General features: G+C 33.2%; 23 protein-coding genes, 1 non-coding gene and 3 pseudogenes across 36 annotated transcripts; 15 read left to right on the plus strand and 12 right to left on the minus strand.

Annotated features, from left to right (window-relative positions):
- Nucleotides 1-38,381: 38,381 nt before the first annotated feature.
- On the plus strand, nt 38,382-39,209 carry LOC146539409 (uncharacterized). Its single transcript, XM_085185172.1, has one exon. It carries the CDS (start codon nt 38,382-38,384, stop codon nt 39,207-39,209), a length of 828 nt encoding a protein of 275 aa, XP_085041298.1.
- A 2,351-nt stretch (nt 39,210-41,560) lies between these two features.
- On the plus strand, nt 41,561-47,869 carry Nmdmc (NAD-dependent methylenetetrahydrofolate dehydrogenase). Of its 2 annotated transcripts, XM_085208260.1 has the most exons (6): nt 41,561-41,765; nt 42,559-42,656; nt 42,826-43,281; nt 45,618-45,826; nt 46,332-46,451; nt 46,684-47,869. In XM_085208260.1, the coding sequence occupies exons 2-6, from the start codon at nt 42,565-42,567 to the stop codon at nt 46,800-46,802; spliced, it is 996 nt and encodes a 331-aa protein (XP_085064386.1). In that variant the 5' UTR covers nt 41,561-41,765; nt 42,559-42,564; the 3' UTR covers nt 46,803-47,869. The 2 variants fall into 2 exon arrangements, with proteins under 2 accessions (XP_085064386.1, XP_085064387.1); XM_085208261.1 differs by lacking the exon at nt 42,559-42,656.
- A 40,414-nt stretch (nt 47,870-88,283) lies between these two features.
- Nucleotides 88,284-89,195, plus strand: LOC146539411 (uncharacterized). Its single transcript, XM_085185173.1, has one exon. It carries the CDS (start codon nt 88,284-88,286, stop codon nt 89,193-89,195), a length of 912 nt encoding a protein of 303 aa, XP_085041299.1.
- Nucleotides 89,196-108,850: 19,655 nt separating this feature from the next.
- LOC146539412 (furin-like protease 2) lies at nt 108,851-307,405 on the minus strand. 2 transcript variants are annotated; one of them, XM_085185218.1, is made up of 14 exons: nt 307,137-307,405; nt 178,184-178,470; nt 133,643-133,747; nt 123,133-123,309; nt 122,898-123,032; nt 122,418-122,725; nt 120,546-122,333; nt 120,129-120,362; nt 118,989-119,147; nt 116,796-116,935; nt 116,296-116,551; nt 114,683-114,771; nt 114,151-114,308; nt 108,851-113,933 (listed from the first exon to the last, which is right to left on the minus strand). In XM_085185218.1, the coding sequence occupies exons 2-14, from the start codon at nt 178,343-178,345 to the stop codon at nt 113,751-113,753; spliced, it is 3,894 nt and encodes a 1,297-aa protein (XP_085041344.1). In that variant the 5' UTR covers nt 178,346-178,470; nt 307,137-307,405; the 3' UTR covers nt 108,851-113,750. The 2 variants fall into 2 exon arrangements, with proteins under 2 accessions (XP_085041344.1, XP_085041345.1); XM_085185219.1 differs by lacking the exon at nt 307,137-307,405 and adding an exon at nt 274,764-274,968.
- TRNAS-GCU (transfer RNA serine (anticodon GCU)) lies at nt 161,448-161,529 on the plus strand. Its single transcript has one exon. It is a non-coding gene; the product is annotated as a tRNA-Ser (tRNA).
- On the minus strand, nt 223,717-225,668 carry LOC146539414 (uncharacterized). The gene is made up of 2 exons (XM_085208438.1): nt 224,333-225,668; nt 223,717-223,959 (listed from the first exon to the last, which is right to left on the minus strand). The coding sequence occupies exon 1, from the start codon at nt 224,728-224,730 to the stop codon at nt 224,335-224,337; it is 396 nt and encodes a 131-aa protein (XP_085064564.1). The 5' UTR covers nt 224,731-225,668; the 3' UTR covers nt 223,717-223,959; nt 224,333-224,334.
- A 1,281-nt stretch (nt 307,406-308,686) lies between the features above and the next one.
- Nucleotides 308,687-315,891, plus strand: Scamp (secretory carrier membrane protein). The gene is made up of 8 exons (XM_085208142.1): nt 308,687-308,908; nt 308,993-309,094; nt 309,437-309,571; nt 310,747-310,951; nt 311,648-311,906; nt 312,368-312,485; nt 312,838-312,993; nt 313,128-315,891. The coding sequence occupies exons 1-7, from the start codon at nt 308,852-308,854 to the stop codon at nt 312,991-312,993; spliced, it is 1,032 nt and encodes a 343-aa protein (XP_085064268.1). The 5' UTR covers nt 308,687-308,851; the 3' UTR covers nt 313,128-315,891.
- Nucleotides 315,892-316,290: 399 nt separating this feature from the next.
- LOC146539416 (pre-mRNA-splicing factor RBM22) lies at nt 316,291-319,590 on the minus strand. The gene is made up of 7 exons (XM_085184890.1): nt 319,334-319,590; nt 319,188-319,241; nt 318,609-319,102; nt 318,126-318,299; nt 317,307-317,449; nt 316,780-316,892; nt 316,291-316,503 (listed from the first exon to the last, which is right to left on the minus strand). The coding sequence occupies exons 1-7, from the start codon at nt 319,385-319,387 to the stop codon at nt 316,342-316,344; spliced, it is 1,194 nt and encodes a 397-aa protein (XP_085041016.1). The 5' UTR covers nt 319,388-319,590; the 3' UTR covers nt 316,291-316,341.
- A 299-nt stretch (nt 319,591-319,889) lies between these two features.
- LOC146539417 (uncharacterized) lies at nt 319,890-323,157 on the plus strand. Its single transcript, XM_085184912.1, has 7 exons — nt 319,890-320,048; nt 320,126-320,250; nt 320,428-320,594; nt 320,999-321,234; nt 321,707-321,894; nt 322,343-322,514; nt 323,010-323,157. The coding sequence occupies exons 1-7, from the start codon at nt 320,031-320,033 to the stop codon at nt 323,097-323,099; spliced, it is 996 nt and encodes a 331-aa protein (XP_085041038.1). The 5' UTR covers nt 319,890-320,030; the 3' UTR covers nt 323,100-323,157.
- A 430-nt stretch (nt 323,158-323,587) lies between these two features.
- LOC146539418 (uncharacterized) lies at nt 323,588-328,336 on the plus strand. Of its 2 annotated transcripts, none has more exons than XM_085184895.1 (7): nt 323,588-323,740; nt 323,819-323,907; nt 323,996-324,144; nt 324,423-324,658; nt 326,518-326,705; nt 327,196-327,364; nt 328,200-328,336. In XM_085184895.1, exons 1-7 carry the CDS (start codon nt 323,723-323,725, stop codon nt 328,308-328,310), a joined length of 960 nt encoding a protein of 319 aa, XP_085041021.1. In that variant the 5' UTR covers nt 323,588-323,722; the 3' UTR covers nt 328,311-328,336. The 2 variants fall into 2 exon arrangements, with proteins under 2 accessions (XP_085041021.1, XP_085041022.1); XM_085184896.1 differs by having other exon boundaries at nt 323,596-323,737.
- Nucleotides 328,337-332,591: 4,255 nt separating this feature from the next.
- On the minus strand, nt 332,592-333,387 carry LOC146539419 (larval cuticle protein A2B-like). The gene is made up of 2 exons (XM_085208183.1): nt 333,277-333,387; nt 332,592-333,161 (listed from the first exon to the last, which is right to left on the minus strand). Exons 1-2 carry the CDS (start codon nt 333,286-333,288, stop codon nt 332,640-332,642), a joined length of 534 nt encoding a protein of 177 aa, XP_085064309.1. The 5' UTR covers nt 333,289-333,387; the 3' UTR covers nt 332,592-332,639.
- Nucleotides 333,388-335,287: 1,900 nt separating this feature from the next.
- On the minus strand, nt 335,288-335,886 carry LOC146539420 (larval cuticle protein A2B pseudogene; annotated as a pseudogene).
- Nucleotides 335,887-336,987: 1,101 nt separating this feature from the next.
- Nucleotides 336,988-342,064, plus strand: LOC146539421 (cuticle protein 21-like). 2 transcript variants are annotated; one of them, XM_085208185.1, is made up of 3 exons: nt 336,988-336,999; nt 337,093-337,488; nt 341,472-342,064. In XM_085208185.1, the coding sequence occupies exons 1-3, from the start codon at nt 336,988-336,990 to the stop codon at nt 341,970-341,972; spliced, it is 909 nt and encodes a 302-aa protein (XP_085064311.1). In that variant the 3' UTR covers nt 341,973-342,064. The 2 variants fall into 2 exon arrangements, with proteins under 2 accessions (XP_085064311.1, XP_085064310.1); XM_085208184.1 differs by lacking the exons at nt 336,988-336,999; nt 337,093-337,488 and adding an exon at nt 341,172-341,356.
- On the minus strand, nt 339,187-346,845 carry LOC146539422 (cuticle protein 7-like). 2 transcript variants are annotated; one of them, XM_085208190.1, is made up of 3 exons: nt 346,716-346,845; nt 346,184-346,600; nt 339,187-339,729 (listed from the first exon to the last, which is right to left on the minus strand). In XM_085208190.1, exons 1-3 carry the CDS (start codon nt 346,725-346,727, stop codon nt 339,271-339,273), a joined length of 888 nt encoding a protein of 295 aa, XP_085064316.1. In that variant the 5' UTR covers nt 346,728-346,845; the 3' UTR covers nt 339,187-339,270. The 2 variants fall into 2 exon arrangements, with proteins under 2 accessions (XP_085064316.1, XP_085064314.1); XM_085208188.1 differs by lacking the exons at nt 346,184-346,600; nt 346,716-346,845 and adding an exon at nt 340,003-340,036.
- Nucleotides 344,116-349,079, plus strand: LOC146539423 (larval cuticle protein A3A-like). 2 transcript variants are annotated; one of them, XM_085208187.1, is made up of 3 exons: nt 344,116-344,147; nt 344,331-344,717; nt 348,582-349,079. In XM_085208187.1, exons 1-3 carry the CDS (start codon nt 344,136-344,138, stop codon nt 349,062-349,064), a joined length of 882 nt encoding a protein of 293 aa, XP_085064313.1. In that variant the 5' UTR covers nt 344,116-344,135; the 3' UTR covers nt 349,065-349,079. The 2 variants fall into 2 exon arrangements, with proteins under 2 accessions (XP_085064313.1, XP_085064312.1); XM_085208186.1 differs by lacking the exons at nt 344,116-344,147; nt 344,331-344,717 and adding an exon at nt 348,386-348,419.
- Nucleotides 349,080-351,570: 2,491 nt separating this feature from the next.
- On the minus strand, nt 351,571-352,350 carry LOC146539424 (larval cuticle protein A2B-like). The gene is made up of 2 exons (XM_085208182.1): nt 352,328-352,350; nt 351,571-352,218 (listed from the first exon to the last, which is right to left on the minus strand). Exons 1-2 carry the CDS (start codon nt 352,337-352,339, stop codon nt 351,649-351,651), a joined length of 582 nt encoding a protein of 193 aa, XP_085064308.1. The 5' UTR covers nt 352,340-352,350; the 3' UTR covers nt 351,571-351,648.
- A 6,879-nt stretch (nt 352,351-359,229) lies between these two features.
- Nucleotides 359,230-360,282, plus strand: LOC146539425 (larval cuticle protein A3A-like). The gene is made up of 2 exons (XM_085208180.1): nt 359,230-359,321; nt 359,638-360,282. Exons 1-2 carry the CDS (start codon nt 359,310-359,312, stop codon nt 360,220-360,222), a joined length of 597 nt encoding a protein of 198 aa, XP_085064306.1. The 5' UTR covers nt 359,230-359,309; the 3' UTR covers nt 360,223-360,282.
- Nucleotides 360,283-378,867: 18,585 nt separating this feature from the next.
- On the plus strand, nt 378,868-380,412 carry fd102C (forkhead domain 102C). The gene has a single exon (XM_085208336.1). The coding sequence runs from the start codon at nt 378,894-378,896 to the stop codon at nt 379,857-379,859; it is 966 nt and encodes a 321-aa protein (XP_085064462.1). The 5' UTR covers nt 378,868-378,893; the 3' UTR covers nt 379,860-380,412.
- Nucleotides 380,413-403,491: 23,079 nt separating this feature from the next.
- On the plus strand, nt 403,492-406,059 carry LOC146539427 (uncharacterized; annotated as a pseudogene). The gene is made up of 2 exons (XR_014877973.1): nt 403,492-403,531; nt 403,675-406,059. The product of XR_014877973.1 is annotated as an uncharacterized LOC146539427 (transcript).
- A 1,375-nt stretch (nt 406,060-407,434) lies between these two features.
- Nucleotides 407,435-416,360, minus strand: LOC146539428 (ubiquitin carboxyl-terminal hydrolase 3-like). Its single transcript, XM_085208309.1, has 10 exons — nt 416,073-416,360; nt 414,633-414,777; nt 414,120-414,435; nt 413,237-413,578; nt 412,773-412,921; nt 412,109-412,223; nt 411,640-411,771; nt 411,134-411,276; nt 409,200-409,346; nt 407,435-408,512 (listed from the first exon to the last, which is right to left on the minus strand). Exons 1-10 carry the CDS (start codon nt 416,161-416,163, stop codon nt 408,356-408,358), a joined length of 1,737 nt encoding a protein of 578 aa, XP_085064435.1. The 5' UTR covers nt 416,164-416,360; the 3' UTR covers nt 407,435-408,355.
- Nucleotides 416,361-416,747: 387 nt separating this feature from the next.
- Nucleotides 416,748-418,113, minus strand: RpS17 (ribosomal protein S17). The gene is made up of 3 exons (XM_085208311.1): nt 417,973-418,113; nt 417,679-417,830; nt 416,748-417,016 (listed from the first exon to the last, which is right to left on the minus strand). Exons 1-3 carry the CDS (start codon nt 417,973-417,975, stop codon nt 416,770-416,772), a joined length of 402 nt encoding a protein of 133 aa, XP_085064437.1. The 5' UTR covers nt 417,976-418,113; the 3' UTR covers nt 416,748-416,769.
- A 569-nt stretch (nt 418,114-418,682) lies between these two features.
- Fkbp39 (FK506-binding protein 39kD) lies at nt 418,683-425,211 on the plus strand. The gene is made up of 8 exons (XM_085185212.1): nt 418,683-418,890; nt 419,219-419,446; nt 419,930-420,105; nt 420,217-420,374; nt 422,412-422,634; nt 422,765-422,926; nt 423,522-423,694; nt 424,538-425,211. The coding sequence occupies exons 1-8, from the start codon at nt 418,881-418,883 to the stop codon at nt 424,617-424,619; spliced, it is 1,212 nt and encodes a 403-aa protein (XP_085041338.1). The 5' UTR covers nt 418,683-418,880; the 3' UTR covers nt 424,620-425,211.
- Nucleotides 424,088-425,825, minus strand: LOC146539431 (UPF0729 protein AAEL015238). Its single transcript, XM_085185217.1, has one exon. It carries the CDS (start codon nt 425,823-425,825, stop codon nt 425,562-425,564), a length of 264 nt encoding a protein of 87 aa, XP_085041343.1. The 3' UTR covers nt 424,088-425,561.
- LOC146539432 (protein ENL-like) lies at nt 425,203-450,400 on the minus strand. Of its 4 annotated transcripts, XM_085185214.1 has the most exons (5): nt 450,254-450,397; nt 439,267-439,384; nt 439,103-439,188; nt 430,672-430,855; nt 425,203-429,044 (listed from the first exon to the last, which is right to left on the minus strand). In XM_085185214.1, exons 3-5 carry the CDS (start codon nt 439,136-439,138, stop codon nt 428,422-428,424), a joined length of 843 nt encoding a protein of 280 aa, XP_085041340.1. In that variant the 5' UTR covers nt 439,139-439,188; nt 439,267-439,384; nt 450,254-450,397; the 3' UTR covers nt 425,203-428,421. The 4 variants fall into 4 exon arrangements, with proteins under 4 accessions (XP_085041340.1, XP_085041341.1, XP_085041339.1 ...); XM_085185215.1 differs by lacking the exon at nt 439,267-439,384 and having other exon boundaries at nt 450,254-450,400; XM_085185213.1 differs by lacking the exon at nt 450,254-450,397 and having other exon boundaries at nt 439,267-439,615.
- Nucleotides 450,401-451,579: 1,179 nt separating this feature from the next.
- LOC146539433 (uncharacterized) lies at nt 451,580-458,872 on the plus strand (annotated as a pseudogene). Its single transcript, XR_014877974.1, has 4 exons — nt 451,580-451,926; nt 452,401-455,979; nt 456,611-456,689; nt 457,773-458,872. The product of XR_014877974.1 is annotated as an uncharacterized LOC146539433 (transcript).
- Nucleotides 458,873-460,578: 1,706 nt separating this feature from the next.
- Nucleotides 460,579-462,266, minus strand: LOC146539434 (uncharacterized). The gene is made up of 3 exons (XM_085208138.1): nt 462,127-462,266; nt 461,268-461,998; nt 460,579-460,957 (listed from the first exon to the last, which is right to left on the minus strand). Exons 1-3 carry the CDS (start codon nt 462,140-462,142, stop codon nt 460,868-460,870), a joined length of 837 nt encoding a protein of 278 aa, XP_085064264.1. The 5' UTR covers nt 462,143-462,266; the 3' UTR covers nt 460,579-460,867.
- A 1,253-nt stretch (nt 462,267-463,519) lies between these two features.
- LOC146539435 (voltage-dependent calcium channel subunit alpha-2/delta-3-like) lies at nt 463,520-482,278 on the plus strand. 2 transcript variants are annotated; one of them, XM_085208136.1, is made up of 25 exons: nt 463,527-463,898; nt 464,346-464,610; nt 464,925-465,090; nt 465,485-465,616; nt 466,613-466,890; nt 467,187-467,416; nt 467,857-468,079; nt 468,258-468,398; nt 468,725-468,817; nt 469,119-469,142; nt 469,705-469,731; nt 470,562-470,642; nt 472,408-472,482; nt 474,170-474,277; nt 476,062-476,321; nt 476,637-476,812; nt 476,994-477,110; nt 477,770-477,963; nt 478,997-479,134; nt 479,328-479,579; nt 479,716-479,812; nt 479,920-480,086; nt 480,282-480,443; nt 481,247-481,387; nt 481,766-482,270. In XM_085208136.1, the coding sequence occupies exons 1-25, from the start codon at nt 463,642-463,644 to the stop codon at nt 481,877-481,879; spliced, it is 3,918 nt and encodes a 1,305-aa protein (XP_085064262.1). In that variant the 5' UTR covers nt 463,527-463,641; the 3' UTR covers nt 481,880-482,270. The 2 variants fall into 2 exon arrangements, with proteins under 2 accessions (XP_085064263.1, XP_085064262.1); XM_085208137.1 differs by lacking the exon at nt 480,282-480,443 and having other exon boundaries at nt 463,520-463,898; nt 481,766-482,278.
- The last annotated feature ends 1,872 nt before the right edge of the window (nt 482,279-484,150 follow it).

A 484,150-nucleotide genomic window follows, 5' to 3' on the forward strand; every position in this document is an offset into this window, starting at 1 on the left:
CGTACTTCACGCTGGCGAAGCCGCGGGCGGGCCGCTAGTCTAATATATATAAGTAAATATTATTGCCACATTTTAATATGAACAAGACAAAACAATTTCCATTGTTGTCGTAAGTGCAAATGACATAGATTCACAGTCTCAGACTTTCCTATTGTATCCGATACAGCCAATCAATTATAGTACACACGAACGCTTTTAACTAACGCAATGGACAGACAGATTTCTCAATAATAACTTTTGGCTGGCATTTTATAGAAAATTTTGTAGCGGAATGACGGTGGCGACTCTTAAAGTGGATTAAATCTGGAATTTAAAGCAAAAATATTCGACATTCCTCGATTTGGATAGGAAGAGCGAGTACTAGAGTTTGTTCTTTTTTGTCTATTGAAATAATATTATTATTGAAGAAGCTATGTAATTTAATATTGAGAATAGAATTGTTTGTGTATAATTTTCAGATTTTAATTTCACTGTATAATAAGATAAAAAGACTTAAAAATCCAATCAAAAAATATCTTTATTATCAAAGAATTGTCTTTTTCCCCACAATCTAGAAGTATTTTTCCTAAAGTATCAAATTAAGCAAAAATTTATATAATACATCATAAAAAAATAACAAAATTAATATTTAACAAAATATCTTAAAGTCCAATCCAACATAAGTACTAAAACATCTCGTTAAGTTACATTCGATCAAAGCTCGCAAGGATGAGCTTTTAAGAGCTATCCAGTAATACGGCTATTATAAAATGTCTTATAGAATATAAGGATTTCAACAATTGGTGCAAGAAGGCATGCAAGCCAATTGGAGCAAAATACTAAGGAATTTCGAAAGCTTTTCAAATGAATTCCAACAATGAATATGTCGAGACAGTATTTAACCTCTTTTTCCATTTCAAATGTAAAATGGAAAAGTTCATGTCAGTCTGTATCAAGAAAAGAATTTGGTTTAAATAGTCGCTTTTTTGATATCCTTTAGCACTTTATTCGTTGTTTCATACTGAAGTGAAAAATTTAAGTTTCATAAGGAATAAGAAGATAAAGCCGTGCTTGTTAAAAATAATTTTAAAGATTAAAAATTTATTCATATTTCCTTTTTTACTGTGAATATATTATTAATTTTCATTCATGAACTTTAATTTTGCACAGGCACAAGCGTTGGCCTGTAAACGCGACGGTTGTGGGCTCGATGCTCATTCGTGGGAACGAAATATCACTTATTTTCATTTTCTTGCTCTAGCCACGAGGCAAAGCGTGGCGTTGAGATCCGCCACTCAACAGAATGACTCGATAATTCAACAAATATCTCGAAAAAGATATGAAAATTCGAAAATGGACAAAACACTAGATTCCCTCTGTCTAACCTGCTTTGTGCGGGAAAATTTTTCTTTATAACACCTTCTCGTGTACAATCAGGCTTACCAACACCAACATAGTTAACGTAATCCCCAAATAATTATTTACGTAGCGCCGTCACATTCTTAGAAGCTACCCGCGATAAGACTAAGCAAATTGTGAAATTCACAACAAAACTCCACCCCATATTAGATTCGCATTCTTATACAGGCTGAGCGCTGTGTGAATACAAAAGGGGGCCACTCCAGAAACTGCTTGAGAATTTCTAGATGTCTATGAAATATATAAATTGGGACCCTCGAGTAGAATGGACTGCAACAAACTTGGTACAAAGTAGTTTCACAGTGTCTATTGTTGCAGACGCTTTGTAATTATGTATTGGCATATAATTTAGTTTATGCTCTAACGAATTTGTATCTGGAGTATAATTAATATGGTAATTTGTTATTTAAATAGTCAACTTAGTGGTTATTATGTTATTTTATTTCTCTGGTTACTATATGGAATCCTTGTGGAATCTTTATTGGTCTTCATTTCTTCTTTGTTGCATGAAGGTAGAGTGTGTTCTATAGTTTTTGTTATCGCGTATTTAAAATAAGGTACATTTATTTTGAGTATTTTTTACTTATGGTTTGGTTATTTTGATGAAAACTACCCGCAAAATATTTATAATTCCATAAAAATCCATAAAAAAATATACTTTGTTCTTGGAAAAACAAAGGGCAGAGGGATTTTATTTTTGCTTTAGCCAGAGGGAACCTGGGAACCTAGTGTTAAGACACTAAATTCCCATTAAGACACTTCCGTTCTTCACTTTCCGCCAAATTTCGGAGGCATTTCGTATTGAGTGGCGGTGTTGTTACCAAAAATTTAATTTAATAATTATCTAAATTGCACTTATATAGGTAACAAGCTTTCAAATAAACTTTGAATCTGGATTTTCTAGATCCTATAAGTAAAATCCAAATTAGAATTTCCCACTAAACTATTAGCTAAAATCCACTAAATATATTCGGAGTAACCGATTAAACAAAGCGAGTAAACATTGCACTGAAAGCTATCGAATTCGTCATTAGATAGGTAATTAATTTTGTCCATTGATTGAAGCTCGCTGTGATGACGCGTCGAATTCATCATGTATTCATAAATTATTCAACTAAGATATATAAAACTAAACCGTACTATATATTAGTTAATGGAAGTATATATTATGGAAATGGTCATAAAGTCCACGTGAACTGGTGTCATACAGCATACGGTATATTTGGGTATGTTGGCTTGCACAGCATCTCAATATGAAAGTCTTACAAAATCATAAAAAAAGTTTCAAAAAGTAAAACACCTGTTAAACTGAAGGATTTCCATGGATAGTGTGAAATTTATTCGTATTTCACAGAAATGGTTTAGATATCCAAGAATATTGGTGTAGTTGATAGTAAGCTGAAGTCTTTGGAGATTTTCCCTTAAAAATATTGTTAGAAATCGAAAGCGGTTAACGTTTTTAAAATAAATACGCTAAAAACACATATCGTCTAATGTTTCTAAGGTATTCGGATAGAGGTTCTACGTAATTGTAATAAGTGATATGTATCACCCAATAACAATATTACACACGAGCTTCCATCCAATACAGGCCGTTACCTACAAGCAACTGCCCGCGTTTGACATAATTCCACTACTTTTATTATCTTTTTCACCTAAATCTACCCACTTTTACAAGAATACGCTAACAATATATTATATAGTTTTTTTATTTTTTATTTTATACCATGCCATCTTTAAGGCTAAATCTATGTAAAGTAGTACAAACTTTATTTGCTAAAAATATATTATAAGTATCATTTGATTGAAAAGGGACACAAGTGTGTGACTGTAAACGTGACTGGTTGTGGGTTCGATTCCCACTTGAGGAAATGTAATATTTATTCAAATTTATATTTTCATTTCTTATATGCAAAACCGCAGCGTTGAGTTTCGCAAAGACGCAATGCCAGAATCTTACTGAGTCTGAGAGAGTCTAAGATTTTATTATCTTTGATTTTGATTTTTTTGATTACTTTGATTATCTTACAAAAAAATACAATACTTATATATTCGCGCTGACACCAAGGTTCTTGCCGTGTCAAACTTTATAGACACTCGTCTAAAACTTTATGTTGTACTAAAAACATTTTTATTTTTCTTTACTTTATAAAATATATGAGCATATACATCTCATACCACAATATACAAGGCTATCGATACTTTCTTTATAGAAAACGTATAAGATTTAAAACATAGCGGAATTCGAATCTAAGCCTCTTGGAAATGATTTAAGACAACTTAAATTTCGCTAAATGATTTTTTTATTTCCCAAGTGAGGAATAATCTAAAATTGAAACTAAAAAATATTTTTAAAAAATGGCTCTATCATCCTGGTTATATTACCATACTTACTATTTTTTTTAATAAAATGCAACTCTTTAAAAAAATAAAAAATAGCTGTTCCTATGATTTGTAAGATGCTTAAAAAACAAAATAAAAATAGAATACAAACTCATTATATATATTTTTTTTTCATCACCTATCGCCGTCCACTGCTGAACGTAGGCCTCCCTCAACAAGCGCCAACCAGCCCGATCTTGGGCTTCTCGCATCCATCCGGTGCCAGCCACCTTCATTAAATCGTCTGTCCATCGTGCTGCAGGGCATTATATTATTAGTTAATAAAAAAAAACTCAAAAAAAAACTTCTAAAACTCAAACAGAACTCTAAAACAGATAACTTATTCCAACAGTACGCTATTCGAGCGAGTTTGGAGTTTCATCAGATTTTGTTTGAAGTTCGAAGTTGCAGGTAATTTCCACTTTCGCCGCAATTCATGATGTTCCCACTTAGTAAGCAATTGCGCTTCTTTAGAAAATAACTTTACGTTCTGCATATTAAGCATGAAAGTTTATATCGGGGATCGTTTGTGTATTTTATAGGGAAAACAGCAAATTTATTAGGCCTCCTGTAGCTCAGGGTAGTGGGTAGAAATAAAATTAACTATACTTCTACATTAATATTAGAAAACTGTAGAATTTGTTTTGAAGATCTGCCATGCCAGCTTATGCTCATGGGACAAACACAACCCTTAGTTCTTGACCATGAGGGTGAAGAGGATGAGGTGATAAGACAAATTAGGATATCAGTTCTACCACACAAAAACTACCAACATATCGTAGACCAAACCCACCCTTTCTCCGTTATTAATAGAATTAAAAAGAATGGGTTGAAAAACGAAAATTTCGACCTACAAAAGTTAAATTAAAATAAAATTGTAAACAGAATTTGTAAAACAGGAAATGAAAATATTATTTTTTTACATTTGGTTTTTAATTATTGGATTTCATTGAAGTTACACAACAAATTATAATTAGTCTTTGTTTGATTATTACAAAAGTCACAGTATTAGAAATATAAAAAATTGTGTGTACATTTATTAACATGGCTGTGCGTTCGATTTTCATCCACGAGTGTGTTTGACTTTTTGCATTTTCCTGATCTTATTAGGCTAGGTTTAGGCTAGCTAATAAAGAACACGTGTGACGTTAGGTTCCGCCACAAACTAAATGTAAGTAAATAAAAAAAATAGTTTAACGATAATGTTTAAATATTAATATTAGTGAGGCCAGTTATGGCACAAGCGTGCGACTTTTTGGGCAATATTCCCACTCGACGACATGGACTTTCCTCATTCTGATAACGAGACAACGCGCTGTGTTGAGTTCCATCACTCAACACGCAGTGCCTCCAAATTAATTGTATTCTTTTAAATATAAGAAACTTAAGGCAAAACTTATATTATATAATAGCAAAATATGACAGAAATTATTATGACAAAGAACCAACAAACAGAAAAACTCTAATCATGATTTTCCTTCTATCATCAATTATTGTCATAACATCATCAAAACTTGGAGCTGTCAGTTTATTGTCGATTTATGTCAAAGATATCGAAGTGTTGCAGTAAAAGCCTTCCAATGTCCAACTGCTAAGTTGTCCAGAACTAGCCGTCTGCAGGTAAACTTTCTACTCAGACTTCCTAGGTTCGCGAGTAACTTGAATAAATGGCTTGAAATGGATTTGAGAACAGTGACGGAAGTATTTTCTCCAGATTAACTTGGCCAATTAAGGATTTCTATTTGTTTTTAGAGGGTAGATTGTTCGTATGACTGAACTTAAACTTTAAAGTAAAGATTGTTTTAGATGAAATGAGCTCGTGGAAGTTTTAAAAATATTATTTTATTTTTATATATTGGCATAGTGTGCAGAGTGACTTTAAAAGTTCACAACACGTTGTATATAGGTTCGATTCCCACTCGGGGAATCAAATAATTTTCTGGTAGACAAAGTTCTACTACTGATCATGTTTCTGATAAGCTTTTTGAGTTTTCAAAGATATTTAAGAATGTAATCGTTTTTTTAAATCATTCTTTGCATTATTTTAATCATATAGGCCTGGCCCTGTAGTACATATCTTTTGTTTCTACATAAAAAAAGTTAAAAAAATATCATAAAAATTATTAGAAAAATACAAATTTTACTATCATGAAAAAATATTACTATCTAAAGAAAATCATATCTACAATATTACTATAACACTTCATTTGCAAACGGACTAGAACATATAGCCCGATAAACCCGTTTCATAGTAAAATTCCGTCGTCCGGCGTCCCGGCCAGGGTATCCGTTGCGCGATTTATAAGGGAAATTTTTATACGAGAATTGTGCATAAAACTGTAGTCTTCTGTATCGGCCATCGGTACAGGAAATTTATCGTTTCCTTTGTCTCACAGCGAATCGTTCTACGAATTCGAACTAACTGTCCTATAGTGGTTTTAGAATGGAAGCTTTTGAGTGCATAGTGTCCGTTTTATTTATATTTGTGCTGGCGTTTGCTAAGGAATAAGCAATGTTGGTGTGTTTTTCCAAGAGGTAGAGGTTCGAATTCTGCAATGTATTTCTTTTTGCGGGAAATCGTAAAATCTAAAACCTTCTGATTTCATAGAAATACTTCTTTCTTAGTGCTCGGTTACACTTTTCAAGAAACATGCCCATGGCCATGAGAGAAGTATTTTTCTGAGGGTTTGAACTTTTGATTTGAACAAAAATATTCGTGAAAAGTTATTTTATTTTATTTTCAGGGCAATTTTTTTGTAAAAATAAAACTTGTGGGGTGGACACAACACCACTGTGGAATCGTAGCTTTCCACGTCCAGTGATTTTGAATATCCGTTTTCTGTCATTCACTTTGTTAGTAATGGAAGCACTATATTTTCGAACGTGAGGTTAATGCTGTTAGCCCTATTGACTTTTAAAACGGGGACAAAAGAAGATATTTTATCCGCGAGAAATCGACAGCACACTACATTTAGAATATTCTGTATATACATTTAGAGTAATTTTTTACTAATTCTCAAAAAATCGATACGATTTTTGTTAAATAGGCTGAACTTTTATTTTTTGGTGTATAGATATTGCTTTTAAAGCGATAATGTTATGAGAACACGAAAGTTATTCAGATTAGTAAATAAATAATTACGTAGTTTTAGCGGGCGAAGCCGCAAGCGGATAATTAGTAATTAATAAAAGATAATGCTGCTAACTCAATATCTAAAACCAATGAATTAATTCAGTGATTTTAACTAACAGATTAAATCATTTAACAATTTGAATCCAAGTTAAATTATAAATTTTGCATATTTCGAATTTACCATACATATTATATGGACAAAATATTTGATATAACCAGATTCTTGCATCAATTTTATACATAATAAAATGCAGTTATTTCATCGGAATTTAGTATTGGCTGCATAAATCATATGGCTGCGGCGCTAGAGGGATGTGAAGAGATAAATGGTATGTATTTAAATTATGTATATATCTGTATATTTTTTTTTAGTTTTGGTACGTAGTATCCTGTTTAAACAGGTTAGGTGAAGGGAATCTAGTGACAACACTCTCCGTTACCCACTCTCTGTCCAATTTCTAATGTCTAATTTATAATGTCTTTCTATCAGAGTGATTCCCCAGTCCCCAGATTACGGGCACTCTAGTAAGACAGTTTTATTTTGCCTCCTCTGCAATATGAGATATACAGAAAAGCGGTAAAAAGTTCCAATTACCTCCGCCCGTTTCTTTTTATTTTATATACCATACAAAAGTAATTAAAAGTTATACCATATAATTAATTTGTACAAAAAGAACAGCCCTCGTCATATAGAAAATGAAATTGAAAATTAGTTTCATTAATTAACTTCATTTGAACAGATTGAAAATTGAAACGTCAAGTACAAGGTTTCATCTCGATTTACAATTACTCAGAGATTTAAAAGTAGGCCCCTTTTTCATCCCCGTCCCTTTGATAACTCACTTTTAAATATAATTTAACGAAATATTTTTCACGCAACGCTGAATTGGGTACTTTTTTATTATTATTTTAGTTTAAATGTAAAAATATTTAAAAATAAAAAAGTCTTCGAAGACCTTTCGTATTTTAAAAAGATCTGAAGAGACCTTACCATATCAGCAACAGAATTTAACTCTATATTTACTTAGGCATCCAGCCAGACCTACATTATAAATATAATATGAAAGTTATCATTCCTCAAAATTTAAATTACCAATTATATAAACCGTTTACTCAACACTTCCATGTTGGATTCGGGCGAAGAATAGAGAACGGAGTGACTTAACACAAGGTTCTTCTCATCTACACTGTAATATTCGAATTAATTGAAATTCATATTTCAATTAATAAGTTCATACCTAAAAGAAAATCTTATTTTACAAGCAAATCAAAGAAAGTGATTATTCCTTTCATGTGCTCTTCATATAACACGACACTGGAAACGTGATTCAACTAAAAAACGAAACTGACTTTTTATTACATATTTTTAAATAATGCCATAAAAAATATATAAACTTTTAACATAAAACTAAATAATAACTAGCAAATTACCTTATTTAAAATATTTTCACTCATTACTCTCCGTATTCCCTCTTGTATAGAGGCATATATATTACATATATAAGTAGGTCATATTATAATTCAAATAAAACCACAAACTACGAAATATAAAACAAACAGCTACAGTTTAAATTACAAAGTTTCATCAAAACTTGTTTATTGTTGCGCACGGTGTGACTTTACTACAATTTTATTATATGGAACGCTACGGCTTGCTACGAGCAAAAACAACTAAGCTGTTGCAAACTACGAGTATACATATATTATACATATACTGTATATGTACTTTAACCATATTTTACCTAAAATAATCAGTGAAAAATGTTTTTAAGCAACTAAAAAAAACTTGCTTTAGAGTTATTTTTCCGTTGTTTTAGTCGTCTTGGTCAAAGGACAAAAGTCATCAGGTTTATAATATGAAAATATTATATTGTCTTTGTACCTAACTAATTGTGCTAATTTACAAGCAATTTTGACGAGAAATGGTAAGTTAATGGTGTCTTTTATATACTGTTATGATCGACTGTTAGATAATTCCCGGAGTGGGAATCGAACCCGCAATAATCGCGATTATTGATACTACTGACTGTGTGACTCTAGTACTTTTTTGCCTTTAATGTTAAAACTTATATTGGTAAAACCTAATACTATTTGTTTAATAGGCCTCGATAAGCTTGAAAATTGTTCAAAAATAAATACGAGTATGTGCCTAAGTTGAATATGAACCTACATCCATTATGTGGTTAAGCAACAAACTATACTATAACGGCTTAAAAGCTGTATTTAATATTAAAAACGAAAATTTAATTTAAATTTTACTATAAGCTTATAATTTCAAGTTACTAGATGGTTTTTTTTTATACTTTTTATACAAAATTTTTCATTATAGACAAATAATAGTTAGTGAGGTATCCACTCCAAAATTTACTACACGTATTGTTCATTGTTTACTTCAGTAGAATAAACAGAAATTGAATAGCAACATTCTAAAATGGGTCAAGTATATTAAGGTCCAATAAATGAAGTTAGCATGACTTGGAGGAGAAGAGGATTTCGCTGGCGCAAATTTGGTTAGAATAGGTGAAATCGAATCGCAACAGTGTCTTGTTTAAAAAAACTCTATTTATTTTTTATGTCTTCAGTAGACAGAGAGTTTCGTATTGGTATGAAGCAAATGAATAAGGATCGTACTCACAATTATTGTGTGTATAGCCAGATACTTTTAACTGTGCTTTTATAGCAGTTTTTACTTTGAATTTTATAGAGAAGAGTAAGTAAGCAGGAACGATGGGGTGCACGATAGGAGCCTCCACGTGGCGCACCCTGGAAGCAGCTAGGTCCGCTAACGCAGGGCCTAGGCTGACTGATCCTGTCCCCACAATGAATTGAAATGCTCAAAAAGCCAGTAACTGCCCTTCTCAGGGCCAAATAAGTGACCACGCCGATTGTGACGATTCTAACCTTAACCCTTACCGAGCAGCTCTCACGGTAATATCTATTAACATCGAAGGTTTTTCTTCCATAAAATCCGAATTACTCGCGACGATCTGATGGAGGCAACAGACGCCGCAGTGGACGTGGCTAAATACTGGCAAAATATGATATGAATTCTCCAATCATTGACACGAAGAAGAAGAAGTAAGCAGGAAGAGGAGAGAAGAAACTGAGAACCGAAGAGAGACACAATACTCTGTTCCCGTTAAGATACTTCCATTCCCCACTTTCCCCCGATTTTTTTATTATTTTACGTTGTAATCTAATGATATTTTGACTTGGTCCAAATACATACCTATATACGTATCTACTGAAGGTCTTATATGTTAATAGAAATACCAATGTTTTAAAAATATGAAATTTTCGATTGTATAATCGATAATCCATATCAAATCATTTGAATAATTTCGTTATAGTGCATATTGAACAGTTAAATTTGATGAAATAATTTACGACGCTCACACAGCGCAGTTAAAAACTATCTAAATGATTGTGCAAGCGACATCTCTGTAGTACTCTGTGAGTATTTTAAAACTTCGCTTCGCTCGTTATAGTGATAAAAAAAATGTTAAGATCCTATTCAATTTAATATAATAATAACCCCACGGGGCAGCTTGTAGCTGTTGGGGGGTGGTCATCCCTACTTGCCTATATTGGCTAGCAGTGTAGCAAGAGCTAAATGCTCGAAAGAATGAAAGTTGTCAATCTGCGTAATAAAGGAAAAACCCGCTCACGAGCTCCTCGTGATGGTGAAAAAGGTGAGGATCCATCCAGTGAGAGGCGAGTCACCGTCTGCCAGCAATTCAATTTGAGACGTGGAAAAGCGAACGTCCGTTAGCCTCATCCGATATACCAGTAACCAGTCCACCCAAAGCCCGTAGACCCAATTTAGTTTTCGTATTTTCCATAGTTTCAAACGCGGCTTGACCTTCGCCTGCATAAATTAATTCAGGACAGAGGGAACCTAATGTTGGGACTGTTCCACTGAGTCATGACGGTCTAAATAATAGAGAATTTTTAATTTTCAATCTATTTTTTCTTTATAACAATATTAACTTTTATATAAGAACCTAAAACGGTATGGGTTTAATGAAAAATCTTAAACACCCAATATGACTTAAACCGGCTTCTCAGCGTTAAGTCACGTTGCTACGAAGCGAATGTAGGTTAAAAGTTAATTAAAACTGTTTTAAAGTTTTTTAATCTGCTACAAGTTATTTTCCAGCAGCTGATGTAATCTTCTTTTAAAGTATGTTATTAATGCCTCGATGAATAAATCTTTGTACCAACTTCTCTTGTATAAGTATGTGTTTATATATTTTAAAATTATTTGTTTAACCCTATTTTATAAAAAATGTAATTGATCTTATACTTTGTCTATTTTCTCATTTTTCTCAAAACTCTCAAAACAGAGAGTATTGACGTTTTAATTTTTTTTATATGGCTTGCAAAGCGAGTGAATACAAAGGTCTGCCAGAATGAGGAAATAACCAGGTCACATTCCGCAAATATCACAGTCCCAATATTATATCAATGATTTTTATATTAAACGAGGACGTAGTGTCTTAACACTGCCTACCCTGCTGTGAAACACATACAAGAAAAACGAACAGTTTCATTAAAAAATCAGTTCAACTTAAAGTAAAGGCATATCGTGCATTACTGAACTTCGAAACCAATAGAAGCTGTTTATATATAAAATGTAATTAGTACATAGTAATTACGCAGCCACTGGTGATTCGGAGGAAATCTTGGCGAGGCTTCCGCAATTAAAGCCGGCCTTAGCCGTGGCCAGCTAGATCCAATTATGAGAATTTGTTCGGAGTTGTGAGAGACAAGCTTTTGTTGTTACTTCTACTTTTTTAACTTTACGAGAAATCATGGGAATCTAATGATGATACTTCCGTTCCCAATTTCTTATGAAACTAAAGATTACTAATATCAAGAACTAGTGGCTCAAATTAAATAAAAACATGGATAGTTCATTTAGTGTCTTATTGTCAACGGAGTACTTTAACACTAGGTTCCCAAGTTCCCTATGCCTACCTGGCTATGTGCGTGAACCTCAAAAAACGTATTATACACTGAGTTTTTCGGTACGATTTTTATTCATATTGTTAAAGAGTGCAACGGGTCTGCAGGTGGAAAGTTTCATTTCTTAAATATGGAGAGTAAATTACAATTTGTTTATTGCCTCTATATAAATAGACAAGCAATGTAATAATGTTTTAAAAGGGGAAGGGGGGTGTATATATTTTATAAATTATACAAATTTCACATCTAACTACCAAATGCAGGAAAATACTTAAATAAAATTAATTATTATTTATCAAAACAGTTGAAAACGCTATCGCTTATAACTTACATACAACCTGCAACATCCACCGTTTGCATGTAAAAGCATCGTTAAAAACTGTCTTCCACATTAAATTACATTATAATTATTAGATGCGTATAAGGTCTGGAGTAACGCTCGCTAACTTAATGTTACGTTATTTCGTTATAGATGTTTGTCACACGACTTTCTACGAACACGCGATGGAAAATTAAATTTAAAGGATATTCTTACACTTTCGTTAATTGGATATTTTCGGTAAAATTTCCTTCTGATACTTGTTAGATGATAACAAAATTATTATTATAAAAAAGACGGAAATTATATGGTGATGGTGAAACACAACCCTGCTTTTGGCGTCCTAATCTATAGCTATACTTATAATAAATCTGTAGGAAAATCGTTTCTGTACATTGAAAATATTTTTAAAAGAATTAGCCAGGGTGTTAAAGGATAACTAACAAAATCCATTTTCAGCATTTTTGGAATTTTTGTCAGTTTGTCTGTTTATCTGTTTATGTGAACACGTATCACGTAAAAAGTACACAACAAATTTAAGCAACTTTTATACATAAAAATTATAAGTAACTCAGAGAAGGTTTTAGTTTTTATTTCATTGCAATCACTTCAATCTATCAAAAGATATAAGTATTTAAGTTTTTAAGAAGTTCATATTTGAAATAGTAGAAATAGACACATGTGCGCTATCTATTGTCAACAAATGATAGGTTACTTTCTTTGTGCTTCAAAATAATGTTAAATTCTTAAGCCGAATATTAAGCATTGATTTCGTCAAGAGGACTTTTAAACATTCTAATACTTTAGTACAACATAAATCCTCGGGCGAAGCCGCGGGCAGGCCGCTTGTTACACATAAACAATCAAGTATTTACATCAAACCTGCATTCAGAATTCTCAAGACGAATCCTTTACTAATTTTATCTGTTTCTATCGATTCCCTAAGATCCAATCTCTAAAAGTGGAACTTAAGTTCTTATTATACTACTCTTTGTATCTGCTGGAGAAAAATCCGAACGCTTAATGAACTCTTGTATAAAGTTAAGTGGTTCTAGATGGCTCTTATTTCACTTGCATAGGACTAGATTGGTTTTTAATATTGAAACTAAATTAAAATGTAAAGACTTTAAAAATATTGGATAAACTAAAATAAATAATAATTAGACACCTACATAATTACATCAGCAATTTAACAGTGAAAAATAATAAAACAATAAAAAAAAAAAATTAAGAAATGTATGAAGAAAAACAACACACGTGAGAATTTATCTGTGTAGAGCGCAGCGTTAAGTTCCGCTACTTAACATACTGTCTTAATCCATGAAATGAATAATGAAGGAGCACTAAAAACAACAAAAATATGTAACTCAAATAATTGTCGAGAAAAGATTGAAAATAAACTCAAAGTATATGTTACGTTGGCACCTCTCGGGCTTCTTCTGTCAACCCGATACGGCGACGGTGTAAATCTCTTATTACTTATACGCTGACATTACCATTTCGTTATTTAAGGGTTTGACAATTATTTGAATATAGTGGGATTTTTTAGCTTTACACTGTATATCGCGCGGTAGGCAAAGGGAACCTGGGAGCCTAATGTTATGACATTTCGTTCCCGTTAAAAAACAACTCCTTTCCTCATTTTTCTGCATTGCGTGCGTTAAGTGGCGGAACCCAACGCCGCGCTTTGTCTCGTTACCAGAGCGAGGAAATTAAAATAATAGATATTTGTTTATAGTGATAAATATTTTAAAGCAATCTATTTATATTAAATTTATTAATTAGTGTACTATTTAAAAAAAATACCTAAGTTACTTTCTTTGTGCTTTAAAAATGTAGTACTAGATAGGTAAGAATACTTTATTGAATTTTAATGTTAAATTCTTTAGCCGAATAATTTTATTAAAAAAATAAATGCAATATAATGTAAAATATATACTGCACGAAATGTCAACAGCCATTCTACTTCTTGGCACAGAGCCGTATGTCAGCTCCTAAATTCTAAGTTTTGCCCCCATTATTAAAGCTTGAAAAACAAAAAAAACAAATCTAAATGGAACCCATACATTTTTAGGGTTCTGTTCCTCAAAAGAAAAAGATAGAATTTTTATATGATCCCTTTGTTGTCCATCGGTCTATCCGTTGCTCTGCCTATGTATCAAACTGTCTAATCTGATTTTATAACTAACTAGCGGACCCGGACGCGGCTATGCCTGCTTGAAATATAAAAAATATAATTTCTTTCTAAATGAAATGCTAAAAGTGACTATTATATTTATTTTCATAAAGATGAATATCAAAATGACGCGGTAACGAACGCGGTCGCGTAGCGACGTCGCGTTATTAACATGGCAGAATAAATTGCATGTCAAATTAGAAAGTACTTTAAAATATATTAGTATATATGTGTAATGTAATGTTATATAGCCTATAGCACTTCTGAAGAATGCAGCTTTCATACAAAACAAAAACATAGTAAATCGGACCAGTAGATCCAGAGATCTTAGCGTTCAAACAAACAAACAAACAAACTCTTCCGCATTATTATATTAGTACTAGCGGACCCGGACGCGGCTACGCCTGCTTGAAATATAAGAATATAATTTCTATAGAAATATAATTTCAATCTAGATGAAATGCTAAAAGTGACTATTATATTTATTTTCATAAGGATGGATATCAAAATGACGCGGTAACGAACGCGGTCGCGTAGCGACGACGGTTGTTATTAACATGGCAGAATAAATTGCATGTCAAATTAGAAAGTCTTTTAATTTATTACTATATATGTGTAATGTAATGTTATATAGCCTATAGCACTTCTGAAGAATGCAGCTTTCATACAAAACAAAAACAAAGTAAATCGATCCAGTAGATCCAGAGATCTTAGCGTTCAAACAAACAAACAAACAAACAAACTCTTCCGCTTTATTATATTAGTATAGATAGATACGTTGAAGTAACAAGCTGAAATTAACATCAAATATCCTTCCAGGTTTACAAAACAAGAAAATTCAACTTCCAAGTCAACGCAAACAAAAATATGAGCGTTTCGCCTTCTTTTTATGTGAATTTTGATCTAGAGCTACTAAAATTGGGCAAAAGTGAGATTTTACAGTAGAAATAAACAGAAAAAGATTTAAAAATTGGTCATTTATAAGTATATTGCAAAAAGAATCCATTAAAAATGTATATTTCTACTTCTTGATTTTATACAAATTGTTAATTGAAGCTGAAAAAATAATAATAATAATAATAAATGGTCGTTGCAATTCCATGTAATGCAACTAATAATATAATACTACAGCTTAAAATAATTTCTTTTTATAACAATAAATAAAAAAATGCAATACAATTTTTAATAAATAATAAATTTTTAAAGAATATTCTAATAAACCCACCACTTTTTTACTTTTACTATTTTATTTCTTCTTAAAAAAAACCTTAACATAATATAAACATATAAAAATATCAAAATATACGTTCCTCTTGCAGCACATCTGTTAAAGCACTTCGAAAATATTATCTCAACAGAGAAACTTGTCGCTAATGGAGGCATTTTGATGTACTGCGGTTGCGGTGGAAAGAAAATCAGCGAACAACGAGAAGATGAATGTCCTGTCAGTCTGTCCCGACGCTCGGATCATATGTTTTGTGGGGGGTAAGCATTTTAAAATGTGTGTGATTCTGTTTAAAGTATTCTATAATAACACTGATTGTATGTATTTTTGTATAGAAATATTTGTGAGAGGCCGTCATGGTGCAGTTGTGTTAGCGTGTCACTGAAACGCGACGGTTTGCAGTTTGAATTCTCGGGGAAATTAATTTTTTTTTTATATTTTCATTTATTAGCTCTGGAAAAGCGCCGCGCAATGTCTTCAGAATTTGGCGGAAAGTAGGGAACAGAGTGTTTTAACATTAGGTTTCCTCTGCCTACTCTATTGCGTGCGGGATACAGCGTGAAGCTGATTCAATTTAATTTCTTAGAGTGAAATATTTTTTTAAAACGTTAAAAACACAGATTGTATACGATTTCTGAAATATAAATATATTTTCATATTTCTTATATGTAAATTATATCAAGAAATCTTAATTTTAATTCACTCCATACTTTACCCACAGTGCTATAGATACACAGTTTCAAAAATAAAGTCAACTTCATATTTCCTTTAAATTGAACTTAAAAATTCAATTCCAAAGAATCGAATCCACTACCTACAATACTAACATTCCTATCAATAGACTTACAAAATAACAAAGACATGAAATTTCTAATAACAATATCAAAATATCACTCTAAATTCATTAAAACTACTCCTATCTTCTGTAATACTCAATTAATTATTCGACGCCACTCGCTGCACTTCCCCCGAGATTCAGTGTTTATGAAGATCGTTATACCGGTACGTGGTACACTGGTTCGAATTTTAATTAATGAAGCTTCTATTTGAAAATATCATTTAATATTTATATATCTTATTTCATTATGTATATTTATGTGTTATATGAAAACACACGTTTAAGACCATAACGACATTTTTTCTAACTAAAAGAGTTATTGTTTTTTTAGTATAGCACGAACCCAGATTCGCTCTTTTCAGTCCACTTTTCACCATATTGGTGCGCATGGCTAAGCTTCGTCTAAAAGAGGACAGAAATGAAAATAAATTAAATATACTAAATAGATATGTTTATACTAATTGCAATAAAGATAATTATGCTGCAAAGTTCCAGGGCTCTGGTAGAGGAATTGTGTGTCGAGTGGCAGAATTCAACGCCGCGCTTTTTCCTTAAATATCTTTATCTAGCTTATTATCTTTATTTAGCTTTTAATAAGCTTTATCTTTCCAAAACTGACACTGTCATCAGTAACTATTAAAATCTGTTCCATGAAAATGAAATTACTGAATCGATATTAATGAAATTGTTATTAAATTTCATAATATTACAGAACTCTGTTAAGAGAAAATGTTTGGAATTATCGAAAATTATGTAGTTCTCATGGTAAATGGAATACAAATTACAGTTACGTCATGTTATTTATTATACAAAAACTTAGAACTTCGATAAATACATAAAATCGTTGATTAATCGATATATAATCAAATCAGCTTCACGCCGTATCCCGCACACAGCAGAGGAGGCAAAGGGAACCTAGTGTTAAGACACTCAGTTTCCCATTTTCTGCAGAATTCAGGAGGCACTAGCTTCGACACCAGAACGAAGAAATGGAAATATAAATTTAAATAATTTATTGTGTTTTCGCACGACGACTGGCTGCTATCTATATACAATTACAATTAAATAATATAATTTGTGGAACCTAGTGACTAAGACTTTGTCTTGTGACCAGAGCGAGGAAATTAAAATAATTTAAAAATTCCCCAAATGGTGATCGAACTCACAACCGACGTGCTTAGATTTAGACGTTGGGCCGCTGTGCCACAACGACCTCAAATATGAAATACTCATGAATAAAATATATATATATTATAACAAGTGAAATAGATGTAATATCATAAATTACATATCTATAAAGAAAACTACATTTTCTACAAGAATTATTATAAAATTATGAAATTAATTTACTTAGGATCGACATCACTAATTACGGCGCTTAGTCTTTACGAGCACATTACGCTGGGACGTGGCAGTTGATACGTGTTAAATGAAATTCGAATTATATTATACTAGCAGCCCACACACAGCTTCGCCCGCTTAAACATATATAAATTGTAGCCTTTATGTTAAACTGATGTATAAACTATATTACTGCAAAGTTTTACCTAAATCGGTTCAGTAGTTTAGTTTTCTAGTCCTATATAATATAGTCTATCGACGTCCTCGGCAAAAAGACTATACAACACAAATATATTTTCAATTCTAAATAGGTTCGACGTGCTTATCTCAGAAACTTCAGTTTTATGATATTAATATAGAAAAAAATCCCTCATTCAAATATGAAAGCACGATCATCGTTTACGGTAAGGGATAAGTAGTTCATGTTCATCAGAAGAAATAAAAAAAACAAGTACACTGTTCCATTAAAGAAAAGTCCATATAATTATAAGAGACCAGTATAAACTATTCATGTAAACACACATATATTTTCAGTACTATTGCATTCCACAGCCAGAATTTTCAGCTGTGTGGCGTCCAATATGTTTTATTTGACCAGGGCTAAGCAATTCTCTTAAAAGTTGGCAAACAAAACGGCTTAGAAGGAGCGTAAAAAGGACGTCGGGGCCACTTTTCATTAGACGACTAAGATGCTGCGAGACTTACGATTCATTGTCTTGTTTTTGTTCTAAACTTCAAATAAGAAATGAGACAAGTATATAAATAATGAAAACAACTAAATCGTATATTTTAGCTTCACGCTCTACCCCGCATTTAGCGGGTTAGGCATAGGTAAACTAGTGATAAAGCTCTCCGTACCCCACGTGCTGCCTAATTTTCAAGACATAGAGTTTTCAGTAGGATTATTGTATTGTTATTATATTAGGTTTAATACGTATCTATTTTATTTCCGTAATGTATGAGGAAAACGTTGAACACGAAGTAATTACTCTGTTTTCCAACAGGAATCCATGTTCTTTAATATTTAAGGATGTCTTTCTGCATTATAATATAAAAATATTAGGGTTCGTCCGTAATTTAACTTACGTTAAGTAATTTCAAGAAGCACCAAGAACATCCTTTCTTGGTACTTGCTCCCCAAACACTCCCAGAGGATAAACTTTAGCGTTCTGCGACATGTAGTTTTGTTACTGCAGCTATGTCTTATCTACCAGTCATCCAGTGAAGGAAGAGTTCTATCATCCTTCAATGAAACTACAAAAGAGCTAAAAAAAATTTGAAAAAAAAAAAACAAAAAACCCCCAATCGTGAAATGTAAAGAACCCCAAGCAATCTTACTAGTACCATCGAGAAACATCTCGTCATAACACATTGTTAAAGGTGCGCGACTGTACACCGCAATGGCAGTCCACCGATATAAATGCAAAACTTTGCTAGCTATACAATTTTCTAAGGAATTGACGATATTTTTGTTAAGTTGACTTTTGGTTCTTTTTTCTTTGCTTTTTCTTTTATATCGTCAATTTGAAACTAAGTTATATATAGTTCTATTATAATTTTGATACCGTAATTGTATGCCAGTAGATAATAGTTTTTTTTATAATAAATTTTTTTTTAGTTCTTTTTGTAGATTGTAGTGATAAATCACTACATTTCCGTTTTCCATCGAGGTAAGATTATTTAATCTGACACAGATGTTTTCAGTAGAAAAAAGGAAAATATTTGACGACGAGGTCAGTTTTTAACATTATCGTATATTAGTTCCTACTAATATTTCAACTATTATGTGAATATACGAAAATATATTTAGTTTAAAAAAAACATATTCTTCCTAATGAAAATATGTTAAAAATAAGCAATATACTTAAATAAGGCACAGCTATTATTCCCTTCAAAAATTCAGAGTTACAATAAAGGAATGTTATATAAAAAGGCTGTACTAATCCATTTCGCAAAGTTTCCACCCTTTCCCTTGTGCTCAAGTTCTTTTGTTATACTTTAAGACTCCCCCAGGCTGGGTAATGATTTCCGAATAAATTCCACTTAAACCAAAAATATTTCATATTACTTTGTAAATCAATATTTTCATAACTCAATATGTTTGAGAAACTCTGTTGGTTCTTCGTTATCTGGGGTAAGATCATATTTTCTATAATAATGCTTTTATACTTATAGATTATTAAGTTGATTCGATTTCCTTCATAATTAACTCTGAGGAAATGTTTTCCTCACTGGTGAGGAGAAAAAGCACGACGTTTAACTCCGCCACCCAACACGAAAATTAGGCGGAAAGAGCGTATTTGCGTGTCTCAACTCAAATATCTTGCAGAACAAGAACACAGAATATATTACAGTACATTCTATGCTTCTTTTTTGGCAAATCAATCTGTTAATCGTTGAGGGCACGTAACCTAACGCCGCACATTGTTTGATTAAATTAGTAAAGCGATAAATAACATAATACGATTGTATTTATATGCATCAATCTATCCTCATTATAAATATGTTAACCGGGGTTATATTCGAACCCACAACCATAACGCCATACTATGGCGTTCTCGTCATTTATTTAAAATCCATTCGTCGTCATCATCTTCATCAGCATTGTTTTAATTATTAATAAAAAAATAATAATAAACCTAACAAGCACAATACCCATTATTTATCCCCTCATTGAAGAGTACTGTATTGTACAGAAATGAACTTAAAATATAAAATTAAAAAAGTCTGAACAAAAAATTATTAAAAAGCTAAAAGTACCATTGAAAAAGAAAGTTCTTTTCAATTATGTCTGATCAACTGTACTTGATATGAAACCGATTTAATGAACGAATAAGCGATGAATACCCATTCAAATGTGAATATGTGAATGAATGAATGGATGTACGTACTCGTACCGATACCATTCCTGTTCACTTTGAGGGTTGGATGCCTTTTTTGTTTTACTTCCAATGTTACCTTACATTTACCTGGAAATAATTAGATTTTACTTGTATTTACCAGTATATATAGGTCCCAATTTGGTATCGCTTATTTATTTTATGGTTTATACTTATTTTACATACATTTTTAGAACACTTTAGCTTAAAAAAATCTTTCAGTTCCGTCTTTTAAAATATACTATGATATTTTATAGCTATACGCTGTATGCTACATGGAGCTCTTCATGGTGAGATGAGGAAACCTAGATTTAAAACTCTCCGTTCCCCACTTTCAGCTTAATTTTCGATATGTTGCGCTAAAGGTAAGAAACTAAAATTATTCATTCCCCATAATGGGAATTGAATCCGCTGTGCTAGTACACCACGATGGCATCAATCTATTCTAAGAAATTCTGATATCGATATAAAAAAAATTAATAAAAATACATTTTAACATTAAATTCAAAGATTTCATTTAACAAAGGCCTTAAAATACAATATGACAATGAGATTGTGAAAAGGTCACGTGACTTTCATTAATGTCAATGCTATAATACATTACGAACTTTTTAATAAGCTTTATAGAAAATTGGAAGCACAATTTAATATAGGCTCTGCACGGAAGCCATCGTGGATCTCGACGGTCGCTCTTTTCAATATTTTTACAACTTTTATCATAATATATGAATTTATAATAAATAGTCCCCTAATTAATAATAGCCCCTCATAGTCTAACTCCACGTCCGGCTGTAAGATCTATGCCACGTGAGGGGTGGAACATCGAAGTCTGTATATCAGACGGTGACTTAATCGATGGCCAACGGAGCACTAGCAACCTTCTTAATCATGAAGAGACAATTTAAGAATTTATGTATAGGGTCGCTACCCGGGGGTGATCGCCGGGGCATGTCTGGAGCTGGCGCTGGGCATGACAGCATGCGGACCGCCAGTGGCTCTCCGTTGAACAGGCGGGCGGGAGTCGGGGAAACCGAAAATGTCACAGCCGATTCTGAGGGGAATGGGGTAGGAACGAATGAGACTTTGCCGAGAAGGGAATCTCCTGTCGAAAACTCGGCCGGTCCATCCGTGGGGACCACGATAAGTTCAACAACTGCAGGAAAACAAAAGTGGTCACAAGCTGAATTAGAAGAATTGATGTACTGTTATTATAAGGCTAGGAGTGAGGGTGGAGGATACATTAGAAAACTTGAAAATATATATAAAGAACGTAATCCAACAAACTCGAGGTTAATAAATTATGGTGGAAGGAGGAATTAAAACAACCAACTGTAAGAGAAAATAGTGTTGCGAAGTTAATGTGGGAATTACCGGTACAAACAGATGTTACAATAGTACACAATAGACCTGACCTGATATACATAGATAAAACAAACAACCATACTTACCTTATTGACATCTCAGTGCCGTCTGACTATAATATTGGAGCTAAGGAACTAGAAAAAATTAGCAAATATCATCCGCTTAAAGTTGAACTCTCCAGATTATGGAACACCACAGTCACAACTATTCCGATAATTGTAGGAGCTACGGGAGTGGTTTCAAAAAGCCTTCAGCGATACTGTGATAAATTAGATACATACATAAATATTCACATCCTTCAGAAACAGGCAGCATTACACTCCTCCACCATAATTAATAAAGTTCTTGGAGATACCGTTTTCGTAACGCAACCAGAGCAATCATCAATAGCGGACACGTAGTCATCATCCACACACACACAAATTCACATACTTCTGAAATTAAACTCACAACTGACACTAATTTAACAGTATTTTATTTAAATATATATACATATATATAATTTGATTTATTTATTTACTAACTTAACAAGGGGAAGGGGGGGGGGGGTGTTTATATTAACAAGTATATAGTGAATGCCTTTTTTCCTGAGGGTCTCGGGACGGGGCATTTATTAAAACCGACTAAATCGTGAAAAAGTTGAGAAACTAATAGGATATATGAATTTGAAAATATTTCCTTTTAAATTACTTTTAAATATATTTTTTTCAGTTTCACGCTTTATAACAGGTAAACAAAGTGAGCCTAACTACACTTTAAAAACCCACGTACACTATCATATAAAAATAAAAAATAAACATTTTTCTAGACAGTTACTGCAGCTAGTGACGTACAAGTATTAACAGTTTTTATTTCATCGAAATCGGGCCAGCAATTCCAAAGTTACAGCGCTATAAAGTTTCACAGTTTTTTTTTATTTTCCATTACATACGCACATATTTGTCTAAATTATCTATTTTAAATCGATTTATACAGTTTTCTATAATATAATCAAGAAATAGGTCCATTTATTATTCTAACAACTTAATTCATAACAAAAATTACCCCTTAAATAATGAATCTTTTTATAGACGACAAAGTCTAACAAAGCCATCCATATAACCATTTATAATTTCTAGATAAATTTCAACATGCAAGTTCCAACTTCCCGCTTTGAAAGTGACACGTTTCAAAATTTCAAAATGGTTATTTTAAAGTTGGAGATATTAAAATAAAGAGGAAATTAAATAGCTATCGCCGAAGAATTCCAATATCTGTTCCGTTAGTTCGAAATATGCGAAAGTTTCCTTCACAGAAATACCATCTAGGTAGATTTTTGAAAGCTTATATAAGTAGGTACTCCGGTCGATTGTGATTTTAAAAATGAAATCTGTTTAAAATAAAAAAAAAACAGCATGTACTAATAATATAGACAATTTGAAAAATACATGTTTGTTAGTTATAGCTTAAGATTATCGTGGCCATTGTACCACATACATTTTCTCTCTCCTTAGCTATAGTTGTGAGCCCACTCTCTCACTCCCGTAAAAGAAAAACCTGCCAACGACATCCGTCTGAATTGAGCCCAAAAGTAGATAAAGGAGTTTTTTGAACTAGGATTTCTCTGCCTACCTGCTTACTCTCCCTTTTTTAAATTCACACTGTATCTCACTTTATAGCAGACTAGCGTCCCTCTTGCGGCTTCGCCTGCTTTAACTACTGGATTATTCATATAATATATGTTTGCAAAGTACTTAAGATAATGTGAAAATTAATTAAACCCTAATGCAACCCGCATTTTCGTAGTTTCAATAAGGATTTGCCAATTGTTTTACACAGCAAGGATTTTTTAGTAGGTACCGTAATTTTAAATCTGTGCTACTAATCTTTTCAAGTACTTATTAAAATATATTTAAATGACTGTTTTTAAACGTAAGAAATTATAAACGAAAACCTACCTACTAATAACTACTATAAAAAATATGTAACCAAATATATCGCGCTGAAATAATAAATTCAACTCCAATACGTGCAAACGCATCTAGATCTTCGTTGCTATAGAGGAAGGCTTTCTTTTTTTTTTCGAGCTTGTGGTTAATGCTGAAGAGGGTATTCTGTCCCTGATAAAAGCAAGCACTACGTGGCTGCCTGTGAGGAAAATTAAATAGAATGTATCGGCCAGGAATCGAACCCGGGCCGCCCGCGTGGCAGGCGAGCATTCTACTACTGAACCACCGAAGCGTGTAAGGCAGGCGGGCGCGGCGGACGCGCTTGTATAAGCAAAATGTCGCGGGACGCATGGCGAGTGGCGAGCCGATTTTTTGATATTGTAACAACTTCTAAAGTACTTATTGAAATGAAAAAACAGTAAAAGACAGTTTTGATCTACATTAAATGGCCAACGTAACTAATATTAGTTACGTTTTCATCATATTATATTTATTCTTTCATCATATGAATAGGTATATACCTAGTCATATGATGAAAGTAAGTAATAAGTAAAACAGGACTCGATACAGCTGAGGTGTCAACGGCGTGGTGTGTTAACAAATTAAATGCGTTTTTCTCTAAAACTATTCGCATTTTCGAAATAGTGTAAAAAGCAAATTTTATCTTCGTTTAACGTAGAAAATTAATAAAGTATTTTAAAGGATAAGGATTAATACCATTATGGAAAAATTTCCCTCACAATATAAAATATATTGAAATTATTATTTTTAGACAGAAATATGATCACTACACGTTATTCTTAAAAGATACGGATATGCCGTCGGGGACTTTTTTGTAGATCTCATTAAGAGGAACAATACTCCAGTACATTTTTTTCATGTAATACTTACCATTAAAGCAGCGCATGCGCGAAAGTGTCTCAACGGGTAGGACTTTATACACATTTATCGTATTTATGTTAATTTACATAAGAATATACAAATAATAAACTATATATAAACCTTCCCTGAGAAATACTCGACCTAATGGTGAAAACCGCATAAAAATCCGTTGAGTGGTTTAGAAGAAGAAGAGTTAGAAAGTTCAGACAGACACGAAAAGCGACTTTGTTTTATAAGATATAGGAAGTCGATTTTCGTGTCTGTCTGTTGTAATAAAATCTACAAAAAAGTCCGCGACGGCATATTCGTATCTTTTAAGAATAACGTGTAGTGATAATTTTGCTGTCTAAAAATAATAATTTCAATATATTTTTTATTGTGAGGGATATTTTTCCATAATGGTATTAATCCTTATCCTTTAAAATACTTTATTAAATTTCTACGTTAAACGAAGATGAAATTTGCTTTTTACAATATTTCGAAATTGCGAATAGTTTTACAGAAAAACGCATTTAATTGTTGACACATCCCGCCGTTGACACATCAGCTGTATGTTACTCAAGTTTCACTTATCCCTTACTCTCAGCATATAAATAAGTATATTAGTTACGTTGACCATTTAATATAGATCAAAACTGTCTTTTACTGTTTTTCCTTTTAATAAGTACTTTGGAAGTTGTTACAATATCAAAAAATCCTTGCTGCGAAACGGCTCGCCACTCGCCATGCGTCCGCCGCGCCCGCCTGCCTTACATGCATCGGTGGTTCAGTGGTAGAATGCTCGCCTGCCAAGCGGGCGGCCCAGGTTCGATTCCCGGCCGATGCATTCTATTTAATTTTCCTCACAGGCAGCCACGTAGTGCTTGCTTTTCATAAGGGACAGAATACCCTCTTCAGCATTAACCACAAGCTCGAAAAAAAAACCCCGCCTGCCTTTATAGCAACGAAGATTTAGATGCGTTTGCACGTATTGGATAATTGGAGTTGCGTTGCGCGAATTGGAGTTGGAGAATGTATTATTTCAGCGCGATATATTTGGTTTCATATTTTTTGTAGTAATTATTAGTAGGTAGGTTTATGTTTATAATTTCTTGCGTTTAAAAATAGTCATTTAATTATCTAAAAATAGTCATTTAAATATATTTTAATAAGTACTTGAAAAGATTAGTAGCACAGATTTAAAATTACGGTGCCTACCTACTAAAAAATCCTTGCTGTGTAAAACAATTGGAAAATCCTTATTGAAACTACGAAAATGCGGGTTGCATTAGGGTTTAATTAATTTTCACATTATCTTAAGTGCTTTGCAAACATACATTATATGAATAATCCAGTAGTAAAAGCGGGCGAAGCCGCAAGAGGGTCGCTAGTATAAGATATAGGATAGATAGTTATGAGCAAACTCTCTCACTCCCGTGAAAGAAAAACCTACCAACGACATCCGTCTGAATTCAGCCAGAAAGCGGATAAAGGAGTTGTTTTTGAACTAGGATTTCTCTGCCTACCTGTCTACTCTCCCTTTTTTTAAATTCACGCTGTATCTCGCTTTATAGCAAATTAAGCGTAGGGTTAGGAACCTAGTGTTAAGGCACTCCGTTACCCGCTTTCTATCAACACCACGTTTTGTCTTGTGAAGAAATGAAAATAAATCAATTTTCCTGAGTAGAAATCGAACCTGCAATCGTCATGTTTACATTCAGACACTGACGCCACTGAACCATGACTGCCTCCAATTATAAGTAGGATATTTATAAAAAAGAACAAATAAAAATTAATTTCTTTACTAAAATTAAATTTCACGTCCCTTTTAATTTTTATTATAACTAAGTGACGAAAGTCCATTAAATGGTTTTAGTTTGAAGATGAATAAAAGCAAGTACTTATTTGAGACTTAAAATATTTCCAAAGAGTATAAATTCACAGAGGTATCACAAAGATCGCTTAACTTGGGGCGAAGTTTCATTGTTAGGCAAATTTATACAGTCTGCAAAAATAGTACCGCATTAAAAATGTTCGATTGTATAATAAATTGTTTGTTAAGATACATCAGAAGCGTGGTACCCAGCTAGAATATAGTGATAAGACACTATCCACGCACCGTCCAATTTTTGAGACATCGACGGATCGACGGCGCTTGTCTTATTCTCAAAGCGTGAAAATGAAAATACTTCATTCTCCTGAATGAGAATCCAACCCATAATCGTTGCGCTTACAGTCAGATGCTGTGCTGCTAAGCCACGTAGACCACAATTTTAAATTCCACCAGTAGAATATGTTTCCAGAATATAATAAAAGTGTTTTACGATTTCCCTTCCGAAATGGTTCATCGTTGAATTCCAACACCCAAGATGCAAATATGAAGAGTGGTGTAAATTTTATCACTGGATCCTATCTTCTATATATTATTATATGCATATAATACTTTTCAGTTACTGACCGACTAACAGACGCAAAAGCAGTATAGAACTTTGGAATTTGCCAACGGGGTAGTGTAGAGGAGCACCAAACAAGGATTTCTTCAAATTCCTAAGGGAAAATAACGGATTTTACGTTTTCACGCAAGCGAAATCACGGACTATAATTAGCCTACAGCGCAAATATAGCGTAAAATAAGATATATTTATTTGAAAAAATCATTATCCATTTACAAAAATAAAGAAAAATATTTACTTGCGTGATATGTCTAAGGATTACCTGAAATAGCTTTCGGAGCTTCATATAAATTTCATAGGTTTCAGTACACTGGACTGTCCGAGAAGCCGCGCTTGAATTACTGAAGAGAATGATATTTAAAAAGTCCATTTTTACTTATCTCACATAGCAATGTAGGTAAAATTAAAACTACTGTTGAAACACTTAGTTGTCACCTTTGCGCCCGAATTAAAGTCGTTTTCTGTTTTGTCGCGGAACTAAACGCTGTGAAAACAGTGAAGAGAGATTAATATACTTCACTCCTCCGAATAAGAATTGAACACCTAATAATGGCTTTTACTGTCACAAGGTATCCCATTTCACCACTATGACCTCAAAAAGCCAGGATACTAAAAATATTTAAATGCAATGGAAAGAATAAGAAAAAGATAAAGATAAATCAGCCTTAAATGCTTAATGAGACAGGCAATTTGCTTTTGGCAATACCTACAAATGTGGGATTTATCAGATGGAAGGGAGATCATGAGATTCCCAATTTTATTTGGAAACTTTTTCTTGATTAAGCGTTTAATAATACCCACTTGCATTTCCTTACAACGTAATAGGTTTAATATATTTCATTTGGTTTCTTTTTTCAGCTCCACGATTATAGCAGGTTTGGTAAAGGAAAACTAGTGTTTAGACTCTCCATTCTCTATTTTAGCTAGAATTTGAGATATTGAGTTTAGAGGCGTAATTTAACGCGCGATCCACTTTGGGAAGTCATATATATAATCGCCAATTTGATCGGGCTAGCAACTATCAAATTTACAGACAGTTTCGAGCCTTATCTCGCATGTAGCAGGGTAGGCAGGGAGAGCCAGTTAAGACACTTTCCTCGGCACCAGAGCTTCGAAATGAAATTATTAAGTACCATAACTGGCCTCAACTAATAATTAGAAGATATAATATACGCACAAATAAACCAAACCGCAATAAAACAAATTTGGCCAACTCTCCTTGCTACCGTCAATCCTCAGAAGTATAACTTAAGATCAAACACTAGTGAACTCTCGATGCCTAAACTTGACAGCCGTCCTTAAGATAATGTTTTGGCAGACATCTCTCGAGGATCATTGAGTATTTGAATAGAAAATTATTGTGGTTGTTAGTTTAGTTTATAATATTAACTGTTGTTATATCTGTCTGTTTACTTCTCTGTTGTATTAAATAACTGTTCAATATTGAAATTTATATGTAATAATAATAAATATACCAATTTTTCTTTTTATCTTGTGCTATTGTTTTATGTAATAAAGAATGAGTATTATTTAAATATTCTCCACTTCCTTTTAGAACCATCCTTCCTCACCTCAGAACTTGCCTTGCAGGCCCTAAAACCCAATCAACGCCCGAGATCTAGGAGGTTCTACCTGCCTAATATCAAACAATATTTATAAACTCAAAAAATGTCTTTATTAAAGATTTTTCAATTGTATTTTTTCTTCTTTTATAAAATTTATTAAAGAAAGAAAATCAGCTATTATAATAACAAAATATTCCTCATGCTATTACTGGTAACTATATAAGGCTCGATGCCCTTTGCGTGTCTGAACATCGAATTACGTACGGTCTCAACAAAATTGGTAATCCAGGTAATTTTAGGTGACTTCCATAGGTCATGTGGGATTGATGGGCTGTAGTAGAGACACGGAATGGTCCTGGATTCAAATTTTAATTTGAAATTATTTTAATGTCTTACGTAGAGATATAAAAGTATACCTAAATATGACATATCCTGTCAAGATAGATCCAACGATGACCGACCGATTTATCGGTTCACTAGTTTATTAGTAACAAGGGAATAAAGAGACGAACATACATAATCTCGAGATATTTCCTTTGACAAATTAAAAAAAAAAAACAACTATCTATCTAAAAATACAAGCGCATTAAAGTGAATGTAGAGGGAACCAAGTCGCACAGAATAGTTCATACAACGCTCGAATGAACATAAAGCTTATCGTAACCTTTGTAGATTTTGTTTAAGATATGTATAGCTGATTTTTACCGTTTTGGAATGAATGGGGTTTTATCTAGAACGGTTTAATCGATCGATATCTATCTATCTTAGTTTTACTACTATAAGACTGTTACCAATAGAAGGAAGAATTGAGATTTTCTTATTTTTTAGTTTTACGCTGTGTAGCCTTGATGACAATTTTTGAGTTGTAGAATGAAAATTAATATATATTATTCTTTTTTATTCTTATTATATTAAACAAATGTGTATAAAGAGGTGTTTTTTTATATAACGGCGTATGTAAGTATTATTTTTTATATATATAGCTTGCTACTTATTTTTTTATTATTACAAATAAGCGAAAAGAAAGCAGATTAGTAAGGCAAGGAACCCGTTGTTATAAAGAGAAAATATTTCATTATTTTCTATAATAAATTTAAAAATCGCTAAACTAGTTTTAGAATAATAATATTTCAATAATAGAATAGACCTTTATTTCTTAACTTTTTATTATCCACTAATATATTTAGGAGAAAAAACATATGTAATTTGCACACACAAACTTTTCAAAGCTTTTAATAATGTACGCGACCGAGAGGACATGTAAGTTCTAACTGAATTTAAAACTTTATTTGTCCACGCCACCTACATTTATAGTCTGTAGTCACAAACAGCGCAATAACTTAGCATTGTCTAGAGAATTTATAGCAAACTTGGAAAAACACTATTACTATTCATGGCATTTTTAAGTTTTTCTATTTTTTCTGTTTCACGCTGTATCCCGCATGTAGCGGGGTAGACAGAGGGAAGCCTTCTGTTAAGACTGCTCCGCTTCGCTCCCCACTTTCCGCCAGACTCTTGAGGAATTGCGTTTTGTGTGGTGGAACTAAACGCCGCCTCGACACCAGAACGAAAAATTGACAATATTAAATATTTCATTTTCTAGCAATAAGTAAAATAAAATAAAAGAATATTTTGGTTTAGTGCCAAAATTTATCTTTTTATTGACAATATTTTTCATTTTTGTATAACAGGGTGAGAAATAGAGGGAACCTGAAACGTAGTAAGACACTTCGTTCTCATTAAGACACTTGCGTTCCCTACTTTCCGCCGCACGTTACCACAGCGATTTTTTCCCTCAAAACACTTAATTATCTAATATTGTCAACATTAATAACATGCACTTTTAGTTTTACATACAAGCTACATACGTCATTAAATATTCATATATGCACAAACTAGGCACGAACTTACCTAAAGTAACTGGCACTTTGTACTGGAAATTTGAATTAATACCCGTATCAGCTGTAGTATAATTGTTAGTGTTGTTACAAATATGCTGGGGAAATGTTTTTAGTTGGTAAACTTTGAATTGTGGGTATATCACATTGAGATATTATGATGATTGTTTTAAATAAATTATTGTTTGTAGCATATCTCGGTATCTCTCTCTCTCTCTCTCTCTCTCTCCGTCTTTGAAAAAACGATTTACAGATATTCTTATAATCCGTTACCTAAATCCTGAAACGTACTAAGACCGGTTTTAATACTTACATTAACACGATTACGCCAAAAGCGGAAAACTGAGTGTCCTGACACTAAGATGTTTCTGCTTTCCCTGCTTTATCTGTATATTTACTTAATAACTAAGATTTAACAAACAATCTTTACAAATCAAAGTATTTACTAAATCTAGTTATTTAAAATTACCACCTCTCCCACCCGTATAAACGCAACGGAAATAATAAAAGTAAAAATGGTACGGAAAATAAATCCGTTATAAAGTAGTTTCATTCATAAACTTTACATTATCCGAACTCGCCTTTCCGCTCTTTGAGTTCGGCAGAATATGAACGCTGTCTGCGAGATCGCGGCAGCGGCATTTAATTCAGAAAAGTTTGTTCAATTACAGGCCAGTGTAACTGAAAATGAGCTGGTAAATAACCTTATTTTAAAGTAAACTTTTACTTTATTTTATGGTTTCATTAACCTCAATTACTTTCCGTTTATATATTTTAATTTCTATCGCAATTTTTTGTTTTGACGTTGACTTGACGATGAGCTATCCTATATTATGTATATATATAGCAGTTAAACTCTACAACCCTCTGAAAGACAGAGTTGTCATGTAACTAGAGCTAAAAAATTAATATATCAAATATTTCAAAAAATAAAAAAAATCTTTTAAAAAATATTCGATCTAAAAATTTAATAAAAAAATCATTAAATTAGCTTTTGTTATTAAAAAGGGCAAAATTGAAGATCAACAAGTTTCGAAGTGGCCTTAATAAATACGGTAACAATTAAAAAGCGCACCTCTCCTGAAGGAGCCGGGAACTAATTAAAAAAAAAACTTGTAACGAAGTCGAATTGGAACGAAGTCAATGAATTAATTTTTTTAATACTCTCGTTTTTTGTCATGGCTTTTTTTTCCTTTTAAATAACTTTTTAATTTTTTTTGGTTTTAAATTTTAACGGGATACTTTTAAAAGTTAATTGAAAGGCTATCAATTCATTATGTTTTTATAAACGAGACATATGACAAAGGGCGACGTTGGGCTCTGTTACAATATAAATGTCTAAAAGGGCTACGAATGGAGAATGGAGAACTTTAATACAATTTATCCTATACTCGTAACAGGCAAAAGAACTTGGAGAATAAAACTAGAGAGTGAAAATATTTTTCATGCAGTTAAAGTGAGAATAGGAAGAGCTTTAGTTATTTAAAGAATTCATCTGACACTTGTCTGTTCATTTATTTGTCAAATTATAGAGGAATGAGTAGAATATTATTAGAATTGGGGCCGTCGTGCCGTAGATACAAGCTTGCGACTGTAAACGCAACGGTTGTGGGTTCGAATCCCACTCGGGGGAATGAAATATAACATAAACATAAATATAACCAGGCAAAAAACGGCGTTGAGCTCCGCCACCCAACACGCAATGCCTCCAGAATTTGGCGGAAAGTAGGAAACGGAGTGTCTTAACACTGGATTCCCTCTGTCTATCCTGATGTTAGTGGGACACAGCGTACAGCTAATTTAATTTCTATGTTGGATAGTGTATTTATTGAAGAAGGCGCTGTACGATATCATGTAAATCGCTTTAAAATAACTTTTTTAAAATTTGAAACAAGGACAAAGCCACAGGAAAAAGCTAGTAGTTACATATAAGTTCTCCATGGATGGATGATATTAAAAATGGCTTAGCACTTCCCGACAAAATATCACCGACAATTTGGGTCACGAGGAAAATTCAAAAGTGTTTTAGTAAACAAATACGTCTTTCAGTGTTGGCTGTATTTTGGACTATCTATAAGAATAGATAGATAAATTGCAGTACTTACGCGGGACTAGTGTATGGCTTGGTGTTTAAATATAGTCGAAACCCAAATAAAAGAAATAAAAAGATTGTTCTATTTGTTTATTGTATTTCTATTTAGAGGTTATGTTTGTTAAGTTCTTTGTGCGTCTTGCGTACACTTAATCGTTTGAACTTCGTTGTTCGTGGGTTCGATTTTCTCTGGCCTCCATTGAAGCCTAAACATAAGAATAAAGCATTATACTCTTCACAGACACCATTAACATGAAATAATGAAAGACGGAGTTCCTTAACACTAGGTTGTGTTTAACTATCCTGTTACATTCTATATACGAGAAGCTAAAAGAATATTTTTTTAAAAATAAATGGACTTAGCTGGCTCTTCTGATTTCTTTTCTTAATAAATTATTATAAAACTTATTTAGCCATATTGTGGACTTTGATAGAGCGATTCTAATTAAGTTTATTATTGTTTATACTGAATGCAATATAAGACTGATATAATAGATTTCGCAATTACTTAAATAAACAAATTAATTTAAAAAATATATAAAATGATAGTGTTATAAAATACTGAACGTTATGAAATACTGTAATAATAGAACGAAGGATATCTTTGAAATGAGCTATTTTAGACTTAATGGCTTGAATGGCTATTACAAGAGCATCGTCCGACCGGTTCTTTTATACGGCAGCGAATGTTGGCCAGCACTATCTCGGCACACTCAGGAGCTTCACGTCACGGAAATGAAGATGCTGAGGTGGATGTGCGGCGTAACGCGGTCTGACCGCATACGCAACACATTCATTCGAGGTAGTCTTGGGGTCCGTGACGTAGCGGATAAGCTCCAAGAGCGTCGCTTGAGATGGTTTGGCGACGTTACGCGCCGGCCTAAGAACTATGTCGGACGCAAGTGCCTTGCTATACAAGTTCCTGGGGCGCGACCTCCCGGACGCCCAAGGAAGCGCTGGTTGGATGTCGTGATGCAGGACATGAGAGCCAATGGTCTAACCACCGAGGACGCAAAAGATCGTGCAAAGTGGAGTAGGTTAAGTAGGAAGGCAGACCCCGGTAATAGCCGGGATTAATGCCAGGAAGAAGAAGGCTTGAATGGCTATTATATTAGCTAATTTCATACATAATTAAAATAAATGGTAAAATTGTGTTTTTGCTTTACGCTGTGTCCTGCACTAGGATAGGCAGAGGGAACCTGGGAACCTAATGCTAAGACACTCCATTGCCACTAAGACACTTCCATCCTCCACTTTCCACCGCAGGTCTGCCGAATATTGACAGAATATGTCTCTATAATTGCCTCGTTACCAAAGCGAGGAAAATGTAATAATATTTGACTTCCTCGAGTCTAAATCGAACTCACAACCGTCCCGTTAAAAGGCCTCAAAACCTCAAATTGTATATAATATAAAAATAGATATCATACAAAAGAAAGCTGAAGAAAAAAATTGTGCAGTACTTTAGATTTTCATATTCTTTCTTAGATGATTGTACTTTAACAATAACAGCGATCGATTGACCGCCCAGGTGATTAATTTGCCTTTGTACTCTTTGTACGCTTACAGAGTGAGAGTCTTCGGTGTTGTATTGACTTGTGACTTTGGGTCTTTCTTTTGTACGACTAACGAGGTAGGGCAGAGAATATCATATCAAATTTTCAAACTGAAATTCTCTCATGTTAGACTTTTCATGTAGAGAATTTTCGTGGATGAAATTCAGTTTGATGTAGGTACGTATGTATAATAAATTAATGTAGAAAGTATAACACTTTTTTTTATGGAAAAAGGACAAGGCAAACGAGCGTTCAGGTCAACTGATGGTGATCACCGCCGCCCACGACCCCGTGCAACCCCAGAGAGTGGGGACACCAGTGGAGATAGACTATTAGGAAAACGGGATTGGAACCTGCATCTTTTGGGAACCATACGAGACATACGTTTTATGTGCTTGCGAACTAAAAAAATTAAATTAAATAATATATTTTTAAATATAAATACTTTACATAGGTTCATATACCTATTTCATAAGTAGGTAGATAGGTAGGTATTGGAGGCTTGGAGGCAAGCTAAAAGTGCGTAACTATGAACGGGACTGGTTCAATGTCCACTCGTGGAAACATATATTTAAATTTATATTTTGGTGTCGAGTCAAGCGCGGCGTTAAGCTCAGTCATTCAACACTCAATAGCTCCAAAGTTCAGTGGATAATTTGAAATGGGCTGTTTTAACACTAGGTTCCCTCTTCCTACCTTGCTGTGAGCTGGATACAGTTGCTGTTAACAATAATAATAACAGTAATCTTATATCTTGCAATTAGATAAACAAAACTTCAAAGTAATAAAAGCATAAATATTGTATCGTAAATTATATTAACTTATCAAAAACGTCACTTGGCTCGTGTTTTGAAATATTATGAAAGTTATGAAGGAAAGTTCAAAAATTAAGATTATAAATTCAGCCGCGGCGTGGTAATGGGCGCAGCCCTCAATCAATGGCATCTGTTGAACATTACGCCTAAATTGTTATTTGCGATTGCGAAATGTAAACAGAAAATATTTCTAACGGTTCCAGAAATTATAAAGTTTTAATTGAATATTAGCCAGCTGAGCGGTGGTGCTAAGTTGCCTCCTTGGGGTACTCCTTTAACTTAATCTTAATAAAAATTAATTTAGCTGCACGCTGTATTCCGCACACAGTAGGGAAGGCAGAGTATCTTAACTCTAGGTTCCCATGTTCCCTCTCTGCTATGAGCGTCACAGTGTGAAGCTAAAAATAGAATTATAATATTGACAGATGTCATTACACGTAGATGTCATTACATTATTACGTAGACAGATAAATAATAACAATATTTATTAAGATTTTCTTTTTATGTTAAAAACATCAATTTTAGAACTTATAAAACATAAATTATGTTTTGATTGAATTAAAAACTATGAACCCATTACGGCCTAGCTTTTACACCATCCGTCACCGCAAACCTGCGGTCGCTGGTAGAAGCGTTTTGTACGCCATGATATCAGGTTAGACCGCCAAGACCGCTGCAATTAGAAGTAAAAATAGCACTGAATTAAAGTGAAAATTTCCAATCCATTGATGGCTCTATACAAACTTATATGTATTCAATGTACTTAAGATACAAAATAAAGGTGGTAGAATATAATTCCTGTATAACTTTAGCTTAGTGGTAAGACACTTAGTTCCCCACTCTCCGTCGAGTTCTTAATGCAATGAGAATTCTTAATGCAATCAGATAGAGAAATCAAAATATCATATATTTCATTCAGTTAAGTGGAAATCGAACCCAAAACCATAAACAGTCTAGCGCTTGTGCTCCTGCGCTACAACAGCTTCAAATATAAAACATGGTAATTTAGATTTATAACCACCTATTTCTTTTTATATTATAAGACCTGGAAGTTTCTATAAAGTTATAGTTTTTATAATTATTCTCACATTTTATGGTGTTGCCACTTAAATATTCTTTTAAATGTGACTTGAACTTACAACCATAGTGTTTTATAATATTAAGTACGAAAAAGAATAACATAATATTAATAAATATTCGATATATATATATATATTTAAAGACTTATTTACCTAGCTAATAACTAAATCGGTATAGGTACCTAGCTAATAATAAAACGTTACAAATTGCCAACACTTATTGAATTCCTATAACGTAAGACCAAGGGCGTCGAAACAAGATGTTTTTATTGCGTTTCACTCGAGAACTATTAATCACAGAGACATTGACCTATCTCTTATCTGCGACCCTCGCGTCACGACCGCGCCCACTTACGTAGAATCCAAGATTCCTGGATAAAAATAACATTGTTTTCCACTGGATTCGAGAAGCTATATATAAAATGTAAATGTATCTAAGGCTTCTTATTTTAGAATGCTGTAAACTTATGGACAATATTGATAAAAAATTTTGTGTAAAAAGTAGGATATGTCTAAATGGTAGCAGAGTGTCTTAACACTAGATTCCCAGTTTAATCTGACTACACTGCTAGGTGCGGGAAGCTAAAGAAATATAAACATATAGTATAGCTAACTACTATATAACAATTATTCATAATTTTATCTTTAATGAGGGTGTGATAAAGGTCTTTAGATAAGCATAATTAACAAAAGCTTTAAATAGAATTACATATAAGTATGTAATATAATTGTAATATGATATTTTCAATGTCAAAAATTGAATGACAGACAACGCACAGACGAAACTTTAGAAAACTGTTTTTTCGCATGTACCCTACATTCCAAATTTCTATTTAGGGAATGTAAAAGACCACTAACATAGGATTTTTAAATATTCCTACGAGAGCGGGAGTTAATTGTGTTTTATAGTTTACGCAAATGAAATTTAGAGCGGCAAGTAGCACAAAATATAATTAAATATTAGATATTCATATTATTGAAATGCAAAGTACTCTAATGTTTTCATTATACTTTATAACCTAAATTATTCTTATCATAGAATGTTGTAATTTATATACATTATTGCCACAAATAAAGCAGACAAAAAAATTAAATAACAATATAGTTTTTAACAATGAATATTATTATACCTACTTTTTTAAATAAATAATTTGTCTAAAGTTACTTCATGTATAGCGACTAAATTTATTGTTCTCTAAAAACAATTTATATTTTTAGCATAATTAGATAAGCCGTTTTATTTTAATGACGGAAAAATAAATTAATGTTACAAAGTTTACGTTTCATAAAATAAATATTTTGTTTGTCGTTCACTTCTTTTAATAGGTACAGATAGTAATATCCGTATGGAATTTTTCGATGATACTATTTCATCATCCTGACGACTAATATTTAATAGCATGTATAGACTATAGATATTAAGGCCGTCTTGGCGCAGTGACATAAGCGTGTGACTGTAAACGCGACGGTTTCAGGTTTGATTCCCGATGAAATATTTAATTCTGGTAACGAAGCAAAGATCCGATTTCCGATTGAGGAGGGGCGCTGCTGTGCCACGGTTAACATCAGCTCTGTGAATAATTTTGGTTATTTATTTAATTACTGTAAAAATTGCAATAAATAGTGTTGGAATATATCCATGGACTATAAAAGAACTTGAAAAGTGTAAAGTGTCGGCGATTAAGAACAAATAAGTGCAAAAACAGTGAAAAAAGTACCGGTGACAGTGTTAACGGTCGAAAGACGGTTGTGTTTGTCATAGCTTAGACAATAAAAATTTATGGTGAAGTGAACGCAGTTCTTGGACAGATTTATTGTTCCATTTTGCCTATATCCTCTACAAATTGTAAGGACGATTAATCTAGGAGTTTATTAAAAAAGAAAAAAAAAAGCAAGTCATTTCGATAGGGAACTGCGACACGACCGTAAGACTCCATCTAGCGGATAACAGGCGTAAATACATAGATGTGTTAAAGAAAATCAAACAGTGCCTCTTCCACTGACCACGAGAGGGCAGGACTTATATATATCAATAAATATTAAAGTTATCTGCTAAAAGACGACAACAGAGGCCACTACCTGTATTAACACAAAACAATAACACTTTAGAATCATGGAAGAAATCTTAAACGCTCTTAAAAAAATTACAATAGAATTGAACGATCAAAAACAAGAAATCAGAGAAACGGGAAGAATTATTACTGAACAAGTAACTCTCAGTATGACTAGAATATTTGAAGAGAAATTTTCATTAATAGAAAAACACTACGAAAATCTGGAAGTTAGAATGGAAAATCAAGAAAATAAGATTCAAGCCTTAGAAAGACAGACAAGAAAAAATAATGTGGTTATTTTCGGTATAGAAAACAACGAAGAAACATACGAGAGCCTAGAAAGAAACGTAATCAACTGGTTGGAGCAATATCTCTCTGTAAAACTAAATTATGCCGACATTCAAGAAGTCAAAAAAATAGGAAAGAAAGATGAAAGAACACGACCAATAGTAGTTACTCTCTTAACTCTAGGAACAAAAATAAAAATAATGAAACAAAAGAGGGAGTTAAAAGGTACGCATTATTACATCAAAGAAGATTATCCAAAACAGATACTGGAGAAAAGAAGAGAACTACAACAACAACTACAATTAGAAAGAGATAAAGGAAACATAGCTGTAATCAAATATGATCGACTTATTGTATGGAAAAATAATTCTAAGCGCAAACTACCTACATCACCTGAAAATGCTACTATAACCAATATAGAGGAAAACATACAAATAAATAAAAAGAACAAAATACAACAAAAGGAGGTACCAGCTAAACCATCAAACAGTCTTTCAGAAGGAGTTATAAAACAAGGAAAATTAAATTTTGTAATGAATCCTACAAATAAGAATAATAATAAAACAAACAAGCATAGCAATCAAGCACCTCCTCCATAGTCAAACTAATAAGAAAAGAAGAAATAAAAAAAAAAAAAAAAAAAAAACAAAATTAAAACAAAAGATCTTCCAATTCGGCTGGTCACCGCGGAAGAGTACGACCAAAACCCTCCAAAGGATCAAAAGCTATGAAAAGAAAACAGAATAATAAAAATAAAAAGACTTTGATCATTATATATTAGATTATTATATAAGACTTACATTAGATACAGCAACATAATAATGTTACCAATTGAAAGCAAACGGCACTGCATGGAAAAAAAGTGTATACCTTTGGAGGAGGCCTATACCCAGTCTGGGGACCTTGCCTGATATTATACTACTAAATTAGTTATATTTAATAAATAATTTAGAAAAATTTAAATAACAAAATAAAATATTTTGTAAATAAAATTAGAATAAAAGTTAACTAAAAAGAACTAAAAATTTAGTAAATAACAGTAACAAGTAATTAGTGTAGTAGAGTGTATATTATAAAGTAATTAGTAAAAGAAACAAGTAATCAACGCTAATGTAAAATTAGAATATGTAAAAATATAATATATATATCTCCTTATAACATATACTTAAATATTATTAGTAATATTGTAGATAAAATAAATAATAGTATAGTGTAGAAAAAATAAATAAATTAGAAAGTAAACTATATTAAATTAGCATTAAGTTTGTAACTGTGGCAACGGTAAATAAAAGGCTTTATTATTATTATTATTATTAACGAAGCAAAGATCCGCCATACAACACCCAATGTCTCAAGAATTTGGGGGAAAAGGGGAAGCAGAAATGGAAGTTGGCGGAAAGCAGAACAGAGGGTCTTAATATTATGTTTTTAACCGACTTCTGTAAGAAAAGGAGGTTATCAATTCGACTGTATTTTTTATTTTTTTTTTATTTTTTTTTTATTTTTTTTTTTTTATGTTTGTTACCTCATAACTTTTGACTGGGTGAACCGATTTTGAAAATTTTTTTTTTGTTTGAAAGGTGAAGCTTCCCGAATGGTCCCATTTTTTTTTGGTCCATGTCGGACAATGGTATCTATGAGAAAATCACATAAGTCTTAAATTGGCATTAGGTATGTGCGCGACAAATAGACGAATAACTCAATGTCGCGCCAACCGATTTTGATGAATCTTTTTTTATTTGAAAGGATACACTTCAAGGATAATTTGGTGAAAGTTTGGTTAGGTTCCGATTATGGAATCCGGTGAAAATTGAGAAAGTTTGTTTTTTCTTGGTAAAAAAATGATTATACTGTTATAGTTACAAGCAATATATATAGTCTTGGGGTCCGTGACGTAGCGGATAAGCTCCAAGAGCGCCGCCTGAGATGGTTTGGCCACGTTACGCGCCGGCCTAAGAACTATGTCGGATGCAAGTGCCTTGCTATATCAGTTCCTGGAGTGAGACCTCCTGGACGCCCAAGGAAGCGCTGGCTGGATGTCGTGATGCAGGACATGAGAGCCAATGGTCTAACCACCGAGGACGCAAAAGACCGTGCAAAGTGGAGTAGGTTGAGTAGGAGGGCAGACCCTGGCAATAGCCGGGATTAATGCCAGGAGGAAGAAGAAGAGTTACAAGCAAAAACTTTTTAAATTGATGTCAGAAGTGAGATTTTCTTTTGAACCAATCTCAAAAAAAAAGATGTTCTCATTTTCAACCAACTTCGAAAAAGGGAGATTCCCAATTCGCCCGAATACTTTTAATGTATGTTCTTGTCAATATACCAAAATGTAACTTTGCACAAAAATAATAGCTAATTAAATGAAGTTTTACATAGAACAATCACAACCACTCGTTGACAACCACTACCACCACCATCATCACTCGTTCAAGAAGCATCATTTTAAGATCTACCCATCACTAAAAACCGTAAAATAAATTAATTTTTAACAAAAAAAGAAAAACCGACTTCTAACAACGAACTAAAAAGTGAAAAATAATTGCAAAGTAAAACAAACAGGCTTAGTAATTAATTAGATTTGACACCGACTTCAAAATTACAAAATCTTTATATAATTATTAGCCCTCTGTCTACCGTACTAAGTATGTGCAGGATACAGCGTGACGCTAAATAAATCCATTTCAGTATAAATTTTAATCGATTATATACAAAATATACGAACAAAATAAAATTTAGTTACTCAGTAGCTTAGTAGTTTATCACAATTATTGATGAATTTTATAGTTGCTTACATCAACGAATACCAAATGCTTTTAACTTAACAATTTATTGCACTTATTAATAAAAGATAACCTTATGATCCTCGCCTTAGGCTGTCTTTTACACCTTTTCAGTAATGCTTTTGTAACATTTTCAGTCTGTGGTAATTGCAAATGTCACTTCGCTGACGTTTCTTTTAATTGTTTTGCTTCTTTTACGTATTAGAATGTAACAGAGTTTCATTTATAATTAACATTTTACATAGAGGAAATAAATTCTAAATAGTGCATACATCCATTTGTGTATTATTTGATATAGTAATCTCATTATCAAGGAAAATAAAGAGTGTTTCTTTTATAGCAAATAATACAAAAACTAACATCAATAATATCAATGTAAGTATATTTGTATTATAACAGAAATATATATGGAAGTTTAGTACAAATACATATGTAATAAAAAACAAGACAAAAGAATATTATGATAACCTACAAATCTTAAATTCACATGTAAGGGCTACGTTATACACTTAACCTATAAAATTAATTATTAGATTGCAAAATATTTTATTTCTATTAATAATTCAGTGTATCGTCAATAATAGACAATGATATTTTATTATGAATATATGAGGATATGCACAATCAATGTTTGGAGTGTGTTTTGTTAAACAGCCTTGTATTCTCATGCAGAGCTATTGTTAATAAAATACATTACTTCTACATGTCCCTTTGTTATTTTAAAAATGTATCAAGTATGCACTGTCATGTTCTCTGCTTATACTATAATATTAGAAAGACCACATTGGCTGTATATTGTTAATTCTTTTGCCTATTTAGTGTTATAAATTTTTTGTTACAATTAAAATAGATTGATGTTATTACTTTTCATGTTGTTATTTATGTGACATGATCAAATTGTAATTTTAATTGGTCTCATTTGGTGATAATTTCCATCAAGTTTATAGTGGTTTACACCAGAATTATTTCTTGATATTATGTGAATTTGATAACCTTTCCTAGAACTGGAACAATTTATTCCAAAAACTGCTTAAAAGCAGAATCATCTCCATTTTAATGGATTAACGGAACAAAGTCTGTTTTTTTTTCATTTCTTTACATGTTGTATACATGCTAGTAAATCCTTATCTCTTACAAATTTGAACTAATGACCTATGTACGTCAACAGTAAGTGATGAGGCAGAGAATATGTTCGTGTATACTCAGTTCACTACTGAATACCACAATGAGAAGTCACACATATTTTGATTCTATGGGCGTGCCCAGGTAAAAAAAATATTACCTAGGTTTTTGTTTGTGTTTTAGAACTAATAACTGTTTGCAAGCTTAGAACTATATTATTATCCCATATTTAGTCTATTTTGGCTTTAATTGTTTTTATTTTATATATTTTTTAAAATTTTTAATTGTATCTAAATTTATTTTTCCAAAACAGAATAATGGCACGGATTCTCGACGGCAAAGCTTTGGCGAAGGAAATTCGAGATGAATTGAAAATTAAAATTAGCAATTGGGTTAGCAATGGATACCGGCCACCTTCAATTTGCTGTATAATTGTTGGTGATGATTCGGCCAGCCACACTTATGTGAGAAACAAAATCCTAGCAGCCACCGAAGTTGGGATTAAAGCAGAAACTATCAAATATGACCAGAGTTTCACAGAAAATGAACTTTTAGAAGCTATTCAATTGTTAAATGAGAATAGAGATGTTGATGGTATACTAGTGCAGTTACCGTTACCAAACAGTATTAATGAAAGGAAAGTGTGTAATGCTATTGCCCCTGAGAAGGATATTGACGGTTTCCATATAACAAATATTGGACAATTGAGCTTGGATATGCCAACAATTGTTCCTGCAACTGCGCTTGCTGTTATAGAAATGCTTAAAAGGTAAGCTATATTTAATTGTTTTATATTATAATGTTATTTATTCACTTAAAATTTTCTATTAGGATTATAATTTTTTTATTATTGCAATTGAGGTCATGATGTCTGTATTGTTATAACATTGTATAATAATCCAATGGTTGTGCTTTCATTTTCCACTCAATGAGTCATTTTCATATATGGTATGAACTTTTTTTAATGATTTCATATTTATTTAATAATTAATATGTGGTCTAATTTTGGATAGGTAATATAATTTTAATATAATTATTGTATTGCAAACCTACATTACTTACAGAATTTTATTTACATTTAACCGCGCTTGTACTAAAAGTTTTTATATTATTTTAGTTTTTATATTTTATAGTATTTTGTATGTTTAATTATTAATCGATATTTAATTATTAAAAAAATTATTAATTAATATTTTATACCAATTATAATATTATCTTCATGGGGGCTATAAATAAAAATGGACTTCTTAAAGTAGTTTAACAAAATGAATATTTTAACATTTGATTTGCATTTTTTGTTGCTAAAAGAAATAACAATGCTCTTTTATTTATTAATTATACAAATATGAAATCATGTAAAAAAATTAGGAAGTATTAAGATGAAAAACAAATTTGTTTTATCGATTCTACAAATACCTAATTAAATCGCGTCGTATTTATAAACATTTGTTTTGACAAATATAATTTTTAACTGAAATGTCGTCAGTGCGATTTCTTAATATAGATAACAAAAAAAAAACAATATCTTACTATAAACAGCCAGTATTAATTAATAATATAAATGACATAATAATATAAGAATGACGTAACAAAACGTTTACTACGCTGTAAATATTAATGCACGTTAAGTGAAGCGCATTTGTCAGTTTATATCAATTAAACTGTAATAACGGATTCCCTATTGATTTTAATGACGTTGAAATAACTATAGTCATAAATATGTTGAACTGTGTTACTGATTTGGACTTTAAACTATAGACACTATTTCTATTTATTAATAAAGATGAAGTAAATTCAAATTTTCTTTAGAAATGTCGATATTTGTGGATTCGATTTGAAATAGTTGTAGATTCTGCCTCTCCGGGAATGATTTCATCATTTTTTTAGTGAATTAATATATTTACTTCGCTCTTTTTTCCGCATATAGCAAAAAGGAAACTTAGTAGTAAGAGTAATAAGTTGAGTTTAGTGGCAGAACTCAACGCCGCACTTTTATTGTTACCAGAGATCGAGCACCAAGTTTACAGTCAGGCACTGCCCAATCAATCCAAAATGCTTATTACACACGTATGATCTTTTTAACCGACTTCTGTAAGAAAAGGAGGTTATCAATTCGACTGTATTTTTTTTTTTTTATTTTTTTTTTATGTTTGTTACCTCATAACTTTTAACTGGGTGAACCGATTTTGATATTTTTTTTTATTTGAAAGGTATAGAATCCCGAATGGTCCCATTTTTTTTTGGTCCATGTCTGACAATGGTTTCCATGAGAAAATCACATAAGTCTTAAATTTGCATTAGGCATGTGCGCGACTAATAGCCGAATAACTCAATGTCGCGCCAACCGATTTTGATGATACTTTTTTTATTTGAAAGGATACACTTCAAGGATAATTTGGTGAAAGTTTGGTTAGGTTTCGATTATGGAATCCGGAGAAAATTGAGAAAGTTTGTTTTTTTTGGTAAAAAATTGATTATACTGTAATAGTTACAAGCAAAAACTTTTTAAATTGATGTCAGAAGTGAGATTCCTGATCGTTGCATTTCTTTTCAACCAACCTCAAAAAAGAGGGTGTCCTCATTTTCAACCAACTTCAAAAAAGGGAGATTCCCAATTCGCCCGAATACTTTTTACGTGTGTTCTTGTCAATATACCAAAATGTTACTTTGCACAAAAATAATACCTAATTAAATGAAGTTTTACACGGGACAACCACAACCACTCGTTGACAACTACTACCACCACTATCACCACCCGTTTAAGAAGCATCATTTTAAGATCTACCCATCACTTAAAATCGTAAAATAAATAAATTTTTAACAAAAACAAAAACCGACTTCTAACAATGAACTAAAAAGTGAAAAATAATTTTACAAAGTTTTTATAATTTTGAAGTCGGTGTCAATCTAATGCTACAACACCTTTACTACAATATCTAATTACTAAGCCTGTTTGTTCTACTTGGCACCGACTTCAAAATTATAACATCTTTGTAAAATTATTTTTCACTTTTTAGTTCATTGTTAGAAGTCGGTTTTTGTTTTTGTTAAAAATTTATTTATGCTTATAACATAGTTTTATAATCATTGTATCTTCTCGCTTAGATTCAAAATCCAAACGTTCGGTCGCAACGCGGTAGTGGTAGGCAGATCCAAGAACGTGGGCATGCCGATAGCAATGATGCTGCACAGCGATGGACACCACGACAGTGGGCTGGGCATGGACGCGACTGTCACCGTGTGCCACAGGTACACGCCGGCGGAGCAGCTGGAGATGTACTGTAGGAATGCTGATATCATTGTGACTGCCACTGGTGAGTTGTCAATCTGTCTGACACACACTCGCAAACACGCAAAACATATACAAACACACACACAAGTGGATATACGCACAAACTCATAAAAACTCTATAGTCATATGGTTAATAAGTCATGGTTGCCCTGAACTTGAAGTTAAGATTTCTGAACATTTGCGCATTGTTCAGTCGGAAGAGAGTTTTTTAACTACGACTAACTTCAGGTCGGTGACGACTTGTTGCCCGTATAACCGTCGAATTGACTTTACACCTGGTGTGTCTGGGACACAAACACAATATACATTAATTTATTTTTAAATTGTTTTAAATATTATTATTTTTTTGTAAAAATAAAAATATGGTAAAGATTTTTCTTTATTTTTTATCTTTCTTGCAATTTTTTTATCACTTTGAATTGAAGCATTTGGTTATTTTTTCTTTTTTTCGTTTTCTTACCTTCACCTGTTATAAGGCATTCGTGATAAATTACTAATTTTCCATTCTTTTTTTCTTTCTTACTCAGGTATACCAAAACTTATAAAAGCTAACATGGTTAAACCCGGTGCTACTGTAATCGATGTTGGTATAACTCGTATCAATGAAGATGGAAAATCGAAGTTAGTTGGTGATGTTGATTTTGATGGTAAGTGTTTTTTTTTGTTAAATATTAATAATGTAGATGTAAACGTCATGATGTTTGATTCAATCCCAAATCAAGAATTTGCGAACACTTTTAATAGTGTTTATTTCCTCAGTCTTGTTAGTCAAAGCTCGGCGTTGACTTCCGCTATCAAATATATCCAATTTGTGCAAAAAATGTATAATCTTTTTTACAAAAAGACGTCAAAATAAATCAATTTGTTTTTTTCTCTCAGAGGTCGTAAACGTAGCCGGTGCGATCACACCAGTGCCGGGTGGAGTTGGTCCAATGACAGTAGCCATGCTTATGTATAATACATTCCAAGTCGCTCAAAATCGACAAAAGCATTATTAGAAAGCTAAAGGTGTTACGTTTTACATAAACATTCAGCATCAAATGACAGATAACGTTTTTGTAATTATTTTTTATAGTGAAATGGACATTGTTCTAACTGATATATCGAGTATAATTTAGTCAATAATTTGGAAATAAATAAATTATTGAAGAAATTAAATTTAAATTAAGAGAAATCCTTAATTAAATTTACGCAGTCATGTATATTTAACTTTCGAGCAGCCAAGACTTGTTGGGTTTATTTATTCATGACTTTTTAATAGTAAAGTAATAATACAAAAAAAGATTTAATGAATTACATAACTAAATTATACTCGATGTAATCGTTATTATGTTCGAATGAATCTTCATTGTAAATGTTGGTTTTAATATAATTAAAACTTTGTTTCTATTTAACCTAATGGTTGTATTACACAACATTTTTTTTGTTGTTTACGATTGTCTGTTATTTTGTTATTATTATCACTCGAATGAATGTCATTCGAATAATCGAAATATCTAAAATGTTTAATACTTTGGTCTCTATCTTTCATGTAGATAACTTTGTAATCTATGAAAAAAGGTGCTAATATTTTATTCTCTTTAAAAATCTAATAACTGTATTCATAACGAGTACTAATAATATCGAATTATTTTATTTAAAACAATTATTTTCATTCTCAACGTATATTTTCAATATTTTTTGTTTTATGGCTGTTAACATAGATTTATGTTGGAACCTCGAATATTTTTGTGGAATAATTTTGAAATAGTTTCATATTATATTTTTAATTAGAAATCAACAGTGCCTCTATTTATTAAGTAGGCGTAAGTAAATACAAGTATTATAAATGTTTAAGAGTAATTCTATTATTTTAATATTGATTAATGTTTATTTCTTTTATTCGATTTATCGATTTTTAATGTCGATTATATGTCATCGATTTGCATTTTTTTATGGTTAATAATTTCTGTTTTAATACGATGCATTTTATTGTTAATTATACATTTATAATTAATTATAAGGTAACTAGCTCAATAAATTTTATATTTTTAAGGAACTTAAATAAAGAAAATATTATTTAAAATTTCGTTTATTTTCCTAATACCTTTTTTTTTTAATTTTCCCCTCTTTTACTTTAATATTTTTTTCGTAAAAATAATCCGTAAAAAAACTGTTATTTGTACTAAATACTAACGCATCAAACAACACTTTAGCTTTAAATAGAAAATCAATCCATTTTATAGTTAAATTCTTAATTATTGTAAAGAATTCCTAACATTTAGTATATTCATTCCCTCGCTCTGGTGTCGGAGAAAAGGATGGCGGTGAATTCCGCCACTCATCTCGCCACCAGCATTCGGCTAAAAGTGGGAAGTGGAGTGTATTAACACCGGGTTCCCTTTGCCTACTCCTTCTATGAGCGGGAAACAGCATACCGTTGAAAAAATATATATAATACGCAAATCAATACAAACAATAGCACTTGATTGATATATTTAATCAAATAACTCGAGTACCAATGCACTGTCAACGTGACACATTTAAATTAATTAACCGTAATGAATTTATAATGTACTGTACTGATATATCAGTGCGAGTTTTATTTTAAGCGAGGCAACAGGTGCCATTTTGTTTTCGAAATAAAATAAAATGGCGTCGCGTTTGAAAATCAACTTGTTGATTAACGTGGTTGATTATACATAAAGATTTTAATTCCGTTTATAAATTTGGATTTAACTATATTTGAATTAAGGTATAAGGCTATATGCTATTAATGTTGTTGTTGCTTTAAGGTTTTATTTTACATAGGGTTAGTTTGACAAATATAATATTGAGACCGTCATGGCTCAGTGGCTCCGTCGGTTAACGTGACGTTAGTAAGTTCGATTATTACTCAGGGGGATGAATTATTTTAATTTCTTCATGCTGGTAACGATGGGCGGTGTTGAGGTTCGCCACTAAGCAGAAACCGAAGTGTTAGAATAGTATTGATTTCCCTATACAAACCTAGTGAAACAGTAAGTTAACCACATAACAAATCAATCAATAGATTTTTTGTTGAACAAAGAAAAATAGGCGATAATTAAAGACCAGAGAGTTTTCACACTACGTTCTCTGCTTACCTTATGCAAAATAAAAAAAATATCCGCTTTCAATTACGTTCCTATAATAGATTACAGTAAAGCCAAGTAAAGTAAAGCTCAAAAGCTATACAATATTTTTATCCCCACTCTGTAATAGACTTCCTTCGCGAAGCTGGCATTAACGTCATAATATTTACATACGCTCTTCCACGCCATATGCTCCATGCTCCACCGATATATTAGTATTGTTATGGAAATTGAAAAGAAATTGGAATAGGAAATAAATAGATGGGTTTTATTCATTACATCTTCAAACAGTGGTTTCTCGTATTAAGTAACTTAATTTGGTTTTTTATTGGTTCTTTTATATAAATAATTTTATTAAAAAATTATTTACTTTTATTTAGTACGTAGGGGGCAGGGGCTCAAGATTACAATGACTGTAAAGCGAGTATTGTGGGTTCGATCCCTATTCGGAACATATTACCATTTCTTCGTTCTAGCGTCAAGGCGATAACCCGGCGTTGATTTTCGCCAATTGTACCGAACCGCCAACAGAGGATACTTAGTGTTAAGGCTTTCCGCCGAATTCATCGCGCGTTGACTGGGGGAACTCAACGCCGTGTTTTTCTTCGGTATTGAAACGAAGAAATGATAATTATAATAAAAAATAACTTAAAATACCATAAAAAAACAAAACAAACAAGATAAAACGGTGTCGCACATAAATCCCGAAGTAATACAAGATCTTATTAGAGTCGGCCTCACGTATAAATGAAGGGCCGCTACGTGGTCGCGTTCCGTAACAAAATAATTACGTTATTCTGTCTCAAATTGTCCTTACGGCCCTGCACGCTTCGAGGTTTTTACGACTACCCCCAAAACTTTACATATTCAAACGAAAACCAACCATATTTTAATTTAATAAGACATATAATTATATATTAAGTGGAATTTAGCTAAATAGTGTTATCATAAGGAATTTAAGTTGGTTAATTATTATAGTTAAAACTATTATTATATACATTTGTATATAAGTTGGGTTAAAACTAATTTTAATTTAGTTAATGTATTATAATTAAAATTAACTTATTCATGTTATTGTTATAGCCCTCTATAGAATTTAGTTTGTTACAAACGACTGTTTATTATGAATTCATGCTTTACCTAAAATCTATACTAATATAATAAAGCGGAAGAGTTTGTTTGTTTGTTTGTTTGAACGCTAAGATCTCTGGATCTACTGGTCCGATTTACTATGTTTTTGTTTTGTATGAAAGCTGCATTCTTCAGAAGTGCTATAGGCTATATAACATTACATTACACATATATACTAATATATTAAAATACTTATTAATTTGACATGCAATTCATTCTGCCATGTTAATAACAACCGTCGTTGCTAAGCAACGGTTTGCAAAGTTTCTTTGTTGTTTTAAGAAAACGTCACCCAAAATGAACTTATATGGTATTGATATTCATCCTTATAAAAATAAATATATTATATAATATTTAATAAATATTCTTATAGTTCAAGCAGGCGTAGCCGCGTCCGGGTCCACTAGTAGTTTATAAAGTAAGATCGATTAAGAATGTCGTGGCATCATTTAATTTTTTTTTACATAATAGATTTGGGTTCGAATCTTGCTCATGGAAGTAATTTAATAATTCTACCGAGTTTAACTTGATCTTGTTGACCTTGTATATGGATAGAGGACCTTAGTGCCTACCTAGTTTTGGTAAAGAGAACCTTGTGTTAAAACATTCCGATCCCCACTTTCCATATAATATTCTAAAACATCTTTGAATCTTTGTATATAGAGTAGCGTAACTCAAATCTGCCCTTTATCTATAGATATCAAAACGAGAATCGTCGAATGAACATAAAGCCTCTCTTGGAAGACAGTTCTGCTGAAAACCACCAGCAAGATATTTGAATATATAATTTTAGACAAGGTTATTTACGTTCACTAAGGTTCCCTAAGTAAGGTAAGGTATTACAGCTGGTAGCATGCATCTCAACATAAACTTTAGTGTGCTGAAATAGCATCCATCAAGCTATTATATTCTAGACTCGAGTAATCCTGGTGTCATCGCTAGTTGTTCGTAAATATAGTGCCTAGGTAACGGGGACACGTGTGCTAGGCTGCTAGATTAAAGGCGTTTGTTGTTTATAATATTAGGTACAATTTTTATTTGATTTTTTTGTTTTTGGTTAGAATCTATAATCTTTTTAGAAAGACTAATTACTCAATATGAATAATATAACTTTCTTTCTTTTTCTGGTATTTTTTCATGATCTATTATGTAAAGATACATATGCTCAAGCAGTTGCAAAATTTACCTAACACTAATTGTTAATTAAGAAGTTTTCTCACAAATAAATTTTCTTACATTTTTAGTAGATTATGTAAAACAATTATCGCGGTTGATAGTCCGGATAATCGCGAATCCATATAACTGAGGGTCGGATAATCGAGTTGTGTACTGTACATATTAAAAAAACGCGGCGTAAATATTTTCGTGTGAAGAGGCATAACTGTCGCAGCGTGCATAGACAGGAAGATTGATTGCTTCTTTCTAGCAAACTGTTTTAGCGCTTTTAGCTAAACAAATATTTGAAGTATAATGCATAAATTCTATGAAAATCTTAGTTTTTATTTTATTTTTCAAATAAAAGTTTACTTGATTTATTAGAGTGTCTCACTTTAAACAGATTAAATAACTGCTTGTATTAATAAATAATAAAATATAGTCTTCGTGGAGACAGGGGCACAAGGGGCACGTGCGACTGTAAAAGTGGTGGTTGGGGTTAGATTTCGACTCGGTGAATGAAATATGTATTATTTTCATTTTTTCAGTCTGGTAACTAAGCAAATCGTGGCGTTAAGTTCCGCCACTCAATTCACCTCAACGTGCCTGGAGCATTCGACAAAATTTAGAACCGAAAATGTAGATATTAATGAAAATTGAATATCAAAACAGAAGGTTCCCAGTGTCCCTCTGCCTACCCTGCAATATGTATGCAACGTGAAATAAATTTATCTTTTATTTATCTGTCTTAAATTAAAAAAAAATATGTTTAAAGAAATTGATATAATTTATATTTGAGATGTTTATTATAAAATAAATGTGTAATAAAAGAATTTTGGAAGCGTAGTGCAATCGGTCAGCGCCTCCGTAGTCGATGGCTATGGGAACGTTTTCCTTTACCCAATCTGATAGATGAAGCCTGTTAAAGAGCCGCCACTTAATCCTTAATATCTAGAAGATTTGTCGGAAAGTAGAAAACGGAGTCTCTTATCACTAGGTTCTCTCTGCCTATACTGTTATGCGTATTTTCTCTTCTCCTATTTAACAAAGAATGTTTACATATACCTACATAAGTACCAAGAATCAGTAAATTAAATCATTTACTCAGTTAACTTCACGTCAGTGTGTTGGCTAATGTGTGGAAATGGGGGTGCATACGTAATAAGAATAGCTCTTGCTCTCCAGATTTTCCCATTCCCACAAACCGCTTTATCGGTTTAAAGGTTAAAAGTATTTGTATTTTGGTCTGTTTTAAAAATGCAGTAGTTCACCATATATGTTATGTAGGTATCGTATACCTCAAATTAATTATTAAACTTTTGGTACAGTTTATAGGGGACATTGTGGGAAATAAATGAGTTAAATTGTGATTTATCTGCTGAAAAGGTATATTTTTTTGTTTTTTTTTTTAGCTTTAAGCCGATTATTTGATGTAGGTATTTATCTATATATATAAAATCGAAAGGTCACTCACTCATCACGAAATCCCAGAAACTACATGTGCTAGGAATCTCAAATTTTGCATAGGAGTTACTTATAGGACGTAGGTGCTCGCTAAGACGGGAATTTGCAATATTCGACTTCTAAGGGGTTGTTTTTGGGGTCGAAAGTTTGTATGAAACTTCGTTACTATAAATGCTAGGAGTCTCAAATGCATGCAATTTGCATAGACGTCACTAGGAGACAGAAATTAATAATAACATAGTTCACGCGGGTGTAACCGCGAGCGTTGGTTATAGATTCAAAACCGATTGAGGGAAATAAATATAAATACATACTTAAATTCATCGTTCAAATTCCTTACATTGGCAAATTTCAATGAGACGGAGTGTCTTATCACTTCCTAGTATAAAAATCTAGTTCTAATACCAACTAATCACAAACAAGAATTCAAATACAGATATTTTGAACTACATCTTGAATGAAATATAGCGTACCGCCGTGACTCCGAACGAAATTATTGCTTGCAATGTTACTTGACACAAGGAACTGGCAGCGACGTAATGCAATATGCTCTCAGATCGGACACTGGGTTCAGAGGAGACAGCTCCAATTTATTGCAAGACAGCCCCTAGTATTGTATATTGAATTTTATATTTACTAAAGATTTGCAAATCTAAGATGGATATCATGATTACAATTATAGTTACGTTCAATAATCGGGAAAATTGTTATATTAGCTTCACGCTATATCACGCAGAGCGTCTTAACGTTAAGACACTCCTTTCCCCAGTTTTCGCAGAATCCTGGAGATACTAGTGGCAGGACTCAACGCCGCGTTTTGCCTTGACACCAGTGCGAAAAAACAAATTTAAATAAATATTTAATTTTCCGTTTACAGTTCCCTTTCGACTTCGACTCGTCGGAATTATTTTCTGTGAGTGTTTTAATACTATTTTCCGTGTTTCCTCTGCAATATACAGGATACAGCCAAAAATAAAATAATTTAATTATTCTTTAGTACGTACATACCTACCGTTAATACGAACGTCTAGAATTCATTCGTAGAAACTAGAAATAGAGATAATTGTAGAGCCGATGTTAGATATTAATTAACGTGTTGCAATTATATACTCCTATCCCATTTGATCTAAGAATACGTCGTAGATCGAGACAATATTATTATAGCAAATATACATAGAACATATTTGCTATACCTATACATATTTCTATTAAGAATAATATATAATAGTTTTCTTTTTAAGATAAATGGAGAACTGAGAGAGAGAAGATACCCAAAGACATTGAAGATTAATTTGTCGATGTGTCTGGGTATTTTTTTTATTATAATGCGACCTAAACGCGGCTTCGCCCGCATAAATGATACAATTATTTATTTACTAATATGAACTACTTCCGTGTAATAAAATTATCATTTTAAAAACAAAATCTATACATTGAAAACTAAAGCCAAAGCCAATTTAATAAAACATTTATTTTCTAGCTATTTTGTAATTAATACCTTATTCTTGTGTTGAAGAATTATTTTAAAAAATTCAAAATATTACGATATTTTAGACCACCCCAAAAAAATTGGCATCACGAAGTAAATAAACGTACTAAACTTATATATTAGGGAGCAGATGGATGGAGTATCGCGACAATAGCACGAACCAACCGGCATTCTGTAGGATTGCTGCCTCGGGGATATATGACATAGGTTCAAGTTATAAAATGTAGCGTTTTATTAACATGTTAACAATTTGGTTAAAGAAAGCCAAGCTTCTCTTTAATTTTACGGCCAATCTGGAAAATATACAAAGATAAGAAAACTTATTTTTAAATAATATATTTTTTTTATAATTCTATAACCATTTTTTTAAAAAATAATTGACTGTGCAATGTGAATCTTTCTAATACTTGAGCTTGAAACGTCCACGTGGCAGTTCCGTTTTTTCTTTTGAATTCTTTTTCGAAACCTTATTTATCTATAATATTTATAGAGACATTTGATTCTGAATACCTCCTACATTTCTATAAGCCCAGAGAAAAGAGTGATTTTTTATACAAAATTGTCATATTAATTTGTACCATACACCGATATGTAGCTAAGCTGATACCTAACAAGCATTACGAATGCAATAAGCTACGAAACAGAGTGTACGGCAGTTTTTAAAGCAGAAACAATGTACACCCTCACCTCATTTGAAAAAAACTGTTTCAATATATTAAAGAGTAAGTATTAAACTTTACGTTATGAGGACGTAATGGAGCAGAACAGAAGCTTGTGAGAGGCGTGGGTTCAAATCTCGCTACGTTCAAATTTTTACACGTTGCCTAAATGAGTATTTTCCTATTCTAAGTGTGGAATAATACTTAAAAAAATAGCCGACGCGTCTACAATTACACGCTTGTAAGCTACGCCACGATAGACTCTTTTATAAAAAGATTTATAATAATTCTTTGGAAATAAGAAAACAAAAATCATTTGAACATCGTCAGTTCTAGCGCCATTGCAAACTTCTGAAGTTTATCAATATTTTAAAACTCCTTTTAGTTTTGAAGACACCAATATAATAAACTATAAAGTTCGCGGAGTCAAGCGATACTAACTTTCATTGCATAGAACATAAACTTGTCACTTTCTAAAATAATATATATTTCGAATTTTAGATAAGAAATCTCTGTGATTTTCTATATCGTAGGTATTTGTTAATATTTAAGTACTTACAGTCGCACTCAGAGTTGTCAATTAGTGTTTACTATTTATTTATTTTTTTAACTTCACGCTGTATACCGCACATAGCAGGATAGGGAAACGAAAACTGGAAACCTAGTGTTAAGAAACTCTATTAGTTTTAAAATGTTAAAAGTTTTTAAAATATAGCATTATCTTTTGCTAAATGATAATTCTAAGTAGTTGACATAGCTTGGTAAGATCGTATGGCTTAGTGATCAGAGTGCTTGGACGATTTGCAAGAGCCACTACTTCAAATCCTGATAAGTTAATTTTTCTGTACGTTTTCTAAAAACGTTTTTAACATTAGGTAATTCGGTTATCTAAATATTTGTTAAATAGTTTTTAACTTTGGCACGCAGTTACCCAAATCATCTATTTACATTCCTAACCTGTCGATCCATATTTCAATTTTACAATCGGTCACCAGTAAAAAAGGCGTTTCTAATACGAGGCGTTGTACCGAATACGCCATGAAATTTAAATCAGGCCACCGATTTCCAATAGCAACGGCGTACAATGGACCAACTTTGTTGTAGAAACAATTTTGAGTTTACGACTACGCGACTATTAGTTCCAAAATATTACTCGAGCCAATAGAAGAGTCCAAATTTTGAACGAACCTGTTATCGACGTTTTTTTCATAAAAAACTTTCGAGCCCATAGTACTGGGAGCTAGAATACTTGAAATGGTATATAAACAAGGGATTTTTTTGGTCCAACGATCCGCATCCAAGTCCTCTCGGTTCGATTCAATTGTATAAATGAACTATTATTTTGTTTCGTTCTTTAACATTGCAGTTCTGGGGTGTTTGGAAAATTTTAATATGGATTGTAATACTAATACTATTAAATAATATATTATCATAAATGGTAATATATATATATAATATATATATATAAATGTGAGGATGGATGTTTTTTCCATTTCCACGCGAAAACTATTGAACTAAAATTTCCAGTAATCTAGATTATACGCCAGAATAGTACATAATATTACACTACTATTTATGTAGAGATTTTGTCTAACTGGGTTAGAATATTAAAATAAAGTAAAGCGGGCGAAGCCGAATTTGTGTCTCCTACCAATTCTCATTTTACCGACCAATCCTACTTCTAACATTAGTAGGATAACAATTCTTAAATAGTATCTAATTGCAATAAATCAGTTACGTCATACAAAATCTAGATAAAAGTTTAGCTCTACAACATTTAAACGACGCGTTCGTTGAAAGCTTCTTTACGATTTCATTGTGTAAAGCTGTTATTTCACAAAATTATCCTTTCGACGGGCGCGGAATGTCCCGAGATTTTATAGGGGGAATGAAAATTTTACAGCAAGTGGGGGATATGGAGTCATGGCACCATTTTGTTTGCACAAACGTGTTAAAGAATAAATAGGCAATTCATTGTCAACGATGAAGCGCAATTGTATAGCGTTTGAATGTAAACATCCTGTAACCCGCACGCAGCAGGAGGCAGAGAGAACGTGGGTACCTAGTGTTAAGATACTACCTTTTCCATTAAGACACTTCCGTCCCCCAGTTTCCGTTGAATTCTGGAGGCATTCTGTGTTAAGTGACGGTATTCAATGTCGCGCTTTGTTGATGGTTATTAATGAAGTTATTATCATTTTCCTGCAATTTGGGATAACTAGGCGATGAGTTTCGCCACTCAAAATGTAAAATCTTAATTTTGAGAGGAAAGTGGAGAGTGTGTAATGTAATGAAATTACTTATTACGCGATTTCAATTAAAACTTTTTTTATGCACCACTTCATCTCAAAAACGTCTCTAAAGACCTCCTTATAAATACTTAAAAAAATAAACATTTTTTATAAAAACATGTTCAAATCTCATAATTATAACATATTTAGAATTAACCATAAAAAAAAACAAAATTTTTCTTAATAGTAAATTGAATTTAAATCATATGAATCAGTAAAAAGTCTGCCTTGCCTTTTGAGCGCACAAACCAATCCAGATAGGTGTTGATAATGTAAGGTCGTGGCTCACACAAAAATCCTGCAATCTCTCCGAACGTATTTCAAGTGATCTTTCAACCTGGATTTACGACAAATTGGTGTGAAAGGGTCTAGGGTACTGTTAAATATACTAAAATGTTCTTAATATTCTATTTAGAATAGTTACAACTAATTGGTTTGAGATAACAGTGGACTTTTTTTAGTAGTTTCGTACTGTATTCTTCTTATAGAAAGGTTGGCAGAGGGAACCTAATTTCCGTCCCCCATTTACCGATTAATTTACGAAACATTGTGTGTTGTGTGGCGAAATTCAACAGTCATACAACTTTACACAATTTTTTATTAGAAACTCTAAAAGAACCTACGCATGTGAGCCGTAACAGCAATTGATTTAACGATAAGAAAATATTAATATAGAAATAAATTTATCAATCACATTTATGTATGTATAAACTTAATTTTTCCGCTAAAACTGATCTACCTTCATAATTTTAATTTTAATACTTTAATATATACCAAATAAATATAGATAAAAAAAATCAAAACTAAACAACCCAGTATGGGCCACTTCCAATTTACAAGCAATAATTTTGGTCACTATTCAAATTCAATGTAATTACACCATCAATTATACACAGATTATAGGTTATGGAGATGGAGATCATATCAGATGACAGCCTTGAGTCAATAATGTTTGGCAATTATATGCTTAGTTTGTTATCGTGTTGATTTATAATGTTCCAACTTTGTAATATACCCTATATTGGGGGGGTGGTAGAGGGTTTGTTTATTGCTGGTACAGACATGTGTTAAATATATTATATAGTGAAAATTATAGTGTATTAAATATATTAAGGCCAGTTGTGGCTCAGAAGCGCAAGCGTGTGCTATAAACGCGACAGGTTGAGGGTTCGATTGCCATTCGAGGATAAGAAACAGCGCTCTGGTAACGTGGCAAAGCGTTGCTTCCAGAGAAGAATTAATAAAAAATCATTATACAAAAAAAAAAAAATAACTCAAATTACTACAAAAATCACTACAAATTCTGCAAATATACATTGATTTTAGCAAAAACACTACTAGAATATTCTTGTCAAAAATCAAATATCCTTTGGCAACTAGGAAATTCGGACTGGAGCGAACGGTTACGACCGGTGTTGTTAGATTTAACCGGAACAGAGGCAAAAAGGGCGCATTAATGGATTTCTCATGTCCAATTGCAAGGTAGATTTGTAGCATGCAGCTACGAATTGGCCTCCGCCAATTACCTAATTGATTACCTTAAATAAACGTGGTTAAAATAGCAAATTGAAGATTTTCTGGTTTAACTTTGAAATATTTTTCTTTATTCTGGTCGTTTATTTGTTATTTTAATTCTAAAATGTTTTGATTAATAAATAACCTGATACTATTAGTTATGACAATTAACATTTATTTTTAAGAAAAAATAATCATAAAAAAGCTACAACTAAAAGTAAAACTTTTTCTTATAAAAATTAAGAATTCTTAACAATTCTATTTTAAGAACAATTTAATGTTTCTTTAATATTTAAAACACACAATTATACAAAATCCTAATAAAAAAAAAACATAAAAACTCCACAAACAATAAAACAGACCTTCTGGACAACAATTCCTTCATCACAAACGTAAAAAGGAATAACTAATTCAAAACAAAATCCTGAACAATGTCTATCTACATTCGCAGTTCAAACAAGTTAGACACTTGGAGGCCTGCTCTGAAAGTTACAGACGTGGCCTTATCATTTTGAGTAAGACTTGAGGCCCCTGTTTCTTAGGAAACGGTAATTGCCAGAGAAGTGATTTATTTGAAGAAGCACTGATAGTACAAGTTGACGTCTTTGAAGAGTGTAAATTAGATTTTAATGTGGAATTCTGTCTTTTACTTTTGTCACTTAATGTCATTTTGATCTTTGTCTTTGGTTTGGAGTTTGGAGTTTTTGATTGTTGCAATTGTTTGTGAAATGGTGAAAGTGGCTTTTGGTTAGATGGTCTTTGTGTTCATGTATATATTAAGAGGTTATATTAGTTTAGTGGCAATTTCTATTTAAAGTTACTTTATTCATATTCATTAGTATATTATTTTAGCTTTGTAAAGGAAACTTGGGAAGCTAATGTTAGGTTATTTTGTTCCCATTAAAACACTTCCGTCCCACGCTTTCGACCGAATTCTCAGATCATTACGTGTTGAGTGACGGAACTCAACACCGCGCTTTCCAAACAAATCACAACACAATCCAAACGTCGCGTTTAGAGTGGCATGTTTGTGCTCCTGCCCCACGACGACTTCATTAGTAAATTAGTACATGAAATTATTTAAGCCCGCGTGTACTTGCTAAAATATAAAAGATTTCTAATAAAAGGGTAAATATTTTTTTTATAGATTTTATAAATAAGTATGGAATAACATGTAAAAAATTGTACAAATATTCCCGATATTATTATTAAAAAAAAAAACAAAACAAGCATACACCAAATACCGTTCTACACACAAAAATAAAAACACTCAATCGCAAAACCAGAACTAAATTGCTATCTAACTAGAATTCCATCAAAACAAAAAATCTGACTTTCAAAGCATATTTTTACAATACAAAAATTTTACAGCATTTTTGAAATAACACTTTACTATTATATAGCATACTAGCGGACGCGCGCAGCTTCGCTAGCTTATTTAGGGGTGAATTCTAATAAACCATGAAACATGTGTTCAATGAAATATTTTTAAGAGTCGAAATTTCAAATTTTATAAAAATCGGTGGCGATATGAAGATTTTTCTATACAAACTTTCAACCCCTTATTTGCACCTTTAGGGGTTGAATTCTAGAAAACCATGAAACATGTGTTCAATTAAATACTTTTAAGAGTCTGAATTTCAAATTTTATAAAAATTGGTGCCGATTAAAAAAAATCGATACAAACTTTCAACCCTTTATTTGCACCCTTAGCGGGAGAATTCTAGAAAACTATGAAACACGTATTCAATTAAATACTTTTAAAAATCTAAATTTCAAATTTTATAAAAATCGGTGCCGATTTAAAAAAATTACAACCCCTATTTCACCCCTTTAGGGTTATAATTTTTTAAAATCCCTTCTTAGTGGATGTCCAGATTACGAAAGTAAACATCTGTCTAAATTTCACGTTTCTACGCACAGCGGTTACGGCTGTGCGTGCGTCTTACCTCAGTCAGTGAGGACAAGTCCTTTTATATATATATATAGATTATTTGGAAATACAGACGAAAACCTAAAAATAACAGGTGAAAATTGAGGCCACTCGTGGGGCAGGGGCACAAGGTCTGATTATTCAATATTTCATATACTCATTTCTTCGCGGCGTTCATTTCCGCCACTCAAATAAATTCCTTCGGAAATCAGCAGAAAATAGAAAATGGAAAACTTAACACTAGGTTCCCTCTGCCTACCCTAATTGCCTGATTTTTTTAATAGCACAGTACCTATTTGAGAATACAGGCGAAAATTAAAATAGCATCCCGAATTATCGCTTCGCCCCACAATTTGTAGGATCGGACCGGAATTACGACCCAGAACACCGTATATTAAGCAGCGGGTGTTCATCTGTAACGTTAAGCTCACATCCGGATATAAATGCCCTCCGCTGCTATCAGATTCTTTAAGATTGTTGCCACATTTAGCTAGAGTTTGGCCAATATTTCGTTGGTATTTCTTATATATATATTTTTTTTAATATTCTATTGGATTTTTTGTACAAATATTTTGCAATGATTTTTTTTATTTTATTATTTATAAATAAAATGGTAAGAGATTCGGTTCCCATTCAGGGGAATAAATTATTTTAATTTTCTTGCTGTGGTTAAACATAATTAATGTAATTGTAAATGATTATTATTTTTTTTTTGTCCTACTTTTGGCGACAGAATCCCTCTTTTTTACTTAAAATGATTTAAAACCTCCCTTGTCACCGACATAAGCAGAGATAAACAGAATTTAGTGTAACTCTTCGTTACTTAAAATTCAATTGATTATTTTGATGTTACTTACTATTTAAAAGGTATCGACCCTTAAAAGGTTGACAGGGGTACCAGTAACAGAATATTGTTGACAGTTTGTGGGTATTGGGTACGGAACCCTACTATTATATCCCTACTCAATAAATGAAAGGAATTTCAAACTAAATTATTAATTAAAACGAAGCTTACCTTACCCCTTGACTTTGGGTTACGAATGACGAAAAATAATATATAGGTACATCCGTAATGAAAGTAATAAATTTCAATTTGTAATAAAGTTCTTTTTTTCAGTTTACGCTATATTCTGCACGTAGCAGGGTAGGTAGAGGCAACCTAGGAACGCAATACCGTTCCCATTAAAATACTCTCTTTACATCGCATTGAGGCTTTGCGTGTAGGGGAAACTCAATGCTGCACTTTTCTTTGAGGAAATGAAAATAATAAATATTTTATTTCCTCGACTGGGAATAGAACCCACAACCTACCGCATTTACAATTAGACTTAAAGTTTCTTTCAAAAATAACTATATTTCTATATACACATAATATTTCTTACCACATAAAAACACTCAATAGCTCGTTCCCTAACAGCATGGGATCTCTCGTTAAGCAGTTCTTTATTGTTGGAACATTTTTCACAACTCCCACGGAACCCCACTGGGGGCATCTTAAGTGGTTTTTCAGGTTGCGCTCGAAGTGACTTATTTCCTGTTTTTATATTGTAAATAATGTAAAATCATAATAATTATATTTTAATTTAATATTTAGCGTCAACATGGGGATTAAAATATTATTGTAAGTTTTATATATTCAACGTATTTGAACAGGTTTCACGGTAGGCAAAGGGAACCTAAAATTAAGACAAAATTGGGGGGGTGAATGGAGAACGGATTCCCCACTCCCAATTTTTGAAACATTACGTGTAGATAGCGGAGCATAACGCCGCGCTTCGTCATGTTACCATAGCGAGAAATAAAAAATAAGCCGAGCTGAGACACTTATATATATAAATCTCTCCGACGTAGTATTTTTTAAATAATAAATTTTCTATACGTACCAACTCGTTCTTGTTTATTAGGATTTACATAGATATTTTTTTTCTAGTGAAGCATTAAGAAGCAAAACCTATAATGAAGTTTATTTTTAAAAAATCTATTATTCGATCCTTGTAATTTTCATATAACTAAACCGCACCAATCCCTTTCCTTCTAAACAAAAAGTTATGGCAATAATTATAAGGGTATATAAACAATGGTACCATATTTCTAAAAGAAATATTTCCCATAAGTTCTAAATAGTGTTTCTCAGTATGCTATAAATTAGATGACTACACGCTGTGATGTGGATTGCGAGGTTTTATTTTCTTTTTTTGGATGCGAAATGTTATTATTAATTAAAGATTCTATAGAATTTAATTTATTACTATAATATGAAATAAATATAAAATAAAATAAATCAGCTTCACGCTGTAACCCGCATACATCAGGATAGGCACAGGCAACATAGTGTTAAGTTACTCCGTTCTCCACACTCCGCAGAACTTTTCGAGAGCTTTTTGATGTCAGAGCGAAGACATTAAAATTTTAATAAATAATAATTGAAGTGAACGGAATTAACACTAGGGTCCCTCTACCTACCTGTATTATCATTTTAAAATACAAAACTAAAGCTAAAAACACAAAACAATTAAAATTAAACCCGAATGGGAAACAATTCTGTTATCATTGCTTTATATTACGTGTTCCATTCAACCACTCAAAGACCACCACTGCTACAATGTTTATATACAGGATTATCGCTGATAAGCACCATCACGAAATACTGTTAGATACCACCGCTGTATGATAGAGCCTGAAATAATGAAAAATTGGAAATTATTTATGGGAGTGGCTTGAAATATATTTTATAATTAGATGTAAAAAAATAATAACAGGCCAAGTGCGAGTTGAAAGCGTCTACGAACAGTTCTGTACCATTATTTAAAAATACGACTAAATATCATGTCTATTGCATGGGGGCCCCTCGTATATATTTGTTTTATTTTAATTTAATTATTTAATTTCAAAGTCGAAATACATAACTAAATATTCTGTGAATATTCCAAGTTATATTTGTTTTCCGGCATTCAATATGTATTGACGAACTCACTGCCTTAAAATAATCTAGAATTTTAAATTAATACATATTTAGGATAGCGGAGAGTTCTCTTAACTCATATATAATATATGTATGGATGTATGAGTATAATCTAAAGCATGAACATTAAGTACTCATACGTGTTTCACGCGTAGAGCTGTCGGTGTACTCGCCGAGCCAAATTGCATAATTATATACTTAATATGAGGTAAGGCCAGTCGTGGCACAGCGACTGTAAATTCGACAGGTTATGGATTCGATTCCCACGCAAGGAATAAAAATATTTAATATTTTGAATTCACTCTGTTATCGAGGCAAAGCGCGGCGTTGAGTCCCGTTACTTTTACACGCAGTGCCTATATATGGGAAGCGGAGTGTCGTAACACTACGCTCCCACCCAACCTGCTAAATACGAGAAACAGCGTGAAGCTATAAAAAAAGATCATTAAGTTGTTATACATGTTTCACGCGTAGAGCTGTCAACCCTAGCCAAATTGCATAATTACGTAGTTAATGTGAGGTATAACCGTTAATGAAACTGAAAACGAGTTAAACTTTTAAATACCGCCATGAGTGCAAGCTGTTTCTCAATTTGCGTAATTTGGCACAATTTTTGCTCGAATTGCACGATAGCCCCTTATTAATGAGGATATAAAATTAGTTGTAAATAATGACTGGAGCTAATTGTTCTTTTGTTTTGGAAATTTATATATATTTTTGAATGGAACTCTGTAACTGGATGAATCATGGGTATTTAGACTTATACAGTTTTGGGAACCTGATGTTACGAACACTTTGCAGTAGTAGACGGACTAAATGCGTAACAAACGAACTCGAAAATGTGTAAAAGTACGAAAATCAAAGATCTTCCTAAATATATTTTGTAAAGTACGATAAGAATCGTAACTTTCTTTATCTTAAAAAAATATTCTAGAAAATTAATTTAATTCAATTTTAACCGACTTCTGTAAGAAAAGGAGGTTATCAATTCGACTGTATTTTTTTATATAATTAAATAAACACGCACATGTCCCATCAAAATTATTTATGAATACAAATTTTCCAAAAGGAGAAATCAAATTCCAAGCCAATATCTTTCCAACTATATTATTACAAAAAAACCTCATGAATTACCAATTTAATGATACTTATTAATGGTAATTCAAATTAATGATAGCAATCAATAGCTTAATGGGGAACGGGACAGTGTCTTAATAGGGTCCCAAGTTCCCTGTGCCTACCCGGGTAGAGTAATACCAAATATTGCAAAATTAATTTAGAAACACTATCAAAATCAGCAACTCCGCTACCAGATAACGTGAGAAACATACACTTGCCGTACATTCAATATTTAGATGATAAAATTGAATGCTTCCCTGTTACGTGACTCGAGCCACTAGCATTAGATAACATACGATACGCCGCGCCGTAGCGAATGCATAAAATATTTATATAACAAATTCTTACTTGCTTATTTGAGAAGTTTGTATTTAAATTGTATTAGTAGTGAGTAAAGTATTAAATACAAAAGCCAGAAGCCAGACGAATCGCGACGGCTATGGGTTCAATTTCAAATTTAAAATTATAATGAAAAATTGAATATTTTCATTTCTTAGCTCTCGTGTTGAGGCAAAACGCGGTGTTTAGATCCGCCATTCAACACGCAATGCCTTCAGAATTCTGCGGAAACTGGGAAGCGGAATGTATTAACACTAGGTTCTTTTTATCTTCCCCTTATATACCGTGAAGCTGACAAAAGAAAATATTTTAAGCATTTAATGACCCCAAAACGAAATTGTATCCACAACCTTTTATTTCATCATTCCAAGCTCCCAGAAAATGTCCATCCCATAATATAATTTATTAAATAGAACATGTTATATACCTGTTCTAAGTAAATACTCTGGAAGACGTTCAGAGTGAAGGATATTTGCTCTCTACTATGAGGTAGTGCAATTACTGACACAAGTGGATTTGTAAGGTGTTTGTTAAGTATCAAGTGTAGAACTTTATGTATTAAAGCTTATATGCTATATGTGAATTTATAAGGCGACGGTTGAGGGTTTGATTCCTACTTGGGGTATAATTAATTTAATATTTACATTACCACCACTTAACACGTAATGCTTCCAGAATTCCGCGTAAAATGGGCAATGGAGTATCTTAAAACTAGGTTCCCTTAACTTTGCCTATCGTACTCTGTGCGGGATACAGCGTAAAGCCAAACAAAACATTTCGTAATTAATTATTAGCTATAGAAAATGCAATAGAAAGAAGAGAAGTAAACGAAGGGTTTCAAAACTAGGTTCTTTTTGCATTGACAAGCAGGTTAATGCGTGAAACAGAATAAGTTGTCAATATGGCGCAGTGGTACGGGTTATGGCGCATACTTAGAATGTGTCGTAGCGTATATATAACTCTTAATTATTATTTTTTATTTGAAAAGCAGCCGTTAAAAGCTAGCACAATATATAACAAAGTAAAAATTCCACGTTATAGACAAACACAAATCGACAGTTTCCAAGTTAAACTGCGTTTCATAATCCGAAACAACTTTTATTCGATGATCAATCTCTTTGAAATTGTTTTATTTAAAGGTATACAAGTATTCGAGAAATAGCAAGCGTTCTGCAGGCTTTTCCCGGACGGGAAAGTTTCAATGGGATTGTATTGGCTACCAACCAAGTTTGGAACTAAATCTGATGAGTTCTACTTTAGTTTCGACTGGCGAGGTATGATGGGCGATGTAATAATATTTTTTTGTTGATATCTTCAATCAAAAGTTGGGTTTTGTTGAGAAAAGGATTAAAAAATGCTTTTGTTTTTTTATGAGTTACTCACTTGTACTTAAAGAGCGCACCATTGTCCATACTGAAGAAGTGGTAGCGTAGCGGCACAAGCTTGCGTCTGTAAAGGCGACAGTTGTAAGTTCGATTCCCACTCCAGGAAATGATATATTTAATGCTTTTATTTTGGTAATGAGGCAATGCACGGCGTTGAGTTTCAGTGCCTTCGGAATTCGGCAGAAAATTAGAAACGGAGTGTTTTAACACTAGGTTCCCTTTGCCTAACCTGCAGTGTGCGGGATACAGCGTGACACTAAATAAAAATAAAACACCTTGTTATAGTAAATTTCCTTCGCATACTATTTGATTTTATTTTATAAACTTAAACCATAGTTTTTCATATCCTATATCGAACTTCCCTATGGAATGCTAGAACAGTTTCAAAATTCACCTACTTTAATGTTAGATATTGTACTCTGAATATATTAAAAAGAAGAATAATTATTGAAGCAACTATTGAGAAAGAAGATTGTAAGTTTCAAACAACTTTGAAACGATACTATAGTGAAGTACTTACAAGCATTACAGGTACAAGTTAATTTGTAGTTTTCTTTTTATACTTATTGAAAGATATATACATGTAGAAAATAATATAATTATATTGTTTTTTTCTCTTTTTGATAGATTCACGCTCTTTCCCGCATAAAGCAGGAGAAGAGGGAACCTTGTCTGAAGTCCCCAGTCGAAATCGAATTTATAGTCATTGTATTTTTAGTTACTGAAATAGTAATACTGATTCTGATGGACGATCGTTGATAATTAAGAAAATATATTAAATACAGTAAAAGTCGTGAAATAAATTAAGAAACTTTTTTCAATGTACCTACTGTAATTTTTTTAGGGTTACCTACCCAAAAGGTGACTCCTTTACTAAGATTCCGTTGTTTGTTGACCTGTCTGCCTGTCCGTTTGTATCTCATAAACAATGATAATTAGACAGTTGAAATTTTTCAAGGTGATGTATTTCTGTTGCCATTTTAACAACAAATATTATATGTAAAACATACAAGAAACGTATTTTTTTGCCTTTTTTATAAATAATAGTGGGAATCGAACCCACCCAAAATTCTATTCATAAACAAACAAACTAAGAAACTGATATTTTATTAGAGACAAAGTTCCACCGAGTTCATTTGACCGAAATTAGTTTATAGCCATTAAACCTATTACTGGCGGGTTGCGCCACGCTTTTATTATCCTTTATTATTTGATTAACGTCCCTTCGTGTTGTCGTTAGGCGGTATGTATACAGTTTGGTTATCCCGTAATATATACCGGGTTCGAAGATTGTGAATATTGTATAGTTTATTCAAAATCAAATCAAAGCTTCACGCTGTATCCCGCACACAGCAGGTTAGGCAAAGGGAACCTAGTGTTAAAACACTCCATTCACCACTTTTCGCTGAATTTTTCGAGGCATTGCGTATTTAGTTGTGGAACTCAAAGAAAGGCTTTTGCCTTGGTGCCAGAGCGAAGAAAGGAAAATATTAAATAATAATTTATTCCATCGAGTGGCGATCGAACCCACATGAACGGTTACAGTCACATTTTTGTACTCCTCCGCCACGACGGACTCTTTATAATACTATATGCTTACATAAAATAGGTATAGAGTATAGAACAAGTTCAGTTTTAGACGACAAAGTAGTTCCTAGGTGAGCAAGGCGGTGGCCTTTCTAACGTAATCGAACTAATTAAACAATAATTTCCATGGAGTCCTGAAAGTTCCACTTCAGCAGCACTTTGTACCTTTGAGAAGGGTTGTTCAGGTGTTTTAACTTTTGCACGTGTAAATTGTGTGAGAGTTCATGTTTTTTATTGTTAAATTTAGATAAAGGTGGAAAAATAATACGTTAGAAAATAATGACTAAAATTACTTGTATGACGTTTTTCATATAATTTGGTGGGTAGTTCACTGACGTTTCTTGATAATATATTATTTTGAGACTTCAGAACTTAACGCAAAGCTTAGCCTCGACACCAGTGCGAAGATATGAAATTATTAAATATTTCTTTTCCTCGAGTGGGAATCGAACCTACAACCAGTCGGGTTTACAGAAATTGGAGCAAATACAACATAAAACTTAAATATTATGAACAATGTCCATGTCTTTGTAATCGGAGGGTAGTTTCTAATTTCCTGCTCATATATGGGAGCATATTTGAAGAACTGCTTTGAGTTACCGATACTGTCTTTTACAAGCTAAGCTTAGTTTTATTATTAAGGTAAAATCTACTAGATATATTTTAAGTATAGCATTATAATTTCAACGTTATTTCTTAATACTTTTATAACAAACTTACTACTAAATTTGTTAATATTTCGTATATTAGGGGAAATAATTATTAATTTGTAATTTGTCATTCATTTTCTTTCTATAACGACTTTTAACCCACTATCATCTTACAATAGTATAGGTATATGTTATCTTCTCTATATTTGAACATTATACACCTCTGGCGATGTGATCCGTTTAATTTAACCAGATTAGAGCAACTACACTTGACGTAGCCATCTAGATTATAATTCGACTTTGAGTTTTGACGTTTCTAATAAAATCATAAGATTTAACGTAAATAATCTCATTGTTTGTTTGTTCTCTCTGTTTATTTCTATTAAATCTACCAGTCTTATTACCAGGATGAGAAAATAAAAATAATAATTTCCCCCTAGTGGAAATCGATCCCAAAACATGCATAATAGGCCGCTGCGCTACGACGGCGTCTAAAACATAAATACGAGTACACTATATAAATAGCATAAATATACAAGATTTTAAAATTTTCTCGTATTGAAATTCCTATCATGAATGGATTTTAAATATCAACTATATTTTTAAGTGCCTCTCCGGTTATCAAAAGATTGCACTCAGCGCATCCGAAATCGTTTTTTTGCATTACGGTTGCTACTCATCCATATTCCTTCTATAGGCTATGTGACAAGTATGAATATTATGTTTTATTTTTTTTCAGCTTCACGCTGTATCCCGCACACAGCGGGATACGGAATCTAGTGTTAGGACACTCCATTCCCCACTTATCCCCCACTCCGTATTTGCCTCAGCACTAGAGCGAAGAAATTAAAAAAAGAAATGAAAGAAGAAATTAAAATTATATAAATTTATATAAATATTTCGTTACCTCGAGTGGTGATCAAACTCAAAACCAGTCGATTTTGCAGCACACTTTAACCTCTACGCCACGACTGGCCTCAACTTTTTACCAAACATAACGTAAACGATAGCAGCAACTACTAAGCCACATTCCCCCAAAACACCAAATTTCAATATACTCACAAAAAGAATGAAATAAATAACGTTTTCTTTTAATCTAGCTAAATTTCAAGCAATAAACTATTCAGTAAATATAAAACAAAAGTCCACTTCATTCCATTGCATCTAGTGACTGTAATTATTCAGAAAGACGAATACTGTTTAAGATAATTCATAGCACGTACCCTGCTATCTCAGTGACAAATTGTAGCCGACGTGACGCTATATCTCAGGTATTTTAATGAAGATTCCAACTTAAGTTTAAACTTAACTATAGATAAGGGAAATATCTGGAAACTTCCAATTCTTTCTGGAATTCTTATGTTTGATTGATTTCAGTTCAATTTTATGAAGTATTTTGGAAATTCTTCAATCTTCTTCAATTGAGGTTGGTTTTGACGAGAATTGTAGTAATTTTGACGTTTTTTTGATTATTTAATGTATCTATACTATAATAAAATCGTAAAAGGGGCGGTGTCGGTACTTGGAAGACATTTAAAAAATGTTATTGGGAACCATTATTAATCTAATAGAACCCAAAACAATGATTTTTAAAATTTATGTCTGTTTGTCTGTGCGTAACAGTTATCTATATATATATAATCGAAAGGTCACTCACTCATCACGAAATCTCAGAACCTACATGCGCTAGGAATCTCAAATTTTGCATAGGAGTTACTTATAGGACGTAGGTGCTCGCTAAGACAGGAATTTGAGATATTCGACTTCTAAGGGGTTGTTTTTGGGGTCGAAAGTTTGTATGAAACCGCGAGCGGGCCGCTAGTATTTTATATAACTGTTTTACTAAATTGACTGAATCTTTAGTTTTCAATTTCTTTATTAATATTTCTATTTCAAGCGGGCGTAGCCCCGCATGGGCCCTCTAGTCGCCAATATAGCACTACAAGATTTGCTTTACATTTCAATAACAATAAATATGGCCAAGTATGAGCGGAGCGACAATTATATGTCAAATTAAGATCGATAATGTGTATTACAGTTCAAACATATTGTATTGTGCACATTGGAGAGTAAATGTAGAGGAAGTGTTAAGACACTCCAGTCTCCACTTTTCGCGCAATTTCGGAGGCGTTATGTGTTGCGGAACTAGACGCCGCGCAGTGATAAAACGAAATTATTAAATATTTCATATCTTCAAAAGGAATCGAACCCACAACCTTTTATGTTTAATTTTTTTTTTGAGGGCAGCTCTAAAAATATCTAGTAGATATGTTATACACGTACTTATGTATATTTAAATTTAATCATCAAAATTTTACACTAAATCTTAATTATATTAAAACAGAAATTACTTTTGATTATATAAGCGCGTAAAATTATAAAGACAAATAGCACAATTAACTAAATTGTTGAAAATTAATAAACAACAATGATCAACAGCCGGGGCCGTTATTAAGTTACGCGTCAAAATTTATGTAAGTGTACGAACGAACTTTAGCCCGTTCTCTGATATTGCCTTATCATTATTATTTTTTAAGACATTAATATTAAGAAATGTCTTAAAGCTAGTGTCTTAAATTCCGCTTCCCACTTCACTCCGAATTCTAGTGGAGAAACTCGCGCTTTGCCTCAACACCCGACCGAAGAAATTAAAATAGTAAATATTTAATTTTCTCAAGCTGCAATTGAACCTATAACCTTTTACGTTTACAGTCACACACTTATGGCGCAGAGGCCACGACTGGCCTATTTTTCTGATTATTGCATTAAACATTTATTAACTTCCGTAGTCTAATATCAAAAGGTTTTGATGGACTTTAGATTTTATTTATTGCTTTGTGCTTAAAGCGAAAACGTGGGGTGTTAAAAAATAAGAATTGAAATGAAGGAAGTAAATGAGTATTCAGAGTGCCACTCGCGTTTCGCTCTTTTATACGCTACTTTTTTGTAATAATTGCATTTTTTATATGCTTTTAGAAGGTCAAATCTTATATATAAATTCTCTATCCGTAGTATGGTAGCAAGAAGGAAAAAACAAACACTACGATCTCTGTATACCTCGTTCGTCTGTCATCAACCTTTTTTATATTCTAAGTCATCATGACATTTTACAAGACTTTCTTCTAGTATCATCGATACTATAATTTGGAAGGTCAACTGAGGTTTCCTACTTCTCTTCACTCACTTTTGTTTCCTTAACTCACCTCTTCTCCATTCTCACTGTGACATCAACACAACTAATATTAGTTCATGCCATTCTATTTAAATTATCTGAACGACGTATAAATAAAATATATTATTAAAATAAATATATTTCATACAATCGAATACCAACTAATAATGATTTACCATTATGCCCGCAACATCATTTAAACGGATGTCATTAAACAAACGCGTTATGTAATGTGAAATAGCTCGATTTACACAAACACAAAATTATTGTCCATTCCTATAAATAAGTGTTAATTACGTTATTGTTTTTATTGAAATGTGTTGTTCAGTATTTATATAATAAATGTGGGTAGTTATCAAAGGACATAGCTTTGTTAGGCTTATATTTATGTGTAAATAAATATTTCTAGCTGATGCAAATATTTTGCGTACTAGTCGTCACCCTCACATTGTCGTTTTTTCCGTGATTTTTTCGGAAAATCGTCTCTTATATTAATGCTCTCCTAACCTAAATATATGCCAGATTTCTACTTTCTTAGTCTGTATGTCTGTCTGTCAATTACTCAGTAACTGAAAATTTTCACCCAAATCGATCGAACCTACAACCAGTCGTGTTAACAGTCGCACACTTATCACTGCGCCACAACTGACTTCATTACTACTAGGTACTGTGTCATAAGTGATAACAAATCTAAAAATATTTTTAAAAATCCAATTTTAGTAACATCAAACTTATAATAACATTCATGCATCACTAGTTCTAGCGTAATTGACATCATGATATGAACTGATTCTGCTATTAATGTTTCTGTAAATATTCCTTCTATTTAAAATTTGCTATTATAAAATGAATTATTTAAAGTTAGTAATTAACGTTATAATGGTCTAATTGAGATGTCTCAATCGATATGGAAGGGTAGTTGAATTAAATAATATTCATGGGAATCTTTCTATACTCTAGGCTTTTTTTCTGACTTTGTACTTGTTATTTTTATTACTTCCTCGTTCTGGTATAAAGACAAAGCGCGACGTTGAATTCCGCTACTCGATACGCAATGTCTAAATTGCAAGTAAAGTATAGAATGGAGTATCTCAATACTAGGTATCCACTGCCAATCCTGTTATATGAGGGATACAGCGTGAAGCTTAAATAAACATACAGGATAATGCGTGAAGTTAAAGAAATAAAAATAGTATTGGGTTCTACAAAATGAGCATACCTTTAGATTGCTTGGCTAGTTACTTCATAGCCTACAAGTATTCTATCTAGTAAGTTAAGCTGCTTTTCAATTTTGCAATACCAACATCTACAAATATATTATTTTAGTATAAATTTATCGTTTCCAACATAACAATAGTAAAATGTTTGTATGAACAATTTTAAAAATACATAAACCTAAACAAAGTCTTACGGAACCTGCCATTACGGATGGCCGACCAGAGAAAATACAAGGCGACTGAAATGACCCGTACACCGCAATCCTATAATGCAGTGCATTTGAGCGCTACAGTTTTCATTTTTCTTTAACTTAATAAATTCTACTATCAATATTGTTGCAAACTCCTTCTCAACTCAAAATATATATTGTATTGTTTTTAATAAATTCGATTTCAATTTCTGGTATATATAGTACATATTATAGGGAAACTAGTGTTGAGACACTCCGTTCTCCACTTTTAGCACAATTTCCAGAGATTTCACATTGCATGGTCGACAATTTTAATTCGAAACAGTGTTGACCTATTAATTATTTATTATTGAATATTTAATAAATATTTATTCATAAAACATAACAAAATTACTTTATGGCGACCTCAAATTAAATATAATACACATATTTTATCAAAGCATAATTGGTCCTTTCATGTCGATAATTATAGAAAACCTTTGATTGTTATTGCCATTAAATATAAATTACCGCGAGTGAGTTGAACAGCGTGTTTCACTGTAAACACGATGGTTTATGCTATTTTTTTTCAGTGTCACGCTGTTTCTCGCGAACAGCCGGGGAAATTAGTGTGGAAACACTCCATAGGCGAAACTCAATACCACATTTTATTTTGTTACCAGAACGATCCAATAAAAATAATAATTTTCCTCAAGTTGGAATCGAACTCACATTTCCCTTAATTTTCTCTTACTTATTTTTTTTCTCGACAGTATTAATTTACGTTACTTAACTTTTAAATGATTTTTAATCCCCGCTATTGCGCGGCGTTGAGTCTCAATTTCATGAGTTGGAAAAGATAGTGTCTTGTCACTATTTTAATTTAGGTCACTTTTGAATTTGGAAACATTATAATGGTTATACACGCTTCCACGTGCAAAAAGAAAGGTTATTCATTTACTTGAGTTAAAAAAATCTCTTCATTTTGTAACAATGTGAAGTATATTAATCTTGTTTAATTTGATAAAAAGATTTGGATAAAATATTATAATAGGTACACGTGCCAAATTATGAACATCAGGTTCAGGTTTTGTTGTAATATTTTTAATTAAGATTAATATAAGACTAATAACTTTAAATAAGAATAGATTTTTAAATTTAATCGGCCACTAACAGAATATACCTTCTTGCATTAAAAATTATATAAAAAAACACAAACCTACCTGTATTTATTTTTAATTAAGATTAATATAAGACTAATAACTTTAAATAAGAATAGATTTTTAAATTTAATCGGCCACTAACAGAATATACCTTCTTGCATTAAAAATTATATAAAAAAACACAAACCTACCTGTATTAAATGATGCCCTAATTAAAAGTAACATATACCATTAACTTGTAAGAATGTTGATAGGTATAACCGACCAGGTCGGTTCCAGAAGGCGCCGATTCGAGTCCCGCTACGTTCAAATTTTTATATATTTTCTAGATAAGTACTTACACGCTAGTTAAAATTTTTGGATTCCTTACATTTTTCCAAGCAATATTGAATCCAAAAACATTTTTATTTAATTTAACACTTCCACTGTGCTCCTATCACATCACGTACGAAATTCCATTACAGCTATCAGATTTTACATTACAAAATAGTGAACAAAGGTAGGTTGATTTTAATTTTGGTGATAATACCAATCCGGAAGGGGAAGCCAGTCAGATATTTCATACGGTTGGGTTTAATACTGCCGCAATCAAAAACAATGAACGCCGTATTGTTTCTGTACATTTATGGCGGTTATGAGGAATTTTTATGGCATATGAAAGATTGATCTCGGACAATTAAAATCTGTGTGGTTTTCGTTTTTGTATACATTGTAGGACTGGTATGGGTTGAATGTAAGCTTTAGATAAATGAGGCTTGCTGAAGTGTTGGATTTGGAGTTTTGTTTCGTTGTAAAAATCCATGATTATTTCGTACCAAATAAAAGAAAAAATATATTAATAATTGCTGCTCTTTCTCTTTGCTAAATTGACAGTCATATGTTTTAAGAGAGTTTGTCAAGCATACCTTTCAAATAAGCAACATCTCGCCTTCTAAAGCGTTTCTCATCAATTTAGATTAGAAATGTAAGTTATTTATTGTTAATTCAATTAATTTGCTAAACTTTTATGCCATTTAGGTAAAATTCAGATTGGATGTGGATGTGAATACCGTTATATATAAAGTGAAAAGTGAAAGTGGGAAACGGAAGTGTATTAACACTAGGTTCACAGGTTTTCTCCGTCTACACTGCTATGTTCGAGATACAACTTAAAGCTAAGAAAAAGAAAAATGTACCCGACTGTGGATTAAAGTAACAACAACCACGTGTATACACAGACACTATCGGAAGTCACTGGTGTGATCTGTGATCGCAGGATACCGTCCTAACTCTTATCCGGCCAAGGAGATCGTGATCGATGCCTCCAGACTCGTGCATGACGGATCCAAGGTACCTGAACTTTTCCAACTTAGGGGATGGCCCAGGACTTATAAGGATAGTGCTCGAGTCCGGGCTCTCGCAGGCCATATACTCGGACCCACACCTGCCTTAATATATAAAAAAAGTCATACCACCAACCAACCAAAAATACCAAAAAATAAAAAAATATCCGCGCAAATCCAAAAGGTTTTCAATTAAGTATTTCAAGGGGCCATCTATTTCAGAATACTGTTGTGCGAAGATTAACTGACACGTCGACACGATCGCAATAATTCCACCAAATAAATCATTCCCCGACACCGTATATTGATGAAAATAGCTATAAATTGGAGCCTTATGTGAGCTACATACATCAGCTGCAAGAGTTACGAACTTGCACGTAAATTAAGTATAATGAAATTAAATTGGGTATGTTCGAACGTGATGGTTGTTACGAGGTTCCGTAGAGTTTTTTTTTCTTCAGTTTCACGCTTACGTTTACGCCTGGACAACAGGAATCCTAATCATGGTTTCCAGGAGCCAGGAGTTCCCCTACAGGAACTTTAAAAAAAGAAAAAAAGCAAAAAAGATTTTCGAAAACCAAGAAGACCTCATTAAAAATTACATAATTGCGAATGCGTGATTGCATTATATTATATGTTTTTTTTTTCATAGGCAACCTCAGTTAAGGCACCTCGTTCCCCAATTAATACTTCACGTCCAATTTTCTTGTTTTTTTTCAGAGCAAGAACTGTCCCGCTTGTAAGGGATGTGGGTTCGATTCCTGCTCACACGCTGTGCCCTTATGACGATCTCAGTACAAAAATAATAATAACATGAAAAACCTAAGTAAAATAACAAATTACCAAATTGTATTGAAGATTAAACAAGTTGTACACAATCGATCTTTGTTAACTTAAAATTATTAGCTACTCTGCGTCAACCGATGTTGATTGATTTATGAAAGATGCTGCTCGTACAGCAGAGTTTTCGTACAAACTTTTCCACTTCAAAAATTTAAATTAACCAATGAAAATTTGTATCACAAGAGTGCCTAGTGCACAGGTGCCCTCTAGACAGAGGGAACCCTGCGGTAAGTGCGGAGTATAGCGGAAAAAAAAAATTGATCGTAGCGTTTGGCGCCCCGTCTTCTCTGGCCACCCCGCTAGGGACAATACGTGACGCTAAAAATTATTGTATTTTTTTAAGAAACACTTCATTCACCGTTATCCGCCAAAAATAACTCCGTCCTCTACTTTTTATCCAATTTTAAAAACATTTCGTGTTGAATGGCGGAACTTAACGCTGCGCGTTGTCTTATTACCAGAGCAAAAAGATAAAATAATTTACTACTTGTTACACTGTGCTAACATTCACATGCTGTGCTACTTTTCTGCGATAGCCTCTTTTCTTTGGATCTTGTGTAAGGATTTTTTTTTTTATGTATAGAAATCGTTTCTAAAATAACTACTTATCTCGATATATCTCACTGTCTGTCCTGTTCACACTAGGTACTTAACACTAAAATAAACTTAATATCGATTCAATAAGATAAAAATTAAAACACTAGCCAGGCTCTAGTAGAAAATAAGCATATTTTATAAGCAAAGTTTCCTTCATTAATGAATTCCATGTTGGCAGGTAAGTAATTTCGTAACTTGGCTCCGTTATAACGATCGCCGGCATCTTTGGAACACGCGCCGCTTAATAAATCATTCCCCTGTCTTCAACATGTCTATACTATACTAGTCTCGGATTCCAGGTTTGCTTTTTTAAAAAATGTAAACTTTTAATATTTTTTTATTCTACAGTAACTGTCCTGCCAGAAGTGTATGTGCCAACGCCACGGCAGTGGGTTCTATTCCCACTAGAGGAAATTAATTATTTAATATTTTCATACCATTACTTTGGTAACAAGAAAAAGCTCGGCTTTGACGATATACAATGTTTCGAAAATTCGGCGTAAAGTGAAAATAACATCATTGAACCTTTTTTAATATATTTTTAGTGTTATTCCACACCTGGGAAGTTAAAATACTTTTTAGAAATCATATAAAAATATATCCTGCTACTTTCAAATTTTTATGTTTTCTAAAAACTATTTATCTTTCTATTCCCAAAACTATAATATAAGCAAAATAACCAAAGCCAGTATCGATATAGTCCAAAAAGACCACCTCATTTATATTAACCTGATTTTTCCTCATACCTGCAAGATGTTGGAACAAGTATCACAGGTTTCCTCCTAATTATATACCCTGGTATAATAGCCGGTTATTATTTTTTACGACAGGACCCTAATGAGCGTCGGCATAATGTTTACGATATTTACATTATATTTCCTTGTAGCGGAGTAAGTAAATAAGTTGGTGGCGGTCGTCCTTACAAGATAGGGTAGAAGAAGTGATTAATAAATAAGAAGATGTGAGTAGAGACCAGTGGTGGAGCAGGGGAGTGTAAACGCGACAGGTTGTAGGTTTGACTCTCAATCGAGGAAAATGAAATATTTAATATTTTCACTTCCTTGCTCTGATAACGAGGCAGAACGCTGCATTAAAATTCGCTGCCTATCGCAATACCTGAAGCTACCAACCAGAATCCCGCAACCTAGTGTTAAAGCACTCTGTTTTCCAAGCATCACTAAATTTTCGCACATCGCATTTTGAGTGGAAGAATACACAGTCGCACTTTGTCTTCTATACCAAAGAGAAAAATAAAAAAAAATATATATTCCCTCATTGGAAATCGAAATCGCAACTGTTACATCTACAGTCAAACATTGTGCTACTACACCACGATGACCTCAATGGCGTACATTAATTAGCCTTAAATTCGTAAATCGTTACTTTTACAAATAAAAAGTTAAGCTCGTACAAAACAAACTAGCATATCAAAATATCTAAATAAGCTTAAAATAAATTTGACATTTGAATAAAAAAAAATAGGAACAAAAACTGAAATGTTTGGATTGTCTGCATTTTCATTTTACTAAAGTGTAATTGAAAAGTTTCACGCTGCATCGTTCGAACTGGATGAAATACGGCTTTATCGATGTTATGGTTTAATATCCGAAATGTTATTCATTACATCGATATTTAAATCTATATTCGATATAATCAAAATGTTTTGTAATAAAATAATATTATAATCTTTTATGAGTTTAAACAGAAAGGGGATCGATTAACATTAATGCTTTTATACAGACATTTCCTTATTTAATTATTTCCAAATAAAATTATTGCAAGTTTTAGGTTATGTGTTCGATTCCCACTTGAAGAAATTAATTATTTTTATCTTCTAATAACACGCCAAATAAAGCGTTTAGTTCCGCCATTCAACATGCAATGTCTCGAAAATTAAACGGAAAGAGGGAAAAGGAATGTCTTAACTTTAGTTTGCTTGTCTACACCTGCTATATGCAGACATGACATTCCTCTTTATTACCTTTACCTTACCTTTTATTTTTTTTACCTTTTTAGGTACAAAAGATATTACTTTTTGTACTTTCGGATGGGAATTTCAAATTACCGATGTAAGGCCATCCCTACGGGAAAGATTTGAATCCACATTCAAACATAATCAATTTAGTAACAATGGCAAATGGATAATACTAATTTATTACATCACTATCGAAGTCTCAACTCATAAAAAATTCTACATAAACTAACCTAATTTCATAAGTGAAGTGTTGCAGGTCAGAACTCTTTTAACCCCCACGTGCCAAGAATACAACCCCCCAACCATATTAAGTAAATAATTTCATGAACAGTAAGGGATTCTTCTGATTGCTAAAAAGCATACGTGGTGTTAGGGGTTCCAGCCCCCAGTAAGAATTTGGGACGTCGTCGCGGAAACTGGAAAATCGGTACAACGTGCCCCGAATAAATGACAGAAAAGTTGTTCAGGGAAAAAAACACAGTGAAAATTTTCGCTGTCTGACCCGAATGCCTACCTGAATTTTGATGGCCATTGATGAAGGATGGCTGTGCGCGGTCTTATTTCGAATTCTGTGGGGCGAAACGTGTTCATCTCGTGTATTTTGCGTGTGGAATCTTGTTTGGGAGGTTTATTAGGTAGCGTTTGCTCTTACCTGTTTCAAATCTCGCTGAGTAGTGAGTAGAGTAAAATTCAATTGCATTAAAAATTATGTTTTATATATAAATAATAAGAAATCATGTTAAAATTGTTAAGAAAATATTTACAATAATTCGACTTTCAAACAGCTTTTAATAAATAAAGCAATAGCCTAATTCTATAGAGATGCAAGATGGCATTTATTGTCACTTGAAATACAAATTTTAGAGTGTAGTAAACTTCACAGATTATATAATTATTTATTCACGCGTATATTTTTTATAGGTAGGCAGAGGAAATATAACGTTAAGATACTCCGTTCCCCACTTTCCGCTGAATTCTCGAGGCATTGCGTGTTGAGAGACGGATCTCAACTCGCGTTTGCCTTCTGGCCATCATAGGGCAGTGACGTTCACAGTGGGTTCGATTCTCACACAGGGAAATAAATTATTATAAATTAATATTTTCATTTCTTCGTTATAACGAAGGTTAAATAATTCATTATTATAATTAAAGAATTATCCATTTCGTTTTTTAATCTTGTGAACAGAATTTATATTTTCTTAAACCTTGTGAGCCACTTAAGTAACACCAGTACGTATAACATATACTTATATAGAACATTCTACTTATATAGAAAACCACACTATTTTACAAAGGTCATAACCAACCAACTACAAAATGTGTCTAATATCGAGGTTAAAATAATTAAATCTTGATATAATATAATATAAGGCCGCGTTCGCACGTGAGTTATGAAAATTTTCCAATTAACATCCGTCGCTCATTAACTTCAAAGGCTTTTGCCGCCTAATTTCACCGCCTTTACGGCCGCTTTTCTCTCATATTAATGCATTTTCACTGTTACTAAAAACACCTTATACCACGTTTCATACATTAGTCAAATTATAATTTCCACACCTTTTAAAGTGTCCTACTGAAGAAGCGATTACGTACGTATATTTTTGGTGTCTGTAGGCTCTTTAAAAGTATTTGTTTTTAACTTTTTGTTATGAAGAGAAAAAGAAATTGAATTTAATGACAGATTATTTTGGTTTCAAGAACTAGATCTATATTAGTCTATTTTACATAAATAATCCACCCCTAAAAATTGAATTCAAAATCATTTTAACTTCGCCATTAAAGCCACACTGATATTTATTTTACTACTCTTTAGTGTTTTTTTTAATTTTAATCTGTATCCCGTATATAGCAGGTAGGTGGAAAACCTAGGCCTAGGCATTATGATTTCTATTGAAATCCTTATACTGATGAGATGAATAAATGATGATACAGTGAAGAATGGAAAATGGTTTTCATTTCGTCGCTCTGAAACCAGTGCAAAAAGCGCGGCGTTGAGATCCGCCACTCTACACGCAAAGCCTCGGAAATAAACCTCGCTATATATAAATTACCAAAAATATATTTTCCTTAGACACAATCATACATAAATCGGTAACAACCGAACGTTTTTCAGGACTGAATTGACCGAAAATTTTACTTTCATTCGCTACTTGCTCCTTTACGGATGCGTGCTCTGAATCCTATGTGAATTGAGCCTTTATATGTGTACGCCATTATGGCGGAAAGGAAGGCAGTAGTTTTTTTTATTATTTGTAGCGAATTTTATTTTATTGAGTTATATTTACTAAGATCGCCAGTCGTGGCGAAGGGGCCAGGGAAGGGGTTGTGGATTCGATTCCCACGAAAATTGGGTGCATTGAGTGTTTTATCACTGGATTCTCTGCCTATTATGCTAAACAAGAAATATCATGGAGCTGCTTTCTAACAAAAATAGCTATATAAATATTTATAGAATATACTTTTATTAAATAAGCGAATCAATTTTACATTTTTAAATATAAATTATTATAAAAAAGATACATTTAAAAATATAAAAAACCACACTTCCGAGGGCGGGACAAGGGTCCAAGCCATCGGTGGCTAGGGCTCCAGAGAGAGGAACCTCCGCACAATACGTGCCGTCTCAAGTAACACTGCCTTCTGTATCCGGTTCTTGATCCAACAGCTAAGCGATAGCCTCTTAAGGTGTTGGTCGAGGCTTTTCGCTATTAAACCGTTAACCGAAACCACTATCGGCACAATGATAGTCGCATTGACATCTCACATGGCGGTAATCTCATGGGCTAGGTCTAAATATTTAGATTGTTTTTCTTTTTCGGCCTTCACGAGATTTTCATCATGTGGGATAGTAACGTCAACAATCACTGCGCGGCGCGCCGCTCGGTCTACTAGTACTATATCAGGTCTATTGGCAACAATATACCTGTCAGTAATAATAGACCGATCCCAGTAGAGCAAAGCACAGCTATTTTCAAGAACAGACATGGGATTGTACCTGTAGTAAGGCACCTCCAATTCTACAAGGCCATATTGAAGAGCAAGTTGCTGGTGTATTATCTTGGCTACTTGATTGTGTCTATGCAAATACTCGCCATTAGCAAGATGAGAACAACCAGAGACAATATGTCTGAGGGACTCCCCAGGTCGATGACACGCCCGGCAGATGTCGATAGTGCCATCTTTCATAATATGTCTCTGGTAGTTCCGTGTCTTGATAACTTCGTCCATAATTGCACAGACAAAACCTTCAGTTTCTCCGAAAAGATCCCCGAACTGTAACCAATATAATGATGAAACAGTATCCACGTCCTGGCCCACTAGGGCTCTATGGAATCTACCATGCAGCTCCTTGCTCTTCCATACAGCCATGCGATCAGAAGTAGTAAGTACTACAGGCCGACGCCAGTTCTCTTTGCCCAAGGAAAGAGGAGTAAGGCCTTTGTCAACTGTTACCACATCCTTGTGCATATCCACGTCAATCTTGAGAAAATATTCTCTAAGACTGCATACCTCGTGGTTATGGAGGTTCTTGACATTCAAAAAGCCACAACCTCCACACTTACGCGGGATATACAGTCTCATTACAGACGAACGCGGATGGTGCATTCGGTATGTCGTCAACAATTTACGTATTTGGCGATCTACGGAGTCTAACTCAGTCTGTGTCCATCTTACAATGCCAAAAGTATAGGCTAAAAGCGGCATAACCCAACCGTTGAAAGCACGCACCTTGTTGCCACCAGATAAAAGGCTGCCAAGCACTTTTTTCAGGCGGCTAAAGAAACGCTCCTTCACCAATTGCTTTATGCTCCGCTCATCAATACCCAATGCTTCAGACATTCCAAGATATTTATAAGTCTCACCTTCACCAAGAGTTCTGAAGGAAACAGAATCTGAAATGCAAATATTATCAGATCTGATCACACTCCCCCGCACTACATGCATGCTAGCACATTTATCGACGCCAAATTCCATTCCTATATCACTACTAAAGGTTTGAGTTACCTTTAGTAGCCGCATAAGATCAGAACGTTTTGACGCAAATAATTTCAGATCATCCATGTACAGCAAGTGAGATATGACCTTACCCCCCCGGCGAAGACGAAAGCCTAAACCTGAATCCTCTAACAAAGTGCTAAGAGGATTCAGAGCTAGGCAAAACCATAAAGGACTCAGACTGTCACCCTGAAATATACCCCTCTTTATCCTTATCGGTTCAGACGTTGCAGGAATATCACACTCCCCTAGATGACGAAGGACAGTGACCCATTGTCCCATACAAGCCTCCAAAAATGATCTCAAAGTAATATCAATCTTATATAACTCCAAGACCTTCAAGAGCCAAGTATGTGGCACTGAATCATATGCCTTCTTATAGTCTATCCAAGCAGTAGTGAGATTTTTCCTGTTGCGCCTTACCTGTTGGCTTATAGTTGTGTCAATGAGAAGAAGTTCCTTTGTACCACGGCCACCAGCCTTACATCCATTCTGAGTCGGTGCCAAAATTTTGTTACGAACAATATGTCCTGTGATTTTTTTATTCAGAATAGATGTAAGGAGCTTATAGATGGTAGGTAAGCATGTTATTGGGCGATAGTTTTTAGGCTCCGTGGTACATCCGGATTTGTATGACAGGAATGTCACACCTGTTGTCAGAAATGTTGGTAACGATCCAGAGTCAAGGGCATCCTGGAATTGTGTTGCGAAAACGGAATGTGAACTGCGAAACCACTTCAGCCAGAAATTATGCAACCCATCTAGCCCGGGACATTTCCAATTACTAGTATAACGAATAGCACACCTCACGTCAATTTCGCTTATTTTTATTGATGGCATTGGTATAATATTTTCGCAATTTTTCACAATATCACAAAACCATTCACCCTCAGTGTGTTCAACAGGAGCCGACCATATACTACGCCAAAAACCAGCACTAGCATCTGGATTCGGGATCTCGCAATTAACCACACTATCCCCAGAACGTTCCCATTTCCTGTATACACTCCGTTGGTTCTTTTGAAAGGCACTATTCTGATTGTATCGATCCCATCGTTCTCTATATCTTCTAATGCGTTTTGCCAATGCATAGAGTTTCTGTTTCAGAAAGTCAATACGGTTTGTGACGTTAGCCATATACTCACTGGGCTTTAAATTTGTTCCAGCAAATGCTTCCGCCACAAACCGCATGACCCTCGGTCGACGATTACCTGACTTGAAACTTATTAGCTTGCCAATGAGGATTCTAGTCAGATTGATACGCTTTTCAGTGTCGTACTGCCATGCCGGCACCGTATGCTTTGAAGCCTTGGTACCCCCTTTATTTGGGAACTGTACACCAGCAACACGACATACAGCTACAGCACCACAATACAACAATGAATGCGTATCAGTAAGATCGTTACAGTTGTTAAAATGACCTGGCAAATGTTGATCTAGAATCCTCACTAGTGCTATGTTACGTCTATGCATAGGCAAACGAGGTAATTTTGGTCTGAGATTTACCGGAATGGAACCATATTCCATTCCGGTAAATCTCATCTCCATTTATTATTATTAGCTATTCACAAATGTAGATAGTATGTCTTCAAAAATCTTAATAATAATAACACTACAAGAAAATTTTATTTATCTTCATTACACAAGTTAAGAGGCTCGTTCCCATTGAGACACTTTCGTTCCCACCTTTCCGCATTTTATTGTTGCATTGCTTGTTGAATGGCGGAACCCAACGCCGCGTTTTGCCTAATTACAAAAAGATATTGTCAAATTAGTCTTTTTTCCTTTTGATCCTCCTCTCAAGCTTTACGAGACTGAAATAATTGTAAACATATCTTTTTAACTGTTTTCTTACTTTTTTTCTTACATGTGCAATAAAGAATATATATATAATTTTACTCACTTTAATGACAAAAGCCAATATTGGGTCATAAATTGATTGCCCTTTGAATCTGTAACGGTCTAAAACGATAAAGGCATCAATGGCAAAAGGCCATAGGTATAGTAGGACAACTACAAACGCGATGGACGTGAGTTTGACTCTCTACTTAGAGTAATGTTTATCTCTGATAAAATAAAACGTGGCTAACGTTTCTCTATTGAATATGCAATATTTATTATGCAAAATATAAATTTAAATAATTATTTTACTACCCCGAATGGGAATCGAACGCACAACCAGTCGCGTTACACTCACACACTTATGCTGTGCCATAACTGGTCTAATACTTGCTTAACTTAACTCACTTACGATGCAAAGCGATGTTACTGGAAACAGTTTCAAATTAATATGGTAATTGACTTAATTACTGCGAAGGAGAGTTGCTACTCAGATATTATTGTAACTATTACCATCTTTAATTATAAGCATTAGGAAGTTTTAGAGTTAAAATGTTATTTATATTCAACCTCGTCAGCATTTAGCATTGAATTTAGCACAGCGCGTGTCTTGGATTAAGAATATTCTGGAATTCCATGTTTATAGGTACACTGTATTTTCATATATGTATGTATATGGAATTTCATATAAAAATTAGAATGAGTTCTCAAATTTTTCTACAAATAATTATAAATATTTTGAAGCCAGCCGTGACGCAGGGCACAAGCGTGCATCTGAAAGCGCGACAGGTTGTAGGTTCGATTCCTATTCGAGGAAATGAAACATTAAATATTTTTATTTCTTCGCTCTAGTAAAGAAGCAAAGCGCGGCGTTGAGTTCCACCACTCAACACGCAATATCCCCAGAATTCGGTGGAAAGTGGGCGCAGTGGGTCTTAACACTAGGTTTCCAGGACCCCTCTGTCTACCTCACTAAGTGCCCGCACATACAGTGTCAATCTAATAAATAAAATAGATATAAAATAACATTAAAACTGTTACCCAAAAAAAGTGAAAAAAAATCTTCAAATAGTATTTGGTTGCCACATTCAGTAATTACAACTCTGTCGACATTCGACTCGCGTCTAACGGCAGTGCTTAGAAAGACTTTTTACAAATAATTTAGGTAATTGCTAAGAGAAAAGTTTATCCAATATTAGCTTTAGCATTAACTTATACTGATTCTAGTTCCCAACTAATTCTTAGTAACGTATACCTATTATGTTTATTGTATATACAATGTACATACATATATAGTAAATTTCAATTTTAGGGTTCCGTAACGCAAAAGGAAATCGGAACACGAATAATACGGCGATGTGGCATATGTTTAATAGAGGACGAAAGCTAGTCATGAGACATCACTAGTTTTCCTCTGCCTGCCGTGCTTAATGCGGGATACAGCGTGAAACTATTTCTTTTAATAAAATATTTTTTCACCATATTCAAACACTAGTCGTGGCAAAGTGGCGCAAATTTGACTGTAAACGCGGTTGTGGGTTCAATTCCCACTGGAGAAAATGAAATCTATATATATATAAAATCGAAAGGTCACTCACTCATCACGAAATCTCAGAAACTACATGTGCTAGGAATCTCAAATTTTGCATAGGAGTTACTTATAGGACGTAGGTGCTCGCTAAGACGGGAATTTGCAATATTCGACTTCTAAGGGGTTGTTTTTGGGGTCGAAAGTTTGTATGAAACCTCGTTACTACAAATACTAAGAGTCTCAAATTTTGCATAGACGTCACTAGGACGTAGTCATGGAGACAGAAATTAATAATAACATAGTTCACGCGGGTGTAACCGCGAGCGGGCCGCTAGTATTTAATATTTTCATTTCTCCGTTCAAATTTCAGCGTCATCGAGCCAACTCAACACGCAACGCCTCTAGAATTCTACGGAAAATGGGGTACGGAGTGTCTTAAAGGAAACACCAGGTTCTTTTTGCCTCCCCATCTATATGTGGGATATAAAAAGCTAAAAAAATATATATATCCAAGGTTAGTAAGACATTCTGTCCGTACTCAATTTCGCGAGCAGGTGTAAGAGATCCATTCATCATATTCATTTTGACACGCACATGTGTTAGCGAATTGAACAGTTTCTCTTCAGCTCGCTGGATGAATGGAACTGGGATTTCTGGATATATCAAGATTTTGGTAATAATTTATATGACATTTCTATTTTTTTTTTTTAGTTGGAAATGTGCGTTATTTTGTGATGATTTATTATTTTTTTAGTATGCCAGCTGAGGGTTTAATGAAAATGTTATTTAAAGTTAGATTTAAATTTAACATTTTCTTATAACATTTTCTTAATAATAACCGAATTTTAGATGATTGCTTCAAATGACAGTCTTAGTTTTAAACATGAATCTTTTTACGTCAATCACATGTCATCACATGTTACATTTACTTTATTTTCATATTTTTTTTACTTTAAGGAAATTTATATAAATATCAAAAAAATCAAAACAGCTTCACGCTGTATACCACACACAGCATGGTAGGCACAGGGAACCTAGTGTTAAAACGAAGAAAAAAAATTGGCGGAAAGTGGAGAACAAAGTGGTCCCTAATTTTTCGAGGCAGTGGCTCAAATCAATGTCGCAAAAATTAGAGGTTAGTGGTGCACGGAGTGTCTTAACACTAAGTTCCCTTCCTAGAATACAGCGTGAAAATGAAAAAAAATAAAAAAATATTTATAACTTATAAGAAATCCGTAGAGCTAAGCAAAACAGTTATTTTAGTTTTTATTGCTTCTGTGCTGGTAAGATACCAACATCGCCTTCTGCATGTTTAAAACATTATATTAACATCTAACTTGCATAACAACATGTATGTTAATTTCCTTTCTTACTCGGTTTACGCGAAAATACATAAATTCAATTCATTCCCCCCGCGCGCGCGTCCGAGAATGTAGACGTGTGTTAAGTTAGCTCCGCAAAATTTTTTGCTTTAAAAATGTAAAAGTGTAAATTTGGTTGTGACTTTTTAAATACACTAACTATATAATATATTAATAAGTAATCCGTGCCTAAAACTCGTATAAATATTGTATGTGAAGTGTGTGTTACCCAAAATCAAAGTTACTTTGTTCCATAGTGAGCCGTTGCAAAAAGCAGAAGCCTGACCTTTGTACTTGACGCAATTCTTGCAAATTATTGCGAATCCGACTGTCCAATGTATAGATAAATAATTTCGCAACCTCAATAAACTTAAACAGCAGCCTATCGTGTCAACAGTCGCTTTTATCGACGAGGCGTGCGATCAAATCTACGATGAAAAAGTTTTTAGTTCTACAACAAACTTTTTAGTTCTACTTTTTTTTTTTTTTTTTGTTCTTTTTTTGGTACATCCTCCTATTAAAATGCCACTGAAAAGAACACCCCCTAAGTCATTGTTACCGTCACCACAACAGACTTGTGTCTCGGAACCAAGTCTTGTTAAACAAGGCAACGTCGATACTGGAGCATCGACCCCAAATGTGACATTCCGACAAAAACGGAGGCGTACGCCCTCCGATGAAGTTGGTGAAAAGCTGGCCGCGTTTATGGTGGAATTTAAAGATCTACTCGATGCGCTTAAAAAAGAACAAAATTTGAAATTTGAAAGATTGTCTGCAGCTGTGGAAGAAATTAAAAGACAAAATGTTGAAATACAAACATCTGTTGAGTTTCTGTCGCAGAAATATGATTCCATTATTACTCAGATTGACAAATTAGAGAAGGACAAACAACAAAATCTTCTTCAAATACAGTCTTTAGAAATCAAAATGGAAAACTATGAACGCTTGTCAAGGTCAACATGCATCGAAATAAAAAATGTACCATCAGCACCTTCTGAGACAAAGGACAAACTATTAAATACAGTTATCTCTATAGGGAACAGCTTAAACGTTTCTATCAAATCACACGAAGTCAAAGATGTATTTCGCATTAATTCACGTGACTCATCGAACCGCACAGTCCTAGTGGACTTTACAGGGGTGATGATCAAAGAAAAAATTATTCAAATGTACAGAAAGGGTAATAGAGAAAATATTAGACTAACTACGGATAAATTAAAGCTACCAGGACCGCCAAAACCATTATTTATATCTGAGAGTCTGACACCCAAAATGAAAAGACTTTTTTTCCTTGCCCGTGACTTCGCTAAGCTAAACAAATACTCACACTGCTGGATTTCTAACGGCAAGGTGCTATTACGGAAGAAGGAAGGAGATAAACTTATAGTTGTTAGAAGTGAAAGTGATTTATCTGATATACCAGTAAAAAAATGACTAGTCAATTCAAATGTGTACACTTATTTTTATATTAATATGTCAAATTTAGTTTTATATTCTTGTAATTTAATTCAATTTAAATATTGTGTATATTTTTTATGGGATTCCATGTACTTACATAATTACACTATTACACATACACTCACCAGTTTAATATTACTTACCGTTTTGTATAATAACAGTTACATCGCCTCTTTCAGTGTACGGGTTGGTAAAGCTTTCATTTGTACCATTATTAGAAAAGTATTTGGATTTAAAAACTTATTTCTTTCTGCTATATTAAAAATAAATAATATGTCACCAAACTTTGGAGAGCTGGTTACTAGCACATACGTTTTTCAAACAGAATTAAATAATGGGTCACAAAAATTTACTTGATAATATTGATGACTTATTGGTAGCTGATTCTCAACTCTGTTCTCCCGAGCAATGTAAGGAATCCTTGACTCATATTAGTGGTATAAAAATTCTTCATGTAAATATACGAAGTATAAATTGCAATTTTGACTCGCTTTTGGTTCTTCTTGACAGGTTGAGTTACAAAGTTGACATTCTGGTTTTATCGGAATGCTGGTTGAGTAAGACTTCTATAATTCCCGTACTGCCGAACTTCCGATCGTTTAAGTCGGGCTATACAAATCAAAATGACGGTCTCATCGTGTATACCAAAGATACTTTATTATGTGAGGTTATTGAGCCCAGTTTTTGTGAGGCAAATTGCCTCCAAATTACGCTTTCTACTACCCATGTCATTCTTGCTTTGTATCGATCTCCCTCTTACCGTTGTATTAATGTGTTCTTAAACAGCTTGGATGATGTACTGACTTCGCTAACAAAGTCCAAAACAATAGTCCTTATTGGTGATTTAAATATCAATATTAGCGGCTCGTCAAATGATTCGCAAGCGGAAGAATATTTAAATCTATGCGCAACACATGGTCTTATACCAGCGCACCTATTTCCCACCCGTAATGAGAACTGTATAGACCACATACTCCTTCGAAGTAGCAGAAAATCTTCTACATATGTGCTGGACGCACCTCTCACTGATCACTGTCCTATATTGGTTTGCTGTGAACTTCAAAACAGAAATATATTAACATCTGAAACTGCCACTTACGTGGATGAATCGTCAGTTACTCGTGTACTAGAAACATCTGATTTTACTGATATTTTAAGTAACAGAGATCCAGAAGGTGCAGCAGAAAAATTGGTATTAACAATAACCTCTGCTATACAAAAATACACCCGCATCATCTCTTGCAGAAAAAGAATTATAAAACCATGGATCACTCCTGGATTGCTCCGATGTATAAGAAATCGCGATAAACTATATAAAAATACGAAAAAGAATCCCGATGATCCAATATCTAAAATCAGTTATGTTCGTTATAAAAATTTCTGTAACAATCTGTTAAAAAAAATTAAAGCTAATTATGAAAATATCGAGTTCCAGAAAGCTAGCAAAAATACAAAAAGGACATGGACCGTTGTTAAAACAATTATAAATAACACTAAAGAGAATACTAAGGTCTCAAGCAATCTCTTGCAATTAGGTAACGATCCAATCTCAGCAGTCAATAATGTAAACGATTACTTTGCTAATATAGGGAAAAAACTTGCTTCTGCCGATCATTTCAATAGTGCTCCTCAGATGTATCTACCGTACACTGCCGCCCAGGTAATACCTAATTCAATGGTTATTAATGAAACTGATAATTCAGAAATTAGATCCATAATTCTTAATCTTAAAAGCCATTGCGCGGTAGGGTGGGACGGTATATCGTCCTCTGTCCTTAAAGCTTCGGTAAATGTACTTACCCCACCTATTTCTTGGATTTGTAACCTCTGCTTATCCCAGGGGGTATTTCCCAAAATCTTTAAAAAGGCTGTCGTTCACCCAATTTATAAAAACGGATGTAAGGCCAGCTTCAGTAACTACAGACCCATATCTGTTCTAAGTGCCCTATCTAAGATCTTGGAAAAGCTTATTAATAATAGACTTGTCTCCTACTTAGGTAGATACAACTTGCTTTCTCCTAACCAATATGGTTTTAGAAGTGGTAGCTCAACCGAGGATGCGCTCTCGAATTTAGTTGATGAGGTTGCCCAAAATATCAATAATAGAAAAAAGACTCTTGCCATATTTCTGGACATTTCTAAGGCCTTTGACACGGTCTCACTACCGATCCTTTACAGCAAATTGGAAAATATTGGTATTAGGGGAATTGTCTTGGATCTCTTTAAAAGTTATTTATCTGACAGAACACAAGCAGTAAACATTAATAATAATATTAGCAATGAAGCAAACGTCTCTTTTGGAGTACCTCAGGGTAGCGTATTGGGACCAACTCTATTTTTAATCTACGCTAATCAACTTTGCAACCTTTCTGTTCCAAATACCAAAATTATTTCTTATGCAGATGATACCGCTTTGCTTGTGTACGGTAACAGTTGGGCCGAGACACGCGAGCATGGTGAGAAAGCTTTAGCCATCGTAATAAGCTGGTTGTCCTGTCACAGGCTAACATTAAATGTGGATAAAACCCAATTTATAACTCTAGGCCCGAAACGCTCGTTGCCACCCATTTCTTTTTCTATAATTGCTCATAGATGCCACCCCGAATTAAGTCCAATTTGCCATTGTAGTAATATTAATAGATCTTCCACTATAAAATACCTTGGTGTTATTATAGATGAGAATCTCACCTGGAGGAATCATATACTAGCTTTAAGTGCCCGTATACGAAAAATAATATACATTTTCAAACAATTAAGATCTGGAGCTAGTATAGAAATTGCTAAGATGGTTTATTTCGCACTTGTCCAATCGATTCTTACTTACTGCATACCGGCATGGGGTGGTGCTCGTAAATCAATCTTACTCCCACTAGAAAAAGCACAGAGATGTATACTTAAGGTTATGACATCTAAACCTACCCGTTTTCCAACTGCCGAACTATATGACATTTGTAAAGTTTTAAGTGTCCGTCAATTATTCGTTCTGCGCTCTATTTTACGGAAGCATAGGCTCACCCCTTTCGAACCGCAGATCAATTGCGGGAAACGAAGAGTTGATAAGGTTTGCTCAATAGAGTCACGACGCACTGTCTCGGCAAATCGCCTATTTTATTACTTAAGCCCCATACTATATAATAAAATAAATAAAGAATTAAAAATATATCCCCTAACGTTGTATCAATGTAAAACTAAATTGACTGACTGGCTATTAAACTTAGATTATGATCAGACAGAGAACCTATTGATCGTATAGCTTGATACCGATGAAGCCATCATACGTACGCACACACACATCCACACACGCACACACGTCCACACACGCATACACACATCAACACACGCAAACTCACACACCACATATAAACATCATGCACATGCACTCTAATAATGTTTTGTTTATTGTATACCTTTTTATTTTATTTTTTCTTTTAATTAATTAATTTTTAATACTATTATTGCATGCTTTTTTAATTATTAGTTTTTATCATTTGTTATATTTTAAAGTTTTTTCTTTTTTTTTTTTGTAATTGATCATACTAATTTATGAATGGATGCTTGTGAGGCGGGCGTTAATAACTGCCACACAGTTTACAACTAATGCGGTTATTATCGTTATAAATTGTTTTTTTTTGTAATTTTGTTTATGAATAAATTATATTATTATTATTATTATTATAAATTGAAGTTAAAAGTACAGTAGTTTTTGCAGATTTTACAAGAAAACGAATGTTTGCTTCGTTGCCAACTTGGAGAATTCTTTGGAATTAGTCATAAATTAGTAAAAAACTATTTTTAATAGTAATGTGCCTTAGAGGCCAGTCGTGGTGCAAGGTTTGATTCCCACAGGAGAAAATTAAATATTCATATTCATTTTTTCGCTATAATCAGGCAAAAGGCGGCGTTGAACTCCGATACTGGATACGCCTCCAGAATTCAGTAGAAACATAGAGGACGGAAGTGTATCAATGAGAGTATAGCGTATTAATGTTCCCAGGTTCCCTCAGTTCACCTTTTTTACCAGAATGAGGAAATGAAAACATAAACTTATCAAAAATACAATAATTAATAGTTTAAAGCTTAACAAAAACATTTTCAATTTAAAGTGAAAACATAAATAAGTAAATCGTTAACAGTTTTACTCGAACAATACTTTAAAGAACTTCGTTACACTATTAGTCCACGTCGGGGCGGACGCTACGATTCTTTAATTTTACTTTCTCGAACTCTATTTTAAATGATCATATTATTTGTTTTGGTAATAAGTTTTAACTATTTTATTTATATAAGAGTTTTTTAGCTTTCAAAGATTCTGTGAATATTAAAATAATTTTAAATTAAATAAAAATCTTCAAAAAAGGATCTAAATACCAACATTAACATTTCTTTTTCATATTTTTTAAAATTTCTTTTAAGTATTCCCCCACTCAAGGGAATCGCCGTAACTTAACGCCGTGATTCTGATATGATTTCCTTAAGCACACATCGAACTCACAACCAACGAGTTTACACTCAGATTTTATCATCATTTTATATAACACAGACCTTACTTTGCAAAGGAAACCTAACCAGACCATTATATATACCTACTTCTAACGTATACATAAGTAACTAGCCACCAGCTTACGAAGTCATAGAAACTTATCACATGTGTCCAGAACCAGCCCCCACTAAAGGGGGTGTGAAATAAATCTCTTTCTGCGAACTCGACCCGACGGTTGACAGAATCGGGGACGCGCACTCTCAATTTTATATAATATTTTACTTTAAATGTTCTTATTTGTGCTGTATTATTTATATTCAGTGAATTTACTTATTTTTAGGGTTTCGTACCACAAAAGAAGACAACAGAACCCCTTGCTTTTGCTATAAAAATAATTATGTATAAATATAATATACAGATATTTAAAAATCAGCTTCACCCTATAATCCAGCACACAGCAGGGTAGGCAGAGGGAATCTAGTGTTAAAACACTCCGTTCTCCACTTTCCGCCGAATTCTGGTGGCATTGCCTGTTAAGTGAGTTCCGCTACTTTTAGTACTTTAATTTAAGAAACAATATATACATTTTATTCTAATACTAAAACAACTTTCCCGCTATTTTTCTAACATCTTTCTAATATTTTATAAATATAATTTGTATACTTATTTGATCTTCAACAGAAAAGGAGCAGCATTTCTTGAATTGGCGGAGATTCTCTTTATTTGTAGGAAATGGTGCTACGACAGGATTGCCTGATATTTTGCTATCAACTAGTTTCGTACAAATATTACTGTATTTCCTGAAAATTCGTGTAAACTGTTATTTTACGTGGACTTCTACATTTTCAGTTAGAAACGGGATAGAAAAGAAAATAAATATTTAACACTCTAAAAGTTGAAATTATACATATTATTAACAGATATTTTTTTTAATTATTATTATTTTCCTGCTCTAAACGTTGAGCTCCACTATTCAACAGCAAGATCTGAAATTCAGTTTTTACAGTAGGTCTTTGCATATCCTGATTTAAAAAACGTGGAAAAATTTTTTTTTTTAAAACATTATTTAATTATTAAAATTGTTTACTTGTTAATTATTTAATATTGATAGTTTATTTATTTTTACTGAAATAATGATGTATAAACAGTAGTGATAAACATAAAGGAAATCTTATGAATTACGTAGCACCGCTACGATACTACGTAGATGCCAAAAAAATATAATAATTTAATAGATGGTTAACAGTATACATATAGCTTAATTGACTTAAGCTTGACTGGTGTAAATGTAGTGCAGGTTCGAAATATTACTATACTACAGTATAAACCCAAATTTAACCAAGAAACAAGATTGAAGTAAATTGGAAAATAATGCCTTCTTTTCGCTTATAGCTAAAAATTATCCAAATATAAACTTTCGAATCTTTATAGCAGTTAATGTATTTACAACAGAAAATAGCTCGTTACGTGCAAATACTTTTTAGAATGTAAACGAGGCCGGGTACGATACTGGTTTAGTGTTTTGTTATTATTACTTCATTTAAAACTTTAAGGCAGGGACACGAGCGTGTGACTATCAGCGCGACGGTTGTGAGTTCAATTTCCATTCAGATTCATTCCAGAGATTCAAAGGAGGATTGAGGACGCGGGATTGAGTTCTGTTGCGTTTTCTCTAGTGTCAGGGCAATAGGCGGCGTTGAGGTCCGTTCTTCAACACGCAATACCTTCAGAATTCGGCGGAGAGTGGGGAACTAGGTTCCCTCTGCCTACCTTGTTGTGTGCGGGATACAGCGTTTCTTTTATTGTGGTTTGTTTCATTTATAGTCCATTCCCTTCCATAATGTTGATAACAAAATCACAATTTTTTACGGTTGAAGGCTTAAGAAAGGAGAGAGAAAGAATATAAGCAAAAAACAACAAAATATTCCATTTTGAAAACCACGTTAATAGCAACCTTCATGGAAACCACAAACCATGGTTGGTACAACGCACATAGGCTTGCTACATCTACCGTACTACGTCCGTCAACCTGTCTGTCATAGACACGTATCGGCTGAGATTAGCCAGACTTTGAAAGGAATACAATCGAATACAATGGCTTATACAGTTTTTTAAAATAGCATCGTCGATTTGACGACGGTTATGAAGCTAGGATTAAAAAAAGTTTTTATTCTCGACATTTATTGAAAAATACTATAATTTATGTACAAAAAAAATTAAACGCCAAAAGTAGTACACCAAAAATTTATGTCAACAAATTTAGTTTAAGAATTACTATTATATATAATAGTATTTAATTCTTTAACTAAATTCCAAAATATTTCTCCTAAACTCCATCAATTATTTAACCAAAAGCGTAACACTAATACCATAAAATGGTGACCTATTTCAGGGTTCCTTTCAGAACCCCTCTTTCGAACCATTGCCTCCCTCAGCATCATTGCTTTACAAATCAAGGTACTATTAGCGATACTGCTCAATAAAATCCACTCTTCCATACAAATTGAAGGTATTCCCAATTTAATTACAAAATACGAAGATGTTAAAATTACGGGCATCGTTGAGTCTTCGTGAATTAATATTTGATAATTATATATTTCTGTTATTTTAATGAAGCATTTAATTAAATTTGAGATTTTAATTTATATAATATATACAAGGATTTTGTATATTTCTGACTGTTGACTTACTTACTTACTATATAACATTTTTTTAATATATACATTGATATATAGGTTTGTATGTTTTCAATCAATCTATATATATAAAAGGACTTGTCTACATGTAAAGCTCTACGGAGTGACTGGCAGACAAATACAGCCAGAAGTGCGCGACTTCACGCGAATACATGCGAAACCTTCACTTCATCAAACGAATTTGAATGATTTTATCACGTCAACGTGTCCTACTCTTAGTCACTCAATAGCCATTACGTCAAATTGAGGTGGAAAGCGAAGAACGGAGAATTTAGACAGTAAGAAATAGATAGTTGCCTAACCTGCCTTTAAATTATATTAAATTTAACTCAAATTCCATCTTTTATACTAAACCAAGGAATCCATCTCGAAATGGTTATACAAAAACTTGGACGTCTTGCATTTAATTAATCAGAAATGTTTTATTACAAACTCCATCCCAACTTCTGCCACTCGGGAGCAATCACAATACCTTAAATCTGTCTCCAAGTTTTAATTTTGCCTTCACTCTCAGTTATAATGTCGACACCCAATAAAAAGTAACTGTTCTCAATTAAAGTTTTGAAATGCGCCGTTTAAGTACGACCAGTCTTATCTCGTGGATTTATTCAAGGAAGATTAATTTTAGGTTTTTTTTAAAGTATCATTTTTTTAGATTCACACGGTTTCCCGTGTATAGCAGGATGGACAGAGGGAATCTGGGAAACTAACGTTAAGACACTCCGTTCTCATTAAGAACAGGTTTCAGCGAATTCTGGAAGCATTGCTGATTGAATGGCGGAACTGAACACCGCGCTTTGCCTCGAACCCACAATCTATCGCGTTTCTAGTGCTTATTAATTCTTATAAATATAGAAAACAAAAAACAAGACACGTAGATACCTTATTTTTACCTACTTTTAACACTAAAGAAAAAAAAACTATCTCCATAATAAATTTAAATTTATATATATACAGACAGATGTTTTATACTTAAAAAATTTCATTGAAATACACAAATCTATTTCTTTGATGCTCTGCGACGCTGTATGAATATATTAGACGGATCTCTTTTAATACTGCTTAAGAGGCGGGTTGCTTCTGCACTCACTCACCAATTTACGAAGACACTGTAATTTAAAAAATAAACCTTATCCCTATAGAAATAAGAGTATTTGAAATGAAAATATAACGTAGAAATGAAGTTCTTACAAGAATTTTCTCGGAGGAACATTTTGTTTGTAGTTTTATCTTAAGAATGAGCGTATATTTAATGCAAGATGCAGGTATTTGCGTCTTACCATGGGCATTAAATGTCAAAGAATACCAAAATGGCAGCTTTCAGTGACCTTTTTCTACTTTTTATTTAATTTAAAATGGAAAGAGGTTTAGATTTGTAGTATTAAAGTGTATTACAATTTTATTCCGTAGTAGATAGCGTTTTGAAGATCTTGAAACTTTTAGTAGATTTTGTAGTCAGTGTGTTGCTAGTTTATTAAAGAGAGATTATTTTCGATCTTTTTTAGGTTAACGCTATATACCGCACATAGCAAGGTGGGCAGATTGAACCTAGGAACGTACTGTTAAAACACTCTGTTCCCATTGTGGGCACTACCGTTCTCCACTTTCTGCCCGATCCTCCACGAGGGCCATATTTGTATGTTTATTATATTTTCATTCTAGAATGTATATTACATTCTCTTCTTAAAAATATTTAAATTGAGTGAAAATAGGAGAATGTAGAATCTCACCACTAATCCCTCCCTCTCTACCCTATAAAAAAATATTTTAATAATTAATTTAGAAGTTATATATAATTTTCTATAATAACATATTATATGTATAGCCCGCATATAGTGACATGCTCAGAAACCACTAAAGACTATTGTACCCACTAACAATAGGACCATATCGCACTAAGATAAACACTTCCCTTATGAGGCTGACGTGAGCTCACGTCAAAGTGATAAGGATAAGCCGTATGCGATAAAACTTTATACTATTATAGTTAAATTATTAATTATGTTTTGTTGGTTAGTTGTTAAGATATTTCGTGTAGAGGTTAATTTCTGGAGATCGTCGTGGTGTGGTGTAAAAGATATTGTAATGGGTTCAATTTCCATTCGGAGGCATTAATTATTTTCGTTTTTCTCTAATAATTAATAATACAAGAGCGACGTTGAAAGTAGAGAGCAGAGTGTCTTACCGCAATGTTCCCTCGAAGTTAAAAAAAAAACTGTCACTTTGTAGGATTTGACAAAAAGGTTTACTGTATATACATTTTAGTACTGTACGGCTTTCGTATAATCAAATAGAAGAAACTTTTTTTTTTCAAAATTATATTTTAATTTGAAAAATCAAACTAACCCCAACTACGAGTAGGTTATCATTTAACGGCCAATTTATAATTGTAATTTCTTAGGCTCTTTTAGACTCACGCTGTATTCGGTACTAGCAGGGACGAAAAGGAAGAATCGAACCCAGAACCGTCGCATTTACAATCAACCGCTTTGCCGCTGCGCTATAATGTGCTCGTTTTAATACATTTATTTCGTATACATATGTATGTATGTATGTATGTATGTTTACAACTTAACTCCTAACTCTCACGTGTCACTATGAATTGTTCAAGTTTTCACGCTAAAGTTAAGAATTAAAGTGCTGTAATTATATGGGGAGTTCGCATTTCATGGCCGTAGCTTACTCCTTGTGCTTACTTGCTTAATTTGTTGCTACGACTGTATGCAGGAATAAATGAAAGTTAACGTTAACTTTGTGAGTTTAAATTGTGATTGACCCTTTTTGCTGTGTAATTTTAATTATAGCAGAGTAGGCTGGGGGAACCTAGTTTTACGACACTCCGTTCTTTAATTCTCATCCAATTTTTGAGGTGTTATATGTTGAGATTTCAAGGTCTTGCTTGACTGGTTGCTAGAGTGAGGAAGTGAAAATAATTCAATATTCATAGTCAAAACGATTCGATGTCCATTTCGATCGATACCAATTTTCCTTTCCATTTTATATCATGATTTTGTGTCAATGTAGAGGTCCCCGTGGCTTAAGAGTTATATTTAATTTGTTTATGTTTCGTTTTGATAAACATACCGGTATTGAGTGCCTTTAAAAATGGGCAGAAAGTGGGAAATGGAAGGTCTTCACAAGGTTCCCTCTGTCCACCCCACTAAGTATGCCGTTGCTTTTATTGCATTATATCAATAATAACTCCATTTCACACTAAAAACTAATTATTTTCATATCATCACAATCCTATAAATAATTTATAATAACATTTTAATAGTAATTAATATACAATCTAGAACTTCTCCGAAACAAAATTCCAAATTGCAATACAAAAGGAGTTATTTTAACGTAATTTAGACAAGTGTCAGCCAGTTCGCGTCGTTTGGGTGAAATTTCTTAAAGGTTGCCCCAAAGTAGCGAAGGAGATAAGGGACCTGTCTCTATGAACGCTAATTTGAATTAAATTCATAAGATTATGGACTTTTGGTGAAGATTGCGTTAAAAATGGTTTTTTCTATATAAATTATATAGATAATTATCATAGCTTGATAATGAATGAGTTTACAATATTTTTTTGTGTTGAAAAATAGTTAATATCTGTAATGTTTGTGCAGAGGGAACGCAGTGTTTATACTCTCCGTTCCCCACTTTCTGCTGAATTCTGGAGGTATTGCGTATTGAGGCAGAATTCAACCCTCTACACCAGAGCGAAGAAATGAACATATACATTTAAATAAATATTTCTTTTCCTCCGAAATACCGAGGGGATCGAACTCACAACCACTAGATTTTGCAGCACACTTTATGTCCCTGCTCCACGACTAGTCTCTTTGGTAAGTAATTTTTCTATTTTTTATTATTGATTTTTTATATAATACATATATAGATACTACGATAGTTTTTATATATTTTAAACTAGGCCCAAACAACCACAAAAACGAAAGTAAAAAAACTACCCAGCATCGTCTAGCGGTCACCAAGCAATCTATCCTCACTTCTTATACAATCTAAGTTTACAAAACAGTTGTACTACAGTCCCAAAGCGGTCTCGAGACCTTGTTAACAGGTTTACATACTTTACTTCTGAAACGTTTATATAGAAAGACTAGCGGCCTGCCCGCGGCTTCGCCTGCGTGAACTACTTTATTATTAATTTCTGTCTCCATGAGTACCTTACGTCCTATAAGTGACGTCCATGCAAAATTTGAGACTCCTAGCATTTATAGTAACGAAGTTTCATACAAACTTTCAACCCCAAAAATAACCCCTTAGAAGTCGAATATTGCAAATTCCCGTCTTAGCGAGAACCTACGTCCTATAAATAACTCCTATGCAAAATTTGAGATTCCTAGCACATGTAGTTTCTGAGATTTGGTGATGAGTGAGTGACCTTTCGATTTTATATACAGGGTGTCCCAGGAGTCAACGATAAAACGTAAACAGGTGATAGACCAAGTCGTGACAGTTATGAGAAAAATATAAAAAAAAATCTGTGTCATGTATTTTTCATATTATATTGATTTTAAAAAATATCGGAAAAACCGACACCCTGTGATGGTTTTTCAAGTCCCACGACTACAAATATTACTCTTTCTTCATTTTTTTTTCTGTAATGTAATCATGAGTAACCCTTCTGTGAATTACAGTTTAAGATATAAACATACCTGCACCAGTTTTCAATAAAATGTGGTGTTTTTGCCAAACATTAAATTCAAAATATTTACTACACCCAACTTTAACCGACTGTACTATAAAAAAAATGTACTACACTGTTTTTGCAAGTAACTTTAAAAGTTGGCGCATTTAATTTGGATTCCGAAATGGTACAATACTTGCTGGATTACTTCTTCATTGAAGAAAGAAAAATCGAAATACACGATAATCGGGATAACATTCAGACTTTTGGTATCTTTTCCGACACATTCTAGCTGCAGCATTAACGTTACATAACCATTCTCCATGAATGAAATGCATATTGACAATATGTCAAAGGCCGGGTATATGGCCTGCGAGAGCCCGGACTTGAGCACTATCCTTATAGGTCCTGGGTCAGCCCCTAAGTCGGAAAAGTTCAGGAGGCATCGATCTCCATGGTCGGATAAGCGTTGCCTGGATTAAGTGGTGGAAGGTCACTGGTGTGATCTGTGATGGCAGGGTACCGTCCAAACCTGAACTTTTCCGACTTAGGGGCTGACCCAGGACCTATAAGGATAGTGCTCAAGTCCGGGCTCTCGTAGGCCATATAGGTCTTTGACACATTGCCAATATGCATTTCATTCATGGAGAATGGTTATGTAACGTTAATGCTGCAGCTAGAATGTATCGGAAAAGATACCAAAAGTCTGAATGTTATCCCGATTATCGTGTATTTCGATTTTTCTCTCTTCAACGAAGAAGTAATCCAGCAAGTATTGTACCATTTCGGAATCCAGATTAAATGCGCCAATTTTTAAAGTTACTTGCAAAAACAGTGTAGTACATTTTTTTTATAGTATAGTCGGTTAAAGTTGGGTGTAGTAAATATTTTGAATTTAATGTTTGGCAAAAACACCACATTTTATTGAAAACTGGTGCAGGTATGTTTAAATCTTAAACTCTAATTCACAGAAGGGTTACTCATGATTACATTACAGAAAATAAAAAAAAAAAGAGCAATATTTGTAGTCTTAGGACTTGAAAAATCATCACAGGGTGTCGGTTTTTCCGATATTTTTTAAAATCAATATAATATGAAAAATACATGACACAGATTTTTTTTTATATTTTTCTCATAACTGTCACGACTTGGTCTATCACCTGTTTTCGTTTTATCGTTGACTCCTGGGACACCCTGTATATAAAGATATACGATATTGAATGATAACGTCGTCGTAACTTGAGGATTTGGTTGAGGACTTTTCAGGTGGATATTGATTTTATATCCTTTTTTTTTCAGGTTCATTCTGTATCTCACATATTGCAGAGTAGGCATAGGGAACCAAATGTTCACTCCGTTCACCACTTTAACCTGATTTTTCGTTGCAGTGAATCTTATGCTAATACACTCCATTCCCAACTTTTCGGCCAATTTTCGGGATACAAGTTGTTTGTCGGAGCTCAACGCCGTAATTTTAGGTAGTAATTACTCTAATAAAACTATGTGCGACGAATTCTCCAAAACAAAAATATGGAGCAAGTAACATTAAATAAAATAAACCTATATTCTCTCAACTATATTCATATATTTTACGTAAATAATTAATAATAATTGAGTATGTAAAGAAACAAAAGTGTAAAGAAAAAACTTATAAATTTAATATTTTGAATAAGACTTTTACAATAGATTGAGATACCAAAGGTCACCAAATAAATCCCTTTGGTATCTTTTTGTAACTTGCAAGAAATGATATTTCTTTGAAATAGCTTTGACGCAGTCGTGATGCGGTTAGGATGTGCCGCTTTGAACATGATGATTGGCTTCATTTCCTGCTAAATAAGGAAGATGCATGAAGATGAAGAACTTTCTTCGGTAGTTTTAATTTGTTTTATTTTGCTTAATTTCGCTTAAATCTAGATCTAGTTTAAATCTAGCGTAGAGACCAGGTGCACGAACGTGGACCTGTACGCAATAGGATATGGGTTCCATTGTTATTAAAGGAAATGAAATAATTTAACATTTGCATCTCTTCTACCTACCCTTCTATGTGCGGGATACAAAGTGAAGCAAAAAAAAGTACATTTAGTTCGAGCCCGTTACGTCGTTATGCAGCAGTGCAGTGTCTGTAAACTTGATGGATGTGGGTTCGATTCCTACTAGGGATCATTCCTCATTTTCCGCCCAATATTTGAGACATTACGTGGTTATAAATGGTTCTCAACGCCGCTTTTTTTTTGTTTCTATATGAAAGAAATAAAAAAAAACGAAATCACATAAAATGATGGTCATTATTGGTAGCCTACTATCCAAGACCTATTCCGGATCGAGGTCACGTGTATAATAAAGCCTACAATAACCGTAATTACTATGAAGATAAGAATTATTTATGTTTTATCTATAGGTAATGGCCGCTTAATATTTGTGTCGATTGAGTTATGGGATGTTTACAGGTTAACGGGAATATATTTCGTAATTTTGTTTATATGGACATACATTATAATAATAGTGTGTGTGTGTGTCTTAAACGTGAGGTTGTGGAATCGATTACCACTCAGAAGAATAATATTTAAATAATTTTCACCCTAGGAAGCATTAAGTTCGCCATCCCAAACATAATGTGAGCGATTTCGGTTTTTTCGCCAATTTTGCAGAAAACAGCTTAAATATATTAAAAAAATATGATTTGTAAATAATAAAAAATAATAAATATTTCATTTCCTCGAATGCGAATCGAACCCACAACCTATCGCATTTAATCACACACTTGTACCCCTACGCCACTACGGCCTCAATATATATTTTTGGAATACTTTACTTAATGTCAACCATTTAAATAATGGTATAAGCGATTTGTTTTGTTTGTACTGTGATTATAATTATGAATTGGCGTATGTCGTGCCGCTTATCGGGGGAATCTAGGAATAATTGAAAATTGACGATAAAAGCACAATTTTGTATTACGTATATTTAGTGTTATATTTTATTTAAATGTCATTCAGAAAATAGAAATGTTTCTATTTTTTTAGTTGATTTTTAAATATCTATATTCTATTCTATTTCACTATAATGTAAAAAAATCATAAGAATCGATTAAAAAGAAAAGTTTACGTGTGAAATGAGCGATATTGTAACTTTTCTAATATTGAAAATAATAAATTGAACTAATTTATGTAATAAAGCTATAACAAATATTACAAGATTTAATTTTTCTTATATTTTCTTTAACTTTGTTAATAAATAACCCTTAATTATAATGAAACTCTCTAAATTCGATATTAATTATGGGCCTAACTATAATATCGCAAGAACCGCATACAACTGTAATTATATTGTAAATTGAATTATTGTCCTTAGAGACCGTTGACAGCGGTTGCTGGTTGCTGCAGAACCCTTTAGGCTGACTACCCACTAGTATAATATAGTTAAGATAGTTTTAATTAGAGATTTAATATGTCTTTTAAAGACAAAAAATCCACATAATATTCTAGAAGGAGAGGCTCAATAAACATACGTTCCATTTTTTAATTATTAAGACTAGACTTAAATGTTTAAAATAGAGAACCTAGCCTTAAGTCTCCTCATTCTCTTCTTAAGAATAATAAATATAAATACTAATATATATAAATTAGATTTTTGTGAAAAAACATTATATAATAAATACATTTGAACTTTGTTGTCTTTGGTCCAATGCAATAAAAAAAAATATTCAGATGATTTTTTTTCACGAAATTTCTTGCAATTTGTACTACTTTCTACAAGATTCTACAGATTTACTACGCACTATGCGTTGATAACAAAGAACAAAAAAAAATTGAATCTAATAATTCCTATGCTCATACAATACTTTTAGGTATATTTATTTGAGATATTCCTATAAACAAATAAGGCTTTTAAATATATTTTATTAAAGTATATTTGATATTTTTTCTATAAAAGTGACGAAACTATCAGTTTACAGTTTTTACATAAAATTGGATACCGAAGCTAATATACGATGGATAGACGGACGGTCTTATTGAATTTATTTACATGTGAAAAGGTCCAGAACAAAAGGTAAGCAATATATCGTGCGATAAGGTGTCTATGTGGTTTTCCTGCAGGTTATTTGAAATATTACACGAATTTCGCGTTATATTTTCGTAATTTCTCATATTTATGTATAATTTATTTTTTTGAGAACTCAACGCCTTTAGAATTCGGCGGATAGTGGGGAACGAAGTGTTTTAATACGAGGTTCTCTCTGCCTACCCTGCTGTGTGCGGGATGATGCTGATTTAATTTTTTATATTTGGTTTCTTAGTTCACGGTTTAAACGGCCTAAGTTACAAGACACTACGCCAAATTCCATACATTGCGCCTTTACATACATACGATATCAAACAGTGAGGTACTCACAAATGTACTCACAAATCATTTAATTAATATTAATGTTTCAAAAAATAATTAAAATCTAATATATTTTAACAAAAATCGGAATTTCAACAAGCTAGAATCGAACTCACAACCCCCAAGTTACTTTCTTTACAATTATTTATATATTTCTGTTGAAATTTTAATTAAATAAGACAAATCAGTACAAAATTAACTAAATAGAACTCGCTTTGAAAGGTAATTTACGTCTTAATTTACTGCGCTGTGGCAAATGTATTTAGCGCTACATCGGTATTACAATTGAGAAATTAACTAACTTGTGTGTGAACTAAATGTTGTTTTTCTTATTATTTATACATATATACGCTATATATTATAAAAATAAAAAAGCAGTTTAGGAAAATATATATAAAAATATATATTTAAGAAAATGGAAGCGGTTAACGTTTTTAAAATAAACACGATAAAAACACTTACCGTCTATGTGTTTCCAACGTACTCGGAGAGAGGTTCCACGTAATTGCAATAAATGACCTGTACTTATCACTCAATAACAACACTACACACCAGACACCTTCCAATCAGGGCTTCCGCCTACAAGCAACTGTTCCCGTTTGACACAATTCCACTGCTTCTATTGTCTTTTTCACTTAAATCTACCCACTTTTACACGAGTACGCTAACATAAGTATATCTTGATAATATTTTATATTTTAAAAAGTGCTTAGCTCCATACGAACTTCTCGAGTTGTACTGTTCATTCTTTGGTATCACAATCAATCCATTTGTCATTTGGTTCAATAATAAGATATACTACCTTTTATTAATTATTGTTTTAATTATAAAATTTTATATTATATTTTTACTCAAAGCTAACTTCATACAATTTTTTTGTTTATATATTGTTACTTATTATTAGTGTTTTTTTATTTTAATCCAATAATAAAAATCACAAACAATAAAAAGGGAAGCACCTTAAAAAAACACCGTAACAAGCGCCTAATTGTTTTTATCCTTTTAAGTGGCCATTAAGCTACAAAAAGTATGAAAGGAACGTTTTAATTCGCAATTACCCTCGAAATGAATTCAAAACATTTTCAAAATTCTCTAAATATACAACCCAGTAGATGATTATTCGAGTCAGTGGTTGAGAACAAAAAAGGACCTAATTTAGAAAGTCGAAGGTTCCCAAGGAAAAACAGTCCTCTGTAATAGGGGACTTTTGTACCCTGTCTATATGATAATGGCGGTGGATCAAATTGCAATAATAAAAGGGCAAAAGAAAGCGTACAGGTAAGTATTGTGTAAGGAAATTTTACCTATAAAAGGTTTTGCTGTTTTGAATATTAGGTATGTGCGTAGTGAGATTGGGAATTTTATTTGTGAATTGTTCTACGATTTATTAATGTGTATATATATTTTTTCTTAATATTTTAAACTCTCCGTTTACTTACGCTTTTATTGTTACAAGAGCGAGAAGAATAATTCATTGTCGATTGAGAAGAAATTACTTTTTTTCAGCTTCATGCTTATTATTTAATATCTTCGCTGTGATGTCTTAGGAGTTTCTTAACACTAGGTTCCCTCTATCTACTCTATTATATGCGGGATACAGCGTGAAAAAATATAAAAGCGAATGTATATATGCGAATGCGTGCGAATGTATATATATTTTCCAAGCAATCTCTATAGAATTTCACTTTGACTCAATTAAGCCTATACCTAGTCATTGGGTAAAACTGTCACACGGTCCTGTCCACCAACTCTAAACCGAACTGTCATTTCATTAGTTATTTATACAACCTTCGTCGAGGCTTTAGTGGCGAACTAGCAACGTTTCAGCTGAAAGTTATATTTATGGGATCAAAAAATAAAAAAAATGGAAACTACCATAAAATACGTATGAAATAGTTGTTTTAGACTCGGTGCCCATTTGCGGAAATGAATTATTTTCATTTCCCATCTAACATAATAAGTAAGGCTTAGTTGACTTCCGCTATTAAACATATGGATCTCGAAGTAGGATGAGAAGCGGAGATTGAAGTGATTTTACTAGATTTTCTCTATATAAAGCAGGGGCACAAAAGTGTAAACGCAACAGGTTGTAGATTTGATTTTCTGTCGAGGCAATGAAATATTTATTATTTTCATGTCCTCATTTTGATAACGAGGTAATAGGCGGCGTTGAGTTTCGCCACTTAAAGCGCAATATCTCTAAAATTAAGCGCAAAATGGGAAACAGAGTGTCTTAATACTAGGTTCCTAGGTTCCCTCTACTTATCCGGCTATTTGGATAATACAGCATGAAGTTGAAAAAATTGCTAATAGAGGTGTTGAGTAGGAGTTGCTGTAAGAGTTTGTTTCGTTGAACGTAGCTGAGATTATTAGGAACTACTTTGATCTGAATAATACTTTTTATATTAGGTAGTTAATTTATCGACGAAAGTTATAGCCTATATTAGACTATGCTATGATCAGTAGGCGCGAAGTAACAATTTAAAATATTGCAAATATGGGAGACCACCAAGATGTTCAAAGCTGCAAGCAAAAGCTAGTGTAAAATAAAACTATAAACATAATTTTAAATTAATTGCAAAATTAACGCATCAACCATAACTAATGGAATAATTTTATTTATTTTATACATATATTAATAAAATTTAAAGGCGCAGTCAAGTATACAGTAATTAACGTTAAGAAGATTAGAATTAATAAAATATTAAGATGAAACTGTTTTCATTACAAATTAATTTATATTTGAAACTTGGCACCTAATCACAGTAATAATGTATGAATAAGTTAAATTATTATTTTATAGTTTAATTTCTTCTCTGAGATGGCAGGATAACCCGCGGCGTTTAATTTCGCCACTCAACACGCAATGTTTTGGAAAATTCGGCTGAAATGGAGAACGGAATATCTTAAAACTGAAATCCCCCTACTCTGCTATATGCGAGTTACAACGTGAGGCAAAAACAAAATCTACCCATTTTGCTTGACAAAGAATTAGTTAACATGACAAAGTTAACTTCCTATTAACACCCATTACCTTTTACTTTAAGTTAAAAAAATTCAAAACTACTTACCAAAAAGAAAAACATTACTTAATCCTTCAATACAAACTCAGGAGACCCCAAAACGACATATTGTATTTCTATTAAAACATAGTATTAGTGCGGACGGTCGACCACCGATTGTCTAAATGTTAATGCAGTACAATACTATGCAAATAACGGACCCAATATTGCCACTATAATAGGGTTGGCCCTGTAGGGAGGATACTGTTTTGATTTTCGGTATAATTCACAATATATAGAGGGCTGAAGCCTGGCGGATGAACCGATTTTGATATTGCTTTCTTTTATTTAGCTTTTAGAGTTTATATTACGGAATAAATACGGTACGCTATAAATAAATGAAAAGTAAAATACAAAAAATAAAACAAAACTGACACAAAAAAATATTTTATTATAAATATTAATTGCACATAATAATAGTTCATACAAAAATACAATTTCAATTAAAAACATTTTCACTAAAACAAACTATAAAAGGCTAAACAGACAGATCAAAACAATATAATTTTTATTAAAAAAAAAACATCGTAATTATGCATAAAATTGACAGTGTGAACGAACCTAATAAAATCAGATGTCAAGATATAAAAAACTAAGTACGTAAAAACTGAAAACTTTTATTATATATCAATATTAAATAATTTATAATTATACAAAATTATACTTATACTATAAATATAAATAAATAAATATAAATTTAATTGACAATAATACAAGCCAAGTTATTATTTTATTCATCCACAAATTCAAAAATGTGTATGTATATAAGCATCCTTTTCTAATATAGAAGGAAAGAAAAGGACGCAGCTATGTTATATATATTTATTTTACAATTTTATTCAACAATTCAACATACCTAACTATACATTGCTATTATATTACACTTGTGATGTCAATGGTAACAAGACGTCAGATTAGTTATTAAATTAAATTAAACTAAATAAATATAATATAATATATATTTTATATTACATATATATTATGAAAAACCTTAATAACCAATATAAAGTATATTTTTCCTAATTATATTCTAAATATAAACAAGGCATTCGAGTGGAACGTAATAAAGATAAGAGGATTAGAAACGAATAAATTATTATTATTATTAAACAACATCGGTACAAGTCGTGTTTTTGTAATAAAAAAATGATCGCTATGTGATTTTTTTCTTCATTCATGATTATTTTATCATTAAAAATCATTACGTTTATGAGAAAAGTAGTTCGAATATCGTTCCTTTTAAAAAAAAATTACCAATTTATATTCTCTCAACTTCAATGAAACGCCTTAGCTATATTCATTAACGTCAGTTAAACGCTAATTGACATCTTTTATTGGCAGTTTCTAATAACGATTCTAGTTCAAAAGTTTCAAAGCCATCTTTACTATAATTTTTATAAGAAATATCATCGTACTGTATTACTCAAACACATAGCGATAAAGAATATATTTAATTATTTGAAAAAAGCATGTCAGTTTTAAAAGAGTCCTAACAAAATAAAGCATCTACTAAACAGTGATGACATATTTCGTCTTAAATAATAACAAAAAGACAAGAAACGACAATAATTCGCTAAATAATATAATATTTGTGAATTCTACAAAATTAAATTGTTTTAATTGCCAGCATTAAAAATTATATTGTACAATAATAATTAGTTATGGTAACTTTTGGACCTATAATCTACTTATAAAAATAAGTTTATGAAAAATATTGTGACGTAATAAAGAGAGAGCTGTGTCACTCTGTGACACTATGGCTTTGCAATCTGTAGGTTAAATAGTTTTTATACAAATTCGTTATTTTCATACTGTACATTGTTTATTATTTTTTATAAAACCAAAATGATAGATGTAAAATTTTTAATTTATTCGGTAAAAGTTCTAAATTTTTTATTAATTTAAAAAAATAGTAATGAATAGAAAGATTCTTACGTTGTATTGTAAAGAAAGTCTGACTGCAACAGTTATCTAACGAAATTTCGTGAAATGAAGTCAATAAGCATACAAATGCTTCTAATATACTTGAATTCTATGTTTCTATTTAATAAAATTTTCTTTAAAGAAATGTTCCAAAGAAAAAAAATGTTTTTATATTAATACATAAAAACTGTCTGCGGTATATTTGATCTTATTTTTCAAATAGCCTGAGAGGACCTAATAGTTGTTTTATTTTATTTTTCTTATAGAAAAAATGCATTTTGAGTTTCAGGTCAAAATGCACCTATATAGAAAAAGGTATTTGAACTCCGACGAGGACTCTAACAATCTATTTGTAATAAAAAATCATTACCAAAATATTCCACGTAATACTTACAAAAAATAACATTAAACACAAAAATCATTCACACAATTATAATTGTTTAAGTGAAATTGCCTTATAAAATCAATTTAAACTTGTACCAAAGACTGTATGCAAATACCAATTAAAACTTGGCTGTCTCGTGGACGAAATGGTACGAAGTTCGTCCGAGAGCCACGTGGCTATTGATACCATGACTAACTTAACTTAACTTATTGACCAAACAAGATTGTTTAAAGAAGAAGAGTTAAGCCCCTTAATTAATGTTCATGTCGTAGGTATTTTTTTAAATTAAAATCACGCTATATCCCGCACAGAGTAGGGTAGAGAGAGGGAATTTTGCTCCCGGAGTTGAGACACTCCGTTCCCATTGAGTCACTTAACACAAGGCTCCTCCTGTCTACCCTGCTACATGCGGAGTACAGAGTGAAGCAGAGAGAGAGAGAATGATCAAAGAACGAACGAAAAGCTCTAAAGGTGACAAGATGACGCGTATTATATGAAAAAACAGACAAATTTATATCTCTAATATAGAAAGGCAAGCAAATTTTCGTTTTACGATCAGTAAACAAAATCGGTTAATAAGGGAATATTTGCTCTTGACCGGGATTAGGGGAGCCTCGGCTGATCTCAGAGCTTATTGTAGCGAAGATCAAAGTTTTTTGGCCGATAACCTATTTTCTACTTTGCGAGGAGAAATCTTTTATCGTGTTATCAAAAAGCGAATGACGTATTGAAAGCTCGCTAAAGTTTCACCTAAATAAGTGTACTTTTAAAATTTTATACCTTTTATAGGAAAACAATATGTTTTGGAACATATTGTTGGAGATTTTGAATGATTTCGTTCATTTATTTCGTCTCGTCGTCTATTGTATAGTGAAAAGAGTGAAAAACCAAGCAAAAAATTACTGTATATTATAGTCATATTAAAGGAAAAATAAGTGGCATTTTCCGTAAGAAAAACATGTAACAAGTAAAATTGAATCCAATACAACCGCCTCATTCATCTCTACCTAAGCATTATGCATAGCTGCGAAAAATATATTTTTAAAAGTTTTACCAAATTCGAATTAATATAATAAAAAAATAATCAATAAACAATATAAAGTATGAAACACTTATCACAATTAATAGAACATTTTTGTTCTAGATAAATATAGATAATTATTTATTTTAAATGGAACATTATGAGAAGACATATTGAACAATTAGTTATTATATACTCCTAAATACATATTTGTGACGAATAAAAAGCTCAGGAGAACGAAATGGAAAGCTTTAAATGAAAAATATGTTTATATGACTTATACAGCGGGTTACAAAAAAGATATAGGCATATATTTTAATTTAAATATTTATAAAATGAAAAGGAGGTCCTATATCGATTCTTTTTGTACATATATTATGGCAATCAATTATATATTTTTTTTAAATCACAGTATACTAGCATTTGTATAACCCGAGTTAAGTCAACGAAACAAATCAACTAAGAAGGGAAAAAAGATATTTACAAGATTTCCATATATTCGTATTCTGTATAGATACATAGGGTATATTAATATATAAATGTTTATATTTTTGTTATATCCCCTGAGCTTTATTATACAAGTATTACCTTACTAACGAGTGGTCCTCGAAACAACACATCCCATTATAATAAATTGATTATGAATGATTAATATTATCCCATTATTATGAAATTTTGACTAAATTATTATTATAATATATGATTATAATCATCGAATTAATCTAATTATGAAGTGGCTCGCTATGAACCGGGATCTGGGATAAACTATATTTATAATTTATATTTTATTGGTATTTTATTAAGCGATGGTCCTTATGTAAAGTATGGAAAGTGAAAAATCACAAATATTTTATTGCTCTTTAGAACTACTAAGAATAGTAGTTTAAATGAGTTTTTTTTTTCTAAATATTATTATTATTATTAGTTTATGCGTTTTTAAACATGTATGTAATCGAAAACTAACCTTATTAGTACCAAAACAGCAATAAAAGAAAATTTGATTTTTTTTCACTTACAATTCTTTACCTGGGACTGTCGCAAGATGTTATTAATCATGATAAGACCTTTGATTTTTGATTTTTACACATTTGAAATGAAAGCTTTTAAAGCTTTGTAGTCTGTTTTCTACCACCACCACGACCACTGACTACTGCTGTGTTCGTCACGTGGTATTTTCAAAAAAATATAATACTTAATCCGGCTAAATATTTTAATTTAAAATATTATGCGTCAATTCAGTTCGAATATATAGAATATGGAGATATTTTTGGAAAATTGCTCTATTATATTAATCATTCATTATCAGATTCCGTCTGTGATTGTTATTTTATTATTTAATATTATTTGATAATAATATTTAATATACATATTTTAATTATTTCTTTGCAATACAGACACAGTACTAAGGACTGATATAAGCATGCAATCGATAATAATAATGTATAGAATCCATATTTAATCGATATTTATTAACAGTATTACGCACAAATACAAAAATATTGGAAATATAATGTATGAAACTTTGTAACCTTCCTCAATTTGAATATTACTAACAATCTTGGCAGAGCGGATTTTTAGACACGCACAAAACATAAATAACATTATGCAATAAATTAAAATTTATTAATAGATCGTCGATTAGTGTCATACATTAGTTTTGTCAAAAAATATTAGAATTTGCTATTTTATAACAATTAATAATTAATTATTGTAATTATCATATTTCCTAAGTTAACCAATTACTTGTTTGACCTATTTATTATTGGAGTTAAAACAATTTAACTAACACACAGATTAAAAAAAATACCAAACTGTCAAAATTATCACCTGTCAATAACTGACATTTCAAATGTTAAAAACCCGACCTGCCACAGACAAAAAAAGACAGGACTATCTAAAACACAATTGTATTTACTTACGTCTACATCACAGTGTCAGAATGCTACGTCTCAGTGGAATGGCTTAAAAATGGTTCACTTTCTGCATCTGTATGTTTGTCTGTTTGTTCGTAAACTGGGAACGCGGTGTTGGAACTTAGGATAGTGACGTCATCATCGGTACATGCTAGTGGAGAGTAGAGTGGGCCATTGCTAGATTTGATTTTTGATTTACGCGTTTTGCGGCCCTGTAAATAAATTAAATATTATAGGTTTTTATTTGAAAATACACTATTTTGAAAACTAATTAATCTTCTTTCATCAAATTAATAAAAATCTACATTTATAAGTACCAATTTATAAGAATAAAATATGACTTCAGAAATGCACAACATAACTTTTAATAGAAATGGAATCTTGTATTATGGAATTTAGTTAACAAAAACATATTTAATCAACACTAACCTGTGACACAAACAAGCCGGCAACCAGCACAGTGACTGCCAAGGCAGCTACGAGAGCAATGAGTGCTACGGAGGACGAGGCTTGTTGGGTCGGCGCTCCTACCGCATTCCACTCTGTTATACGACGCTTACCCGCTACTGATGCGTTTATACATTCACCTGTACAGGAAAATAGTGGAATTTAAATTATGTTATATATCAATTTATTATTAAAAAATCATAATAACAAGAAAAGAAAGTTTTTTTTTATTTGAATACAAAATAAATTCATTATCTATATATGTAAAAGAAAATAGAGCTGCTCCGTTGTTTTATTTATTATGGCATTCCGAACTCTCCAGTTCAGCACTTATCACTTCAGCGATATCACTTTATATGGAGAACACTGGGAGGAGCCTAGTTACGTTAAAAAAAGAGATAAAGAGACACAACAGAAGAATGAATGGAAAACGAGACTCATTTAAAATACTGCCTTCATAAGGCAAAATTATATTTCTATTGTAGAAATATGTGACAAAAAACCATTTACTTACCAGTATCAGAATGACAGTGACAGCAATCTGGTGAACTTGAATTCGACGAGCCGCGTTCAGAACAACATTGCACGCATTGATTGTTCAACCTAAAGAATAAAAATATAATATAATTTTAATTAATTAATATTAAATACATATAATTACTTATTTTAATAGATTTTTTAAGAGATCTTGTTAATTCGATTGATTTTTTTTTCTGTATGTGTATCCCGCACACAAGAGGTCAGGCAAAGGAAATCTAGTTAAGACACTTCGTTCCTCATTTTTCGTGACATTCTGCAGACATATCCTCGAGCGGGAATCGAACCCACAATCTGTCTTGTTTACAGGCACAATTTGTGAAGTGATTCCAAAAGACCATTAAATTAGTATTTTGCTGATCATTTAATTTCTCTAATACTCTCTAGAGGATACTCTTTTAAGAGTTACTGTCATCAATTTATTATTAAGAACTAATAGCAGAAATTATCAGTCCAAAAAAACTAGCCGAGCACTTACGTTGGCAGGAAATCTTTAAAAATTACTATAAAAGATTTTTTTTAAGGACTAAGAAACTGGTAACTTCAGGGTCTCTTGACCCGTCACTATTGAGAGCTAAGTTCGCAAAGTGCTATTAACCTATTTAACAGATTTTAGCAACTTAGTTACTTAAAGACTTAAGTAATAAGAAGTTGATCGACAATTTATAGATTTTAAGTGAAAATTAAAGATATTTTATTAGTGAAAACGGCTAAAATGTTCAAATAATTTCTTTTAATCTTTTTTATATAAAAAAAATTAGATGATCACATTTTATTTAAGCTAAAACATTTTTTTTCAAAAAAACTAACGCATTCAATGGAATTTGCAATTTAGCCATAGACTCAAAATGTTACTATTAATTTAAAAAAAAATTGTAAAAAAATAAACATCCCCTGCACTAATAATCCAATAAAAGGTAAAAAAACACAAAATTTAATTCACCAAACGACATAATTATCCAAAACCACAACTTCTGTTAATTAGGAATACCTACTTTAACTAAAAATCATAATGCTTTATACAAAACATAATTTCATTATTAGAGGACAGAAAAACTCCGACCGCATTTCGTATTCGAGCAGTTTAATTAAAATTAAATAAAAATTAGGATTACCACAAAATAACTATACAAGTACAAGTTTTTTTATAGTTTAAAAAAGTTTCTAAAGTAACTAGGTCGTGCTGTGCCATTTTTTTATGTGTAAAAAGGTCGGTAGCTAAATAAAGCCTACAGTTAGAGAGGCTAGGTTGTTTAGAGTTTCGGGGATGCCCCTAATTATGAAGTGAAATGTTTTGCTGAATATATAGAATTAGTATTAACATGTTTATATTCCTGTGATGTGTATATCTTTTAAGGGAAATAAAGGAATAAATAGAGAATCTAGTAATAAGATTCGTAAAGTTAATTTATAAATAAATATAAAACGTTCAGAATTAACAGCAAACACTGACCAAACCCACAATATTTTTTTCAATTATTATACATAATATATTCAATTTCGGCGATTTTGTACGTAAATTTAAAATAATTATAAACTTAACTAAGTAAACACTACTACAAAAACAAAAATGCAGTCACTACAACTCACCTATCCAATCTCAAAGGCCTGGAGCATCCAGAACAGCTATACTTCCCCGGTCCGGAACAGCTCCTGCACGTGTCATCGCACGACCTGCACAGTCCACTGCTGGTCTCCAAGTACTGGGACCCCAAGCACTCCATACAGAGGCCGCCGTCAAGCATGAAGCGAGAGGGACACGACGTGCAGTGTAGGGGGCCCGAGTCGTTGCATTCTCGGCAGTAGTGGTGACAGTGACGACATCCGTCGCTCGTTTGGTAGAACCCTGTTTTAATTGGGATTAAGCGTAATTGGGATTAGGTTAGTTAATTTGTTTTTTCTAGCTTAAATTGTAGTTAATATAATATGATAATAGAAATAAACATTCATTGGCGTGGGAATCGAACCCACACCCACCGATTTAACACTCAAACGCTCACACTTTTTTCCAAGACTGCCTCAATGAAATTATAAAGCATCCATTAATCCTTACAAAAATACACAATTACAATTTTAGTAAGGTAAAATACCTTGCGGACACTCGGGATGACATTCCCCAGCAGCCAGCTTCCACCCCTGCGGGCAGGACGCGCACTGGTCGCGACGAGGTCCTATACACGTGTGGCAGGACAGGTAGCACTTGGAGCAGGTGCCGCGGTCCGCGTAGTACCTGTTTAGGAAAAATAATTATAGAAATTAATAAAAATAGAAGAATTTAGTAAAAAATAGAATGTACAAATTTATTTACATTTGCTTCGTTTCTAGTCTTGCGCGCCGTTGAGTTCCGCCATTCAACACAATGTCTCGAAAATTGGACGGAAAGTGGGAACGTGGGAATGTCTTAACATTATGTTCTCTCTAACAACCTTGCTATTTAGAATACATTTTAGCCAAAAAAAACCTTTTAAATTACACGTTATAATATCAAAATTATTGTAATTACTACAAACATAACTAGTAACGATAATAATTTTAAGACTAAAACAAAAATAACCAGGCTATGAAAAAAATGGTATAAAAAATTCCCATAACATAAGAATTTACCTCCTAACCTAAAGCTTACCAAACACACAGCGCGCGCCTATAACAATTAACAACATTACCTTTCCCACAACGATATTGGTATAAGAAGCAATCAACCGAGTGATTTTAGATACGCAAACGGATCTACATACCTACACTACATATACATATATATAGATATAGATACGAACACTTTAAAATATCGTAGATACAAGTAAAAGAGAGAGAGAAAATAGAGAACGGAAAAGGAAAACAGAGTTTCCAATCTGTCTGTCAGTCCCGAGGGCTTTGGGAAAAAATTTAGACTTTGCTATTGGAAAGGTAACCGGGGCAAAGTAAAGTATCCGGGCATCGGTAACGGTATAGCAAAACAAACAAAAACAAAAGTCTAATAAATCCTTCATCTAAAAATTTCATATAACGTTATACGTGAGCGTTTTCGTCTTGTACTTTTGGGCAGACGCGAAAATTAATATTCAACGTATATATGTACATATTTATATTTTATATATTTTTTTGTATTTGACAGATTTTTTTTAATTTAACGGTTTTTAATTCAATCTTCAAAGTAGGTAGGCAGAATACTTGGTAATCTAGTGTTGAGACACTCTGTTCCAATACGACACTTCCGTTACCCACTTTCCGCCGAATTCTGAAGGCATTGAGTATTCAAGTGGCAGAATTCAGCTCAGCACCTTGTTACCAGAACGAAGAAATAAAAATATTAAATATTTAATTTGAAACCCTAAATGGAACCCTGAACCTGTAATCCACCCACACGCCTATCATATGCAACATTTAAACAAAATATTAAACGTTACACCACATTTAACGAGAATAATTTGGAAAACACATTATACAAAAAGAACTCTATTTGCAAAGCTGTAATGGCAGTGAGCTCAGTAAATATTAGTTGCGGTTACATAAAAATGTTTTATTAAAGCATACCAAATATTCTATTCAACTTGCTAAATTGTATGTAATAGAATTAAAATCACACGGGATTTTATGAAATGTATGTAACTGTATATATGGTATTCTTCTGTATTTAAATGGTGTGGACTTCCAGTTCAACTTTTGGTTTCAGCCAATCGTGGTGCAGGAGCACAAATTATATAGTAGATAATTCAATTCCTCATATTTAATATTTTATTTTCATTCTAATCTATATATATAAAATCGAAAAGTCACTCACACATCACGAAATCTCAGAAACTACAAGTGCTAGGAATCTCAAATTTTGCATAGGAGTTACTTATAGGACGTAGGTGCTCGCTAAGACGGGAATTTGCAATATTCGACTTCTAAGAGGTTGTTTATGGGGTCGAAAGTTTGTATGAAACATCGTTACTACAAATGCTAGGAGTCTCAAATTTTACATAGACGTCACTAGGACGTACCCATGGAGACAGAAATTAATAATAACATAGTTCACGCGGGTGAAACCGCGAGCGGGCCGCTAGTAAAAAATACTACTACTAATAAAAACAGTTCTTTAATAAGAAGTGTAATATACTCCTCTGATAGTTAGTCATGATTTCTCTATTTTTTTTACTACTCACTAACGTTGACACTATAATTTGTTTAGGTTAACTCAACACTACGTGACATAAATGGCGAGTGATTCAATAAAAAAATCAATAAATTCCCTAAAAAATAAAAAAAACACAACATATAAACAAAAACACAAACAAACATACCCATCAGCACACACAGTCCTGCACGCGCCAGACTGCAGCCTCAACGACCCTGTGCAGGAGGTGCAGTTCAGACGAGACGCGCAGTCAGCACAGCCGTGCATACAGCGCGTGCACCGGCCCGCCTCGGCGTAGTAGCCGCGGGTGCATTCTGTTACACACCTAGAAAAAACGATTATCATATAATAATTATTATATAAGAAACTATTATTTACTATCCCTGTGCCAGCTATTCACGCTGTATCCCGCAAAAAGCAAGGCAGACAAAAAAATCGTGTTAAAATATTTTTCGCCCAATTTTTGGAACACGGGCGAAGAAATTCGGCAGAAAATGAGATTAAAGTGTCAAAACTCTAAATTCACAGGTTCCCTGCAATACTCAAACAGTTTTTATATTATTTCCATTAGCTTCACACTACATCCCGGCTACAACCGGATATAGAGAGAAAACATAGTGTAAAAACACTCCGTTCCTCACTTTATATATACCAACTTACGTATAATGAGAAAATAATGTACTCTAAACAGTATCCAACTAGTTATTAAGGTCGACGTAACATAGTATCAGCGTATAAGATTACAGAAGCGATCGTAAGTAGCTCCGTTGCATTTTCCTTAGACTGGGTGATTTTCACTTAATGAGTTTAATATATTTTTATATTTTTCACTTTACTAACAAAGTGTTGATTAAAAAGTAGATAGCTTAAGATGTTTACTTAACGCAAATGTTTCAATTTATAAAAGATAAAACTGAATTTTATAGGTTTATTCTTTAAGCTTTAATGTAAATGAAGTACAAATATTAATCACAATTTAATAAATATTTAATAAACATATAATTTGAATTTAACAGATATTTATTTTGAGCCCGTAGTGACTGTAAACGCTATGGTTGCTGATTCATTCTCTTCTGATCGATTCTCCTTGAGAGAATGAAATATTTAATATTTTCATTTCCTCGATGTGGTAACGAGACAAAGCACTGCGTCAAGTTCTGCGACTCAACAATATCTCCAGATTTCTTTCTAAAGAAAGTTTAAAAAATATTTCATAAACAAATGATTAAAACTAGCATTTAAAAGCCTAAGCACAGTATTATTACTATTTTCATTTAAAAAAATTAAATTTATTACCAACACTTACTTATGATTTTGCAGTAAATTCGGCGAAGGGCAAGTTAGGCAGCTTTCGGCATTTTCACCGAAACAAGACTCGCAGTCGCCATGACAAGGACTGCACTGTCCACCATCGGAAAACTCCCCGTTGGCACAGCGATCGCTACCGACGACTATGCATTTACCCTTCTTATTTAGTTCCCAGTTCGAATTACAAGTCAGGCAAAATGAAGTTAGACATGTCGCACAACCAACTGGGCACCTAAAATAAATATATAAATAAATGTTAATTTTTAAATTGTACTTTAATCGCTTAAATTATCACATTATTTAAAATTGATACAAAGATTTAATGTAAATAACGTCGAGGCATAAAATGTTAATAAAATTAATATATTTATCAAAATATGTATACATTCATAATATAAAAATATTTGCCACTCACTTCATGCATTCCTTCCTCTTCTTGTCGGGATAATAGCCATTTGGACAACCATTAACGCAACGGCCGTCGAGGATATAGTTCGATGGATGACACGTTAGACACTGCGTTGATTCTGAACCGAAGCAAGAGTCACAGGATGTATCACATTTGGCGCATGTATAATCATCCGTTTCATATGTGGACGGCGGGCATGAGGCCGAACACGTACCATTGTAAAGAACTAAGTGATGTTCACAAGAAGTACACAAATCACGTTCAGAGCAAGTAGAGCAATGTGATGCACATGGCCTACAAGTTGACGCTTCAGTATCTTCCCAATATCCATCAGGACACTGTTGTAAGCACAGACCTAAATCTGCCACTAATAAGTGCGCAGGTGCACAGGTCAAGCATGAGTCCTGCCCAGGCCCAACACACGTCTCGCACGACTCGTGGCACGGGAAACAAACACCACCCTGATTCGCGTAACTTCGTGGCGGGCATCGTGATACACAGGCATCGTCTAATCTGTAATTCTTGCAGGCGATACATTGAGTTGGTCCTTTTCCATAGCATCCTTGACCGTCGCATTCGGGATCACATTCATGCATGACGCGCTTATCGTTACTATCGGCGAGGACATTTTCCCCATGCGGCGAGGGAATGTTATGTCCATCGAGACTTGCTACTGCCTTTTCCGGATTTGAGCCGGCGGCAAATAAAGGAAAGTTTTGGTAACTGTTAAACGCGTCAGTATTATAAAAAGAATCTCCGACATCATATCCGTCAGCTGCAGTGGGAAATGCATATGGCGGTGCCACTGCTGAAGGCTTTTTAGAGCGCAATCTTACAGGATCAGTTGCTGTACCGTAGAAAATTAATTGCCATTTTTTGAGGATTCCTGGCTGGTTTACATGTCTATTACCAGCATTTACGATTTTTAAGCTCCATCTACCTTCTGCTCTTTCACCCCAGAAATGAACACTTAAGAATGGCCAGTCATCGAAGTTAGAACTCATGATGTCACGAGGTCTTTCAAATAATAATGACGATGTCGTTCCCATTGGCGAAGTGAGCAAAATACGTAAATTTCCTCGAGGGAAAAATCTTAGTGATATTTTACATTGAACATGCTCAAGATAGCGCACTTCATTCACTGTTCCACTACATCCATTCACGTCCATATGAACACTTAAAGTATACCCGTACGAAGATTCTATAGGTTTATCTTCATTAATTTCTTGTGATTTACATATATGTTGAGGAGGAACAGACACCCATTGTTCAGCTAAATTAACCATTTCACTAGCATCCATCAAACCATAACCAAACTTATGACTGACTTTTCTCTTAACGCCATTAACAATCCACCCAGTTTCCTTCTCTAGTGGTTGTGATCTTGAAGTTAAAACCACTAAATATTGCATATCTCTCCAGGTCAAATCTGGATTAGCTTCTAAAGCAAGTGCACAAATTCCAGCGGCTAGTGGAGCAGATGCTGAAGTTCCAGTATGCTCTACTGTACATATGTGGTCAGCTCTTAATCTACCATCCATATCAACTGTGGCAACACTTTTATCATGTCCTGGTGTTCCAGAACTGTAGGTGGAAGCTAAAGTGGAAGAACACTCTTCTAAATACCAGGGTTTATACCCACCTTGCGTGGCGCTAGATATTGATAATGTAAATATACTATTTGTATATCCATCACAATTACAGGAGTCAGTGTGTCTTCCACCGTTCCCTGACGCCCAAACAAATATACTACCCTTGCCTCGTCTACCACTTGTTACACCGTAGATAAACGCCCTAAAAGCAGTAACTTGTTTTAATATTAGAAGAAAAACAATACAATTCCAGGATAACAGTAGATAGGTATGGAAAAATACTTACCTCCTAGCTAATGGTCCTGGACCATCTACAGTTTTTCCATCATCCTCTGGACCCCACGAAGCGCTATAAATATCTATATGATCAGGATTTAATCCTAATGCTCTAGCTTCAACAGCATCGTTGACGATGCCATCTAGCATTCTAACTCCTCCTATACTAGCATTATATGCGATACCGACTCCGCAGTATTGATTATAAGCAACTGCTGCTACCTCACCGGCGCACCGTGTACCATGTTTATTATCGCCATTATCTTGAGGCATTGGATCATCGTCGTTTCCATTTATATCGTAAGAGGCAAGAGCATCCTATGAGAGCAAGAAACAATTTCGATAAATATAAATATTTTATTTTATTAAGTGTCATTCCATTTTATTTTTCTAAAAAGTTAATTTATTTATTTAAACTAATTTGTGTCAAGCACGAGCATTAAAATTATTTTATGTCAAGCATAAATATTTCAATATTTTCTCTACTTACATAATTTTGAGCAAGGTCAGGATGATTTGTTTGTATACCATCATCAAGAATAGACACTACTACTCCTTTACCCGTATAACCTTTTTGCCACGCTGGAGACACATTCATATCAAGCCCATCCTTTGCACCACCATTCTGTTAGAATAAAGAAGTTGTTTGCATAGTGTCAGAGTGTCTAAATTGAATTTAATTTCGTTTTTCATTTCACTTTAAAAATAAGTCTAACTTCGCTTACCAAGTACCACTGCTCCTTGTACAAAGGGTCCGGAAAGAAGGGTGAAGGATTGATAGCCCTGTGCCTTGTACGATGAGAAGGCAGTCGTCGTTGAATCTGCGACCATAGAGATCCCTCATAGGGATTATAATCCCGTTTGATTCTTCTTTTCTCTCGTTGCTGCTCGAACCATTTTACCTAAACAAAAAATACAGTTAATAAATTTTAAAAAATTAGCACCTAAATACGTAAATTAACTTATTGAATAAAATATTCTATAAGAGCTTAAATATCAATGTATGTACATAAGTAAAAAGATGGGATCTCACAATTTTAGCTTTAAAAGTTAATTCCTACCAATTATAAATATTTCTGAAAGAAAATAAAAATCTACATTCACAATGAGATTTTAACAGCACTCGAGTTGGTACGTGCGGTACCAGTGAACAATGGGCCAATTCTTAGCGCCCAAAGCGTAGCAAACAAGACATCCTCTGTTTAGACAAGACAATTTTAGATGCCAGTTTCCTCTGATTTACTGACAATTACACAAAATAGCGTAAATTATGTTAAAGATAATTTAGTAGATTACGTAAATCATTTTGTTCTAAGTGAAGCTGAATTATTTGTATCATTTTATTCCTAACATAAAATTCTATCTTTTAGAATTGATGTAAATGCGTGTCCAAAATATATCGTCAATAAAGTCACCAACAAGAAATTTGAATTAAACATATTTTCCAAAGAATAGCTGTACAATACGCCCGAACCACACGCCTTTTCCATTATAATCTATTGAAGAGGAAGCTATATAGAAAATAACCTCGTATTAACATGAGAATGACCGCGTTCGTCCGCACTACATTGCTCTCGCGAGTACCAACACAATAGGGTAATTTCTAACTGAAGGAATACAAAACGTTGAAAAGGCAAGTAATTATTATATGATGAGCTATTTATATTCAAATTATAATATGTCTTTGTTAAACGCAAATTGTGAGTGAAAACCGTGAAGGAAATTATAGAACTTTTAAATTTTTTTGTTGGATATATTTTTTGAAAAAATTGTGTTAATATAAGTAATGATAAAACATAAGATGATAAAAATAATAAATATAATTAAGCATATTACAAAAAAAAAACTCCAATTTAAACAATTTGAATATTTTTGTTTCAACTAATATTACCTACCAAATTTTATAATTTCATTTATAAAACTCTTTTTAAGCATAAACAAGAAAGTAGGATCCACAGAGGAGCACCACAAACGCATGTCTGAGCGACTGACCGAGACATTGTTTGTCTTGTGCCAGGATAACTCAATAAAAACTTCACCGCAACACCCGGCGTAGTTCGTTACCGAATAATAAGTTAAATATAAAGTAGAACATTTTCAGTTCATTCGAAAAAGAAGATTTTTATAAAATTAGATTTTTTAAATGTAATTATTAGAATAATTTTGGGGAATTTCATGATACACATTTTAACATTCAATTTAAATTGAGTTAAAGTGTAAAAGTCCTGCCTTTTTAATAACAAAATTATATATACGAAGACGAATCTGGGATAAAATTCTATTTATTTCTATTAATTCTATATATTCCAGACTAAACAAAAATAATTTTATTACAAAACTGCTTTGCATATTCCACGCATCTAGATAGTACCTATATGAAAAAATATCGACAGCAAAAAGGATAATTTGTCTAAGGATATATAGATTGCTCATAAAACTATAGGCATGCCAAGATTTGACACACCTACCTCCATAAGCCTCTCGTATAAGGGCCCTACCCAATTAAGCTGTACGTTCACATTTCGCTAGAGCCAAACTTCTATATTGTTATAACTTTGTTGCTAGCACCTTTGTCTAGCGGTAGACCAAATTAGGGTAACATTCGCAAAATTTCAAATATTCTCCATACTCTTATGCAAAATTTGATCTCATAGCCTAAAATCCATAGCTTCACGATTAGACATAGAACCCTATTTTAGTGACAGGAAACTCCGTTATAATATTTTTCGCTGAAATTCTGAATACTGTACGTTGAGAAAGTCGCGTCGCGCTATCTTAATAAAGATCATCTTTACATTTAGAATCTGTTCCACTACGACACAACGGAGTGTATTAACACTAGATTCCTTCTGCTTATCCTGCTGAGTGCGGGATACAGCGTGAAGTTGATTTTATAAGCAGGAGCCCACTTGTGTGATTGCAAACGTGACCGCTTGTGGGTTCTATTCCCAATCGGGAAAATGAAATATTTAATATTTTAAATTCCTAGCAATTAAAATGAAATATGAAATTTAAAAAAATATGAAATATGATTTGATATGAAATATTTAATAGATAAATAAATATAAAACAAACAAAAAAAACCCATTTTAATTGGCAGCCAGAGAGAGCCATAGACCATAATCGCGCAGAACGTCCGTACAAAGACACTGTTTGTCTTGCGCCACTGTAATTGAATAAAAACGTCGCTGCATCGTTATATTTCCCGTCCCCGCTGCAGTTCGTTATCTATTGTATGTATTAAATTAAATATAACGTTGGAAACTTGTATATTCTATACTATATAAAAACAAACATTGACATTTAATTTAAAAATTTATCATTTTATCTGATTTCAGTCACGTACGTTAGAACTTATAATTGGGTAAACTTATTGTATATTACTTTTATTATCTAAAATAACCCGATTCTAAAGTGCCATTTTGAATTTTACGATTAATTCATTTAAATATCAATATAAAATAAGCATGCAATATAACCCAACTCTTTTCAGAACTTCGCAAATTGACATTTGGCATGTAACCATTTTCGGGGCTTTGCTTATTGAGCCGTAGAACCTTAGTAAAACTCAACGTCAGGATTTTCGCCTTGGTGCCAGAGCGAAAAAAATTAATAAATAATAATACATTCCCCCGATTGGGTATTGAACCCACGACCGTCGTCGCGTTACAGTCACTCTTGTGTTCTCTTTAAAAAAATAATAATATATATGATAAACTTTCATTAGCAACTACAACTTGTTAGTTTATACTGTAATTGAGTAAAAACTAGACGACGACCACACTGCTCGGTTACATATGCTCGTGCTCCTCAAACATCTCTTTGATACATTAAACCACTTCATTTTGCGAAATACATTCGAAAATATTCATGTAGGTAATGTGCTTTATTTACCATTTTTAAGTAAATTACCATTTAAATTACCATTAAGTAAATTAATTAATATTTTCAAAGTAAATTACCTAGACAGCCACTAAAAATACATCGTGAATTCTAATGTTATCTTTATATTATAAGCTAAGGTCGATTTAATAAATCTTAGGAACTTAACATTCATAGATACATATAAAAAATTGAATGTTATTCTCATTTATACGTAAGTTTATTAAGCTTCTGTATTGGCTAATATAAATAAGAAAGAAAAAAATCTATGTAATTACTATAATTCAGCGACAAAAAATTAGGATTGTGTTTCTATGGAAAGTGATCCGACAAAAACAAAGAAATAAATAAAAACATTGTAAATACAATACTAAGAAAGTCTTAAAGGCTCTACATGCTGTATCTTCCGCAAACATGTTTACAGATCTGGCCATATATGTATAAACCGACCGTACATAATATAATATATTAAGCTTCATACTGTATTTCGCAGAGCTTAACGCCGCGCTTTGACTTGATATCAGAAGAGGAAAATAAAATACCTTTGCGCTAATCTGAGATGCAGTGCTGATGCGCCTCTACAGCCTTAAGCCATATATAAATGGTTAGCTAAAGGCATTTAATCAAAAACCACCTTCTACATAATCAACCATCATCCAAGACCCATCCAAAAACATACATCCCCACATACATACAAATAAGAAGCCAAGAATCCACATTTCTACTTACCAGAAATCGAATAACACACACACGGTAGAAAAATATGTAAGTAACAAAGAAAAATATCACTGGCATAACGTCCTAACGATATCCACCAGCAGAAAATATTTTCCAAATCCCACCCGGATAGAATCACTTTTTGCGAACAAACACCCGGCCCCGTATTGTTTTAACGGCGCTTGTTAGCACGCATACGCTCAGCTGTGTAAATACACTGACATAGTTGTCTCGACAAGATCTAACTAGGTTTATCATTTTAAAATTTTTCGCCCGGGCGCGAGGCGCGATTGACTTTTTGGTAGAATATATTCATTTTTTTTTTGTTTCAGCTTCACTATGTATTCCAGTATGTAGGAGGATAGGCAGAGGAAGCCTATTATTTCCTTCGAATTCTGGAGGCATAGCATGTTAAGTGGCGGAACTCAACGCCGCGCTTTACCTCGACCCAAGAGCGAAGAAATTAAAATATTATTAATATTCAAATTCCATGAATGGGAATCGAACTCTCGTAGAACATAATTCTCATTTTATGTTTTCGTGTCTCAGGCAAAATTTTCTTATATTCCTGTATTAATTTTACTTCCTTTTCTATATAATGAAAGGGTGAATTGATTGATGTATCCAAACTTGCTTTAAAGTTCCTATTTATAAAACAACGATGTAAATTATAAAATACTATACATAGCTCAAAATAAACTTATATTGTCATGGCAACAAATAGTCTAACACTTTGCCCCCTAGGCCGTTAGTAAAAACGAGCAGACACGTATGAGGTTTAATAAAGCCTCTTTGTGCTTATACACCGTAACGTAATAGGGTCCTAAACTAATAAAGCGAAGGTCCTGTGGCGAGTCCGAAAGGGTTTAAACAGATTTACGCAAAAAAGTCATACGGTACGCTCAGACCTTTCTTGTTGGAGTCAACAAATAGTAGAATTATCAAGGACTCCTTTGTCCCAAGGCATTGGCCAATAACACAATTACTTGATTAAGTTAATAGAATAGAGCTATATATCTTAAATTTTAGAGATATAAAATAATAAATGTTCCATGTTTTGCATGGAAGCTACAGACAATATTATTTACATTAAAAAACGATGAAAATTAAAATACTAGGTCAGGAAGTAGTTCATTATGAAGCTCCTTGGGGCATAATAGAGCTGGTAGAGGGCTGTTTATTATGTAGGGTGCTGATCAACAAGGAAGAGAGGCGTAAGGCCACGCCCTGGAGTTTTATTAACTCTGGAGTCCACTTGGGACGGCCGTATAACACACGTGGATACCTTTATTTCGATTTTTGCTTGATTTTTTATTTGGACAAGATGGAGGGCAGTTAGTTTTAAAACGATGAATAATTCTAATTTAATTAATTTTGGAAGATATGCAGAAACAGTAACATTGGTTTCTTAACCAAGTATATGGCGAGGATTTCTCTTTGTCCTAATCATTCACACATAGGCTTCAAATAGTTAAAAATTTGGTAAAATCAAAAATATCAGACGCCAAGACTGTAATTGTCTTTTCTAAATATGTACGTATTTCAATTAATTATTTTCATCTCTTCGCTCTGGTCAAAACACAACTTTAAGTTCCGCCACTTAACGCACAATATTTTACAAAATTGGACGGAATTCGACTCTGCCTATCCTGGAAAAAAGTATAATGATGAAGCTGCTTCGTTTTGCTAACATCAAGTTTTAATCGTATAGGTACATCATGAATTACAAGAGCATTACAAATGTGAATGACACCTTCCGGAAACTAAAAGATCGAAGAACCTAATACAATAAAAAAAATAAACGCAAATAAAGTCCAAAGTCAAGGAAATTATAAGAAAGAATATCAATCTCATAACAACAATATTTCCAATACAAACATTATAAATATTTTTAACAGCAAGCAGTGCAATCCTTGAATCATCTTAGAAGTTTTAATAAATTTAACATTTTATTTACAATAAAAAAAGTTGTACGCGTTTAACTGTTCAAGTAGACGTATTGTATCGAAGTTTCACAGTACAACAATGGAGTTAGGTCAGAAGTTCAGTTCACTAGATATACTTTTCTTACTCTTCATTTATTTTGAATTCATCGAGCAGCGATGATTTAAATGTTGTTCGAATGAATATATTATTTCTATTTTATATTATAAAACTGTTTTAGCTTATGAAATTACTAGCGGACGCGCGCAGCTTCGCTAGCTTATTTAGGGGTGAATTCTAGAAAACCATGAAACACATATTCAATTAAATATTTTTAAGAGTCTGAATTTCAAATTTTATAAAAATTGGTGCTGATTTAAAAAAAAAATCTATACAAACTTTCAACCCCTTATATGCACCCTTAGGGGGAGAATTCTAGAAAACGATGAAACACGTGTTCAATTAAATACTTTTAAAAATCTAAATTTAAAATTTTATGAAAATCGGTGCCGATTTAATTTTTTTTCCATACAAACTATCAACCCCTATTTCACCCCTTTAGGGTTAAAATTTTTCAAAATCCCTTCTTAGTGGATGTCCAGATTACGAAAGTAAACATCTGTCCAAATTCCACGTTTCTACTAACAGCGGTTACGGCTGTGCGTGCGTCTTACCTCAGTCAGTGAGGACAAGTCCTTTTATATATATAGATTATAACTTTGCATCACCTACATTTTAGGTGAAAAGTACGGAATTCGAAGCCTATTTTTTAACTCAAAGAAGACATTATGCATAAAACGACAGAGATTAACGCTGCAGAAAAAAAAGATATACAAACGATACACAGACTACAATTAACTTACCTAGCAGATAAGGCATAGATAATAAACTATTTGCATAATAACTTAGCCAGTAAGATCTTCTCCATTGTATCGAACCATCAATTCGTCAATCAGTTAAGGATATTGAGTTACAAACACGATTAGCCACTGTATAGCGGCTAATTAAGATTTAATGGGACGTCCACTTAAGCGACAAGTGCCGGCATGCATCAAGTGTAATATAATCTGGAGATGTTTGTTATATAAAATTGTGTTTAAAAGATGGTATCTTGAGTAAATATAATAAACCAACCAAAGCCATAATCCAAAAAGCTTATTTTATTAGATTTTCTTGAAAAAAATACTCTTACTACTCCTATTCTCATCTACTCTTACTCTTACTATGTCAACTGTAACATGTCAAATTTCAACTCAGTTTATATACATACATTTTATATGTGCATCGATTATTCAAAGTACGCCAAATTCGTTCATCTATATCTCTATGGCCGAACATAAGAATATATCAAATTAATATGCGCGCAGAAAGTATTTACAGACAGAAGTTTGTTTCCAAGTACCTACCAATTTACTTCGCCGCTTCAAGGCAAACGTACCTATAAACTAGTGATCGATATCACAATATTCTATTTACATGATCAAAGGAGTCGAAATAGAAACATGCCTTTGGTACTCCATCATATAGAGATCTGCAAATTACTATTCCGAATACCTCATACATACTATCGTTAGGCTTCCAAATGGGAAAACTGCAGAGAATATTGAAATATGATGTAAGAAAACAAGTTGCTTTGTGGTAGGTACTGTTTATTAAAAGGGGGGGTTATCAGATTTTTTTTTATATTATATACTAACTTTCGACCAATCGTGGGGCAGAGCAACAAGCGTGTGACTGGAAAAGCGACAGGTTGTGGATTCGATTTCCACTCGAGGGAATTAAACATTTATTTGCGTTGAGTTCTGCAAACTCTCAACTCACAATGATTATCAATAAAAACGCAATGATCATCGGAGTGTCTCAACACCAAAATTTCCTCTATCTACCCTCGTATGTACTGGATACAGCATAAAGCTAAGAAAACCACTCGAGGTGCGATAACCTACGACCACAATGTGCAACCATAACTTCAATGAACCGAACAAAAGCTATCAAATTGTTGTTAATTTTACGCCTAATTTGAACCCTTTATATATATTCCCTGATTGAGTGGCAGCTCGTAGAATATCTATAGATTATTAGACACATCAATAGTTTATGGGCAATCATGAGCTCGCGGCGTTCCCGTGCGCGCCGCTTGCACAAAGTTAATTATTAACATAGCGTTTGATACGTATGTAAATTTGTATGATTACGTCATACTGCAATTAGTATCATAGTATAAGTGATGGGTGTAGGTTCGATTCCCACTTGAAAGGTAAAATTTATTTCATTTCTAAATTTCGAATTATAACTTTCGCGATATTTTGTACGTGCGCCGGGTCTATCAATTGGAGAGACACGTTTACAGTGAAACGCTATCCAAATGCTCTACAATAATGTCAATAATTTAAAAAGTGGGAAATAAAATAAAAAAACATACTAAAATACTTTTTTTTTCTAGATTCACGCTACGTATGGAGAGTCTACCTGGGAACCTAGTGTTAAGACACTCCGTTCTTTAAGTTCATTAACATTTTGCGTTGAATTGGGGAGACTTTGCGGGTTTGCCGAAAATGACGGATTTCTACGTCGCGGTTTACCTCGTTACCAAAGGGAGAAAAGGAAAATGTTATGTATTTCATTTCAATTTTAATAACACGAAATGTTATTAGAAATCTAATAGAGATATAGCATTACTGTCACGTTACTCACATATTATAAACATCTAGATGTCTGTCATGCGAAAGAATCCTAATTATATGAAACAAAATACTCCTTTGTTTTGGTAATTTATTTTTGCGTCTACGACGGGATAACGGTTTTCTTTATAATGAAATCGTAATATATTCATTAGATACTCGCAATAAAACTCTTCCGTGGAATTCTTCGAGCATTGCGTCTTGATTGACGGAACTAAACACCGTGTTTGCCGCTTTATTAGAGCGAGTAAATTAAAATATTAAATCTTTATTTCCTCGAATGGTGATTGAACCCACAGCCTGTCACGTTCGCAGTCGTAATTCAATTAATTTATAACTACCCTCAACTAACATAGCACTACTTAGACAAACCAAAGAGAAATTATTATCATTTATATATTTATAACATTTATCATTATTATATTAAAAAAAATAACCAATATTTTCATGCAAAAACCCACACACACACCACCCCCCACTCACAAAACCAGCACACCACGACCGATCGCAATCAACGTGACAGAGTGACGTGACGTGCCAAACAAACACGCATCAATTAGGCACCAGCTATTACCGCTATCAAATATCTCGCTAACACTAAGCTATGAACCATTGCAATTTGATATACTGCCAGATTACACTGTTATTTTAGCTGGTGTGTTGTGTCAAAGCGAACGCCGCACGATAATCCAAATCTGGACTGAGTAATAACTTTTCGATATGCGCTGCAGAGATAAACGCTGTCTGTGTTAATGATAGCGAAAATGGAATTAGTTTTGGATGGGATAAATGATATTGGAACGGGGCTAATTAATTAGTCGATATGCTTTTGTTTCGTTCTTTTTTTAGATTCGTTACTCAAAGAGATTAGATAAATGGGAAAATATGGACCTTACAGTCTATTTTCAATGTTAGCATGATAATGTTTCAATGCTATATTTAGCTCTAGCCACACAAAGACAGAAATAGTGTTTTTAAAAAGATGAAATTTAACATACAAGGTTAGGCAGAACCTGGGAAAGTAGTGTTAAGACACTCTCATTCAGATACTTCTGTTACCCACTTTCCGCCGAATTCTTCAGGCTTGCGTTGCGTTTTGAGTGGAGGAACTCAACGCTACGTGTCGTTGCCAGAGCGAGGACATAAAAATATTAAATTTTACTAGTGGAAATCGAACCCACAACCTGTCGCGTTTATATACCAGTATAATTAGACAAATTATACTGACAAATACTTGCAAACTTCTAAAAGAAATCCTCATTTACTATATAAAACTCATTCAAAAAGAAAAGAAGCCAAATGAACCTATTACGCTTAACCCTTTTAAATTCTAATAAAATTTCCTGCCACGCTTAATCTTTTTGTCATTTCAAATAGCTCGTACCCTCATTCCGTCATGTTTTTGTCTCATAACGTACATATCTCACGAAATATGTCCTCATTTTGATGTACAAAATATATTTATATATATATATGTTCCTTCGCGCCGGCTTAAGGTAGATTTATATTAAATATTTAAAAAGTTATGTGAAAAATTTAAGTTGAAATTTTAATTTTAAACCTTAAAAACAAAAAAATCACGACGATTCGTTAAATATTAATAAATGTGAAAAAGCAATGAAATAAAGTATTAAATGAAAGTATGTTATAACTTTCATTTTAGTTTCGTTCCAAGAGTTAGTTTTTAGTTTCTTAACTTGCTCCATGTCCCTTTATACCATTCATTTCTGCCAGTCTCATAGAAATCGTTTTTATCGAATATTATAGATAAGAACTCAAAAGTATCCCAGATTCACAATGTTCCCATGGAACTGTGATGTATTTTTTTTCAAGGGTGTGACTGTAACGCGACGGTTGTAGGTTCGATACTCACTCGAGGAAGTGAAATATTTATTTACGTTTATAATTCTATTTTTTCGCTCTGGTGTCGGAGGCAAAGCTCGGCGTTGAGTTCTGCCCCTCAACACGCAATGCCTCTCAACGGGATACAGCGTGAAGCTGATATTTTTTTTATGATTATATGCTTAATTACCTCAGGCTCGTGTATCAGCTTGTGGTGATGCTCGTAACTGGGTTCTGTCGATCTTTTGTGGACTTTGTGGTGTGAAAAAAGGTAATATCCTTTAAGGGCCCCGATCTGTAACAATAAATAAAAAAAAACATTATTAAGCATATTTTTAGTGTTTTATTTGTTTTATATATCTATGAAATTCAATTTTTAGTTTAATTTATTTTCTATAACTATTTTCTATAACATTTGTAAAATAAATAATTATATTTCTTGAGGCCAGTAGTGGCGCAGAGGCACAAGAGGTGACTGCATGACGATTGGGAGATTCGATTCCCACTCCAGAAAATGGAATACTTAATATTTTCATGAGTTCCGCTACGCAAGACGTAACGCCCCAAGAATACAATAGAAAGTGGAAAAAGGAAGGTTGTACTAAGTTCCTTGGTTCCCTCTTCTTATCCTGCTAAGTACAAAGCGAAGCTAAAAAAAATATTTCTTCTAAATAGTACATAAAAAAACGATTGCTCATTTCATTTAAATTACTCTTGATCAGTGACAAGCGAACATTTAAAAGGGATGGCAATATTAATTGGAGTAAAGTCAAGGTAAAAGTACAATCAATGTCACATTTGACAGATATAAAGTTAAGTGGCGTTAGAATATCGAGTTTATTTCACATAGTATGGTTCCGTATAACCATTAATTATAATATAGATGTTTGGATAATTACCAAAATATAATATAAGCGACATAAACTTACATCAATAAGTTCTTTTTGTGTGGGGTAACAAATGTTAGAAGCAGTTTCCAATTTCTTGTAACACAAATTTACGAGAACGGTATTATTAAATAGCTCATAAAGAATCCAAGCACGGAACCCTAAAAAATGAGAGAAACGATGATCTCCTTGATCTCGAGATAATGAAATTGACGGATCTCGAAACGGCTTAAAGCTGTCAATTATTCAATTCAGACTAAACGAATCTACGCCAATTGGCCGGATTTCATCTTCGTTAATAATTAACATCAAGATTCCTAGCGTAAAGCTTTACTTCCACCGACAAAATTAAAATTAACTTTTATAGTTTGAGTTGCTTGTTTAACATATTTAAGCATTTTTAAGTTTATCACAATTATTAGAATAAAGCTGAAAACACGGGTTGAGGTAAAAGAAATCATATAGAAGAATCATAACATAATATTTTGAAAATCTGACTTGTGGCGCAAGGGTGTGACTGTAATGCGACGGTTATGGGTTCCATCCTCACCCACTTTCGCTCCGCCACCAAGGCAAAAACCCAGCGTTCAGTTCCACCACTCAACACGCAATGCCTTGAAACTCGGCGGAAAGTGGGGAACGGAGGTGTTTTAATTGTAGGTTCCCTCTGCCTACCCTATAAGCGGGATACAGCACGAAGCTGCTAAAGATAAATATAACTTTGAAAATCACTATCATAATTAATTATCAACTATAGGCAAATGGGTACACGGGTTTAAGGAGTTGCATTTAGAGTTAAGCCCGACGGTAATCTTTGGGGAATTTATACATAAGTTAATTAAGCTGAGTCGTTTGTTGGGAAACAGGGAAACGATTCGAAGTTTGTGTTTGTACAGATTTCGCCTTTTCTTGCGGTTTTAGATAAGGCATCAACTCGAATAAACATTTTGTTTTAAAATAAGTTTCATGCCTTTTACCCTTATAATTTAAGTTCATGAAATTTTTTCATTTCCAGTATTTATAATTACATTGATAAATGTACTCTATAGTTATCATTTTTGGCAAGCAATTTGCCAGAAATTTACATTATTTATTTTTAATTTGTATTTTGTTTGAGTTTTTAATATAAAATTAAGTCTTAGAAATTTTAAACAGTAAGAAAAAAGAAGTTTGTTACACTGTCGAAGTTAATTTATATAATTATTTTTAGATGGTTCTTAATGCCGTACTATATTTATCAAGAAATCTTTTTAGTAAAACCAATACAGCCCCACGTGTCAAATTTACATTAGGCATTATACGTTCCAAGACTGTTTAACCATGAAAAACCTCTAGACTCTAGAGGTTTACTAAAAAGATCGTTTTCACGCGTAGGTACTTTTTATTTAGACTTCACGCAGGAATTTAACGAATGAAGAAAACTCCAGTTTTTTAGGCACCTTTATTGGTTCAACAGGTACTTGAATATTTTTTTAAAAGAAAATACGTTTCGAATGTTAGAACCAGCAGGTTAGTGCTTATATATAAATGTATAACCAATTGTAATCTTAGTTAACTATAATCTATATACTAATATGTGAAGCAAAAACTTTGTATTCTTTTTACGAAAATTGTGCGGACAGACTAGTATGAAAATTTGGCACAGTTATTTTTAGTGTTATAGAGAAGGACGGCAGAAATGACGGCATGACGGCAGAATTTTTTTCAAAAAAATAATAGTATTACACAGTGACCCATCACTATGGCAACGCATATCGTACGCATCAAAAGGTCCTCCAGCTACCATAAATATTCCATACAAAAAAGAATACCTCATCGATATCCACCGGGAGCAACGGGGCAAGGTCAACGGGAATTGGCTCGAAACATCTGCTCACTGAGCTGTAATTTTTTTTAACTTAACGAAATACTATCTATGAAAATATTCGAATGTACGCTACAATAATTTATACCCTATTTATGCTTTCAAAAGAACTTTTCGCCACTTTTTCATGTTTCTTTTCGTTTCCCCCACTGCGGTAACTAACGAACGTATTAAGGTCGTGTTTTAAGCAACGTTTTAAACATTATGGACACAAAAAAAGAAAAAAGAAGAAGAAAAGAAGCTACCATTACTTTTTATGTGATAGTAATGTCAGTATACTTTTTTTTCTGCTTCATCCTGCGTCCTGTACCTATATATCAGGCCAGGCTGGTAGTCCTACCAGGGTACCCTGATATATACCTAGTATATCAGTTCAGGCCTACCCTAGTAGAAATCCTATATGTACACACACCGGCAAAATTAGAGGAACAGACAAATAAAGCATATATTTTTTTAATTACTAGATTTTCGTGAATGTTTTTCAGTTCATTTAAGTTTTGTTATTCAAAATGAATATGAGACAACAGAAAGTAGGGTTGAACATTATTTATTTCTAAAAATACAGACAAAAAAACAAATTTGAGAAATTTTGAATTTTACGATAATTTTTTAAAATCAAATTTTCTTTGCAAAGGTTATTAACAATCATTATTAACATCTTGTTTTGCTTCCGCGGGCACTTAATAGAGCTCGAATACGTTTGCCCATGCTCATAATGACATTTTTAATCATTTCCTGGGGCAAATTGCCCCACTCTTCAATCAGCGCCAATTTTAACTCTTCAATATTCCTGGGGGATGGAATTTTCTTTTGTAGTCTTCGTCCAATCATGTTCCAGACATGCTCTATCGGTTTCATATCTGGAGATCGTGCTGGCCAGTCCATTTAGGTAATTCCGACTTTATTAATGTAATCACAAACTACGCGAGCAGTGTCGGGCCAGGTGTTATCGTGCATAAATATAAAATTTGGGCCTATAAATGGGGCAAAAGGCATAACATGAGGTTCCAAGATATCGGTTGTGTATCTGTGTGCAGTAAGAGAACCGCCATCAATTATGACCAAAGCGGTGCGGGCTGTTAAAGTTATGCCACCCCACACCATGACAGACCCTCCACCGTATGACACTGTTTCGGTAAAATTTGCTTGATTATATCGTTCTCCTCGATACCTCCACATCCTTTCCCGTCCATCGATGAAATTTACACAAAACCGGCTTTCATCAGAGAATAAAACACGACTCTATTCATCTGACCAATGTTGGTGCTGACGAGCGAACAATAATCTTGCAACTCGATGACTTACCTCAAGTTAAGGCGCTTTGGCTGGTATGTATGACTTTAAACCAACTTCAGTAAGCCTTCTTCTTATCGTTCGTTCACTTACACGCACGTTACGCACTTCTTCCAAGAGATTTCGGGTCTGAACAGCTGTTTGACGACGATTTCTCAAAGTTTGCACCCTTATAAAACGTTCGTCTATGGCACTGGTTGCACCATTTCTGCCTTGTCCCCGCCTCCGCACATAAGATCCTGTCTGTCTGTATCGTTTCACATTACGATGGATCACAGATACTGATACACCCAACATTTGACTCACTGAACGGTATGTGTGAACTTCCTCTATCAATGTCACAGCTCTGGCGACTTCGGTTGCTACCTGCAACCGAAGTCACTCATTTTGTATGCAATACAATGTTAAATCTCCAAACAACAACAACAAAATGAGCTAGGGCCACCATTGACTGCATAAACAAACTTCTTATCGAAAACACTTACAAGCGCTGACTGTCAACAAACACTTAAAAGGGTATAATTTCTGTTGCATTATTGAAAAATGTCAATATGTCTCAAAATGTTATATTATACGAAAGTAATAATTTAAATAAATGAACCACTTGTACTATTACCCACAAATTGTAAAAAAAAAATCCTTTTTTGTTTGTGTTCCTCTAATTATGCCGGTGTGTGTAGTTAGTGTTGAGACACTCCAAAAAAATGAAAACATTAATAAATAATTATTAATTCCCCGAGTGGAAATAGAACCCACAACCATCATGAGTGAAAAGTCACACGCTTACGCTCCTGCGCCGCGACGGCATCTAAGTACAATATGTCAGAATACTCAAAGAATATATAGACTTTTTAATTTTAATTAATAAATATAATTTTTATTTGATTTTAATTATAAAAGTGAAGATAAAATCTAACTTTTTTTGCATTTTAATTTTGCTGATGAAAAAAAAATACATTTTTCTATTTAAAAATCATCAACACGAATATGTAGGTCACACTAGGTCAGGAGGTAAAGTTAGTGTACACACAGTCCATGTAGACCGATATGACCTGATAAGGCACGGAACAGACGCCAAGTGCATATCTAAAACACAGGTTATGTTAGTTAAAATACAAATGTATAAAATATCCTTCAAAGTAAACACAAGGCCTGCTATAGTGTATCTTAGAATGACATTTTTCAGATTTAACCATTTCGCAGGGTCAGAGAGTTAAGTAAAATCTCTCCGTCTCCTATATCCGTTAACCTTACATTATTCTGTATAATCCTTGTAGCATTACCGTTACCCGTACATTATTAAAATGAAAATATTAAACTAACATAAACAATCATTCCATAGAGTGGGGATCGAACTTGCATCTATCATTTAAATTCAAGACAGTCTCAAGTAACTACAATTTCTTCGTTACACATGCGAAACGCAGGTATTTTAATATACCGGCATGAGTCAAAACTAAACAACGTTTACAGTGAAAGCTACATGTACATTTTTTGTAGCTTTTCACTCTGTATAAGCAGGGTAGACACTTCGCTCCCAATAAGACAATTCTGTTTCCCATTTTCCACCGAATTCTTCTAGCATTGCGTGTTGAGTGGCCGAACTTAACGCCGCGTTTTAAATACATACGTGAGACCTACATATACATACATTAGTTGTATGTAAACAGCCTAACGCAATATGCATTCGTGTGTACACATTATGCAATATAGCGCTCTATCGACGTGCAGTGCAGTCTTACGTGATTGAGGCTCGCCATCAAAATGCCTATTTGCACCTTAATTGTGAAACTGGTGTAATTGTAATTTGTGAATTTCGATAGTATGTAATAATAAATGTAAAATCCGCCAAATTCTGGACGCATTACTTTTAAGTAGCTCAACTACTAGGAACTCAACGCAGCACTTTACCTTGACACCAGAGCGAAGAAATGAAAATATTCAATATTAAATTTTCTCGAATGGCAATCGAATCATTAACTGTCAAACTCTGCCTCTGACTACTACACTGGCCTCTCGTAAATTCTTTTTAATATTTATATAAAGAAAATCGGAGAAAAGAAATGATTAATTTTCCCAAGTGGAAGTCGAAATCACAATTCCTAATACGAAATTTAAAAAAAAGGAAAATAACCATTTATACCATAGACGTCTTAATAAAGAAAACTTACATATATTTATTAAAGAAATATAAAGTCAACAGGAGACGACCTCAAAAGGAGACAGACACTCCCACGATGTTCAATATTGAAATAAGAAATAATACAAAAGTTTGAACCATACCAAAGACAGGCGAGATGAACTTTTCGAATATTAGGCGTACGCTAAATTAAACCCAGTAAAAGATACATAGCCGAGTTGGGGAACACTTTATAAGTCAGTTGAGCGGAACTAATGAAACTTTCTACTTGAATACCAAATTTCTTCAAGTCTACGTACGTACAGATGTTAAATGAGTTTATAGAGAAAAACGAATTACATGTAGATGATTAAATAATAATGTACTAATGCATATATATTCATTTTGTATTAAGGAAGATAATAAGTATGGAGTTTTCGTTTCGTCTATTTTTGTTTTCAGCTTCATGTCAAGTAGAAAGAACCTGGAATTCTAGTGTTAAGATAATCCATTCGAAATAAGACCTGGAGGCATTACGTATAGAGTTGCAGAACCCAACGCCTCGCTTAGCCTCATTACCAGAACAAAAAAATGAAAATATTAAATATTGCAAAACTAAATAACAATCAAAATCATCCATATCCGTAACAGCAATTACTTTAACAATTTTCATTAAATGAAAATATAATGACAATTTTGTTTAATAAATTATTGTCAAACCATATAATATAATATGATAACATTAATAAATAGAATGTTACTATAAATTGCGAACTAATCGGCTTTAAATTATTGGACAAACATTTATAAATAATAATTATTACTATATGAATAACATAACATCTGTAATATGATGGTTATATTTATTGCAATAAAATATTCTGTTAGTAGATTACCGATTTTAATAATTAACTAATTATTCCCCGTGGGATAGCTAATGGAGCTTGTAGGGTAACATAAAAACTCATATCGTGGTCGATAATGGAATAGCCTGATCTAGGAAATAGGATGATGTTTCTCTGGTGTCGAGGCAAAACGCGGCGTTGAGTTCAACCAATCAACACGCAATGCCTCCAAAAATTTAGCGGTAAGCGGGGAACGGAGTGTTTTAACACTAGGTTCCCTCTGCCCACCTTGCTGTGTGCGGAATACAGCGAGAAGCTGAAAAAAAAAAATCAAATCTCATCAAAATTTTGAATTTTATATAAATTAGTTTCTGTAGCTGTTCAATATGAATTTGAACTTCATCTTAGAAGACATATTTACACATCAGTGGTTCCCAAGGATCAGAATATCCGTTCCCGTCGACAAATCACAGCGAGCTTTAATTAATTTCGACATAATGTACAGCGCCTGGCGATATTAGTCCCAGCAAATTAGTATAGTCCCGTCAGGGTTGCCACTGCGCGAATGTTAGTTAATATGCTTACAAATTAATATCTACGATTTGGACCCTTGTCATACGTTTCCTTTGTCTCGCGGGAGCTGGTGTTAGTTTGGATTTAATAATTATTGAATATTGTTGGATTTTAGTTTGAATCATTGATTCATTAAAGTTTCATCCTTTAATTTGTGGCATCCCAACGGAAATGATCGCCGGATAGTGATAGATCCGTTGCCCCTTTTGCTGCTTGCCAATTGAGTTTAAATAACAAAAGTCCCATAGACATTAACTGACCCCAATGGGATGAGCAAAGTTAACCTAGTTTTAAATATCATTACTTTGTTCAATTTATTTACATTTAAGGATAAATTAAACATTTTGACCAAATTATTATTATAATTATACTCATCTATCTCTCTCTCTCTCTCTCTCTCTCTCTTTCCATGAGTATTGAGCCACCTGATTGTATCTCGTACATGGCAGGGCAGGCAGAGGGAGGCAAGACTAGTTAGACACTCCGTTCCAATTACTTACGTTTCCCACTTTCCGAATTCTGGAGGCATTACGTGTAACGAGAACGAGGCCATGAAAATACTAAATATTTCATACCCTTGAGAGAGAATCGAACCTACGACCGACCCGGTCAACGACACCCCCAACTAGACTACATCATACTATTATGGTGACTGACTATTAACTATTGCGATATTGGGTTCGACTCCCATGCGAAATGATTTTTTTACATTTCTCACATTTGCCATAAAGGATTAAATCGTAAACCTGAAAAAAAAATACCATGATTGTTACAGATAAACCAAATGAAATATCCAAAGACTTCTTCAGTCAATATCGGACTAGATTCGATTGACGTTCGTGTGTAACCCAAAAGTACATTAGAACGAGCTCCGCTGCAGCGCGTGTTTGTATTAAACATACAAATTCGACGCGGTCCAGTACATCCAAATAGGGGATTCTGGGCAAAGCGAGGTGACATTTCCCTCTGTCACTCTCAAGGGAAATGGCGTTATGTCAAATAATTCTAAATACTATAATGAGGTATAGTTTTATCTGATTTATTTCTGTAAGGGTATTTTTAAGGGTTAGTTCTTGTAACCCGAAAAAAAAATTGAAAAAGTAATTGTGACTGGAATTGAAACTACGACCATCGCATCCTGTAATATTTATTGTGCAACTGCAATATCATAAAAAGAAAGTACTGCATAAGTTATTGACAAAAAATATAAAAAGATGAAACAAAAAGATTTGTTTTATAAAGCTAGAGTAACACGTGCAGTTTTACAACTGCGTTACCTATTTGTCACTTAGAAATTTAATATTAACCTAAGATAGTTCGAACGGCAAAGTATACTCATATCTCTTAATCTTGATTTTATGATGTTGTATCTGTATGTAGCAGGGTAGGCAAAATTAACCTAGAGTCAAGTCACTCCATTCTCCGCTTTGGGATCCACAACCATCATATTTACAGTTAAACATATTCAAAATGTCTTATATACCTTCTAGAGTTGTAACAAAACTTACAAAGTAGCCATAGAGTAATAACACCACCTAATAATATATTCATAGGGATTACAGAGAGATCGTTTTTCGATTCGTATTCACCGTACGCTGTACCTGATCCCGGTGGGGTAGAGGAGGCCTTGCCGACCTCGTACCTACACCTACCTCCACCAAATATAATGAGGTAGGATAAATCTTCCTGGTTGCGTGATAAAACCCATTAAATACCTAATATTTTGTTTTGTTTCAATAGCATGGATTTATAAAGGTATAATATTGGGCCATTATAATGCTAACCCAATGAGGGGGGAAAGCGGAGCTCAAAATTTTATTTTATTTTAGAGATAAATGTATTTGTGGAATAAAGAATATTGGTTTATGTTATAAAAATAGATAAATATATTTTTTATATTCCTTATTTCTTAAACGCCCACCACCTTTAACCAGGTATATTTCTTTAATATTACAGCACTTGTCTAAATAAGCATATATGCAACAAACGTATGCCATTTCACTGCGATGCACAGTGAATATTCTCAGCACGCTAATGTGATAGTAAAGACGACATGTTCATCTCACGGGAGCCTCGAGTTGGGATCTAAGATACTTGGAAAGACTCGTCCCTGAGACAGTTTCAACGAAATACATGTATGTAAATACAAATGTATGTATAATATATTATTTATGTTGTCAAAATTTCGTAGTTTTTACTTGAAATTTCGTATTTTATAAAATAGACAAAGAAAATTTAGCGACGATATTTACAATTTCTCTATCATCCACAAATTTAGATGGCATTTAATTATTACGAAACACAACTTAATACAAAAAATAAAAAGAATCGGTTTCCTTCACTCTGTTTGATATTTATTTCGTACGAGTCTAAAAGAAAAAAAATATATATACCTATATATTTTTCTATATAAAAATTTCGAAAGTCAAAATCATAATCTTATTCATATTTAATAACTATCAAAATTATGCTTCATTGCAAGAAAAAAAAAGACTATTAAAATTAAGTCTTACTTTATAAATATTACTTAATATTTCTGCGACCCATCTATCTTTGAACCTAACACTAACAAAAAAAAAGTTTTAACCTACTTCAACTTCATGCTGTATCCCGGAATCAAGCATAGTAGACAAAGGGAACATAGTGTTGAGACACTCCGCTCCTCACCTTCCGCCGAGAAATCTATTTTAAATTTAATAAATTTCATAAATATTTACAATGATTGGTTCTATTTACGTATCAGCTATTACCTTAGTAGCTACTCTCCGTTAGTCTTTAACAAATCTCATTAGAATAGATTACTTTTCTTGAAAATAGAAAAAAAATATAATAATAACTAATACCCAAAAGTTCCAAGTAACCAAAATGTAATTATAATATGTTATTTGGAACAGCTCTCGCGGCTCAAACCTTTCTTCTCTGAAAATATAACGAACGTCTGGCTTTTTGTAAGTATACCTATCGAAAGTAAAGAAATAATTAATTTACTGAATAAAGGATTATTTCGACATTACATTACCTACAATGAATTGTTCAATATTTTAAGAATGAAATCATTATTTTAGGCACAAAAAATACATTTTCTTTTAACAATGGGCTCTATTCTATAGATTTAAAAAAAAAATACCATTTCTTTGTAAAAAAAATACAACAATTCTAAGTGAATTAGAAAATGTATACGCTACAGACGGTCTTAACTACACAGAATGTTTAACTAAACAAGTAGATAAATAGGATTGGGTTATATATTATCTTGATTTATCTAGATTCTCTCAGTACTGGATAAACACACAGTTGCAAGAGAAAAGGAAAAGAAATTAAAAATACACTACATACAATCTTATTACACACAAGTCTGAAATACCACATTTATAGAGCCAGCTACTTTAATAGGAAAACAACGATAGCTATCCAATTAACAACAAAGCAAGTAATTTACTTACCGCACCTTTAGTATCTTTTTTTCATCTCCACGCTATATCCTACATATATAGGGTAGGCAGAGGGAACCTTTAGTTACCCTTGAGAATTTTCGAGACATTGCGGGTTGTGTGGCAACGAGTGGGAACCTACAAACATCACATGTACCGACACACGTTTACCACTGCTCCATGACGACCTATTTATAAGCTAATTAAAAATAAAACAACATAAACACAATTATATTTCAATAAGCAATAAATAACGAAAACATATTGTTTTGCAAGTAAACTTTAATTTTGCCTATGAAAGTTAGCGAGGCGAGTTTTAAAAATATAAATCTCTTTTGAATTTATCCTCCAATATTCCTCAGAGGCGTCGCGTCGTGATATCGATCTCGGTCTGGTATTCAATCGCTGGCTAATGCATGACGCCGTTACGTACCGGGTAATATATGGTGGACATGATCGATGCATAGCGTTTTAGATATGTAGATTTTAAAGCCATACGATTTAATTATTCAAAATATCTAAAGAAGTTAGGAGTAACTGGTGTAAAAATTAATAGATTTTATTTTCTTGGATTTTTTTTTACACTTATTTTTTTATTAAAAATGTATTTTTTTTAAGTATAAAGGTATACAAAATTGAATATTCAAACTAAACAGTATACTTATTGTTCTTGTTATTGCTGAGGCGAAGCGCGGCGTTGAGTTTCACAACTTAACACGCTTTACCTCCGGAATTTGACGAAAAGTGGAGAACGGAAAGGTCTTAATGGCAACAGAGTTTAATAACACTAGTTTCCCACGATCCCTCTGCCTACTCTGCTATATGAGGGATACAGCGTGAAATAAAAATAAGACAGTATACTCAATTGTTACATACAAACATACATAAGATATCACCGAGTGAATCATATTCAACCGTTCAAAGGCCGGATAGATATCGAGCGAAACGTCGCTCAAACGGTTCCCGATAGCCAAAGTCGTACAATCGCACGTTTATCGTACATTTCAATGTATCCGTGTACGCTTGGGAATCCTGTCGATGTTTCAATTTTTATACTGTAGAATAGTTTTAAGTAATAGTTCGATCCCCACTCGAGGGAATGAAACATTATTTATTAATATTTTCATGTCTTCGCTCTGGTACCAAGGCAAAAGCCTGGCGTTGAGTTCTGTCACTCAAGACGCAATGCCTCAAATTTCGGGGAACGGAGTGTCTTAACACTAGTCTACCTCTGCCTACCCTGCTAAATGCGGGATAAAACATGAAGTTGTTTTTTTGGTATTTTAAAATCCAATGAAAATAATAAATTATATCTACGCGCATAACTTACGAATAATTATACCAAATATGATAATTATTTTTTTGTTTCGCTTGTTATAATCGGGACAAAGTTATTTTATCTATATACGTATATAAAATTGAAATTCGTTCTCGGTTGATTAAAAAATATATAATCAAAATCGAAACTGCAGATCGCAGAACAAAATCAACCAATATGACGCAGGCGAAGCCGGGGTCCAAAGCTAATAAATATTGTAGCGACGGTCGCATATCTGACCATGTTTCGAACCAAATACTGTAGTTAGTAGTTTTTACATACAATTTTCATAGCAAAAATGAGCAATTATCTGTTAAATAAATAAAATTTTCCACTACAACGTTTGGCACGTTTCATTTCAAATATATTTTGTCAGAGATACAGTGAAAGATGAATAGGTATAATAAAGAAAAATTGTTCTAATATCAAAGCGTATCCCGCATTATCCCGGTTGCGTAGTGACAAATCCTAACGTCGAGATTGACTGCGTCTTTCATAATAAAATAAAATAAAAAAATAAACTTCCCCCTCGTAGAGCCCACGCGAACGCTCTGTAAGGTGAATTCTTTTCATGTCCAAATACCTACTTCTTTTTATGTCCCTTTGAGCGAGTAACGAATAAATGTTTTCCAGTTTATTACCAACTTAGTACGGGTATTGGATTTGCTATACAATTTTTTATAAGTGCGCTATTTCTTACTTTAGAGATATTGAACTCTTTACTAGATTATAAGAAATCAATGAAAATTGTTTCATTAAAATACTATAATACTACTACAAAGATTTCGATCGTAAGCGCTATATATTATAAATACAGAGATTTTGGGTTCGATTCCTATTCAGGACAATAAAATATTTTATATCTTCGCTCTGGTAATGAGCAAAAGCGCGACTTTACATTACGCCACTGTATAAATAGATACTTTTATGGAAATTAATATGTATTGGATGGCGGAAATTAACGACTCTGAATGTCTATCAAAGAGAGAAAAAAAAAAATTGTCGTATATAATAAATATAATCATTTCTCCGATTGAGAGTCGTACCCACAATCGTATTCACACAAATTCACACAATTACAATTAGAGAGACGATGTTTTCTATTGCGCCACGGGCGACGGCCAAAACTGAAATGATTAAAATCAAAATAGCAATTTCAATACAATTGAACACTATAGTGTATTCTGTTTACGTTGTTACAATATAATATGAACGTAAATTCAAAATTATTTTAGTTAAACAGGATTCCAAACTAAATAATAGTAAATTGTTAAATTTGAACTATTCAAGAACAAAAGCTATGTATTTTTTTAGTTTCATTGTGTATTTCTCATATAGCACGCTAGGCAGAAGGCGAATTTCCTAAGTATTCTTTTTTTTTTATTATTATAATAAACCCACCACGACATTGGTGGTCCGTCCCTTTTTCTGCTCTTTTTTCCTTTTATTTTTTTGTGATTTTTTTTTAATATATATCTCAGCATTTTCCTTTACACAACGGAATAATTGAAGATTTAATTGATTATGGTTAAAAAATTAGAAAAATTTGATGTTGAGAGGCTGGACTTACGCCACACCTTGTCTTATTACCAAAACAAGGAACTGAAAATAATTCACTCTCCCGAGTAACGATCGAACCCACAACCATCACGTTGACAGTTGTATGGATTAGGGATACTCAATTCCCTACTTCCTTTAAAAAAAAGGATACACAAAAAAATTGAGAAAAATATAAAATTAAGAAACATTTAAAAGGAACTCGAATTACAGCTGAAGACTTACTAAATATGAGTCGACAGAGTGTACTAGCACGTAGCACTTCATGCATGGTGACTTTCATTTAAACACGTCGTAAGCGAGTCAAGTCATGAATTAAAAACACTTACGGTAAAACTGAGTGAGGGCGGTGCTTATAAAAAATGAGAAATAAAGAGATTTTCTTATATTTTAGAGTAAAATGCGAATGAAATTAGAAAACGGATTAAATAATGGTCTAAATTTCACAATTTTATAATATGTATACCTATAGATATGCCTAATAGGTGCCAATCTACATCTTCCGTTACTGAGTAACTGGCAATCAACACACAGCCGGAACTATGTACACGGCGTAGAACACTGAATTGTTTTAAGTTTTGGTTCCTTGGAAAGTATTAGAGTAATTACTACGATAAAACACGAAATTTTAAGTTTTATACTTCACGAAAAGGAATTATTACCAAATCTCTTACTGCAAGAAAAAAAAGTAGAAGCAAATAAAAAAGTATTTAAAAATATATAGGCACTTTACATTCAACGTCCTTTTGAAAGTACAATCGAAAAAGAACTAGGTAGATCGACGTTGTTGAAAAAAAAAACATAATGAATAGATTTGTTAAGCACCAGCTCAGGGCGTTAATGAAGTCACTGGGAGGTTACAGGGAGGTTAACAAACTTCCTAATTTACTTATGCACGTCGTCGCTCACTTCCCGAAATGAAAAATAAAAATTATATTTTAACGAGTTAACCTATTTCATACCTTTCTAAAGGCGCCAGCCCACTTTCGCGCGGCTTGCACTAGTCACATAATGCCGGTCTCATAGAGACCACTATTTTTTATGTTATTTCAACAGAAAAGACCGCATTCACAGCTCATTCTGTTAAAGATTAGTAAGAAAAAAATTATAATTTTATAGAAAAATATAGGTTTTTTTTCGCTTTTAGTTGCTTAATGAAAAAAAAAAGCTAAAGTCATATTAATAAAAATAATTAAGCTTCATTTATTCGACTTAATTAAACTATAACGTAATAGCTTTCATGTCACAAAAGCCGCTTATTTTAATACGAAAAGATATAAAAAAAACCTTTTTATAGCACTAATTACATAACCATTTTGCGGATGATATAATTAAAATATTCATTTTGTATGAGACAAAAGGTTTAAATTTTTAATTAATTATAAAAAATATATTTATATTAAAAATAATGGTAAGTGCAAGTCGGACTCGCCCACTGAGACTTCCATACCAATTTCATAACTGTAGGTCAACGGGAAGAAGAACTTATAAAAATTGTGAAGGTTAATGTTGAAAATATAAGTAGGTAAATACTGTATTTTTACTATGAAATATATAAATTTTGACTTTTCATATTTTTTTTCCTTGTATTGTATTCCTTGTATTGCACTTCGTGCCAAATTGTACATCTATATAGGTTTTGATTATGCGACGAATTTCATACAAAATGCAACCAAATCGATTCTATGAATGAATGAATGCTAGTAAGTTTTGATTGCAACGACTTAGAAATTGGATTCTTTTCTATGCCTCCAGGAAGACCTGAATAATTGATATCAATTCAGCTTGATATCTCCACGCGTTCTCGAGATAAATAGTCTTGACAGACCAACAAACGGGCAACAAAGTGATCCTACAAGGGTTCCGTTTAAACCTTTTCAGGTACGGAACCCTAAAAACGAAGTTCACGCTATACAAAGTTATATTGCAGCAAATAACTAACGAAGCATATTTTTCATCTCGTTGATGACACTTGAGAAGGCTGTATTTTCATGCCCTCATCTCGCACAGTGGGCGCAGCGTGAATAAGTTACATACAGAAAGTACTTTCCCCCTTGTTTTGAAAGACTTTGCACTGACAAAACAAAACGGTAGAACCAGTGACTTGCAATGTACTAGCACATTTTTACCTATAAGACTATAGGATTTTTGATTTGAGAATTTAAGTTCCTAAATATTTTTGAAGATGGTCGTGGCGCAGGGGCGTTAGTACGACTAAACGCGACAGATTGTGGAGAAAGGAAGTGTCGTAATGGGAACGGAGTATCTTAACACTAGGTTACCAGGCTCCCTCTGCCTACCCTGCTATGCGCGGGTTACAGCGTAAAAAAATCTTAGACTTAAAGACACTCCGTTCTTCACTTCTCCCTCAATTTTAAAAATCAACGCCCCGTACTAAGCAAACGAGACTTGTTAGTAGAGAGAGGAAAAAATTCACTCCCTCAAATGGAAATCTAACACACTAACTACTAGAAATATTTTTTGTTGTTGGAATTTACAATCAATGTCTTCAAGCAATGTCTGTTGTTTTTTAACAGTTCTAATACCCTAATTGACTATTTTAATTTAGATGTTATACTTACATTTACATATCTAAAAGACAAATACAAAATGGACATAATTTATCAACAAGTTTCCCGTAACAAACGTAATCCATATTATCCGTTTGTACGTCCATGGAGTATTTCAAAACTTAAATAAATAATGAAAACAGCGATCAATGGAAAGATTAACACAGTATAAAAAATCAAATATTTATTTTGTAAATATACCTACAACTGTACCATTTCAATATATTATGTACTTACATATATTTACGACGGTTTACAAAGGGGCGTTTTTTAAAAATATTTATTAACATTGCCAAAAAAAATAGTTATTTCTTCTTATTACGTTAAAAACCTATATAAAAAGATAATTTATTCCCATCAACCTCCACATAACTCAATAACAAACATTTTTTATGTGACAGAACTTTAGAAAGCTCTGGGAAACTATCGTACCTAAAGCGGTTTCGCCCGCATCGGTCCCCGAGCTTTGTGGAAAGACAAAGCATTGGGAGAGGCAAGATAAGTTTTAAAAAATATTTTTTTAAATCACTGAGCTAGTTTATCGCCACGGACGGACCAACATGGCATTTAGCTTAGTGTGGATTGTTTATTCAAAAATAAGAATAGGCGCAATAAAGGAGAGCTTTCGCTTTGTGAGAATCGTTTATTATTTATTTTTGTATGAATGTAACTTAAATTTAAACAGGGGTGACCCCGGTTGACTTTCGAGAAAACGTTATTGATGATACTGGAGGAAGGTCTCATGAAAGGAACAAAAGATGAGTATGAAGGAGTTGATGACAATGGACATAGGAAAAGAGACATGCGATGACTGTAATGGTGTAGCGTTTGGCATCTGAGGATGTGTGAAGCTAAATAAGATTTTGAAATTTTCAAAAAAGTTTCCTAAAGAAAATATAAATTTTCCGAAAACTACTTTGAGTGACTTTTCTTGTGTACGATAGATCTGATATAGGCCACCTCCAGCTTTACAAGTAAATACAGAACTATCAAAGTTAAGAAAAAAAACAAAAAGTACAATTTAACTTCTTTTTTTTTACAATTACAATGGATTATTTCGAAATTCGCTACTAGAGTACCACAGCTCAGTTTGTATCACACATTAGAGTAGAATACGTCGTGCGCGCTCGTAAAAAATGTTTTATGATGAAAGTTAAACAAGTCGCGTACCTATCTATATACATATATCATGCTTAAAAACAACGTCAACAGTCGACTTCGGGACGACCTGTCGAAATATTAAAATATGCATTCACTGTGTGCAGGAACTTTTAACACGCTATAGCACTGAAGGTTTACATAGCTATCTTTTTCAATATTTATATTAAAATAAAAAATAGTACCTAAAAGGCAGCTTTGCGCTTTTTCTCACATGGCAGGGTAGGTAGAGAAAAGCTAGTGTTAAAGCACTCCGTTCCTCATTTTCTGCCTAATTTTTTGGCGCCTGCCGAGATATTACGTGTTTAGCAATGGAATTCACGTCGCGCTTTATTTAACAGGGCAGGGAAACGAAAATAAATAATTTCCTCGAGTGGGAATCGAACTCATAACTCATAAATCGTCGTTATAACGGTGTCTCACTACATACTAACGACCCAAAATAATAATAAATATATTATATAAAACTAAATATAACGATATTTATTAACAATTTCAAATATTTCCTACACAAACGGGGCTATTGGAAAGAAATTCATACAAAACGATACTTGGCCGCGTGAATGCACCTTTAGCGTTGACGTCTGACTGCGCGCGTCATTTACTTTCTGCTAGCAAAGAGGCCATGAGAGGGACATTTTCAAAGGCGGTCCTCAGAAGAAGGGCTCTCGGCATTAGCCGACGGATGAATTACTGCCATGGAAAAAATGCTCGGAATTTTACGCTACTAATACCATTTCATGTAAAACATATATAAATCCGAATGTATAAAGGTATAATTACAACAAAAATGTTCGCTAGTTCAAATTTTGCTTTGGTTGTCAACACAAAGTATTGGGTTAGCATGTAAGTGCTAAGTATTTTAAAACAAATAAAAAAAATAATATCGAATAATTTGACTAAAAATTACTGAAAGAAATAGACAACTCTGATTGACTTTTTTAGGGTTCCGTTCCTCAAAAGGAAAAAACGGAACTCTTATAGGATCACTTTGTTGTCAATCATACGGAACCCTCGGTGGTAGGGGTGCTGATTCAAACTTTATGGTTTTTTTCTTTTAGCCTTTTTTTATTAATACGTTAATTTAAATATTTATATGTAGATTTGCATTCTTGAAACAAATTGATACTAAAAGTGTGCTTTTGTAAATTGTCAATTTGTAAGTTTAAATATTGCTGTCTATTCACGATGGAATCATTTTAATTTACAAAATGTTAAAGTTTACCTTGAATAATGAAGTTCTATTGACGCATAATACTACTGGGTAGTACTAGTAATTTACTTATAAGTAAAATATATAAAACTTCTCCGTTACTGATTGACTAACAGGCGACCCACTAAAAAAGTAAGAAAGCTGAAATTTATCAAGAAAAACCTTACCTACCCTCGATTAGGGAGTGGGAAGAGCACTGAGAGACTATTTCTCGAAAATTAAGAAAACAACAAAAAAACGAGACACTCACACACACACCCAAAGTTCCCACGACCACTGGGACCAAAATAAAACCGCATCAGAAATCACCTAGAAGAAGAACACATCTACACATAACTACACGTAGTTCCTAAAGTCTAATCCTCCTTTTTTCTGTAATCGGATAAAAGACCAGGTGCTACAAAAAAGTGATAGTATTGTACGGCCGGAATCCGATCGCCATTCGGTGGAAACGGAAATAAAAGAGCATTTAACGCGTTTCATTCGTTCAAAATAAAAGTGCCGAGTGGTTTTTATTTTGTACCGCTATATTTATTTTTAATGGCCCACTAACGACTCGGTTTGGTAGTGAATTAAAAGTATTTTTATAGAAATATCTACATAATTTAAAGTCTAAATAATATTTTTAACATATTTGAGGCCACTAGTGCCGCAGGGGCACAAGTATGTAAACATGACTGGTTGTGGGTTCGATCTCTACTCGAGGAAATTTAATATTTAATATTTAAATATTCTTTTTTTTATTTAAATATTTAAATATGTATCTTTTTTTTTCTAATAATATGTTTAAATTATGTGTAGCTCTGTACTGTACTTAGATAATATTTATAAGTAGAAAACTATAATTGGCTTTATTTTTTTGTATAAGTTTTTTTTTATAAGTAGTTAATAATATGCTGTTGTTTTCTGTAAAATAAAATAAAATAAAAAAATAAAAAAATATATATTTTCATTTCTTCACTATGTTATCGAGACATGCCAGGGCGTTGAATTACGCAACTCAACAATGTACTAAATATATTTAATTTTACATAATATAAGATATTTATATGTTCACAAATAGGTATTATATATTACAAGCACGTACATATATAGAAAATTGAATGAAAAATTCACGCTAGGTCTACAGAATGCCTTATAAGAGCGCCGTCTCGGCGGCACCTGAACCAACATTTGAGGCATAGTAATTTTGACTATATGTTATCATTGTTATTATTATTTAATATTATATTCATAATATTATCCAAAATTCTTATAGCGATATTGTTATTATTATTTAAGCTTACATAACCCAGTGGAAACCTAATGTAGGGTAACTCTCCGTTCGTACCTTACTCTCTAATTTTCGAGACATACAGTTTTCATTTAAAGCAGTGGCTTATACTTTAAAAACAATAAAAAAGTTTTACATAATATATAGCCATAAGATTATAGGTAATATGATAAAATAATACATTTTACTAATAGTTATTTATTATAGTTATAAATCACAATAGGTCCGCCAAATTTCATAGTAATAGCATAAGCATCGGTGGTTCAGTGGTAGAATGCTCGCCTGCCACGCGGGCGGCCCGGGTTCGATTCCCGGCCGATGCAACATAACTCTTCATATTTTCCTTTTTTACACATTTTTTAAAATTTATTTTTTCAATTATAAACATATTTTATAATTTTTAAAACTAATTATGCATTATTCATTTTTTACGAATCAATCTATTTCTAAATAATGGATAACTGTATATTCATTAACATTACTATCATCTACGTTTTACGAAATTTAATTCTAATCTATTTATTTAATTCACCTACAATCCTCCATACTTATACAATAATTGAGTGCACAAATTAATAATTTCTCTAGATTGCATCGTCTTATACAGGGTGGGGTCATTTCGGGGATGTTTCAAAGCGTCTTTAATGCACCGTCTATTAAGCCGTACGTAATCTGCGGGCTCCTCCGGCGGGTTGTCGGGACCAGGTGGAGGATTATAGACTCGCCTGCTACTTTAGTAATTTGGCAGGAGACTCTTGCTTCTGTATTAGTATTAGGCGTCTGGGTTTATATTTTTTGTTTTGATGTGATGATTAATTATATATGTTTTTTTAAATATTTACTTTAGGCAAAGCGCGGCGTTAAGTTACGCTACAATGCTTCATCCGATGGAACGTGGACCACAGTTTCTTAACACTAGGTTCCCTCAGCCTACCCTGCTATATGCAGAATTACATCAGTTCACTTAAAACTAAAATAATTAATAACCACACTAATGATACTAATGAAAATAACATGATACAGTAAGCACTAAACATATTAAGTACAGCCGAACCCGCCGTTTGGGTCGCACAAACACAAACAGTAAATTCATTTATTTACATTGCACTCGCCCGCTGCACTAACTGCTCGGGCACACTTACCGAAATGAAAACGATAACGAGGCCACAACGCCAAATTTCCAATTTGCAAAGCGAGATACGGCGTGCATATATTAGAACTTGTTTAGACTCTTTGAATCTTGAATGCTTTATATGTATTTTTTTTATTTTATAAGAGTATTTTTTTTAGAATGCATAAGGGTGTGTTTGTAAACGGGACAGGGTGTGGGTTTGATTCTTACTCGAGGAAATGAAATATTTAATATTTTTCCTGAAATATTACCCTATTATATACGTGAAAAAGCGTGAAGATGATTTTATTATAAGCACAAAAAACCCATTAAACGTTATATGGGAAAAAATGATGAATTAAAAATATGGTTAATAATTAACCCTGGCACTGACATTCCATCAAAATCCAATAAATATGTTTTCGCGTTAAATTTTGCATATACTAATTTATTATACCAATAAGTCGAGTGAAGCACTTTGTGAAACACTTCCGTCCAACGGAACTTAAGTTAATGAGTACAGTTTTACAACAATATTTAAGTGGAACTTGGCTCTTTTATTTAAATATTAGAAGAGGTGGTGAGAGAGATAACAAATATTCGTGAAAGGTAGAGAGTGACATGGTGCAGAGCGTGATTGTAATTCTAATTGGGATTGGGTTGGGGTAATGATTACATTGTAAATTATTGTCAATTAACAAAGAGAAAAAGAAACTCTGATTAACAAGCCACGACGTTGAGTTACGCTACTCAACGAGCTTCCTTTTTTTCCATTACTATTATTCACATATCTAACATAACACATTCCTCAAAAACCCAGCAGACACAAAACACCTCAAAAAAAAAAAACTCAAAGAAAAACCAAATCAACATTAAAAAGAACCCAAAAAAAAAACACAAAAACTTGAATAGAAAACTACCGTTCACACCGTCCCCCTAAAAAAGGGGCTGTAACAACATAACAATTGAAGCGTACAAATACCATTCGAAGGCAAACGAGTCGTACATCACGAGGACACATTTCCTTAACATACCTACAGTAAATATTTCCCTTGCCTAGTCCCGACACGTCCTCATAATAAAAACATCAAGAGAAACGGGCGTCGTTCAAAAAAAATAACGGAACATTACGCGATAAGTTCACAACCGCTCTAGCATTGTACAGTCGGAGCTATAAAATATATAGGGTATTACCGTTTTTAAAAGGAGCAAAATTGCTTATATTCTTCTTCGAGTGGAGTCAGACTGTTGTGTGATAAGCCTCTATAAAGGTATATCATATAAGTTCCAGATTCCTTTTTTTTTTACACGCTATATCCCGCGTGTAAATCGCGGAATCCAACGCCGCGCTACGCCTCGACTTCAGAGCGAAGAAATGAATATGTCAAATATTTTGTTTCCTCGAGTAGCCGCTTGCGTCTCTGCACTATAATTGACCTCAATTTTCTGAATGCTAAATAATTTTCATTTAACATAAGTTAATATAAAAAAATATTGACCATGTCACTATATACATATCGAAGAAAAAAATAGCATATTACACAGGTGTCCTTATAAATAATTATTACCAACACAAATATAATACAACAATAAATATATTCACAAAAAAAACAAATAAATATATAAATTTGAAATAATAGTCTAAATTGCTATATAAATATAGAAAAAAGGGCCATTATCGTTTCTATCTGTACATAGAATTGAGCATAATAAATATGGAAGACGTAGAATAGGCACAGGTGTTCGCGAACGTCGCTACCAAGACGAGAGGAGGTACGTGAAAAACTCGTTGGCGGAACAACAAAAAGAAACATACATCTCGTGGACGCCAGGTGCCGTATTCAGATAGTGCTGACGACGCCTGTCCATGATTTAGAGTGTGACCCGTTTCCGCTTTATTTATCGAAGTAAATCACGAATTTTATTCCTGACATTAGCTGGTGATTTATTAGCTGCTAGAAGTTTTGCTGGGCAGATGAAATTTCTCTAAATTCGTGGTGATGGTACGACTAGTTTAGTGATTATTGAGTATTTATAACTCTGAGATCACGGACTCAGTCTCCATTCAAAATAAATATTTGGATAATCAGAAAAACATGCTCTTAAGAGCTTTAAAAATTAAATCAAGGATTTTTTATAGAAAATTAGTTATTAGTTTTTTTGCATAGTAGACATTTTTTTTTTGTTTTAGAAACTGTATTAAACCTGGTATAAAACAAAACATTTTAGGCTGAATATTTGGATAATAATGAACAAACAATACGGTAATAAGCACTCAATTATACTAAATCATAATAAATTTAATGAGCTCGTTTCGACGCTTGTTGTGTTTAGTATTGAAATAAGTTTTAATAGCTAAAACTATTCATAAACTTATTCCATATGACACGTGCAGTTTAGTACTGGACGCCACTTGGCAAGTGATTTCATGTAGTTATAAGCGACGACTTTATACAATATTGTTTAATCTATTCAGTTTATTAAAGAATTTAATTAATGATTAACTTATCATCGTGATCAACGGAGCCGAAAAGTCGACACTAACATTAACGCTGATCTGGTCCAAAAGTTTTAAAAAGCCCAACATGCTATGGAACGAGCAATGCGGAGAGAAGTCTCTTTAAATGAAAAATCAGAATTGAGACTATCCAGAAGAGAACCCCATTTGTTTCGACTGGATGCAGAAGGCGGAGGACAAGGAGCCTGCTGCCACGCTGGGCAAGGCCTGTTTCTAGCAATGGGCCCGAATAAGCTGATTTGATTGATTGATTAATTATCATCATCATTGAAACTTTGCGATAGCCATTGCCTGATATACCTCTTCCAAGGATCCTGACGACATGATTTGTTAGTGTCAAGTTATTTAAATCGATAAATTACGAATATATTTTACAAAATAATTTAAAAAACGCCCAAAGTAAAAAAAAACACTAGATAACATGCAAAACCAATCTATTAAACGGAACATTTATCTAAAATAGCAAAGTAGAAAATTTCCTTGGATTCCAAAACTTATTATCGCGTAAGTTAAGCATACCCTTACAGGACTTAAGCCCCATCCCCTAGCTGGCCAACAGAGTTTTATCGGCGGAATGTGGGCCGTAAACGTTCACATGGTAATGCGACCGCGCTATAAAAAGTTTTTCATAGAAAAACTTAGGGGACCTCGAATAATGCTATCGAGACGAAGGTTTGATGGCCACTCGTATTCGACGTGTGGAGTTTAATGGAACAAACATATCGCTTTATTACTGCTCTCGTCTGACCTACTTTTAGATGTGCAAAGTAAATACCATTAAGTCGACAAAATTACATGTTTACAATATGAACACGAATTCATTTGCCACGTGTTAAATGCAGTGAAATTATTTACCTATTTTTATGTCAACATACACACACTTATATTTATAATATTTATATATTTTAAGTAAATTTGCATGATAAATGTTCTCTTTTCTCTGTTTTTTCTCTCTCATTTTTGATCTATCGTTTTCACGACTTTTTTGTCTAAAGTAATCATATCTACCATTCACGACATGCCAAGATTAATTCATAATTAAAATCACAATTGCTTCTATTATGTTAATTTTTATCTTAAATGCAAAAAATCGTTTAACATTTAAGCTTCATTTTATAAATTTTACATAAAATTGCAAAATTAACAACAATAAACCCACTCAGTTTCCATTTTCACAGCAAAATTGACAAGTAGGTACCTACATAAAATTACCGTAATAGCGGGCGAAATTCAAAATTAGCATTCCAAGTGGTACAAATTCGATTGTTTATTACGAACACGCCAATATTGGTAGGTACTATTATACATACATACATATGTATGTGCCTTCCATTAGATGCCTTGCAATTGCCCCGAAGCAACTTCATAGTTTCCATATTATATATTGTAGCCTTGATTATTTTACAGTTAGTGAATACACATTACATTTCATACTATTGTATTTTTTTTTTCAGCTTCACGATGTTTCCCGCACACAGAAGGAGTTGGTAGAGGGAAACTAAGTAGTTTGGTGGAAAGGGTTTCCGCTGGGTTTAGTGGGTAGGATCGGTTTGACGGTGTGATTCCCACAGTACCGCTCATCCGTAAGGCACTGGCCTTCTGTATGAGCGGTCTGAGTAAATGCATTTCCCAGGGATAAAAAAATAAATAAAATAAAATAAAAAAAAGGGGAAACTAAGTACCTAATGTTAAAGACACTCCGTTCTCCATTAAGATACCTCCGTCCTCCTCTGTTCATCTACTTAGCAGTCGAAATTAGAGTCAAATTGAGGACACACAGACATCGAACCATTGACGCAGCTGGTCGCTCACTTAAAAAATAAGCCAAAGACGAGCTAGATTATGATTAATATTGAAAGCAATCAAATATGACACAACAGTCATAGCTCATAATAGGTCCAGACTAGGCCTAGGGTCTAGACCTGAAACCTCAACAATGCCTAGACCTAGCAATATATAGTAATAATTTACATAGCTAAAGAGACCTAAATTCGAGTTAAAGGATGTCTCAGCATGTAGCCCATTGAAGCGAAGCAATCAATGATAGGACCCGTATAGGCAGTGGAGATTATCTTAATAGCGATGTCGAATTATGTATTCGTGACGCACAAACGTGCTAAATGAGAGGCCAATCAGCGGAGGGATGTCAGAGGTATTGTTTGTTTATATTGGTTTTCTTTTTTACAATAATTATGCAAAACAAATAACAATTTAATATTAAATGCACGATACATCGATTATGGTGTTACGTGTTTTATTATATAATGGGCTATTGATGATAATTTCGTAGTTGCGAGTTCAAATCCCAAATAGATTAACCAAGTACCTATTGTTGTCTGTCTGATTGTAAATGTGATGGTTATCCCCTCTCCTCCTCCTCCATTCCTCTTGGAAGTAATTATATTGAAATTATTTTTTATTCCTCCACTCGTTGAATGCCACCTCTCAACTTGTAATGTCTCGAAATTTGGACAGAACATAGAGAACAGAGATTCTTTCGTTTCGTTCACCTACCCTCCTAAATTTATCTAAATAATAATATATTTAGTAGATATTTCGTAATACAAATAATTGCAAGAGATTGAAATGCGAGTCACAAATATTTAAGTACCACTTATAGAGAATATCAACTTGTACTATTTTCGTATTTTAACAACCCTGCCTGCCCCTTTGTACTGAGTGAAGGGTAAAACGGTTGTGACGTGACAACAGGCCAAAATCGATTCACATAAATATGTTAGTGACGCTGTCAACCATTTTGGACGAACATGATCCTTTTTTAACAGTACCTATATAAATATTGGTTTTATGTTGCATTTAAGGTAATTTTGTATTAGGGTAAATTCGAATGAAAATTGTTAAAAGAATATGTATAATTTCTTAATTGAGATGAATTTGACAGACTTAACGACTATGTATGTACTAAAGAAATATTTTGGCAATTGTAATAACAAACGTGCACTACGTTTTATTTCATGTTTTTAAATAATATAATACACCAGATGCTATTTCGTAACGATTTTAGCTTTACGCAGTATCCTACTCACAACAGTGCAGACAGAGGGAACCTGGGAACCTAGTGTTACCATTAAGTCCCAACAATCCGCCAAATTCTGAAGGCATTGCGAGTTGATACTAGTAATAGTTAAAAAATAAATTTAATGTAACAAAATTCCTATGAGAGGAGCACCTTACAAGTTTAACAACTTTTATCTACCCTCGATGTACTCAGGTAAGTTCGAACAACAAGGTTAATACTTTTTATCCAGTCTCGTTGTTTTGTGAGCACGTTCCTAACGCTCCCTTAGATATTGGTCGCGATACGGGACTACCCGAACTTTTATATTTAGGTTCCATTTTAGTGAAAATAAAGCTAATATACTCGTATCAATATCAATACTACCCCTTACATAGCAAGGTAGGCAGAGTGAACCAAATGTAAAGACACTCTGTTCCCCATTTTCCGCCGAATTCCGGAGGTGTTGAGTGGCGCAACTCAACTCCGCACTTTGAAAAACTTTTTATAATACTACTCTTAATAAAATCCAACTATTTTTATCTACTAAAGCTTGGAATAAATATAATAATATTTCCCAGTTAGTTATCTATAGACTTCCACATCATTAGCAATGAAGAACCCCTAAGGCAGCACTTGCCGGGAACCTATAGGGTTGTTTTATACCTACAACAATACACTTATTATTCGAATGGGTCATCAAGGGAATGAATATTCCGCTGCTAATGGAGCCGTGCTTTCATTAAAACTTACATAATATGGCCCTGTGCGCGTGAATAATTACACTTCTTTGGAATATGAATGAGATTATGGTCTTACGTCATGTTTGTACTGGGCATCCCTTACTAATTATAGTGTTGTTTCACGCTGTATCCCGCATATAGCAGGATAGGCAGAGAGAACCTAGTGTTAATGCACTCTGTTCCCCACTTTCTGCCGTTTTTTGCATATTGAGAACGGAGATCGGGACTCAACGGCGCACTTTGCCGCGACTCCAAAGAAATTGACCATTAAACATCTTCGAGTTTAAATCGAACCCACAACCTGTCGCGTTTACGAACACAAATTTGTGATCTGCACAACGATCGGCCTCTGGCATATGCTAATAGCCAGAGGCCGATATTTCAAATTTTTACTATTAAATTCAAGGTAAAAGCGGAAATCAGAAAATCTTAACGACAAGACAGTCCAGTAGAAAAATATCAAAAATGAAAATGGTATCTATAATTTATTTAACAGTGTAATACAGGACGAGGTGGCCGAGAGGTTAAGGCGTTGGACTGCTAATCCAATGTGCTCTGCACGCGTGGGTTCGAATCCCATCCTCGTCGTTTTTATATCAATTTATATTTTATTTTCAACCTTTTTTACCTTTCTAAACCTTTTTTTAAAAGAAAAAAATTAATATAAGTCAAATTATCCTTTACAACATCGTAAAAAACAAAGAGATAATAAGAGATATTTAATTACTAATAGCTATAGCTATAGATATGATTACAAACGATTATTTATACTTTTATATCAGAAACTGTAAACTTTCATCCCCGAGAGAAATAAACTGTGGTAAAATATTTAGTTTCGTCTATTTTTAAAGTTAGCGTGGCCCGAGCAAATATTTCTATACTACTTAAACTACGACAGTTGTTTTTAATAAATTCGACAACAATGAATAAAGTTACACTATTTAAAATATTTCATTTAGCATGTAAAATTTCATTTATATCTATACTAATATGAGAAAGCTGAAGAGTGTGTTTGTTTGAACCCGCTAATCTCAGGAAGTACCGGTTAGAATTGAGGAATTATTTTTATGGTATGGTATATCGACAATGTATCATACATAACTCTTAGATATTTCCATTGGATCACGCAGGCGAAGATCAGAATTAGAATTAGAATCAGAATTCGACGGAAAGTGGGGAACGGCAGTGTCTTAATGAAAACAGTGTGATTTAACACTAGGTTCACAGCGTTAAACTAGAAAAGCCATTTCATCCACATATTACAATTTAATTAACGCAACACAATAACATTTCATTATAAAATGAAATGAATTGAACATTAGTAGCCATACAAACGTCGTGCGCGCATGTCACCGGCCGGGCCACTAGGAAACGCCTTTGTTTTCGAAGAGAACGCAACCCATTCGACGGGAAATAAAGTAAATCTACACTAAGTATATACATACATAGCTTAGGTTGAGAAAAAACATAATTTCCCTAGCCTGGGTTACCTATTTAAAAATTTATAATTAACAGTTATAAGTTTTTGTGTCGAGTCGTTTACTTATTTTAGATTCTGTGAACTGAGTCTAGGTACAAATAGAAATAAGAAATAAATTTTTCATTAAAAAAAAAAATTTTAAAAATTTTTCATTAAAAAAAAACTTAAAAAAAATATTAATTTGGGATAACTTATAAAAAAAAGGAAATATAAAAATTTAGATTCAATTAGGGTAGGTAGAATACTTTTATCACTGTCTAGAGGTAGTTAAGCACTACCTGACACGCAATCTCTTAATATCTAGTATTTTGAACGATCTAGATAGAAGAAAGGATCGTCTGCTGTTGAGAAATAAGTTGAAGCATTCCTATTTATCAAACACTTGGATGTGCAACCCTACAGCTTTTCCTGAACTTGAGGATAAGGGCTTCCTTACAACGTAACGAATACACTAGAAAATATTAAATAGTTAACAGATATCTTTATTAGATTTCAAATATGATTAAAATAAATTAATCCATTATCTGGGGCCAGACGTGGCGCATGGGAGAAGTTGTGGGTTCAATTCCCACTGGAGGAAATGAAATAATTAATATTTTACGTAGAGTTCCGACACTCAACAGGCAATGCTTTCAGAAAAGAGCGCAAAGTGGGTAACGAAAGAATCTTAAAGTCGGGTTCCCAGTTTCCCTCTGCCTACTGTGCTATGTGCGAGAAGCCAAAAATAAATAAAGTATTTTATATTAATAACATTTCTTGCAATATTTTTGATATCTTCCATTAGTTTTAGACACCAAATAATTGTTTTGTATCTACAAAATATATTTGAGGTAATAGGAGAATCGTATACACCGTTACTAAATAAAACCGCGGCTAGTACCAACTGAAAAAACTATTTTAACGAATTGTACAGTTGTTCAAACTAAATTGTACATACAATTTTGATAAAATTGTTACAGCAATGTTTATTTTGTATCAAAAATAAAATAAATCAGCTTCACGCTGTATCCCGAACACAGCAGGGTAGGCAGAGGGAAGCGTAGTGTTAAGACACTCCATTCCCCACTTTCTGCTGAATTCTGGATGCATTGCCTGTTGAGTGGCAGAACTAAACGCCGCGCTTTGCCTCGACACCAGAGCGAAGGAATGGAAATATAAACGTAAATAAATATTTTACTTCCTCGAGTGGGGTTTCGAACCCACAACCGTCGCGTTACAGCCGCACCTTTGTGCCACTGCGCCACAACGGCCTTTTTTGTATCAGCTCACCTAAAACTTGTGCCAGTATGTTGAATTACGTTTCGTACTTACTTATTCACTTCAAGAAGAAGTAACTTTGAATAAATTAAGTTAGATAAGAAACCTTTTAAGTTATAAAGCCTAATTACCTTTGTTGTTGTCTGTTGGAGCGGCACGTAATTTGATAATAAAGCTAAGTGTCTTCTCACTCTACTTTTTCTTGTGCTCATACTAATAACCTATACAAATATTCATAGAAAAAATTATGAAGTTGAATAAAATATCTCTATGTTAATAAATAACTTGTAATAAATTATAATGTAAAAATCATCGTGGCAATTTGATATTTGAATAGCGTTAATAAAATAGGGTCCGAAGTAAATTCCGAAGGTATTGCGTTTTAAGTGGCATAACTCAACGCCAACGAAAAGGAAATATAAATTTAAATAAATATCTATATTTAATTCCCTCGAGTGGGGATCGAATCCACAACCACTTTCAAACACACTTTGTGCCCTGCCTACATACCTACAACTAAAAGAGTGAACATAAAATAATGGTTTCGCACGAAATTGGTAATTTCGATGAATACTTTATGATAACGCAGTTACGGGGGATTGCCGTGACGGAATAACAGTAAATTTGCCGTTTACGACCCAACTTTGATCCGTACATTGTATTAAATAGTAGTTAAAAACTACTTTTTAGTTACTTTTGATAACCACTTAAAATTGGTAGTTTGTAAAGTGTTTGATAATGATCTATATTGATAACATTGTGGTAGAGTTGAAAAGTATTCGATTTGTAATACGCGATGGCTGTGGATTCGAATCACACACAAGAACAAATATATTTATTTTTTAAATATATGTATGTCCCCTCTCTTTCTCTAGAATCCTTGGGTCAGTAGTGGAAACCGCATTAAAATCCGTAGCGCAGTTTGAAAAAACTAACAAATCTATTTAATTTATCCTACGAAAAATATTATGATTGGGTTAGCAAGAATGTGGGGTTGCGTTTCCAAATTGCAAGCAACTGTTGAGTTTCTTGTCTGCTCTTCTCAGCTGACCTTGCTGTACACTAATATCAATTCATTTCAATCAATTCTAGGTAATTTGACAATTCAAAAGTGCTAGTAATGGCCTAATTGAAATAAAGATATAATTTTTTAAGGTCATATCTTTAAAACAGCTTTCACGTCGACAGCTTTAACGCGAGATATAAATAAAATACATAATATGTGTACTATATCCTATACATGTCGGATAAACATAATAATTATCAACGATAGCATCCAGCCCAGTTTCATCCAAACGTAAAAATACTATTTTACATACAGCACAAATTGAAATCTTCGGGTTAGTTGTTTAAATTGAAATATGAATCGACACACGCCCGGAACTCGTCAAACACACATGTAATTGAAATGAAAATTCGAAAGAGTTATTCGAATTGAATATGTTTATGTATGGGGGAACAAGGATCGGGTCAAAATTATCATTTTTGTGTTATACCTACCCGAAGTTTATGGTACACTGCCCATATACAAAAAAAGGGTTTACTGTAGATAAAAAAATATTGCTGAAAATGAAATGTGTAAAAATATAACAAATAAACTGTTTAGATTCACTTACAAAAACGAATATTTAATTGGTGTTTATATAATTGTACATAAAAGTTAATTCAATTCACTTATATAATCTATCTAATCTAAAAAGATAATAATTTTAATTTACACAAAAAATCTAGTCATCTCAATTAGATCTACAGAAAAAAATACGAATCACAAACAAAAATACCACAAATTATTTTCCGTTCAAAAACTAAAACCATTATTAAAAGCTAAAACCTAAAATAAACTATTGGTATATATACGAACGAGCATACAAAACCACACACTGTTTTATTTTGATCTGCGATCCCAGTTTTTCGCCCTGCTGAATATTCAACTTGTCCAATATTTATTGATACGTTGGAATACCGACACATTTCAATTGATATATAGTCAAAAATGCACATCAATAATTGTATTTTGTATATAACCTTTCAAAATGTAAATAATTATTATAAATCTGTCGAAATGGTAATAACTCTGGGTAGCTTATCTTGTTTTAAATTAAAGTTGTATAAAAAATTGTATATAACAAAAAAAAATAAAAAAAAGTGATACATTAATACGTTTTTTTATATCTATGACAGATTTCAAACTTTATAAGTCTAATAGAATTGTCTTTTTAAAATGTATATTTCGCTTTGGTGTCGAGGCAAAGGGCGGCGTTAAGTTCTGTCACTTAACACGCAATGCCTCCAGAATTCGGGACAATGAAAGTGGGGAACAGAGTATCTTAACTGTACGTCCTCTCTGCCTATCCTGTTGTGTGCGGGATGCAGCGTGATTTTATTAACAAAACTTATTTAAAAAATATTTAAATAAAGCAACAAAAAACTAAAATAAATAAAAGCAACACAAATGGACCATTAAACATTCACCCTGTACGTACTGTACGATTCTCAAAGAATCAGATAAAATTGTAAATAAATAACAAAATCGGTAATAATACTGTAACGGAATATATCAAAATCGTATACATAAATCACGCTGTCGTGTCAACTGACGCGTTTCCTTGTCGGGTTATTTGCCTTCTAATGGACGGAGTTGTGACATATTAGGGCTCTAATGAATTCTTAGTAACGTATAAATTGTAAATAAACATTGTTATATTTACTTTCATAACTGATAAATATAAAACCATTATATATTTGTTTTCATATAAAAAAATATATATGTTTTACCAGTCGAGGCGCGTACTCTTGCGCCTAGCGTGTGAATGTAAGTGCGACAGGTTGTGGGTTGGATTCTCATCGGAGGTAATGAAATATATAATATTTTCTTTTATTCGCGTAATATTTTCTTTTATTCCGGCGTGGAGGCAAGCAAGTAATGATTGTGGAATTTGAAAAAAATAAAACAATGAACTCTAATAAACGCTTTAAATAAAAAAAAACTAAAAAAAAATAAATAAAAGTAGCCAGAGAAAAAAAACGCAGAAAATCCGCCAAGATTACATTTCAGCTCACGTAGTGGATGATCCTTGCGGAGTCGAACCGTTCCTATTTGGGCCCGAATGTATTGTATACGACCATTGTGCTCGTTGGTAACATATTGCGTTACCTGTGTTACCTTGAACGGTTGGGCTTTGGTGGAAATTTAGGTGTTGAGGATATTTGTTAGCTTACAGCTCTACTATACTATACTAGCGCTTGCCTTGAGTTTCGCTTCCGTGGTCAAATTGGAATGCTATACCTCCAGAATTCGCCGGAAAGTGTGGAGCGGAGTGTCCTAACACTACGCTCTAACCCTCCCTACCCTGCAATTTGCGGGATACAGAGTGAAGTGAAAGAGAAGTGAAGAGTGAAGTGAGTGAAAAAGTAAGATTTTTCAACATAATTTATACTACAATTTTTACAACATTGAAAAACAAATTGGATTAACATAAAAAGTTACAACTTCAGCAGTATATCAGTGGAAATGTGAACTTTTTCTGACGAGTTAAATGTGGTTTAACTTTTCACTGAAAACCACTTGTTAAGGCGATAAAAAAGTATGAGTTTACGGTGAGGTGTAACGGAAGCAGTTCACGCTAATAGCTCGAAATTAACTCGAATACGAGTATATTATGTAGGTACTAAGAAAATATAAAGAAATCAGAATTCGTAAATTATTTGTATTACCTATTGTTTTTTTAGAGATTCAAGGGGTAACGGGGTCCTATTATTAAGATTCCGCTCTCCGTTTTCCTATTTGTCTGTCCATCTGTCAACTGTATCTCTTGAACTGTGATAGTAAGACAGTTAAAATTTTCTCATATACATTTCTGTTGTCGCTACAAAAATAAATACTAAAGAATAGAATAAAATATATTTTTAAAGGCATACAGCAAATTTGACTTTTTTGCACTTTAATAACGCCATTAAAAGGGGCATATAAATCTTCCTTTAAGTACATTAACATAGAAAACTTTAATAAGATTATGTACCAATACAAACAAACAGTTTCGCACAACATAACACACGAACAAGAAACAACCCATTCAGTTCACATACGTCGCGCCGACGGCTTTAAACCTAATATAATATTCCAATGAAAAGCAAAGGGTGACAGGTGTTCAGAAATCGGGTATGAAAAATGCCGCCGCCTCGAGAATCACCTAATGGGAGGATGTGTCACCGGATAGAAGTAGGTGCGAATAGAGTTTTCGTTTTCTTCGGAGATTCTTTGTGAGAGTAATAAGCACGGAATGTGCCAGATGGTCGCCGGGTGTTCCGTGCTCGCTTCATTTATCACAGCCGTAGTACGTATGTAGGTTTGTAGAGAATATTTATGCTTTATGACGCCGTAATGGATGTTATGGCGCATTGGCACAAGTTTGTTGGGTTCGATACCCATATCCATATTCACGGCGGAATAAATTATTATTTATTAATAATTGTTATTGGCAACATGGCAAAACGCAGCGTAGAGTTCTAAATTTTATAAAAAATTCAGCAAAATGGAGGAACGGAGTGTCTTAACACTAGGTTTCCTCTACCTACCCTGATATATGCGGGATACAGCGTGAAGCTAAAAAAAGTCGTAATACAATACGGGAAAGAACCCTTCACGCAGTCTGGACTTAAGGCTCGGAAAAATTAATGTAGGACGCACGAGAGGGGTTCGTTAGAACGAGAGTTGGAAGTATGTGTTGAAATATAAAGTAGGAGATTTATGAGCCGGTCGGTTTGTTTAAGCAAAGGATGTGAAGGATTTTTTTATATTGTGTAATCTGTATAATTATATACAAAGATTTTTTAATAATGAATAATCACTATCACTAGCAAGGTGGGTAACGGGAACTTAGTGTTAATACACTTCGTTTCCCCATTTACCGCCGAATTCTGGAGGCTTGCTGCCTCGTTGTGTCTAGGTAAAGCGCCGTTATTTCTTAAGGAATTTTATTTTAGCTACGAAAATTATAATAGAAGAAGATAAGAAGATAAACCTATAGCTAACTGTTTATACTTTGAAACGGGCAAACAACGCGAAAGCCGGTGAGAGTAAGGCAGCTTGGATACTTTTAACACGATGTCGTTAAAGTTAGAACAAAGAGTAATTTTTAATTACAAAGTTCCGAGATAAAACATGTTGCGACTTACGCGGCCAACTTATCTTTTGTTTGGGCAATTTAACATTTTAGAGATTTATTTAGATGTTGGTACCATTGTGGCGGAGATGGCGCATCCCTAACTGAATGTAATAGTTTTGGCTTCTTCCGCATATAGCAGAGTAGACCTTAGAGGGAACCTATATAATATATAGTAAAACTATATATTATAATTTGTATATATAATATAAGTATCGTCTATGTATAATATATCAAAAATTATTATGTTATTTATTTGTATTCATATCGCTCTTTATTACTTATGCACTACCGTTATATCCTGCTCTATCGTAAGTTTATGTTAGTTAAGGCTACCTGTAAGGGATCACTAATAGTGATAAGGTCGCCCTTGCATGCTACTCTATGTCTTCTGTCTTACTATTTAGTTATGTGTTTGTTTATGTATGCAATAAAGAGTGTTATCTATCTATCTTATCTAGTGATACGACACCCCGTTCTCCACTTTCCGCCGCTCGAAGCACAGTGAACTCAACGCCGCGCTTGGCCTGGCTTGTTACCAGAGCGAAAGAAAACAATATTAAACATTTCATTTCCACCGACTAGTGATCGAACCCACAACCATCGCTTCTATAGTCCCATGCGTTTTCTCTACATAAAATTAACACGGTTTATTTCTGTTCTTAAACAATACGGATCTTTCTCAATGTAGCGCTTTGGGTTACTAAAGCTGTAGTTTAAATTAATTAAAACCCTCGAATGACTTCGATCCATCAGAACTTACAACCATCACGTTTACAGACGTTGACTCCCTGCGTCACGGCGGCTTCATCTCTCTCTACATGCATGCACCTACATATTTACGCATATGGCATAATATCCAATTAAGGCCATGTGTCTCCATAGATAAGAACCCGTACTAATTACGTGAAAGAGGGCCAAGTGCACAATCTGATTAGGTGGTACGAGACAAAGGTTTTACAAAGCAGTTATTATGTCCGGGCGTCGTATTAATCGCATTAACGGTGTCCACAAAATGGCCGCAGCATATTCGTTCGCGTTAATCTTACGGCTAACTATGGCTATAAGAACTGACATTGATAAAAAAATTCGTTCCCCACTTGCCGCCTAATTCTAGAGGATTTGCGTGTCAAATGGCGAAACATAACGCCGTTTTTTGCCTAGTTATCAGAGACTAAATATTTCATACGAAAATTAAGAATTCATCTACCCCCATCCCTCTTCTGCTTTCTATATCTACGTTATATCCATACAATACCGTTACATTATTGGCGACTAAAATACGGCTAAATGAATTTATCGTTGAGGCCATTATATACGCCATTAGAACGTGCTAAGTAAGCCTGTGACTGTAGACACGTGTGAGTTGTAGGCGTTGGATGACGATACATTCTTCCTAATTAAGAACTGTAAACACGATGGATGTAGATTCGATATCTGCTTCAGGAATTATGAGACACAAGACGGCAACCAATAAAGGTTTTTTCTGCTTTTAATTAGTTAAGTATATGAATCTATACAATTTTTAATTCATTTTCTCGCTCTTGTAAAGAGGCAAAAGTGCGGCGTTAAGTTCCGCGACTCAACATGCAATGTCTCCAGAATGCGACTGAAAATGGGGAACGGAGTGAATTATCACTAGGTTCCTTCTGTCAGGGCAGCCATGTGCGGAATACAGCGTGAAGCTAAAAAAATTACTAAATATTTTTAAAGAGAGAATGAAACAACTCAAATATTATTACATTTTTTCAATTTAAAAAATAATACATAAAAAAATCTTTTCATAGGCGCGACCCAGTTATAACAACCTTCATTTAAAGATCATTTTTCAATTATTATAAAAGTCATTAAACACAATAAGAATGAAACTGTATAGGTCGGAATTTTAACAAAAAAGTCAAATGAATACTATCTTTCATGCAAAAAATATATTTAAGTATTTATTTATTTACTACTGGACCCGAACACGGCTACGCCCGCTTGAACTATACAAATATTTATTAAATATATTTGTGAAATTATTTTCAGTTTTCAATAGAGAGATGCGTTAAGCAAGCACATTTTGGGTGACGTTTTCTAACAACAAACTTTCCAAATCGTTGCTTAGCAACGGCGGTTGTTATAAACATGGCGGAATAAATTGCATGTCAAATTAATAAGTATTTTAATATATTGATATATATCGAAAATATTACAAATATGAGAAAAAAAGTATCCTATGTTCATCCCGAGACCCTCAAGCATCTCTATATGAGTATTTTATCACAATTAAATTAGCGGTTTGGCCCTGATTGCGTAAAAGACAGACAGACAGAGTTACTTTCGAATTTATAATGTAGGTATGGATTGATCAATTCAAAAAAAACAACATTTTACGAATAGTATCCTATAAGATAGACGGCATTTCAAGTGTTTACAGTAAATAATACATAATAATACACCAGTTAATTTGTAATTAACAGAAGATTAACGGACTAAATTAATTAATACATTAATAATGCCACCAATGCTATAATATTATATTATCGAAGTTTACTTAAGCTCAAATAGTAATACATACTTCAAATAATCATGGACTGCATTCCCTTATACGGTCTTGAATAATATAATATACTACTTATTATAATCTTTGTACAAAAATATATATTTGTGGATTTTTATTTTATTGGTTTTTTTTATTAAATATTTTATATTATATAAAAAAATATTTCTTTAGATACTCTCCCATCCTGCTTTATCCGTATTAATTAAAAAGTTCTTTCACCATTATTCTTTAGATGAGTCCTTAAACAAGTTGTACAAACTCACTATTAATTAATTATTAGAGATATAAAAAAGTTGTTTCTTCATTGTTTTTTTGCTATTTTCAATGATAGTAGCAAAATATCTTAATAAAAAATAGTGACTTATCGAAGAAATATTTCCAGTGAAATATTTAATATTTTGACGAAACCGCCACGTTGAGTTGCGCCAATCAACATGAATTCGACATAAAGTAGAGAATGGAAGTATCTTAACACTAGGTGCCCCAGGTTCCGTCTGCGTAACCCGAATATAGCGTAAAACTATAAAAAAATAAAAGAAACATACATGTACTTCATTCGTCATAGCAAAAATAATTTTAAAGTTAACACATTCTACTCTTCACTTTTTACCTTCTCAGAATGGGAAAAAGTAAATATTTTACCCGATACATAATAGAACCCGTTTAAAATCACACACTGTACCACTAAACCACGACGACGCGCATTTAATATCTATTAATAAACAATTCGAACCTACACTATGACGATAGTAATTTCCACATTTAATTTGTAACACACAAGAGATCTCCGCCGTCACAATTCAGTTATAACATACGCTCGAGTAAATACTAAAGCAAGCCTAAGCCGAACCATGAAATGCGGTAGAAACTATCTTCAGATATAGTTCAGTTGAAGTTGAAGTTGAAGTTTGTTGAAATGAAATCGAAATCTGTTCGCTTGATACAGATGCTTCGTGACAAATTAATTTATGTTGGGGTTTGCCTTTTATTAAGGAAAATGTATAAAGACATCTATTTTTAATTAGAATAGGTGAGGGGTTATAAATATAATTAAAACTAGCGGACGCGCGCAGCTTCGCTTGCGTATTTAGGGGTGAATTCTAATAAACCATGAAACATGTGTTCAATGAAATATTTTTAAGAGTCTAAATATCAAATTTTATAAAAATCGGTGGCGATTTAAGAATTTTCCCATACAAACTTTCAACCCCTTTTTTGCACCCGTAGGGGGTGAATTCTAGAAAACCATGAAACATGTGTTTAATTATATACGTTTAAGAGTCTTAATTTCAAATTTTATAAAAATTGGTGAGGATTTAAAAAAAACCTATACAAACTTTCAACCCCTAAAATTTTAACCCTAAAGGGGTGAAACCCTTTAGGGTTAAAATTTTTCAAAATCCCTTCTTAGTGGATGTCCAGATTACGAAAGTAAACATCTGGCCAAATTTCACGTTTCTACCATCAGTGGTTACGGCTGTGCGTGCGTCTTACCTCAGTCAGTGAGGACAAGTCCTTTTATATATATAGATTAGAGTAAATATATTTTTTCTATAACGACGCTAGCGCGTCGTTGAGTACCGCTACTCAACACGCAATGCCTCCAGAAAATGACGGAAAGTGGGAAACAGAAAGATCTTAATGGGAACGTGTGAAGTGTCTTAACACTAGATTCCCTCTGCCAATCGTGCTAGGCTGGGAAACAACGTGAAAATTATTTTTGATATGACTTAATAAGCATCTAAAATTTCAAAAAATAGCAATCCGCCTCATTTTCATAATAATACTTAGTGGTGATCAGGACTCAATAACACATAGAAAAAAAATAAATCTAAATATAAACTCTCCAACTAAAAAAAAATCATTTAAAAAATATATTTTCACTAAACAAAATCACTTTTCCGTACTCAATGAACGCTAAGACATTCCACAACGAGACCGTTATTTATTACGCTCCAAATATTATGAAATATGATTCGTATTCATTGGAAATAAACGGTTTAGAAAACGGAAAAGAATAAAAGAATTTTTCGGCAACAAATTTATTATTCACGATTGCCGCGAACGCAACGATTTAATTCCCTTCTATTATTCGTATAGGTTACCAACGGCGGGGTTGTATCATTTATTCAAAGCTGTATGGGGGTAATCGTGAGAGCTAACATGTGGCACAGTCGCTCAAACATTCGATTACAACGGTCCACGTGGTGTTAACAAATACCTTAATGTAGAATATATAGGTAGATAGATATATAAAGGTAAAATAAATCGCCCAAAGCCGTTTCTATATGAAGCCTATTCATGGTAGTTGTCGATTCGAATTTCGCTAGAATAATGGTTGAAATATATAAGTTGAATAAATTTTAATTTACCTTCATGTTCTATCTAGCAACATATCAGTAGGCAGAGCAAACCTCGTATTAAAACACTCCATTCCTATTAAGACTCTTTCGTTCCCCACTTTTGGCAGGATTTTGGAGGCATTGCCTTTGAAGTGGAGGAACTTGACTTGTCATTACTAGAGGGAGTAAATTAAAATATAAGATATTTTATTTTCTCGAGTGGGAATCGAATCCACAAACTGTCGAGTTTACAGACACAAGTCTGGGTCGCATACGGCAAGCCGGTATGCGGAAGCAGGTATAATATATATTAAATTAAATTATTTCAATTTAAGAATAAAATTTTCTAAAATATATTTCAGAAATTTAATAGTTAAAAAATCATAAATAACACATGTAACATTAACTATTAAGTTAATTAGTCCCAAGCTATATTGTAACGGATTCTAGTTATTGTGTAAACGCAGTGTAAATTCAAATCAAACGGGTGTACCGTACTAATCAATTATTAACGGTATTAGCACACGTCTTAGTAGTGCAGTCGCTACGTACATATTAAACTGTTAATACATACATAATTATATATACATATATTTGAGATAAATTAATATTTTTTTTCACTTATATATATTATTATTTTTTTTTTTAATTAAATCACATATTTTTCTAATTGTACGACGTGTTGTTGCAACGGTTGTGGGTTCAACTCCTTCTAGGGTTAATGAAATTTTAATGTTTTCATTTTCTTGATATCATAACGAAGCAAAACGCGGAATTGAGTTCCGCCACTCAAAACCCAATGTCTCAAAAATTCGGCAAAAAGTGAGAAACGGAAGTATCTTCCTATGAACGGAATGTCTTAACAATAGGTTCTCAGGTTCCCTCTACCTACCCTACCAAGTGCGGCATACTATAAAAAAACTTAATAAACTTCCCATAAATGTAGACACAACTCGATATCACATCGAAATATCTTAAAATAAATAAACAATTATACCACAACGTCCATACTTACGCGTTAAATATTCATAAGTTAATTGCAACAATAAACAGTTCATACACTTACTTTTTCCATGTGTAAACGCGCGTGCATGACTAGCGTGGCCAGACGTTTGGACGGGACTGTCCCGTTTTTGGCTTGTCTGTCCCGAAACATGGCATCGGGACGTATAAATATCCCGTTTTTCGAAATGCTACAATTACGCGATTATAGCGGTATCCCATTGTCAATAGATATTTAAGTGAAATGAAATAGTTACTACTACATAAAAAATCAATAAGAAGACCACCCTTAAAAAAAACAAAAACACTCCTCTGAAAAACGAAAAACCACCCAAAAAAAGTGTAAAGCATGGCACACGAAAAACGAAAATAAAAAGTCAAATGTTACTTTTTTAAATACAATACTTAAAAAAATATATAAATAAAAAAAGCACATGTCCCGTTTCCAACCTCACATAGAATGGTCACGCCACGCGTGGCGTGCAAGCCGGTAATTCCCCGTGACAAACTCAATCACCCCAGCACCGTTTTAATCGCGCTCGTATCGAAAATTATCAGCAACTTTTAATTATTGTACAGATAACGAACGAACTTTATCGGCGCAACACTATCTCGTTCGTTTATTCACACGATTAAAACGGAACATAATTGGCTACGTTAATCATGTTATAATTTACTTAATGAAACACAACGGCGAGTCGACGGCGAATGTGTCGATTTTTATTCTTTTTTTGTAAGGGCATTTAAGAAAAACATATTTTTAGATAGAAGTAGGATGTAACATACATATATAGAAATAATAACATATGTACGTCGTGATGCTTCATATCGAAATATTATATTAATAACAGTAAATAATTCCTCGAACCAGGTGGCTCGATGACCTCAAGAATCGGGAATCTGCTGGATTCAAAGGGCGCAGGAACGTACGGAGTGGCGAGCATTAGGGGAGACCTATGTCCAGCAGTGGACTTTGAAAGGCTGATGGATGGATGGATGGAAGTAATTTATCATAATTCCTCGCTAATTACGTCGTTCTAGTAGACAAAGCGCGGCATTAAGTTGCAGCAATATCTCGAAAATTGGCCACAAAATGGGGAACATACTAGGTTTTCTGATTTCTCTCCCTATACCCGGTATATACGGGATACAGGGTGAAGCTAGAAAAATACATCTACGAAAAGGAAAATCAGTAAATAAAACAAACAAAAAACGACTTAGGTAACAAACACACAAAAAAACAGTCGTTATTTGTGTGAAGTATTCCGTCGTTAAGTTAGGCGTTTAAAAACTGTCGGGAAGTTTTTATAAAAAATAAATCCAGCAACGTTCGTACCAATCAAACATAGCGCCTTGGGCCAGGTATTGGAATGCGCCACGTAAAAATACTAACATAAAAAACGCTTGTAAAATAAATATAAAATGTGAACTGGATTCACCTAATCATAGAACTGGTGTATTATGGTAGCTTCACGTTGCACTGTAGACAGAGAAAATCTAGTGTTAAGACACTCCGCTGCCCAAGCACCGCCCGACTTTCGAAACATTGTGTTGCGTAGCGGAACTCAACGCTTTGACTTGCTACCAGAGCGAGGAAACGAAAATATTAATTATCAAGAATCGGAATCGAATCCACGACCGTCGTTCACAATTTACAATCAGAATTAATTATTTATTTAATATATTATACAAAATTACAACCAAAACGCACTGTAACATACCTCTATAACGTATAAAGGACTAAAGGAGACAAATATTCAAACTATAGGCGCAATACTACTACGGAATGTTCAAAAGTCGATTCCTCAAAGGACGTCAAGTGCACTATTGACGATGAGAATGCCGAGTGCCTGGTACACTGGATACTAGTGTAAGCGACAGGCTTAGAATAAGCGTAGACGGTCTAGTTCGAGCGTGATTGGACTATATTCGCTTGTTAGATGCTTAATAAGTGAGGAAAGTCTGTACATGTCTGTTGTGTTTAGTTGAAAAATAGAAATAACGATTTTTTCCCGTTGTATCCCGGAAGCAACCAAGAAGAAACCAAGTGTTAAGGCAATCTGTTTTGATTTTTGACCAGAGCACGGAAATGAAAATAATTGATTTCCTTGTGTGAAAATCAAACCCACAATCGTCAATCGTGTTGAGTGGGGAAACTCAACGCCGGGCGTTTGCCTTGGTGCCCGAGCAAAGACATGGCCTCATGATGATTAAGTATAAACTTAAAATGACGTCATCACATAACATTAAAATAATTTTATACTAAGAAAAAAATATATATAAAAATCTCGTAAAGCCCCAACGCTATACCAGGGTATGAGCACATATGTCACACAAGCACATAATACAATAGGAAACTTCTACAACCCGGAAGTCTTTTCTTTCTTTGACAACATAGAATCCTTTAATCTTGGGTTTGTAATTGTTTTTATGAACATTACTTTTAAAAATAAAATTATGGTGTAAACATATGAATGGGCCCTGGGTGGCGCATCGGTAGTAACAGCGGTTATGGGTTCCATTCCCAATCTGAGGAATTAATTATTTTCATTTACTCTCTATGAAACAGACGTTTAAATATACCATAAATATTTAATTTTTCCCTTATTTTAATCATTCAAATATTTGAAATTAGAAATCACTTCAGCGATTCTGTTCATTCATCTAAAAATTTGATTCCAAAGAACCGAACATTTCAATAAAAACAATATCATAAAACTTCTTAATAAAAATATTAAACTGAAAAGCAAAAAATAATAAAAAGTAGGTACATAGTATCCAATGAACGATATCAGATCGCCAATTATTATTGCTTGTTAATTTGTAATTAAAATTGTAAATATTGTTGTTTTACCTGTGCTATTGTTAAGAAATTACATCAGTTAACCCGTTTCTGAGATTCGAGGGAACAAGCAAGCGCACAGACAATATGACAAATATTTTTATAATACATGTTTTTGGTAACTTTTATATATTATCTTTCAAGTATTTTATCCTTTTACCTTATATTTTAAAATAAATTACTTTAATCAAAACAATTATATTAAGCATGATTTTATTTACATTTTATTTTGTAAATATTCGAATGTAACCAACAATCTTCCGGCTGAGGTAATTCCAGCAGTAGTACAGAGTTAGGTATTGCAGCCATTAATCACCGAGAGAACTTAATTGGACGGCCGTCGACAGACAGACGGTCGAGCCAAGAAATCAACTTGAACTTTGCACTAATTTTCCTGTAGACATTTTTTACTTGTTTAACATTTTTTATACGCCTCATCGTTTAGGAATACCTTGATTGAGTTGCGAGATGTACTAATATAAAAAACATATTTTTATATTTCACACTGAATACTTTTATCAGAAAAAAGCGAACATTTTCCCATATTAAATATATTCGAGCCACCACAGTACGAAATATGAGAAATTCCAAACACGTAGCAAATTGACATACCTGTCCATGATTGACGAAGCCGTGTCGGTCCGCGATGTCATCCACACGCTTGCCGCCCGCCGGCACGTGAACGGCGAAATGGTTGTGATACAGCGTTTCCGGAACACCGGCGCACGCTTGCAGCGCGGCTAGCAGGGCTACCGCGCGCCATGACAAAACCATGACAGAAAACTTGGTGACACTCGATCACATTAGCACGCGCACGAACCGAACTCCTGCCACACTCGGTTGTGATCAGCAAGTCATGTAAGTCCTGACGGCACCAACTTTTCTCATCCCTTGATCACCTGAAACAATGTACGGCATAGTTTTAATTCTAGAGCGCACTGTACGTAGCGGATATTGAATTTTAATAAAGAGCTGCTTCCGTAGGACTTTTACGTTGGCTATTTTTCAACGTTCGGTCCATAAATTTAAAAGGAATTTAGGCCACGATAAACATATTTGCAGGATGGCGATGCGGCAAATCACGGGCCAGATAAAACGCAATAAGCGGACGCACAAATGCGAACAAGTTAAAAAAATCCGGTGGAAATCCCGAGATAATCCAGATAAGCCACGCGGGCAAAGTATGAAAAGCCTGACCGTGAATATATCAAAAATATTTATGAAATTTTATTTGGAAATTTATCCCGACGTCCGCGACCAGTTACGGAGGAGTCTTCTGAGGGATCCCTTTGTAGCGTTTTCTTCACGAGAAATATTTCGGTTATTTCGATGAATATACGAAGCAATATTGATATAATCAGAGACTTCTTAAGAGTCAATCGAATATTATTGAGTCCAATAAACCTTTCAAACTATACGAGATTGTTATGTCATCAAGAGCGATCCTACGTTTTGTTCCGAAAAACTTTATTCATATGTCTTCCTCAAATATTCAATTAGGTATATACCTACAAGCAACGAGCAGGTTATACATTTAAATAAAAAGATATTTTAAAAAGTATACTTAATAAAATTAAGAATTGTAAACTTAGACAAAGACAACATTAAAAATAATCAACAGCAAGTATTATTTGTCTCCAGCACCCGGTATGTACCCAAGAATTTAATATCCAGTTGGCATGCTAAGAAATTTAGTAAAAGACGAGAATGAGAATGGGACGCAGTCTACGTCTATAAATGTGGGGGACTTTCTCATTGTCAACATTAACATCTGTTAGTCTTTAGAGTGTGGGAATGAAAACTAGTCTATGTTATATAGCATTTAAAATATATGAATATGTTATACGGTTTTTTTACACAAAATAAGATGGACTTATTAAATAATAGTAAAAAAATGGATTACGACTGATTTAACCTTACTTAACGCAGCACTCTTTCTAATCCTATTTAGTCGCATTACACGTGTTTTTTTCGCGAGTCAACTTTGAACCCACAAGAATTACATAATTACAACTCCTTACTACTTTATAATTTTCAAATCGAATTCAACTAACGCATCACACACGCCTCACAACTGACAACACCGACCCATAAGCGTTAATTCAGAGTTTAAAAATAAATTAGTATCTCGAACCACCCACAACCCCACAGCCAAAGGGATGGGTGCCCGTGCACACGAGGGACCCGCTAAACTACTAAAGTATGCGGTGTTCCGTACATAAAACGATGGAAATATCGCTGTGAGCGGCGCGCTGCAGATTCCGCGCTTTGCGTTAAACGTTTATGTCACAACCTCCGAGCCGCGACGTCTCCACCAGAGGTTCACGGAATTCTAATATCCTGTTCATCAGGATTATCCGTCGGGAGTATCCGGCGTTTTATAATCTTGTGTTCTAATATTTTCTATGATATTAACAGGTTTATGGGACAAGCGTGTGAGTGTAAACGCGAAATGTTGTGGCTTCGATATCCACTCGAGGAAATGAAATATTTAATATTTTCATTTCTTCGCTGTGTGTCGAGGCAATGTCGCCAGAATTTGGCGGAAAGTAGGAGCGGAATGATTTAAGGGTCTTAGGCTCCCTCTGTTAAAAAATTATAAACCTTTTGTCATGTGTTTTCATTCAGTTAAAAGGTAGAAAAAAAATGAGTAATCCCAAAAAAAAACAAATTTGATCGAAGAGAAGTAAAAACATCAATTATAAAAAAATAAAAATACCATTTCAATATCTAAAAGTAGATCTCAATCACTCCCGTTGTTTGAGTACAAATTTAAACGTATGGCAACCCAAATTAATTATAAATAATCGAAGGGATAATTATATTACAGCCGCGGCACTGAAGAGCCGAATATTTACGACTTAATAACCGCGCGGCACATATTCATAATGGACATTTTTAAATTCCTCTCGCGCTCCCAAATTTCAATTAGAAAAAGCAACCCCTTTTCGGTTGTGTATTTTACTTTGATCGTTCTTTTTTTTGGGGTAAAAAATTAAGTCAGGTTAGAAAATGGAGTTGGCCCACAAAAAATCAACGAATTAAAATTACACACACTCTATATTAGCATTTGATTTCGGCAAATGGAACCAGGGCTTGGCGAGTGTGGTCGACACCCCCCATTTACATATAATAGTATCGACTTGGAAATACCAGATTCACAAATATAAAAGGTTAGCCCGTTAGAGCGTTCCGATCTCGAGTTAAATCTAACCATAGCAAACGACAAACACATAGTACTGGCCAGAACTCGGGATTAACATGGAAAACCCCAGACAATTTGTTGTTTAATCTAAAAACCGGATTTAGAATTTAACCATGATGTATGTTCCGCTCCGAACGGTATCCTTGCACGTACCGTTAAGCTGACATAAGGCGGGCTCTGGTAAATGTGGAAATTAGAATTAGTGAAAAGTGCATTGTGCGAATTAAGAATTATATGGAATGTTCAAATGTTAACTTTTTTGTTCAGCTTCATGCTGTTTCTGAGTGTGAAAATATAAAATATTTCATTTCTTCGAGTATGCATCGAACCTAGAACCTGCAGTAACCTGCGTTTACAGTTACACGCTTGTGCCACTGCGCCACGACTGGCCTCTATATTAATTTTGTAAGTGGAAAAAATAACTATTAAAGGAAAGGTTTTTTTTTAATTTAAATTCTTATTACTAATAGTATTTTTTAGCTGAATGAAAAAAATGTAAAAGAAAAAAAGTATTAAAAATATCTGCTAAAAAAATTGGCTTACTAAAAAATCAACAAAGCCATCTATTTGTTTATCGAATTTGAAATAGAATGGAGTAAAAAGAATTTTATTGTATAAATACTAGCGAGCCTAGCGAGGTCCGATTGTGCTGCGCTATTTTACTAGTCAACTATATGTTACTAAAACAATACATTCTAGTGAAAACATTTTTTTAACCATTCTTTATAAATATATTTTAATATACCATCTTAATCTAAAATTGCTGTTGAAGAAATTTCTCCTTATTTCCCTGTTTGGTCCGTTAGCCAAATTGCAACGTTGAGTTCCGTAGACAACGTAGAGCCGACACGACGCAGCGTAGAAAGACAAAAACATTTTCACATTTTCCTTGGGGAATGTAGAGGAGCACTAAGATGGGGATTTCTTGCAAATCCTATGAGGGCGGGAAAAATGTCAAAAGGAAGTTCCGGTCTACAGTTAGTATGTAGGCACAATATATTGAATTGAATTGAATTCCTGATATATGGCGTTTCGAGCGTGCCAGTTGAGCACAATTCATTTCGCCAATGTCACGTTGTATGGAAAATACACGAAGGAAATTGACCGGTAATAAAAAAGATAAATATACACAATTATAGAATACATGTAAAAAAAGACCCAGTTTCACAATATATTTCTCATACATAGATTTTAATATAGATATTTTCACACAAATTCATTAACACAAAAATTTCAAAAGTTCTAAAGCTTCTTTCACATTCCTTCTTTCAAGCTTTGTGAAAGACTCTTCTATCACAAAATAAAGTACTAAGGTGTTACAAAAGTCAAGTCTAAGGAACGTAAAACACAAATATCATTAGGTATCATAATTAATTTGGCGAAACCAGAAGGCAGGTCGTTTAATAGAAAGACAGGAACCAGAAGGCTGGCTTATATAATTACTTGGGCTATATTAACTTGACGCGTACAGTGCCGCTTACATGAGAGACTGTCTGAAGTCTTAATCGGGAATGACGGAAGAGATTCTCGGAACGAATTATTAATTGTTTGATCGAAGGTTGATCGTCCTTTGAAATGTTACTAAGGTAGACGTACTCCTGTTCATGCGAAATAGATTTATTTATTTATTTATTTATTTATAATTATTTATTTATTTAGATAATCAAATGACAATAGAAAGTAATTATATAGCAATCAATATGTTTAATTTATGTATGTAAATGTAGTGTAAGTAATTAATATATAAAGGTTTCATTAAGTGGTAGTAAAAAAAAATATTACAAAATCCTGAAGTTTATTGTATGAGAAAATTTTCATGTCAATTTATATAATGGTCATTCACAAATTTTCGTCGATTTAGCTTAGACTAGTGGACCCGGACGCGGCTACGCCTGCTTAAACTATAAGAATATTTTCGCGTCGGTCACACTCATACTATGCCGCCCGAAGGCTAGGTCATTTCGAATCAGTGACATCTCCTTAATTATTTATTAGGATGTTATACAGTAAACTATAATGTCAATCTAGATAAAATGCTAAAAGTGACTATTATATTTTTTTTCATAAGGATGAATGTCAAAATGTCGCGGTGACGGTTGCGTAGCGACGCGACGGTTGTTATTAAGATGGCAGAATAAATTGCATGTCAAATTAGAAAGTACTTTAAAATATATTAGTTCATATGTGTAATGTAATGTTATATAGCCTATAGCACTTCTGAAGAATGCAGCTTTCATACAAAACAAAAACAAAGTAAATCGGACCAGTAGATCCAGAGATCTTAGCGTTCAAACAAACAAACAAACAAACAAACAAACAAACAAACAAACAAACAAACAAACAAACTCTTCCGCTTTATTATATTAGTATAGATTTATATTATTTATTTCATTTCCTTGAGTGGGGATCGAACCCACAGCCAGTTGCGCTTTGCCTCTGCACCACGACTGACTCACGACATTAACACTTAATATATAGTCACTCAAGTGAGATATTCTATTAATTGACATTTAACTAAGTAATTCCACGTACGTAATCTATATCATTGTTATTGTCTCATTGTCTTGTCATAAGCATTTCCAATTCGGCATACTGGGACTATTTAAATGTAAACATAATGGTTGTGTATTCAATTTGTCTTCGGGAGAATGAAGTATTTTCATTTTTTTAACTCTGGCAAGGCTTGAATTTCCGCCAGTCACCAAAAAATGTCTCTAATGTGGATGATGCTAAGCTTAGGAAAGAGTGTCTAGACATAAAATTTTCCTTAATTTACTTTTACTATACAGGGAATAACGCATTCATTTAATGCCCGTAAATTCAAATATTAACATATCAAAATGACATTACGGCATCCTTAACCCTCAGACCGCCACATAAACCGTTTCTAGACCAATAGGTTCCTAATTGATGGGTGACTGACAGTAAAGCACCAAATCCGGTCTGAGACGCACGTAATCCTGTTGTGAGACGGCAGGAGTCAGACCTCGGGTGTCTGTTCGTAAGCATTAAGATTTAAAGCCACAACATGGCTGTCGGTCTAATCGGTGATGCGTTTAGAAATTACTATGTTATTTGTATAGGCAAATTTCCAAATGGTTTTAACTCCATAGTAGAGGTAACCTAGTGTAGTTTATAGGCAAAGGCTACCTCCGATCCCCACTTTCGATCCAATTCAATAAGTAGTGGAACTGAAGGAATGCTAAATTTGATTATCATCATCATGAAGCTGAAAAAAAATGTTTGTGACCAAAAAAATATAAACAAATATAAGGTATATATAGTGGTTGTTAAATAAACGCCGCGAGGGCTCAAAGAGAACTGAGTAAATAAATATAAGATTTTATAAATCCTATAATTTACTTTGAAGTGAGACGAAAGAAGTAGGTAATATTTGTACGATTTCTGCGTTAAACGAATACGATTTGTATTCGTTATATTAAATCAAACATTTATTAAAACATGAATAAATTACGCCTTACTCTCAAAAGATACAAGATGTCGCCGAATTAATATTAAATTAATTATGATCTATGTTAATATCGACAAATTACAAATAGAACAGTTGAAAATTACATAGCGATTGATTTTATCCATATTAAATTACGTTCGTAGTTTTTGTTTTCAGAAGAGACAAAATAAAAATATTAAATATTTAATTTCCACGAGTAGGAATCGAACGTACAACGTTTACAGTCACACGCTGCTCCTACAGCTCCTTTGCCACGATTCAAACTAATTTCTACGCTACGAAGAAAATTCCTCTACGAGATGAGTGTAACTTGTGACTATACCTACCTTTACAGTCTTAACAAGATACTAAGCAGCTCAAAATAATTTTGCACTAAATTCACCTTCAAGTGCGCCGTAGACGAAAAATAAACAAGACCTAGACAAACAGACCGACTTGCCAAACATTGTCTAAACTTAATAGGATTAATGATTAGGTACGTTCTTATTATATTATTAACGAGGAGGCTTTATTGAAATTATGTATTATCACTAAGTATTAGGATATGGGATTAATTAAGTTTAACGATATCGTGGCGCATTTAGATTTAGAAGCATCAGAATATATTACAGAAGGATCTTGAGAAGCTGAAGTGTTAAGAAACTCGGATCTCATTAAGAGACACATCCGTTCCCTAGTTTCCGCCGAATTCTTGAGGCATTTCGTGTTGAGTTGCGGAAATCAACACCGCGGCTTGCCTTGTTAGCACAGCAGAGAAATTTATATATTAAATATTTCATTTCTCGGAACTAGAATCGTTCCCACAACCGTTCCAATTACAGTCACACACTTGTGTACCCCAACACCATTTAATTCACAAAATCTATATTAGATAAAAATCAAACTAAATATAGACTATTCATTAAAAAAAAAACAACTCAATTCACACAATGATTCACATAAACACTTGGACAGCGTATAAGAAGATAATATGAGAACAAAAGACGTCATCCGTTAACGGAAACAAAAAACAAGAACGGTTAAGCAGAAACACACTGAAGAATGTGACGGAAAAGTTGAAGAATAAAAGAAAAATGTGAAGAAAGCCATTACAATGTGTTCATTTGAGCAGAACTCGGAGGCGACAACATTGCCGCGATCTCGCACTAACAGAAAAATAATGTATTTTCAATGAGTCTGGCACTCTCAAAAGAAACTTGTAATACGGGGGCTGACAAAGGAAAATAAGCAAGTACGTTATGTTATTACTGTGTAGAACTTTCTTTTGTATTTATTTTGGGAGTAATGTATTATTATCAGACTCAATCGACGCGTAATTAGGACACAGCCGACTCAAGATCGCTGAGCGTTCTTAGTTGTCTTTAGAATAATAAAAGAAATATTATTTCTAAGGAATTTGATATATCAGATAGGTGTTATTCTTGAAGTTCAACGAAACATAAAAGCGAATATCTATCTAAGCATAAAATGATTGGATATATATTTTAATTTAAAAGAGAAAGAGTTAACTATTATACATAGGTAATGTAAATTACTGGACTCTCTATAATGTCTCTATCAGAGGACAGGGAGGCATGAAAGCACCTCGTTTGCTCTTCCACCAAGACCTACCAGAACGGGCATGGCCTTCTGTAATGAAGAACACGACAAAGAAGAAGAAAAAGAAGAAGGTAATGTATGTATGATAAATGCAATAGCGAATTGCATTTATCATACTAAAATATATCTTCAATATTTACTAACGAAGACATTAAAAAGAACATCTAAAAGATACCGTATCCTTTTACAAACTAAGCAAACTCCATTTGGTGAACAGTTTAAAGACTAAATAAAGCTAATAGACTTATAGTATCTCGTGCTAATAAAAATCGAGTGTAGGTACATCTAAAACAAAATTCTCCAGAGGATCTTTTCAAGTAACAAATAAATAGAAAGAAAAAAAAACATCACGTAATTTGGAACCAGTGAAAAGTTGAAAAAGCGGACGCTACATTTAGCGTTAAATTATGTTTAGCTGACATCGCTGATTTCAGTGTTGAAAGAAGGAAATTCTGAAATGTATTCGATTGAACGACACTCCAGTTTTAATCAAGTATTTTTGTGTTGAATCAAATTTTACTCAGAACCAATTTTTTTTTGTGTTGTTGAATAAATTGTTGGCATCTTGTAAAAATTATGTTGTTAAATTATATTGATTTATTTATAGCCGCACGCTGTATCCCACACGTAGCACGTAGCGTAGATACGCAGAGGGAACCTGGGAACCTAGTTTTAAGATACTTCGATAACAAATCCGGTCCCCAGTTTCCGCCGAATTCTGGAGGCAATGCGTGTTGAGTGACGGAACTAAACGCCGCGGTTACGTTTTTAGATAGTATTTAAATAATACCCGTGCTAGCGAGCGTGTACAACCAAATACTTTTGCAACTACGTTATAATTATGTTAAAATAACTCAAATTTTAAAATCAAAAATAGAGCAAAGGCCATGCCATTTTTCTGGCAACATTTAGAGCGGCGAAGCGCGAACAAAGGTATTGTAGTATCTAGCAACGGGGAGGTAACCCACTGTGCTGAGTATCCATTTAATGAGAAACATAATTTTAAATAGTTTACTTGTTACTTAACAAATTAACTTCGGAGTATATTTTGTATTTTAGTCTAGAAAATTGAGTTAACCTTTGTAACTAATATTAACTAATGTTTGTTCCATTATAGCACAAAAACTACTAAACGGGTTAAGAGAAAATACAAAATAGGTAAGCTTCGAAAGGTAAATAGAATTTATGCAAAGATTGAATTACTTATCTATACTAATATAATAAAGCGGAAGAGTTTGTTTGTTTGTTTGTTTGTTTGTTTGTTTGAACGCTAAGATCTCTGGATCTACTGGTCCGATTTACTATGTTTTTGTTTTGTATGAAAGCTACATTCTTCAGAAGTGCTATAGGCTATATAACATTACATTACACATATATACTAATATATTTTAAAGTACTTTCTAATTTGACGTTCAATTTATTCTGCCATGTTAATAACAACCGTCGCGTCGCTACGCAACCGTTACCGCGTCATTTTGATATTGATCCTTATGAAAATAAATATAATAGTCACTTTTAGCATTTAACCTTGATTGAAATTATAGTTTACTGTATAATATTCTAATAAATAATTAAGGAGATGTCACTGATTCCAAATGACCTAGCCTACGGGCGCTATAGTATGACCGACGCGAACGGGCTGATAACGTTGACGGTTTTATAAATTTTCATACATTTTCGAACTATTAATTTTTATGTAATTATTTGCTATTTATAATTAATTTAAACTACACTTTGGTTCTCTTCTTATTGTATTTGATATTGCCCGCTAAAATTATCCTATTTAATAGAGAGAAATGTTTTATTTCATAGAGTCGATATGTACGCACACACGGAAAACTTTAGGTACTTTTTCTAATATTAAGAATAACCTATCCTTTCGTTACATTTAATCCTTTTGTTGATTCATTCCAATAACTCAGATATTTTTTTCTAATAATATGTCTCTACTTATTTTTCTTTTCGATTATTTAAGCTTATATTTTCTTACTAATTCTATTGAAAATTGAAAACAATTTCATGAATATATTTAATAAATATTCTTATAGTTGAAGCAGGCGTAGCCGCGTCCGGGTCCGCTAGTAATAAAATAATTGAATTGATCTAAGTGGTAAGAACTACGATTTTGCCCCTAGTGAAAAATAAAATAATTGATGGTAGCGTATGTATAAGCATAGAAGATTTTTTTTAAAAAGAAACATATGACTTAATAGAGCACTTGGACGATTTTCAAGAGGCGCAAATTCGAGTCTCGCTACGGTAAAGTTTTATACATATCTAATATTTTCCAAAGATTCCAGATAAAATATTCCAAATATTGGATCAGTCGTGGTGCAGGGACACAAGTATGTGACGTTATATGGGGCTAGTTGAAGGTACGATTCCCACTCGAGGAAATGAAATATATAACTATCATTTCTCAATAAGTTTCACCAGTCAACACCCAACGCCCACGCCTCCACAATTCAGCATAAAAATTGGGAGCGGACTTTTTTCCCACTAGACTCCCTCTGGCTACCCAGCTACATGAGAAATACAGAGTGAAACTAAAATAAACTACTATCGTTACACTATAAGTAAGTTATCAATACATTGAACTGTCGCGAACCATATATATATAGCTAGTAGATATCTACTGGACCGTCTCCTGGTTTCAGGAACAAAAGGAATTACCAAGACAGCTTATTATGCCGCGGCACGGCAAGGCGTGCGGGCGACGTTGTATTGTCGCTGCACTCCGTTCTGTTCAGCGGCCGTGACAAAATAATACGCTATAAATATTTTAAAATTATCTTTTAATTTATATTTTATTTTGCTTTTCATAAATTAGTTATAATAAGAACTAATTATTGGTTGACTAAAAACGTTAAATAAGTTATCTACACCTATTTACTAATAACGTGGACATATCTTTGTGACTATCAAACTATCAACGTATAAACAACATATGGCGATTAAATTTGCTATTCTACATGTAAGATCTTGAAAGTTAGGCATGAAGTGAGCAACGGAGTGTTTTAACACTAAGATTCCTCTGTATAAGCTGCTATGAGAGATACAGCTTGATGTTTCAAAAATAAACGTATCTAACACTCGTATAAGAAAGGAAATCAATTAAATCGATCAAGAATTAAGAGCAACAAGCGTAGTAACGAAGCAAATATCCAGATACTACACCAATTTCCCAAGAGTTCGAAATATCAATTATGTTGCAATCTTGTACTGTATCCATTGTATTACGAAACTACAGCCGTCTATCATAGATATTTCGGCTAAAACTATGAATTTTAGTGGAATAAGTCTAGTCTCTTCTTTTCTTTTTGTGTTTTGCATCCTTATTTATGTGGACTTTTTGTACCATCACAGTTTAAATGGTTATGATGTTAGCAGGTTTTTTTTTTAGAAAAGAAAGAAACTAGAGTTAAGACATTCTGTTATCTATTTTAGGTAGGTAGGTTAACCTTGCGGAATGTTTTGCTTAGATATTGCAGAAATAAAAACATCTATACTAATATAATAAAGCGGAAGAGTTTGTTTGTTTGTTTGTTTGTTTGTTTGAACGCTAAGATCTCTGGATCTACTGGATCGATTTACTTTGTTTTTGTTTTATATGAAAGCTGCATTCTTCAGAAGTGCTATAGGGTATATAACATTACATTACACATATATACTAATAAATTAAAATACTTTCTAATTTGACATGCAATTTATTCTGCCATGTTAATAACAACCGTCGCGTCGTCGCTACGCGACCGCGTTCGTTACCGCGTCATTTTGATATTCATCCTTATGAAAATAAATATAATAGTCACTTTTAGCATTTCATCTAGATTGAAATTATATTTCTATAGAAATTATATTCTTATATTTCAAGCAGGCGTAGCCGCGTCCGGGTCCGCTAGTCTTTAATATAACCATATTTTTTTTAGTTTTCAACGAACCCACAACCATTACGTATAGAACTGCGCCACGATGCCGAGTGCCCTTTAGACTTAAAGATATAAATACAACCAAAAAACCTTTATATAAAGATTTCACCAGCAAAAGCTGGCACATTTATTTCTGGTCAACCGAACTACAATCCTTAGATTTACATTCCAAACTTGACGAGTTCTTTTATGTCACCGCGAGTTGACAAGATTGTGGCTGACGTCGTACGTTGCAAAGCGCTTCTTTCAGAATACGCTCAGGGACGAACAAAACTCTGCATAATAACCCTTACGAAATACACAATAAGAGCTATATTTGTATATCAGCTTGGTACGTATTTCCATTCGCTATAACAAAATCTCCTTTAATAAATGTTGCTGCATTTAGACGGTACAAAATGTAACAATGTTGCCATTGTACTGAAATACACAAACAAGTGATTTTATTAAAACATCGTGAACGATGGAGATAAAAAAGTAACAGGTAGACAGACGACGTAATGAGGAAAATTATTATTTAAATTACAAATTATTTAGGAAAAGTGATACTTTGTCTGAGGAACCTTCATTACTTACAAAATATAATAGCATTATATAATAAAGTCTATAAAATAATCATATTCCTCTTAATTATTAATTTACTATATTAAAAAGATTAATTCACAAAAAAGAATAATAAATTATATATTTTAAGCTTCTCGCTACCCCGCATATGGCAGAGTACTTAAGAGAAACCTAATGTTAATACATTCTATTCCCATGTGTGTGGAGGAATGAAGTGTATTAACACTACATTTCCTCCCCAATTTTAAACATTTTGTGTGTTGAGCAGCCGAATCCAATGCAAAGAAAATGAAAACAATTCAAAACGAACCCAAAACCTTCGCGTTTACAAACTACTCCTGCACCGCGACGGCAAATCAAAACTTATTTATTTCCCTTATAAAACATGATATAGTACTCAATAGAGACCATCAGAATTGTATATAACATGACAAACAACAGAAAGACAGTAGAAAATGCTTCTTCAATTTAAATTCAGCTACTATCACAGTGGCATGTATTGCAACATCACTTTGATCAGTTATGCTCAGTACTCTAACTTTACATAACATATGTATGTACGTATATATGGAAGTAAGTTATATTATGTTTCATTGTACTTCCTTTCGTACGTCCTGGCAAGACGTGAAGCTGATGTGCGATTTATGTGTAAATATCGTAGTGAATGTCGAAAAGGGTTTTTTTATTTTTTTTTTATCCTGGACCCCAAAACTTCCTTAATATATGAGAAGTATATAGTGGCACAGCATGTGGGACTGAAATTCGTTCGTGGGTTCGATTCCCATTTCCATTCCTCGCTCTGGTAACAAGACATATCATAGCACATGGAAAATAACATAATATTATTATTCTGTCACTCTCAATCAACCGGATCTAAGTTATAAAAAAAATTTGGTATATTTACTTCAATGTGTTACTTTTTTTATAGTAAAACAAATAACAATTTACATCACTGAATAAAATTATGTTGCTATATCAAAAAATCATACAATATTGAATTTGTCTCTATTTTTTATCTAAACAAGCAATACAGAAAGAGAACAGAATAACATACCACTAACTTATCTTTGCCTCTATCATCAATATATTATATAAAACATAAACAAATATTTTCCATTATATAGAAACAAAGAAATATTTTCAATTTTCAAGACAGTGCTCTACGTAAATAGGTCTGTCATCGCCACTGCAAATAAAAAGCAATATCGTTTCTATCATATATCGTGTTTGCATTTCGACATGCTCCTTTGCCTATTCTTTCTGTGTCCATATGAGGCAGCTATGCAAGTGCATTTTTGAAGACCTACCCTATTTGATAATTTCATTTCTTTGCTCTGGTGTCAAGGCAAATGGCGGCGTGAAATTTCGACGGAAAGCGGGAAGGAGATAGGAGTGTCTTAACACTAGGCTTTCTCTGCCTAACCTACCACATGCGGGATGGATATAATAAGCATTGCATGAAGCTGAGATCTAAACCGAAACCTTGTTCCTCATTCACGCAAAAACGACTAAAGTAATTTAGATGAAACTTTACATTAACATAGCTCAAGTGCATATGTACGCACTTTATGTAGAAATTTTATATAATTTGGCTTTTGTATAACAATACGTGGACGAAGCCCCTCGTGGGTCGCTAGGACAGGAAAATTGAATGAAAATTGTTCACGAACCAAAAGTATCTGTAAAATTTAACTGGACAACGCCACCTCGAAGTATACGCTGTTAAATTAAAAATTCCTGATCGGAATACATGTTCCAGGTGTGTCCCATACTGCTGTCAGTTTTGTCACTAATTAAAAAAGAAAAAAAATGCCAACCATTTTAAATAAGTATATTAAAAACATTTGTCTGTGATGCGGTATTTCGTATAATGTGCGGTGACAATTTTAATTATACAAAATGATTTATTTTCAAAAGGTAAACCGTTTTGAATGTTTAATATATTTATTTAATGAAATTATAAACTCATTTCACATACAATCCTTGTATAAAACTTTTTCGTCGTGGCGCAGCGGCACAAGAATGTGACCGTAACGCAACGGTTGTGAGTTCGATTCCCACTCGAAAAAGGAAAAAAATAAATATTCCATTTATTTACGTTTATATTTCCATTTCTTCGCTCTGGTGTCGAGGGAAAGCGCGGCTTTGAGTTCTGCCACTCAACACGCAATACCTCCAGAATTCGGCAGAAAGTGGGGGGAGTGTCTTAACACTAGGTTCCCTCTGCCTACCCCGCTGTGTGCGGGATACAGCGTGAAGCTGACTTTATTTATATTATACAATACAATAAAGTGGCAAAATAATTTAAACGTTTAAAATATTAAGTCCATCTCGCAAACTGTTTACTTTATTTTTCCTATAACGAGGTTTCTTCTAAACTAACTGTAAAATAAACAAAGAGTTCTTAAGTTTGAACTTTTCTTGTTGAGTTGAAAGGTACTTTGTAAATGTACAGGGAAATAGTAATATCTAAATGTTTGCTATTATGAAACAAACTTCCTCCTTTTTGTTTTAGTTGGTATTATTTTATATATTTCATGAATTGAAGAAGATTAAAGAAGGTGGAGACGTATACGTTGTAGATCTCTCATTCTTTATGTCTATAGATGAAATTTACAATCAAGAATATAAAAAGTAGAATCTAGAGAAAGCTTGTCTACGTTTGATTCGTTGATTACTATATAGGTACTTGTAATATAATTTTGATCTAAACTCTCCATACAGTCTGGTGACATTGATGGCACGAGTGAGTGTCTGGTGCCAGAGTGAAGAAATTAAAATATGAATGAACCATAATTCATCCCTCGCCACGCCGTGTCACCCCGCCTCTACAATGGCCTCATATTTTCATATAAAATTTCAATATCCACAACAAATTTAACCTTAGTCGGTTACGATGAAAGCGGTTTAACCCACTATAACCCACTAACCCACTGAATTACAAGCTATTAAAGCGATACGGGCGAAGTTTCGCCACATCGCGTGTTCCCGGCCGCGCGGCGCGTGGCAAATGAGTTAGAAATTGTTACGGCGTTTAAATCTAATAACTATAGCAAGTGTTTTATTATAAACACTACTTGATTGCTGTTTGGCACGCTCTGGTGACCATGCTTCTGGGAAAATTATTGATTGCGAATTTTTTAATGTATTTTTTCTTATTAATAGTTGTAAAACGTTTGTATTACATTTGTTTTTATTTCGTAATTACACTTCGCTTAACAGTCTCTATAATATATTTTATATGAATTAAATGCTTCAAGGATATATACTCAAAATTAAAATTAGCTTCACGCTGTATCGCAATGCCTCTAGAATTAAGCGAAAAGTAGGGAACGGAGTGTCTTAACACTAGGTTCCCTCTGTCTAACCTGCTGTGTGGAGGATAGAGCGTGATGCTGATTTAATTTGATATTTTTTTTTAAATAAATACAAATGTATACAAACAAATTATTAAAACACACATAAGTTAAATACAATTATAAGAAACGTTTCTCATTTAAAGGCTAAGGAAAACTCGATGCAAACGTCGAGCTCACTAACTAAAGTGAAAATAGTATGTAAGAAAATTCAATAACTTTGAAAAAGCTACTTTGAATCACTAATACATAGCGACGTGTATTCATGATAAGAATAATTTCGTACCAACTTCAGTATATCACGTGAAGCATATCTTTGTGCGACTAGGGTTGTGCACATTCAGGACATGGTTTATTTAAAAAAAAATTAAATTATTATTTTTTTGTTTTACTTACATGAAGTAACAAAATATTTAAACTTTTACTTTAGATAATATTTTGTTATATTACATAAAATTGGTCAGTTTATAAAAAATCGTAGCAACTTTAAAAGCTTTAGCTATTATAATTATGATCTAAATTAACAAGCAAAAATCTCAAAGATATGCGACATATAAAATTTCAATAACAAAATCCTTCAATTATTTTTATACGCCCCCTAAAACAACATTTTTTACCCTAACTAAGGAATAACACTTAAAAAAAAACCTAAAAACAACAATCTAGTTTCACTACAAAGTTGCACTAACATAGTACAATAGTAATATAAAACACAAGACAAACATACACAAACACAAAACAACCCTAACAATGTATGCAGAGAAGCTAATAAAGGCGAGTGGCAGCTATAATAAATTCGTGGACGGTGACATTTATCCGAAGCTACATCCTTTACAATAACAGTCGCAATTACGATATCCGAGCGTCTCCCATTTGTTCTAGTTCCATGACCGGTGCGCGTAAGGTGCTTCGTGTACTGCTACTGATTGGATATACTGTGCTATGTTGGGATATATGAAAATATATATTTTAGTAATATTGATCGATTACTTATATTAAGCAGATGATTGTGGATTCAATCCCAGTCAGGTTAATGAAACATTTTCTTTTCATCGTACCGATAAACCAAAGCACAGTTTTAAGTTACGTTACTCAATAATGAAATTGATTTGTGCAGAATTTAGGAGGAAAGCGAGGAATTCCAGGTTTTATCTTCCTAGCAAGCAAAAAAGAAATTTTAAATACTAAGAGGAATTTATCGACATTTGAATGACTTGATTATATTCAAATCTCGCTAAGGACAACGTCTATGACAAACATATACTATCGTTATAGGAGAACAAGGAACACGTCAACTATATACCTAAGCAATGTACCTACCTACATATAAAGAAAAAGCAACCAATTTGTTTATGACTAACAAGTAGGTATGCATTTTTTTCGTTTGTATAACAAAAATAGGACGATGCATTTTTTATAACTAAAATACTTACAGTTAAATTAAAATATAAATGAACTTTATATAACCTAATATAAAATAGTAAAATTTAGTTTTAAATCATATAGCATTAGTACTAAGAACATTTGAATTACCGATTGTTAAATGACTCCTTTAACGTTAGCGTGGTCGAAAAGATAAATAGAATTAGTATAATTTTATTGAAGTCGTAATACGATTATTTCAAACATGAAGTTGAAACAATTCGAAGGGGTAGCTATTAAATATTTATAAAATATAATGGTTAATGTTCACATTAAGTGTTTAGTTTATACATAATTTTACTAGTTAGACCTTCTTTATGCTATAAAACCTTAAAGTTACTCAGCGCATACTTCTGGTACCGATACAGGAAATCAGGAAAATGAAATTTGGTTTGGATAGTTGTTACTTTGGCAGTTCTTCGGCAAATAAAGTACACTAATACACACTGCCTAATTTTCGTTAAATTATAAAGCTCAAATTTTTCATATTTTCCTGGGAATAAAATAAGAAACGGTGTTTGCTTCTAGTATGTTCGCAGGCGCTTATCCATACCTATATTATAAATTCGAAAGTAACTCTGTCTGTCTGTCTGTCTGTCTGTCTGTCTGTCTGTCTGTCTGTCTGTCTGTCTGTCTGTCTTTTATGCAATCAGGGCCAAACCGCTAATTTAATTGTGATAAAATACTCATATAGAGATACTTGAGGGTCCCGGGATGAACATAGGATACTTTTTTTTTTCTCATATTTGTAATATTTTCGATATATACCAATATATTAAAATAATCAATTTGACAAGCAATTTATTCCGCCATGTTAATAACAATCGTCGCTACGCGTTGCTAAGCAACGGCTTGCAAAGTTTGTTGTTTTAAGAAAACGTCACCCAAAGGGTGTTTGCTTAATGCATACATGGCGCGCGCCGATATAGATTTGTATACATTAACAAAAATTAGATGATTTCTATAATTTGATATTCATCCTTATGAAAATAAATATAATAGTCACTTTTAGCATTTCATCTTGATGGAAATTATAGTTTACTGTATAACATTCTAATAAATAAGATGTCACTCACTGATTCCAAATGACCTAGCCTACGAGTGGTATAGTATGACCGACGCGAACGGGCAGATGACTTTGATGATTTTGTAAATTTTTATATATTTTCGAATTACTATTATTTTTTATATAATTATTTGCTGCTTATAATTAATTTATCTCAGTTCGGTTATCTATACCGATGTTATACACTTAAAATATTGTAATTTTAATCATTTGAGATTTTATTTAATATTGTTCGCAAAAATTAATAATTATTTAATATAGAAAAATGTTTAGTACGCGCGCACGGCAAACTTTAGGTACTTTTTTTAATATTAAGAATTTCCTTTTGTTACTTTTACTTCTTTTGTTTGTTCATTTCGGTTACTCAGATATTTTTTCTAATAAATCTCCACTTATTAATTTTTTAGCTTATTTTAATTATTTAGGCTTATATTTTGGCGGGCGTAGCCGCGTCCGGGCCCACTAGTAACTTAATAAAAGTAAGGTACTATTTTATGCACCTCATTTACCTAATAACCGGCAATGTAACCACCATATAAATTCCATATTCCCCAATGGTACTTACCAGTGTGGACTGTATTCGTACTTGCAGGAAATTGCAGGTTTTATAACATTAACGAGAAAAGGATGATTTGTATACATTATGTAAAAACATAGATAGATAGATAGATAGATAGATATAGTTTACTATGCTGTAGTATAACCAGTAACCACGGACCGTATAAACGCAACAAACAAGGCAAGCTTCTTAGATTACAGGTTTAAGGCGCATTGCGCTTATCTTCATTAAAATTCACGACGCTCACGCCGGCCTTCGCTGGAAAATATTTACTACCCTCTATTTTGAATTCGTATGAATTGTTTCATTTTCTTATATATAAAAAATATGTTTTTATATAACTTTATATCGGAGAATGTTGTGTACAAGATTTATATGAGGCTAGTGGTGGCGCAGGAACACAAGCATGTGGCTAAACTAAACGCTAAACGCGATGGGTTGTGGGTGCGATTCCCACATTTCTTCGTTCTGGTGTCGACTCAAAATACGGTGTTGAGATCTGCCACTCAATAAGCAATGCCTTCTGAATTTAGTGGAAAGTGGTGAGCAGAGTGTTTTGACTCTTACTATGTATCTGCTTAGCGTAAAGCTATATATATATATATTTTTTTATTTTAACAGCTACATCCACGGGCGCATAGTTGCCCGTGCCTTTTTTTATTTTATGAAAGTTATTTTAATGTGGCGTACTTAATTTTAGGACAATTTAAACTGTACTTATATCTAGAGCTTATACTAGAGGGGTTGGATGAGACCCCTACCGACATTTTTTTTTTTATTTTTAATGTTATTAACATATATAACTTATTTTATATAATTACTTTATACATGTAAAGAACACCTTCGCCTATTAGATTTGGCCTGGCTCATGCAGAACGCCTTCGCCAGAAAGCTATATATTAGATATGAAAAAATATTATATAATATAAAAAAATGATAAATTATACATTCCAAAACTATATATTCTAATATATTTCAGAAGCACAGTCTAAAATAATGTAAAACTACACAAACGGAGGGAAGCTCCTCGGATTAGAGGTTGGGGGTCGTGTTGCGCTTAAATTCATTAAAATTCACAACATCGCCGGTGGCACCGCAACTATTTACTGCCCTATAGATACGTATTTAATTCATGTGCACTAGGTTTAGTATTGATAATGAATAAGTATATATAGATATTGTTACTTTTTGTAAACGTACATATAGATAAATATTGAACGTAGCGAGATTTGAACTCGCGCCTGTTGAAAACCGTCCAAGCGCTATGAGCACTAAGCCATGCGGTTTCCATAACGCACAGATTCAAATCATTCAATATTAATTATTTTAAATATACCCATTTGTATTAGTACTGTTAATCAATTTACAGATTACATGAAATATTTAACGTTATTCCCACAAAAAAAATCCTAAATAACGTTTGGTTTAATTTGCATGAAGGCGTTTCGTTATCATAGACTATTCTCAGAGACTACATACGACTGAACTCAGAATTCCAATTTCACGCTGCGCTGTTACAGTCAGACCTGAGGCACCACAAATTAAAATTTGTAAGACTTGATAATACTTTTTTTTAGCTTCATGTTATATACCGTTCACAGGGTAGGGAGAGAATTCTGAAGGCATTGCGTGCAGAGTGGCGAAACTCAACGCCGCGCTTTGCCTCGACACTATAGAGTGGATTCCGTAGCCAAACGGCAAAAACGGAACCCTTATAATTTAGGAGTGAACTTCATACATATACCTCAGGGATGAAAAAAAATCGAGTGAGCATGCCGTGTTGAGTTTCTATAGAAAAGTCTTTTTAAAAACTTACAAATTGCATACAAACTATTAAATTCTATTTTCTCCTCCCTTACAATTTCAACGAACGTACCTGCAAAAAACGTAAAAAAAATATAAATAAAATATAATATGTAACTTATTTTAATAGACTAAATAAAAATTTTAAAAACAACTTCTGGCCGAACGTGTGCAGCGAGTCGTAGTCGTAGAGCCACTGGCCTTAATATTTAATTTCCATTATCATAATAAATTTAGTTACTGCAATTTTTCCTTTTAAAACGCTTAGTTAATTTTATTTTTATTATTTAATTGTACATTTAGTTAAAATATATGAAGAATCCTTGGTAACACACCTAAAGCCTTCACGGCTTCACACTGTATCCCGCACACAACAGGTTAGCCAGAGGGGGCCTACTATTAAGACACTCCCCACTTTCTGGCGAATTTTTCGAGGCATTGCATGTTGAATGGCAGAACTCAACACCGTGCTTCAGCTTTGGTGCCAGAGCCAAGAAATGAAAACATTAATAAATAACAATTAATTCCCTCGAATGGGTATCGAACCCTCAACCGTAGCGTACACACCCCTGTGCCCCGGCAAGAAATCTCAAGAAGAATTGTCAAGAAGTCTCACCATCGTCATTTCTATATAAAGAAGTTAGTATCAGCAGCGAGCTATCGCTTTAAATCAGATAGTGGGTCTATTTACGAAAGTTTACGACGCAATAAACACTTTAACGGTGTCAGGTGAAAGATCGATAGGGCCTTTCCAAACATGCCCTCAAACGTTCCTTTGTCGCCCGGGAACCAGTTTTACGGTAAGGTAAGGTAACGTGTGACGTCACCCCAAGGAAATGAGAAAGCCGCCTTCTAAATCTTAGCCCTGGGGAGCGAACGTTTCCCTAATAGATATAAAATCCAAGTTGGCATAATTTAATTTCGTCTAAAACGGGGGTTGGTGGAAAAATTTACGGCTTCCCTATAGGGTTGTGATGTACAGCGTTAGATAGGGACGTCGCTGGTGATATTTACAATGTAATTTTTGCTTTCTTTATTAGAATTTTAGGTTAAATTTGGAATAATATTAAAATTAAAATATTATAAATATTTTAAACTTAAAAGTAACATCTTATTATTCTCCTTACCTACTAATATTATAATCATACTTACTCGTATATCACAAAAATGATAAATTGTAAATATAGATGTTTGTTCCACTTCCATACAAAAACTACTAAACCGATTTAGATAATACTTTACACTAACAGAACTTATATATCAGAATAACATATAATTTATGTCAAGAATTTCTATAATTTAGCTCTAATACAACAATAACTTTAAGTCACTAGTTCAACCACAAAAACAAACCGTACAAAATTGAACCATCATAAAAACATCAGGAACAGCGCGTGACATCGCGTGCTGACGTGACGTCTGGCTGACCGTCCGTTGGACACGGACGTTTCCGTGACACGTAGCCACGGTAGCCACACACGAGGTACCTAGCAGGTGCCCACGTGCGGGAGGCGCATTCACCAAATATTTACCTAGCCGTTAAGAGCCGTAAATCACCATACATGTCCGGACCACGTTTCCCTTGATTGCAAATTTAATATACAGTACAGCCTTTGCAGAGTATGTACGTTTCGAAACGAACGTAAGATCGATTGTTTTGTAATTATCTATGTATTTTTTATATACATAATTCATTTATTTGTATGGTAGATGAATAGGAAGTATATATTTTTGTCTATTATCATACTGTAATTTCCTAAAGTAAAAGTAAAGGTAAAATTTTATGAACTTCTGGCGTAAACTATACCATAATATACCTATTAAGAAAACATATAAAAAATTGAACGTAGCGGAATTTTCATACGTTTTCTTAATAAATATTTTCAAAAATATATACCACAATATACGTGCAACCTGCATAAAATGTGTCTATAATTTAATTACTCTACGTCAGCACCAAATTTTTATTTGTCATTCATTACATACAGCACTAAAAAAGTTCTCTCTTTTAGAAGAAGTCAATAAAAAATGTTTAAGTGGGTATCAACACAATTCGTATAAATGTAAGAGATTGGTTGACTTCAGCCTCATTCAATTCGGGTTTTATGGTCGCACTAGTTTGGCCGCGTCGTTCGTAGCTTATTCAACGACCAATACTGAATTTAAAATAACCGTACATAAACGTCTTTTAAATAATTCAAATTCCAATTTTCGGGTGGAGTTAAATAACATAAAATTTTAGAGTATAAAAAAACTGTAGCAATTTCATCACAGTCGAGGCGCAAGGGTAGAAGTGTGTGACTGTAAACACTAATGATTGTCAGTTCGATTTCCACTCAAAGAAATGTTTATTTATTTCCGTTTCTTCGCTCTGGTGTAGAGGTAAAGAGCAGCGTTGAGTTTCGCCACTCAACACTCAATGCCTTCAAAATTCGGCGGAAAATGAGGAAAGGAGTGTCTTAACACTAGGTTCCGTTCCTAATTTTATAACAATTTCATTATAAATATTGTAATTTTATAACAATTTCATTATAAACATTGTAAAATACAATGTAAGTATTTTAAAGCGTTGCTAGTACAGAAACAATTTATTTAGATTTCATACTGAGACCAGATTTAGATTCTGGTCATGACTCGTCCTTAACCAAAGTACGGATTTAATACTTACTTCTTATGCGATTGCACGTTATTTAGAGTTTGGGACATAATCTTTGACCCCTCGATAGATATACATTTTATTAGATTTGTTAATAAAACTTATACTAGCTTACTAGCAGTAAAAAATATATCAATATTTTCTTAAATAATTAAAAATATTATTTCTTTTTTAAACTTCACGTAATATCCCACATATAACAGTATAGGCAAAGGGATTAGTATTAAGAGGCGTATTGAGTGACGGAACTCAACACTGCTTTCTTCTTGTTTGCAGAGCAATGAAATGAAATGAATCCAATAATTCATTGTACCTACCGAGAATCTAACCAACAAACGTAAGCTCGCCAATCACATATCGTACCACTACGCCACAACGGCCATCGATACAAATTCAATTATAAGACATTTAACTAAGAAAATAAAAAATAAAACAACCCCCTATTTCTTGCATATACATATATAAAAAGTTCATACTGTCACACATGCCATGCTTCGTTTAGCAGAGGAGCTATAAACATAACAAATTTATAGCGGCCACACCGTGCGAGTCAATAAGGGGTAGTTCACATCACATTACCGGGCGGGCCCGTCTTAAGTATAGTTCATTCCTTGTATATTGGACGAAACACATCAGTTTAGTTTTATCCAGGGTACCGACATGTTCATATAACTTTTGTTTACCAAAGAGTTTTCATTTTATGCACAATGCATTTTGAAAAATAAATGAAAAAAGAAATATCTTATATACGATGGATTTGGGTTTAAATTGAACTCAAGACCATATTTGAACAAGCCTATAGCATTTAAGTGAATCCTTTTTTTCAGCTGCACGCTGTACCCCGCATGAAGCAGGGGAATTCTGGAGGCATTGCATGTTGAGTGGAGTCGCAGAGTCGCCCTAACAATACCCTAAATATCTAACACCCAAACGTAACAAGATGAAAACCCGAAAAATAACAGCACTTTAAAAACTAAGCTATCTTCAATAATTTCAGTATATACCAATACAGGTTTTAGAAATAAATCCACCACCAAACCACTACGTGTATACGGACAAAAAAAAATCTTTCCCAAAATGAGCACGTAGCAAACACAGTATGTACCTATACGGGACGATAAAGGGACGATAAACGTAACATATTTATGGCGCACCACACTAGGGAAGTCAATAAAGGCTGGCACATAACATTAGCGATCAGTGCTCATTATCTGGCTCGACCCCGCTGGAGGCGACTCGTTTCATTTGTCAAAATATGCAACTATTAATATTGTGTGCAGTTGTAATGTTGGTTTGTAATGAACTATTAAACAAGTGTATTTATACATAGGCGTGGTGTCAGTGCGTAATTATGATGCATGACGAAATATTAACTTTTTTTGAAATTATAATATCGCGTACATAGCAGGGTAGAAAGAGGAAACCTGAGAAATTGTCTTACACTCCGTTCTTATTAAGAACTTCCGCACCCCAATTGCCACCGAACTCTAGAGGCAATGCGTGGCAGGTGGCACCGCCGGGCCTCGTTACCAGTCAGGAAAAGAATATATTAAATATTTAATTGCCCCGAGTGGGATTCGAACCCACAATCGTCACGTTAACAATCGCACGCCACCCAATTCTGTTTACATAAAACAAAACACTTTACAAAATTAAGTTAAATTTCACAACTAGATGAAACTCCATACATAAATCCGCATCACGATCGTAGCACTTTGTGCTACGTCCAATTCTTTATGCTACAAACAATACACACGTAGCACGTAAAACATAAAGGTCATAAAACATCACCTTTTTCGAACACAACAGTCGAGAACCTAGTTTTATAAGGACTTGTAATTTTTTCGCCTAATTTATTTTAATCTTGCGCACCATCCAGGTAATACTCACAATCAGGCTTGGTATAATTAACTTAAAAAAAATCAGCTTCAAGCTGTATGCCACACACAGCAGGGTAGGCAGAGGGAATCTAGTGTCAAGGCACTCCATTCCTCACTTGCCGCCTTTGCATTGCCGAGGCATTGCGTGTTGAGTGGCGGAATTCAACGCCGAACTCAAAAGAACATAACACAAACATAAAAATTCTTTATTTCAAACCAGAAATATTACATTAAGAGCCATAATAATTTTACGGGATAGGGGTATCTACTTACAAGAATTATGTTTCAACAAAAAACAATTTCTATGATAATAATATTTTCATTCTGCAATAATCTAAGGTATAACATCCGACCTTATGAACTGCTATAAATCACTCTAAAATAGGTGAACTCGTTTCCGCTTGACATGTTTGGTGGGGAAACAAACACCCTAAAACTTATCTAATATAGCATCTACATAAAAAAAAGTTTCGAACGAGAGTAAATGTAAATTCTAACACAACAGACAATATATTTAAAAAATGTTATTAGAACAGACTTAGTAGTAGTTATTATAAGAATTTGTTTATTTTTCATCGAGTCGATTTTTCCACCTCCCAGCCTTTTGTACGCCCACTGCTGGACCTAGGCTTACTCTAAGAATTTCTATGGCGATATGGTCTGCGCTTCCCGCGTCCAATACCTTGACCAAATCGTGGATCCACCTGGTAGGCGCTCTGCCCACTAAACGTCTTCCCTTTTTTAATCACCAGTTCACCACTCGAGAACCTTTCCACCTAAACGGCTTTCGGTTCCATTTATTATTTAGCAAATATATGAAAAAAGAAATAAAATAACCTTAAGCGCATTACAGCATATAAACTAGCTGCATAACACGCTGCTGTCGGAACAAAACCTCCTACCTCAAATCCTACCTCACGTCAAACAAATTCCACACAGCGATCTCTCAACTGTTGAACGTAAAAGTAAAACACGCCGTCATTGAAGGCGACGTGACGGCTTTATTTCTATACGAGTTCGCATCGAGTTGGGCGTTTCCAGTGTAACTTTAGCAGTATTCAATATAGCGGAGCAACTACCGTGATCCATCACGGCCACTGTAGGAGCGGAGCATTATTTCCACCAAACACAGAAACTTCGCTTGTATTCGTGACATTTACAAATATTGTGTTCATATATGTACGTCGTGGCGCAGGGTGTGCTGTGACTGGTCGTGGGTTCGATTCCCACTCGAGAAAATGAAATTTTTATTTAAATTTATATTTTCAATTCTTCGCTCTGGTGTCGAGGCAAAGCGCGGCCTTAAGTTCCCCCACTCAACACGCAATTCAGCGGAAAATGTGGAACGGAGTATTTTAACACTAGGTTCCCTCTGCCTACCCTGCTGTGTACGAGTAACAGCGTGTAGCTGATTTATTTACATACTATATGTACCTATGTGAGCACGTGTAGGCACAACGCTGTGCAGTTGTAGATTTAACCAGTGGTTGTTTGACCAGCTCTGGCGTTTAGGTACACAAGTTGGTCTGAGTGCGGATTATGGCGATGCTTTCATTAACATGTTACATAGTGGTTTACTTAGTACATCGACAAAGTGCCTGCGTTGTGTTTGTTATGTGCTATTGGAATTTAATATATTGCAATTATTACACACTGGCAATTATACAAATTAAAATCTTCATTGAAGAAAATAACAAGAAATTTAATATAAAGTCACTTTAATATAAACTATATACAAAAAAAATTTTAGAAACAAAAAAATATGAAGTCAAACAGACGTAAATAAAAGATATTGTAAACTGCTTAACGTGCTACATAAAAAAAGAGAGAAAAACTGAAATTAACGTCTTAAGAAAACTTGACGTAATAAATTAAAACGTAATACATTTTTTTCTAATTTACAATTTCTTTCCAATATACAAGGTGGAAAATTCAAATCCTTTTTTAGCCTCACAGAACTGAACAAACAGATGATTACGAAGGACGCTGATTAGAAGTTCCCAGTCGGTTATTGCCGCTGATAACAAGCTTAGAACTTTCAACAACTATTCAGCAATGGAACGCTTTTCATATTTAACCACTTGGAACAAGTTTCTATATTAGACTGTAAATGCATGGCTGCGATCTGTTCTTGCATATTTCGTTTAGTTAGTTGCATTATTGATGTACAAATAATGAAAAATATTCTAAGTACATATCGTGAAAAGTTAACTTAAAATGTACATTTTTTTTCAATTTCACGCTGTATAGTAGGGTGAACAGAGGTGAATCTCTCTCCCTCCGTTCTCTACTTTTCGCCTCAATGGGACCCGCATCAAATTCACAATCATCACCGTGTTAGACGCTGACCCACTGCGCCACGCCTGTGACGCCATTAGTGCAGTATTGGGTAAACGAGTAAATTTACATGTCACAAGTTTAGCATTTACAACTAACCGAAAAACAACCTGACAAAATACATTACAATACATAGACAAGGTGGCTACGACAGCGAAAAAGTAAATCTTTAATAAACCAGAAATTTAAAATAAGATTAGTTAAAAAAAAAGTGCAATTATTTAATACTTCATCAATTTAACCTATCCTTCCAGCGACAAGAAAAATTTATCGATCATCTAACCTAACGCCTAAACTTAGAACTCCAATTGCCAACTGAAATATCAGCAACCATAATAAAGCAGACGTTCCGCATTTTTACATTTCCGTATTAAAACCATAAAATTTCCGTACTAAAATGAGAACTGGAAACTAAATAAGCTAAAACATTTATATCATTTCACAGCCAAAAGTGGGTACACAGAGCTAATGAGAGCTCGTAACTTTCAGCCGGTATTAATTAAAAATAGCCGCAACTTTCTGCTCCATAATTGTGAGCTGTCCGGGGCACATCAGCAATAATGTATGAACAGAATATATATTTTTTTTTCAATTTTTAATTTTCTATGTCTCTTATTCAATATATATAAAAAGAAAGCATAGAGAACGTGTATTGTAAAGAGATACAACACTTTGGGATTACATTTAAAACATTGTCGGTTGAGTGGCAGAGCTTAACACCGCGCTTATCAATCTAAATAGAACGACTATAACTATACTAGACTATATACAACTATAGCGTTAAATATATTATAACTAGATGTCTCTAACATTTTCGTTACTATTTTATTTACATACCAGACCATACCCACATAGCTTTTTATTTTAACGGCATGACGATAATATAACGATTGTGCCGCATACATAAAACGCAAAGTTAGCTTAAAGATATCTTCAATGACTACTTAAGCTTTTGACGATATCAGCAATGCAGCTGTGCTTTGGTTAAAGTAATTTGAAATTTAAAAACGTTTACTTAAAATTAAACAATAAATACACTTTTATTTTATCAAATAAAATAATTATTTTTTGTTTAATTGATATTTCGATATTAGAAGTTTTCTAAATGATATCGAAACCTTTTAGTGAATATATATCAATTAACGAATAAGTTATTTAAGGTACAGGTTAGCATACACTGGAATGACGGAATTTTTTAGTTTTTAGTTCAGCTCGGTACGATTTTATCACTATTTTTATAGCTAACATGACCGGACACAACTACAAATATACACTGTATAGTAAAGAGCTTCTATAAATGAGAAAATTTAAAAATTGCAATCATTCATTTATCAATAATTTTTTTACATTCGAATTAAAGTGATAAATATATTAAGAAAGCTAAATAATTTGGGTCGTCGTGGGGCAGTACCACCAGTAAATGTGTGTTCGGTTGTGGATACTATTTCCATTTGGGATTATGAATTATTTTCATGCGTCGTTTTGGTAACAAGATGAAGCTGGCCCTTGAATTCCAATACTCACCACGCAGTAAATTCTATTTACTTATCGTTATATTCTTAATATAATGTTAAATTAAAAAATAAATAGGTACAGGGTACAAAAGACACGCTTTAAGATTTATTATACAAAAACGAATAAAAAGAAAAAAATAACAAACAACACATAACGACGTTCGCCATTATAATAAAACAACGCAATAGGCAATTTTAAGTTTTCATTAAAACAACTGATGTAAACGAAACTAAAGCTGCGTCAAAAGATTTTTTATATGGATTCATTTCGAAAACAACGTCGCTCTAATTAGTTGGATGGCTTCTCACAAGTGATTTCTTTATGAATAGCAATAAGTATAATTAGCATTCTCTTTGTGTCACCATTGAGAGGTTGTAATTCTATGTTATTGACCGAACCGTTTTCCCGGTACGTTAGCAAAACAAAGACTAATTAAAATAAAACCGGTCAAGTGCGAGTCGCATCCGGACACAGAGGATTTCGTACCAATTTCAAAATTGAAGGTCAACGAGAAATATTTGCACTCATGTTCGTATGACATTAACTACAAATATAATTATTTCATGTAAATATATTTTTTATTTTCTTTAAATACCTATTAATTTACCTTTTTTGATTTTTTTCTTTTATTTATATTGTAAGTTTTCGCAAAATCCATGCCTAAATGCTTATTTATATCTTGAATGAGCTTGATTTTTTTCCATACTTCAAAGGACTTAAATATATAATATTAATATATTCAGCTTGATATCTCTAATAGTCTTGACAGACCGTCACACGAACCAGAAACTGATCCTATAAGGGTTCCACCTTTGAAAGTACGGAATCCTAAAAAGCGTTGTGTCCACATTCGGAAAGCCGGGAGCCCATTAAACTAATTAGCTGATAAGCTGATGGAGGCTAAGACAAAAACAACTAGCCAAATTTTCCAAAATAATTGCGTCAAACGTTTTATATTTATTTTAGGGTTAACACAACGTGTGATTTCACAATCCCTAAGCATCGTTAAGGTGATACTTAAATTAAGCTTTTCGGGAAAACAGCTTTTCGGGCAAAAAGAAAGTGGGGAGTATGGGGTCCAAACCGCAAACTTTAAACCAAAATGTTAGCGTATATTCTCCGCATAAACTTTTAATTGCGGTACCAGTTATACAGTTCGTGCTATGTGAAATCATGTTGGGAGTTTAATGAATTCGGTAGTAAAATGTATGTATTGTATGAGTGAGTAGCCGAGAAGTTATACCTAATATTAGTCAAAAGTTGATCATATAAACGGTCAAATTGAAGTCAAACAGCGGCAGCGTCCATAGTTTAAGTTTGGATGGCACTTACATAATTCACGCAGTACACTGAGATCCCAGGGCCCCCATACCTACGTCATTTTAGCAAAGCTGAAATTTTGAGGATTAATAGTGTAATATATAGTTGCGTATATAGATGGTGTGCGTACTTACTAACTTGAAACTGGGGCCCTTTTAGAGGTAGCGCCAATTATAGGTACACGTTCATCTATATAAAAGCAGAAAAGCTCATATGTAAAATATGTTTTAAGAATAATATTAAAAATGTATATTTATTATTCCCAGATCCTTTAAATGAGCCTCCTGCCAGACGTCCTAAAAGTTGTTTAAAATTGGGACAACCTACTTTATACTAGCAAGCCTTAATTTCACATATATTATTTACAGGACTATGTTAAGACCTATCCCCGGGCTGAATCATCCTCTCCGACAGAGATATACCTTTAGTTGGCGCTACCTCTGAAAGGGCCCTACTTTTAAGTTAGTGAATACGCATACTGTCTTAACTACATATTAGACTAACAATCCTCGAAAATTTAGCTTTGCTAAAATGACGTAGGTCTGGAAGCCATTGGATCTTGGGCTACAGAGTTAGTGCACTCCGATAAAACGACCGAATCGTCGTTTGGAATGAGTTTTAATAATTAAAACAAGTACAGGTTATATTTATTTTCGCTAAAATATACAGAATTGGTGTTTTTTAGTGCGAAATGTTTTTTCACTATGAATGATTGCCAATATTTATAGAATGTACGTGTGATCGTCGATATAATGTACATTGTTCACAAAACAATAGTTTATCGATGCACTGTGAAACACGAGCCAAACAAAAAGCTTTATGTTCAACAAAATAATAGTTGCAGGCGTTTACATATTTATTTATATATTATTTATTAACATTTTCGAAACTACATATATCTTGCATTAACTTTGTACAATATGTGAAAGTCTTTAACAAAGCTTACGAAAGTACAAGTTAAAAAAAGTTAAAAAGACACTACAAATAAAATTTCAATTCTCCTTTAAAAACACCTTGTTGACGCATGAAAAAAAAACTAATTATAACTACAATATTAAAAATATTCAAGAGACACTACAATAAAATGTCCTTCTATATATCAGCAAGTACTTTTCTTAAAACTATGCGAATAACTTAAGTTCCTGTCTCCGAACGTACTGACATTTAGAATTGAATCGCTCTTCGTGGGAGACTCGTGAAAAATATACTGAAATACGGCACCTTACAGAATGCCACCTCGCCAACTGGTACTTTTTAAATTACATATTTTGTTTGTAAGTTTTAAAACATTTGTCAAATAGTGCAAAGAAATTTTATTGTCTGATTTTTTTTGTTAGCTTCACGCTTTATCCTGGTAGCCAGAGAAAATCTAGTATTAAAGCCACGATGGCCTCATATATGAACTCGAATAATAACATAACTATATCATAAAACAGCGGCGTTGTGCTCCGCTACTCAACACGCAATGCCCCCAGAATACAATGAAAAATAGGGAACTACCTACCCTGCTATCTGCTAAAAAAACTAAAAAAATAAAAGATATATAATAAAACTAATTACAATAATTACTTAATAAAATGTATTAAAAGCAATCTCACTTCCACTGACGGTATTTTCCACATATATTAGACTATGTCAGACCTATAACGTGCAAATACATATGTAAATGGATAATAGCGTGATGAGATTGGATTACAAGGCCAGATGTAGGACCCTATGCATAGGGGAGGACTCTGAATACGTTAACACTAACAACATATGACATAGTTGCATAATAAGAATATGTACTACTTCCAATTACTAAGAAATAAAAAATAAATAAAGTATAAATATAGGTTTAAATTTACAGCATACCATTTTTTTTTCAGTTGATGAAATATTATTAATAGATACAAAGTAAATACAAAATAAAATGTTTATGCAGGACACAGCACAGGCAAAAGGAACCTAGTATTAGAACATTCCTTGCCCCACTTTCTGCCGAATTTTTGAAACATTACGTGCATTACGTAATGGAAATCATGTTTTCTGATAAGAACTAGAGCAAGGGAAAGAGAATAATTAATTTCCTCGAATAGCAATCAATCCCACAACAGAAATAAAATTCTGCACAGACTTGTTTAAGAAATAAAATTCTGCTTCATAGAAACATAACATAATTAATAACACAACATTACCATATCACAAACAGAAATAATCACGATAAAAGTACAAGCCAGTGGCTTGGGACATTTAATTTCCGTAATTATCTATAGTACCCGAACCCCCACACTCCCCTCCAGCACCCCAGGGTAGGGAGGGCGTGGGGGTCGTGTGGGGGTCCAGTTAGAATGGTCATCCGGAGGTATTCCGCATCAATACGGCAGCTATGCCTCGCTCTGTGACACACTAGTATTGCAATTTCCGAACGGCGTCGTTAGCAGCCGTGTATCAGTTCTGGCAACGTTCATAATGATTTGTACCGTTTCGTGTTGACAACAACAATTTGATGGTTATATTTTTCTGATGTTCGATTCGATTGGACGTTCGTTTTAATAAGATAAATGTGTTACGAACGAAATAAAATATATATTACTTTTCTAACTTCACGTACAGCTGAAAAAAATGTTCAAATAGGGATCGAACCCACACTTATATTAAACATGCTTCTTTCTCCACAAAATATCTCAACTAATAAGATAAATTACAAAAATTACAGTTGCAGCATCCTTTCGAATAAAACAACTGTCGCACTAAATAACAAACTTACGAATTCCACAATAGTAGAAACAGAAAGTCACTGTAACAAGACAATTAAGAAAGAACATTCAGAACTCGCCGCTTTAAATAAAGATGGCGGTAAAAACATTACGCTCGTACAGCAGACACTATTTTTACACCCTCAAATACTTTTGGTTACGATAATCGCGACGACTATATAATATGTTAAAGTATGTAACATTTACACATTTTAGTGCGCATATCTACTGAACTTAACGATTCCTCTATTCCCATAGCAGCCGTTAAAAGGAAAAGGAAATAAAAGAAATAGTTGGTCTACATTAATTATGGGACAAAAGGCGAAGTTGGCCTGACAACTTTCGCTTGTCAGAGGCAAAGGACCGCAGGGTTTTTTCCTTGCTCGTGTAATACCTGCTACGTAAGTCCTTAGTTAATTCATAGTTGAGGTCTTTGTTCTTTTGGTTAGTAAAGGGAAATGTAATGAGTTTAGTTGTGTATTTGACGTCATTTCGTGCTACATTATTGACACCTAATGGTATACTCACAAATTAGAAAATTTCAAATATATATTACAATTTATATGTTTTTTATATTTGAGATATTTCTGGTTTAAAAAAAGGACAAAACATTGATACAATTATAAAAATGAATACTTTTTTTACAGCTTCACGCTGTATCCCGCATACTGCAGGGTAGGCAGAGGGAACATAGTGTTAAGACACTTCTTACCCTACTTTCCACTGAATTCTAGAGGCATTTCCTGCTTAGTGGCGGAACTCAACGTCGCGCTTTGCCTTGACACCAGAGCAAAGAAATGGAAATATAAATTTAAATAAATAATTCATTTCCTCGAGCGAGGATCGAATCCACAACCAGTCGCGTTTACAGTCCCACTTTGTGTCCCTACGCCACGACTTGGATATAGACATTTAGAAATAAATACTAAATGTCTTTAAAACAAACATATCCAATTTAAACTCAAAAACTCAAGAACATTTGACTACCTCAATTAAATTTGATGTAACCACGCAAGCAGATAGCAGAAACTTCGTCGAGATAGATACAATCTTTTTCAATCCGCCTCCCAATTCGGCACCACATTATCTCGAGGGAAATTCCCCAAAATCAGCTTTTCATTAATTGCAAACCACCCTTATCGCTTCCTATAAACTGCCACTAAAATAGTCTAAGATGTGGCAGTTAAAAAATCAAAACTAAATTGTTTATTTTCGATGTTATTGCAAACAGAATAAAGCAGAATAAAGAGTGTCGCATTATCCACCTGAAGGTTGTATTTCGAACACTTACTTACAGGAATATATACTGTATAATTTTAAATTACATTTAATCTCATCTCCCCTAGTCTAGTAAAACAAAACTAGGCGTTCCTAAATGGAGAGGACGTAGGGAACGAAATGTATTAATACTAGGTATCCCCTCTGTTTCCCCTCTTATATGCGGGCCATGTACGATACAAAACATATGCTCCGCCTTTTGGACTACAAATGAGATGTTGATCTGATGCCAGATTAATTTATTAGACAGCGACAAAGTTGGTGGATGGGGGGTTGATTTAGTTATTAGTGTCATACTTAGCTCTTGACAACTTTACCGAGTGAGGTTTTCCTGTTCCTTGCTATATTGCTAATCACTAATATTGAACGCTTTGGCCCCATGTTTGGATTTATACACATATTTTTTTTGTATATTTGGTTTGCTTTTTTCGATAATTTTTTTCACGTTATATCCTGCATATAACAGGGTAGGCAAATCGAGCCCAGTGTTAAGACACTCCTCTCCTCTCTTTCCGTCGAATTCTGGAGGCATAGTGGAACTCAACGCCACGCTTGAAATAAATAACGTGTACTTTTAAGGTTCATTATTTTTGTAAAATAATATTTTATTTAAACAGCCTCTTTAAAGAAAAATGCTTTTGGCATTGTGGTTGAACCGCAAATGTTTCATTCTGACCAGAAACGTTTATTTTCATGTTTGTAAGGTAAAAGTGGTAAAAACGATTAAAGAAGAATTTTCGATTATTTTATACATTTTTCATGTTTATTTCCAGATTAGAATAAAAAACAATGATTTAAAGCCAAGATATTTAACTTCCTTAGTCTTTGTTTGATTTTGACATGTTCCTATATAACTTTTTAATACTAGCCATCACTAGGCATTAAAACATATAGTATTATTTATAATATACGTATTAGTAACATAATTCAATTATATTTTATATAAAATAATATTATCTTATATACTATAATAAAATCTTATTTATTGTTAAATCTATAACTAGCTAACAGTTCTAATAATGATCATCTATAGATAACAGATCAATTTCAATATAACCCAAATACCATAAACAAACATTCCATCCACATAAGAAGAGAAATTATCGCAAAAATATTAAATAACAAGAAAAAAAATCTACTAAGCACTTTATGGCGAGACGTGATCGACACAATCAAGACAGCACTTCCGCCTATTTACGTGACATCGTCGAGATAGAAATATTACTGGAATTCGATATTCCGCATATCGCTGATTTAGATGAGCCCGGTGGACACTTGTCGGTGGGTTCCTTCTCTTATCTATTCTTACTAATATTATAAGAATGAGTTTTTTTTTCTTCGTTGGTTGAACGTGTTAATCTTAGAAATTACTGGTTGCTATTGAAAAATTCTTATTGCATTTCATAGTCTAGATGTCAAGGAAGCCGTTAGAGGCTAGTCATGGCGCAGGGGCGCAAGCGTATGACTTTAAAAGCCTCAGATTTTGGCTTCGAATCTCACTCGAGGAACTTAAATATTTTCATTTCTGCGCTCTGGTGTGAAAGCAAAGGCTCTGCGCTGAGTTCCGCCACTCAACACACAATGCTTCTAGAATTTGGTAATTGAGGATCAGAGTGTTTTAACAATATGCTCCCTCTGCCTATATAATAAAATGGTAAAAAAATATAAACGGAAAGAAGACGTATTTTTTCACGTCATAAAACTTTGGTTAAACAACAAAATATGAGTGTAATGTAACCATTTTATACTTAAACAAGGCCGAATTAATTATTACTTATAGTTGTATAAAAGTTGTACCCAAATTTCTGTACCTAGCCCAAAATTTAAAATTTTTCTCTTATATACCCATTACTTTTAGTGAAGTAATTAACCTCGCCAACCTATTATAAGGATTATATACCAGTTTTGTACAACGCCAAAGACAATTAGCAGCCATTACGTTGCCCGTTGTGGAGACGCTGGCTTCGCTACAATTGCGTGAACATTACCAGCATTCGCTGTGTTTTAACTAAAAAAATAAATACTTTCAACCAAAATATCATTTTTTACAATCTGTACCTCACATATAGTGGGGTAGGCTAAGGGAACCTACTATTATCACACGTCGTTCTCATTAAGACACTTCCGTTCCCAACTGTCCACCCAATTCTAAAGGCATTTCGTGTTGAGTGGCGAAACTCAACGCCGCACTTAGCCTTGACACCAGAATGAATAAATGAAAATATTTAACACTTCATTTCCTCTAATGACAATCGAACCCACAATCTGTCGCGTTTACAATCACACGCTTGTGCCCCTGGCCTGCCACGACTGGCCTCATATATTAGATAATATTAATATAATTAAAAACAACTGATTCATAATATAAATATAAATAGATTTTGCAACTGTAATAAAAACACAGAGCGTGAGAAGTAGCACAATATACATTACCACTTCAAGTATTATTCACTTCCAGAGATACCATCAATAAGTGCCGACTCTCAACTAAACAAATACCTACTTAAACACATAAAAACAGAATTTCACGCCTTCATTATAATATAGAACATGGCAGATCGTATCTAAATTGCGACAGAGACAAAGGCGGCGTAATTTCGAAAGCGACACACATTCTCCTTCGCTTGGACGCGAAACAACTTAATATTTATCTTTGCAGTATAAATGGGTTGAGGAATGTAATTAAAAAGGACCCACGAGGCTTCGACTGGGCGTTTTGCAAAGTTACAAGGTGCTAGTTAATGGCATCGCCGACCGCGCGATAAGGGATGTACACTCGTAAATTGTTACGAAAGCAGAAAACACCTCGTCTATCATTAAGTAACGACCCGAATGCGTGATTATAGTTTAAAACGTTTTTTTCAACTTCACGCTGTATCTCGCTTGTGGCGGCGTAGGCAGAGGGAACCTAGGAACCTTGTGAAAGACACTCCGTTCTCATTAAGACACTTCCGTTCCTAACCTTCTGCCGAATTCTGGAGGCATTGCTTCGCCTCGATACAAGAGCAAAGAAATGCAACTATTAAAATTTCATTAAAATAAATACTCTCTCGTCTCGTGCTCTTGCACCACGACTGACCTCAACTATAACTTAATGTTTTAAACGAATATTGCAGATACTATTTATTTGTCTTCCTAATAAACATCACAACACTATTTCCCACATTTCTGACTTAAACAGACAAAAATATCACCCAAAGGCAAGAGAAAAACCTATGAAAATCATTACGATTCAAAGACTACGAGAGAGAAGATTCGTTAAAAAATTTCACCGGATAGCGCCTTTTGCGTCCTAAACTGCTTTGCACAGCAATGTGTGCTCGGGACAAACGATCCACGTTCTGTTTGCCCTCGCGACCCTCACGCCGTACTGTTTTCCAAATTGAACCAACTTTTCAATTTTACGTTTCATTCCGCGGCGTCCGACGTCACGGGTGTGTTATTTAAAAGAAACAATTCGGCGCAGTGTCATATATGTATATTTGTATGTAGCTTTGTCGGTATTTCCATACGTTTGTCAATTCCAATATTGGATGTCAATTGTATTTTTATTTTGTGTAACGTGAAACGGAATTTGGCTATATTATTTTAAACTGTTGATATACACGGGGGTAAATTCATTTAAATAAAAGAAAAATTCGTATATATAGTTTTTTTTTTTTTACTAAATTATTAACTAAATTACGCTAGGCGAAAACATGAACTCCTTTCCTCAAGGAGACTGTAAGAAGTTCCTTTCTTTTTTTAACTTCTAATTTCTTCCTTCATCACTGCTTCCAGCCCATAATTTAAAAAGGTACAGTTGTAACATTACACATTTCATCATAATATGACATTTTAATTTAATTAAAAAACGACTACTTATAATACTGTGCTAATTAAAATAGACTTGGTCTGGTTACTACATAAAAGCGATTGTGAACTCTCAAACCATACAATTATTTGTGTTACAATGATGAGCAAGTATAAAAATAACAGTGTATTAAGAAAAATAATTAATAAACATTTGTTTTCTTTATTTTAGCGTCCCGCTGTATCCTGCTGTATGCACACAACAGGCCAGGCAGAGGGAACCTAGTGTTAAGACACTCCGTTAACCAAATTCCGCCGAATTCTGGAGACATAGCGTATTGATTGGCTGAACTCAACGCTACGCTTTGCCTTGACACCAGGGCAAAGAAAATGGAAATATTAAATATTTAAGTATATATATATATATACTTAAATATTTAATATTTCCATATATATATATATATATATCCTCGAGTGGAAATCGAACCCACAACCTGTTGCGTTTACACCACGGCTGGCTTCTATTTTTTCTTAATTAACCTTTTTATATTAATAAAAACTAAAATTTTAAACGATTCCGTTCACTTGTATTTTTACGAAGTATACCGACATGAAAACACAATTTTCACGACACGTTACGATAGATATATCAACGAAAACTATAAAAGCTGATTCACAGCTGGAGTTATACGACATGGCAAGTGTGTACAAGCGATATTTCTCCTAAACTGGACACTAAAGTGTCATGATCACGAGCAACATCGTGGAAAGTTTACGAGAGTCGGTGATGTGGCCGCGGCGTAAATCTCTCCGGATAGTTGTGGACTATGAATAATATGGAATAAAGTTACACTCGCTGAGAATGTTATTTTTAGACCAGCAGTGGCGCAGGTAGCAAGGGTGTGATTGTACCGCAGCGGTTATGGGTTCGATCCCCACTCGGGAGAATGAATTATTATTTATTAATATTTCCATTTCAACTTTCTTCCTTGCTATATGCAGGATACAGCGTGAAATTCATTTATCACCTTTTATCCCGCACATATAAGGATAGGCGGAGGGAAATTTGTAACGTAGCGTTAAGACACTCCGATCGCATACATTTTTTAAAATTAAATACTTAATAAAGGCTTTACTTAAGTATACAAACTGAAATCATTAAAATTTTCGCATGCATTCATTGGAAAGACTTCCAAAGGGAAGATAAAAGGCAAACGTCCACAAAGAGTGATGTAAAATAAAAAGAGTTTTATATAAAAAAAAATACACGTTGAATTAAAACACCGGTTTAAAAGCAACCACCTGTAGGATCACAAGCTTCATTCAGTTTAAAGGGTCTTTATGGTGAGTATTTTCTAAATGTTACAATTAGGGAAAGGGAGGTCCTTTATATTTTAATTATCTATTTTTTTTTAATTTAAAATATATTTTACAGTAATGAAGTATTCATTGTATTCAACTTATTACAAATTTCATGTATTCTCTGGCTAGAATTGATGAAAAAATTCAGTAACTTTTAATATGAAATAAATAATAATAGTTAATTGTGTGAAAATGGTAATTGCTACAGACGAATAAACTAACCATACAAAAATAATATGATCTAACGTAATAAGCACCGAATTATGCTTTTAAAGTAACCAATTAAAATAATGTTGAAACTATATATTTCAAATTAAGTTATTTAGTTATATTCTTCAATTTTAATTTAATTCTTCAGAACAATTCATTTTCTTGCGAGGATTGAATACATTAAGTTTTTTTTTTTAATATTTGCAAAAGTGTTTGCATTTTTCACCAGTCTACTATAATCAAACAATATTTATAGAACACATATAATTTCTTATTGTAAACCAATCCTAACACAGGCAGTGAATAAATAAGGTGGTTAATACTAACTTTCACACGCTGAAGAAAGAATATAATTTAAAATGGTCCCACAAACATACAAATAATTTTTAATTAAAAATTTCATAAATATACAAGTTTTTTACAGCCTGAACAAGTACTTAAAAACTTCAAAGCTTATTTATCCCTAGTTTAAAGTAAATTTTACTATTTTTCTTATTTGCGCTACTGTAGATAATAATTTTATTTTCGTAATGAAAAATCGTGTATTTCTCGGTATGACGATCGCCAATGGCCACTTGCTTTATCTAGGAGCAAGAATTTGAAAGCTAGAAAAAGGTAATTAAGGACAAAACTTTAATATTTTTGGTATAATACGTTAGTTATAAATCTTTTTTAATTTTGGTCTTAAAATATAAGGCAATTGAAAATTCCCCCTAGAGCATATCGAACTCACAACCGTTGCCTTTACAGTTCGCCCGCTGCACCACAACGACCTCAACCATCCATCCAAGCCGTCATTAATTATACCAACATATTTATACATAAGCTGTGAAAGTTAAATTCATAAAGGTATTGTGTTCTGCTACAAGATTGTTTGAGTTCAGGTGAGAACTTTTAATGAGACGAACTCGAACTAACCTGTAACTTTTAATTATTACCTTACTGTTAGTCGCGGGTAGATCACATAACTCACGACGTATCTTGCAGTTATTTTGTTGTAAATATTAATTTCTGACTGTAGGGTGTTATTTAGATGTAAAATAGGATAACATATGTAAAGTATATAATATGTTTATATATATTTGGTTTTTTTTTTCACCTTCACACTGTATCCCGCATGTAACGGGGTAGACAGAGGAAGCCTAGTGTGCTTTGCCTCCACACCAGAGGATGAAATGAAAATATTAAATATTAAATTTTTTCGTGTGGGAATCGAACTCACAACCTGTCGCTGTCAATATATGTTTAAAAAAAGTAAATAATCTTGAGCTTAGAGTATAATCCTGCTAATATTCTGTCAAGCAATAATAATAATTAGGACAGATGAAATTATACGGAATTTAAAAATAATAATATTAATAAAATATGTTATATAAATAGGTATAATAATAATAATACATTAAAAAAAGTTGACTTAAAAAAATGATAAGTCACGAAATCTATTAAAAGACAATGCCTTTTGAGACAACTATTAAGAAGCTTTCCAATATGCGGATACACGAATCATTTACGAAAATTAAAAGCATACATTTTGATTAATCGACGCTATTGTGAACTGGATTCGTTCACAAGAATTAGATTGTAGGTTTCAACCTAAATTAACGAATTTTTAATAACAAAGGAAAATAGTTATTTTTATGTGAACAATATAAAAGCAAAAGTTCATTTTCATTTAATTAAATATAAAAAAAAATGTAACTAAGAAATGTTGGCTTCATTGCGAGTAATAGCCGTCGTGCAGAGTGTGACTGTAAACACAACAGGGTGTACGTTTGATTTCCAATCGGGAAAATGAATTATTATTTCTGAATATTTTCATTTCAGTGTCATGACACTACATTCCCCCTGCCTATCCTGCTATAATACGCGGGAACAGAACTTCGCCTATTTGATCGCCCACAGAAATTGATAGCATCACACTTAGTCTAACTGAACTAAAAAAGATACATTTCATTACGAATTTACTTTTTTCAAACCAACAACTACCGCGACCAGATGAAACATATGAGCTATATATATAAAATCGAAAGGTCACTCACTCATCACGAAATCTCAGAAACTATAAGTGCTAGGAATCTCAAATTTTCCATAGGAGTTACTTATAGGACGTAGGTGCTCGCTAAGACGGGAATTTGCAATATTCGACTTCTAAGGGGTTGTTTTTGGGGTCGAAAGTTTGTATGAAACTTCGTTACTACAAATGCTAGGAGTCTCAAATTTTGCATAGACGTCACTAGGACGTAGTCATGGAGACAGAAATTAATAATAACATAGTTCACGCGGGTGAAACCGCGAGCGGGCTGCTAGTTATTAATATAGTTATAATAATATTATTTAAATAAATTCAAACACCCAACAGGGCATATCGACGAAACGTAAATAGAAAATTGAAATTAAATTAAATTTAACAGCAAAATTTATATCGAAGCAAACAAACAAACAGTCGATCGGGCTAGCACTAGACAAGATTAATGACAGGCGGAATGAAATATATGGCGGTGGGGTTTATCACGCGAACTTCGGGGTGCGGTCGTCACTTGATAATCGATCGTCTTCTGTGGTTAGTGTGTGGTTATACTCGTATATATATATAATTATATATCTATATGTTCGTATGTATTTATCTGAGTAATAGTGACACTGTTGGAATGTATGTAGAAACTATACGCATAATTGTTATGGGTTCGGTCCTTTTTTAAGAAATGTTTAAATATCAAAAAATATTTTTATTTTACTAGTATCGTTACGTTTAATCCCGCGTTGTACTATGGGCGTAGGAATAGGAGGGGGGCGGGTTTTTAAGCCCACCCTACAATAGTCTTGTGCCTATCACGAAAATTTTACTAATTCAAATTCAAATTCAAATTCAAAATTATCTCAAAAACTAACTCTCAAAGATATAAGCTCTCGAGGAAGTGAAATATTTAATATTTATTTTTTTATTTATTTTTATTTTATTTTCAGTTTCTCCGCTCAGGTAACGAGGCAAAGCGAGGCGTCGACTTCCGCCACGCAAGAATTCGGCAGAAACTGGAGAAGTGTCCTAATAAGAATGAAGTGTCTTAACATTAGGTTCCCACATTCCCTCTACCTACCCTGTTACGTAAATAGCATACAAGCGTGAAAAAAATAAAATATCTCCATTACCTTCTAAAAATATTAATATTTTACTTTTATTTTAAGCTACACATATAAGTTACTTTATAATTTAGTTTACACACTACCGTATCACGATCAATTTATATTTATAGACGTATAAATCATGTTTTTTCCCGTGTATCAGGAGTGTAATTTATTTTCAATTTTACGTGACGCAGATACCGCTGCGCGTGACGGATAGCATCCGCGTGACATGTAAATTAAATATTAACTATTCATACATACATACATATAATGAACGTACAATAACTTGGGCTTTTTCAATTAAACTTTGATTACCTGCCGATTGTAATCTAGTCTAAGATTATAAAACTGAAGAGTTTGTTTGGTTGTACGCACTAATCTTAGAAACTATCGAATTCGTTTGAATTCAGTTTTTTATCTTGTATAAGATAGTCAATTTACATCACATTGGTTTGGTCGTCAAGTATCGACGAGACTTACTGTACCTGCCCTACGGTCATATCTAACTCATTTATTTCTATAAAAAGTTAAAAGTATTTAGACATTTTATAATTACTTACAAGATAAATATAATTATTTAAATATTTTCAATAGTCTTTTTGCACATAATAAAAGATAAACCGACAAATCATTCACCACACTCCGAGGCAGCCAGTATAATCTATTATATGAAAATATTAAAAAAATATTCTCCAAGAAATTGAAATTCTAACGTAACTAAAATAACCATAAATTCAAAAGTTATTTAAAATCAATAAATAAAGGCATATTTATTAAACACTGAATAAATAAAATATTATTAACATTTATTTTATGGAAGAATTATAAACCAATTATAAAGAAGGAAATAATAGCCGATCGGATCGGTTAAAGGCCGTTGTGAATAGTGTTAATATGCACATTCTGCCTCTATCCTCTACTCACTCATTTCCTAACTGTACTCCTTCTCTTTTAGATTTAATCTTAGTCTCTTCCATTGATCATGTTGAAATACATGGTCAATGTAATGCCACTGCATTCTCGTATCATGACCTCATCTTTCTGTCTTATAAAGTTAAACCGCCCAAAGCAAAATCAAGAATTCTTCTCCAGCGTAACTTTGCGAGTATGGATTTAGAACGTTTGCGAGAAGATGCTACAAAAATTGATTGGAACATAGTCTACAAAGAAAGTACTGTAGAGCATCAGGTATGTGCTTTCAATTCACTTATAATCCAACTGTACGATAATCATGCACCTATTAGACCTGTACGTGTTAAGCATCTACCAGCTCCCTGGCTTACAGAGGACATAAAAAAATTACAACAAAAGAAAATTATTGCCAAAGCTAAATACAAAAACAACTCTTCAGACAGTAACCGTGAGAAATATGCTAAGGCTCGGAATCGTTGTAACATGGTGTGTAGGGATAGTCAACGACGCCATATCCATAAATCTGTTGTTGAAGAAGACAACACAGAAAAAACCTGGAAATTTCTCAAGACACTTGGAGTTGGGCAGGGCAAAGCAATACACCAATCCTTGTAATATTGATCTGAACAAATTAAATAAACATTTCTCCCCTTCTGTTACAATTGATGTAACCACTAAATTAAGTTCCCAAAATCAAATTCGTGCCTTGCCCACTCCTACTAATCCTATTTTTAATTTCGCTCAATTCACCGAAAGTGATGTTAAAGAGAATATATTGGCGATTACTTCTGATGCTGTTGGCCTTGATTGCATTAGTCGTAAAATGATCATACCAATCCTTGACATCCTGATTCCTGTTCTTACCGAAATTTTCAACCTTTCCATAAACACCAGTACCTTTCCTCCAGCTTGGAAAGAGGCCCAATTAACTCCATTGCCTAAAAACCGCAATCCTTCCTCCATGTCAGATTACCGGCCTATTTCAATTTTACCATTCCTTTCAAAAATCTTTGAACCTCTCGTAAACCAACAATTTAGTAAATATCTGGTAAGCAATAACCTACTTAATTCCTTACAGTCCGGCTTTAGGCCTGGTCATAGTACGACTACTGCACTAGTTAACGTATCAGATGATATTCGTTTAGGTATAGATAATCATCAAGTTACCTTAATGATTTTGCTCGATTTTAGTAACGCCTTTAATACCATAGATTTTGATATTCTATTGACAATTATGTATTCTCTTAACATATCTCCTAAAGTGATTGATTGGTTTCACTCTTACTTGTATGGTCGCAAGCAACGTATCCGAATTCAGGATTCCTATTCTGAATGGACCTCGGTGCGTGCTGGTGTTCCGCAAGGTGGCGTGTTGTCTCCTCTCTTATTTTCTCTCTTTATTAACTATTTCTGTCACAATCTTGCTTCTCCCTACCATCTGTACGCTGACGATCTTCAAATTTATCGTCAATGTCCGTTGCATAATCTTCCGAATACTATAACAGCATTATCTCAAGAACTCACTAATATTTCTACACGAAGCAAATCATTAGGCTTAATTATAAATCCTAAGAAAACGCAAGCTATTATAATAGGTAGTCCAAGGCTTATTTGTCAAATCACATTTAACGATTTACCTGATATATTGCTTGACGGAGTAATAATTCCTTTTACTGAGAAAGTTAAGAATTTAGGAATTATATTCGACCAACATCTATCTTGGAAGCCACAAATCTGTGAAGTAAGCAGGAAAGTTTTTTCAGCTATCGCATCACTACGTCGATTACGTAACTTTCTACCCATCCCTACTAAAGTTGCGCTGGCACAATCACTCCTACTACCAATTCTTGATTATGCCGATTGTTGTTACCTTGACCTAAAGGAGGAGCAATTAAATAAACTCGAGCGTCTCCAAAACGTCTGCGTAAGGTTCATCTTTGGACTCCGCAAATACGATCATATTTCCGAATTTCGTAAAAAGCTCAAGTGGCTCCCTATCCGATTTCGCCGGAATACTCATGTTCTTTGTCTTCTGTATAACGTTCTGTTTAAGGGGTTAGGCCACTGTAACGGTAAAAAAAAAAAGGTTTTTTCACGAATTTTTTGCTTCTAAAATTGAAGGTAATTGAAAAAAAACTTTTAAGGGTGTTATCGGGCATACATTAAACTTTATTATAAAATTTTTTTACAGCGAAAAAAAAACAAAATGGCGGTTCCACAGCTATCTTCCCGGGGCATGTTTTGCAAGCAGGGGTCCGCGGCACGCAGCATTACTGGTGCACTTTTGAATCTAGAACAAAAAAAAAAAACAACCATGAATCTAGAGGGTTATAGCTAGTGAATGTCGATCGGATTTTAAAAAATATTAATTTTTGTGGATTTGGCGTGCGTTTGAAAAAAAAAATTGATTTTTGACGAAAAAAACGGCTAGTTTTTTGTTAATAAAAAATCAATAAATAAAGTTATTGAAAATCCCGATCGACATTCACTAGAGAATGTTAATGTTCACATCTGGTCAAAATTTCAAGTAATAAAAATGAAAATTGTTCGAGTGGTGCTGCGTGCCATTTCGAAAAACCATGTTTCGAGAAAAACGCGTTTAAAGTTTTTCGAATAGTTTTCTATTGGAAAAAATAAAAAAAATAGGGTAAAATTTTTTTTACCGTTAGTCTGCAATCCCAGCACCATACATTTGTCCATCGATGGCCAAATTTTCGTCTTCTTCTTTTTTCCTGGTAGATTTTTGGAGCGCGCGCGCACTTTTTGCCGCGTCGCTCAGAGATGTCTCCGCGTACGTAATGCGTTTGGCGTCGTCTTCGATGCAAAAATTATATAACTGTACACCAATTTTCACCTCCAACATCTTGAATATTTGCAAGACGTTGGTAAGGCCGCCATTGAATGTGCAAACAGCGATATCCGTCACGATATCTAGGACAGTTTTTCCGCTTGAAGATGATTTGGGGGCCAAACACCAAACGGTTGCGTTGAAGCTTTCGTTATTATTTTGACTATAGGCTCCCAAGCAACGCTCCAGCAAGTCGTCCCGGCTCAATTCCATGTATCTACATGGGGTTTGATGGCTTCATACACCTCCTCATTCATTGGCTGATTGTGATGATACGCATCCAAGGCATTTTCCGCTTTCGCTTTCTTCCAACTGCACCAATTCTCTGAACATTTTTCGTGCTGAGGCTTTTCATCCGTTGACATTTTTTGAAAAAGGGTTGCCCAGATCTCATTTTTCATAATTTCGACGGATTTTGGGCAAGCGATCACAATTTTGAAGCCTAAACCACGAGGACTTCTTTCTCGAAACTCAATGTCAGATCCGCACGTTTTGCACTTCACGTGCTGGGCAATAACGGAAAAAACGGCGCAGAAATTGATGATTCTATAGCCAAATTGACTATTAGTATCGAATTCCTCGTTGCAGTCCTTCAGTTTTTTCGCCGAAGCGCTGACGCCCTGCTCATCGCTCTCACATTCATATTGATTCATGGGTCGTTTCATCTTGCTTGACCGACGTCGCGTTGGATACGAGGTTTTCGTACCTTTTCGTCCACGATACACTCGAGCACTCATTTCAACTAACGCGTTCGTAAATTTTACAGTGAAATCGTAAAAAAACCACGGAAAACACGCAAAAATCGTCGCTTATGAACAATCAATCGCTCTTTACTGTGCGCTTGCTGTCGCAAAACTAACGGAATTTTATGCTCATAGTGCTCAAAAGGGTCGAAAGGACACGTGGTACAACAATACAGGCGGTTGGGAACAATAGGGGGGAGGGGGCTATGGTGCCATATGGCCCATTATGTTTGCCGCAGGTAGTCGTTTCGGAGTAAGTTTTGTCGCTCTTGGCGGCGACCTTTATTTCCTAAGGAAAAAAAAATTTTTTTCGCACGGGACCTTTTTTTTCTAATTCTAGAGGGTTTAAACTATTTTTTAAGCCAATAAAAAAAAAAACGATTTTTCAAAAAATTTACAGTGGCCTAACCCCTTCCATCTTCCCCTTCATACCTCAAAGAACGATTTAAGTTTTTATGTGAATCACATAATTTCTCCCTCCGGTCCCAATACACATTATCTCTTAAAATCCCTTGCCACTCCTCTTCCTTCTTCACAAATTCCTTTTCTGTTAAATCTGTTCGCTTGTGGAACTCTTTACCCGTTAAAATAAGGCAATCTCGAACTTTAATGACCTTTAAAAAAAGGCTGAAGGAATATTATTTGACACTTTGAAAATCCTAAGTATAGTTGACAAATTTAATTTAATTAATACGTTTACTGTTCCCACAAAATCTTATTATATATGTATATGTGTATGTAGGTGTGTTTGTATGTATGTATTTATGTATGTATGTGTATGTATAAGTGTATGTATGTATGTATATGTGTATATATTTGCCCATTTATATATTTTATTTAGTACTCAGATTTATTTAGTACACCCCTCCTAATTTAATTAATGCTCTCCTCTATCCAAAGGTTGCCTGGGAGAGATTGCTGGCTTAGCAATAAGGCCGCCTATTGTGCTGTTTCTTGTATCATTATAAACATATTTGTAATTAATTATTTGGTGTGCAATAAAGAATATTTTTACTTTAAACCAACACAAAAAAAATTGATACCATATGTGGAGTTCATTCCAGAGCAACGATCACATGACTATCGAATGAAATCTAATTTACAAATGAACGAGCAGCCGTTCATCGATTTTATATTAATACTAGACGATTTCCTTTGCTTTGAAAGTATTATATTATATTTTTTTTTATATAGGTAGTGTTCCTTAGAAGTTCAATTTAAACGACCCGGACGGAGGCTTTAATGAACTTAGCATATTTATTTATATTATTAGTGGATAAAAGATCGTATTTGTTATGGGAACACTACAATAAAGAAAATCATATTCTCTCATATCTCACAGGCTAAGGTGTTGTGATGGGTTATTAGTTACCCAGGACAAAGATAGAATACACGAACGTAAATGGAATCTCAAGGTCCTTCAAACCAAGACCACGCACCATCAATAGGAGAACGTGAGAACAAGATTTCTCCTCAACACGGAGACCCTAAACATAATTATTATTTGGCAACAAGTTTGAACAGCGTGCCCGGCACGCGATGTTACGTGACGGTGAGTAGAGACACTAATGAAGGCGTAATTACTTCTCAGATTGCCGTGAAGATATGATGTGTCACGTCAATGTTAATTACAGAGAACAAACAGTCCCCGTTACCGCGATCCCATAAACACGATTCGAATTGAGTGTATATTGAATGATATTAATTATTGATGAGTGCTTGTTTCAAATGGAATTTAATTGCTATATGTATATATATTGTACATACATAGCTATATATAAAATAACATGGATAATATTTTTAACATTTTTAAGTGTTATTCCATACTTAAAGCGGTTTCTTAAAGGCGCGGGTTCAAATCCCGCTACGTTCCAAGTTTATACGTTTTCTAAACAAGTATAATATGGCTAATTTAAGGTAAGTACTTCAATGAATAGAAGGTAAAACAAAAACGGTTTCAGCTATTTAATCTAGATACTGCTTATTAAATACTTGTGGACTCTACGTTACGTTAGACGGGAAACAGGTCTTAAAGAAAAGTCCCACTTGGCGCGAAAAATTTTTAAATATCTAAAAGACAAAAAACGATATTATAACAAAAACAAAATCAAATCTAATCATTAATTCGTAATCCAAATTATAACCTTAATAATAAAAAAAACACATAATTACTCACTAATACATTATTTCTTCTGTAATATAATGGCGTTCACACACGAAACTTCAGACGTAATTAATACAACACAAGCGGTAGATAATTGGATTCGACGTGGCGAGTGCGGCACGTGTGAGGAGACTTAAGAACGGGGGGGCGACACGAATACGTACGTGACCCCAAGTTATTCTTCTCGAACAACGCTGAATGTCTCTTGATTTTAGTTATAACTAATAACTAAAATTTATTACCTACAATATTCCTCACGTATATATATGTAAATTGTATGTATAATTAATTAGAATATAGCGTAAATAACTATATGTTTAATTATGATAAACTGTGTACGAGGCCGTTGTGCGCAGGAATATATGCGTGGGTTCGATTTCCACTTGCTGAATTGAAATAATTAATATTTTTATATCCCTACACTGGTAAGGAGGCAAAGCGTGACGTTGTGCTCCGCCAGTCAACACGCAATGCATCAAGAATTCAGCGGAGTGTAGATAACGAAAGTGTGTTAATGGAGAACGGAGTATTTTAACACTAGGTCGTAGAGCAAATGAAAATATTAAATATTCCATTTCCTCAAGTGAAAAATCGAACCCGCAACCTGCCGAGTTCACAATAACATGCTTTTGTCCCTACGCCACGACTGGCCTCAGGTTTCTTGTTACTATGTACTTAGTAGTTACAAGAAAATACATATTAATAATTCAATAGATTTTCATAACCTAGCATTAAATAGAATACTAAAAATGATAGTATACAATTTGCGTGTCCTTACATCATCGATAAATACAAAGAAGACAAGTATATGAAAAATAAACCCAAAATAAATTTCATTAGTTTGCCTTGCGTGAGTTACTTTACGTAATGGAAGCTAAGAGTGCCTCGAGACTGTTAATTGAAAACAATGACCGCATCCCTAAAGTATAAAACGCGATTTTTAGTTAGAATACAAAATTTAAATACCTAGTATGAAATTATGTAGCACAAAGTAACACAAAGTGCACAAAGTATATGTAAACACGACTGGCGTGGGTTCGATACCCACGCGAGGAATTAAGATATTTATTTAAATTTATATTTTCATTTCTTCGCTCTGGTGTCGAGGCAAAAAGCGGCGTCGTGTTACGCCACTCACAGAATTGCGCGGAAAGTGGGGAACGGAGTATCAACACTAGGTTTCCTCTGTCTGCCCTGCTGAATGCGGGATACTGCGTGAAGCTGATTTTTTTTATCTATTTATACACAAAAATATTAACATATTGACATTGCTTAAGTAACTAGCTACAACCGTTAGTTAATAACTGTACAGAGGCCATGGGATCATCTATACAGTTATACGATATTGACAAATCTATTACCAAACCATCTTAGTTAGATATCTTGTTATAACTAGTCGGGGCAAAGAGCTACGTCGAGTACCTCCACTCTACAAACAATGCCTCCAGAATACGGCGGAAAATGGGGACCGGAGTGTTATAACACTAGGCTCCCTCTGCCTATACAGTTTCATGCGGGATAAAACGGGAAGCTAAATTTTATTATACTTTAACCTTTAACGTCATTGAGTATAAAAGTATTCCAAATGTAGAAGACAGCTGTTAATCATTTTAACCGAGTCGATAATCTCGCGCAAAACCTCACTCACCGCAAAGAGGGAAACCAGACTGCCGTTTGATGGCGGTTTCCTATACCTTTGTGTTCGTAAGTGATTTAAACGCAATTATATTTATTTTATAAAAATAGATATTATAGTTACCACCCACATTTTCACAGTCTTTGGACACGTGGACTTTTAGACCTTAGAATTTTTGGGAAATTCTCACTTTGTTCTCGTCCACACTCTCCAAGAAAGCTATATATATAAAATTTCGGTTCAAAGGTTTCACTTACTCATTATACAAGTAAATATATAAATATATTATTATATGAGTAAGTACATAATTCACATATAATATATACCTCTAAATGTAATATCAATACATTCTTAACTAATTGAAATTAAGTATTAATAGAATGAGACGACTTTGTAGTTGTATAGTAATGAAGTACGCACACTGAGCAAGTTCAGTTTTGCACTGAGTAAATATAAGTAGGTACCGTCTATCGAACTCTCAATACAGCACAGAATCTGTCTGTTACTATCTGGCTGTTCCAATTTAACATGAAAGCTGAATGGAAGGGTATCTCGACACCAGATAAACGTATACGAAAACGTAGTGAAATAGTAACGTAAAATAAATCAATAAATAATACATTATTAATTTAATATAGTCTGGGATTGAGACAGTCCACGCAATGGCACAACCTACTATCTGTAAAGGCGACGGTTATCGGTTCAATTTTGACTCAAATGAAATATTTATAATATCTTTATTTTCTCGTTAACAAGACAGATTGAAAGCTGAACCAACCCAACCTGCAATGTCTCGAAATTCCGTCGAAAGCGGAGAACAAAGTATGTTAACACTACGTATCCTCTAGCTATTCTACTTTAAACAGTGTACACCGTGAAACTAAAATAAATAACCATATCAATATTAACACAAAAAACCAATATCCATAAACAAATATCTCATATATCCTATTACACTAGGATCTGATCGACACAACTGATCCCCACACCGTAGAGCCAGACAGACAGGATCAGATCAACAGATAGAGTCCCTCATAGCATCACACCTACTATAAACAGACGAGGAACACCATACAACTAGCATGAATATGTATGGACATGAATACGAAGCCGAGATACCGGCTGTGACTGTGAGACGTGCTGATTTATTCAAAGCAATTTTAACGACATCTGTCAAACGCAATAATATGTAGAGTGTATGCAATAGTTGATATGCTATACGGTGCACTATTGTGTGAAAATGTTCGCTTGATCGCTGTATGTGATTGTGTTTTGAGTAATGTTGGAAGGAGAGTTGAGAGAGAGAGGTGTAAAGTTATTAAAAGATAGGTTGTTAATATCAGGGAAACAACCGAGTAAACAAAAAAGAAGATAATCATTAAAAGTTTAGAGGCCAGTCGTGACGCAGGGGTACTAGCGTATGTCTGAGAGTGCGATAAGTTAATAGTTCGATTTCCATTCGAAGAAATGAAATATTCTCATTTCCTCGCTTTGGTAAGCAAACAAATTACGTATGACTTCAACGGAAATGACTTAATGAGAACGTAGAGTCTAAACACTAGGTTCTAACATCCACTCTGCCTACCACGCTACGTGCGGGATACAGCGTGAAATTAAAAAAAAAATCAAAACTTACAATCTACCAATTTTTGCAATAACACTTCATTATCTATATATGTATTTATATAATAACAAAGTATTCATTCAATCCACATGTTCTAACGACATTTAATCGAACTATATACTAAGATTATCACATCGTCTCCACGAAGACTAACTTGCAAGGTTAAATCACACGCTCCAGATGCGGTAGACGCTCTCGATTAATTAACCACAATAACAATCTCAGGTATAAACTGGTTCGTATTATGTTTAATGTTGCATTTTTATGTAATAATAACGTCCTCCATTAAAATAGTTGTTGTGAAATCGTTTAAAAGTTAAATATGTTAAGTTAACTTTAAAAAAATATAAGCATAACTAATTGCTAATGTTAACTTATTAAAATTAGTTAGCAAGCTATCATTAATTGAGAATAAGATTTTTTTTCGGCAGAGGGTGTTTTGGTAATAAAGCAAATATTACTAAATTATAATACATTTCCCCGAGTGGGAATCGAGCCCAATACCGTCGCGTTAACAGTCTACTTGACAGACGACCTCAAATAACTATGTTTTTAGTTTTTTAAACTATATTTTTTTTATTATATCAAGCTTAGCATTTCTAGATTAACTAAAAACACATTATTTTTATGCACATTTACATACACAAATTACAAACCACACAAATATTTCCATTAAATTCTCCCAACACCAATCCCACCCCCACACCCCGTATAGCCGATGTAATCAAAACAAAAGGTTAAGCAACGCTACTTAAGCACGCCCTTGTATCGATTGAACCATCGGGACTAACGACAATATACGACAAACTGTAAACAATAGAGAATGGCTGTCGACCTCGATTGCGTCTGAAACAAAGTGTGTGGGCCGCCGAGGACTGTCTAATATACTTGTGCCTATAAATATAAATCCATCATTCATACCCAGATGCGCACGTGAATGATGGATTTTTATTTATAGCTTCACGCTTTATCATGGGAAGGTAAAGGGAACCTGGGAACCACTAAGAACCACTCCGTACTTACTAAGGCACAGGCGGCTACAGAGTGAAGAAATGATCAAATCAAATCAAAACTAACACGAAAAACTTAAAAAAAAAAAACTCTAAAAACGCTTCGACCAGAACAGAAGCATTCACCGTTTAATCACAGACTTCGATTACTTACAAAATCCTCTAACACCTCCTAATATACCAAACCACTGTGACGTGAGAAAAATTCACCCCCCGGGGGATGTAATCAGTCAAGTTTAGCTGAGCATTACTTTAATGGGGGAAGAGCGCTTTTGTCCTTTAGAATAGATCCCTAGGCAGTATTAGCGAGTATCTGATAATTCTAACACCCAAATACGATAGGATCGTATAATGAAATCCTTTGATTAAACATGTTTTTTTATTACATATGGGTAGTGATTTGTCTTAATTAATAGTGTAAAGACAGACATTCGATAACATCGATTTAATATATGAAATAATAAATAATATTTACATAAATATATACAATTGTTTTTTTAACTTCATACTTTTCATCTAATTTTCAAGGCATGGCATTTTAAGTGGTATAACCATTCTCTAGTTTTTAAACATATAATAAAATAATAAATACAATGAAAATATAAACAATATAGATTATTAAGTGCAGCCTTGTTGGCATCGTGGTTCTTAAGAAACTGTCAAGTGCAGCCAGACTCACTCGTGCATCAAGTGATCTATGCTAATGCCAAAGACATTTGTATGCATTTATTTACGTTGCATTATTTTAATGATTAGGTTTTTGTAGCGTTTGTTTCACGCGGTAACCCGCACATAACAAGCAGAGGGTTCTCGGGAATGTAGTGTTTAGATATTCCGTTTCCATTAAAACACTTCCGTTCACCATTGTTAAACGTTTAAAATAGTTATTAATGAATTTGATAACTGTTTTACAGATTTTAATATTTTAACAAAAAACCAACAGCGAAAAATGTGAAATATTTTGTGAAACAAGAAAATTTCAAAATACACAAATACGATTGTGTTAAATTTTTAATGAAGTAGTGCATTTTCAAATATATTTGTAATATATGTTACCTATATTAAATTATATTTTTAATCATTAGTAGACAAAAGACGGCACTCCGTCCGTCCGTCACTCAACGTGCAATATCTCGAAAATTAAATGGAAAATTGAGCAATTAGTGTCTTATCACTACGCCCCTGCTCACTGGGTTCTATCAGCCTACCCTAGTATGCGAGAAAAACGTCAAGATGTAAATCTATATAAAACAAAATACAATCCGTGACCTAACAAATGTAACAAGTATTTTATTTATTATATTTTAACTTAACAAGTCGCGGTATAAATGAAAAACCGACAAGGTTAATTGCTTGTCTTACAAAAGACAAAAAAAAACTAGCTTATAACTCGCGTTTTTTACGCAACAGTGTAAAAAACTTATTATCTCACTGTTATATACGATATTCATTTTAATAACCGCAACTGTTTATTTAGTGTTGTGGCGTAAAACATAAGGTTGATGATAAATAGACAATGTAACTACTTTGTTCTTTACTTTTGTAAAAAAATAAAAATAAACAAGTAGCAATGGTTGCTATTACAAATTAACAAGTGCCAGTCGTACTCGCTCACGAAGGATCCCGTATTATATATATCTAAGAAAACAAAGAAATCCCCCATTTATATTTATTTTATTGTTTATAATTGCTTTTCGTTTGCGTTTCCTATATTGCAGTTTGTTAGCAGACCGGGATGATTAAAAAATATTTTTAAATATAATAAACAATTTCTCTGAGTGAAACTCGAATCCATAACCGTTGCGTTAACACACTGCCACATCCAAATGGCACCACGATAGCGAAAATAGTATACTTCTATATAAAAGTTTCATTAAAAAAATATAACAAAAAAAAAAGTTCTACAGCAAACTCTTTTAATTAAAAAACCTTAGTGCTTAACCAAACACCTGCAAATGTTTATCGGGCGCCTGTTCCTGAACTTACGGATAATGATGAGACTCGTAAACAAAACTAACGACGTCTTACCTGCAAAAAAAACAAGAGAGCTTTAGATACGAATGTTTTTAATATATTCCTGAAAAAAATATATATAAAAAAGTGAATACAAAAATTAATAGTAAGTTAAATGAAAATTGTTTATGTAACTTATGTACGAAAACACATAAGAATACAAGATCTCATATACATAATTATAAAATGTGTGGAAATAAAGTATTCAGAGATTTTAATTAGGCCAAATAGAATAAGCAATACAAATTTAAAAAATGTATTACGAAAATTATTCTTAGTTTCATCTTTACGCTGTATTTCGCATATATCAAAGTTTGCAGAGAAGTCATAGAGTCACGAAACGTTGTCTTCCGTTTTTCTACCAAATTTGAAATTCTCCATGTTGAGTGACGAAACTCAACGCCGTGCTTTGGCTTACCAGAATAGACTACTATAAAATAATGAATAGTTTAAATTCCCGATACGGAATCGAATCCACAACCATCGCGTTTACAAACTGATCAACTACACCAGAACAGCCTCAACATTCCAACACAACTATAGACATTTGAACTATTTCCCCTCCGCAATATTACTATTTCACCTTATTAAAAGTGATTCCAATATGATAGACCATCAGGCAGGGCAGGGTACACTACAACTAATTTCGGAGTCAACACGTGTCAACCCCTGTCCGTTGTGACGGGACCCTCTTTGACCGCGTATCATTTCGTACGTCACTGATTTCAGGTATTTCTGATATGAATAGAATAACGCGTTGGGTTCAAACGAACTTGTGTGGGGGCGTGAGCTATATTTGTTTTATTTTTCTATTATTAAAACTATTATTATTATAGGAAATAGGGGTACACACGTGCTGCTATCAACGCAAAAGGTTATGAGTAAATAGAAGGGTTTAAACAGGAAGACTCTGTCTTAACACCAGGTTCCCAAATTACCTTTGCCTACCCAACTATATGCGTGCAGCTAAAAAAACATTACAGAAAAGAAATACATGTGTGTTTTTGCAAATAAGTGCCTAACAAGATGGGTATATGTTAATGTATTAGCGTTTCAGCGTATTGAAAATACAATGTAATTTGCATGTACACGTGTAAGCCATACACCCACCTAGTGTAGTATTATGCATATCATATGCTCATAAAATGCAATGCATATGCTATTATTAAACACCGTTCTCAACCAAGTTTATAATTCTAGTATTTTTTCAAAGGTTTTATTTAATGAATCTTAAAAAGGTGGAAAAACTCTAGAACATATACACTGTCCTTCTTTTCTTTAACAAAAACATAGTTTTAGGACATACATACTGTTCCGACTTCCCACCGATTTCTTAAGGCAGTGCGTGTTGAGTGGCGGAATTAAACACCGCCTCTTGCCTTGTTAGCAGAGCGACGAAATAAAAAAATATATATTTCCTCAAGTGGTAATCTAACCTATAATCGTTACGTTAACTGTCGCAAATGTAATCATAAATCCAGAATTCGGCAGGAAGTGGTGAACGGAGTGTCTTAACATTAGGTTCCCTCTGCCTACCCTGCTGTGTGCGGGATACAGCGTGAAGCTGATTGTAATCATAAAAAAACTATCATGTAAAAAAATAGAAAGCGAGAAATCTGACCAACGATAATATTAATATTAAAAACTTATCAAAATTGTTAAATATTTATCAAATGGACTCCTGTCATGAACAATGCATGTACGTACATCCATTACGTGTAACATGTTTATTTTTCTATAAATTTCAACTTTTACTATAAAATATTAATAAATTATTCCTATTTTATTCATACACAAACAGGATAAAATATTTAAGTATATTTATATAAAGTTTTTTTTATATAGGTCTATAGAATGGAGTCGTCGTAATCTATAGAAGATTACCATTTAATTTCATACTGTGTTCACTGTGGTATGGAAAAATTTAGATAGATTAGAAGCATATTTATAACACCAGTATATAAATATCTATATAAATATATAAATAGATACCAATAAAAATAAGCCACTAAAATCAAAAACCCATGATATTATGAAAGACAGTCGATAAAAGATCCATGAAAGAAACCATAAAAATCACTGGAGATTTAAAAATACGTTGCCTAAAGCGACTGCATCCCTCTCCGCCTCTCTATAATAATATTCTTAATAATAAAATAAACAAATATCAGCTTTAACACTAAGTAATAAGAAATACTATTGTTTGTTCGCTATCGTATATAATACAATGAAGTATTTCAACATGTCTAACGGATATCGAGCCGTATTGGCACTCGACATCTCAAAGGTAACGTAACGTGCGTTTATTTCCACTTCATTTTATAATAATTTGCAATAAAATCTATAAATATTTAGTTCAATTCTATGGAATATTCTTTGACAATATTATTCAAGTCATTTCGCCAGTGGCGGACTAACCCCGTCGGAGGCCCGGGGCGGTGTCGTTGAATGAGGCCCCCCAAGCAAAGGTCTAAAAAAATTTTTTTTTGTACAAATTAGTGTGTATACTTATTTAGTTTACATTTACACTTGAAAATAAACGACGAATTGGGATAACAAAAGAAGCTATGATCCGTCTAAATAACGTATGGAAGAAAAGAGGAATTTGTATCAAAACCAAAATAAGAATGGTACGAGCACTGATATTCTCTATTACTACCATTTGATAGATAGGTACAGGTGGAGGCAGAGCAGCTCTAGATGTAAAACCTGATCATTGTCAATTCATAAGCTTAGTTCCAATATTGATAATAATTTATCATCATGAGCTAGTTCACACGCTATAATAATATTAGTTCCGCGTATGAAATAAAGTAGACTGAGATCTCAGGGCCTACGTCATTTTAGTAAAGCTGAAATTTTGAAGATTAATAATCTAATAAGTAGGTAAGGGCCTCACTTTCAAGTTAGTGCGTACTTACTAACTTGAAAGTGAGGCCCTTTCAAAGATAGCGCCAATTTAAGTTACACGCTCACCTACGTTACAGTAAAAACGCTCGTATTTAAATATGTTTTTAAGAAAAATGTAAAAAAAAAATATAACCAAACCCTTTACGTAGGCTTTACTCTTGCCAGACGTCCTACAGATTGTTTAAAATTGGGACAAAATACACTATACTTCTTCTTCTTATTGGCATTAATCCCAGCTATTTCCAGGGTCTGCCTTCCTACTCAACCTACTTCATTTTGCACGATCTTAAGTGCCTCGATGGTGAGTTCATCGGCTCTCATGTCCTGCATCACAACATCCAACCAGCGCTTCCTTCGGCGTTCGATAGGTCTCACCCCAGGGGCTGATATAGCATGGCACTTGCATCCGCGTAACGTGGCCAAATTATCTCAGGCGATGCTCTTGGAGTTTATCCGCTACGTCACGGACTCCAAGACTACCTCGAATGTATGTGTTACGATTGCGGTTATACCGTGTTACGTCGTACATCCACCTTAGCATCTTCATTTCCGTGACGTGAAGCTCCTGAATGTGCCGAGATAGTGCTGGCCAGCATTCACTGCCATATAAAGTAACAGGTATGCTTTTATATATCAGCCGTCACCTCTGCTTGGAAGTCAGTCTACATCGGTCCATTCAGCTACTTTTTTCTTCGGGGTAACGTTAAAGTCCAGAAGAAGACGATGTTGGTCCGTCAGGCTTTCACCTGGAATTATTTTACAGTTAGTTACTTTGCCCATATGATACCGTCTGGTCAATAAGTAGTTAATTTGAGTTGAGTGGGATCCAATTTGCTATTTGCCAACTGCCATTTGACTTCCAAAACCACTTTGAAAAGGTACGCTATAATTTTACATATATTATTTATGGACTATTTTAAGACCCCTTATAAGCACCCAAACCGATCTGATGGCTCAATCATCCTCCCAGACAGAGATGTATCTTTATTTTGCGCTACTTCTGGAAGGGCCACACTTTCAGGTCTTTTATAAAATGACGTCGGTCTGAAGGCCCTAGGAACTTGAAGTAAAAAACTACGAACTGTGGTTCCACCACATGCAAACTACCGGTACAGGCTGCACTAATCCTTGTACTTATTTGTTTATTGGAGGCCCCCTTCAACCTTAAACTTCCTCTTAAGTAGATACTATGCGTTTTTTCAAAGGCTTATTTAGGATTTCATCAAGGGAATTTGCACCATTTGGAGGCCCCCCAGGAACCGAGGCCCGGGGCGGACCGCCCCTGCCGCCCCCCCCTTAGTCCGCCACTGCATTTCGCAGATATGTAGGCACAATCGTGTGACTATAAACGCGACAGGTTGTGGGTTCGATTACAAATCTAGACTCTTCGCTCTGGTTTAGAGTTAACACGCAATGCCTTTAGAATACGGCGGAAAGTGGAGAACGGAATGTATTTACACTAGACTCTCTTTCTCTACCCTATCACATGCGGGATACAGCGTGAAGTTAAACAAATGTAATATACTGGTTTTCACTTACGAATATGTAAATATGTATTTATTATAAAAGTCATACTTCAGTTATTAATGTACTCTACAAACTGTTTATTAACTTAATTAATCAACATTCAAGTTATACAGGGTGGATCTTAATAGGTAAAGGTAAAGTTTTAATACATAACCCTAGTTATTAATCAGTTCTGAGTAATCATTAGGGTTAACTTTAGTAGTACAAATAGGTACCTATTTGTTTAATATCTACCAAACCATATTCTGGAATATGATTTTGTTTTTTTTTGCATAAGATTAAAATAATATCAATTTATAACAATACTTAAATACTTAATTTAAGTTAAACTTTTTAATGCATTAAGCTTAAATTAAAAAAAAACATCCTGCCAATTTGACTCTAATTTAATACATCACTTACCAAAATAACGTTCAGATTAGAAACATTCGATTCAATAATGAACCTTATCCCAACCACAATAAAGACTACATTTCTATACCAAATTGAGTTACAAAATAAACCTAGCATTATATGCAAAAGGTCCCTAATAAGTAAGTAAAACAAGCACAACGCAAACACTCGCTCCTGTTTGACTTACAATCGTGAAACAACAATAAACAAACAGACGTTTAAGAATTAAAGCGAAGGATGGCACATACGAGTCAGAGTTAAAATTTAATTAAAATTTATTAGTTCTGTGCAGTAATAGTCGGTGAATAGAGAATTATGTCAAAGAAAGTTATCAAAAGATATTAGAAGACGTTGTGTCTTCGATTCCCATTTGAAGAAATGAAATATTTAATATTTTCATTTTCTTCGTTCAGGTGACGAGACAAAGCGCAGCGTTGAGTTCCGCCATTCAACACACAATCCTTCCAGAATCCAGTGAAAAGTGTGAAATATAATAAAATATAAACATAAAATTAGGTTCCCATTGCCTACCGTGTTATGCGGTAATAGTTAAGCAGGTACTGATGTATAAATTTTTATCCATTTCGCTTCACTAACTTATTTTTATAGCTCTACGTTCAACGCATATTATATGTTATAAGAACAGCATAATAAAAATAACTTCACAAAATTCGTGATTTGGGCAATCATCATAATATAATGAAAGCCTAGTGTTGAGCCTCCATTCTCACTGGCTGCGGAAGCAAGGGATACAGCATAAAACTTAAAACAAGTCCATTATAGATTACTCATTTTTTTATTGTTTTAAATGTTGTTGAAATTTACAAGGTTTTATTTATATCCAAAACTAAAAACATTATGAGAAACATAAGAACTTGATTATTGCACAATTTTATATATATACTCAACCTACTTAGAATATATATGTATCTTTTATTTAAACATAAAGCAACATTATAATAACATTATATAACATATAGGTATAATACAAAAATATAAAAACAAAAATTATGATATCTATTTCAAGTAAAACAATACTCGTTTCAGTGTAAGCACACATGTAGGTAGGTGTACAAGTACTGTACGACGCTTCAGCTAACATCCTGTATACACTAATTGAAAACACGACAAAGGAAGGTATATTAGGGACTTTTGCGATGAAGGTTTTCGAGACCTCCATTGTAGGGTCTTGCTTACAGCCACCTAACGAAATGTAGGGATATTTTAGAAACAAGGTAAATTAGAAAACTGGTTCTGAGTTAATTTTATCAGGTTAATTCCAAGAAAACTTAGTAAATAATAATTTAATTAAAGTTTAGGAAAAACAAAGAATTAAATGAAAACTCTCAAAAATATTTACTATTATATACACATTGCGGCGTTGAGATCCGCCACTCAACACATAATCCTCCAGAATGCGACGAAAAATGGGGAACAAGATTCTTGCTGTGTGCGGGATACAGGGTGAAGCTAAAAAAATGTACATATTATAGGATATTTACACTTTACCGCTTCAGCATAATACAACAGACAAGAGTTCACCTATAAACCCAAAACTAACTCGAGCAAAATTAATTATTATATGATGAACATGAAATTTAATATACCCGTTGACCCTAAAGAAATCTTTAGAAGTTGTTAACAATGGTGTGGCGTATAGTCGCGTTATGAGTTCGAGTGAATAGCCGAGATGTAACGTACAACGTTACGTTGTATTTCTGTGAGCATCCCTGGATACACTAATTGAAAACGTGACAGAGCCGGGTGACGCAATAAGATATCGATCTTCCTTAGAGATAAAGCTTTAGCTGGTACCTCTACATCTTGCCTTTCGGTAATACAGTGAAATCTCATCGCGACTTATTTATTCGCTTATGAATTATTAAAAATATTTAAAAACAGGTTTGTGAATTGATTCAGGTTCCATTTTAACTAAAGTGTATTTTATTTTAAGTTTACATTATAATAATTAATGAACAGTATAACTTCATATTTCGACGGCCACTGCGGCAGACGTATCTTAGAGTGGAGACCCTGTAAAAAACGCCTGGTAGGGCAACCCCCTGCTAGATGGACCGAAGACCTAGAGGTTGGCGGGAAGCGGAAGGGTCCGAAGAGCTGAGGATCGAGTGTGGTGGCGAGAATTGGGGAAGGCCTATGTCCAGCAGTGGACAATCGATAGCTGTCGATGATGATGATGATGATGATGACTTCATATCCATTATATGATAGGGTAAAAATTGCAAATATAATAAAAGTTTGAAATAAATATTCCTATGTTTAAAATAATATCAAAGAATATTTCTTAACTGGCCACACTGGCCGCACCGTACTAACGAGTAATCGAGACAGACGGCCGAACAATGGATTGATCACTGCTACCCATACAACAGATAAATGATGGATTCGAATAAAATCTGCCCATTAAATAACATACCAATAGCACAACTCGTAAGCGGATTAATAGATATGACTTAAAATATGTCAGTTTTCATATGGATTTTTATACAAATATAATTTTAATTTACTTTTCGAGTGAATAATGCCAGCCGAGTCGAATCCATATGATGGTAAACACAGAAGCAGAAAACATAAGCTTAAGTGATTTGATGCAGTACCCGTAAAACCTCAGGCTCAGCTACAAAATTTGGAAAAAATCGACTAAATAGAGAAGAATATAGAAAAATTTTGGAGGGCCCTCAGATTGTTGTAAATAGCCAATGACAACGATGATGATGATAACAAACAAACATGTAAAAACTATTATACATAAAACAATATTTTAGATAATAGAATAATTAATTTATCTATCTACCTACTATAAAGAATTGCACTGCAATTATCGTGGAAGTAATATGAATATATAAAACACTGCCAAAGGCAGCTAATTTCAAACGACAGTATTAATTATCCCTACCGTACCGTTTAATTCACCGTATCTACTTTAGTTCTTCAAAACAACTCATTAGTAGTCCCGATCCGGATTTGCAAGTATTACTCCAATGATCTCAACATCCTTATTGTCGATTTGAGCTTGAGGCGTTCTGTTTGACAACTAAATTAATATAATAATAACTATACACTGTACAGGCAAAGAAGGATATTATCTCTTAAATACCTTATCGTATGAATTGTTCTTATTTATATAAAATGCAGCAATAACGACGACGGAGTTTTGAGGTGTGGAACCTAAAAATTGCTATATAATGCATATAATCTACTATAAACAATTAACCAATGAAATTTGTTTCTATTCCATATTAAACAATAATAAAAAATCAAAATTTCAAAACTACAAAAACAAAAATAAAACATTTTATTTTCATTTCACATAACATTTTACATCATCATCTTACATTTATAAACGGCGCTATAAAATTGTTATATCCAAAGGTAATTACGCGATACGCAAGAAACGACCTTCAAGCATTCTACAAGTCTACAATAATCTTTTTATTCGTATCTTCGTGGCAAGACGAAAGCGACAGCTAGTAAGAGAATAAATTTGAAAAGTTTGTCATGTTACAAAATCTTGACATCTCTCGCGGATGGAACACGAGTTGGCTCCCATGTCTCATTTCATATTCTCACTTCATATTTTTCTTTTAAGGTTATCCTCCACAGCCGCCAATCCGTCTCCTGTCAGAATACGACATAATACGGTAATAACGTAATCATGACACAATCCGACTTTAATGGTTTCGTTTAAGAATGTAAATTTCTTAATGTGGAAGCCGATGTTATACGTGTGTTTTGTAAATCCTTTGTTATTATGAAATTGAATTTTAATTTTGGTCGGGTTTTGGGAGTTTTGGATGATTATATGATATTTATTTTAATAAATTCTTAAAAGGTTTCAATTTATATGTTATCAGCTTCCTTGATATAAAAGATTTAAAAAGGTAAAAAGCATTGAAAATGATTTAGGTATGCAATATTCGTTTTACATTAAAAAAAGCTAAATATTTATACATCAAACTAAATCATGATCATGCAGATTTATCATTATCATTGTTGCCGCACTAGAGTTCAGACATAGCTAGCCTGATTTTATAATGAAAGCTTAAATCATTTCATTTTAATATTTATACAAAATTTACATATTCTAAAAGAACCTAGTGTCAAGATACTCCACTGTCCTCTCTCTGCCCGAATTCTATTCATTACGTGTTGTATTCACGCATTCATCGTCATGCCTTGCCTCACCAAAGCAGAGAAATAAGAAAAAATCATTCCCGAAAGTGGAGATCGAACCTACGACTACGATGTCTTAAGCAGAACATTTTATAATTTAATATATAATAAAGTAGTAAATATTGCCGGATTTTACTTTAAGAAGCGATATTAAGTTAAAACATCAAACGCAAGACAAGCAAAAACAGAAGCAATTAGTTATCATGAACGGGCGAGCAAAACAAAGAGCAGAACGTCGCACTAACGACTGTGACTGCAGCTATCGGGTAAATTCATTCGCAAATTACTTTAAAGTCTGATTTTATTGAACCACATGCTATATTGCTACTAATTAATCGGATATAATTTGATTATATTTAGAATTTATAACCAAATATTGTTATAAAAATTTTGGTTAAAAAGTACAAAAGAAAAACGTAATGGATCGTTTTTTCTATTAAAATCAGCAACCCTGAGGTGGAGTTTCTGAGGAATGTTATAAATATAATAAGATATTTTATGAATAAAAAATTTAAGCCTGTAAGGACTAACAAAAAATATTTATAGCGAGTTAGCAACAAAGGCGAAGTACGCATAACAAAAAAGGAACAAAAACAGAAGTGGAAACCTCACGCGTAGAATATTTTTCTTCTCGACATAAACTTCTTAATGAGGTTGGTAAAATAATTGTTGTAACACTAGGAAGGTACGGAAAACGGGCAGCATTAATTAAAAACAGCACCGCAGCGGAGAGCCCGCGGTCAGAGGAAAATGTAACATAAATAATAACATAAGACCTACAGAGAGCAGATTGTATAAAATACAAAAGGGGTGGGGGCAAACTTTTGGATACTCCTTCCTTCCAACTTTTTTTCCCCGCCCCCATTATTTAATTCTGGCTCATTTGACTGAAAGAAAGTCCGAGTGAAGCGACCGTATACAACGGGCCTTTTGTCTAAAATATGTATGAAGTTATTACAGTTTCGTAGCTGTATCTACAAATAAAGTAACCCTTAACTTTTCAAATTAGATTTGCCTTAAACTTGGGAAACTCCTCGCAAAAATGTGACATCCAATTTATATGTGACACTGTTCGTTTCAGAGGCGCAGCTTCAAGAGTTATTAGAAAAATGGATCCCATCTAGCGTTTCTGCGAAATATTATTTATAGTGTTTTTTTGCTTTTATAAAAAACTTTAATATGTATTAATTATTTACAATATCGACATTTCAATTAAAATAAAATTGAGATTTATTTAAATTTATTAAATAATATTAAGAATATTATTTAATAAATTTATATGCAAAAATCTAGAGAAAAAAAGACCATTGCCGACATTTTAGTTAAGACAAACGCAACTGTAATAGTTTTAGTGTCGCCCGGAGCCTATCAATCAAGTTTAGTCTCGCATTACGTTAACGAGAGTGGCTAACCCCCGGCTTACTCCGTACTGTGTACTAAATTTGCTCTCGTAGGCGATCTTTCACATAATGCTATTTTGTTTGTAAATGTTTACGAAACTGACCTTTACCATGTAACGCTATTAATTGTAGTTATATTTAGAGTAACAGTAAAATATTATGTTACAATATGATTAAATTTGTATTTAAATTACTGTCGGAAAGAAGGAAATAAAGAAAAAAGTAGGTAGATTCCACTAAATAACAAATGGACTCTTAATTTGACGAATAATTAACAAAGAATTGATTTAAGTTGTGCAGTCTATTTCTCAAAGATTTCGTAAGTATCGATGTTTAGGTACTGAAAAACATAATGTACAATTTTTTTTTATTGATATACTATGTATTATATAAAATCAATATAAGCATAACATTTTTCTATTCTATGCATGAAATGGTACAAATTTAGTAATTTATAGAAAAATATTCGACATATGATGCGGTTAACAGTAAGCATTATTGACGTCGACTTCACAAATGTGAATCAAGGCTAAAACTGAATCTGAATAACGCAAACATGTTGTATGTGTCTCATTGTTGAATTCTAAAGGCATAGCGTGTTGAGTGGCGGATCTGAACGCCGCGGTTTGCCTCGTCACACGCTTGTAACCAGCTCCACGACTGGTCTCAAATACATACTAATCCGTACTTATACCGTCCCAAACAATTATTATTACCCAAAAAGACTAAAACCACTACTTATCAAAGAGCCCATACAAATAGAGAAGTGCATTATTAAAATTCAAAAGTCCCACCAGCATCAGCAGCGCCGTACCACCGCGCATACCTCACAGACTTCAGTAATTAAGTGCGACAGAAATAGGCGGACACTTTACTAATCGTTGAAACGCTTTTGCAAATAGCCAGGTAGTAGCCAGTACGAAATATATTGTACGACTCGATGAAATGTTTGTTGCGGTAAAGTGAGCATTATTCTATTGTTCTATTTGTGGTTTTGTACGTTTTGGTACGTGCGGGAGAACAATAGATAACCGCGTAGCACGATGTAGTACATAGTATTTTTCAAAGCAAACCGACCAAATGACGGAGGTGGCCGCAAAAGCACTGGTTCTCAAACAATGTATCTTCACAATAAAGTTCAGGGTGAATTGTCTGGTATATCAAAACCACCGATCACGAGTCTATGGTTGTAGCGTTGTGTAGTTTTCGAGAGGTACACGAATGTGACTACGCCGCTACAATAGGAAACAAAGGATGCAAGTTAAAATACCTATTCTGCTTAGAATTTAATTCTACTAATATTATAAATGTGAAAGTTTGTGAAGATGGAGAAGATGTTTGTACCACTTTTACGGAAAAACTGCTGAACGAATTCAGATGAAACTGTACAGTAATATAGCTTATATCTCAAAATAAAATATAGGCTACAATTTGGATACTGACTAAAACGTTCCTTATATAGGACAAGAAAAGTCATATTTAAAAGTATGACCTAAATATAATTCCACTACCAATACATAGCTTAATTATAATTAGAATAACTAAACAATCTAACAATACTATAAACCATTGCAAGTGAGAACAAATACATTTCAAATGCAAAAGTAAAATGTAAAATTGTCAAGATACTTCCTTTGATTCCAAATTCATTGGCCAAAGATGAAAGCAATTTGTTTGAAACTCGTTTCCGACCGACTGGCGGATGCAAATCAGGCTCGTCTCCTTTCACTTTCGAATCCTTACAATGCTAATATTATCAACACTTCTTGTTTCTTACTCAATTGCACTTTGGCATTTTAACTAAGAAGACACGTTTTCTAGTGTTCCATTCCTCATTTTCCATCGAGTTCTGAAGACATTGCCTGTTGAGTGGCAGCTCGACACCAGAGCGAAGAAATCAAAACATTAAATATTTCATTTCCTCGATTGGGAATCGAACCCACAACCTCTCGCTTTTACAGTCATAGTATGTGCCCCTGCGCCACTATTGGCCTCATGACGTCCTACTTATATCATTATTTCTATATATATACGTCACACCTTGTTTCGTAATACATATAATAAAAAATTACACGGTTTTCTTATTTTATCACCAAATGAAAATCGATTTAAACGCAATATCATTTTTGATATTTATTTGATTTAAATCAAATAATATAATCAATTATATTTTCTGGCCTTTCATATTATTATCGGTGTTATCAACAGTAAGTTACTTTGCAGAAATAATAAGACTATCAAAATTGCTTTATATAATAACTAATGGAGCCGAACACGGCTACGTTCAAGCGGGCGTAAATATTCATATTCGTAGCAAGTAAATATTAATATATTAAATATATGAGGGAGAGAGATGCGTTAAGCAAGCTCATTTTGGGTGACGTTTTCTAACAACAAACTTTGCAATTTGTTGCTTAGCAACGGTCGCATAGCGACGGTTGTTATTAACATGGCGGAATAAATTGCATGTCAAATTAATAAGTATTTTAATATATTGGTATATATCGAAAATATTATAAATATGATAAAAAAAAGTATCCTATGTTCATCCCGAGACCCTCAAGTATATATGAGTATATATGAGTATTTTATCACAATTGAATTAGCGGTTTGGTCCTGATTGCGTAAAAGACAGACAGACAGACAGACAGACAGACAGACAGAGTTACTTTCGAATTTATAATATGGATGGATTTATGCTTTATAGCTAGGTGGTCTAGTGTTGGCAAATATAGGATAAAAGCATGATATCACAACAATACAAAACATTATTATATTGAATAAAGTATTCTATATGTATATATACATTACAATTTCATAGTTTAAAAAAAAAATTGTAACACACAGACAAAGTTATCTATTAAAAATTAGTTTAAAATGTCTACTCTATCAATGACATTAAAAAAAAATTCTTTAAGCAATTTGTCCTAGGCAGTTTGCATAACAAAACAAAATCATACATAAAATATATTTTGCAAAACGTTAATGATGCCATTTTATAGAATTTATACGCCATTAAAGTCCGTGTTACTTTGGAGATAAAGAATAAACTGGCCTAAACAAGTTAAACTCGCAGTAAGCCAATTTATTTGCAAATAACCTTGCTAAAATTTTACTATGTCATTATCATTACGAGTTGAGGGCTGATATTAAACAAAGTTGAGCTGAAGTTATGTGATATACTTATATGTTTAGATACTTATTAACATTTTAGAGACATTTTTCTACTTTTTAAGAGAAATATCTAAAAACAGTGTTTATTTCTTTTATAACGCATCTATAGGTATCTTTAACGCTCCACACTTAGTACGTACCGCATGCAGCAAGGTAGGCAGAGAGAACATAGTGTTCAGGTACTCCATTTGACACATTTTTTTCATTTTATATAAGAAATGCCTCAAATCAATAATGTAATGTAATAAGTGTATGTACATAAGTTACAATAAATTAATCTTATATTTTTTAAGTATAACAGTTAATGTTTTACGTAACAGTTAAAACTAACATTTAAACAATAAACACATTTCTTAGAAATAACTGTTTATCATATAAATGACACGTTTATTTTTAAAAAAAGTCACGACATATCGACTTCGCTTCTTCGTCTAATTAGAGGCACTACCTCAGAGTTTAGAACTCGAAGTACTTTAAGGTTGTCATTCTGAGAAACATGTAAGCTCAAAATAATTGCATGCAATTTAATATCCAACACCATAACTTCTTTTATAGACGTCGGTTAAAAATAATGATATGGAACATTTAGCGATTTCTTGTGATATATAAAAATACAAAGGTTTAAGTGAAAAAACGTGGTCGTGATAGAAAGTATTCAATTCGCTTTATTATTTTGGTCGATGAATGTAGAGGAAAGCGTGTGAAATATTATTCAAATTTTGTTTAAAGCTAATCTGTTTCTTAATATAATAAAGACAAACTTAAGGTGTGAGTAAGAACAGAACAATATAAATAGATTTTTTGTTTGTCAACTAGTATATAGTGCTTTTAACTTACAGTATGCTCAAAGATAATGATCGCTGATTTTACGATTTTTCTTACTTCTGATTATTTTCGTACCGAGTGAAAATGGGCGATAGTTAAAAAAACCTAACTTCAGGGCGGCCACAACTCGTTGACCGTACTGTAGTGTCAAACTACATAAATATTGTACTATCCATGTTTCCTAAGAGAATCTTTCTATACATTCCGTTTTCTATACATAAAAGTTGTTAAAACAAATATTGTTTCTGGACATTTCCACAAAAAAATCTTAGATTAAGATATAAAAACCTATCACAAAATCTAAGGTGTTTTAAACCACTTCACTAATACACAGTTCGGCCTCTATCATATACAAGCTAATGGCGATTACGCGATCAGCTACATCCTGCCTAATGGCATACTTTAGTACTAGACTCAAATGATACAAGGACGACATGTTCTTAGCAGGTACATTTAACTATGATTAACAGGTAAAGATATAGAAATGTTATCAATGTCTTAAAAAAAATGTTTGACGATATTACGGAAATTACAGTAGAAAAATATCGACAAGTGAGCATTGTGGGTTCAATTCTCGTTGGAGATTGATAGGGTTTATATTCAAACTATTTTTGTTTCGTCATCTGGTTAAACACAAGTGCAAGTCTCTCAAAATTGAGCTTTTATAAAAATAAATCAATTAAAACAATTTAGTGGTCATAAATCATATATCGTTTTTAGAAATAGGTATCTGTTTCATTAATTAACCTTTATTTTACTTTCAAGCTGTATGTTAGCCAAGTGGAACCCAGTGTTAAGACACTCCACTTTCCATCAAACGCCGACCACTAGACACTACGCCGCATACGATTAAACAATTTACAAAACACAAACCTTTAACAATAATAATCTACGTACCTATATTATTTATCTCTAGTGCCATAACGTGCCTATTGTGCAAGATGGACAATATGCTAGCCGGTGTCGCGTGTTGTATAAACACGCTTGTGCCATTACCGCATGCATTCTATTAGGCAGCTAATTGGGTCAATAACAGGTTTATGTCAATCAAACGATTATATAGTGCCTACTCCTAAAATAGGGATATTGGTTGGATATTTTAGTGTTATTGTTTTCTGTTAAACGCGATTTAATAGTTTGAATCTCTCTATGTTATTTCAATAAAATATTAATATATTTAGATAGTTTAGTATGAAGATAAATAAAAAATAGATATAGTTTTACGTTAAAAGTGAGAAAATATATATAAATAGAGTTAATAAACAATGTAATCTAATTATCAGAATAAAAGATTTGTCAGATATTAATATTTTTAATAAATATATTGAAATATCACAGTGTTTCAACTAATTTAATAATAGATAATAATTAATCGATAGTGTGGCATTCTAAAACTCTTGATTCAGTTCCGTGTTACTTGTAAGCGACAAAAAAGCGACAATCTAGTTTTTGTACAATAACTTTTTATTAAGCATTGAGTAATACAAATTACTTTTAAATAGTATTTTCCAAGAAACAATTGTATTAAAGTCCAAGCATTACAGCATTTCATTTGAAACACTTTTTCTATTAAAATGTTACTTTAATATATGAAAATTACAATTAACCTAAAAATCCATACCTTTTACACCAAAAAAAAACAAACACCATATCCTTATACGGCGATAAATCAAACAAGAAGCCATCATCTGTGACACTATCAAGTGGCTAAAATAGGCTTCGAACACTTAATAAAACCACGTGGTGTCAGCTTACTACACGATTAAATTACAGGACGGCGGAACTTCCGGCGGTGGTGGTGGGGATGGGGATCCTCTGTCATCAATCAAGTTTAGTCTCGCATTAACGTAATGACCGTCGGCGCGGACGGATGTCGCCTTATTTTCTCTTTTTAGGGTTCCGTGAGGCAAAAGGAAAAAACGGGACCCCTATACGATTAGTTTATTAACCTTCTGTCGTAATAATTTATATGACAGACGAAAACTATTACAAACTTGTAATTATAGTTATTTTATAAAAAATAGTCTATACGTTTGCAAAGTTTTGTTTTAGTTGCTAACAGAAATTAGTCTGAGCCTTTCTTATTTGTGCGTTTTTCTTGATTAGGTTTTGATTTTTATAAAGTGCAAAAGTCTGCCAACTCAAATTTATTAATCTTTATAAATTATACTTCCCGCTGACCTACAATCCTGAAATTGAGACGGAACCCTCAGCCACCAAATCCAACTCGCACTTGATCTATTTTTTTTCCTTTACGCCATGTCTCCTCAGAGGCAATTTAGTACACGATACTCCCAACCTTTCCGCGCTGATGGAAATCTATGAAGGATAACCACTTTGTTCCATGTTATTATTTTCTAAACGATAATGCGGTGTTCGACTACGTTTACGTTTTGAATGCTTTCGTGAGAATTGAACAAGATATTATAATGCAGATTTATTAATGTAAAAATATTTCATATTTAAAAAGTAATATAACTAACATTCTCATTTACTGTTAGCGGGTATATAGTAAACTATTTTATTAGCACATTAAAAAAGGCATTTATATTTTATTATAGGCACATTAAAATAATCATTTATGAAATACCAAGAATTTATTATAAAATAAAAGTATATTATTTGAATGATAAAATGTTTTACTAGCATTTTACTACATTGTACTACTACAAAGGCCTCTGACAAATGAATGTGAAATAGAAAAATAAAGAAGAATTAACGTTTAAGTATTTCAATTATGTTACAATTTCCCGCACAAATCAGAATAAACAGAGGGAACCTGGGAACCTAAAAAAAGAAATTAAAAAAAATGTTTTTTATGGCCACATTCAAACGAAAACCGTTATATGCGAAAACAATAGTTCTGTAAATTCTGTATACCTACCAACGAAAAGATCATACATACATACATATTAGCCAAATTATTCAATCCAAACAAACGTTCAGAGCCCGCAACTCGCAATTAGAATAGTCACGCACGAACGGACAAACAAACAGCGGCCGCGATACATTACGTCGATAATTATGGATTAGGCGGACTATTGTTATTTATTCGCGAATATTAATTGCAATTATGCAGCATTAGTTCCGAATATGGCTATGGTTTTTTTTTTAAGTTCACGCTGTATCCCGCAAATAACAGAGGGAAACTTGTATCCCGCACATAGCAGAGGGAAAGGCACTCCGTTCCCATTAAGACACTACAGTTTCCCACTTTACGCTGAATTATAGAGACATTGCGTCTCGAAACCAGAGCGAAAAAAATACAAATATAAAATATTTCATTTCCTCGAGCGGAAATCGAACTCACAACCTGTCGCGTTTACAGACACACCTTGCCACTGCGCCACGACTGGCCTCTGGTAATTAATTCGGTCATATTAATTGCAATTATCTAGCATCAGTTTCAAATATGGTATTGATATTAGGTTTGATTTATTTAGCGGACTAATGAGCGCGTCCATGACGGCCATTGTTTTAGATAAAAGAGACAATCGGGGCGTGAACTAGTTGCACAAGCGACACGAACGTATTATCACATGACCTTTACGTCATAGCATCAGAGTTTGCTTTAGAAATCGATGTTTTTATTGCATATAGCAGAACAGACTGAGAGGACCAGTTTTTGAGATATTTGCGTGTTGATTGGCAAAACTCAACGCCGGGATTTGTCTTCTTACCAAAGCGAGGAAGTCAAAGCAAAATTCATTACAACCAGTGGAAATCGAGTCCACAATCGTCGTGTTTACTCTCAGACGCTGTACCGCTGCGCCTGTGTTCTTATTTCACACACTTATTAACATATATATTTATTTATCCTATACAAATAAGTATAAAGTACCTAATATATGCATTCATTTCGACTTATACATATAGAGTACATATATAGAGTAAGAGTGCCATATGGTGTTTTTAATTTAAAAATGTACTACGCTTAAGTAGCCTTAGTAATTGTATTGCATTATAATTTATAACTACGTTAGATACGTATCGTTTTTGTTATTAATTTTCGTTATATATATTTAACACTAGCGCCTAGCTCGTGGCTTCACCTGCTTGACGAATCTGATGGTTCAATCATCCTCCTAGAGATGTACTATTAGTTTAGTTGGCGCTACCTATGAAAGGGTCCCGCTTTCAAGTTAGTAAGTACGCATACCGTCTTAACAATATATTAGACTAATAATTCTTGAAATATTAACTTTGCTAAAATGACGCATGTCAGGGGGCTGTGAGATGTTGGGTTATATGTAGGCTAAGGCGGTTTTGAGATTAACATGCACAAACAAACATACAATTTCAATATACAGCTGAGGCTTCAACTATCGAAATTGCATTAACATCAACTATATAAACTGCATTATTAATAAGCGCGTTTGTTTGTATGTCAATATGCATTATCATTATAAAATTGCAGTTATCTTTTAATATAAATTGCAATAAAAATATATTTTAAAAAGTGGAATACTTTATAAGTTTTACTTACCTACTTGTGAAGTACAGATTGCAGAAATATTTTTTTATTGTATGAAATTCATATTATATGTGTATGTTTACGCTTTTATTTTACACGTTGTTATTTATTTAAAAAATATTATGTTAAAACTTAAATTTTAGTAGTAAATCTTTCCCAACAGGCCTTTTATTGCTTCACGCTGTATTTTGCACATAGCAGGGTAAGCAGAGGAAACCTGGTAACCTAGTGTCAAGGCACTCCGTTCATATTATGACACTTTCGACCCCAATTTCTGCCAAATTGAGGAGGCATTTGTCAAGACTTACTTAAAAAACCTAAGATATAAAAAAAACCCACGGGCTACCACTTAAAAAAAAATACTCCCTACAAAAACCATACGTTCGCTCACCGTATTACCCGCTTAGGTATAGATGTTAAACGATACCAGTTATGTAAAACAATCGTGACCCGCTTTCGTAACGGCTATCGTTACTCGGCGGCGGACTCGGAAAACTTTACCTAGTTAGTTCACTCACTATTTATTTCCATAAGTAGTAAAAGTACTTCAATATTTTAAAATCACTCGCTCTAATTTTCCTTTTAAGTATTGAAACGTGTTTCAAATAATAATAAATATTTATTTATTCATTAAGACTTTCGTGTAAGCGCAGAGGTGCAGGTGTGCGCCTATAAACGCCATGGTTGTGGGTTCGATATCCGCTCGAGAAACAATATATTTACTATGCCTATTTCCTCGCAGTGGTAAGAAAAAGAATTCCGCCTCAACACGCAAACTCAAGAATACGCCGGAATCACTGGATTAACGAAAATTACTTAATGAGAAACTGAGCGTGTTAACACTAGGTTCCATCTTGCAAACCCTGATATGTGCGGGATACCGCATGAAGCTAAAAAAATATACAAAAGTAAATAATAAATTCAGGTTAAAATATAATAGTGAACAAATAACAGGAAAAACTCATTTGCATTGTAAATATGAACGTAATTGTTTGATTTTTGAAATGGACACTAAATTTTTGCAGTGCGGTCATTTATAAAACTACATGTCAGCTTTAAAAAAAAAACTCTCGTTACAACCACTGTTAGGGGGCATTCAGATATACCGGATCAACGCAAAAAAAAATCTAATTATCATCTAAACCGTAACTCGAACTTGTTTATATACGAAAACAAATTTAATATACCGAATATAAAACTAAAAAACCCATATAAAAATATTTTCCACGCAAAATTTTCATGATATGTGACGTATGAAGTCAGCTTTACAATCAAAAATATTTCACGCTCTCATGTCGGATAGATTAAATGGCTCGACCGTTGATAAATGGATTACAATGTACGAAATGGAAATGGAAAACAAAAAATGGGAAAACGTAATAAAAAAAAAACAACACCACTCCATCTAACTCGCCTAAATTTCAATATTACAAACGTAACAATAAAAGAGAATTAATTGCCCAGATATATGGACACGAAACGAAACAAAAAAAAAACTAGTGAAACGCATAATGCATTTATACAGTCAAATAATGCCTTTTGCATTATTCAAAAGGTTGAATGAATACAGACTTGGGGAAATTTATTTCTCTTGTAATTCGGAGAAGTGTACATATTACTTAATATTTACACAAATTAAAAATTTGGAGGACTTCGTGGAGCTGGGGCGCAAGCGTCTGACTGTAAACGCCAAACGACACGTTGTGGATTCGATTTCCACTTAAGAAAATGAAATATTTTCCTTTCTTCGTTCCGCCACTCTAGAATTCAGCGGAAAGTGGGGAACAGAGTGTCCTAACACTAAGCTTTATCTACCTACACTGCTACATGCAAAATACAGCGTGAAGCTGGAAAAAGATATATACAAAAAACGTCGTAGCACAGTCACCGTTTAATTTTAATTGTCATTTTCATCCTCGCGTTGATTTCCGCTACTCAACACACAACATCTCAAAAATCGAGCTGGGAACGTTGTCTCAACACTAACTTATCCCTGTAGCCTTCGGGAAAACACGTAAAATTACTTTTACTTTTTATTATTTACACACAAAACAATGGAAATTAAAGCGAGAGCATAATCCCACTAATTATTTCATGAAAGCTACGATTGGGCTTCCCGTAATTGTTGCGTCCGTTGTTTAATATGCTGTGTATAAATGTAAAAGGCACAATTTTGACGTGATAAAAGTTAATTATATGATAATTTGCGTATATCATTATTCAGTGTGTGTGTGAAGAGGGGAAGAATATAAAGTTGGGGACCGTCACCCAAAACGCCATGTCCGGAATGGAGGCAAGTGGAGGACAGAGCTACAAATAGCTACGTTGAACGTAGAAGAAGAAATGGAGCATGTATGAGGAGGTGAGAGTGGACGAGGTGAAGAAGGCTTGCAGAAACCGTAGCGTTAGGCGCTCCCTTGTCTCTTCCTACCTAAATAAAATATATTAAAGGTTTTTTTTTCATAATTACGTTACTTATCAGTGTATAAAGTAAATATTACAAAAACATAACTTATTAAGTCTCTAAGCTCCATAACAAAAATATATCTAACGGAAACTATAACATAATCCGTTAACAGACTTCTATAACACATATTCCATTCTAAACCTAATATAATATTCCGTTCGCCAATAGTCATACATACATACATACATACATATATTGGAACCGTCCGGGTTTGCGCAAGTTGTGAATTCCACGACGATTTGCCAACCAACGTTTACACAGTCTGCACTTCTGATCGCTAACGAGCGTAACTATAGGATAAAGCCTTATCCAACAATTACGAAATCTGCCGACCAGCTACCAGCTAGGACCTGGAATAGATGGTATTAGAAAGGCATTTGCTTAGTATTTGGGAACTTGACTTGATTATAATATTATTGTAATAATAAAACTTTAATAAGATTTGATAGTTTTCTTTTGCTTCGTGCGGGATACACCGCACATAGGAGAGTAGGCGGAGGATAAAACACTCCATTCATCATTAGGACAATTCCATTCACCACTGTACTCCGAATTCTTGGGGCATTGCATGCTGAGTCGCGGATCTCAACGCCGCGCTTGGGCTCGTTACCAGAGCGACTTAACCAAAATATTAAATATTTCATTCCCGTAGCCCAATCGCGTGTGCCGCTACGCCATGATGGCCACAATAATAAAAAACACAAACATACAGTAAAAGCATTCGATTAAATCTAATGCAACAACAAGAAAACAATAATTAATAGAATAACGAAAATAGAATAAATCATAAAAATATAATTGCGAGGAGCGTGCCGAAGCAAAACGACGCATTAAAAGTGCAGAACACGGGCAAGCATTACAAGGATACTGAAGCTTTATTAATGAAATCCAAGAGGATTCTCAATTGTTGCGCCACACACGGACGTTAACGAGAAATGTGTCCGTTCTAATTGTGTTTCAGGGAGAAAAATCGAGTTCATTTCTTTGTTGGTGCTGGTGCTGAGAACACAGCACCAATCGACGTTTAGCCTGACAGCTAGTGTTGTATCTATGGGAACATAACTTTAATCCATTAAAATTTTATTATTAGCTATAACTCAGAACTTACAATGCTAATATAATAACAGATGACATTGCAAAGTATTGCAGCTTTCAACCATTTCTAAAATTGGCAAATGTTTGATTATACAGTATAAAGTGATAGGGTGTTCGATTATATAAATTAATTCTTAAGATGTCGTAAGCTTCCGCCATGGAAAGCGTTCATTATAACAATAACAGCCTGAAGTCTAAGACGATATAAATAAAAATATATTACATAATTCATTCTAATTTACATAAATATTTACATAAAACATTCACTAACAATCTCTTGCTACCATTTAAGTTTAAGCAACAGTTCGTAAGTACTATCAACTCCACAAAATAAATCATATTTATTTCAAGGAAATTGCAATAACTACTTACCACTATTAATAAACGACTATTAACGGACATAAACTAAAAGTTGGAGAGGCCAAGTTTAAAATTTAACAGCGCAGAGGCTATAATTAGCAGTGGATTTCATCTGGACAGCCAGCACCGGGTGGAGGATATACAATTTCAATTAGAAATCTCATTTGTCTGGGAGAAGAACGCCTGTAACCGAGTCTACGGCGACCCATCTCAACAATGACGGCAAGATTCAAAAGGACGACCTCTCTAACAAGGTGTCAGCTACCTGACACTATTGTGTGATATCCTACTTTGAGGGTCGAATATTCACATCCCAATAAACGGAGTGTAAGGCGGTAGTAGGCAGAGGATATATCTATTCTACAATATTCAAATGTCTTAGCGAGATAAGGAACCCTATGTGGAATTATAATTGGGTATATAAAAGCTCGAATACATTCAAAAAGTGTTACTTGGAACCATACAAAATATATTAAAGTACAATTAACGACTTTGAAATTCGAGTAAAATATGATTTAACCATATTTTTGATAATATTTGGATCAAGTATAAATGCTATGTTAGCAATATTGCTACACATTTCTATTGAACGATTACAATTGTAACAATCTATTTGTGTTCTCCTGTGTATTAACGTTTATTTGACAGAAAAAAAAAATGTTAACTTTTCTTCGTATTTTTTTACTATATACCAAAACGATAAATATCATAGAATATCGTAAATATAAATATAAAAAAAAGTACAAAAAAAAAAGCTATTATTCAACAAAAAAAATCATACACAACCAGAAAAAAAAACACGCGAAAGTGAAAGTAAAAAATAATCTAGATTAAGTAAATTAGGTAATAAAAAATCAAACAACTCCGGACTTATGACTTGAGCGGCAATAAATTACCAAGTCGAGTCTTGACTTTTAAAGGAGTTTGTAATTCAAATACACTACAAGCGCTATTTATACCATGTCTGGCTTAACGATACGGCAGACAGGAAAAAATAGATGCTTGTATTGCTTTTTGTGAAACTACTATATATGTATATGTATGTGAATGCACTTACTGATATTCTATACTTCAGGGAATTGATATCAGTGTGACTGTAAACGACTGGGTGTGGGTTTGATTCCCCACTTGAACAAAAGCTCTGGCGTCATGTCTTTACAGGTAATACCACCAGATTTCGTCAGAAAAAGAGGAACGAAATAACTTAACACTAGGTTCCCTCTGCCTATCGTGCTGTGTGCAGAATACAGCGTAAAGCTAAAAAAATATATAAGTTAAAACTAGAAAAAAAAAAATATATTACGACATTTCTCATATATCCAGTACGCTGAACACAGCATATTTCTAAGCTCACTTTGCTTAACGTGATTAGTGTTAAGTCACACGTAATATTATAATCCTGTTACATCGAATTCTTTGTCAACATGAAATATACATATAGGTATAGATGTATAATTATATATATTAACTTTTTTTTGTTATTTCTATAAAATTTGCATTAAAGTAATATATGGTCTCTTTCTATTTAATTACTAATTTGTTGTGGTTATGGGTTCAATTCCCACTCAGTGGAATTAATTATTATTTATTAATATTTTCATTTCTTCGCTCTGGCACTAAAGCAAAAACCCCGGCGTTGAGTTTCGCCACAACATGTAGATATTCAAAGAAAGTATTCACTCCCTAACATTCTACGAATAATCCAATAATAACTACGGAAAAAAACAAAATTAAGACAAGACATACATACAAGCCCATACCTTTCCTCATATTACATACACTACGTAATAAACACAGCAAGCCATATTATAACAAGGAAAAAGCTGTCGCGATCTGGGCGCACCACTTTCGCTCATGCCCATCTGCATACACCGGTTGTGGGTGACACAGTAATGCTGATCGAGTATTACACAACATAGATCACGTAATAAATATATGTACATAAATAAATATATCAATTTTGTATGTGAAAAATGAATTAATACTGAAAAATCTATTTTCAATATAAATATTAAACTCATACTCAACGCTTCCAAAACTCTGCGGGAAGTGGGAAGCGGAGTTTCAAAACACTAGGTTCCTTTCGGCCTACCCTGCCACACGCGGGATACTGCGTGAAGCTGATACAAAATCCACTTCCCGGGTATAATTTATACAAAGGGAGGCCCCCAAAGTATCTAAAAAGACTTAACGCTAGTAATTTAGGGAAGCACTCCCCACAACCGAGTATCCAAGAAGTTAAAGCCGCTATTATATGAAATGTTTCAACAAGTTACGCCGGGGCTCCAACAGCTTTAGTTAAATGGAATCGACTCTCGTGGGAAGTACCACGTGTTTCATATTTGTGGTGGCGAACTACTGCTTAACGCCTTTACAAGTGTAAATTGTTTGATGGAATTTTATATCGTAGTATGAAAACACCGATGAGAAAGAGATTTGAAATAAAGCAATTTCCTTTGTATTGCTTATTTTGTAAGATTAGATTTACTGACGATTAAGGCCAGTCGTATGTCTATAAACGCGACATGTAGCGGGTTCGATTCCCGCTCGAGAGACAAAGCGAGCCGTTGAGTTTCGCAACTCATGTTGCAATATCTTCTCAATTCAGCGGAAACTTGCAGAAAGAAGTCAGAACACTAGGCTGAGATTTACTAAGAATTTCACCAAATAACTATGTTTTAATAAAAACAATTCCACAACAATTGGTTGAGAAATATCTCGCTAACAATTTCTCATTTCACGATCGGCGCGATCTCATCGGTTACCCGAAATAAGACGGCTCGATTTCTTCCAAATAACGGTCCTCCAGTACGAAAGGCTTTCTATTTTATTGTATTTTGTTCGCAATAACGTCGCACTGATGGTGGCACTTATTGCACGAAGACTTCTCGTTCGGATCATACGGGTGAATGGGATAAAGATAAAACGTCTTAGATTTTAGATTACCTATAGATAGATCCGTGTCTGTCTTTGAATCCCAAAAGCTTACCTGAAAAGAATAGAAAAAATAGAAATATTAATAAAGTATATAGAAAAAAAGTCATCCCCAAAATCAAAGCACGAAATACCAAAAAAAAATGAACCACCAAAGCGAAATCAAATACTACTATTCACTAAATTTGAATCCGATCCACAATTTCAGTCGGTTTGTATTTCAATCGGGCGACACGTAGTTAGATATAGATACATATTCCAGGGAAGTTATGTTACCCTGGTGTTCGTTATGAGGACGTTTATGCTCCGTTTGTTTTTCAATTAAACTCGTCACTGTTATAATGCCGTTAGCCCCCGGACTCTGGGGCTATTTGCGCGGAGCATTTGAATTCACCAGCCAGTTGTAATCTGCTTTACATTGGATCTTTGAAACATATTACACAATTTGTATACTGTATATTAAGTTATGCTTAAACAATAATTTATAATTACTAGAACATATTTAACAATTGTATTTTACTATATTTAGTAATAATATGTGATAAATAGAGAAAAAGATCATAATTTACTAAAAAAATATTGTTTAAATATAGCATAAGAGCACACCGGCTCATATATCTACATGGTAATATTGACGAACTCCACGTATCCGTACTCGACCCCGTTCCGAGTTTTGACCACTTCACATTCTGAATGTAATATTGGCAGAAAAAGAATATTTCATTACTGCTAGCTATAAAAGCTCAAGCTCGTAGCTGGAATTTATACTAACGAGAACTTTTTGCAAAATTAAATATTATTATACTTTGGATTTTAATAATATATCAAGGAGAGACGATACTCTACTTCGACAATACAGATTCTTTAACGTTTATGGTTTTGGAAAATATATGGCTTAATGGTCACATCACTTGGACAATTTCCCAGAGGCGCGGGTTTAAATCTCGCTACGTTCCATTTTTATACGTTTTCTTAATAAGTATTTTTCTTTCCTAAGTGTGTAATAACGGTAAAAATAATGTTATAAAAAAATTACATACGTTATCATCGAATCAAAATAGCCTAGAATAGGATCCTAGGAAAAGGGACAAAAAAACTAAAACAGCAAGCAACTGAGAGTAATTTTGATTCGAAAAATCATATGTTTTTTTATAAAACCAATAATAATCTGAACACTAGTAAAAATATAGCATAGTATAGAAAATTTAAAATAATAATTTAATTTGCGACAATAACACGTGATTCATGCTGCGGTTTTCCAAACAAATACAAATGAACTGTGGTCGGATAGTTATGGTTATTAATATAGGATTAACCGTCACGTTAGTCTCTTAATAAAATAGTATATTAATTTAAATACTAGCAACGCGGATTCACTCGTATTTATTTTCTTTTTTTTTTCATTTTTATTCCGTATAGAAAAAATACTTTTTGTTTTAACTGTAACCGGATTGTAACTTTTCAATGGACGAATGAAAATGATGTTAAAGGTTTTAATAAATAATTCTAGTTATCATACAAACTACTAATAATCAACCAAGGGGAATGAATTATTATCACTTTTTCACTCTTTTATTTCCTCTACCTATTCTAGTAACACTAATTTGCGGGATACATCGTTAAAGCAATTTTCTGTGCAAACATATCGCGCTCGCTACCTTCAAATTTCATACGTTTTCTAAAACATTTTTTTTTATTAGTAGCTTAACAGACGAACTTTAATATTAATTACCTTTTAGTATACAATTATATAATATTGTAAAATCTGTAATCTTTCAGCTCTTTGGTACCCTGCTGTAACGCATACGATTGTCCTACACGGGCGCTCGCGTGCGCCAACTGGGGCGTGAACGGTTGACGTTTCAAGGCCGACTAGTCGCATCTATAATAACGTATAGGAATATATTTATAAACACGTTATAGGTTATGCAATACGATATAAAATACATGGCTATTTCAAGTAACATGTCGATTAAAATAAATAATATTAAAACTATTATTTGTATGGTATTTCCTTACTTTAAGAATTAAGTATGTTTATTATTTTTTATATTAAATATATATTATAGTACCTATAAACCAATAAAAGTTAAAAATTTAACTTATAATAATGTCTCATATTAACATAAAACATAAAATATTACGTAAAATGTATGTATGTAAATGTATATACAAGTAGGTACACTTAAAATTTACTGTCATATAAAATTAATTAGTATGCAACTGTTAACTCATATCTTGATCCATCATCTCAACAACCAACATAAACACAATACACTCCTTTACGCCGCACAGTCAGGTAACAAAAGTAATTACGACGGAGAGACATGACGACCACCTAACGTAAGGACTTCCAAATTGCCGTCTCTGGCCACATTCGCTTTGATGATTTAGCGATGCAGCGATAGGTCCAATTCAATCGATCTCCATTCTCATCCAATATGTTGTTCACAATAGCTGATGCAATTTGCAACAATTTAAGATCTATTAAGTTATTAAACGTTGTTAAGTTATTTAATTAAGTTATTTTACCTCTAGTGCTTATTTAGGAGAGGACGGTGAAGTCGTTAACGTATTATAAGGTTTTTCAATTATCTATTTATTAAGATGACGTTTTCCTATGACACAGCATCTTCATCTAACACAGATAGTGGATCACGCCCACCAACACTTTTAACCAGTTTCAAAAAAAAAGTAACTTTTAATCAGTTTTAAAATAATTTAAATATAACATCTTCCTCGAGTGGAGTTTGAATCATCAACCGACGCAATTAATATCGGACGGCCTTAGTAAAATACAAAACCGCAAATATATAAAAAATATATACATTCTTGATTGAAAATTGAACCCATGCATAAAAATCACGATATAGATTATACTTTTTAATTTACGAAAAACTTACGCGTAAACATAGACAAGAGAGGAGAATCTTCGAAATATTAGCAATTTCGACCGCATCACACATATTATAGGTTAAACTTTATTAATTATCGGGTTGTATCGGAAGTTTTCGGTGCGAACACTTCACACAACCGCCTTTAATAGTTTCGTAAATCTGATACAATAAAGAACTATTCCACAGGCAGTTCTGAGCCGGCTTATTAACATGAGATTGTTTGGAAGAAACGTGTTGGGATGAACGGTAAGGACTTAGCGATAGGAGTTTAGATTGTTAAGAAAAATATGGTAGGTTTTTTTTTTTATGGAAAAAGGACAAGGCAAACGAGCGTTCGGGTCACCTGATGATGATCCGCCCACGACCCCGTGCAGCACCAGAGGAGCTACAGGTGCGTTGCCGGCCTTTGAGGTGGAGATAGACGCGCTTTAGATAGAATGGTTAAGTGAATAAAATATTTCGGTCCCTAAGTAAACTATCGAAAGTGAAAAATTGCAGGTATTTTTAATTGCTATTTTGAAATACTAAGAAGAGTAGATTTTGATTCCTTATCGTTAATGTTAAAAAATGCGAAAACAATTTTTTTAAATAAATTTTTAAAAAATAATGAAAACTACACATTTTAGTAAAGGAGCAATAAAAATATTTGCGATTTTTCTTTGCTTTCAATGCTTTACCTAGGGACTATCGATTTATAAATTAGCCTTTATATTTGGACTAAAATTGCAATTGATCATATAAGACGAATGTTTATATTTGAAATTATGTATATTATTAAAGACAATCTGTGGAATTGAGTTCCACAACTCAATACTGAACTTTTCGAAAGCGCTATCGGTCCACGTTTAACACATTAAAACCAAATCAATTATCGTGGTTTTTAATATCTTCGGGGAAATATTAATAACGTTGGTATTTCCTCGGTCTAATAAGAAAAAACACGGAATCGGGGATTCACATCTCTAAGATTTGCGGAAAGTCGAATCCAAAGTATAATCCATACCTATATTATAAATTCGAAAGTAACTCTGTCTGTCTGTCTGTCTGTCTGTCTTTTACGCAATCAGGGCCAAACCGCTAATTTAATTGTGATAAAATACTCATATAGAGATACTTGAGGGTATCGGGATGAACATAGGATACTTTTTTTTCTCATATTTGTAATATTTTCGATATGTATCAATATATTAAAATAATTAATTTGACATGCAATTTATTCCGCCATGTTAATAACAATCGTCGTTGCTAAGCAACGATTTGAAAAGTTTGTTGTTACAAAACGTCACCCGAAGTGAGTTTGCTTAATGCATACATGGCGCGCGCCGATATACATTTGTATACATTAACAAAAATTAGATGATTTCTATAATTTGATATTCATTCTTATGAAAATAAATATAATAGTCACTTTTAGCATTTCATCTAGATTGAAATTATAGTTTACTGTATAACATTGTAATAAATAATTAAGGAGATGTCACTGATGCGAAATGACCTTGCCTACGAGTGGTATAGTATGACCGACGCGAACGGGCAGATGACTGATGATTTTGTAAATTTTTATATATTTTCGAATTACTATTATTTTTTATGTAATTATTTGCTGCTTATAATTAATTTATCTTAGTTAGGTTATCTACACCTATGTTATACACTTAAATATCGTAATTTTAATCATTTGCGATTTTATTTAATATTAATATTAATATTATTTTTATTATCGCAAAAATTAATAATTATTTAATATAGAAAATGTTTAGTACGCGCGCACGGCAAACTTTAGGTACTTTTTCTAATATTAAGAATTTCTTTTTGTTACTTTTACTTCTTTTGTTTGTTCATTTCGGTTACTCATATATTTTTTCTAATAATAAATCTCCACTTATTATAATTTTTTAACTTATTTTAATTATTTAGGCTTATATTTTCGCGGACGTAGCCGCGTCCGGGCCCACTAGTAAAACTATATATCCACAAGTATACTTACTTGGTAAAAAATCAAATCAAATCAGCTTCACTCTGTATCCCGCACACAGCGGGGTAGGCAAAAAGAATATAGTATTAGGACGCTCCTTTCCCCATTTCATTTCCTCGAGTGGGGATCGAACTCATTATCAATCGCGTTTAATTATTATAGTATGATTGATACTTTGTGCACCTGCACCACTACACCTTTCCTCTTGCTTGATGAGCAGAAATAACGTAAAAAAACCAAAATTTCACAAAACCACTTAGTATCCGAGTACCATTAAAAAAAAACAATAATAAAATTAAGTATATAAATAAGTACACATTAAACATATCAAATATCTCTCGCGCCAACATTATCGAAAGTCAAAGAGTGTAACACAGTATGGAAACATTCAATTTACTTTCACCGTTGCGTCACAACTCGCAAGCGGCCGTGAATCATTTTCGCGATCATTGTATTTAAAATTTTTAGTGAATGTTCGCCTTGTGTTACAAAGAAACGTTGTGTTAACACTTATTTAGAATACAGTGACGTAACACTTTACTTTAGTATCCCTTTCTTAGATGTGTAAGACACTCCCTTCAAACTTCTTGCTCAAATTCGGAACACTAACATACTGGGGAACTAAATATATAATACTTTTTGCTAAAATGTAATAATATGTATATGCGTAATAATTATGCAAATAATGAAACATCGATCGATCCGCAATAAACAACACCTATATTTAACTACACAAATAATATTTATTATCCTTATTATTTTCCTTGTACACATGTTGTTTATATACACGGAACTAAAAATCCCAGCACCGAGTTGCACCTGGCTAATTTATCGTACGGACTGGGATATCCAACAGCACAAAATAGGATAAGAGAATCCCTTTTTGAAGTTTAAAAATGAAGGCGGCCCCCGACAAGCGGACAATGGCTGCTTTTCGTATTCCCGGCGACGGTGACATAAACTAATGATGCTCGGGACTCGCGGACAGGTGATCCTTGGAACGACTGTCCTCATGTACTGTACATTACTTGCAAGACGGAGGGATGATAAATAAATTAGCTACATTATATGTATGAGGCCAGTCGTGGCGCAGGGGCGCAAGTAAACGCGATAGGTTATGGTTTCCCAGTCCGATTCGCGCTCGAAGAAATTAAATATTTATTTCATTTCTTCGAACTGTCTTAATGGGAACGGAGTTTCTTAACACTAGGTTTCCAGGATCCCTCTTCCTACCCTGCGATGTGCGGGATACAGTGTGGAGCTAAAAAAATCATTGATATATTATCTACTAGCGACCCTATTGCGGCTTCGCCCGCTTTTACAACTGGATTATTCATATAATGTATGTTTGCAAAGCACTTAAGATAATGTGAAAATTAATTAAACTTTAATGCAACCCGCATTTTCGTAGTTTCAATAAGGATTTTCCAATTGTTTTACACAGCAAGGATTTTTTAGTAGGTACCGTAATTTTAAATCTGTGCTACTAATCTTTTCAAGTACTTATTAAAATATATTTAAATTACTATTTTTAGATAGTTAAGTAAGTAAGTCTTTGTTGCTATAAAGGCAGGCGGGTTTTTTTTTTCGAGCTTGTGGTTAATGCTGAAGAGGGTATTCTGTCCCTGATAAAAAGCAAGCACCACGTGGCTGCCTGTGACGAAAATTAAATAGAATGCATCGGCCGGGAGTTGAACCCGGGCTGCCCGCGTGGCCGGCGACCATTCTACAACTGAACCACCGATGCGTGTAAGGCAGGCGGGCGCGGCGTACTCGCTTGTATAAGCATACCGTCGCGAGGACCGTTTCGCAGCAAGGATTTTTTGATATTGTAACAACTTCTAAAGTACTTATTAAAATGAAAAACAGTTTTGATCTACATTAAATGGCCAACGTAACTAATATACTTATTTATATGCTGAGAGTAAGGGATAAGTGAAACTTGACTCGATACAGTTGATGTGTGAACGGCGTGATGTGTCAATAATTAAATGCGTTTTTCTCTAAAACTATTCGCAATTTCGAAATAGTTTAAAAAGCAAATTTTATCTTCGTTTAACGTAGAAATTTAATAAAGTATTTTAAAGGATAAGGATTAATACCATTATGGAAAAATATCCCTCACAATAAAAAATATATTGAAATTACTATTTTTAGACAGAAATATGTTCACTACACGGTATTCTTAAAAGATACGAATATGCCATCGCGGACTTTTTTGTAGATCTTATTAAGAGGAACAATACTCCAGTACATTTTTTTCATGTAGTATTTACCATTAAAGCAGCGCATGCGCCAAAGTGTCTCAGCGGGTAGGACTTTATACACATTTATCGTATTTATGTTAATTTACATAAGAATGTACAAATAATAAACTATATATAAACCTTCCCTGAGAAATACTCGACCTAATGGTAAAAACCACATCCAAATCCGTTGGGTGGTTTAGAAGAAGAAGAGTTAGAAAGTTCAGACAGACACAAAAAGCGACTTTGTTTTATAAGATATAGGATAGGATAGGATAGGATAGGATAGGATATACGTGTATAAACTATATTTGAATCATTGTGGATCGTGTCGCTGTGAACTTAATTAAAGGAATTGTTTGTTTTTTTTCAATTAGAAGCATAGACAGAGAAAACAAGTGTCAAGACACTCCGTTCTCCGTGTAATATCTACATGTAATAATATCTATTTATCAGGTAAAATAATCATAATATCAACTTCTACATAAACATAAACCTGCATTACCCGTTGTAACATAGAAATTTAACTTTAACCTCACGTCAAGAGCCCTACAATAATCAACTACTTGTAGTATCTCATTAAAGCCCGTGTAATTCACACGTGGGTACCGGGACTTCAACTTCACAGAACTTGTACCTACAGTGCAAGTGACAGTAGGTGCTCCGTTCCAACGTTATTTAGACGAAAACTTTACTATGCCACACTGACTGCTTTAGTGCTATATCTGATGATGGCGTGGAGTCAAAATTAGGATGAAAGCTTTAAAATTTGGATGTAATTAGGTGCCAAAAAAAGAATAATTTAATTTAATACGAAATATTTTACGAGCATGTCGCTAAAAATACATCGGAGAGTGGAGAACGCCATCATCACCCATCATACGTCATAAAAAATCAGCTTCTTAAAATTAATAAATAAAAATTCATACCCTCAAATTCAAATTATTCAAATTCAAAGCATTCCGTCCTAACTAAAGCCTTTGCACGTTGAGTGGCAGAACCCAACGACAATAACAGAGCAATAACATGGAAATTATTTATGTTCCCAATCGGAAATTGAATCTACGTTATTGCCTTTACTATCAGACACAGTGCTACTACGCCACGATGACCTCAAATCTATAATAGATCAATATTCACACAAAAATAAAACCAAATTATAGCACTAGACACAAACAATTTTCCACCAAAAAAAATTTAACACAACACCAACAAACAGTACCTATACTATTTATTTAATTAATGAAATGAAAGCTAAACATCAAATATTTATTTATAAATACAAATATGAGTGAAATAGAAATAATAGTATTGCTTATTTTAGTTTGATATTCAAATGAGTGCAACCGATTGCATGTGAACACGATACCAATAACGCGTTGACCTCGTTTCAAATTCAAACATAATATGATGAGATTCTCTAAAAGTGATAAAAACATCAGCTAATATTGCATCAAATTTTATACAATTAATTGAATGTTGTTATATAATTGATTTTAATATGAGTCTGTCTGTCGGTCTTAATGTTTAGAAAATTGGAGAGAAAGTAGGAAACGGAGTGACTGAACACTAGGCTTTCTCTATGCTACGCTGATATGCAGGATAAAGCATTTATTATTTTACCTATAAACTATTGAAATATATATAATATAACATTAAATATTTTGACAGAATAAGTAACAAACAACACCAAGAAGGCCAGTTGTGGCGCAAGGCACAAGCCTACGATTGCATTGTCACCGGTTGTTGGTTCGATTCCCACTCAAGGAAAAGATACATTTTAATATTCACATTTCCTCGCTCTGGTAATGAACCAAAGCGTGGCGTTGAGGTCCACTCAACACGCAACGCCTCACAAATTCGGCGGAAAGTGGGGAACAAAAATGTCGTAATGGGAACTTAGTACCTTAATACTAGCTTCCGACGTTCCCTTTATCTAAATAAAGACTAAAAAAAAACTTAAAAAGTTGCTAGTTTCCAATAACCATATAATCAGTTACATAAAACTGTTACTTCACAAAGCAACCCCTATTTAAACTAACAAGCGGACAGAAAGTGTTGGAACTCCCCAACTCAAATATCACCTATAAAATAATATATGAAGAGCTCCGTTCAATCGATGGTAAAATCACTTTGTGTGATCCGATATCCTCAGGGTTGCCTCCACGAGGGATCCGAACCACGTTATACGACATCTAATGAGACATTCTTTTAAGTTTAGGGTCGCCGCTATTTTAGTAGACTATCAAATACAACCTTTTGGAAAACATTCTTCGGGATTCCTTACTTACAATGATTCGGTTGGTTTTATGAATAGGTTGAGTTTTGAAGGCAAACTTTGAATACATCCGTCCTAAGACGACAATAGAATTCTTTTCGTATCTCGTAAAAAAAAACTTTTAACGAGACGTTTGTATAATAAACATTTCTTCAAAATAAATACTTGGTACTTTTTTTATTACATTACATTTATTTCATTTTAAGCAAGCAAATAACAATATAACAGATCTAAGAAAAATAAAATAAATACTACACTATGTATTTTGAACGATCTTTATTATCTTTACTAAAAGATAATATAATAAAAGATAAAAGATAAGTCTAGGTTATCATTTAAAAGAAAAAGAAAATACGAATAACGAGGTTTTACAATAAAAATGGTATAAACCCTAAGCACAACCAAGTAGTAGTTGCTCGCGTGTGTTGACTTTATCGAATTGGTAATTCCTCTAGAGGCAAACTTATTCATAATCTGTTAGAACATTTGCTTAAAGTTGCGATCGCGTGTTGATACAGCTCTGTAGTTTTACTAAATCACTTCGTTAGCTTAACACCGAATATTTCTAAAAAAGATTATAAAAAATAGAACGTAGTGAGATTAGAATCTACTTGGACAAACATCCAAGACTTCCAATTTTTAGGTCTTTTTAAAAATATTTTTCTTTCCTAAGTGTGGAACAACACCTTAAAAAAGTCTTATTTTTTTTTTACACTGGATGCTTATTTTTTTTTTCAGATTTACACTGTATTCCGCATGTAATCAGATTAGGCAAAGGAAGCCTAGTGTTAATACACTCCACTCCCCACTTTTTGTGTTGAGTGGTTTCGCCGCTTTTGACTCATTACCAGAGTGTAGAAATATTACTCATAATATTAAATATTTCATGTCCTCGAATGGGAATCGAATCCACAATCGCGTTTTCAGTTACACGCTTGTGGCATTGTACCACTAGTAGCCTCAACTTACAATACGTCCACGAAATATTCTCAATGTTGTATAAAGAATGGTATTGTTAGTTTCGTTTTGGGTGAATGGAAAGTGAACTTTCTTTTTTAGACTTAGCTTATTATTGAAACTATAACATAACGAAATACAGTTATAATTACAATAGTAGCACATTCTATGATCAATACAGCAGGCAGGGTAGACAGAGGGAAACTGGGAACCTAGTATGAAGACATTCCATTTTCCATTCAGATACCTCGGTTTCCACTTTCCGCCTAAATATTCATACATTACGTATTGGCGGAATTCAACGCCGCGCTTTACCTGACCACCGGAGCGAAGAAATGGAAATTATTAAATATTTCATTTCCTCGAATGAGCATCGAACCCACAAGCGTCTCGTTTACCGTCACACGTTTGTATTACTGAGCCAAGACGGTCTCTAAACTATAAATTTCATACACAAATTATAATATACTTTAAAAATTTCTTAATATTGTTAAAAAAACCTCGATAACAAAGGAAGACCACATACCTATTTTCGATATAAAAACTATTACATTTTACACTCACATTATAAAGCAAAATATTATTCTTCATTCTTATAAAAAAGAAATAATAATACGGAGAGAGTAAACATTGCGGAACCTCAAGCACCTACCTGCACGGCAAACTAAACCCAATGCAGTATCTCCTTCGTAATAGTTTGCCGTTACCAACTATGTATTATTTCTCATTCGATCCCTCACCCTTTTAACTATATTAGTATGCATATTACGTAAAAGGCGTTATTTATAGAACGCTATAGAATTGATGATTACATCACATCTAATTGATTTTACTATCATCATTGCAGGTGTAATCACTTAAAATATTTATCTAGTTCTATTTAAACAGTTTTTGCAATTGCAATAAAAGTAGATAAGCATTTTTATAATAAACATGTAATGCAAAATATTACAGATATATATTTTTATATAGATTTTAGTAAAAACGTTTTTCATTTGTGAATGCAAATGAAACTTTAGTTCTGTTTTAAACAAAAATAGAGTATTTATGTAGTATGTTTTTTATTAAAAATAATTAATTATATTAAAATTCAACATTTAATAATAAGATGTCATTTATTTCGAGGCCACAAATTAGGGTAGGCATAGGGATGAGCGTCATCTGCTACGCTGATGACACTCTTATCACATCCCGAGGTGTAAATTATAATGAGGCGGCACGTCTGGCTGAATTCGGTATCGCTCGTGTTATTGACCGTATTGAATCGCTGGGTCTCAGGGTTTCCAGTTCAAAAACGGAGGCCCTACTGTTTCATGGTCCACGCAAGGGACCACCCCGTGGGGCCACTCTTTCCATTCAGGGACAGGAGGTGGAATTACGGGCTCAGATGAAATATCTGGGTCTGATCCTGGACAGTCGATGGTCGTTTTCGTCGCACTTCGCTCAACTTGTACCAAAGCTTGTGAATACCGCAGGGGCCCTCGGTAGATTACTACCGAATATTGGAGGTCCGGATTACACATGTCGACGGCTATATGTTGGCGTGTTGAGATCTATGGCGCTGTACGGGGCTCCCGTGTGGGAGGATTCTCTCACCGTTCGTAACAGGACTCAACTGCGAAAAGCGCAACGGATCATAGCGGTGAGAGCTATTCGGGGCTACCGTACAGTGTCATGGACGGCGGCTACTCTCTTGGCGAGTGATCCGCCTTGGGAGTTACACGCGGAAGTACTCGCTAAAGTCCATGCTTTCCGTACAAGTGAGCGGTCGCGACGGGAACGATCATCAATGGAGGAAATCGTGCGGATCAGGAGAAGGGCAGACGAAGCCCTGATCCGACGATGGAAGTTGGACCTGGGATGCCCGGCGGCAGGTCTTTTTACGGTGGAAGCGATTCGCCCACACCTGGAACGCTGGTTCTTAAGAAACTTTGGGGTCCTTACATTTAGATTGGTGCAGATACTGACTGGGCACGGTTGCTTTGGCAAATACCTGCACCAGATTGCACGTCGGGAGGTGTCGCCGACGTGCCATGAGTGTAATGCACCCGTGGACTCAGCGCACCATACTTTGGTCGAGTGTCCTGCATGGGATCCACAGCGCCACGCTTTGGTGGCTGTAATAGGTGGCGACCTCTCACTACCCAGTGTGGTGGGGGCCATGCTGGATAGTGAGAGGAACTGGTCTGCCATGGTCTCCTTCTGTGAATCTGTCATGGCATTGAAGGAGGCCGCGGAGCGGCTCCGTGAGTCAAGAGCGGACGCAGACTCGCTCCGACGTCGGAGGACAGGTGGCAGGAGGAGACAGTACCTGCATCTCCAACTACCCTAGACATCCTAGGAGGAAGGTCTTTGTACACTCAGCGATGGTGGCGCGCAATAGGCGGGCCTACCACCGAGGCGTCGTAGTAGCATACGCGAGTGATCCTGCGGCGTCTCAATTTAGGTGGTGAGGTTTCCGCTGGGTTTTAGTGGGTAGTATCGTATTGCCACGGTGAGTCCCACAGTACCATCCGCCCGCAGAACATATTTGTCCTGCGGACGGATGGTCTGCGTAAAAGCATTTCCCAGCGTCCAAAAAAAAAAAAAAAAAAAGCCATAGGGAACCTAGTGTAAAGACACTCCGTTCCTATTAAAACAATTCCGTACGCCAATTTCCGCCGCGTAGACAACTCGACGCCGCCCTTTGCCTCATTACCAGAGCGACGACATGAAAATATTCAATAATTAATTCCCCCGAGTCGGAATCGAACTCACAACCAGTCACACGCTCGTGCGGTGTGGAAACACCACTCACACACCACTTCCTTAAGTAATAAAAAAAATACAAAAATAAAAAAAAACAATAAGATAATCCACTGAAGTTAATGACAATAGAGTATTAATCGTATATCCGGGGGCATGTTGTAGAATTGGCACGCCGGCTTGGACTCAAGCCCGAATATTGTATCGGAGCTCCGGCGTACTACTGCTCGTAAGTCATATTACGTTAAACGCTTGGAAGATATGCCTTTTCGTTTCTACTTTTTTATTTTTATTTATTCACACACATTTAAAAATTCTATATTTATTTATTCACATTTGAAAATTCTATAGGAGTATTTACTGCTTACCGTAACATTTATTTTTATATCTATATCTATTTTTCTATAAGAAAACATGTGTTTGGTGGTATTTAATAAATGAAGTTATAATAATAATTAGGTAGCATTTAATAAGAAATTTGTTTGACAACATTGGTATAGATACTGTTTTTCTAAGCGGGCGTAGCCGCGAGCGGATACTAGTTTTTAACAAGAATATAATAAGCTCTAACTAAGAATTATTATTAAATCTTGAGAGCAATTAATAGAATACTCGTGTAGTGGATAATACCAGTTCTAAACAAGTCTATACTCATATATGTATACAGACGTCCTATGTGCACAATATAATTCGATCGCTCGAAGAACAACACCACCACTTGGAACTAATAAAGAATAATTATTCCGGAAACAGGAAAACCACTGGTACTTGTCATTTTCCATGTAAGTTAAACGTAGTAATAACCGCTTTATATTTCTTGTATACGATACATCTATAGTTGTAAGTATACAAGTCTCAATCTAAATAATATATAAAAGGAGAAAACTATTGGATAATTACGTAATTCACGATTGAAATCAATAACTAGTTTATGAAGAGAATATTTAAAATATATATATTTATGCATATATATTTATGACATGTCAGCCTGGTTAAAAGACGGACAAGCAGACAGACAGACAGCAAAGTCTTAGTGATAAGAATCCCGTTGAACTCCGTAGTTACGGAACCCTAAGCACATGAAATCTTCAAAATTACGTACGAATATATTAACAACAAGAAGAAAAAACGTAGAGAAGAATATTTTTCTTAATAAAAACATAATATACCATATAATAAAGTAAAACATAAACTGTCAGCGAGTTTATAACACACTATTCGTATAAGCTACCATAGATAAATTTTAAAAAGACGTGCAACGCGGCGGCGGCGGTAACAATAATTCAAAAGTGGCAGGGTAAACATTGCACCTGGCGGGTTGCCCACTGACCTGACCAAATATTCGCAAGTAGTTGCCGTATATAAAATATGAACACGACGGGTGCGAGGTTCGGGACTACCTATGTATTGTTATACTGATTAATACAATACGCTAGAGATACAAAGCCAAATAAGTATATTTTATAAGTTTTTATGTTTAATTAAGAATTAGAAGCCGAGGTGGCGTAGGGGCACAAGCGTGCACCTAAGCCCGCCTCTAAACACGCAATATCTTAAGAATTCGGCGGAAAGTGGGGAAGTAAAGTTTCTTAATTAGGAACAGTGTCATAACTCTAGGTTCCCACGGTCCCTTTGCCTACGATGCTGAAAACTTGAAGACCTTAAACACTTGATTGGACATTTAGGCGCGGAACTCATCGCCGTATTTTGTCTTCTTGTCAAAGCGAGGAAATAAGAATAGTTCTTTCCCCTAAGTGAAAATAGAATCCATAACCGTTGCAATTCGGCAGACCTTGTCCCACTGCACCATGACTGTCCTACAATAAAGAAGGTTGAGATCGTCCTCAAACATTATAAAAATGAATCTTGCGCATTGATTTTTCTCTTTCTGTTTACATTAAAGTTCTTAAAAAACTTCTGTATACCAATTAAAAGGAATAAAAACGATAACGTCATTCCAACAAAATAAATAACTAAAGAACAAATAAAACGTTTGTTGGAATATATGAAATATCAAATTTAAAATAAATATTCCAAATATTAATTTAACTACCGTAGTTAATTACAACAAAACAAAACAACATATTTACATACAAAAATATATTTATAATTAAACATATGTACATAAATATTATTCCTATCGATTACCTTAAATTCGCGCCGAAGCGAATATAAATTAATTTATTTATAACACAAACAACTTACCAGGAATACTAAACACCAAAAATGACTATTCAGGTTATCCTCAACCAAGAAGCACGTGACACTTAGACACCAGTAGACACTAACACTAACCACATCACAAAAGATCACAGAACACTACACTATATTTCTACACTAAAAGAAAAAACACATAGAAACTTTACGAAACAAGCGAAGGAACGTCCATCCAAGCAATTACTCGAGATCAGTATAAACGTTGCGAGCGAGTCACGTGTTCACATTCACTTTTCAACTACATACATACATACATACATACATACATACATACATACATACATACATACATACATACATTTGAATGCGTACACCACGCTGACACAGTGGTTGCGCAACGAACCCGTGACCTTTGCGATTACTAGGTAGGTACTAGCAGTGCGATTGTATTCGAGTATTACATAAAAAAGCAATCTTAGTAACAATACTTTTGACATTTGTTGGGAAATTGTAATTGAGCGCGAATAATTGATAAATATTTTTAAATGTATGTATTTCTTAATTAAAAGTTTATCTATTTTGTGGGCAACCGTGGTGCAGGGACAAAAGTTTGTCGCTTTAAACGCAACAGATTGTGGGTTCGATTCCCACTCGAGGAAATGAAGTATTTAATATTTTTATTTCTTCGCTCTGGTGTCGAGGCAAAACGCTGCGTTGAGATCCGCTAACACACAATGCGTCCACAATTCGGCGGAGAGTGGGGGAGTGGAGTGTCTTAACACTAGGCTCTCTCTGCTTACCCTGTTATATACGTGATGCAGCGTGAAGTTGAAAAAAAACAGTCTATGAAACGTACAAAACTTCATAACAATAAAAAATTGTCGTCTCGCACGCGAATTAAATATATTTCACATTTTTACCGCAAAATGCCTATTAAAGAATGCAGAATAATATCTTTAAAACTAGATATATGATTTCAAGGAATTCGACAAAGACACCTTGTAGTATGCAGCCGGTTAAGGCACGGTTTATTCCGGAAACTGTATTACCGCGGAACCGAGAATAAAGCTATTAAAACATTTTTTAAGTTCTCATTACTAAACTTTAAAAATATACCTATTATAAAAAAAGTGAGAATTGAAGTTGAAACGAATTATCATCATCCAAACATCAAACTTGTCTCTCGCTCGCTCGTTCGCTCTGGCACTAAAACAAAAAGTGGGAGGAGTGTTTTAACACTATTATTCCATATGCCCACTCCATAAACAAAATTAAATCCAAATCATCTGTCATAATCAAATCAAACTACTTCGAACAGCTAGCAATATGAAGTCGTGCTAAGACGGAAGTACCAAGCTGAGATACTAAGGTGAACCAGTCCGGTTGCGCACGATATTAATTACTTCTTCATTATATATTACAGGTTAAATATGTTACTTAATAATTGATATCTCATTACTTCACGAGATAATGTGACGTGGTCTTCTCCAGAGGTGTCTTTTGAAGTAATAATTATATTCAAGAATATGGCTTTTAAGAATCAAACATGGTCTTCTAGCCAGATTCAGCAATATATAATATTGATAATTTGAAGTTTTTTTATTAAATTTCTTATAATGTACTCATTTCTGCTTGAAATTTTGTTAAGCATCTTTAATACGCCTGTACCTCCCTTACTTAAATAGGATCATTTAATTTAATTCTAGGTTCTAGACTTAAATCCAATGAACAGTTTTAGTTCCATCAACATGGGCGTATGACGAGAGGGGGCCGAGTGGTCCGTCCCCACCACATATCTGGTAGCCACCCCAGAAATTTTACTAACAATAAATTTACCTTTTATTTACACAAACATGTTTATGCAAATCTAAAAACCATTCCATCCCCAGAAATTATCTCTAGATAAGCCCATGTCCATCACTCTTTAAATATTATAAGTTTATTGGTAAGTTACGTCAATAAAATAATAGTTACAATAAATTTCAAATTAACATTTGTTTAAAACGAAAATATCCGGTTTATCTTTCTATATTATGCGAAGTACTAATAAAGTGAAATCATAAAATTGCTAATATTAGTTTTCGATAGCGAACCATCAGTTGGGCATAAGCCAAACAGTATTTACACGGCGATATTATTTGAACGATTCCCATTCATACAACGAATTTGTACTTGTGTCGGGTCAATGGAACTTTGAAAGCTTTTAATCTTCAAGTCCCGTTGATTACACGTTATTTTTTACACTAATCCTACATACCGTTTGATATAAGAAATATTAAAATTAGAAGTGTTTTTATAAAATGTAGCTTCAAATCAGCAAAGAACTAAAAAGTTAAATATTTAATTTCCTCGAGTGGGAATCGAACCCACAATCTGTGCGTTTACAACCAAACGTTTTATGCCCTTCCGCCATGACTGGCCTAAGGCTGACAACTTTTTTATGATATATTCAATAATATTTTTCAATGGTTATACTTTGGAATTAAAAAAAGTAAAAACTCAGTACAGGAATTCCAATATATGTAACATATATACATATATCCATATATTTCTAAGAAATTATGAAAGAAAAAACGTATAATTGTAAATATCATAAAGATACTAATTACACTACTGTATACTTATCAATTTTGTACATTCTAGTTTTCAAATATCAGTTTCAAGGATTTTTTAAAAGAACGAAAACCGAAGAACAAAAAACCGACATTTGCTTAAAATAAAAAAAATAAGGAATTGGTCTAAACTGGTAAAAAATAAACGTTCGAAGTATGTGGCTAAAGGAAGTTGTACTATAATTATTAATTACATATTAAAATATTCGACATAACAATTAGAGTTTTAAATGAATAACTGCAAAATATCGTTTTTTTTATAATCCTAAGTAAATTATTCTTCTGACTTAAAATATTTAATAAAAATTATTAAAAAAAAAATCCTATTGAAGCTAAAATATTATAAATTCTAAAATATCGATGCATTACGAAATGCAAATAGATAAACATTTGTATGGTGAACATGAGATAACTTCTCGAGATAAAAGCCAACGCAGGCATATAGTACTTATAGCCCTATGTAAAATATGTACTTAATGTTTGTAGGGTAGATTATCTTTTGATTATCCTCTATTCAATCGTAGTATTCAAACCAGGTATTGAATGTTTTGTTGTTAAAGCAAAAGTGCTTTTATTGCATTTGAAGAGTAATTATGGTATAAGAATGAATTACTAGCAGCGTTGAGTTCTACCACTCAACGCGTAATACCTCTAGAATTAGGCGGAAAGTGAGTAGTGTCTTGTCACTAGGTTACCAGGTGCCTCTGCCTACTCTTCTATGTGTGGGATACAGGGAGAAGTTAAAATAAAAACTAAGAAAATAGTTTGTCATCGTTTCGCTATTAACAGCGAATAAAATCTCCAACTTTGAGACGAACAAGAATAAGAAGGAGAATTTTTCAAGATAGATTATCTACTAAAATAGTCGTCAAGTTAGCCATTACGTGTACATTAGTTAAATATATAATAAGTATAAGTTAAAAAGTGCGTTTTCGATGTTTTGTTTATTTCTTGACCGCAAATAAAACCTGTCACGCGAAGGCGCAATCAAAAACTAATATAAAGCGCTTGAGAGGAAACGATCAAATTATCATAATGGCCAAGGAGCCATTTGCTTAAAGTTGCATTTTTCACATTGTGTTACTGAAAGAATATTGTTCTGTAATTTATTTAACTTAATAATGACGTCAACAGACGAGTCGTGGCTCGTGGACACGTGGGCACAATCGTGTGACTGTGAGTGGAGAACGAAAGTGTCTCAATGGACACAGAGTTTTAAAACACTGGGTTCCCAGGTTCCTTCTTCCTACCTTGGTATATACGAGATACAAAGTAAAACTACAAGTAAAACATAAATAAATCGCAATCAATTTCTAAAGTTAATTACAAAATCTCGCTTAGAACGAGATTAATAGGTACAAACTGAGAGCTTAAAACTATTGAGTAAAAAAATACAAAAAAGTCTTATAAAGCTGTGGAAGACCGTTTGGTATGGCAAGAAATATGATGTAAGGAACTTATAAATAACGGTTTCCGGTTAGATCTTATTCTTTTATTAGCGAAGCCGTTATCTGAGTGCACTACCTACTCGAGTTTTACAACTTTTATGGTTCCAATTTAGCTTTCTCTCACATGTTATACCTACTGTGTATTATACTTAAAAGAGTTTTAAAATACTAGCATTATTATATAGATCTATGCAGAATTCTTTTCTATATTTTATCTTTTTCTTTATGGGTGCAAATAGCACACAACCAAGTGTTAAGACATTTCGTTCTCTATTTTCTGTCTGTGTTAAACATATTGTAATGGCGGTTTTTTTTAATTTACCGCGCGACACAAAACACATATCAAACAATTATTTATATCTTTAAAAGAAACACCTTAAAAATTAAATGGACCGCGATAGTTAATTTTTATACAGTCGAGTTAACAATTATTTGTTACTAGCGGACGCGCGCAGCTTCGCTTACTTATTTAGGGGTGAATTCTAAGAAACCATGAAACATGTGTTCAATTAAATATTTTTAAGAGTCTAAATTTCAAATTTTATAAAAATCGGCGGCGATTTAAAGATTTTTCCATACAAACTTTCAACCCCTTATTTGCACCCTTAGGGGAAGAATTCTAGAAAACGATGAAATACGTGTTCAATTAAATACTTTTGAAAATCTAAATTTCAAATTTTATAAAAATCGGTGCCGATTTATATTTTTTTCCATACAAACTTTTAGCCCCTATTTCACCCCTTTAGGGTTAAAATTTTTCAAAATCCCTTCTTAGTGGATGTCCAGATTATGAAAGTAAACATCTGTCCAAATTTCACGTTTCTACCATCAGCAGTTACGGCTGTGCGTGCGTCTTACCTCAGTCAGTGAGGACAAGTCCTTTTATATATATAGATTAAAAAAATATGAGCGAACGAACCTACAACAAACGCATGTACTAACAGACTATTTAACGGTGTCAAGGCACCAATCAATACAAAAATCAATTGTTATTCTTTAGTAGACACACTTTGAGAAACATCTACATATATTAACTCATATCTATACATAAATAATAATTTATGTATATTCTATACTAACTCTACCTTTCTAGGTAGAATTCGAGTTCCTAAGCAGCCTATCACCTAATACTATTCTAACAACCTAAAATTAATGAATACTTCATTGTATTTGATTAATATCTCGTAGTAAGAGTTAATAAAATAAGTTACGCCATCACCTAACTGTGAGTCTAGAGTTAGCCTTTCGAAAATGTCGGTGTTTTGCAAGAGCTCTAGACACGGTGGCAACGCAACAAGCCTTAATGTTAAAATACATGTAGCCGAAATGCTAATAATATTATTTTTTATATTTACGAATAGTGTGTGAATTGAAAACAATCAATTTTTTGAACTAAATATCAATAAAATTCTGCTGTGGTATATATATTTTTTCAGTCTATAAGACACTATTTTCTCCACTTTCCACCTAATTTTCGTTTATTTCATATTAAATGGCGGAGCACAACGCTGCAACACCAAAACTTTATCTATATTGATATAAATATAATTTATGTAAAACAATTATTTCGTTTTCACAACCGATATGAACCTATAACTAATACAATATGTCTCGATCACTCCTATATTGAGGCAATATAGACTAACTTTATATCCCGATCTATCAAATGGACCCTGTAAATTGAATATCTAACCATTTGCATTGGCCATTGCAATATGGTCAGTGTTGCGTGAAGGTTCTGGCGAGGACGACTTGGTAATACAATATATCTACAACAATAGATATATCTACAATGTTATATATTATATTTACATAATATTAATTAAGACAATTGAATTATGTTATATGAGGCCAGTTGTGGCGCAGGGGCATAAGGTACAATTGTTAACACGACAGATTGTGGGTTCGATTCCCACTCGAGGAAATGAAATATTTAATATTTTTCATATACTCAAATGACATACGTTTTTATTCCTTTTAATAGTAAATAATATTTTCGATTAATATTTATATTAACCATTTTTATTCAACACTTCTAAGTGAGTACAATTTATAATATTAACTTCATTATCGTTGCTATATAAAGGAACCGAGACAACCTTCGCATATCTTCGTCTTTTTCTCTAATTTCGTCCCATAAGGAGTTAATCTCTCAATTTCAAATTATTTTATAGTAATATACTTGGCAAAGACAGATTACAATTTTTACGTTTAAGTTTATCATTATACTTTTCAGTTTTTAGTCATTTTTCTTTAGCAATAACCCTATAAAAAAATTTATTACCGATAAATAATTTTATGTTTCGTTTAAAAATTGATACACCTTTGATACTTAACATATAACATTGATTAGTTCTTTTTTTTTTCAGCTTCAGCTCACTTTAAAACATTGAATATTTTATTTTCCCGAGTGGGAATCGAACCCGCAACCTGTCGCATTTACAGGCACACCCTCCTATACCACGACTGGCCCGTTGGTATATTTTAAGAACAAATAAGGAAGTTTATCTCGTTACAAAACGTACAGAATACTCGTGCATGTAACAGTGAATGCATTTGGTTAGATTAACCTATCTTAAGCCCAACTTTCTAAGCCGCCGGGCTAGTGTGCAACTTAACCGATTTGGTCCTGTCGAATGTCTCGATTAGAAACCACACTGTAGCTGGTGGTCGACTGTGAGAGCACATTCAAATATTATTTGTTTTGTACTAATTAAATTAATTAAATCTCGGATTATAGTAGCTGTTCGCACAGTTGAGACGTATTTGACTATATACTATGCTTAAGATATAAGAGTTCGTATTTCATTAAAGGTAAAAATTATCAGATAAAACCGAACACATCTGAGAACACATCTTAGTGGTTAGCGCTAGAGCCTGAAATTCCTATAAAAAAACCACCAGATTAAGGTAATCCACCACCAAAATCTGAATAGGTACAAGAATTTCGTAATAATATAACGTTACGAGCAGCATTTTCTGCTAAAACTAAATCTCGACTTCCCTCAATCATATCTTAAGAACTGAGAAACTTATTAAACTGCCACATAAACTAAGTACCTAATTAGATAACGCTAATCAATTTTGTCTGAAGCAAAGCAGGTAATTAAAAGCAGCTAATGTTGCATTCTAACTAGCATAGCATTATCTTCCTAGAACTTCCTAGTTTGAGCGCCGTCGGGGACGCCCGCAACTTGGCCTACGTGGCAACCCACTTAGTTGTAATACACGTTTAAGGTAAACCAACCAGTTTATATTCGAATTACGTTGTCAACACGCAATGCCTTTAGAATACGGCATGGAAAATTGGGAACGGAAGTGTCTTAATGGGAACAGAGTGTCTTATTAATTCCCAGTTTCTCCTTCCTATCCTGCTATGTCCCACCTCCCTCAATCACATTTTAAGACACAAACTTATTATAAACTACCCACCTAATTAGACAGCGTTAATCAATTTCGTCAGAGGCAAAGCAGGTAATTAAAAGCACCTAATGTTGCATTCTAACTAGCATACAGTTATCTAAGAAGTTTGAGCGCCGTCGGGGGCGCCTGCAACTTGGCCTATTAAAGCGCTGTCAAAAGATCTGATCCTGTCACGTGGCGCCCCACTTAGTTGTAATACACGTTTGAGGTAAACCAACCAGTTATGTCTGAATTATGTTGCGAGATATTAAACGAATATATTTACAAATGAATACGAATTTGTAATTAGTATTTTATATATTAAAACATAGGCAATTGTTGTTATATAAGGAACTAGCAACCCGCCTACGGCTTCGCCCGGTTCAACTACTTGATTATTTATTTAATACACTGTATTACTATATTTTAATATTTTATGTTTGCAGCGCACTTATAATGTCTCTTAATGTGAAAATTTCTAAAAATTTGGTATTATATTATCGTTATTTTTATAATGATTTTAATTGTTATGTAATAAAAGTACAACTTAGTTATAATTATTAAAAAAAAATAACTTAAATCAGTTCTATCTAAGATAGGTATGAACAAGTTGGTAACAAAGGTATGAACAAATGTTTCTTAGAGCGCTTTGCAAAAATGTTGCCAAATTATACGTAACTTTTCCCATTTTCCGCGGAATTCTGGTGGCATTGGCGGAACTCAACGGAATAAATTTAAATTAATTTCATTTTCTCCAGTGGCGATCGAACCCACAACCACTAGCATTTACAGTCACACACTTGTGCACCTGCACCACGACGGCCTTATTTATTATCTACATGTTAAAAATGAATATACTATATTTAATATAAAGTATTTTATATATTAAATTGTATAGGCAGTTGCTCTTATGTAAAGAATGTTGATACGCTCAGTTGAGATATACATATTTAACAATGATCCAACACTAAGGGTGTTGCCGTATAATATTCATATATGAGAATAAAATATTCTCTCGTAATAAATGCAATCGCTTGCTCGCATTTTAAATTAATAATAATGATAGTTATTTTTATATTAATACTTTTGACTGCGATTGAGCAATGTCGATTTAAAATCATTTCCAATGAAATAAATATCAGCTTCGGGAAGAGGAAACCTATTGTTAAGACTCCCCGGTCCTATTAAGACACTTCTTTTCCCCACGTTCCACCGAAATCTGGAATCATTGCGTTTCGAGGGGCGGAACTCCTACCGACCTACATAGGAGAACGCGTAGAATCTACTATTTTAAACTAGACACGAATCAATTACAAATCCGAATGCACATTATAGAATGGTATATATTATATGTTAAATTTTGAAACTTTGTAGGGGAAGCACCGCTTGGTACGAACCTACTACTTTGACCGATTAAATAATTTCAACCCCCAGGCACACCAGATATTGCCTCGTCTTCCGCTCGCTATTCGCTTTGACATGTTACATTCTGGTGTTCAATCCTTACGACCGGCTGATCAGCAAGGAGCCTATTGAATTCAGATTATTGGAATAGCGAGGTGTAACTGAAGCAAAGTCGAATGAAATTGGTTTCAGCGATATTTTTAACAAATGTATCTAAATTATATTATAGACTATAGATGTACCTAAATAATATTTTTGATTGCCCAAAAACTATGACTACTTTTGTATGTGGACACAACGCAATCTGGCCAAAAAAGTCATATATACTTACTTAATAATAATAATAATAATTAAGCCCATTTATTTCACAACCAAATGTTTACAATTCAATTGATGTTAATCTTATATTAATGTTAGTATGAAATGAATTTAATGCTAGTGTTAGTACTGTTAGTTATCTAATTCTTGGATGTGAACCCCTGTTTGGGTGAAGGCCTCCTCCATCCTCTTCCATTCCTCTCTATTTTTTGCTGTTGTCGTCCAATTTATTCCTGCAATTTCTTTAATGTCATCAGCCCACCGTCTTGTTGGCCTGCCTACCTTTCTCTTTCCTATAGGACCTTTCCACTTGGTAGCTTGTATGGTCCAGCGATGATCAGAGTAGCGTGATATATTTTGCCCATTGCCACTTAAGTTTTAGGGCTTGAGATAACGCGTCTGTTAGTTTAGTCTTACTTATACTTACTTACCCATAAAAAAATAAGTGAAGAATCATAATTTTTAAGCACCAGTATTTAAAATTCTCTGTGAAAATACAGTACCGTAACATTTCTATCTCTCTGTTTTATCTTAACTTCATCTAGTTTTATTATCTTCGTGAACGACTGCGCTTTCCCGTCGCTAAAACACCCTTTTTCCTCCGATCAATTAGCCGTCAACGGGAACGAGTTTGCGAGCATTACTCGACCGGTTAAAAAAGCTGTCTGGTCGCGTGTGGCGATTCGGAAGTAATTTACTTCTTTACTTATAAGAATTGTAATCATACTCGAATAAGTAAGTATGTAAGCGTTATGTAATTGTTGGTATGGCGTATTCGTAATGAACTACTAAGGTTTATTATAGATTTTTTTTTCTTTCTGGCTTGGCTTGATAGGCAGATGGAACCAAGTGTTAAGCCACTCCTCTCCTCACTTTCTGCCGTATTTTCGAGGCATTGCGTGTTGAATGGCGGAACTAATTCTCACTTCAGCGGAAAAAATTTAAATATAAAATTAAAATATGGAAGATGCTTCCACGCCTCCGTCATCAGCTTGATGATTGATTTTGAATAATTTTTTGATGATCAGCCTCTAGGTCTTCTAGGTATTTTGCTTTAATGAAAATATTAAATATTTCCTCCAGTGGGATTGGAATCCACTACCTGTCGCGCCATGTGCCCCTGCACCATGGCTGGAATCAACCATGTAGCTACCTATATCATGTGAGAATATATACAATTGAGTCAGTTTCCTATAGGTATACTCGTAACTTATAATAAAGTCACATTGTAAAATAACAGTAAAATACTAAGAAATGCCATAGATAACATTTACTACATGTTATCATTAAAGTAAAATACTTATCACCAACACACCAAACCACACATCCGATATGACTCAACTGGGTATTTCAGAATAAGTATATCAAATAAAGACCGCCTTTGTGGTCTTATAATATAACTTGGCACGTGCAAAGAAAAGACTTGTAAATTCGAATCGATGTCAAGAAATCCTTTATCTATATATATAAAAGGACTTATCCTCACTGACTGAGGTAAGACGCACGCACAGCCGTAACCGCTGTACGTAGAAACGTTAAATTTGGACACAAGTTTACTTTCGTAATCTGGACATCCACTAAGAAGGGATTTTACAAAATTTCAACCCTAAAGGGGTGAAATAGGGGTTCAAAGTTTGTATGGAAAAAAATTTAAATCGGCACCGATTTTTATAAAATTTGTAATTTAGATTTTTAAAAGTATTTAATTGAACACGTGTTTCATCGTTTTCTGGAATTCTCCCCCTAAGGGTGCAAATAATGGGTTGAAAGTTTGTATGGGAAAATTCTTAAATCGCCACCGATTTTTATAAAATTTGATATTTAGACTCTTAAAAATATTTAATTGAACATATGTTTCATGGTTTTCTAGAATTCACCCCCTAAGGGTGCAAATAAGGGGTTGAAAGTTTGTATGGAAAAATCTTTAAATCGCCACCGATTTTTATAAAATTGGAAATTTAGACTCTTAAAAATATTTCATTGAACACATGTTTCATGGGTTATTAGAATTCAACCTTAAATACGCAAGCGAAGCTGCGCGCGTCCGCTAGTAATAAATATTTTGAGTATCAAAATCAAAGGAACGAGTAATGAAGAGTATCTATAATCTATGGTTCTATGATTTTTCTTTTAGATTATATTTATTTGTTTATTATTAATTAAGAAAAAAATTCTGATCTAAATATATTAAATTGTATTATATGCTTACCCGCTGATCCGTTTACACTGATTGGTTGTAAGAGATCTCTTCTGGACTAAATGTTTTTTTCTAATATATTTTAGGGCAATAAAGAATATTATTAATCTGAAGAGTGTTAAGTTGAACACGCTATTCTCGTAAACTACTAATGACAATTTTTTTTTTATTGTTTTAAAAAATCTTATTTCTTCGAGTGAGAATCGAACTCACAACCTGTCGCGTTTACAATCACAATTAGCGCCACGACTGGCCTATAAATATACATATACGTATAACATATAAATAAATCTCAACGCATCTAGCAATTCGTAGGTGCATCCGTCCGTGTGTATATTAAAGACAAATAGGCCGCAGTGTAAACAGCTTTGAAGCAACGGCCCGTAGCGTAGGTACAGCCGGCGGTCACCACTGGAACTTGCCTTTGAAATTTATATCAATAAATACAGAACGTTGCAGTTACAGTGTTTGTAAGAGGCTTTTATATGTTCTCGTGTGGAATGTTAAATGGAAACTATTTTGAATTTAATAATTTGTTATATTTCTTTGAAGAGTATCACTTAAGGAAAATTCACTTTCAAATTAACCTTATTTTTGGGAGAATCATGGAAGTATTGAAATCTTCGCTAAAATAAATATTTTAAAGAAATTTTCCATATTTAATTTGCATGCAAAAGTATAAAAATTGAAAATACAGTAGAATACGTTATGTATGTAATGTATGTATTAACATTAATTTATATTTTAAAATGTAAAATTTATATTTCTTTAATAATAATAATAATATACATATAAATTAATAGATTCATAGATATAAAGTACCATTATAGGTACATATGTTTTCTTACATCCATTAATATCTAATTCAAAACAACCGTTCATTGACGCGTCCAATACAATGATGTTTTACATTATAGATCGCACGGCACCATTCTCATCTAATAATGTAAACATAGCGACGGCACGCATATAGATTATACGTTAATAAAATTATATGTTATTATATGTTTCATAGTGCCGTCGTTGCGAAGAAGTGTCCAGCTTCACGTATATTTGATATATGTAGGTTCGATTCCGATTTGAAGGATTTTTTTTTAAATTGTCTGATTAGACATAAATAGACTGTCTTTTTTAGTATCCGCTACATTTGAAAAAATGTCCGCTTTCTAATTCTCTATTACATTTGTATACCTACCCTGGTTATATCTATATACTTATCTAAGTATTAGGAAAACGAGTAAAGTTAAATAATCTTATATTTAAGATATAATATATAGAGTAGGTACCTACTGTTACAAATTTTAATTTTTCTCCGCACCAGGCATAATAAGGATGTTCACATACCTGCAACAAGTAAAAGTATAAATTAAGTAATTATAAAATAAAATCCAAAATAACGTACTACATACGATTCTCAAATGTATATCTAATATAAAAATAGATTCCTTTCAGTGAGGCAATCGTGACGCAGTAGGGCAGCGTCTAAAAACGCCATTGATGTGGGTTTTATATCCACAGATACCACTATCGGAATGATGACATGACATGGCGCCGAGTTCTCAACAAGCATACTCCGAAAATTTCGGGAATGCAAGAAAATATTTTTACAGTAAATCTATAAAAGAGACTAAACTTCGAAAAAAATATTATTATTTTTGATTCTATTTCGCTTACACCTCCATAAATGTTCATCAAATGATACAACCAATAGAAAAAATAAATTAGGTTTAAATATTCGATAATATTACGTAAGTAAATTATAAATATCAACTTGGGCATATAGGACATAGGCTTCTCCAACTATATAACTCCATATATAACTCCAATAAATAAAAACCATTGTCTCGTTAGGAATTCCACTATTTTAAACACGTGCCTCGTCGCACGTAACTCGAGATGTAAATATTTTAATTGCAAGACGGACGTAATTAATACATATTCTCACATATCTTCTTATAATTTTAAATTCCTTATAAGTAATAATATGTAGGTATCTCTTAAAAACTGGAAAAAATTTAAAATATTTCTTGTGTTAAGACGGTACTTTTAATTTACTAAATTAAAATCAGAAATCATAAAATAAATAAAAGTGGAGGAAGCCTTATCTATATATATAAAATCGAAAGGTCACTCACTCATCACGAAATCTCAGAAACAACATGTGCTAGGAATCTGAAATTTTGTATAGGAGTTATTTACAGGATGTAGGTGCTCGCTAAGACGGGAATTTGCAATATTCGACTTCTAAGGGGTTGTTTTTGGGGGTTAACAATTTGTATGAAACTTCGTTACTACAAATGCTAGGAGTCTCAATTTTTGCATAGACGTCACTAGGACGTAGCCATGGAGATAGAAATTAATAATAACGTAGTTCACGCCGGCGAAGCCGCAGGCGGGCCGCTAGTATATCATAATTTCATTATCATCATAATTTTTTTAAAACCAACTTGAAAAGGTATATCATTACATAACATTATTCTCCCAAAAAATAGAATCTTAACAAAAGCTATGTCACATTAGAGACTGCAACATGAGCCTGTTCAGCCTGTAGCCATGACCCTTATTAAAATATAATTACCATTACCAATCACCATTGCAACATACAACATGGCGGTGCAAATTTTTCGATATAAACATCTAAAACAATTAGTTCAAAAAATCAGCTTCACGCTGAAATCCGTACACTGCAGGGCAGGCAGAGGGAACCTATTGTTAAGACACTCCATTCCCCATTTTCTCCGAATTCTGTAGGTATTGCATGTTGGGTGGAGGAATGATCGCGAGGAAATTATTTGAATTGTTTAATAATTAAATAAATAATTTCTTAAACTTAAGAATAACGATTCTATTTACACTTGAACGCGTACAATAGGTAAACAGCCATTGTTTTATTCAAAAAGCACTTTATTATACAAAATCCGGTTGTCTAAAAAGGAATTAAGTGGTCTTAAACCCAAAGGAGATATTGTATAAGCGCTGACGTGGATGATTAATGAATCCTTTGGGGAAATAAGCGTTTAATTTATAAAAGCTACATACTATATGGTAAATGATATAGAGATTAAGATATAATATCAAAGTATACCTTTAATATGTTATTAAATCCGCTACTCAAAATCCGGCAAAAAGTGGGGAACGGGGAGATTTACTCTGCCTTCCCTTCTATATGATGTATACAGCGTGTAGCTGCGAAAAACATCGCAAGATTTTGTGCGTCAAGCTTTATATGAAGTCGTTAACATGAGTTACATACTTAAGGAGAGTTTTAGTTTATTGGCGACGATTGTTCGTTCAACAGAATAATAACATTTCAAACATAAGTATATAAAAAGATAAATTTCGCTCATTTCCCCACAAAATAGAAAAAGGAGAACGTAGACTTATTGCTTATAATGCAAATTGCGAGAGATGAGTGGCGGTAAATGACGTAAGACAACTATCTTATAACCTAAATGTTAATCTCAATTTTAGATATACAAGAAATATCAAAAAACCTCTTCAATATTCAATTTAGGCCAAAGGAAATTCGTAATTTCCCAAGTAAATATTATATCCTAATGTAATTCGCAAAATAATGACAAAGATTATAAAGATCCTATAACAAAGTTCACAACATACAGCCAATAAGAACAAATGAACCGGAAGAGAATTCTATTAACGACTTGTTTAACTCCAATATTCATTAAAACAAAGCCGGATCAGAACAGTGTACCAACATTGTATATTTTACGACGTAAGTAGGTATTAGAAATAATCCTCCAGCCGACGTCCTGTTTCTTAACAGTTTAAGCTCCATCTTATACGCTGCCATTGGTGGAAGCGCGACCTTACGAATTATATATACTTATGGCATTCAATTGCCACGTACAGCTTCTAAATTTCTAACTTTAACTCATTAAAATTAAATTTCCATTTAATTACATAGCATTTACATTATTGACAATGACAAGATATTTTTAGAAAAATCATATTCCAAACTGGCAACACTCAATTAAGAAATTAATTTTAAAATCATAATCTGTCATAATTTACAGATTAAAAATCTCATCATTTAATAACAAATTCATTATTCCAAAAAAATAAATAAATAAATTGGTAAACCCATAATAATCCGAAACTCGTTCATTATTCGCGCATTACGTTCCATTTTCTATTAGCCCCGCAAATCCTAAAATCCGGCAGTCGATTGCCACAGAGTATAAAGTCTATCAAAGTAACATCCAAGTAGTCCCGGGAACGGCTGCAGTATAATAAGCACAATACTACGAACGGCCGCATCCCATTCACTTTATAGGACATTTCATTTATTCCATTCGCTTATTTCCGACGGAGGGATCCTTTGTTACGAGCGAGTGCGTTCCGTAAACAAAGTTAATTCCGAGTACAGTACGGTTTTTCTTTCCAATTTAACAAATTAAACAGCCCGCGACTGATGTATTATATACTAACATTTTTACTTTCCATCAGAGATATCGAAATGGCCTTAATCCTAATTGTAACAGGATATTTTCAGTCGAGGTACAGTGGAAATATAATTTATCTTTATCTTTAGGAAATATGATTTTTAAATTTTTAGACTCTTTGTCTAATTTCAGAAATGGCTAAGCCGATTTAAATGCAGTTTTCAATATTGTTATTAGAAAATTTCCATTAACATTTAATGTTTGTCTTATTTCAATCGTTTCTTAAATAAAAAAGTTATACCAATAAAAAAATCGGTAAAATTTGCTACAAAATACCTGTTTTATTAAAGAGGCTGTAACTTTAGTTTTTAACGTAGATATTGTTAAAAGTAGTTTAGATTAGTAAATAAAGAATTATCTAGTTCAAGCAGGCGAAGCCGCGTGCGGATTGCTAGTATTTAATATAACTAAAAATCTATAAAAAAATCACTGAAATACAATCTTTGCGTAATAAAAAAATCTCACCCACAAAATTGTATAGGCACTTTCACTTGTTGTTTAATGAGGTTTCTCTTTTATCCGATTCACTTTTGAGATTATTGCAACATATCGGTCGCTTATCCTTATTTAAAACATACCTATACATTGTCATATATTTTAAAATAGCATTTTAAAGTATGTCGCAGTAATCGTTATTGCATATGTTAAACGATACTTAAAAATATGCTTTAAGTAAATTTAAATTGTAAGTTGCTTGGTGTTTTGCTATATTATTTCATTAAAAAGATAAATTAACAAATATTATAAAGATAGTTGTAATATTCCAAATAAAATTGTTTTATTAGAAGCACTTAACCCACATTTTAGTGAATCTTAATTACAAAAATGTAACAATAATACATTTTATAACTGCTGTATCCGCATTCTACAAATTAAAATTAGAACTTATTTTTTTTGATAGTTTTAATAATCGGTTAAAAACTAATAAAAAAACTATAATAATATGTATAATCAAATACTATATAAACTGAATTCAAGACATCGTGTGTTGCGAGACAGCGGCGAAACTAAACACCGTGAATTGTATTATCAGAATAAAAAAATAAAATTAACTCATTCAGTCGAGTGAAATAAAACCCTCAATCATAGCATTTACATAGAGACTCTATCACCGTTCACCACGATAACGAAAATATATTAAATAAAAAAAAACCATAGACAACATCACTCGACAAGAAATGCCTCTAGAATACGATGGAAAGTGGGTAACGGAGTGTATTAACACTAAGTTCCCTCTGCCTATCCTGTTACGTGCGGGACACCGCGTGAAGCTGATTTGATTTTATTTTTGACAAAAAAAATAGTGTTCCTTTAAAACATAAAAAAAAAACACAAAAACAAAATATAATTAAACATTATCTACATACATATTTAAGCACTCGGCTAGATAATATTTCGGTACGACTAACGATGTTGTAAAACGAGAAAGTGCCACCTGTAATTTGTATGCGGGCCTGAACCTCCTAGCGCCATAAAACGAACACACCCACTGCATTGTAAATGTTGACTGTAAGTCACAAAATTTACAATCCTCGCTCTGGATCGCTGGTATTATATTTCCTTGTAAACAATATGAAATAACTTTAAATATAATTATATAATTTAAGCATTGACATCATTGTAGCGCAGTGGGGCACTTACTGAATGGAAACGTAATGGTTGTGGATTCGATTCCGAAATGAGTCGCGAGTGTAGCGTCAGGTTTCCTTTGCCTATTCTCGTATATATTCAATAAAAATAAATAATTAAAATAAAATCTTAAAACTCCAATTATTCTAATATTTAAGTAAACGATTTTAGTTTTAGAAAATATAAAAGAATATTTATTTAAAAAACATTTAGAAAATGAATCGCAAAAAGCATGGTTAAAAACCGTCTCAGAACATGCGACATCTCGTTCCATCGCCTCAAATAAATATATTTCTGAGCAGAAAATTTTATAGAATTATAATTAATTTAGAAACATCTTGTTTATAAATACCTACCTACATTATTAACAATCATGATGTGACTATCGGTTACAACGTTCTTCAAACAGTTACCCCGATCTAACAGCGTTAGACGCCATTACTTCAAACTAAAGACAAAGATATCCTAGGCCTTTGTACAGTCTTATTGTCCCCAACGGATGATAACCTACAGTTGGGCTGTCAACGCGCTTGCTAAGTCCGCCGCCGTTTTACGCAGGTTTACTCCGAGTCCCCTTATGTTCTCAAGTCGACCTCCTTTCAGGCTTAATTCCCTTTGTTACGACGACGGCATGTCAGTCGCCTGTTGCTTTTACGTGGAACCGGCCACGATTAGGTCCCATACTTATTTCACTATCATTGCTGTCATAAAAGTATTTTATATTCAATTATATAAAAGGTTTCCTTTTGTTCGAGTTAGAATAAGAACAAATAATAATTCGGACACGGCGTTAAGTATTAAAAGCGAAAGTACTTATTCATATCCATTACTTGCATTTCTATTGAATTTTCAATGTCAATTTAAATTAACTTTATTTTTCTAACCTTGGCATAAATTAATGTTATATTGTTCTTAATAAATATTGGATAAAAATATAAAAATTATTGTTTATTTATGAAGGTTTTTTGTATGTCAATTCATTTTATATTTCTATTAATAAATTTAATAGAGAGATAATTAATGAAAGGTTTAACAAAAATGATTTAGTATTATTTATATTTTATTTTCTTGGTAATATTTTATAAAGGATACAATTTTAGATTATAGTAATAACAATTAAGCTAAGTTCGCTCTTGGCAAAATGTAATATAGCTTTACATCGTTGTATATAATCAGAATGTTATAATTATAAGAAAAGAGAAGCACCAACTGATAAAATCTCTTCAACTGCTGCAAAACAAACTCTTTTTTGTTCCTGTAAACACTTATTACGTGTTAAAACACTAAAACAGATGTCGTTGCGCAACCAAAGTGAAGATGCCGATAAAAAACTGAATGTAAAATGCCTCTCACGTCGATCCTTTCACTATTTAACAAATGTTGAGTTTCTACTACGAATAATATTTATTTATATTTAAAGTAATGGATAAAATTCATTCAATTATCTCAATCAATATAATAATTGGCTGATTGTTTGCTTATTTTTGTTTACTAGAGCCCGTCGTGGCCCAATGTCAATAGGGTGTGAATGTAAAAGCGACGGTTGTGGGTTCGTTTCCCACTCGGAAGAGTGATTTTTCTCGCTCTGGTAAAAAAGCAATGCACGGCTTTAAGTTCCGCCATTGACGAGATGAATGACGAGAATTCGGCGAAAATTGGGCAATGGGAGTGTATTAATGGAAACGGAGCACCGTAACACTACGTTTCCAGGTTTCCAGGTTCTGTCTACCATGTTACGTGCGGGATACAGCGTGAAGTTAAAATAAAATCAAATTTAATATGTTGTTCCCAACATTAAAGTTCACGACCGCCACTTATTTTGACACGCATGTAACGTGCTAAACAGTAATTGAAAAGCCAATTATACATAATACATCAGTGAGCAACATATAAAAACCTTCAAATAATCAATTTTTATGCTTTTTTTTCATCATTTTTAATTTAAAACTTCTCAGTTTTTATATATCTCTATGTACCTAAATTTGATATTTTATTTTTAATTATATAATTCTATACTAGCCATTTAAGCACTACATATTTAATTAGCATGACTCTGTATCCTGCACAGAAGTAGGGTAGGGAACCTGGGAACCTTGTTTTCAGACTTAGTTAGGTTTTCTGAAATCAAATCTACCCACAATCGTCTACAACTAACTTCCGAAACATCCACTACTTGTCGACCGCACTGTACCTACATGCGTAGTCGACGTGGTCAGCAGCTATGTCGTAACAAAACACGAACAACCACACACGCTTCAATTGCTTATTAGGTTGGTTATTCAACTGTTCGCGTTGCGTGATGATTGCATCCTGGCTGCATTCGCGAGTAAATAATAATTACCTGTATTTCTTCCGATACGCAAGATGTTTTTGATTACATTATAATATTTAACGTAATATAAACAATATTTTATTATTTTGCCTTACTTAATATAAATTGGACGAAAAAATATATGGTAAAGATTAGAAAAAATATTTAAAACCCGACTGCATTACAAGAAAAAAAAATTCAGTCGCGATCGTTTCTTCAACCAATTGAAATCTTACAGATCTCCTTATCATTGATATTATATAATAGGCTCCGCTCTTGTGACGCGCAGTCGAATAAGAACACAAACAGTTAACAATTTATAGGAAAATTAACATAATTTATATAATAACCCACAAAACCTACATATATTTAAGAACAGGTTTCTGAATTCTTTTTCCGGCTCTAAACACGGACCAATGAATGTTAAATGTCCGCCATTGAGTGTAGGGCAAGGTCGGCCCCCATCAAGCGTTGCAGGCAGCGGAGAGAAACAAATGAGTTTTGAGGCCAAGGTGCAACACTTGACTTTAATAGCTAAAATATCTTAATATCCTAAATATCTCATCTATAAGCGTCTTCGGCAGTTAGTTTTGTTCGGGACTTCAAGGTGTATCCCGTAACAAGGTAGGCAGAGGGAACCTTGTATTATGACACTGCGTTCCCGTCAAATCGTACTTTCCGTCAAATCCTGGGAGCATTGCGTCTGGAAGACAGACACAACAGACAGAACTCAACGCTTTTCCAGAAATGAAATTATTAAATATTTCACTAAGTCGAACTGAGAATCGAAGCCACAACCTGTCGCGTTTATATTCACATATTTATGAAAGATTTATATGACATTGTTAAATTAGAAAAAAAAATAATTTAACTAAATTATACACTAACACAATTTTAAAGTAAATCACAAGTTTCGTTACCATCTTCACGTAACGCAAGCACATACTTATGTAAGTTAGTAACGATTCCTTGACCACGCAAGTTTCCTGACCACGGAATATCACATATCGTGACAATTCGAACGTGACACGCGTAACAATAGTGGTAGCCATTGATACTGAATTTTAAATCAATGATATTTAGTATTATGATAGTAAACTAACGACAATATATCATAATGTTGTAAATACGATAAATATATCGTATTTGTTAAATCAGCTTTATGTTGTATTCCACACACAGCAGGAACCTAGTGTTAAGACACTCCGTTCTCCATTTTCCGCCGAATTCTAGAGGCATTACGTGTTGAGTAGTGGATCTCAACGCTACGCTTTGCCTCGACATCAGATGCAGATAAAGTTGCAACATTAGTATTATACATACCAGTTAAAAAGAGACAAAAGTTGAAGACAGAACATCCAATGAAAGTACCTACTGCAAATTAGATAAAATATGAAAAAAAAACTATGCAAGCAGAATTAAATTAAATTAGCTCAAATGAATGAACTTTAGATAAACAAGATAGATGCCATTGAATATATATAGGGCACAGTCTCAATCGATTAATGTAACTAACGGTACGAGCGCGTTTCAACTTTGAACGTTGACGTCAATGCACATATTATCCAGTACATATACAATGCACGTGGGTGTTAGATATCTATATATAACCGTTTTATTACTACTACTGGCGTATCTTCTTAATACATATTACTGTTATACATAAATTATATATAGTTTTAGCTGTATAATAAATAATACTTGTTAATTATTTGTCCGTCTATTTATACTATCTAATAGATAAGAAATAACCCTCTTAAGACAAAACTCCATCTGTAATAAGAAAAATTCGATTATCAAAAACTGGGGTGTTGACACCCAAAATTTTGAGGCACAGTTTATTAGGATAAAAAATGGAGAAAGTAGTGCCTTATTGTTATCTTCACTGCTGTATACGATATCGTGAAATTAAGAAATATAATAAAATAACACATATACATATATTTCTTCCCATTTAATAAAAGTAAATAGTTATAATACTTTATCACCAAATATAACATTATTACCTCCCCCACATAACGCGAGTGACGAACGTACGCAATATCATATTCTGATAAGTCGCTCTAATAACAGATATAATGTAGATATCCATACCTATACTATAAATTCTAAAGTAACTCTGTCTGTCTGTCTTTTACGCAATCAGGGCCAAACCGCTAATTTAATTGTTATAAAATACTCATATAGAGATACTTGAGGGTCTCGGGATGAGCATAGGATACTTTTTTTTTCTCATATTTGTAATATTTTCGATATATACCAATATATTAAAATACTTATTAATTTGACATGCAATTTATTTCGCCATGTTAATAACAACCGTCGTTGCTAAGCAACGATTTGCAATCATCAACACATTAACGCAGCTCTCTATTGAAAACTGAAAATAATTTCATAAATATATTTAATATGTATTCGTGTAGTTCAAGCGGGCGTAGCCGCGTTCGGGTCCACTAGTATTTATATATAATTCATTTCCACAAACTATTTGTAATTGTGTAAACACCATTTGCTATTTTGATACATTTATTATTCAACAATAATAGGTTTTTAGTGAGCGAAGTAATATTTAGTGTGAAATTTGGTTATTGTTCGTAATGTCTATTTTAAATGATAATGAATATTTAGTATCACTATATAGACGGTAAATTATTGCTCTCGGTTTTGACATCCGGATTGTTAATTTGCAATTCAAAACACCACCTGATATATCGTCTAATATATTAGTCTTCACATATATTACAAACTAATCGCCCCCGCGTGGCTTCGCCCGCTTGTACTATACCATTATTAATTTTCTCTTCTCAATTACTTGACATTGACAGCTTAAGTTTATCCCAATTCAATAAAACCCTTATTATTTTTGTTTATCTTATAGGTGAAGGCAGTATCTTAGCTGGATCTCTTTTTAACGTGCATCTACTATTGCGTAATATTGTCTCTTTACCGTACACTCTCCTTTGTGTGTTTTCCATTCAACGTGACATTGGCGAAGTGATTAGTGCTGAACTGGCACGCTCGGATCGCCATAATTAAAGAACAACAAAACCCTTATTTTGTAGCAATATTGTCGTACGCAACTTTTTATATTGACATAATTTTTTTATTTGTGAAGCGATGACAATAAAACAAACGCTAAATGTAAAGAGAAGTTTGCCAAAATACAATAGTCAAAACTGAATTTAAATCGGTTAATCCATATCTTAGATAGCGTGAAAAAACGCACAAACAAACAGACAAAAACTTTAACATTAACAAACTATTACATTAACAAAGCCCCTCCATAACATTTACCGACGCCGATCGCTTGCGATTTTATTATTACTACAGATATAGCGAAGACAATACGAACGAAATAGAACCATTTTATTGTAGTTAACATCGTCGAATTCTCATAATATAATATTAAACTGCTTCCTATTCTAGTGGATAGCATCGCAGTAACGACTACGTATCGCCCTTTCCACTTGAGAATCCTTAACTGCCAGAGAAGAGGGTAGTTTTTGGAAAACAAAGACAAAAGAAAGCTGAAAGAAAATAGTTTTTAAAGTAAAATTGGATATTGTTTTATGTAACTAGGAGATATGTATGCTAATTGTATAATCGTCATTTTATAATAAGAGCAAATAAATCATAGTTGCGTACATCAAAAGGTAAAACGGATCTTGTAGGATCGATCGTATTTGTTGTCGTCTGCCGAGACCATTTATCTCGATTAAACCACATACAAATCAAAATTCTAAGTGAACTCAATCAAAAGATACGAGCATTTATTCATCAATTTTGCTAAAAAATATAGATGTGAATGGATTTATTTACAGTATGTACAGATTACAATTCAACTCTTTTCTTATTATTATACCAATCTTAAAAAACTTATCTGGATTATTTAGTCTCAATTTTATAAACATTTGCTAAAATTGTAGAATTAAAATTTACTGCAAATGTTTATTTACATTGTTACTAAAGTAAATCCTAACAAATAGATGACCAGCTCGTCGAAGCAAACAAACATAAATCACCGGTTTCACAAAATCCTGTAACGTTATTATTTTCGAAATCGAAAACACGCGACCCCTCAAACCAACGACATTCTTAACCGACTGCGATTTAGTAGGTAATTTACAAACAGATGCAAACAAGAACAAAATCATAATTTCCAACACCAACAAAGCCTTATTCAAATTACATCACTACCAAGTCAATTTGTTTATCCCATGTTTTGGTGAACAAACAAAAGTCGATCATCAAAAAACATTTCGGGCGGCATAAAGTCATCACCTAAGAAGCCTCCAATATTATGTCGACCGTACAACTTACAAGTTGTTTAATCCCACAATTTGCCACACGTAATACACAAAGACAACAAAACAAAGCGAACATATTCCCGGGGCTGAAAGGAAGTTCCCACGAAAAGGCAACTACGAGTAGCTGCGGGGAAGCCTTATATTACTAAATTTATGATACGCTACGTTCCAGTTTCTAAGGTCATTCGCGCTAGTATCACATATAGTTATATTTTGTGTGAAATAATAACATTACATTATGTTAGGAGAAAATCATATTATACAACCAATTTCATTTGTGCCCCGTATCGACCAGCGTGGCTTTCACAATATGGAGGAGGGCTTTGAATAAGAAGCTTATCAGATCATATAATCGGAATATTTATTTTCATTCTAAATCTGCAATTGGTTTTCATATTTGTTAAGAAAATAAATAAAAATTATCAATTAGTATGTTTTAATTTATATTGTTAACTATTCGTCCCACAGAGGTAATGAAAAGAGGATGGAATGTAGTAGATAAGTGTTTATAGACCAATTAGAGGCAAAACAAAATGAGGCATATCGGGCCCGCAGTAAACCTAGTTAATGTTTGAGATACAATCTCACAAATATAAACGTCCAAATTTATATACACGTAAATAAAAGCTTATTTCTATTTATACCATAAAAAAAATCCTTGTAGGTGCCATAAAAACGCTAAGAAGGTTAGATAACCTTAGGAGACCTTAGTAATACCTACCTACCCGTTTCTGTAACCTGTAAGTACGTTAAGTCCTCTAGGCCTGGCTTGCGAGCGTCCACGTCGTCCGGCGAGCTAGGATCGAGTTACAACCTAACATAATGTAATAAGCATAAACTTACGTGCCACGGATAGTGATAGTGTATCGAGACAAGATCAAATATCTGATAAGGGATGAAATATTTCTTTTATATTTATAGTTGGAAGGCCAGTCGTGGAGCAAGGGCACAAATGTGACTGTACAGGCGACTGGTTGTGGATTCTATTCCCACTTGAGGAAATTAAATTGCTATTTTCATTTCTTCGCTCTTCTGTTGAGGCAAAACGCGGCGTTGAGTTCCAATACTCGACATGCAATTCGTCTAGAATGCAGCAGAAAATGGGGAGCAGAGTATCTTAAGACTAGGTCCACCCGTGAAGCTGATTGTAAAAGGTATTTTTATAGATATTTACATTAAAAAACCAGTACGAATTAAGTTAAATGAACCAATTCCGTAAACAACAAAAAGAGTTTATGAGACACGTTGCATATTTTAGTCTACAAAACCTCTGAAAAACAATACCTACTTGAAAATTTTAAGGTCACATACTAACGTATACAGCCTGGTTAATCTAAACATATCTATCTATCTATCTATCTATCTATGCATCTAATGACTATATATAAATCTATTTCAAGAACACTAAACGCCTCAAATCTGATAGCGCAGCGTGTGCAAAAATCACGGAAACAGACAGTCACGTCTACATCGTCTGAGTGCAGATAAGCCTCATTATTTAATTTTACGTCGACCTCACAGTGAGGTCGTATCTCCGTGACACGAGTACAAATATTACCTTTAGTTCCTGAGAAATAAATGCAATACATACAAAAATGTAAGTAGAGTCACGGCACGTTCGCGTATATTTTGATCGATGCTCCTCATTAATGTTATACGTAACGGACGCGCTTCGGTTCTTGTTATTAACAGATAGATAAATCATGTCATATGGTTATTAAACAAATGTAATAACGAGTAATAAAAACAAATACTAGACTTTTTGTTTAATATGTTGTTATTTTTTTCATTATATAGTATTTATTGTATGTAAAAAATATTTCAAGTTGTATTTTTTATAACGTCAAGGAAACCCATGGGATGTATGTAATTATTTGTAGATTTATCATTTTATTTTTTTTTTCAGCTTAGCCCTGTATCCGGCATATATTAGGGTAGGCAGAGGGAACCTAGTATTAAAACATTCCGTTCTCCACTTTTCGCCGAACACTTTTCGTGCATTTCCGCATTACGTGTTGAGTGATGGAAGGTACATATAAAATTAGGCCCGATGATCGATCTGGACATATCGATCTGGACATATCGTTTTCATTTATAAATTATATATGTATCAATGAAAACAGCATCTCAAGATCGATCTCAGACTTAGGAGCAATTTATAAGTACATGCCTTGAAAATGAATTCGTATCACAGGTCGCCCGTACGCCCTTATCAAAGTTCATTGTTATCAACAGTCGTAGTTACGTGCGCCAAGAAATAGGGCACACAAATAACTTTTATAGGGCAATTTGCAGCAATGTTATGTCATCAGAGAAGCCCGTAAATCTGAGAGGAGCGTAAACGGGTGACGATTACGGTGGACAGGCCTGTCTAAGCAATAAAATAAATATAAAAAATGTTTCTATCGTTTGCTATGTTCACTTCGGTGTTCGTACCCAATATAACGATCCTCTTATGTAAAGGACACTTAACTCCTTTTCTTACAGAAGTCGGTTAATAAATAAATTGTTTGTAATTAAAATAAAACAAACAAATTAAAGCAAAAGTCAGTTGGTCATTTATTTATCATTTTCACTTAAATAATTATTTATTTTATTTAATTCAAACAAAAACATTTCGTCAAACACATAAATACAATAAACTAGCAAAAACCAGGTGACATACTTATACTTAAAACGCGGAAATAAACAAGCAAAGAAATAAAAGACATTTTAAAATAACATAGTTGTGCCTTTTAGAGCAGGCCGCAGTAGTTTTAAGTACGTACTGCCATTATAAATGTATTAAATTTTACGAGTTCAATATTTCCCAAGGCTTTTATTGGCCACAATTAAAGTTGTAATAAATCGCCAGTTGTTGTAAGTCGTAAGGATAATAAATTTCACTTTCGCTTTTTGTTACTTTAATATTGACCATAAAATCCATTTTATTCTAAAACTTATGAAAATGTTTGTGAGAAAATTTACTCATGGCAAAATTTACTCAATGGCAAGTAGTTTCATTAATCAACAATAAAGAGTCCAACGGAGTTGAATTTAGGTCTTTCAGTTTTTTATAAGTCATGCAGAGTACGAGATACTAGACACAGAGGCGACCTATGTACTCGTATCATTCTACTACTTACTAGGGTATTATAATGTTTAAACCTACGATTAAAATTAAAAAAAAAAAATCAGCTTCACTTAACATTCTTAAAATAATAAGAATTTATGGCACAGTTTTTTTATTATTTTTACTAGGCCAAATGTTATAAAATACCGACAACACAAGGCTACCCGTTCACTGGAACTTTTAAACATTCTAATAAACTACGTTTAACATCCGCATTAAATATCTGATGGTGATTTCTAATCGCTATTTTTCCTTGGAATTTGTTTTATCTTTTTTAATATGGATATAGGCATATATACAGCTATTAAGAATACTAGGAATAACCTTAATTATTAGAAAATATATATTTTTCATTAGAAGTTTTAGAAACAACATATGTGTATTTGTAAGTATAATAAATAAATCCATCCTTTTTTTCCATAAACCATGCATAACGAAAACAAAACCAATACGCATATTCAAAGTATTAAATATCACTCACACTTTATCCAACCCAACAGAACCATCGACTTGTAAAGTCGGTTACCTGTTTTAGTTCATTTAACATGAGAAATGCTACTCCCTAGAAGATCTGACATTCGGCGTAGTCACGGTGACGCCCATCGCCATCGACAGCTCGCCCACAAATTTACGATATACGTATACGGGTGAAGTGGCCCGGAAACCGGAAATATTTCTGGGTTCCCTTTACGTAACGCTATTATACTCACTGTTCATCGATTCATTATCGACATGGAACGTAAGTGTGACCTTTCGAGTGTAACAACCTCATCATTCGTAATAAACAATTTCCTCGTGGGTTTATAATACAATGGGCAATTACCCGACTTCGTAATGGATAGTACGATTTTTATTGATAATTAAATTGAATATCGTACTATGCAATTTTTGTTGGCGCAACTAGCCTTGACATCAAAAGATTTTGCGGGAAGCTTAATTAGAACAATTTTGACTGAAAGAGGCACTATAATTAGCAAGGACGTCGGCTATCTGATTTGGACTGCGGCGTCCGTCTTCGTTTGTCGTAGAAATTTAATATAATTACATATCCATTGGTTAAGTAACCAATGGATATGTAATTATATTAAATTTCTACTATAAGTACCTATTTAAATCTACACTTAGCACCTCCAGGCTTCAGCGGAAAGTGGGGAACGGAGTGTCTTATCACTAGGTTACTACCCTCTGCCTATCCTGCTGTGTGCAAGATACAGCGTGAAACTGATTTGATATGATTTTTTTATATCCAAATCTTTAAAATAATGTAACAGTGAATGAACAACAGAACAATGCGTACTTCTCTTATCATTTGATAATGCAACAGTTTATGTAGGCATGTTTTCCGTGTGTCAACGCAATAATTAGCAAAACAAGACAAATCAACAGACCAATGATTCTAAGTTTTAAGTTTATTTACGAAATATAATTATTATAATAAAATATTAACATTATTAATCGATAAATATTAATTTAATTTTTTTATAGGAGTAAAACATTGTAAAGCCAAAATCTTTTCTTACTAATAAATTACAAGCTACGCAAATCAATTAGGTCATTCTTTTTGGACATATACACATAGGCACACTTGATAATCATGAAACAAACTTATGATGTATACAACATAGCAGAGGAACCTAATGTTAAGACACTCCGTTTTCGAGGCGTTGCGTGTTGAGTGGCGGAACTCCGCAACTGTTCAATAGAATAGAATAGAATAGAATAGAATAGAAAAAACTTTATTGCACACAAAAATACATATAAAAGAGAAAGAAACAATATATTTTTATAAAATGTATGCAAAGGCCTTATTGCTTCAAGCAATCTCTTCCAGGCAACCCTTGTAAAATAAAGGACTAAAAATAAAGAAATGGGAATAACGTTATAGTGCCCAATTAGATTAAATAACATACAGTAATAAAATAATAATGAATATACACACATACATATATATATATATATATATATATATATATATATATACATATTTATATAATAATAATATAATATCTACATATAATCCTATAAATATAATACATAATATAAATATATATATATATATATAAACGACTAAAGATAAACTACAGTTATATTTGGAAAAGATAGTCTTTTAAACGATTTTTAAAAATATTAAGTGATTTAGAATGACGTATTTCGGACGGAAGTTCATTCCAGAGGATAGCAGATTTTACAGTGAAGGAATTGGAATAGAATTGGGTACGACAAGTTGGAAATTTAAGAAGATTATCGCTCCTGGACCTAAGTTCAAGGCGTAGGCTAGAATCGGAGTCACGGAAACAGAAACGATCTTTTAAATAAGCAGGATAGAGAGGATTATAAAGGATTGAATAGAGGAGAGTAAGCATCCGGAAGTTACGGCGATGTCTGATAGGAAGCCATCCAAGCTGACGACGATGATCTGAGACATGATCAAATTTACGAAGACCATAAATAAATCGAATACATAAGTTTTGTAACCGCTCTAGTTTGTTTAATTGTTCCTCAGATAAGTCTGGGTAACATGAGTCAGCATAATCTAAAATCGGTAGCAGTAGTGAGTGAGCTAGAGTAGTTTTGATTTTAACCGGTAGGACATGTTTATATCGTTTGAGGGATCCAATACTAGCAAATAATTTTCGGCTGACCTCCGCTATCTGCGCTGACCAAGATAGCGAGTTGTCTAAAATAATCCCTAGGTTCCTTATAGACGCATTAACACTTAAAACGACACCATTAAGCTGTACTGAGGGAAGTTTTATACCCTCAAGTTTTTTTAATTGCTTGCTTCAATGTTGCTGTTATATAAAAATATGAATATTTTATTACATTCCAGGTGTGTTTAACATATGATGAAAATATTATAACAGCAATTAACATAAATATGTCATTAATTTTTTACTGTGTGGATAATGTTTTTTTTATTATTACTATACCACTACTTGGTATATATTAATTATGTTATTTTTATATACACAAATAATATGATAGGCATAAGAAAATATTTATTTTATTTTTACAATATATTTATTAATTTATTACTAAGAATGCATTTTTTATCCTATTCATTTGAATGCTGTCTCTTTGTATCTTTGCACTTAACACTCAAGATTTATAAATTTTGTATGTACTAGAAGTAAGATTTTTATATATACAGATATATACAGATTATAATAATCATCGACCTGTTCAAAACAAAAGCTCTTACTAATCAAATAATTAATTTCACTTAAATTTCTTTTACTACAATGTACAAGGCTTTTAATATTAATAAAAAAAACAACTTTACATTTCAGTTTTGTAACATATTGTGATATGTATTTTAATGATTTCAAATAATAAAAAAAATATTATTGAAATTACAGCTCTAAGTAACTAATAAACAGTAATATATATATAAGGAATTTCCACAGTTTATTATGCCTACTTGAGCAGACTGAAGTTGATTGGAAGTATATTATTTTGATTTATTCTTGTAAATTGTAGGTTTTTCCCAAACAAACAATGTATAGGAAAAGGAATGGAGGAAACCCCACAATAAATACATACAATAACACAGTTTTACATATATTTACTGTATTCAAATCTGCGTGGAGACTTGATTATCTGGCCTGCAATTATACAATTTCAGTGTTATCCCAATTACCAATTGAGTATAATATGTAAAATTTTGAAAAAGAAACAACCACTACTAAATATTCAAACAATATGTATCCACAAATGCAAAGTTATATATATATATATATTCCCAATAATTCTTTTAACATCTCCTTTATACATTTGATTTAGATATTCATTTTGCCAGTTTATGAGGCTTCTACTGTAAGGTTAAATTATTTCTTGCAAATATTTTTATATGCAAAATTTCATATGGAAACATAAAAGAAGTCCGTCTTTAAATTAATTTCTATCCACATTGTTCCTACAACAATAACTTTGAGTAATAATTAAAAGTTGTGTACAGTGCAACAGCAACGGACTGTAAGCTTGATAGTTGTGAGTGTGATTTTTCAATAAGAGAAAAGAAATATGTTCAGTCCCTTACTTTGATAAGAAATACCTAAATGCCAAATAGTAAATACCTAACTCTGTCTAGACTTCTATACAATAAAGCTAAAAAAAAATAATAGATATAAATAACATGACCAAAAGAGTTTTTGTAAATTAAGTAATGTATAACATCTGTAAGTCAAATTAGCCATTCACTTTACACAGCAATGTGAATGTGAAAATTTAAGCCAAATTAGTCGAATAAGAACACAAAATTTAAATAAATCTATTATATTACTTCCAACACCATAATGGCACAGTTAGAAGGCTAACAATGTGACTGCAGAATTTTGTGATTTCTATCCCGACTCAGAATCATAAATTACTTATTATTCCATGCTTCCAAATAACCTGGATATGAAATTGGACACCAACTCAGCTGTAGGATAACTAAAGCAAAAACACATTGTGTAGGGTTAATTATCATTGGTTGACTTAAGATGAAGGCTTCCAAAACCCAAATAAATAATATAATCATGGTAGACGGACGGCAGATAAAATAACTAGAAAAAAATAAGAATTCCATCCTTTTAGACAAAGCATGAGAAGAAACCAAGCTAAACTTATCATTCCATGGAATCACTGATAGCCAGACCTATTTTGTTTCAGAATAAAGAGCTTACAGCTCCTTTAAATATACCCATTCAAGCTCAAATAATGCAAATCTTACTGGTGCAGTTTTTGCAGTATGATTTAGTAATTAATAAATGATAATTCTAGATTGGTGAAATCCAGTAGCAAACTATAGGCTACTAGTTCTACAGCATACATTTTTACAAAGACACTTGAATATATTCATTGAAAATAATTTCTTTATATATATTAAATAATTTAATGATATAAGAGATTTCTTACTTCCTCGACATCAAGAGCAAACAACTTTCGCCACAACTTGATCTTATTTTACTGTGGACACTGCGCGGGCGCAACATTGCATCTTAAGATTTGAAATAATTAATAACTATAGCTAATATTAAAGCTATATATCTCTTTTTTTTAAATGTTACAAGTATAAACCAAAAAAGTACATTTTATTTAAATCGTATTTTTATATATTACTTAAATAATATTATGATTATTTTTGCGTTGTACTGAGAAATATATTTAGCCTTAGCCTTTATAGAAGTAAGTACTTAGAAATTATTGCAAATGCAAAAAGGAAACTGCCACTTACCGTTTATGTTTATACACCAAATCCCAAACAATATAAAAACTGTCACTCGCACGTTAAGCACAACACAGCTTATTCACCTCTTGACATCTGACATGGTTCGTACGAATACAATTATAAGAAATATATGCTATCTTAAAAACGTTGATGTAAATGATATAAAGTCAAACAATAATAGAAATAATAAAAGTTATGCAAAATGTTCGCAAAATAACTATACAAAACATAAACAGCTGCCTACTTTGACAGAACCGTCTAATAAACTGACAAGAGAGGCTGCCAACTGTAAAATCACTTTCGCCTTCCTACATTGCCAACGTGACGAAGTTAAAGACGTAACCCGTGTACCGAGTACTGCGTCACAAATCCTTAGGATGTTTACGTAATAAAGATGACGTAGTACATGAAAGCCTTTGAACTTACTAAAATTGACTGCTTTTCTATATCTCATAAATAATTCTATCTATATATCTCTTAAAATTTCATTTTATAATGAAATAAGAATATAATGTGAAGGGTAGGGAAGGGTAGATTAAGTAAGTTATGTTGAACAATCTTTTATCTCTATATTTCTGGTAAAATTGTTATGTGCTAACAATATTGGTACAGCTCCCCTAGTAAAATAATAGCTACGATAATGTGTATATGATATGTTTTTTTATTTTGTTAAGCAATTTAAGTAATATATCAAAATAACATTTTATGACACAATACATAAGTACATATTATGTATTTCAACAAAATATTAAATTAACTAATATATATATATATATAATCCTTTTAAAAGGATTCGTGTAGCAATATGGTTGTTGTAAGTTCACAGCAGTATTTAAGATTAATAGAAGAAGAAGTTAATAAATATATATAGAAGTTAATAAGTTAAGAAGTTATTAATAATAATAATTTAATTATTTAACAGTAATTTAAATAATCAAGAAGAGAAGAAGTCAATTTTCAGATGGAAATCTTTCCAGAAGTAAGATTTTAAAAAGACACTACCTATTTATATTGATGTAGCTTTCTAATCTATGCAGTGTGTGTGTGTGTGTGTCTTTCAATCTATTAATATTTGGCACATATGTAACTATTCCAATATTACATTACCTAATCACTGTTGAAGTATACTTAAAGAGTATAAAGAGGATAAAATAAACTAATTAAATAAAAGTACTTAAATAAGTACTCAATATAATAGACTCGCATATAAAAAAAATTGTTACATTATAAATAATATTACATACGTGATTGACTAATAAACATATAATAAAAAGTTGATACTATATCACTTCTTAAAATATTCATCTATCATCTATCTTAAATTATTCTAAAAACGAGTATATTGTTTACAAATGAAACAATCATAAGAACATAATGCATTTTTTCAAAGCACAATGCAAACCATACTAGTTAGTTGTTAACGTTGCTTGAAAGAAACTTTATTTATGCAATATTTACCTTTTTATAATTGATGTTGTTTTTTTCATATTTTCTTATTATGATTGAGCTTTTTAAAACATGTACAGTTAAATTATATCTGTAATTACTTTTCGTATATGGCAGTACTGCGAGTAAAATGTCACTTCGTCACCATCGTCAATCTGTCATCAAGTAGATTGATTGTATTTATCATCATTTATGTTAAAATATAATAGAACAATATTTCTTTTGTGCTACGTAATCAGTATAAATATATAAAGTGGCGTAATTAAAAAGAAAATATGTCGAAATTCGAGGACAATCCCTTTAGTGATCCAGCCATAGACAATCCCTTTGCGGTGAGTAGGCTTAAGAAATGAAAGTTCTATCTAACTATTATTTATTGGCCTTTATCTCACATGAATATGCTTAATTTATTTTAGGACCCAGCAGTACAACAAGTAGCTAGGAGTACAAATAATGCGACACGAGGTCTCGATGATTACAATCCCTTTGATGGACAGCAAAATGCAAATCAGGCTACGGTAAACTTAATATATTAGTCATTTATAGAGCATTAGTGGGCTGATAATGCGGTCGAAGAAATAAATGATAGTATTTGATAATTTTATCAGCCTGTTTATTAGTTACATCTTCACAGATGTAAATTATATGGAATTCTGTTTCTTGTTTCGATACACCTAGTAATATATGAATCTGATATAGTTAAATTTTAAACGAAATATTTGGTCTATATTTTAGCTATACATTTATTTATATACAAAATGTGAAAATTTTAACATAATCTTGGAAACTTTTATTAGGATTTGTACTATGAAATGACACTTTAAAAATGTAATCTATATATTTACTTATTTATGTTTTAGCCTCAGCAGCCTACACAACCTGCTATAATGCAGGCAGTCTCGCCACCTCTTACAGGTGGCAGCACACCATACACACGCCCAAACCAACAACAAAGCCAAGGTCCCCCTCAAAACTTTACCACAGCTGATTTTCAGGTATATTTTAATTATATTAGTAATAATAACAATGTCTTCACTATACTATGCACAAATAAAAAAATATTTTCATTATAAATAGTATTAAATCTAATAATAAGTAGGGTGTGTAAAAATGCTATTGAAAATATTACTAATGTAGTATCAATTATAATAAAATACCGTATAATTTTTCTGTTAAATGCTGATCCTTAGTCTTAGTCTTGCATGCTATTTAATACACATTTGCTTTTTCCAACTTGCACTGAAGGAGCTAAAGGTAAAAACATTTTTATTAGTCATAATCAATTGCTTTGTATACTTTTTGTTTATTATTACCATTAAATTCTTATCTACAACAACCTCTTATCTTGTATGTCAAAATAAAAACAAAGGAAGTCAATCATTTTGAATAAGTATTGTTACCAAAACAGTTATTATTGGGCAGCCTAAAGATAAATTGAACCATTTTCATGCTGTTTTTTTCATTCTTATAGGATTTTTGACAAATCCTCGATTATTCTTCTCCTATACTCCTTAAGATACTCTCATGTCATACTTTATGTTTCTGCATTGCAAATTTTCATCATTGTATCGTCAAATACTACTTACTTTGTACTTACTATTTATGTTGTAACACACAAAATGAGATATTTATGTCTGACATAAGTCTAGTATTTAATATTTTATGTAAAAAAGTATTATATAATTATTTTAACATCATATATCCAAATGTCTTCTGATAACTTGCAATCATATTATAATCGTTGTTCCTCCCAAGGTAAGTTATAAATATGGGGGATATCCAATGTAAGGAAATAAATATTACATTAAAAAAATTCCAGGTGTATGACTGTAATCATGATGATTGTGGATTTGATTCCATAACAAGCATACTGTTGATTGTCTTTATACCACACATGTGCCTTAAAATTGAACAGGGTGTGTTAAAACTAAGTTCCTTTTATTTATCCTATATATATTTGAGGTCGTCGTAGAGCAGACGCACAAGCGTGTGACTGTAAACGCGACGGTTGTGGATTCGATTACCACTTGGGGGGAATGAAATATTGAATATTTGCTCGCTCTATTAACGAGGCACAGAAAGTAAGAAACAGATTGCCTTAACATTAAGTTACTGCGGCCATGTATTCTGCGGAATACAGTGTGCGTCTAAAACATATTTTTTTTAATAGAGAAGACAAGAGGAATTAGAAAGGAAAGCCGAAGAGCTAGCGCGTCGCGAAGCTGAACTAAGGGCCGGGTCGGCAGGAAGACGTAACAATTGGCCGCCATTACCAGGCTTCTGTCCCATACAGCCGTGCTTCTATCAAGATATTAATGTGGATATACCATTGGAGTTTCAGAGGATCGTAAGACATTTGTATCACCTTTGGATGTGTGAGTTTGTTTTTTCTTATTATTATTATTATTATTTAATATTACGTGTAAGGTTGTGGGTTCATTTCCAACTTGGGGGAATAAATTATTTAATATTTTCATGTACAGCTAGTATAGTAATAAGAGTAAGCACAGCCATATGATATCTGGATATTAGGCAGAAAGTGGGAATAAGGGAAGAGTGGTTACTGAATGCAAGATACAGTGTGAATAGATTCACACTGTATCTTGCATCAAATCTATTAAGTTTTTAAGTTTTGTTTTTTTCTGAATATCTAAGTCATTACAACAAACTACGTAAGAAAAAATATTAAATTATACAACAGACAATTACAATCTCAATTTTAATTTAATTAACAACCTTATTAATAACAATTAATTCAATTATAAATTAAAATCATAACTATAAAAAAAATGTGTTTATTCTTAATGTTTTTTTTTATTATATTAACACATATATATGAATTTATATTTTTTAAATGTATAAAATACAATTATTATACTTTATCCATTTTAATTTTTTTCCTATATTACTAAGGTCATCGTGACACGCGACAGTTGTGGGTTTGATTCCCATTCAGGAGATTATTTGATGTTTATAGATTTGGACATATGCATGTTGTTATAGCTTCCTAACTTCTTAACCTAATAAAAAAAAAGTATGTTACTATAAAGCATAAATATTTTCTTTTTCAGTTCATTCCCTAATACTTGCACTAAATATAGTAGGAGGACTCTCATTACTATTTATTGGAAGCAATTATACCATTTTCGGTCTAGCAATACTATACTTCATATTATTAACGCCATTCAGCTTCATATGCTGGTACAGACCAATTTATAAAGCCTTCAGAAGTGATTCTTCATTCAACTTTATGGTGTTTTTCTTCATATTTCTATTTCAAATTATAATAACTGTCGTACAAGCTATTGGATTTAGTGGGGGAGGTTCTTGGTAAGTTTTTTTTATTTTTAATATGTACTTTATTATATCAATTAAAATTAAATCAGTTTCATGCTGTAACCCGCAGACAGCAGGGCAGGCAGAGGGATATCTATTCGCAGTCATATCATTTTATATCATAACTGATTTGACCTATATGTTTATCACAAACATTAGAATTGTGTTTTATAAATAAATAAAACATGATACGATATATATATATATATAGATAATAATATTTATATTTGAAGCCAGCCGTGGCGCAGGGACACAAGCGTGTGACTATAACCGCGACAGGTTATGGGTTTGTTATGGGTTCGTTCCCATTCCGCCACTCAACATGCAATGTCTCCAGAAATCAAGAGAAAGTGGGGAACGAAGTGTCTTAACACTGTCGACCTTGCTGTATGCGGGATACAGCGTGAAGCTGATTTATTTTAGTTTTTTATTTTAATAATAATATTAATTTACAGTGGTCTTATAACAAGTATCGAAACATTCAAAGAAAGTGTTGGGGCAGGCATTGTTACTCTGATCGTCACTATAGGATTTGTGACAGCCATCGTTGCGGACGTTATGCTTATTACTAAGGTAAAACTAAAATAAACCTAGCCATTATTATTAATATAATAATAAATGTTCATTCTAATTTCTAGCACAAATAGCATGGTAGATAGAGGAAATTTAGTGTGAATACTCTATTTTCCACTTTTGTCCTGTTACCACACCAAGTTAATAAAAATATTAAATAATTCATTTACCTAAGTAAACAGATGGAATAAATAAATTGGGAATTGAACCCACAATCTTCGTATTTATAGTCACACGCTTTACCGCTATCCTACGAGACACACAATATTAAATTATAATATGTAATTTTTGTATGCAATAATTATATATTATATTACATCCCTAAATATTGTATTATATATCTAAATTTCAGGTACATCGTATATACAGGTCGACCGGTGCGTCCTTAGCTAAAGCTCAAGCCGAGTTTACCACAGAAATAATGCGTAACCAGCACGTCCAAACTGCGGCGTCGAGCGCCGCGGCCGCCGCGGTCAATGCACAGATTGCTAATGCTAATCGATATTAGGTATGTGTTTCTGTTTACCTTCACGCTGTATCCCGCATATAACACGGCAGGATATAAATGTTATTTTTTAATGACTCAAATAGAAGGAGGTTCTGTATTAGACAATTATATTATACATTTTTCTTATATTTCAGGTTAGCCAATATACTTCGGGCAAATATTAACGACATTAAGATATTAAATGAGATACAAAATATTTAATTCAGTTATTATTAGCGGACACGCCTATCGCCTAATATATTACAGTTAATTTTTTTTTTAATTTAATGTTTTATTTATATTCCATTTTTTATGACAGTGACACTTGTTTTATGACATATAAGTTTTTTTTAAAGACGATCCCAAAATAAATTTAACTAATTTTAATTGCTTTGACATGTTATGGAATTTATTAAGAATAAATATAGTTATGGACTCATACTATTTGTCATATAAACAGTATATTATTTGTAAACGATACCTGTCATAATATTGTTTTTTTAATCTGTTTTTTTAATTGCATGACAATGTAACTTATATTAAGAAGTAATAACCAAAAAATATTAAAAAATATATTTAATATTTTTAAAGAACTCTTAAGAACGAAAAATACTTTTCTAATAATAAATAATAATTTTAACGTCTGGATTTTGTTTCTGAGAAGCGCGAGTAAAATTTTTATGTTTTCTGTGGAAGTATATATATTTTTTTAATTTAATTAGGGATCGTCGATTAATATAACTAACAATAAACTATTAACGCGCTAATTTCTTTCAATTCTTAAAAAATCTGACTTTTAAATGGCAGTTATTCAAAAAAATACAAATTATAATTTAAACTTCAGTAAAGCTTAAATTACAATAATAACTAATATTAAGAAATTTTAATGTATTACGCATTTTTTTTGTAACGGCCACAACGTCGTATGGCTGTGTTTATAAGATACGATTATTCGAGGTTATTTATCTTATCTTTTAAATAAATGTTTGAAAAGTGTGTTTTTTGCTTATAAAAAAAAGTGTATTGAACGCGCGTAGTAATTGTAAATAATCACACTATTAATAATATAATTGAACATTGTCTATAAAATCGATATTTATTCGAATAATCGAATCACCATTCGTATTTAATTTATAATGTACCTTGCTTAAATATATGTGGGTCCCGTATTTTATAATAAATTGTAATAATAATAAAATAAATCGCTATTACAAAATATAAATTATTTTTAATTTGCAGTTTTATTTAGTTGTGCTAGTTATAATTACATGAGCTTACCGATGCTTTAAAATAAGTATACACTGATGTTTTGACTTATATTCGTAACCTTTGCACCAAAAAATAATAAAAAAAATATCTATAATCACAGATAATATAAATAGAGTTTTCAAAACATATTATATTAAATTACCTTTTTATTCAATCATGACTATTAATAATACGAATTTTAAGCCAAATGTGTAAAAAGGCTGTATATTTATAGTTCGGCCGATGTTTCGTAGCCGTCTTGAAGTTAGGATGTCTATAATTTATTCTTATGTAAGAAAAAATCCTAAAATTGCAACATCTGCAACTAATTTCGTGGCGGTTGCGACTCGTCGACTATACTGTAATATAAAAGCTACATTTCTTATTTTCATATTATTATGAAATATGAATTATTTTCATCATTCATTAAATTTATAATTATTAAACATCTTACTAAGAATTGTTCTTTTGTTCACAAGATTTTGTTGATATTGTCATTATCATTTGATTTTTAGGAAATTAACATTCCAAATTGCACGGACAAGTGTGAATATTTTAAAATGCCGTCATAAATTAATGTTTATAGTATTTTATATCGAATCATTTCTATAATCGTCGGTCTTTAAGTAAACATTATAATTCTATATATAATCGATTTTTTAAGATTTAATTATTTGTAAAGTAAATTTTGGATTTGCTAATCTTAGGAACTACTACTTCAAATTGAAAAATTGTTTTTATGTTGGACAGTCCGCTTTTCGAAGAAAGCTAGCAATAAACGATAGTATATTATGCAACTACTCGGTAAAATAAATATATAAATTACTAGTAATTGATATAAATATATATAATTTTTACATTTTACTTGGAGCCTGTCGATATTGAAGTTGTGTGACATTTGTCGGTCCGTTGACTTAATTTCGATTGGTGACTCCTAACTTGCCGTTTTACGATTTAGATGCACAAGACTTCGTTTTAGCGTTTATATTATATATAATTTATAGCATAAGAAAATACACAGAACTAGTCAATTGACTAATAGTATAGATTAAAGGTGGAAGAAATTATTGTATTTACATTTATTTGTGTATTATATCAAAATGTATAAACATTAGCATTTAATCCACCTTTGAATATAATATTACGTCACTTTACGATATTCGGTACGTAATTAAATAAATGATTTGTATAAAATGAAGTAATATTATATTATCTGTACTATAAATTAAGAAGAAAATTAACCGCTTTTCTCATTGTTTCACTATCACTATTCACTATTGTCCTATATTTGGACTTTATGTAGGTATTTTCATGGTCCCTACGTTTAAACGGATGTCAAAAGAGAATGTTTTCGAGAGAAAAAGAAATAAAGGTTCATCTTTCTATTAAAAAATGAAATTAAATTATACATATATAAAAATACTAATATTAATAATTTTATATCATTTTAAAAGCTAGATAAACTTTTATTTTGTTCTTTTTTGACATGTCCGTTTATCATTTAAGGATTATCAAATATGTATCTGGGCCTAGTTTAATGTAAATTATTGAGACCGTCCTTACCCAGATAATGGTAAGCGAAGGCGTAGAATTTAACTAAATGTTTAACTGTTTTGTAACGATTAAGTCATGTTATAAACTTATAATTAATATTAAATATAGTTTCCGAAATGGTGTTTTATTTAACCCTTATAAATGATTGTAAACAAAACATCATGAAATGAAAAAAAAACCTTCGTCTAAACTGTTGAGGTATCTTGATTAATTCTGGAATTGCGGAAAACGTTACTTAGAGAGAAAGAGTTTCGATATAAAACTTTGCGCTTGCGATGTTTTATGTTTTTGTTCAGATCACTGCTATGTTAAATTTCTTTAAAAAAGGCTTTCTAAAAACATATCGATATAGTATATTTTCCTTAATACATCGGTTTTGAGTTATGTTTTGATATATCGGAGTCAGCCCTATACCCACAGCTGCACAGATACTCATCGAAACGTACTGTAGTTTCCTTATACTACCCTTATGATGCTTACTTCATTTTCAAGGGAAAATAAATAGAAACTCATACACTGATTTAAAACACTTTATTAACATAATATATCCTCATATATGTATACGCACTAGGTCTGCGGCGTGTTAGCATGAGCATGCCCCAGCCTCGAGGGGTCCTGGCTGGGGTAGTGCAGGGGCGGCGGAGCGGGGGGCGCCACGGAGCCCCACGCGCCCCACCCGCCTGCGTACGACAAGTTGAAGAAGTCGTTGGGGCGGTTTGGCGGCGGCATCTGGTGATTAGATGAGCATTTTATTAATAATTTCGTTCCCCACTTTCCGCCGAATTCTGTAGGCATTGCGTGTTGAGTGACTGGGCTCAGCGCTACCAAAAACATTTTAAATACGTATATTTTTTAATAAAAACTGCATCCGAATGCGATATTATGTAAGTTGTATGAGTCAGTAAGAATTTTGATACCTTGTTTTAACCCTGCAGAGAGAACCTTTTGAAGTTTATAGGTTTTTCTTCTTATCGTTATAAATTATACATAAATATATGTACTAACCTGAGGTGGGAAGGGATGCAAGAAGGCAGGTGGCGGTGGCAGGGTTCCCGGCAATCCTGGCACTGGCTCTAACACTGGAGCTGTTTCACTCTTTTCGTTTATTCCTTGACGTCCTAGAGACAAATAATAAAAAAAATTACTAAACAACAACAATTATTTGTTAATATTATTATTTTTAACAATTAAAAAATTTTGTATTTTTTACACAATAAAACAAAAAAATATATATTTTTTAAATCTTCAATGTAGGGCTATAAATAATAACTATTTGGTAAAAGAGAATTGTTAAGAATCATCCATACATCCATCAGCCTTTCAACATCTACTGCTGGACATAGGCCTCCCCTAATTCTCGCCACTCTGTCTGGTTAAGAATAGTATTAGTAAAGAAATTACCATTATGTTGACATTCAATTAAGCCAGTGATCCCAATTATATATCCTATTATTGGCACTGGGTTCTTTTGCAATGCTTTCATAGTAATCGTAACATTAAAATTATTATATCAATCAAAACAATATATTTACCTTGAGATTTCCCCCACTTAATAGTAAGTCTCTTCCCAGCAATCACTAATCTGTTGAATGTTTTCTCTGCCGCATGTTCGGCCGCACTGCGCGTAGTGTACTGTACGAACGCACACTGTGCTCTTGGCACTAGTGTGAGTGTTCTATAGAAGATAGTAAAATAATAATTATTATATTATGCTTTGGGCAGATTAGGCAGAGGGAAACTAGTGCTAAGACACTGCTTCCCACTTTCCGCCGAATTTTATATTTACGTTGCATGTTAAGTGGCGGAACTCAATATCATGTTTAATTATATAATCAGAGTAAAGAAATAAAAATATTATATAAATAATTTACTCTGAGTGGGAATTGAACCCACAACTGTTGCGTTCACAGTAGCACATGATATGCCATTGGGCCAGGTTGGCCTCTTTAATTGATTTATCTTCTATATACATAAATGTTTTTCATTACTGGCTTACTGAGAGATTGACGGACAATTGATCATTACTACACTCATTTCCCAAGTTGTTCAGATATATAGTTGTTTTGTATTATTTACAAATGAAAGTAGTATAAAATCGAAAGAATTTAGTACATACAACATGTATGCACTAAATTTTTGCTACTAAATTGGAGAAATGAAGGTAATCTATGGAAACATTCTTGTCAAAATATTACATATTTAAATATACCATATTTAAGTATACCATAGCTTGTCTTTGTTACTTAGTTAATGGGCGACCTACTTAACAAATAACTTCATCAATTAATTCCCAAATGTATATATTTTGTAAAGGTTTTGCATAAATGAGAAAACAACACAATGTTACATACCTTATCTCTCCATACTGATAGAAATGTCCTTTCAATTCATCCTCAGTTATATTTTCTGGTAAGTTACCAATGTACAGAGTAGTTACAGTTCTATCTTCTGGTGGTGGTAAAGCCGGCATGGCGGCAGCACGACGCATTAACTTTTCAGCTACTGGATCATTAACACCATAATATCTGTTATATAAAAAAGTATATATATTACTTTGTCCCTTTTTATGCTTCATATTTATCTTACATACAAAAAAATATATAAATGAGTAGGAGTAGCTGAAGAAAGCCTAGTGATAAGACACTGAGAGAGATTTGAGATACTGTGTTTTAAGTGGTAAAACTTGATGTTGGACATTCTCTATCAGAGCCAAGATATCTAAACAATCAGTCCCAAATTGAATATCAAATTCACAACTTACTTATCTTTGCATTCAAAAATAATTTCATTGTATTGAGGCTAATAGGTTTAATAAAAATAAAAAGAAATAATACCTGTCCTTAATATTTTGATCAGCTAATGGGTCATCTGGATCAGTTGGTTTCTCGTGTCTATATGGGCACTCCTCTCCTCTCCTACATTCTCCTTTCACCCAAAATGAACACACATGTGGTCTATTACGCTTATAATACGGAGCAGTTCTCGCTAATCTTAATAAGAGGTCTGAAGCCCCCTTGGATTTCAATGCAGAATTGCTTGGTTGTGTAGAATCAAATTTCGACATTTGACTATCTAAATTCTGGATATAGTATTCTTTGTTGACCTCGTTACGAGGTAAATCATCTTGTACTTTGAGAGCAGCATCTCTAACTTGTATTGGCAGTCCATATTCAAGATCTAGAAGACATGTTTGACAAACATTTTTTAGTTTAGAACAAGTTTGGCAAATTTCCGTTTTCTTGAAACGCATTCTCGCGCCTGGACACCAACGGAAGACTGTAAAGGGACGCGCACATATCTTACATTCTTTTCCATATTTTTCCTTTGTCTGTGAAATAAAAATTAAGTATTTTAATCACCTAAACGTAAATATTTAATTCGATAAAGAATTCGTTTTGTTACGTAGTACATACCATACGAATGTAAGGGTTATCTCCAAGACATGTTTGACATAAAATAGGAAAATCCTGGAAAATAAATGAATATCCGTTAAATATGTAAAAATAATATAAACTTTACGTACATGATAAACATTAAAGATTGTTTCTTAATGGCTTACCGAGTCTTCCCAATTCTGACGATTATATGTGTTTGTTGATTTAGACACAGCCATATTTCAAGTAAATGATATCTAAATAACGTTTCTACAATTTATATATTATCTAATGAATACACATGTGTCACAAAATACTTAATAAGGTAGTTCTAAAATTTATCATTTTACACTATCTTTTCATAAATGCTAAATGTTTGTCCGTAATAACGTAGTTTGTCAATGACTTTGGAATGACTCAAATGGACGCCATGTTGGCATAAGGTATTTTTATAATTTTATTATACAATACAGATAAGTAAAGATATAGATTAGACTTAATTTTAAATAATATATTCGGAATATGATGCCAAATTAAACAAAATAACTTAAAAAATAATACATACACATTATTTTCATGTTTTATAAGGATCAAATATATATATTTTTAATAAGATTTTGTTCATTACAACAACCGATTCAGTGAACACGTCATTATCTCTGGTTATATAAAGATATGGTATCCATTTTTCCATTTGGATATGCAAACATTGTAAAAATTTTAAACGTCAAAGTCATTGTCAAGAGTCTCAAGTGTCAAATGTCAATAACGCTTATTGGGCAGCGGCGCCAGCGGCTTTTAGCATTTTTATGATATTGTATCTCATTATATATTAAATATAAATATTATCTCAGCGAATCGTTTATAAGCTAAATTATAACAATGTCTATCACAACATTGGTATAATATATTTTTACATTTTCGGGTTAAAACGTTTCTTAATTAAGTTGTTAATGTTATAATAATTTTATTTACAGTATTATTTACAAATGAAAAAAGAAAATGCTCACGAAGATGCCATATGGTGTTGTGGATGGAGCCAAATTACACACGAAAAGACTAAAGAAGCAAGTGAAAATGCTGAAAATATAGAAAACTCACAGTATGTATCTTAACCTTTCAAATACGTATTTTAATGCTTATTAAGCTCAGAATTATTTAATAAAATAGGCGAAAGTTATTGTGATATTTATTGAAAAACTCCATTCTTGTCTCAATTCAATATGTCTTATAAATATATATTTGAAGTCAATTAAAAAACATTGTACATGTTTTTCAGAGATTCAAATCATTCGCAAGAACCTCCAGAAAACTATATTATTACAGGTGGATTAGATGATATAATAAAGGTGTGGCAATTTGATAATGGTAAGTTGGAAGTAAAACATCAGTTAGAAGGCCATTCTCTTGGAGTAATATCAGTTGCTGTGAGCCCTGACGGAAAAAGTAAGCATTGCTTCCATATTTCTGTTAAAATTTTCATATCTTAGTATCCCTTTAATGATGTAGCACTATCTTCTTCAAGATCTAATTATCATAACTAATCTTATTTAAAGCTAAGACTAATAAAATTGATGTTAATGTTATTATCAGTTTTTTTTTTTTACTTCTCATCATATTCCACATGTCTGCAGGAATCTTGTAAAATACTCTATTCTGCCGCACATATGGAAGAGATTACCCATTTAGTTGCATAACTCAAAACCACACTGTGTCTTGTTATCAGGATGAAAAAATGAAAATAATTAAATTTGCTAAAGGAGCCACAACCTGAGGGTTTACAGTCAGAAGTTCTTCTACTTTGTTGTAATAGCACAACTCCTAACTCATTTTCATTTTAATATTTTCAGCACTAGCAAGTAGTTCTCAAGATTCCTCATTAAATCTATGGGACATTACAACTGGGGAAAAGTTAAAAACAATGGAGACAGGTACCACAGATGTATGGACATTAGATTTTTCACCTGATGGTAAACATGTGATCTCAGGCAGTAATGCAGGAAAGATATTAATATTCAGTGTTGAGAGTGGTAAGCAGGAACAGACATTGGATACAAGGGGCAAATTTACACTGAGTGTAGCTTATGTATGTATTTTTTGATGTTTTTTGTGTAAATTCAACCTTTTAAACATATAGATAGAAATAAAGCCAAAATTCTAACAAGAAAGTCAAGAACTATCTGATACACAATTAGAAATATTGTAACTGGGTTTACTGTTTAATAATTTGCCAAATAGTGTAACTATGTGTATAACTGTAAAAGACTTGAATCTGTTAAATCTCACCACTGAAAATTGTTCATTTCAATACAAGCAAATAATGTACGAACAAATAATTTTTGAATGAATGAAATTTCTGTACTCTTCGTTCCCTCGCTCTGATAACTAGGCAAAGTGCTGTGTTGAATTCCGGCATTCAACAAGCAAGTGTCATAATGGAAACGGAGTGTTTTAACATAGATTATAGATTCCCATGTTCCTTCTGCCTACCCAACTATGTGCAGGGCACATACTGGAAGAAGTACAGTAATGTTAAGTTCATTGTTATATCATTTTAGAGTCCAGATGGTAAATACATTGCAAGTGGTGCCCTAGATGGTATTATAAGCATATTTGATGTGGCACAAGGGAAGCTTGTGCATACTTTAGAAGGCCATGCCATGCCAATAAGAAGTTTGTGTTTCTCTCCCGACTCACAGTTATTGTTGACAGCATCTGATGATGGACATATGAAACTTTATGATGTGTAAGGTTTTTTATATTGTACATTTATAATGTTGAAACTTGACTATTCGGACTAAACGCTGTTTAGATAATTCTCGCACTCTGATAATTGAATATATTATGGTATTGAATAAGTCATAGTCAAATAATTTTATTCAACATAAGAAATTCCTTAATTTTTTGACCTTGAAATAATTTACCACAAAGAATAGAAGTTAGCAATAACGAAACAGTATTTAATGTGACGGCGATGACGACGGTTGTAAGTACTATGACCATGGGAATTAATATTTTTAATATATTTTTTTTAATTCCTCGCTCACGACAAAATGCGGTGCCACTACAAACAGAAAACGGAAACAGAGTGGCTTAACACTCTATCTCTCTGTCTATCTTACTTCATAGCACCTAATAAAAAACGTAAAAATTAAAATCAAGTCAATATTTAAACTTTCTTTATCCCATTTTAGTGCGCATGCGGACTTGGCTGGTACATTGTCTGGTCATGCATCATGGGTGCTCTCAGTGGCTTTCTCGCCTGACGGCAAGCGATTTGTATCAGGCAGCTCTGACAGGACTGTCAGAGTGTGGGATTTGGAGAGTAAACAGTGTCAACATGTGTTTAAAGAACATAGCGATCAGGTAAGATTTCTTTTAGCTTCCCGCGAAATTACGTCGCTTTTACAGTTACTAGTTATTTATACAGGTAAATCGATTTTAAATATATATTTTTTACACTTGACATGTTCATTATCACTGTTTTTGTTAGGAAGTTGTTATCACTACTTAACACAATAATTTGCAAATTTAGGTGATAAGCGGAAAATAAAGTGTTTTGACTCTGCCTATCCTGTTATATGTTGAACACCGCATAAAGATATTAAAACTTATAAGTACTATAAAATAAAAGTAGGATGGATATGTCATAAAATTATTCAAGCCGTCGTGGCGCAGTAGCAAAAGCAAGCACGATGATTGTGGAATGATTCCTCAACACTGAGTGAATATTTAATATATTAAATATTTCATTACACTCAGGTAAATGAAGGTGCGTGAATATAAAAAAAAATGTATTATAAGAAGAAATTTAGCTAGTAATTATGATTATTTTTATTGAACTGTTAATTTCATTTTCAGGTGTGGGGTGTGAAGTTTAATGCAGAAAGCAATAAAATAATATCAATATCAGAAGACAAAAGTGTAAATATTTATGACTGTCCGTTATAGATAAGTTTATGTAATAAATGATAAGTAAAAATTGAGAATAAATGATTAAACTTGTTGTTGTATTACTTTTATTTTTGTTCTGTTTCACATATAATTGCGTATGTTATAGACAACTGTGCCTTAAATCTTTAAACTGGGTTATTTCTGCGGACTTAAGATATAATCAGACAAAAAGCGAAGCAACGTTTTTTTTCGCTTATGAAATTATCAATAACATACTAATATCGTCATTATATTTTATTTAAGTAGGTCGACGACTGGGTCGCAGCAAAATTAAATTGGGCATAATCTATCTACCAATACTTTTAACGTAAAAGATTATATTTTTATTTAGCATAAAAAGAATTAAGCCTCATAAAATATGCTACAGTAAGAACTCGTAAGTTTAAGTACGGTATATAAATATGATTTCTTTAAATGTCCACGTCTAATTCAAATTTTCTTTAAAAAAATAATGTCAATATCAGCTGTTCATTCATCCTATTAAGTTCTATTGTCACTGTCAAAAACAATTTGTTTTATATTTAACAAGTCAAATACATTTTTTACAATTAACATAAACAAATATTTTTATATTAATAAATAGGAATTCTACTAATTAATACTTATTTATTGCAATAATAATGCCTGCAGCGGCTGTAGTGAGTGTAAATTTGTGTACTATATGTGAAATGTTTAATAATAATCCATATGCTAACCATACATTTAAATTTTTTTAGTATTCGATACTTAATAAAAAAGAAAACGCTCACGACGATCCAATTTATTGTTGCGCCTGGTCGACTGTTATAACTAAAGATAATGGAAAGTAAGCATATTTTTAGCTAACATAATTCGTTAAATTACATCTGAATCTCTCATTGTTACAAGTTTTTATTATATTATATATCTTATAGGGTATCACAACAAGATTTCTTAGTGACTGGAGGGCTAGACAACCTGGTAAAAGTGTGGCACTTTCAGAATAATAGGTTAGAAGTACTTCATATATTGGAAGGGCATTGCATGGCTGTTGTTTCTGTAGCTGTTTGTTCTGATGGTCATAGTAAGTCTCATTTATTACCTTAATAACAGAAATGTATATTTTTAGCTTTACAATGGTTTCTGTCTATGGCGAGTCATATACAGGGAACCTAGTGTTAAGACTCCTGTTGCAACCATATGCACCACCCAGTTATGAATGGGAGCAAGAAAATGACAATTGGGAATCAAAATCACAACCATACTTACAGTTAGATGCTACATCACTGTGCTACAATGAATATTTATTTTTTTAATTTTCAATTTTTGTTATAACTTATCCAGTTAATGAAATGTTTTTAGCCATAGCATCAACATCATTAGACTCAACTCTGATAATATGGGATTTAACTAGTGGTTTAAAAGTTCACAATATAAAGACTGGTGTAACTGATGTTTGGAAAGTAGCTTTCTCACCAGATGGTACTAAAGTAGTTTCTGGTAGTCACACGGGAAAAGTTAATGTTTATTGTATAGTCAATAACACTTTGGACAAAGTCCTTGATACTAGAGGGAAATTTGCTTTATGCGTTGCTTGGGTAAGTTTATTTCAATTAATTTATATTTATTTCCACATTAAGGTGTCCAAGGTAACTCCGACCTTAGGTAATGTGGATGATGCTATGTCAGCAGCAGCAACATGAAGTTGTGAAGTGGTTGTTAGTCTATTTATAGTACATACCTTATAAATTTCCTTTATAAAACAGCTTAAAAAATCTTAAATAAACAGATTTATTCAATTCAATCCAGTTGTTCTTAAGATTGGCATGTCCTATGAACATGAACTAAACAACCTCTTCAGCTTTGTGTTATCTATACTAATATAATAAAGCAAAAGGAAGAGTTTGTTTGTTTGTTTGTTTGTTTGTTTGAACGCTAAGATCTCTGGATATACTGGTCCGATTTTCATTGTTTTTGTTTTGTATGAAAGCTGCATTCTTCAGAAGTGCTATAGGCTATATAACATTACATTACACATATATACTAATATATTTTAAAGTAGTTTCTAATTTGACATGCAATTTATTCTGCCATGTTAATAACAACCGTCGCGTCGCTACGCAACCGTTACATTTTGATATTCATCCTTATGAAAATAAATATAATAGTCACTATTAACATTTTATCTAGATTGAAATTATAGTTTACTGTATAACATTCTAATAAATAATTAAGGAGATGTCACTGATTCCAAATGACCTAGCCTTCGAGCGGCACAGTATGACCGACGCGAACGGGCAGATGACGTTGACGGTTTTATAAATTTTCATACATTTTCGAATTCGAACTATTGTAAATGTTTATGTAATTATTTGCTGTTTATAATTAATTTAAGCTACACTTTTTTTTTTTTTTTTTATTTATTGAGGTAAACTAACAATATCACAATAACATAATTTATATATAATATACTTTATACATATAATAATTGTGAAATCCACATCGTTTACCATATATATATCCACATCGTTTACCATATATATACTTTTGTTCTCTTCTTATTTTATTTGATATTGCCCGCTAAAATTATCCTGCTTAATAGAGAGAAATGTTTAGTTATTTCGTAGAGTCGATATCTATGTACGCACGCAAGGAAAACTTTAGGTACTTTTTCTAATATTAAGAATACCTATCCTTTAGTTACTTTTAATCCTTTTGTTGGTTCATTTCAATAACTCAGATAATTTTTTCTGATAATGTGTATCTACTTATTATTCTTTTTGATTATTAAACTTATATTTTCTTACTAATTCTATTGAAAATTGAAAATAATTTAATGAATATATTTAATAAATATTCTTATAGTTGAAGCAGGCGTAGCCGCGTCCGGGTCCACTAGTATTAATATAAATTTAAGATAAAACATTTACAGTCAAACATTATTCTAGTGTGCCCACCATTATTTTAAATAGTTCTTGTTAAAAAAAAATTCTTAGTATTTTATTAAAATAAACAATATTCACGGCGGTGGTGGGTTTGATTTCCACTCAGGAGAACAAATTGTTTTTATTTTATTTTATAATTACGCCACTCAAAATGGTGGATGGTTTGGCCATATTACGCACCCGGATATAAGAACTATGTCGGATGCAAGTGCCTTGCTATACCAGTTCCTGGAGCGCGACCTCCCGGACGCCCAAGGAAGCGCTGGTTGGATGTTGTGATGCAGGACATGAGAGCCAATGGTCTAACCACCGAGGACGCAAAAGATCGTGCAAAGTGGAGTAGGTTGAGTGGGAAGGCAGACCCTCGTAACAGCCGGGATTAATGCCACGAAGAAGAAGAATTACGCCACTCAACAAGCAATGTTTTGAAAACCACCTACTACCTCGCTACAATTGGGATATAGCATGAAACTTATAAAAAAAGGAAAATAAATTAAATTATTATATTTCAGAGTACTAATTCTAAATACATAGCGAGCGGCTCGGTCGACGGCTCCGTACACATATTCAATGTATCACAAAGTAAACTGATACATACAATCGAAGCTCACAGGCAGACAGTGCGCAGTGTTGAGTTTTCACCTAATTCAAAATTATTGCTAACAGCGTCTAACGATGGCAATGTGAAGTTATTTGATGTGTAAGTATTTTTTTTCCAGATGAGGTCATATGTGGAGCAGGGGCACAAGCGTTTGGCGTTGTGGGTTCGATTTCTTTTTGAGGAAATGAAATGTTTATTATTTTCATTTCTTCGCTCTGGTGTTGTGGCAAAGCACTAGAAGCATTCAAGACTTACATACAATTGAATAAAAAAAACCCTGTTATTCCGACCTGTTAAAATTACTTTTTGTTATAGCCTGTTAAAATTACTTTCCTGGTATAATACATTATACCAGAAAAATAATTTGTTATAGCTAAAACCTGAAATTTTGAAAACAAACAAAAAAATATTTTTTAATAATCAATAAAAAATATTTTCTACTATCGAAAACAATGTTAAAGACTGAATATGTGTCTTATTCTATTGCAATTACCACAAACAGATATTACTTTCTAAATTAGTTTATTTTATGTATAGTTTTATATTTTGTATTATTTAATTAATATTAATACATTTCTTTCTAAAATAGAGAAAGTGGTAATGAAAAAAGCGTTTTGAACGTTAACACTTGGGCCTTAAGCGCTTGTTTCTCCCCCGACGCTACCCGCGTGGCCGTGGCGACCGGCGACGGTACTGTTACTATAGCTTTGGTGAATGGTTGCAAAGTTTTGAAGGCATTTAAAGAACATGTTGATACGGTAAGACTTATTTTGATTTAATTTAAACTCACTCACTTTCCAACTCTTCTTCTTTCTAAGGCCAGTCGTGGCGCAGGGGCACAAGTGTGTGAGTGGTTGTGGCTTCGATTCTCATTCGAAGAAATGAAATATTTATTTAAATTCATATTTTCATTTCTTCGCTCTGGTGTAGAGGCAAGGCACTGCGTTGGGTTCCACCCAACTCGCTATATCTCCAGAATTCGGCGGAATGTGGGGAACAGAATGTCTTAAAACTAGCCTCCCCTCTGCCTGTGTGCAGGATACAGCGTGAAGCGGACTGGCTCTTCTAACTATCTTTATCTGTCCATAAAGCAATTTATAAATCCATCCATCCGTCATCCGTTGGAATTTAAATTTGATTCGGTTATATATATCTTGTTTTAAATACTAGTGACCCACGGTTTCTCACGCTTAAACTTTATATATTAAAGACAAAATAATAATATCTTTATGTAAATTGTAGCCTATTTTGATGTATAAGCTTTATTACTGTAAAGTTTCATCTAAATCTGCTAAGTAGTTTTTGCGTAGAAGGAAGGAACGTTAGCGGGAAGTAGGTTAGGATTTCATACGCAATATTAAAAATAATTTCACAGCTTGAACCTGTTATTATAAATAATTTATAAATAAATAGCAGATAACGAAAAAAGTCTTTAAGCGTGTTTTTTAAAAAATAATATTACGTTAAATATTTTAATTATAATTTTAGTACAAAAATAACTTTTTAAAATGTAAATATACCTACAATATATAATATTATACAATATAAAACTGTAATATTATAACTTTTTCTTATTTCCATATTATTTTCCAGGTATGGGACGTCAAATTTAATTCCGAAGGCAACAAACTTTTGTCAGTTTCCAAAGATAAAACTTTAAATATTTATGAATGTCCGATACCACCAGCAAATGCTAAAACATAATTAAGTAATATATATATTAAAAATTACTTGTATTGTTTTCTTTCTAAAATTATTATTTTTCCTTATTTTTCAGCTTCACGCTGTATCCCTTATGTAGTGAGATGGGCAAAGGGAGCCTAGTGTTAGTGTTAATTCTTCGCTCCCCACTTTCCACCGAATTCTGGAGGCTTGTTGTGTGGCGGAACAAATCGCCGCATTTCGCCGTGATACTAGAGCGAAAAAATGAAAATATTAAATATTTCATTTCCCCGAGTAAGAATCGAATTCAAAAACACGCTCGAGCCAATCCGCTACTACTGGCCTCAAGTACGTTTTTAATTTCTATATTTAAATATTATTATTGAAATACTAGAAGTGGTATTAACACCAGATCGGTGGCTGATTTGCATACTTTCAAGCTGTAGGCTGTTATAAAATCGTTTTGAGATTTTGAAATAATTTTATTAATTTAATGAGGCCATTTATTTATATATTTTTATCTTTTTTGCATTTTGTTGATAATATAATTAATTATTAGTAAGTTATATCAAGGATTATTATATGAAAAAAAATATCTTAAATTAAATTTTACGTAACTTTTAGCTTTAATTCCTGTTATTATTTATATCATTTAATATTTAGTTAATTTGTTTTAAACTTCCCAGTATTAAGCATTTTATAGTCTCATCACTGTGGCTATATTAAAAAATAGTAATTATCACGTTGAGAAATTCAAATGTGATGTAAATAAGTAAGTTGTTTTTAAAAATAATAGTAACAAGTAAATATAATAAAAAGTACATTCAAATAAATTTAGGCAATAGGCAATTATTATAAGCACTTTTGAATCGTCGAATTAAAAAAACTACCACTGATTCGAAAGGCAGTTCTGCTGCGAAGAGCCGGCAAGAAACTCAACAGTTGCTCTTTTCAAAATCAATAGTACAATCTATTACATTAGCTGGCAGCTATCCTGCATTACATTCAATAGACATTAACTCCATACATGTTTATCCTCTAAATAAGTATTGTACCTAAGTATTTAAAGATCAAATATTACGTATATTTCGCGTTGCAGACGAAGATTAGTCTAGTGGCAGATATTGATTTCGTGTATACAAAGAGAGAAATCGCCCCTAAGCCGTAGGGCTTCTTGATTAATTTTTCGTAAGAGGATTGTGTCTATTACGGATGATACACCCGTGCCCGTGTTCCTGGTTTAGGTATCAGTGTGGGAATATTTTGCTGTGTTATTTTTGATGTACCTAGTTTTTTTTATATGAAAGTGAAATGAGGTATAGGCTTAGGTAACAGTATAAACTTTTTAAACAAATACATTTTGATAATATAGCATTTTAAAAAGAACTATAGGGTTTTCATTGAGTTTTTCGTATGTTTTTTCACAAACGATAATTATAGTGTACGAGTTACTTACCTATATAAATGTCTCTAGACCAGTACAGATGTTACTTTCTTTTTTAAAATTTGTAGTCATTGCTTTCAATTAAGCACGTTCAAATTGCACATACCTAAACTTCAACTAATATTTCGACTGAGGGCCAGTCGTGGCGCAGACAGGTTTTGGGGTCGGTCTCCACTCGAGGAAATAAAATATTTTATATTTTTATTTCATCTCTCTGGTAACGAGTCAAAGTGCGGCGTTGAATTCAAACGCAATGACTCTAGAATTCGTCAGAAAATAGGAAACAGAGTGTCCAAACACTAGGTTTCCTCTGTCTACCCTGCTGTTTGCGGGATACAAGGTGAAGCTGATTTATTTTATAGGTATAAAATGATTAAGTTACTAAAAAAAAGTAAGTTGTAGGTACTTAACGATGAGGATAATATTAAAATTGGTACGGAACCTCTGGGCGAGTCCGACTCGCACTTAACCGGTTTTCTATAATAATAAATATTTTTTCGTAATAATAACAAATCATAAATAGATCATTTTTGTGGCGTAAGATAAGAAACGCCTCGGTACCAAAATATTTATTTTGCATTTACCTAAGGAAAAGTTAATAATCAAGTTTTATAAATTTGTAATATACGATCATACTACTCGTACTATATAATATACAGAAATGTAGATCAATAATTTATAAATAATTACGCTTCTTGGAAAAAGTAGAAAGAAACACACCGTCGAGTGGTCCAAGGCCGTACTTTCGGTAAATGAAGTTGGGTTTGAACCTGTAACCTACGAGGTCAACCGGACAAATCATTGCGGTAGACGGTCAACTACTTTTGAATATTGAAAAAGGTAAAAGCTGTTAACTGCGAAAGTCTATAAATTTAGTTACTATTTTTTTCCTTTTTTTAGCTTCAAGCGGCGATACATCCCGCACATAATACGGTGGGTAGAGCGTTAAGACACTCCGTTTCCATTAAGCCACTTTTGTTCCCCACTTAACTCTTTTCCTGTTTTTGTTCCTTCTTTCATTCCGTATTAACTGGCGGAACTTAACGCTTTATTGTACTCAAACCAGTTCCTCACTATTTTTGTTTTTTAATATTGTACGTATTGGGTGTTTGTAGAACTATTGAAGAGACATTGCGTTTTTGGCGATTTTATTCAAAAAAACACAAATTTCAAAATATCTACCGAGCTACTAAAAATCGGCTAACATACATGGGGGTAAAATGGATAGGTACAGAGGTCCTCTACCAATAGACAACCGTTAAACCGTCGATCGCGTTACATAGACCGGTATAAATAGAAAATAATATACAATATTACTTACAAAATATATAAATAATCATAAATCTAACCACGCACACGTGTCGAACCGATATCGATATGAATAGCAATAATTTGCGGCTCAACCCGTATACTTTGCACATATTATGACATATTAAATACATACAAATATAATGGAGGCATTTACTGAAAATATTTACATTGGTAGCAAGTGAATCGGTATCGGCTTAATTTGTGGGGAATGCGGCGAGGCCTGCGAGGCCCGCGAGGCCCGCGAGGCCCGCCGGGAAATCAACTTTACATTCAATTTACCGCCGCGGCACAGATAAAAAGCAATCTCTTCATTTTTACCTGCCAACCGATTCGTACTATTGATCAGTAAACGCAAATGTTTCATTTATTTTATAATAATTGAAACAACTAAGTAGATTAACATTTGGTTTTCTTTTTTTTTGTTATTATTTAGTTGGTAATTTGTTTCGTGATTCATGAGTATCTTTTGTACCTTTAATGGATATAAATGACCGTTGTTTAGTTCTTATGTTTAGGTTTATTGCTGAAAATATACGTCTTATTGCTGATTCTAGAACGGGGTGAATAGCAAAGGATTAGGTAGTTACTTCTTTTCCTTTTTTTCGTCCAGGTCTTGCGTACTTACTTGATGACGAAATATTTATGAAATTATCCTAAATATGTCATTTACTTAGAGATACATTTAAAACACAGTTAGAAATATTTTTCCAACTTAAACTTGAACCCAGAAAAATAACAATTAAGAAATACTCAAAAAAAAACTCACAAAGACAAATTACATCTTGCTAACCCAATCCTTATCAGCCATAACTATCAGAGTTAGTTGACAAGCAGCATTGTCCAAGTCGGGCGGAGGTATCGCTGTCGTAATCACGGCCGGCGGCAGCTCGATTCAATGAGATGAAATCACTATGCGGCTCTATGAATAATTCAGGTGCGGTCCACCCACGCCCAGCCTCCCCATATGACCTCCCCCACTTTTCCCCCTTACTCTAAAGTTGATATACATGTATGTTAAAGGGTTTGGACGCGATATATTGGGTATTATGGATATGATAATAATGGCTGAACGGTTTGTTTTTTTTTCATTGGTAAAAATGATTGGAATATAACTATAACATGACGTGTTATTTTTTTTTTATATATGCATATATAATAATGTGTTGCCTAGAAGTCTAGGCAATGTAAGAAAGAGAATATTATAAAGCATTCTACGTTCTGTGTAGTATGTGTTCGAAAAACATGCTAAACATAATAATCTTCTTACTATAAAATGATAGTAGGTCCTAAAGCTATAATTATAATTATTAATAAGCTTTGAACTTACTATTTAGAACATAACCCACTAATTGCAACATTTACTTAAATAATAATGTTCTCGATAGAGTTCAGGCCAAAAATATTTTAAGAGCATTTTCAACGAAATTGTTGGTAACAGTAATCTAGGAACTGGTAATCATACAGATAAATTCCTAGCAACTTACACCTTATAAATGTAGAAATCCGCCACTAAACTAAACGATTAAAAAATAAAGATATAATTAAATCTTAACAAATTATTTATTTGCAACTATTCATAGGATAATAAATTAGTATAACAATAACAACAGTTTGACTTAGTGTTGGTAAGAGATGATGGGGGATGAGTAGCTAACGTGGGCAAGGGGAGCGGCATAGGCAACCTTGGCGACGGGGGCACTGTAGGCGAGCTTGGCGACGGGGGCGGCGTAGGCTACAGGTGCGGAGTAGGCAACCTTGGCAATGGGGGCAGCGTAAGCCACCTTGGCGACGGGAGCGGCGTAGGCGAGCTTGGCGACGGGTGCGTAGGCGATCTTAGCGGGAGCGGCGACGATGGGTTGTCCTTCATAACGAACGATGGCGTTGAATCCGTTCACCTTGTCAGCGCTGTAGTCCACGATGCGGTGGACTCCATCAGGCTGCACGAGCGAGTAAGAGCCGTGGACGGCGTCTCCAGCACGGGCCTCTTGTTGCTGCTTTATATCACCGCTGTGGTCATCGTGTACGGAGTACTGGAATTCGTAGTTGGCGGGTGCTTCGGGTTCGGCGTAGGCGATTTTGGCAACTGGTACCAAGGGAATAGCTGAGGCAGCTACGGCCAGAGCGAGGACGATGACGATCTGTAATATAAAAGTAATATTAGTTTCTTATTTAAATAATCCTTTGAAATCGTATTAGACTTTGATTTATTGAAATATAATATTATTTTGTCTGTTCCTTAAAAACGCAACTTACTTTAGCTACCATTGTTGCTGCTTGTCTGTGTTTGACTGTGTCTTACTCTTGGATATCTTAGGTTTTTATACAGTTCGATCATGGTGACATACAAAATGCCCTGGGCTATAGAGCATATACTAATTACGGAGCTACAATTGGCGGCGAGGTGAAGGTCACCGTTTTACTTGGAATTCGTATGCAAGTGGTTCGGCACGACTCTTATTACATGTTGATATGATTACACGTGTGGCTAGTTCAACTTGAATGTGACATGATTTAATTAAATATAAGATCACTTTTGTTAATTCATTACTTCGGTATATATTTGAAATATATCTACATAATATAAGGCGTGCGGATCGTTATCTAAATTGAATACATAATTTAGTTATGAAATTTTGGCACCTGGGTATTAGAAATTTAATTACAAATAATGTTTACCAAATAACGTTATAATAAGAATCCGTCAGGATATTTTTGTATCATATATTTATTATTACAATAAAAAAGTGGTTATTTTCAAATATTTTTAACGTGTTGAGTGGGCTTGACGGGATGTGATCATTTCTGCACAATATTCTTTATTAAATCTGTCTGTACTGGTTTTTGAAGATTTCACAGGGATAAAATTAAAATCAACATCAGCTTCATGCTGTATCCCGCACACAACAGGGCAGGCAGAGGGAACCTAGTGTTAAGATACTCCGTTCCCTCACTTTTCGGCGAATTCTGGATTGCGTATTGAATGGAATTCTACGCCGCGCTTTGCCTCGACACCAGAGCAAAGAAATTAAAATATAAATTTAAATAATTTTTTAATATCCACAAATGGGAATCGAACCCACAAGTAGTCGCGTTTACAGTCACACTCTATCCCCCTGCATTATAACCAGCCTCTATAAACACATTTATACATATTATTGTAGTTTTCGAAATATTGAAAAGATATATCCTATTCGAGGACGTCGGGGCGCAGTGGCAAATGATATTTTTTATTTTTATTTTAAATAGTTATTTCCTTCTTTAGATCACTCAAGCCGAATGCTTTAGTGCGTTTTTATCATCAAGTAGCTACTTAATGCGTACTTTGCATACATATAGAATAAGGATATTTTTATTTTCACGCTGTATTCCGCAATCTAGCAAAAGTAGGCAGAGGAAACCTAGTTTTAAAACACTACGTTTCTACTATCTAACGAATTTGCGAGACGAGCCGTGCTTTGTCTACAGAGCGAGGTCATGAAAATATTAATCTACATGTATATAGAGATCTTATTTTGTCGAGTGCGAATCGAACCCACAATCGTCGCGTTTACAATCCCACCCTTGCGCCACCGGGCGAAAACGGCCTCAAGTAATGTAGTGTTATAAAATCAAATAACTTATAAGTCTTATATAATTGAGACTAGATATTTATATCATAAAATATCTTAATTGCATCTTTATTTGTAAAAAAAGTAATTGCAACTAATCTGAAGTCGGTTTTTATAGCTGTCGCTGCGCTCGTGATACATTTATGACTGACTGAACGAAATGGTAGTTGGTTGTATTCCCACGTTGGGGACTGTTTGGATTTAATAATATTTTAATTTCTGCGGGCTAACTAACTAAGTAACATAAATAAGATATATTTGAGTTTCGCCACAAAATATAATATTATACGCATGACTCTAACCGGAGCAAGAAACTGAGCGGACTTTTTTTTAAAAATTAATTTATACAAATACATATTCAATTATTTGTGTCACTTAATTAAAATGTTTAATTTATTGTCTATATTTTTTCATCTATCTTTACAGATAATGGGAACAATAAATTCCAATGCTTTTTTTGTTATGATGTAAACGAATATTGATCAAAATGTCTATCGTATATTTACTTGTGACATCCTTTTTTGTAACAATTATAATGCTGAAATAAGTAGTACATAATCTTGTAATAAAACAAATACGTAAAATTATAACAAATAATTTATTTGTAACAATTTATAACACATAAATATCCTTAGAAAAATAAAAACTATAAGGGTCTAGTGTTGGTAGGAGATGACGGGGGATGAGTAGCTGACGTGTGCGAGGGGAGAGGCGTAGGCGACGGGGGCGGAGTAGGCAACGGGGGAAGAGTAGGCTACCTTGGCGACGGGAGCGGCATAGGCGAGCTTGGCGACAGGAGCGTAGGCGATTTTAGCGGGAGCGGATACGATGGGCTTGCCTTCGTAACGAACGATGGCGTTGAATCCGTTCACCTTGTCAGCGCTGTAGTCCACGATGCGGTGGACTCCATCAGGCTGAACGAGCGAGTAGGAGCCGTGGACGGCATCTCCAGCGCGAGCCTCTTGTTGCTGCTTCACATCACCACTTTGGTTGTCGTGTACGGAGTATTGAAATTCGTAGTTGGCGGGTGCTTCGACCTCTGCGTACTGCAGTACGGGTAGAGCGGAGGCGGCCGCGGCCAGGGCGAGGACGATCACAATCTGTAGCAAATTGAAACATTTTTATAATTGTAATATAAAATACCTAATTTTAATAGTTAAAATTCTTATTGTAATAACAATGCTCAAATAAGTAGTAATTAATGTTCATATGTATTTTTAGATACATATTATTTTAAATTTACCTTAGCGGACATTGTAATTGTTGTTGTATTGAGAGTTATGATACAAGTGTACTGAGAAATAATTCAGTTGAGCTTTTATATGAGAGCTGTTGCAAAAGTGCGATAAATGAGGCTCAGCGTAGATTATATTTGCAAAAAATAATATTTAAATTAGTCTAATTCAAGTCGTATCTCAAAGGTCAAGCTTATTACATATATAATTGTGTAAACTAGTATTTCAAAAAATTAGATTTAAATTCATATATGTATCCAGAATTTACATGTACCTACCTATATGATAAGTTGTATGATTAACTATGATGTATGGACTCTGACCTGAAATTGTTGTTAGTTGAGCTGTTGATTGTGCATATGTTGGATTTTGGGTTAATGTGAAGTTCTTTAGTTGCACTTTTTGTTGCTATCCTATTACCGTTTCTAGTCATGGGTATCTAAAAGATATTCTCCAACTTGGGAGCCTACTTTCTTCAGTTTAAATAGATGAAGATAGCTGGTAAAACCCCCATGCCCATCCAAGATTTGCAGGTGTGTGGGGCTTCACTAGTACTACTATGATGGTACTTATCCTTCCATCTCTGGACGGACTCTTCTTGGATCTTGAAGTAGGCCAGTCATGTTTTGATATGATCGTGAGGGTTTGTAGATTTTTTTTTATAAAACTTTAATTTAATAAAGCTTATTATAAAAACTAGGCTTTATTTAGTATTTTATTTAGAGGTACCAGAGTGCGACTGTAAACGTGATTGAGGGTTCGTATAAAAAATAAACATTTTGTGTTGTCTGTTTTCCATAAAACTTATAACTATCGTTTCGATAAATAATCAAGAAACACATTTCACATAATTTCGTTAGGTTTATTCAGTTATTGAGTAACGTCATATTTAAGCAAACAAATAATTAGCACATAATTGTAGATTTGTACCTAAGTCTTATATCTTTAAAATACATATCTAATAAACTTGACCTCAGAGATATGAATTGAATAAGAAATATTTATGTAAATTTTATTCGTTATAAAAAAATTATACCACTTTTGCATCAAGTCATATAAAAGCTCAAGTAAATTTTATTCAGTACACTTGTATTTCAATACTCAACATAACAACAACTACAATGACCGCCAAGGTAAATTTCAAATTCATAATAGATATAATAATTTTTGATTTCTATTAAAATTTGATGTGTGTGTAATTATAAAAATGTTTCAACTTGATTCAGATTGTGATCGTCCTCGCCCTGGCAGCTGTTGCCTCTGCCCTGCCCGTGCTGGAGTACGAAGCGCCCGCTAACTACGAATTCCAATACTCGGTGCATGACAACCAAAGTGGTGATATAAAGCAACAGCAAGAAGCTCGCGCTGGCGACGCCGTCCACGGCTCCTACTCGCTTGTGCAGCCTGATGGAGTCCACCGCATCGTGGATTACAGCGCTGACAAGGAGAGCGGATTCAACGCCATCGTTCGCTATGAAGGCAACCCCATCGTATCTGCTCCCGCTAAAATCGCCTACGCTCCTGTCGCCAAGCTCGCCTACGCCGCCCCTGTCGCCAAGGTGGCCTACTCCGCCCCCGTCGCCTACGCCGCTCCCCTCGCACACGTCAGCTACTCATCCCCCGTCATCTCCTACCAACACTAGACCCATATAGCTTTTAATTCTCTAAAGTTATTTATACGATATGAATTGTTACAAATAAATTATTTGTTATAGTTATACGTAATTGTTTTATTAAAGATTTCCTAATTATTTATTTGTTACTTTTTTGAGCATAGTAATTTTAATGTAAAATGCTGTCCTCTGAAAAATGTTGTGTTCCAAACAAAAATGTTAAAATTTTGATAGGCCATAATCTATGAGGATGGATAAACACATTGCATAAAACTATACTTAACCTAAACCTATACTTAACTACTTGAAGTTGAATTTCACATTCAAACATGTCCCATATTTTAGGCAATAGGTAGAATGAATTTTGTGACGAGTTAATCGACACTTTTACCCAACTTGATTCTATTTTATGCTGGCAATACAAAGCTTTAGTAAATGAATAATCTCTTATTAATACAAAACTTATATTGGTCTTGTAAGGGTCGCGTCATGCCGTCATGCATAATGGCCTATTAAAATTTTAATATGATTGTTTGGAATACAACATTTTTCAGAGAACAGCATTTTACGTTAAAATTACTACATATTAAACTAAACGATAGTTTACTACTTACGCATAAGAAAAGAAGGGTAAGTAAAGAGAACCTAATGTCAAAACACTCCGTTTTCCACTTTTTGCCTAATTCTCAAGTTTCATGTATGTTTAAATATCAAATTTTAATTTAAATATCCCTTAAACATGAATCGTATCTATTACAACCGCTTATACACAGTACAGTCTAAATTACAAATTTAATTGTATTTTCTTTGTGCAATAAAGTGTTTATAAATAAATAAATAGTCAGGCATTTTTATGTGTGCCATCTCACACTGATTTGGCATTTATTTAGGTACTTTGGGTACGTACAGCGTCTCCAAATGTTGATAACAAAAATATAGAGTCTATTGCCTAAAATAAGGTCTCCTGTGCTGTTCCTAACCTGGGGCAAAAATGAAAATTCCATGAAGGTTTCGTGATATTAAAATTAAAAATATTATTTGATGAGTTACTTCGGCAAATTCTATGCTTAATAATAATTTACTAAGTAACAAATGGGAAGTATTTTTTTTCATTCACGCCTGCAGTTGCTTTCCGTCCTTCTTCTATAAACATTACATGTCATTACAAAATGTAATTGTAATTATTCGTGTAATTTGTGGACAAACATACTCAAAACTCATTTGTAAGAATCATCAAAATTGGTCGACATCTACACATTAGTCTCTACAACACACTTCCGTTCTCTACTTTTTGTCAAATTCATAATCACGTTACCAGAACCAGGAAATGGGAATGTTATATATTTCATTCCCTCGAGTGAGAATCGAATCCACAAATACTGTTTTCAGTCGCACACTAGTGCCCCTGCGTCTACACAAATACTGTTTGCTTACATAGGTAGGTATTTTAAAAAATAATAAATTGGGAAAAGCAGTTTACAAATCAACATTACGAGATGTTTCGCGTGATGTTGATCCGACTCATGAATTTTAGTACATTTAAACTTACTTTCTTTCTGCAATAGATCTTTGATTAACACTTTTCAAGAGAAATAACTAATTCATTTTTTCTAAGGCCATAGTCAAGATGAAATATAGTATAGTATAAGTATGCATATTTTTTATGCTATTAATACATATAAATGTAAGGAAAAGAAAGACATTAAATAATATTTATGTAAATATTTAATTGCAACAACAGTTATCACATTTCATAAATAAGTTAATTAAGTTTAAGAAGTAGCTATTGACTTAGTGTTGGTAGGAGATGACGGGTGATGAGTAGCTGACGTGCGCGAGAGGAGCGGCGTAGGCCACTTTGGCGACAGGGGCGGCGTAGGCGACGGGGGCGGAGTAGGCCACCTTAGCGACGGGAGCGGCGTAGGCGAGCTTGGCGACGGGAGCGGCGTAGGCGAGCTTGGCAGGGGCGGGGGCAACGATGGGGTGGCCCTCGTAACGCACGATAGCGTTGAATCCGTGCTCCTTGTCAGCGCTGTAGTCCACGATGCGGTGGACTCCATCAGGCTGCACGAGGGAGTAAGAGCCGTGGACGGCGTCTCCAGCGCGGGCCTCTTGTTGCTGCTTCACATCACCACTGTGGCTGTCGTGTACCGAGTATTGAAACTCGTAGTGTGCTGGTGCTTCAGGCTCTGCGTACTGTAGTACGGGCAGAGCCGACGCGGCCGCTACCAAGGCAAGGACGATCACTACCTGTAACCATAAAAATATATTAGGGTTAAGTCACTTCGTTTAACATTTTTCCTTAATTTTGTCATGTTATATTTTCAAAAAGGAAACGTAACGCTTCATTTCGTCCAACCAGATTGAGCTAATACATATAATATATTCCACTGAATAGTATCACAATTCACAATTATCACTTATATAAGAGACAAGTAAGTATATGACGGCCCAGAACAGAAAATAATGAAATTATATAATTAATTAAAATCAATCTATTTAAAATTAAAGTACATAATTCACCTTAGCGGACATTTTGGTTGTTATTGAAGTGAATGTTAAAATTTGACTGTACTAAAATGTCGGTACTGAGAGTTTTTATATAAGCGAGTGTCCTTGCACGAGTTGCAACTATAGAGATAACTAAAGAAAGCATAAGCTTTCTTGCCCTTAGGGAGCGTTGGACAAATAAGACATTATTCTATTATTTATTAGCTTTCGAAGCGTGATTAACATTAAAAAAACTAGATTTTTTTAACGATTGCTTCAATTTATTATATCCCTAAGAAGTTATCAGCATAAGAATTTAATGTCATAAGTTTGTTATAGTAAAATATAATACATAATATACCACATTTATATTTCGTTACCTTTTTTTTAACTTCAAACAGTATCCCGCGTGTAGCAGAGTTGGCAGAGGGAGCCCAGTGTTAAGATACACAATCCCCACTTTCCGCCGAGTTCTGGAGGCATTGTGTGTTTAGTGGCGGAACACAACGCCTCAAATTCCTTGTAACAGTTGTATTTGGGATATCATTACAATCGTGGTGCAATAGTTCTAAGCCAGAATCCAGAAGAAACAATTGTTGTTTCGTTTTCGTTCCCACTCGACCAAATAAGTATTTTTTTTATTTTAAAACTAAATAATTTTGGTTTAGTCAAAAATTCATCAAAAACATAAAATTAAAAAAATACAATATTTTTTGTTAAATCATGTGTTCATTGTAATTAGTACAATAAATAAAATGTATCGAAACTACATATAGTTTAGGTATAATTTTATTTATACCTCAATCACATCCGTCGTACTAACTGATTATTTGTAAAATCGAATTATCAATGAATTAATTTGTGATGGATCTTCCGAGAGGTTACAATCATTTATATAATAAATCTATTTTATTTTACTATTAACTTTTACTTTTACTTTTACTTTACTATTACAGTCGTGGCGCAGGAGCTCAATGGTGCGATCGCAACGTGACGGTTTTTTTCTCTCTGGCACCAAGGCAAACTCCCGGCGTTAAGTTCCGCCGTACCGTTCCGCTCAACACGTAAAAACATGAAAAATTTGGCGGAAAATAGGAAAAACAATGTCTAAACACTAGGTACATGCAGGATACAGCGTAAAGATGTTTGAATATTATGCCTTTTATAGTTTTGCCATAAATTTATATTTATAAGTCAGAAACATTTCTTACGTTACAGTGTATACAGGAGTAGCCATAAATTTTAAAAAGTATATTCCTCGAGGACGATAATTGTCACTTACATATCTATATTCTCGCAATACGCCGACATAAATAGGAGCGCAAAATTTGTTTCATTACATTCAGAATCAAACATTCACCACACAACAACCACAATGACCGCCAAGGTTGGTTATATAAAATTTTAATTTATAAGAAATTATGTAATGGTGAATTATGAAAGAACATATTTTTTTTGCTTTTATTATAATATTTATATTTATCTACTTGTAATAATTGCAGATTGTGATCGTTCTCGCCCTGGCAGCTGTTGCCTCAGCCTTGCCCGTGCTGCAGTACGCAGAGCCTGAAGCTCCCGCCCACTACGAATTCCAATACTCTGTGCACGACAACCACAGCGGTGATGTAAAGCAGCAACAAGAGGCCCGCGCTGGAGATGCCGTCCACGGCTCCTACTCCCTCGTGCAGCCTGATGGAGTCCACCGCATCGTGGACTACAGCGCTGACAAAGTAAACGGATTCAACGCCATCGTGCGTTACGAGGGTCACCCCGTCGCTGCCCCCGCCCCCGCCAAGCTCGCCTACGCTCCCGTCGCCAAGCTCGCCTACGCCGCTCCCGTCGCCAAGGTGGCTTATTCTGCCCCCATCGCCTACGCCGCTCCCGTCGCCAAGGTGGCTTATTCTGCCCCCGTCGCCTACGCCGCTCCCGTCGCCAAGGTGGCCTACGCCGCTCCCCTCGCGCATGTCAGCTACTCATCCCCCGTCATCTCTTACCACCACTAAGTCAATAGCTATAGCGAATATTCTTATTAAACATGCTTAATTTATTTCTGAATATGTGATAAAAATACTTGTAAATAAATATTTACATATTATTTTGTACTTTTGTTCTCTGAATCACCAACCTTCATTTAAAATTGATTTACGCTATGCAGCCATAGTCACCAGTGTGAGTAAAAAAAACAATAAAGCTTTTTTGCCAAAAATTAAATAAAAAAACAAATCAAAAATTCTTTACTGACCATTCTTCCTATTAAAACGGGGTAGTAAACATAGATAAGAATAATTTATGCAAATTCTATCGGACAATCCTTCACGTAATATTGAAACAGCTATAATATAAAAAAATAATGCCAGTTCGCCAAATATTCAAAGTAATGGTTATTCTTAAATTTATTGAAATAAAAAAAAATACTTATAGTTACTATTAGTTATGATTGAAATTTAGACCCGAAATTTCAAGACAGTAACGTAAACTTAATATTAAATATTATGGTTTGTAACTTTGTATGACTGTTCGTCAATACACGACAAAAACTACCAATTGCCAAGATGATCGAGGAAATAAATATTGGAATTTGAAGGAGAACTGGAATTCCAAATATTAGAATTTGAAGGAGAACAAATTCATGAGTAGTAGAGTAAACATACAAGTAAAAGATTTTCAGGTAGTAAGTACGTTAATTAGAGTTCTTGAATTATTTATAAATTAAATACTTAGTATTGACGTAGCACTTTCATCCGACATACCCGATCTTTAAGATTTATTTAAAATCAATGTCAAAAAAATAATGTACTCATATTCTTACATGAATTTTATTATTAAATATTAGATTTAATATTAAATATTAGATAATATATAAGAGATTTATTATCTCTTTGGTTGATCGCGGTACCTTTTGAAAAACAAGCTTTTGTTCAAAATTTAAGTTGTACTAAATTTAAAGTAAATAAATTCATTGCCCCTGTATCCCGCCTTGGCAATTTCATAAAATTATTATTTTCATTTTTAGTACAACTTAATTCTTAAATAAAAGCTTAATCTTTTAAAAAAGGATATTTTTAATGAATTTTATTTACAAAATCGAAACTCCTAACGTAAACTGCTAAAATAAACCAGTCAAGGGCGAGTGGGATTTGCCTACCGAAGGTTCCGTACCAATTTCAGGATTGTAGGGCAACGGAATGTACAGCATAAATTAAAATTATTAAACTTAAGTTTGCGAGCGTCTTCAATTATTTTGTACAAAATGAAGTTCAAATAGAGATTTTATATAATGTTTTTCTTAGTTGATGAAAGTGTTTTAACACTACGTTCATAGGACACAGCATGAAGATAAATAAATTAATTTATAATTTATACAAAAATAAAAACCGACTTCTAACAACGAACTAAAAAGTGAAAAATAATTATACAAAGATTTTATAATTTTGAAGTCGGTGTTAAGTAAAACAAACAGGCTTAGTAATTAGATATTGTAGTAAAGGTGTTGTAGCATTAGCTTTACATAAACTACATCGTAGCATACGAGTATATTTAGAATAATTTAATTTGAGAATAGAATATACTTTTATTAAATTAGTGAATCAATTTTACATTTTTAAATATAAATTATTATAAAAAAAAATACATTTAAAAATATAAAAAACACCACTCTTCCGAGGGCGGGACAAGGATCCAAGTCATCGGTGGCTAGGTCTCCAGAGAGATGAACCTCCGCACAATACGCGCCGTCTCAAGTAACACTGCCTTCTGTATCCGGTTCTAATTTGAGAATAATTATTATTTGTTTATTTAGGCAATTTTTTTAACTAATTTTGCTAAGTTGGTTGACTCAATTATGATTCAATTAGTTGATAAAATCCGTCTATTCTAATTTGGATAGCTTGGTTATAAATGATATTTAGTCTAAATAATATCTCATTAAGTATCGAATAAATAAAATTTCATACACATGTATACGTTGGTAAATAAAAAATAATCTAATAAAGTTGACCTCTAAGATTTAAATCGAACTAGAAATATGCAAATTCAATGTAAAAAAAATATTACAAGACCGAAAAAGTCGCACCTATGACATTTTTGCAACGACACGCGTATAAAAGCTGAAGTAAAATATTTGTCAGTACACTTGTATTACAAATCTCAATACAACAACAACTACAATGTCTGCTAAGGTGAATTTTGACTTTGTATATAATACTTAAATATCTGTAAATAATATGCTTATTATTACATTCTTTTTGTCTTGGTAATTTTAAATAGATCGAGATTATCAGGATAAAAATACATAATAAGTGCAATGAAAATTTGAAATAAATGAATATATGTAATAAAAAAAATATTTGAACTTGTTACAGATTGTAATTGTCCTCGCCCTGGCCGCGGCCGCCTCCGCTCTACCCGTACTGCAGTACGCAGAGGTCGAAGCACCCGCCAACTATGAGTTCCAATACTCTGTACATGACAACCAAAGCGGTGATGTGAAGCAGCAACAAGAGGCCCGCGCTGGAGATGCCGTCCACGGCTCCTACTCGCTCGTTCAGCCTGATGGAGTTCACCGCATCGTGGACTACAGCGCTGACAAGGTGAACGGATTCAACGCCATCGTTCGTTACGAAGGCAAGCCCATCGTGTCCGCTCCCGCTAAGATCGCCTACGCTCCTGTCGCCAAGCTCGCCTACGCCGCACCCGTTGCCTACGCCGCCCCTGTCGCCAAGCTTTCCTATGCTGCTCCCCTCGCGCACGTCAGCTACTCATCCCCCGTCATCTCCTACCAGCACTAAATATTGACTTACTGTAGCTAGCAATTCTTAGCTATAGTGGATATCCTTGTTACAGTTATTTAATTTATTTATAAAGTATGAATAAAAAAAATCTTTGCAAATAAATATTTACATATTTTATTCACGATTGACCTTACTACAAAGTTTTAAAAAAATCTAATAAAATACAACAAAACTATTTCGGAGTCATAAAATTGGACAAACTGAAGTTAGCATATGCCCATATGCAACATTTTATATGAAATTAGCTACAAATATACGTTTCTCATAAATACGTTTTTCCTATAAATTTTCACTTTTTGGATTTCTTCTCTTATTTGAACTTAAATAACTTATACAATACAATAACATGGGCGGAATAACAAATTCGTGCAAATTTTCATAAGTATAGATACACGGAAAGTACCCTATAAGATTTGATTCCGCGGCGAATTTCATACAAAATGCAGTTAAATCGATGCGGAAATGCTCTTCCTTTCTTTTGATTACGTTGACTTAGAAGCTTGATTTCATTTATAATTCAATGGATGATTATAAACCTAAATAATTGATATTAATTTCACCTTGACACCTCCTCGCGATCTCGAGGTATCAATTTGGGAATGAACTTATTCAAAAGCCTTGGGATTTCATTAGCGTAACTTCCGTTAAAAAAATGTTTTGAAAAAATAATACGTACTTATGTTAACACTAATATTACATTTTACATTATAAAATTAAAAAGCACTGAACAAGAAAAACTACTGAATCCAATGTTAATATTACCATCGAAGATAGATTGAGTTGCTTTTGTGTTATGATGTATAATTATTGTTTAACTTACTTTATAACATTACTTTCTTTTTACCTGTCTAATATACTTGTTTTGCTCCTTAAAGTTGTTCTTTGTTTATGGCGTTCCGAGCGTGCCTCACTCCTTAAAGTGGTTTGCAATATAACGATAGCTTAAATCACAAATTTAAAATTAATATAATAAAGATGCTTAATATTTATAAATAACGGGCTTGGATAAAGATTCGTATCCCAATAGGGGATATCAAATAGATGTTAATGAAATCATATGTTTGTGGTTTCTTACTTTAGCATTTTTAATTTGTTAATGTTATATTAAAGCTATTTGGATTACGTATCTGACTGTACAAAAAGATTTGCATGAATAAGATTATTGTATTTGAGAGGCGGCAGATAATTAAGAATCTACGATGTAATTTTTATCATTCACAGGTCATACTGTAGCTTAGTTGTAAATTAAGGCTGAGTCAATTGTATAATATATATATAGAGAGAAAAAAATATATAAAATATTATGTAAACATTTATTTATTACTATTTGTATCACACATTCAGAAATAAATTAAGTATTTTTAACAAAGATATCCGCTATAGACTTAGTGTTGGTAGGAGATGACGGGGGATGAGTAGCTGACGTGTGCGAGGGGAGCGGCGTAGGCCACCTTGGCGACGGGAGCTGAGTAGGCGACGGGGGCAGAATAGGCCACCTTGGCCACAGGGGCGGCGTAGGCGAGCTTGGCGACAGGAGCGTAGGCGAGCTTGGCAGGGGCAGGGGCGGCGACGGGGTGTCCCTCATATCGCACTACGGCGTTGAATCCGTGCTCCTTGTCAGCGCTGTACTCCACGATACGGTGGACACCATCAGGCTGTACGAGGGAGTAGGAGCCGTGGACGGCATCTCCAGCACGAGCCTCTTGTTGCTGCTTTACGTCCGCGCTGTGCTCATCGTGTACGGAGTATTGGAACTCGTAGTGGGCGGGCGCTTCCGGCTCTGCATACTGCACAACTGGCAGAGCGGAGGCAACTGCGGCCAGGGCGAGGACGATCACAATCTGTAATTAATATTCACAAATATATCATACCTAAGTAAGAAATGTAAAAAAATAATCGTTTTATAAGTCATAATTATTTAAGTCAGCCAATAAATTAAAATTTTATATAACCAACCTTGGCGGACATTGTGGTTGTTGTGTAGTGAATGTTTGAGTCTGAATGTAATGAAACAAATTTTGCGCTCCTATTTATGTCGGCTTATTGCGAGAATATTGATATGTAAGTGACATTTGTTAGCCTCGAGATAAATAGTTATTTAATTTTAATGTATAACTGAAACACCTGTAGATAAGATAATAATAAATAATAATAAAAACTTTATTGAGTTTTACAAACAAGTTAGCTTAAGTAAACATAAGTTTTAGATACAAACATAGGCTAAACAAATATAAAGAAATGTTTAAAGATTTCCTCTGTATCCGTACTAGTTGCCTGTATTCCGGTATACAGCGCCCATCCCTACAAGAAAATTTTTTAATTAGCCTGTTGAAAAATTATAATTACAATTAGGCTCTAAGTGTGACGTGACCTCTCTTTGTGTATTATGAGATTGTGCCTGAGTGAGTGTGAGAGGATGTGTAATTTTATTTTTATTTATTTGTTTTGTGCATGTGTATGTTGTGTGTTTAAATTATAGCGTGGGAGATTTAAGGATATATATGTATATATAAATAAATAGCAATATATTTATTTGTCTTTACAAAGCAGGTTTTCTGTTTCTTCGTAAGAGAGCTCATGTAAAAAATACCACCTAACACCTTTCGTGTGCATGACCCTTTTATTAAATGATAAACATTTAAAATTTTATTTATTTTGTTATAAATGTAAGGACCAATATAAGGGAAAAAATGCCTAACAAATGAAGTTCTTAAATTACTACCTTCTTCTTCTTCTTCGTTCTTATATTATATACCTATTGTAACGTGAGAAATGTGAAAATGTAATATAAATAGATAAAAGGAGGAGAGCCTTTACAATTTTTTCTAAATCATACTAAAGTCATAAATCATACTGACTCATCACAGAGTATTTGTAAGAATTTAATGTAATTTTTTTAGACTTTTCGTTTTGGGTTTATTTACGAAATTATACGAATGTTTTACGTCCTCTTCCTTTTTATTTGGTATTGATACACTTTCAACAATATTTATAAAATACGAAACGAAGTAGGTACTTAAATACTTTATCCCTTTTAGTTCTATTTTTTGCATTTTTGCAAAATGAGTGTGGTAAAACCGTACCTTTTTTCGAAGGACGTGAATGAGGTTTAAGTTATTACATTACATTATAGATTTTTTTTTTCTCAAATGGCAAATGGTAAACGTGATGTTGTAAAAAAATACAGAATAAGGCAGTGTAGAAGTTTTTAACACCCCTGTATTACCCAACCCCTTTGTGACCCTGCGTTACGACTGGCTTCATCATCTTCTATATTAACAAGAATTAATTAGTACCCAGTATTAAAAAATCTTCACCAATGTAACAAAAATAATTTAAAAGATATTTCATTTATATTAAAGAGCGTATATAATTATAATTTTAGCAAAAGGAATATATAACTGTGCGATTATACAAATGCGGGAATGGGTTTATTTTATAAATATATTTTTTTTCCCATAACTTTTATACGACAAACTTTTGAAAGAGACTACAAAATAATATTATTTAAATTGTATTCTCTTCAATGATTTTAAATCACGGACTAGAAAGTTTTACTTACGACACTTTTGCAGCGCCAGTCATATAAAAGCTGAAGTAAAATATTTATCAGCACACTTGTATTACAATCTTCATATAACAACTACAATGTCCGCTAAGGTGATTTTTTATTCCTCAATTCATATAATATATAATTATATCCAGGCCAAGTATTCCAGGACACTGAAATATAAATAAAATATTATAGATAGTAAATACAATATTATAATAAAAAACATAATAAAAACAATATAATAATTTAAATATCTTGTTATCTTTCAGATTTTGATCGTCCTCGCCCTGGCCGCGGTCGCCTCCGCCCTGCCTGTTGTGCAGTACGCAGAGCCCGAAGCGCCCGCCCACTACGAATTCCAATACTCCGTCCACGATGAGCACAGCGCTGACGTGAAGCAGCAACAAGAGGCCCGCGCTGGTGACGCCGTCCACGGCTCCTACTCCCTCGTGCAGCCTGATGGAGTCCACCGCATCGTTGAATACAGCGCTGACAAGGAGCACGGATTCAACGCCGTAGTGCGATATGAAGGACACCCCGTCGCCGCCCCCGCCCCTGCCAAACTCGCGTACGCTCCCGTCGCCAAGCTCGCCTACGCCGCTCCCGTCGCCAAGCTCGCCTACGCCGCTCCCGTCGCCAAGGTGGCGTACTCCGCCCCCGTCGCCTACGCAGCTCCCGTCGCCAAGGTAGCCTACGCTGCACCCCTCGCACACGTCAGCTACTCATCCCCCGTTATCTCCTACCAACACTAAGTCAATACTTTTAGCGAATATCCATGTTAAATCTATTTAATTAATTTATATAATAAAAATATTAAATTTACTCAAAATATTTTTTTCAACTTACGTCAACTAATGTAACCCCTCAGAGGCTTTTCGTAATAGTCTATGACATGTTATTACAATAACGTTTTAAAATTTTGGATATTACCAAAATTTAAAAAGTGTTTGTTTATTCCTTTAGCCGGTAGCGTATAACGTAACGCTGTATCCTCCACATGGCAGGGTAGACAGAGGGAACCTCATATTAAGACGGAGTGTCTTAATACTAGTTCTCATTTTCCGCCTAATTCTGGAGACATTTCGTGTTGACTCAACGCTGCGCTTTTGCTTCAACATCAGAGCGGAGAAATGAAAATATTAAAATTTTCATTTCCTCGAGTGGGGATTAATAATACAACCAGTTGTTTACAGTCACACACTTGTGCCCCGATGCGACTGGCTTCAATTTTATACTTTTTTAAATTAATTTAATTATTATTTCAAACAAAAAGTTCAAAATTAAATTGATATATTTATTCACGTGGTTCCATAATAAAAGCATAAATAATTCAAATAATCCTCACAGAAGATGTATTGGGCACTCAAAATAAATATATTTCCTTCTATAAACATATCTTAGAAAACAATTTCTAAATGACAAATTTTGTCAAACTATTTTATTTTCATACCAGAGATATGAAAATAAAAAAAAAATTAAAATTATATAATAATATTTTAGGGTTCCGTAATTTTTAAGGAAAAAAGGAACCCTTATAAGATCATTTCGTCTGTCCGTCCGTCTGTCGGTCCGTCTTTTTGTCTGTCTGTCTGTCAAAACTCTTTATCTCAGGAACGCTTGGAAATGTCGAGGTGAAGACTATATACTCAGATCTACGGCCCCATATTTTCCTGATAAATAACATATTTCTACATTTACTTAGAAAAAGATATTTCAAAAATTCAAAGTTTATATCAAAAAACGCGTATTTCGATGCTATAAAGAGAATCAAAATTAATATGGTACTTCCGATTAACCTAGAATTATGAAATTTGGCAGCTAGCATCTAGAAGTAGTACTAACTCACAAAAATATCTGAAGATTATATATTTGTGGTTAAATCCTAAAAATAGTATCCTTAAAAGGGAGGCAAAATTTGCTATTAAAGCCGCTAGTTCAAGTGAGGTATCAGATGAAAGAGCTCTGGCCAGAAGAGCGAGCGGCGAGGGCGACTCGCGCTTGTCCGATTTTTTTAAATTTGAACTTGACAATATTTAATCTGTGAAGAACTGGCATTAAGCATTTAAGCGTAAAATGAAAAACAAAATAACACGACTTTATCTATATATATAAAAGAACTTGTCCTCACTGACTGAGGTAAGACGCACGCACAGCCGTAACCGCTGTGCGTAGAAACGTGGAATTTGGACAGATGTTTACTTTCATAATCTGGACATCCACTAAGAAGGAATTTTGAAAAATTTTATCCCTAAAGGGGTTAAAATAGGGGTTCAAAGTTTGTATGGAAAAAAATTTAAATCGGCACCGATTTTTATAAAATTTGATATTTAGACTCTTAAAAATATTTAATTGGACATGTGTTTCATGGTTTTCTAGAATTCACCCCCTAAGGGTGCAAATAATGGGGTTGAAAGTTTGTACGGAAAAATCTTTAAATCGAAACCGATTTTTATAAAATTTGAAATTTAGACTCTTAAAAATATTTAATCGAACACATGTCTCATGGGTTATTAGAATTCACCCCTAAATACGCAAGCGAAGCTGCGCGCGTCCGCTAGTATGTAAATAAAACTAATCAACTATTAAAGATAATTGTAGGCTATAGTTTAAACTATTTCAGTTATAGACTACAAATTAGATATTTCAGATTAATTCTGTAGTTAAAGGGTTCGCCAACCATGCGAAGATTGCATAATAAATATCCAGTGAAATGTTAGTGACAGAGTAATGTAGGTGCATATTTAGCCTATCATCACACATTACAAGTACAAGAATTACGATAACTGCGGTAATCTATCAAGCAACCTTCTGCAACCATCTGCAATTAATTGTGATGCTTTGACACCAGGCAAGCTGCTAGCTTTAGATATGAAATATTTCAGTATATTATCGATCTTTTGTGTGCTAAAAAAATATTTAGATACGAAGGTCCAAATCTTCGGTTTCATTTTAGGATTTTCTAATTATTTTTAGTTTAAAAATAATAAAAAATATCAACCAATAATGTCATAATTAGTTCTATTAAAAGTTTTTATCCTCTTGGATTTAAAATATTTAATAGTGAAAACCGCATTAGAATCCATTGCGTGGCATCTTTGGAAAGCGACTTTTTTTTACATTTTGTTGAGATGTCTTTATCTTTAAAACATGTTTATGTTTAATTGTTTTTATACGTTTTAAAACTGTATTTAAAGAAATTAAATGAATAAAATTAATTTAAAAATCGGTCGATATAATAAAATAAGAGAAACAACAGTATAAATCTTAAACAAACAATTTATTTGTAACTATTTATCACATAAATAAATTAATCAACTTTAATAATACTTAATACCTTTAGTGGTGGTAGGAGACGATGGGGGAGGAGTAGCTGACTTGGGCGAGAGGAGCGGCGTATGCTACCTTCGCTACGGGAGCAGCATAGGCGAGCTTGGCAACGGGAGCAGCGTAGGCTACCTTGGCGACAGGGGCGGCATAAGACACGGGTGAGTAGGCAATCTTGGCGACTGGGGAAGCGTATGCGACGGGGGCGGAGTAGGCAACCTTGGCGACGGGTGCGGCGTAGGCAACCTTGGCGACGGGAGCGTATGCAACCTTAGCTACTGGTACGGGAGCTGGGATGGGTTTACCCTCGTAACGCACAATAGCGTTAAAACCGTTTACTTTGTCAGAAGAGTATTCCACGATACGGTGGACACCATCAGGCTGTACCAGAGAGTATGAGCCGTGGACATCATCTCCAGCACGGGCCTCTTGCTGTTGCTTGATATCACCAGTGTGTTCATCGTGAACGGAGTATTGGAACTCGTAGTGAGCGGGAGCTTCTGCCTCAGCGTATGCTACCTTAGCCACAGGGACTAATGGGATAGCTGATGCGGCCACGGCCAGGGAGAGGACGACGAAGAACTGTAAGTAAAAAATATATCATTAATAAGAATACATATAATTAGGTATTAATAAAAAAATCCAAAAAATATATTTTAAATTAAAATGAATGTTTTTCCTCCCGTCTCACCTTAGCTGCCATTGTTAATGGATTGATTGTCGAAATAAGACTATGCCTCAGTATGGGCCGCGAATGTTTTTATATATGAATAGTCGCTGGTTTTTTGGGCATACTGACATTAACCGGCCGCGGGCGTACCGTGCAGTAATTAAACCTGCAGTTGACGGCGAGGTGAAGGTCGTCGTCAGTTGAAATTCTCCATAAGTTGATCTCGATATGACATTAAAATGATTGATAAAAACACCTTGCACGATGTATGGTGACATTATTATTGTTATGCAATAAATTAGTGTTTGAAAATAATAAGTAAATTAAATCAGCTTCACGCTGTGTAAGGGTACACAGCAGAGTAGGCAGAGGGAACCTAGTATTAAAACACTCCGGTCCCCACTTTCGGGCGAATTATGGAGGTATTGCGGGTTGAGGGGCGAAACTCAACGCCGCACTTTGCCTGTACACCAGAGTAGAGGAATAAAAATATAAATTTAAAAAAATATTTCATTTCCTCGAATGGGAGTTGAACCCACAACCAGACGCGTTTACAGTCACACACGCTACGTGACTAATAAATGGGTACTTATAATAGTAAGACTTTTTACTATGAAAGTATATTAGTAGCTGAGCAGCACAGTGGGTGGATTCGGAATAAAAGTTTAGAAAATTAAAAGACAAATACAGACTGTACTTTGTCTCTTTATTTTAATAACATCTTGAATATGTTTTACAATTAGAATGGAAATTATTTATATTATACGCTTTGTCGTATATATAATTATTTAATCATTCTCTGGTAAGAAAACTAAACATGGGTTGGTTGAGTTCCGTTACTTAACATACCATGTCTCGAAAATTGGAAGGAGAATGGATAACGGAGTATATTAACACTACGTTCCCTCTGAGAGACTAATAGCTTCGTATAAAATATTATGTAATGTATTTATTTATAATCAGATATTTCTCATATTTTTTTTATTAATGGACTATGCTATGCAACAAATTGTCTGTAAAATCGTTACCAAAACCATTTTTTTTCGTTAAAATTTCACCAAAAGCCGTCATTTCTCACATTGGCAACAGTGAGAATAAAACCTATTGAATACTAAGAAATGTCAATTAGCATTTAACTGTAATTAATCATTTTTGCACAAAATTATGCAATTTTTACTTGAAATAAGTTCAAAAATTTAAAACTTACTTTAACATTTCAACTTAAAGGTTAGCAGATATATTGGTACGTATGTGACAAAGGTCAAGTTGGCAATGGTAAAATATATTATTGTAATAAAATGAGGTATTAAAAAATCAATTCCTTTAAAAAATATTCGATAATTTATCCTTATATGGATAAAAATGTAAGTCAATTTTATATAAACAGGTTTAATTTCGGATCGTAAAATTTTTACTTTTAGTCAAGAATTTCGCGTCTGACTTCGATTCTTCGTATAGCTTATATTATGAAATAGTGTTTTAGTAAAGTAAATAAAATAAATAAATAAATCAGCTTCACGCTGTATCCCGCACACAGCAGGGTAGGCAGAGAGAACCTAGTGTTAAGACACTCCATTCCTCACTTTCTGCCGAATTCTGGAGGCATTGCGTGTTAAGTGGCAGAACTTAACGCCGCGATTTGCCTCGACACCAGAGCGAAGTAATGGTAATATAAACGTAAATAAATAAAAGATTAATATTTACTTAAATAAGATACCTATACAGAAAGACAAAAACAAATTGTAAGAAATTACTTATCAAAAACTAGATCGCTCTTAAAGCGTTAAGTAATATAATTGCACAATTATCTATATTATTATGTAGCATTATTAATTGGTTGTTTGGCAGCTCATATATCTAAATCTTGCATTATCTTGTTGTGTATCATTATTATTTTTACATATTTAAAGTGTTTAGACACGAAAAACACGAAAAGAAAAATACGTATTTAAATAACGTAATACGTATTTTTCTTTTCAAAATTATAAAAATTTAAAAAAATATATAAATATTTATAAGTATTTATAGAAAATTTATAAGGTGTCGAGGTAAAGCGTTAAGTTCCACCATTCAATACGCTATCCGCCTCCAGAATTTGGTGGAAAGTGGGGAACGGAGTGTCCTCGTGTTTCCTCTACCTCAAAACTCAACGCCGCGCTTTGCCTCGACATCAGAGCGAAGAACTCATCTCCTCAATTGGGGATCGAACCCACAACCAGTCGATTTTACAGTCACATTTTGTGGCCCTGCGCCACGACTGGCCTAAAATTTACTTAGTTCTTTTAACGAAGGGCACAACATACCAGCCGTCGTTACTGCAATAGCGATATTGATCGTGACAGTATTATATCATGAAATTACTTCATATGTTTCGAAATCATGGCAGACCTGTAACAGTCAAATATATGGAAACTCGATTGATAAAAATAAACTGGAATACTTTTAATAAGGAAGTCTTAAGTCATTTTCCTTCTAGCACTGCAATTAAGAAATTACAAAAAAATATATTAACTTTAATTTTGTATATCTTTGTATAATGGTTAATTAAAATTAAGGTGATAGTGGCGCATTGCCATAACGTGTTGCTATAAACGACATGGTTGGTGGTTCTAATCGCACGGGGTGAAATAAATCCAATTTAGATGAAGATTTGGAGGAAAGTAGGGAACAGAGTGTCTTAACAGTTTTGAGTTAGTGAGAAATTATTAAAAGTAGCTATTATTAAATTCGTTAATAACAATTAGAACTTGAACTTACGTCCTGTAGCATATAACATTAATTCTACTTCTTGGATTCATGACTTAATACGAAAGTAACTTTTTTTTAAATATTATAAAACATGTTTATAAGCAAGTATAATATTATAAGAGAACTAATTTATATACGATCACGCATTGACACAAAAAGTAAAATAAATAAATATAATAATTGCCATATTAGGCAAGTATATTTAAAATATTATAAGTAGGTATATAATTACGTAGGTACTTTCTTAAAATATCGAATATTGTATAATATATCATAGCAGAGTAGATGGAACGAACCTAGTGTTAACACATTCCTTTCCTCACTTTCCGCCGAATGTTTCGAGGCATTGTGTGTTGAGTGGCGAAACTCAACCCCGCTCTTTGCCTTGATATCAGAACAAAGAACAGAAAATATGAATAAACACTAATTCATCCCCAATAAGGCCTTAACACATTGTATAGATACTATTAAATATATTTTTAAAATACATCAACAATTTCATATTAAAGTCATGAATATTGTATATCATTTTAAACTAAAACCATCAAAAAGCATTCGCGTGCATAATTTAAAAGAAAAAAAAAACCTTTTGCATCGCAGTTATTTTATCCGTTCATTCAAAATATCCAGACAAGGTGCTTTAGTCGAGCAAAAAATATGAATCAAGTTTAACAAGTGTAGCCAATATTGGTTGACCTCTCGCTTTCTATATTTCTATAGGAATAGTTCGGGCGTTGCGGAAAGACCAGATCTAGTTATATTGGTTTTTTGATGGGGAAATTAAAAGGCTTTTAAACCTTGGCCCACATGGGCTGGGTGTGGCCGCCGTTAATGCGTGTAACACGTCTAGATAAGAATGCACACCTGATTGATGGTGATCGGGATTATGAAATATTGCTGATTATTATTGATATTGTTTGAGACTTTGAGTCACTTCTTAATTATGTCGGGTTATAGATTAATCGGATGTGTTTAGTTTTTGTACGTTTTTCCTGTTTTTTATGTATAATTTATAATATTTTTATATACTTTATTACTTTCTGTTCAAAACGCACCTGTTTTTTTTTTAAATGTGCAAAAAAATATATTGACTTCGACCTTCTTGTGAAGAATGGGTTCAATGTTAATATTTAGTGCTGGTTGATTAAGTTACGAAAAATTAAAAACAAGTAAATTTACAATGTAATGTTATTGTAATATTTTATATTGAAAAGAGTTTAATAATTTACTCCTCTTACCACCTTTCCGAAAGTGCTACTTGGGTGGTGGAACTTAACGACTAATCTAACCAAATCTTATACAAAAATATGTACATGTGATAACAATCGCCACTAGGTATATTATTTTAATATAATCTATATATATAAAAGGACTTGTCCTCACTGACTGAGGTAAGACGCACGCACAGCCATAACCGCTGTGCGTAGAAACGTGAAATTTGGACAGATGTTTACTTTCGTAATCTGGACATCCACTAAGAAGGGATTTTGAAAAATTTTAGCCCTAAAGGGGTGATATAGGGGTTGAAAGTTTGTATGGAAAAAAATTTAAATCGGCACCGATTCTTATAAAATTTGAAATTTAGATTTTTAAAAGTATTTAATTGAACACATGTTTCATGGTTTTTCCAGAATTCTCCCCCTAAGGGTGCAAATAAGGGGTTGATAGTTTGTATAGAAAAATCTTTAAAACGCCACGGATTATTATAAAATTTTAAATTTAGACTCTATAAATATTTAATTGAACATGTGTTTCATGGTTTTCTAGAATTCACCCCCTAAGGGTGCAAATAAGGGGTTGAAAGTTTTTATGGAAAAATCTTTAAATCGTCGCCGATTTTTATAAAATTTTAAATTTAGACTCTTAAAAATATTTCATTGAACACATGTTTCGTGGTTTTTTAGAATTCACCCCTAAATACGCAAGCGAAGCTGCGCGCGTCCGCTAGTTACTTATATTTTTACTAGTGTTAAGACACTCCGCTCTCAATTTTCCGCCGAATTGTTTAGGCATCGCCTGTTGAGTGAACTCCAAGCAGCATTTTGCCACGATCCCAGAGTGTACAAATGAAAATAAAAAAATATTTTGATTTCGTTGAGGGGATATCGAACCTACAACCTATTGTTTACAGTCACACTTTGTGCCCCTCCGCCATGACTGGCCTCAATGATTGATCAGTTCTTAAGATTTTCATACTTCGCTCTGGTACCAACTCAAATGCCTGGCGTTCCTCGAATGGGGACCGAACCCATAACCTGTCGCGCTTACAATCACAGCCTTGTGCTACTAAGCCCAATTGGCCTAGTTATAATATAAAATTAGCATAACTTAGAAAAAAATCCAATTTTATTTATGTCTAATTAATATCTAGGTAATTTTATTTTACAATTAAAATAACTACATCGTAATTAAAACTCATATTACATTACGAACATGTTATATAAATCAATAATTTAGTAATAAAGAAACGAGATCAGCTTTAAACTCGTAACTCGTAACACTACTTAAAAAGGCAACCGCCATAAAAGTATTTGAATGATTGACAAAATATTGCCCGTGGGAAAAATTATAACCGGTTTTCGATATTAATAAATTATTTATTAATCATTAACTTATTTACAATTTAGATTTCAAATGCTATTTTTAGAATATTATAAAAGTAATAAAAGTAAATGGATATTATGCAACATATTTAAAGTTTCATATTTTTTTATTGTACTTGTACAGTGTGTAGATTCGGAAAATTGAAAATGATACAACTTATTTTCAAGGTCAATGACCCTGCTCTTCTCTACCGTTTTTTCCTCTTAATCCAAGTTTTAATGAGATTTAAATGAATTTCAGTTAAACTCTAGGTACCTATGTATGTATTTTTATTAAAAGAAATAAGTAATTAGCAATTATAATGAATATTTTACGATTTTTTTTAAGTAAATAAAAATAAATAATTAAAAGGTAGTAAAAAGCTACTAAAGTTAATCACACAATTTCAAGAATTTTTTATAGCTATGCTTAGTGGGAATTGAACCTACAGTCATCCTGCACCAAGACTAGCTCTAATAAATTAGAGTGACAATCGAAAAACAGTTGTAACTTACATTTGGGTTAAAAATTGAATATAATATCACTTCAATATTCAAATGACATTTGTTACAAATACTTATAAAAGAAAATATTACATTTAATATCAATATGATGCAGTGGGCCTTGAACCCGCATTATAGTGTTACGCCCAAACATTCAATTGACCAACTAAGCTAATTAAACTTGTTTATGTTTTATAAGTGTATTACATTTATTAAATACTAGTGACCTGCTCGCGGCTTCGCCCGTTTTAGTCACACTATTATTTATTTACTAATCTGAATTAATTTCCTGTTCTGATAACATTATCACTGTAAGATATTGAAAACTAAAGTTTCAGATAATTTAATAAAAAAAATTGTAGCAATTTTGTCGATCTAAATAATTAAAATTGTACATATAAATTTTTTAATCTTTTATTTATAGTGAAATAAAAAAATACTACACGTTAAGGTAAGCAAAAAAGAAAACAGAATTCTTATTAGGACTAACAGCTATACAATAATAAAAGCCTCATTAAAATTGGTCCAGTAGGTCCGAAGATATACCGACACTAATAGATCAAACGACAAACATCAGATAAAAATAACATAGTTTCGTATTCTTTAACCTATTTTTTTTATGTAAGAGTATACAATATACAAACAGACAAACGTTTACTCTGTCATATTATATTAAAATAGATATGAGCAGTACAGCCGTTTTCTTTCAAATTTCAGTAAAAAAAATAATAAAAACAGAACTTAATTCTATATATATGTATATAGCTTCTCTAGAATAAAAATACTAATATATCCTTATAAACGAAGTGATTCATTTATTACCTCACATTGCTTCATTTTTCTCTCAAAGAAAAATGAAATTAAAAATAAAGATGAAAGTTATATTCTCTTAATAGAACCTTTTTTTATTAATATTTAAATGATAATTAAAAATTCTAATGACACGCCTGCCTTCATTACACGTTAAAAATTAATTATTTTATATTAAATCCTGTTTTTTTGGACTTGACACAGTTAATAAGGGCTTAAAATATTAATGTACTTAGTGACATAAGGTGGTCCGGTTTTTGACCCGCGCGATGAGCAATGCCATCGATAGTAGAGTTTGGTATAAAAGCTCTGCGCCTGCGCACTGACATCATAGCGACATAATAAGCAAACATACCAACATGGTAGCCAAAGTAAGTTACGCATTAATATTTTTATTAAATATTATTTAAAAAAATAATAATATCAAATTTATTTAGTTTAAATGTTTAATTTAAAGTTTTAATTTTTTATTATTTAAATTTTTCAAAATTAAGTTTTGCTTAAAGTATTTTTTTCTATAAATTTTGTTAAGTCTTTTTGTTAAGTTTATATAATATTTATTTATTGATTATTATGTACTCCAAATAAAATTATCAAAATAATTTTATTAATTAATTCTTAAACAATAAATGAAAAACCTGTAAAAGCATTAAATTATAAAATAATAATTAATATTTTCATTTTCAGTTCGTAGTTTTCTTCGGAATGGTGGCAGCGGCCTCCGCCGTGGCTGTCCCTCTCCTCCCAGTCGCTAAAGTAGCATACGCTGAGGCCGAAGCCCCAGCACACTACGAGTTCCAATACTCCGTTCACGACGAGCAAAGTGGTGATATTAAACAACAACAAGAGTCCCGCGCTGGAGACGCCGTCCACGGCTCCTACTCCCTCGTGCAGCCTGATGGAGTCCACCGCATCGTGGACTACAGCTCTGACAAAGTAAACGGATTCAACGCTGTCGTCCGCTACGAGGGCTCCCCTAAGATAGCCCCTGCCCCCGTCAAGCTTGCCTACGCCGCACCTGTCGCCAAGCTCGCGTATGCTGCTCCCGTTGCCAAGCTCGCCTACGCCGCACCAGTTGCCAAGGTTGCCTACTCTGCCCCCATCTCCTATGCCGCTCCCGTCGCCAAGTTGGCCTACGCCGCACCCGTCGCCAAGTTGGCCTACGCCGCCGCACCCGTGGCTAAACTAGCCTACTCTCACGCACCAGTAGCCTACCAAGAAAACCTCGGACACGTCTCCTTCTCCTCACCTGCCGTCTCTTACAGCCACTAAATGTTAAACTTATTGTTAAAACTCTATTTATTCTGTTAAATACAAAACTTTGCAACTCAATTTAGCGTTTTATTTGTGTAGATAAAGAATAGCACAGGCGTCAAACGGTGTATCCGATATCAAAACGCTCGAAACGAAGTTAGGAGGAAGCGTGTGTAGTGTTGGGGAGTCAATTGAATTATGTAACATTATGAGGCGAGTAGCTCCTATTACGCACGTCCGCGCCCCTCGGGGCCCACTGACGCATTAGTATTGACACCTATTCAACCAGCTATGTTAGTTTGTGCAACCACCGCTATTAAGACCTTAGGGCATCCGCTTCACTGCCCTCCTTGCTAAAGGGAGCAGGAGGAAGGGGAGTGGGGTTCGGGTGGAGTACATCTAGCTGCAAAACATTGATACGTGTCAACGCCTCTATTAATCATTGAAGGCAAATATAAACTGACAGAACTGATGTTGGAAGTGGTTATTAGGACAAAGCGCGAGGGCTTGTAAAATGTGTGATGTGAATATTTTATTTATTACCTTTGCTCTATGTAGAGGGGTCCATGGAACAGCATTATCATAGATTTCATTGATGTGGAAATTCAATTTCACAGTAGCCGTCAGTTGCTATACTTTAGAAGTTAGAGCTAATATTTAAAATATAACTTAGATTTTAATAGTTATAATTATATTGATATGAAATTAACATTATTGAAGGTTTTTAAAACTAACTAAGCAAGTATTTTTATTGAGTCATTTCCGTTTATAATTTACGAGTAGACTCGTACGTATAGGTATAACGTAGAGATGTGGTAGTTACTTTATGAAGTACTAAATTATTTTTATAATGTACTTTAATAATATTTAAGACCCTTGAGGCGCAGTAGCACAAACGTGTGTCTGTAGACGCGACACTTGTGGGTTCAATTCATACTCGGAGGAATTAAATATTTAATATTTTCATATCTTCACTCTCCGGCGTTGAGTTTCTCCAGTCAACAAGCAATAAATACTTCGAGCGGCGGAAAGTGGGTACAAAGTGTTTTGACACTATGTTTTTCCATCACAATATATAAAAATTTCATACGAGAAAAATATTTACAGCTACAAAATTAAAAAATCTAAATCAATTTGTCCATTCGGTAGCTAATAATGAATTCGTTCAGCGAATATTTAATGAATGTGAATAAATAATGAATACGGATAAATGTTTTGGTGAAGTTTTACAATCCGCCCACAAAGGGTTGCCGTGTTAATCCCACTATTATAGTGATTACCTCCCCCTCCCCCTACCTCCCCACCGCTATTACTGTAGATATTATACCGAATGTTACTTTGAACCTGTGTCCGTTGGGAATAGAAGGGCTGTTATCTTATAATAACCTTGTTTTCAATAATGATAATTACTAACCGTACTGGCTAAATACTTACGACGGAGAAAAAAGGAATATTATATTTAAAAAGTGGTGAAGCTGATCGTGGCGCTGCCGCTGGTGCACTAATTGTGTCTATAAGGGCGACGTGTTGGGTTAGATTCTCAAAAAATATATTAATTAGAAAACCTTTTAAAATACACGTTTTTAAGATTGTTTTTGCTTTTAATTTACAATTCAAGCGGTTTCATTTGATATCCGTAGTAGGTGACTTGGGTAAAAAATTGCAATTCGCCATTATGTTGCAGTGGTAATTTTGGATAAACAACATTATTGATTATATGTTATTTCATTTTCATCAGAACTGAAGTCATAATTTAAATTTCAACTCAATCGGATACTGAGAAGTGGGGTTAAGTTAAGTTTTCTATATTTTACATACACTAACACACGTACTAACAATAATAATAAAGTTAAATATTAATTTATAATATGGAGTTGTAAGGAACTTATTAATTTCGATAAGTACCTACGAGTACGTACCATCGAATATATGAATATACCTAACATTTCTGGTAGTTATTGGACGTTATTCTTCAAAGGCGCACAAAAGAAATCGAATTCTATTTGATTCTATTTGTGCTCCTTTGAATTTTGCGTCTCAACAAGCAAAGTCTAGTATAATAAAGTACAACCTCAAGATCACACACAGCAGGGTAGAAAGAGGGTACCTAGTGTTATGACACTCCGTTCCCCACTTTCTGCTCTGCACCACGACATCAGAGCGAAAAAATAAAAATATTAAACATTTATTCCTGGAATGGGAATCGAACCAAGAACCTGTCGCGTTTGTTCCTATAAGCAAGTATATAGTATAACAAAAATGTAAATCCCGTTTACACGCTACACAACGTCCACACAATATTAACAATATCGTCAATTATAAAAGCACATCGAGCGAACAGATACGGCAATTACGGCGCAGGAAGCCCGCGCAGGCGCTCTGACTAATTGCTTCCGCCTCCCGCCCGCCCTGAGCGAAGCCAGATATCAAAATGGTAGCTTGTGTTTAGATTTACTCTTATTATTATTACTACTATTATTTTCTTTGTTCACGCTTTATCCCGCATATAGCAGGGTATGTAGGGGAGCCTAGTTAAGACATTCACAATTTTAAAAAGGTGAGTGGTGGAACTTAATGCCACGCTTTACCTCGTTACCAGAGCAAAGAAATAAAAATATTAAATATTTCGTGTCTTCGAGTGAGAATCGAACCTACAACATGTCGCGTATATAGTTATACTTGAGCCGCTGCGCCACGACTGGCCTTATTTACTCTTTTGTATTATTTGCAATGTCTCGTAATTTAGACCACTGGGTCTATTTAGCTTTAGTTGTATTGTATACGAGAGTCAATATCTATAGTTTTAATGGCTGAATAGGAATTTGTAATTTAAATATTACTAACCAGATAGCACGTTGATCCTTATTCGTATGCCTTTTGATATTCCTTCCACACACTATTCATCTATATTTAATTTTCACCTTTTTTGTTATACAATCTGTAAGTTTATTACTTTTTTTATCGTAGAAATCAACGAATAATAAACATTAGAGCTAATTTCATTTAGGTACTATATGTCTACTGGAAATAAAAAAAATGGTTCGTAGCAATAATGCTGTTATATAAAAACTAAACCGGAAGCTTTACTCTGACGTCACTATTTACAGCACACTTCATATCACCGATTGTTTTTGTTGTAAATTTGGAAAAGCTCAAATTACTGTCCACTTACTTATTTGATATATTTTTTTCATATCACAATCCATATGGAAGCCGCATCAATGTCAATATTTTTTCGTTGGCAATGCGATACGGTCATCCGGAAACAATCTCGCACAATACCCTACATACTAGCCGAGCACGTGTCGTCACGTGCACGTCACGTCAACAGATTTTTGATTAGATCTATATATTAATTGGTATGAACGTTATTATATAAGAAATAAGCATTAAAATTGTATTTGACATTTTGTTATAATTCTTGTATTGTGAATCATGGAAGTAGCAAGCTTAAGTAATTGCTATACGTGATCATCAGGCGCATTATTTATTCTATTGATTAGTCGTACATTGTACATTGTACATGTTCATTGTAATATGAAATTACAGAAGAGTTTTATCTTTATCTATTTTTAATATTTTTCAGTTAAATTAAAATACAAGTAAACAAATATAAAGCATCACTCATCACAAGCACATCTAGGTACATGTGAAATAACTAATAACGTCTTATAATAATATCTAACGAAGAACCAGCAGCTACAACATTTAAAGCTAAAATAAAAAAACTCTACATACATATTTACATATATAAAAAAATTACAAAAAATAGTAAAAAAAATGTTTATATACTTATATCATTGCCTTTTGGGTGTTGAAATTATACAAGAAATTTTTATTAATGTTTCAAAATTAGCTATAAAAATGTAATTCAAAAGAAATATTCAAAGATTTTACAATACACTTAAATCCCTGACAATATAAAATAGCAAACTAATCGCCTATAAGTTTTCCATTCCAATAATAACCTGTAAACACGCTGATAATCTCACAAAATGACATGTATTAACACTATTTAGATATAGAAATACTCGTATAATATTTGCGCAACCCTTCAAATAATGATTCTAAACACCCCGGCTTACCGTATTCCCCTGGCATCTGCTTTGTCCGACCGAAATCTATTTAATAGTATCGTATTGCTAATTTTGGCATTAGGCGGTGCGTTCCGTCGGTTATTCAATTATCCATTCCGTTTGCAGGGACTCCTTCGGTCCCCTGGGTCGTGGTTCTTTAGTATCTCTCGCTCAGTTCGTTTCTTGCACTGTTGACTTTGGACTTTTTATTTTTATTTTCCTTGTTTGAAGACTGAATCACAAGGATGAAAATGTAAAGAATTGAATTGCTTTTTTTCTAAGTCATGCTGTATTCCGCACACAGTAGGGTGGATAGTGGTAAGACACTCCGTTCCTGATATATATATAAATTCAGATTATTATAGTATTTTAGGTTGTAGGTACCTACTTATGTAATTTTATCTGTACAGAATATAATCAAAATATATTTATTAATAACACTACACAATAACACACATAGATCGTAAATAATTAAAGCCTGGAAAATTAATGTATTAAATTTTAAGTACCAATATTGAGACATTTTTAAGCATATTACTTCCCTTTTCGTTCTTAATCACGGGTAATAGAGGACGGGGTGGCTCCAAAACTAAGTTTAGTGCGCTCTATGAATACATTATTCTATTTTACATTTTGGCAGTTGTGTTTAGAACGTGGCTTGGATAACTTGTTCTAATATTTTTGAATAATTAGCAAATAAGGAAGGTGTCCTTGTTTATTTTAATATACCTAAGCTAAAAACATCATAATAATTAATTTCGGCCAAGAGCGGCGTTGATTCCCGCCAATCAACACGCTATACCTTCCGAATTCGGTGGAAAGTGGAGAGCGGATTGTCTCAACACCTTCCCTCTGCCTACCTTGCTACATGCGGGTTACAGTGTAAAACTGAAAGATTTATACTGTAACCCGCATGTAGCAGGCGTTATAATTTAAATGTAATATTCATTCTATTACATTTAAATTATAATAGTATTTGATATACTGTTTACATTAATGTCATTTACTATTACTTAACGACCCTAAAACACTTAAAAGTACTTACTAATCAAAATCAGTGTATCCACGCGTAAACATCTATAAAACCATCGTTAATTCGCCACCATTTAGTTCATAATTGATATAATGGGGAACAGTGGTCGGTCGGCTGACTGACTGAGCATCGAGAGGTAGGAGAGTGGAGACACTCAATTATGTGGCATTCAGAGTCGTTTCTGTTTGCACTGGTGGGCACACAGTTCGAGTGTGACGGGGCTGTCATTGGCTAGCCGCGACCTGGGGGGATCGCTGCCTTAAATAACTAAGGAACCTGTGTTATACGTTTTCATTACTTTTGTTTTGGACTTGTTTGATTTTTGATTTGGTTTTTTTTTTATTTTGTTACTTTTATAAAAGTTTACACTATTTGAGTATTTTTTGCATAGATTTTTATCAATAAAATCTAATTAAACTAAAGTATTATATAATTTTTCTTATGCATTTGGATTTTTAGTTCAGGTTTTTTTTATTTTTAAGGTTCTTTTTGAAAAAATGTATACTTTTTATATATGTTTATTTTGCATAGATTTTGATAACTAAAATTAATGTAAGTTTAAAAAAGAAGTTAAAAAATACCATAAAAATCTTAAATTACAAGGCAACTAACCAAACCACAACTACAAAAAGTAAATACTTACCATATACCCGTACCAGTAGACATAATATGGATATAAAGTAAGGAGTGGAAGACACTCAATTATGTGACGTTCAGGCTCGCTGCTGTTTGCACTGGAGTTCGCTGGCGCGTGACGAGAGCTTTCAATGGGTAACCACCCTCCGGGGAGACTTCTACAGCTTTGATGGCAGTTGAGTGGACATGCCTGTTAAAATATTATTATTTATTGTGAATAAAATTAATATTATAATAAATAATTAAACACTGGGTTCCCAGGTTCCCTCTACCTACCCAGCTATGTATATGAGATACAGTGTTAACATAAAAAAATATTATATTATCTTATTATGTATTTTTTTTACATTATCAATTAGGCAGTCTGAATATTTATATAATCGTTTAAATACATTTAGATATTCGGCAGAAAGTGGGGAACGGAGTGTCTAAACACTAGGTTCGCTCTGCCTACCCTGCTGTGTGCGGGATAAAGCGTGAAGATGATTTTTTTTAATTTTTACATTTAGATATTCAGTCTATAACAGTTTTATTTATTGTAGTACGGTTTATTTGCTTAATAATTATACGCTTATACGCACATATAATTCAAAATTGCTTTAATTAAAAATCTCAATTACAGCCAACTAATACACAAATTGCTTTAGTACATTTTATTTGACTTTAATTTATTTTTTAATAATGACTAACAAATATATTCAGTATTAATATATATAAAAAAAATACTTAAAAATTACAATTTACAAAAGTTAATTCCACACAAATCCACCCCTCGCCAACATAGCGAGTTAGCTAGCAGTCGCGAGTCAGCCCCAACCCACACTAATGTTATTATTTGGCAACATTTACTAAATAATTTGCTCGTTAAACGTCCGCCGATAGCCCCCGACGTCCCTAACTAGTGTATTGTGTGGAGCCTCCCCAGGGGTAACGAGCAGCGACTGGATTCAACCAATGCCAGTCTAACATTAATTACTTTTCGCCTTTGTATTGAATATTTGTAACATGCTCTTTTGTGGGCAATATGAAATTAATAAGTGAGTTGGAGACCTGTGGTACAGTAGCTCGAAGTTCTGTTAACGACTGGGTGTGGGTTCGATACCAATTTGAATATTTGTTTATTTGAATTATGTATTTTCATTTCTTCGCTCTAGTGCCGAAACAAAGCGCGGTGAGTTCCGCCACTCAACAAGCAATGACTCCAGAATTTGGCGGAAAGTGGGGAGCGAAGTGTTTAAACACTAGGTTCCTTCCTACCTTGCTGTGTGCGGGATACAGCGTGAAGCTGATTAAGAAAGTTATTGTGCCCGCTGCGTTTGGATTAGAAAACGAACGGGAAGTCCTACATCGACGTGTGTACTTGATGAGTTTTCTTTAAGCTTCCTCTGTGAAGGGATTATTTTTGTGGCTTTCCCGTTTAATCTGGCGAGAGACGAAGGCATCGAGGCCCGACAAGTGTAACGCAGGCCGTGCAGGTCTACAGATCGTATAAGTCTTTCATATACTCTGGACAAACTTTTTCTTATATAGGGAATAAACCACCATGTGAAAAATAAGGTGGAATATGGATATGGATGGATCTTATGAACACAAAATATTTGTTATTTCGTCTATCAACTTTATATAATTACAGATAATTTATACTATAATTGTTTAATTTGAACTAAGCTGATAATTAAAAAGTGAATGTTATTTGAATCATATTTTTTTAGGTAAACGCTGAATCCTGCATATAGCAGGGTAGGCAGAAAGAACCTGGGAACCTAGTGTTAAGGCTTCCATTAAGACACTTCCATCACCCACTTTCCGCCGAATTCCTCGTTATTTGTTCGAAGAAATGAAAATATTAATAAATAATAATTCATTCCCTCGAGCGCGGATCGAACCCATAACCGTCGCGTTACAGTCTCATCCTTGGCCCAGAACTGACTGGCGTTTCGGATATCTTTATATTTCAAGCTTTTTTTTCATTTCTTTAACCTTAAAAAATGAGACAAATTGTTTTAAATAATACCTACATCCTTTCATTTTAAAGATTTAGACAATTTGAAATAATAAACTTTATTTACCGAATATTTAGAGTTAATATGAACAAAATGTCAATTCAGTGTGCCTTATTCCCGTTCAAATTTTCACCCGCGTGTATGATGTATGTAAATGCAGGTAATTGTTTTCGCTCCCCCTGCCCGACCGCTTTTGAACTTAGCTTGTACACACGCCCGCGAGGAAATGTTTATTAGAATATTTAACATTAGTATATACCTAGTCATATTATTATGTATGGATAGATATATATCTTCGTTATATATATTGAATATTAGGTATGTCTAATAGATATCCGTATGTTATGAAACAAAAAATACTTATTTGAATATAGATATATGTACAAATTTTTAATTTATAATGTTTTTTTGCTAAGATGATGATGATAATAGTGAAAAACTACTTTTTTTTTTTATTTATGAAAATAAGAAAGGAGATAAAATTGCGGAACCTAATGCTGTGCCGAACCGTTTTGCAGATAAGATGCCAAACCAGATGAATGATTTTTTAGTTTAGTTTAATTTTTAGTTCTTTAGGCAGAGTGAATCTAGTGATATGACACTCCGTTTCCCGCCTTCCATTCCATTTTGAAACATTGCCTGTCGATTGGCCTCAAAGCCACGCGAGTAGGGTCTCATTTGCAGCCAGAATCCGTGTTCTATACCTCGACAGCCTAATAAGGCGGGAAGCTGAAAAATGTATGTAAATATATTTTTATTTACCTTTAAGTTTTTAATAAATATACTTAATTACGAGTAAACAAAGCTTTATATATATTAATTTAAGCTATCTTACGCTATAGTAAAATTACAATTACTTATTGATAATTTAACCTTGAATTTCATCTTCTTTGTTAATATAAAACCCTTAACTATTATATTTTAAAACTCTCATTGACAGAGTCTTAAAGTATGGAGCTAATTGATATTTGTCTTAAACTCTAAATATAACTGATTAAGAAATATGTATAATTTAGTAGGTAAAAGTAAAAAGTGCCCTAACTATATCGATATAAAAATTATTCCTTCAATTTAAAACTATATAAAATAAGCGGAAATTAACACTACACCTTTCGCAAACACAATACTATCAGCAATACCGATTTCATAATAAGTAAGTACTGTAACCCAAACACTTGACCGGATATCTTAATCGGGAAGGTTTACTTAACAATTATTTCGCGTGGGAAGTACAGCAAATAGAGAAACCATTGTATCTAGGTGGGCATGACATGTCTTACAATGATGTTCTACTAATCCCAGATTAAGATTGTATCGGGCCAGGGTACGATAAACACTTCACGCGCAAACACAATTCACCTTTCAAAAACAGTTAAGTATGGACTGTTGAAAAAATACTGACCGTACTGACCGTACTGACGTGACGTACTGTCGACTTACATGCGATTGGAGCATTGTGAACGCATTTACTGTTATTGTTGCCAAAATATATGTATTGTTGAAGTGTAAAATGTCCAAGCAAAAAATTTGGACAATAGTATGTAATTGAATTAAGTATAGGAGTTTCGAAACGTTTTATACGGATATGGATGGTGTAGTTTTGAGGAGGCGTGGGTTTGAGAGCTGGACGTCTACAGCTGCTCTACTTTCTTAACATTTTGAATGTTTATCGATTGTCTTGTAAATATTATTTTACTTGTAATTTCCTTATGGTACATTTTTTTTCAGGTTCACGCGTGTAGCACGGTAGGCATAAGGAGCCTAATATGAAGATTCTTCCCGCCGAATTATTTGAGGCATTGCGTGAGCGGCGGAACTGAACGCCGGGCTTTTACGTCTTACCAGAGCAAAAAATTAACACATTATTAAATACTATTTCATTTCCTCGAATGGGGATAGAACCCGCAACTGTCACGTTACAGTCGCACCTCTGTGCCCCCTAAACAATAATAACTATATATATAAATTAGGTTATTAAACTATAAATAATTAAAATAACAAATCAAAAATCGAAACGGAAATCCGCAACCCGGTAGCCACAACCAGGCGAAACATAATTGTAAATTTTTTTTTTCATCCAACTCTTACAAAGAGTTCCCAAGGGTGCATTTAAGCTGTTTAAATATTTATGAAGTATTTACGTATTGACAAAACAAAAATGGTTGACAATGGCTTTCACGCATTGTTCGCGGTACGAACGTTCTCGATCGTAATAATGACCACTCGAGTGCTTCCGTTGAGGAAATTTTGGGGATTTTATATATTTATTTTTGAATGTTTCAATTATTAATATGCACTTTATATAATATCTGTTTAATATTGTATAGATAAAGAGTTTGTTTGGTTGAACGCGGTAATCTTAGGAACTACTGTTTAAGGCCAGTCGTGTCGTCCTCGAGTGGGGATCGAACCCATAACCGTCGTGTTACAGAAACCGATATAAAATGACGCCATGGGTTTTTTTCCGGGTCGTGCTGTATCCCGCACCAACAGGGCAACAGACGGTATCTAGTGTTGAGACACTAAGTTCCCTATTATTTGACGAATTCTGGTGGTATTGCGTGTTGAGTGGCTTAACTCAACGCCGTAATTTAAGTCGACACCAGAGCGAACAAATTAAAATATTAAATATTTCATTTTCTCGAATGGAAATCGAATCCACTATCTGTTGCGTTGACAACCATACTTTGTGCTTCTACGCCACGCCTGGCCTCATGCCATGATTTCATAGATCTCAAATGCACACGGGACCCATAATGTATTTAACGGCACTAAATCCTGCACCAGTCACTTCCATTGTGCTGTGTTAATTCGATTACCGTCGTATGCCAGGATATATCCGGTATGTGGTAGTACGTACATGTTGGTACTACAAGTTCCAAATATGAAAAAGTAAGTATAAAGTTAAGATTTTTTTTTTTTATTTCTTTGGAAATGTATAAAAAATTTCGTAGGGAGATTTGGAAATCGTCCCTCGGAATAGTCAAACTACTAACATTTTGGCTTTTCTATATATAAACAATTAAATTATCAAATAAGATAGCAGCTTAAATGATTAGGCGCTTTGTTACTCATAGGAGTTTCGCTTTTTTCCAAATTTTCCAAATTCCTATGTGGAAATATCAATATATTTAGTTACTATAAAAGTCATTATACTTAGTATTTATAAATAATAAAAACGTATTTAAGTATAATATGATTACAATTACTGTGCTAGTACTACTATAATTTATATCTGAAATTTTATTTATACGTAAAATTTATTGGCATACCATATAGAAAACTTTTCGTTTAAATCTTTTAAACATTAAAACTACTTTAAAATCATTTAACTTATAACAATTTTACAAACTGATTGAAATATTTGACAGGTTCAACCAGAAGGGAAATGTAATCCACTTAGCATCTCTTAATCTGCCGCCACACGCTATGGCCTTTGTGATTAATTCGATATCTTCAATATCTTATTCAATGTATTTGTTCTAGTGAAGTATTGTGGTTTTTTCTTTCAGCTACACGTATCACGCATATAACAGGGTCAGCACAAGGAACCTAGTGTTAAGACACTCCGTTCCCCGTTTTCCGCCGAAAGAGCAAAGACAGTCTCAAGAAAATGAATTATTTTCAATGTCTTGCTTTGATAACATGACAAAGGGCGGCGTTAAATTCCGCCACTCAACGTCTCGGAAATTGGGCGAAGGTACGCAATGAAGTGTTTTAATTCCAGGTTCCCTCTGCCTGATAGGCAGACTAAGTTACAAAAAATAAATTATTTTATAGGAGCAATTCAGAAGTCTTTTATGTGCATTTTAGTCAAAATTAGATATCTATTTTAAATCTAGCCTGATACTTATCTAATATAATTTAAGTTTGATTAAAGGTGGTTAGGGTGAACTTACCTTTTTATAAACAAATTATAATAAAATAAAATACTCGTAGTTAAATATATTTATTTTCAAGTATTATAAATAAAATGAATAGTTTGCACCTCCAATAAAAATTGTCACGTGCAAACTATTCATTTCTTAATATCTACACCCACGCGAAAGAAATACATTTATTAATAGTGCTTCTGAAGCCCAACGTTAAAGATAAATATAATCGCCAATATAATGACCTCTTGAAACCAGCACGGCCAATAAAAGCTCTACCCAGAACTCGAACCGCAACTAAAAAAATACAAAGATGTATCAAAATCCATTACGACACTTGAACAATCATCCTTATTTTATTAGACCGAGATATTCGACCGGGTTTTTTAAAGGCTAAACGAAATTATTCTCAATTTTTATGAGGTTAGAGTTTATTTTAGTATGTTTTGTAATATTTTTATAAAGCCAAGTAACGCAACACCTCAAGCGCCTATCCCATTCACATTTCAATACAAGTTTACCTTTGTCATATATTTGACACTTATATAGACGCGATTTAAGAATAAATGAAATTAGAGTCCAATAATATTATTAGGTTTTTCTTATACTTAACCAACAATGGGCCCCTTTCCTTTGACTTTAAATAAGTAAGTTCACTCGGATTACCACCTACGTTTGTGTAAATACAATAAATAGTTTTTACCTCGTCTCTTTATTTAGATAAGTGTAGATTGTAGATAGGATTGCTACTGTTAAGATACAAGGAAGATAAGAAGATGTCATATTTTATTACATTTTTCGTTTATTTTGGGTGTAATTGGAGATTTGCTTAACTAATATTCATAAATATTTTGCGTATCGTTTTATAACATTCTAAGAACACGAGGCCAGTCGTAGCCTAGGGACACCGTGAACCGTGAGACTAAAACGTCGAGGAAATTAAATATTTAACATTTTTATTTCTTCACTCTGGTAATGTATCAAGGCGCGGGGTTGAGTTCCGCTATTTAACACGCAATGCCTAGAATTCGACGGAAATTAGGAGAAGGCAGTGTCTTAATGGGACGGAGTGACTTATCCTTATATCTTGCTATGTACGAAATAAAAAAAAGATTTTTTTTTGTAAATTATAACTAACGTATATGACCAAAAATGATGTATTTAAGCTTAAACTGTCACTTAGTCATTATTAAGCACAAAGAAATTATAGAATTCTTAATATTACAACAGCAAATTGGGAAATCTACTGATATTTAGCTTTTGCTAGTCAATGATTAAGGTTTTAATAAAAGAAAACCATATACACAGACAGATCAAATCATTTCTCAACAATTAGTATAAAACTTAAGTAAATTAAATAAAACACATATATATAAAAACAAAACATACAGGCTACTTCACCCAGTAACACACGTGTGTAGGTATACCCAAAATCTATACCGTAGGTACATACTCGTATCTAGTTAGCGTAGTAGACGGGAGAAGCCGTCCTAATTAGCCACCTGCCTCCCGTCTCTGTCCCCTTTTAAATGGACCGAAAAACAGACTTACCTACTAGTATTTATATATTGAGTTTAGTTCAAAGATAACATAGTAAGGTTAAATGTTGTTTAAGAAATACTGTTTTACTTAAGAAGCATTTGATTACTTTTATTTTGATTTTGATGTTTCTTTTTCAATATTTAAAATTTATAATACAGTTTGAGGCAAGGTAAGTAATAATTAAGTAAAAATGCTTGCAGTATGTAGTTAGAACATTTATTATTCAAACAAAGAAACTAACAGGTAAGAACAATTGCTTGCCATAGATACTTAGATAGCAGCTGTTCAAATAGGTATCTTTGAATAGTATGAGAAAATGTACTTCAATTTTTTTTTAGGTTCACTCTGTATCCTGTACATAGCAGGGTAGTTAGAGGAAAAGTGGAAGTGAATCCGTTCCAATTAAGATACTTTCATTCTCCACTTTCTGCCGAATTCTAATGGCATTGCATGTTGAGTTGTGGAACTCAGCGCCGCAAATAATAATAATAATAGTCAAATGTAAAAAAACTGGTATGTAAAAATTGGTATGAATCGTTACTATTATAGCACAAACTTTACTGCCGACTAGCTGGTATTGGTTTTGGTAAATTACTCTACTTCCAGGCAGATCCAGATATAAAAATGAAAAACCAAGCTTTCATCTTAATAATTAAAAAAAGATTTTCTCTTCCACATTTTTTCCACAGAAAAATATAAAGAAAATGTAACGAAAGATGAACACCGAAGTTGTTTAAAACACAAACAAATTCAGGAACCGCCAACGAACTGGTCTTGCCGTCGGCGGCCATTTACATAAAATTACCATCCCCCTCTCGGTAATACCTCTTTTGTGACGCCTAAATATTTTGCGAACGGTTTTCCATACAAAGTCTCTAATTTAATATCTGACGCCGTTAAATAGCAACGAAAGTTATTTTCTGTGGCGATGTTTTAATATTCTTTAACGAATTCAGATTGGTAAATAGGGTGCTTTTAGTCGTTTTTTTATCGTTTTCTCCTTGTATATTTACGTATTTGTGAGTAGCTATGGATGTTTAGATAAAGATATTATTCTGTGTTTACATGTATGTACAGTTAAGAACTATTTAAAAATTGTGATTGTTGAAATATGCCTAACAATAAACGTTCGAGGGAAGGAAATATTGAATATTTTCATCTGCCAATGCCTCACGAATTATGCAGAAAGTACGGAACGGAAGTATCTTAATGTGAACGGAGTGTCTCAACATTAGGTTCATTCAGGTTTCCTCTGCTACGTGCGGGATACAGTGTATTAAAAAAATATGTATAAAAATCTTCCTACAAGCAAAGATACTAGGACTAATATTTTTTTTATGAATTCAAGATACACATACCTCTTATTTAGGTATACTAAATGAAAAAAAATAACAATCAGAAAATTTGAAGCGATCTATTGGATAGTGAAGGGTTTGGAATTTCTTTCTTTCTTCTTAAATCTAGCGAGGTAGTCGGAGAGAACGAAACGTTAAACGCTACAGTCTCTGCATACCTCTTTCGCGTCGTCCACTATCATCGAGTTTGATGACAGTGGACGAGGAAGGTTCATACGTGGAAGTTTCATACATATCCTCCGGGGAGTTCTGATGCTTTTACGTGACCTTCCTCTGGTATCTTTGATACTGTGTTTTCGAAGGTTAATTAAGCCCCCATACCTCTCTTATCGCTATAGCTCCGTGGAGGACGAAGCTATACCTACGTTTTAAATATGTCAATCAGCTGCATGTTAATATAAAACAAAGTTCTCGTAAATAATTATATTAGCTTTACCTATGAATATAGTAATATTTATTATATTAGGATTAGCTTCACGCTGTATTCCGCGCACAGCGGGATAGGCAGAGGAAACATAATATTAAAACACTCTGCTTCTCACTTTCCGCCATTTTTTTTTAAACTTTACGTGTTGAGAGGCAGAACTCAACGCCAGGTCTTTGCCTTGGTGCCAGAGCGAAGAAATCAAAATATTAAAAAATAATAATTCATTCCCTCGAGTGGAGATCGAACCCACAACCGTCGCGTTACAGTCACACCCTTGTACCATGACGGCTTCAATATTACATTATATAATTTCATTATAACCAGGTGCAACAACCACCCCAAACTAAAGCAACACAAACAATGCAAACATAAAATAAACTGCTTAACAAATGTATTTATCGAGTACAGTCGCGCACAAAGCGCCTCTGAGCGGGGGGCGGGGTGGGCGGGGCGGCACGCCTTCGTCTTGCGGGCAATTAGAAACAACAATGAAACAGACCGATTTGATGTAAAATCAATCAGCATAAATTAACTAAATATGCCATGCTAAAATCCGTTTTGATTCTCTGTAAAATTATGTAAACACAAATTATGGGAATGATTACTAAGGAATATTGAAGCTTCGTTGTCAACTTTGGCGTAGAATTTTTCATAAGCAATTTCTGTATTATAAGTAAGTATGTTATTGAGAATAAAGTGTCCTAATTATTAATTCTTCCTTAAAATACTGAAGACAATAATTGTTGATTATAAATCTTATTAAGTTACCATTTATAGAAATTGCTAGGGAACTATAATATGCATATCAGTAATATTTACCTTTGAGTCGATAAAAGTTTTATAGTGATGTACGGGCTACTAATAAAAAAAGTTATGAAAAACTCTTCGTTCCCTATATATTATAATAAAATTATTTGAAGACTGCCGTGGCACAACTAACATAGTTACTAACTGTAGTAGTGACGGTTGTGCATTCGATTTCCACTGAAAAAAAAAAATTCTCGCTCTGATAACAAGATAGAGTCCGGTTGATGTATAAAATCTCGAAAATTTGACGGAAAGTTGTGAACGAAGTGTCCTAACACTACATTCTTAGTGCCTACCCTGCTATTAAATTTAATTTAACAAAACGACTTTACTCTTACCAAAAAAAATCTATATTTGCAAGATGTTATTTCCAAATGAAAAATATTTCACCATAGCCATTTTAGATATAACAGTATTTCCACAGAATAACGAATTAGCATTCGTGTGCGGCGCGGCGGTGGTGGTGGTGGTGGCAGTGGTGTTGGTGGTGGTGGCGCTGGTGGTGTACGGCAATTGTTTTCCATACAACATCTCGTTTGTTTTATACGCGACAATTGGTACAAAGCCGTCACATACGATTCACTTTTAACCGCGTTTTTTGGTTTTTCAATATGGTTTCTACTCGTGTACTGTTTTTCTAGATACGTATTAAAATTCAACAAAAAATATGCATAACATAATATTTAAATATTTTTTCGTAAATAAGGAAATTAAATTTGGTTCTCTGTGTACCTACCTACGTATTTTTATTCTATAATTTTAAAAAAAATATTATAGCTAGCTGCAGCGTAGCTCAGCTCGCTAGCTCTGTAGCGTAGACATAGTGCTGCGTCACATCCTTGAGAACGGAAAGATATTTCACAAAATTTTCTCCGCTAAATCTTTTAAATAACTTTTAGACTAGTTATTGGATTATTCGCTTAGTAGGTAGGTAGGTAGGTATATTATCTAGGTATATTATCTAGCTGTATATATCTACGCACGCAGCATTGTAGCGCGGGGTAGACCTAAGTATACCTTATTCAGGGAGCCGTGAGAGAAAAGGTAAAGAAACCAGAAAAAGATTACTTTATAGGTTATATTAATATACAGGGTGTAACGCGATCGACGGATGAATGGTAGTCCACAGCTAGGAGATCTCAGTGCCGATCCATTTCACTACCGAGAGATTTTCAGCGGTTCTTCATATATTAGGGAATTAGTGATTTTTGAAAAAAAAAACGAGCTAAATTGGCAATACAACCCAACTGTTAGGTCTGCGCTCTTAATTCTTTTTAACCGACTTCTGTAAGAAAAGGAGGTTATCAATTCGACTGTATTTTTTCCTCAATATAGCTCAATGGTAGGCCTTTCGTTTAATACTTATAAATGTCAACATAATTTACAAATATTTAAAAACACAATAAATAGTTACAGCAACATTCTCAAGAAACTGCATAAAACATATTAGATTTAAAACATTTCTCGAAGCGTAGCTAGTTGGGAGCGAGTAAAATAAAAATTTCCCATAATTTTCTTATTCTGAAACATTGCTTTCCCCAACAGAAGCGTGGAGACAGTAAACAAAATGGCGTATTTAAATGGGCGGCAACTGCATTGTTAGCCCGCGGCGTCTCCTCGATATCTGTTGCTGTCCCTATCGCACTCGTGGCTAAATCTCTTTATTTTCCTTTCTCATTCACCACGGCGTTAAATTTTCTTCAAAACAATTAAAAAGAAACCTTAAATCTTGATGTTAAAGTATATTTTGAACTACCAGTCTTTAAGGGTAAGCTGTATCACAGTCGTTTACCGCGACATGTGAAACTGTTGCATATTATTCTGTCTTTATCTCTCTTATAGGGAAAAGCGTATTTTTATATCTCCATCTCGTTTTCGCGCGCCTCCTGAGAAGTAATGTGTTGTTGCTTGTTGTGATATCTCTGAAATAACAGGGAAGTACTCGCTACGAAGTTGTCATTTGTAACGGTTTTGAAAGTAGCGACAGCAAATAAATAATATTTTTGATTAAGAAAATGTTTCAAAAATATCATGCTAAAATGGTTTCGTTGACCTAATGAATGTATATATATATTTTTCCTGTATATAAGATCAATTTTAATAATTTTTAAATACATTATATCTAAATTATCAGTATTTCTTTTAACTATAAGACGAAAAAACTTACATAACAACAATGAAATAAATAGTATATACGTATATGGTAAGTACTGATCACTTTTTATATAGGTAGGTAACAATTGTCAGCCTGGAAGTTCGTTTGCGTAGATTTTGTGACGCATTTCATACCATCGTCATTTCTTCCCTACATTGTTTAGACTGTAAAACGTGAGTTATCTTTGGCACTTCCGTAGTAAATTCCAGTAATCTTCTCTCATAGAAATCCGAAAACTTATCTAAGATATACCTAATCGCGAAATTTCAGCTTTATAATTTTCTGTGCGTTGTCTGTTAATAACCTAACGAACTTAAAGAAATTTTACGTTTAATAAAATGATTGAAGGAGCCGATAAGCATTATTAGCCGCTGAATTCAATGATATATCACTTTTTTATTACAATAAATAATGCAAAGACATATTATAATTCCCTTTTCAATACTTTTTCAACGTTTAATTTTTTTATTAAAAACACAATACATATGCAACACAATATATCTGTTAAAACAAGATTATAGAATATAATTCATTTTTATGAGTTCACACCTCGTCTACGAGTGTTTACCTGCAATCCGTACCGCGGGCTCAAGGCAGGGCTCGAGCCGCGTCGCCGGCGGAGTGGGGCGTCGCTAAACAAAAACACGTATACAAGGTGCGGGCGAGCGGTGATTGGTTGAGGAGCGGGGGGTGGCGCGCGAGGGGTGCCGCGGGGCGGCACGGGGTCTCGCGCCCGCCCGCCGCCGGGCCGGCCGCACTCGCGCCCCGACCGCCGTCGCGAACATGTGTAGCGGAGCCGACGGACCCTCCTGGCCGCTCGCCAAAGACGCGCCCGCCGTCACCGTCACCGCCGCCGCTATAGACCACTACCGCCTGCAGCTGTACAACTATGCCGTCGCCGAGCGTCTCCGCCTGTACCAGCCCGCCGTGGCGCCCTGCTACGGGCCCTACGCGCCGCGGCTGGCTCTGTCCATGTCGCTGCTGCAGCACCGTGCCTTGCAACCCGAGGAACCCAAGCCCCAGCACAGCTACATTGGACTGATAGCTATGGCGATACTCAGTTCGCCGGAGCGGAAACTTGTGCTTTCGGACATTTATCAGCACATACTCGATAATTATCCGTACTTCAGAACGCGAGGGCCCGGATGGAGGAACTCGATTCGTCACAACCTGTCATTAAACGATTGCTTCGTTAAAGCGGGACGATCGGCGAATGGGAAAGGACACTACTGGGCAATTCATCCCGCTAACATCGAAGACTTTCGGAAAGGTGATTTTAGAAGGCGCAAAGCGCAAAGAAAAGTTCGTAAGCACATGGGGCTAGCTGTGGACGATGATGGCGAGGACTCGCCATCGCCGCCACCACAGTCTCCTCCACCAACTCCTTTACCGTTGCCGTTTTGGAGTGGCCGCGTTCCCACTAGTACACAGACTCGGAAGAGACAGTTTGATGTGGCGTCATTGCTTGCTCCTGATGATGCGCCAGAGAAGCGTGCTCGCCGGGACAGCAGTGGCGAAGAAGAAGTAGAAGAGGATATAGACGTAGTGGCGAGTGATCAAGAGGAAGTGCGCTCTACGGAAGAGGAAACGCGCGTGCCGCTGGCGCCGGCGGCGCACTATCCTTTGCTAGGCGGTTGGTGGCCCGCGCTCGATCCGGCTCTCCTGCAGCAGCTTCGTAGGCATACCATTCCTTCGCATTCGCCTGCTCCACCAAGCCCTCCGGACCAACATCGCCCGCCGGACACTTAAATTGTGATACAAACACTTGGCGACGGCTGTCGCGCTGTACAAATGTGAATAGTGAATACTCATTATTATTATCCTTCAAATATATGAAGTAGTGGATACTCATAAACTCAGTGTCTTTACTCCGCTCGACTCTTTCAATATTCTATCTTTCATTGTTTCTTTCTTTTTCAAAATCTTATTTACAAACTTTGCACGCGTTGAAGTCTTTTTCAATGCATTAGTGAATTTTATTTTATACCTTGTAAATCAAAAATGTAAATTATTGTATAAATGTATTGTTGAACTTGTGTATGTATAAACGTGATTTATATTTCTATCTATTTGAAAGTAAATAATATTAATTTTAAAGTCTGAAAAACGACCAAGTGACTGTAGTTATACTTATTCATATAGCTATTTGTATATAAAGTCAAAATATCTACTCATTGTTGTTATAGAAACATGATGTTGTTTAGTAACTAGAGGCCGTCGGATTAGTTAGATTTAAGACAAGTCTATAAAAAATCTAATAAATAGAAATTATACCTTAAACAAAAAATCTTTCAATTAAATGAATAACCTCCAGTTCAAAGAGTATAATAAATTTTTATTTTCGATATAAGTTTGTACTAATATACATTTTAGTTACAAATTATTATGTAACTAAAAAGGCAAAATCATTTAGTGCTTTCCTTTTTAGAAAAATTACAGTAGGTAGTTTTTTTTATACCTATAGATATTTTTTAGTTACATTAACAGAAACTTCACTCATATTATCTATATTTTTTTATCGTCATTTCAAGTACGAAAAAAGAAATTATGAAATTGTTTTACAAGAAGAATAAATTTTAAATGAAACACTTTAACCGTATTTATCGCGTATATTTAGTATTATATATATGTATTGAAAACTCGACGTCTCGAACACTTTACATTAGTTCGTAGGTCACGGGTAGACTGAAGTCGCATCCGTCTGTCAGTTCACATACATTTTATATCAAACTACCGCCGTTTCTTAATTGCCTGGCGGATTGGCCTATATTCTTCCATCTGTAGTGTGGTGGGTTTGACACTTGAAGTGTCACACCTTTGATGAGCGAGTTTAAAGTCGTAGAAAATTTTTAACCATCTTCCCTATTGAAATTGGGATGTTTGGATTTCTATAGCCTCGCGGATCATTCTAGGAATATATAAGTTCTGCCTGCCGAGGATATGGGTTATCAAACCTGATGTAATGGTTGGGTTTATCCCACACATTCTTCATCGAAGATGTTCCTTCACCCTAAAATCGATGCTTCTCTTCGTTTCAATAGTTTGGACAACGATTTAATACTAACAATATTTTAGATACGCAACACCCCCCAGACTTTGGCAGAGAGTTGAGAACGGAAGTGTCTAACTATTAGGTTCCCAGGTTCCTTCTGCCTACTTTCCCATGTGCGGAATGCAGTGTGAAGATAAAAAAATATTTTAGATTTTTCCGATAATTATTTCTTACTTACTTCCACACTTGTGTAAATATAGCTGATTACAGATAGTGAAAGACCTTTCTAACACCTGATAAGCTACGATCAGATCCATTCGAAACCGATTATCGAGAATGGCACAAAAGTGTTTCCTATAAACATATTTAAACGTTCCCACGCTAAAGCTTTCAAAAAGCCGATTTGCGCCAAATGAATCATCTTTTGGAACAATGGTTAAGTACATATTAAGATTTTTCCTTGAAAGTGTTTATTTATTAATCATGCCTTTTATCTTCGAAGTTTTTAAAAATAATCGTTGTTTTGTTTTTAGGTTTTTTTTATTTGTTTCGTATTTGAGGTATTTTAATTAGCAGTCGTTACTAAAATATGCCTTCAAAGGTAGTCATCAATTATAATACCTAAATATATTAAGGTAATTGATATCATTCTAAATTATTCAGAATTATATAAATTACTATGAACAGGTATTTATAAAATATTTTAATTTAAAAGTTAACCTATACCTGACTACCTCATCAATAGGTATTGAGGAAAGCTTTATATAATGAATTTTTTTTTCACCATCTTAGTGTCGTTGGACTTTTGTGACACGGACTAAATACTAGTATTTATAAAGTGGGGGATCTGTTTCTTCATTTTGCTTTAGAATCACAGTCTAAACTACCACTATCTAAATTTCTAAAGCATGGGTGATTATAAGAAAATAGTATAAGGGAGAAGTGGCATGAAAGAGCCAGTTTACTAAATGAAGCAAATGTAAAAGAAATTGATAAAACATTCTTTAGTGTGTAAGATACTTCTGTATCCCAATTGCCGCCGAATTTTAGAGGCATTGCGTGTTGAGTGGCGGAACTCAACGCCGCGCTTTGACTCGTTACCAGAACGAAAAAAATGAAAATATTAAATATTTCATTTCCTGGAATGGGAATAATTGAGAAATAAATAGGGCTAAATATATTTAAATGTTATACCATATTTATACTAATTATCATAGATGAAAATGATAAATAGATACAAAAACGATGTTTCCTTTTTACTTTTCAGAATACTCTTGTCACGATAAATTCGTAATAATGTTGCTAAAATTTATATTGTGCACATTAGATACGTTTACGTGTAAGTTACTATACATGACAAAGAAAATATTTATAACCTTTAATAATATTTTTAACCTTTGTTTATTTCTCATATCTTCCGGGAGGCAGAGAAAACATCGATTTAAGCAGGCGTTTCACAACTTAATTTAAAAAAAAAATGTTATTCCTATTGTAATGTAGTATTATCAGGTTATCAATATAACAATGGAATTTGTGTAATCTGCGAACTAAGCAGGTCGACTCGAGGAAGGGTATTCGTCATTTCCTGACCATTCTTCCTTTTGTGAAAGGACAGGATTATGAGATAGCATCGCTGAACTGTTGGCTTAAAGTGAGTTTTTAAATATAATAAGCCAAAATAAGCCAAAAGACAACATTTTATTCACTAATTTGAATAGCTAAAAGTTAAAACTTTAGATTTAACAGCTTATTCCTTCATACATGCATGTAGGTACACATATCTATCTGTATATAGGTATCTGTATCTATTTTACAAAAGATATAGATAGAAAAATCGTACTAAATTGTACTAATAGTAAAATAGTGAAAATGCAGTAGGTAATTATAATATTATTTTTTAAAATGTTTAAGTAAATTCCATGAAAGTTGAGTTAGAATTTTATATTATAAGAATTGGTTAGAATGTTATATCATAAGAATCTATTAATAAACAATAAAACAGCAATTTTCATATTATAGAGAGTACCTATCTAATTTTACAGCTCGTTTTCAGTAGAACTGCCTTTTGAGCCGGTGGTAGCGACGTGTTCATCCGATATTTATCGAATTAGGTAGTACTGTAATCCTAAGAAAAGTTTCCTTCTTTTCCTAATTTTCCTTCAAATCTTGCATTATTTTTACGAAGTCAGTCACGTTTCTTTTATAATCTCTAAGTGTTTTATAATAAAATTCTACAGAAGTGCTATTAACAATAGCTACGCAATTATGAGATGGTGACAATAGCTTAATTTGTTAAAGCACTCATTCAAAATCAGCTACAATTACAGTTTTCATGTAACAAAAAAATATGGACATCGGTAATATATGGAATATCTTAATTAAGTATTATGCCTAATTTCAACATAAACATATTAAATGTGATGTTAAAAGATAATTCATATCAGATTACAATTAATCCACCAGAAATTTATATCCATATAAGAACTTATGGAAAAATTACACATAATATGTACCCAACTATATTTCAAAGAATTCAATTGGGTAAGGTAGTTTTAAAATATTTTTGCGTATTATAGAAATATTTCAATGAATTTCTAAAAAAATACATATTTAATAACCATATTGGTATATAATCCAGATGCCACCAGATACAATTAAAAACGAAACGATTTAGACATAAAAGAGTCCATTAGCCGACGAGGATGTAGTGACCGGGAGGCGGGCGGAGAACAGAGGGCGGAGGGCGGAGGGACAGCGCACAAAAACGTCCACTTCGCGAATTGGCCGAATCTAAACGGTCCCAATTCTACCAAGTGACGACAAAAGCCGACTTTTAGCGGAACAATGAATGAATGAACTAAATTACCGCTTTTCGACTCTTGAAAGCGTCCATCCAGCCGCACCGACTGGCGCATTGTCGTCGAACGGTTTGCGCTCCAAAACAAATGATAACAATAAATAGTAAAAAAGAAAGTGTAGGATTTTGCGTGAAGTGGAGCGGGACAAAGGGTGTTCAGTAATAGGTGTTAATGTGCTGGTCGAGCATTGTAAAGGGCACCCCGGGAACCCCCCGGGTTCCCCCCGGGCTCGCTCCAGGCTCCCCCCGGTATATTTTTATAACAAATCATCACCTCGATGATCGACATTGTAGTTATGTTGGTGCGCTAACGAACTACTTTTATTCTGTTTCTATGATTTGAACTTGTATAATGAGAGTGTAACAGTAAACTTTATATTGCAGCTCGTTGAATCGGAAATTGTTTTTTTTTTGTCTGTGGGGCACGTACTGCGCTTGTGATGTTTTGTAAAATTTTAAATAAAAATTCTATAACATCTTATTTATTTATTTTTATTATAAAACAACATTTTTTCTATTTATTATTCTAAATAATATACCATGAATTATAATCGTAATATTTTTATTTATGCCATGATAAAAAATTATTATTTCATTTCCTCAAGTGAAATTCGAACCCACAACCTATCGCGCTTATAGTCGTGTACGCTTGTGGCCCTGCGCCGCGACTGTCCTCGTAATAATATAAAGGTATAGTAAATATGAAAAAAACTCTATTTACGTCTAAAAATGATATAAAATGTATAACAATTATACTAAACCTTAACTTAATATCGGATTGAACGTAAAATAAAAATAAAAGACAATACTTCTTGTACACGAATTATTACAATTTAGTACAATAACTATTATTCTTCACAACGTAAATATTGTAACAATCCCCAAAAGTAACTTAATATCTATCAAAAAGTATATTAAAGGCGTCGTTGCGCAACACTTCAGAAAACAGACGGAAACCGCGTAACTAACTTCGAATCATTATCATGCAAATAATTGCTTTATTTCTTCACAGAAAGGATCAAATTAGCGTGTGATATATGATGTGTAATTCTATAAGGATCGACTGTATAGTTAGTTCAAACACCAGCAAAACAAACAGGATTGAAGAGGCGTGGAGAGGCCGACCGCCCGCAGATTCGCACTTCAGTTGAGAGTTCAGGGTATAGGAGGAAACGATACGGGCATATGCTAGGAAACATTTAAATAGTATAAAGTATTTGTTGTAATAAAAAAAACGTGAACACTATTTATTATGTTATTATTTAACAAAAAAATATGTTGTTATATAATTCAATCAGGTCAGGGGTGCTTTAGCTCTACGCTTTATCTTGCATATAGCAGAGTGGACAGAGAGAAGTTAGAGTCAAGATATTCTAATTTAAATTTTCTGTACTGAGCCATTTGGTCTAACTGTGGTTATGGACTATTGACTATATATGACTATTTTAGGTGAAAGCCATATTATACTAACATGCAAAAAATAAATTAATTTTTAACAAAAAAAAACCGACTTCTAACAACGAACTAAAAAGTGAAAAATAATTTTACAAAGATTTTATAATTTTGAAGTCGGTGCCAAGTAAAACAAACAGGCTTAGTAATTAGATATTGTAGTAAAGGTGTTGTAGCATTAGCTTGACACCGACTTCAAAATTATAAAATCTTTGTAAAATTATTTTTCACTTTTTAGTTCGTTGTTAGAAGTCGGTTTTTTTTTGTTAAAAATTAATTTATTTCACGATTTTAAGTGATGGGTAGATCTTAAAATGATGGTTCTTAAACGAGTGGTGATGGTGGTGGTAGTGGTTGTCAACGAGTGGTTGTGGTTGTCCTATGTAAAACTTCATTTAATTAGGTATTATTTTTGTGCAAAGTTACATTTTGATATATTGACAAGAACATACATAAAAAGTATTCGGGCGAATTGAGAATCTCCCTTTTTTGAAGTTGGTTGAAAATGAGAACATCCTCTTTTTTGAGGTTGGTTGAAAAGAAATGCAACGATCAGGAATTTAACTTCTGACATCAATTTAAAAAGTTTTTGCTTGTCACTATTACAATATAATCAATTTCTTACCAAAAAAAAACAAACTTTATCAATTTTCACCGGATTACATAATCGGAACCTAACCAAACTTTCACCAAATTATCCTTGAAGTGTATCCTTTCAAATAAAAAAAGAATCATCAAAATCGGTTAGCGCCACATTGAGTTATTCGTCTATTTGTCGCGAACATACCTAATGCAAATTTAAGACTTATGTAATTTTCTCATAGATACCATTGTCAGAAATGAACCAAAAAAAAATGGGACCATTCGGGAAGCACTACCTATCAAACAAAAAAAAAAATTTTCAAAATCGGTTCACCCAGTCAAAAGTTATGAGGTAACAAACATAAAAAAAAAAATAAAAAAAAAAAAATACAGTCGAATTGATAACCTCCTTTTCTTACAGAAGTCGGTTAAAAATATTAAATAATTTATATATAAAATTCTGAAAAATTTAATTTTAAAACAATACAAACTATAAATAATAAAACACTTTAAGAAAGTATAGAAAAATAAACTGAAACAATCATTAGAATGCATACAATGCAATTCCAGGCAATGCACGATTGACTCTAACCTAAGTATACGTATGACTTGAAAACTTGCAATGGTAATCATTGCACTTATTTTACAACGAACTCACTATTGAGATAAATCTGTTTGGAAATGTCTGTCCTATATAAGTATGGATTATATATCTTAATTTTATAGGCTACGTAAAATTCATCAGTTTACACAGCGAATTCGTAATTTAAATTTCAGGCTCATATTTTAACAAAAAATATATTTTTTTTTTTATTAAAATATTTATCTACTATCAAATTAATAAATGTAGATATTTTAAAGCATATTATTACAAATTGAATTTGTTAAACTTTTTACATAAATATATGATTTTGGAGTGAAAAACCTAAAATTTATGTAGTAGGTATGTATTATTAAAATTTATGTAGTATTTATCTTCCGTAGTTTATAGAAAAATTAAAAAGAAAAAACCACTGAATATACAAAACAGTTTGCATATAAGTAAATCCCATTTGAAAATATATAATACATAAGCATTTAATAATAAACAACACAAGCACAGCACCTGACTGTAAATGCGGTCGTAGGTTCGATTCCCACTTGGAAAGATGCATTATTTCCGTTTCTACGCTCTACTAACAAAGACAAAGCTCGTTGTTGTCTTCTGTAAATGTAATTAAAAATTAGGTGGAAAGTGGGTAACGAAGTGTGTTAACACTGACTACACTTACGACGTTAAAATAAAAAAAATATAACGATATTAATTAATAGTATCTATTAACTAAAAACTTACCAATTAAATCACAAAATATGCTTACAACGTCAACATTTGATCAATCAAAAACCAACAAATGAAAAAGCATGGCCAGTTTTCGATTGAGTGAATCCGGAAGAAACTCTGAAGCGAATATAAATTCCCATAATATGGATTCAAATGCTGTACCATTGAGAGCAGCTCGACCGTACACATTTAATTGTGGGACGCGGCACCAGATGCTGATTGCGAGGGTGAGATTGGGGATGAGAAAGTTTTGCTTACTATACAAAGCTCTGAGGAAGATGGCTATGTATTTACTTATGTAAGTATCTTCGTAGATTATATCATTACAATCATAGTAAGTATAATCTGCTAATATATTTATATATTTTATCAGATTTTCTTATGTATGTACATATGATACATTCATAGATTAAAATTAATAAATCCATCATTCCTAACAAGATGTCACACTAATTTATATAATTTTTACCATATATTTATATTTTAAATGGTCGTCCCGAACGCGGCTACGCCCGCTTGAACTATACCAATATTTATTAAATATATTTATGCAATTATTTTCAATTTTTAAGTTTTGTTAAGCAAGGTTATTTTGGGTGATGTTAACAACAAACTTTGCAAATCGTTGCTTAGCAACAGGCGGTTGTTATAAACATGGCGGAATAAATTGCATGTAAAATAATAAGTATTTTAATATATTGGTATATTCGAAAATATTACAAATATGAGAAAAAAAAGTATCCTATGTTCATCCCGGTACTCTCAAGTATCTCTATATGAGTATTTTATCATAATTAAATTAGCGGTTTGGGCCTGATTGCGTAAAAGACAGACAGACAGACAGAATTCGAATTTATAATATAGGTATGGATAAGCCAAATGCAAGCCTATGTATACGAGACTATTTATACGAGTATTTCGTAATAAGGCCCACCACGAAGCAGTTGACTGTGCGCTTCATTTTGAAGAGGTGGATCTAAGAGGTTTATATGATATGTTTATTTAAGCGCATCTAAATGCTTTATATAACAACAAGCTTTGAGCACACAATGTTAGTTTTATTATAATACTACCTAATACCTATGGAAATACCTACGAGGCTAAGATATAAATAATTTTATTATAATACCTTTCTTAATAGGTAGTGTTATAAACAAATTATTATTTATTTTAAACATATACGTACCTCCGTGATTTTAAAATAAATAATTAAAAAAAACAGTAGGTAGGTACTACTGTATTGTATCATATTACATGAACGTTCATATTTGTTTTTATTTTAGAGAACTAGAGTGCTTATGTAAAGACAATTTTATAATTACAATTTTAAACACATTACAAAACCTGGGTAAAACATTAATTATTACATTATTAAAATAAAATGTGTTTTATTTTTTTTCTCGTAATAAATAAATTGCTGTTTATTATTTTAATTCGTATATTAAAATTAGTACTAGCAGTATACAAATATAAAAAAAACACAGACTCGTGATGGACACACAAACAGACGATCGAAAAAAAAACCTGATATCAATTTGACCCCGATAGATTGTTAACAGCTTTAGTCATCGATTAGTAATGTGGTATTTAAATACTTACTTATAAATATTATTTTATTTGAAGTTACGAACAAATATTGAAATTTAATATTTAATTATTTCATCGGTATACGTAAGATTTGCATATCCTAATAATGTTGTTTAAATTATTATTTTTAAAATATTTTTTTTACTATAATTCAATAGAAAACTGGCTTTAGTGATAAAATCGTGAGACAGTACAGACTTATTTTTTACCTAAACTAAATATGGAATACAAATCGTTGAGGCCAGTCGCAAGGGAACAAAGTGTGACTGTAAACGCAACTGGTTCTGGATTCGATCCCCACTCGAGGAAGTGAAATATTTATTTAAATTTATACTTCCATTTCTTCCAGAGTCAGAATTTGGCGGAAAGTGGGGAACGGAGTGTATTAACACTAGGTTCCCTTTGCCTACAGACAGCAGACTGTGCGTGATACAGTGTGTAACTGATTAAATATTTAAAAATCTCAAAATACAAATCGTTATTAAATATTCTTCTATAGACATCCATTGTTATTTTTACTGCTATGAAATGTTATTAATAATAAATTATCATTTATTATATTATATATATATGTATACCAGAAAAGCCTTTCATTATTTTTTCTTCACAAGCAACGTAAACATAGCCATTGTGAGTGTGAAGTTTTGAAAGCTAGACGCAATCCTTCGGAGAACCGTCGAGTGTTGACTCTGGTCTGTGTGGTACAATGGCACAAATACGTTCGTCCACGGATTAATATAACTTAAGGTATGTATTTGTTGAGATGACTTTGAATTTTTCTATAGGTATATTTATTATTATATTGTATTTTAATATGGAAAAATATATATATTTACCTAGGTACTGTTTCTCGTAAAACAGAGATAATTTGAGCTTTTGTCCAATCAGTTAATTATTTAATGTTAAAAGTTAAAACACCTGTTTTGAATGTTGACTGGCAGAGCTCAACGCCGCGCCAAGTAATTGCAAAAATGTAAATAAGCTTCATATTTATTCAGCATGCAATAGATAAAATGAAGAAATGAAAATAACTTCGATTTATTTTTTGCACCCTCATGCCTCACAACACAGCAAGTAAGGCAGAGGGATCGAGTAGGGATCGAACCCACAACCAATTGCGATTACAGTTACGCGCTTGTGCCCTGCCCACGACTGGTCTCACTTTTATTATTTAATTTTCATTTAAAGTTTTTATTTTATCGAATAGTCTATGAATATTCTTCATAATCTATATATATAAAAGGACTTGTCCTCACTGACTGAGGTAAGACGCACGCACAGCCGTAACCGCTGATGGTAGAAACGTGAAATTTGGACAAAAGTTTACTTTCGTAATCTGGACATCCACTAAGAAGGGATTTTAAAAAATTTTAACCCTAAAGGGGTAAAATAGGGGTTCAAAGTTTGTATGGAAAAAAATTTAAATCGGCACCGATTTTTATAAAATTTGAAATTTAGATTTTTAAAAGTATTTAATTGAATACGTGTTTCATCGTTTTCTAGAATTCTCCCCCTAAGAGTGCAAATAAGGGATTGAAAGTTTGTATAGGTTTTTTTAAATCGTCACCAATTTTTATAAAATTTGAAATTCAGACTCTTAAAAGTATTTAATTGAGCACATGTTTCATGGTTTTCTAGAATTCTTCCCCTAAGGGTGCAAATAAGGGGTTGAAATTTTGTATGGAAAAATCTTTAAAACGCCACCGATTATTATAAAATTTTAAATTTAGACTCTTAAAAAATATTTAATTGAAGATGTGTTTCATGGTTTTCTAGAATTCACCCACCAAGGGTGCAGATAAGGGGTTGAAAGTTTTTATGGAAAAATCTTTAAATCGCCACCGATAAAATTGAAATTTAGACTCTTAAAAATATTTCATTGAACACATGTTCACTCTTAAATACGCAAGCGAAGCTGCGCGCGTCCGCTAGTATTATGATAAAGACAAGTTTGGTTGATGGAAAAAAATGGGCTCACACAGAGGACTTTATAGTAAGAATAACAAAATCAAACGTTTCAAGTGATTTCAATATTTATTGACAGTTTAAAATCAGACTGCAAAAACACAAGCCTTTGTTAATTTTGGTCATATTTACTTTACAAATATTATTGTTCAGTTTCTTCTCATTCCAAGCAAAAGCGAATCCCAGTATTACCTATATATCAGCTTCACGCTGTATACACGCAGGGTAGTCATAGGGAACCTAGGTACCCTTAAAATAAAGTTAAGACACTCGGCTTTTTGCGAAGAAATTAAAATATTAACTTCGCTTCGCATTTATAGTAGGTACCTAATGCACACATAACATTAACGGTAACGAGTAACCCTTAAAAGGTTTCCTTCATTTCCCAACTGCACCAAGATGTCCAACTTCAAATTTCTGTTTTTTTTACATTTATAATACCAATGCAAATGATAACCACTGATCCTCATAAGACATACTACCTTTTAATATGTTGCTAAATTATACAGCTTCACGCTGATCCGGACATAGCAGGATGCCCATCCTGAGGGAGGTAGAGGGAACCTAATGTTAAGACACTTTGAATTGAAATTACATCATTTCCTCGAGTGGGAATCGAACCCACAAGCAGTCGTGTCGACAGTCACACACTTATGCACCTGCGCCACTACTGCCTCAAAGTAATTCTATTAAACTACTAAAACTAAATAGTAAATAAACTAACTAAATAGGAGTAATAATACTAGTACTAGATTAATTCATTCATTGGAAGTTAAGGTAAATCAAAAGTCATTAGGTATTTAAGGGCAGTTAGGTATACGGTCGCGCGGGTATCACCACTGTTTGTGATGAGATGAAACCCGAGATAGCTCCTGCGCTGTTGTCAGTGCTCTTATACGCGCTCCCCACGCAATGAGGTTGCTAACGAACTTTATGGACATATCTACTTTTTTTTAGGTTGACGTTATATCCCGCAGCAGGGTAGGCAGGGAACCTGATGTTAAGACACTCCGTTACCCATTTAGGCCGAACTCAACGCCACTTCGCCTCCACACCAGAACGAAGAAATGAAAATATAAATAAAAATAAATATTTAAATTCCTCGAGCGAGGTTCGAACCCACGACCGGTCGCCTTTACAGACACACACTTAGGCTCCTGCGTCACGACGGCCTCTAATAGGTCAAATTATTTTAATATAAAAAAGATATAACGACAACCAAAAAAATATTAATCTTAAAACAATATATTTTAGTCTAATTTTATACCGAAAATGACTGTAACGCGACAGTTGTAAGTTCGATTTCCGCTCGTGCCAATGGATAATTATTTAATAATATTTTCATTTTCTTCGCTCAAACGCGCGGATTTGAGTTCCACGACTCAACACATAATGAAACATACTGGATAACCTGGAAAATTCGGCGGAAAGCCTGGAATGAACTGTTTCAACACCCTTCCTTCCTCCCTTCTCTCTGCCTCCCCTGCCATACGCGAGAATTACCTACAGGGAAAAACTAAAAAGAAATGACCTATAAACTCGTTAACCCACCATACAAAAAACCCAGTCGAAGTTGTTTGCCCCGATCGTTTCGATCCGTATTTATTTACACATGTACCCCGATGTGTTTCTAATGAGCTCCTCTGTTCTCGACGATAAATAAATGCTGCTATAACCACTACCAGTCTTTGTGCCTTCACCGTCCGTAATCAGTCACGTCGGCATCTTCAAATATTTATCCAAAACTTTCTTTCATCCATTAATGCTAAGCTACCGATAATTTCAACAGTTTTTTGAACTTTTTACATAATATTTTTATGGGTTATCCGTTACTTAATGTTTGTGTGCAATAATATAAATTTGAAGCGAAGTTAATACGCAATGGCTCAAAAAATTCGGCAGAAAGTCGGGAACGGAGTGTTCTAACACTAGGTTCTCTCTGCCTACTCTGCTATTTGCGAGATATAGCGTGAAGCTGATAATAAAAATGTATAGGTGATTGATTTGTACCTACAGCAAGTTATTTTTTTACGAAACCAAAACGAAAATCTAGTTTTAAAAAAAATCTGCATTTTTATGCAGAACCTGTTATGAAATTCTAAATAACAACCATATAAGTACGTTATAAAAAAAACCTAAATGTAACTGAAAATATATATTTTTCATATGCTACGGTTATTCATCCTACTTCTTAGGTCATTGGTCTCACAGAATCAATACTTAAATTACAAAGTAAGTACACTTTATAAAAAAATATTTTTTTATAAATGTTTTTGTTTTTTAATTTAACTTTTTATTTTTGTACCAAATAAAGAAGGTTTGTACTTTTTTGTAATTATTTGTACTTATATGAAGCCCTATTTTCGTACGAGATGCCATTTTAAAGAACAGACAGACAGAAATTCTGTTGAGTCGTTTTTGACTTTTGTTATTGTATATTAACGCGATCCAATTTCTTTTATCTTTCGTGTATTAACTTTACTACGCTAAACACATTTTCTATGTCCAATAAATTCTATTCTCATTTTTATTTCTTCGCTATGTTGTCGAGGCATAGCCTCCAGAATTCGGCGAAGTAGGGGACAACCTTTCTTAAGCCTTAACAGGCTCCCTCTACCTACCCTCCTATATGCTGGATACTGAAAAAACAGGAATTATATTATTATGATATTATTTAAGACTTTTACACCAACAATTCCAAATAAATACTTAATAACTTAATAAATAACGTTTTATAATCTTCTTACATTATAAAAGCTATCATTGTTATTTACGATACTCAAATTATTGAAGAGCACGATTCATGTCAAGAAGTCTCGAGATGAGCTTATTTGTTTCCTCGTTTATTTGTCTGGTCTGTTTGCTTTTACATTCTTTTACCTATGGAGTGCCACGACCTGATCCTTGGACTCTTGAGGGTCTTTCTGTATTTAGTATATAAACTGCCCTTAGTTAAAAAGAAGACCAAGATATCTTGTATACTTATTATAGGAGGTATGTTTATTTTATACAAAGAAATTACGTCGCTCATAAAATAATAATGAATATTACTTTACACATACCAAAACCCATGAGTTATCTTATATCTTTAGGTTCTATAACCAGCATGCAGTAGACGGTAGTAGCAAGTAGCAAATCTAAAATCAACCGGCAACCCTTACACAAGAGCAATTTCCCAGCACGTAGCCTGAGTAACTGACATACGTCGTATTAGGTTAGTGTTCAAGTGGAGGCACTGCCATAGAGTAGTCTGGTGTGGGGGAGTTTGGAAAAGAAGAAAAGGTTTTTTTTATATGCAACTATTACTTAAATATTTAAAAATTATGTGAAGAAAAATAATGAGGTAGTTGCTACCAGAAATGTGGAGCGAACATAAATATTATTGTTTCTCTCTATACATGTATGTAGAAACCAGATATTATTATAATATTAAACAATGTTTCCAGAATTCGGCGGAAAGTGGGGAGTGTTTTAACACTAGGTTCCCTCTGCCTAACCTACTATTGGCGGAATACAGCGTAAAGCTGAAAAAAACTTAAGAAACTATTATACCTAATTTTTAAACAACACTTATCTAAAGTCTTCTTATTAAGAAAAAAACAAAAGAAATCAGAATCAAACTGAAACAAATAACCTGTGGCAGAAGAGTAGGCACTATGCAAATTCGGCACCAACGCCGCCGCCTCGGGCGCGCTGTTTGTGCGGTAATGTTTATTAGGTACGCCGTACGCCGTACTCTGTACGCTGTACGACTACCGGTGAGTACGCTATGTGGGGTAAAATGGGGGTAAAACGGGGTAAAATGAGGGGTGAATAAATTTATTGTTTTGTGTATCGAAATGTTTATATAGATGTATGTGGTGTTGTCGATTCAGTGTTACTGAGAACTGGGGTGTTATTTCGAAGATTACTGGAAATGCTGAATTTTCAGTTTTGATAGCTTTGATACGGATCGTGAATTTAAGAGTGTTAAGCTAGTAAGGGCTGATCGTGACGAAGAGTCGCGATAGGTTGTGGGTTCTATTCCTACTCGAAGAAATGGAAAATTTAATATTTTAAATTCCTCGCTCTTTGAGTTTTGCGTGAAAGTTAAACAAAAAAAAACATTTTCCATTATTTTTCACATAATAATATAAATTATAAAACAAACGATAAAAAATATGTAGTACTAATAGTTCCTATAAAGTAACTTAATGTTTTCTATATATATAACTAATATTCTCAACAAAAAGACCTGTATTCATTGTATGTACATTACATGTAATTAAAAACAATGATTAGAAAAATCATTTGTATACAAATATAATGGAGAGCTAAGACAATAGGAACACGTTCAAAACTCAAGTCCACACCTATATTTACTTATTTACCATATTGCCTCAAAATTACCATAAATAAAGAACTAACGTGTTCTAGAAAGAATAAGAAGATAGGGGTCCAAATATATTGGTATTTAGTTGTCAATATCCTTTGTTAATTTCATTCGATTGATTCACACCGAAAGCGATACCTCGTAGTATTGTTTGGGTGATTTTATAACGAGGCGGCAAACGTAACTCTTTGTGTTACGGCCATTGTGGGGGGGTTCATTGGGAACCTCGAGAAGAAATGAAAGGCACCGCGATGACTAGGCGCGAGCGTGGACAGGGTGTGTGTTGTGAGTGAACGTAACTTACTTAGATACATGTATAAGTTTATTAATTTATATTTCTGTTTTTCAATTTTTTTTAATTTTGTTATAAATATGATAGATGAATAAAATAATTCAGATAAAACTTCTGTTTAAAAAGAATGCTGTTTATTTAATATATAGAATCCTTTTTTGGCAGTAGCGGCAAGGGTGTGACTGTAAACGCGGGTTCGATCTCCACTCGAAGGAACTAACAACACGTAAGACCTCCAGAATTCTGTGGAAAATGGAGAACGGAGTGCCTTTACACTAGATTCCCTCTGATGAAATAAAAAGTGTTTATATATATCTAACTAGCGGCCCGCTCGCGGTTTCACCCGCGTTATCTATGTTATTATTAATTTCTGTCTCCATGACTACGTCCTAGTGACGTCTATGCAAAATTTGAGACTCTTAGCATTTGTAGTAACGAAGTTCCATACAAACTTTCAACCCCAAAAACAACCCTTTAGAAGTCGAATATTACAAATTCCTGTCTTAGCGAGCACCTACGTCCTATAAGTGACGTCCATGCAAAATTTGAGATTCCTAGCACATGTAGTTTCTGAGATTTCGTGATGAGTGAGTGACCTTTCGATTCTATATATATAGATGAATTAATACTCATTATGGGATTAAAACATATCGCTTATAACTTAAGGCATAACCTAGTTGCGATACACACGCCAGTCTTTGAGCTGTCCAAATGATTGTTTTATATTTGTAAAATACCGAATAGTGCCCCTATTGACTGCTCCGGTCTGACGTAATGTGGTATTTCAATTATTTTATAGGCGCTTTTGTATGGAACAATGCTAGGCGCGAAGTTCAAACAGAGTAACACGTGGATGTATTATATATTTTGCAATATACAAATATAATACCTACTTGTTTTGAGGTGAATTTTATGTTTTTTAGCTTCAAGCACGTACTGTTACTGTTAAGACACTCCGTTCCCCAGATGCCTCCGAATTCTGGAGGCATTGTGTCCATGCGAACTTAAAGCCGCGTCTTGCCTCGTTGGGAGCGAGGGAAATGAAAATATTTAATTTCCTCGAGTGGAAATCGAACGCACAACCTTTCGCGCTTACAATCGCACGCTTTAATTTCACATTTTAATTTTGGAAAATCTCAAGGAAATGAAGCTGCCAATTCAGTATTTACTAACAATAATTATTTAAATTTGAAAAGAACCCTGTCTACTTATAGTAAACTTTGAGATTTTGAATTTTACAACCCTAAAATTTAAAAATCTGTTTTTCATTTCTTTTTGTAGCAATTTTGGCGAATCCTTCCTCAATGCTCTTCTACACATCTTAGAAACTTAATAGTGATTTTTAGGATTCGTTTTACCATAGTTTCGCTGTGTGTCTGTCGGTCACTCACTCATACCTACCTCCTCAATAAGGTCTTGAAGGATTTTCGCGATTTTACGAAACTATTTAATCAGATTTCTGGCGTATACTTATTTAATATTATCATTTTTTTGGAAACCCCACGTTTCGAACAATCTACATTAATCCCGTGGACCTGTGACCGCAGGTGTCTACAAGAATACCTACGTAAAAACAGTTTCTAGGTACAAAATATTTAAAATATTTAAAGTACTTAAGAAACTTTCCAAAAATATAAAGTAAAATTCCAGAATTACAAAATATGACAGTATGTCGGACATACTGGGCGCTAGCGGTGCGACGTGATTAGAGGCGGCGTGCTGATTACAGACCCGCTAATGCACGCGGCCAAATGCTACTGGCGTGTCACGCTGAAGTGAATTTTGTGTAAAAATATCTTTAGGCAAGAATAGAGTGATATGTCTCTATGTTTTTTTTAGGTTCACGCTGCATCACGATTGTACCTAACAGGGTAAGAAGGCATTTTCCATCGAATTATAAGTATTGGGCAGCGAAACCTAATTAGGCACTATATCTCAACATCAAAGCGAAGAAATGAAAATATCTAATATTTTATTAGATACTTTCATCTCGAGTGGTAAGCAAATCCACAACTGCGCCACGACTGGCATCTAAGTTCTCTATTGAAAATGTATAAAAATAATGAAATTTATTATTTTAAAATCGGGCTTAGATATCTGTTATATAAAATTTTAGTGATTATATTGCTCTCCTAATATTATATTATATTTAAAGTGTATGTATGCCCTCAAGGTTCAAGGTATGTTAATTATTAACATGACTATACCTAGACAGTCTACGGTTTTCATTTGATCATCTGTAAATTCAAAGAGTTTGCCAAAGAAATTGAATTAAAAAAAACTATTTTTAGTATATTTGTATTTTTCTTAGTTTTATAACAAAATCATAACCAAATAAAAAAATACAAAACACACCATATTTGAATTAAAAAAAAGCTGTTATTCCTTAATGCTGACGTGTAAATACCGATAGCATCAGACGCGGCCCCGATAGAACTGAGTGATGAAATAATTGACACTCGGACAGAAAAACTTTTAGAGATCCTCTTCAACATAATTATGGTTACAAATTTAAAAATTAACACGTTTCAACCATTGACGTGTTCCCTTTTGCGGTGCGCCTTCAAACGGCTTCTCACCGCTACGTATCTTCGCTGCTTTTGAAGAGCTTGAGGAGTTGAACTAGTTTTGGTTTAATTGTTATATGGTTAGAAAATTTGTATTTGAATATTTATATATTGAGATCGTCAATTTTAGTATTTTTACCTTTTAGTGTAATTGCAGTTGGTAATACTTAACTGAAATATTAAGGCCAATCCAAAGTTCGATTTCACTCCAAGAAATGAAATATTTAATATTTGCATCTTCTCGTTCTGGTAACGAAGCAAAGGACGGCGTTGATCAATGCTTCTAGAATTTAGTGGAAAATACGGAAGTATTTTATCGCTAGATTTCCAGGTTTAATCTGCATGCCCTGCTATGTGCAGGAAACTGGGTAAAGCTAAAAACAAATGTGTTTCCTATAGATTGTGGTCCGTTTTCCACTTCGTTTCACAATTTATCAGCTACAAAAACATTGTACATACCAACCTGCCAAAAAAAACTAATATTTTTCTATAAAAATCTTATTCGAATCCCTTTCACCAGCGAAGTCAAAATAAAGAAGTTAATATATATTTGGGTTATTACTCAAAGTGTGGAATTAAATAGTAATTTTGTGTGAAAACGTGACAATTAGGTGGGTGACGTATTACGTGGTATTAGCCTCTTATTGTTAGATAACAGAGCGCCGGCGTTTCCTAAAACATTTGTACGAAAGTGTCAAATCATCGCTTCCATTTAGGTTTTACTGGTGTTCGTAGCATGTGAATATTTTGATAAATATATTTATAAATTTGGGAATTTGTTTATTATTAATATAATATAACATGTGAGACCTTCGTGGCGCAGGGCCACAAGTGTTTGCGAAACGCGACGGTTGTGGGTTCGATTCCCACTCGGGGGATTGAGTTGTTATTTATTAATCTTTTCATTCCTTCGGTCTGGTGCCAAGGCAAAAGTGTTACGTTGAGTTTGGCCACTTAACACACAATGCGTTGAATTTTGCGGAAATTGGGTAGCGGAGTGTCTTAGCTCTAGATTCCGTGTCTGTCCTGGATATACTTATGGAATAAACAAAGGGATTTTCTTAACAGTTTGCCGTTTTAAAACGATTCTTTGATATAGTCACTAAAAAAACATTTTTTTTATTTTGTATTATTTTATGCCTGAATTATATCTTTGATTATACCATTTCATTATCTTCATTAAAATTCACAATATGTCCATAGATTTTGAAAGTTACTATCGACGATTCTTATATAAAATATTTACCAACACACAAATGTTTAGCACCTCTGTCCCAGCGGTTACATTTGGGTGCATGTTTGTTTGCGGCACTCCGGCCGCCGCGATATCAATCGCAATAACTTCACTTAGTAGGAAGTCGGTTAAGATAAGATCTGAGTTTACCAAAAAACTTACAAATTTCAGTCGGAACCTAAAACATGTTTGTATCGTGTACTTACTTAATCATTTATTTACTTTCAGAATATGGATTTCAATTTTGACTATTTTTTTGTTTTTTTTTATTGAGTTTGTGGTGTATCCTGCATATAGCAGGGTAGGCCGTGGCAACCTACTGTTAACAAACTCCGTACCCCACGTCCACAGAATTTTTGAGGCATTGCGTGTTGAATGGCAAATGGAACTTAACGCCGCGCTTTGCCTAGACCTAGAAATGAAAATATAAATTTAAATAAATATTTCCTTTCCTCGACTTTGGATCGAACTCACAACCAGTCAATTTTGCAGCACACTTTGTGAACCTGCGCCACGACTGGCCTCGAAAGATATCCTTTGGCTACAATTTAAAAATTTAAAACGAGCGAAGCCGCGTATTACAATAGGTACACATACAAAAACACACGCTTTCGTGATTATGCGGGCGAAGCCGCGAACGGATACGTTCCTATTTTTCTAAAATAAAAACAGGTATTATATATAAAAGCAAAATATAAACATACCTAATATTTAATTATAATAACCGAAGTCTACTCTGTTAGACAGTTCTTTAGCAAAGCGTTAATGCACTTGTAATTTGCAATTAACGTCGCTCGATAGCGTGTTATTAATATTTTTTATTCCTTTCTGAATATTTATAGGGTAATTTCACTAAAAGCCTCGCACTTAGGTACCTACAGGGAGCCTTGTACTTTAAACGTTGTTTAATATACAAATAAAAATTAAAGTTATTGTTTATTGCTTTTGTCATATGCAAACATTTTTAATTCATAGAGTAACTTTATATTTTTCTATATATATAACGATGCAAAGCGCGGCGTTGAGTTCCGCCACTCAACACATTCAGAATTTGGTGGAAAGTGGGGAACGGTCTAAATGGGGATGAGCGGAATACAGCGTGAAGTCTTGACTCCCATTTTCTGGCGTTTTGTTATTTCTGTCTTGCGAAAAGAAAAACATCTACATCTTCTGGGTTTATATCATGTTTTTTTTATAGAAAAAAACCATTTCTTATCATTTCACTCATATCTACAAAACAACTATATAAAGGTTGCACATGCAAACATACAGCCATTGGCTGGCACATTTCTATACATAATAAGACATGTGGTATAACTTTAAGTGGTATGTTAGAAGGCTGGCGGCTTCGCCCTCTAATTACCCAGTACGATCGAACGATAGCGCCCGCTTTCATCTTTATCCATTAAGCAAATACACACCTTCGGTACTATAATAATATACTACGGTATTTTCCAACTCTAAAATCAATTAAAATATTTTGATAGACAAAAACCATTTCTAATTATGCTGTAATTGTTTTTGGTGTTTGTAATGGACGTTTGTGTGTAATGCGAATGTTGTTTGGTGTTGTTTTTGAGATTTGTGGGGTTTTAATTTATGTGTAATTGTTTTTTTTTCTTTGGTTTGATGGTGAGAGCGATTTGTTCGCTAAGAAAATTGGATTATTAACGTTTCTAGAGTTTCTTTTAACTTAACGTTTTCAAGTATATTTTATTTCATTTTTTATTAATTAGCGTCACCCTGTATCCCCCACTTAGCAGGATAGGCAAAGGCAACCTAGTGTTAGACTGAATTACCATCTTTAACTAGACACTGCGTGTCGAGTGGCGAAACTCATAATTACTTTGCCTTCCTACGAAAGCCAAGAAATAAAAAAAAAAAAATTCTTTTCCGCGAGTAGGAATCGAACCCAAACCGTCGCTTTACAGTCACACACTTGTGCCTCGACGGCCTCAACGTATCTCAACGTATTTTATGTACCTATAGAAAATTGAAAAAAAAAATCGCATATTCTAATCACTTCAAAGCCACATTAGGTACATTCCACTACCATCTAATTCATCCATAGTGAATTAACACATGCAATAAACGTACTCTATTAAACTAATACCAAACTTTAATTAAGTAATAATTATTCAGCAATTTGGTGAAATTTGAAGCGTGATTGAAATTATCACGGCCACGGCTGAAATTAGATGAAATATAGAGAGGAGAGAGGAGAGAGGTAACTATATGACGCGAACGAGGGCCCACTTTGTAGGTGGCTAATTTGCGAATTACCGACGAGCGGCACTCAGGCGCACGGCCCAATTAATTAAGCTTTGTACGTTTGAAGCTTCGAAACGTGAAAATACGTTTAACAAATCTACTTAAATAGATTTTGGAAGATTGTTTTTTGATTGATTCTTAAGCGAAATATACCTACTAATTATCTACTTGTAATTATAATATAATCATTACTTCTAATAAGAAAATTACTTTAAAATAGATATTTGCATTGAGGAATAAAATTAATTAAAAGCATCTATGTATAACATTTTCTATATGATAATTAATAAACGACACACTATATAGGTGTGCCAGTAAACGCGACAAGTTGCATTTTCATTTCTGCACTCCGGTGTCAAGGTAAAACGCGGCGTTGGGCTCCGCCACTCAACACGCAATGTCTCCAGAATTTGACGGAAATTTTAGAAAAGATTGTATTAACACTAGGTTTCCTCTATCTAGCCTGATGCGAACAGAATACAGCATGAAGCGTATTTAATTTAATTCTTCAACTGTGTAGGTCTCCACCTACTGGAATACCCAGGAGATAGGTACCTATATTCCGTCTACGTCTCAATCTAAATATATTCGATTTCAGTATATCTTTAGCAAGCCTAATATTTCCGCCCTTTTTGAACTTTACTAGATAAATCCACTACCCCAGCATAATAGCAGCTCCATAGCAAACACAATTATCTATCCTATAACAAAATTGGCGACCTAATTTGCAAAACTAGGTGCACAAGGGGAGGTTCCCACCACTAGGTAACGTTGTTCGGACGTCTAATGGAGTAAGTGCTTTGGTAAATGGCCCGCGCCTCGCAGCTTTTAATACAATTTCCATCCCCTTTGTGAGAGAATTGACGCAATCAATTCATTTACACTTTGTTTCGCTAACATTCTACTCGTAGCTATCCAAAACGCCGGCTTTTAGCGACAACCTAATTGGCCTTTTATCAGACTTGGTTGGAAAATATTTTTTGAACCGTCGTTTTAATGTTGGTATTTTTTTTTTAGGATTTTTTCGCGGTTCCCTTTGTTGTGTGTGGAGTGGGGATTAGTTTAGGTTGCGCAATAGACAGTAATAAAATAGTAAAAGTTACGGTAGCTTAAATTGCATCTATTTTATGTTATCTTAAAATATTATATAGATGTAGTGTCAAAATATTAAATTACTTAATGATAAAACTCGATTGTAACTAAATCACATCAACAAAATTATGTCCCATATTGTTTTCTCTTTATTAAAAGTAGTAAAACCTACCCGGTATAAATAAAATATCAAATATATAATTTACATATACCTAGATAATAATTAATAAGACTTACAAACAGTTCTATTACATTAGGTATGTTATGTGATTTCTAATTTATTGTTATTGGTCTGGTTAAAATAAAATATTTACGACATTCGGCCGCATCGGGTAAGCATAAGCAGAATGTAAGGCAACCAATATGATGAAAATAAAAAAATAATCCATAGAAAAAACTAAAAACTAAATTAATATTCTAAAAAATCTCAATAATCTCAAAAGGTATCCTAATTCATTTTAATTATCTACAATTTTATAATCGATTAATTGCTTACCGAAATCGTTAATTTATAGATAAATTTCTGAAAATCGAGAGATTTATATGAATCATATACCTAAGCACTAAAGAGGTTTTATACATTTTATTTCATTGTTATGTTGTTTATGGCATATTGTATAATGACAAATTGCACTTTAAATAATATAATACGTAAATATTACATTTTTAAATATTAAGAAGAAAATAAAATACAATTAATCGATTTATTTATTTACCGATTCGGTCATAGTAAGGAACGATAATTGTTTACTGAAGTATTGCAACAATTACATATTTATTACTAGAAAAATTCGAATATGTTTAACAACGCCACTTACAAAAATAGTATTTTTAATCGTAAGTTTCATATAATATTACCTACTAAATTTCATAGAGTTTGTGTACTTAATTTAAGTAAAATATCTTACAATTTCACATTATTTTTAATATTTTAAAAGGTTTCTTTTAGTAGGTAAATTTTAATTCATTTATTGTTTTAGATATAAACCGCAACATTGTTTATCCAACTTTATTTTACAATCCAATTACGTTACATCATAATGAAATCCCACAGACCGGTGTTGAAATTATAGAAATAACTTCTGGTGATGAACTAAATGCTGAAGAACTTAATTCCATTAATCAAAACACAACTAGCAATATTTATTATACTATAGATAATTATTTCAAGAATAATAGTACTTCTGAAGAAGTGGATTGTGTGAGACAAGAACAGAAACGTAATTTTAAAAGATGTACAAATAGTGAAACAGCTTTTGATCGGGCATGTTCCGAGTTTTATGGTATAAATTGTGATAACCGAGGCAGTGTGTATTCTTCTAATAATTTTTTCTCCTTTTACTCTAGTAGTTCCTCTGAAACACCAGACGGCTTAAAAGTGACTCAATTTAATGATACAAGTGACGAATGCTGCAATAGCGACGAGTCTTACGACAGTCATAAAGCTTATAATATTATTAAAAACGATAATAAAACTTGGATCGGTTTCCAAAAAGATATGCAGTATTTGTATCGAAATAATGAATCTAATGTTACTCCAAGCCAAGAAGAGACGAGTTGTGATAATTCTACAGACGAAGATGAACTGAGTTACAATAATACCAATAATCGAAGAGCTACAATGCTCCCTACATAAATGCCACGGTTGAATTTACCATCTTCGCCGACACTACCGACAGTTACTGAGGTATTTGAACCTAGCAAAACTCCTGTAAATCTTTCAGGAGACAATGATGCAAGTTCGTTATTTCAAAAAACAGTAAATAATTGGTTTAATGATGAGATTCAAACAAAAGAAAATAAAAACATTCAGCAGGGTAACAGGTTGAGTACTATATTTGAACGAGAAAAGAGAAAAATAAAACTAAAGGAAATACAAGAACAAGATATTTTAGAAGACAAATATTTTAAATTTGTTAACTTAGAAACAACAAAACGTTATAAATCACTAGAAAAAATAGATAAGATAGCAATTCAAACTTTTTTAAACGATGATGATACTGCAATTGAATTACAGAAACCACAGATAAAAACCAGTTCTGCATCACCACAGAGTACAAAAGTAAGTGATCCCAAAGAAAAAAATCAGGAAAATTGCAATGAAAATAACAACGACAGTGACGATTTTGAAGTATATGACTGTGATTTAAATACAACGCCTGAACAAAAGGACGATTCAATTAAAAAAGAAATTATAGGGAATAATGTGTTAATAAAAACAAATTCTAATCCCTCAGATCGATACTCTACAAACTGTGTGCCACCTTTACGTTTTTCTTTCATAGTTGAATCCGATCCTGAAAGTAGATCATGTTTAAAACGTATTTTAACATTTATTCGATGTTGTAAATAATAATTACTGTGTAATAACTAACAATAAAGAATATTATAAATTATCGAATTTATACTTTAAAACTTTCTGTAATCTAATTAAAATTTCCATAACAATATTTAACATTACATTTAATTCTTAATATTTAATTTTTCTGCTTGATTTCTGACAAAAACCTAAATACAGTTTAATATTTTAAAAACAATTTAATAAATATAAGGTAAAAAAAACCATAATAAATAAAACAAACGACATTACATTGGCGAATTTATTAAATTCAATCACTTAACTTCCAGTAATTGAAGTAATTTAAAATAATCTTAAAAATAAACCTGTTGTTGAACATTAGGTATTTGCAAGAGACGACACGACACAAAATCCATTTAAAAAAAAGTTATATTTACACACATTTTACTATCACATTGAAACACGAGCCGTTAAAGAAGGCGTAGTAGTAAGAAAAAAACATGAGGAATGTTAAAATATCTTATTGAATGTATTCCTTAGCATATACATATTCCTTTTAAGCGTACGGACTTAGTACAATAGTCCAAGCTATATCGTTCAACTATTATTTTTTTGATTTGAAAAAATAATAATGTATACATAATAATTAATAATGCCTGAGAAATAATAAATAGTGCATATAAAAATAATAAATAGTGTGTATAAAATGCCTGTTTTTATTTTTTGCTGTCATTTTCTTACTTTATGAGATCTGTTATGAAAAGAGGACCAGCTCTGTGCAGAAATCATAACTTCATTACACTTGTTCGTTCATCATTTATTAAAGTAACTATCATGTTAGAAACAAACTTTATATTCATATTTGTTTAACTTTTATTAATTAATTTTAAATTTCATTTAACAAGGTTACATACAAACGCCAAATTGCTGGAGGACTGCGTCATTCATTATTACTGTTTCCTTTTAAACTAATGAAGGTGTCAATACATTTTTATTAAAATGTTTTAAATAAAGTTAAATATGTCTATAGTCCAAAAAAATATGACAAAATAACACAATATATATATATATATATATATATATATATATATATATATATATGTATATATATATGTGTGTATATATATATATATATATATATATATATATATATATATATATATATATATATATGTATATATATATGTATATATATATATATATATATGTATATATATATATATATATATATATATATATATATATATTTAATTAACGTTAATATTGAATGACTGCAGATTTTCATACACACCTAATATACTGGCCAAAACGACTAAAAAGTAAGCCCAATACTGTTATTACTTTAATGCCGTAACTACTAGCGTAAATTCGAAAGTCCTTCAAAGTTTGCCTTCTCTTTCTAATTGGAAAGAAATAGCTAGATGATAATGTAAGGAATTTCGGATACGATACGGATTTAAGAAGAATACTATATAGATTTAAAAAATATTTCAGAATATTTGTTACTTTCGGAAAATTTTAGTTACGGATATTTAAATTTTTGAAAAATTATATTTCGAAAGAATCAGTTATTGACAGTTTCAAAAAAAGCTTTCCCTATCGTTACTTTGTTAGTTACGTTGTAGTATCGGTAAAAGGTCAAGACCGTCCTGATCAAATAATTATAAAAATCTAAAATATATAAGGATAAAAGAAATAAAGTAATTTTCACAAATTATCCTCGAAAATACGACGTGTCCAACGTACCTACCTACTAAGCGCTAGTGTGTCGGCACGGCCATGTAAATTAAAAAAAACTATCAAACAAGTGTCATTTAAACTCCGCCCATATCCGAAATTATCCAAAAATTAGATTCAGTTACAGTTACATATACTTTGATTATTATCATTTCCGATATCCGATAGTCTCGGTTACGATTACGGACCATAACATCCTTAACAAAATGTAGGGAAAATAAATTTTCATTGTTATTGATGCTACCTTAAATATTAACATTTTGAAATTGTATGATAGTATAATAAGACCTTTGATTTCAGCGTTTACTAGACACTACCACCACGGATGTACCCGTGACAACGGATTAGTGCAGTGTTCGAAACATCGGGTCTCCATTGCTTGAAGAAAGTGTATAATTGCCATAATTTTGTAAATAATACCATAATATAATGTAAAAACACGAAATAGGTAAATTCATTAAGCTTTTCGCATATTTTACTATGACATTTTTTGCATTAATGTAAAAAATGCCACAATGGACAATAGACAATACTTGTCCCGATCGGGACATTCAATTTTTGGGCTAAAAATCGGGAGGTCCCGTCAAAATCGGGGCATCTGGCAACGCTGGTACTAGTCGAGACTTATCAATATATCGATATAAACTTAACTTGGGACGTGACTTTTTTCGCCACCAGTGTTATAGGCGGAACTTTATTATGGAATTTACATAAACATTAAAAATTAATCAAAATGAAGTTGAAATAATTTTAAAACATTTTTAACATACTTTAACTCAGTATTATAAGTAAAATAAAATAGGTCACAGTCAGTAGTGCCATAAGGTAAGTTAGGGTAAGCCAAGGTAAATATTTAGAAACATAAAAATTCTGTGTCAGCGGGATTCGATCCGCATTTCTTTATTTCCACATAACATTTAAATCTTTATGTTGAGTGTTTCATATCTTTCTATTTTTAAATATTTTCTCAATACTTTCAAGTGTAAATTTAGTGTACTACACTAATACAATATCTTAGCAGTACTATATACGGGTAAGGTAAAATAAGGTATAGATAGTAAGGTAAACCATTCACGAGTTGACGGGTACTAACTAGGGCTTCCATCTTGCATAAAAAAATGCTTAAATAATTAAGTTAAGTCTCGATACTTTTAATAACACACTAACACAGTAGATAGCCCTGTATTACAATAGGTAAAGTAAAGTGAAAGTCGTTCACGAGGGCAACTCCTGTGGCATTTAAAACAGCATGTAGTGCATAATACTTTTAAAAAAGTTTATAACAAGGTAATTACATCTCAATACTTTCATCTCAGAGTAGTACTAAAGTAACGTAAAATGAACCGACCAAGATGAACCAATCAGCGTAAACTCACTTCATATGTAGAATAGTATATATTAAAATGACAATACAATGTCAACAGTTTGAGCCCAGCAGTTCTCCAGGTGAAATGAAACCTGGTCACGAGGGCAACGAGAACTCACATCGTATGTAGAACAGTATATATTAAAATGACGGTAATAACATATCAACAGCTGGAGCCCAACAGTTCTCCTATTAATATGACAGTAATTAGGTGTCAACAGTTTGAGCCCAGCAGTTCTCCAGATGAAGTGGAACCCGGTCACGAGGGCAACGTGAACTCGCGGCGGATGTAGAACAGGATGTAGGGCTTGCACGCGGCCACGGCCCCCGCGTCGGTCGCGCGGACTGTCTGGTCGTTAAAGTGCCACCACTGCTGAGAGTTGATGGCGAACGCCGTGTAGTGTCCGGAACCGGCGCTGGAATATATAAATAAACATATTATATATTCGTAAATCCATACGAATATTAAAAGATAAACATAAAACTCAAAAGTTGATTTGATTAGGGAACTAGTGATCCCAATTTAAAATATTTTTGAGTTAGATAATCCATACAGAATAGTCCATTTATGGAGAATTAATCATTTCTTTATAGCCTACCTGTACCTACAAATGTAAATATGTCATTTGTATATACACAAGTCTTGACTATACTCAACCATGCGACCGAAACCGCTAGTCACAGCTAATGTAATACAGACAGAAATATTTTTAAAAAATCTATTGAAAATATTGTCATAGGTAACAATAATTATATGTTCATTGAAAATAGTCTAATAGTACCAAAATAGTTCAATTTTAGTATATATATTGTTACCATACAAGTGTAAAAGTGGGTAGATTTAGGTGAAAAACAGACAATAAAAGCAGTGGAATTGTGTCAAACGGGAACAGTTGCTCGTAGGCGGAAGCCTTGATTGGAAGGTATCTAGTGTGTAGTGTAGTGTTGTTATTGAGTGATACATGTCACTTATTGTAATTACGTGCAACCTCTGTCCGAATACGTTAAAACATATAGACGGTACGTATTTTTATCGTGTTTATTTTAAAAACGTTAACTGCTTCCGTTTTCTAACAATATATATATATACATATAAAAATTACCCAGAACCATGATGTACTATAACAGCAGCCAAGTCATACAAGAAGCTACCGCGACCGGAGCGTCTCGTGTCGGGAATATTTGCTAGCACGAACCGAGACATGTCCAAGGCGCTTAGGGGGAACGATATTGTTGTGTCCACTTTTGTTCTGGAATAGATTGGTTATGGCTAGTATTGTTTGTATTTAATTAAATCTACAAATACTACATATAACATTTTAAAAAGAATGGTGAAGTTAAATGTGTCATATATATATATATATTTTTTTAAATTAACTATAAATGTAATCTGTTAGTGTAGCTGCTACACTACATATTACACTTATTATCAACTAGCGACCCCCTTGCGGCTTCGCCCGCTTTTACTACTGGATTATTCATATAATGTATGTTTGCAAAGCACTTAAGATAATGTGAAAATTAATTAAACTCTAATGCAACCCGCATTTTCGTAGTTCCAATAAGGATTTTCCAATTGTTTTACTCGGCAAGGATTTTTTAGTAGGTATCGTAATTTTAAATCTGTGCTACTAATCTTTTCAAGTACTTATTAAAATATATTTAAATGACTATTCTTAGATAGTTAAATGACTATTTTTAAACGGAAGAAATTATAAACAAAAACCTACCTACTAATAACTACTACAAAAAATATGAAACCAAATATATCGCGCTGAAATAATACATTCAACTCCAATTATCCAATACGTGCAAACGCATCTAAATCTTCGTTGCTATGCCTCTATGGCAGCCGGCTTTTTTTTCGAGCTTGTGGTTAATGCTGAAGAGGGTATTCTGTCCCTGATGAAAAGCAAGCACTACGTGGCTGCCTGTGAGGAAAATTAAATAGAATGCATTGGCCAGGAATCGAACCCGGGCCGCCCACGTGGCAGGCGAGCATTTTACCACTGAACCACCGATGACTGCTCATGACGCGCTTGTATAAGCAAAACGTCGCGGGGCGCGTTTCGCAGCAAGGATGTTTTGATATTGTTACAACTTCTAAAGTACTTATTAAAATGAAAAAAACAGTAAAAGACAGTTTTGATCTACATTAAATGGCCAACGTAACTAATATACTTATTTATATGCTGAGAGTAAGGGATAAGTAAAACTTAAGTCGGCACAGCTGATGAGTCAACGGCGTGATGTGTCAACAATTAAATGCGTTTTTCTCTAAAACTATTCGCAATTTCGAAATAGTGTAAGAAGCAAATTTTATCTTCGTTTAACGTAGAAAATTAATAAAGTATTTTAAAGGATAAGGATTAATACCATTATGGAAAAATATCCCTCACAATAAAAAATATATTGAAATTACTATTTTTAGACAGAAATATGATCACTACACGTTATCCTTAAAGGATAAAAATATGCTCTCGCGGACTTTTTTGTAGATCTTATTAAGAGAAACAATACTCTAGTACATTATTTTCATGTGGTACTTACCATTAAAGCAGCGCATGCGCGAAAGTGTCTCAATGGGTAGGACTTTAGACACATTTATCGTATTTATGTTAATTTACATAAGAATGTACAAATAATAAACTATATATAAACCTTCCCTGAGAAATACTCGACCTCATGGTGAAAACCGCATAAAAATCCGTTGGGTGGTTTAGAAGAAGAGTTAGAAAGTTCAGACAGACACGAAAAGCGACTTTGTTTTATAAGATATAGGATACATTTAAAAAAAAAAATGGATGTTGCTGCTTTTGCTTTTATATGACTCAAATACTTTATAAAAAAAAAATATTATGTTTGCTATTTGAACCTAGTGGGATTTAAGCCTGCGCCTCTTGGAAGCCACACACTCTGACCACTAAACGATCAAACAATGTCAAAATTCTTATACATGTTACAATTTATTTATCGATAATTGAATTCGAATCCTGCAATGTTCAATTTTCATAAATGATCAACATACTCCACTTACCTAAAATAATTATGCCACCTAAACCTCTTCAAATGTAAACACAACACATTTGGTAGACGTCGAATCCAAAATTGTTTTGTGGACTTCTGCTTGCACTTGCACGAACTGCAGAAATAACGTTCAGTGTCCGCCAGTTCTTCTATCTGGAAACATTTTATATTTATTTATTGTTTATTATAGCCATACACAATGGGCAGGATAAAGCATGAAAGCTAAAATAGGCATGATGACAGTTAGTAAAAAATACTATAAATTATGTGTTTAATTAATTAAATCCTGTTAATAGATTATGAAAAACGTAATAATATTATTATTAGATGTAAGATTTATAATCTACAAGTCACAAGCGACGACATAAGACTTCGACACGTTTTACTACGATTTTTTAATTGATGATAAAACAATATACTAAATTGGTCTCGTAAATTGAGAGTTACTTAGGGAATGATGTCTTAATAGTACCCTTCCCTTTGCATAATATAATATTAAATCAACAATATACATACCTGTACAAAACTAGACAAGCAATCAGCCAAAGCGACGGGAGCATCATGACGTCCTGTTTCAGGTAATTCTAAGGATAAATCTAGAAATGGATCAAACTTCTTGCTCTCTGCACCGCAGGCGAGACAACGTACCTGGAAATAAAAGAATATTAGATTTTTAAGAACCTGGGAACCTAATGTTAAAGACGCCCACTGAATTCGTGAGGTATTGCGTGCGGAACTCAACGCCGCCCTATTATCGTTTTTCTAAAAAAAATTACATTTTGAGAAATCTTATACTCACTATAAAAATTTATTGAATCCAATATAAAAATTTGTACCTGCACTCTTTTAGAAGTTACTCAACAAAATGACATACTATTGATATACTTGTGATTATATCAACATTAATTATAGTCAATAAAAAAAATCAGTTTTCAATCACCATTTTCTATATAAAGCCTCATATTATTATATATTATGAACATACTTCGCTCTGCAAAGTGCCGCCAAACACCGCGGTGACTATGGAAGATGGCGCCCGTGGAACAAATCCACCTTCTGCACGATCCGGTGGCAGCAATTGTAATAACTCCGTGTGCAATCTGTAAAAATGACCGCGGCTTTAAAATTGTAAGATGCACACTAGGAAAGAATCTTTATATTATCATATTAACTAGAGAAACAAAAACTTTGTGTTTGTTTCTCATATTTATTCTCATTTCATCATATTTCTCATATTATCATATGACAAATGTTTATTTTCATAAATATATACCCAGTAAGAAGAAATTTAAAAAAATGTTAAAATGGGGGTTGAAAGTCTGTATGGAAAAGTCTTTAAATCAGCACCGATTTTTATAAAATTCTCTTAAAAATATTTTATTGAAACGTCATGATTTATTACAATTCACCCTCCAAACTGAAAATAATTTAATAAATATATTTAATAAATATTCGTATTGTAAGCCGCCTAAGTCCGTTAGTAGTTTATACAGAGCAAGAATGATATTTTTTTAAATAATGCATAGAAAATACATTAAATTAATAAACTACACATAACATATTCTACCCATGTGTTTGACAATATAAATATAAAAGCAACGTGCGATTTACGCGTAAATTGGTTCTATTTTAGTAATAATAAAATTTACCTGTCAAGCATATAGCGTAAAAATTCATGGGCGTCTTGCTGTTGATATCCTCTAAAACGTGGTACAACTTTCCAAATCACAAGAAATAAACATTCCGGTGATATTGCAGCTTTTGAGCCGCAACCACCAGTGTTCAAATTTATCAACACCTGAAAATTTATATTTTATAAGTATATTAATCATATAAATATTTTTTATTCTACAATTTACTTATTTTCACTATTGCAAAACCACATGTTGCATAAATAAATAAATTATATCACACAAATTTTGTACCATTCAAATTCAAATTTGTGTGTAGAAATCATTAAATTGAAACAGCAGTTCTGACATATTTTATATTTTATTCCCAATAACTTTATTGAAAACAATACACGACAATAGCAATAATCAAAAATCAATTTGTGCCACATAAAAAATACCAATATGATATATTTTATAATCTAAAAAAAAAGAAATATTACCTTTCTAAGTTCCTCAGCCATGACAACATCATGCATCTCCTGCCGCGTATAACTCCTTGAATGGTACACCTTCCTTCCATTACCTTTCATCTCTAAAGATGGTAACTGACTGAAGTAACAACTAAATTCTTGTATATTATTGAGACTTTGCAACACTGCGTTCATAAAACATGTGTTACCTAAGTTTTTTAAACCCACTATCTTTTTTTCTCTTTGAGTCTTGCCATTGCATGGAGAAGATTTTTTTTCTTTGCTCTTTGTTGTGTTTTCTGTGTTATTTTCTTCTGAATGAGATCGTTTTCGCGAACGAGGTCGCAAACTTCTTACTGGCTCTTCTGTACTCTGTAAATATTCAGTTAAAATTATATTTTATATTTTAATTTTCATTACCCTGATTGGGAATCAACCGTGTCACAGTGAGTGATTCATTTACAGTCAAACGCTGTTATACTGCGCTAACAGCCTCATAATGGCCTATGTATTTAATTAATATATTACATAATATCTGTTAGCTCACAATTAGGTTACACAAATACATATTCTATTGGTATTTTAAATAAAGTAATATTATTTAAGGTTATCATAGATTACTTACATTCAATTATTTGAAACATAATTGATATAAACAATTATTTAAGTTCAGAACTCAACAGCGCGTTTTGGCTTGTAACCAGGTCGAGAATATGAAAATATGAAACATTTTAATTTTTCGAATGGGAATTGAACCCATAACTAGTTGCGTTAACAGTTGCACGCCTGTGCTCCGGCACTGACACTGGCCTCTGGTCTTACAGAGTTACAGTGATCAAACTCAAAATACTGTCTAACACAATGGCCTCAAAAATTTTAAATAATTTTAAAATACCAGAAAACAATTAAATACCTTATTCAATTTAGAAGTTTTATATTCAGTCATTTCCGAAGCCCCTGCTTCCATATTAGCTGGTTCTGAAACACCTGGTTCCATATAGAGAGTTTCCTGTGATTCTTCCATAATAGGAGTTAATTCCCTTTTTTTACTTAATTCCAGTTCACTTGAAAGGGGGCTTGGTTCCTTGTGTTTATCAATGTATTCAATTTCTTCTACATTGCTATTTGGTTCAGTATTTTCTTTATGTCTAATTTCCATAATACTTTGTCTTATTTTATCTATAGTTTGAACATCCACTTCATTTGAAACATAGTCATCACATTTGTAACTGAAAATATTTAAAAAAGTATAATTAACTTTAGGAATTATAAAAACAAATTGTAAATAATCTTATTTTGTTGGTAAAATTAAGGTGGTGTGTAAGCTATATTGCTGTGAAGTTTCATCTAAATCTATTTATTAGTTAATGCATCAAAATTAAACAAACACTCATCCTTGCAAATTTTAAGCTTGAATAATATTTACCAATAAACAGAGTAAGCATCACAACTCATGCACAACTGGTGGTCCAAAGTTTCGGCATGCATCTTTGCATGACCATTTGCGTATCTGCCACAGTTTATTATGCCGCATTGTAAACATAACCAATTCTGCTCCTTGATTGAACATTCTGTAAAAATTTTAATAATATTTATATTTAATTTTTAGTAATTTATACTTATAATTTTTTAGTAACCTATACTTATAATAAAATCGTAACAGGATCTGTGTCTGTACTTGGAAGATATTTAAAAAATAATGTTATTGGGAACCTTTATTGACGTAATAGAACCGAAAACATTACTTTTTAAAGTTTTTATCTGTTTGTCTCTGTGTTTGTTTTCACTAATCTCAGAAGCGGCTTAACCGATTTAGATGCGGTTTTCACTATTAGATTCTGGCAAGCTCCCGAAAACATCGAAGGTTTATTTTATTACAATTGGTTCATAAATTAAAAAGTTATGTCAATTTAAAGCACTTAGTTAGGTGGGTTTTTCTTAAATATAAGTGTATTATTATATACAGAATAATTACACAATAAACATTTGTATAATTCAAGCGGGCGTAGCCGCACGGGCCCATTAGTTCACTTATATAATTTATCTATTTGTTGTATAAGAAGTATTTTATGCAGTTTTTTTTATATAGGAGTGCATTTTATTGTAGTAAAGTAATACATCTTATGATTACAGTTAAAGAATGGAGGGGCAATGAGCAATGAGGAATATTCCTACTTGGTTGTATATGTAATGTTAATAATAGCATATAAACAATATTGGATTATATCATTTACATAATATATTTAAGCATGTCAGTGAAAAATTATTTTAATGTTTTCATTGTATTTTTCAGATTAACTACAAGATGTGTTACAAGCAGTTTATTTACTTAACACTTAAAGTTTATTTTCATTTACGGTAACGGACAAGAATATATTGTCAGAATATTTTATTCGTAAGATACAATCGCGTCTACATTCGAACTGCTGATGTCAGAGATTAGTTCTACTACGCAAAAATAATTCTATGTCCGCATTAATGTAAATGTTTTGCTTCGTGAGTCATTATATACAGTATTGTATGTAAAATGAGGGTGGAAACGTGTCTGGAGCTGTAGATGTGGTAGTTTTAATAAAGTAAATAAAATAGGGGTCAAAACTAAGGATACGATTCTAATCAATGCATTATTATTTGTAGTGCAAAATTGATTGTTTTAAATTATTTAACGCATCGCAATCACGTCTTCACGGTCACCCATGCCGCGCCCCCTCCCGCTCTTCGCCTCACGAACAGCTGATTATTTTAGTTCGCTGTATTGATTTTTCAAGCTAACCTCCCACTATACCATACAATGCGGCATCCTTATATTATATGGCAAAATTAATAGAAATTCTTATGGTTTAACAAAAATTAATGCATATTTTACCTGAACAATCGAAGTTCTTTGTGATCGAAGTGCCTTCGCCGAAAAGATCGCTATCCAACTTGACGTTATCTAACAAATGGGAACATTCCATTATTCATAATAATTTTAATCTAATAATAATTCAATAAAACGGAATCTTTAATTCATAGAAATGTAACTGTGTCCTCAGCACATTTGATATGAATTACAAAATGGTACTCCCGAACGCGAACGAGAGCGATTTATCCATTTCACACATTGAGTAGGAGCGAACGAGCGAGAAAACATCACGCAAACGAAACACCGCAAACAACAAATGTTGCTATTCGGATACGCGTACTAGCACAGATTAAATATTTTGATCTAATAATACTATTTTACTTACTTCAAGTTTTATACAATATCTATATGAATTATAACACCCGTTATTATCGTTATCGTATCATGGAACGAAATCTTTAAAAGATTTTGATCATATTTAATATAAAATGTGATTAGATATATTTTAACACTAACGAAGTTTTTAAAATATAATAACAAAATGCAATGAAATCTGTTAATGTCAATGACCTTTGAATCTTTATAAGTGAATGAATGCAATATGCCTTGTAGTCTTATGCTTCGTTTTTATTTTTTCACATTTGTTTATTTTTAAATAATTAGAATGAATAAGGAATCAATGCAAACAAATTCAAGTAGGTTTTAATATTTATTATCCTTAATTACGTCTGCCACCATAACCTCCTTGAGTAGCAGGTTGGGTGAGTTGAAGACCATTGATGTTGTTGAAATCAAGCATTTTCAACATTTCCTTAGTGTCAGGATCTACTTCAATGATGTCATGTTCTAGGGCAGACACTTCTGGAACATAGTTGTCACGTCTTTCACGCTCCTCTTCTTGTAGCTTGATGGAGATGCCACGAACTTGTGAATGTCTGAGACGCCTCATTAAGTGTGTGGCAAAACTAAAATAAACAATTTATTCTGATTAAAAATATATTTATATATAGATATATTTATCAGATACTTTTTATTATTTTAATGAAGGTTTTAAAAACACAACTTTAAGTGAATCTAAATATATTTTATCACTATTGTCTTTAAATCAGAAACAATTAATTCTAATAATTGATAATTATTTTTAATCAAAATTTCCCACTACTGTTCATCACATACATTTTTGCTGTTTATTTAGTTCAATAGTATCAATTTTTTATGTTTAATCACTTGCCAGGTTTACTTGCAGTTTCAAAAATATATTTTATTTATATTTATTTATAAAGTAACTTTTTTAATATGTTTAAGATGCTGTAGTTTAACAATATTGTTTTTAATTAAAATGAAATGGGAAGAAATTAATTGGGTTTTTAATAAAAACCAATGGGGTGGTTTTTGAGTTTTTAATGGTTAGCTTGGCAAAAAAGTAATTTACAATGTATATTTATGAAAAAAACAGTAAATAATGCACTATAATCAATTATTTGAGGTTAATTTAAATGAATGTAAACAAATATATAATATATCGATCATTTTATTTCAGTCGATCGGATTTACTTATAAATTTAAATTATTAAAATATATGTTTAATGGATTATTAAAAGGTAGATAATAAATATTTTGAACTCACCCAGCAATTTTGTTACGAAGAGATTTAGTTGGAATGATTGCTATTTCCTCACATATTCTCTTGTTTGTATCAAAATCAAGAGTCAACTTTGTGTAATACTTCTCAATAATGATTTTCGCTGCTTTTTTGACGGTCTTAGTCCTGACACGACCCTGTAATTGTAAAGTTGAGTTACAGTATAAATAAAAATGTTATCCTCCGAACATCTGTGTAGTACGCTGAATATCATATTTATAACTTAAAAAGTAACGTGATTATGGTGATATCATTAGATTTATTAAAAATAAATCTCACCATTGTGGAAACTGTGTATCCGCCGTTTGACAGTAAACAGAAAAGGACAAAAAATAAATGACAATTTGAAAGTTCTTTACTATTCACAGATAAAATGAAAAAATATATCAATTCTCACAGATAGCATAGCTTTAAATCTTTACCGTAATAATTACGGTAGAAAATTTCTATCAAACGGTACCCATATGGTAGTCCTTTTTGTCTTTTTTATAAATATTATTTCTAAAATATTTATATAATTTTCATAGCATGTTATAGATTTTTTATTGAAAACATTTGTACGGTTTAAAAAATATATTTATAAAGATTACGAAATATACCATACAGTTTGTATAAAAGTCTAAGCGCTTATTAAGTAAAAATTAAAATTGCAATAATTATGATCTTATTTTGGGTATTTTATAAAAAAAATAAGGACTTCTGCACATCTGGAACTATTTTATAACTAACAATTAACATACTTTTATAAGTTTAATAATCAACTTCACGCTATATCCCACACACAGCAGGGTAGGCAGAGGGAACCTAGTGTTAAGACACTCCGTTCCCCACTTTCTCCGCTGAATTTTGGCAGCATTGCATGACGAGTGTTGGAACTCAACGCCCCGCTTTTGGCTCTTAAAATGTTTAAAAATCCCTCTTTTCCCCGATATAAAACCTGGCAACGATGTCGATTCTATGTTCTATGACATTCTTGGTGGCGTCGGTGGCGCCCTCGTTAGTCTTCGTCTTTCTTCATTTTTGTGGTCTTGTGGTATGGTGACCAACGCGGTATTGCTATTTTGCCGCCCAGCTTAAGTGTGATATATATCTTTAATTGAGTTGAGCTTAAAATTTTTAACATACGTGTTAGTTATAGTTTTCTGAAACCTCTATCTTTATTAAACTTAACAAAATAAAGTACCAAGATGTTTTGGGGTAAGTAACCGGTAACCGTATTTCACCACGTGTTTACTTCTTTTAATATTTTAGACCACCAAAAGAATAATTAAAACTCTATTTTAAGTCTAATTTACGTGATACCTAATATATTACAGCCAATAAAACAATTAATTTTATATCTACTATCGTACTTTTAACACCAATGTGTGTAAGACGTTGAGATGCCGTCAACACATGTGTTGCATTCGTTAACCGTATATTTAAAAATAAAACCGTATAATATTCATATGAGATGTAATTTAACTTATGTTTACTAAATTTAATAGATATAATGACTTTTAATACAACATTTTATCTTTTTTAGGACTTATAATGGAACCGAACAAGCGGTATTCTCAGCTTGTGGAGAAACCGTTTCATATATCACAAGCCGCGATGGACATCTCAACGGGTGATAATGACCCATGCCAAGTAATGGTAGTAGTTGATGGCAAAAACTTTCTTGTGTGCACATTACAAAAGAACAAATGCATTCAAGTACCTTTGGATCTATACTTTAAGACTGGAGATTCCATTTCATTTTTAACAAATGGTAAGGGCTCATAATGTTACATTAACATTAATGAGTATATAAATTCCCTTATATAGCAAAATAATTCCATTGAATATTGACTATACATGTGGGTGGTGGGTTTGGTCCTTTATACTAATTACAACATTCAAATTCAAAATATTCTTTATTCAAATAAACTATAACAAGCACTTTTGAATCATTGAATGTACATATAAACAAAAAGCTACCACCAGTTCAGAAGGCTGTTCTGCTGAGAAGAGCTGGCAAGAAATTCAACAGTTGCTCTTGCTCTATTCAAAGTTTCATTGAGGAATGCTATATGACTTGCAATTCAAATTAAATTCAAATTGAACATATTCTTTATTCAAATAGACTATTATTATAAGCACTTTTGAATCATCAAATGTCAATGTCAATATTTAGAATAAAATTCAATCAATCTCATTTACAGTTAAGTTTTTGTCTCTAAGAATATAAATTTAACCATTTTTTTTCTTTAAGGTAAATGCAATGTTCACTTAACGGGCTACTTAGATCCTGAGTTTGAAGAAGAACCTTCTGATGAAGAAGAAGAAGAGGAAGAGGAGGAGGAAGAAGCACCAGCACTTGTTGCCGCCAAGAATAAAAGGAAATTAGAAAATAGCAATGATGGTGTTGCTGCCAACAAAAAGGCCAAGGTTAATAATTTTAATTCTCAGTTTTTTTTTTCTTTTCATGTTCTGATTCTGATAATCTAATATTTATACAGTAAAAAGATTACAATATAAAATTATTTATTCTTAATACAGCAAGACAAGAAAGCCAACAAGAAGGCTGTAGCAGCTGATAGCTCTGATTCTGATGAAGATGGTGAAGATCAATTGCAAAAGTTTTTGGATGGAGAGGATATTGACACAGATGAGAATGATGAGTCCTTCAAAGTGAATGCCTCTGCTGAAGCTGACAGGTACATTTTAAAGTAAACTAAATGCAACACAGCATCTGACTGTAAATATGCAATTGTCAGTTCAATCAAATCAAATCAAATCAAATATATTTATTCAAATCAACTTAAATGTTACAAATTGCCTCTTAAGTGAAGAGGAGTGCGTTGGTAGCCGTACTAGTATAAACTGTGTCACAGCCACCAGCGTCTTTGCCCCTTTACAATTTTTATGACGTTTTAGACATCTGAAGCATTAATTATCAGTTAAATATTATAAATATAAAGTGCATAAACATAAAGTGGAAAACAAGAAACACTATATAATCTTTCAAAATCGTCAAAACAAAAAAAAGGAGAAAAAAACTAACTAGACTTATAAAATTATTAATCAATGAACAAAGCGTAATTATCACGTCGAGCGTAACATCGAGTATGTGTATGTGTGAGTATCTGTATGTGTGAGTAGGTGTATGTGTGTGTCTGTGTATGCGTGCATGCGCGGGTATGAGCTTTTAGATATGTAAGTGTGTATTTATTTAGTTGAGAAGAAAATTCTCAGTTTCAATGTAGGACAGTTTGTTAATCCAAGTTCTAATTATTTTTTTACATTTAATAAAAGGTAGTGGATATATATATTTATGTTTGTTAACTTTATTATAAATGTGGCCGCTGATATTGTAAAAGTGCGTGCGAGCAGACCTCGTTCTGAAATACAAAGTTTCACAGACCCTGGACTTATTACGGTTGGAATTAGGCCTGAAAACAATACTTCTATGCTTGCGGAGTATTACCAACATTATGAAGAGCTTCCTGACTGATAGAACAGAGGTGTCATGGTAGAGTAGATCCGTACTGTAACGCCTAGGTTTCCATAGCATAACTTTCAGTATGGCTCTTTGTGCGCGTTCTAAGGAAAGTATTGTGTTTTTGCTGGCGCCCCCCCAAACAACGATGCAATAGCTTAGAAGACTTTGTACGAGAGCATAATATACTGTGAGTAGGATGTCAGAATCACATGAGTTTAAGGTTAATCACATAAGTTTACCCTAAGTTGGAAAAGTTCAGGTACCTTGGATCCGTCATGCACGAGTCTGAAAGCATCGATCAGGATCTCTATAAGACGGATAAGAGTTTGGACGGTATTCTGCGATGACAGACCACACCAGTCACCTCCCTAAACTAAACACTTAGCCCAGGCAACGCTTATCGGACTTAGGGGCTGGCCCAGGACTTATAAGAACAGTGTCCGAGTCCGGGCTCTCGCAGGCCATATACTCGGTCTTTAACACGTTGCCAATATGCATTTCATTCATGGAGAATGGTTATGTAACGCAAATGCTGCAGCTAGAATGTATCGGAAAAGATACCAAAAAGCTGAACGTCATCCCGATTATCGTGTATTTCGATTTTTCTCTCTTCAACAAAGAAGTAATCCAGCAAGTGTCGTACCATTTCGGAATCCAGATGAAATGCGCCAACTTTTAAAGTTACTTGCAAAAACAGTGTAGTACATTTCTTTTATAGTACAGTCGGTTAAAGTTGGGTGTAGTAAATATTTTGAATTTAATGTTTGGCAAAAACACCTCATTTTATTGAAAACTGATGCAGGTATGTTTAAATCTTAAACTGTAATTCACAGAAGGGTTACTCATGATTACATTACAGAAAAAAAAATTAAGAAAGAGTAATATTTGTAGTCCAGGGACTTGAAAAACCATCACAGGGTGTCGGTTTTTGCGATATTTTTTAAAATCAATATAATATGAAAAATACATGACAAAGATTTTTTTTTATATTTTTCTCGTAACTGTCACGACTTGGTCTATCACCTGGTTTCGTTTTATCGTTGCTTCCTGGGACACCCTGTATATTTTACTTATACATATTTTTAACAATAATAGATCAAATAAAAATATGATCTATAAAATAAATTTTGTGTATTCAATGCATTGTTAAAAATATGTTCTAAAAATCTAATAAATAATAAGAACATAATAAATTCTTTAAATAGTATGTTCATGGAAAGATAACTAAATTGTAACTTTTATTTGGTAACAGTGATAACGATGAAGATTCAGATGAAGAGGAGGAGGAGGAAGAAGAAGAAGAAGAAGATGATGATGATGAAGAATCAGAAAAAGCAGACACAACACTGGACACTAGCAAAGAAGAAGAAAAGATTGACCTGTCAAAACTGTCAAAAAATCAAAAGAGAAAACTCAAGAAGAAACTTCAACAGCAACAAAAAGAACCTCAAGTGAATGGTGTTGATAAATCAAAGGTATGAAATCAGATGCTGTTCTTTTGCACCACAACTGCCTCATGTTCATACTTTACTCTTCACAGATATTCATACTTACAAAATATATTTTTTGTTTTATTTAAAACTAAACAACCATTTCATATTTTAGAAAGAAAAGCCAGAACAAAAGGCAGAAAAGAAAAAACCTGAAGCAAAGAAAGATGCTCAAGAAGGGGACAAGAAGGAGAAAAAATCCCTCAGTGGTGGTGTCTTTATCGAAGACTTGAAAGTAGGATCTGGTCCTATCGCTAAACCAGGCAAAGTTGTAATGGTAAGATTTTTTATAATACATGTAGTTTTTTTTTTATATGTCACTTTCTGAACAATATTGGAGACATTGTGTGAGTGGTCTATGAGTGGGAATCAAACTCACAACCATCATAATTACAATTGAACATATGTACCAGACAAGATAATCTGTAATAAATTGTATTATTAATTATTATCTTAAAGTTTAACAATGTAATTTAATGTATAAATTATATTTTAGTATAACATTTTTCGAAAATATGTAATTTGTAAAGTAATTCTTAATTCCTTGAAATGTTAGCTACTATAATTAGTGTAAACTTATACAGCAATAAAATCTTAAAATTAAATCAAATCAGCATCACATTGTATCCCACACACAGCAGGGTAGGCAGAGGGAACCTAGTGTTAAGACACACCATTCCCCACTTCCTGTAGAATTCTGGAGGCATTGCGTGTTGAGTGACAGAACTCAACGCCGCGCTTTGCCTCGACATGAGAGCGAAGAAATGGAAATATAAATTTAAATAAATTTTTATCACCTCGAGATCAAACCCACAGCCAACCAAACCAACTCACAAAATTTTATTTCATTTTAAATATTTCCTTAAAAACAGGTTTACTATGAAGGAAAGCTAAAACAAAACAACAAGATGTTCGACAATTGCATCAAGGGACCCGGGTTCAAGTTCAAGCTCGGTGCCAAGGAAGTTATTTCTGGATGGGATGTAGGTGTGGCGGGCATGAAGGTTGGAGGCAAGAGAAAGATTGTATGTCCACCTGCAATGGCGTAAGTTATATTTTATAATATAATGTAATGCGGCCGTCGTGGCGCAACGGCACAAGGGTGTGGCTGTAACTGTTCGATCCCCACTTGAAGCAGTGAAATATTTATTTACATTTATATTTTTATTTCTTCACTCTGGTGTTGAGGCAAAGTGCAGCATTGAGTTCTGCCACTCAACATGCATTGCTTCCAGAGTGAAAGTGGGGAATGGAATGTTTTAACTTTTGATTTGTTTTTATAAGTTAAAGCAGACAGGCAGTAAAGATTTGATGTGATATGGTTATCCATATTATATCAAATCTTAACATAAATTGTATATATGATATATTAGCTCATACATCATTTATTCATTTAAAGGCTCATCAAAATACATTCAGTAAATTTAATTAAATTAAATTTATTTAATTTTTTTTTTATCCAACCTCAAATTTTTACATTTATAATATTTAAAAACAAGAAGTAAGATTTTCAAATTGTGTATTAGAGGGTATCCTTGACTGTAACTGCTTTGGAGGTGGTCAATCCACTTGGAGGGAAGTTATTATGTTTAAAGTCCTTAATGCTAGATTTCCATTAAGGGGAGTATGAACTATGAAACAGCTAATAATTCCATTTTCCTGGTCCACTAACAATACAAAAGAATGGCATTCTATCATTCAACATGTAATGTGGAACAATGTGGCAAGCAAAGATGTTAACGATATGTTATCTCTGTAAACCATACTAATATATTAGAAAAACAATTAAGCAAAATTTTAAACAAAATACACTAAGGTTTTTAAGACTGAATTATACACTAAGAAGGCATTATTTATGAAAGACTTTTAATTATTTTTTTTTCAACAGGTATGGTGCTAAAGGCTCACCGCCAGTCATTCCTCCAAATTCCACTTTAGTTTTTGAAGTTGAATTAAAGAATGTTAAGTAATGTTAAATGTTAACAAGGAAGTGTTGTGTCATGGACATAATTTTGAATGTTGAATAATTGCCATTGAAAATATGTGAGGCATTTTCATTATTTTTTTTGAATTTGACATCTCATAATTAAATGTAATTCCCTCATATTACATATTTTCTAAGTCTGTAATGTTAAAATAAATAGTTGTTTATATTATAAGAAATAAAAACATAAAATGCTAGATTTTTTTACATCTTGAAAATTTTTTTAAAGTTTTAAAACTTTTTTAAAGTTCTAAAACTTTTTTAAAGTTTTAAAAATTTTTTAAATGTTATAAAAATGCAAGAATATTTTTAGTTTCACAAATTTATTTTGTCTGGCATAAACTTTTTTTTTAGCACTTTGAGAGCAAAACTTGAGGCAGCCATTTATTAATTAATTATATCCTGAACTATCACATAGTTTTGCATTCAAAGTTAGGTTTTATATTAGTGTGCTAGAGAATATTTGAATAAGTTTTTTTTTTAAGTAAAATATTGACCCACAACATTTGTATAAGTTTGATACAGTAGAAAGTGTCAGTTTGTCATTATCAAATAAAATAAAGTCAATATTCCATAAATAGTCTTTTATTTAAATTATAATTAATTTACTCTACTAAAACATAAGTAACTAATGGATGAGTACATTATTAAAGCACTTCATAGGCTGTGCTTACGTAAACTATTGATGAATGGATGGTGAAGCAACTTAAATACTTACATAGATATTAAATTTATGACAAGAAATAGTATGGAATATACTACAATAAAGTTAAATATTGCAATATAATGAAATATAATTCCCAAATATCTTTGTAAACATGCAAATGATGCATGCAATGATTCCAATGTTATTTAAGGTAAGGTCAAATTCGGGATAAAAAAATAAGGAAACAAAGACGTAAAACATTTAACATATGTTAAGGTCATATTAGTCTGATTTTAAACGGACGTCTGCGTCTTTTGCTTCTTGAATATTCGTTTCCAATGCTTCCGCGTTTTCATTAGTGTTGTTCTTTGATTTCTTGCTAAACGCGCAAACGCCACCTTCACATTTGAAAGGGAATTCGGTTTTCACATTTCCATCAGCGTCCTTAACAGCCCAAGGATTCCAAAAACGAAGTACGTATGGCTGAATAAATTTATGCCACAAGAACAAAAGAACAGGAATAATGAAACAAGGAACACACACCATTGTTAATACTTTAAAAGCAAAATATAACAAATCAAAAACAAAATATATTAAAGATTGTAACTAAGAAAATACTAGATCAATTAAATTTTACTCAATTAATGTGACTGGAAAAATTCGTTTCTTTATCATTTCTAGTCATTACTGTCAATGTCATTATCATGCGACATTGGCATTAGACCTGAAGGTATTGGGTTGCCATATGCATAAATATATACCAGTTTAAAATTAATTAATATTTTTCCTCTTCCTCTTCCAAATAACAGTGCACCGTAATTAAAAAATGAACATTTTATAATAGTGAAGAAAATAGTGATAAAATTTTTGTTAAGATTACGAGTATTTGATCTAAATTTGGTGTAATATAAATTCCATAGATTACGGTACCAAATTTCAAAGTTTCCTATTAGTATCCTATCTGTAATATAAAGATTACCTCCCGAGATGCATATACGTATATAGATTACCTAATAAAGCTATCATATTATTATTTCATCTAGGAAGTTAAAATCATTAGTAATTGCACGACTGGCACTAATAAAAGTAGAATAAATAAATATTAGAGTATACAGGGTGGAAGAGGCTGCGCTTCTTTTATTGAAACTGCATACAGGGTAAAAAATTTCAAACCCATACCTAAAGAAATTAATCAAGATACCTCAACAGTTTAGACGTAGGATTTTTTTCATTTCACGATGTTTATCCATACCTGTATTTCGTGAGGCGCACTTACCTACGCATAGATACCAATAACGTAAACAGATACTACTAAAAGTTAAATAACTTTGAACTTTATCACCAATAGATACGACTCGATTGTATTGTATTAACCCTGAAGGGGTGAAAAAGTGGTTGAAATTTTGTACTGTAATTGTAATTGTTTGTAGTGTAATTTGAAATTCAGACTCTTAAAAATACATATTTAAATGAACACGTGTTTCATGGTTTTTAGAATTCACCCCCCATAAACTGAAAATAATTTCATAAGTAAACACATTTAATAAATACTCGTATAGTTCAAGCGGGCGAAACCGCCCAGGTCGGCTAATAATATATATATTTTCAAGCACCTGATTAAAATATGTAAAACTAAAATTATAATACAAAGGTTTATATAAATAAATTTATTACGCCAAACAACGTTTACAACCTTTAACTATGACTAAAATATGTGTATATATAACATTTACATAAAACAAAAACTTTATATTTAACAATAAAAAGAAAAAAATATCGTACCGAGTAAATAAAATAATATACTATATAATGTATGTACATTTTACTTTAACTATACCTACTTACTGTATTGACTTTTGAGATCTTGTTCACAGCACATTTACTCAAGTCAATAGACTTACATAAGATGAATATGTTATCATTATTAAAAAAAAAACAGTTTTACGTTGTATCCCGTACGCAGACAGAGGGAACTTAGTGACAAGACACTCCGTTCCGCATTTTCCGGCGAAGCATTCCGTGTTGAGTGGCGAAACTCAACGCCGGGCATGGGCAGCCAGAGCGAAGAAAATGATTTCAATTTTTTCATACATTTAAATATTTCATTTCTTCGAGTGGGTTTCGAACCCACAACCAGTCTTGAATTGATTCAATTGAATCAATGATAACATATAACTAGCTATAACGAGGCATTTTTAAATAAATAACTTAATATTGTATAAAAATAGTAATATAGTATAAAAAATGTTTTTAACTTTAACAACTATACTATACTTAAAACTTATTTTTAATAATATATATAACAGTCTCATGGCACAGGTTTATTCAGCTAACTAAAAAGCATATCTAAGGTATAATTATGCGTTTGTTTTAATATCAACAAAAAAAATAATATCTCCTATTATTTTACTATTTACTTATTTTCTATGTAGGCTGTTTATCTTTTGACTATTGCCGATGTCACTGTCCCTTAAATTTTGTAATAACAAGATTACAAAATTATTTTTAAGTATCAATACGCAAAAACTTAAGAAATATTTGAATTAAAGTTAATTATGAGATAAAATGTTGACAATACTATTATCTCTAATTTACAGCGTTTTATATTTAATAGTTATAAATAATTAACATTAATTAAAACGCGAAGTGAGTTATTTCATAAATAACGTTACATGACTAATGTTATATAAATAAAAAAAAATAAATCTTCTATAACGTAATAAGAACTGAACACAATTAAATATTTAACTATTTAACAATAAACCGTAAGGCGGCCGAGTAGTGCTAGCTCACGTTAATAAAAGCGTCTGGTTAAAAAACTAAAAAAATATCTTTTTAGAGTATAAAAATATGTATATATATAGCTTTACACTAATATCTGCATCTCGCATATGGAACCTAGAGTAGAGACACACCGTTCCCCACTTTTCACATAATTTCCGAGACATTGAATCTAGAGTTGCTGAACTGAAGTGGAGGAAATGAAAGTATTAAATAATTCATTTCCCCGAGTGGGGATCGAACCCACAACCATCGCGTTTACAATTGCCACGATTGTCTCGTACATTATACTCAATTCATTTACAATATACCTTAATTAAACTATTTAAAAAGCACCATACAAGTATTAACGGAAGGCACGTTATTGCATCGTATAATCCGCTTCTACACTTTTGAGCGCGCTCCGCAAAGACACTGGTAATTCTGGCACTCTGTATATAGGATCCGACATGGGGGGCAAAATCAGCGAATCCACTGACTTCTCGTAATTCTTATACGATAAATACAACTGTGACACCCTGTTAATTTCATCTTCAGTCATTTTCACCGAGCGCAATTGCTGCCTCAACTCTTGGCTGGTGGTCTCTCCGCATTTTGGACAAATATCTTCTATATAACACGGTTTACTTCCATGCTTACATCGTATAGGCTCAATATATCTGTATTTCTTTAGTTTCCTAGGCTTCAAATCTTTCGGTTTGTTTTCAAAGAGGACAACCAGCTTGTTGGTTTCACTTTTAATAGTATGAGCGATGACTTCACCACCACCCTTCATCAAGGCACTGCACAATGTTTCAGAAGGATTTTCAAAGTCGTAGTAAACGCAGCGCGAGGCCGAAGAGGCCTTGTTATTGTTCTCGATATACAAATTGTATCTGAGACAAATTTTCTTTGGTTTGTTTGGAAATTTCAGGTACACTTGTATAGGTATGTTTATGGACGCGCAGCCGGACTCTTGGATTTCATACGGCGGTTCTTGGCGCACTGCGAAAGATAAAATTGAATAAGTAAATGGATGCGAGGCGGTGAGAATGTTGATACGTTTACACACACATATCTCAGTAACCGCTATCACTCACTCGCGATAACGATAATGAGCTACTTTTATTTGACATATTAACATTTTATAGCATTTGTTTACAAATGGAAAATTATTTTATAGTTAGTATAATAAAAAATAAACAAAGAATTACAAAAAATAGTACATAGAGCAGACCTAAATACCGGATGGAGATCATATTTAATTAATTCAGCAAAATATATAATAAAAAATCTATAATAACAGATTTTATAAGTACCTATGCAAAAACACTAAAGTATTATACAATAGCTATAGTAAAAACATTTTCAATAAAGCATAACATATTGAAACAGCAATCAGCTATAAAAACTAAATTTAAATCAACTTTTATAAATGTTAACTTGTATTGCCATTTCTATCAAGACAACTATATTTTTATTTACAAAAAATAATAAAAACAAATAAATAACAATAAACGAAAATACAAAATGGTAGTGTTTATTTTCGTCATCAACATTATACACTCGGCTGAGTAAATGACACATTATGTACATACATAATTTATTATGTAGATAAATAATATTTCTTTTAGTTTTGTTTGCTGATGATGTGTACAATATGAATATTTCAATATTTGCATGCAACAATGGCGTATTTACAGGCCAGTAGTGGCGCAGGGGCACAAGAGTGCGATTGTAAACTCGACAGGTTGTAGATTCGATTCCCACTCGAAAATGTAATGTTTAATATTTTTATTTGCTCTGTCTGGTAACGAAAAAAGGGGCGGCGTTGTGTTCCGCTACACAACAAACAAAGCCTCCAGAATTCGGCGGAAAGTGTGAAAGTGTCTTCATATTCACTCTGCTATGTGTGGGATATAGCGCGAAAAAAGGACGTATGTGTTTTTTTGTGAAATATATCAAACGATACGCAAATGATGTTTTTAAATAATCTCCTTCATATATTGACATATTTAAATTACGTTTTTAAAGAAAATACAATAATGTATTGTTGCACCAAATGAGCGTTAAATATAAAATAAATATAAAAAAAAAATGTAAATATAAGAAAGATGCTATCAATTATTTACTGTATTACATTCGATCGGTGGGTGAACCAGGGGAAAAATGTGCCGCTGGATTCCGGCACGGCAAAAAACACGTCCGTTCAGCTTAAAAATGAAGACAAATGATCCTTCATTGACTTTGTCTGACCAAGAAGATGACAAAACAAAAAGATAATAAAAAAAGACTGAAGTGGATACGTTTATAAACTCATCTTTCATACATCTACATTATCTCATTTATACATACATTGACTTATATATACAGACAAACACTAAATGGTACGCAGAACGTAATTTTTGAGAGAACCACCGACGAGAGTAGACGAGAGACGACGATGTTGATGATGTCTGTCCATTGAATGTAAAATATTTACTGTAAATAAAGTCCGGTAGATAAGTCGTAGCCGCCCAGGAGTTAGGCCTTCTGAATTTCGTCACTCAGGCAGAAAATAATCAAAACTAACAAAAAATCTTAACACCCATAATAAGCCAGCTTCAGGATGGCTGGATGGATCGACCAATACCTCGTTTAGGATAAACAAAAGCGGACGGTGGATGCAGTTTGAAGACCACCTTCTGTACAAACGAGCTGATGTCCCCCCGAGCGCCTCGGACCCACACCCGCCAGTCGAGTGCCAGCGCGCGCCCCGTCACCGACTGCCGTGGCTCGCACGCGTGGCCCACCTCCAGCCACATGCGTATACACATCTGAAATTTATATTTTTGATATAAATATACATATAAAATAACTATAAAAATATAAACTATTTAGAAGTGTCTTAACACTTCGGAGTGTTTTAACACTATGTTCCCTCTGCCTACCCTGCTGTATGCGGGATGCACCGTAAAGCTGATTTAATACAAAATTTAGTAGCTACAAAAATATTTTATAACGCTGTTTGGATTTTTCTTTTAGAATTTTATAATTAAGTAGTTATTGCATAAAACATATTTATATAGGTATGTGTTATATAGCGCTCGACGTCACAGACGGAAAACTTATTTAGTATTATAATGTGTCCGTCTGATGACGGCCGAGCTCCATAAAATGCTGACAAGGGAGAGATCGGGTGAACGGCGCCGTCGGGAATGGAATTTCGTCTTTTCCCACACTTATTATTCCATCGTGAAATAATTAAGTCGTAGGTTAAGTTAGATTAATTTAGGTTTAAATAGATTACTGTTTGTCTAACATTGAAAGCTGTAGTCTTAGATATAGTTTAGTTTTAGATTTATTTATATTTCCATTTAAAATTTTATCGGTATAGCTTCATGTATAAAAATCGTATTTTTCTTAACCCAACTACAGCCCTCGTAACTTATGTATTATTTAAACAAAGTGAACACAGAATGAAAACTATTGAGTATGGGAATTATCTTCTATCACAAGAAAAAAAAACAGTAAATAATGAATTAAAATATTATAAATTTAAATAATATTATTTATTCTTATTCGGCTTTCAAACATTGAATACGTACATCTCTTATAATACAAAAAATATTGTACAAATTAACAATAAAAAATTTCAGCACAATGTCTCGTTGACAATTACCATTTCCTATTAAATCTTCTTTCACCTAGATTCGGATAAAATAGATAAATAAAAAAACTATTAGTAAAGATTGTAATATTTACTAAAAAGTTTTTATAAAATAGATATTAATTTATAGAAAATCTTGAAATGAATTAAAGTAAAAAGTATAATATTTTCCTGCCACTCACCATGCAATATCTCGAAAGTTCAACGGAAAATGGAGAACGGAGTATTTTAACACTAGGACCATAAAAATAAAGAATGGGCAAGTAATTATTCCGCCATGTCCACCGATAATAGGATTATAGTTTTATAAAATAAAATATTGTAATAATAAGCATGATAACATATCAATGTCGTATAGATCCATTGTATTTTTACACTAAATATACAATACAGCAATGTGGCAAATAATAATCTGGTACTTACATAAACAGCTGTACCTACTTTATATTTAAATTTGTGTTCGTACTTTGCTACTAGCCGACCTGGGCGGCTTCGCCCGCTTGAACTATACGAATGTTTATTAAATATGTTTATGAAAATATTTTCAGTTTTCAATTGATTTCTAAACCATGAAACACGTGTTCAATAAAATATTTTTAAGACTCTGAATTTCAAATTTTATAAAAATTGATGCTGATTTAAAAAAAATAATATAATACTAAATAATAAAAATTGGCACTATTTACATATAACGATTGTTATTCTTATTTTGCAGTTTCACGTTTTATCTCAGATGTGGCAGGGTAGAAGTGAAAAACTAACTTTACGCCGAAATTGGAGTTAAGATATAGTAAAGTATGTTATAGACTTAATATACTTATATATTTTTATTTTTAGCTTCGCTAAAATTCATTCTGCGCGTTGCCTTGTCTCATTTCCAGAGCAAGTGGGAATCGAACCTATGACATCACCACCCACTTGTACTGCAGGGCCATGTCTTAATATACATTTCGCAATTATTTTTCATTAATGCATATTTTAGCAAAACTGACTAACAATAACAATATGTAGAATTACGTCGACAAATCATATTATTAATAAACACAAACATTAATCTTTGGCACAGACTAAAAACATCAATAAATATATGTAATTTCTTAATAATTTATATATCAAGAGGACAATAATATGAAATATATATTTATAATGATTTACAATAATTACAATAATTTTTGGTGACATATGCACCTATGTAATTATGTATTATTTCTTTTCCTGTCTTTTGTTTAGCTTAATGCTGTATTCCGCACACAGTAGGGTAGACAGATCAAACCTAGTGTTAAGATTCTGGAGGTATTGCGTGGTGGGTTGATTGAGTGCGGAACTTAACGCCGCAATCACAGACGAAACTTTCACATCTCTCGCAAAATATATAGGAAAGGTGACAGGCGGAAGACACTTTAAAGCCATTATATAATCATCATTTTATTATCCTATCTTTGATACTTCTGAATTGTTCCATTAGCTCAAATTTAAATTAAAAGAATAATTAACATACATTAAAGTTAAAGATTAATTAAATAAAATAAATAAAATTCAACTAAACATACGGTCAGTCAATAAGAGGCAAATTTAGATAGCTGCCAAAACAACTACAGTACTGCGTCATCGGTCGGCCTTGGCCGTGGATAGTGTTAACAGCCATTATTAGCTGTGAAATAGCTTGAATGAGTAATCTTTATATTGTTATTTTATATTATATATTGAGGCCAGTCGTGGCGCAGGCCACAAGTGTTCGGCTGTAAACGCGACTGGTTGTGGGTTCGATCTCTATTTGATGAAATGAAATGTATTATTTAAATTTATATTTTCATTTATTTGCTCTGGTGTCAAAGCAAAGCGCGGTGAAAGATGGGGAACGGAGTGTCTCAACACTAGATTAGGAAAACGAGAAAATGTGCTAGGTTTGAAATTGTATACATACTTTTGATATACTATTTATAATGTTTATATTACTTATAAAAATATGAAAGCAATTTAAGAGCGATTTTTGGGAAAGGATAAAATATAAAATATGTTATTTAGGAGTTAAACTTTTTTTAATACTATATTTAAATTAAAGATTCAGATAAATATAACCAATAATATATATTACAGTAAGTTCTTGATATTGCACCTTACGTAAGATATTTCTTATAGATCATTTAAATTCGAATAAATTGATTGTAAACTGCTCTAGGACACAATAAACTCGTTCGGCCCCGTCACTTGTACATTCTCCACCACTCACAATGCAATTTGAAACAATTTTACCACGTGATTGTATAGAAACGTAGTTTTGATTGTTTAATGGTTATTTCTTAAATGACGTTTATATTTCCATTTCTTCGCACTGGTGTCGAGGCAAAGCGCGGCGTTGAGTTCTGCCACTCAACACGCAGTGCCCCCAGAATTCGGCAGGATATGGGGAATGGAGTATCTAAACACTAGGTTCCCTCTGCCTACCCTGCTGTGTGCGGGATACAGCGTGATGCTGAATTTTTTTTTTGATGATTATAACTTATTTTTATAGTGGGGTGGGCAGAGGGAACCGTGGAATGGCGTAACTCAACGTTGCGCTCTGTCTTGCTACTAAAACGTGGTAACTTTTGATTTTTATAAAAGTGCATATACGTCATTATTGCAACACAATATAACACCATTGTGTAAAAATAAAAATTTACAGAAATAACTCACTACAAAAAGCTTTCGAAGGTTTTTCTTGTATCTACGTACTCAATCATACATGTCCCCTCATTAATTTTTATTTGTATATTTATGTCCAAGTTATTTATTAAGTAAGAAACCATGTAGCAGATAATTCGATCATAAATAGGAATAATTTGACAGTGTTTAAAAAGAATGTTCTAGCTTACATCTTAAGTATTAAAGGGACGATGTATTCTAAATTCTAAAATGTATAAATTAAATAAATCTATAAATTTCCATATAAATATGTAAGTTAAGTAAGTTTTGTCAGTTCTATTTATATCTCTAAAACATTCTGTTACGCGATCAATGTTAGGATGTCAGTAATAAAGTATCTTTGAAGTGATAAATTGGATGTGAAAGAGGGGAGTCAAATGTAACGTTCGAGGCCCCATTATTTAGTAAAAGATATTTCTCATTTTTGTCACCTAACTGTTACTGTTATGGCTAATATAAATACTAGAAGAGTTATTTTATTTTTTTCCTAATTTGTTTAGTTTCTCACTGTTTCTTGCACATAGCGCAAGATAGAATCTGCCTGGAAAAGCTTAGTGATAAGACACTTTCGTTCTGCGTTTTTGTCGGGTTCCAGAGACCGCGGTTTTCCTCGCTACCAGAAGCGAAATAAGCGGACCATTTTTAGCTAACCTTTAGTTTTTAAGTGCAGCAAAAAATATAACATTTAATTTTCTCGAGTGGGAATCGATTCCACAACCTAACGCGTTTACGTTGCGTCGGTTTCACAACTGGCTGATATAGTCCAGACAGCCTTATCTGCCAAATAAATCATAATTTCTGGTAATCTATTACATATCAGCATATTATGTATTTATCTATATATATAAAATCGAAAGGTCACTCACTCATCACGAAATCTCAGAAACTACAAGTGCTAGGAATCTGAAATTTTGCATAGGAGTTATTTATAGGACGTAGGTGCTCGCTAAGACGGGAATTTGCAATATTCGACTTCTAAGGGGATGTTTTTGGAGTTGAAAGTTTGTATGAAACTTCGTTACTACAAATGATAGCGGTCTCAAATTTTGCATAGACGTCACTAGGACGTAGTCATGGAGACAGAAATTAATAATAACATAGATCACGCGGGTGTAACCGCGAGTGGGCCGCTAGTAATAGATAAATTTAGAAAAGTCGTTTTATAAATATTTGAATTACACTTGAAATTAAATGCACTGAGAAAGCACAATTATTAATTGTAGAATTTCAATTGGCCCACAGTGAGTTTCACAAGTATAACATCGACTGGCACGACTGGCAGTCATTTTCATTAGTCATATTGAACAATTACTACAGAAAGATAGAATAAAATCGATATTTTTAGATGCAATCGAAAGTTAATGACTACATGTGGGTATATAATTAGTTACATTTTTTTATCATTAGAATATGGAAATATTTATGTTCATATTTTCATATGAACTTTTTAAATTGACATAATTTAGGTTTTGTTGTAGGAAGTTTTTTAATTTTTTTTTTAGATTACGTTGCACTACACTAACGTGCTAATTGTGTAAATAAGTGGAAGTAAAAGGAACCTTTTATTGCCTATAAATCCCTGCAATGGTAGCCCGCAATGACGCAGAACATGCGTGATGGAAATAATAACTTTAAAAAAGAATAAACTATTTCATTTATGTAACTTAGTTTTCATCTTTGTTATTCTTATATAAAAAAATCATATACTATACTTTCCGTTCGTTTCTCTCCCCACACCAGAATGAAGAAATGAATATAAACTTAAATAAATATTTCAATTCCTCGAGTGGGGATCGAACCCACAACCAGTCGAGGTTTACAGTTACAAGCGTGTGTCCCTGCACCACGGATGAGCCCTGGTATTCTAATATTACAGTAAGTACTAAGAATGAAAACAGGTTTTAGTTAAACGAAGTTTAGACAGAATCGTGTATTTATATAAAGTTATCTTGTAAAGTGTACAAGGTTAAAAGAATTTCCGCATAAAATAAAAAAAAAATTGGTTGAAACTAATGCAAAAAACAAACAATTAATTATTTCGAGATCTCGTTTTAAGAATTTTGTATTTTTTTTAATCTCGATGTTACAAAGAAAATGGAAGAGGTTCCGATCCGATATCAAATGTAGGAAATATTTATTAAAAGTTTTTGCTTCAGAAGATAAAACATGCACAATAAATATAACGTGTTTATATTTTTTGAGCGATAAGTGGGTACGTCCCAAAGAAAAACCAGTTTTAAATTAGGTCTCATTAAATCTTGTTTTAAAATCATCCTTTATTATTTCTTATAAAAGGTAAATAAGTAAACTTAATTATTATTTAAATAAAGCAGTTAACGATTGTAGTTTGTACTAAACACACAGATTATAGTGATTAGTATGCAAGTTTAGTTTCAGTTCTAGTCAAGGTCTATTAGCTGGAACTCATACAGAAGAGAGATAAAGAGAGAAAGAAAGAGAGGGTTCGTCGTGGCGTAGTGAGACACCGTTCGATTGTAAACGTTACGGTTATGGGTTCGATACACGCTCATGGAAATTATTATGTTTTTATTTATTTTCATTTCCCTGTGACAGAATACAAAGCCCGGTTGGTGATTTCAGCTATTCAACACACAATGCCGCAAAGATGTCGCAGGAAGCGAAGAATGGAGTGTCTTAACACTAAAATTTTAATATTTTTAGAATTTATAAAAAATCTGTTCTTAATTTCTTTACTTTTTTAAACGTAATGGTATAGATCGATTAGGTTTCAAAGGAATATGTTTACATCTATAGATATATCTACATGCACTAAAATCCTTTTGTGATTCTGAATAAATTAATTACAATGTTGTATTACGTCACAAAATGGAGAAATTATGTGATTCTACGTGATGGGCAAATATGAGAAAAAAAAAGTTAATGTGGCAATAGTTTATTTTTAGAAACAAAATAAATTATTCAAAACCAGCATCATCTGGGGTTTCCCCTATCTGACCTCATATACCTACTGCAGATTGCCGCAATTCTATATCTGACTTCCAGCCAAATTCTCAATATACATATATCGCGATAAAATAAATGGGGTGAAATATTACCACTTAGATTGTCCGTGCCAAAAATGTACGAATTTAAAAATGTTATACGATTACGTACTTTATTTGCAGCTTATAGCTTATAGCTTTATAGCTTTTTACAATATTATAATATTTCTAAATTAGGCACTAACATAATAATAATATAATTAATATTAGGTATACTGATTAAAAAATAATTAATTATATTTATGTTTTTTTTTTTTGAGAATGTCTTTATATGGCATCATGGGTATTTTATTCAGTATAGCTGAGACTTAGCAAAACGTTGCCTTACAAAAAGTGTTATTTCTTTCATATCAAATTAAATTATTACTTAATTAAGCAAGCAGGAAAGCCTTCTTACTGCTTATATGAATAAGACCCTTTTCCATATTTCTGACAGAAAATAAGGAAACAAAGACTTATATGGTATCTTTTTGTCGTTTCAATACATTATTTATATACTCGAATATATTCGTTTTTTAATGTATAAATCATATAATGTTAAATCGTGTATATTTTACTTAAATCTTCACGTTCACACTTTAGTCAAAAACATGTCGCTTGTTATACGGAAATGTAAATTGCAAACTGAATCTTTAATAGAATATACAAACAAAAAATATTTAAGTTTTTCTTGCCATTTATTTACATTAAAATATTTAAATTTCTCAATATGAAATGCAAGAGAAAATTGAAAAGCAATACAACAAAACTTATCTAAATATATGTAAAAACCCATTAAAAGCGATAAACAAGTCGCGTATTGGTAATTACATCAAGATTAGGATTCTACAGACGTACATCTGATAAAATATTAGGCCTTAAATGAAATATTTAAATTTGTATTATAGTAAATACAGTAACGTTCATTGTGTATACCTAATTGTTTAGATAAATGTATGTATGTGCATACACATTCATACAATTATTTTACCCCTACGTCAGCGATAAGGAAAATATGTAATGTATGTAGGTATTTCAGATTTTGTATTTGAATGGGCGTAGGAATAAGGGGTTCGGGTGGGCCGTGTCCATTCCAGAATAGTCTTGGGCCCACCCCTAAAAATTTACCTTGAAAAGTAAAAAACAAAAAACTTTTACACGAACCATTTCATTTTGTTTACTTTTGAATAATACTTAATACATGTAATTAGGGTGATCTCTGTGTTACACATAAAGATAATTGTTAATAACAATACAATACATAGTTAAATTAAATTGCAATTTTGTATAACAATAGCTATTCTACAAAATTAAATAAATAAAAAATGATCCCGGAAGTTTCATTTTATAAGTGAATTCATTTTTCATCATTTAAATGAAATAACATATTTCACTCGAAGTCCATCTCCAAAAACCAGTTACATTTGGTACGCGCCAGAGCGCTGACTGCGCGTTTTAATATAAACTAAATATTTACCAAACGATAAAATCCAATGTATAATACATATATCTCCAAGGTAATCGACTAATAATAGAGGAAGCTAGAATTTACGTAACAGCTAACGTCATTAATTGATAACGATAAGAAATACAAATCTACATACATAATAAATCATAATATTAGCAAAAACATCGGTCAGAGTTTCCGAGTGTCGCTTCACTGACATTTTTGCTAACGGCCGCCGCCGGAGCGCTCGACCCTCGATCTCGATACTACGAACACTTACCGGCTTCTCATGTTTGTGGGGGAGACCTTCAGTCATTTTCTAAGATGTGATAAAATCGCCGTTCCTCGTGCGGTGACGGCTGACATCTGTAACATACCGGCGAGGTCATTGGGCGTCAATGGTAACGAACTAGCGTCATCCGATTGGTAACAAGCAACACTCACTTGTGTTTTGTAGATAGAGGAGGCAGACTAAGATGCATGAGGCTGTAGGGTTTCCGCGGCAATTCAATCACTCATGGCTATACGTCGGTAGAGCGCGGTTATCACTGACTGAATGAGTCTAGAATGAGGGGAGGGCAATCAGTGAGTGACGTGAGTGACGTCAGCCTCGCGCCCTCCGGCTCGCCTCGATCCTCGTTCCTCGCGCCTTTCCGTGTCGGTGTATGACGTGAGCGCGTTCCGTTTTGCGTGTTTTGTTTTATTTTTATTATTATAATTCATAATATTGTTATTTTATGTGGTACAATAGTGTATAATGGAACGTAATTTAAGGTTAATATAAATAAATATTCTGTGGATAGACTTTTATGTGTATTTACTTACTTCTTAATGTTTTGGCATTTATATATTATTAAATGACAAGAAATGCGTAATGACCTACTGTTAATAGAAAGTGTTGGTTATAGTAGGTGCATGTTATTTTCTATACTTAACTATAAATATTATGAAAAAATTAACACTTTACATATATACTGCTTTGTCAGGGGGAACCTAGTGGTTAAGACAACCGGTTACCCACTTTCCGCCGAATTCTGGAGACATTGCGTGTTGAGTGGCGAAATGTTTTTGCCTTGACACCAGAGCAAAGATATGTAAATATAAATATAAATAGAAATAAATATTTAGTTTCCTCGAATGAGGATCGAACCCAGAAGTATCACGCTAAAGTTACTTGTGCGGCTTGTGCCGATTCGCCACGACGGCCTCTTTCAAAATAAAAAAGAATATTACAATAATAAGATGCTAAATATATATACATATATATTATGAATAAATATTTCTCTGATTTAAAGTATTGCCTTGTTAGTATTGGCAGGCGCAGCATTTTAATTTTTCTAAAGAAGTTGAATATCGACATGATGGCAGTTTGAGTATGTAAACTTCTTGTTACTACAAGAAATTACAAATATATTAATGTAATTAAAATTATAGTTATAGTATAATTAAAATTAGTACTTTCCGTTGACCTACAGTTATGAAATTTGAAATGAAGTGAGAACTTACAATATAAAGAAAGGAAAAAGTTCGAAAATAGAACGTCGAAATGACAAAATGGGAACTGACTCGCATTTCACCTTAGAGATTGAGATTTTTTAGACATTACGTGTTAATGATGATGGTTTTGTGGGGGCAGTCATAGTGCAGGGGAAAAGCGTTTGACTACGACAGTTCGTGGGTTGGACTCCAAAATCGGAAACATTTAATATTTTCATTTTTTTGCTCTGGTAACGAGGCAAAGGGCGGCGTTGTGTTCCGCCTCTCAGCACGTAATGCCTTCAGAATTCGGCGAAAAGTATCTTATTCAGAATGGAATGTCGTAACGCTAGGTTCCCTTGGCCTACCATATTATGTGCCGGGTAGAACGTGAAGGTAAAGAAATGTGTTTAAATAAAAAAAAAAATAGTGTGGCAATAGTAACAACAAATTATGCCTCTTTGAGTCAACATTTGTATTTTTGTTTGGATCAAGTATTTGTAAGTTGTAATAGAATCACAATTTTTATTTCTTGAGTTATCTTTCTTTCTTTCAGCTTCACGCTGTATCCCATACACAGCAAGGTAGGCAGAGGGAACCTAGTGTTAAGAGATTCCGTTCCCCACTTTCTACCGAATTCTGGAGACATTATGTGTTGAATGGCAGAACTCAACGCCCGCCGGAGCGAAGAAATGGAAATATAAACGTAAATAAATATTTGACTTTTGAGTAATCTTTTAATTAATTTTCTTAAATTTTATATATCTTCTTCAATATCTAAGCACTCTTCCATAAAAAGGTTACGTTTTGAACCCACCACCATCGAGTGTTGGTTGATCACTTGTTGCTGGAGAGACAATTTTATCCTTGTCTTCATTTCTAATTTACCACATACTAGGTATTCATGTATTATCTCCTGAATCTTGATGTCGCCGAAATATATGATATCAATCGCATATATCAAGATAAGGGAAATGGATTCTTAATAATTGTTTACCTATTTGTTGTTTGAATTATCAAATGATACTAAATTATAGTGTGATTTCATTTTAGTTACTCATTATTTCCTAAATATATTTTTTATTGAGTAAATAAAAAAATATATATTTTCTTTTTTATAAAGAAAAAACAAACTACGTTTTTGTGGATTCACCGTGCTGATGCCGAGATTATCACGTTCTAAACTCTCCCTGGTTTATGCTCATGCTCATGCTCATCCTCATTCTCATTCTCATTCTCATTCTCATTCTCATTCTCATTCTCATCATTATACCCATTATGGGCTGAATGCTACACGTACTTACTAAAAACAGTGACAGACTGATGCATCCAAAAAGTAATTAAATCACTTATGGGTTGAATTATATGTCTCTACTAGTGGACGCGTCGGTCATACTCATATTGTGTCGCCCGAAGGCTAGGTCAAAATATCGCGCTAGCGGTTGCGTAGCGACGCGACGGTTGTTATTAACATGGCAGAATAAATTGCATGTCAAATTAGAAAATACTTTAAAATATATTAGTTTCTATGTGTAATGTAATGTTATATAGCCTATAGCACTTCTGAAGAATGCAGCTTTCATACAAAACAAAAACAATGTAAATCGGACCAGTAGATCCAGAGATCTTAGCGTTCAAACAAACAAACAAACAAACAAACAAACAAACAAACAAACAAACAAAATCTTCCGCTTTATTATATTAGTACTAGTGGACCCGGACGCGGCTACGCCTGCTTCAACTATAAGAATATTTATTAAATATATTCATGAAATTATTTTCAATTCTCAATAGAATTAGTAAGAAAATATAAGCTCAAATAATCAAAAAGAATAATAAGTAGATACACATTATTAGAAAAAATTATCTGAGTTATTGAAATGAACTAACAAAAGGATTAAAAGTAACTAAAGGATAGGTATTCTTAATATTAGAAAAAGTACCTAAAGTTTTACTCTACCAAATAACTAAACATTTCTCTCTATTAAGTAGGATAATTTTAGCGGGCAATATCAAATAAAATAAAAAGAGAATCAAAGTGTATTTTAAATTAATTATAAACAACAAATAAAGTTCGAAAATGTATGAAAATTTTATAAAACCGTCAACGTCATCTGCCCGTTCGCGTCGGTCATACTATGCCGCCCGCTAGGTGGCTAGGTCATTTGGAATCGGTGACATCTCCTTAATTATTTATTAGTATGTTATACAGTAAACTATAATTTCAATCTAGATAAAATGCTAAAAGTGACTATTATATTTATTTTCATAAGGATGAATATCAAAACGTCGCGGTAGCGGTCGCGTAGCAACGACGGTTGTTATTAACATGGCAGAATAAATTGCATGTCAAATTAGAATGTACTTTAAAATATATTAGTATATATGTGTAATGTAATGTTATATAGCCTATAGCACTTCTGAAGAATGCAGCTTTCATACAAAACAAAAACAATGAAAATCGGACCAGTAGATCCAGAGATCTTAGCGTTCAAACAAACAAACAAACAAACAAACAAACAAACAAACAAACAAACAAACAAACAAACAAACAAACAAACAAACAAACAAACAAACAAACAAACAAACAAACAAACAAACAAACAAACAAACAAACAAACAAACAAACAAACAAACAAACAAACAAACAAACTCTTCCGCTTTATTATATTAGTATAGATAGATAATGGTATTTCGCAATGTGTTTTAAATGTCTCTGCAGAAATGTAAAGCTATTGTAAAACAACGTTAATTAAGAAAGCTTATTATACTGTCCAGAAATATTTGAAGGATAAAAATGTTTTTAATTAAGATCGTTTGAATTTTATGCAGGAAATACTAATACCATTGAACCATTGTGTAACACCATTGTATTTTTGTATTAAGCTATAAAATTGTAACCTCAATTTTGAAAAGAGCAACTGTTGAGTTTTTTGCCAACTCTTCTCAGCAGAACTGCCTTCCGAGCTGGTGGGCGATGGTAGCTTTGTGTTTATTCGACAATTCGAAAGTGCTTGTAACAGTCTTTAAGAAAAAGTCAGTTCAAAAAGTTTTAGAATAAAGAATATTTTGAATTTTAAGATCCCTCTTAATAGAACTAGCTATGTATTAGAAATAGCGTAAAGGAAGAAAAAGATAATAAAACCTCATATATATTAAATATGTGAACATTAAGAAAAAGAAGCAGCCATACTACTTAATCTGTATCCATACCTATATTATAAATTCGAAAGTAACTCTGTCTGTCTGTCTGTCTGTCTGTCTTTTACGCAATCAGGGCCAAACCGCTAATTTAATTGTGATAAAATACTCATATAGAGATACTTGAGGGTCCCGGGATGAACATAGGATACTTTTTTTTTCTCATATTTGTAATAGTTTCGATATATACCAATATATTAAAATAATTAATTTGACAAGCAATTTATTCCGCCATGTTAATAACAATCGTCGCTACGCGTTGCCAAGCAACGGCTTGCAAAGTTTGTTGTTTTAAGAAAACGTCACCCAAAGTGAGTTTGCTTAATGCATACATGGCGCGCGCTAATATAGATTTGTATACATTAACAAAAATTAGATGATTTCTATAATTTGATATTCATCCTTATGAAAATAAATATAATAGTCACATGTAGCATTTCGTCTAGATGGAAATTATAGTTTACTGTATAACATTCTAATAAATAATTAAGAAGATGTCACTGATTCCAAATGACCTAGCCTACGAGTGGTATAGTATGACCGACTAATTATTAATACTAATTATTAATATTAATACTAATTATTTAATATAGAAAAATGTTTAGTACGCGCGCACGGCAAACTTTAGGTACTTTTTCTAATATTAAGAATTTCCTTTAGTTACTTTTACTTCTTTTGTTTGTTCATTTCGGTTACTCAGATATGTTTTCTAATAATAAATCACCATTTATTATTATTTTTTAACTTATTTTAATTATTTCGGCTTATATTTTCGCGGGCGTAGCCGCGTCCGGGCCCAATAGTAATTATATAAAATGGAAAGGTCATTCACTCATCACGAAATCTCAGTAACTAAAGTGCTAGGAATCTCAAATTTTGCATTGGAGGTACTTATAGGACGTAGGTACTCGCTAAGACGGGAATTTGCAATATTCGACTTCTAAGGGGTGTTTTTTGGGGTTGAAAGTTTGGATGAAACTTTGTTACAACAAATGCTAGGAGTCTCAAATTTTGCATGGACATCACTTATAGGACGTAGGTACTCATGGATACAGAAATTAATAATAACGTAGTTCACGCAGGCGAAGCCGCGCGCGGGCCGCTTGTATAATATATTTGTGTAAATGTAAAAGCACGCACATTTCTCAGCAGCTTTTCATTTTCTTTCTTTTGATGAACCTTGTGGTTAAGAAAAGATATAATCGAAGTAAAAGAAGTATTTTACTTGAAGTAATTCTACACCACACGTCCCACCACATGGACTATATTTTCCAAATAAAAAAAATTTGCTTCACGCTGTATCCCGCACACAACAGGATAGGCAGAGGTCGTGTTTTTTCATAAAATAATTCGTAAATCATATTAAGTCGTAATTCTACTTAATTTCTTCTAATAATCGTCAATAAAGACATGAAAGTAATCTGAATTGGTATTTTTTAAAATCCACCTTGAGATTGTTGTAAATAATTTCGCAATATATATTAGCAATGCCATTAAAAATCAGACACGTATATACAACACGTTTGATAAGATAAATAGATATAATTAAAGTATTATTTGCAATGCCGCACTTTCCATGAAACGAATGCAATCATAGTTCCTACAAATACCTACGAGACAATAAAAGATTACACCGGAATCTGTACCTACATAAAATAATTGTAATCTTTTTTTTTTAGGTTTTTTTTTATATTATGCTAATTTTACAACGACGTAATTGCACCTTTGTAGAAAAAGGAATACGGAAAGCCTATTTACATATTTTTATTGTTTCTCCTCATGAGATCGCAACTTTCAGCAAGGGGGCAGGCTGATGATGATACTATATATTTTTGAAGCAATGTTTTCAACAATATCATGTAAAAGACGTGTAAGTTGGGTAAATAATAATCGTGAAAGTTGGGTTTTTTACCAAAAAGGACAAACGAGCCGAAGGACCACCCGACGCTAAGCGAAACCTTCATTGTTCATCCACAACCTGAGGGGATTGCGAATGGGGTGAAAGTGGTGACGCAGCGGCACAGCGTCAGTTCGCGACAGTTGTGAGTTCGATTTCGACTCGGAGAATGATGATAATTTTCCTTGCACTGGTAACAAAATATTTGTAGATTTTCGATACCTGACCATAAAAAACCATCGTTTTATTTGCGCGAGTATGTCGTTATTTTGTATAAAATATATAATGTTGTAATGAATATTTTTTGTAATATAAATTTCCATTCTTCGGACATTTTCCTTTATTCGTCTTATAAGTTCGTGCCAAATATCTATAAGTTTTGATTAAGCATAAAATTTTAAACAAAATACAGTAAATATTTCACTGTGCGAGATAGTGATGTGGATCTTTGCGAGTACTCTATCAGTGTGTTTCGACTCTATATAGTAAAAAATATTTCGCCTTTTAATCCAGAATATTACTTAAAATATCTTAAGACAATTCTACTAGGTTTGAGAAAAATCACAGGGCTACTTCATAGGGATTTAGATTAGCTTCCACGAAAATAAAAATTAAAAATCGACGAGGTCATGTAATTGAATTCAGTGCTTATAATTTCGTGATTTACAATGAATACTTAAATACGTATAAATCCAATCATAAAATTTATTAAAATTTTTAAATAATAAAATAATAAATATTCTTTCCTCAAATATTTTTGTCTTGAAAGAATGTTTACTTATAAAAAAGGTATTTCCCCTGTCTGATAAGACAACGAGCAATTAGATTATCAACAAATTTAAAATCTTGATATTTTCTGTGGTCCAAGGGGCCGTAAACCAGAACTCGAGTAAATGGTGGATAGACGGACAGACGAACAACAAAATACTCTTATAAGGGTTTTTATGTTTTGAGATACGGATCCCTAAAAACGAAAAATAGCAATTTTATTTATTTATTATAGATAAAAACTATTATTACACCTATAAAGCCCAGTTTTCAGGGCAAGCAGAGCGTGTCCATTAAGGATTACATTGAACTCACAAGAGCATCCTTGTATTTCCTGAAATTGTAACGGAACACTCGGTGGGCCAGTCCAGCTCACACTTGATCGATTTTATTATATTATTTAACACAACCCATTTAAATTTTAAAAATTTTGAGGCTTACATGTTATTTGGCGAAGATATTTTATACACGACTTTAAACTAATATAACGTTCGCAGTTTAATTTTATTAGGGGATTTTAATATTTATATATCTATACTAATATAATAAAGCGGAAGAGTTTGTTTGTTTGTTTGTTTGAACGCTAAGATCTCTGGATCTACTGGTCCGATTTACTTTGTTTTTGTTTTGTATGAAAGCTACATTCTTCAGGAGTACTATAGGCTGTATAACATTATATTACACATATATACTAATATATTTTAAAGTACTTTCTAATTTGACATGCAATTTATTCTGCCATGTTAATAACAACCGTCGTTGCTACGCGACCGCTACCGCGACATTTTGATATTCATCCTTATGAAAATATAAATATAATAGTCACTTTTAGCATTTTATCTAGATTGAAATTATAGTTTACTGTATAACATTCTAATAAATAAATAAGGAGATGTCACTGATTCCAAATGACCTAGCCTACGAGAGTATGACCGACGCGAACGGGCAGAATAGATGACGTTGACGATTTTATAAATTTTCATACATTTTCGAACTATTGTAAATTTTTATATAATTATTTGCTGTTTATAATTATTTTAAACTACACTTTGGTTCTCTTCTTATTTTATTTGATATTGCCCGCTAAAATTAATAAAAAATTTTATTGCACTAAAATAATACATAATAAACAATATATTAAGACATTTTGTGTACAAAGGTGGACTTATCTCTATGCGAGATCTCTTCCAGTCAACCGGTGGAAGTGGATGAGTGAGTAGCGAGCAAAACAAAGTACAATTTAAGAAATTAAAAATTATATACTAGTAACAAAATACAGCTAACAAATATAAGTATATACTACTATAATACATATATATATAAATACATACATATACACACAAACTTGCATAGATATAAATATATATATATATATACAATATACATACACTATATCCTATCCTATCCTATCCTATCCTATATATTATAAAACAAAGTCGCTTTTCGTGTCTGTCTGTTGTTTCTAACTCTTCTTCTTCTAAACCATCCAACGGATTTTGATGCGGTCTTCACCATTAAGTCGAGTGTTTTTCGTAGAAGGTTTATATATAGTTTATTATTTGTACATTCTTATGTAAATTAACATAAATACGATAAATGTGTATAAAGTCCTACCCGTTGAGACACTTTCGCGCATGCGCTGCTCTAATGGTAAGTACTACATGAAAAAAATGTACTGCATATTCGTATCTTTTAAGAATAACGCGTAGTGATCATTTTTCTGTCTAAAAATAATAATTTCAATATATTTTTTATTGTGAGGGATATTTTTCCATAATGGTATTAATCCTTATCCTTTAAAATACTTTATTAATTTTCTACGTTAAACGAAGATACAATTTGCTTTTTACAATATTTCGAAATTGCGAATAGTTTTACAGAAAAACGCATTTAATTGTTGACACATCACGTTGTTGACACATCAGCTGTATGTTATTCAAGTTTTACTTATCCCTTACTCTCAGCATATAAATAAGTACATTAGTTACGTTAGCCATTTAATGTAGACCAAAACTGTCTTTTACGGTTTTCATTTTAAAAGTACTTTAGAAGTTGTTACAATATCAAAAAAATCCTTGCTGCGAAACGGCTCGCCACTCGCCGTGCGTCCGCCGTGCCCGCCTGCCTTACACGCATCGGTGGTTCAGCGGTAGAATGCTCGCCTGCCACGCGGGCGGCCCGGGTTCGATTCCCGGCCCATGCATTCTATTTAATTTTCCTCACAGGCAGCCACGTCGTGCTTGCTTTTCATCAGGGACAGAATACAGAATTGGAGTTGAATGTATTATTTAAGCGCGATATATTTGGTTTCATATTTTTTGTAGTAGTTATTAGTAGGTAGGTTTTTGTTTATAATTTCTTCCGTTTAAAAACAGTCATTTAACTATCTAAAAATAGTCATTTAAATATATTTTAATAAGTACTTGAAAAGATTAGTAGCACAGATTTAAAATTACGGTACCTACTAAAAAATCCTTGCTGTGTAAAACAATTGGAAAATCCTTATTGAAACTACAAAAATGCGGGTTGCATTAGGGTTTAATTAATTTTCACATTATCTTAAGTGCTTTGCAAACATACATTACATGAATAATCCAGTAGTTAAAGCGGGCGAAGCCGCAAGAGGGTCGCTAGTAATATATATATTAGAGATGAAAATACGGTAATAAAGTTTAAAAATTGTTCAAGATCTACTGGCTTAGGGAAGCAAGAAAATATTTTTTTTAATTTGGAGGAGATTATGGATGGGCTTCTCTGGATGGATTTTGGGAGTTGGTTCCATAAGGATGCGGCATGGACTGAGAAGGATTTTTGCAGGAATTTGGTGTTACTCTTCGGAATGTCAAGCATCGGTATGACACACAAGACCTCTTAGAGCGTGTGGGAGTGGGAAGTACGGTAAAGCGGGAGCGTAGATAAGAAGGGAAATGTTGATAGTTAAGGATTATCCTATTTAATAGAGAGAAATATTTAGTTATTTCATAGAGTAGATATCTATGTACCCACGCACGGAAAACTTTAGGTACTTTTTCTAATATTAAGAATACCTATCTATATCCTACCTATTAGTTACTTTTAATCCTTTTGTTGGTTCATTTCAATAACTCAGATAATTTTTTCTAATGATATGTCTCTTATTATTATTTTTGATTATTTAATATATTTTTTACTAGTTGTATTGAAAATTGAGAATAATTTCATGAATATATTTAATAAATATTCTTATAGTTGAAGCAGGCGTAGCCGCGTCCGGGTCCACTAGTTTTCTATAATAGGATTGCAAATAAAAAATAATAGTTAATTTTGATACGAATAGTTCTTATAGTGTTACTTTGCAAAATTACTTCTTTAAATACTAAGAAACAGGATAAAATTTATATTTAAGAAAGCAAACATACGCATGTTGTATGGGAACAATCATGAAAAAATACAGAGTACTTTTTCAAAATACAAATTAAAAATAATAACCTATAACCGGACCGGACACCCAATGCTTCCAGAATTCAGCGGAAAGTGGGGAAAGAAAGTGTCCTAACGGGAACAAAGCATCCTAACACTAGGTTCCCAGATTCCCTTTGTTTACCCTGATAGGTGCGTGATACAGCGTTTAGATAAAAAAATCTATATATCTAATTATCACGATGAGCTATTTTTTCTATATCAATTTATAATGTAATTCATGGAACACATTGCTAGTGCTAGTTGAATTTTCAAGTCCATTAATTGCATTAGAGCTTTGCCATCTACGAAACTTATGCCTGCTACGTTAAAGGTCTACGATGGCTCAAGAAAGAATGCGATATAAATTATTTATTTTTCAATTTTACTGCGGTATTTGACAGGATAGAGAGGAAACCTAGAGTAAATACACTCGGTTCTGATTAACCATTCTTTCTTTTTACTTTCCCGCACATAACCAGAGTAAGCCGAGGGTACCTTGTGTTAAGACATTCCCTTCCCCACTTTCCGCTGAATTCTGGAGGCATTATATATTGAGTGACGGAACTTAAAGCTCTTTTGCCTCGTTACCGGACTGAAGAAATAAAAAATATTAAATATTTCAATTATTCCAGAGGGAATTGGACTTACAACTTAATGAGGAAACAGGCACACCTTGTGCCCCAGCACCACGACCGCCCTCAACTCAACTTTATAGATATTTAATCTAAAATAATTAGTTGCGTTAATGATCGACTGATTGCAATCGAAACTGCGTTTTGTTTGTATCAGATTTTATTGAATGCAATCGATAGGCGAAAAATTCCAGGAAACACCTTATCAAATGAAGAACTGACAATGATAACAAATTTCCTTAGAGTGATTAATTATGCGACATCGGTCTTTATGTTTGTGTGCCAATCTAAAAGATCTATTTAATTATTTTTGTTATCACAATGGACAACGGGAGATGTTATCTTTAAAAAAATACTTTTAAAATCTACCGCTTTTTGTATGACGACATATTCATTTTTAAATTATTTTTTTATTTTAACGTTTTCCATCGCGAAAGAGAAATGCTTAGGCGGAATGAATTCCTTTTTAATTAAATATGTTGACACTTTCCGCCAACAAAGAGTTTTGTAATTACTTCGCTCCTCTCCGTAGAACTGACTCTCGCTCTGTTCTTTCCACCCGATTCTAAGAATTTACTCTTGCGAGTTCAACGTAGTCTTTAAAGGCCGACATCGGCCTTTCCGCTCGCGGTGGACATCGGGTTTTAACTAATAATTTTAGAATAATAATTTATATCTGACGTGGCGATTAAAAATAACATTGTTTTATTAAATCGTAAAAATTTTATCTATATTGCTATAAAATAATATAAATATTTAATCTTTATATTTATATTATTAATGCGATAGTGTTTCTTTCTATTTAGCTGACTTTTAAGAATACATGTTGTGTGTACAAAAGCATATTTTCAGTTTCTTAAATTAATTTAGTTTTATTTTATTTCTAGATATTCAATTAAGTGTCAATATTTTTTATATTTCACTCTTCAAACATGTATAATCTATATGTATACATATAATAAAATTATACATGAAGACACAGACTGCCTGTACAGGGAAGACAAACGAGAGAACCTACTAATAGGAAAATTTATCATTATAAACAATACAATGATTTTTAAAAAAAATCCTGTTTGTCAGTCGTATTAATATAGAGTACCTATTTTGTCCGACTAAATTACTATAAATATTATTGCATTGCCTGAAAATTAGTTTTTGAATGTAGTTTAGTCTTTGAAATGATAATGTCATTAAGAAGACGAAAGTAATTCATATTATTAAATAAATTATTGTATAGTTCAAGCGGACAAAGCCGTGAACGGGTTACTAGTAATATAATATTCAGTAGCAATCAATACAGAAAATTATAAATGTACTTAGTTATTATTTGTGATTTTTATCTATCGAACATGTGGTGTGATATGGTGGCTGTCTAATTGTAAATTCCTTAACATTTAAAATTTGAAACCTTCAATAACTGCGTACGCCGTACTGTATATTTATTGCGGAATTCTAAAAAAAATTATCTGTAAATCAATTTTTATTATTTGCTATTTATCTAATGATTATTTGCGATAACCGAAACATCATATTTTAAACTAAGAAATATCAATCACGTATTAATAAATTATGATAATAATTTATATATAAGCGTCGCCTGCACAGGTACTTTATTCATTCGCATTTGTATTAGTTTATATATATTATATGCATAGCTGCTTGTAAAGTGATCATTATCAATCATGAAAGGTAATAATTTTAAAATACTAAATAAACAAATTTAATAAGTGAAAGTACGGATTTTGGTGCGGTGATAAATGTTTGTTTTTCGGTAATTTTGAGTTTATTTTCTACCTGAAGAATTGAACTTATTATTTCTCCGCTCCGGAGAGGCTCCACTCAGCACGCATTATAACGAAATGAGGTGGAACGATTAGATGGTAGCGGAGAACGTACTATCTTGATATTAGGTTCTCTCTGCTATAAGTGGGATAAGGCGTTAATAATTTTGAAATATTGTATCTTGTGGCTAGTAGTGGTTTAGAGTTTGTGACCGTTTAGTGGCAAAATTTAGACAAGAATTGAATTTCCTTAACAATTTATTAAAAAATTAGTTAAAACTTTTTAACTAATTTTGAACCAATTTTTTTCATTATTCTTATTTTAAATTGCTGTGTATTTTTTTTATCATAAAAATTAATTACTTAATTTACTTGTTTACAGTCGCAACCATTTTATTGGTGTGCGCAATCGTTCACGGGCAAAATATAGAACTAAATCAAAATGGATGTCCAATAGACTATTCTATAGAAAAACTTTACGCTCATGAAGATTGCAACAAATATTATCAATGTACTCATGGCAACCTAGTAGAACGAATGTGTTTTATGGAGCTTCGATTCAACGTTGATCAACAAAGATGTGATTGGCCTCACGATGTAGATTGCGGCAACAGAATTATTCCTAATGAAAATGATAATGGAAATGGAAGCGGAAATGGAGATAACAATGGAAATGGTAACGGAAACGGAAGCGGAAACGGAAATAGCAACGGAAATGGAAATGGCAATGGTGGCGGAAGCGGAAATGGCAATGGTGGTGGAAGCGGAAACGGAAATGGAGGCAATAATGGATCGTGCAATTGTGAATGCAATTGTCCTGGTCCAAATGAAAATAGCAATGAAAACGGTAATGAAACTGATAATGGAGGTGATGGCGGAGACAGTGGTAGTGGTGGTGGAGATTGCGATAATGGTAATGGAAATGGTGACAATGGCAATGGAAATGGTGACAATGGTAATGGAAATGGAGACAACGGTAACGGAGAAAATGACGGCTCTTGTAATTGTAATCCTGATGAGGCACCCTCAATTTGTGGTAGACCTGGATCTGACAACGTTCTCGTAGCCCACGAAGATTGTAACAAATTCTACAAATGTGCCCATGGTCTCCCCGCGCCGCAGGATTGCCCTGGTATACTTCTGTTTAATCCACATATAAATGTATGTGATTGGCCCCAAAATGTAGACTGTGGTGACAGAATTATTCCCGATCCAAATGAAAATGGTAATGGCGACGGAGGCAATGGTGATGGAAACGGTGACAATGGTAATGGAAATGGTGACAACGGTAACGGAGAAAATGGCGGTTCGTGCAATTGTAATCCCGATGAGGCACCCTCAATTTGTGGTAGGCCTGGATCTGACAACGTTCTCGTAGCCCATGAAGATTGCAACAAATTCTACAAATGTGCCCATGGCCTCCCCGAGCCGCAGGATTGCCCTAGTATACTTCTGTTTAATCCACATATAAATGTATGTGATTGGCCCCAAAATGTAGACTGTGGTGACAGGATTATTCCCGATCCAAATGAAAATGGTAATGGCGACGGAGGCAATGGTGATGGAAACGGTGACAATTGTAATGGGAATGGTGACAACGGTAACGGAGAAAATGACGGTTCCTGCAATTGTAATCCCGATGAGGCACCCTCAATTTGTGGTAGACCTGGATCTGACAACGTACTCGTAGCCCACGAAGATTGTAACAAATTCTACAAATGTGCCCATGGCCTCCCCGCGCCGCAGGATTGCCCTGGTATACTTCTGTTTAATCCACATATAAATGTATGTGATTGGCCCCAAAATGTAGACTGTGGTGACAGAATTATTCCCGGTCCAAATGAAAATGGTAATGGCGACGGAGGCAATGGTGATGGAAACGGTGACAATGGTAATGGAAATGGTGACAACGGTAACGGAGAAAATGACGGTTCGTGCAATTGTAATCCCGAGGAGGCACCCTCAATTTGTGGTAGGCCTGGATCTGACAACGTTCTCGTAGCCCATGAAGATTGTAACAAATTCTACAAATGTGCCCATGGCCTCCCCGCGCCGCAGGATTGCCCTGGTATACTTCTGTTTAATCCACATATAAATGTATGTGATTGGCCCCAAAATGTAGACTGTGGTGACAGAATTATTCCCGATCCAAATGAAAATGGTAATGGCGACGGAGGCAATGGTGATGGAAACGGTGACAATGGTAATGGAAATGGTGACAACGGTAACGGAGAAAATGACGGTTCGTGCAATTGTAATCCCGATGAGGCACCCTCAATTTGTGGTAGGCCTGGATCTGACAACGTTCTCGTAGCCCATGAAGATTGCAACAAATTCTACAAATGTGCCCATGGCCTCCCCGAGCCGCAGGATTGCCCTAGTATACTTCTGTTTAATCCACATATAAATGTATGTGATTGGCCCCAAAATGTAGACTGTGGTGACAGAATTATTCCCGATCCAAATGAAAATGGTAATGGCGACGGAGGCAATGGTGATGGAAACGGTGACAATGGTAATGGAAATGGTGACAACGGTAACGGAGAAAATGACGGTTCGTGCAATTGTAATCCCGAGGAGGCACCCTCAATTTGTGGTAGGCCTGGATCTGACAACGTTCTCGTAGCCCATGAAGATTGCAACAAATTCTACAAATGTGCCCATGGCCTCCCCGAGCCGCAGGATTGCCCTAGTATACTTCTGTTTAATCCACATATAAATGTATGTGATTGGCCCCAAAATGTAGACTGTGGTGACAGGATTATTCTCGATTCAAACGAAAATGGCAATAGTAATGGTGATGGAGACAACGATAATGGTGATGTGAGTGGAAACAATAGTAATGAAAATGGAAGCAGCGACGAAGACAGTTCCTGCGAAGATAGCAGTAGTGAAGAAAATAGTGACGAAAAGGGTGGATGTTATTGCAACCCTCAAGAAGCAGCCCCAATTTGTCAACAAGTCGGATCTGATGGAATTCATATTGCTCACGAACACTGCACTAAGTACTACAGATGTATATCTGGTATAGCTATCCCAAGACCATGCCCTAAAGGGTTACATTATAATCCTTACTTACAAGTATGTGACTGGCCTCGTGATGTTGATTGTGCAGATAGAATAATCCCTGATCCAGACGACGATGATAGTGAAGAAGATAATGACAGCGATGAAAATAAAGGTATAATTATATGCAATTGTAATCCCGAAGAAGCTCCACTTATCTGTGCACGTAATAATTCTAATAGTGTATTAGTTGCAAGTGAAAATTGTAATCAGTACTACATTTGTGACAACGGAAAACCAATTATTAGGGATTGCCCTGGCAATTTACTTTATAATCCCTATAAAGAAGTATGTGACTGGCCACAAGATGTAGATTGTGGTGACAGAGTTATTCCAGATCCAAAGGAAATTGACAATGGCAATAACGGCAGTAATGAAAATCCTTCAGAAAACGAAATTAATCGTCCATGCAATTGTGATCCTGATCAAGCTGAAGCTATTTGTGCCGCAGAAAACTCTGAGAGTACTTTGATAGCCCATGAAATATGCAACAAATATTATATATGCAATTTTGGCTTACCAGTTGTTCAGAAATGTCAAAACAATCTTCTTTATAATCCTTATAAAGAATATTGTGACTGGTCAGGAAACGTGGATTGTGGTAATAGGTTAAGACCAGGAGCAAATGACACTGACGAAGGCAGCTGCAATTGTAGTCCCAACGAAGCTCCTGCAATATGCGCTAATGAAAACTCAAACGGAGTTGTCATCGCTCATGAAAATTGCCATCAATATTATAAATGCTTAAATAGAAGACCAATGGTTCTGTCATGTTTTAATTCTTACCTGTTTGACCCATTCAAACAGAAATGTGACAAACCCGAAAGTGTCAACTGTGGTCATAGATTTCGTATAAATAAAGACAACTAAGATGACACCATGATAACAGTTTATTAAGAGATTTTTAAATGTTCTATTAAATTATTAAGCTTTGGTAAATTATAACAAGCCAGTGTGAATACGAAAATAACAATGTTACATAACTTATAGTATATTTAATTAATGAATTGATATCAAAGGTCAATCTTTATTAGGCTTAGTGGTCATTAAAATGAATTATGTTTATTGTTAAAAATCTATAAAAACTTTAAAGAAATTAAAAACTAAACTCTCTTTTGTTTAGTTAGAAAATCGTGATCGGCTCTAGTCAAATTGACTTTTATAAAAATATATTTTGTACTGACTTTTTGAAATAAAAATCAAACGTTTCTAAATATCTAGTTTTATTTTCTATTACCCTTTTATTATTATTGTGTTTTATGGTAGTAAGCAAAAAATAAACAATTGTAGGCGTTACCTCTGAAAGTGCCCCACTTACACAATAATTCTCAAGTTTTGCTAAAATGTCGGTCTGGGGGCCCGAAAATATTAGGCTATTAGGCTTTTGAACTATATTTCCAGAGATGATGATTTTCAAAAAAGAAATTTTGTGCCCTGTTACGTCCACGTCGTTTTTCTGTAATGAACTCTACGGTTAAATACAAAATTGTATTTAATTGCTCAAAACTTAACTACTTTGTTTATAGACCCGCTCGTTATCTTGAGGAACCCCGTTGGTGTAAAAGTAATCCAACTACAACCAATATACAAGATCGTCTTGATATTGTAAGAAGCATTAAAAGATGAAACTCAGAAGTTCAAGATATGAAAAGAAAAACCCAGCCGATTTCGATTACCGCTTTGACCAATTAGCCTAATTTTATTAGTGTGATTTTTCGACAACAGCATTTGCAGAATGTGGTCAAACTTTGACTTTTTCCCTGTACAGCAATGCTGTATGTGGCAAAAATGATGGTGAGTTTTATCTACTAACTACTAACCAATAAAAACAAGATAGATTGGCTTGATTTTTTCGTTACGTCGCTCGTCACGATTTAAGAGACATCAACGTATTTATGCGCCCAGCCGCTTCTGCAGTACCAAGTCTACAGCATCAGGGGGTAGGCCACCACCATTTTTAATATTAATATAAAAAAAAAAACATTTATTTACGTTTTTTATTTTCTTACATAGGTATCAATCAATTATTACGTAAAAAAACCTTTTATTTACAGCTAGTTAGAGTATGAGTCTAAATGGGTTAAAGTAGAAACGCTGGCTTTTAAATATGTTTTTAAAAATAATGTAAACAATGTATATTTACTACTAGCGGACGCGCGCAGCTACGCCTGCTTATTTGCACCCTTAGGGGTGAATTTTAATAAACCATGAAATAGGTATCTTTAAGAGTCTCAATTTCAATTTTTTATTATTTGCTATTTATCTAATAACTAGCGACCCTCTTGCGGCTTCCCCCGCTTTTACTACTAGATTATTCATATAATGTATGTTTGCAAAGCACTTAAGATAATGTGAAAATTAATTAAACCCTAATGCAACCCGCATTTTCGTAGTTTCAATAAGGAGTTTCGAATTGTTTTACACGGCAAGGATTTTTTTAGTAGGTACCGAAATTTTAAATCTGTGCTACTAATCTTTTCAAGTACCTATTAAAATATATTTAAATGACTATTTTTAGATAGTTAAATGACTAGTTAGAATTTTTAAACAGAAGAAATTATAAACAAAAACTTACTTACTAATAACTACTACAAAAAATATTAAACCAAATATATCGCGCTGAAATAATACATTCAACTCCAATTATCCAATACGTGCAAACGCATCTAAATCTTCGTTGCTATAAAGGCAGGCGGGATGTACTCATGGCAACCTAGTAGAACAAATTCTGTTTAACATTGATAAACAAAAATGTGATTGGCCTCACGACGTAGATTGCGGCGACAGAATTATTCCTAATGAAAATGATAATGGAAACGGAAGCGGAAACGGAGAGAACAATGGAAGTGGTAACGGAAACGGCAGCGGAAACGGAGGAAATGACGGTTCCTGCAATTATAATTCCGATGAGGCAATCTCAATTTATGGTAGACCTGAATCTAACAACGTACTCGTAGCCCTCGAAGATTGTAGCAAATTCTACCAATGTGCCCATGGAGTCCCCGTGCCGCAGGATTGCACTGGTATACTTCTGTTTAATCCACATAGGAGTGTATGTGATTGGCCCCAAAATGTAGACTGTGGTGACAGGATTATTCCCGATCCAAATGAAAATGGTAATGGCGACGGAGACAATGGCGATGGAAACGGTGACAATGGTAGTGGAAATGGTGACAACGGTAACGGAGGAAATGACGGTTCCTGCAATTGTAATCCCGATGAGGCATTCTCAATTTGTGGTAGACCTGGATCTAACAACGTACTCGTAGCCCACGAAGATTGTAGCAAATTCTACCAATGTGCCCATAGAATCCCCGTGCCGCAGGATTGCACTGGTATACTTCTGTTTAATCCACATATGAGTGTACGTGATTGGCCCCAAAATGTAGACTGTGGTGACAGGATTTTTCCCGATCCAAATAAAAATGGTAATGGCGACGGAGACAATGGCGATGGAAATGGTGAAAAAGGATGGATGTTATTGCAACCCTCAAGAAGCAGCCCCAGTTTGTCAACAAGTCGGATCTGAAGGAATTCATATTGCTCACGAACACTGCACTAAGTACTATAGATGTATATCTGGTATAGCTATCCCAAGAACATGCCCTAAAGGGTTACAGACTGGCCTCGTATATTTACTACTAGCGGACGCGCGCAGCTTCGCCTGCTTATTTGCACCCTTAGGGGTGAATCTATCTAATAAACCACATCTTCAATTAAATATTTTTAAGAGTGTCAATTTCAAATTTCAAAAAAAATCAATGGCGATTTAAATATTTTTCCATACAAACTTTCAACTCCTTATTTGCATCCCTAGGGGATGAATTAAAATAACCCACGAAACATGTGTTCAATGAAATATTTTTAAGAATCTAAGTTTCGAATTCTATAAAAATCGGTGGCAATTTAAATATTTTTCCATACTTACTTCAACCCTTTATTTGCACCCCTAGGGGATGAATTAAAATGAAAGACGAAATATGTATTTAACGAAATATTTTTAAGAGTCTAAGTTTCAAATTTTATAAGACTTTGACGATTAAAGATTTTTCCATACAAACTTTCAACCCCTTATTTGCACCCTTAGAAGAAGAATTCTAGAAAACCATGAAACATGTGTTCAATTAAATACTTTTAAGAGTCTGAATTTCAAATTTTATAAAAATTGATGCCGATGTAAATAAAAATCTATACGAACTTTCAACCCCTTATTATACAAACTTTCAACCCCTTATTATACAAACTTTCAACCTTATTATACAAACTTTCAACCCCTTATTATACAAACTTTCAACTTTATTATACAAACTTTCAACCCCTTAGGGGGAGAATTCTAGAAAACGATGAAACACGTGTTCAATTAAATACTTTTAAAAATCTCAATTTCAAATTTTATAAATATCGGTGCCGATTTTAAAAATTTTCCATACAAAATTTCAACCCCTATTTCACCCCTTTAGGGTAAAATTTTTGAAAATCCCTTCTTAGTGGATATCCAGATTACGAAAGTATACATCTGTCCAAATTTCACGTTTCTATCATCAGTATCATCATTACCTCAGTCAGTGAGGACAAGTCCTTTTATATATATAGACTAGACACTTTCCGAGGGCCTTTACTCCTTGCCAGGTGTTCTTAAGGTTGTTTAAAATTGGGGTAAATGACGTTAAACTATCAAGCTTTAATTTTAAATATGTATTTACGCACTATTTTAAGACCCCTCATAAGCATCCAGACCAAGCCGATGCGATGGCTCATTCATCTTTCCAGATAGAGATATACCTTTATTTGGCGCTACCTCTGAAAGGTTGGGTTAGTGAGTAGGCATACTGTCTTAACTATATATTAGACTAATATCAAAAATTATAAAGAAAATTTTACTGAAGTAATAATAGTATTATTAACTGGAAGGAAAATTTACCCCGAGTGTAAGTAACTACGCATAAAGTAACCGTAGGCATTGCTGAGTCTGTGATCAAGATTAACTTAAAATATTATCTATCTAATTTTCTCTGTATGACATAAAATCAAAATTTCTAGCTAAAAGTCAAAAACAAACAAATCAAAAAGAAAAAAAAATGTTGTTGTTGTTCTTTAAATATTTTTTTGTCTTACTTAAAAAAATGTTGCTAAGTGTTATGAAATACTTCGACTGACGTCAGGAGACAAAGACGTATAAAATTAAATATTTCTACCAACGCGTATCAACGGTATCTTCGTATGAGCATGTTATACGATAACCACTTGTAAAATACGATTAAAATAAAATTAGATTTTCAATATCACTTTTTTGTATGTATCATCTTTCATTAAATTTCTATTATCTTCAGATTTTCAAATTGAACTGTTATTTTATTTGTAAACACGTAAAAATTAATTAATGTAAATAAAATCAAATCAAATCATTCATAATTTTTCTCAGATTTTATCAACAGTACTTACAGAAACAAATAAAAGAAAAAAGAGTGTTTGAAGATGAAAAAAAAGAAAAATATTATAAGAAGAAATTTATTTTTATATTTCTGTATTTTTCTTGTAAGAAACTAAGAAAGGTACAAAATTGGCCTTCAAGAGATTCTAAGCAATTTGCAAATACTGAAGCAATGAAATTTCAGTCAATAATTTTCCTTATAAACCTTATTATAAGATGTATGTATATATATTTATGTATCAAGTAAAAATAATTTTGGAAAAATATACAACTATATATGTAATTCAAAGCAAGGTAAAAAAATATGATATAAATAGGCATAAGTTGATTAATGATCTCCATAAAAGATAGTTCATAATATGTTCGCTAAAATATCTCGTCTACTGTCTAAATGCTTGTTGAAAGAGTTGATGCAACCAGCTCTATAAGGGAAGTCACATACCTGAAAAAGTAATTATTATGATTATTAAAGGTATTTCCATTATGGTAAAATCATTCTCATCATCTACCATTCAACACGCAATGCCTCCAGAATTCGGCGGAAGGTGGGGAACAGATCTTAACGCTAGGTTCCCCCTGCCTATCCTGCTGTGAGCGGAATACACCGTGAAGCTGGTTTGATTTTAATTTTATTTAATCATCGTCGTCATCATCATAATGTAGAAGGCAGGAAAACTGACTGGCCACATTGTAAATATTACAATTAAGCCGTTTAAAAGAAAATATACGCATAGTTCCATAATATAACTAACCTGAAGAACTCTGTTGAAATGTGTAGTAGGTGGGCACTCTCTTAATACTCTTTCACCCCAAACGCAATAGTAGAAAAGATTACACTCCTCTTCATGTGGAATTAGCCAGTGAATATGAGGGTCCACAGGGCAGCCATCGGAATTTAAATCAGGAGATCCGTCATCTGGGTTTGATGTTGGCGCTTGAGTTGTGGTAGTAGAGCTGGAGGTCGTAGTGGGTGCTGGAGTCGTTGTTGTTGACGTGGTTGTTGTGGGCGCGGGAGTGGTAGTGGTTGTTGTTGTTGTTGTAGGTGCCGGGGTTGTTGTTGTAGTTGTAGTAGTAGTGGGTGCCGGGGTTGTAGTAGTAGTAGTGGTAGTGGTAGTAGTAGGCGCAGGGGTTGTAGTAGTAGTGGTGGTCGTCGTTGGAGCTGGAGTTGTAGTTGTTGTCGGTGCTTGTGTTGTTGGCGGCGATGTTACAGGTGAAACGGTCGACGGTAAAAATTCATCAGGAACGATCCTATCAGTACAATCCACGTTGTGTTGCCAATCACACTCCCACGTTGCCAAATTGAAGAATAGGTCATGAGGGCATGTCATTGCTATGGGAACTCCAAATGTACATTTGTAGAATTTATTGCAGACTTCATGTCGTAGTAGTTTTTCTATGGTCCAATCTTGTGCCTGTTCTGATGGACATTGGTCGTCATCAGCAGCAACCAATGTCGCTATTAACATCAATATCGTTGTTACACCTGAAAGTTTTTACATTTTTTTTATTCAATAATTATAAGTTTTTATTTATATTTACATAATTTGACTAAAACGTAATTTTTATCAAAATATTTTTAATATTTTTTACCCGATACACTAACAAACGTACCTTTCATATTAAACATTTTACAATAAACATGGTAAGCAAGCTTCGTAATAACATTATATATAGTTTTAGTTAATCAAATCTATTATCAACGTAAATCTAAATTATTCCTGTTAATTACGTATGTATCAATATTATCATTTTCTTTATCAGTTATATTGAAATGAAAGGAAAAACAATAATATGTTAGTCAGCTGTGTATTTAATCATATACATACAATTATACATATCAACAGTCTCTAAAGTAGGTAAAGATTCGAAAGCGAAGCGAAATTTCTTTTATTGCTATTTAAGTACTAAAAGAGTAGTTTTCGATTACATACACGTTTAGAAAACGTATAAATAACGATGTATTTCAAAATGTGGAATAAAACCTTATTAACCATTTTTATTAGTACAAAAGAACAATAAAAATATTTGCGATTTTTCTCATTCGATTCTTTACTTAGGGAGCATTGATATATTCTTTCAAACATGGCAGTCTAAATATGCATCTTTAATATGTTTGTAGAAAGAACTATACAATATATACAGGAAAAGATTAGAACAAAGATATTATATTTATGACTCACGGACGTCCTTGTATTTAATAGTACTATTATTTGTAAAATTTGAAACCTCACATTACAAATATACGAAAAGTCTGGAGTGTTAGCCTACCAGCATAATAGTTTTTTAAGATTAGTAAAAACCAAAAGGAATATAATTATTTTATACTTGTAGGTTTTTTAGCGTGTATTAAGTCAATTTTGATGTTAAAGTTCCAAATCTATTTTAAAGTAATCTTAAAAAAAAAGAACACACTCATAAGTTAGCATTTTTTAGGGTTCTGTAACTGAAACGGAACCCCAACTGCAGCAAATGCAGTAATGAAATTTGTTTAGAAGTGAGAACTTACAATACAAATAAAGAAAATAATCTGAATTAGTTACATTTTACACAAAATTCATGTCATGCAAATTAAATTTCTCAACTTTTTTAATATGTACTTTCTGCTCACTGACAATCCTAAATTGATACGGAGCCCTAGGTGCGAATCTTAGTCGCACTTAAACGATTTTTAAAATTTATCGTTTTAATTGTTTCCTTATATTATGTTTTATCTTATTCGTCAAATTCTAAGTATCACCTATCTGATGATAAGAAGATTTTATTTTAATTAAGTAATCATGTTTACGAGAACTATACAAAATTGACATTATTTACTTTTAAACATTTTTTTTACACATGTATTTACGATTTTCCAATTTCTTATATATATATATAAAAAATATACACACATATTTATTAATTATAAACTTTTCGTGTTTAAATAAAACAAAATATATAGGTCAAAAACAGATGAGATTCGAATTGGCAAGGGGAGAATGGCGCCGCCACGGCGGGAGCTTCTATAACCTAGTCGTCGCGGAGTCTGTATACAGTTTTCACCATCGCCGCCCGCCTTCCGTTACATACCAAGATATGGTTCAATATGACCTTCCATTACAATAATAATAATAAAATATTTATATAAAAATGAAATTATTAATAAAATTTAAATTGGCCATGTTATTTTTCATATTTTTTATGTTACACGTTTACACGCTTGCATCTACAAAAACCAAATCCGTGGATAATATAAAGAAATCGTTGGAGGAACATCAAGGACATTTATTTGTGAACAAAAGTAAAATAAAGAATGTGCAATTCAAAATCGAGAATGTTACTAAAGTTACTTATGTACCTGTCGTACCTAAAAAGAAAAGGCTGGAAAAATTAATAACGCCAATCCAGTGAGTATTGGATTACTTTTATTAATGTTTATTTTTACTTTCATAATTAATATACTCAAGTTGTTTGTGTTACGGTACTATCTCTTTCTTTTTATGAAATATATTTATTTAAAAAGTCTATACTTTTCAAATTTTCCATTTGTAAATACCCTATTTTTAAGCTTCACGCTGTATCTCCCATATAGCAGGGTAGGCAGAGGGAATCTAGCGTTCTCCGCTGCGTTCTCCACTCTCTGCCAAATAAAGTGGTGGAACTCAACGCCGCATTTCTGCATTGGTATCACAGCAAAGATTTTTTTTTTTAATTAAATAATTTCCCCGAGTAGGAATCGAACTTACTACCCTTACATTACAGTCACACGGCATTCATTCATAATAGTGTTATAGTAAAAAAACATTTATGTAAAAAATATGTGGAAACTACAACTATACAATATAATTTCATAGAGTGCAACAATGGGCACAAGAATTGTCAGAAAAATTATACAAAACAGAAACACAGTTCGTCCGGCGAGACGTATTGTTGAAGGGATTTTCCGATGCGAAGGTCGGTGTTCGAAATGGTCCAGCAATAGTAGAAAAGACATCAAGAGCTTTGCAGGAACTCCTCGAGCGTCGAGGACAAGCCGCTGAGATGATCATGCGAAAAGCTGAAGAATTAGCTGCGAACAGATTTCCTCCACCTAGCAATTATCTCTTTATAAAAAGCGAGGTAAGTATTGTATTATTTTATTCATTGTGTAAAATGAAATAAGATTTTTTTTCTTTTATTTAAATAGATTTTCTTCTTTATAATAAAATGATACTTTCAAGCCTGTAGTAACAAACAAGTAATTTATTTGTATACGAGTACCTAAGTAAACAAAGAAATTTACCTACATTTCAACAGAAAATTGCCAAATACGTCACGATGACGTCTTAAAGATTAAAAATGGGAGAAAATTTACATCTGTAGATACATGATAAAACTTTTGTCGTTCTAAAAACAACTCTTTAGAGAGTCTTGCTTAAAAGCCTGCATTTTAGGGTGTAGATGATCCAGAGGCGCCGGAGACACCTGAGAGCGATCTGGAGCTTCCTTTGAATTGCAGCAGATTGAACAAAGTGAAGCTGACGAACAGTGTCCACTTTGATGCAAACGTTTCTTTAGATTACAGCAGCGTGCATGTAGCCGCGGAGGTGTTTCAATGCGGTGAGAACAATCATTTTAGCGTATACTTGTAGAAATATGTCTATTACATTTTTAGAGTTCTGTACATCAAAAGAAAAAACGGAAGCCTCATGGGATCAGTTGTTCTTCGTCTGTCCGTCTATTAGGACTGTACTGTACAAATAAAGGTTAAAATTTTAAGTCTAAGTTTATAGGTATTTTATAGAATAAAATCATTACAAACTTATATTTGTAGTTAATTTCATACATATAGTTCATTTAAGTTTGTCAACTTTTGTAACATGTCCTTAACAATCCTGAACTTAGTACGGAGCCTTCGACGGGCGTGTTCAACTCGCACTTGACTAATTTTGTTTTGTGTACTTATATTTTTATATATATTAATGTTCAAGTTAGCTTTTTAATTTTATTGCAGATCCCCACGTATTAGAACACGTCCACTGGACAGAGGGGCTCATTTCTGTGTTTCGAGAAAATTACGCTCAAGATTCATCTATTGACTTACAATATCTATGTAGCGCTAAAGGCTTTCTACGTCACTATCCCGGTACGTACTTGCATTACTTAGTTTTAATATATGTTTTAATAAAATCTATAGTGGCCGTTCGAATCTTACTCTATAAAATATCTAAATAATAAATAAGAAAATATATCTATATGCCAAGTAAGATTTTTATTCAAAAGAAAATGAAATACGTTCGCTGCGGTTTAAGGTGGAAAGCGTTATATTATTTATGTACAAAATATGAGGCCGAAAAGACCTCAACTGCACCAGCTGCAAGTTCTCAAAAATAGGTCCCACAGTGAGCTTGTTAAAAGTAGATATTAAGAAACTCTTTCTCTACTCAATAGAGTTAATCATGGCCAAAGCTTAATTAAAATTATTTAATAGTTTGCATATTAAATTATTAGTACTAATATTATTTATATTTATGACTAAATAACAGTACAGCTTGTATAAGATGTATGATATGAAAAAGCAAGCAATTACTAATGCCCTTAAAAATGTTTTTCTTGTAATTTTACTGATATGTTTGGCGATAATATATATGTACATTTGTCTATTATTAATATACATGTTATTTAAATTTATTTTAATTAAATTCTAAGTAATATGTCTAGTAATCTATATATTTATATGCCATTACGTTGCGTTTCACTTTATTATTCAATAATCATAGGATATCTATCTATATATTAATACGTGAAACAAAAACTTTGTATCTATTTTTTATAAAACTGCGGGCGGAGAAATATTTTTTTTTAAATAATGCATTAAAATACATTAAATTAATAAAATAAACATAAATTTCTGCGTAAACTTCCTATTGCTGGCTAATACGAGATCTTAGGACAATATTCACATGTTCATATTTAGTGTTCATATTCTCCTTTTATTATCTTTACCTATGCCAGTCTAAGACAACCTACAACCTTTCTGTCTAGACATTTTTATCATAATATTTAATTGATATTGAATTGAATGATAATTTTAAAATAATAATAATAATAAATAAAACTATGTATATTTATAATATTTTAGCCGCACTATGGCACAGTATGTACAAACTGAAAACGGAAGGTGAGGATTTATACGACTGTCGGCTTCGGCCGTGGTACGTCAGCGCAAGTGGTGCTCCTCGTGATGTCCTCATACTGTATGATTTTTCTGGATCCATGAACTCCTCGAACAGAGCCATTGCTGAACACTTCACTCAAGCCCTACTAAATGCTTTGACTGACGATGACCAAGTAAACGTGCTGCGTTACAACGTGGTTGTAGAATCACCTATACCTTGTTTCAATAAGAAATTGGTTCCGGTTGGTATTTTTGAGAAAATTGTATATGATTCATAAGTAAATTATATAAAAAAATTGTTTTCTACTAACAAACTGTTTTCCACACATAGCAGGGTAGGCAGAGGGAACATGGGAACCTAGAAACTTCAATTTCAATTTCCAGCAACTTCTTATTCATTGCGTGAGTGGCGGAACCCTGTACCACGACTGGCGTCAAATATTTCCTAAAAAAATGTATTGTACTATATAACTTCGATCAAAAATACAAATAGTTCATCGTAGATATTTAATGTCTAAAAAATATATATATTTCACAGGCTAATCATGTTAACTCAGCGGCAATGATGGCCTCTCTAAAGGATAAAAATCCAACAAATGAAACTAAAATGGAAAAAGTATTGACAGAATCAGTTAAAATACTGAACAAACAACTTAAAGCCAAGGACACGCCGAACGCTTGTCAACAGGCAATTGTTTTACTAACGGACAACCTCTATGATAATTATACTGAACTGATGCATCGCCTAGATCCTAGTGACCATATAAGGTACACTAAATGTCTAATTGCTTCCTTTCTGTTTAATTTATATTTAACTACCAACATTTTGCCAGCCATTTTTACCAGCTTCAGCAGGGTAGACAGAGGGAATCTAGTGTAAACACACCCCGTTCCCCACTTTTCGCAGCAATCGAATTCTGGCGGCATTGCGTAACGGACTCAAAGCCGCGATTTGCCTCGTTACCAGAGAGGAGGAAATGAAAATATTAAATATTTCAGTTCCTCGAGTGAGAACTGAACCCACAACCTCTTAGGTTTACTGTCGCTCACTTCTACTCTTGAGCTACGACTGATCTTTAATTAATATTAACTTTAATTAATATTGTTACCTTTTTGGTCGTTGGCATTAAACTTAACAGACTCTTAATAGTTGGTAAACGGAAATATCTAACGGAAAAATTTAATGAATTAAAGATAAATAATTACAGATTATTTGTACTATGGCTCCATGATCCCTTCGGTTTGCGTGACTCCACGAGGTTTTATGCGAATTGGATAACCTGTGAGCGCGATGGCTATTTCGCGGAGTTGGTGACCGACTCTGACGTCACCGAGCAAGTGATGAACATCCTGCGTGTCTTGGAACGCCCTTTAGTGTCTCAAAGGAAACATAGACTAAGAGTGTATAGCGATGTCTATGCTAATGTTGAGGTATTTAGTTACAATTTATCCAATAATTTTAATAATTTATAGTTCTCTTTACGCCTTATCAAGCTGAGAATAGCACTGTATATTTCATTATTACAAATTTTAAAGTTTAAGCTAATTATATTATGATAAATTCTGCTTTCTAATTTTAACATAATCCATATGTAACTTTAAATTTTAGGATCCTCGAAGAGGTGAATACTATTGGCAACAAAAAGAAAATGCAGAGCAAACCTATCGATATGGAGAATTACGTCGGAATAAAGATCAATTCCTCACCACAAAGAAACAATATGGCGACTACATTCACATGCATCAACTAGTTAGTGTATATAATTTAAAAAAATAAATAAAAGAAAAAAAGTACTGTCGAATTGCTAACCTCCTTTTCTTACAGAAGTCGGTTAAAAATAACAATATATATATTTCGAATAGCCAGGCCAGAAGCCTTATTTCCATTTCTTCGCTCTGGTGTAGAGGCAAAGCCTGGCGTTGACTTCCGTCACTCAACAGGTAATGCCTCCAAAATTCGGCGGAAAGTGGGGAACGGAGTGTCTTGTCACTAGGTTCCCTCTGTGTACCCTGCTGGGTGCGGGATTCAACGTAAATCTTTTAAATATTTAAAATAATCTTATGAATTGATTTCAGGAAGACTTTGGTCAATATTATGAGGGTGAAGACATAAATTACAGATTTCAAATAAGTGTTGCAGTACCCGTCTTCGATAATACTACTTGGGAGGTAAGCCCTAGAACATAAAGTATTTACAACATATTCCAATGGCGGCGTTTAATTCTGCCACTCAACACTCGTTACATGTCAACTGTGTCTTAACAGCGACCGGAGTGTCTTAACACTAGGTTCTCAGGTTCCCGCTGTCGCGTTGATCTCCTTAAATTGTTGTCAATAATATTTTACGGGAAAAAGCTTAGCTGTACTACTACACAAATAGACAAAAATACCACTATATTATTACAATACTAATTAAGAATGTTATTTTAACAAATAATTATTTAAATATTACAATTTGATATTGTTTCAGAATATCACAATTACTTTGGATGAGGTAAACTTCCTAATATTTTATAAGTTTTTTGTATATATAAATTCAAATTCAAAATATTCTTTATTCAAATAAACTTATAATAAGCACTTTTGAACGTTGAATGAACTTATGAACAAATAGCTGCCGGTTCGGAAGGCAGTTCTGCTGAGAAGGGCCGGCAAGAAACTCAACAGTTGCTCTTTTCAAAAGAACGAAATATAAGAAGAACATATACCACTGTAAACGTAACAGGTTATGGGTTCGATTCCCACTAGAAGACACATGTGGAAGTCCTAGTATGGGAAGGGATTGTCTTAACACTAGTTTCCCAGGTTCCCTCTGCTTACCCTGATATGGGCGTGGATACAACGTAAAGCTAAAAGAATTTAAGGTGCCATTATATCCATCTAATCTGCCTCCGCCGCTGCCATCTCTCACCGCGCGAATCTACCACCTCCACGCGGCCGAAACGTTTTTCCATTTTTTGACAGAAAAATTAGGATTTTTTCTACTCTTATATAGAAGTGTTATTTCTACATTGTACCTATCTTTATTTTACTAAATAAATGAATCGTAATTTCAGGAAAAGCAAAGGAACTCGACCAGAACGGTATTGTATAAATTTTACTCAAATTATTTACTAAATTTAAATGATTAGCAGCAGCACAAGGGTGTGACTGTAACGCGACAGTTGTGGGTTCGGTCCCCACTCAAGAGGAAGTGAAATATTTATGTACGTTTATATTTCCATTTCTTCGCTCTGGTGTCGAGGCATAGTGCGGCGTTGAGTTCTGCCACTCAACACGCAATGCCGCCAGAATTCGGCAGAAAGTGGGGAACGGAGTGTCTTAACACTAGGTTCCTTCTGCTGTGTGCGGGATACAGCGTGAAGCTGAAAAAAAGAAAAAAATATATACAAGCCAAAAAAAAAGATAAGGATATCATTCATATTCTCATCATCATGATTATATATTAATCCATTTAATTATATTATATAATACCTAGTATTGTAGATATATATTAATGTTTTAATCAATAAGGATTTAGTTTTATATCTAATCCGCCATTGACATTCGGCCATAGGGAAATGGCATTTATAACAATTTAATTAAAGACGATTTCAGGCCGTCATGGCTCTGGGCCACAAGAGTGTGACTGTAACATGAGGGTTGTGGGTTCGTTCCTCACTCGAAGGAATGTCAGGCGTAGAGTTCCGGCTTCAACAAGCAAAGTTTCAAAAAATTTGACGGAAAGTGGGGAAAGGAATGTCTTCTTCTGTGTGCGGGATACAGCGTGAAGCGTAATAAACCTAGTGATTAGTGATTTTTTATTCTTTTTCTACCTAATTGGCATAGGGTCGAATCATTCTATAAATATAATAAAACTGTGAAAGCACCTATTTATTATTTTTCTGATATTAATTTTTATTCGATTTTACAGTATCCTGTCAATCGACTGTTGGGTGTCGCTGGCGTTGACATCCCCATTGATCATTTGAAATTGGTGCTGCCATTTTATTTAGTAAGTACTTTAAAATTATCATTTGATATTAAAAAAATAAAGATATGTAGTAAGTATGTGAGATAAGTTTAATATTGACATGATGATATTGTAAAGTTAGTAAAGAGAGAAAAGAGAAAGCGGGAAACGAAGTGTATTAATATTATGGCTACCAGGTTCCCTCTGCCAGGTTTCCTTCTACGTGCGGAATACAGCGTGAAGTTGAAAAAAAATCTCTAAGTGCGAATCGAATTCACAATCATCGTTTGCAATTAAACATGACTCACTTTTGCTACTTGAGCAATTGTAATATAACTATTTTAAATACTTAATAGATTTAAGGAAAATGCTTATGTAATTTATAGGGACTTTCCTGTAAACCGAGTTTCCATGTGGATTAATAATAACTGAAGAGGCAATATATCTGAAGTAGTACGCATGAAATGCATGACAATTACGTTTTCTATTGGTGACTAATCTATGCCTAATATTATAAAACTGAAGAGTTGCTTCACTTGAATGCGATATCGTATACACTACTGGTTCATTTCTTTATATTAGATTACCCTTTAATAAAGGATGGCTATACTAGACTATATTACATGATTATAAATGCTAATGGTTTAGATGTAATGCAATAAAGAGATACAGAAGGAACCTGGGAACCTAGTGTTAAGACACTCCATCCCTATTAAGACATTTCCGCTGAATCTGGAAGTATTGCGTGGCGGAATTCAACGCCGCGTTTTGCTTCGTCACCAGAGCGAGGACATGAAAATTGTTAATTTTTATAAATCTATCTATGATTAAAATAAAGATACTATATTATTGGTGTGAAAATCAGAAATTAAAGATAGCCAGAGTACTAAATAGTAATAGATACTTGTAAAACAAAATTACACTAAAACCAACTCGGATTTAACTATCCGCTCTAGACCTTCAAAAAGATAAATGTAGAAAATAAATGGCATTTTTCGTTCTCAGGCCACACGTCATAGGTGGCTCGTTTATAGAATTTGTTACAGTATAATGAGCACGAGGTCTCACAAACCTCATTTGGAAAACTTGACACGATTTCCAACATTTCTCAAGTACTTGAATTTATATACCAGCTGTGGGTATGCATGTGATAATTAAATTTGTTTCAAGTCGATGACACTCTCGTGCTTTAATAGTAACAGAAATGTTTCTATCTGAATTGTTTTTTTTTTACAAAATTATGGTTGCTAGTTTTTTTTCATAGAAAAACAGTTTCAATGTTTTGTTTCTTAATATTGTTCTTAATAACAAAACAAATTAGGTTCCCGTGTGTGTATATTTAGGTACACGTAATGTGTATATGTGTCTTTTAATCGTATAATCAAGTCTTATGGCTTTGTTCCCGATCGACGGCTGCAAGCGGAGGTTCGAGTCCCGCAGGGGATGCCCTTACCGCCGTCCACTTCCACATGTTATTGCTTATTTTTCAGAGACAGAGTACCCTCTTCTCTATCACGCCGGTGTCGCTGTGACCGCCAATAGGGTTAACAGCATTAATGTCAAGATAAAAAAAAATGCAAAAAGCAAGCCCTAATAATATCACAATATGAAAACTCTTAGTAGAATAGTACTTTTAGTGAACTATTTTATTAGTATCCTAAAACTATTAATAAAATAAAATTGTAGGAATATCTAACATAAAACCTGAAAAAACTTAATTAAATATATTTTAATATATATTTACGTAATCACAGAAATAACAAACACTTTAAATAAAGAAAGATTAAGATAAATATTTTATTTCCAGGTAGGAGCTGGAGGCTCTTTATCTATAGTGGATCATCGTGGCAATATTGTTTTGCATGAAAATGCAAAACCAGTGGTAAGAGCTGCAGTTGAAATAATCTTTCTTGTAATTTTATTCAATAAAATACGATCTAGTCTTCTTGTCTTTGCTGTATTATAAAAAGTATCAATTTACACGGAACATATTTAAAATAGACATTAATATAGGTATATAAATGACTAGCGGACGCGCGCAGCTTCGCTTGCGTATTTAAGAGTGAATTCTAATAACCCATGAAACATGTGTTCAATGAAATATTTTTAAGAGTCTAAATTTCAAATTTTATAAAAATTGGTGGCGATTTAAAGATTTTTCCATACAAACTTTCAACCCCTTATTTGCACCCTTAGGGGGTGAATTCTAGAAAACCATGAAACACATGTTCAATGAAATATTTTTAAGAGTCTAAATTAAAAATTTTATAATAATCGGTGGCGTTTTAAAGATTTTTCCATACAAACTTTCAACCCCTTATTTGAACCCTTAGGGGAAGAATTCTAGAAAACCATGAAACATGTGTTCAATTAAATACTTTAAAGAGTCTGAATTTCAAATTTTATAAAAATTGGTGCCGATTTAAAAAAAAATTTATACAAACTTTCAATCCCTTATTTGCACCCTTAGGGGGAGAATTCTAGAAAACGATGAAACACGTGTTCAATTAAATACTTTTAAGAATCTAAATTTCAAATTTTATAAAAATCGGTGCCGATTTTAAATTTTTTCCATACAAACTTTGAACCCCTATTTCACCCCTTTAGGGTTAAAATTTTTCAAAATCCCTTCTTAGTGGATGTCCAGATTACGAAAGTAAACTTTTGTCTAAATTTCACTTTTCTACGCACAGCGGTTACGGCTGTGCGCGCGTCTTACCTCAGTCAGTGAGGACAAGTCCTTTTATATATATAGATTACGAAGAAAATGGCATGAGGGCCCCGGAGGAAGTTTTTATGAAGAGGTTGATGACAGTGGGCAAGGTGAAAGATATGTGCTGAGACCGTAGCGTTTCTCTAGGAATACAGCGTGAAGCTAGTAGTAGCGGCAGTAGTAATAAATCTATATATATAAAATCGAAAGGTCATTCACTCATCACGAAATCGACTCCTAAGGGGTTGTTTTCGGGGTCGAAAGTTTGTATGAAACTTCATTACTTCAAATGCTAGAAGTCTCAAACTTTGGATAGACGTCACTAGGACGTAGTCATGGAGACAGAAATTAATAATAACATAGTTCACGCGGGTGATACCGCGAGCGGGCCGCTAGTATTATATATAGGTACTATATGTATATTTACTTAAAATCAAGAGTTTGCGTATTTATCGTAAAATTCAATTATATCGGTAAGCACTATTATCTGTAGAACTATATGGCTATTCAGCATGATTAAAAAAAAAACAAAACCATATCAGTTTTAGAATTCTCTTCGATCTTTGAGTACCTTTTTGATAAGGTTCACTTTCAGTACATTCAAATAACCAACATACGGTACTATTTTTACATGGCAATAGATTACCTAACAATCGCGGAAAACAACTTTCATACTTTTCATGTACGCCGACGTAAAATCAAATAAATGAAGATTTTATCACTGGGTTATAATAAATAATCAGTTTTAAATAACTTACTATCTGCATATTATAGACTTTGATTAAGTACTTTTCTAAAATTATTTCTATTAGTATTTAATACTTTTTTGTATACTTTAAAAATAATTTTATTTTAGTTTGATGGAGATATATTAAAACCTGGCTATCGAACTGTTGACTTTCTTGACGTTGAACAAGCTGCTGAAGATCATTTACCCAGAGAATATCCTGAACATTGGAAAAAGGTATTTTTTATATATTTTAAAGTGTACCGTATAATACTTATTTCATTATCATAATATCGGCTACCATGATACAAAGAAAATCAGCCAGTAGATTCAGGATTCAGGATTACGATAATTTTATGTGTGTGATGATAGTAAAGTTGTATAATATAATAAAATCACTATTCAAATTCAAATTCAAAATATTCTTTATTCAAATAAACTATAAAAGCACTTTTGAATCGTCGAATGTACATGTCAACAAAAAGCTACCACCGGTTCGGAAGGCAGTTCTGCTGAGAAGAGCCGGCAAGAAACTCAACAGTTGCTCTTTTCAAAGTCAATGGTATATTTTACTATTACATTAGCTGGCAGCTGTCCTGCCCGACATTCAATACACATTAATTCCATACATGTTTATACTCTAAATATTCTTGAACAGTGTAATAAGCTTTACTTGTTAGAATATTTTTTACAGATATTTATTTATTGAGAGGAAAACTACTTCATTTCTTACTTTCCACCATTTTATAAACATAGTATGTTAGGTAATGGAAAACAAGGAAGTACCTTATTAGAATATCAAAGTCAAAGTCAAGTCAAAGTCAAAATATCTTTATTCCATAAAAATGCTTAACATTTACTTGGACATGTCATAAAGTAGAAAAAAAAAATACAAAACAAAATAACCAAAAAAAAAAATTTGCAATTTTGACTTGAAAGCGATATAGCGAGGAAACGATAAGTATTTTAAATATAAATTGACCTAACATTTATATTGAGCTCGCAATCATTAATTCAGTAAATTTTCAACTGCGCCCTGATTATGTAAGAGTAGGAAATATTTAAATATATCTAAAAAAGGTATTTTGTATATTTCATTCCTTCCCTCTGGGGTCGAGGCAAAGGACGGCGTTGAGTTCCACCACTCAACACCCAATGCCTCCAGAATTTGGTGGAAAGTGGGGAACGGAGTGTCTTAACACTAAGTTGCCTGCCCTGTTGTGTGCGGGATACAGCGTAAAACTGAAAAAAAATTGAACCGACTATAATTTTGTCTTAGCTGAATTTATACTTAAAATTTTTGAAAATTAATTATTTCAGGAAGACGTAACTAACATAGCGTTATAAATAATTAAATACGAAGTTTCTGGAAATAATACCTATGATTAATAATTTAATAAATTATATGTACAAATAATTTCCTTATCTAAATATTACTAATTTTGTACAATCATTTAGATAATTTTGATTTTATCTAAGGTTCAATATCAAGTTTATCTAAAGATCCTTTACTAGAACTTAAGGTCTAAATTATAATCACCTCACCTCACCTCTTGTATTATTCATGTATTAGACAGTAAGATCAAAATATTACATTAAATAGATTAAATAGAGTCACTCAACACGAATTCAGCAGAGAGTGAGGAACGGAGTATTTTAACACTAGGTTCCCTCTGCCTACCCTGCTGTGTGCGGGATACAGCGTGAAGCTAATTTTATTTTATTTTATTTTATTTTTTTTCAAATAGATTATTAATATTGTCTTTATTTTGACTGAATGGTAAAAATGGGCAAGTAATGTTTAGAATGCAATAATATTTGATTTTACAAGAGGTGCTCGAAACTGCAACCATCGGTATCAGTGAAGCCTTTTCAAACTGCAAAATTAATTTAAATGATTCTAGAGAATTTTGACACAATGAGGTGTTTTTTTGTTATCTTTTATTTCACAATATTAATACGTTTTAATATAAAAATTATTTAACGATTTCACGAACTGATTATATTTTTATTTTATTTAGTTTCGAAAGGATTTCATTGTTCGTTATCCCGTTGGACATGAAGATATAGAGGCAAAAACTGTATACGAAAACGGTATGCGGGCGATTATAGGGAGAAAAGATTTTTATTGGAAAAGAGTTATGGATCACTATACAATAGTCGTCGCTCTACCAAAGTTTAACCTGAGACATGCCGTGTTGAAAGCCAATTTCACGCAAAAACTCGCGCAAGAAGCGTTTGACGTGCTGCAGGATACTGAATTTGCTGTTCATCCCAAATGGTCAGTTACATGGATTTTAATTTAATTAGCTTGAAAATGTTAAAAAATATTAAAAATTATTTATATTTGTTCGAATTTCACGCTATCCCGCACTTAGCGGGATAAGTACGTTCCCTGTTTTCCGCTCTACATCGAAAAATGTGTTGAATTCAATATAAGCAAGTATGGTGAAACAAAATATAATCCAATAAAAATGTATTTCCAAAACGATTTTTTCAATTATGATAACGTATAATAATCAATTTTATCAGATTCAGATCAGATTGTCATCTCAACCGACTCATGCTTACTACTTGATTTTTAAACTTATTCTAGGCTATATTGTGAACATGCTGACCCCTTGAAATTTCCATCTAAGGACTTTGAGACTCGTGAGGATGTAGTGAAGCACTTCATCGATAGACGACGCAAAGAACCTTATTTCGTTGGAAAAAAATTAAAGCATCTTTTTTCACCCATCCCACCCTCACTGAGGAACAAAACGTACCAATGTAAATATTTATAAACTATCTAGGTACTCTAAAACTGAACTTACTGATCTAACTAATCTTATACGAAAATTACAACTAATATTTATAATAATTAGCCTTTATAATAGCTGCTTAAATTTCAAATAAAAAAAAGTACAAATTAAAATAGCGCTATAAATTAAAAAATAGTTTTTTAAAATAGGTAATGAAGATTTAATGGCTCGATTATGTAAAGAGATAATAGCGACGGGACCTTGGATGGATAGAATAGACGAAGAAGAATTTCCTCTTGGCTCTGTCACAGCATTCTATGCTTCAGGTAAAATAAAATTTACTTACTCTAAAAATATAGACTACAAAATAGTTAAATTTATCATTGCAATTATGTATAAAAAATTGTTCAATTTCATTCGTTTTTTTATGATAATTTTACGAATAAATAATAAAAACTATGCAAAAAAATATTATAAGTAAACCATTTAAATTTCATATCATATTCTCAAGCTGAAGATCAACAAGACTATTGATTAATTTATTTTTTATAACGATTTATTTATATCCAACCAAAGTTACAATAAATGAAAGTATCTGATATTTTGTGTGGTTATGATGACTATTCTACTAAGGAAAAATAAAGAGGCACTGCCAACTTCACTTTTTCTATCCCGCTTATGCAGCTTCACGCTGTACCCGTATGTAGCAGGATAGGCAGAGGGAGCCTAGTGTTTAGACCGCTCCGCCGCAATTCTGGAGGCATTACGTGTTGAGTGGCGGACTCAACACCGCACTTTGTCTCGACTTCAAAGCGAAGAAATAAAAAATATTAAATATTTCCCCGAGTGGCAATCGAACCCACAGTTAATACACGTTCGTGTCCTTATTTTGTTTTGCCTACTTAATTTTTCTAAAATTTGTAACTGAAATATTGTTTTCTTCTGCCAAGCATCCCAACCATTATTGTCAAATAATTAATTCCAGAAAGTGGCCTCACGCGCTGGGTAGCATACAGAGCAACCAGTTCCCACGCGGACCCTCCAGACGGTAACCTGTGGTCAGCAGGCCCCAACGAGCCTTGGTTCCGTCGCGCCGTCGCTACTAGAGACACCCTTGTGATACACGCTCCGGTGTCCCCTATACGTGTACTACGTAATAGCTATCTACAACCAACGACTGTAAGGAAATTGATGCATTTTAAATTTTATATATCTATTGATTAAATCAGAGGCACGCTGTGTTCCGCACACAGCAAGGTAGACAGAGGGAACCTGGTGTTAAATCACTCTGCTGCCCATTTCCCGCCGAATTCTGGAAACAATGCGTGTTGAGTGGCAGAACTCAACGTCGCGATTTGCCTTGAGCAACACCAGAGCGAAGAAAATTGAAATATTAAATATTTAATTGCTTTGAGTGGGAATCGAACCCTGTCGCCGTTGTAGTCACACTTTGTGCCCCTTCGCCAAGACTGGCCTCAGTAAAATGTTTACTAAAATTCTTATTGAATAAAAACAAAATAAAGATAATATATAATAATAAAATTGTTAAAATATTGCTACAGTACGTATTAAAAACATTATAAAGCACCGTCTAGTATTTTATATTTTTTTATCGAGTTGCTATCTTGTTACAAGATTTTTAACATTGCAAAAATAAATATATTTTTCTTGGAATATATGTTATCAAAAGTAATATTAATGTTTCTTAATTAGATTTTCGAAAAAATCTAACAATCATAAGAAATAAGATAACTAAATATTTAAGCCGGAAATTAAGCACAATTAAACGGTTATTTTAATGAAATTACATATTTTTGATATGATTTCATTGCAAGAATTGTCGATCATAAAATCGTTACAATAACTTGATAAAATCTAGGCCGTCGTGTCGCTGTGATTGTAACGCGACGGTTGTGGGTTCGATCCCCACTCGAGGAAGTGAAATATTTATTTACGTTTATATTTCCATTTTTTCGCTCTGGTGTCGAGGCAAAGGGCGGCGTTGAGTTCTGCCACTCGGAGTTCTGCCACTAGAATTCGGTAGAAAGTGGGGAACGGAGTGTCTTAACACTAGATTCCTTCTGCCTACCCTGCTGTGTGCGAGTTACAGCGTGAAGCTGAAAAAAAACTTGATAAAATCTTTTATATACAAAAACAGTATTTTAGTTTATCCTCAAAATATTAAGAGACAAAATTATATACTTCTTTGCAGCTTAGCGAAAAATATGAATGGCTTACAGCAGCGCGAACTCTGGGACGCGCTGATCACGTGATTGGCGTCGCTGGTTATCACTTCCATCCCCAACACTTAGAAGACCTTTTGGTCTCCATAACAAATCCTGATTTTGATGTAAGTAATTATCTTATAATTTTGGCTTATTTTTTATTAACCCTATTTTTAGTCATGCATAGCGGCCTAAAGAAATTGTTGCCATAACAAAATTTTAAAAAAATAAGCGGAAATGCATTTACTATACTTTATTATCTATTTACTTTTAAAAATTTAATAGATGAATAGTAAAACACTTTTTTTAAATTAAAAGTGCGAAGAAGATTGTGAACCGCGCTGTGATGAAGAAATTTGGAGTTGCGTTCTTATTGATGAAGAGGGTTGGGTCGTTACCTATGTTAAGAAAGAAAATGAAGAGACAGACGAGCCTAAGCCACTGAGAGAACATCTGGCAAACTTACACCCAGCGGCCATGAGAGCATTACTCGACGCCCAAATATTTACCTTACATTGGATTCACGACTACCAAGGTGTTTGTTTTCCGAATTACAAATCCAGAGCACCTGTACGTATTTTTTTTAGGATTTATTTAAATAAATATAGTTTATTTATATTTTCCTTAAAAAAAAAACTAGAAGTTACAAGCGTATGGAAAAGATTTATTATTAAATATTTTTATTTAAAAAAAACTATTATTTTAGATGTTGCCATCATTGGTTAAGTCACTATGGTCTACAATACGCCTGGCGATACGGCTGAGCCATGAAGTTTTGACCATCCTTACAATTCTTGGCTCTAGTAAGTAAATTTTGTTCAATACAATCTATATAAATGATAATACAATATATGTAGAGTTTGAGAATTATATAATATGAAAATAAATATCTTCATACACATCATTTTAGGTGGTTTTGCATACAGCGAGACTGCAAAGGAGAAAGAGAAACGTCGAAAACGGTTACGCCGTGATTATGAACGGGAAAAGTACGAGCGGCTCTACGACAAGCGGGTTATTGTTAATAGAACACGCTTCGCCGCTTGCGACCGCTCACGGCCTGTATATCAGCTAAATGTAATTATTTCCTTTGTTTTTCTTTTAAAAGCATCATTTTTCAGGCTTTCTATATAGGTTTTATTATTATTAGATATTCGTCTAGGAAAAATATTGAATTAAAATATATAACCATCGCTCGATAAACTATTTATTTTATGACCCTTAAAATATTATTACTCAATATACAACTATTTTATTTATCTTTTTCTTTAGCGTACTAGAGAAAAAATGGAAGCATTAAGGAGACCACCAGCTCCATGCAAATGGCCACTCGTTGGGACTGAGGTTCCTAACACTAATCTTTTATTACTCGCTATAAAGAATAATTGTGAAAATATTGGGAAACCTCTTAATAATCCTCTTAGAAATGCTCCGGTAAGTACATCCATACCTATATAATTAAAATATAATTACAGTTTTTCAGTGACAATCGGGCACAATTGTGTTATAGTTACCGACTTAAATTATTTTCAGCATTGCCAGATTTCATCTTCGGAAAAAATATTATTCTTGAATCTACACTACTATACAAATTATAAAAAATCTAACTATTTATAAGAAACTAAGATTTATATTGTCGTTTCCCAACTCAGGTTAAACAAAGTAGGTACTAGGTAGAGTCCTACATCGACCACATATTGTTAATTATCTAATAATTGGAAATTGGAAAATATTCAAGAAAATGTGATTAAAAAGAAAATGAAAACGCAATTTTAAATAATAATAATAATAATAATAATAATAATAAGCCTTTTATTTCACATATCACTTTTTTACAAATATTGTTAGTTAGATATTAGTAGTAAAAAGTAAATAATTAAATATCTTAGTAGTAAGTAAATTAGTTTGTTAGTTATTAATATTAATGTTAGATCTTGTTTTGGTGATATGGATCCCATTTTCTTGAGTATAGGCCTCCTCCATTTCGCTCCACAATTTTCTGTTTTTCCCCAGAGTCATCCAATTTTTTCCAGCAGTTTTTGCTATACCGTCAGCCCACCGGCTAATTGGTCTACCAACATATCTTTTCCCAACTGGGCCCTTCCATCGTGTTGTTTGAATTGTCCATCTATTATCAATGTAACGTGATATGTGCCCAGCCCACCGCCATTTTAATATTAGGGCTAATTATTAATAATTTTAAATAATGCTATTCAAATTAATTAAATTATTTTTAGGTATTATCAGAATTAACGGAGAGTGAAATGGGGGAGGGGGTGCGTATGTCTGCTGCCGCTAAGCTCGCGTGTCTCCGCAACCGCGTACCGATGCCAGCACGAACGCCGCACACGCGTTGTTTCCCCCACAACTATTCTATAGTAAGTTATAATTTGCAATTAAAATTGTTTGAAAAACATGATTTCTATGAAAAAAGATGATTATTATTTACAATGTAGGTGCAGCGAGCTTATTAGAATATATTTCTTTCTATTTCATATTTAGTAACTGTCGAAAACCTTTAATATATTATATAACTATATAATCAGGCTGCGGTAACAAAAATATTTTAGAATACAAGTGAACATTTTTAGACATTTTCACACTGTGAAAAATTATAAATGTAGATAATTTAATTAACATAAGAAAATGAATTGAAAAGCTGCAAACAAGAAGAATTCAGTATTTTTAATAAAAACCATAGACTTTCTTCTTTGTCCTACTAAGATAATATATATTAACGACTGCTTATTTTTCAGGAAGAGGGGTACAGACAGTGTGGTCCGTGGCTTCCAGATCCAGACTCCGGTAGTAATATATATCTTTCAAAATATCTAATATTACTCTTTACAACTATTTATTTTCTAACATAAATCGAAAATATATGTATAAATTGACTTATTATTAAAATATATAATAAATGAAGTTAAAAATAAAAAATCTATTAACTTGACAAATTTCCAATAGTCCCTATTGTGTTCAAATTATTTTCTTTATATAGTAACAAGATCTCTTCCTTTTAGTTTTAAATATGACTTCTTAAATTAGGAATCTTTAAGAACAAAACAGTAATTTAGGTATTTAGTTTCGTGTAATTTATTTGTAACGTAAAGCTAAAATGTTAAAAAAATGTTAAATTACATAGCAGCATTGAATAATTTAACAAAAATATTTTAATTAAGCTAAACTTATTATCTAAAACTTGTTTTTTAAAAATATGTAATCTCATTCTGCGATGTAAAAATGCTTTTAAAAACCAATATGTTTATTGTTAAAGGTGAAATAAAAGTCACAATTACAATCTCTCTTTTGTTTTATTACAAATATTATTTGATTTAAAAATATATTTCATGTTTTTTGTGAGTATTTAACAAATCTCTGCACTGTACCGAACCCATTCCTTATTTAATTAATGGTAAAAACTTGTATAATTAATGGTAGTAAGGAAAAATATTAATTAATTAAAACTTTGGCTTTAGAAACTTAATGGCTTTGGAACTTAAAAATGGCTCAACCTCCATTTCGTTCTCATTCATCCCCTTGCCTCCCGAGGTGGAAAAGTATGACTCTTCTAAACGTAGTGGATTAGTGAGGATCGAACCCACAACCATCACGTCAACAGTCACACCCATGTGCCGCTGCGCCACGACTTCAATCACGAGAGGCCTTCAATGAGATTGGGTGACGATTAGATTTTGACTTATTAATTTATATGAAAACACAGAACTTACCATCAATAACTGCGCTGGCCAGCTCACTTCATTACGAGATACGAGTAGCTCGCATGTTAAGTACCACCTGTAGCTCGCCTGGTGTTGCACGGGGTCGTGGGCGATCACTTACCATCAGGTGACCCGGTCGCTCGTTTGCCTCGTCTTTTTCCATAAAAAAAGAAGACTTAAATGCAAATCTGTCCCCGAAATAATCGATTTCTTTTTGACATTTCGCCCGGCTCGATCACTCAACCCGAATGAATTTGTTTTAAAATACCAATCCATTGAAAATTGATCAAATTCTTTGGATATATATATAAATGCAGGATCATTATCTTTTAGGAACAAAATAGGTTTTCCATATCGATGATGCTTATCAACAGAAAAACTTTAAAGAAAAATAATTAACTAATATCAAAAAATGGTTTCGATAGCAAAAAATATCTGAACCGATTTTTTTGCCAACCAAAGGTTTTTGACCAACTTTTAGCATCAAATAAAGTATGTGCGCCCCGCCCTGGGTTCCCCGCAGAGCTACATACGTCAGGGATTGATTACCATTCGATAATTACAATTTTTTTCTTAAGCATATTTATAAAAGTGTATGAAAATGTATCAGTTATTGCGCAGAAACTACATAGAGTACTAGGTACTTTTAATGTTTAAAGTGAAAATGTTGAGAACAAGTGTTATGTGTTTTAAAAGAAACACTTTTTTTAATACTTTAAGGTAATATTTTAGTTTAGTACATACATTTACTTTTAAAATATATTTGCATTAAAAAAAGAAATTTTTAAATTTTTAAATTGTTTGCTTATAGGATTGCTTTTTTTACGTTTTCTATTTACATTTTTAAATTTATAATTTATCGATTTAGACGATGTAGCACTGTTTTATTTTTTCAAAAACATGAATAATAAAGAAATGAGTGTTTTTAAAAATATATACTTCATGCTTTTTTCCAAATTGGTAATGGGAAACTAGTATTAAAATACTCCAAAATCGAGAGGATCAAATCCACAACCAGTGCGTTTTCAATCATACTCTCCTACTATGCCATAACAGTTTCAATGATTCTATTATACTACACGTACATTTTTTTAAATTTACACAGTATCCTGCACGTAGCAGGGTAGGCATATGGAACCTGGGAACCTAATGTTAGGACACTCTGTTCCCATTAAAACACTTTCCTTTCCCATTTTCCGCCGAATTCTCGAGGCACTGACTGACGCGTAAGAGAAAACATTCGATTACATATGTACCTGTAATTATATTCATAATCTATATTGAAATCTAAATTTCAAATTATGTATAATATACGTCGACGTCAATTATATCGCGGTGAGTCTACGTGTTTTCTGGGGACAATTATCACTCTTAATTTAAATATTTAATTAAACAATTAGTTTAAATGTTACCAAGCTCATT

The sequence above is a fragment of the Heliconius melpomene genome, chromosome 4, assembly GCF_056956725.1.
Source record: "Heliconius melpomene rosina isolate 202511_hmr_F chromosome 4, ASM5695672v1, whole genome shotgun sequence".
Classification (NCBI taxonomy): Eukaryota; Metazoa; Arthropoda; class Insecta; order Lepidoptera; family Nymphalidae; genus Heliconius; species Heliconius melpomene.

Coding starts and splice junctions, on each gene's coding strand:
- LOC146539432 (XM_085185215.1), bottom strand. CDS start 439,138: ATGACTGAAGGTCTCCCCCACAAACATGAGAAGCCG. Junction 430,856..439,102: donor CCCACAAACATGAGAAGCCG/GTAAGTGTTCGT, acceptor TATAAATTTCAG/ATGTGTATACGCATGTGGCT. Junction 429,045..430,671: donor TTTTGTTTATCCTAAACGAG/GTATTGGTCGAT, acceptor TATCTTTCGCAG/TGCGCCAAGAACCGCCGTAT.
- Scamp (XM_085208142.1), top strand. CDS start 308,852: ATGTCGAAATTCGAGGACAATCCCTTTAGTGATCCAGCCATAGACAAT. Junction 308,909..308,992: donor CCATAGACAATCCCTTTGCG/GTGAGTAGGCTT, acceptor AATTTATTTTAG/GACCCAGCAGTACAACAAGT. Junction 309,095..309,436: donor AAAATGCAAATCAGGCTACG/GTAAACTTAATA, acceptor TTTATGTTTTAG/CCTCAGCAGCCTACACAACC.
- LOC146539435 (XM_085208136.1), top strand. CDS start 463,642: ATGAAATTATTAATAAAATTTAAATTGGCCATGTTATTTTTCATATTT. Junction 469,732..470,561: donor AAAGGAACTCGACCAGAACG/GTATTGTATAAA, acceptor TCGATTTTACAG/TATCCTGTCAATCGACTGTT. Junction 480,444..481,246: donor ATCCTCTTAGAAATGCTCCG/GTAAGTACATCC, acceptor AATTATTTTTAG/GTATTATCAGAATTAACGGA.
- LOC146539414 (XM_085208438.1), bottom strand. CDS start 224,730: ATGGAATTGAGCCGGGACGACTTGCTGGAGCGTTGCTTGGGAGCCTAT.
- Nmdmc (XM_085208260.1), top strand. CDS start 42,565: ATGAGGCAGAGAATATGTTCGTGTATACTCAGTTCACTACTGAATACC. Junction 43,282..45,617: donor GTTATAGAAATGCTTAAAAG/GTAAGCTATATT, acceptor CTTCTCGCTTAG/ATTCAAAATCCAAACGTTCG. Junction 45,827..46,331: donor TATCATTGTGACTGCCACTG/GTGAGTTGTCAA, acceptor TTTCTTACTCAG/GTATACCAAAACTTATAAAA.
- LOC146539434 (XM_085208138.1), bottom strand. Junction 460,958..461,267: donor ATTTCAACAGAGTTCTTCAG/GTTAGTTATATT, acceptor TTACTTTTTCAG/GTATGTGACTTCCCTTATAG.
- LOC146539417 (XM_085184912.1), top strand. Junction 321,235..321,706: donor TTACACTGAGTGTAGCTTAT/GTATGTATTTTT, acceptor ATATCATTTTAG/AGTCCAGATGGTAAATACAT. Junction 322,515..323,009: donor TTAAAGAACATAGCGATCAG/GTAAGATTTCTT, acceptor TTTCATTTTCAG/GTGTGGGGTGTGAAGTTTAA.
- LOC146539423 (XM_085208187.1), top strand. Junction 344,718..348,581: donor ATGCTGCTCCCCTCGCGCAC/GTCAGCTACTCA, acceptor GTTATCTTTCAG/ATTTTGATCGTCCTCGCCCT.
- LOC146539416 (XM_085184890.1), bottom strand. CDS start 319,387: ATGGCTGTGTCTAAATCAACAAACACATATAATCGTCAGAATTGGGAA. Junction 319,242..319,333: donor GTCAGAATTGGGAAGACTCG/GTAAGCCATTAA, acceptor TTTATTTTCCAG/GATTTTCCTATTTTATGTCA. Junction 317,450..318,125: donor TATCAGTATGGAGAGATAAG/GTATGTAACATT, acceptor TATCTTCTATAG/AACACTCACACTAGTGCCAA.
- LOC146539409 (XM_085185172.1), top strand. CDS start 38,382: ATGGAAGAAATCTTAAACGCTCTTAAAAAAATTACAATAGAATTGAAC.
- LOC146539418 (XM_085184895.1), top strand. Junction 324,659..326,517: donor TTGCTTTATGCGTTGCTTGG/GTAAGTTTATTT, acceptor ATTATATTTCAG/AGTACTAATTCTAAATACAT. Junction 327,365..328,199: donor TTAAAGAACATGTTGATACG/GTAAGACTTATT, acceptor ATTATTTTCCAG/GTATGGGACGTCAAATTTAA.
- fd102C (XM_085208336.1), top strand. CDS start 378,894: ATGTGTAGCGGAGCCGACGGACCCTCCTGGCCGCTCGCCAAAGACGCG.
- LOC146539431 (XM_085185217.1), bottom strand. CDS start 425,825: ATGGTGTGTGTTCCTTGTTTCATTATTCCTGTTCTTTTGTTCTTGTGG.
- LOC146539428 (XM_085208309.1), bottom strand. CDS start 416,163: ATGGAATGTTCCCATTTGTTAGATAACGTCAAGTTGGATAGCGATCTT. Junction 412,224..412,772: donor TTACGCTATATGCTTGACAG/GTAAATTTTATT, acceptor TCATTTTTACAG/ATTGCACACGGAGTTATTAC. Junction 411,277..411,639: donor GCTTGTCTAGTTTTGTACAG/GTATGTATATTG, acceptor AAATGTTTCCAG/ATAGAAGAACTGGCGGACAC.
- LOC146539421 (XM_085208185.1), top strand. Junction 337,489..341,471: donor ACGTCAGCTACTCATCCCCC/GTCATCTCCTAC, acceptor TAATAATTGCAG/ATTGTGATCGTTCTCGCCCT.
- LOC146539412 (XM_085185218.1), bottom strand. CDS start 178,345: ATGGTTTTGTCATGGCGCGCGGTAGCCCTGCTAGCCGCGCTGCAAGCG. Junction 116,936..118,988: donor AGGACTGTGTGTGCTGATGG/GTATGTTTGTTT, acceptor TTTCCTAAACAG/GTACTACGCGGACCGCGGCA. Junction 114,309..114,682: donor TCACTGTCATTCTGATACTG/GTAAGTAAATGG, acceptor TTTCCTGTACAG/GTGAATGTATAAACGCATCA.
- Fkbp39 (XM_085185212.1), top strand. Junction 422,635..422,764: donor ATGGTGTTGATAAATCAAAG/GTATGAAATCAG, acceptor TTCATATTTTAG/AAAGAAAAGCCAGAACAAAA. Junction 423,695..424,537: donor GTATGTCCACCTGCAATGGC/GTAAGTTATATT, acceptor TTTTTTCAACAG/GTATGGTGCTAAAGGCTCAC.
- LOC146539422 (XM_085208190.1), bottom strand. Junction 339,730..346,183: donor ACGCCGCTCCCCTCGCACAC/GTCAGCTACTCA, acceptor TTATGGTTACAG/GTAGTGATCGTCCTTGCCTT.
- RpS17 (XM_085208311.1), bottom strand. Junction 417,017..417,678: donor CTTCGTAACAAAATTGCTGG/GTGAGTTCAAAA, acceptor TGTTTATTTTAG/TTTTGCCACACACTTAATGA.
- LOC146539411 (XM_085185173.1), top strand. CDS start 88,284: ATGCCACTGAAAAGAACACCCCCTAAGTCATTGTTACCGTCACCACAA.